Source organism: Strix uralensis, chromosome 3 (assembly GCF_047716275.1).
Source record: "Strix uralensis isolate ZFMK-TIS-50842 chromosome 3, bStrUra1, whole genome shotgun sequence".
Lineage (NCBI taxonomy): Eukaryota > Metazoa > Chordata > Aves > Strigiformes > Strigidae > Strix > Strix uralensis.
The window spans coordinates 56065286-56572354 of record NC_133974.1 but is presented as its reverse complement, the minus strand read 5'-3'; the positions used below and the strand labels follow the sequence as shown (position 1 = coordinate 56572354).

General features: G+C 41.2%; 5 protein-coding genes across 7 annotated transcripts; 1 reads left to right on the top strand and 4 right to left on the bottom strand.

The window, feature by feature from the left end:
* Positions 1-47824: 47824 nt before the first annotated feature.
* SLC35F1 (solute carrier family 35 member F1) lies at positions 47825-304502 on the bottom strand. Its single transcript, XM_074862361.1, has 8 exons — positions 304070-304502; positions 165324-165499; positions 101864-101991; positions 88389-88548; positions 82910-83066; positions 78357-78409; positions 72948-73102; positions 47825-51978 (listed from the first exon to the last, which is right to left on the bottom strand). The coding sequence occupies exons 1-8, from the start codon at positions 304270-304272 to the stop codon at positions 51754-51756; spliced, it is 1257 nt and encodes a 418-aa protein (XP_074718462.1). The 5' UTR covers positions 304273-304502; the 3' UTR covers positions 47825-51753.
* A 58854-nt stretch (positions 304503-363356) lies between these two features.
* Positions 363357-383561, bottom strand: NUS1 (NUS1 dehydrodolichyl diphosphate synthase subunit). The gene is made up of 5 exons (XM_074862358.1): positions 382932-383561; positions 372048-372170; positions 369513-369665; positions 364315-364414; positions 363357-363589 (listed from the first exon to the last, which is right to left on the bottom strand). The coding sequence occupies exons 1-5, from the start codon at positions 383332-383334 to the stop codon at positions 363499-363501; spliced, it is 870 nt and encodes a 289-aa protein (XP_074718459.1). The 5' UTR covers positions 383335-383561; the 3' UTR covers positions 363357-363498.
* A 2432-nt stretch (positions 383562-385993) lies between these two features.
* Positions 385994-396608, bottom strand: LOC141941619 (nephrocan-like). Its single transcript, XM_074864589.1, has 4 exons — positions 396595-396608; positions 395412-395556; positions 389688-390589; positions 385994-386441 (listed from the first exon to the last, which is right to left on the bottom strand). The coding sequence occupies exons 1-4, from the start codon at positions 396606-396608 to the stop codon at positions 385994-385996; spliced, it is 1509 nt and encodes a 502-aa protein (XP_074720690.1).
* Positions 396609-404886: 8278 nt separating this feature from the next.
* GOPC (golgi associated PDZ and coiled-coil motif containing) lies at positions 404887-434858 on the top strand. 2 transcript variants are annotated; one of them, XM_074862356.1, is made up of 9 exons: positions 404887-405278; positions 420412-420576; positions 423117-423140; positions 426773-426948; positions 427197-427362; positions 428593-428688; positions 429463-429627; positions 430982-431162; positions 431699-434858. In XM_074862356.1, exons 1-9 carry the CDS (start codon positions 404985-404987, stop codon positions 431815-431817), a joined length of 1386 nt encoding a protein of 461 aa, XP_074718457.1. In that variant the 5' UTR covers positions 404887-404984; the 3' UTR covers positions 431818-434858. The 2 variants fall into 2 exon arrangements, with proteins under 2 accessions (XP_074718457.1, XP_074718458.1); XM_074862357.1 differs by lacking the exon at positions 423117-423140 and having other exon boundaries at positions 404894-405278.
* A 10975-nt stretch (positions 434859-445833) lies between these two features.
* DCBLD1 (discoidin, CUB and LCCL domain containing 1) lies at positions 445834-494564 on the bottom strand. Of its 2 annotated transcripts, none has more exons than XM_074862359.1 (15): positions 494262-494564; positions 478280-478492; positions 467913-468050; positions 467308-467359; positions 466485-466557; positions 464606-464739; positions 459907-459947; positions 458412-458627; positions 457572-457702; positions 455228-455375; positions 455022-455138; positions 453436-453526; positions 452358-452407; positions 450686-450805; positions 445834-448217 (listed from the first exon to the last, which is right to left on the bottom strand). In XM_074862359.1, exons 1-15 carry the CDS (start codon positions 494521-494523, stop codon positions 447700-447702), a joined length of 2304 nt encoding a protein of 767 aa, XP_074718460.1. In that variant the 5' UTR covers positions 494524-494564; the 3' UTR covers positions 445834-447699. The 2 variants fall into 2 exon arrangements, with proteins under 2 accessions (XP_074718460.1, XP_074718461.1); XM_074862360.1 differs by having other exon boundaries at positions 466485-466554.
* Positions 494565-507069: the final 12505 nt, after the last annotated feature.

The window sequence follows — 507069 nt, the reverse complement described above, 5'->3', positions numbered from 1 at the left end:
CACCTCAGATGCTGATTGGAGAGATCACAGGTCAGACTCAACAAGACTAAGTTGGCACAAAATAGTAGGCAAAGTTGTTATAACTAGTTTTGAAGTTGCTTGATAACTAGTTTCAAAGATTGATCAGCTTTGGAACATGTGGTTGCCCCAAAGCTGGTCACACAGGGCCAAAAAGAAAATTGGATGGTGAAACAAAAGCAGCAAGTGGGTCTGGTATCACAGAGAAAACTGATGATCAGAAAGGACATCTGTTTTTAATTATTATTTTCCAGTTAGAAAGCACAAATGGATGGCTGGTCAGACTGAGCAGTAGTTAAGGCAGCTGGAAATCCCTGCTGCATGAAACACTGCAGGTCAGTATTGTCCAACACAACCAAGCAGCATTGACTTCCCATCCATGTCAAGTTTGTGCAGTCTGAGGAAAACTGAAAGGTTAAGGATTTCAACCAATGTATTGGGAGTCTTCACAAGTGCTGAGGGAAGTGGGGTCACCCAAAAAGGTTTCTTTTCTGACAGCTCCCTGTGAGAAATCTTAGAGACCTTTCGGAGCATCGAGTGCTGAATGAGCTTTGCATGTAGAGTGGTGTTCCTCTCTTCCCCAGTATATACTGCGTTGTGCAGGCCACAAAAGTTGACACTACCTGTTCTCAAAGACACTGGGACATTCACTTTAAGTAGCTAATGCATTCTGTAAGGTAGAGATCACTTGCTTTTCTCCAGCCTTGTGACTGAACATTGAATGGTGTGCTAACTCGATTAAAAACATCTGTGCCCTGTATAAATGTATGTAAAGGGCTGCACAGGTGCCAACTTTCCGTAAGATTTCTGAGGGTGACCTTTTGTGAACTACTCGAAGTCAGGTTTAGGTTTCAAAGTATCATGATTAAAGCACTGCTAACAATAGTAGTGGTAGAAAATGTTCTGTTGCCTTTATGCCACAAACAAAATACGACTCCAAATGTGGATAAAAACGAAACTTTAAACAATAACATTGCACATAACACTGCAGCATCTTGAATGAGGACAACTTGCAACAGCTAAATCTGCAGTAGATCGCCTACATTATGTAAATTAAGCAATTCTGCAGGATGTGCTAACTGACGCTGGGTCATTTGTTTTGTAAATGAATGGGTTCGATATGCTTGGAGGATTTCCAAGTGGCAAGGGAAAGCTATACTATGAACGACAATATTTAATTACGTTTTAGTACGTGCATATTTCTCTTCCTCCTTTGTGTGAGTTACTCCCCTTTGGGGGTGGTTGCTGCTTTTCTCCTTTTCTTGTCGCAGGTCTGAATTTCATAGAGGTAAAGGCATGCTTCAAGTCATGGAGTTGGAGCCTGCTCGGTTTGTGGGGAACCTGATAGGTTCAGCTAATGCTTTGGAGCTCTTTCATGAGTGGTTTGGCAGCTCCCCCAAGGAATGCAACCCATGGGTATTAATAGACCAGAAAACTGATTTACTGGTCTGTGTGCCTGTGAAAGCATTTGCCTGGAGGAAGGCAAAAGGAAACCGTTGTCAAGTGCTGTTTGAGAAAAATGGTATCTGTTGCTGAGAGAGTGAATTGTAATACTGAAGGTTGTGGTAAGAGGTTTCTGACTGAAAACTTCTCCTCAAAGGGGAACCAAATAGAATTTAGTATCAAAAAAGCTCATCTTCCCTGCATGAAAAAATAAGAATACAGGTAGTCCCTGACTGCCAGGGAGATGCCAAACACCCCTACCCGAGCAGACATGTTGTATTGAGCTTTGGGGTGGCCCAGGTGCCGAACCGGAGGGCATTTCGAAGGCCCACTGCTGTCAGCCTGCGCCAGGGCGAGGGCCCAGCCATACCCTGGCCCAGTGCAGGGCTGGTTCCCCACTGCCCCGGCTCCCAGGGCTGAGCTCTGCTTAGCAGGGGTCAGGAGCTGGCTGTTGGCCTCATGGCCACAGAACTGGTCACAGTGCTCCAGCGTGGGCTGGACCAGAAGCCAGATTTTCCTGGTTTCTCAAGAAGCTGACGTGCCCTTTCCAGCACCAGGAAAATCCAGCTCATTAAGGATCTCAGCTAGCTGTGGCACAGGCACTGCAGCCTGTTGCTTCAGTCACAGAAAACATAAACCTTATCCCTCCTACGTTAGCACACAGAGCAAGAGTCAGAGTGTGAAGCCAAATTAGTCTTTTACCTCTTCCCAGGACTGTCGTACTGAGGTAACAGAGAAAAGTAGTTCAAAATATCTGCATCTGCAACTGACTGCTTTCTCTAAGACAGTTCCTTATACTTATTGTGTAATGATTTGCTATTAGGGAAAAAGACCCTCTAATCACTATATTTGAATGGGTTAAACCTTTTTTTTTTTTTGCTATTGATTCTCTGATGACAAATTGATTGCCATTCTTTTTTTCATGGCTGGTATTTATGACACCTGTGTTGTGGAGCAGGCGTATTACAGAAACCAATTTGGCTGAGATCTTGAAGTTAATGCAGTAATTGGAGCAAGGACTCATTACACTCTCTATAATCATATCCACTTTCATTAAGTTACCAAATCATTTTGCAGGACTCTGCAATCATTTTCAGACTTTTTTCCAAGTTTTGTTTTGTATTTCTAACCGTAGGAAGCAGATGCGTTGCATCTGGGCTTGGGGCTGGGGGAGGATGGGTAGGAAACACCTAGCTGTCTGTGTAGATGTGGCTGTTCACAGGAGCAAGATGGCGTGCCTTTCTAAAGGCAGTTTGGATGACAGGACTTAATGGACTGATACATTTTATAACCTTCTGCTATTTTTGATCTCATAATAGTTAAATCAGATGACGTCAGATTGATTTATTGTCAGTTAACTCTGGGGGGAATCCAACAACAGGTATGGAGGAAGCTCTGATCAGAGTGACGACACAAACTTTCAGATGGTCCATCTTCCCTCAGTGCACAGATGCTTGAACTGTTTGAGCAGCTGCTCTTGTGTTGGTGCATTTGAGCCCGGTTGTTTTAAGGTGGCACAAAAGCAAGTCTGGAGCTGTGGGGTGGCCATGCAGTGGGGCACGATGGGCTGGTGAAGCTCCTCCGTCCCACTGCAAACAAATCCTGGCTGTGAAACAAGCTCTTCAGTCTGACACTTGCACCCCACTCCAGTCCTTGAAAGCCCCACTCAGGAACCCGGTGGCCCTCGTGCCTTGAGCACAACCACCCAAGTCTTCATTCAGTGCAGCCACCCGAAAGCTCCCATGGGATTTTCAAACTGAGCTTTCTCCTCTGCATGCTCAGCTACATCATGGCATATTGATGGCCCTCACCCTCCTGTACAACACCTTGTTGTCCTCTTTATGTCAGAGCTGGGGTGGCAGGACCCAGTTTCTAGACCTTTCTTTGGTCAGTAACACTCACAATAAATATGATTTACTAGCAGGTTAAAGCCACGGAACAGCCGCCTCTCAGAAAAGTCATCCCTGAAGTATTATAACAATAGCCAGAGGATCATCAAGCTCCAGCCCTTCGCAGCCTAACTTCTGCCCCCCTCATGGGAGCTCATCGTTCTGGGGAGAGGAAATCAAGGTTCCAGCTGGGAGGGAGCTGGTGCAGGCATACACCACCCTGCAGGCAGCTCTGCTGAAGGAAGGAGCACTGCAAAAGGGTTTGATTGATGGCATAATCTCATCAGCCCCCAGACATGCTTCATTATACAAGCTGGTGACAATCGGATCATTAGTTACGTTATCGCCTGCTGCCTTAGTGCCCATGAAATAGTGAAGATAAGTAATAGGATATTTTTAGTTTAAATTATGGTTCAAACATTTTAATTAAAAGCCGATTATAAACAATCTGTTTCTAACACCCTTTCCCTCACCCTCATTCATAAAAATTACCACCATGAAGAGACAGTGAGTGAGTATACCCTGCTCCTGGCCGGTATCAGCTTCAAGAAAGGCCTGGGGTTGTTGCTGCCTGGGTGCCTACGCGTAAGGAGACAGCCCAAATCGTGTGCACAGGCGAAACTAGTCATGCAGGGCAGGTTAACAACTTTCCTGGTCCTGGGTATGGCCCCGCATGGGGTGTGCTGCGAGGCATTTAAGCAAAAGCGTTGGTTTGCTTAGGCCCTGGTATCTCAGACATCCATTTGTGTCTTGGAGGTCAGAGGAGCTGAAAACACCTAGATTTTTCACCAATTTAAAAGGAAAATTGTTTCCTCAAAGTGCTGGCATTTTCAAAAAGTCCCAAATGCTCCACACAGTGCGGCTGCAGTGGTTGTGAAGGTCAGCACACAAACTACCCCGAATGACTGAGAGAGGAGCCAACAGCGTGGGGATCCCAGGCAGCTTAAAACTAAGTATGTGCAGCCTGACTCAAAAATATATTGAGAATGTAAGAATAAATATAAAACTGATCCTTTTTTAAAAAAAATTAACCCCAAGTCATTGGCTAAACTTTGCCTTGACCTTCTCAAGGCTCATCACTGATCCCAGCCTGCATAAACAAAAGGAGACTTTGGCCTTAAAATACCTCATTTGGGATTTAAACTCTTCCCAGCAGCTCTGGAGTCCAAAGCAGAAATGCTTCCTCTGCCAAAGAGAAATCAGCAATTTTGACTGAGGGCTTTTCTTAATTGTCAAAAAAAAAAAAAGGGATGCTACTGTTACTTTCCCCTGGGAAGTGCACACAGCATAGTGCGTCCATCAGCAGGGCTGGAAAGCAGCTCCTGGTACGGGTTCAAAGGAAGGAAACAATTGCTGTCCTGCTGAAAGCTGCCTTGTGCCCTTGCTGCCATTTACAGACCCACAGGCTGGCATTTGGGCTACAGCACAAGGGCATTTGAGATTATCTACCCCATCAGATTTAATTTTCTGCTTCAGGATGTTTGAAGCTGGTAGGGACCCTCATCTTAAGCAGCTCTGATGCTGAGGGGTAAATATTCAATGGTAAGGTGGTTCCATCTCTACCTTTCAGGCTGCAAGAGGAAAGCACTAAACCCCCTGCTCATCCCACGACTGTGCTGCTCCTGGTCCCTGCTACATGGGGGTCACTGTGTTGTGCTGGTTTGAGGCGAGTGAGGGGCAGTCTGGGGGAGCATTGTGAACCTCCTGCCTGGGAAATAAGCCCTGCCCTTACAACTGGGGGACCTGGGTTCAGTTCTCCTGGGGCTGAGTGAGTACAGATCCATAGCAGCTACTTCCCAGGAGAGCACACAGCTTCTTCCCAGGAGAGCACCTTAATGATGAGATTATAGACCATGGTAAAATGGGGGAAAGTATCTTGCTGAAAGTCAGAGGCCACCATGCAGCTACCGAAGAAGAATGAATTTCAGAGGAGGCATCCCGCCTAGGACCTTCAGAAATTTTGGAGGAATTTGAGCAAGAAAGCTGGCTGTGTCTAAAGGGATGTTTGTGGGAGTGCAGGATGATACTTCTGCTGCAAATCCTCCTGTGACCCAAGAGGCTCTCCAGGAGCAGGTTGGTGTGGAACAGAGGCAGGAGGCACCCAGCCGTCTCAGCGTTTCCTGTGGTTCAGCTTTGGCATCTTTTTGCTCCATACAGCAGGAGGCACAAACCCTTCTGGTGGGCATCCAGAAGGGGTTTGCAAATTCCCATGCCCAAAGCAAGGCACTTAGGCATTGCTACACTCAGTGTGGACATACCTTTGTGACTGAGACCACTTGCTGGGTAATGGAAGCGTCAAAACTGTCTGGGATTGAGAATTAACGGCTTGATTGAGTGTTGCATTTTATGTACAGTTTTCTAAAGCCCCAGTACATTTGTTTGTACAACATAGAATTGGTAACAAAACCCTCTACTATTTCCACAAACCAAACAATCTGAGATCGTAACATAGATTGCAAGTGGTGGCTTTACAAAGCAAAATCATGTAAAGTAAGAACACCTAGTTCAGGAAAGAAATTCGGGTCTTTTTTCTGAATAAGCAGAGAACTACACTATTACAGGCTTACAGACAAATTAACTGACAGCTGCAATAGGACCCATAATTCATCAGTTTGTTCATGAAGATGTTGTAGGACACAGTGCTGAAAGTCTTCCTAAAGTCAAGGTGATATCACCCATTGCTCTCCCCTTGTCCATTAAGCAAATCATTTTGTTGTAGAAGTCTCTCAGGTTGGTCATGCAAGATCTCCCCTTCATAAATCCACACTGACAACTCCCAGTCACTTTCTTGTCTTTAATGTGCTCAGAAACAGTTTCCAGCATAACTTGCTCCATCACTTTCCCAGGGATCAAGGTGAGACTGAAACTGCCTGTAGTTCCCTCCATTCCTTCTTCTTGAAGATGCCAGTGACATTTGCTTTTTTCCAGTCCTCAGGACCCTCTGCCACGACTGCTGAAAGATTATCGAAAGTGGCCTCGCAATGACATCAGGCAGCTCCCTCAACACTCATGGGTACATCCCATAGGGCCCAAGGATTTGTGCATGCCTGGATTGTTTAATTGCCGAACCTGAGCCTCCTCCATGGTGGGAAAATCTTCATTGCTCCATATTACGTTGCTCCATATTCCAAAACCTGGAAGATGATCTAATCTCTGCCAGCTACAACTGCATTTAGTGCTGCTGCTCACATGTTTGTGTACACATTCCATTCACTCACAAGTAAGTCTTTCCCCAAGCTCTGAGGGTAGCAGACATTGATTCAATAATTTAGCTCACTCATTTAAGTAAGTTAAAACTTCTATGTATTTTCCAGGTGATAATGCTAACATGATTTTTTTCATCTTTCAAACAATTGTACCCCAAAAAGTGAAGTAAAACACTCTGAAAGTTCACTGTTATTCAGAACTTAAGCATGTGTCAAATAAAAAATCCACTGAATTCAAAGAGCTGTGGAGGCTGGATGTGTCAGCTCTGCACTTATAGGGCTTTCCCTCCTCATTTTGCCAGCTGTCTGTTAGCTCTTCTGTGAGCTGCTCGATGCCAGAACAAAGCCTTTCTGTACCTTTGCAGGAGATACACCATGTTGTGGAGCCTGATTTGCAGCAATTACATTTCTCCAAAGAACATTTTTTCCTTCTTTTAAGCGACAGGAGTTGTGCTTAGCATATATGAGGCAACTTAACGAGAAAAACAAACCCTAGCGTCATCTTCCATTGGTAAGCACCAATTCAACCTCGTTCACACTGTGAGCTGGCACTGCGGGATGCTCACAGCACACAGCCCAGCCTGCTAGGCTGAATGTACGGGAAAAAGGTGAATTGTTGTTTCTCTCCCCCAGCCTGGGGTGGAGTGATTAAGGAAGCAGTAAATCAGTGTTCACTGCCACACCATCTGACCACTAAGCGCTTGTGGGCTCTTGATAAAGAGCTGCATTACAGAAGTCATCATCAGGGTTTTCTTCCACTCATAGAGGAAGTCCTTTACATCTGTAATTCTCACCGTTATGACTCAACTGCGGTTTATTAACATGTAAGCAAGCAGGCCAAATTTACAATGGACCAGATGAAGTAGCTAACAAAGCCTGTGTTTTCTTGAAATTTACCCTCCCAGATTTCAGACACATTTGACTGCTTGTCATGACCTTGTTGCATAGGTCCTTTTGAAACATCACATGATGGTTAAAAATCACACACACACACTCCACCTACTTCACAGCTTGGTTCTCTACAGGTGTTGCATTGTTTGCATTTTGTTAGTGCTTTGCCTAACATTTCTCCATGGTCATCTATGGTAGTCTGAGTCCCTCACACTGTGTGGCAAGAACAGGAAGTCTGGATGGACACTGAAACACAGAGACAGGGGAGCACAGAGGAGCTGGCGAGGTCCATGGTGGGAGAAAAGGACTGAGGAGAGGCTTTCAACCAGTGATAGATGGGTTGCACCAGAGGAGCATGGCAAGGGGTCAAAGTTTAGCTCTGCCTTGGACAGCTGGAGACAAACCGTTTGTGGAGCAAAGTCTGAAGCAGCAGTAGTGACGTTTTCTGTGTCTTAGGTTTAGAGCTTCACACAGATGTCCAGAAAGTATTTCTAAAAATACCACAGCACCATGGTCCTGTATAATACAGAACACAACATGGTTCCTCTTTAATTAAAGGAAAAAAAAATATTACATAAACTGAGCATCTAATAAAAAGAAATTAATTAGCCCTGCACTTACACATACTAAATCTGACTTTTGGATGCTTAGAATTGTTTCAGTGTACAGAGTGAAGAATTTGTTTCTTCTTGATACAACTAACCAAGAAGAAATCAATCTTGCATCTGTGGCTGCCTGAAACTTGTTTCAGAAGCACCATGTCCTGGAAAATAGGCACAAAATGCCCAAATGTGGTGCTGCCTGTTCTGTTTGGGGTGTGCTGGAGAGCTCTGGGAAGTCCCTTTGTCTCAGTGCCTCGGCATATGTGTATATCAAGTGGAGATTGCACAGGCTCCTTTGGAAAACATCTTGACACGTCTGGATAAAAATTTGCACAAGAACCGAACAACATCCCCACTAATCAGTATTTGCACATAAGACTATCTGAAATTAAATGCTAAAAAAATTAGTGGTTTTCAATCTACCCACAAAAACTGGGATACTACATCTCCTGTCTTGAATCCCCAACACCCCATGGCAATCAGTAAACCAGGAAAACTGTCCTACTCCCAGAATTGAGATTAGTTGAGCTATACAAAACTAAACCTATTCCTCACACAATGGGCGACAAAAAAACCAACCTTTAACGCATTTCCTAACTGGTGCCCAAAGGGCCAAATTCAGCCAAAAAGTTATAATTTCATTTATATACAGCACAATTTCCCTGGATTCACAGGTTCTACTGCAGGAAGACCTGAACTATTTTTCTCTCCTTCTGTAGACCTAGCACAGAACATAAATTTTCTTTCATCAAGTACCAGACCAACCTGTTAGTCACTGAATTCCCTGGGTTGGCTGGATTCCCTGTGTTGGGGTCCTCTCAGCCATGGTTTGGAGATTGTCACCCTGTGCTTATGCATTGTGGCGGAGTGTTGCTGCCTCATGTGCTTGCAGAGGAATGACCAAGAGAGCGGAAAAAGCTAGCGCACTGCTCAGGCATCTGGCTTTTTTGGGAAGCAGTCCTTCGGGAAGCAAGTGCCATGGGAGAGCACAATTCAACATCGTGGGGCTGCATGGAGAAGAGGTTTGCCTCCCGCCCACCGCAGGCAGCTGATGCTGCCTTCGCTGCTCTTCCTTTCCGTCCATCTGTCCCTAAATTTACAGGGCAGCAGCTCCAGTGCCCCTTCCCAGCTGGACCCCAGTGCTTTTCCTCTCCATCGTGCAGCGCTGGTAGCTCCCCCAACACCACCTGGTGCCACTTGCTGCTAAGGCATGGACACAGGCGGTGAGCACCACTGTGGCAGTGGCTGCTGTTGCATGCTGGTGTTACTGTGTGATTTAATTTTCCTAACTGAAAGGCCCCTGCTCACATGTTCACTGCTCTGTCAGTGCTTCAGGCTGTGTATGTGCAATATTAAATGGAAAATGAACTAGAAAATATAATGAAAAACTTTAAATGCTCAGGCACAGCTGTTTGATCCTTTGACAAATAGTGGACAGATTACACTCTCTTGTTTCCAGCCAGGAGAAGGAACATCAGGATTACAGAAATAAAAGGAAAAATCCCAGCCAAGCAAACAGAGATTTGCATCACTGATGAGGACAAAAAATACAGAACAAAATGTACAGGATTAGTTTAAGTGGATAGATCTCAGAATCGTGACAATCACAACTGGTGTATTTACAGTGCTCTTAGTTTCTGTCACAGTTAAAAAAAGAAAAAAAGCAGTTGACTTTGTTCCCTTGCTTCACATATGAGCACCAGCAGTGTGGAATCTTAGTCCCGCTCTGTGGGATCTTAGCCCCACTCCCCCGGGAGCAGAAGACCTATCAGGAGGTCCTTCTACCTGCATATCTTATTCTGTCTTAGGCTGTGACAGATGAAGAATTCTCTCCCTGCTATAAGCTACATTTCCTACACTCCCCATGGAAATGGCTGCTGATGCACCTGAAGCAGCAAATGGTCCCACGTGCCGGCAAGCAGTCGCTGGGCAGAAGCAGCATGCTGTGCTGGGCTTTGTCCCCAGGTACGGGCAGATGGCACTGTTTATCTCAGTCCAACAGCCGCAGTAAAAATATTCTTCAGTCACGACTCAAAGATTTTCATTACCACTTAGTAATGCTTTTCCTAACTGTTAACAACCCTCTCATTCATCACCGTTGCAATACAAGGGAGCACAGCAAAGCCTGAGTGTACACGCAGTGTCTCACCTCCGGTGGATCCTCCTTGGTTACACATCGTGCCTGCACACCAGGCACTCGGTGTGCATGTCAGCATATTCATTGCCTCTCCTGTGCAGCAGGAGCTAAGGCGGGAGGTGAAGGGATACTTGACTCTATTTGGCTTGAGCCAAAGAGTGGAAGGGAGATGGGCGAGCTCTGGTTGTCCCTACCTGGCACAGACAAATTTAAAGCAAGGGTTGAAGCCAATCCTGACTTAAATCCCTGTACATCCTGCTCTCACTTACCTTCTTCTTGTCCCATCAATCTCTCTTCCACCCACTTGACATTTTGCTAGCTAATGAACAATGTGTCTGGCCTTCTCCTAAGGCAGATTCAACAGCACACCCCTTTCCAACTACAGTATGCAGAGGCGAAAGATGACACTGTCACAGTCCATTTTAGAAACATCCAAGTGCTTCTGGCTGAGGGCGTCATAGGCTCCATTCAGGTAATGGGTTATCATTTACAGAGGGGCAGCCTTGAGGAGCACAACTACAGAAAGGCTTATTGGCTAATCTAGTGATGGACTGCATCTTCAGAATGGAGATTTTTATTTTTGAACACTTTTGGTTCAGCATTCAGTGATGACATTCATCACTGGGCTGCCCAGCGAGGAATCTGTCCTCACCGCAGACTACTTTTGCATCATTGCTTGTTAAAATAGTAGAGCATGTGAATACTGACCAGAAAGAAGAAAACTTACTCTGCAAGTGAAATAGCAACTTATTGCAAAAGATAAACTGGTGAAAGGACTATAAAGTCTTTAAGACTTTTGGTAATTTGTTAGTACGTAGGCATCTGTACCTACCAAAGATCATTATGAAGGGGAGAATGAAATGGGAAACTGTTGGTACCTCCCTTTGGATCAGTATGGCAAACAGTTTCTTTAAAGCAAAACAAAAAAAAAATTAGATTGGAGAAGACAGTCCAACAGCACACTAATGAAATACTGTATTGAATTCATGTGGAAATAAAGTGAATTCACCTAAGGAATAAAGACTATCCATTTTTGCCAAGAAAATCCTGTGTAATACAGCTCCCTCATTCAAACTGCAGGCAGTATATGCCATCAAAGTCTTTCTAACAAGCAGATCCTCTTCCTTCTCCAAATTGAGAAAGGGAAAAAGCTAGAGAGATTTCATCAAAAGCATCACTAACACAGAGATAACCTATTCAGTACATGTCAGGATTGCTCATGCCTGGGCGCCTCACTATGGCTCAGAGAGAGCTTCAAAGCATAAGGGACCTTCCTGAGATGCCACCTGTCATTCAGGAAGTCATCACCTGTAAATGAGCACGTTGTGGGAGAGGAAGGGAGATAAAGCAAAGGAAAAAAAAACCCAAAACCACGAAACACCCAACTCCAAGAAAAACCTTGAAATCAAAAAAGCTGGATCATGGACGTTATGAGTCTGGTGTTTTGAAAACCCCAGACAAAGGCTGGATGTGTGAATTCAGGGATTCCCACAACCAGTGTCTTCTTGAACACAGAGCCCTCCTCTCACTAGGCAGAAAAAAAAATCTTTGAATATTGGGCTGGCTGGAGGCAGCCACAAGTCTTTGGAGTAGGACCCTATTCCATTGCTCAGTGAAGTGTAATGAAAGATGAACTTCAGAGCAGGAGCACAGTGAACCTGGGGCACCATCACCCAGGGAGAGACCACAGCTCTCATAGATGGGATGTGGTAACTCTCACTGTGACCATCAGCCATCATGCTGGCTCTTTCAAACTTGCCCAAATGTGAAAGTCCCTTTCTAAGACGACCTTTCTCTGCTTCTTGTGGTGCCTCCTATAGACGATAGCTACAGGAAGCACCAAAGTGAATGGCAAGAAGTCTTCTTAAAAGGGGCTTTCACACTGGGACATGTTTGAAAGAAGCAGTGATGCAACAAAGAGCTGCCTTGGCCTGCAGTTTTCCATCTCTCTCTTGCTCTTGGTGTGGATCTCTGTTGTCTGTCCGAGCTCTCGCCCTCTCACGTGTTTCCCATCCTCATCAGGGCAAGGCCCCATGCAGGAAAATGGAAATGCTCAGGATGGTTGCCAAACTAGTCCATATACAACATGAGAAACCTAGACCAGTGCATTCCCCACCGCACTATTTCCTGTGGTAGAAAGCTGTTTGGGAGGCCTGGGGGGCTATGAGGAGCCCTCAGCCCCTCTTTGCTGGCTCCAAGTCAGTTGCAGGCAAGGGCTGCTCTCCTTAACCCACAGAGAGGGTCTTCAGGTGCTTTTGCTTTCCTTAAAGAAAATTCTCTATTTCTGTGCTCTGTTCCCTGTCTCCAATTACCCGCTGTGGCTCTCAGCAATTAGTCTAATGGCTGGTAGCAGTAAGTGTACTGCTATGTAAAAGAGGGACAAGACTCAGCCTTTTGGCTCAGCTGCCGGCTTTACTCCCAAGTTCTACTTCATACCAGCAGCAGGCATGCTCACAACACAGCCCTTGGGAGCAGAGATGGATTTCTGGTCTCCTTCTAGTCGGCAGCACAAATACGGCTGTAGACACATCTTTGGGAATAGTAATAAAAAAGATTCTTTTTGCAGCCTTCAAGATTCATTTCTGTCTGCAATTTTCCCTGACTACTCAGCAAAACTGTTTGGATGCCTGGATTCTACAGTAAGAAAATGAGGGCTTGGATCACCATTTGTCTTGATGAACATTTATCTTTATTAGTGATTTATCACCAGTCACTATTTAATCAAGAACAACATTTACCCTAGCAATGAGCACACCAGCTACATTATTAATGTGGTAAGGAATTCAGTTCCTCCATTAGCTGTTCTGTTTCTCTTGCAAAGACAAGAAAAAAAGCATTTAAACCAGGCTTTGGTCCTAATTTATCTCCATAACAACAGTTGCAAACTTGTTTATCCTGACAGCAAACACGGGTGCAGCTGGCCAGGATGATCTGCCCTGTGCTGCTCCCAGACTCCTGCTGGTGTCTGGCACCGGCCGGCAGAGCGGGGAAACACACAAATAAAGCTTCTTCATGATGACACCAAATCAGTGCTTAAGGAAAACTGCCCTGTTCTTGCTGGGAATTTCTCTTGGCTGGAGACAGGAGACATGAGATGTTTACACATTTTACCAAAACTTAGGTTGTCCTATAAAGGAGAATGGTCACATTTCAGTTCTCCATAAGAAAGTGCAGTAGCTTCTAGAGGTGTTTGGCACCAACCACCATCCATCCCACCCCCTGGTCCACAACCCTTTTTGCAGGGATGTTCAGTGATCCCTATTATTTAACAGTACTGAAAAAAATCCACATTTAATTGCAGTAGCCTATTTATAAACCCACTCTTCCAAAGCCAGATGTGCAGGGAAGCAAATGAAAGGGGTCACTGCTTGTGCCTGGGAGGTTTTGATCTCTCTTTCATTAAACTTCTGAAGACAAAGATTTGGAAAGAAAGCCACACAGGCCTGGGGGGCCTTGGGAAGGGCAGGAGCTGGGCACCCCACCTAGGGTTTGTACAGCTTCTTTTCATGCTGCCCTGTTCCCCACTGCCCTGTTCTGGCCGTCCTGCCCATCCCTGGGCTGAAGGGCAGAGCCCACGTCCCCATCACTCCTGACCACACCACCACTGCTCTGCGGGAGACACCATACCTGGCTCTGGGAACACACCATTTTTTTTTTTTTTCTCTCAAGAGGGAGTGGGGAGAAGGGAACAGAAGCAGCTTGTCAGGGAACAGAAGCAGCTTGTCAGGAGTATGCATAGCACATATACGTTTGTAGCAAACACTGCTTCTCCCTTGCTGAATTTTTGAGCCCTCTGATGAGGTGGGAGATAAAGAAGGATGGTGAAGGGCAGAAAGGTGTTCCTCCCATGGGGGTGAGAACAGTGTTCTGCTCTCTCAGAAAAAAAAAAAAATCAATGTCTGTGCAGGATGACCCAAATTTCTCTTTTAAAATATACAATCTTTTTCTTTTCCCTGACATATCATTTAAATTCAGAGCAATGGAGGTGTCTATATCCTGACAGACACTCAGCCCATTTCATTCAAGGTATTCATAAAATATTTCACATACTAATGATGGCTGTCACTACAAAGAGCAATTCCTACATAACTGCAGAAGTTATTATGATAGCATTGACATTTATATATTATTTCATGATAGTTTTTTTTCTTGCCAGGGCAGAAGATGCTAAAACTGAAAAAAAAAAAAGTATTATCAAGTGAGTACAAATGACTTCACCTTAAGTACCTAAGCCTTCACCCTGTACATTACTGACAAAACATGATCTATTAATTCTTCACATCCATGATGGACATTTCTGTTTTCAGCTACCTCTTGAATAGTCCTGGAGGTGGGGATGGGGTTTGTGGTTGCCCAGCTGCAGCAGCTGAGTGCAGAGAGGCAGCCACCCTGATGGTGGCTCCCCTTCAAGACCTGGCAATCTAGTCAGGGATTTAGATTCACAAACTCACCCGAGGAACCAGCATCAAACCCACTTTGGCTCCAGAGAAGCCAGAACCCAAGTTTTCTGAGTCCCAGGCAAGTGCTCTGGCACATCCTTGTAGGTTGTTACACGGGAGGAGGAAACAGAGAAAATGCATAAAGCCAAGCCCTTGCCTCCTTGCTATGAAGTTACTTTGAAGACAGTTTGAGATTCATAGAGGTGCCCATTGTGAGGCCTTCAATCAGGCAACTGGTTGGATCTATTTCCATGTCTAGGACAAAGTTAGCAGACGGCATCTGAGAAATCACAACTTCAGATTAAGTCAGTTCATGGCATTCACTCCATCTATGGCCACTGGAGAGAATTATGCCCCTACCGAGAGGCTCTCCATCACTCCTCATAGCTTCCAGGAACTCTTAAATTTCTCCATAGTTTACACACATTACCTGGACAGCATCCACATTTGTAAATCAGTGGAGAGAGGAGCTTTGAACTGGTAAGTGTATCTTGACAGATCTAAATCCAATCCCCCTGGGCACCACACCCGTCATCAAAAAAGCCATCTAAAACCCATTAATTTTAAATCTGGTTGCTCAGTGTAATTGAAATGCAAATTTCAGCAAAACATTTTGGCTAAACTAATGAGTTTCTCTTTCAATCATGCAACAAAGTCATTCTTACAGAACAATTTGACACAAAGCACATGGGCTCTGGAGACCTCAAAATCTACCATCACTTAAGCTTATGAATGATAAAATTGCCACATCAAAACATGAGAAATTAATTGATACTAACAGCAAGACTTGTCTGATGAACTCAAATTGTACATCTTTCAGAATAACATGAATTCCTCATTTAATAGACTTTTACATGGGGTGCAATTGTAGCAACACCTTTAAGACCTTAAACATTTGCAAGAGCCTCAGAAAAACACATCAGAACTGAAACAATGTTTGGGACACCAATGACTTGGTGAGATGGAGCAATTTTAAACAAACTTTCCAGTTGAAACCGAAACAGCAAATTATTTTGTTTTTTAACTCATGACACCAAAAAATTGAAGCATCTGAATCCCTCAGAATTTCAAAGGGTTCGCTGCAAATAATAAAAAATTTTTGCATATGTAATACATTTACAAGTGTAATATATTATGTATAAATATGTAATGTAAATACATGCATATGTAGACATATATAGTGGTAATTATGCATGCACAATAAAGTTTAATTAAAAAAAACCCAACAAACCAACAACCTGTGACAAGATTCAGAGTTTCTTGGTAAAAAACATAAGGATGCTTGAGTGTCTGTATGAAAGCCATAGACCATTTGGATGTTGGATCATTCTATTATATCTGTATGGCTAAATCTAATCACCTTTTTCTTGTTTTAAGGCCAGCACCTAAAATGCTCTCAAGTTGCTTCAATGCAGGGTCTTTGCACCTTATCTTATATAGGACTGAACCACACTGATAGAAAAACTGACAACAAAGTCTCTAACCCAGTATGGTTTATATCACTGTAGGCCTTGGAGGCCCCAGATAAGACTGCAGTTTCCCTTGGAAGTTACTGTACAAACCTAGCCAAGGCAGCCCCCAAGGTGAAGAGCTACTAAACCAGAGACAAGATAGTAAACAAACAGGATGATGATACGAGTATTCACCATATACAGGAAAGACAGAGGCGGAATTCCTGAGCTGTGCTTAGTGCACACCTACTGTGTTAACTACAGTGAAACCATCTCCCCTGCCTGGCTGAAAAGAGTACTTGCACTGACCATCATTCAGGGCATTTTGTGAAGAGTACTGCCAAATGTGAATTAACTTGCTGTCATGTAGTGTTAGAGATGTAGGTGAAAAGGCACGACCCATGCTGAGATTTAGAATGTTGCCTGGTGCCCATGAAAAGGACTTTGACACTGAGGATGGAATCAGAAGAAGAAAAACCAACTGTTAAGTTAGGCAGAATGCCTCAACTGAAAATTGCTAGGAACTACCTTGTTCAATAATAGGCTATCAATTTTCAATAAGCTGTTAAAGTGTTAGAAAACACTGCAAATGTATCCTACAAGTGGGTTGTCGACTTGACCTAATGCTCCACAGTCACATTTTGTGAAGACAGGGATGGAGCAAACAGGTAAAAGCAATCCTGACCTCCAGGAAACAACCTGCCACAGCCACAGAGATCTTGTGGGTATAACTGTTACAGTGCTAAAGAAATACTGAACATGACCAACGGAAATGTTGCCGTAGACTTCCCAGCTAACACCACATATGTTTGAAGAGAAACAGGACAGCTGTCAATCTCTCACTAATGAGAGGTTCACATCTCACAGCAGAAGTATGGTGTATTCTTCAAGTTCCACTTCAAAACTTCTGAGACTTTTTTTGATGTTTGAAAGGCAGGAAATAGATGAGGGCAAATTCACCTGTGGTGTAAGGCTATTTATTTTTCTCGATTTAGATTAGATATGGAATTGGTTCCTACTGGGATTTTAAATGATGATTAAACTTAAAATGTCACTATCAGGCTTCAGAAAAGTGAGAGCTCTGCCAGGCGCATACGGCCTGTGGAAGGAAGTGGTGCTGAGCCACCTCAAGAGCAGCCATCCATCTTCCTGAAAGAAAATCATTAAATTCTTCAACCAGAAGCTTATCAAGTTACAGGATTTTTAACAGAGCAACCTTCTAGGTCTTGTACTTTTTCTCCCTGAGAGTGGCAAAAGTTGACAAATTTCATTACTGCAGGGATAAGATGGTTGAAGCTTGTGTCCGACGAACTGTAGCATCTGTACAATAACTGTAACAACTGCTGCTCGAAGGAGTGCCATAGTGTTTCTCTTCAGTGGTGCAGCTGGCTGACAAATTTGTCACACGGCTCCAGATATTGGCAGACAGCTGTTCAGCAACACTCCAGATGGCATAAAATGTGCAGAGGTTCTTATGGCTTGAAGATCTTCTGCCCTCATGTCAACCTTTGTCCAGTCTCAGCCAGGTGGCTCTCACAACTTCAGTGGTGTTCATCAGTGGCACAGGTGGGAAGGAAATACAGTTTTGACTTTATTTAGACACTTATTCAGCATGATCTGAACCAGAACAATCTTCTCGTCATTGTAAATGAGTCATTATTGGGGTGAGGAAAATACTAAGACCTAATGGCTGTCTCTCTGTACCCCCAACCTTGCTGCAAACATGTTCTACTTTAACAGCAAATGAAACCAATGATAAATCTTTTAAAATTTGATAAAACTCCTACCTTTACAGCCCTATTAAACCACTGCCCACCCTAAGCTTTTCTGACAGGCAGCATTGGAAACTTGGATTCAGCAACTCCTTTCCCAAAATCAAAATTAATTGCCTTACTTGTGTCAGCTGACAGTTATGTTTTCCTCTCACTGAAGATTAGAGGCGCTTTGGGGTGAACACATTTCTCCCAGGTGATGGCATTGTGGATTTGTACTATGCTCCATATTTCATTACAAGTGCCTGGTCTCACTTGTAGTGCAAAATAGGCAAGTGATCCACCTTGCCTTTTCCATGAAGCTGAAGCACGTATTGCAGAGCAGCTTAATGTACTGTGGATTCAGATCTAAGCTTATTCACAACTTGCTTGTGAGCAAAAAAAGATGTTTTTCTTTCCTGAATGCTATTTTAACCTTGCTGAATGCTGATCATCAGCAGCTTGGGTGCTTCCCCTCCAACTGCTGGGTTGCCGGTAATGAAATGTTTTGGAGGCACAACTGCCCCAGAAGGCTCCCATTGCAAAATGGGTCATCTGGGAAAGAGTACGCAAGTGGCAGATGGGAATGCTGGGGGGAGGGCAGTAGAAGAGGAGACACTGCTCCAACAAAGTTTGGGCAAATAAGTTTTCAAAACATATTTAGGGACTGACAAGTGAAAGGATCAATATTTGGATTAGAGGTTTTCAAAAAGTGCTTCAAAGTTGGTCCAGTGTTGGCCCTCATAAAAATGAGAGCTTTCCCATGAACCATGATAGGAGAGAAGTTTGAGGTCAGTGTTTAGTTCCTCTTGAAACAGCCCAGCACTGATGGCTGACACACTGAAGTAGTATTACCGCACTCTCTCAAAGAGAGTTGCAAAAGGACTTAAAAGCAGGGATGAATTTATATCTGGAGAAATACGCAACTTTCCAAGGCGGCAAGGAGATCAGTGGAAGAGTTAAAATCAAAACCACAGAAAAAGGCAATACAATTCTATCTATCTTATTTTGCTTAATTTAAAGGGTTAGAATACAGACACTCACCCAAAGAGGAAATCTTGGTAAAAAAACAAGGTAGAAGGGGTAACTGCAAGAGTTAAATCTTTAGAGGCACATTAAGGCAATTTAATTTGCCTCTTTGGGAGCACAGAGCAAACAAAAAAATCACAAAATAATACTAGTAAATCAGGAACATCAAAAGGAAATCAGCATGGCTATGTGCCGAGGTAAAAGATATTACTAAAAGCAAGAAAATATCCTTACAAATAAACAAAAGAAGCATGGTGTCATTCTAACGAGGACTGCAAACTCTGGCAGTACACAGGCCATAAATGTGCAAGGAGCAACTTGTAAAGTGTACTAAAAAATAACCCAAACCTTTTCTGAAGTTATTAAGGTTAGTATCTAAAGAACATACAGATGATCTACATGATAGAATTTTCTAGAGAAAAAAAACCATGGTCAAACACCTCAGTGAATCTCTTCATGTCTGCAATTACCATTAAGTAGCTTGAGGAAGTTCCAGTGCTAGACCTGCTTCCTCTTGTTCACCTCTGCTTTTTTTAGTAGAAGACACAGAGGATCTCTCTCCAGATGCAAAACTGGCAGAAGGGCTATAGACTAATGGACAAAGTGAAGGAGAGGTGAACAAGTGGCAAATGGACAGAACAAGTGGTAGTCAACGGCCAGGATCTAATTACATTCACTCTCGAGTTCTCAAGAAACTCTGAGATAAAATAGCTGAACTGCTGCCTGTGGTGTGCAACCCTCTCACCTGGTGTCACATGGAAGGGGAAGGTGGAAAAGTGATGACAATATTCCTAAGAGGTGCCAGGGAAGTCAGGCCATGGCAGACCAGGGATTCCCAACTGACAGGAAAAACATTCAGTGCTGTAAAGAAGGGCACCACTGAGCGCGTGGGTCACTGCAGCAGCTTGGAGAAGACTTGGCCTGGATTTTGTAAAGGGAAGCTATGCTCATCTATTGGCACTCTTTCAAGAGAGTAATGGCCCAGACCTCCTTGTCCATGTTCTGTGCCAGCTCCCTGGTTTTCAAAGAGTCTCCAGAGCTTCTTAAGAGACTCTGGTGCCTCAGTGGTGAATGGAAATTGCTTAACACGGATTGGATAGATAGCTTGTTAGAGTATTGGAAACAGAGGGCAGAACCAAACAGATCATTTACAGAGTAGAGTGAGATCTCATATGAGTCTGTCTGTGCTCAAGTGATGCTATGCAACATATCCACACATGACCTGGGGAAAAAAAGTTTAAAAGGTTTTGTTCCAGTACTAATTAATCAAGATATTAAAGGGGGTCAGACAAGAGAAGAACTATAGAGGACTTCGTGATACTGAACAACTGTATTATGAAATAGAAGATAAAGTGCAACTTCCCACTAAAATGTCAGCTCAATAGTCATGACAAAAAAAAAAATAAAAGAAAGAAGAAGAAAGAAGAAAGAAGAAAGAAGAAAGAAGAAAGAAGAAAGAAGAAAGAAGAAAGAAGAAAGAAGAAAGAAGAAAGAAGAAAGAAGAAAGAAGAAAGAAGAAAGAAGAAAGAAGAAAGAAGAAAGAAGAAAGAAGAAGGAGAAGGAGAAGGAGAAGGAGAAGGAGAAGGAGAAGGAGAAGGAGAAGGAGAAGGAGAAGGAGAAGGAGAAGGAGAAGGAGAAGGAGAAGGAGAAGGAGAAGGAGGAAGAGTCATTTGGAACAAGATACAAAGCTAGCTGGGACCCTGGGTACCTCTGTACCCTGAGTGCTGTAGGAAGTTCCCCTATCTCAAAGATGGTAAAGGAAAAATGGATAAGTTTCTTAGAAGGACAGTCAGATGTATGGAGCATCTTTCAGGTGAGAAATAACTAAAGTCACTAAGCTTCTTCAGTTAACAAAAAAAAATACCCCCAAACCCTACAAAACTGCATTGTCTATAAAACTGCAAGTGTTGTAGAAGAAACAAGCAGGGATATTTCCCATCCTTTCCAATACAAGTAAATGGAACATCAAGTGACTCTAGCAAGTGTCAAGTTCAAAACCAGAACAAAGTGAATAGGTTGATCACCACACAGCATGGAGAGAAGACGATAAACTCCTTGTTGAATGACATTATGGACACTAAAAGCTTCTTTGGGCTCAAAAGAGCACCTGGAAAATTTGATTGAAGAAAAATCCATCACAACCTATTACATACAAGTCACAACCTCTGGCTCAAAGTTCCCCCATGACATTTCTGCTTGTGGCTAAAAATGTGTTCTGGTAATTATTGCTCCTGGGTTATCTTGTCCTTATCATCTCCTCTAGGCATCTGTTGCTGAAGGCAGAAAACTTGGCTATGGGTGTCTTTGCTCTGGCCAAGAGTAGTCTTTCTTTTTCTCTGATTACTCTAGCCAACAGGAAACACAGTACAGCCCTATCCTAAGAAGAAAAATAGAGAAATACGTAAGTGCAATTAAAGAAATATTTTATCCAACTGCAAAACAAAAGATCTCATTGCATCCATGTATGAAACACATTACTAAATTTCAGATAGGATGCTAATCACTGGAACCAGATACATGTGCACTTTTTTTTCCAAAATGGATCAGAAACAAGCACAAAGAAGGCTAGAAGATGAGGTGTATTAATTACTCCTTCCAAATGCAACCATATCCAGAAGATGTCACCAAAACACAAGTAGTGCTCAGAGTTCCTAGAAAAAGGAACACAAATGGAAGGACTTCAGACTTGTATAAGAACCACTGAAAAATCAAGAAGGATGGACTTGTATAAGAACCACTGAAAAATCAAGAAGGATGTTGAAAGAACAGCTCAAAATAAAAATTACTTTTTTTCAGGGAGAAGATTAAACCCTCATATTATCACAACAAGGTCAGTATATAGATGAAATTATGTACAAACAGCAAGCCAAAATATCATTACATGGTTTTGAGCAGAGACTGAATTCTTGTCAAAATTCTGTCCTTAAATTAACAAAGCACAGGCATAGCAACCAGAAACCTGATTGCTCTGTTTTTCCACCCTCACTGAATCCCTTTGCTATTTGTCTTCTCTGCTTCCCCCTTATCAATACCTTCCACCGGGGACTTGCATGTTAACAACCTGCTCTTATCTCAGCTTGTGTCTCTCTATTGCTAGGGAGTATATCCACACGCATATTGAATCAATACCTAACTGCTGCATTATAGAGATCAGCTTCATGCTTCAGAAGATCATGTTCACCAAGTCTTTTCCTTTTGCACTTGCACTGTGAGTTTTAAAGCACTGAAGATCATCTTTGACTGCAAATAAAAATTGAGCAAATAAAGAACAAAGGGATTCATAACTTGAAGGAAAACAAAATGCATCAAGTGCAGCAGCTAAAAACATTAGTGCACACAAACTCAGAGCTACTCTAGTGGTAGCTGTTGTGTGATAGCTGAACACAAGTCACAACAAAAACCAAGTGTTTAGTTAAGGTCAAATCAGTGCCTGGAGTAAAGTCTCGCAGTGTTTCTGAGAGTTTGGTCCAGCATGGCAGAAATGCTGTTGCTGCTGCAACCTCAAGCAGATCAGCAATCAGCAGCCAATATCTGACAGGTAATATAATTTCACTTCTTTATGACAGCTGAGCACAGGTATAAACCAGCATGGCTTATGTTGACTAACACACTGTGTCTCAGAAGAGATGCTATTGCAGGAACAAGTTCAACATAAAGCACACAGGACACCAGCCAGCAGGAATTGTTGTGAGTCTCGACCTTTGGGTTTAAGGGTTCTCTTGACGCTCTCTGGCACTGGGAGATAAGTCCCATGCAATCAGGTTTATCTACCTGGTAGTCGTAAAATCCACAGATGTTTTAGGACCTATTAGGGTGTATCACCATCTGAATTTTACTTTCCACAGACCTCGCTGATGAAGGTGTTGTAGGAGCAATAACCATCACAGAGCTTTTAAATTCAGTAGCCCTTTATTCAGATCTTGTTTGTACATGTGACTGCCCAAACAACTTATACCATGTCAAGCATGAAGTTAAAAAAAAATTTTCTCCAGTGGTATTTGTACTGTTATGGGAAAAGTTTTTGTAAGATGTGCTCTTAAGAGATTGCACATAATAGTTGCATAATACGTTCTTATGTCAATTAACAGGTTTAGCCTAATCTCTAGGAACCTTAGGCTGATGGAAAGTGTGTCCTTTCTGACTGTGTATTAATAAAAACAATGGAATGAGGCCAGGTTTACACTAAAAAGAAAAAAAGTTTCTATTACCTTGAAATCTGAAAGTATTTCAGCATGAAGTTCCAGTGTCCTGAAGTCTAGACTAGATTTTATTATATACTTCCATATTTTTAAAAATATATTTATATATATATATACACAAACACTATTAGGAGCAGTCCATTTCCATAACTAGATTTTCAATCTATCCAATGCAATAAGCAAGCCTTCCGTAAAAATTATTATTACTTCAAAGTCTGGACATCTAACACCTACTAAACAAAAAAGCTTTTCCATTTCTAAAAACTCATAAAAAACAATTTAGCCAGTAATGAGGTGAAATGAGAACTCCTTTAAAAGCAGTATTTATTTGGGTTTCAAAAAATGAATAACATGCTTCTTGGCTGAAGAAATTCAAATTGCAGACAGAGTCCTTAAAAAAATCAATGCATGGAATCTAGTCTCGTTGCTTGTGTCTAAACAATCAAAGCACTGTTTTGTTTCAGATAAAGAGAAGCAGTCTCCTTAGCAATTTCTGAAAGTTAAAAAACACAGCAACAGAAAAAAAGGTTCAGCTGCACACACATGCTTAAAGTAGTGATAAAAATGCTATTCTACTTTACTAGCATGTTGGATCCCAAGTCATGACTAACAGATGAAATCAGTATCTTAGATACCACATAGTCCCAAGCTCCTCCACAGGGAAGAAACTCAACAAGGAGAGAGGGTCAGAAAGTTAAAAGCAATCCCTGCAGAAGTCATCTGTGCTATAAACGTAATTCTCCCGTGCTTGTGGCAAGGACCTGCCTGGTTCAGCGAGTCCTTTTCAGAAAGTTGTTCTGATTTGCCTCTCTCCATAATAGGGGTTTACTTTCTATTTTTATGAGTGGGGAAGGAGTGGGGCAGGTTGTTGTTTTAGTGTAATCTACAACTGGACATCAGGTCGAGTTACTGCAAAGATTCTTCTCTTTGTCACACGTTAAAAAGACCATATAGCTTTGTATAAGTGTAGGTGTACATCAAAATCTAATGCCTGATTAGACATAATTTGGGAGACCAGGCAATGTAAACAGGCATCCGGCCTTACTGGGTAGAAAAAAATCAGAATTTCAGGCTCTGGCAAGCTCTGTTTGCAGATCTACCAGGCAATAAATAATTGGAAATGCACAGTCTTTTTTTTTTTTTTTTTTTGGTGACAGAAATCCTCCTCCATTCCATAAAACCATTTCTTGCTCTCTTTGTCATAGTCTAAAAGAGGGCGCTTGATAATAAACACTCACAATTCTCATTAATTTGCTGCTGTTCGTGCAAAACCTTCCTGGTTTCACACAGACCTGGACAACCAGTATGGTTGGGAAGTAATATATTGGGACTAACCAGAACCAGCATAGTTATCAACTGGGTAACCGATGAGATCTTTGCAATTTTCAAATTCAGTAAGGTTTCTGTGTATACTTCTATGAGCAAAGATACTTACAGAGAAATGAAAACAAGTCAGGAGATACTGAAATCCGCTTTTCCCTCTTTTGTTATTCTGCAAGTAGATCCAGATCTTACTTTGTGTAGACATCACAGTTGGGCTTGCTGGTAGATCCCAAGAAGAACATTTACCATCCTAACGCACATTTTTTGGGGAAAAAATGTTTCCAAATGCAACAGTAACCTGAGCTACTGTCAACTACGTGCAATTGAAAAGTCACATTTTACTTCACATGCTGATCATTTAGTCTTCTATATTTTCAACCCATGCTTAGCAATATTCACAGGTTGTCGTATACATTGCAATTAAAAAGAAGGCATAGTTATGAGGAAATTACTAGTTCTTTAAATCTACTTTTATCTTTTATTCTGTGCTGTTGTCTATAGTGGTAGAGAATATGACATTATATAATGCTCTTTTATCACATTCAGTCATACAGTACTTGCTCATTCAGATTTCTTATATTCTCAGGAGCTACAGTCATGGTGTTTCTGTAGCTGGTGTACCCAACAGTACTGATTACCTAAAAATGGGATGGAAAATGTAATAAAATAAGTGCGTTTTCAATTTAATTCAGAGCCCTCCTTCTTGAGGAGGTTACATTAAAGTTGACCTCTCGGTTTTTTGTCTGAATGTTTCACTGCAGGCAGCAAAACAGAAGTTTTAGTTCAGAAGCTACACTATCTTGGTAATGGTGATTCACTGCCAAATTCGGCACTGGTGCCAAGGACAGAGATTTGAGCTGACACTAAGTCGCAAAGTCTTCTAAATTAATTTGGCATCAAACATCAGAAAGGTTTGTCATCACTTTTCTGTAACACTTTTCAATCTGGCAGACACAGTAAAGGCTGTGGTCTTTTTCTCTGTCTGCCTGGTTTCTCAATGTTCATTTTTCAAACACATGTCCTTTATCTGTATTGCTCTGTTGGAGGTTTTGGAGGATGCAGAGAGGGTTCCTACCCAAAATACAGTGAGAACAAGGCTGGGTGAGTTTCCCCTCCTGCTCCTGGCTGTGCAATTTGCTCCCTTAGCTGAGACTCTATATTAGTGATTAGAAATAGTAGACTTAAGGGTAATATGAGAAGAATCAGTATTTGCCGGTGAAGAACATTGACCACATCTGTGATGAGATGTTGCTCTGGCAGTCGCCACCTCAAGAGCAGTACTACTAGCTCCACCTTTTTGTCCTTAAATCTGGAGTTCCTCAGGGGCAGGTAGGTATCTTCTCTCCAAGTTAAGAGAGGGAAAAGAATTCTGAAGAGCACCGGAACTAATTAGAGGTTGCTATTAGGGAAAATGGAAAAGAAGGTTAACTGAGTTTCTGTGACCATTCAGATACTTAAGGACTTGCTAATTAAGAGGCTGGATAACTCACAGGATTAACCTGAAGTATATAGTTAAGTACATGACTGCATGAAAACCTGTATCATCAGCCACTGAGATACTTGGAGCATCCTTGTATTTACAATCTTTTGTGGTACAGAATCCTGTCTACTAAAAAGTAGTCTGAGCCTTTAGTTTATTTTATGAGCAAGTCAATGAAGAAACTTAGATTTTAATAATTTTCTATTAGCAGAAATGTAGGATGGCTTTAAATAAATCACAGTAAATAGGAATGTACTAGACAACCTGTATGCCTGGCCATCTCAACTTACATGTCTGTCTTTTTTTGAAAAAAACAATGAAGTAGAAATATGCAGGATCATTCCTTTTTATTTGGTGAACGATAGCATCATTTCATATAAAACAAAAAAAAAATCATGCTGATCAGCCACCCACACACTTTCTTTAAAGCTCCAATAAATTGGATCAACATTTAGAAAGCACAGCAAGTACTGGCATTTAAGTAATATTTTAAAAACAATCAAGCTGCGATACTGAATACATGTCCTTCCTTTGTACGTTAGCTTCCCTGTGCACACATGATGTTATGAGACACTGCTCAGCAATACAGGAACATGATTTTCATGGGAATTTCACAATTAGAAATCACCTCTTCCTTTACCTACGTGAGCAACGCAGTTAAGCTCCCCCTCTCCCCAGCACCAACTATTCACAGAGCTGCTCCCTCATCCTGCCTCTGATGACGTAGTTATGCTCTGAGCCTGGCATCCGCATCTCCCAGTGCAAGAGGTTAGCCACAGGTGCCTGTGCACAGCCCACTCCTTGGTCCTCTCATGCCTCAATTTAAACTGAATTGGATCCTGCCATGCCTTGGGAACAGCTACAGCTATTGCTGTGCCATATTCCCACCTCACCCAAAGTTCATTGCTTTATCAGTGGTATGTATCCTCTGCTTCCCAGGAAAGACAAATTAAATAAGAAAAAACTATTGTAGACTTGCTCAACACCAAAACACATGGTTGCCATTTTATTCTTTTTCATATACAATGCAGCTGCATGAAAACAAGCTTGGGTTGTTTTTTTTGACTCGGTATTTCAGGGAAGAGTCACTGTCAATAGGTAGTGGTGGTGTCTCATTCTACTACTCTGGTTCTGGCTCTTATTTAGAGTTTGTGTAGTATTTACACTCTTCTACATTTATTTTTAATGTAGCTGTATTTTGAAACACATACACATATACAAACTCAAATTTTAGGACAATCAATTATAAAAAGGCTGGTCAGATGCGTTATTATCCTTTAAAAGAACACCAAGTCTTTAATGGTTACCCTCTTTATTGCCAGTCCCTCCTTAGCACTAGTCTGATCTCCACTTGTTGGGATGTTTGGCGGGAGGTGGGGGTTGACTTGAACTTTGAATAGAGCTGAAAGTTAGCAAGTTACTGTGATCTTGTTCCAGCTGAACCTCTCTGAACTGGAAAGGGAGATGCATCACTCAGGAATGTGAGCTGGCTACCTGCTTCTGAAGCATTCCAGGGTGAGTGCAGTCTTCCCAGGAGGCTGGCCCAAAAACTGAGCATTTTTGCAAATGGAAAACCTAACACATAAACCAGCATTAGCATATGCACGAAATATGTCAATCAACTCGAGTCTTCAGCTATCTCACATTTGAAAGCCATTTGAAATACACACACTAAAAACAATGGACCTACTGCAATTATTTAGGCTGTTGGCTTTCCACTAACATCCTTGCAGTCCTCTCTGGAGCACATTGGCCCCTAAAGAAGTGCAATCAACATGCATTTGAGCATAGTGAACATTACTTTCTAGGGAGGCAGAAGCTGAAAAGGTTTATAGTGTTCTCTTTCAGCTTGCATACTGCTGCCATTGGTGTCAGAGTTGTTGGTGAGTGATCATCACAAGCTGTAATTCTGATTTCTTTGATCTGTATTGTCTGCCTGTGTAATCTTCACAGACTATGAGAGACAGGCAAACATGTGCTCTGCGAATGAGCAACTGTGGCATGCAACTTTTTTTTTTTATTCCTGAAGGGAATGCTGGGGCAAAGAGACCACCATGGGGCAAGGTCTTTGTAGCCCCTCACGCCACCGGGATGGGGGCGAGAGCAAACCCTTGGCCGGCTGAGGAAGGTAGAAGGCAAACCTGCCCAGCCTGAGGCTGGGAGGAGAGTGCCTGGGGCTGCAAGGCTTCCCGGGGTCCCCTTGCTCTGCACTCCTCTAAGGGTGGCTGGCAGCTCTGGGCAAGGCTGTTCTTCCTCCCCACCACCCAAAAAGACGCACAAAGAATTACATGTCCTATAAACCACATCTTGTGAAAGTTAAGGAATGGCGGTGGCCACAGCACATTCTCTCTTTAAATAGAAGTGATGATGCCTGCAGTGGGATGCTGGATCCTATCATCTGCACTCAGGGCAACATCTACCCACTCATTAAGTGGCCCAAAAAGTTTGGTCTGTTTGGGCTAAGCAGGGACCATGCAATTCTTTTCACTCAGAAGTGGAATTTAAAGCAGAGTTTAAAACTGCAGACCCATAAAATTGATCTTAAAAAACCGCTCAACTCTGTGAAGAGATCATAAACCTAAAATTAAAGCTTTAAAATAAATGCAAAAGCCATCATCTACTGCATTATGTTTCTCAGTTATACCAATTTAAAATTTTCACACTGAGATAATCTGAGTAGCCCAGCTCTGTGTCAGTAATATTACCTACACTAATGCCCTGCAAGCACAGCAACAAACCCTCTCAGGCAGGAGGCCAGGTGCCAGCACCAGCTACTGAACTTGAAATCAATTTTTTCTCTCAAGTGTAACTTTATTCTTGTACTCTATGAATATATCACTGTGTACAGGGACAGCTGTACACACATTTTACAGAGATAAGTAAGATGAAACCACTGACTTAATAAATTCATTTTTTATAGATGATCAGTACTTCTGTGCAGCTGTGTAACACAGAGCAGGACTGAAGCAAAGTAATGCAAAGCAGGAAGAAAGTAAAGACATGGAGATCTTTAAGATCTGTTACAGATTCTTGCTCTGGAAAGGGAGTCCCATTTCTTTCCTGCGAGGTTTATTGTCTCAGTGAGGGATTGCTTCGAGGGTTTTCACCATTGTTGTCTCAAAGGGGTTGACTACAGGCTTTATTTCTCATTCTCCTGTCACCCATGCAAGCAAGCTGGTATTTGCATCCCCAATTCTCCTTCTCCCCTGTCACAAAAGTTTAGGTTTACCTGGCCTTTAAAATGCCCCAAAACAAGCTGGACTTGGAATACCCTTTGCAGATTCCAAAACCGGGAAAAAATACAGATGAACTATATTATCCTCTGAGTTAATAGATGTAATTGATTATTTCCAGTAGTAAATTATGGCATATAAATTCACTCACCAAATATTTACTTGGAATTGGAGGGGAAGAGAATAAAGAAAAGAACACCATTTTCAGAATAAAGAGAGCTGACTGCAGAAGCCAGCAGTTAATGCTCTGCTGGCAGCAGGCTGAGGTATCTGCATTTATTCTAAAAGCTAGCAAAATGTGAATAAGCAAGTTCTAACATACCACTGAAGTAGTAGAAAATACCCTCTTATATCCTTCTGCTTGTATTCATATAATTAAAAATACGAATGCCTATTTTTTCACCCATATTAGACCACTTGAGCCTGACCTGAAATTCTTTAATGTCCTTCTTTCACCACAAGAGCTAGTTAATGGCTCCCTCTAACTCCAGGCTCACACATATCAGCATAGTTCAAGATCATGCTTTCGCCAGAGGTATCCCTCAGAGGAGGCAAATCTGCTCACCACTGTGACCATTTGATGATTTTGGAACAAGCAGAGGTGTTTAGGCAGAAATGCTGTGGTAGTCTTGCTCTAATGGCTCCGTTATCTGGCATGATGCCTGGCATCTTTTGATGCCTTGTTATCTTATAAAAGCAGAACAGCTGCACACGTGGTACAGTTTTTCCAATGAACAAGTCACAAGACTCTCAGAGATATAACTGGCGAAAGGCTGTTGAAATGCTCTTAGAATTATAATGACAACTTATCAATGCTTGGAACAAAATCATCTTTTTACTGATTAATTCACAGGCTTTGGGAAGAGTGTTTGCTTGTCTCTTCTGTCTTTTTTTTTTTTTTCCTTCCTTATTTTCTGTTGGTGATCTGTGAAAAGGGAATGTTAAGAACAGCACAGCCGTGGACTCTTCTGAATTTAGCTCTGTTATCAGATAGCTTTCTTGAGAGACTAATAGATAAAAGCAAAACATGACTTTTCTCACCAAATAACAACTGCTTTGACATGCACAGTTTGAGAGATAAGCTGCCTATGGATGTCACCATCTACAGACTGTGATCTTTATACTACAGCTCTGTTGCTCATGGGGTAGTCAACTCTAAAATGTAGGCATCAGCCCACCTGTGACCATGCAGAAAAGGAAGCTCTTTAGGACTCTTCAGCTGAGTAGAGATTCCCTCACATGAGAGCTGGTAATATAGAAGAGCTCCAGATGAATCTGCATCTGGCTTTTATCAGCAAGCAACAGTGAGAGACTGTATTTGAACCAGCAGTCAGTAATTAAAGATCCCTTATTCAACTTACTCAACCTCAGGCAAAAATAAAGATCTGACCCCACGCTGCTTGTTAGCAGATATTCAGCTGCTGGACTACAGCCTTTAGAAATTATGCTCTAAGAAAATAGAGGTGATAAGCAGAGGAGACTCAATATTAGATAAATTTACACATGGAGAACTTTTCTATCTGACAGGCCTGAATCACACTCTCTGAGGACAAACAACTCCACATCTTCCCAAAATAAGCCGCAACACTGCTTCTTTCAAATAGAGGAATGACTCAGAGGGTGCCACTGTCACCACGTCTGGCTGTGAGTCCTTCAAAAGTCGCAGTGACACCCTCTCTCACTTTGAACACTGGATGACAGAAGCCAGAGCGATCTTCACACTTCAGGCTGCAGAACAGCAGGTGGTTTGCATTTGTTTTTAATCCAAGTGGTTTATATAAGCTCACACGGCTGATAATTACAAAGTCCTCTATGGTAAACCAAAAAGGCCCCAGAAGCCACCTGTCCCTGGCAAAACCCCATGATAGGCACTCTGTGCAGAATAGCTCCTGTGCTAGAAAAGTCCTGAGACCTGGACAGTGCCAAGGCTTGTTCTGTTTGCAGGCAAATCACTGAGAGAAGAAAAGGACACAATGACATGTTTCTGAGAGGGCAGATTAGAGACTAAAACCTCTAAACCAACATTTGCCTTGGCTGAAAGAGGAAGTGTGCCATAAAGACAAGTCTCCGAGTCTTGTCTGTGGCACTCCTACTTGTGTCCTGCAAGGGGAAGTCTCTCAGGCCAATACTATATGACAACACTATGGTTACCATTAGGTTATCAGAAGTTTCTTGTTTTCAGTAGTGCTTTTCTCTTCAGGTCCAGCTACAAGGCAGGGTGAGTGCTGGCAAGAGATTGCAGCATCTAGAGGGACTCTTACCTCCTTGTTTGTCAGCCTTTTGAAGTTATATTTCTAAATGGAGACAGTTTGCACTGACTCCCCAGGACAGGGGTGAACATTTCTCAGTGTTGAAACATCTGCTTTACTTGCTGCTCTGGTTTCAGCTTTTCATCTTTTACTCTATCTGAACCTGAAATCATCTACTGTTCCCACTCACAGCAGGCAGTCTATGCAACATCTTTCACAGTCTAGGCACTTGTTCCACAGAAGAAAAAAACAGAGATGCCAGCATCCAGAGACAGCATACACAGGTCATAAAACACAAAGCCCTCTGCTCTGTAACTGGCCACAAACTGGCCATCATGTCCCACATGTAATCTCTCTTGATAAGCTCCCAATCCTTTTTGTTTTGGTCTCTTTTAGCAATTGACTTCACTTGTTATTTCAGTTACAAATATCGAACATTACATTTTAGTTTCTTTGCAGAAAACCCTCTGCTTGCTGATTATTATTTATCAAGGGTAAATTGTCTGCAGATCCCAGTATGTGATTATGAAAGATTAAAGAAACAGTATGGGAACAGCTTTAGGAATCCCAAATGCCAGTGCTGATGACGCATACAATCACAGCTTTATTATTGAAGAGAGCACAACACCAGTTTGAATTTTGAATGCTGCACAGCCTCAATAGATTTTACACATTACAGTAGCTTTCTGCTGATGCCTCACAGTGGTTCAGGAAATAAGGGGGATACTTTTTTCCCCTGCAATATTTGCAAAAAATAATGTACTTGGCACTACTTCTCTTCCCTACTTAAAAATTCTCCAGCAATTACGAAATACTAAAATACTAAATATATTAGAAGTTTTTGAAAATAGCGACACCCCACTAAAAATTATCGCTTGATGATACCATTCCCTAAATTTAAAGGGATTCTTTGATTTCTAAATTTCTAGTAATCTTAAGTAAAGCCAACACCTTTCTCACATCCTGGCCTGGTCCCTAAAAGGTGAATAGCATTGTCTCAAACAAAAAAAATCTATCCATTCATAGATCAAAAAGCAAAAAAGCAAACAACTCTGCCATCTCTAGGATGAGCGACAGTAATTTCTCCCTGACTGGTTTGCTCATTAACTTTTTTGACATCCACACAACATGGGAAGCTGAATGCAATCAGTGCTGCTTTTTGCTGAGTTATGCAGCAGGTGAGTCACTTGAGACGTGTTTTCTCACTGGTCACCTTTCATCGTTTCGACATTTTGTCAAGGTAGATTTTATGGAAATCTTCCAAAATAATACATATCAGGTGAAAGACTAAGTCTACAACTGTTGAAAGGGAGGTAGAGAAGTTGCACTTTCTCAACAGTGATAGAGGTCATAGCTCATAAGCTATGCTGATTCATATAGGGTTATCTACAGTGTTTTGTTTCGTTTACTTTTGGTTTTTTAGCCTTCCTTCTCCCAAATCTTCCTTATGCAGCCTTTGAAAGACTACGATAGAACAATACCACACTGGTAACAATTACCAACTGTAAACAGACATAGTGAGCTCTTCCATCTCAAAGCTGTTTCCAAGAAACTGAGGTACATATTGGTTAAGATTGTAAATTGCACACTCTCATTTGAACATTGACTGTACAGTTGAGAAAGCAAAGGAAGTACTTTATCTTTATGTACTAATGATCAATTTGGTTTGCTTGTACTGAAAAATACTTTACCCCAAAAGACGTCTTGGCAGTATGAGTAGAATATTTAGGTTTTTAGTCCCATTAGATGAGCCATTGTCTTTTTTCTAAAGAGAGATGGCCCAAAGAGTCCAGAATGAAGGGACTCAGGTGTACAGCTCCAAAAGCAGCTCTACACATTGAAAAGATGCCCTCTAAGGTCTAAGTCTTTTTTCATTTTGGCAATAATTAACCTCAATCAACTGCATGAGTTTTCCAACTTGGTAAAACCCAGACAAGAGTAATTACTAATATAGGAAGGCAAATATTGTATTAGGATATAAAATATGGTGAACATCATGCACATAATCTGAAAATCACAGCTCGGAGCTGACTTCTAATGAGGTTTTGCAACTGTGCCAGAAGAGGCTTCCCCAACAAGGGAATTAAGATCTGAACTGTTTATCATTTACTAATACATATCACAACTGTTAGAGACAGCTTCTTCAAAATCTAATATTGTAATATATATTTCAACAGCTGTAATCTTGGGATAAACAACACTGAACATAATGTGATTAGCAGCTATAATTTTCATTTGATGTGGATTCAATAACCCTAACTCAAATCTAAACCAGAAAATGAGTAACTATGAAATTTTCAGCCAGTCAGCCCTGGAGATAAAGTTGAACAGAGAGTACCCATCTCCACTGTGGAAACCATCCGAGGCTCTTGAGACTGGCTCAGCTGAGCTCTAAGAAATGCCACTTGCAATAAAGCAAATATAAACACCTCATATCAATTTAACTGTAAATTATAAAGGGTTAGCAGAATAGCAAAGAATTTTCCAAAGCCTCTGATTTTTTTATACTGCATTAGTTAGCATAGGAAGAACTGATTCCTGAGTAACAAATATGTTATTATTGCCAAACACCACACTTGGAAATCAGAGACAACAAGCACTTGGTAAGTTATTGACAGTGTGGTCTAAATAAAGAGATTTTTCTTGTCCTTTCTTTTCCTTCAATTATTATTTTTGATGTTTTTTCTTATGTGGTTTTAAACACCCTAGGTAATGTGGCTTCTTCATCATGTTTTAGGAAACCATTCTAATTTGATAGGTAATAACTACAAATTTACCTGCAGGCTAAATTTTTTTTTTAATTAGTCTATTGTCATTGATTTCAGAATATCTCCCCCTTTGAGAGTCAAGCCTTTCAGACACTCAGGAAAACTCATAACGATGGACAGATAGTGTTATTTTACCTACCTGTATAAAGCCTTTTTTCTTTTTCCCCAAACCAACCTTTCTACATTTCAGACATTTCTGGCAGTCCCTCAGGACTTCCTACACCTCCTGCAATTACTCAAATTTGCCAGAGCCAATTCTTTGGAAGTCAGAGATCAGAGCCTAGTCCTGGTGCAGCTGTGCATAAACTAGCCCTGGCTGAGCTCTGCTTAATCACACAAAGCAGCACACATCTGAGGAAGCTAAAAATCTTTCAGAGATTTTTTTTTTTATCAAGGTGAATTCTCACAGAGAAAAACTTTTTTTTCCCCTCTCTAGTTTTTCTTCCAACCTGAAAATGAACAGCAAATTTTTACTCTCTGAAGGATGTAGTTGCTACTGTGGAGTGAAATTAAATAAACTTCAGAACTGAAGGGTGTGTATTGGTAAAGAAGCTAAAAGAAACATGAGGAATGTACAAAAGGTTTCCAATGGTTCATTTTGCTTCATTATACATGTAATATAAGATTGCAGGTAGCAGTTCAACCCTCAATTTAAGAGGTCCTGTGAGAGCATCAGCAAAAGACTGTTGATCAATTGTCCTGAATATGCACTGTAGAAAAGTGATGCTAAGGGCTATGACAAATTGTGATCTAAGGAGACTGTCAAAAACTCTAACTCAGGACCTGAGCCTTACATAACCCTGCAATGTACTCTATACACATAGGAGAAATCAGTCTTTATTTAATAAAGTCAACAGACATCTCCAGTAACACCTTGTTCCTATGCATCAGTCATTGAGCTTTTTAGCAAGTCACAAGCATCATTAATTAAAATAAAAAGTACACCTCCATTTAGCAAGAATTACTTTGAACAGTTCAGGTAATGTGATGTCCTAGCTATTTCCACATTTCTCAGTGCACACATCAGAGCCCTCTTGTCAACAGTGGTACGCATGTAGCTACAACTACCGCCTTGTATGATATGTTCAGCTCGCTCTCTTGCTTGCAAGGGCTCATTGTGCTGTGTCTTGGGGACCCTGTTCCTCCTGACTGGGGATCTGTTGGAATACAGTACGTGGAAACCACAGCCAGAGATGACTGGTGCATCCCAGACTTACATCAGTGTGGAGCTGGTGTAGGGGTAAGGCATCTCTGCAACCAAAGCAGTTCTGACTCCCAGGTCAGATGTAGCCCCCCTTCCACTTTCCACATCTTCTTCCCTTCCATCTCTTTTTTATAGCATGCATTTTTATTCTCGCTTCTCTCCTCCTGTTGTTGTCTCTGCCCCTGCATATACAGTTATGTGGTGTTTAAAGTGTACGTGTTGAGCATGTGTCCATGTGGTGGGCTACTGCACATCCTTGCATGACTGAAGAGAAAGAGAGGAGATATATATACACACACCCTCTTGTGTAAAGAATATAGTCTTTGCCTTATCCCATGAAAACCAAGATAAAAGTCAGATGCTAGGTGTTGCATTGCATATAAATGCAAGACATCATATTTTCAAGAGCTGCTGTGTATGTCTGAGGTTTTCTTACATATTTAACATTTAAAATCAGTTAGAAAAAACATTTTTGTTGGCTCAGTTATATCTAAATATCAATTGTCAGAAAGGCTCTAGCTGCTTATTTCACTAAGAAAAGATTCTGCACCTAAGTATTTCAGTTTTCTACTGCATTTATATTAAAATCAGTCATATCTGTAGGGCACTAAGGCACTCATTCATGACCTTCTTAAGGAATAAATCCTCTGTTTGAATAACTGTAAATGTGAAGTTAAATCCCGAAATTCAATTGCAGTCTGAGTTTTCACTGCAGGCCACAATGTTCTAATAACCTAAACATTAGAAAAACTGAAAATCTACATAGCAATGTAATCTCCATGGAGAAAGGAAACTTCAGATTCAGCACAAGTTACAATTAAGCACATCTTGTTGGAATTTGTAATCCCCCATTGTAACTGTATGTTAACTATTTTGACAGAATGAATAGTGTTTTCAAGACATATAATTTTGACATCAAAACAAAAATATCCAACAACAACAAAAACAAACCAGATGAATAGCCACCATTTGATCCCATAGTGAAGAATGGTCCCATCACAGCTGTTGTGTGGTAGTCAATCAGAAGTAAACACAGACAAACTCAGATTTAACCCTCACTTGCCTGCTTTTAATCCACAGGTAATTTGAAAATGTCTCAGGCTGAACATCTGATGGACAGAAGTTTACATAATGCTTTCATTAACCCACAACAGTGTCCTCAGACTACATGTTTTCCCAGTGTGAGGTAAGAAGATGAATAGATATTAAAGTAAGGGAACTGAAAGCTGTTGCCAATTCCTTTTTCTAGCAGGAGCAGGAAAAGTGTTTTGGATGGAGTAACTGCAAGAAATTTATAATTGCAAATGCTGTTGTAGAAAATAGACAAACAATAACTGAACATATCATGGCAATATCTCTCCTTTTTTTTTCCCCCAAGCAGATAGACCACGCAGAAATAGTGAGTTCTGGGGAGAGAGGTAAACATGGAGAGGTTACCTGGATTAATGACTTTTGGTTTAAAGTACTGGAGTCTAAAATAAAGATGTTTTATTGTTGTTGGGATCAGAGTCCAATTCTTACATACAAGGGCTCCAAAAATGGTGAAGATAATTGTAAGATTTTTTTTCATTTGTAAGGCAAAAAGACAGTCTAGTAGATATAGGAACAGAGAAGGGGGTGAAGCAAAGGTGGAAAGGATTTGTGATGAGAGACATTAACTGCTTATGCCTTTAATGTTTCACTGAATTTTTGGGCTTGTGTTAATAGCTGGAACTTCAGGTTTGCATTTTAGTACAAGATAAAGAGAAAGAAATCAGGCCTTAAAACTCACATAAACAAAATTCCTACAGATCTTGGAAGGTTTAGAACTAAAACACACAGGAATGAGGGCTTTAAATGGTCTTTTAATCACTGCTCTTCGTATCTGCAGAACAATAAAAAAAGTATTGGGGTTGGGGGAAAGACTGTCACCTTGCAAAGGGACAGCTTAAGAAGGTTGGTTTGGTTTGGAGAGAGACCCAGTATACATCTTTTTCTACCAAAAGCAGTGTTCAAATTATTTGATTATTTTGGAAAATAAGGACAGAAACAGACCTATTTCATTGGAGGGAAAGGGGGAGTAATGCTACACAGGACAGGACACTGGATAATGAACATCTTCCCTCTTCCCTCACACATGAATGTCTATGGTATACGTATCTCTCTTTGATGGCAGTTACTTCAGCTATTTGAAACAGTATCAGCTTTGAAAGAGCCAGAAAGGCTGCTCCCAGGGAATCCACTCTCTGCTCAGCACTGACTGTGGTCATCTTGCCCAGGCAGACTCCTGGGAACTTGATCAGTCTTGAGCAACTGCTTCCTACACACAACCGTGGCTGTCCTGCTGCCAAGGGATACTAATCACTTCATTTTCCAAATTAGCTATCTGCATAAAAACACAAGTGTCTCTCTGTTAAGTAAGTAGTTACATTGGAAAACTATAAAACAGAAGCTAGAATTATTTATGCTCAAGAAACAACTTCCAGCATTTTAAGTTTCTTGGCCACGGTGATTTGTTTCATGTTCATGCTGCCATCTTTAAATTTTTTTACAGGCCCTTGCAACAGGGGAAGTTTAAGCCAGTCAGGTAAAAAATCAAAACAGAACTGAAAGCCTGTACATCTGGTTTATGTCCTGTGATATTAAATATTCATATACCAGCAAAAGGCCAAATGGCCAAAATAAACCATCATAATTGCAAAATTTGGCTCTACTTCGTCATTCAGACTGTAGGTACAGAAATATTTGAGGCAGAAATACCAAGATGAATGTGTCTGCCTGTGTGTGAGGGCACCAGAGGAAAATAAAGTGTTAAAACAATAGCATATATAGCAGTAGATAACTGAGTATATGGGGGGAGAGCAATCAGACTTGTAAACACAGAGGAATGTGTTGCCATCAAGATGCAGGTCTTCTCATCTAGGTGTAAACAAGATGATAGCAACAAGGCTACATCACATGTGCCATTCCCATTTCTGTCACCTAGCCAGAAGTCAAATTACAGCCAGAAAGACAACCAAAACAAGGAAATAAAGGCAACGGACAGCAATGATGCCTAACATTAACAGAAGACAAGATAAGCAAGGTTCAGAGGCAAAAGCTCATTGCAAGGTAACTGCTGAGTCTTCAGAGGCACATTAAGTCTGTACAGAAATTAGTTTTCTCTCCTGAGACATGTGTTGAGGACTTGGCAGTCGAAATTCTAGATCTTGGTGCTGTTCACTACTGATATTGGATGGCTTGTGAGTACCTGGGTGTGAATGAGTGTAATTCATGAGACAGTGAGCATGACTGGTGGCAGTTGTTGTTTAAGGTATCTCCTTTCCTTTCTGTAAGGTCTTACACAGACTTCTCTTACATTAATTTACTGCAAGATTTCAGGTACTAGAGGATTGTTCTATTTAAAATGAAAGAAGTGACTAGCTCCCTTATACTAAGAAAATCTTTTAAAAGAACCCCAAAACAACATCCACTTGCCTGATGCCAGCTGAATACATGCCATTTCAGTAACAAACAGTGAGGAGCCTCTGCTGCTGGAGACGCTTGTGCTAATTACTTCTCCCCCTCTTTATCTGCGAAAAAGAAGTGGAATTGATCTTTTAAGTGCTGTGCCCAAAGAACAACCTTTAAGGAGAAACTACTTTAATTAAACCAAGATGAGCAGCAGCATTTCTTCAGGACAAAACTGCACACCCATCAAAAGGAGCAGTGGCTTTGGGACTGCAGAGTTCCCAGTGATTAAGCACAGACATGAGCAGCTACGTGGGAAGAGACTGAGCAAGGCTTGAGCCACTCTGTCACCTACAAAATGATGTCAGAGACACCAGCGGACAGTTTAGTCTGGACAAAGAAGGCTGATCTGAACTTCAGAGGAAGATTTGGGAGTCATTAGCATTCACCTGGCAGATGGTATATGAAAAAGTTTACCCATGGATAAGATGCAGAAGAAAGAGAGAAAGCATCAAGGAATTAAATTGTCCAAGACTTAGAGGAGAGCTGAAGGGGGCACAGTTAAGAGCATTCACATGATACATTGTAAAGCTGAGACAAACCAGAAGAATGACCATTTTCTAGATCTCAGGGGAGCATGCAACTGCCAGCGACTTGCTGGATGATGTTAAGGTGATTGCCCGTTAAATGGGGGGGCAGAGAAAGTGCAGGATCAGCGATGTGTTCAGAAAGATCTTCCCAAGGGCTGGACAGGAACAATCCTTAAGCTTCAGCAACATTTGGAAGCTGGGCAGAAGGCAAGGGGATTAGCTACTGCCCAGCCAGCATTTGCACAATGCACCTCCAGAAAAGGTCAAAATTTGCAGCTGTCTGTTATCAAACGGTTTTCTGTAGAAGTTGTTCCATGTGTACGGATGCCTGAAAGCATTGTCAGGGGATGGAGGTGGGAGGGTGGCATCCAAAACAAGAAAGCCCATTTAAAGAGAACTATCAGTTGACAGCTCAAGGAATACATTTCAAGAATAATCTGTCTGTGCATATTTGCAGCAGTGCTTTTTTCTGCTTAAATGCAAAATCTATTATGTTGCTCCTGTTTTTAAATACAATACATAAACACCACACATTCCTTGGAGAATCAAGTATAAATGTGGAAACCTCAGTAAGACGAATTCAGCACTTAGGGCATTAGTTTTAAATACAACAGCAAGTTTAAATTTTAAGAGCTATGCCATATATAATTGGGAAAAGGACAACTGTATTTCAAACACTCCCTTTATTATTTTCAGTTGTGTCCTTTAAGTGCTTTCAAAAGAGTAGGACTTTTATATACTGAGTATATTCCAGAGATGTAAATATACAGAAAAAAATGGATATTAAATCATGGCAGGTTAAATTATTAAATCATCACAGTGGCAAGACCCAAAGCCAAGACTTGGCTCTGGCATCACTCAGAATTAGCACTGATCACTTGCCTCAGTAAGAAAAAAGTATGAAGGCCAATTAGACATGGTACTGATGTCACTCACAAGATACATGGAGCAACACTGTATATACAGCTCTTCTGTATACAAGCTCTTATATATAACTCTGAAGCATAATAGAAACATTCAGATTTAGTTATAAGTACCATGTTTCTCCATGTGACAAGTCAAAGTCCTACCCTTTATGAGAAACAAAGACGACAGTCTTTCTTTTGAAGCGCTACTGGATAGCACAGATATCTACAGTATGCAAATAAGCATCACCTGCTACATCCTCAGTAGGCTGAAAAATATTTTTACTTGTATCTAGGTAATATAAATACAAAAAGTTGTATGTTAAGTTGCTAAAGTGAAAATCACCTTTGCATATACAAAGACCAGGTAACCAATTGTGTTCAGGACACCAGTAAGTGAAAGGCCCCTGCAGAAAGGTTTGTTCTGTGGGGCTGTGGATCAATACCATTGCCTCTGAAGTATAGCAGCTCCCATGGAAGATGTGCTTTCATCCCCAGCAGGTGCTATTGCAGTCTGGTGAAAGTTCTGTGTAGACATTGTCCATTTGAGGATTACTCCTGCACTCTTCAATGGATGGTGTGACCATCTCGTTCATTTTCTGCGCACCACACCTTTCACTTCATGGAAATCAGAATGACCAAGCATTTTAGCTGTGTTATTTTTTCAAAATGCATTAGTGACAATTACAAATTGAAACATTTCTTGGTTAGTGGTTACAAGCTTCTGTTCAGTGTGTTCTCATATGTGTCGCTTCACTCTTTTTATTCTCTTTATCAAATCTGTGTATCAAAATGGACCCCTTAGGCTCTGCTATTAAAGACTCCAGCACATCACTAGGCCTAGGGAGAGGAAGAGCCCAGAACAGTTGTGGCTTTACTGCTTTATGAATCCACATATACAGAAGCAAAACTGTCACATGAGAGGCCCACAGAGCCCCAACAGTTTTTCTCCCTTTATTTCTCTCCTCTAATCTTCTCTACTTCTTGCAGAAAGAGCAGTGAAAGAAGTGATGCCCTTATTTCTTAGCTCTGTTGCAAGCCAAGTATGAGGCAAGCAGGAAAGGAAACACTGAACATAAGATCTGAGAGTTGCTTTTGTCCAGAAATGTTGATATAACAAGATTGACTTATTTTATAAATCTTAAAATTCTCCCAAACAAAATATTTTGAAAAAAGCAACAGAAAGTGCCTCGCACTTCTCATTAGATTAAAGTGTCAGTGGCAAACTCCAGGTGCTCCTCTTACAGTGCCTCAAATACACTTAACAATTGCTATTCAGCTTGTGCAAAGAACAGTCAGAAGACAGCCAGTATCAACACTGTGAAATAAAGAAAAACAAACTAGGGTGGGTTATTTTCCCTCTTCTCAAACATACTGACCATTTCTCATGTTCACAGAGATGACATCTCCCCAGAATACAAACATCCAACACAGCAGCAATGTTCCCTCGTACATTGATATATGTTTTTAAAAGTCAGTTTGGGGTGGAGTCCATTGGTAGGGAAAAAAAACAAAATGCAAGGCAACAAGAATACCTTGTCCAACAACAAAAATAAAGTTTCTTTCCACACTTATCGTTCTTGTTTGAGGAATTTTTCTTCTATCTTGAATATCTGGGAAGGGTTGTTCGTCAGCTTTGGCAGTGTTTTGTTTTAGATACACACACATTCAACACAAGCACCGCAAGCTACAGCTTCTAAGGAGGAGCCACCTACAAAAGCAGCTCCTTTCTATTTTCACCATGATTTCAGAGGGAGGTATGGAAATGGGAGCCCCCAGACAAAGCGCTGCCGCATGGGAAGGCAGACAACACCAGAGTGCCATTAAAAGTCAGTGGGAAAAGCTAAGAGTAGAAGTCCCTACTTTCTAGTACTAGTAGCAGTCAATAGATACAACCCTGCAGTGTGGAAGAGACCTGTCGCTTTATAAATCAAGAGAAGCCACAGATGGCTGCCTGCAGAAAGGGCAGATGCTCTTCTGGCAGGGGTGAGGGCAGAGCACATCTGCCTCACACCCACTGCTGATCGAGGGGAGAGCTAGAGCCTTGGATTTGTGTTTGAGGGACAAAACTGATGAACTGATGAACCCCTCTCCTACCCCTCTCCAACCTCCTAAATATCCCCAGAGGCCATGGCCCCTTTGCCTCCAGCCTTTCTTTCCGTCACAATTCATGTTCCTTCTCCAAACATTTTTCATCCCAAGAGACACCCCCCCCCCCGCCTCTGCCCATAACAACCACTTTCCTCTCTTCCCCACTGCCATGTCTTTACCTTTACTGTGAGCCTTCTCCCTTGCCATCACAGGGGGCTGCAGACATGTTCTTGCCTGGAATGCTTCTGGAATGCTTACTGTGTGAGCGAGGTGCAGGACTGAATTTCATCTGACTCAAAGTGTCTTGGGCTGCCAAAGCCTTTTTTCTGGCCTTTTTGCATCTGCATTTTGCTCTAAGTCTCAAACAGTCATGTGGAAAAGGTCTCTTGGTGCCACGTGTGGGCAAAAACCATGTCAAGCTCATGAGGAAAATGCACAAGTTAAAATGGGAGTGCTATGGTATTTTTTTAATGGACATGAAACCTCTCCCTGATATTTCATGATGCACATTCAGAGCAAAGTCCATCAGTATTCCCTTGTCATAATAAAATACCTGTGCTGTAGCTGGCAGTGATGTTTCCCCTTCCACAGTAGTGGAGACAAGACATTGCTAGTGTAGCTGCTACAATCACTTTCTTTAGCTCAGTAGCTTACAACAATTCCAGTTAAAGCAAATCCGTGGAAGGTGCCAGACTGCTGACTCTGCTGACAACGGCCCTATATCTAGCCACAAAATTTGACCTCAAGTAACTGTAGCAGCACAAGCTTTCTCATGCTGTCTTGAGCATACATCCTTCCCTCCCACACCCAGAGGAAATAAAAGGAGCTCAGCTAGGTCTCTCTCTCCATCCTCTCTCATGAATTGAGGTCTGTGATAGAAGTGAAGATTTAGGTTTGGGGACTGAGTATTCACAGTCCTGCTCCCAGCCTGTGATGACAAATGCCAGCTCAGCCACAGTTCATGTTTGACCCAAACGTAGCTCAAAGGAATCATTTGTACAAGGATAAAGAGAAGCTGTGAGCTGTCACAGTTACACCTTCGATAAAACCTGCCCTTTTTCCTTTGTTTTTCTCTCTTTTCTTATTTTTTTAAATGGAATTAAGCCCTTCCTTGGTGTGACCAGCTGCAGAGGAAAACACGAGCTGCAGGAGAGAAGACTTGAGAAGGCAAAGTCAGTCTCTATGTATGTGAATGGATTGTTAATGCCATCTCTGTAAATAATTTAAGTAATTACAATTTTTATGTTTGTCTTTTCCATCAGGAAGGGATGATGTGGGTTACTGTCACTCTCAGTCCAATGTCACTTCACAGCCTGAAATAATATGACTTCTTTTGTTACTCACTTGTTAGAACCAATGACTTCAAGGATAGCTGTAGCTCATTCTCCACCAGTCCCCCCTCTTAATTTCAAAGTCAGAGACAGTTTTAGCAAGCAAGTTTTCACCTTCACTGTAAGTCAAATGGCAGGCAAAGGCACATTATTTTTTTGGATCTCTTATGACTGGTTGCATACTGTATTGTATACCATTGGCTGAATATCTTATAGTAGGACGGGGGGGTGGTGGGGTGGGGGCAGTATTTTAAATTTTCTTAAATTTAAAAAAAATAATTTTTAATATCACCAGTTGCAATGGAGCAGGGCTGGAATCTGACATGCATGCAGATACTGAAAGAAGCTCTTGTTCAAATATTCTGTGATCAGTTGCTCCCATGTTGAGGCCAGAAGCCCACTTGGCTGGACTACGCAAGCAACAAAGCAGCAAGTTGTCTGAGAGGTGAGTGGGCAGGCAGAGGACCCACACTATGGGGGCAGACTGGGAAGGAAAGGCAGGACAGCTAAGAGTCTTGAAGGTGTGAATGAATTCATTTAGGTCAGGGATCCAGAAGGTAGTGTGACTCACTTAGAGCAAAAGGGCGGAGAAGATGAGCTTAGCAGTTGTCTTGGCCACATGGACACTGGTGGATGGTGACTCGAGAAAAAAGACTGTCAGACAAACTGGGTAACAGAGCACAGGTACCAGGGTGCTATCTTCTTCTTCTCTCTCAATACATACCTGTTTCACTTTAAAACCCTGTTTCCTTTTGTTGTATGTTGTATTAAAGCTCAAGACTAAAATAAAGTCTAGAATTTTGAGATTTTCCAACACTTTGCTGGCCAGTGTGGCCCACTTGCACTGTAGCAGTACACCCTGCCACAGAAGGTGGTGGGCTCTGAGGATGCAAAGTCAAAATAGGTCCTGGCAGCACGAACGTTCCTTGTCTACTTGGTTATTAAATGAATTGTACTGAATGAAGGCTGAAGCGTGGAAGATCTGAACTGGAAATTTTAAATGAATAAAGTTGTCATCCTGTTTTCTTGATACTCTCTTTTCTCTTTAATTAAAGTGTAGGCTCACAGACGAAGTATGGGAACATAAAGACATAGGAAATCCACTCCCATGGTTGCATACATGTGTGACCTATTTAGCATCTGCAAATCTGTTTAAGGCCAAGAACTACATTAGATAATTCAAGTCAAAGCTCACAGGGAATCACATAATGACACTGTTCAGATTATTGCCATGATTAATCCATTCCCATCCCCCTTCTCACTTAAGAAGTTAATTTAGGCAAGTAGTCATTTTAAGAATATGCAAATGCTGATTGCTTGTTTTCTATGGATCTGGCAAAATGCCAGGCTTCTGTAATGCTGGCTACTCTAAGCAGTGTGAAATTAAAGATGCATGACCTCACATAATGTTGATCCATGGTCTTGCAGGCATTCTGCACCTGTAAAAATTCAAGCCTACCAACTATCAGTCACTATTCTGTATGCAAAGTGTCTCTAGTGTTGGTAGTCTAATCACTTAGCGATGCTCAATGATCATGTAAACTCAGCACATGTTCATTATCTATCTCTGCTTTGATAAGGTCTCAAATAAAAAAAGGTCCTTTATTTATCCATGGTAAATCCAGTATTTTGCTCCTGACAAGCATGTAGATGTTTCACATGGGAAGGATGGGAAGATTTCCTACTGACAATTTTGCTGTTATGTTAAAATTGGATGAGTCCACTGCTATCAAGATGTGCAAAATAAAATAAAATGCAATAGTAGAATATTATAGTTAATACAATAATATTAGTTATAATAGTATACTGTATTTGGCAGTAAGGAATTAATAATGCACTAGTAAGATCAGGGTAGCACTCGGCAATTGCCTGAGGGCATTGAACATAACAAGGAGTCACAAAAAAGTCAACTATAGCTCAAGGTTATAAATCAAAATCTAAGTAGAATAAAATTTGTAAATCTGATAAAATCAGCTCCACTGTTTCAGTTTACAAATATTTGTATAGTATATAGTACTGACAATATCTGTATTCCTAAAGAGATTCTGCAACATCAGACTATCCATGAAGGGGTAAATTCTGACCTCATGGAACTCTGTGCATTGTTTTCAATTAAAAAATGGAACTTCTAGGATAAGGAAAAAAATGCCCCCAAATGATAGCAAATGTATGCTTTTACAACAGAAAGGACTGCAGAGAGTGCTGACTTTTCATTTTGAGCCTCAAGATTTACTTTGAGCCAAGTTTTTTCCTCTTCCTGGTTGCTGTACAGTAGCAGTGGTAGCAAGGGGCTCCTTCTTGCCAAGGGAAATGCCGGTAAGAGGCACAGCAATTCCTCCCTGCACCCCATGGAGTGACCTCATGGGACCACAGGGCACCTGTGGTGTTTTCCAAGGCTGTGGAGGCTGCTCCACGCCAGCCAGTCAGCAATGTGGCCTGAAGAAACACTGTGGGCCTTTTACTGAAACTGCAATGCAAGTTACAACATCTGAGGGTTACCAGTTACAATGTCTGAGGGTTACAACCGGCTTTTTGTGGTCAATTTGTGGGTTTTTTTCTCCTGTTGGTAGCTCACAGCCAGTCTGTGACTAATCACTGATGAGTGATCCCAGCCCTATGGAATTAATATCCTCCATATAGCAGGAATTTTCATTAGTAAGTACCACAGTGCATGACCCTGCACTTCAAATTGGAGGAGGATGACATAGCCAATGCTCATACTCTGATGTCATCATCACTGTGGTGGTATTGGCATTTGGTACCCGCTTCGCAATTGCTATGGGAACCGGTCTATGGCTGCACAAGCAGAGGTGTTCTTTTTCACAAAGGTTTTTGTCTTAAACTGTGGAGCGGACTTAACAAAACAACTTTTAGAACTGTAAAAAGCATTGCTTCCTTATTTTGATGACAGCATATTGCTGTTAATCGTTCAGCTTTGGATTTGTAATATTTTTGAGAACTAGTTCTAAATAAACAAAAACAAAGGGAGACTGGTAGATTTAAGCTGACTGAGTGTCCTTCAGTGTTGAAACATGTCTGATTTAGGCACAGAAAGATCCATTAATGCCTATTTATGATCTATTTTTAGTGTAATTCCAAGCAATTACCATTCATATGACTCAAGCACCCAGGCTGAATTCTAGCCAGGCAACAAAAGGAGATTTTTGCAATGCTAGAGAGACTCTTGAGCAGATTTGGAGGAAAGTACAAATCAACTGTTAGCATGATAAAGCCATGCACACTCAGTTTCTGAAGCTCTTGATAACTTAGGAAACATTCACACTGGAAAATCAGACATAAACCAGCACATTGGTGCAGCACTGCTGGCTTTGTCATGTCTGGGGCTCCATGCAGTTACGGTGCTGGGAAGAGGCTGGAAATGAGATCACCAGTCTCCATTCCCTTTTCTACTCTCATCAGTGAAGTATGTGAGAAATACTTAAGTGGTTTCCTGCGGAAACATCAGGCAAAGAGAGATGGACAAATGCATATACGGGCACTCTTAGAGGTGAATACATGTTCACAAAATCCCTTGCTCTCACCCACTCAGAATCTTCCTTGCCTTTCTCTCTATGCGGACTTGAAACGATCCAAAGTCTCACTTCTTTCTTTCCCCAATTCTGCTCCTCCTGAAACTCCTTTCCCCCCTGATGTCTAATTTTTGTCTCCATCCTTTCTTTTCCTGTTTCAGGACTCTGGCAATGCAGGGCAGAGCAGCCGGGAGGGAGGGCTGGGCAAGGCAGCTGCAGACACTCAGTAACCTCTGCCAGATAAGCCCTTCAACATCATACAAGTGCGTTGCCCCAGATTAATTCTAGACTGATTAATCATTTCTGGAAGGCGTGGGGGAGTGCTCTTGTGCCCAAATGAGGGCAACGAATATCAGGAGCTAGCCGTAGGGGAATGGCAGATTAACACAGAGGGTGCACAAGGAGACCCTTTAGCCTTCTGGAGTTGCACCTGGGGGCCAGGCAAGATACCTGAGGGTGCCTATGGCACCTATGCTTATACACCTTGGAAGAAGTTGTAGGTTAACCACCTCACAAGGGAAAGAAGTCCTTAGCTCAGCAAAAAATTATGTCCTGAAGTCAAGATTTATAACTCAGAAAAATCATTTTAGGCTAAGAAAGCAGAAAGGAAAGAGGCAAGGAAACTAATAACCCTGCTTTCATAAAGCATTTAATTTTTTTATTTGAAAACATTGTACAGGCATTACATTGCCACAGCCAGTCCATATAGGTGCATGCAAATATCAAAATGGAGAAAGGTTTGTTCAGCTTTTCGATGCAGGATTTGGGGTTGGGATTTTGCTTGCTTGATTTTGGTTTTGGTTCATATTTCCATCTGCGGTGTCAAGATTAGTGTGCTTTATTATGGCATTTAACAATAAAATCCTACCCATGGGGTAAAATTTATATTTGTAGCTAGCTCAGGAATACTAAATGGTTTAAAAAAAAAAAACAAAGGAAAGGAAACGATACTACACGCTTGTCAAAATGTTAATAGCACAAGTTAGCAATCTCTACACTATACATTGAAACTTCTTCTTATGACACAGTGGTGCAAAATTTTCAATTGCTTGGTCTATCGTTGTGTGTTTTGAAACTTTATAGCTGGAACGAAGACAAAGTCTGTCTCCCAGTGAAGGTTTTAATCCAGTAGCAGAAAATTATATCAGTCTTGCTAAGGGCTGCTCAGGGCCAGCAGTATAACAGAGTTTCAGTTTGTTCAGGCAAGGAGCTATACAGAGCTAGAGACGTCCTACGCAACACAGAGAGTAGCTGCCGGTTAGATAGCTGAACCTTTGCTGGTGCATACTGAGGTCTCAAACTGCAGAAAACAAGCAGGTAGTAGTAATGTTTTCCTTTACTAGAACTCAGTTTTTCAGTCAAGACAGTTACTTGTAAAGCTATACTACTGTTTTTCTTTGAGGTCCATCCAGCACTAGCACTGGTGCTAGTCCAAGTATTCACCCTGTTTAACGGGAGACACAGATAGTGAAGCAGTCCCGCGTTGCACATCAATCTCCTCCTGTGCAAGTAACACAGGGGATGGTGGCTGGCTGCAGGGTGCACACCAAAACATTCATAACTTATTTCCGCACAACAGAGCCTTTTAAAATAGCCTATAAAAACTGCTTCAGATGGCACCTCTCAGCCACCTGTGGATTGCAAAACCCTTATACACGGAAACTCCCAGACCAGTGACTTGGCCGGGAGATGCCTCCTGCCCAGCTGTTTCTGAGAAGACTCTTAACAAACATCTACAAGTTAGTGTCAGAAAAATGAGGAGGGGGAGGCAGAACGACTACAAACATTTGGCTTAAAAATAAATACTAATAATGAAATCAATCAAAACAATTATGCAAAAGGAAGGAATTGTAAACATGAAACAAACACACACGCACGCAATCCTCAAGGTTCTCAGACCAACACGGGAACTAACGTTCAGAGAAAGGTATTTAATTGGTATAAAAGGTAGCAAAAAAGACTGAGATGACATATGCCTGCCAGTGTGTCTCTGGGTACCTGAGGGAGCCGTGGTGGTTGTAACCAGAGCCCCTGCTCCTGGGGAATGTATGAAACCCACCTCAAGTCGAAGCTCTCCCAGGGCTTGACCCAAGGATGCTTGCTGGCCCCTGTGCATGAGGACTTCACCCAACCATGCATTTCCTATCTGGACTTCCACCCCACAAACCTTACCCTGAAGTATTAGGTAATCCTTCTTGTGTGTTTTTAAAATTTTTTCTTTGAATCCTGTAGGATTTAGACTTTCCTTAATATCCTCAGAATACAGCCTCTGTTTCTCTGTGGGATTTTTTTTTTTTTTTTTTAATTCTCAACAGTTAAGAGAAAAAGCTTGGAAATATGAGTGATAAAAAGATTAAATAAACAGAAGGCAGGGAAAAAAAAAATCACACATTTGTTATGAGTTTAAAAGCAAGTCATATTAACCAAAGCTTTTGGGCTGGTTTTGGGCATGGCTTAGCAATACTGCAGACCCTTCCCTCAGCTGCAGCAGGTTCATGGCAGACAGCCTAAACACAGTGGGACAGAAATCACCTCTTCTCCTCCTCCACAGCAAGAATAAGATACAACATACTTCTCCTGTTCAATATCATTTTGGCATTTGCCACTTAATGTGTATTATGCATACATACCTCTCCCAGTCTGCTTCAGGGAAGTCCCTTCTATATTAAAGCAGAACAGGACTATAAAAGATGAATGTTACCTCAGCAGAAATCCATCCTGCTTGGTTGAACTGTGTGGCCCTTCTAATCTCCAGAGTACAGATTGATTTTTTTTTCCTTTTTTAAATAGAAATAGGTAAGTCGTATTTTTCAAATATGAAGCCCTACATTTTCACTTGAGACAGACTTCTTCAGCAGAATAACATTCAAATCAAATTCACCTTCTGTGCCCACAAGCAAATCAACCCTGCATAAACTCCATTTTCAAATACAATGAATGTATACACACTTTTACAGCACTGTTGTGTACTTCTTAAACTCCTTCCTTCTGCAGATCCTGAAGCATTTTAAAGTAACTTGGTCCCATAGCACCCCTGTGAGGGTGTAGGTAAAATATCATTATTCCCATATATGCATATTGGGAAATTTCAGCCACACAGAAGGTAAGTCATGCCCAAGGATCATGTAGATATGTGGCAGATCTGTGAATAAAATGAAGCTCTCCTGGATCCCTCTCCTATCTGTTAGATGTAAGATCAAGTCTCCTTCCTTAATTTTAAATTAAAAATAAATGATGGATGTTGAAATAACTATATCCTTTTATTGGGCTCTCAGAAGAGCAAACATACAAGCAGAGATGGATTTTTCATGGTGGTGACTAAGATTTCCCCCATTCTGATAAGGCTTCTGGAGCAGAAGTTCAGTTGTGGAGTGCACCCTTACTATTTTCACATGTCCCCAGGAAAGTAAGAAAACTGCTGAATTCTTCTGCTAGTTTTGTAGATAATGAAAAATAATTGGCTGCACCCTGCCGGTATGAACAACTTTGCGCTACACAGCAACACCAGCAGATGGTCCAGTCTTTCTGCTCATGAATTTCTCACTTAATCTTCCTGATTTTTAAAATTTGTGGGTTTTGGTGAAAAACTGACACATTTCTAAATAGCTATTGTTAGATTAATGAACCACAGGAGACTAAGCAAACTGGAACAGCAGAAGGCGCCCTCGATGCACTGAGTATCCAAAGTAAGTGCCCTGATCCACACGATATGTCATCTTACCATGGAGAGGTACAATACATAGGAAACTAGAAAATGCTTTTTTCTTTTTACAGATTAAAATTTAAAAAGTAAGAAATCTGTGTTAAATCACGACTACAGAGAAACAAACTCCCTGTCACCTGATGCAGAACCTCAGCCACTAGGAAATCTGCCATGGATCATAGAGAGGTCAATGCTTGAGTACTTCACTTCTGCAAATATAGAAAGGCTAAAATGCTCGCCTTATACCTATTCCTAGAATAGAGATGGATATTGTAAGTTGTCCCTTCTCTAGATTCATGGAACAGATTACCTAGAAAGGGCAACTAGACAGCACAGATGAATTCATTGTCTTTCCCTCACCAAATCCAAGGTGCTAGCAAAAATGTGTCAGGCTGTTGCTACCATGAGTAACCCATCTATTTTGTGCAAACAAACAAATCTTAGAGAGAAATTAACAGTGACTGCACAAGTGTATTTGCTGTAAAAAGGCGGCTTTTCCACAACTGGTGTGGTTTAGGCATAATATCGCTCAGTGGGTGCAAAAACACCCTTCTGTGAATCTCTTTTTGTCATTTCAGCTTATATATTGAGTATCTTTCATGGGCAGTTTGACATTAACTGATTCATATCCAGCAGTTTGTATTGCAAACATGCTGCTCATATCGTAAACGAGGGACTGTCATCTCCTTGCAATGAACACCCCGGAACAATTAATTTGTATTTTTATAAGCTTTCCTTATTTGCTACCTTGCAGCTCACCGGTGTAACTGCACCTGGTAAATACCTTTCTCTATGCACAATACAGAGATAATGGATATACGAGCTCCACTGAATCATCAGTAGGTGATCAACAGCCCTGGGTTTAAGCAACTCTAACATGAGGCTCCTCTTCTGTCTCCTGCCCCAGGCTGGTGTATGTTACCGAAGGCTCCAGCTGGCCGGTGGCTGGCAGGTCGACAACAGGTCCTGAAGGGTTTCGAAACTGCTTGTACACCCGAGGATCCTGGGCTACGTAGGTGGACGTGGAGGAGTAGAGCACCAGCCCAACAAGGATAGTGAAGAATGATAACAAGTAAAGTCCTGAAAACTAAGCAGAAATAAGAGTCATTAGATACAGCACCAGTTACCCTGAGCTCATGAAGACCCACATACATGGGTGGGCACAGATCCTTGTTTTGGCATGCTCTGCATAGAACAAACCCCTCTATCACTGGATGTCTATTTTTGATGGAAATGTCTCTTTGAAAGTGGATTTGCTCCCATCAACTCCCCTGTCTTCCATAACCAACAGCTAACCAGTGCCTTCCCATGGCCCAGGCATAGTAAGTATTGATCAGGTGGGACTTGGGAAGGCTGGGTTCTGGTCACAGATCCAAAGATGATTTTGTCATGCTTTTAGACAAACCAACTACTTCTCTGAGTCCAAGTTTCTCTAGCTCCAGTGTGGGGTAATATCATCTACAGTTGTCTGACAGGTAGAGGACAAATCTGAAGTTAATTACTACTAAATCATACATCTGTGAAGTATAAAGTGTTGTTGGTAATATAAAAATATCATTAAATAAACATTCAAATGAGCATTTAAAACATATATATGTTTAAAAAATATATTTCAATAAAGACATTTAAAAAGCCACCTCTTGCTTGTAAACAGAAAGCAGATGCTAGAAGATTTCATGTGAATCTGAACAGGATGAACTTCAGCTGTGAAACATGTTCTGGGTTGACCTCGAGAGGTTTGAAAGTACGTATGGAGGGTAGTTAACTGAAAGCTCAAGTATATATATTTTGGCACACAGCTCCACTAGGTCAGAAGTCAGCCTGAATTTTCTGACATATCCAGACTCAGTGTTCCTGGACTAAAAATACAACACAAATAACCTTTTTGGCAATATGTTAGTCCTTGCAAATAAAGGTAAAGGCAAAGGCAGGGTTTCAAAAGCACAGATCATTGGATATTAGCTTTAGATACTGGGTTCCTGCTATAGGGGACACAAAAATGGCTTTAAGCCCATATGACCTGTCTCCTAATCCTAGACTGCAAGTTATTTCTTCTGGCATGCTGTGTGTGAGAAGCCATGAAGGACAAATTGCATAGCCAGCTTGTTAGTGAGGATATAGAACTGATTTGTATTCAGCGGGACTTTAAAAAGTGCCTGTATTCTGCAACTGTCAGGGATCTGTATTTGAACATCAACAACTAGCTGCAACCTGTTATTAGCTACTTCATGAGCTACTTTACTATTTTACACAAAGCTGTCTGTAAGTCTGGTTTTTAATCCTAACTTACTATGCTTTGATGGATGCCCAGTTTGTTTCCTCTGGATCACTTTAGCACAACACAAAATGGATAGACTGGACTACATTATCTTGGAAGCTTTTTAGCAATTTTGTCTTTTATATTTAAAGAAATAATCATTGTGGAGAAAGCAAATTTTATTTAAGCTAACTTTGTGGTGATGTTAATTAGTTGCCATTTAATAAACCTATAAAACCTGCATCCAACTTTCTGCCTGAGCAATCATTTGGCTTTTTTACAAAATCCACAGTATCTTTGAAAGCTTTGGACATATAACCCATGGTGATATATCTGTATGTGTTTTTGTTTCCCACAGCTAGTATGCACATTTCAGAAGGAAAGGACCACAAAAGGGAAAGTTTAAAGTGTGCTAGAAGGATTACAGGGTAGGAAGAGTTCTACTTTTCATCAAGTGTTAAATGCTTTTTTCCAGGAATGTCACCGGGTCTTCAAGTGTCATCTGGCAGTATGATTTGACCTAATCATCCAGCTGTCCCACCAGCCACAAAGTTAGTGTCGAGCCTCAACCTGCTTCTGCTGAAGGATTCCTCCCATGTGACACAGCTCTGAAAGGACTGTTTAGGCTTAGATCTCCCCCATGTGGCAATCAAACCCAAGTCAATTATTTCAAAGCATTTTCCCATTGATTTTTTTCCCCATTTTCAGTTCAATTTTTCTCTCAGCACTTTCCCCATCATTTCCTCTTTGCATGTGAACTTGGAGTCCCACTTGGCAGCAGTAGGCTCAACTAAGCTAAAGCAAAACTCAGGACCCAAATGCATCTAGTTTCCCAAACTGGGAACTGGTTCCCTAGTTTCCCACTGTCCCTTCCTTCCCACCTTATGCCTGAATTTCTTACCCCAGACAGCAACCTGGCTTGCTCCACTGTATAACCAAAGCACCAGCCAGATTTGTAATTGCCTTGTGTCCTGCTGTGAGGAATCTGTGGGGCTTCCAGCAGCTAAATGTGCCCTTTTTCTTGCTCTAGGAGCTGCCCAGCCAAAACCAATTCACTTTCGGATTAGTTCATGGCTCCAGCTCTACCACATCCCCTTCCTCCTGGCCATACCTCTTATTCCTCTCTCTGGGGTTTCCTGCCAGTGGGCTTTTTCACTCAATAATATTCCCTCCATAGCAGTGTCCCCCATCGTGGCAGCTCTCCAGCCTGGGAGAAGGGGTTTGGACGAAGCTGGGAGAAATCTAAACAAAGGCCTGTGAATCATTTGTCTTTGGTATCTATGCACAGCTACTGTACAGAGACCTGGATCCTGACAGTCCTATAACAATTGCATCTTTACCTTCCTCAGAAACAAGTTAAGGTTCAGGCTGAATTGTTTTCTGCAGCAGCTCTCTGCAGCACTGAAGTAGAAGGGTTGTTAATAAGGTTAATATAAGAATATATACTGTAGGTGTATGAAAAATCTCTGGTTTTTGTCAATACTCTGTCAGATTGTCCTAAAGCCCCTTGAAATCAATGTGTATTTTCCTCCTATTAAAACGGCAGTGAATCCAGCAGTGTGATGGGAGGATGCAGACTTAGTTCATCAAATACAAAATTTGTTGCTCACTGTACTGTGTTCCTCCGACTGTAGCTGAAATCTTTGTATTTTATTGAAGATAGGATTTCCAGGCACACTCTACTGCTATGTCTACATGTAGGTTTTAAGAGGTTTTTTTATCTTGACCTGCAAACCTCATCTGCTGAGATTCACTATTAATAGACAGCAAAAGAGACACATCCAAAACCAGCAGAAAGAGCTACTCCTAAGAAATGAAGTGAGGGAAGATTATTTTTCATTGCTACCCTTTACACAACCGCAGTACCAAACTGCAGGCTCTCAGGAAGTGTGTAATTCCTCTCTTTGACTAAAAAGCTACTTGAGAATGATACTGTGCTTAGTTTTTCTGACTTACCTCTCACTTTCTACAGAAACATATTTCCTCTAAGAAAAAAGTATTTTTAAAATATCCAGATCTCCAAATCCCACTTCCCTCCATGCTAAACAGGGTTACCGTAACATGCTCAAAGAGTAACACGGTCAGAAATTGTTTAGCTCAGATTAGCTAATGGGTGTCACACACCCTAGAGTAAGCAACCCCCAAAATAACTCATGTTTCTATATAATTAAAAAATTCTAGATTTTGTATCTACACATATAGGTACATATGTATATAAGCTTGCTCATCATGTAGTTTATTGAGAGACCAGATGACTTTGCGATTAAATCCATGACCTAATACTCTCAATTCCTGGGATTGATTTTCAGCCTATGAATTTCTTTTGTGAATCAAAATAATTTTAGATGACCCTCAGTTTCTGACCCTTTTAAAGAGATAGTACACTTCATTACTGAATAAAGATGGGTTTATACAATAAAAATGGGAAATAGGGATATCATCCTCTGAGGAGAAGGCAGAGACCTCCTTTGTAGAGAAAAACTAAATGTCTTAGTTACAGTAACATTTCATCACTGACATGAAAGGCACCCTCCAAAACTTACTGAGTAGTCAAACCAAATAGTTAAATCAGATCTCACCATGGTTGCTCCTCTCAGACATCTGGGTGTCTATAAATGCTCTCACAATCAAAAGTATTCAACAGGGAACACACAATGATATTTACAAACATGAAAAAATTAGGAAAATGTAAAAAACATGTCTTCTCTAGACATTATTTAGTACCTGTGGTGAAAATAGCTTACCCTAAACTACCATTAATTTTCAATGTATAAAAAACCACATTTTAGGTGACTGTCAATTTGAAGATAAACACACAAAGCAAAACCCAGACAAATGTAACAAGATAACATGTATAACAAGATTTGCTCAGTCTATCAAAACCCGCACTGATTCTGGGTGAGTGGAAGTTTCTGGTATTTATCTAAGAGATGTTCCTTGGGGACCCAGTACTTAAATGCATTCTGCCAGCCAGGCTTAGCAGAAGAGCTAACGGCATCTGATGGCTTCGCTGCAGGAGCAGGGGTCTTGCTCCTTGCTCTGGCATGTGCTACTGCAGAACCCTGCCAGAAAACACTGCAGCAGTAAGGTCTAGCTGACCACAGAAAATATATAGTAAATCAGTCTGACTTTCTGTTATCCACGCACAAAGTCTTTTACATTAAAAAAGAACAGAACCCAAACATATCTTCAGTGTTTGGGGTTTTTATAAAATAAAATACTTTACAACAGTGCTGCATACAAATGTGGATGAAGTTTACAAAACACACTTGAAATTTAGTTTATATACATTATTTTTGTTCCAAGTGAATCAAAATTATGCATTTTGGGAGTAAGTCAAGCATCACAAGATTTCTAAGGTAAAGAAAATGAACATAAAGGCATCTGAAAACTTAAGGTTTTAAAAAACCCAGAAAGAACTACTAAACCTTTCAAAATTTATTCTCCACTAGTTCTTATCCTCTACTTATTATTACTACTACTCTGTGCAAAACTTGTCTTTCATATATCCTTAAACCATTACGGCTAAAACATTTCTACTATTTCCACTTGAGATTCTTACGCTTTAAAGTAATTCACTTGAAAAGGTAGGTGCAAAAGAAACTTCTTGATAGGGAGCAAACACTGCATTTAATTTCATCGTCTTGAATAGTGATAAGACAGTAACAGCAGAAGAATAAATAAAGAAAAGCTGTTCAGAAGGCAATAAATTCATGTCTGGGTCCGGAGAGAGGAGTCGTTCTTCAGTACACAGATCATGACTTTAAAAAGGAAAGCAGGAAGAAAGGGCATAGAAGAATCGCTGTATCACAACTCGGAAACGCTGCACTGACTGGCTGACTGCTGCAGAGGGAATTTGCAGACAAGTAGTTCTGACTGTCACAGATGTCCACATCCACGTTACCACTGACACTAGGGCAAAGCAATATCCAGAGTGACAAAAACGAGACAGATGTGAGTCTGCAGAAAAGCCCCCCCACACAAAGAAACTCAATGACTTGCTAATTTTGGTTTTTCACCCAGCTATCATGATAATGATCACAACCATTATTACAATGGTTATGAAAATGCAAATTCTCTTTTATTCAGTCCATTGAACTGGAAATAGTCTGCAGGAACAGACTACTGGAGTTGTGGTGCTCCAGTTCCATTTGTATTTCACAACAGCAGCTGTAGACTGAATCTCTTGGTAGGTAATATGAAGCCCAGCTCCTAGCCTATGGCAACCCAACTGTGTTTTTTAAGTCTTTAAAAGGAATTTTTTGTTATAGGACTAACTGAAAATTTAGACTTGTCATGTTTCACATATTCAGTGATAAAGTATGAAATGGAAATTCTCCACATTTTGACAAAAATGAATAAAGAAATCAGGTCTATTAATTCAAATTTTAAACCTTAGAGAGAAGTGATCTCCTCAGAATCGCACTGATGAAGAGAGACAAAAAATGTACGTATCAGGTGGAATTCATTTAGTGCCACATTTCTGTTGACACCCTCCATGCTCTCCAGACAGGCAGTTCCCACCATCATCTTACTCCAATCAGTGGGTCTGTGCAGTCTGAGGAACTTCTCTGTTTTCCGAACTAATTGTGTTTGTAGCATATGCTGCACAGCCCATCACAGCTAAGGCCAAGAGGGGTTCCTGCACCAACTTATGGCTTTTCTCCCTGGGTAATTTCACACATGAGTACCTGAGCAGGTTGAGCGAAGGGAGTTAAAACCAAATTTCTCTCATAATCTATTATATAGCAAACAGACACTTCCACTCGGTTTGATGAATTGATTGAGAGACTGAGCTTCTCTTCACACTTTTCTATTTTGGCCTTCAATATAGCAAATGAAGTTCACCGTGACCAAGCGCAGAAGTTGCGCTGTGGGATGCACATGCTCTTCAGCCAGCAGCAGCACCAGGAAGGGTGAAGGCTCTGAGAGCTATGAATTCACACAGTGCTTTCACCTGTGTAGCTGGGTATTACAGACATATTACTTTATTAATTGGAACGGGAGCCAGCATCCTAGTCATAGCCCACAGCGCTCTTTGGTGACTCCCTCAGTTCAGACCCACAAGGACCTGGCCAAATTCGTCTTGGGTCAGGGCTGTGACTTACTCAAACTAGTGCTGACTATTTTTATGCCAGCCTATGAGGAAGATGTCCCTTTGGGATTCAGGGTCTGCTCTGCTCTTTATCAGGAGAATGATCTGCTGGTTCAGCCTTCATTACTGCAGTCTACCTTCAGGGGTGAGAGATAAAGACCCGACCCTTGACTGATCACTGATCCCAGGTGGGAGTTAGGGGCAGAATATTTCCTAGGAATACACAGACATCTTTCCAAATGGACTGCAGAACTAAGCTCTAGGCAGGTGATGATACATCTTTGTCATCAACAGAAATTGGGGCGGCTACCAACAGTGAAACACAGTATTTTGCAAAACCCTAATGTCACCAAACACCAGAAGGGATGCTCTGACTTTTCCAGACTGCATTTGAACAGATAAAACTCATTCATCTGAATCTTTATATGTCCTGCCAGATCTCTCAGATCTTTAATCTAGAGACCCCTAAAGCATCCCAAACCACTGAGGTACGGTTTAGCATGCCTTCTCAGCTCTCTAACTGCAGAAGCTTGAATGGTTGAGGAGAAGTGTTGGCTCTCTTGCTGAGAAGAGGACCAAGGGGTGCTGGACAGCTTCAGTAATGACGACAACTTCTGGGCAGCGAGTCTGTCCGCTACCAGCAGGATTGCATGATCTTCACACTTTAATGACCTCCAGCTATTTCCAAGGCAAACTGAGGTTATAGTCTTAGGTGATGACTTAAGCTCCTATCTTGTCCTCTGAACTTAGCTGGGATGCAAAGTGAAATTTGCAGCTAGTTCTTCTACAACTTTTTTCTTTTCTTTCCTGTCCATTGGCATAAAAAGTTTTTCACTGGATGAAGGAGGCTTGAGTTGCAGAGCATGTCTCAACACATCATTGTTGCTCATGTCAGCCAGAACCCAAAGCAAAGAACATCTGGCTTGCTTCAATGACAGTGAAAATTTGACATCAGCCTCATTGCCGTTTGGTGAAAACAAAGAAGCCAAAGGAAGTTTTGCCTCTGCAATTTCACACATGAGAGAAAGGCCATACTCCTCAGCTCCTGCTGCCTGTTTGCATCCTCAATGTGCTCTAACTCAGATGAAATGCTGCCTGCTACCGTGGCTTATACTGAATCGCAAATGTGGCACCACAATTGTGACGTGAAGTAATCATATGACACATTTTCTGTATTTTCCAGTTAATTCTCAAAGATCCTGTTCCAGTGCTTGCATGTTTTGCTGTAGGTAAAACATAGTGGTCCATGCCTTCTATCATATAGCAATGCCCTCTTTTTCAGTCCTTGCATGGTATTTGCTGGTGAGCATTGTTTAACTGGTAAGACAGTGGTGAGCGGGAAAGTCCTAAGCTCTTAAATGCTGAGGTTTTATATACAGGAGGAAAATGAGGAGGGGGATACTGAAAAACTGTCACCACAAATTCTGTTAAAATTTGGGAAACTTCATAGTTTTCCTGGAGTTCATTGGTGGAATAAAACAAATTTAAGAATATCAGAAAACTGATAGCATTTGGAGAAAAATCTCCAAGGTTGATGTAGGCAGCTGTAAGGCAAATACTGGTTTTGTACAAATCTGCATGATTTCATGCTTCTCAAATGGCATCATTAGAAATTTCATAATAGGCTATCCTTTCTAAATATGTGCCTGTTAGGGCAAGATGTTTGTGTGAAATGGCTTATCTTCCTTTCCTGGGTGCCGGGAGAGATGGGAACGCTGCTTTCTCTTCTGTTTCTCTTTGCTGCTTCTGCCATCAGATGTGGAGAAAAAATGAGCCTGTGTTCAGTACCCCTGCGGTACCCAGTCTGTCTAATTAAAAAGTGCAAGGTAGAATGAGTTCTGCAATCTGTTTTAATCTCATCTACATAGGAAAGAGATTTTTATGTGAAGTTAAAACACTTACACTGCTCTAATTTTCTGTGAGCATCCTTACTGTGGGATAAGGGGGCTTCATTTCTGGGTATTTTATATCAATCACTTGGCAAGACAGTGGTAAAGCAGTTATCCTTCTAAATGTTTTAATACAAAAAGGAGGAACACAACAGAAATGCTTATAAAAATAAAACCGATTTCCCCTCCCTACTTCTACCTTTCAATATTCTTTGCTGGTTTGCTCTCTCAGCTGTCAGCTGCCATGTGTCCTTCTGGTTTTGTGTGTAAGTATTTAATATAGTAGCAGCTGTCTGTTGTACTTGATTCTCTATTACTGTATATGAGGCTGATTGTGTTCAGTGTGTTCAAAACCAAGGTTACAATAATTGATTCATCTTGGATCCTTTGTTTATAATTTTCTGCCGAATCGAACAATGTATTCCTGCAGCAATGCTCTCCCAGAATGGCATTTTTTTCTCTCAGCCATACAAACAAGGAGCACTCCTACCCTGAGAAACAAGGAATATGCACAGCTGTAGTTACCCTTACCATGAGTGACTATGTAAGCTGTCTGGGGGGAGTGTGATACAGTTGTTTTGCATCGGGGCTCTCTGTGGTCTGGCACATTTGGTGCAGGCAATGTGAGGCCAAACTTCAGGAGCTCCAAGAGCTCTCAGCTGAGTCAACTCACAAGACAGGTGCACGAGGGAATCAGAATGGTGAGCACATCCTAAGCCGTCGAATCCAACCCCCCATTACTGCATACAGTCAGATCACATATTCCGTCTGGCAAATACGCCCTGTCCTCCTGCAAGCATTATTAGGGTTTTTGTCCACTCCCCACTAATGTATTTGAAATCTGTTCTGGAAACTCCCTGCTACAATAGTCAAAAAATCCCCCTGATTTCTATTCCAAGTTTATGCATTCTCAGTTTCCACCCATATGTTCTTATGTGTTTACCTCAAATAATTCTCCTTTCCTCTCTGTGAATTTATAGATTAATTTATATATGTTGAGGTACCATAGTCCCTCCCAGTCCATCAGAAATCAAAGCTGTGCTGCATATGACAAACATTTTTTAGGATTTGCACATTCAGTACCTTGTTAGCAGACACATGCTTACTCTGTCAAGGCTTTGGAGCAGATAAGACAAAAAGCTCTGTTTGGCCATCTTGAACTGACCAAAAAACTCTGTAGCTACAGCTAGCAAAGTGCTGTCCTGAGATGGTAAATTGTCCTGTCCTATGGCATTAACACTTCTCCATCAATATTAGGAATACCTAGACTGACCCATTTGGAAACAGCTTTGCCACAACTGTGCTCAAATTCCTCCCATCTGTCACCACAGACATTACCTCACACTTTGTGCTTCACAGCATTTCTCAATGTCATCCAGTTCTTGTTGCCTGATTATTTTAATCCTTCTTCCTACTGAGGGTGCCAAAGCTATTACTACAGTCACTATGCAAGACTGGTCTTCAGACCAACTCTTTGGGACCTCCATCAATAAGCTCCTTCTAGCAAGCTGTTTCTCTCTCAGCACATTGCCTTGTCCTTTATCCTCATTAGCCAGTTTCTTACTTAGCTTCCAATCCTTACAGTGCTAATCCTGTTCCTCAGCTTAATTGATAATTTTCTACACTGCACCGTATCAAAGCCTTACAGATTAGATCTAACATTTGACTTTTGTCTATGAAAATCTGTTAAATTATCAGACAGATTTAGATTGGATGATATACCTTCTGTGAAAGTTGCATTTTATCCAATTTTCCATTTATCTCCGAATTGTCCCGAATTACTCCTCCCTGGTGGCTACTTCTGATTTTAGTTTATTGCCTGCTTCATATACAATTCTTCCAACTGTCTATATTCCCAAGCTTGAAAGTATTCGGACTATTGTGTTCTGTTTCTCACATAGTTATTTCCATTTCTATTAATATTGTGCATTGTCTTCATATTTAACTCTCATCCTTACTGAATGTGACAGAAGGTCCCAATTTCGTTTTGGTGCCAAACTAAAGGTTGTTTAATTTTGGCTTCTGCTGTCTTTGCATAGCAAAACTGTTTATTCTCTTCATATACAAGAAGACCTTTTTGCTGTTCATTTCACTTTCTTCTTCATTGCCAAGCTTGGTTTATCTTTTACAGCAATTAGACTTTATTCCTTTTCTTTTTGACCTGCACAGTATCAGTTTTTTTTTGTGATTATTCTATATTCCTTGTTTTCTCTCTATTTATTTCTAACAATTTTTTTAAAAGGATGGTTTGTCCAGTTGCATCTGGAGCTCTCCCCTACAAGTTCTCCTTTTGTACTTAAGATACAAAATCCAGATTACTTTAAGTCAAAGCTATTTCAAATCTCCTTCAGACCAGTTATGAGCCTTTTAAACACCTGAAAGAGCAGATACTTTTGCTTGCTGAACTTAACATATGCAGGTGGCAGGAATAACTCCAGAAGTTTACTCCAGTTAATTAATATAAGTTGCGTACCAGCAGTGCTGATGACAAGCATCTATCCCATATCATGGGTTTGAAAGCTTCCAGTTTAGTGAGAAGGGGGAGTTTAGACAAAAAGAAGATGCATTTTGAAGATTTTCTAGCAGTTAATAAACTACCCTACAGCTTACATTAAAAGCATGTAGAAGACATGTCTTCTGACTGATGTCATGTCTGCCTGTTCACCCATTCCTTCATTTTGGTAGGAATTAGAAGGTAATTTGGATGTTATAATCCTGTATATCTGTAGCAGTCATTGATTTGGCTGGTAGGAGGCACAACTGTTGTAGGCACTTCAATCCAGTTAGTTAATCAAAACAGATAAATTAATTAATTTCCAATGTTACATATGTGGATGGCCAGGTATAATTCTTAACACACTTCCTAAATATTCCACCTTCTTTTCTGGTCACTTCTGGAAACAAGGACTTACTCAATTCTGTAAGAAATCTCCAAATTTATAACACAGCTATTGCATTTAACCCTTACTATTTGCTTTCAAAGATGATTCTGTCTATATCTCTGGGGAACTTCTAGCCTTTGTTTCTATATGCTAAGGTGGAAATAGCACTCAAGTTGAAGAATCATAATTTGAAAACCTTTGTAGATTTTCAGTAACTGAACCTTATCTAAGGTTTTGAATGTAGCTGCTGCTTTGTTAATTCATGACCTTTTTTTTTTGGCTGTTTCCTCTGGGTTGCAAATTATTGCTGAGGTACGTATCTCAACACATTCATTGTACTCCGTTGTCTTCAAAAGTATGCTTGACTTGGGAAATGTTGAGATTCTATTTTTTTTTCCCCACAAGTAATTATGAAACTAAGCTTCTTGCTGTTTGTTTTCATATTCATTGAGTATCATTTAGAAAAAGTATGTTGTCAGTAAGATCCAGCTCTTTTAATAGGATGTCTTCGTTATGCTTTTCTGTCTGTGCTTTTTCTTGTAATAAAGAAAAAGGCAGTATTTGTAACAATATTACTTGCTTTCTGCGGTTTATTCAAACTAATTTTTTGTTCTCTGTTGTTATGCATTTGTATTGCTCCATTGCCCCAAATTTCCTTTTCCAATCCATGCCTAACAGCACCTTTAAAACCCACATGGTTTTGTTGAAGATTTATCATTCAAGAGTTAATTACTTCTAATAGCAGGAAGATTTCCGCTTCTATGTCTGCACTTTCATATTGGGTAGGAATTATAAGCACTTCACCTTTACCTTCCACATGACACCACTACTTCTTCCAAAACACTATTTATTTCCTTCAGAGTGTAAGAATTAAACTTCATAATGTACTCCGTGGTATATTTAAGAGATGTCTGAACAACTTTTTCCTTACATTGAAACACAAAATTAATTCAAACAAGGTAATGTGAGATGACTGTTATTTGTTTCCAAGTGCTCAAAGCCCACTGTTATGATATTTGGCTTTTTTCATTTCTTTAGGTTAATAATATCCAATTATTAACTCCATATGAAAATGATTGATGGATGGATGCCTTATGCTAAATGTAAGGATACCGTTCCACGTTCTGCCAGTACAATGCTGTTGCCTCCCTTTGGCTGCTATAGTGCTCATGTATTTGGAGCGTTGTTGAGCCTGCGGCAGAGGTGGGGACAGAAGAGACTAGTGGGATCGTCTCTTCTGAATGCAGATAGCAGTGACTTCAAATTATAAATAAAATGAAACAGCATTCTGAATTACACATTGTAATGGTTTAGCCCCTGTCGGGGTCTGAGACCACGTGGCTGCTGCCCCTCCCCCACAAAGGGAGTGAAATACAAAGCCCCGAGACTGAGATAAGGACAGGTTTAATACAGCAGTGCAATAGCAACACAACAAACAACAACAACAACAATAAGAATAATAGTAATAACAATGAACAGGGCAAAATATCTACCCATATAGCAGTGAGAGAAAACCCGGCGGCGCGAACCCCAAGCAATCACCGATTCTTCCCGCGCTCTGGCCCTGGACGTGATGTCAGCATGGCATATGAATAACCCGGCTAGAGCTTCCTCCCCCACTGCTGGGGAAACTTAACCCTATCCTGGTTAAACCAGGACACACATGCCCCCAGTTCCCTAACCATTTCTCACTAGTTCCCTAACCATTTCTCACTAGTTCCCTAAGTATGGCTCCCCCTCACCTACCCCTGCTAAGAAAGAAGTGAAGACTTGGGGATGACGGATGCAGCATTCTGCAAGGTCCCATGACAGTGAGGTGAATTACCTTCTTCAAGTAGTCAAAGTATATTCCCGATTATTTATCCATGTTCAACTCATTCTCCAAAGCTAAGTCTTTGTTCAAGACACTTAAGAAAGAGCATTTTATAATAACTGAAAGCCGTACCAACCCTCAGCGTAAGAGAAATATCAATTCTGGAAATTTACAGTCCCGTGGTTCCTCTTAATTTTGAATAAAAAATTAGAGGAAACGAATAGGTTCTATGCTAGGATTTAAAACCTTTGTTCATGATTTTGTTTGAAAAATAACAACTTCTCACTATAAGGTAAGTAAACCACTTTCCCAGTGTCTTGTAGGTCAGAGCACTTAAGTGGTTCATTGCAAACAAGTCTGACCATCAATTTAAGTAGGTTACACAGGCAGATATACTGTCTCTTTCCTTTCTCTAGGGACTGTCTGTGAATGGGCTGATTTTACACATTTGTTTACTACAGTTAACGTTTACATTCTTTTTTCATTTCATGTATTCTTTTGAGTAGTCAATACCCATTAGGCAATTTGCTATCCAATATGACCAAAGGCAGAACTCAGTCACATAGTGGTGGGTTTTTTCCCCCTGACTGGTTGGATTGTCAGTATAAACTACTTCTTACTTCAGTCTGAAGCTGGTTCTACTTAGTGATTACTTGAGTTTCAAGTGGCCTCAAACACCTTTTATACAAATGAAAATTTACTTGCACACCTACCTCATGCATATATTTAAAAAGAGTATAAACGTGTAAAATTGAAAAGCTCGTTTGAAATTGCAAGCAAATCTTTTAACATCTTAACACTTAAGCTATGCAGAAAGATGTGATGCTGAGACATAAAAAGATTTGATTCAGAAGTTACACACAATAAAAAGGGGGAAGAAATTGAGAAAGAAAAGAAATATTATGACCATATTGATACAAAAGCCCAAAAACCTTACTATGAGTTCACAACCAGGTGTGGAGTAGCAAGGCACAGAATAGTGCTGTTGTCAGTAAACCCTGTTAACCAGGCATTCTCTAAGAATATCAAGAAATCTGAATTACATAAGTAAGCGAATATAAACCCATGCATAGGTAGGTAGATCAACTCTTTGCTGTTCTCTTGCTGTAATTACGAACTAGTTCCTGGCTAGGAAATGAAACCGTTGTTCTGTAATTAAAGAAAAAAATTCCTAAACTGACATGTAAAATAGAAACTGAAGCTCTTTCAAGAACAGAAATCCTGCATTTGCTTCCCTCATGAAAGACCTAAAGCTGTCGTTACTAAAACAAACTATGCTTGCTGGAAACTCTGACAACTGCTGACTGGAGCTGCCAAGATTATCACCATTGCAGATGCCTGGAAGCCTGAAAAGCTCCTTCTTGGGGTTCTGGGCTGCCTAATGCAGAACTGAGATTTGTCATCTGGCTTCCAGAATCCATGAGCTGCATAACTCGTGTTTTCTCATGCCCGAGATCTTTGAGTCCTAGAATATTTGGCTGAAAATGTTGGAAAATGTGCGCCACTGCAACCTCTTAGGTGAGTGGGCAAAACAACAGTCAGGGTCTGAGAAATACTAGCCTGTGTTTCCTTGAGAGCATACTGAAAACAGGATGTTTTCACCTAGCATTTGTTTTGATAATTAGGCATTTCCAACAAAAATGTATTTTTCTAGAAAACTCCTAACCAGTTCTGTTGTCAGCAGTCTTTTAACATGAGATCAAAAGAAAAAAAATAAAATCCCAAAATAAAAGCCCTGAGAACAACCTATAAAACTTGACATTTATGATGAGCTAGTGTCTGAAAAAATATAATTGAAGTTGAAGCTTTCATCGTAACTTCTGTAATACGAATGCCACATCCTTTACACTCTTTTTGACGGCTCCAAAACAGTGAGTATCTATCTATGTTTCACTATTCATGCTTTGCAACTAATGAATCTGTTGCAAGATAACACTGTGAAAGAAAGAGATATCCTTTTAACAACGCAGTATTTTCAGAAAGCTGCCACATCTGTGCTGTGGTGTTAAAAATCTATTGTCAGACTGTGGAACATCTTGGTGGGAGTCATTTCATTTTCCATCTTCTACTCTTTCTTGTCATTTTACTTCATAGCTTTTTTATTGTATGGCATTCTGCACCCTCAGACAAAAGGTGAGTGGATGTGGCCCTTTCTGTCAAGGAATATACATTCAAGTGTGACCAAAGACACACGTAACTCCTTTCCACCTCAAGGTAGCTCTTCAAACATAGATGCCTAACTATTTTCTAATTGATTATAATTTGGAGGAGAAAATTCAAACAAACAAACAAACAAACAAACAAATTTAAAGAAATGTGAAAAAGATGCTTTTAAAATGCCACTTAGATGAAAGGCATGCAGACAGTACAGCTTCATGGGAACAGAGTCGTCAAGAGGGAGTCTCACTGTAAGAAATTTAGTATTCTGGAAAAGAAAGGTAAACATGCACGTAGGTTTCTGCACATTTCCAGTGGCATAAAGAATTAACTAGTAATATGACTTATCCTCATTATTATCAAAGACTTAGAAGCCTTCACCAGGATAAAGGCCCTGTGAGATTAAATTCCATTCAAACATAGTTTATGCACCAAGCAGCTTGCATATCCAATTTCATCAGGAAAATATCCTAAAGTATATGACTGAGGAAGCAATAATGTAAAAAATAGTTGTTTAGCCTGCACTGCCTGCTCTACTAGAAATAATGATGCACCACTGACAACACCACTGTCAAAGTTTAGAATATGTAGCTGTCAGTCCCTTAGCAAGTGCAAGCAAAGAAAAGGATCTTACTGACTTCAGCTTATACTTGCAGATAAGTTTAAAAAAAAAAAAAAAAGTGTGAACATAATTTGAAGTATTTTCTCAGCTTGGTTTGATGATTGGGAAAAGTCTCTCAGGTGTTTATGGATAGCTGCCAAGCAAAAATCAAACTAATAAACAAACAAACCTCCCCCTAACCAAACCAATTCTACTTCCTACTCCAAAACCCCAGACATCATATCTATCCTTCATTAACAAAAAACAGGACTGTCTGAAGCATATAGATTCACCATAAGGCATGGTTTTTATCTCCACAGTCATGAAACTGTGAATTTTTTTAAAGATTATTCCTTGAGTGGCAGACTTTCCTAATTTAGGAAAATGAACTGAAGCCCACTGAAGCCAGCAGAAAAGCTCATACTGGCTTCAGTAATTTGGATCAGGAAGGTAAACTACATGCTTTTAATGGAGGTTCCTAATTATTTACCTTTGTTTCCACTAAGGGCCAAAGTTTCAGCTCAGTGAAGCCTAGGTAAATCCCCAAGTCATGTGTATTGCTTAGGATCTGTGCTGGCAAAAATGAAATTGGAACCTATTGCCTCCAACTTATACCCTCTCTCCTCCATTGGGTTAAAACCCAGTCTCCATCACAGCTTGTTTCTTGGTGTAATGGGAAGGCTGTCATCTTCTCCCTGCCATTGGATGGACTCTGCTGTTAGAATTAGCATTGAAAAGTTATTTTTAGAAGCATCAGTAAGGATCAGCAAGTGAGGTTTCAGCTAGCATAATTTCAGATTTCTGGTGCTGAAAGGTTTTGAGTATCATGTTTATCTGTGTAACCAAGCCCTTTGTCACAGATACTCTCCACGATTCTAAATCAAGATATATGACATCCTTGATTTATTATGAAATATATGCATTTTCTTCATTTGGAAATTGCTAGTATATCCAGAAATTCTAAATTTTTACAGCTGCATCTTCAATAAAATAATGAATGAATTTGCCAAGGGAGAATATAATTGATTGTGCTTGGCTTGCTAGGTAATGATATAATATAGTGTGACTCGACCTGCTGGTGCAGAACACAATCAGCATGCATGGTCTAGCTGGTGGAAAACATAAAATAAACTGCTTAGATTATTTAGTGAGAACCCAATTTGCTTAGAATGACTAAAGCACAACATACAGCTTGCAAATGAAAAGTATGAACTTTAAAAATTCACATAAAAATAAAGCTAAGGCTGAGACTAAAATGTAAAAAAGAACACCTCCTAAACAAAAAACAACGTAAGTTACACAAAAGTTCCAACCCTGTACACATGGAGAACTGGCCCTGAATTTCCCAGAACCACTGGTGTCAGTGTACCCATGACAAAGAACGACTATCAGTCTCTGACAGGGCAAGGACAGTCCTGTTACTCAGAATACTAAATTTCCTCCACGCTATACCTAGACATCCCTCTACACAGCATATCTCACATTTGTGTTGCATCCTTCTGTCTGTTTCCAAAGCTGTTTACCATCAGGTCTATATACAGAAAGCATGGGTGAAACCCAACCAGTAAAGCACTCTCTTGGCTCGTTCCCCACACTGCGGAGGGGGGGCACTGTGGATGCCTCCTGCCTGTGTGGGTGGGAAAGAGCCTTATGCAGACTGGCTTCAGTACTCTTGGGAACACTGATGTTCATAGAAACCAGAAATCAAGGCAAAGCTCAAACCAAAAGATAAGTTTGAAAGACAAGAGATGAAGATGAATGTGATAGTGCAGGATGTAATAACAATAATAATCATCATCATCTTCATTATCATCATGATCATCATCTGTTAAGTTTTAGGACTCTGAGCCTTTGTTTTTCAAAGCAGGAGATAATTTGTGCTTAAGAAGAAGATGAAATGAGAACAGATAACTAGGAAAGTTTTGAATAGCAAAATTGTATAGAATACATCAATATGGTGAAAATTTAAAAAAAGGATTGAAGATATGGAGTTGTACACTGAAATGCTACGGCAGTGGCCAATATTCAGCCACCAAAGAGGCCAGATGCGTTTCCCCATCCACTGGAATATTTGGAATCAATTATTGATTACAGAAGAACTAAAAAGAGAGCTTTTATTTGGGGGATGCAGATAATTTTAAGAATGATGCACTACAATCTAGTCATCTATCTTAAATTGAAAGTCATAAATCATTACATTTTAATACCATAACACCTTGAGCAATTAACATCTTGAATTACAAGTATATCACCAGAGTTGTGTCAAGTCAACATGCTGTATTTCTAGCTTCCACGGGCCTGGGAACTGTTCAGTGTGCTACAGAGATATCTGCATATGGGGTAAGATTACAAATGCAGCTGTTTATAAACTCATTGTCCTGCATGTCATGATGCTGCAAGTCTGTTTTATAAAAACATTAAATGCTAACGAATCAAAACACTTCAAACGTAATCTTCTCAGTTTCGTTTCAGAGGCTCTAAAGTCCAGTTAAACTAATTTCCTGCATTTTCCATGGATTTTCATAGATTTACTGCTATAGGTGCAATAAACCTGTCTGATGATAAAAGTAGCAGCACAGGGAAAAAATCATAACTGTTTCTTGAAAGCCTCATAAAATTATATTCTGCAAGGGGCACTAAACCACTCAGTTGATCCTAATTCAGCATAAAACCATTTGCTTCCCAGTGAAGTGGGCTGTGCCCATTGGCCAGTACCGCAATAAGCAGAAGGAGCTGCATATCTGAGGGAGATGTACAGCTGGGCTGGGAACAAAACAGCTTTTTAGAAGCTAGAAAACAAGCAAGTGTACACAGTCTTAGGAGGGGAATTAATTTAGATCATTTAATGTTAACATATTAGACTTCACTGTTGAGTGGAAGTCACACATTTCACAGTTCTACTTCCTCATATAAAATGATACCTGATAGTAAACCAGAAAGAAAAGAAGGAGGTGATCTGGCTAAGAAGAAAAACATAGTAGCTAAAGAAGTAACCAGATAACATTAAAAGTGGGCTTTTAAATCTAGATGATCTCTGAATATAGCCTCTCTTTTCAAATTTCTTCTGCAGCGTAAGTTTGAAGGGTATGAAAGGAGACACTGACAGCTTGGGAAGTTGATACTACATTTCAGGTACAGGCCTTTCCACAAGATCCTGACAAAGGTTTTCTCCTTATCAGCACTTCAGCTAGGCAGAACAAAGGAGAGACACAGATGTGTTATATGGATTGTAGGATGAGTACAAACCACAAAGGAAAAGCAGTGATGAAGAAATGTAAATACAGTCTTACTATCTATGGGGTAACAGGCTTCCTGGAGAAATGGAGAGACAAGAGCACTGCACCAGGTGCTGGAGAGACCCTTCCTGCTTCTCAGGTTGAAGGGACTATCTAAGGAAGGATGAGATCCAACCAGATGAGGTGCAGAGAAGAGCTTTCTCTGATTAGTGAACTAGGGGCTGAGAGAGGATATGACCTCTCTATTGATGTACCAATGGACTAAATGCTAAGGAGACAGAGGTATTCCTCATGCTATGGGATACTCTTGGCAGAAAGACAAGTGGACCAAAAGCAGCCACAAGCAAATTTATGCTGGAAATAAGAAGGTTTGTAACTGTTGGAGTAGTGATATTCTGAAACAGTCTCTCAAGGAGAGCAGTGGAGGTAAAAACCTAAACGGGGTGAATTAAGAGAGTGATAAGAGTTTATGAAGAAGATTGCATGATACAGTTAACTGTAGGAGAATGACATTTTCAGTTTTCTAATCAGATGAGTAAGGGGCAGAGGGGACCACCAGCTACTTCAGAAGTGAAACTCAACCAGTTTATCAGGACAGATGATGAGACCTTGCTTTCAACCAGAAGACCTTCCAGTTCTGAGCCTTCTCTTCCTGAGCACCTTTTCAGAACAGGTCTTAAAGGGAGGCCAAGGTGCCACTGTGGTTGACAGCTGACATGCACTTACTGTAAAAAGACGGGCGTCAATGAGAGCCCTCCTGGCTCTACTAATGTACCCAACAATTAGACACAGGGAAGAACTGAAACCTTTTATGCACCTTCTGCCTTTCAAGTGCCTGAAGTTTAAGGTTTGTGTTTGCAAAATTGCCTTTTTTGTTAGGTTTGAGCAATGCTGAGCACAAAACTGTCCAACCCCTGCTGTCTTTTGAGTCTCTCCCTCTAACAGAGTTTGATTTTGCTAGAACACCACCACTGTTTTCAGAATTAAATTTGCATTAATTTTTAGTTTTCTTAGAAACAGTGGCCTAACATCACTAAATATATTTTGCTATGGGTATCAAATATCATTGTTAACAATTTTCACCTAATACCTAATGTCAAACACTTTGGATTTAAAGTGTGGGGCAGAAAGAACAAGGAATCAAATCACCATGAGACAGACCTGTGAAGCAGCAGACAATCTCTACATTGTGTTCTCAGTCCAATTTTTGTTTCTATACTTGCTTTTCTTCTGTCTGCAAAATTCTAAAGCCATAAAACCAAATAAAAGGCAATAATTATAATAATTTTGTGTTAGACTCTGAAGTTCTGAACTTTCACTGTCTCATTCAGATTCATTCAGATACCATTAGTATCACAAAATCTGATTTGAGTTGGTTAGCTACTCAGAATTTTAAGGCTTTCATTTACCTAACACTTCTCTGGACCACCATTTTAGCTATCAAGTAACCTCCCTCTTACGAATAAATGATGGTACAAAGCAATTGCTTCCAGCACCCTGATGCTACTTTCATATGATGGACACTGGGGGGGATACCTGTCAATAATGAATTGCCATTCCTTGTAATTGGAGACCAAATGTGTGTCTGTACAACACAATGTTTAAAGTATTAGAGGACCTGAGAGGTAAAAGTTTAACTTCAACACAAATCTGATGCACATTTTGGCATTTACACTAACAGGCAAGCCATTGGTTTGGCTGATAAGAAAGGTGCAATTCATGGACAATTACGAGTTATAAATTCAGAATCAGCACGAATGAAACATTCATTCAAAAAAATCTATGTGATTTTTGGCAGAGTCCTTCACTTCATGCTGCCACCCTGGGTCTGGTCACAGCAGTTGAAAGTTACCTCTGATAAGTAAAATTAAATTAGTGGTACAGTTGCTGAAGAACAAGTACTTAAATCTTAAAACTTTTAACAACAAGACCAAATGAACTCTCTTTAAAAACTGGAAATCATAAAATAAAACTGGTTTTGGGAAGCCTGAAGTATAAAAAAAAAATCTGCACTTTTACTGTGTAGATCTAACAAAGCTTGGAGGATTCTTTTGTTTCATTGTTCTGCATTGATGTTTCTTCAGGCATACTGCTATTACCCAAATACATCTCTCATTTCCACATACCTTATAGTGGAAGAGGAATAATCCACAGAAGAGGCTGTACAGGTCAGCTGTGAGTAGGGAGAGGTTGACGGCCGTAGCACTGGTTTTCTTTATGACCACTGGCATAAAGCTGTAGAGGCCAAACATACAGGCGCTAAAGCCAACATACAACAAGCCTGCAGAAGAGAAACACGAAACAAAGTGATCTTTCATAGCCTGCAGAAATGACTCATGTTGTTGAGGAAGAAGGCTGTGTTTTTAGAAAAGAATAAAAAATGCTTTTTTAAAGATACATGGATTCAAGTTATTAAGATAGACATATATAGAGAGAGACTAAGAACATAATTCTAAACATATAAGAAAATGAGTGAAAACCAGATCAGTAGTGGACATGATGTCCTTTCTCTGTGGTCTCCATAATAGCACTGCTGTTTTAAATTGGTGTATACTACTAGTGAATACCTCATGTTCAGCATAAATCTGGATGAAATGATGCATTTGGACACATCAAATCTAGTCTCTTAAGGAGTTGAATGTCCCCAACACCAACTGAGTTCAGCTGAGTTGGATGGAGCATACAATATTTTATGGGAATTCACGCAAAAATGAATGCAAAAGTATTTGCAGAGATGAATGCATGAAGACAGCACTCAAGTGACGGAGGTCCTAGTCCTATTTTGCCAGCAAATCTGACAAATCACTTCACAGTTTTGTGTCTCTGTTCCTCTACCCATTTTTGTCTGCCTTCCTTAATAAAGTTTTCCAAGCTGAGACTCTTTCTTGCTATGTGTTTACAGAGTGCCTCACACAAATTAGATTGTTAGATACTAATATAATAAAAAGACATTACAGTAAAAGCCTAATTTCATTTAAAAACCTAAATAACTTACTGGGAAAGAATTCATTGCTTCAGTTATTACTTGATAAATCCCAAGGCAAATTAATCAATATGAAGTTAAAAAAACAGCAAACACTTCACTCATCTGCTCTCATGCAAATGCTATTTCTTAGGCTGCCGTATGCTGCAGAATTCCCAGCTGATATGTGCAAAAGCCTAAATTTAGACTCACGCCAGCTCTTCAGAGCATGTTGTTATTGACTAAAAGCTGCAGATAATCTGATTGCCAAAGTCCTGAAAGGGATTAGAAGGGGAAAAAAAAGCCCATATGATTTGTATCTGCTTGTGGATCCACTTAGTTAAAAACACTTTAGAAAATCTATCTAAAGGACAAAATCAGTCGTGATAGTTTGAGTCCCTTAGAAGCTTCTGAACTGAAGCGCACATTCATCTGAAAAAAATACAGCAGTCATAAAATGTCAGTGTCCATGTATCAATTGTTATGGCATGATAATGAATTTGAATTTATATTCAGAATATGAATAATCATGGTAAGAACTGCTTTTACTAACAGGTAACAAATATTTAAGGTGTGCATTGTATATGTGTAACAACAGAATCAGTCTTAAGCAGTGCTTAAAAGAGTTGTTTTATGCAACCTCTGCAACTCTTCTGTAGAACGCAAATGATTACATCAAATGGAGCATAGTTTTGATCAATAAGAAATTGTTCGCATACATGAGCATTATGTCAGCTTTTCTTTCAGACTTACATCAAGAACAGGTCATGTGCAAATGCCATTCTGGACCCGAAGTCAGCATTCTCAAAGTACAGTCTGCAAATCACCAGTTGGTCCACCAAGCCCCTGCTAGTCAGTCTGGATTTAACACACATATTCAGGTGCTTTGCTGGGTTATGCTCTCAACTAGCAGTGTAATTTTATGGTACTGCCTTGGTGTTCATATTCTTTAGCAGTAACTACATGCACTTCAAAGGTTGCTTTTCCAAAGGGCACTTCAGTTGCAGTGGAAAATTGCTTAAACTGTAGCTGTCCTATCAGAGGTGAATATAAAGTGGCATTTCATTTACATCTTAAAAAGCCAGGTAATACCCACCAGCTGGACGGCATTTAGTGGTGACCATAAGCAAACTGGAAATAACATACAATTTTCAGATATTGCTTCTTAGAGGGCCAGTTTTCAGACTAAAAAATGTGTTTTAAGTCAAAGGTTGGGAGCCTCAGCTTCCTTGGGCAGCCCTGCAGTGCAAATGGCAGCCTTGGGAATCGCCACAAGTGCAGCAGTCCTAGATGCTGGGACCTGTGTCCAACCAGGCACTGAGTCACCAGCACTAACTGCCTGTTGCAGGCACTAAAAGGAAGCAACCTGGTATGTTAGAAGGTGCTTTTGTAATGATCTGCTGATCAGCTGGTCTGTGTTAAACCCTGAGAAGCTCACCATTTGTAACTGTCTGCTTTCAGATGTGCTGGCATTGGCCTGAACTGAAGGCTTAATGTGCATGAAGGCAGCTGTGGGTGGGATTCATTACACCTAACTGGACACAAACTGAGGGTTGGTGGTCAATGCAGAGATTAGAAATTCTAGGGTGCAGATTGTCCGACCTCTTTTAGACACCAGCTTTAGCACAGTATGATGTGTATGATAGTATGATTTGTGGGAATCGGTTTATCTAAATCAGATGTCCACATCCCAGGTATCTAAAGATGGTGGAAAGCATCCCACCTTGTCCATCAGTGTTTACCCTGATGGGTAAGGTCACCAGTTCTGCCCAGTGGGGTGTGAATTCCTCATAAGTGTCTGAATGGGGCACTTGGGATCAGAAGATCATGGGGTGATTCAGGCTGGATGGGAGCTCAGAGGTCTCTAGTTCAAACCCCACTCAAACAAGGCTCAGCTGTGAGATCAAAGCAAGTTGCTCAGGACTTTGCCCAGCCTGGTCTTGAAACCTCTGAGGATGAAGACTACACAACTTCTTTGGGCAACCTGCTCCACTGCCTGCCTGTCCTCAGTGTGAAGAAGATTCTCCTTTTATCCAGTCTGATTCTCTCATTTCAGCTTCTGCCTGTTGTCTCTCATCCTCCTGCCATGCACTGCTGTGAAGACCTTGGCTCTGTCCTTTTGATAACCTCCTTGTAGGTAACTCCTCAAAGCCTTCTCTTCTGCAGGCTGAAGAAGCCCCAATCCCTCAGTATTTCTGACTTCTCTTAAGACTAGGCATCTTCACACAGATGGGGAGGATCTGCCCCCAGGGACTGCTCTGAAGTAGCCAAGGTACCACCAAGACTAACAATGCCTCGGGAACTTCTGTTTTAGTTCCTGAGCAGGCTGGCTGGATGTTACATGCTTTAGCATTTTTACTCCAAAAGCTACTGTTTCATTGGGATGAAATGGAGTCAGTTATGATTTTTCATACTGTATTCTTGGAATAAAGACCATTCAGAAATATCCAAACCCCTTAACAAAGGACACTTCCTTGGAGATTCAAACTGGCTTTTCTCTTAAAGAAAACTGATGTTAGTTTATTTGTTATTATTTCATCTATCACTCCACAAATGTGTCATGGTCTCATATTAAACCACTCAGTCAGAACAGTTTAATCATTCTCCTTTTACTCAGGTTGTCAGCAAGTATTAATACTTAAACCTTCAAGGATTCAAACAGAGCTACACTGATTTATACTAGGTGTGAAGATGATGCTATGTATCAGGGGAATTTCCAAAATTAAAACCAGGAGGTCCACAGCCTGTTTTAAACATGATAGACATAACAGATTGGCTTTATATCTTTATATTCAAAAATCATTTGCATTTTACATCAGTTGAAAGGTAGCTCATCCATTCTTAATAGCACAATTATGGTAGACAGCAACAGGCCACCTTGAGTTACTTATTAGGTTGCCTGCTGCGACTTTATCACTACCATTCAGAAGGCTGATGGACTGCAGGTTTGAGTCTGTCTCAGTGGATAACTATTCAGGACAAGGCTGTGACCACCCTGACATAGATTTGTCAATCACTACTTGACAACTTTGTATTGCTGCCAATGCAATGGAAAGCACACCGAGTGCAGTGGAAGGCAGAAAAGAACACAGAACTACACATAACTGTCACCATTTAAACCGTGTTCAACTACAGCACATTTCCAATTACTGCTCTAACAAAATGAGTACATATCTATGATGCTCTTGCTAAGATGATCTCCTTATGAAGCGTAGGGACTCTTCAGAATTAGCGACTAACTCTAAATGACATTTTAGTGGCATCACAGACCAAGTAAGACTGTATTTTAATAGCGCATTTCATTGATATTGAGTTATAACAGAAATCCCATGGAAGTATATATGACATTTACAAGGATAGAAGAGTAATTCGCTATGACCATTGCTAGTTCCATCAGTACCAGATTAATTATGTCCCTGAGCTCCTTATCATGAAATATAAACAAACACTGATGCAATTATGCTAATTGTCTCGGATTGAGGAAGGCCAATACACTTGTAGCATGCAGTTGAGTGTGTTTCTCCATGGATACTTTAAATTGATTTGTCATTTAGTTTTATAGCTCAGCCATCAAATCTCCAAGACTTCTAGGTGCAGTGTTTTGTGAAAGATGCACTGTTTTTATTAAGGTTTACGATGATAAGAAATTGTGAACTAAGTTTAAAGCGAACAGCAGTGTATTCCATAACTTGTATCCCCTGTCCTCAGGGATTCCTCACATAATCAGCTGCCTTTGCACACTTCTGAGCTGTCATTTTGATGTTCATTCTGAAACTAGGTAACAATCTAATGTCAAAGGACTGCCAAAGCTTGAATCCCCTGCTAAGTGTATCGGCTCTATACTATTAGTAGTCTTTTATTTCTTCTATTGTCATAAATAGTAAAAAAGTGATTATAAGGACTCTCCTAAATGTTGATTTGCTTTTAAAGCAAATAATTTGTTGGACTAATGAGAAAGCAGTCTTAGATAATAAACCCAGCTTCCGAACTGAAATGGGAAAATGTTATCCACTGCATAGCAGAACACCATTAAGAGCTTCATTGTGCACAATGCTACCTAAACTTGTCTAAAAGACACATCTGCTATATTCCGCCAAGACTACTTGAAAAGCAATTAACCATTTACATACAGAAATGCTCCCCTTGGAAATGAGTTTATGAGGCTATAATATGCACTGCAAGTACTTCTTTAGTTTTTTGTTAGGTTCCATTTTCTCTCTTTGACATTCATTGAAAAGGTTTGGCTCTTAATGACTACCTCATTTATTTGTCCCAGTGTTGCACTGAATCTTAGAACTGGATCCCCATTATTGTTTTACTTCATGGCTGTCTGAATAATTATCTTATGGTATTCATATGCTTAACCTAATGGTGCAAGGAAGGTATAATATGGCAATGGGAGGACAGATCATTTAAGAAAGGTTATGAGGCATTTAGTGCAACCTTTGGCAGTAACTGGCGGAAAAGTCACAAACGTTGGCTCCTGTGAAACTTTGTGCCTGTCTCCCCAAACATGGGTTGTCTCCACGCCTCCTTCAGCAACTATCTTCAATGAGGTAAAGTGTTTTCTTACCTATTTGCCAATCCCAGGGAACTTTCAACAGCTCTTTGTGTTCCATGATTGCACTATAAGAGAAGAGAGGCAAAATTTGATGGAAGAGAACAGAAGTTAAATTACTTCCACTCATTCAATTCAAATGCTGGACAAAACAACATAAATAACCTTATAACAAAAGAGCTCTCTAGGAACCATATGCAATCAGACTTTGCTAATCCACTCTGGCATTATCCCTGTGCCTGTGTATCTGAACGACCTTCGGGGCAGTAATCAGATGTGATAGCATACAATTTCTACTTGTTTATTTCCAGCTTTCTATATACCTGCCCAAAGTGACCATCCCCCTATTTGTTCAATCCTCTTGTACTCTTCTGACTTAATATTCTGAAAGCTTTTGAACTTTAATGATTAGTAATGCGTCTGTCTGAGTTATTCACCCTTCAGAGCAGCTCTGCAGTGTCAAATAAATAGGTATCACAGGCTAGCTTTGGAGAGAATACTGTGATTTGTTACACACTGAGAGAGATCAAATAGTCACAGAAATGAAAGTCAGGAAACAAAGCAAAAGATGGGTCAAGCCACAAAAGTCCACTTTCAACATCTTGTAAGTCTTGCATTGCACACTAACATCAAAATCCCAGATCCAGAAAATTCTAAGGTGTCAACAAGTCAGATCTTCCCAATCCAGGCAAATAGACCCTTGGACATTAGGTATAAAGAAATATACCTAGACACAAGGTAGGTCTTCACTCAGCTAACCACTTTCTCTGATCAGTGATTTCCAGATAACTCCTGCTGTGCAGAACTCTGCATGCTAGTCTGGACACTACTGTAAACAAGTATAAAACATGGAATTACACAGATGGAAAAAACAAAGTACCTAGTACAAAAGGTGGCACGTGGAAGATGAAATCTAATAGTAAAACTGCAGGAACTCAGTGCCTTCCAGATTAATCTGGTCTAGAGAGTTGCATCCTGGAAATTCTAATTTGCTTGCTGCTGATGTGTGGCAAATCTAATACTGTGTACAGAATAATAAGATTATTTTGTCTGCAAAATAACTAAATTATAAGTGTCTTTGCATGCATAAGGCATATGTCCCTCTTATCAGCAGTTCCTGAAGAATATAATGAAAAACACCTGCAATGTCTCTTGTTCTGGCAAACAAATTTTGATATAACTTAAATGTAGGAACATTACTTTCATACTATTGCTTATCTGATACAAAAGAAGTATAAAACAACATGCTATGGCCTGTGATCCATTATGATCTGTGAAACAAAGAGGGATAAGAGCAACTTTGCCAGAAGTTGCCATTTAGTGATGCCAGATTCACTGACGAATTGGAACCACAATGATCTTTCGAAAGGTTGTGGTGATTGGAGGAGGTCCCTGATGACTGAAAAGAGACAAGTGCAACATCCAGTTTCAAAAAGAGCAAAACTATAGCCTGGCCAACCTCACACTAACCTTTGGGAAGATTATGGAGCAAATCTTCCCAGGAGCCATTTGCAGGAAATGAAGAATGCATGACTGGAAACAGCCAGCACAGGCTTCTCAATAGCAAACCATACCTCACCAAACTGACTGCCTTCTATGATGAGTTGACTGACTCAGTAAATAAAGGAAAGGGAATGGATGAGAGGATGAGGTATAACCTACCTTGACTTTAGCAAAGCTTCCAACATGATTTCCTGAAAGACCCTTAGAGACTGAAGAGTTATGGACTGGATGGATGGACTACCCACAAGGTAGTCTGAAGAAAAAGGCCAAGAGAAACCTCGTGGATTTCAAGAAAAGCAAATATGAACTCATGCACCTGGGGTGGAATAGTCCTACACAACAGTACAGGCTGGGAACTGACTGGATAGAAAGCTGCTTTTTAGAAAGAAACCCTGGAGTACTGATGGACATCAACCTGAACATGAGTCAGCATGTCCTTAGAGCAGAGAAGGCCAACAGCATCCTGCGCTGTATTAGTAAGAGTCTGACCAGCAAGTTGAAGGACATGATTTATGAGACAGCGGCTGGAGTACTGTATCCAATTTTGGCCTGCCTAGAATAAGACGGACATTGACAAATTGGAGGGAGTACAGTGCAGCTCCATCACAATGGTCAGGCAACTGGAGCACATGATGTAAGAGGAGATGCTGAAACAGCAGGGTTTGTTCAGTGTGAAGAAGAGAAGGCTAAGCTGAAGGGAAGGAGGACGGGACAATAAATTTGCTGCCTTAACTACCTAATGGGTAGTTACAAAAAAGATAAGAGTCAGACTTTTCTTGGAGGTGGACAACAAAAGGATGAATGACAATGGACACAAGTTGCAATGTGGGAAACTCTAATTAGATATAAGAAAAAAAAAATATTGGTCAAACACTGGAACAGCTTGCTCAGCAGGACTGGTCTTTCAATTCTTGAAGATATTAAGAAGTCAGCTGAACAAGTTCCTGAGCAACCTGATGTACCTTTGAAGTTAGCTTTGAGTTGGTTTGAGTAGGAGCTTGAACCGGGTGACCTTCAGAGATCCATTACAAAGTAGGTTATTCTGTGATTACGTGATTCCATCAGACAGCATTATCTCCATTTACTGGGTAGTTGCTATATCCCCAATTCTTGTTAACTAATCTTGTTTTGATATACAGTTCTTCCCTGCTTTAATCACATTTGTGAAGGTTTAGCCCCTGCCGGGGTCTGAGACCACGCGGCCGCTACCCCTCCCCCACAAAGGGAGTGAAATACAAAGCCCCGAGACTGAGATAAGAAAAGGTTTAATACAACAGAGCAACAGCAACACAACAAACAATAACAATAACAGTGATAACAATGAACAGAGCAAAGTATATACCGATACAGCAAAGAGAGAACCGGCTGCGCCAACCCACACGATCACCGATTCTTCCCGCGATTGTGCCAGGATGTGACGTCAGCATGATATATGAATAACCCGGCTAGAGCTTCCCTCCCACTGCTGGGGAAACTTAACCCTATCCTGGCTAAACCAGGACAACATTCAACCCACTAAACTTCTCTTTCTACCATGTCCAAGTAGTTAGCCAACTCTTTCCTTTACTTCACTGTTTTCCTGACACCTTAGCTCTTCATTTGCTGTCCAAAAGGCATTATCTGGGTTTATTTTACATTACAGTCTAATATTAAGCACTTTTGCTAAACTGTTCTAGAAAACTACAGCCTACTTCTTGAAAGTCCTCTGGGAGACACAGCCCTGTACTAGAGCTGAAGCATGAACTGTCATGAGTCACCCACGCTTAAGGTGATATTTGTAAATACACATGGAATAAAAGACAAACACTACAGCTTTTTATTTTGAGATCAGTGCATGTCAATAAAGGGGACATTCACTTGTGGGTACTGTTTTGTCTTTCCTACATTCAGCATAGTCCTACACACTTTTCAGTATTTTCCCTTCTTCAGAATTGTACTGCTCCCTGTCAATCCTATGAACGTGAGATTTACACATCCAGTGGTATTGGCGCACATGTTCCCCATCCTCAATCGCTTTGTGGATGACAACCAAACCTTGACCAGTGCTGTGTCTAGCATGCTGGGAAATGGCCCTATTTTTGAGATATTCTTTCCTCAGACTGCTTCAGTTTATAGGACCTAAAGGTCCTATATTGCACCAAATTGGCCAGTAGTGTTTCAAAGAAAGAGTAACGTGGGGATCTGGCTTCTCTTTGAAACACTTGGTATACTTAGTTAGATTAAACCTCTGGGAACACATAACTATGTGATGTCTGCTCTTCATTACAGGTAAAGGTAAGAAAATGCTGAATGGCTTCACGGAACCAAGTAGCAGGAACATTATTGGCCTCTCACGATATGCAAGCTTTTGCCACCTTGTTAAAAGAGTACATATATGAGCTAAGTGTGGTCAGGGCTCCACAAAGGGCCACAAAAGCATCAGCAGCAAAAAGTTGTGGTGGCCAGTGGAGAAAAACCTGCTGGCGAGAACTTTTGGGCCAAAGGTTGGCTAGAAAAACCTTAGGGCTTTCAGCAAAGAAATGGTTTCTTAGTGGTTTCCTTCCAGTTGTGTCCTGTGTATACAAAGAAGCCCTGTTCCAGTACCAGCTTCTCCTCCTCAGCAAAACAACCCACAGACCCTGAATTGTGACTAACTGCTTGGGTCAAGAGGGGGTAATGGCACTATAATTAAATTCAGGAATATGAGACATATACATGTCAGTTTACACACACAGAGTAAGATAAGGGCATCAGAGGTTGTAGATTTTGTTATTCATAGATCAGAACAACATGTGAAGCATCCACTTGTCTTCAAGCAACAAGATGGTAGGATGTGACTTCTACTCCTGCCCCCGCCCATGACTACTCAGGGACACCAGTCCTTGAATTAGAGTACTTAGGTACAAATTTGTGTTATTATTCAACCCCACCGATCTAAAATACGAAAACCAATGCAAATTCCAGAATTAGAGGACACCGACTCTCCATAGGAAATGGCTACCTTCAAAGAGAGGGCTAGAGTACCTCAAAGGAGGCCACAGCTGATCTTATTTGAATGACCTTGGGGTTCAAACATGATCACTTACAGCTGAATTCCACTGAAGAAGGAGCCAAAGAGTCCGATCATGCCCAGGAATTCCACTCGACTCAGATTTCGGACAATATACTCCTCACAAACGTTCGATATGCCGTATAGCGTTGCTCCGCCCAGTACTAAGAGATCCCCTATCAGTTTATTTTCACCTAGGAATAAATGGGAAAAATCAGAATGTCTCAAAACAACCATATTTTGTCTAGAACCATTGCAAGTTCTTCCCTACAGATTTCAATCCTCAGTTACTAAACAGCCCGTATCTGGGTTAATAAGCTGAACACAAATGTTCTGTGATTTTAACAGTTTTCATTCAATAATCCAGCAAAATCCAGCAGAGGCAAAGGGAAAGCATTATTCTTGCTGTGGATAAGAGAATCTGAATGAATCTCAAAAATCTAAAAAACCAGAGAAACCAAGTAGCACTCTTCAGTGACTAATCCTTTAAATTTTATTATTACTACTTTTTTTGCAGATAGAACATGACTCAGATATATAGAGCGGTTTGCATATCATCTTGAAATCTAACAAGTCTAAAACATGTCCAGTATTTAGATGTGAAACCAACTGAAAAATTCCATGTACCTGTGAAAAGAGTGAAGAAATCATTACAACCCCAATATTGACCTCATTCTCACATGAAGCTGTCTGACAAGAAAGAGAGGAGAAAGGATGGGGTGTAGACAGGGTGATAATAATGACAGATTTTTAAAAGAGGTTCAATTAACACAGCATCACCTAATGCATGCAATGAACACCAAGATATATTTTTAGTACCTCCAGGTATATATAATTGCTAAAGCATTGTATTATCAAAGACTGTTTGAAATCTTTTTAAGTCTTGGAGGCTTTTATTACTGGGGGGATGGGGAGGCCTGAAGGGAGATTTGATCAAGATCAGGTTCCAGCTTGAAAACTGAAGCTCTGGCTTTGCAAACTGATGCATGTGATTCCCTCTGCACATATGGCTTGTTAAATGATTTCTACAAGAACTGCAGCTTCACAAAGCTGTCAGACATTGCTGCAGAACCATATTCTGAAAGTCTGGACAGAACGGAATTTCCTTTGAAAAGGTTCAGTAGAAATGCTTAAGTACTAGACTGTTTTGGGCTTTTTTGGAAGAAACATAGTTTTCTTTTAAAATATCTCTTGATTTATTTTTTGAGTTCCTGCCTTTTTAAGTTTTATTGTTATTGATTTGTAAAATACACACTGCCATAAATAAAAATGGAAGCCAAGCATTCTGATTGGTTCAAAATGATCTTTTCAACATTTTTCTTTATGGAGTTCTTTTAAGCCTGGAGTTTTCATTCCAAACTACAGCGCTGAAATTTCCAAATGAGATTAAATCTATGAAAATAAAAACTGTCATAAGAGGACAGACCAAAGGTTCATTTATCCAGTGTCCTGTCTCCAATGCTGGCTATAAGCACCAGAAAAGTATAAGTTGTTTAGGGACAAACAGGAATGAGGTAAATGTTTAAAATACTCCCAGTAATACTCCCTTAGTCTGCAACATTTTTCAGCTCACAGGAGATGTGGCTTCTGTGTATTTAGAAAACATTACTAGATTTCTCTTTCACATACTCATCCAGTCTCTCACTGAATTTCTGTTTTGCATGTGCCTTGACTGACAGCATGTTTATATTTGACCATTTATCTTTTTAAGATTTGGTAGTTATTTTCCTTTTAGCCTTCTTTTGCAATCAGCCACAGAAGATGCCCTTAATTTAAAATAAGCATCAGCACTTTACAAAACCTCTTCATACCCTTGATGCATTTGATGTTCTACAGTGGCTCCAATCATCCCTCACTGAGCTCACTCATTTGGTATTTATTACAGCTACTCACTGACACTTCGGAGAAGTACTGCTGAAAAAACTTTTGACCTTAGAGCTCGGCTGTGCTTAACTGCTGAGACAAAAATATCATCCTTTTGCATCTGTGAGACAAAGACAGCTCAGAAGCTGAGTGTTTTCATAAAGATGGGATGGCCCCAAGCACCACACCACAATGGTTGTCCCCGAAGTGTGCTCATGTTCAGAGAGGGTGAGCCTCACCCTTCGGGGCTTTCCCAGAAGAGGAAGCCAAAATCTGGTCAGAGCATGGGTCTGCCCAATCCAGGACCCTCCTCTGGCATTGGGCAGCACAGGCTGGCTGAGGAAAGCATGAAGAAATAGCGAAGCACAGAGGTTTTTTATCAGCCAGTTCTCAGTAGATTAGGGATTTTCTGAGATGGAAGTTGCATTAGACCATCAAACTTAATAGATCTTGAGGGATTTGTCATTAATTTGTGTAAAGTTTGTGTATTTTCAGGCTACTATTAAAAAGTACTTCATGCTTTTAGCTTTTAAGCCTGATACCTCAAAATTATATTGGGCATCCCATAATTTTCTGATTATAAGAAATATTTAAGAGTCACTCTATATTGACCCTCTCCATACCACTGAAGACTTCATGTACCTTTATCATATTCTGTCTCTTTCTTGCATTTTCTGAGAGATGAAAAATCCCAGTCTCCCTACAGTCTCTTCATCCTGAAGCCATTTTATGCCCTTGAACACGTTCTCACTTTTCTCCATTGCTTCTATAGGCTTATTTTCTGGTCATTTCTTTTTGAGATGCAGTGACTACAGTACTACATGATACTCAAGAAGTTAGTGCATCAAAACTTTATATACTGGCATAAAAATGTTTAATACTATATTTTTAATTTCTTTCCTAAAAATTCCTAGCATCCTGGTTGTCAAATACCTTTTCTTTGCTTCCTCAAGAGGCTGACTTTGGAACTTTCCCCCAAGACTGACATATCTTTATGGATATATTTTCATGGATGTAAAATTCACATGCATCTACCGGTTTAATTACTGAGGAAATATGTATCAACTGACTAGAGGCATTCTAAAGACTTCCAGGTTAATACAGTTGTACTTGACCAGTTTAATGGCGTGGGTCATTCTTCTGAAGAAACACAAGGCATAGCTTGGCAAAACATGCTTTACATTAATCATAGTTAGCACATTTAATGTTCTCTGGAAGCAGAAGTCATACAGTCCAGAGAAGAGCTAATGTTTTGGGGACTGGTTATAACACTATAGGGTAACAGAAATCATTTAAATATGAACTATGTTCTGACATGATTGCTTTTCACACTCTCACTAGGCCACTTTGCTGCTTTTTTACCTTAAGTCCCAGCATTAAGAGGTGTTTCTCTTCGCTTTTGGTTGTAATTACCGATGATCATAGTATCTAAAAATCAGTCTCAATGTGTGCCATCTTAGACTAAACATACTCTCATACACTTATTACCAGGACTGAAGTGACCGATTTTTAGAGACTGTGGTAAGCTAAAGCTGTGAAGTGCTTTGGAAAATCCAGATGAAACACTTAGACCTCTGCGTCTTGGACCCCTGTGTATTACAGGAGCATGAGTACCAAGGTACCTCAGGGGTGTTAGTTCAGGGAAGTGTTATTTTAAGGTACAGTTGGCATGTAAGGTGATAGAGCACAAAGTACTTGATAGTAATTGCTTTTCCCATTGAGTAATGTGCAAAACATGAGTCAGAATACAACAACGAGAGGTAACTACCATATATTTATTGAAAGTTGAGTGCTTGCCTGCACATTATACCTAATTCCTGCAGATTGAAAAATGCCTGTTAATCTCTCAGTGATGCATTTTAAATTCATGTTCCCTTACTGTAAGAGTTGGCAGGCTAGATTGCTACATGCAGTAGGTGCCTAGCAGAGCCTTATGGCACTTCTAATACAGTGAATAATACAGTCAAGAGGTGTCAACAGATCTTGTTCCCTAAAATATAGGATAAACAGAGTTTACTGAGGAATCAAACAAAGTTTACTGAATCACTGCTTTTGGTGTATTCCTTTTTGTTCAACCAGTCCTAGGAAATATCCTATAAATGGTGTAGAACCCCTTAATGAAGAGTTTCAAGATTTTTTTCCTTTTGCTGACAATACTTCTTTTTATTTGTAGATTTTTAATGTATAGTTTTACCCCTTCAGATAAATTAAACCAGCTTACCTATTTTACTCTGTTAAAGATAACATCATTAATAACATCATTTTGTCACTTAAAAAAAAAAAAAAAGCTGCAGTCTCTCTGCATAGCAACAAGCATGGACACAGTTTTTCATGTGTAGTCTGAGTTAAGAGGCAATAACACACGTTAACAGATTTTTCTGGACAAATTTACCTAACAGCTATACCCGTGCTTTAGTAACGAATATGACAAATAATACTTATTGCAGTTGGATGGCAAAGTGTCAGCATTCTTCAATCTGTTCCTTGTCCACTAAGGTTCATTGCCCCACATGCTACTGCTGATATCCACAACTCACGTGCCCTAGCATGTTATTCTTCAGATTACTGGGACACAGGATATTTCCTCTGGAACGCAGGGTTGAAATCCCAATCCCTCTGAAATCAGTCATTCCCAATGTAGCTTTGGCTGGCTACAAGAGTAATTCTTTCCTTTTTAGCTGGGGCAGGGCTATTTCTGGAGGAGACCAATGAACTAAAAGTCTCCTGTTAGGATAAAGGACAGGGATAAAAGGGGGCAGGGAGATATGGTTAGTACTGTCACAAACTCCCTTGTTTTATTTAGTAGCATCCTAGCAAATGAAGTTCTTACAGCACTTGCATTTGTATTCAGAAAGCTGAGTCAAGAATTTTAAATCCCAGTGTATTATGCTCAGCTCACAATTCAGTGCTTTTAATTAAGAATGAAAACTGTGCCTAATTGACAATCTTTGAAAAGAATTTCCAGCCTTCCCACATCATTTGGGATGGCACTGGAGAAATCAATGTGACAGAGGAAGTTGATCGATTAAATCTAACTCTGACTAATCTGCATTAATAGCTACACACACATTATTCATATGATGCCACACATAAAAAAGAACATTTTACACACAAGAAGGTTCTTTTCAACAGTGACGCAGGCAAATCCGAAACCCCTAAGACTGTGTGTAAAACCCAATTGGTACAGTTAGTATGTAGGTTCAATGCTTTTTAGCATCTACCCAGCAATGCCACCTCTGTACCAAAAAGGAGCAAAGTCAAGGAGAAGTAAGAGTACACAGTGGACACGAGAGGTGCTTATGACTCAAAGATGTAGCCAGTTTGGAAAGGAAGCAATTGACGTTTGCAGTGAAACAGCTAAGCCAAGACAGAATGAAACTACAAGTATTTAGCTTGTCCCCCCAGCTTGCAGAGAGGGTGACCTGCGTTGCAGACCCAGGGCCCATGAAGTCTGTAGCAGTACTGACTTCTAAGCGTCGGCCCGATTTACTCTCTGTCCCTTCTGACAAAGAAGCAACTTTGAATGGTGCAGTGCTTTGGATCCATGAAGGCACAGGGTTTCTTGCCAATTTTTTTTGTTCCAACCTAACATGTTCTGGTCAATGGTTTCTCTGAACAGAACTTGGTCATACAACCCACCCATTCTTACTCACCCGCTCCTTGCTGTCTCCCAACGAGGACATCTGCTCCTGCCATGCAGCCCATGCCCAGAATGCAGACCACGATCCCAATGAAGTGTACTGCCTTGTATCGTACCAGTAAGAAGAACCAGGAGAGCAGTATCACCACCGGGATGACAAAACAGTCTAGGAGCTGTCAAGAAAAAGAGGAAAAATCAACAAATCAACCAGTTAACATTTTGCCCTAAAATGTTAAGGATAGATTCCAGCAGAGGGGAGCAGTGTTATTTAGTCAGTAATAGCACTTTCTACCAGACAGAAAGTCTATTCGAGTGGTTATGTCATCCATCAGACAGAGGATAAGACTATTCTGTTCATGATTATTCCATGAATTCAGGAGAGCTGTTGCTCTATGGTAACACCCAAAAGCACTGTCTTGCTCTTGGATTCAGATGCATTTTTCAAATCCATGGGAAGAAAACCTAGGCCAGAAGAGAGCCACACCACTCCATCTGGTCCTCACCTCTGATGATTAACGAACAAAGACTGAAAGCAGTTTTCCTGCAGTCTAGACATATGCTTTAATTCAGTCATTTCAGATCCAATTAGCAGGAATGTTCATAATGCACAAGTTGACCAGATTTATTAAAGCTGGCCATATAAATTAAGGGGTTTCTGCATGCAGAATACTTATGAAAAATCTGCCCCCTGCGGGGACTGTTAACTCCTTGAAAATACAATCCCATATGCCTCTGAAGGAAAAAAAAAAAACCACAAAACAAAACTACCTTGCCTGCAGTGCAAGAAACTCAATCTTCTTGCCAATAGACCCTGGGTAAGAGCTTTCTCAAAGAAGTGTTATGAAACACAATCTTTAATTTTTATTTTCAGAGACCCTCAGCAATAAACCCAGAGAACCCATGATAAAAAAAGAAACGCACCAAATATTTGAGAGGAGCTTGAGATTTTCAAATTAAAATACATTTTAGAAACTACCACCAAGAAACAAAAATCCTGGGTAAGAAACACCCAAAGAAACTTGACTTTAATCCCACTTCCTAGAAAGATACAGATAATTTAGAGTTGTGATTCTGTGGACTAACAATGGGATTTAACAAACTGTGCAGGGTATGCTACTGTTCAATGCCAACTGATATAGCAGGAACCAGAGCTATACGACTGCATCTTCTTCCTAATGAAAATGTCTGGAACAACCAAAGGAGGAGACTGTGTCCATAGTTCTGGAAAACTACTCCAGATGTTGTTACGTTGATTTTAGATGATGCAGTTTGGTTTTTCTTCCTTTTAGGCCTATTACCTGCTACTTGCTCTCTCAGTGTGACTTACCATTAAGCACACTAAGTATTATCAAATAGTGGTCACATCCCTTTTAACTTTTTTGTCTGTCCATGTGTTAGCTGAAGAGAAAAAGTCTTTTGGATGATTTCAAGAATTTCAGTGCTTAGAAAATTATTCTTTACACATAAGATACCGATGTAATAAATATTGAATTTGGGGGATCAGCAAACATATAAAAGCCAATTTTTGGACTAAGGATAATTTCCCTGAAACTTTGTTTGAAAAACAAGAGTGTGCAGTGGAAACACATCCATTTCAAAGATTCTCCAGGCAGTGAGTGGCAAAAGCCTTCAGAAGAGAACCAGTTCAGCAGCAGGATGACACCGCTCTTGGGAGGCTTAAGCAGTTCAAAGAACTGCAGAACAGATGAGGGAAATTACAAATGGGAAAGGTCCGTGCTAAAAGCAGGTTCTGCATTTAAAATGAGAGCTAATCATCTAAAAGGCATAGTCAGGCCTCTTTACAGTGAAAACTTCCTCCAGCAGTCGTCAAAACACCGTCCTTCACAGACCGAACACAAAAAGGGACAAGGTGTGAAAGAACTGCAACAAGCTCCTTTGTCTGCACAGGGCATATGCTCTGCCTCTGAAAAGCCTGTAAGGTGTACAGCGTATAACACAGCTAAGTCTCAGAAACTAGTCTTTGCAAAAACATGCATATACAAGACACCACATACAAAAGAACAACTTCAGAAGTTGCACTGCTGGGAGCAGTCAGCTCCTGGGGCAGGGAGGGGTGGTGGCAGGACTACCAGGCGTACGCATTAAATCCTGGCACGTGGTGTGGGTGAGGCAGCACATGGCCTTCTTCTGTCACTGGAAGGAGGGACAGGGCCCACCTAGACAGCACAGATGGTCACTGCTGCATGGATAACATCCACTGTGCACTCCTCATATCCTGTGGATCTCTGCACCTCACTAACACAGCCCTAGCATATACCAGCAATAGGTGGCATATCCGAGGGAAGCTTAGTCTTCAGCGTAACCTATGGGATGTGGACATAGCTCAACACCTCCCCTCTCAATCCACAGCTCATATCATCATGCCTCTACATGCTGGACGTGTGTTCTTCATTAGCTGCGCTGGCACACAGTGCACACATCATCTCTGCTGAAGATGGAAGGAAGGTGGTACCAAACAGCAGGGAGACAGTTACTCCTTACACTGCTCACAGCTACCCCTGAAGGTGTGAATGACTCTATCCCATTCTCTCCCAGTGCAGCATTGAACAGGTGAGCTTAACGCACAGTTTTCTGACCTCATCACAATTTTCCACTACTTAAAAAGTGTGGCTACAAAGAAGATGGAGGCTCTCTCTTCATCAGGAGCCACATGGAGAAGACAAGGGCCAATGGATACAAGTTGCACTGGGAGAGGTTTCATCTCAATATAAGAAAGAAATTTTTTACGCTGGGAACAATCAATCACTAGAACAACCTCCCCAGGGATGTTGTAAAGTCCTCATCACTGGAGGTTTTCAAGATGCAATTGGACAGCATGCTAAATAATCTCATCTAGGCTCCCTTTCCCACAAAAGGTTGGACCAGATGCTCTTTGGAGGTCCCTTCCAAGCTGGGCTGTTCTATGAGTCTAACTTAACTGGTTGCTGGCATCAAAACAAGATGGAGGAGAAGTTCACATGGGCAGGCACCTGTATCACCTTGGAGAAAGCAACCAAAATCTGTCACCAGTAAGAGGCACCTTTACCTGACTCAGTGCACATGGTTTCCTTCCACACTGTCCTGAAGTCACCAGTAACCAGTAGGTTATACCAACTCAATAAACTTTGCACTGGAGAAGAGAAGAGGCATCCTTACATGTAACTTAGAGCTGGACATGAGTAAAATAGGACCAGCCAGAGATACTGCACAGTCTGCCATCACCTTCCTCAGATGAACACCTAGGATTTGAGCACTCTCTTCCCCATACATACACATACCACCTCAGAGATGACTGCTGAAGCCAGAGCTAAAAGCCTGATGCAACAGTTAGGCACAGAGGTGTTTTAAGAAACCACTTATTAAGTAAGACAGTAAGTGTCTGCAAGCATCTTTCCAATTTTCTGTGCAAAGGTGAGTAAGTGAACCTCAACCATCATTGGATCAACTATTTGATTTTGCAAAATCAGGAGCTCCAGTCACTCATGCAAACAGCATTTAAGAATAGATTTAAGAATATAATTTTTACTTTTAAATTATTTATTTATTTAAGAATATTTAAGATGTCACCTTTCAGCCACTAACTATTGTCTCTCAAGAGACACAGAATGACTCAGTGGATATTTTTAATCCGTAACATCTGGAATGCCTTGCCGACCTTTACACACAGGACATGACACTGCATGTTCATTGTGGGACAGAAGCTCTGATGAGGGTTGCTTTACCTACTCCAGGCTAAGTGCACAAAAAGAACATTTTCTTGTGAATATGAGATATATTAGGGTGTTAGTGTGATTTCAATAGTCTGTTTAAAAAATCGTTTGTACCTGCAGCATGTAAATTCCCACTAACAGTCTTTTAGAGGAAGATTTTAAAAATTCCTCTCATTCCATAAATATTTAAACATACCTATGCTTTCAAGTATGTGAAGATGTGTCTTTTAAGCACTAACATGAAGGGATGCATGAACAGAATCTGTCACAAACAAACAATGCTGACAGCAGCTGGAAAACACCTTGTTGGGGTTGGTAGTCCAAGGTCTAATCCACAAATAGCAATTTGGAATACTGCAGCATCAACAGATATAAACATAAAATGTAGGTAATGTTTATTGGCATTATACAGTTCTTGAATTGTGCTTAGCTTATACATATAATTAAACAATGGGATAGACAGAAATAAATTAGGTTACTACAATATAAGCAATAAGACAAACCTGGTGTATATTGCTTAACTATTTTTCAGGTATTGCGTTACATTTCATTTCTACAGGACTAAATTCATTCTGCCTTTCTTTTTTCCTCAGATAAACCTGTCTAGTAGAAGAAAAAATGCACATATATTCTACAAACAAGAGATGTGAGACTGTGGATTACCTGATCTGCAATAGGGCTTTTTTGTTTATTTTTTTCCCTTTTTTCTTTCTTTTGTTTGTTATTAGTTATTTCAGCTATTAAAAAAAATTATACCTAATTGTCATTTTTCTGACTATAAAGTTTTTACAGTAAAGAAGATAAATTACGCTTAGCTTGAATTTCATTTATAGTACATAAAGGTCAGTTGTTTACCAGTATTTCCCTAAGAATCATCTCTGATATTTTCCTTCTTTTTAGTTGCTTATTCAAAAGGTACTGCCCATACCCTGTCATTATGTTAAATTAATGAGTGACCCGATTTTAATCAATGTTCCTGTTAATCACAGAAGTTATCAGACCTCACTAAACTAAAAGAAAACATATTTCCTATTTTGCCATGGGAAGATAATAAAACTGATAGGAGTATGTGGTGCAGACCACGTTCTTTGAAGTTGCCATGTTTGTCTGTGGTTTTCATCAGTGACAGCTCTGAATTGGGCTGCTTTAGAAGGCAGGATACAAAAATATATAATCTATTGATATACTGTCCTACAGAAACTCCTTTCTATTATAAAAATGTTGTGTTGTAGAGATTGAAGATTATTATTTGACTCTAAAAGATACCACACTGCATCTAAATCTATTGATAATACACAATGTTGAAATGTATTTCCTCTGATTACTTGTTTGTTAAATTACATTTACTTTACTATACTTGTGAATCATAGACAAATATTCTCTTGCTAACAGTAAATATCTGGTCTCTGGTCTCACAAATTCAGCATGAGTTTGCACACCTATAGAAAGAATGTACTGTTAGTCACTGGAAAGAAGAGCTGGCAAGCTTTAGAAGAAAGGTCTGTAACACAGAGGGTGAACTGCTAATCTGCAGCGATATCAAAAAGAAAAAGGATGGTCAGCAAACTCCCTATGGAAACAGCTGGGCTGAATCTCCCTTTTTAAACATTCATTGGATTTTTTCGCCCCCAGTTATAAGCCCTTTTTTTCATGTTAGGGGTTTCTCATTAGCGCTGCCCTCCGGCAAATCATGCGGAGAATCAGCTGCACCCTATACTCTGTCTGCTCTCCAGAGCAGAGGGATCAGTAAAATCAGTGTCATATCCATCCAACGTTGTATGGTCAAGTACATGTGATGGCTACTGAATTTCAGCATGCGACCTGGTAACCTTAATACATCAGCAAGTGCTATATCCAGTACGAGACACACCTTCTGACATTTGATTTGTTTTTTCAAAGGAAGAAAGGGTTTGGTGCCCATTTGAGGGCTCTTTCTATGCCTGTTTTCACACTACTTTCACAGTACCACACACACTTGATTCATCTGTACAAAAGCAGCCCAGATGTGAACCTTCACAGAGCTGGCTGCTGGCTGCCAGGGGAACGGCATGGCAATTACGCTACCCTGCGACTGAAACTTTCTGCAGGGAAGGTGTGGTGGATGCTGGCAGTATTTCTGACAGGGTTATTTCAAGCAATTCAAATAAAAAAGGAGCATTGTTTTTACCTTTCTTGTTTCTATTTGCTATCTCACCACAACTTAATCACTTTCTTGCCTGGTTTTTATACAATCATGAAATTAATTTAAAAACTATTAATTTTTTCATTCAGCCAAAATGTGGAGTACTCCAAGCAGGGAGATTGGTGAAAGAATCAGTCAGTGATGTCATTTGTTCAAAAAAAATGTAAAAATGTTTAATTTCTGTGACATGGAAGAAACAAAAGTCAGAAGACTGCTCCCAGTCTGAAGCCTCTTTAAATCAGTATTTTGTCCACAAGATCTCTAATTTTTTTCTTGGGGCCACATGACTGACACTTCTATAACTGTTCCCATCAGTTCCCTTAATCTGTTCTCAGGATTTTCTCTTTTTCCCTGTGGACACACAAACTCCCTCAAAACTTTCACTAGTGAAAGACCTTCATCTATATCTGACTTGCATGCACCAACACCCAAGATGAGGATTACCACAGCTCCAGCTTTCTGTGTATATGGAAGGAATTCAGCGACATCTTGAAGTTATGTTAAATGAAAGGTGGTGGTCACATCCAACCCACAGTTCCTCTGATCTCAACTCTCTACACATGGACCTGCTTTACTACCAACACCAATAATCACATCTCAACTTTTTTAAAAAAAAAACACCCTTGGGACACACCTCTTCATCCTCTCCTCTCATTACATACATGCACTCCAGCTCTGCTCATACAAGATCTGCTCACAATATCAGGAAGAGTTACCAACAAACTGATCATTGAAATGTCCTTTCCTTTAATTGCCTTCCTCCTCTGATTTTATATACCACTGTCAGAAAAAGATCATTTTAAGACAGCAGACAGCTCTGCCAGCAGTCACGTGTTTCTGCAGAAAAGAACTATTTTCTGTTTTGCTTCTCTCTAAGATAACTGAACATTGGCTTTGAAGACCATTTTCTCAAGGTTACTTACTAGAAACTTCATGTCACCAGCTGCTGTAAACTATGCAGGGAATTAGACCCTGGACTAGGAAAAATCACAGATGTCTCCTGCAGAAAAATCTCTGCTTTTGCATTTCACCTGCAAGAATATAGAAAATGGGCACAGAATGCCAAAATCTCTACTGTTGTAATGGGCACAGTTTCACTGACTTTAATGAAATTTTGCTTATTTATGCTAGTAAAAACTTTGGCTCAGGATTAGAGGCAGGAGCTCTGAATACTGAGAGCTCAGTTGACTCCAAAACCATGTACAGAGACTGAGGATGCTGTAGGGGATGGTTTGCGAACCACAGGTATGTAACACAGTTAAAAGACAGAACAGTGACTTGAAGTGCGATAATAAATCAGATGCAAGATACACCCTACAGTAGAAATGTATGGTATGCAACACTTCTGCACAATGCTGATTTGCAAACCTTATTAACATTGCAGTATTCCCTTACTGCCCTGAAGCAAAACAGGAAAGTATGGTCAATCTTACATGCATAGGATGGGGGGAGGAAGGGAAGGAGTGGAATTTATCTCTGTTTTTGAGATATTTCACGTTAGTGGGCACTGGACAAGGTGCATCAACAACTTCAATATTGCACATCCCCTGCTCCTCACTTCCCAGATTATCTCAAACCTTCTGCCTCAACGTACGTTGAGTCCACAGGGACCAAGAACAAAGTAAAGCCTATTGCCATCCAGCACTCCTGCTGACTCCTTCCCTTTTCTGGTGGCAGTTGTTGAGGTATGAAAACTGCCAGAGGTAATTGGAAGTATGATGTACTGCTGAGCCTCACAGTGATCTAAGAGTAGCTGAGAACATCAGCATTGTAGTTTTATTGTCTGTCTCATGGTGTCTATAAATCCCAGCATTTACTACCTTTGTTTTCATCATGCCAATCAAAGGCTTGATTGCCCAAGGAATAAATTACCAGATAAATCACTATTTGGAAACATAGCTCTCTCTTTGACAGTGCCTTATTTCTTGTGACATCGTATGCATATTCTACAGTACCACTATGCAAGGTCTTGCAGAAATAGTCCAGATTTCTATGTGATGTCATAACACAGAAAAAGGATAACATTACCTCTAGAGAGTGCAACACAACAGTGTAATGTGCAGGTGGATAGAACAGTGTATTACTGAAAGGAGAGCTAATTAATGGGGGGACTATGGGGGAGAAGGGAGAGGACAGTCTGCCTCACAATGCAGTCTGGTATGATGAGAAAGCACTTACTTGGCAGCAAAGGTTACAAATGTTAGTATAATAACAGGCTTAGTGGAAGACCTTATGGACTTGTTAGGATATATGTGTGTGTGTAAATGCAGTACAGGGAAGTTGAAGTCAAAATGTAGTTCCAAATAAATTAAATATCTAGATCTAAATAACTGCAAGAACTTCAGAATCTTTTAATTCCCTCTGGGGGGAACTAATTTTTGCTGTATAAAAGGTGTCTCTAACAGTAGTTAAAACAACCTTCTTGAACAGTTATTAAACCTTCCACAGGCCTACACCAGGGTTGTTTTAAAAACCATTAGGATAAACATGGAAAGCACTACCACAGGCAGTCCTGAAAGTTAAGTGTACAGTTTTTTAAAAAAGTCCATGGGATCAGGTGCTAGTGTACACAGGAGTATTTAATGCACTTTCTGCACCTGCTACAGCTGACATGCAAAAAGGCTGCAAAATCTAGTGCAAGTTAGATTAATGTACCAAAGAGAAACTAAAGATCATTTTGCAAGTTTTTGGCCATCTGGGAATCAGGACACATGCATCTGAGAGCATTAAGTGTGACTGGTCTTTGGCACTTCTGGCACTTCTTGAAATACGTGTTTTTGGATATCAGATGGATTCATCAACAAACTACTGTGCCTTTTACCTGGTGTATACTCAATTTTTAAATGTACCCTCAAGAGAACAGTCTTCACTTGAAAGCCTGAGCATTTTCATGGCTGTGGGAAGCTTGAGTTTGAATGTCCCCAGCTAAGATGGAGGTAATTTAAGCCCCTTCTGTGGGCCACTGTTTTAACAGCTATGCCTTTATGTAAAAGGTGGCTCTACTCTTGCAAATTGGAAAGCACTCCAGGCTTTCTGTAAGCACTTGAGGCATGCTAAGATCATATCAAACAAATTGAGTTCCTCAGGGTACTCTGATGTAGGAATACTTAGCTTTTGAATTTTAAAATGGAGGCAGGTATTTAGGCATCTGTCTCCATCAATACAGAAGGACTCTGGGCATGCAAAGAACCAGAACTTAAAGCTACCAAAGAAGGAGCAACCTGAGATATTCAAACACACATTTTCGTGTCCCAAGTCTGCGCTCTGAGCAGCAGGTTAGTACACATAGACCAGGGGATGTTAGTTGTCTATGACATTTTAGATATGTAGACAATGAGGTGTGGGTTTCTTGGATTGTTCTATTAAATCTAGTTGCCCCTGGATTGCACTGCAGGTACCTAAAGAGTACCCTGGATTTTGTGCATTGGTTTTCAATGTAATTTTTTAATGTCACCTAGTTTATAAGTGAGATCTTTTAGTTCGTTGTGTTCTTTTTTTTTTTTTTTTTTAAAAAAGGGAAAATTATGTGTTTCTAGTCTTCACAAGACTTTGTTTTCATCTTATGATGGAGCTGAGTGCACATTCTCAGACAGTAATTACAGAGTATATGAGGATTTTAGATAATCAGAAGCACATCCAAAAATAAAGGTTAGGTACCATATTCATCTCTAATTTATGCCTGTGTGTCCCCATTCACTGTGGTTCTGAAGACATCTGATGAAAGACATATAGGAAGGTTTATTAGCAAATTCTGTTTCCCCAGACCAAAACTAAAAGAGAATTTTAAAGGAAAGTATAGGAAAGACTTGGGTGTGAAAAAGTGGGGAAAAGTAGGGCACCATTTTCAGTTTTTTCCTGGAACCATGAGGAGATAATATCAATTACAAATCAAAGATGGAGATTAAACTAGAAACTTTGACAGTCCTAAGCTACTTGGCAAACAAAGCTGTTGATGCTTGGAGTTTTTTTGTGAAAGCAGAACTGCAAGTCAATTGCAATAAAGGTATGTTTTTACAGTTAAACTTTGGCTTTTTGCTGGGATCAACTTTTTTTGCCTAAAGGCACCACAAGCTTAGTACACTCACATGTTAAATTTGCATGATGGAACAGAGATATCATGTGGACAAAAAGTATATGCTGTAAAACTGATTTCCTACTGAAATGGTCCATGTACCACCACTATAAAAATACTGTAAGATTTCTCATTGATTGAAGTGACAATTTCAAAACTCTTATATTCTCCCCATCAAAAAAGCCTTGGTGTAAAGTCTGTTGAGAATAAAATCCCCCTGAATTGACATGAGGGGCTTAATTCTCAGTCAATGTATACATCAGCACAGCTCCCACAGCCTTCAGTCAAAGATGTACTGAATTGTGGTAGTAGCAATGGTTTCTCAGGTCTCAGTTCTGAAAGGATTTAAACACTTCTTGCTACATGCCAGAGAGCATTTATGGCCTCACAGGTAGTGTTCTTGCATGATCAGACCTTTTGGAAGATGCTCTTGAGAGAGTGGTCCTGTCTGCTTCTTCAGAAACCAGACTCTAGGAAAAACTTGCTTTTTAAAATCTTTTAATTTCCACTTCTTCAGTCTTCATTTCATACCATTATGCACTTCGACCAATGCTGTTTCAGGCTGAATAATCCTCTGAGTTTCTTCTGTTTCATCTTTAAATGAAATAGGGTGTTGTTTGGCTACATTTCACAAAATGTGTCATTTGATTCAACATCTTGATGCATTATCTCATACTTGTCCCATTCTCACCTTATCTTTGGGCTTGTCTAAACCTAGAAGCTCATTCAAATTAAGGAATGAAGTGAATTTAAAATGCAACAGGTACTCACCATCACTCCATGTGTATCTGAGCAGTCTAGAACAACTATGGGAGAAAGAGACACTGCATTCATTCCACTCCTGGAAAAAAGCTCAACAGAATTTGAGCTTCTACCTCTTCCTTCTTTCAAGCTACATGGGAAAGAGACCTGAACTCTATTGTAATCTTTATGTGGAAGAGGTCTAAAATGGACATGATGCTGTCTGTGCCAATGACAGTTCTCCTGTTACACCTTTCCTTTCTCTCTCAGTCTAAAAAGAGACCACAGCTCATTTCAGCTAACAAATTCCCTGCTGAGGCACAGGCAGTGCCCACGAACTCTTGTGCCTGCTTCCTCCTCACACTATAGTTTTTGATCTCTTACACTAAAGACCATGTTCATTGCAGAAAAGCAGGATGGTTTGCATCTTCTGGAATTGGTGTTTCATGGGTCTGGTCAGACGAACCTCTGATATGTGCTTATTGGTGGCTGTGGAAGATGGGATTTAATGACCTGGATCATGTTGCTCAGTCTGCTATTCCTACTTGCTATGAATGAACACACCAAACAAGCAATTCAGCTTTTGCTTTTCTCTTTGAGGTGGTTTAAGCCCAGAGGGCAACTGAGCACCACAAAGTAGCTTGCTCACTCCTTCCCCCTCAGGGATGGGTAGGAGAAAAAATAAAAGGCTTGGGAATCAAGAAGAGGACAGGGAGGGATGACTCACCAATTATGGTCACAGGTAAAAGACAGACTCAATTGAGGAAGAAAAAGAACATCAATTTAATTTGAACACCACCACCACCACTTAATTTACCAATCAAACAGAGTAGGACAGTGAGAAATACAACTATATCTTAAAAACAATTTCCCCCTTCCCCTCCCTTCTTCCTGGGCTGAGCTTTGCTCCTGATTTCTCTACCTCCTCTCACCAAGCAGTGCAGGGGATGGGGGCTGCTGTCAGTTCATCACCCGTTGCTTCTGCCACTCCTTCCTCCTCAGGGAGAGGAGTCTTCACACTCCTCCCCTGCTCCAGCATGGGGTCCCTCTCACAAGAGACAGTCCTCCACAACCTTCAAACGTGGGTCCTTCCCATAGGCTGCAGCTCTTCCCGAACTGCTCCAATGCAGGCTTCCCTCAGAGTCCCAGCCTTCTTTGGCTGCAGCCACCTGCGCCGGTGTGGGATCCTCCATGGGCTGCAGGTGGGCATCTGCTCCACCAGTGACGTCCATGGGCTGCAGGGGCACAGCCTGCCCTCTCACCATGGGCTGCAGGGGGATCTCTGCTCTGGCACACCTCCCTGCCTCCTCCTCCTCCTCCTCTCTTCAACTGACCTCATGTTAGCATAGGTATTTCCTTCACAGCGACTCCTCCTCTCAGGTTCCCCTTCTTAAATATGTTATCACAGAGGCACAGCCACCATCACTAATTGGCTTGACCTTGACACACAGGTGGATTTGACCTGGAGCCGGGGGAGCTTTGAGAAGCTTCTCACAGGAGCCACCTCTGTAGTCCCCTTCCCTGCTCCCAAAAAAACCCACCACACACAAACCCAACACACTCTTGTGTGGGAATTAAGAACTCTTGGACCAACACTCTTGAACATGCAAAATAAGCAATTCAGCTTCTGTTTTTCTCTTTGAGTCTTTTAGTAGCTATAAAATCAGACAGTATGAGGTTTACATGGATTTATGCTTTATGCAGAGTAATGTGATTTCAAAAAGTGTTAAAAGCAATATCACATCGTCTGGGCATGTTTCAAAGAATTGTCAAACCCAGATTCTGGCGGCAGAGGCATTTGTGAATATTTAGTATAAACCGCACATTCAGATTCCTTGAATTCATACTTCTAGTTTTGCTTCTTATTCAGCTAAACAAGCTCAGTATTTTCCAATATCACTTTTCAACTATGGAAGAGATATATTCCTAATTCGCTTTGGTTCTGAAGAACATTAACTGGTGCTCCTCCATTTTACTGGCTCTAATGCAAACTTCAGGCAAATAAGGTGTAAAATACACTGAACACTATCTAGTGTTGCCCAGTTATTTAGAGATAACATAAAAAGGGAGTAGGTTTGTTTTAGAACAAGTAGCAATGAAGTATGCAATGATTTCCCAAGACAGACTATTTCCAATCTCTTAAAAAAGTTTCTGTTATTCACTTCTCCACTGAAATGGGAAGGAGCCTGATTCCTTTGTGTTTTTATTTAAAATATACAGGTTAGATCTTTGGAAAAATTGCTACCCTAGCTTTTGTTCAATGCACGTATAATTTTTTAAGGGAGAGCACACTTTTTGATAGTTGCAGTTAAGCTGTTATATAACATAAGGCATCTAACTGTTTGCATTAGAGTATGACTTCATCATAACTACATTCATCTTACTTAATGACAACTTTTGCACTCAGATCTAATTACAGAATTCTAAAAGAAGTGCTCATATTTTTTCCAAGTACAATATCAAGTGAGAAAAAACATTTCAGCCCATTTGAAAATATTTCCTTAAAGGACCAAATTAAATAATTATGTAAAAAACGTGATTGTGAATGGTTTAGCACAGGAAAATAAACAGAAAGCCAGTATATTTTTGTACAGTTTGGAAAATACTGAGTAATAAAAATAGTCCAATATGAAAAAATGTGTCTTACAAGATGGCATTAGAAAGTACACAGAAGACACAGGCAGGAAATAGCCATCAGTGCATTGAAGCCAATGGAGGCTGCACCACGGACCACATCGAGCCTAGTACCTTACCTCAAAAGGGACAATGCTTTGAGTTCTTACCTGTACACTAGTAAGAGTGGTGTATTGATAAGCTTTGACTACCAGGTAATTGGCTTCTATATCTATTATCCCCAGGATCATATACTTCCACCATCTCCTCTTCAAAATTGCCAGCAAATTTTCTTCTCCTGTGGTAACAAACAACAAGAAGAATTATGTCAAACAGTTAGGTTTACATGCACAAAATACATGACTGTCAAGAGAAATTATCTAGAAGATCTCTTGCATTTATAATATGCAGTTGAAAAGCACCATATATAATAGGTACTGCAAAGAGGTAAAAACTAATACACCTTATTTGTCTTGCAGATATTAGGACAGCCAGCTTGGCGAAGTAATATGTGAGGGTCAGGTTGTCACTTCACTTAAGATGTAAACAATGCCGGGAAAAACAAGTGAAGTTTGGGCAGACTCTAAATGTGTTCTTAGTTTCACTTTTATATATACACATAAAATGCTAAAGAAAAGAGCAGTTTATTACATACATTATACTTTCCCTAAATACTGATAAATGTTGTACCACACATGATGCAAGAGGGTTTTGCCAGAGTGGGAGATTACCAATATTTGCAAATATGATGGAATATTAGAGCAGAAGAGTAACAGCATCACCTTTGGGCAGATTACAGATCCTGTTCCAAGGATGGTTATTATGATCCTAGAGGTTCAAAATATCATGCTTGTTTAGAGAAAGACTGCACAGATTTTGTGTGACAGGTTGCTCTGCTCCCAGGATCGATTTCTGAAGTAGGTAGGTTTGCTGCCTTCTACGGGAGCCCTGTCAATCACCCAGTACTTAATTTCCACCACGTGAAGACTGAGTACAATAGGGCCTGCAGATCAAACCCACAACTTTCAAAAGGTCAAAGCATTCCTCATGCTAGGCTAGGGATTATTATTGTTTTCTGTTCAAAAGAAAATAACTCATTAGTGAGGGTAGGCAAACCTGTTACTTATTTGCACTACAGTAAACTCCAGAGATGATGGGACCCCACTGTGAAAGAGGCTGGACATACTGACTGTGACTGAACACAGTACGACTGGAGGTCTTCAAGAGTCTGTAGCCTAAACAAGGATCTAAGTAGGGTTGACCTGTACTGCCAAAGCACCATAAACGGAATTTGAACTGTCTTGAAAGTTTCACACACACAACCCCCCCCATTATTCTCAGATTAATTCCTGTTGCTGCAGACTTTCTAAGTGCCTGGGATCATCAAAATGAGTGGTGGAAACTACAGAAGAGAAGAGGCATTATTGTCAATTGCCACCAAAACTTGCTCAGGCTTCCCAATTCTTCCTTGTAATTTTCATTCACCACAAGCGTGTTTGCTCTCTGGTTCAAACAGACTCAGCGATTTATGGGCTGCCATACCATCAGAAATGGCAGGCTCTCTACAGCACAGGAGTATCTCAAATCTTATAAGATGCAATCACAGATAAATGGATAATTACTTCAGAAGTTGATTCAGACATCTTAGATGTTAAATCTTGGCCCCACTGAGTGACTCAAATGGGTATTTACCTGAACAAAGCATCTGAATCATTTGACGATTGTTCGTTAACAGATGCTCACACATACACACTTCCAATGGGATATTATTATACAACAACCTAATTATTTGTTACAGTGGTAATGACACTGAGTGCAAAACTGTAAATGCTAAAAAGCTTTCCTTCCTTTCCTCCTCTCCTCCCCTCCCCTCCCCTCCCCTCCCCTCCCCTCCCCTCCCCTCCCCTCCCCTCCCCTCCCCTCCCCTCCCCTCTCCTCTCCTCTCCTCTCCTCTCCTCTCCTCTCCTCTCCTCTCCTCTCCTCTCCTCTCCTCTCCTCTCCTCTCCTCTCCTCTCCTCTCCTCTCCTCTCCTCTCCTCTCCTCTCCTCTCCTCTCCTCTCCTCTCCTCTCCTCTCCTCTCCTCTCCTCTCCTCTCCTCTCCTCTCTCCTCTCTCCTCTCTCCTCTCTCCTTTCTCCTCTCTCCTCTCCTTTCTCTCAGTAAGCCACAGAGAAGTAGCAGAAACAAGGTGGTGAGTAGGCTAATTATTTAAGACCCTAAATAAGGAGTCGGTACATTCAACCATACCACACTTTCCTGGTACCAACAACTTACAGCAGAACTCATGAAAAAGAAAATCCCACCCTTCAGACATTTGTTATGAAGATTTGAGCATGCAGAAAGAGGAATATTTTAGATCTTATCTTTTAATATATTTAGGGAGGTATTTTCAAAAAAGCATTTGAGATTAGACATCCTAAATCCTACTAGAATCAGTGTAAAACACACAGATAGATCCTTGCCAAGTACTGAAACTGTATCTCTAATTTTTATGCAGCCCAGATATACCTTTAAAACACCAGCTGGAAATCATAAATGCAATGGAATGGCATAGTTAACATTTCAGAGTGATTCTTTGTTTTAATTGTAAAGAGAAAGTTTCAAAATCAAAGACACCAAACTACAGTCTCTATTCCAACAGTGAAAATCCCACCTGAATCTGGTTTTGCTACAGTAGGAACTTGGTGGTACTTACAAAGCAGAAGGAAGCAGCAGGCTCAAGAACTGCACTGGCATTAGGTTGCCTGAGCAAGGACTATGGACACACCTCAAGGACTCTTTTGGTGTCTTTGGTTTGCCAGTGCTTGCTTTCTCCAGCTTCCATTTCCAGCCACAGATCACTGTACTGCTTACATGTGGCCAAATAAGGTAGCTTTAAAAACGAATGCGCATCCATGGCTTCTCGATAATGGGTAAAATCAGAGTTTTCACAAGTGGAAATTCAATCTTCTACAATTTTAACTGACATACATGGTTCTCTCTTTTGCTTTCTCAATCCTTTCTTTGTTAATGACAGAAGTAAGAAAAATAATCGGCAAGTGGTATTTTATCTTTGATATACAGCTCTGAGATATTCCAAACTGCAAAAGATCAGTTTCAGCTGACAAGGCTGGGCAGAGCAAAAAGAAATGCTGAAATGAATTTATGCATGCACTGCACAGCTCTGATGAACACTGGTTTAGCTTCACAGCATGTGTCTTTGTCTTGCCCAGTGGAAAGCTTAGAGATGTATGGCATTCAGTGTGACAGATAAAATCAAGAATTTGTTTCTGCAAAAAAAATCTTGTGCAGGAGCTGCATCTTTCTCTATGGAACATATTTAGTCTTTGCTTTCACTCACTTGCTGCATCTCCTGTTACTTAGTGTGCAAGAAAGTCTGGCTTCTGACCGGGGTCCCTCTGTTCATGTTATTATTATCATTTATCATTAACATATCAGTTAAGCATGAACATGAGCAAAACTGACAGATCCCATTTGAGGGTATATCTGAGCAAAAAGCAATGCATGTTTAACATCGTTAATCTGGGGACTGTTATTTGTTTACTGCTCTCTATTTCTTTGGCATTGTCATCACAATTCATAGAAGGGAATGAATAGCTCCTAAAAGTGGAAGACTTTCTGAGGACAAGGGCAGGAGAAAGAAGATGATCATCTGCGCTGAATGTCAGTCCAATGCTGTGGACAAATCAAGGAAGAGGCAGGTGGAGTCCCAGTTTTGACATGGGGCTGACATAAAGCCACCATATTCAAATGTCACGCTTTTGCAAGAGGGACCCGGTAGAAGGCAACAGGGGAAGACAGCATGGAGAAGGCGTGGGCTGCCAGCAGGACAGGACCTCTGGACAGCAGTCACAGATAGCATTCTCAGTGAATTCAGACGACAAGGAGAAGGGAAAGGGTAGTTAGGGAGATAAGTGGGAAAACTTGACTTAACTCTAAAATAAGAAGCAGAGGGACTCAAGAGTTTCATTCAAAAGTCTACATCCTGAGTAGAAATAAACACCACCTTTGCATAAAAACAAAGTGGGGGAAAAAATAACATGCTTAATTAAAAACAAAACAAAAAGAGACAATCTGGGTTTTTTTATTTCCCTTGATGACAACTCAAAGGAAACTAATTATTCAGGTCTTATGAGTTGTACGCATTGTAGGCCAGAAAGACTGAATGTAGATGCCTACACCTGAACTAATATTTTTAAACCTTTTTTCACCTAACATATTCCAGACTAATTGTTTATGATGAGATAACCAGTGTTCTGAAAACAAACGACTCTCCCACTGAATGTAAAGGGAAGAGAGATTATGTCAGACAGTGTATTTTTGTTATTATCTCAATAGGACTGTGACTAAGGCTTCCAGCCAGTCATATAAACAAATATTAAACCATAAAGTGTGCAGGTTAGCTTAAAGGCAGCATTTCCAGCAAGCCAAAGCACATATTGATGTCAGTGAACATAAATTCATGTGAGTGCACAGAGTAATGCCATCTTCAGACACTGCCATCTTTTGATGGAGATCCCCTTTCAAAAAACAAACCCTTAACTTCTGTCAGCGCTAGAAAATGTAAGCCTTCATGCTCAGGTTAATCCAAATGTAATGTAGATTTAAAAGCAAATCACATATTAAGAATGTTTTAAGATTCAGAAGTCTAACATACTGTTAACACGGAGAAATACAAACCCCCTCTCTTTGTCCTTTCTAGGAGGATAGATTTAGGTTTTATATTTTTTACTAATTTTGCAGTGAGACACACATTTGACAGTTATATATACAGAGGAGCTCTCAGTGTTTGGAAAAAAGCTACAGCTTTGCCTCTGCTAGCTCAAATTAAAAATCAACAAATAAGCTGCTTTGTAGAAGAGATGATTTTACATCATATAATAAGGATTTACCCCTGGGGGGTACAAAATTAAAAATAAATTAGAGAGAAAATTAAAAGAGGCTTTAGCTGTGCAGTGTCTACCAAAAATACATACATACATGTGCAAAACCCTTTTCACATTCACCCACGCAGCCACAGAGGTACAATAAAGAAACCCAACAGCCATTAAGACAGCAAATTCCCAATTATTTGTGTATGGGCTTGGGACACGGGTAGAATAACAGCACTGCTAGACCAGAAAAAAAGCATATTGCTTCTCTTTCATCCGCTGCAGCCTCTCTCTTTTAATTCAGATGACAACTTGCTATTTAGATCAAGATCATCAAAGGAGCTGTGCTCTCCTTCTGCTTTACAGAGCTCAGAAGAGATCTAAATGTGTGCAGGAGGCCTGCAAGATGGAAGGCAGCGTGGAGTGGGAGGGCTGCCGGGCACACTGGTCGTCCCCTGCCTCTAACAGGAGTGTGAGTCAAGTGCTACAGGGTAAAGAAGCAAAAGTCTCACAGAAGATGAAGGTTATACTAGAATTTACTCACTATCACTTTCTTTGAAAAAGAATCTGTTACAAAGCACTATTACAGGGTAATTGTTTCTTTTCCATTTTCACCCATTATAGCAAATCTTGCAGAAACAGAACTTCACCAGTACCAATGTTGCTTTTCTACAGACTTTGTAGTCACCCAGTCCTGCTGCAGGACCAGGGGAAGGAGGCAGTCAAATGGAGTTACTAATTCTGGGTAGGGGTAACACAGATCTTGTCAGTATTACTATGCAAAGAGGCTCCGATGCCTGAACAATAAAACTTTGCTTGTCTCCTGCTCAGCCAAGTTGCTGGTTCAGGGGACTTAAAGCCTGTTGTAGAAAGCTTTCAGCTCTCCACAAATCTCAAAAGAACTGTCCCTCTTCTGTGTGACTTTAAATCCTCTGGCCCAAATTGGTTTCTTATTTCCTCTTATCTGTTTGTATTACTGATGACTACTTCATAGCAATACTGTTGCCTAAATGCAAAACACCACCACTGCTAATTATTTATGCAATAGAGAAAATGTTCTCTTGCAGGAATGCTCCTCCAGCCTGGCTTCACAAAACACCTGAATATACTCTGTTCACCTTATGGATGACTGCTTATAGGCTGCACTGCTTTTATCCTATACCGTGTTTTCAGTAATCCTTTTGGGAGACTAGATAAGCTCAGTTCCTTTTGCCTCCTCAGAACATCTGATCTTTTCCAACCTGATCTTATCCAGAGCTCCCTTCTGCCTCCTCTCCCGCAGTGGGAAAACTGTGTAACCCACAGACATGCTGCTGGTGTAACAGTCCCAAGTCGCTGCTGCAAGTGGTTCCCATGCTCTCCAGCTGCTGGCCACATGTTCCTGCTGCCTGCCCTGTGCCAGCACTGGTGCTTGGGGTGCTGCACGGTGAGCCAGGGCAAAGAACTGCCTGGAAACAAAGATTCTGGGGTTTCAGATCAATTTTCAGTTTGTCCCCTGAGCAGTCTGTGACCAAATTAATGTTAGTCCTGTGAGAGGTGACAAACAATCTCTGTAAGAACATCAGCAATAACTCCAAATGAATAGGAAATTCTTGTCTCAATAGAGCAAATGAATGCTGCTTGGGTTAAATATTATTTTAAAATCAATAGAAGTACTGTAAAATAGAAACCAATCATCTGATACTAAATTCTAGACTTACTGAGATGCTTCAGAGTCTAAATTTCACTTGAGTAGAATTTCTGCTCAACTAAAATTTAAATATGTATCTGTAACAAAGTGATTTCTAAAAATCCTCCTTCGAGTTGCATAACTACGTATGCTTACCTATTTTCTGTAAGGCTGGTGTTTTCCCCAAGAGGAAAAAATGTAATGTGTTCTAAAAGCATTAACTGTCTTCTAAAAGCCTGTAATTGTCTCCATTTAATGTTCAGAACACTTAGGCATCTACCTGATGATCCCTGGACCAGGTGTCCAAGTTCAAGCCACTTCTGTGTTCAAAGGCTTAACACATAACTTGCAAGTAGCAGCGGACCCAGACAAGGAACAACTATCCCCTTCTCTGACACATGCTGAATCATGCCTGCGTACTGTTCCTCACAGGGCGACAGCAGTCACTGAAGAAACGCAGCAGCCATCACCACCACCCTTGCTGCAGATACACCCCATACGAGGCTGCAGGTCTTCCTGCCGTGTGTGTTGGTATGGGTGGTGCTGCTGAGGTGGAATGCACTCACGGGACACAAGCTGGTCTATGTGCCTCACCAGGGGTGAGCAGCATCATGACGATGTGTTTTCACCTTCTTAGGAAGTCAATCTTATTTGTCAGTCACAAGCAACAGGATTTTTGAGTTTTGAAGCAGTTCTATTTATTTTCGTTGTATATTTCAAGTCCATAGTGTTTGAATGTCTACCTATCATGCTAACATTTATGTGGTTGGCACTTTGGAAAAAGGTACTTTATATAACCTTTGACCTCCAGATCATTATAGGAGTAACACAAACTGAAGGTAAGGTTTGTACCCCTTCTGTCTACTACTTTTGTAATTTTGAGCCTCCTCTTTACTGTAATATGCTTAGCCTATTAACATGACATAACACAGCTTTCCAGTTACTAAATTACAAGCTCATCTGAAGTATTTAGACTTGTTATTTCCTTTTAGAGATTTTGCAGATCATTCTGGTTCAACACTGGATGTAAACCATAATACCTGAAGTCAGATCTAAGAATCTGACCATGCATTTTCATAAAACATGAAAGGATTAATTTCTGGTGCCTTGATTTTTATCCAGCCCAAGCTCTGTGGTTAGATCTGATCATCTTCAGATGTCTTCTTATTTCATGAGATTACTGGTCATACAATTTACTTGTAAGAGTAAATTACAACTAAAACTGCAACAATAAAGTAGTTGGTGTTTTTGCTGATGCCCCGGTTTCTCTCCACCTGCCCGCCCACTAGATTACATACAGTTTTTCCCTTGGTGGCAGACACAATGCTGTATGTTACTGCCATGGGTTACTGCAAGAAAGACCACATCAAGAACCATGTAAGACCTGAATAAAGCTCTGAACAGTGAACTGTTTCAAAAAACAGTTCTCTGAACTCCCAGCCCTTTAAAATCTCAAGATAAAAATCACTGTGATGCTTCTAGCACACAAATTTTTCATTTAGGTTGTTTTATCTTTCAGCCTAAACTTAGGTAAGCACCTTTCCTGAAATGGTAGACTGTGTCTTGGGAGAAGCACTCGCACCTCTGTAATGCAGAAGGACGTGAACACACCAAGAAGCTGGAGTCTTCCCTCAAACCTGAGATTTGATTATGTCCTTATGTCTTCATGCATGAAATTTTCAAAATTCATTTCTGATCTACAGTACTCTTAGATTTAAGTTACATCTGAGCTAACACTGTATCCTGCCAGCTTTTGGGGTTAAATGTGGCTCACTCTCACACAGAACTACTTCAAAACCAGCAGTTGGACTAGTCGATCATTGTAGGTCCCTTCCAACTGAAATACTCCTATTCTATTCTATTCTATTCTATTCTATTCTATTCTATTCTATTCTATTCTATTCTATTCTATTCTATTCTATTCTATTCTATTCTATTCTATTCTATTCTATTCTATTCTATTCTATTCTATTCTATTCTATTCTATTCTATTCCATTCCATTCCATTCCATTCCATTCTATCCGATTCCTTCACTCTGTAAGCTCTGCAGTCAGGCCCTTTTTTCATTGTTTATCCTTTTTTATCTAGTATGAAGCTACTTAACAGCACTGCAAAGAAAGGTTTTCAGAAGAAAAAAAAAATCTCATTTTCAAATTTACCAGAGTGTTAGAGAAATTAAAGAAATCTGTATATATCTCTGTATATCATTTATAAACGTGTAATTTGCATGAATAATTTATCCTCCGGGATAATCTTGGCATGTTAATCATATTCACAAGACTTATTTAAAGACAAATAATCTTAAAGGAAATAAATGTTCATTGTTTAAGGCAGAGGAATCAGCATGTGTGAGCTTTTCTTTTTTGTCCCTTTCATCAACTCATTACAAAAAGTTGGTCCAGTCACCTATCCACTCTGTGACATTTTTTCCCCCAGCAGACAGATATGAATAATGAATTATCTACTTATTATCTGTGATTCCTATAAAGTTTATTCCCCAAAGCATGAGATTTGCCTGAGACAGTAAAAAAAAAAAAAAGACACAATGCAAATTTTCATTACTATTTCATTACTATTAACTGCCCATAGATCAAGCAGATCCACCTGAAGTTGAATTTCTAGCCTTGTCTTTAGAAGACAGTAAGAGAATAAGGAAGTCAAGGAGTATGTATCTTTGTCTGTTCCCCATCAGTCATGTTTGAACACACTGATCCAATTTAAATCTATTCTGACAGAGATAGAGTGCAAAGGTATTAGTTCCTACAAGTTTACTGTGAACAGGTAACTGAGCAGAAGAGAGAAAACCTAACATCGCTGCCACTAAGTATAGGCTTGGAGGTAAACTCAATATTTATTAGACACCAGAATCTGGACGCTGCATCTTCTTAGGCACCAGTTCATTCAACATGAGACATAAACCCCTAAGAGATCAGGTGATGCCAGTTCTGGGGCTCACTGAACTAGTAGCACCAGTAGCAGGTGCTGGCATGAAATATGAGCAAGGACTGTATACAACATGTGGTAAGCGTGAAGAAGAACCTGCTTTTTATAGGCTATGAAACCTAAAGATACCTATTTAAGAAAGAAATTGTCTGCTGAAGACTACTAAGAGTACATAGTACTATTAAGAGGAGAAAGGCTATTGGTGAGTAACCAAAGTATTGCTGAGTAATGGGAGCGTGGTATGTGGTATGAACACTAAGGGCACATACGCACTCCAATACTATGACAATTCTTGTTAGTTTATCAACAACTAAACTAACATTTAAAAGGACATTTTGAAGTAGAATAAGATGGGGAGCTGATGCTAAAGAAGCACTGCTGGCAGAATTAAAACTTCATCTGGAGTCAATAGCATTAACCAAAAATATATAAAATGCTAATACCCAGAACTATTTCAGGTCATTGCCCAGGGCCAAGGGGAGAGCTGAAGAACGCGGAATACATTAGGGCTGGCTGGCGCAAGATAAATATGGTTTTACAGATGCTCCATGATCTCTAGAGGTATTTCAGTATTCTTTTGTGTTAAAACGCTGTAAACATGCACTCAGTCCTCTTGGAGTATCTATTTGTGGTATCAGCTGTAGGAAAAGGTAGCAGAGTTATTCCCCTTCTGGGACTTTCCTCACACCACTGTTGATGAACTGGAATAAGGTTTGCTAAACTTCCAAATTAAAGAGTAAATATTATCCCTGGAGGAATACAGAAGCTTTGGGAATGTGTCACCATCATGGGTTATAGTAAAAGCCTCACATCAGAACAGCCACAGATTATTCAAGAAATGCCAGTAATTACACATGAATCAGAAAATGTAGGAGCTGCCACTTGGTTAAAGCAATTGTGGGGACAGTCCAGGACACTTCTTGTCTCCAAGGTGACCAGCAGCAGAGGCTCAAGAGAAGCATGCAAGACACACCAAACCACTGTGGCTCCTTCATTATTGGCCACAGCATGAGCACCTTGTTTTATGCATGGCAGTAATTCCAAAAGGCATGAGTAAACCCGGTTAAGAATAGAGAAAATGCAGGCATGAGCACACAGAAATATGTGAAACACAATGGCTTCGAATAACACCCAGAGCTGGCGCATTCAATAATTTGCCTATTTCATGATACTTTCAGGAGTCATACACACCAGAAATCTCAATGTTGCATCTTTAATGATCAAAAGTACTTAAAAACCCCCCTGTTTATATCCTTTGCAGCACGACTACTGATGTATGTTACTAAAAGCATAAAACATCACTGAACCATGCTAATTAATTAGGATATGCATCACATAGCTACTGTGTCAACTAGACATTTATAGGCAATTCTGCTCAAGAAACTGGCTGTTTATTATCATATAATCCTGAATGAGTTACCCAGAATGACCATTAAGATTAGAAATTGGGCCAGATTTTTTTTTTTTGATGATGAGTTGTTTGGAGCAGGTGATATTTTGTTGCATACCTGTTGTGTACCCAAAACTATGGGGTCTCAATGTGACCTTTAGAAATTTAGTAATATTAGTATCAGATAAACAAATCAGCATTATACCCATATATCTACATAGAGGAGCAAGCAATCTGGGAGACAAACAGGAGTGATGGAGAGCAGCCCTCCATCCTGGGCAGTCACTGGGCATGCACTTCTTTCCTCCTGAGCTGGCAGAACTGGGCTAGAAAAACTCTGCAATGGAGTCAGGTCTGTAGCATTTCTGACAAGAAAAATACAAATTTTCCGTGATTCAAACTCTGTAACAAGACAACTTCATAAAGCACCTCTAGCACGTGTATAGTCAGAGCAGTACATTTTCATGTATTTTTTGCCAGCCTTCACAAGCACAATTGTCAGGACTAGCACATCAGTGCAGTCATACCCAGAAAGGTGGAGACCTGTGCAAGCTGATGCAATACAATTCAGACATTGTTTTGCTAGATTGAACATTTTTCTAGATAGAACATTAAATGTTAATTAAATGCTCAGTGTGTACCAGCTTAGCTTCAGTAAATTGGTCAAAGCAGGTTTGTAGCAGGGACCGAACCTCACCTGGTCTTGGTTTTGAGCAAAATAATGACTGGCATACAAAGTGGTAACAAAGATCTACAAAGGAATTTTTGTGTCCCTGCCTAGTCTATGAAGTTTGAAAAATATAGAATCTAATTATTATATCTGTGCAACTGAAATAATGAGGAGATTGAGAGTGGGACTGGTAAACTGGAGGTCTGCAGTCCTCCAAAAGTCTGGCAAAAATTATCTGCAGTGGGATGTACAAACAGAGATATTCAGCCAGTGCTACTATAACCCAAATTATGCATCTCATGCTACTGATGACTGGAGATTGTGCACATGCTTAAGGTATTGAAAAAGTAATTAACTGAAGATAACATGAATTATCTTTCCATGATAGAAGGTGATAATCAATAAAAGTATGATAGAAAAATCCAAGAAATTCAAGTGCTGTGGCTTAGATCCTCAGATACCATGTAGCAGGAGAGCTAATGCCACTGTGCTGCTGCTTAATCAATGAATACTAGTATTACACTTGCTACTTGCTATACTACAACAGTAAGAGAAACTCCAGTAATTCATCCAGTATAAAACTGAACTGTGCATCTTGGATAAGCCAAGTGTGGTTTTAGGAAGAGTTGGTGCTAGGGGCAGAATCTGGAGCCAGCACATAAGCAGGTGTTTCCCAGAATTTGGTGTTCACTGGGGATCCAGTCCCAGGAGAGATGGAGTCCTGGGAGGGCAAGAAGAGATCAGCTGGGGAGGCAGTTGCTGAAAGCAGCCAATGCTCCCATTTTGCCTTCAGGATTAATGCAAGAGGATCAATCACAGAATCATAGAATGATTTGGGTTGGACAAGACCTTAAAGATCATCTAGTTCCAACCTCCTGCCATGACCAGGTTGCTCAAAGCCCCGTCCAACCTGGCCTTGAACGCTTCCAGGGAGGGGGCATCCACAACCTCTCTGGACAACCTGCTCCAGTGTCTCACCACCCTCACAGGAAAGAATTTCTTCCTTATATCTAATGTAAATCTATGTTCCGTCAGTTTAAAACCGTTACCCCTCGTCCTCTCCCTACGCTCCCTGATCAAGAGTCCCTCCCCATCTTTCCTGTGGGCCCCCTTTAATTACTGGAAGGCCGCTATAAGGTCTCCCTGGAGCCTTCTCTTCTCCAGGCTGAACAACCCCAACTCTCTCAGCCTGTCCTCATAAAGGAGGTGCTCCAGCCCCCTGATCATCTTTGTGGCTTCCTCTGGACCCGCTTGAGCAGGTCTATGTCCTTCTTATTCAATGATGATTGCAATGATGTATTAAGATTCCTCCTGAAATAATCAGCACTCAGTGCTTGTCATCTCTGAAACTCAGTCACTTTCTGTAAACTCTCTTGTAACATGTGGTACTGCATCATATGATGCTCAGCAGGGCACACTAAAGTTAAACATCTTCCCCACCAAGAATTCATGAGAACGTGTATCTGAAAACACTGCTGAGAGGTACGCAAACTTGACACAGCAGCTGTGAGGAGTGACTGCTCCTCTCTTGATCCCAGCTGATTGCCACAACGCTCAAAAAATCTCCAGCGATACAAAAGCAGTGATACTTGCAATGAGTAACATTATTATAGAAAAGCGTTTCCTTTACATGAATCCTGATTTATAAGCAAATTGCTGAATACCTCACTGGCATTTATCTTACCATGTTGCCCGTAAGCACAGTCATTGACACAGTAGCCTTTCTGCAACATTGAGAAATAACATCTAATTAGAAATATGCTCGAGTTCCTTTTTAGTCGAGGAAATACTAATGTGTTAGGAAGTAATTCTGGCTGATAACTGCAACATGAAGCTCTATAATGTGAAACTGCAGGGTTAGAGTAAGAGGAACTTGCGTCCTGTGCAATTAACATCCAAGCAGAAATTCCATCAACTGATGAGGTATCCAACCATTAATGCATGAATTACAGCCACGTAACACAACTACAGGATCTCCCCTTACACATCCAGTTGTTTAGTTACACCAACAAAACCTTTACCATCTTGCCATCTGTCATTTTGTTCAGGAACACATCTTCCTATGCTTACAAGCATGCATATCTGACTCAGACACTACTGATATTCTTTGACAATTTCATCAATCCAGTTGTGAAAGAGACCTTTTCCTCCCTTCCGCATTTGACAGTTGAAGCCCAAGGGCAGTTCAGTCATGCAACAACTGTTCAGCACATGAAAGAAAGGAGTCAATGTACCTTCCTAACACAAGCAGCTTATACAAGCGACAGAGCACTGAGGGCTGCAAAGCACAGAGAGAGAGCATTTTTGGTATTTTATATGCAAGAGTGTTGTACTGATGCATCCAATGCTGAGCAATGCATCAGCACAATGCTTCAAGCAGGGGAAACCATCCCAAAAGTAGGGGTCACCTTATCAATTCCATCTCTCAGAAAACCCATCAGCACAGGCAGAATGAAGGTATATCACACAATATCAGGCAGTCAGAAAGCCTGAGCAGGCTGTCTGACCCTCTCAGAGAAGAGATGTTACCTCAGTTTCAGTGTGGAAGACTCAAACTTCATCATAAAGGCCATGATGGATAAATATGAAATCTTGTTTGCCAGCAACAGTAAAACAGCCCCAGACTGTGAGAGAAGTAGAATAATAAGCTTTCAGGAAATGCAGTTAATATAATTCCCATAAAACACAGGGTGCCATCTAGCATCAAGAAAACCTTCTTGTTGTAAAGAATAACTGGATGGAACGTTTTTATGGAAGACAATTCACTGGTGATGAACCTGCACGTGAACTTGATGGGAAAAGGATGTAGTAGCTGCTGCTTATCCCTGAACTATAGAAAGAAAAGCCAAGCGTCCTGTAAGCCCGTCAAACAAGAATGAAGGCACCACTGAACATCCCATAACTGTTCCCATTCTTTGACACTTAAATACACATTCATAATTTTTTAAAATTATGACCTTGATTTTCTGCAGCCTTGTGCCAAATGACTGCAACCTGGGTGAGGGTGAGTTACACCTGCTTTGTCCAGTGTAGTAATGGCTCCACAAAGTGCAAGCAGCATAGAGCCAGAGCGCTCTCTGATGTTGAAACAGCACTAGGTGTCTCCAGCTTACATCCTCTAGAGCAGATCTATAAACTGTGAAACATATGCCTGCTGCTAAGGCTCAGCCCTTTCAGCCAACTTTACTGACAGTAAAGCAGTAAGACAAGCTATGTAATGTGAGCACCGGTTTCAGGCAAAATTTATACAGGGCAGCCCAGGTGAATTAGATCCTCTGGGATGTTCACACAGTTGTGGGTTTCTAGTTGCAAGCACCAGGCTGAGATCTTCTAGTGAGAAACTCCCAAGAAGCAATTAATACTTGATGACATAAAATTCAGCACATATGGCAAAGGAAGAGGAAGAGAATGAAGGTAGCACTTGGACATAACTATGCTGCTTGGACGTATGCATTCACCTGTTAAAACCATACATACATTACTCACATAGGAAGGGGTGCTTGTCTACTTTGCTAGTAGTGACATTAGGCTTCTGCAAGAAGTAGAAACACCCTATGAAGATCTGTGAGCCACTGTGATTTATAGGCTGATCATGAGATCTCTCTTAATCCCCAGGAAAGTATTGTAGGTGACTATAGCTACAAATGCACTAGCAGGAGTTCAAAAAGCCCTTCTTTTTATTTTTTCCTGCTTTCCATTTCTCTCTTTAACTCCCAAGATTTTCATGGAAAACCAGAGACAGACTTCCCATGGTCTTATGGAATGGATCACTTTATCATTATGCTCCTTACCATCTTCTATGCATATGCAATTATACACACATATCTTCAGTAATTTCAGCCTGGTAATATTCAGTATTTGCATAAAAGATCTTTGCTACTTCTAAGTGAGCTACAAGACAACTCCAATGGGATGATTTAGGCCTGTCTATGGGGTTAAGAACAATTTCGTTTGGTTTTAGGCATATAGATTTAGCTTTGTTTTCTAGATAGGAATAAGTAACAAGCCATTTTTAGTTCAAAAAATGGAAACCTCAGTGCTGTCTTGTGTTGTGACAGCAGACTACAGAGCTCTTCTGACAACCACTCTATTTTTCAGTCTCTCCTTACGCCTTGCTCTATTTAATGTTGCTGAAGAGGCATGATAACATTTGGGCATAAAAATACAAAAATCCTCCTTTAGGACATGATGTTACTTTGGCTAGAATGGGTCAGTATAGTTCATCTACATTAGGGCCATGGTATTATATGATTACATATCTCATCTTTACATTTGTATCCATTACAGATATAGTCCTGCAAAAATAGCTTTAAACAAACAAACACAAACAAAATCTTCCAATATTTTGGTCCAGGAAAGTAAACCCTAACAGGTGAGCAAGCTGTACATAAACATGTTTATCACAACCATACCCACTTGGATTTATGCCCTGTAACTTACATGCCACACAAATGATACCATATGCAGATTTTCTTGTACACTAGTTTAGTCAAGATATTGAACTACGTAGGCTCATCTACTGCCAAATTCTGAGTTTCCTATATGTGTAAGATCCATAATGACTGTTCAAGTCTGCTGTGATCTGTCTTACACATCACCTCTAAAAAATTCCTTCTTCAAAATAAATGATTGCATTTATAATTGTTTACCAGTTTACATAATTTGCAAATAGGGAAGGCTGAAAAAATGTTCCTGGGATTCAGATTCTGCATCAATTTCACCAGTCAAAAAGCATTAAAATTTGCTTAGACAAAATGGAACAGTTTTTATGAAAACTGAATAGTATCTCCAGTGAGGAGAAAATGTAAAAATGTTTGCATTAGAATTCTCATATATTTGTTTTACAAGTTTAAGATTTCATTTTGATTTTTAGTTAATTAATTTTTCATGGTTTTATTATTTACATACTTTTTAATCATTTCATAGATGGTCAAGAGAAGCAACTGATGGATTCATAGTCTGATACTTGTGATATATAACCTAGCAATACAATAGTTGAAATACGTAGTATTTTTATCACATGATCTTTTTTTTAAATAAATCCTAGAATAAATAGAGACACTTTGATATCAAAAAGAAGATAAGCTTCCCTTAAGAGGTATCAAAATAAACTAAAATGAAATAAAATAATATTGCAACTAATCATTAGTCATGATGTACGGAGTATATTCTGAGATGTGGTATTATGTTCTCAGCTCTTGCTTCAAACTTTCTGCTTTACAGCATGCAGTCCTGTCTCAGTGGAAAGGGCTAAGGCAGATGGCTTAATGCAGGCAGGATGAATATCATCCACAACATTATTTTTTATCATCTTAGTCTGTGATATCATACATATCTTTATCTATTGCAGTATAATGTTAGGTAAAGAATTAAGACTATATATTGGAAAGGACCATCTTTTGAAAGAGTGTTTGATACCAACAGGCCTCTTGTAATCAGAGTATTTTGTGAGCTGGAAACACACATGCAGATGTTTCCAAGTGTCAGTTTGATTTGCATTCTGGAAAATTCCAGCATTCAGATGCAAAATATTCCCCAAAATAATTATGCTCTCTCCCTCTTTTTCCTGTTCACCTCACATACTACTCTCCCCTTTGTACTTTTTTTCCCTACATGCCCATTGCAGCTTTACCTTTGCTTTTCCAACCTATTTTGCTAGATTCAAATACAAATGTATCCTATATTCACACACCTGCCCTTGTGGTCAGCCTGAAGCAATTCAGGCTAGAACCTTCCACCATGCTGCCATTTCGGCAAGTGGCACCAGCCTCAATAACCTTCTGTGTCAGGAGCTGGCACATGGCTTTATGGCCACACTCACAAAACCAGCAGATTTACCTGACTTCAACAGAAAAGAGCAGGGTCAGCTGCGTCCAGCTTCTACAAGAAAAGCAGAATCTCCCCTCGCTTTTGAAAGGGGAAGGCAGCCACTGAGCTTCTAATTCAAGGGACTAAATGCAATGAATACCTCCTGGCCTGGTGACCACTGCATATGCACCCCTTTTCATGCAAGTATTTCTTTTCTTCCTAGTCCCCTCTAAAATAATTTCAGATCAGATTGCTTTGTCCTCCAACAGAATACAGCAGGAGTTATGACGAGCCTTAGTTGGTATTATCAGGAACTACGGATTATGCCCCACACGACGTGATTACTCATTTAATCCTCTACACGCTATGCATGTACACACACAAACAAGAGCAATATGGGCACAGTTAACTCACCCAAAGAAAACAAGCACAACCTCCTTCAATTTCAGTATTTCTGCAATTCTAACTCTCAGCTATTAGATTTGGATCATTCAGTTTATGCTTTTGTCTCTTCCTCTCAAGACTAGCTATAACAGAGTTGTCTCTTCCCTTGGCTGGTGCTTGTCTGAGTTGTTGCAGTTGGGAGACAGGGAGAAGCAAGTGTGTAGGTACCTCTGTGTGCATGCATGTATGGATTAGCACAAGCATACTTCTGGTGAAGGAGCTCTTCACACACATAATGCTGAGGGTGTCTTCACATTTGGTCCTTTTCTGTCCTCCTGCAACAACACTCATTCCTATAACATGTGTCAGTACAGCCCAGAAGAAGCAGAGGAGTGCAGTGACAGACCATACTCCATACTCTTTACCAGGGCTCTTCCAGCTGCCACTCCCTCCTATATCCCTCTTTCCTCCCCTCACTGCCATACACTTGACAACAATCCAGGGCCCTTTCAAAAAATCAGTTAAAAAAATAAAGTTTTCCAGCCAGCAGGGGTGAAATGACTCACAATATCCTTATTCTGGAGCACCACAATGCTCTGGCTAACTCTGTTGCCCCTATCTTCCTCACCAAAGCTGCTGCTCTTGAAAGCCAGAGAAAGATACTCTCAGCCCAAGCAATAAACTCAACATAAAAATTAGGATTTTAGTATGTCATTTTAAGAGCTGCTTTACAGATACATGTGTTTACACTGACCCCACTGCAAAATACCAGTAGGTGCTTAAAGAGCAAGATACAGGACTGAACAATATCTGTTCCATCGTAAGTCTGCCTCTCCCTTGTCTGTAGAAGAGAATATCTAAGCTGAAAAAGAAACTGCAAGACTAAGGAATTGCAGCTAGGACTGGAGCCATGAGCATCAAGGTGGGAGAAAGCTCCTGCAATAACCACGGGAATACCCAAATGCTAACCCAGCATGCCTTCAGTATTTTTTTTTATTTACATTTCTACTTCAGTACAAGATAGCGGGTTTTCCTTTTTCCTTAATTGCTGTTTCATGTTGTAGCATGAAAACCTGTAAACCTGGGGTTTCTCACACAAACTTTATTTAGATGGGCATGAAAGGAGGCAAAGGATAGTGCCTGTGATCTGAAAGGTGATTGGAGTGGTAATTACAGAGAGAGAACAAACGAACTACATTTTAAACACTGCACCATGTTAATACCACTACCTTCAGCTGAACCACGCTACAACTTCATCAGATTAGGTAAATGCAAGCTATTGTATCTATTACTGTTTTGCAATCATGCTTTTCTCGAGGCCAATCTGGACATGAGGAAAACAAGCAGTGGGAAGCCCACATTCCCAGGCGTACAGTCTAGAAAGTAAAAATTGCTTGTTATATAGGTCTGAGAAATCCTGACTGGGAAAACAAATGTAATGAACCCTCCTGCCAGGTAAATTTCTTAAGTCATCTGTTTTATAAATATTTGAAAAAACATATTCCAATTTTCCCTTTGCCATGGATTGCTGTCTCCTCATGCAACAGCTGCCCCTGTGGAAATCTGTCCTTCCTGGCTTTCCAGTGGCTGCCTGAAAAGGTCACCAACCGGAAGCCTTTCACTCACTCAGGGCTTGAAAAGCTTTTCTGCTAATTCCTGGAATAGGTGGAGCTTCTGATACCAGGTTGTCAGTCTAGTGAGTACTGTGACAAGGGTTTGCTGGGCAAGTCTCCTGCTCTTCCTCCCCACAGGTCTCACTGCTGCCCATCTGCTGGAGCTGCCTGGCTCCCTGCCCTGTGAGACACCTCTCCTGTTGACTCCCCCATCCACCCTTTCCCTGATTTTATTAATGAAACCTCAAAAAATGTCCTTTTCTCATATGCATGTTTAATTCCTCCTCCTCAGATAAGTGAGGCAGTTCACAAGCGCTCATGCTGGCATTCCCAAGCTCTTGTTTCTTGTCCACCTCCATGCCTAGCACTGCAACTTCAGGCAGAGATTGAGAAAGGGAACAAGTGCCTTCCCAAATACTGCTATGCCTGCTTTATAGTTTTACCTTTAATGTACTTCCTTGACCATCAGCCTGAGCATCAACGTGCAATTTAAATCAACTGTTGTCATTTATATACAAACTGCCCCTATAGCTTAGCTGCTCTTTAGAGGGACACAGTCAGCTCTAACCACAAGAGTCATATTTAAGGAAGGAAAAGATTGTGATGAGTGTTTTAGCTTCCCTTAATAACATCTTTCAAAAACCACAGTGATATTACTCTAAAAAACCTTTTGTACTTCAAATTCTCATCAACTCTATCACTCCTATGAACATTAGCCAAAGTCTGAGCAGTTCATCATCTCTGTTACATTCATTTACATGCTACTGAGCTTGACACTGGGTAATAAGGGCTTATCCAGCAATACTTCACTTTTTGATCTGATAAATTTACTATAGGACTTATTCTTTAAAGATTAGGACTTATTCTTTAAAGATATTATCTTTTTTTTCTTTTTTTTTTTTTTTTTTTTTTTGCCACTAAGTGCCTTTTTTCTTGTAGCTTGCAGCAGCACTGATTTTTGAATGTAAAACAGTTATGGAAACATTGATCTTTAAGTTATTAGATTTCCTGCTCCGGTTGCCTTGACCAAAAACTCCCTCTTCAATAATGAAAGGACCTTCTGTTTCCTTCAGAGGTGGTGTGAAAGCTATTGTACATAGGCATCGTTTACTGGATCACAGACATCAATCATATTTCTAATGTTCAGTTTGTTATCACCTAACAAAGACAGACAACTGGCAGTTGGACTGGAAAAGATACCAGGTCATGTTTTCCCACTGGATTTCATACCCATGTATGGTCCACTGTAGCAGCATGAACTCACCATGACACATGGGTCCCTTCTGAAAAATGTTCATCTGAACCCTTAGAAACATTTGTGATCTGTTTGTTGTTTACCAGCTGCCTGCATTAGGCAGGTGGGCTCATGCTGCAGGCATCACCAGTGTTCATGGGTACTAAAGGCTTCGTAACTAATTTAGTAGAAAAGGACAACATTGTTTTAGGCATATGGCTGACATTCACTTCTCCTCTCAAGATAAATAACCTCTGTTAACAGATCTCTCTCTGTAGAGCCTCCCTACCCTTGAGCCAATCAACACTCCCACCCAACTTGGTGTCATCTGCAAACTTACTGAGGGTGCACTCGATCCCCTCGTCTAGATCATCAATAAAGATGTTAAACAGGAGTGGCCCCAAAACCGAGCCCTGGGGGACACCACTCGTGACCAGCCACCAACCGGATTTAACTCCGTTCACCACAACTCTTGGGGCCCGGCCATCCAGCCAGTTTTTTACCCAGCAAAGCGTGCGATCATCCAAGCCACAAGCAGCCAGTTTCGCCAGGAGAATGCTGCGGGAAATGGTGTCAAAGGCCTTATTAAAGTCAAGGTAGACAACATCCACAGCCTTTCCCTCATCCAATAAGCAGGTCGCCCTGTCGTAGAAGGAGATCAGGTTTGTCAAGCAGGACCTGCCTTTCATAAACCCATGCTGACTGGGCCCGATCATCTGGTTATCCCACATGTGCTGTATGATGGCACTCAGGATGAGCTGCTCCATCAGCTTCCCGAGCACCGAAGTCAAGCTGACAGGCCTGTAATTTCCTGGATCATCCTTCTGACCCTTCTTATATATGGGCATCACATTGGCCAATTTCCAATCTGTCGGGACCTCCCCGGTCAGCCAGGACTGCTGGTAAATGATGGAAAGCGGCTTGGCGAGCACCCCAGCCAGCTCCTTCAGCACCCTCGGGTGTATCCCATCTGGTCCCATAGACTTGTGTGTTTTATGTGATGCAGTAGGTCACTGACTATCTCCTCCTGGATTGTGTGGGGGTCGTTCTCCCAGTCTCTGTCTTCTGGCTGAGGAGGCTGGATTCCCTCAATACAACTAGTCTTGTTATTAAAGACTGAGGCAAAGAAGGCATTAAGCACCTCAGCCTTTTCCTCATCACTTGTTACCATGTTTCCTCCTGCATCTCACAGGGGATGGAGGCTCTCCCTGGTCTTTCTTTTGCTGTTGACATACTTATAGAAACTTTTCTTGTTGTCCTTGATTGCTGTAGCCAGAATAATTTCCAGCTGGGCTTTAGACCTTCTGATTTCCACCCCGCATAGCCTCACAGCATCTTTGTAACCATTGTGAGTGGCTAGTCCCTTCTTCCAAAGGCTGTAAACTCTCCTTTTCTCCCTGAGTTCCAGCCAAAGCTCCCTGTTTAGCCAGGGTGATCTTCTCTGCTGCCCGCTTCTCTTACAGCACCTGGGGACTGCCTGCTCCTGAGCCATTAACACTTCCTTCTTAAAGAGTGCCCAGCATTCCCGGACCCCTATACCCTTCAGGATCATCTCCCAAGGGATTCTGTCAAGCAGGTGCCTAAACAAGACAAAGTCAGCCCTTTGGAAGTCCAGGATGTCAGTTTTGCTATCCCCTCTCCTGGCCTCTCTAAGAATAGAGAACTCTATTATTTCATGACAGTTATTATCTCTGCACTACAACTTTTTCCACTTAAAGCACATTTTGTAATGCAACTAAGGATTTCTTAACTGAGTAACTTCGCAATGCCCTTAACATCATTAAGAGGAATACCAAGATTAATGGCAGCTAAAAACACACACTTAAAACTCATCCAGGCAGAAGTGGACCTTTCTTCAGAGGCTTCCATATACTGAAGCATTCAACATGGAGGATGTTGCCTGTGACAGTAAAGGTGCACGCTCTTTTTCAGTAAGCTATGTGCAGGACTGTGTGAATATGGATTAACAGCAAGTTGTGATAATTTACCATTTATTTATTACTGCATTCACAAAAACCTTGCTCCCCTTTCCCCGAGATGCTCTGATGTATGCTGTGCTGCAACTGGGTAGTAGCTTACAAAGTAATTTTACTGGTGCCTGGCAGACTAACTCAGGGCAAAGGCAGAAATCAAGAGATTACCTTTTTCTGTTGCTCTAATATGGCTGTATATCTGTGCTGGATTGAAATGCATAGCACATCTATGTTGTGGTACATGGATAAATATGGAGGGAGCCATCATATCCCTAACATAGGATTGAGGGTCCTTCACCTTAGTGTTCTTAACCTGACACTTGTATCACAGAGATGGGGGAGGGGAAAGTAGGCTTTCGAGGCACCTTTATCCTCTTTCTCTGCAGGTATGTTGGAAGGAAATGGGAAAGTGATCCCACATTGGTTACATGCTAGAATACAGAACTGAATGGAGGAGAAAACTATTTAGTCTGTATGATTGCCTTTTCTTTTACAACCAAGAATTAAAAATACATTTAGATTATTTCACATTTGGAACTGTCATGCTAAAAAAAAAAAAGACAAGTGAATGGCATCTGCTAGGTCAAGCTTCCCACCCCCCATCCCAGAAAATCCCCAACCCAAATGTCACTTGTCTGTGTTGGTTCTCACAGAAGGCAAACCGTATGCTACATTCCCAGTGTCCATGCATTTCTGCAGCTTCTAAATAGCTGGCTCCCTCAAACTGCTGTTGGCCAGATTTTGGTTCTCTTCCAGCGTTGAAAGGCAGACGGTAGAAGATGTCCTGCTGCTACTCTCCTTTCATTTAGAAAATGGAGAGGTTGTCTGGCTGCCAACATGTCAGTGCAAATAAGTCCCCTCTGCAGACCTTACCAGATGAATCCCAATGTGAAAACTTTTTACATATGAATTGCTTTGCAAGGAATGCTTGAGTCTTTTCAGAACAAATAAGGAAAAGAACAAAATAAAGGAAATGAAAAAGTAAAGAACCTGCACTGAAAGGTCACTTCAAAGGAACAAAAGTCCACACAGCTTCTTTCTCCTGTTCTCTTTCTTTCTTCACAGTTGGCTCCCCAGCATCTACATGCTACTCCCCTAACTGCAGTAGGCTTAGTCACCACAAGCCTCATCAGTGTACGATTAATTACTCCTGTTAATCAAAGTTGAAAGGCTGAAGGAACTAGAGTGCCCAACTCTAGTAATTCGGTAATTGACTATCACACTCTCATCAGTGACAAGAGTCCACCAACAGCCTAGGTGAGCAAAGACAAGAACAGCTCATAGCCACCTCATTTGCAGCAGCCAAGGCAGAATGACTAGCTGAAGGGAGTATCAGTCTGTAGGAGAAGTAATGCTTATCCTGGAAAATCACCAGCACTGCAAATGGTAGCCAGGACTGTTAGTTATATTAAATCAATATTGTTAGTTACATTATTAAATATTAAACTAAGATATAAAAACCAGAGGGTTCTTCTGGGTCTGCCAGAGACAGCCGGTGTAATCATATGCAAATCACTCCATTTCAGTTCCTCTCAAATTCCCGTCTGTAAAACAGATAATAGTATTTTCAAGTGTCCACCTTTTGCAAGCTTGTCTCTCTAGGCAGGCTCCCTGGCCGCCTCTCACGTTACATAAGTATAACCTCCCGGAGGCTGGCACCTCTAGAGGCTACTGTAAAATTAGAGATGAAGAGACATATCATGGAAAGGTCACACAGCTTGCACTGAAGCCCTAGCATCTCACCAGCTCTTGCTGGTTGCAAAGCGGGAACAGCTTGGGCTAGAAGAGTGAAAGGATAGATTGGAGTGCTTTAGATAAATTTTTTGTCTTAAAATTATCTGACCCTGAAAAGCATTGTCCTCGGTTGCTGAAACGAGCTGTTGAGACAGCCACCAGATTATTACCAGTTCTCTTTGAGGATTCATGGAGCTGAGGGAATGCAATTTAAAGATGCGTGACAGTGACAGTTTTGTCAAAAACAGTGTAGGACCAAGCTTATTTCTATTGCAGGGAAAGAAGTGTTACGGGCAAGGGAGAGGCACCAGGTGTCACAAGATCTCAGCAATGCTCCTAGCAGTGTCACTGTCCCACCTCGGGCCTCTTCGAGCACCTGCTTTTGGCACTGCTGCAGGAACGGGGCCAGAGAAGCAAGGGGGGAAGGTGCTACAGCCTGCACTACACTCTCACCCAGTGCAGTCTACTCAGCTTCGCTCACTTTGTGTTTCCTGGCTTCTTGTATATTTGAAGAATGCAGGCCTACTCTAGGTGCACAATCCAGTAAAACTACTCGCAGTAGTTGAATCAGAGCACCTTGAAGCAATATCAGGCCATTAGATAATGAAACTCAACAGACACAAGTATAGACCCTATAATTATAATTCTGACTGCATTACCCAGCCTTTGTCAGAATACAGTCATTCTGATTAAGAGTTAAATGAACCAAATGGTTGAGAACTGACAGGTAATTCAAGACATCAAAAGGGACTTGCACATCTACCCTGAACACCTGCATGAAGAACAGTTAATGCTGCTGAGCTCCATCAGACAGTCTGACTTGTTAGAGAAGTCAAACTGAAATAATAGTGCGTCAAAATTAGCGAAAGCACATGGAAAAATTTCCTCCACGTGAACATAAGGGGGCTTGAAAAGGCCTAAGAAAGGAAAAAAAAGAGGTAACTATTTCTTGTTAAAAACAAGCATAAGAAAAAAATGAGGACAGGAGAAACCTCAGGAATAATTAACAGGAAAGAGCGCAGGCCTCAACTGAGGTTGCAGCTCAACTTGTGCTTGAGTGATATTCTGACCTGGGGACAGGTATGTATGAAAGAACACAGATGACAAGTGGGATTAAAGCATATGCACCCTATTTCTGCCAACTGTACTTTAAGCACTCCAGAATACTACTGAAGCCTGAACTCCTGACTGAAGTTAAGCACATACTTAAATGGCTTGCTGAATTGAGGTGAGCTGATGAAATGCTATCCCAGAATCTAATAACTGAAGGACAGGGAAACTTTAAGTCTAGGCAGTCATACAGAAATCATGTTCTTTATGCTCTTGACAGATTCCTATACCAAGTCTTCCTAAGTACAATTCTGTGTTAATAGAAAAATAAAAAGCAGGACCACACTCAGTCTCCAAGACCACTCCCTTTCACTCAGTGAAAAGCCCCTGTATATCAGTCTTTCAGGTGCCAGTAATTCAAATCACTCTTCCCGGATGGATAGTAAGCCAGGTGAAGTGACACTGGCTCAGCAGAAGGCCACCAGATGAGGTAGTGCTCAGCAGTGATGGCAACATGGTGTCCTGTCCTGAGCTGTTTGACAGCTCAGCAGTACCACAGTATTGGTGCTCAGTCCAGTTTGCTTGGAGGGCAGACGTGGATTTTCTTGTGCGTCTCTAAAGGGCTTACCGTGTAGCAAGTAAATAGTAACAGATCTAAGTAATAAGAGGAGATTGCTAATACTGAATGAGGCTGTTGAGTTTCACAACTGATTGAAGTCTCTCACATATACTGAAGTCAAACATTAAGCCTGATTTTAGCATTATTACAACTTCCAAACGCAAAATAGAAGGTACTGTGTATGGGGCAATCAGGCTGACAAGTTACTGGGTGGGGAGCAAAGTCTCTTATTGCTACATAAAAAATCAACTTCCCTTTAAACTCAACATCAGATAAAAGTGATTTGTCTTCCATCTAATTTGTTTTGTTTCTCTGGACATACTGCCATTTTGCATTTTTCTATGTGATCTTCATTTCCCTTTTAAGGCTAGCTTCTTGGTGGTTTATGCGCTTTGTTACACTGTATTTTACTTGAGTAATAGTTTAATAAATTTTTTTAAGAGGCTAGTGATTGACACAGATCATGACACAGTAGGGAGATTAGCTTTCTGCAGAAGTTGTACGCTTACACCAACTTACCCCATGGTGGGGAAACTCCCCAAGCAGAGTCAGGCTTGGATAGTGATTGTCCTGGTTTAGCCAGGATAGGGTTAAGTTTCCCCAGCAGTGGGGGGGAAGCTCTAGCCGGGTTATTCATATATCATGCTGAGGTCACATCCTGGCGCGAGCGCGGGAAGAATCGGTGATCGCGTGGGTTGGCGCAGCCGGTTCTCTCACTGCTGTATCGGTATATACTTTGCTCTGTTCATTGTTATCACTGTTATTCTTGTTGTTATTGTTTGTTGTGTTGCTGTTGCACTGTTGTATTAAACCTCTCCTTATCTCAGTCTCGGGGCTTTGTATTTCACTCCCTTTGTGGGGGAGGGGCAGCGGCCGCATGGTCTCAGACCCCGGCAGGGGCTAAACCATCACAACTTTGGCGCTCCAACGTGGGGCTGGAGAAGACTGAGATAAGGACAAAAGGAGAAGGTGTGTTAGAGCCATCTGTTAGGTGTAATTTTTCTGTTTTTATTTGCATTTGTTTGATAAGAAACGTTTGCAATGCTGGCCAATTTGCTTGCGTGGTGGAGCTGGATTAATCCTTATATCCCCTGTGTGTTCCCAGTGCTGGTGTTTGTTCTCAGTGAAAAATGTGCCAAGGGTCTTGTTTTGCTGTACTGGTTACTGTCTGCTTATAATGGGCTCGTATCGCTGCTTGTGGAGGTGAACCGCTACCTGTTTGCTACGTGGTCTTTTGTTTGGGGTCTCACCCCCTCTATGGGTGAGCCAGGGGAAGAGATTCTCTTGGTTTTTGAGAGTTTCAGCTATCCCTGGAGCATCCAGGCCACTGTGTTCGCGGCACAATGCTTTCTAAATGTCTGCCAGATCTTGTTTTGAGCCATGCGGTACTTCTCCAACAACAGCACCACCCGGAAACCTGCCCTGAGGGCAGATAGTTATAAATGGCTAGGTATGTGGGAAAAGATGGGCAAGTACCTGAGTCAGTGGTCACCCCCAACGTTCTGGGATTTCACTCCCGAACAAGTGCAGAGTCCTGATAAACTGGTGGAGTGTTTGGAAAAGGTGTGCTGCCAATCTGACAAACCCCGGGAGATGCAACTCGCTGCGATGTGCTGGGGGCTTGCCCATGCTTACCGCATCGCCCTTAACACTGATCACTGCCCTCAAGGGGGAGAAAGGGCTGCAGGGTCTGAAAGTGAACTTACTGGTGCAGCAGCTGGGCCAGGGGGACAGGCAGTGCCAGTACCAATCGCCTCCACCAGCACAGCAACTGGGCCAGAGGGACAGGCAGTGCCAGTACCAGTCGCCTCCACCAGCACAGCAGCAGAGCCAGAGGGACAAGCAGTACCAATATCAGTCGCCCCGATACGGAAAACCAAATATACCAAAAAATCCCCTCGCAATGTACAGGGTGACAATGAACCAGGCCCATCACGAGAGCAGGAGGAAGAGCCGGAGGTAATCATCCGATCTCTATCCCTCCGTGAGTTGCGAGATATGTGGAAGGATTTTAGCCACAGTCCAGGCGAGCAAATTTGCACCTGGCTGCTCCGATGCTGGGATAGTGGAGCTGTTGGTTTGGAATTGGAGGGGAGAGAGGCCAAGCAGCTGGGACCTTTAGCCAAGCAGGCTGGTATTGACAAGGCAATAGGGAAACAGGCTCAAACCCTCAGCCTTTGGAGGCGACTCCTGCTCGGTGTAAGGGAGAGGTACCCCTACAAGGATGATGCTCTATGTCGGTTAGGCAAGTAGACCGACATGGAGAAAGGCATTCAAAACCTCAGGGAAATGGCTGTGTTTGACATGATCTATGGTGATCTGAATGATGAGCAGTCACCAATGGATCCAGATCAGGCCCCTTGCACACAGCTGATGTGGTGGAAGTTCCTGCAAAGTGGACCAGAGGGACATTCCAAAGCATTAGCAGTAGCATCCTGGTGGCGAGACACCCAGACTCAGACAGTGGATGAAGTGATTATCCAGCTCCGGCAATATGAGGGAAGTCTCCCTCCCTCCCAACATGCTTTGGTTTCAGCTGTAGAGGAACTGTCTCAGAGGCTCCAGAAAGTGGAACAGGACATGTCCTATGTTCCACCTGCACGGGCCAACGTCTCAGCTATTAGAAGCAGGCGCTTCCCCACCCAAGAGAAGGGCAGTGGAAGACACACACCACGGGGCACCCTGTGGTTCTTCCTCCGCGACCATGGGGAAAACATGAGAAGGTGACATGGACAGCCCACTTCCACCCTAGCTGCATGAGTACAGCAACTGAAAGGGAAGACCACCATGAAAGGGGAGTCTTCCAAGAGAGATGCAGCTCCAGTGTCTAGTCGGAAATCCCCCAGACAGAATAGAATGGCCAACAGTATGCTTGACACTCTTGAGGGGACCAGGAAGTCATTCTTGCAGGAGTCACTCTTAGATCAATTGAGTGATGGTGAGCAGGATTAGAGAGGCCCTGCCTTCAGCTAGGTGGAGGAAAGGGATAATCGGATTTACTGGAAGGTGTGGATCCGATGGCCTGGCACATCAGAACCACAAGAATATAAGGCCTTGGTAGACACTGGCGCACAGTGCACCTTGATGCCATCAAGCCACAGTGGGGTCGAATCCATCTGCATCTCTGGAGTGACAGGGGGGTCCCAACAGCTGACCCTATTAGAAGCTGAAGTAAGCTTAACTGGGAAGGACTGGCATAAGCACCCCATTGTGACTGGCCCAGATGCCCTGTGCATCCTAGATATAGACTACCTCAGGAGAGGGTACTTTAAAGACCCAAAAGGGTACCGGTGGGCCTTTGGTATAGCTGCCTTGGAGGAGGTTGAGCAATTGTCCACCTTACCCGGCCTCTCAGAGGACCCCTTGGTGGTGGGGTTGCTTAAGGTTGATGAGCAGCAAGTGCCAACTGCCACCAAGACAGTGCACCGGCAGCAGTACCGCACCAACCGAGATTCCCTGGTCCCCATCCATCAGCTGATCCGTCGACTAGAAAGCCAGAAAGTGATCAGCAAGACTCACTCACCTTTCAACAGCCCTATATGGCCAGTGAGAAAACCTAATGGTGAATGGAGACTGACCGTGGACTACCGTGGCCTGAATGAAGTTACGCCAGCGATGAGTGCTGCAGTGCCGGACATGCTAGAGCTCCAGTATGAGCTGGAGTCAAAGGCAGCCAAGTGGTACGCCATGACTGACATCACTAACGCGTTTTTCTCCATTCCAATATCACCTGAGTGCAGGCCACAGTTTGCGTTCACTTGGAGGGGTATCCAGTACACCTGGAATCGATTGCCTCAGGGGTGGAAACACAGCTCCACCATTTGCCATAGACTGGTCCATACTGCACTGGAGAAAGGTGGGGCTCCAGAACACCTGCAGTTCATTGATGATATCATTGTATGGGGGGACACAGCTGAGGAAGTCTTTGAGAAAGGAAAGAAGATAATTGAAATCCTCCTGAAGGCTGGTTTTGCCATCAAGCGACAGAAAGTTAAGGGGCCTGGAAGGGAGATTCAGTTCCTAGGAATAAAATGGCAAGATGGGCGTCGCCACATCCCAATGGAGGTGATAAACAAGATAACAGCCATGGCCCCACCAACCACCAAAAAAGAGACTCAATCTTTCCTGGGTGCTGTGGGGTTCTGGAGGATGCACATCCCAAACTACAGCCTGATTGTGAGCCCTCTCTACCACGTAACCCGCAAGAAGAATGATTTTAAATGGGGCCCAGAGCAACAACAAGCCTTTGAACAAATTAAGCAGGAGATTACCCAGGCAGTGGCTCTCGGGCCAGTCCGGACAGGGCAGGAGATTAAGAACGTGCTCTACACCGCAGCCGGGGAGAATGGCCCTTCCTGGAGCCTTTGACAGAGAGCAGATGGGGAATCCTGAGGCTGACCTCTAGGCTTTTGGAGCCGGGGATACAAAGGCTCTGAAGCTAACTATACCCTGACTGAGAAGGAGATACTGGCAGCGTACGAAGGAATTCGAGCTGCCTCAGAAGTGGTTGGCACTGAGACACAGCTCCTCCTGGCACCCCGACTGCCGGTGCTGGGATGGATGTTCAAAGGAAAGGCTCCCTCCACACATCATGCAACAGATGCCACGCGGAGTAAATGGGTTGCGTTGATAACACAATGGGCTCGAATAGGGAATCTCGACCCCCCAGGATTAGTGGAAATGATCATGAACTGGCCAGAGAGCAAAGATGCTGGGATGTCACCAGAACAAGAGGTGAAACGTGCTGAGGAGGCCCCACCATATAACGAGCTGCCAGAGGAGGAGAAACGATATGCCCTGTTCACTGATGGGTCTTGCCGCATTGTGGGAAAACATCGACGATGGAAGGCTGCAGTGTGGCATCCCACACGAGAAACCACTGAAGCTGTTGAGGGACAAGGTGAATCGAGCCAGTTTGCAGAGGTGAAAGCCATCCAATTGGCTTTGGAGATTGCTGAGCGAGAGAAGTGGCGGAGGCTCTATCTCTACACTGACTCATGGGTGATGGCAAGTGCCCTGTGGATGTGGTTGCAGCAATGGAAACAGAACAACTGGCAACGCAAGGGCAGACCCATCTGGGCCGCTGAAGTATGGCAGGACATTGCAGCCCGGGTGGAGAACCTCGTTGTGAAGGTACGCCATGTGGACGCCCATATACCCAAGAGTTGGGCCACTGATGAACATCAACATAACCAGCAGGCGGAGCCAGCTGCTAAGATCGAAGTGGCTCAGGTGGACTTGGACTGGCAGCGTAAAGGTGAACTGTTCATAGCCCGGTGGGCCCATGAGACCTCGGGCCACCAAGGCAGAGATACAGGTGGGCTCGAGATCGAGGGGTGGACCTCACCATTGACACCATCGCAGAGATCATCCATGGATGTGAGACGTGTGCTGCAATCAAACAAGCCAAACGGGTGAAGCCCCAGGGGAATGAAGATCGATGGATGAAATATAAATATGGAGAGGCCTGGCAGATTGACTACATCACACTGCCACAGACCCGCTGAGGCAAGCGCCACGTGCTCACAATGGTGGAAGCAACCACTCGGTGGCTCAAAACTTATCCAGTGCCCCACGCCACCGCCCGAAATACCATCCTGGGCCTTGAAGAGCGAGTCCTGTGGCGACACGGCACCCCAGAGAGGATTGAGTCAGACAATGGGACTCACTTCCGAAATAACCTCATAAATGCCTGGGCAGAAGAACACGGCATCGAGTGGGTCTACCACATCCCCTACCACGCACCAGCCTCTGGGAAGATCGAGTGCTGCAATGGGGGGTGGAACCTTCAAACACTGGGACACACATCTGACAACGGCCACTTGGTTAGTGAACACAAGAGGATCTGCCAATCGAGCTGGCCCGGCTCAGTCAAAACTTCCACGTGTTGTAGACGGGGATAAAGTCCCTGTGGTGCGCATGAGGGACGTGCTGGGAAAAATGGTCTGGGTTAGTCCTGCGCCAGGCAAAGGCAAACCCATCCATGGGATTGTTTTTGCTTAAGGACCTGGGTGCACCTGCTGGGTGATGCAGAAGGATGGAGAGGTCCGACGCGTACCACAAGGGGACTTGATTGTGGGTGAAAACACACCGTGAGTTATACTGTGCTTTTGTTAATTTTTCTTTGTCAATGCTAATTGCTAAATGGCAGCTGGATGTGATGCACATGGTATAGAATAAAGGGGTGGATTATGTCCTGGTTTAGCCAGGATAGGGTTAAGTTTCCCCAGCAGTGGGGGGGGAGCTCTAGCCGGTTTATTCATATATCATGCTGAGGTCACATCCTGGCGCGAGCGCGGGAAGAATCGGTGATCGCGTGGGTTGGCGCAGCCGGTTCTCTCACTGCTGTATCAGTATATACTTTGCTCTGTTCATTGTTATCACTGTTATTCTTGTTGTTATTGTTTGTTGTGTTGCTGTTGCACTGTTGTATTAAACCTTTCCTTATCTCAGTCTCGGGGCTTTGTATTTCACTCCCTTTGTGGGGGAGGGGCAGCGGCCGCGTGGTCTCAGACCCCCGGCAGGGGCTAAACCATCACAGTGATGGATAGCAGTAACACCACAATAATGCCTGTTGATAGTGATAATTATGGTTCTCTGGGAAAGGAGCCTATCCTTTCCAGGATTTTGTGATTTTACAGTGCATTCTTAGACAAAAATTATTAAGAATTGTAGAGAAAGAAAACATGAGAAAAGGGACACTGTTGATGGGTTACTGTTACTTTGCTATGGGCAGCCCTGTGCATTAAAATAGACTTGATGCTGAACAGAAACAAGCAAGCTGATGTCTGTAATACAATTAATTGCCAGCATGGCATCCACTGGGACTTCATAAATCCATATGCAAGAGATCTAAATCATAAAAAAAAGATTAGTTTTCACTATGTCTCTCCTAACATGATCATTTCAGTGGCTAATTATTTTCTAACATGTTTGCCATAGGCATCACACAGAATTTATATTATTTCTTTCAGCCAACACTCTCACAAACACATATGGCAGGCTTTGCACATGTTACTACATCTCATCTGCAGGCCAGGATGGGTAAGAACAAAGCTCTCAGGAAGAGCTATTGATGTGGGGTGCTAAAGCACTCAAAAATCAGAGCATAAATACTTGCAGGTCAATGAAAGAAATTTTTGGCCACCAATGCAAGTAGTTGAAATAAAAGGCCCAAGTGCAGGATCTGAACTTCAGCTTCAACTGGAAAGTCTCAGTGATTAAATGATTCCACAGAAGACAGGGTCAGACTGTTCCTAGTCCCCCTCTGAGGGAGAATGAACTTCCCTTCTTTGGGGGGCCTCTATAAAGGACACATGGGAGATGCAGGACTGATCCCTCACCTCAGGGAAAGATAGCAGGAATGAGAAGGGCTGTGGTATGCCTACACTGATGTGAAGCTATAGGTCTGGTATTCCAACACATGGTGGGGACCACTAACCAGGAAAACACTTGTGACACTGTGTTTGTAAGAGGATGACCCCCAGTGCAAAGGCTGTGCCATAAGAATACATCGCCCTTCAGCAAATAGCACCTTAACCTGCTGCTGCCCAAACCAGGCCACTTGCAATGCTCTCTAGCCCTGCTGTCACTCAGGGGCTGAGGCAAGACTTTCACCACTTCTGGTACGCGACAGCAGCAAAGCAAAGAAGACACACATCTGTTTTCTTTTGAGAGGTATTGGCTAGAGAGCTAGGAAGAGAGCAGCGAGCACCAGCTGAAACACCTTCACATCAGGACATCAGCTAGCAGCCAGCCTGCTTCAGCTCTGGTTTTGTGACTGGACCTCCCAGCAGTTGCTCCATCTGTACTTGTTCGACTGCCAGTTTGGCTAATCCCAGAGTTGCTGCCTGGATTTGCTGCCTGTTGGTGAGGCCCTGGAGCACTGTGCTGGGAAAGCACCATCTTAAAGGGATTTTATTGAAGTCAATGGGATTACAGTGGAGGTATCAGTGAAGATGAATTCAGCACCAGTCTTACTTCCACCATTTACTGTATTTATGTTTTTCAGTTTGTCTTGGTCCTACCTGTAGCTGTAACTAATTAGATGAATTTACAAATGCTGGTCCAGTCTTTCAGCCAACCCTTTAAGACCTAAAGGGTTATTCCAACCTAATAAAATCCTCCTTTCTCTATAGAAAATGACAACTTTCTATCTGCTCACCTGAGAACAGTGACACCATGAGCCACTGTATTTGAAGTCCAGGAGCAAGCCTGACTCAGAGATTTGCTGCTCTCTATCAAGACAAACCACAGAACCAGAGACTGGCTTTGCAGCTAAGGACTAATGTCATTTATCCACAGGTTCTGTTGTTATGTTCAGTGTGATGATTCCTTAACCTGTATTAAATTGTTCAACAGACTGACTTCTCTTAATGGTGTCTGCCAGCTCAGTGCTACCCAGATCAAACTTTCCCTAGGAGAGCATCGCTATACTCTGTGAGAGCATTTAGTCAGTTCTCCAGCCAATAATGTCAGCATATCATCAGTCCTGTTACCCAAAGTCTGCTAAATTTCTGAAATTAGAGAAACATTATAAATACCCTGCCTTAAACATTAGTGGTGAGATCCAGAAAATATTGTGCACTTTTTCCCTCCACCATCTCTTTGTTATTCCCAACCTGGAATGGCTATGAAAAGCCAAGACAGTCTTCTGTGGGACTGAAGTCTTTAATTGGGAATGGGACTGATTTCCTTCATAGCTGTTCTTGTAGAAGAAAAAGCCCCAATTCAACTCTTGTTTTTCCCCGAGTGAGCCACAAAGAGGAAGGAGCCAGGCTAAACAACAATAGCTTCAATCATCCACACACGCATGAAACAAAGGGAATTTTTTTGCTGCACAGCCAGAAAAGGAGGGGTCTGATTGGCATTCAGACTTTGCAGCATCTCACTGTGGGAGAGAGGTCTTCTGCAGTCATTACTCTCCTATGGTGCTTGTTATTGACAGCACTTTCGACTGACTCTGGCAGAGAATAAAAGTATCCCTCTCAGTAATATCATCCACTTCCCCCGTTCCCCCTCTCTGTGCCTCATCCAGAGCACATGTGCAGCTGACACGCAGTGAACACGATGACCTCCTCTGAATATGCATAAATGCTAAGGATCGTCGTTTTTTTGCTCTGCTGCCATGGCTGACGGAAGCAATAGGTTGGCCAGCATTTTGCTTATGAAAGAATACACTAGTTTGCAACTGTTAGTCCACAGATGGTCAACTTCTGAGTCTGGCATCCAGACCTCATATTTAGTCTCACAAGTAATTTAGAAAGCATATAGTTAAAACTGATGAGACATTGATGTTCAAATAACGTGCACCTGCTTTTATTTTCTTACAACAGTTGGGAGATACGTCAATGTGCTGAGCATGGAGTAGAGGCAATTTAAGGGAAGAGAAGATTAATGTTACCAAATGATTTTTTAGAATTTAACTCTCTAGCACTTGGTAGAGTTTGCATGACTGAAGTACACTAGATGTAAACACAGATTAAAGAACAGGCTTTATTCCCACTGGAGCTATGTACATACAACACTGCTGAGCTTCTCTAGGTTATATACATGAAAAAGGGGGATTCACCATCTCCATTCCTTTAAAATCACAATGGGAGCTCCTTGCAATGATAAACGTAAACATAATTAACTTTTGCTCATAATTATTGAGCACAATGCTCTTTAGTTTTTTTCTGCTTTTTAGCACTTATAATCTTATCTTAAAGCATTTTCTTTACCCATGAACAGTTAACCATGAAAAGTTAACCATTAAAAGTTAAACTTTTTAGTTTAACAGAAATTGACTGGCATATTATTTAGACTTTATGACCAGAGTTTTCAAAATAAACATGAAAGTGAATAAGATACCAGTACTGCGGAATATGGAGTTAAGTCTGCTGAGGCTTGTTTGCTCTTCTGCTAGAGATTGCTGGGAGGAAAACAAAGAAAATGGACAGTGCCAATGTCTGATGAGTGCATTTACATGGGATTTGCTTCAAGGACCTTATAACACAGAAATAAGATTTCAGTTGACCACAGACAAAATTTTAAGAAATCAGTAAGTCAGTGAAGTATTTGGGAATGTCTGTACATTCATGATTCATGTTCTGCGTTCCTTATAGAGTTAAAATCATTCTTAATTAATCCTTATATTGCCCTCCTTTCCCTTTTATCGGATAAATTCCTACATTTCTTATATTCATTTTGTTTGTCCTTGTATTGCTACTACTAAGCTCACACTGTCTGTTGGCCACTGACTCACCCCTTGACTGTTCTAGCTGAAATAATGCTTCCAGATGACTGTAATCACCAGTGTCACCAACAAACAGAGCTGCAACAACTTCACTCTTCTTGGGCCTGTGACGCTGACTGCTTGCAACAGGTCTCCTGTAAACATCACCAAACACCCAATTCTCAGCTGATACAAACCACTGTAGCTGAATTAGGGTGTTGATTTATACTAGTTAATTCATACCTGTCCTAAAGTCCTAATTCATACCTGTCCTGAAGTTCTAAACACAAATCCTCCTCTAATAATAACAGTAACAAATAACAACAAAATTTTCCTCTGCAGAAGCTTAAAAAAAATCTAAGTTTCCATTATAGCTTGTTTGTCATTACTGTTGAATCAAAACCTTGGAGCTTTTGTAATAAGACGGTACTTTAACAGAATCAAACACAAGAATATCACATCCCACAGCAGGGATGAAGGATCAGAAATCATCTCTGCCCAGTATTACTGCTAGTAACAGACCCATGTCCTAAAGAAATGAAAATAGCTGGCTGCCCCGTAAGAGAAAGCGAATGAAGCAGGCAGATGGAGAGAGGGAGGAAAAGAGGGGGAAAAAAGAAAAAAGAATATTTGTAAGGGCTTGTGTCAGGAAACAGATATAATGAAATGTTGAGCACTGAGATTTTTCATGAGCTTTTAGCAAACCTGCCACTATCCCACAATTAGTTAGATAAGGGAAAAAACCCAAGCAAAAAACCCCCAACTTTCTTGTTCTATTAACAGTTCAGTAAAAGAAGAGTTGCTGGCACAGCTTTGTTCTCCATAAAGAAGCAAGGATCTGGTTCTGCAACTGTGACCCCAAGAGACACTCGTCCTCTCAGAGTCAGCATTGCCAGGTCCAGATTAGATGCCTGAAGTGTTAACCAACACTTCTGAGAGACTTGGGAGTTTGGAAAAAAGAAAAAAGCAAACCTGTAATAAAACCAAATTAAAAGTAACAGACAAAATCTTCACAGATTGGAGTGTTCCTTACCAATGTTAAAAGTAATTTAAAACTTTAATAGAGAATTCAGTATGTATTCTACTGTAACTGTTACACTGCCTTAGAAATGTGTGGCACGGCAGTCGAAGCACTTCCTCTGTTTTGTGGCAAACAAAGAAAAAAAGTGTATGAGTGCTGAGTTCTGTAAATAATCCTTGAGAAGTGATAAGAAATTAAATAATTCATGCTTTAGTCCACTGTTAAGTATGTAACCCAAGGGTATGCAATGTCATATCATTCAGGGCTGCACAGCATGTGACTTGAAAGAACTTGCTTGCAATTTATATTTATGTGAAACTTACAACACAAAAAGTTTAGAAAAAAATTATTTTGCTTTGACACTGCACTCTAAAGTATGTCTAATTTTTACTATTTCGATGTATCTCATGATTTAAATAAGATAATGAACAGATTTTTTTTTTAAAAAATGTGCAACCTTAGACAAGAGCAAAAAAAGATTTTGCATTGAAGACAAAATTTCAAATTTCAGGAAAAATTTTTAGGGGTATTTGGGACTGAAGAAATGTTATTTAAAGTGTTTTGATTGTTAATTTGATCAAGCATTTTAAAATACAATTAAACTATTTTGAAAAATTAAAGTCTTTCACATTTAAGAAAGAAGAGTTTCATTTTGAAAAATGTTGAAAGGGTATTCTCAGACTTCTAAAGAATTACAGTATGAAACATTTGAGAAAAATGACAAGCTCCTAAAACATTTCACTGCTGCTGACCAGTATTTTCTTTGTAAAGCACTGCATGCACAAAGCCAACCCTTCGTTCTACTTACAGTATTTGATAATTCCCTCAACATACAGTTTCTGGCATCAATTCATTTTGCTTCTTTTGGAACCTCCATTAAAACCCGAACTCAACCACTCACTTCATACAGCAAAACTTGAAAATATGGCTTACACATATTCTAAAAGTTAAAACCTACATCAGCCAAAGGGCATCCAAAATGTATTATTATTAGAATTCACAGTTTTCCTGCTTGTTTGTCTCATTTTTTTTTAAGGTCAGTTGCATGGTATTTGAGAAGTTAAGGCTGACAAATCTGTTACCATCAACACAACAGAAATATAAATCCTGTTTCCCCAGGCTATAAATAAGAGTTACTGCATAAACGAATTATACCCTGAAGTTTGTAAGAGAAACAGAAATAAGCACTGCCTTCCTAGAAATCATAACCTTTGGGAGTACTAGGAATTATCACTATTGTATCAATAATCTTTCTGTATAGTAAGAAATTTTTCAGGGGAAATAAATTCTATTCAAACCCAAATTGCTTTGAACTGAGACAAAGTCCAGAGTTTGTTCTTCAATTCATATTTTGATTAAAGAACTCAGTGAAATATAGAAATGAAAAACAAATTGTATGTATATAAATAAAATTTGAAATGTAATCTAACAAACAATACAAATCAACCAGATCTATAAAACATTTCTCCTATACAGCTGCAAAAGCAATTTTGGTTTTCACCAGAAGGAGATGAAGGAGCTGTTATTTAAGGCAACACCTGCTTATATCTTCAAGTGCAATTTTTCATTTGAATTGTTTCTAGTCACAGGTGATTGTATTCATGCACACAGAAGTAAATTAAACAGGTGAACAGAAGTAACTCAGCCTCCAAAAATCAGATGTGCAAACTGTTCTCGTAATTAGTGTTAACTGCAAAAAAAAGGGTTGGCTGAAGGTGATTTTTAAATCAAGAGTCAAGCCTATTTGTTGCCCAATCTAAAAAGAATCCTTACAGGATAACTGTGATCACTTCTACAATGACTAAGCCAAAACTCTGAGTAATCTATGTGGACAGAGCAGCTAAAGAAAACTAGTATCAGTAAATGATCAACATAGCTTTTAGTAAGAATGCTAAAACCCAAACAAATTTAAGGCCTTTTTTTTCTTACCTAAAAGGGACAGTTTTTCTCTGCTGAGCAGGTGATTAATGGACTAGAAGATGAAGGCTGCATTTTGGTAAAGGATATGCGAAACCAGGCCTCGTCACAGCCTTGGGACTCCCTTTCCTGCTTCTACACTGCAGGATCCCACTCACACGTGTATCAAATAGAAGATGAAGCTTTCTCCTGATAAGAATAACCTTAGCTGATCCCAGACTTAATGTGGGAAGAAAAGTGCAAGCAACAGGAAAGATAGAGCAATAATGAATTTGACATGGGACAGCTTATCCTGCAAGGAAGGCATCTTCCTGTCCTCCTATGCAGGGAAGCAGCAGATGTAGCTACAAAGTTCTGGGAAACTCTTTAATGTGAAAGCTTCTGGATTCAAACCTGTACTCCTTAAAGCCCCCTTACTGGACACTATTTTGCTGTGTAGTGTTGCGCGCTTTATAACTCAGGATGTGAAGAACTATATTGTACATGATTTCCTTATTATATAATTACATTATATAAATTTGCACTGCAGTAACACAGAAGTCAAAATGTTTCACACCATTATTTGAATAGGCTGCTTCTTTGTATTTCAGACATACTTGCATTCCCTGTCTGTTAGATTATGACATGTTAATCTATTTTTGAATAGGGTATTTCCAGTTGCTTGGTCAAATAAGCATTTTTGACATTGTAAAACCAAATGCACTTTTTAGAATTTTAATATTTATCTGTTAGATAAGCAACATTTCTTAGATGCCTATGATCTAAATTTTAAATGGGGATAGCAAATTTTATTGCTTTACTCTCACAGAGCTTTAACTGATGGGACAGCTGTAAATAGAAACCCATCCACAGAACCTTACGCCTAGTTGAGCTAAGGATGTCCAACAACCCACTACACAGACGAACAAAAAATGCTTTTTTCTCTGTGTTCATAAAAATTCATAGTATATTAAGCAGCTATTCTACAACTGAACTCCAAAAAGAACCTGCCAAACTGCAAAGCATTAATAATCCTAAAGGAAAGTTTCAGAATATTCTTTGCAATGCAAATAAGCATGAACAATAAGTCAATAGTGACTGTCCTTTGGAGTCTGCCCCTTCCTGTTTGTAACTATATCGCATCTGGTTCAATTGCAGCAATTGCTTTCATAGAACACCTGTCTGAGAAACAGAGCTGGTTTTATCAAGTGCTTTGTCTTGGAAAACTGAAATGGGGTGCTCAATTTTGCTCTTCATTTCATCTCCTCTCCTCCACTACTTTTTATCTCTCAGCTTAGAGTAATTGACACAACAAGCTCATGCAGAGAGCTCACTGTCTCTCTCTCAACCACAATTTGTTGACTTTTGTATTGGAGCACACATGGAAACTCCTCCAGAAGTGCCTAAAAACAATTAGGGTATTGGCTATATCGGGAGGCTCTGAGGAGTCACAAGATATCTTAGCATGAGATCAATTTATGGATGCTTAAGTTGTAATGAACCAGAATGGCAGAGAAAAATAAACAATTTAAAAATATTTAAGCTTTTGGTGGATGCTTCAAAATGAGAAAATTTCTATCATATCTTCCAAGCAGCAGAGTACTGTATGACTTAAGAATAGGCTTGTTTCTCGAGAAACATTAAAATTTGCTTTAAAATTAAACAATCCCATGTAAAAGCCAAAAAGCAGGACTATATTAAGCTTGAAAACAGCGGGGGACTTAACCCTTCATTCAGCACAGAACCAATACTCCATGAAAGCTAGGAAACTCTAGGTAATAGAGATGAAGGCCAAAACTTGATCTTTAGACAGGCTGTCAAACAAAATCTCATTAAATCCACAAGCACTGAAAGCACTTGAACAGTAGACGACATGGCAGAGGAAGAAATGGTACTAACTGTAAGCATCCAGCAAATGCATTGAAGTCAAAAGTTCAACCTTCCCTTACAAATTCAGCTGTGATAATACTGATCATGATGTGTTCAGAAGATGAGTAGCATCATGGACAAATATATTTATGTTTTGAATTTGGCTTTCTACTTTTTTTGATGCAAGTAGCAAATCATAACTGAAGAGATGATGTTTTTAAGAAACATGTATCAGTAGTTTCAAATACCCAATCAAAATTAAACAAGATTGGGAAGTGCTGAAAGGCCCTCAAGAATAGAAGATATCAGGCAGAAGGTTATGAAAGCATTTACACAACTAAGTAATAACTTTGAAAGTCAGAAAACTAAAAGATAGTAACCATGTTCTTTGATATTAATATTTATCAAAGAACCTTGTGCAAAATACTGTAAGGATGGTGCTATTAAATATAACAGAAATTGAATTCTCACACAGATCTCTGTTTTTTCTGGGAGATTTAGAAGCAGTCCTAAGGGGGCTATGTTGGAAACTGCTAAATAAATAGCCAAAGATGAAAGTCAACTGCTTGTTTCTTCAGGTAGTCCCTGCTTCCTCACTTTCCTTGAATAAAAGTTTTAAGGAAGTTCTCATTGTTGAAATTTCCAGTGAACTAGTTAGAAGAATTGGGGTCTTAGTAGCAAATATGGCTTTAGCTCAAAAGATTAAACAAAGAAAAATATTAGAAATTGCCCTGATTTTGAGATGGTGTCCTCAGTGTGGGTAAATTAAATTTACTGCCTAAACATGCTTAAAGCCATCCTACCCTGAGCTGTGGAGAAGAGCAGAAAAGACCCTAGCTGCTTTGGGATGCTCCATGGGACCTTACTTTGGCTGTTTTATTTCCACCCCTCAGCTAAAAGCAACCTCAGGGTGGACCAGCCTGTAGACAGAGCAAGCAGCCAGGGAGTAGGGGAGCCTCCTTCCCCTGGCCCCTCCTGGGGCAAGGCAGCTCTTGTCCCTGAGGTAGGGATGCAGAGAGCAGCCTCTGAAACTGCGGCTCGGTCCTGACCTTGTGGGGCTCGTACAAAAAGGGGGGGCAGCTATCATATGAACTGCAGCTGGGGATGCTATCAGGGTTGGTGTAACAGATTGGGTCATTTTCCATCTCACCTTTTGCTTTAAAACATGCCTTTAATTTCCTTTCAAATTAAGTCATCAGTAGTGACTTCTTTTTCCTCCCTAAAGTATTTAGATTATTAATGTGGGAAGAATGCCCAAGACTGATACACAGTCATTCCAGGCTGCTTAATTAAATTTCATTTTATTCTGGTTGGATGATGAGTATTGACTAATTTGCTTGCAGTTAGCTCCTGGCCTATTTCACTCCTTTCAAATGCCTGCTCACTAGCAGAGTGAATCTTCTTTTGACTATTAACACTACAAGGAAATACCCCATTTTCTTTTTGTGAACACCCTATTCTCACCGGACTTAAACAACAGAATTGATGTTGGACCAGCTGACTTGCACTAGAGGTTCAGAAACAGAAGGAAACATCAGGAGATGCTGGTGCAGGCCAACTGGGCAGGATGCTAGATGTGGAGTGATGCACAACGGGAGCAGCCATCCATGCTCCTCTCCACAGGGCACAGAAGCAACCTAGTAACTGTGGGACACTTCTCCTTTCTACTCACCAAAGTACTGTAAATGACAAACAAGTTGCATCTTCCCTGAAATACTGTCTTGATCATAGACTAGTATCTATAAAACAGCATGAAACACAAGGCAATAAGGAGCCTGGTTTGAATAATCCATAACACTGTTAAGAAGCAGCACACCTTTGATTTGCAGAAATAGTCCCCAAACTCTTTGAATTCAGTTTTTTCTTGCTGTTTATTGCCTAATTTACACCTGTATTAGCACACAAGTCAGCAGAGTCAGATTAGAGAAAGTGAGAGAAGAACAGGAGTTTTATGACCTTGTTTTCCATTAGAGAACCCTCTAAGGAGAGCATGGAAGTAAGTACCCACAGGAGAGGAAAGCTATAGGATCCCCTACTTTTGTTCACAAAGAGCACTCACTAGAGAGACTAAAATGCTTGGGTTTATGCAGTGCCCTTAAGCATTATTACTTATTATCATTTATGTGATTACAAGCTGTGATCACAGCAATAAAATAAGGCTAAGCTTGGGTAGTATTAATAGCCCAACTAATTACACTGCTATAAAAGGTTTATGGGTGGTATAAATTTCAATATTATTACTACCATGCCATGACACTGGCTTTGTCTAAAGGAAAGTGTTACAAAGCCATTCTCCATGTGCTCTATTTCCGCTCTAATTCATAAACAATTAGTCAAGACAATAGGATATAGGAGCATTCCCACCTGGCTGTAGGGCCAACTTAAGTCATGTCTAATCCTGCAGCTACAGTAGGAAAACATTATCAGTCCGGATTCCTGTTCGAAGATGGAAAAGACCAAAAGGGTTTTTTTCTCATTTCTACAGTAATTTAAAATTCCAGCAATGTTCCTTCAGCTGTGCCCAACCTTGTCAGACATCAAGAGCAATCTGAGATATTCAACTAGAAAATTAAAAACTCTCTAATCTTCTACTTTGCAAATTTGTTCTTATTAATAAAGAGACATGACCCTACTATTATCTAGACTCGGAAATGGCAGAAGATCCATTTAGGCAGGATACACACCAGCTTAATGATATTGCTTTGCAGAACACTTCACAGGTTCTAGGTCATATTACAGATAAAGTCAGAAATGACAGAATGATGCTATTTGGTTTTAGCAAATCAAGATTCTTTTAGCTCTTTGCAAAGAAGGCAGGAGAAGGCAAAATATTATGGAAGTGAACCTCAAAATTTATATATGGTGTAAGAAAGAAGATCTAAATTTGTTCAACATTGTTCTACCACTTACCATATCAGAATAGAGCTGTAAAAAATGGATAGTTGATCTTTCATTCAGTAGGGGAAGCAATCGTCCAACAAGCTAGCTATGGTTGCCAGTGGGGCATTTGAACCAAGCAGAAAGGGTAAAGTGGAAACACAGGAGTGCCTCTTGATCAGGTGGCTTTTCTTCCATGTTACGGCGATCACTGAGTTTTCTAATATGATGGATTTAACAAGGCAACTGGGAACAGCAGGGAAGGAGGGGCTGCTCACTTACTGGAGCCAGAAGACAAAAGGCAGTCTGCCAAGGCCAGACAGAAAAATATTGATGGTGATCATCCAGAATCAGGAAATGAGGATTCATCTGTTACTGGAAGGAACACATCACCACATACTGTTGCTGAGTGGGAGGGTGAGATAGTAAAGTCAGTACAGCTGGTTTTAGAAATGAACAACTGGGGCCATTGCTGAGGTGTCGGGCCACTGAAGACTGAAAGGGATCTTTTAAACTGGACTGGAAGTGCATGGCATCCAGTGCATAGCTGCATCCACATTACCCTGTGCAAGGCTAAGGCTGCAAGACCTGTAGGGACTTCTGATACTGGATTCCAGCTGGAGTGCTGAAAACATGACTACTATAGTATGTTCCTAAGAGTTTGTTCTACAAGATACCCATCAAAAGCAGCAAATAGCATCCTTTTCTCTTTCATATTCTGTATTTAAGGCCAGTAGGCTTTCTTCCTTTAACAAGTGGAGGGAGTGGATAGCCACCATAACAGTATAAAAGGAGGCTGTGTGCTTTTGGTGGCATAGGACTCTGCACTCGGTGAAGGCTGTGCAGTCGGTTATACTTTTAAAAGCCGGGATCAGTGGGCAAACCGCTATGCATTGGGCATAATACTAGCAGCACTGTTCATTATAATCTTTTCTCTATTTGTCACTACTTTTTCTTGCTCTGGCCAAGAAAAGCACAGGCAAACACAGCCTCTTCTTAAGAGCAGCAAACTTCTGAACCTATCGATCAGGCATGTACTGTTCTCAGTACAGCCAACCACAAACATTCAAAAGTTTCTCTGAATGAGAGATCTCATTCAAAATTTGAGAGAGAGCTTTGCGAACCACGTTATGCCAAACATACTAAACTTGAGATTAAAAATAAAAATCTGAGATTCCATGTTTGAACACTTCTTTGCAACCATCTAAGAAACATGCTTCTTATAAAACTCAGAGATATTCTCAGTTGACAAAACTAAATGAGGGTTTTAAAGAAAAAAACAGACATATATTAACATGAATCTCTTTAAATGACAAGTGTTCTATAAAAGTTGGCAGCACTATTCTGTACAAAGTACAATCTCCAGCAGTTTGCTTCACTGCCTCTGCTGATTTTCTTTCCTGTCCGCAGCAGAGAAACAAAAATAAGATTATACTTTAAACACTGAATCAAAGCTAGAAATAGAATTTTGACACTTTAAATGTGTTGTGTAATATATTTGAACATATGGGGTCTAAAATAAAATAGCTTTTAAAGGCACTCAGCTACCACAGTAATGGATGGATGGACAGATAGATAATCTGTGTGCTTTTGATGTGATTTACTGCCTTCCTGAAACCTGTGCTCTACAGTACTGAAACTACAAATTCCCTAAGACTTCGTGCTTGACTGAACTCTAACCACAAGGGGCATACCTTTCAAACCTAACTTCATTGGTTTTATTTCCATGGCAGCAGCTACGAAAAGGTTATCCTGCTCAGACTAACTGCACCACTTTAATTTGTGATGAAATGTTTAATCATCAAATCTCTATAAGCTACTATTTATATTTACTAAAATTCAAAAAGATAGAGATGCAGATTTGTCTGTTACTAGAGCACATAGCTCAAAAGCTGATCAGAATCTTCTGCATTAATAAAATGCATGACTTAAAATAGCCTGTGTTTTCTCAAAATTCATCTATATGAAAAACTCTCATTACAGCTTAAACATAAATCAAATCCTTGTGAAATTTCATTCAACTTCTGTCTGTATCTTAGATTATGGATGTAATCCATTACTGATATGGTGAAAATGCAGCTCTAACACAGAAAACATCTCGTTCTAAAATGCAGGTTCTTTTCCTTTTGCTCTATAGTGCATACCTCTCTTCTATACTATGGTTCTTTCAGACAAAGGCTCTGAGAAATGACCTCAGAATTTGGTCTTACTGTATCATTTATTTTGATAACAGTGTGCCTTGTACAACCTGCTGTTGCTGCTCCGATGTTCATTTAATTTCTCCTCCTAAAAACACTAAACAAGTTGCATCCATATGAAACTGTATTAGAATAAAAATTGTTCCCGACATGTTAACATGGAGTAGGTGGAACAGAAGCTAACGCCTGACTCAGAATCAAATGCATCATTTGAGGATAGCTTCAAAGATGTGATCATTTGAGAAGTATTTTCCATCTATAGGCAATATTTAGAATAAATTACAAAAATGCTTAAAGGATAAGGCAGGGAAGCAGGGATTGGAGCCTAACACTACCAAAAGGACTCAGTAAAAAAGGAAATCAGAACATCAGAAACAAGAAGTGAAACAAAGCTTTGAATGGCACTGATAGTAGGGACAAGCAGCATAAAAATAATTTTTGTATGATGGGGAAAAATGGAATCAGCAGGGAATTCCTCTGATCACAGATGCAACACAAGGCTCTCAAATTAAGCAGAGGATGAGAACTGCTGTTCTCCAGGCATGCTGACTCACTCAGCTTTCTTCAAGCCTACATCAGTGTTTGGTTTCAGCTCCCACTTCTCATTACAGCTGTGTGGTGCAGTCAACATGCTGGAGAGAAGGGAGATGCCATCTAGAGGGACCTGGACAGGCTGGAGAGGTGGGCCTGTGCAAACCTCATGAAGTTCAATAAGACCAAGTAAAAGGTCCTGCACATGGGTCAAGACAATTGCAAGCACAAATACAGGCTGGGTGATGAGTGGATTGAGAGCGGCGGACTTGGGGGTATTAGTGAATGAGAAACTGACTATGAGCCAGCAATGTGCGCTCGCAGTCCAGAAAGCCAACTGTATCCTGGGCTGCATCAAGAGAAGTGTGGCCGGCAGGTCCAGTGATTCTCCCCCTCTACTCTGCTCTCATGGGACCCCACCTGGAGTCCTGTGTCTAGCTTTTGGAGCCCCCAACATAAGAAGGACATGGACCTGCTCGAATGGGTCCAGAGGAGGACTGGGGGGCTGGAGCACCTCCCCTATGAGGACATACGGGATTGTTCAGCCTAGAGAAGAAAAGGCTCCAGAAAGACCTTGTAGCAGCCTTCCAGTACTTAAAGGGGGCCTACGGAAAAGATGGGGAGGGACTCTTGATCAGGAAGTTCAGTGATAGGATGAGGGGTAACAGTTTTGAACTGACAGAGGGTAGATTTAGTTTAGATACAAGGAAGACATTCTTTACTGTGAGGGTGGTGAGGCGCTGGAACAGGTTGCCCAGAGAAGTTGGGGATGTCTCCTGCCTGTAAGTGTTCAAGGCCAGGTTGAATGGGGCTTTGAGCAGCCTGGTCTAGTGGAAAGTGTCCCTGCCCATGGCAGGGGGATGGGAACTACATGATCTTTCTGTTTCCTTCCAACCCAAACTATTCTATGATTCTATGATTTACATGTCTGTCTGTCTGTTCAGGCAAACCCTTCACAGATTTCTTTGTATGCAATCTCCTAAATTGCCCAGAAGGCTACAGGAAGATCATATTGTATTTATGTTCTGAACTTAAAATAATAAATCACTTTCTGCTGCACTTTGCTTTTTGCCCAGTCCATCCAAATCCTAAACCTAAATTCCATGTTCAAACTCATGGCCATCTCTATTTCAGTCTTAATTTCATTTTGCCTTTTCAGCTGGAACTGCACAAGGTCAAAAGACAATTTTTCTCTGCACAATTGTTTCCTGAGGGAGTCAAGGAGTTAGAAAGGGGTGCCATCAACTCTTGTCCTTAAACTGAGCAACTCCCAAAAACCCCCCACAAATTTACAATTTGAATAGGAGTGGTCTGCTTTGTAATGGTATGAAAATCAAACCTGACTGTCCAAACAGCCAGCCACCATGTAACCTTCTGGAGACTGTGCCATCAGTAAATTCAGACATCCAGAGCATAAGGTATCGCTGCCTGTGCCTGGTTGTTGAGTCTGACAGAGGTAAATCACAGACACATCATGGAATCAGATTTCTACTTCCACAAACTGGAACCAAAATCCTTTCTGTTCCTTTTGGCCATTTCAACACTGGAAACATTGGCAGTTCTCAGCATTTACAAGAGATGATCACTGAGCAATGTCACTTCATGACTCTGGTGCCATTCTGAGTCGGGAAAACTGAGATCAGTTCTTCAGGGAATGTCCTTGAAGAACTATTCCACTTAAATGCTCCTGTGTGCAATCCCCTTCCGCAGAAGTTCCCTCACAGAGTCCTTTTGTCAACCAAACCAGCAAAACCAGAGTTCCAGCAGTGATATTTCACATCCTTTTCGCAGTGACTTATAGCTAACTGTGTATCACTTTCCCATGCTGGGAACACTTGACCTCTAGAGGGGAAGAATGACCTAAGCAGCTCTCAGGCACAGATTTGGGCAATACTGGTGGAAACACTCCTGTGTTTTCTTTACTCAGAAGAAAATGCTGACCACAGTCTCTGGGATGCCTGTTTTGCGACTGTACAACTCAGACACAGATGCCTGCCACACACCTATCAGCCTGGTGCTTACGGCATAGCGAATGGCCCAAACAACAAAAATAATCCTCTTGTTAAGGACACTTCTGTGGTACAAGAGCAGTTTCCAGAGCAAATATTTGCATTTCTTGCATTTTCCCATGTTGCTGATGTTTGACAAATTTTCTAAGAACTCCTTCTGTGATCATGTCTCCCTGAAGCCTCACCAAACTCTGTTTCTTATGTTCATATTTTCCTTATGTACTAGATGGTACCCTCCTTTGAGATGAAGCACTGTTTGTGCCTGGCCAAAGATTTACAGAAATATAAATAATGTAATTGAACCCCTTGCAAGATGATTTCTTGTATCTATATATTATCTCTAGAAGATATTTTTCTAATACTAATTCTTAAAACTAGTTGGTGATTGTTGATGCAGTGGTTCAACTGGGTCACACAATGTTCTCTGCAAGTTTAATTTAGGAGGTCTTTTTACTTTTTAAGATTATATAATTATCACTAGACGATATAATTTTGGAAGAAAGTGAAAAAAAAACCTTTCTCACAATCATTTAAAGCTCAGAAATACTTATTGGTGTATCTATTAAAACACTTATTGTCCTTGCTTTGAAGTTAGCAACGTTAATAGGTAATGAAAATCATTTGTAATGGAGAAACTGGTTTACTAAATTCCTTGAAGGGGAACGGTTTATTCCTGAATGTCACTTTGCAGCTAAACTGTTGATATGGGATATGATTTTCAGTTGAAAATCACTATCAATAATTTGCTCAAAACTCTTCACTAAAGGTAAATTTTGGCTTCTACTACTAATTAGTTCCAACCTAACAAATATGAAGTTTTGTCTGTGAGACTGCAAAAGGCAATGACAAACATCAGTGCAAGTGATCTTGTCACCTGCTACTTATTAATTCTATAGCTTTTTTGATCTGCCAATAATCTCTCTTTCCATACCCAGGTTTTCATTAAAAATTCTGCTTCTTTTCAGTGTTGCTTACATCTATAACCAATAATCTGGTAAATCTATTAAATACTGTTCAGTACACAACAGAATAAATCCATAACACATTAAACAGAGCTCAAGAAAGTATAAAATAAAAGCAACAGTGGGAAATGTTAATACTATGATAAATTTATTTTGAAGAAATATACTCAAGCAGATTATCTCTCAATATTGTCATTAACAGAAGATAGACTGTTCCCTCACCAATGTAGGATTAGTGGAAATTATGGAAATAAACACAAGCCTCATCAAACGCATGAGAAGAAATGCCTCTGTAATGAATATGACAGAGACAGCTCACAATGAATTTCCATTTTTATTCCACTGTTCAAAAGATTAAGAAATAAGGAGATGACATTTCGTCACATTACTGACAAAGTATGAAATATATTAACAAGGACTAAAAAACTGAGTCTTTTGTGAAAATTGAGAAGGGAAGTTGATAGAACCTGTCAATTTGCACTAAGCAGTTTCCAATTAGGAATGAGTTGCTGCTGTACTATCAGGTGGGGTATGTAACAGAAATTGAAGGCAATTATGAAACTTTTAGGAAGAAACATCCTGTTTAAATTTGAAAGATGTCATTTTCTTTCTTGTGTCAGTTGGCTTAACTTGGAATTTCAGGTGCACATATGTATAAATGTCTATTTAAAAGCTAGTTATGTACATTTGCTTAGAAATAACTATTGATACAAAGCTGTCTGTGCTTTCTATACAAGTTTGATGACACAGCACCTCTACACTTTAGATCTCCCCTCCCCTTTCCATGGAGAGGGCTATCACTGTCTTTACTGCTTGACAAATGAAACAAGCACCTTGCTTTTAGATCAAGATTGGTTTTACATCTAGATGGTTTTAAAGAAAAAATAATCAGCTGTAAAGATGACACGTCTTTACACAGCTTTAGGCATGGATACAATCCTTATAGACAGAGACACTGAAATACAACCTATGTATGAAATGAGTCAGCCCTGCTAGAAATGTTTCTATCGTCAAGGTATAGTGATGGTGCCATTCTGTCACAGACTCTGGGAGCTCTTTCTTGTAATCATGCATTTCTGTTAATGGAAATGCAAACATATAGAGCAAGAAGTAGTTGTATATAACTGTCCAAACTTCCTGTGTTGCTTTGTATCTTACGTTTATCTCAGTGGGCTGCATTATGAAAAGCTTTTGGTGAGTGTCATCTCTATTTGAAAAAGAATCCTATTCAGCAATCATTATATTATTAGAAAAAATACTATCATAAATACCACAGTCACAGAATCACAGAATCATCAAGGTTGGAAAAGACCTTGAAGATCACCTAGTCCAACCAGTAACCCAACACTGACTGTTCTCAACTACACCATATCCCTCAGCGCTATGTCAGCCCAACTCTTAAACACCTCCAGGGATGGGGACTCCACCACCTCCCTGGGCAGCCCATTCCAACGCCTAACAACCCGTTCTGTAAAGAAATACTTCCTAATATCCAGTCTAAACCTTCCCTGGTGCAACTTGAGGCCATTCCCTCTCGTCACACAGAATCACACAGAATCATCTAGGTTGGAAAAGACCTTGAAGATCATCTAGTCCAACCATTAACCTAACACTGACAGTTCCCAACTACACCGTATCCCTCAGTGCTCTGTCAACCCGACTCTTAAACACCTCCAGGGATGGGGACTCCACCCCTCCCTGGGCAGCCCATTCCAATGCCTAACAACCCGTTCTGTAAAGAAATACTTCCTAATATCCAGTCTAAACCTTCCCTGGTGCAACTTGAGGCCATTCCCTCTCGTCACACAGAATCACACAGAATCATCTAGGTTGGAAAAGACCCTGAAGATCATCTAGTCCAACCATTAACCTAACACTGACAGTTCCCAACTACACCGTATCCCTCAGCGCTATGTTGACTCTACTCTTAAACACCTCCAGGGATGGGGACACCACCACTGCCCTGGGCAGCCCATTCCAACGCCTAACAACCCGTTCTGTAAAGAAATGCTGCCTAATATCCAGTCATTTGACTTCTTAAAGGCAGGTTGTTCTGAGATGACTCGAATTCCCTCACCTTGGAACAACACATTTCTATTCTGCAGTGTGCCATATCCTTTAAAGAAAAAAGAACCCTACTTTCTTTTTTATCAGTTTTATTTTGCTCTGTACTTCAGAGAAATATTCTTCTGATAAAGACAGACTATTTTATATTTTCCAAGCAAGTAACAATAGAAGAAACAAACACATTCAAAATCCTCACTGAATTAAAGGTGACTGGATTCCCACGTTTCTAATACCCCATTCACCAGAGAAAAAGCAGGTGGTTTTGAGTATGCACATCTCAGACTATCACACACTGTAGATCCACAAGCATTCTCAAGTAGTGTTATTCATGCAATTGCAGTGTTTAGTCTCCCCACTGCAGTATGGGGAGAAAAGTTGAGAAAAGTTTTAGAGTCTTTCTTCTGCTCAATAACTTCCAGTGACTATTACATTCCCTATACATCCTCAATAGGGCACTTTTCCCACAGAGAGAGGTATTCTGCCATAGGAAGGGGAAAACACCAGTTGAAAGAGGAACATGTCACTTGGGACGTGACAGTGATATATACTAACCACATTATCATCTAAACAGGAACTAAAATACATGGAATACACTTGCTGGTACAATGAGCTTGTCCCTTGACATGATTTCTCCACCTTACCCACCTGACATGCTGTGGTTCCTCACGTACCAGTGTTTGGATGTGCACTGGAGCAGGACTGTTTCCAGCCTCTGCTAAAAAGCTGTTTCTCACTCAGACTTCAGACTGTGAAACTGCCTCTGTAACTTCAACTCCTGCCAGGCTCCCACCCCCTCAGCTAGCTGGTTTTCTTAGAAAGCACTCAACCTAGCCAGCTGCCTCACTCAATGGCCAAGTCCATTCAGACCTCTTATCTCCAGCTTTAGCAGGGACCAGTTCCCAACAACCATATCTACAACATCAGGTTTGGCTCAGTGATGAGGGCATGAGAAATTCATGGAGTTTTTCAAATATTTTTGCAGCTCTCTTCAGCTACAGAATACAGTCTTAACACAAGTCTTAACACAAAACATCTTTTGTCTTAACACAAAATTTAACCCATGGTTTAAGCATGCTGTTGCAAAAGACTCCATAGGATCCTTCATCAGTGCCCATGCATTCAGGAATTCACCTTGGAGCATGCTGGGGAAGAGCTCACTGGCAACTTGGTTCACATGCAAAGCATGGTTATTGGCGAGCTTCTGGCTTCATGGCATTTCATCTCTTTGAAATGTTGTAAAAGCTGTGAGTGGACACCAGATGTTCCTAGTTACACCATGGCCTGTTTCTTAATCATATGCCTGTCCGAATAAGCATGAAGCCTAGGATCAGGAACACTTGAATTCCACTGCGATCTTGAGATGATAAACAGTATAAAATAATACTAAAAATAAATTCTACTGATAATACATAGGGTTTTTTGGATATGTGTATATATATGTGTGCATGGAAACTCTTAGGATCACTCCATGAGGGCAACCACTACAGGTCCTTTAAAATGGAGCCAAACCTCTTACATGCCAAACACAGGAAATAAGGGCACTAACTAGTTGTTCCTCTTGTATACCAGGTGGCTGAAATCTTAATAGGACACTCAAGAACACGTTCAAACAGAAGATTTCAAATAGCAATGAAAACAAACAACATATATCATAATTTGTGGTCACTTATATCATCAATGGTGCAAATCAGTGCAGATCCATTTTATTAAAGTAGTGACAGCCCACCTCTACCCTGGGGTATTAAAATCTCCTTTAGAATTAAACAAAACAAAACCAAGTATCAGATTTCAGACAGATAATCAGAGAAGCATGGACAAATGATATTGTGTAAATATTCTAGTAGATGCACAGAAGCAAGTTCATGAATATTTAACTCAGAAAAGGTAGAGATGCATAATTTTCCTTTGAAACCTCATTTACTATATTTCTGTAACAGTTACAAAAATATCCCTGTGAATTGACTGTCGCTGTCATATAACTGAAAACTAAAGGATAACTGTTCCTCTGAGACACGCACATGGTCTCTCCCTCCCCTGTGTATTCAGAGCGCTCACTACTTCTGTCAGCAAAGCTCCCACCTTCCCTCAAAGATTCCTCCTCCCATCAGGGAAATGTGTGCAAGAAATGGAGAAGGCCACTAGACAGCATATATTATTCTTCTCTTTTTCTCTTTAATGCTAAATCAGGAAAGATAATGTAGGGAGAGGTTTTAACAGAGCCAGTTGCTAATGACCCTGAGCTGCTCTATTCAGTGGTGACCTGGGTCTAAAGCATTCTCAGGGTTTGTGAAGCGATGCTGCAGCCAAAGGGAGACCTAAGCCAGCAGGTGAGTCTCCAGGTCTGTGGGTTCTGAGCATCTTCCAGAAGTGACTCAGTGCTCCCACCTGTGCTCTGCTCTGCAGCTTATGAGCAGAAGGGAGAGCAGCACAACTGAAGCTTTTATATTGAATGCTGAATTTGTAAACAATTTTTCAGATGAAGCTGCAAATATTATTATAGCACTATCATCCAGAAATGCAACAGGAGTTCAAAGTAACCATATGCCAGTGGCTAACAGCTTAGCCAAATATAAAGGAAAAAACATGCTTACAAAATGGTGGGAAAACCTATAGGGTATTTCCATATTTTTGCCTGAAAGATGTATTTAGTTGTAACAATAATTATATGGATCACCCTGGTAATAATGGAGATAAGGGCAGAGGAAATTACTGCTTGTGAAGAGTAAGATAAAAATAGAGCTTTTTCCCACTAGCATAACTTTTCATTCCCTTGATTCATGTTGTCTCATCGTCCTTATTTTAGAACAGACATTTTACTTAGATTAAGTTTTATAGTTGCGGCTGTGAGTTACCTGAAGCATCACATACGCTCTTTGCTCTTTCCTGTGTCCCAGTACCATCTTGTTAACTGAAGCTAATGAAATCAGAGAAAGAAAATGGAGAGGTGGGCTGTTTCCAATGTAAGAGAAACATACTGCACTTCCAAACCTTCAGAAGGGATGCGATCTTCATAGGGACTTTGCTGCAAGTCTTGTGTACAGTTTACAACTGGTCTCTGCAAAATGGGATGCTGCTGAGTCTTTGATTTAATGAAAACTTAGGAAGGCAATCCAATTCACTGCAGGGACCGCTTTGTTCTTTCATTATGATTCTTTTTTAATGAGAAAGACGATCGCAAGGATAAACTCTATTCCTCTGAATTTTTACACTAATTACATACAAAGCACCATTCTGGCAGAGCGGGACTTATCTCCTTCAGGCAATACAGTTATCATCTTGTAACCACACTTCAAATCTCCCGTATGAACGCTGGAGCTACGTGTGCTGAATGTGGATCCTGCTACCCTGGCTAGCTGCTTGAATTGATGAATGTTTAAATATTCAATAAATCACAGGCAAATACTGATACCGCATAAAGTGGCAGAGACAACCCTTGCATTCTGCTTACAGCTGTAGGATCAAGGGTACACTATTTTATCAGAACCATTAACTTTCCTCATTGTGGTGGGAAGGGATGGTTGGTTTTGTAAACAGCACTTGAGATGTTTAGGTATTAAAAAGAAGAGTCAGACCCATATACTAACACTACAAAGGACAGTTATCCCTTAATTCGACAGAAAATCAACTGTTTGTGATTCAGCTCACACCCTTAAGAGACAATTTATTATTTGACATAATGTAAGGCAATCTGGGCTAGATAGGGAGCTGCTTTACCCTCAAATAAAATTACCAAGAACCACATTCACCCCTGCACAATACTCTGATACTGTGAACCAAATTTCAAAGCTCGGTTTGTGCTCATTGCCATGGTATCCCAGCACTTCCAGGACTGTACCATGCAATGGCTGGCCTTCCACGTGCTCAAAAGCCTCGATTCTTTTACCTACAACATCTGTGCCCCTATCTGAATCTGTGGTACAAATACATGTAACCGCAGCTGCAGAGATGGGGATGCAAATCAAGCAGCAAGATGCACGAGTGTTCAGACTGCACTTCCTCAGAGCTTCCTTGAGCCTGCCCACTTATCCTTCTAGTGACAAGGTTTATCTTCTCAAACAAGTACTCACAGACTTGTGCTCAGACTAGCACCGTGTTTGAAAAGCTGGCATGGCTCCTGGAAAAATGTGCAAGGAGGGAGATTCACAGACTCAGCAACAAAATCCAAATCCCGATCCAAACATAAATGCAAATATGTTGCAGATTTGCCTCAAGTCTCAGATTTAGGTGCTGGAATCACCAACAAAAGCATCACAGTATAAAACTGTGATCGTTTTTTGTTTCTGCTAAATTCCAAGAGCTACCTGCGATGCTGCAGCTGTGAGCTGAGTAACTGCATCACCTCCCATTTCATTGCATCTGTGGCTTCTATTTATGGACTTACTGGCATGGAATGGCCACACCTGGCTGTTCCTAACCTGTACGTACATTTACCTGCAGGGTAAAACTGCCTTATTGTCAAGTAGTATATTCAGTATAGACACTGCCTCACAGCGATGCTGCAGCGTCTTGATGCAAACATGGTCCATCACCCAGGACGTGAGCCAGCCTAAAGCGTGGCATTCCTTTTATGCTCACTGCACTTACTGCCTGTAAGGTTTGCTCTCATAAAATATGCACCAGTCTTTGAACCATGGTGCAAATCCGAATGATGTTTCTAGAAGAAAGTGGTTGAGGGCATAAACCTGGAAGCCAGAAACATGACCAGGCCTGAACTTCCTCAAGTGAGAGACCTGAGCATGTGTGCATTGAACTGCCCGATTTGAATACTCCACGGATTTTGTTGCAAGAAGAGGTACCCTTAGCTCACATGCAACCTTAATACAAATTCACTTCTCTGTGTGGACAAGACCTCCGATTTCCTCATTTAAGTCAAGAGGATGGTAGGAGATCCCCCTCTTTTTTTTGTCCTCTAGTCTGCACCAGCAGGCACAGGAAAAATGACGTGCTCTTGCCCTTTCACTCAATGCCCTCTTGCAGCTTCTTTTGTCTTTGATGGCACAAAGGATACTTCATTGAGCAGCAAAGCTAGTTTGAAAGCGACCTAATAAAATCAGAGGTATCTCTGGACTAAATAAGCTGCATCAGGGGTTATGAGATACTACTACAGAGAATTCTACAGCACGGATGCTTGATTAGGCCTGGCCTTTACTGCTTTGGGGTCATCATGAGTGTATTAATGTTTGCATCACTAAACTATGACACACAGTGTTCATGCTTAACTGCTACCACCTGCACCCTAAAGGAACAGTACGTTCCGATTTTCAATTTGTATGTGCTGTGGGGTGTACAGGATTTATTCCAATGATATGAGGCAAGAGGATAGACTGTGCTGCTTTGGCCAGGATTAGCAGAAGGACACACATTTTGTAACAGGGGACATGTGCTGTGGGTTCAGACAGCAGGTGCCTAACCTAACAATCAGGAGCACAGAACTGAGAATAAAAACACCAGAAAGAAAGGGTTGAGGTTTCTTTTGCACCTTTTCCTGCCAACACAATTTCACTATGTTTGGGGCCAGGATTCCTCTCTGTAAGTGTTTATTTGTACCTTGCTAAACAGCTGGCAAAGCAAAATGCATCTGATGAAAATGAAAATTGACTAAGCCCTGAGATGCCCTGAGATGCCTGGTCCCTTGTGTGGGTGGAAAGGAGCAGCAGGGCCAAAGCAAAAGCATCTGTCTGCTGGCTAGTGTAACAAGGACAGCTGAAAATGAAAAACCCCAAGGACTGAAAAAAACCACCCAACCTCTCCACTAGGAATAGCAAAACAAAACAAAACAAAAGACAGAAATGTCAAGTCTACTGGTTTTAACCCTGCCTTCTCACCAGCTATATGGAATAAATCATACTGTTGAAATTGCATCTGTTTCTGTATTATGGCTAAGAATGAGAGAAGACTTCATTGGACTGGGAAGTGAAATGCTGTGGTTTTGGGAAACTATCATAAAGAAGAGGATCCCAGGGTCCTGTATGGAAACTATGAGGAAAAGTTTAACACTTCACTGAACTGTAACCACCTACGGAGTAAAGTAGTAGAGGTTCATGCAGTAGAGACAAGCAGCAGCATTCAGCATTTTACAGCAGGAAATTTTTAAAACTCAGTTGAAAGTAGAGGGAAAATTCAAACACAAGCACAATTAGTATGTAAATGGAACTGAACAGGAATCTGGCTCTAGTCCTACTGTTTTTTTCTAGCTAGCTTGCTGTGGTGTCCATGATGTGACAGGCAAATCCCAAACATGTAACACGTCATAATTCTTGCTCTTGTGAGCATGTCATCCAAACCAGAAAATTGCACATTACAAAAAAGATCCCTGCAATCTGAAGTGCCTGTAAATCCAGCATTCTAGTTTCATTTCTCCTAAAGTACAGAATTCCCTCTGAATATGAAAAGGGCTCTTCAAAGCCCAGACAAAAGGACTGTTTCGCTGACCATTTTCATAATAAACATATCCCACACAGTTTGGCATCCCTAATTAGAAGCCCAGAGTAATTAGGAGAAAGTGCACTGCAGACTGCAAAGCGCAGCACAGCAGGGAGACTCTGCAGTGCTGCTATGAGAAGACCAAAGACTTGAAGGTCATTATTTTTCACTGGTCCCAAGCCATGCTCGCTGCCGTGTTTCATTTTTACAACCCAGGGTTAGTCTGGCCCCTTGCACTGGGAGGGCCAGGAGTTGCTGGGCCAGCTTGACGTGCCTTCCCCCGTGCTTCAAGGGGAATGCTGCTGCTCTTTGCGAGGCCTGCCGTGCATTTGCAGGCCAGTGTGTGGGCTGGGGCGTTGCCATGAGGGACCAAGGACCACTTCTGTCACAGGCAGAGAGGACCATAAAGCTGCTTTCCTGCAGCTTGTGCAGGTTTTGTTCAACACTGGAAGGATAACTGAGCTCTTTGTTTGACAGCAGAGGCATGAGCATACTTAGGAAACCAAACGATGATGAAATGCATCTTTTCTAATCAAAATCACTCCCTGTCATCCTCAGGGAACAGAAAGTCCCATATTTTTGATGGCTTCTCGTTGAAAATGCTGATGGGATCGATGCCGTTCCAGAAGACATTTTTTGTATATTATATCTAATATGGTTTGATCAGCTTAAATCATGTACTCTCTTTGTATCCCAGGCATGTTCTTATGGCAGTTGACAAAAAAAGGTGTTAATATTGAAGAAATTCTGCTATGTCTACTAAGTTAAGTGCATAATACTAGCTTTGTGTTAATATAACCTTGCTAGTGGAATGAAATTGAGTTAAAAAAGATACATTTACCCTTTCTATCATTCAATAAATAGCTGACAAGCACTGCAGTAAAACAGAGCAACTCCTATACAGTGCTCTGCTTTCCTTCAAGCAGCCTGTTTCAGTCAATTTTGGGGAAGTAGGAAGGATATTGGGGGTGTGTGTTCATGTATCTGAATGGAGATACATATTTGAATAGTAGATAAATCAGGACTTTACATATGACTGAGATACTAATATCATAAACCAATCCTAGATAGAAATGCATAAAAAATTATATTCCAGTAACAGGACTGTGATCCTTAATAGTCTCACAGACTCTCTAGCTGACTCAGGGGCACAGATCACATCTGATTATATGTCAAATCTAAGACATTACAGTTACTCCAGGGAAAATCATATTGACATTGACATATGCTATAACCTCATCACTTAGCCTAGAAGCAGAATTTATCCAGACATACACAGATTCATAAAACCTTTTCTGAGCTAGAAAAGTGCCAGCTCTCAGTAATGGTGGGCTGAAAATACTGGGTAACTTGTTGCACTAAAATTAAAGGAACAGCTTGCGATGTGGAGCCATACTCGTCCAGAATCTGGCCCTTAAGGCTTTATGGTTCCCTTCTGTTCAAAAGACATCTCTACTGCTCCCTCATTTCTTGTCTTCCAGAATAACAAAAAATATAGCAGTTTCATATTTTTTCTTTTTTTTAATGATGTCTAGTAGATGTGTTGTTTTCATTTGTAGCATATGTGAGATGGCTTTTAGAAGTAATTTATTTTTGGTGGCAAGCTGCTGATGCTTGCACCCATGTTGACTGTTAGTAATTAACACCTTCTGGTCCACTATGGACAATTTCCCACTTACTGCTTTTTGAGGTGTTAAAACTAATCTCCACCAGCTCTATGTCCTATAGCTCCATTTCACTGATAGGAGGCTTTTCTTCCTGATAGCCAAGGCTTTTCATTTCCTCAATTAAACCCAAAGGAGTATCTGGAAGTGTCCTGACAAGATTTTGTTAAGCAGAATCTTCTGCTGATGAGGGGACTGAGCTGAGACAATATGTGTTAAAAACCTTCTTCTCAACTCAGAGGTGTTACCATAGAGGAATATAGGTTCTGGCTGTGAAAACAACAGGCATGAGAAGAAGTTACCTCGAGAGAAAGAACTGAGGAGGTCCTTACTACCTATTAAAACTTTCGGCATATCAGCCAGATAAAACAATGACATTCATTTCCTTATAATGCTATATTAGTGACATTTATTTTATAGCACTGTTCTCATACAAAGAAAGAAGAATTATATTTCAGATCTCAGCAGTGGTGCATTAATAAGCATTGGACTGGACGCTCTAGTGGATATGGATTTGTGGGTAAGTGGTTTCTGGCATCTATGCATGCCTGAATGTGTGCATTCCTAAACTGTGGAGAACCTCTGCACTCACCTCTTCAGGGAAATAATAGATTTAACTTAAATTTACACATAACAAAATTTTTTTTTTAAGTTGGCATTAAAATATCCAAAATAAAAGAGTTTTCTAGATACCAGATTCATCATTTAACAGAAACTTTAGAGTTCAACTGATAGAAAAGATGGTTGGCCAAACTCCTTCCCTTTTCATGACCTGAGTAGTATCCACGTTTTAAGGCTCATATGAAAATCTCACAAGAACAGATCTCCTTTAACACTTCCATCACTGCTTATTTCTGGTCATGAGAACAAAATTGTAGTAATGATGAAAAGGCTTACTCATATGGACCTAACTGCTTAAAACTTTTTTTTTTTTTAAAACATGGGAACGAAGCTTAAAAACACTCAGAGATTCTGGCACCTGTAGGACTTGTGTATCTCCTACACTGTCTGATCACATGTGGATTCATAGTAAGGTGGCAGCCCTAATTTTTGCACTCACTAAAGGGCTGTAATAAAATTATTTTGGAAAAAAAATCTTCATCCACAATATAAAAATGTAGTGGAAGCTGCTGATGCCCATGGACTAACCTCTAGCTGCTGGAAGCTGGGCATTCACTGCAGAAGGCTTTAGGCAGAAGATCTCAGGAATCAGGAGCTTTAATCATGCTAATGATGATTTTCAGAGACCAGTACAAATTCAACCTTTTCAGTATCACTCAGGGAGTTTATATGGGGTGAGAGGATGAACAGTGAGGGAAAGCTAAATCAAGGGGGATCCACAGTAAATCAAAATTTGGAAGAAGCCTCTAAAGAAAGAGGAGTTCCTTATGTCTCAGGAAATTATAGTTTTCAGTCCTACAGTGAATTAAGGGGTATTTTGGCCACCTCAAGTGACACCTCCTTAGCCAGTACATTTCTGCAAAACCCCCAGAGAAAGCAAGCAAAGACAAAAGGATGCAGTTCTTTTTGACTATCAGTCAACTTGTGATGGTTTGATTTCTGAAGGAGAAAGAGGATAATTTAAAGAATCTTAAATCTTGCATACAGAGTAGGAGAAGCACACTTGAAAAAAAAGCCTTCTGATGTTTCCAGCACTCAGAACAGAATCATCCCATATAAAATTAATATCATTATTATGTGATTTCCATCCGTTAATGAAGCCAAACGATTAGAGCTGCTAGAAAAACAGCCTTAGTGGAACAAACAAAGATAATAAATTTGAATAAATACACAAGCAAAAAGCCAATGTCAGGCTCAATCACTTGGCAAAATTAAATGCCGAATAAATGAGTTGGCTGCATAGTGCTATACTGTCCAGCAGGAATATTATGCTGAGTGCCTGGACAACTGCTTTCATTGCTTCTGTAGCCAATTTTGTTCTGGATTTTTTTGGACCAAACCATCTTTCTTTTTTTGACAGCTCCTTTTCCAGACTAGTCCACTGGTTCCTTTACATTGTGCTTTGGTTGTTCCTATGGTCCATATTCAACTGCAGGCCTGTTCAAACAGCTTCCTCAATCCTCCTCACTTGTCCAGAAAATATTTTCCACGTATCCCTAGCACTTTCCCTATTCACTTCCCAAATCTATCTTACTGGCACAACAGATAGGTCTGACAAACTCTCTTTAGTCCACCATTACATTTTTAAACAGAGTCAGAAAATTATTTATAAAGTACAGTTTTAATACATATTTTTATATGTGTGAAACAGAGCGCTTGATAGCATTTTTGAAATGTCTATATATACCAGGTGTCAAACATTATTTAAAAAAAAAAACCCGTAATGCAGAGCAGCATGCTGGCCCATATATCCTCTCACAAGCTAGCATTTTCAAAAAAGTAAAATCTGTTCAAAAGTTATAGGGACTTGGCTTCCACAGTATCTAAATCAGTCCTGAGAAGGACATTTCTGGGACAGAACTTGTGAACATCTAGTCAATCCTACACTCAGAAGAATTATTTTTAAACACAGTTCTCCAGCAAGATTCTACTAATACATGTTTTAAACTTTTTGCAGAGCAAAGCATGTGGTGATGTTTCCCCCTATACAAACTGAAATACCAAGACAGAGAATCACTGCCTGAGCAATCTCTCCTTATATAAGAGCTGACATTTCCTCCACAGATTGGCCTTCATTGCTTCTGAAAAATGTCAGTGGAGACCAAGGTTTATAAAACTTACATTGTAATACATTTAAGTGCTTTGTGCTGGAGCACAGCGGTATATTTTTGACTGTTCAATTCTGCATGGAAATTAAGTCCTTGCTGTTTTGGAACACTTTATAGTATTGTATCACAAGACTGTACTATGAAGAACTTAAGCTTCAGGGTTGTTCCCAAATCATTAAAAGATGTAACATCAAAGAATGATCCAAAAATATTTGTTCCTGTAAGCAAACGTGATCCTCTCGGTATGTTGATAAATGTACCACAGCCTAATAAAATTTGTAGTTCTTTTCCTCCATAAAACCCTTCCCTCCTTATGTCAGGAGAGCCGAGTCAGGAAAGCACATATTTTTGCTCTTTTATTTTGCTTCTAACCCACGTTTTCTGTGAAGGTGAATAAATAAAAAGATTACAAAAAAAGAGTGGGTGAGAAATGTACTTAAACGCATTCACCTCCCACACCTCATCTAGACATGGAATCTCAGAGAAGGGAAGGATGGGCAGAAAAAGCAAAAATCTCCCTATATCATATATAGACTGTCAAACAGAGGATCATTTGATACACAGTACCAAAGCATACATAATGTATTTCTCACTTGGGAGGTCAGTTGGTTACATAGGCCCTATCTCAAAGCAGTGGCAGGGCTGTAGAGCTGCTCTGCCCACACAGCACACCAGAAAGACAACATCCTGAATTCCTTCCCTTCATCTCCTACTTCCCAATGGCTAAAAATTGGCTGCTATTTTTTTCCAATAATAGGTGAACTATTGAATTATCGTGATCAGCAAGTAGAACTAGCAAGCTCTTCTTTGCTTCCATCTGAGCTCTCCTTAGCCTACGTAAGATGTAAAGCACATTAATATTTCCCAGCAAGGCATGCAGTCAAATCCAAAACGAACCCTGAGCGCGTGGTTGTGGTGCCAGAGAAGCAGGTGTAAGAGAAGCATTCCCATAAGAACAGTTAGGAAGTCAAAAGTACTGATGTTTCTTTTCGCTTTTAGGTAGCACTGCTATCCTCGACATCAACTGATTCATTCTTTGCTAATGAAGATTTGTTGGGTTTTTTCCAGTTCATCCAGTATGTATTACTAGGTAATGTAAATATGTAACAAATGTTAATTGGATATGTGTCTAAATCACATTGCTTCTTATTGTTCTGCAAAAGCCTTTATCCTCGCTGTTTTCTACAAAACACTTTCAGAGAGGCACTTACCTTGTCTGACAGCTAGTGTTGTTGTGTAGACCAAGAATAGAAGGATATAATTGAGGAAGCTCTGAAAAACAGGTGTGTTGGCATGGAAATCTTCTGACAAATACTTGCTCGTGAGACCAATGCCACAGATAAGGAGGGAGAGTACCTGGCCAAGTGCCACAGACAGCAAGAGATCCCTGAAAGGAATGAGAAAAACACAGACATAAAACACTCAGCCTCCTTGCCAAGGAGGAAATGCTTATCCTCCTCCAGGAATCACGTTCAACAGTGCTAAGACATGGGAAGAAACATGATGCTTCAGTCAATGAGGGGTCTGCTGCGTGTAGCCGATATAACATTCCCATTATTTCTGTTCTTACCACTGGCTTAAACATTGCCCAAACACACTAGCTTTTAGTCACATATTAAACAACAGCAGATGGTACATCTCTACCATTTAATTTTGCATTTCACATTTCACAAAGGATAAATGATAGTTTAAATCAACCAAAATACAGCACTGCTTCCTTTGAGCACCTCTCTAACAGAAAGACCCAGGAGTATCATTCAGACAGAGCGGGAAACACAGCTCTTTCAGGACTTAGTAGCCACAGAGAAAAAGCAGAGAAAGGATTTTATTGTGTTTCACCATCAACGTGAATTTACTGTATAACTTCCTTCCCCTCATTTCATTTCCATTTCATCATATAAACTATTCTTTCCATCTACCATGCAAATATATGTATCTTTTTTTTCATCTTTGTCACTGCTTACTTCCTCTTCTGTTTGGCAGAAGCAAGAGGTTCCACTTTTTCTCTTCCTGTCTCTTTCTGGTTCTTAAAGATGTAATTTCTGGTTTGGCTTCTTGCTTTAATCTGTTTTTCTTGACTTCAGTCTCCAGTCTCCTCTGCATTCCCCTTTTGTGCATGTTCTCTATCTTCCTATAGTTTTTTCCTCTTTACTCAAGAATCTGCTGTATCTGAAAGCCCTTTTCCCTTCCAACTATCTTCATCTCTTTCACTCTTCTTGCAGAATTTATTATCTAACCGCACCGCCCAATTCAGTCCACACAATCCTCCTTTTCCAATTTGTGTCACAGGATCTCCTATACCCACAGCACAGGAATATGTGTATTTTTAAACGACTGTAAAGAGGTTTCCCAGGTCCCCCATGTGTCAGTACTTTCATGCTGACTAGGCCTGCTCCACAGCTACACCTTCTCATGCAGAAGTATGAAATGGAAAAGTGTTTGCTTGGAAGAGAAGCAAGCACAACGACTGTAAGGGAAAGTGAAAGGACATCCAAAGGGGACATCTAGTCCAAGCCCTGCCGGCTGCTGCTGTTACTGTCACCAGCCCCCAGAAAAGTGGGACTCTAGGTCTCTGGGGGAACCCACAAAGGAGAGGGGAAGGCTGAAGACGAGCATGCTCTGCAGTGTCTCATTAGAGCCTGGTACAAGGAAAGGGGATTAGGCAATCCTAAGGGAGTAGAAGAAGGAGGGCAGCACTCTGCTCAGCTGTAACAATATTTCATGTGTGTTCTCCTCTGCCAGACTGTTAAAAAATAATTGCTTCAAGGTTGCTTTGCTTTCCCTGACAGATTTCCCTGACCTCAGCTGTGTGTATTCGGCAGCAATGAGCATCTGTGCTCCTGCAACAACTTTCCTGGTACATTCAAGTGTCAAATTTGTTTCCCTTCTTCTCATAAACAATCCTCCTACTAATGTGTCTCTGTGTCAGTCATGGCATGATTCAACCAAACAGACACTGGAAAGCACAGGAGGCTGGGTAGTTACATTCAGCTAACATACCTTGCTGACAAACAGCCTGAGACAGATAGTAAGAGAACAAACTTTATTGTGCTAAATCCCGTGTTTTGATGGGAGACTACTGGGTAAGTAGCAAGTAAGACTCCACAACTGCTGTCTCCACTTTCACATTACTCACTCTATTGTGAAACATAACCATGGGAAACATACTCCACAGAGATGACATGTGAGACTACAATGTGAACACTGCCAAAACTATGGGTACTCAGTTCCTGACATTACCTGCTATGCTGTTGATGTGGAATAAGAAATTTGAATAGTGACTGCAATTGAAATCCACATATTAATCTTGTAAACTTGTTTACAGTTCTTCATTTAGTTGGGCAGTGTTTCCTACGTCCTTCTCTGGCAATGAAGTTTCACACAGGGCTGTCCTCTTGCCTACTGCAGTTTTTGTAGGTTTATTTCATTAGTAAATTAGATGTTTGAAAATCTGTATCTCTAAATGTGTTGCCTGCTTTACATGGGATGCAGGTGGTTATTAGCTGTTCTCTGTATCTCAGCTATGCCCATGAGCGAATGTTGTATTACATCCATTGTGCGACTGCATCTGTTCTGGAAAGAAGCATCTTGGATCCTTCTTAGATTTACAGAAAGCTAAATATATCCTCACTCATGAAAGGATTTTCCCAGTAATATATTCCTTGCTCTATATGGCAGTTAGCTGTTGGACATCACTAATCATTACATTTTCTCAGACTGGTGGGAGGTTTTATGAGGTCTTATCAAAGGCATAACTTTTTTATCTCAGCTCTCTATATTTCAGTGTGTCACCAGGCCTAATCAGGCAGTACTGACCTTTGCATTAAAAATCCAACCAACAACAAATGAAAAACACCAGGTAAATTTTCAAGGCTGTATATGGTAACTATAGCCCTCTCCAGAGTACATTTTGCAATTTATAAAACAGACTTTTTTTTTCATAGCTGATTCTTTGGCAAGTCATTCAACCATGTCTGCAAGTGCCAGTTTTCCTAAAGAGTTCAAGCAGCTCTCTACAGCCTTATATATGTGTATATATATATATAGCTTGTCCTCAGCTTCTATATTTTACATTTCATAAACATACAAACAAGAAGGTAATTCAAATTTCATGGTCTTCTTCCTAAGTAATTTAGAATACCTTTCTATGCATTCTGTCAATTACAAATATGTCAAAAATTAAATTCACTATTGTATTACTGAAGTCATCAATGAAGACAAAGGGTAATTAGGAGTTCAGTAAAAACAGACATGGGACAAGAACCAAGGTTATGAACCTGAACACCTCCAAGCTGGTAGATAACGGCTGGATGTGGATCAGAGTATAATCTCTGTAGCTTGAAATAGCCTTTAAGTAAAAATTGTCTTTGGATAACAGAATGTAAAAAATGCAGAAAACTACTTTATGGAAGACCAGTGCAAGTAGCACTGTCAATGCCACCAGCTTTCAAAATACTGACTGCATAAATGATATTGAATACATACTTCTTATCACTGATTTTTGCACATATTTGGTATTTTTAATTATGTAAGAAAACTCATTCTGAAATCAAGCTCTTGTGCTCCTCCTCCAGTCAGAACTTAAACATTTCACAGATGATATATGACAGAAAAATACATGTCTTATTTTATTCTTATCTTGTCAGGGCAAAGAGTAGCGTAACTTGGATGTTTAAGCAGAGCTAATTCAAACGTCCATAAAGTGCTCAGACTTCAAGCAAAGACGATCCATTTTATACAGTATAGTTATTCCTAAGACTGTTCATGCCCACATTAACTCTCCTGCTATACCTAAAGATATGTCCGCTACAGACAGGAATAATACGTAGCAGCATAGAAGATTTGGTATGTTCCCCTTCTCATCAGTGTAGGCTGCAACTGACAGTAACCACTACCATGGAAAACAAGTGGAATGAATAAATAAGGGAAATGAAAGCACAAGATCAATAAAATGCTGATTTTTGCCTTGTAGAATGGAAGAGAACAACTCATCTCTCTTCAAGCAGAAAAGTAGAAACAAATCTTAAATTATTTGTTTTAATTAGTGACAGTCGGCAGCAACAAAGAACAATACAATGTTTGGATAACCCTAATAACCAGTGTAAGATGCCTGAATGATACAGAAAATACTTGATTGCATTATCTATATTTCATTTTTCTTGCCAACAATGATCTAATAATACAAGAGTCTTAGCTCCTGAGCCTTTAATACCTGGATAAGAATAATAACATACCCATCCTTTTTTTAAGAAAAAGAAGCAAGCAAACATTGAAAAGAAGCTTTCAATAGCTGTGGAAAACCTACTACTTTCTTTAGACAGAGCAAAAAGCAACTAACTGCTGTTATCTCCAGCACTCATTAGTATCTTTCCTAAATATCATAATACTGTTGAAATATGCAACATGGCTCCTATCTGCAACACTTTCCCTTTTGGTTTTCATATGCTCCACCACTCAAAGACTGGCACAAAGGATGATTTTGTCCCTAAGCCTTTGTCTATCATGCTGGCTTCAGTAGCACATTCATTCACATCTTGAAGAAAAGCTCTATGGTTTGAGGGCCTTCAAACAGAACACCAAAAAGAGTCTCACTACAAAAAGCTTTATAAAAGTGAGGTTTTCTGCCTTTCAGGGTCCAATTTCTCTTTAGTTGAGTGTTATTCTATATCTCTACTTGTACTCTATTTAAATCAAAGTAAAGCAATTCTTCAAAAATCCCATTTTCCCTCACTAAGATCAACAGCATCTTCTCAAGCCAAGTTAAACCACGGGAACCTTCAGCCTGTCTCTAAACTTTCATATCCTGAATGCATAGAATCAGAATCATTTAGGCTGGAAAAGACCTTTAAGATTGAGTCCAACCATAAACCTAACACTGCCAAGTTCACCACCAAACCATGTCTGCAAACACCACATCTACACATCTTTTAAATACCTCCAGGGATGGTAACTCCACCACTTCCCTGCGCAGCCTGTTCCAATGCTTGACAACCCTTTGGGTGAAGAAATTTTTCCTAATATCCAACCTAAACCTCCCCTGGCACGATACCAGGCTATTTCCTCTTGTCCTATTGATAGTCATTCACTAATACAGAGAAAATAGAAGGCATTTTTCTCCTGTAAACCACCAATTTAAGGTCTGTTCTTCCAATATTTTTGCTTGAATTAAAATCCTGCATTGGAACCAATCAAATTAATTTCACTGTAGCCATGCCTGCTAGTTAATCTGTCCGACACTTCCTACTAAGTCAGATGGGTATTTTGGAGTAAGAAGTAAATCAGAATTACTCCTGAACCTCCAGGTCACACTGCTAGGCATCTATGATGGGTTTTTCATGATATCCTAATAGAAATTAAACAATATTTCTTTATCATCTCTAGAAGTGGAGCCAGAAGACAAAGCCTCATCTTTGCATTGGGAGCCATTTAGTTATGTTCAAATGTCTGGGCTGGTAGCTGCTGTGCATCATTTTTACTTGCTCCTCCAGGCATGTGGAAATGTCTGTCACTTGACTTCTGCAGGCAGACATTCTCACATCAAAAAACTTTGAAGCTAGTGCTTGGTTCCTTGCACATACACACTGGCATGATATAAAGTACTAAACAACCATCCTCAGGTTCTTCTGTAATTGTTTTTCATAAAGTTAAAACATTTAGCTTTGACTGTTAGTTCATTTCCACGTCCTCCCCAGAACATTAAAACACCATTCACAGCACAAAATCAATGCAGTGCAACATTCAGAAGGGGCCACACAATCACAGCTGTTGTATGCTGGAGAATCAGTGACATGCAAAGGGTGGCCACGTGATTTAAACATTTGGGCCTGTTTTATTCTGACACTAAATCCTGTTTTAAAGCACTCTCCATGACAGTTTTCTTTTAACTTAATTGCTTTTCCTACTCTCTTTTGTACTTTATTTGGTCTCTTTCCACTGATAGGTCCCCACTGCATCAGTTAAAGAGTACTTCAGAGGGTGAAGAACAGAGGCTACCGCTACTTTTAATCTCTAGTATGAGGTGTGTTAATCCTTCAGCATGCCACAGGCTCCAGCAGATGAGAAATTAGCAGTCTGTTTCCTGAGCTGAGATTTCACTAGAGGAACACATCTGTAAAGGCTGCTCCATAGCACTGTTAGAGTGGGCCTGCAGGCAGGACCACGCTTTCTCTGTGATGGTAATGACTGCTATACAGAGTTATTGCTCCAAATGTTCTAAGCGTGTATTTAAAAAAAGAAAAAGCAGATACACTTAATTTAGAGACTGATTACTGCTATGCCATAGCAAAGTCGATGATGTCTGTCACAGTGCTGTGATTTTGCCAAGCTTCTTCACTTGAGTGCATTTTAGTGTGTTTCTACAAAAGCTCAAGGAAAAATAAAATAAGGTCTTAAAAATTTTACTTTGATTCAAAGTGAGCTGAAGTTATGTCCCTATAAGAAACCAGTCAAATTTACTTAAATGTTTAAAGCTGGATGTGGAATCTATCTTAAACACCTATCAATAGAAATGTTGACACATATTACCATAGAAAAAACAGGAAGGGCACACATGTCAAACCCTCAAATACTAAACCCCCATGTGTGGCTGCTTCCACTGTGGCCAAGTTCCTAAGTTCCCATACCACCCAGCATTTGAATAGCTGCTTAATGAGGACATGGACATTATTTCCATATTTTGCCGTTCGCACTTAACGCACACATAGGCAGCTTGTGAAAGAATAAATTAACAAGATTTGGTAAAACTTTCAGGACAATCAACTGAGCTCTCATTGAAAGCTAAAGCTGCAGATTTTCTGTCAGGTTTTAAGCATATGAAGCCTCCTATTAGTCCTGCATTGCTCTGAAATCGATTGTATATAGAGAACAAGATTCTACACTCACAGAAACTTATCTTTTCTTATTTTCCCATTATTCCAACATATCTGTTACACAGGGGAGAAATTCTACAAGTTGGCACATGCAACCCTTCCCTCCCTCTGCCTCTCTCAATAAGGTAAGGATTGCACCAAGTATCTTCAATTAATTCATCAAAGCTGCTGCACCGCTTTAGAGCCATTTACAGAAGTAGTCACAATATTCTATAATAAAATGTTCATAGCACTAAAGAACAACCAAGTTCCCCCACATATATACTAACACCATTGGCACATGTACCACATTTATTCTATTAGTCAACTATTCCAACAGCGTCCATTCTCCACAATCATTCTAAAAGATGTCTCAAGAAAACAGAATGGTATTGAAGGGCTAAACAAAAGATTTTTTTACTATTTCTGGCAAGGAAGAACAAAACAACCTAAAATATCTTCAGAATATAGGCATCAAGCCATTGCTGAACAGTGAAATACCAAAGCCTGAATCCCAGCTAAACCCATATACTCCATTAAAATATGAGTAACTCTAATATTAACCTACAAATCAGAGAGTGAAACCTGTGCAACACCAAGCCACCATCACTTAACCATCACTTAATTCCTACTGAACCATTATTCTGAAATCTTCAGTTACATATAAATGATGTATAGACTTTGTGCTGGATCTCAGCACAAAGGGTGAATTTTCTACACAGTGAGTTGCAAAGTACCTCAAGTTCCCACTGACATGCAAAAGAAATGCAGATTCTCTGCAGTATCTTGAGAAGATTAGCTCTTTATTTTCCAAATGTGAACACTTTAATCTCTTTATGAGAGGACAGCACTGTGGACTGCATGCATCTCAAATCGTCAGGCTGGTCTGAAAAGCTCCAGGCCTTGAAACCCTAGGCCTAATTTTTGAAGGAAAGCCAGTAGATAAGTAAAATGCTACCCATGAGTTCCTCATCTGTTTTCTGCTCTGTATCCCAAGCTAAAAAAGACTTTTTTCTTTTTTTAACCCAAAGCTTTGAGCCCTTCCAGGTGGGATACATGTACAAAATTAATTCCTTCTCACTGCAGTTAGAAATCTTTATGCCTTAAGCTGGGAAGAGGAGGGGAGCTGTGTGCCTTGTGGCTCTCATCACCCTCTCTTGCCACCTCGCCAGCTCCTCACTGCCTCCTTACTCACTCAGCAAAGCTCCGTATTGCATGGTATTGTCTGTATCTGCATGTTCCCAGTTACCCACGATGTTTCTGTAACAAGTCTCTAACTTGGATGGGCCCCAAAGGAGGGAAGTGGGGCTGTTTTTTCTGTTGGTGACCCCAGGGAGAAGGCTGTGGGGACAGCAAGGCCCAGGCAGGCAGAGGAAAGTCACTGCACGAAGCCGAGGGTTGCAGCTCACACAGCATCCCAGGGATGGCCATGAGGAGCAGGGAAGGGACAGCCAGACCTGACCACGCAGCTGGTGCTTCCCAAGGGCTGGAGAAGCCCCAGCAGTGACCACCTCGACTGGTAGGACACACTGGGGACACAAGTGGAGAGCTGCCCACGTTTCTTATCCTTCAACTTTTGAATTGCCTAGGTGCTTTGAGGTTTTTCTATTTAAAGTGTAAAGGTTCTAATTTCTATTTAAATACAACTGGGCTTGAATTTAAGAGCCTTCTGGGGAGCTCACTAAAATTCAAGGTCTAGGTACATCTGCCTCAAAGCTGTGGCTGACTCAGGCTCTGCTGCTTTTAAGTGACAGCTTGAGGGACCAGCACAGATTGCTGGCTTTGGATGAAACCAAAGCAGAATCATACTAAGCAAGTCTTGGGAGTCTCTGGAGCAGTTTCTTAAGATGAGATCTTACCTAATAAATTTCCCAACTCTTGTATATTACCAATTACAGCAGTTCTTGAAAATGGGCTTCATTTATGGTAATCTTTTACCCCAACTTCACACACACACTCATTAATACATGTGTTCTACAGTTCTTTAATAACAAGGGAACTGGAATTTTTTTAAGACTATTCTTACACAGATAAAACTTACCCCAGAACTTAATCACAGAATCACAGAATCATCTAGGTTGGAAAAGACCTTGAAGATCAACTGGTCCAACCTTTAACCTAGCATTGGCAGTTTCCAACTACACCATATCCCTCAGCGCCATGTCGACCCGACTCTTAAACACCTCCAGGGATGTGGACCCCACCACTGCCCTGGGCAGCCCATTCCAACGCCTAACAACCCATTCTGTAAAGAAATACTTTCTAATATCCAGTCTAAACCTTCCCTGGCGCAATTTGAGGCCATTCCCTCTTGTCTTATCACTCATTACTTGGTTAAAGAGACTCATCCCCAGCTCTCTGCAACTTCCTTTCAGGTAGTTGTAGAGGGCAATGAGTTCTCCCCTCAGCCTCCTCTTCTCCAAACTAAACAACCCCAGTTCCCTCAGCTGCTCCTCATACGACATGTGCTAATATTTAGCAATATACTGATGAGACAATCTGCTGCACAGACTATAAGTGCAAAGGCGACACTTACTTTTTAATTATTTTTTAATAAGAAATACATTAACAAATAGCAAATAAAAGTGTTGTGACAAAATTTCCATGCTATTATCTTGATGGAGTCCAGTGATGAATCATTACAGGCAAATTAGAGGTATGGGGGGCGGTGCTGGTGCAACTTGTTAATAGTCAGCTTCATCCTATCAGTAAGCCAACAAAGAAAAAAAAGCAAGTTTATCCTAAAAACATGCCTAAGTTTTGAAACAGCGAGCTGCCTTCCAATCAGCAATTTCCTAGTGCTTTTTCAGCTACAAATCACAGGACTTGGAGCACCACAGGCTTTTTCTCTTTAAGAATGAAGGTCTCTCCATATACAAATCTTGTCAACTTCCCAGTCTAGGGAGCACTGGATAGACTGAAAATATTCCAATCTTTCTGATGGAATCAAAAATATAATTATAGATCACCATGCGATAAAAAAATTGTATTTGAGGTTATTTTGGCCAAATAAACTGACTGAAGCTAGCTGCAGCCTGTACATTTTTATAAATTGTCATTGTCTAGCCAGGTGTGACTAGAGAAATTAAGACTCCTAGATCTAAAGATTTGATCTAGATTGGAATAATAAATGACACAACTCTCCAGGGAAGAGCTTACAAAACTAGTTACAAACGCTAATTGAGGAATATGGTACTTTTAAACAAGTAACTCTTCTTCCATAACTTTCCAGAAATTAATTCAAAAAGTGAGATTTCCAGTCTTAGAAATAAAATAAGGGACTCAAGTATGGATTAAGAGTGAGCTGTAATTTCTCAGGCTAGAAGTCCATATGAAATATGACAACTACTGAAAATGTTACATTTTAGCCTATGAAAGCTAGGCAGTCACTGGGCTGCTGATCATCATTATTTTTATAATTCAAGAATAAAGCACACAAATAGATGTCTTTTTATGAGATAGATATTTGTTCTTACTCTGTTCCAAATGCACCAGTCTGAGCTTTCAGCTGTTGGCAGAAACTGGGATGTGGAAAGACTGAAGGCTGTCTGTCTCTTGGAGAAAACTAAGTTCTCTGTCAAATTTCATTAGTTCATCTCACTTGCAGTGGTTTTATGCCTGAGGCTCAGGACGTTATAAATACAACGACGAATATCTTTAGATAATATGAGAAGTGGTTTTAAAAGTTTCAGTTCAGTTAAGATCATGATTAGCTCCCAATTTTCTCAGAGGAGCTGAGAGACTACAGTAATAGACCTGAATGATTCCCAGCATCAAGAAAAATAGCTCACTAGTGCCCTAAGAAGTACAACATCGCTTCTTATTGCTCTCTTGCCATTACTGTACAGTGCTAATACAGTTTAAACTGATGGGGGTTTATGGACTAAGTCTTACAGCTATTGAGGGAAAGTTGATAAAGGAGGAGGTGAAAAGCATTACAGCTCCTGCTATGCCTCTGCCACTGATAAGCCCATCTTGATTGAATGCTCTGATGGAAAACAAGTTTAAATTACTCAAGATTCCTCAACTGATAGATGCTACTGTAACTTAATTCAGTGTTGCCAGAAACAAGAAGTATGGGCTTGGAAAATTTTGTAGAGTTCCTAGAAAACAGTATGTATGTGAGTGAGTATGACTGTATGATGGATGATTTCAGATTTTTCCCGATGCTCCTGAAAATTGCAAAAGTTGTTCCTGAATTTCTGTCCCTGTAAAATGCATATGTACTTCTAAGTACTGGCTCTGCACCTACAATTAGGCACCTAAAACAATCATAGTTTCTTTGTTCCTCCAATAAAATTAGAGGTTAAAAGTATGACAGGTATGAATATTGAAAATGCAAAGATGCATCTATGAAGATCATGGCTGGCTTTTGGAGAACTAAAACTGCTAGTTCAATTATTACAAGATGTAGAATTTTTTTCTTTTTTTTATATCAGCACATCTGTAAAATGCAGATACTAAATAACAATGGCTGCTCATTCTAGAGAGCATTTAATATCTAATGCAAAAGTTTAATTTAAAAATCAAATTGATCTGCCTGGATTTTGCAAAATCTTTTGCTTGGCTAAAACAAACTATAAATAATGCTTCAGAACACAACTATTACTTTTTTTCTTGCAACTATTCTGGAAATTATCAATGATGGTTTCAATAACATTGAAATACAGAAGAACTGAAAAATCCCTGCTTCAGTGGGCTGTTTTCTTCCCAAATAGGCATGTGCAATTCCCAGAAATTTGAATCTTCTTTACAGTAAGTTCCAACTATCATCTACATAGTTAAAACAGGTAAAAGAAACCCTAAGAAAAATGTCCTTAAATTGTCCCCAGTGTATTGGCCCGTTAATTGCACCCCTGGTACAGAAAGACAAAGGATACCCATATTAGCATTTCACTGAGTATGGCACTAAGCCGGCTGCACACTTTCCCAAATCTCCAGCTACTTCAAAGAAGAGATTCTCTGTGCCTGTGGCTCATTCTGACTTCAACTCTTTAAGGCCCTGACCTTCTTTCACTGTTTCCCACGTGTGGGTTAGTATTGCTGCTGCCTCCTTCTGCAGCCCCTCAGGCAGGAGTAATGCTCAAAGTTGCTTGCTCATGGACAAATGCAAGGACATCAAAATTTTATGCATTTTTTTTCCCAACAGTTCTTTAATGCATGAAGGCTGGGATCTTCCCCTTTTGGGTGAGTGACTTTCTCTACCCTCTTCTTGCCTGTGAAGCCTGCATACTTAGTTTCATGGTGGCACAACTTCACTAAAGAGGAACAGAAAACAGCCCCATCAGATCTACCACTAATCTGGTGATTAATACAGCACTGGAGGTAGAATATGTGAGTTCGAGTCCTCAGAATGAGACCACTGAAGCCACTTAGGCAAACAATTTAAGGGTTTGGCTGTTTCACAGAGCTGGGTACCATGTTCTGGAAGAGAAGTTTGTGCTCCAGCTCCACAGGAACTCAAGAGGTACAGCTGGAGAGTGAATTCCTGGTTTAGCTAGGTAACTACCCCAGGGCTACAAAAATGAGGGATTTCAGTAGGCTACACCTTTCCTGGTCCAGCTGGACCAATTCTGAGTGCCCTGCTTACAGGACTGGAAAAGTGTTGAGTTTTCTTCTATGTCTGCTACTAGTCCTTTCTAAAAACAAGGTCCCTCTGAGGCATTTCAAGTTGGGTGCCCAGAACTGACACAGTGATAACCCATAGTTGCTTTCACAGGTCCTCTCTGCCCTTCTACTTTAGCAACACCACAAGTCTGCAAGAAAGGGGCCACTGCAAAGCCAGCCTCCTCAAAGGGACGTGGAATGCAGGTACTTCTCCCTCTCCCTCCTTTTGCTTTTGCTATTTGTTCATTACACAGCAGCAATGGCCGTTATCTAGCTAAAACTACAAGGGAGGTCCAAACTTTTGCATCTGCATTTAAATTTCTATTCCATGTAATTCAAAAAGAAAAAAACATATTTTGAGTGGAAATTACAACTGGCAAGAATTCACCTCCTGCTACATGAGAAGTCCAGCTATCTGCAACACAACGTTCTTCATTTTTAGGTATGAATGCAATGGTTCTGGCTTACTGCCCTACCCTTAGGCTCCAAGATAAATCTCTCCCTTCCTCTCTTCCTTTCAATTTGGTGAAACAGCATGACTGCCTCTGTCAACACTGTAAATTTACTACAGACCTGACACACAATGATGAAACAGGCTCAGTTGAAAAAACATAAGGGCACTGATCTCTTTTTTGCTGGTTTTAGTAGAGTTTAAAATTGCAAGGTGTTTGAAATAAAAGCTAATGTGAATGATCTGGAAAGGTGTCAGCTGCAGATTTTTAGAGGGTCGGGACTAAGAAATTCCTAGCCTATAGGATCCTGCTGTGGTGCCAAATGTACGACCAAAACCACTGATGAGAATGATAACTCACTTAAAGTAAAATGAAACCTGTGAAGGAAGGGGAGCTGTAAGGTTCTCTTGCAGGAGATAAACCGGGTCTGGCATTTTGACAGAGCATTGATCTGCCTATGCTCCCTGCCTTCCAGGTTGCTTTACTGCAATTTCTTCACAATATTAGCATCTATATTTCAGATATGCAAGAAAAGAAAAGACAACTCAATCATGTACAATAGATATTCTTCGTGGGATTTGGGTATATTTTGGCTTCCCATTACTGAATCAGCAACAAGCGGGGTTGTAACCAGGCCACCGAGGGTCTCCCCAGTATGCGTGGCTGATATGCCATCTGCTGCCCATACACAGGGCAATGGCAGGCCAAAATGCACTCCTGAACCAGGAGAACATGGATCAGAATTGGCATCCAGCTGCACTAAATGAGATCGGCCTCATGAGGCTTTCCCAGTTTATGTTGGGAAGTTAATCAGCACCACACTACTCTCCTGATGGTGGTGGGTACAGAGGAGGCATAGCTGTGTTCTTCCCCTTATTCTTCCGGTGTGCCAACCTCCCCACCGCCAGCACTGGAAAATGGCACTCCTGTATTATCCCCTGGGTTGCTCTGCACATAGTGCTTCGCCGTCAGCACTCATACTGGTTCACCCTCATGCGCATGGAGCAAAGAGCAGCCTGCACAACCTGAAATTGCCCTCTGAGAGAGCCCGCCATCTGTGAAGACAGACACTGAGGATGACATTCCAGCTGAGACATCTCTCCAAAATGATGGCTTCTCAAAAATGGAATAAAAAGTCGACTGGTGCACAGGGAATTTTCCCCACAAGACCAAACTGCTTTTCTTCAGCAGAGGATCTTTTGCCTCCCAGCCATATACAAGTGTGGTCACAACCTTCAGCTGGCAAGTTTATTTCCCCTCCCAGCACAGTTTAGATCTGTGCTTAAGAGTGAAGAGAGCAGGGGGTCAGTCTGACAGTTGAAATAAAAAGTGTTAAGAAAAATCAGGGATTAAATCATTTTCTGTGCATGCATGATATTTGAGACACCCTGTTCTAAAGCTTTACACAGCTACAAAAACACATGCATAAACCCACCATTAGCATTAAAAAGAAGAGGAAGAATTTCTGTATTATTCAATAGCATTTGCTCTCCAGAAATCATCCTTATGAAAGGTATCTTAGGCTGTAGTTATAACCGAAGGATGAAATCCCAGCCTTAACTCTGTTTCCTTGCCTTTCGGAATTAAAGATAGCCATTAAATAGGATTTTGCTGTAACAATATGCATTTCATTTTCCATTGATGGTTTTTTTTTTCTAGTAAGAAATCAAGAGAAACGGAGAAAAGGCAAAAATTCTCTCGTAAGCCACATGAGTGAACTAAATGACATACCCATCATATACAGAACACCCTGGGTTAAGGGATTATATTCATGCAGGCCATACTGCAACATGATTGTAGGTACCTTACACGTTGCTGCTGAGCAGCATGCACTGGTTAATTTATGTGTGGAAGGGATTACCTGATAAGGTCCATATGGGGCTGTAAAGCACTTAAATATGTTGCAGATGTAAAAAAAAAAAATTAGCTTTTAATTTCCTTCCTTAGTTTACCTATGGATTAAACTAAAATTTAACTCAATTGTAATTAAACTACTCTGTATAAATTGAATCCTTCTGTTTATAAAGCCCAGTTTGAACACACAGATCCATGTTTACATCTGAGTTAAGCAGGTGCAGCTGATCTGAAAGCTCCTACCACCGGCGACCCAAGGCCAAAACAGGGCTCATCGTGACTTGGGAGCACACTTTCCTAAGGCCACTGCACTCACCCCTCAGTTCCTCACACAGAAATTTGGCTGTGGGTCAAAACATCCCAGTGGCCTGCCCAAGCAGGAGCAGGGACTGAGCTGTTGTTGAGACTTGTGAAATATAACAAGTATGATTTACCCAACAGGATGTCATTCTGCTTTTTCAGATTCTGTTCTTCATAAAGAAGATTTATTTTCTTGGGAAGACAGATGGAAAGAACATCATAGAAGACTGTTTGCAGCTGCAAAAACATCTTTATCCACAAAACCCAAATTTGGCATGACAATGGCCTTTCAAATGTTCAGCTTTACACGAAATTAATAAGGAGGATTTTTTTTTTCATTGTGACTATTTTCCTACGGCTCCCTAAATCTGATGAGAAAGTTTTTGTAGCAATGGCCATCAAATCAGGTCACATTGCCGTTACAGCTTCGTTACTGCATGCACCTCACTATGTGAAGGTAGGTGGTATATGGCCCTTCAAACATCAATCTGAGAACCAGATTCTATTTTTTGCTAGTTTTCAGTTTATGCTGTTGGGAAGTATCACACTTCACCTGTGTGTACTGTACAATTATGTGAGGTACAGAATATCATCAGTATCATATTAAGATGTACATACAATATTTTCATGCTCAACTAATACGATTATGTATATGCAGGCATACTTGAGAGATATCATGGGACAAGATAAGAGAGATTAATCTTGTAATTAATTGTGTGCTTGAATTTAATTTATATGCTTTTATTATTTAGTACCTGTGTCAACCACTTAATTTGCCTGCAAATTATTTTCTTATATAATATTAATGAAACATGCTATACTGAAATTCATCAAACTATGGAAATTAGAGATTAGGAAGACTCATTATATTATCAATTTATACTCTTCCAGTCCAAGAGCTGTGGCTTCAGAAACTCCTTCAAGAAGAGTATTTCAGTTCAAGAAAGAGCATTTGTGGCAGAATGGACAATATTTTCTCATAGCCAGAGATCAGAATTAAAAATCTGATTTACACTGTGGAACAAACTACTTATGGGAGTCAAAACTTCATTTCTTTCCTCATACAAGACGTTGAGAAGGAAGAAATAATAACAACAGTAATATTCTTTTCAACAAAAACCTTACCTAAAGGTCAATGTTTTTACAGCTCTGTACATATGATATTCTGAACAAATGAAGATCATGAGATTTACATAATAATAAACCCACAAATTTGTCTGCACAACCTGCTCAAAGCAATTCATGCCCAAACATGGAGATGGGACTGCTTGGGGTGCTATGGGGCTGCTGACTGAGCACAGGGAGAGATCAAATCAATGAGAAACACCAAAACAATTGCTTGTTTAATCTTCGCTAAATTGCTTGCTTAATCTTTGGGTTAGTCTAATGAATGTTTAGGGCACTCCTGCACTACTCAGTTGGGAGGGTGCACTGCTGTATTTCAGGAGTGTCTGGAAGTGAGAATGGCTGGGAACTGGCACTGTTGTGAGAAGGGGAAGAAATTGCTAAAATGAGAACAACCTATCTACAAGGTCCTTGGGCGTCATACTGGGTCTGGCTAGGGTAAACTACCTTTATCTTGACCCACGAATGCTTTTTCCCCCTGTCCTGCTGAAGAGGGGGAGTGAGAGAGCATCTTGGTGGGCACCTGGCAGCCATCCAAGGTCAACCCACCACAGTGGTGGAGGAGATCTTGTTGCAGATGGATGTGGGGGAACACTAGCAAGCACACTGTGTTGTGTGAACAACAGAGTAGCAAAAAAGTCTCACTTTGATACACTTCTGCCCTCCCTCTGCCTGTGCCCACCACCAGGAACTTGGAAGGTGTAGCAGCCACCAGGCTGAGGCCATGTTGCCTGCTGAGCTTGTGTCAAGGCAGTGTCAAACAGTTAAAAAAAGAAGTAACCCTGCATCTTCTGACCCTCTAGCAAGCATCTGTTAGGCTTTCTATTGTGTCTGATTATTTTTGCAAGGCCAGACAGAAGCACTCCAGTAGTCCAGCCTAGCTTGTAGGATGGAAATTATGGTTCTTGGTCCAAAGGTCTTATCTCTGCAGTGGGGATCAGGAAAAGCAGGCAGAGATCATTAACTGTGGGATTTTTTTACCAAGTTCTCTTCCCAGTTCTACCACAGACCTACCATGGATATCTTCAGCTCTTCCTACTTCAATTTACTCTCCAGTAATGACTGTTGTGTCTGTTCAGGTCATAAAATCTCAGAGAAAGGATTATCTCATACAGTAAACCAGCACCTACCAGAAAATCTTCCTTTATCTAGGAAGCAGAACAGGAACTGAGAGGCAACACAAAAATAGTTTCCACAGGAAAACTCAGTGGAAGGTGCCCACCAGTGTTTGTGGTTCCACCTCTCCTAACTCCCCTTGTGGGCAAGACCTTCTCATCCCTCAAAGAAAAGCATATTATATTGTCTCTTTGTAACTGTGGTTTATTTTCCACAATTTTCTTGGAAAACCTAAAGCCTTAAACTTTCCTTGTTTCCATTTTCAGTGAACCTTTTGTTGTATGACAGCTTTTGGTTCTTTGTAATAAAAATGCTTTCATTGCCCGGTTATATTGATTTTCAGTTTCCTGAAGCTTTGTGCTTTCCTTCTTCTAAGGTTTCGCTGACACAGCTTAGGCTGAGTCTCACAATCCCACTTGCCTCTGCTCCTGACTGAAGAAACAGTTCTGAAGAAACCGGATGAAACTCATCAGGCATTTAAAAATGATGCCCATTCAGCTCAAGTCTCCTATTTTGTCCATTCTTTTAATCTCTTCCATTTTCCTCCTGGTGTTTCAGGACAGGAATTAAATGCAATTCAGAATGTGTGTTTTAAAAGCAAACCTCTACATTGGTGAACTTGTTCTGCAAACAATCGGCTTGTTGCGATAGGACAAGGGGTAATGGTTTTAAACTAAAACTAGAATTTTTTATGATGAGGGTGGTGAAACACTAGAACAGGTTGCCCAGAGAGGTTGTAGATGCCCCATCCCTGGAAAAATTCAAGGTCAGGTTGAACAGGACTCTGAGCACCTGTGATCTATTTGAAGATGTCCCTGTTCACTGAACTAGATGACCTTTAAAGGTCCCTTCCTACCCAAACTATTCTATGATTCTATTCTACAGTTACAATTGTGATCTATACACATGGGGTTTGATAGGTAATTTTTTTTCTTACAAATATACAGATACTGAGGTCAGAATGTAACTTGCAGGATAAATTTACACTGACAAAATTCAATGATGGCATGTCCAGTCTCAATAGAGGTGAACCTGGTTCTATGTCTCTATTTCTTACTTCAATCAATTGAAAAAGGACACAGAGAAAAACAGATTCTTCAAAGTGAAATCTGAGTCAGGCTTGAAACCCTCAGCAGTCAAACATTTTTCTTGTCATTGAGAATTCCCTGGAGAAAATGGCAATGCGGATTGCCAGGGTAAGTGCTTTTTTGTTTCATTATCAAGCAAACAAATATCAGGTGTAATTTCGCACCCAAAGTACACAAGGCTCACCATTTGAGAGGAAACTCTCAGAGAAGAAACTTCTTCATACATCAGCTAACTCCATATCTAGTACCAAGAAGTAACATTTCCGTACTTTTGTATCTCAGTAGGTTTTCACTGACTACCTGCTAGTGAGTCCTCTCAAATTCTCCTCCTGCACTTACTATCTCAGAACTTTCAACGTTCAGTGTAATATTTAATTCTAATATCACTTTTGAGAAGAGTAAACCATCACAGAAGAGATGTAGACAAGACAGAATGCAACCTCCAAATTATTCCTGAATTATTTTTTCTTAATACCTATCTGTCATTTCCTTAAGAAGTCTAGTATTTGCCTGTTTGAATTCCTTAATTTTTTCCAACAAAATTATTTTGATCCCAATTCTAGCATTCAGGCAGCTTCACATCAAACAGCTAACCCGAGCAGTGCAGGATATTTAGAAAACCACACAGCTTGATAATTTTTATGGCATGATATTGAAATTAAAATGGAAACAATCCATTCATGCAATCTAACCCTGGGTATAACACACACCAAAACACTCTACAGAGCAACTTCAGGATCAAAATCAGCACTTCTTGCGCAAAAGCCTCTTTCTGAATGACATCCAGTTTTGTTTGACTTCAGGGCATGGGAACCCATCAAATTCCTTCTTAACTTGTTTGAAGAAATGCTTATTTGAAACTTATTTCTAGTGTGAATTTTTGTAGTTTCAACTTTTTACCACCAGGTCATATTATGGTTTTTGTCAGCCAAATGGTCAGCCATATGAAAAGAAGTTAAAACAGTAAAAAGAAAAAATCTAGCTATAAACTTCAAGTTTAGCTGAAAAATCAGAACTATAGCTCAAAATATGTTGAAGGAAAATCAGTTCTCAGAAGACCATTATGAGGGACCAGCGGCTGGCTGACCATGTAACCAATTGTGCTCGGTACAACCTGGCATCCTGGCTAAACTGGCTTTGGTCAGGAAGCTATTGCAGAACGCTTTTTTGCAAAGGTTTTTCCTGTGAAGCTGTCTGTTACAGTTGCAGCTAACATGTATGAAACAAAACCCAGAATGAATACAATTACTGCAGGTACTTGTTCTAACTTTTTCTTTTTTTTTTTTTTTTTTTGCATTCGACTAGTTTGAGCTGTCTGTTAAGTTCCAACAAAAGCAGATAGATATAACAAGCTAAAAAGTCAGCAGGGATCCACATGCCTATTTAGTTTGACCTTCAGCATAACACAGGTCATGAAAACTCTCTGAATTAATTCCTGTTTGAATCAAAGGACATATTTTATAAAGGCATCCAATATTGTCCTAAAAATGTCCAGAAATGGAGAGACTTGACAAGTTGCTCCAGAGATTAATTACCTAACTATTAAAAATCTGTGTCTATTATTTCTAGGAGGAATTTGTCTAGCATCAACTTTCACTCTACCACGGCTTCCTAATGCTCTATTACCAATTTTTGATTAACAAATAAAAAACTCTACCAAGTCACCTTCTAGTCTTATTTTTGTTTAAATAAACAGGGCAAGTTTCTTCAGCCTTTCACTATAAAGCGTTCTTCCTTTTAGCACTCTCATGGCTCTTCTCTTAAACTTCTCTACTTTATCACTATTCTTCAATCTCAAACAATAAAATGGGACACAGTGTCCCAAAACCAGTCACACCATAATGTAGTCTCCCTCCTCAGTATTCCCTTGTTCACATATGAAAAAATCTCTTGTCCCTTTTGCACTACACACTCATAGTAGGAGGTCATACCCTGCTAATTCCACACACAATGTCTCAACTCTTTCTGGTACTGCTTCCTAGGATACAGTCAATGATCCCATCAGCATGGCCTGAGTATTTATTCCTATATATAGTCCTTTTACTTGGCCTCATACAAACTCCTACTGCTTTCTTGCTTTTTGTCCACAGCAATCAGGGTAGACCACTCTGTACAGCAACTTGTTCTGTTAACTATTATCACCCCCTTTAATTTTGTGTCAACTGCAAATTGTATGTGAAATGATTTTCTCATTTCTTCCACATCCATTGATAATAATGTAAAATACCACGCAATTCATGATCCTGTTTATTCAAGAAATATATCTAGGTTTAGAAACTTCCACTAAGCCAGTTTTAAAAACATTTAATGTGTGTATGATGTCCATGTTGAATCCTACTTTCTTAATCAAAAAGTAATACCAAGTTGAAAAGACTGAGAAGAGCTGAAATACATAACTTCAAGACTGTCCCTAAACTAGCAACTGCCTCAAAAAAGGCACTATTTTGTCAAAAGGTATTCACCACAAACCCACATTGATTAGAACTAATTATTTTAACCTTCCCTTAATATTTGATTAATCAGATCCCAGATCTGCTGTAATTTTAGATCAATGGCAAGGTGACAGGACAATGAAAACTTGGATCACCTGTTTGGCCTTTAATAAACCAGTACAACAACAGCTTATTTGCTCTTCTCTGGAACCTCCTCACAGCAAACCAGCATTAGCAGCACAGAGCGCTCCTCTGGATACAGATTGCATTAGCTTGTTCATTTACAAGTACCCAGCTTCGGTTTCATATTGTCCTTAATTACTGCTGGAACAGAAAGTATTTCATTGTTGCCATACAATACACCACCTGGATTTTTCTCAGAATCCTTCTACTTTGCTGATTTCTCTCTTGAAACAAAATGAACAAACAACTCCCCCCTTCCCTGCAGGACACCACCACCACCAACAACCCCCAAGCAAAACAAAATCACTTCTCCTCCTGCTTTCTGCCTCTCCTCCCCTCACATGCTTTCTACAGTCCTCAGCTTTTGCTGCACATAAATTCCCATCTGCTTTCCTTTTCTTTCATTGGTTATGCATTTTAAGTCTTTTTGTTGATTTTTTAATGTAGTCATGAAAGCACAACTGACTGGAAGGTAGAATATTTTGGGTGCTCTTTTAAGATATGCTATGAAACACTTTTCAGAAAAACTAAAAAGAGGTACCCAAAGAAGATCAGAGAAATGCGAGAATGTTTGCACTCAATCAGAGAAATCCATTCAAACGCAAGTAATGCTGAGACTGATGGCACTTCTCAGCTCCATTAGGTATCAGGAAACTTTCAACCCCTAGAAAACTTCACTGGAGTTCAAATCAAATTTAGTTTCACTGTTATCCATCTGTCCAATCTTTCACTATGTGGACTGAATTTTGCTTTCCAAAACACAATTAGCATAGGGATGAATACTTTGCTATGCTAATCAGTGGGGACTGTGCTTCTATAGCTCAGACTTACAAGTTTTTCAAGATAGGGAAGAATAACAATTTTTAATAATTCCCCACAGCAGGTAAAGTATGTTACAACTGTGAGAAAGCTTATTAGAGTTACATAAGTCTAACTGATCTGTCCCAGCAATAAAAGACTCATTTTATATTTTGGCAAACCAGAGGTTTTGCACCTGAACGTACAAAAAGTCTATATTTCTTTAAATCTATTACAAATGAAAAAAATAATCTTTGCACAAAGAACCAACATAATTAATTTTAAAATATTGTTTCAGCCATCAGAGGAAGACTTAAAAGGAAATTAATTGCTCTTAAGTCCTTGTGAGGCTCTTCATGCCATAGAATGAAATCTTGGTTTCCCTGAAATCGATGAGAGAAATCAATACTTACTATTGAACCACAGGTTTTTAGCTCCTTATTATAGCTCACACTGCCTTTTGAATTTCATTGTAACAACAGTTGGATTCAAATTAAAATCATTCTCCCTATTGCTTCACTGAAATAACAGTTGTATTGTTCTTTAGTGGTCCAAAGGAATACACCTTAACTTCACTGTTAAAAAGACTGGCACTTTATCAAATAAAAATGTGTGTTAATTCTAGTTTACTCTTCCTGTAAAAATAATGGCTTATACTTTGATCTTTGACAAAGAGTGTGTAGTGAAAATGAGAGCATAGTTACATAACTTTACTGGGAAAGCCACAGCATCATAGAAATGTTGATTCAAAGGGATCTCCGAAGGTCATCTAGCCCAACCTCCTGCTCACAAGATGTCTATCACCCCCAGCAGATCAGATCAGCCTCGGCTTTGCTTATCTTAAACTTAAAAACCTCCATGGATGGAGATCCCAATAACTTCTCCGGATAACCTGCTCCTGTACTACCGCACCCTCCTGGCAAAGAAGTGTTCCCTAACATCCAGTCCAAACCTGTCAAAGCCACAACTTGTCCTGCTGCTGTTTTTCATGTTGAAGCCTGAGTGATTCAATGTACTAGAACCAAATACAGTGCCTGATGTCACGGGACGCTGCTTGCCATACACTCCTCTGTAAGTCAACAGAAATGAAGAAACACTTATGTTAGCAGAAAGTGCTTGAGTTCTCAGTGTCTTTTTCCATAAAAGCCTTTCATGATTCAGTAGTATGTATTTAGCATGAAAAATGCAAAGGCCTATCAGTCCATATTTCCAGAACAGCTAGATCTAAGCACTATATTCCCCAGTCAATGCAAGCCAAGGCTGCACTATGGGTAACATGCAGGGCTGGGCTCCATGTTTGTTTTAAAATGGCTCAAAAGACTGACAGCTGTTTTCTTTCATTCAGATTTCCACGAATAATATAAATTTCTTCAAGTGCAAGGCAGAATGTTACAGATGTGCCATCTTTTGAAACACAGGTATGCATTCATAGTTCAAAATGCAACTTATATCCCACTTGTCTTACTCATGCAAATAAATGCTCTTGATGTATGTGACTAAGTATGGCCCTATACATGCTTTATTCTCTACTTTCATCGTTCTTAGTTCAGCTTGCTGGCATGCACTAAAGGAAAGAAATAGTATGCCAAGATGGGGAAACCCATAATCTTGATAAAGAGGATGTTGTTCAGCTTCTATGGGAAGTTTAGCTGATGGAACGAGAAAAGAAAAAAAGCTCCTTTATTCCCACTTTTTTTTTTTTTTTTTTAAGAACTGTGCCTGCTACAAGTATATACAAGGCTAGCAGTAAATGCTGAAAAAAAATAGCAAGGAAATGAACCAAAGGGCATCCATGCAAGTCTCATAATGCTATCATTTAGATTGTAATTGGAATTACTTCTATTCCCAATTTCAGCAGTCCCAGGAAGCAAATTTCCGGTCTTAATACTCTCCACTTTTTGAAAGGCTACATATACATACAAAGAATTTATCACTGCAGCCTGGGTTGATAGGCCTTCCTCAGCCATTACTTCCTGCTGTATTTTGTCCTCCATTTGTAATAAGAATGCTTCTTCAGTTGGCCCTGAGCTGAACAAAGATAACAAAAAGAGATACACTTGCAGGGCAACTTTAACAAACATTAAATCTTTATTTATCTCAGGAAAGGGTGTTGAAAATGAAGGCAACAAACATTATAAAAGGGTATTAAAATGGAGGTGATGAAATGGGGACTCAACTCAGTTATCCGTGTCTCATCACTTTCAGTAAAAATCTCCAGCAGTAGGGGAGGATGAAGCCCGAGTGAGCATACACCTGTCCTGTTGGGTTATCGGTTCCAACCCCTTTTTCAATTCAGGAACTTTATCCTTCACTTCATGAGCATCATTGTGAAAGGGGCCATGACCCACATTTTCTAAAGACAAGCAACGCATTCCTGCCTTTCTTTATCCTCGACATTGGCTCTATCTCTAAAAGAAAACATGAAGTGACTTACCAGACATAGTGGAAAAGACAATTGATTAACCATGTCCTGGATGAATTATCAGCAGTAGTGACTGAAACCCACCTGCATGTACAAAGTCTATAACCCAGTTGGACTTTTTAAGTGTGATTTGAATGGTGCCTAGTCTTTCTCACTTTATTTACATTTTCAAATTGTTGCTCTAGTCTACCTTAGAAAAAGTGAGCAGACTTTTGAGGAAATTGACAGTTGGCAACTTGCAAGAATTAACAAATGAAAACAAAATGCTCCCTGCACAGTGTAAATCCTATGCAGCCATAAAGCCCTCTCCTTTTGGGGAGCAACAATAGCTCTTTGTGTGGAATGCAGCAATAGTTCAGTGAGCAAAACTATGAATTTTTCTTTTGCTCTTGGTGAAAGGTAATGATTTTACTGGATGAATAAGCCTTTGACATTTTAATGTTTAAGAGAAAGAAGTATTTGCATAAAGTGTTCTCCCCCATTTTCTCTCTGGCTGATGCTAAGCTCTGGCATCCCCCTCCTCAGGCAATTCTCAGCATCCTTCTCTTGCCTCACCAAAGTCAGTTTTCCCATGTTGTGATCTGCTCATCAAAGCACGGCTTTCTGGTCTGAAAAGGGAATCTTTCCACTTAGAAAAAAGGATGGTAATTACGTTAAATGAATGTTAACTTCCTGCTAATGAATGCATTACATGTCTCCTAAACATTTCTGGAAAAAGAAGCAAGCAAAGAAACAAAAAATAATCAGACATGCCATTCATTTACCAAAAGTATTAATTACAAGTAATTAGAAAAAGTGACTCATTTTTGAAGTATACAAGATTCCTAAAAAGAAATACAAAGGTTTCAGCAAGAGCTAAATAGATGTATCTGTACCAAGCAAATAATACTGTGTAAAAATAAAATATTACATACATAAAGGTTTCCATTTTGAAGGGAAAAAATCCAATCTTGACTTCTAAATTTCCAGTGATCTACAACCACCATAAACTGTATCAGTATCTGATTGTTTTCACTGTTCAAAAGATGTGTCCAAAATCTAGTTTGCATTTGCCTTGATTCATCTGCTCTTGGATCTTGTCCACCCTTGCTAGACCAAAGATTTCCCCACCATTTATTTCCTGCTGTCTAGGTCTCTACTTACAGATAGCCCCTGTGTCGGTTATCATCTTTTCCTCTCTATGGCTTCCCCCTTCCAGCATATATCTGGTACAACAGTGAATTAAGAAAAAAATCTTCTTCCTTTTTTTCCCCTTTGAATGCTATTGCAAGCTTCCACAGAATTTTAGTAACATCTCCTACATTTAGACTATGAATTTCTGCAGTTATTGAGTCTAGGCAAAAATTAAACTGAATGTACTGAACTCATCAAATCTTTCCCTTTAATATTTTCCAGTCTTTCTTTTGGATCTTTTCTGCATCACCTTCACCATAACTAAAGCCTGGCTGTGCTGTGGCCCAGCTTCCAGCAGGTGGATGTGGCTCTGGCACCCACAGCTTGGCCGGCCGTTCTGGCTTTTCTGAAATCCCTGTTTCACTGATATCCCCACATGCCCTGGAAAGCTCCAGGTCTCCCCATCCCCTATGGCATTTAACCTGCATGCACACCTCTTCTCCCTTTTTTACTGCCACATCACCCTATTACTAAGGCCCACCTAACTTCCCAGTTTGCAAGTATAACATTTGTTAATCCACTGGAACACAAAATACTTTCAGCAACAGCAGACAGAAACATACACAGGTAATAATCACTTCACCGTATTAAAATTCATCCACATTAACCATCTCTAATGTGAAACCTCACACCTATTGAACAGCACTGGGGAGCACTACAAAACTGGATAGGAGATAAAATGTCCAGCTACTGACAACAGGAACTGTAGGGGAATTCAGCTAGCGAAGCTGCAACACGGGACAGGGCGTTCCTGCCTGCCTCAGCCCCCATCTCTTCTTCACTGACAGAGGAGCAGTTGGTGTAACTCCCCAAAAGGTGGCTCCAGGGCACCCCTACTTATGTGTACCAATGAATCTTTAATGGCTGTTCTCCCTTTATTGAATCTTTAATACCAGTATGTATAGCGTAACCAGAAAGCAGGAGCAAAGCTGTCAGGCTACTTTAATCTTTGCTGCATGTGAGTTTTCTTGATACCCACCAAACAATAACAGTTCATGTTCTAATATTGTCGTACTTCCATTTCTATGTACAGGAGAGAAAAACAAATGAGGAGACCCAGGGAAAACTGCACTTACAAAACAAATTTGACAAACCCAATTATTTTATTATAATACACTGTTGCAGCATAATTTTGCCTTGGATGAGACACCAAATAAAATATCACTGCCTGGCATTGCAAAGGGGAAGCAGGAGATCCTTTTATTGGCTCTGCAATTCCTTGGGGCTTTATTCACTGTGGGATCGCTCTTTTCCTCAGAGGTCCTGGTGGGAACAGTAAATCTCTTTTACAGAAGTGCAAGATGAATTCCCAGAAGTGTTAGAGGCAGCTCAGAAAATGCAGCAGGGCACAGTAGCATATCTATATTTTAAGTTCTTAAAATACACATACAGCAAAACAATACACAGCAATTCATTGTACATTTGTATGCACACACTTGAAAAAGAAATTTGGAAAACAGTGAATAATGTGAAATGCAAAAAGGAGGGAAATGCAAAAATCTGTGGAATCTTTTCTATCATTGATGGTTAGTTTAACCTCACCATTTATCTCAATCGAAATTTTTGTATTTTAAATCAAGTATGTGCTTCCAAAACCATGTTATATTTAAATGTATAAGAGCCAGATTCCATCAGGTTACTGACAGTGTGGCCATGCTTGGCACGGTGACTTCCATTTGGAAACATTTATTCTATCATGACTGCTCAGAGAGAATGGGAAGGCATTATCTGACATAAAGAAAGATATCTACATTTGATCTTCAATAAATTTGAAGGAATAGGGTTTCTCTTCATGGTTCATTGCCTTTATCTAGGAGGTTGGTTTTCCTACACGCAGTTTCATTTGTTCAGCGGTTTAGGATGAAAGAAACATGTTAAACCATCCCTAGAGACAGATTCACACAGTCCCTAAAAGGCTTCTCCTGTTGTATGCTCTGCCCCAGAGGATGAATGAAGTCTGCAGGACGAAGATTTGCTTTTGAGTCTTACTGCATACAGCGAGTCTCCTTTGATAATTTACTAGTATCAGACTGCACACTTTGAAATAGTTTCCAAAACCCACACATACTTGATGAGAGATCACAAAAGAATTTATTCGTAAAGTTGGCTGTCAATGTTCCCATCTTCCTACAACCATCCCCTATGTGTTGCACAAAGACACTGTTTTGAGAAGATCACATAAACATCCCTGGGTTTCCACCTTTTTACCCCTCAGCTTACCTGCCTTCTCCACTATTACTGTCAGCTTGACTGCTTTGAACTTCTGTACTCAAAGCCCTGGAGACATGAACAAATATTTGTATGTGCTATCAATAAAATTCCATTCTGCTTTTTTTGACTATTATTTATCAAGTTCTCTCCCTTATGCTAATGTAAGCTCTCTGCTAATGTTGTTGTGGGGGGTTTTCCCAATCTTTTACAATCTCCAAATTTGTTCGGTCATGTCTCTCTGCTTGATATCAAATACAATATAATGTATAAATCCAATTTATTTTCCCATGTTTTGCAGTTCAAATCTTATTATTAAAAAGACCAACATAAATCTCTATTCACAATGAGACAAGAAAAGAAAATAAACTAACAACTAAATATAGAAGAAAAAATAACTCTTAGCTGAAATACTCCAATAGACCAAACTATAGTTTGAAAATCTCAGTTTAAAAATTAGAACTATTTGTAGAAAAAAAATGCTATTTCATACTCTGGGGAAAATGATTCCGATATGTGTTATGTGCAGTTCACACAGTGAAGAAATGTTGCTCTTCTCTAGGGCACCCTTAGGGCAGTTCAGGGATAGATTTCAATGGACAGCAAGGGTGCACTCATGTTGGCAGCTAGCACTGCTCCTAAAGAGCTGGGGTTTTTTTTCACAATTTACGAACCATAACACTGTAGGCCAGGTTGTTAGGCTTCATGTGTAAGTGATCCACTCCATCAGGTACATTATCTCAACTTCAACCAACTTGAAAATTACACTTTTTTAATTTGTTGACGTAGTAATTGGCCTTGAGAGGCATCATTTACACCCTGAGCACAGAAAAGATGAATGTAATGATACTTCTTTCACACACTGCAAATGTGTGTGTGGTCTGAAGGACTCACAGGTGGCTCTGGACCTCAACAAGTACACATTTCCTGCAGTAGCCATTTTATTTGAAAGAAATAAAAGTCCATGTCAAATTCTCTATTTGTTAAAAAGGACAATCTTTGGGTCTCTGGTGTCATCTACTCCTGTTTAAAATGGAAAAGCTTGAACAAAATTAGAGATTTTTTTCTTCTGTAAGAAGGGAACACAACTTCCCTGGTGACCTGTCCTATTAGCAAGAGTTGAAACTCTGCATTAATCTGCGGAGGCTCTGCTGTCTCAGTGTGGCAGATGTTGCTCATTAGCTCTGTTCTGGGCACTTACAAAGCAGGAGTATTCCCTTAGCAGGGCAATCAGGGCAGCTGAGGGTCTTGGGAGAAATCCTTTGGGTCAGAAAGTTTAAGGTGATAGTGTATGAAGTAAGGACACTGTAGGGCCTCCAGATCAGGTCTAAGGAATGATATTTGCATGTCAAATAAGCAAGATGAGTCAAAACTGAATGTTCTTATTCAAATCACTCAGGTCCTAGCCCACTTCCCACTCAGCTCACGTGAAGTTGGCCACTCACCTCCTTGTTTGTCTTCAAAGCACTTTTGGCAACCTGAGTTCTGCATTTAGGTAATCCCTAATTTACTAGTTGCCCACCTGCAATTTGAAAAGTTAAAGGTTAGAGCATCCATCTATGATATGACAGACTGGAATATGATCCCTCATCAGCTTTGCTGCACCTTCTTTCCTGCACATGGGCTTCTACTATGCCATGTTGAGACTGTGGCATGATGCAGCAATTAAAGGCACACATAGGGAAAGCTACAAGAAAGAGAGTTTACAGAGTGATAGGAGGTCAGGGTATTCCTTTGGGTACATTAAAATTTCAGTCATATGTGGGGTTGTGGGATTCTAAGCCATATTTGAGATTCCTTTCAATGTGATCATTATAACCCTTCCTCTCTGCAGGTGGCATTGGATGTATTGCACTGTTCTTAGCAAAAATAATTTTTTTTTTCTCCTTCTTTTTAAATACATATCTCAACCTGACACACATTCCAGGAAATGGAACTGCCTTTTTATTATCCAGCCTCCAAAACAATGTGTTTTCTCCTTTCTCCTGTTAATGAACTTGGAAATGAAGACTTGAGCGATGATATGGAAGAATAACATACCAAAAGAATTGAGTAGCAAGAGATCTTAAATTTCATCTTGTACAGTTGGTATATTACATGATAAATCCTATTTGTACATCCTGACCACTACACTTAGCTATGCAAAAAAATCTGCAGTTTGAAATATACTTGACAGGCAAGAAGTAAGATTTAACTTTCGAAATCCAGTATTCTGACAGCTGTGCATAGTAGCCTCATTTAACTCACTTTTTAATTGTCATTTTGAAGTCTCTGCCCTTTATTTTGTCTGTGAGCGGCCAGCTTGCTTTAGAAGCTGAGCACCAACCTTACTCTTTTCTCTAGCCCTTTATCTATCTAAATCAAGAATTAATTCTTTGTCCATTCTGCTGCTGCTTTTGGCTGATTCATAACTGATATAATTAAGCAATAAGACATGGCAGAAGTATACCCATGGGTATCAGTATAATACCACAAATGGCAGAATAAGATATTAAATTTTAACCATCCAAGAAATGCTGCAGTTGTCCAGAGATATTGTTTGAATTTCCTGTGCTATTATTAAGAAGAGGAATCTACCAGCCATTGAAAAGATTAGGAAGACTGGAAGGTTTGCATCGTATACCTTCGCAATGGATAGAGGGTCAACACTTTCAGAAGAGGTGATGGGCAGCCTGCTTTTCAGTTGTGCCCAGCTTAGCCTTTCTGAAACTGCTGCAGAAATCCTCTGCTTGGACCTTCTGTGAGAAGCCTACCGTCTGAAATTGGGCAAATGAGACTGGAGGCATCCACAACTGTCAGTAATCAAGTTTTAAACCCTGACCAAATATTTCCGCTAAAGCATTATGATGGGAAGCAAACAGCTCACAGGACACAGTGCTTTGGTTAATCTTTCCCTAGAGTTTCACCCATCTTCCCACGCTGCCCGTAGCAGTGGTGTTGCAGTTTCAGCACTAAGCAAGGCTATGGATGCTATGGGCACAGCATCCCAGCTCGCAGCCAACAGACCAGTTTATTCATCCCTGAATGATTTTCAACTGTGTAAAGAAGGGTAGCTGGGCTGAATCCACTTTGGGCAAAGGCAAACTAAAGATGGTGGGAGGCATGTCGGTGCCAAACAGGAGCTCCACATGCAGCTGTGTACTGCCAGGTATGCATTTCTGTGGGTTATTGCTATGTGGCAGTGCTGCCCTGGGAGAGAGGGGGTCTGGCTGCAGCCCTGGGGCACCGGGAGTCTCTGCAGGTAGGCAGGCAGAGGGCAGGCAGGCTTGTGTGAGGAGGAACAGGAGCATTCCTGCCTGTGGTGGGTCTCTGGGCAATAACACAACTTTAGGAAAAGGGAATTGGGTGAGAAAACTTCATTTTGGGCAACTCACAGTGACAGCGAGCCTTGAGTGGTTTTGCTTAAGCCCTGGGGTGCATGTCCTGACCTCTGTTAATTGCGAGAGAGCAGATACCAGTCTCAAGTCCATAAGCTGCTCTCATTTTCAGAGCACAACCATTGAGCAACCCTAAAACATGCCACTGCACTAGTAACCACAGAGAGCAGGCACTTTATTTTCTGACTAACTGAAAAACCAGCAACAACAGGAAAGCACAGTCACTAAGTCTTCTCAGACCAAAATTTTATCACGTTTGTTCTCATACAAAACCTTGGCTACTCTCCACTGCTTCGGTTTCTCATGAAAGAGCTATTTTTCAGAAATCCCTCCCTACTTCCAGTTTAGCATTACATCGGGGTTTATAGCCTTTTAAACACACCTATTGTTAAATTTCTAAAGCTCAGATTCTCTGAGGTCCTGAGATTCATGGCCAATACACATTGCCACTATTCAGAAAGAGCTTTTAAAAAAAGCCCGCTGTATTTATTTCCGTGGTTGTGTTATACAGGTGTGCAATGAAAAGGGACCCACTTTCTTCCCCCACCTGGCGGTCTCCTACCGCATCTACAGCAGCTTTGGCACTTGCAACTTGACTGCCTCATCTACTCACTGAGATGGCTGGATTTTCTCACTGCATTCCCCCAAAGAAAAATCTTGCAATAGAACAGAAGATGGCACTTGTCAACACCAAGATAAAATATCCTGATGATGAGCCAGATTGTACTCAGACATTCAGGCTAGCCAGAAGAAAAGAAAACGAAAAAACCAAATACCCAAGAGACATATCTTTTCAGGATCTCACAGCCAAAGCAAGCTACAGCAGGTCAACATTGCAGAAATGCCTGCTTTGGTGAGTTGGCAGGTAGGCAGGCATGGGGGAGGGCCCTGACTTCTAATGAAATGAAGTAAATAAATAACAAATACCACTTAACATTATTAGTAGCATAATTTTCATAGTATGGGAAAAACATTATATGTACATTAGAACATAGAAAGCAAAACTCATTTTTTCAAACACAATAGGAGTTGGACAAATATACTTCAATACGGACCACCAAACTGGTCATCTGCAGCTCACAGACTAAAATCAGTCTAATCAAATAGCTACACACTGGAGGAAACCCTGAGCAGCAGTAGGCAAACTAACGTTTGTTTCAGCTGAATCCCAAAAAAACAATTCCCATCCTTCCATATTACATATGACATGCCAAAATACATTCAATGCATGATATTTTTTATTTGGTAATTTGGGCTTCTCACAGCACATAAAGAGCTGAAAAAGTAAAAGAAAGAAGAAAGAAGAAGAAAAAAAGGCATCCCTGATTATTTCTAATCATCCAACATCCTCAATAGGGTTACCAGGAGAGGAAAAAAAAGGGAAAATTGGGGGAAAGTAACAATAGGAAAAAGCCTTACAAAGGTGTGGTGCCCTCCCACTATTTTAACAAGGATGCAAACAGTTCTGCTTGCAGCAGTAGCACAGCCTCACTGATGGACAACAGACCTACCCTATGAGCTACTGAGCTACTGACCCTAATTTAATTGATTACACTATACTAGTACTCAACAGTAGAGAGGATATCATTAACAGTGTAGAAAATCCAGTAGTCACTGACTGACAGAAAACAGGAGGGATACAATGTCTAGCAAGAGGACAAAGAAGTAAAGATGAACTAGGAAGGTAACACCCTGGACTTTTGAAAGAGTATGAGTCCGACTGGACACATTGGTCCTGAGAATCACAGCAGACTGTCAAAGGACACACTAAAAGCCATGATATTTGTAGATGTATTGCCCTTGGCAGATGTCATCAGTCAAGTAAACAACAACAAAGACAAAGATACCACAGACAATAGCACAGCTCTCGGGGGGTTACGATGGGCACTGGCACATCCCTAGCAGAACTCTTCTTATGCCACTGCATGTTAGGACTATGTGGTTTCCTCACTGTGATACACCAGCTGAACCTTGCTTTTGAGACCATACAGAGAACAATACGCATTGCTGGCATAATGAACAGGAGAACAGCATGAACCATGCTTCCACCTTGCCCTATCATCCTACCCAAACAATGGCAAGTCAAACTGCTGTGCTGTTTGCTCTCACAGCAATGTTTCATGGGTCAGCTAAGTTCATGCTGGTGATACCTCTTGTTCTTAATTCAATCCAATCCACACAACACCTGCAGCAAATTTGTGACTAGACTCTTTACTTCATTTCTGGTGCCTTTGTGTTGCTCTGATGGCAACCAGGAACCACCTCAGCTGCACATCCCAGTTGGAGCACTCCTTAGGGACAGATGAGCTCTCCGCCCAGTGCTACTCTGCCAGCTCTTGGCCTCTGCCCCCACCAATGTCAACACAGTCTGTTCAAAACCACTGGCCCTCCACTCCTTTATATTGTTTTCACATGGGTGTAACTTCATTGATGCTGAAATTTCCTCCAAGTTTTCACAAACAAAAGTCAGGGGACAATCATATCAGTTATGGACAAAATTATGCGAAGTATAAATGGCATTACTCATCCAACAACAGTGGAGAAGCATCAGATTATGCAAACAGAGAATTTGGTTCTCCATATGAAGTCATCTCATAACTGTAATCAAGCATCTGTCCAGATTTCAGTAGGCTTTGAGTTGGACTCTCTTTGCATTGTATAAATGGACAGCACTGTAATCTGCAATCTCCTTACAGTTCAAATCCTAATTTTCCAGACACAGAAGGTTAATTTCACAGGAGTCAGAGAAACTTTCCAAGAACTTCTGTCTCACACTTTCTCTTTTTTCAGGAGCTATTCAAACAGCTATTTCATCTACCCTAATATCCACAATGCCTTTACAAAAGGAAGAGGACGACTAGGAAAAGAGATTAAAATAGCCAAGTAAGAAGACATTACAAAGCAAACCTAGAAGTCATTAGGCAATGCACATTTGGGAAGACAGTGTAAGATATTTACATTTTTACTGCCCAAGGTGGGGGGGTCTCAGACTTCCCTGCCACATGGCCTCTCCTGTTAGGGACCATTTCCACAGCTTGGCAAGCACCTCCCACTTGTGCTCTGCCTGGGCCGTGCACCCTGCTGGTGCCGTGCACTCTGTAGCCATATCTTACATCTATCCTTCTCAGATTTGCTAACCACTGAGATGGACAGAATAAAAAATGACCACAATTGGACCACTTCCTTGTTGAAATGATGAATGGGTTATTATTTAAGAACAGCGCATTACATTTTTAATGACGAAAACTTACTTAATTTTACTTTGTAATAGAGGACATGCCTGTGGTGGACGCAAGAACTGGAAAGGAGGTGCTGAATGTGTGAAGTAATCAGTGCTTACATCCAGAGGCAGGAGGAAGAGTCTTGCACATAATGAATTTAGCATTCAGCACCACTTAATTTTTCTCATCCTAGCTAACTGCAGTCAAAACTAATGCATGGGCAGCTGCAGATGCTCCAAGTGCAGGCTCCAAATGATAGCGGTATCTATGAAGTGGAGTTGTGCAGCTCTGAAAACAATGTGTCCAAAAGCTAACTGATAACTGTGAGTTCTTGCAGAGCTGTGGCTATTTTTCTGCCTGAGAAATTAAAGGATTTTACTTGTGATCTCAAGCAGAGCTTTAAAAAAAACCCCAAGCTTTAACTCACAAACATAGTGTCTTATAATTTGTTTCTACCAGATACTCATTTTAACCATGCAGCTAGTATCATCAACTAACTTTCCATTTTATAAATACTTACAACGTTGCTATTGTAAAACCCAACCTGATGATAGCCAAAGGGATTATAAAGACCTCAAAAGAAATCCATTGTTTAACATAAAGTCTTTTTTTCTAATAACCATTTAATACAAAGACAAAGAAACAGAATAAACTGAGTCTGATCTTTCCCCTCTGCTTCCAGAAGCAAAGCATGCCTTCGAGCACATCTTACCCAGCTTCTATGAAGAGACACTTCCCCAAAGCACCACGTCCCCTTTTCATCTAGAAGAAACTCTCCTATGGATCATCCAGATCAGACAAATAAGAAGTGTACAGAGAGGAGAAACAGATGTGGGTAATCTTCTTTAGAGTATTCTCTGTCTTCAGACAATAGATTCTTAACTAGATATTGCAGTCCAAGGAAATAACTGTTTTAAAGCAATATTCAGTTTAGGCTCCATTCTTTAACTCCTGTCAGAAAGGAAGGCAGGCCATGTACATCAGGGTGGTCAGAAAATGGGTTTGTAGGAACAGTGTGAAAGGGCCAGAGATGTTTAGCAGCTTGGTAGATAAAGTGGTATTTTGAAAGCTAAGAGACATTTGGTCAAGTCTCATCACGGACAGTAAAGACTGAAGTCTGAATAGTTCACCAGCCATTTCCTGCCCACCAAAAAAGGACAGAAGGGAGATACCATCTCTGGCATTTTACTCAACCTAAACTTCAGTGAATTTAATTTCTAAAATAAAACTATCTAGCAGATTATTCCAACAGAATTAATGAACCATTTTGTGACAACTGAAACTGAATTTTTGACAAACTTATTATTCCCTTCCTCTTCAGTGTCAGGCAGCTCTGATTTGCATGCTTAAGGATCTCAGGTCTCCAGAGCCAGAATCAATGGGATTTGAAGGCTTCATCCAATACCTACAAGCTGTGCATGTGTGCTAATACACAGGAAATGAAAAGGAGTAAGGATGTGGTTGATTATCCATGCTGCTAGGAGGGAACTTTTGACTCCTACTTCTTTAGAGCAAAATCCAAGAGTTTCCAGTATTTCCATAAGAGGATTTGCTTGACCCATTGTTATTAATGAGAGATCGTTTGGAAACTGAAGCTTTCTAGGGTCAATGCTGCTCAGACCACTACAACGGAAGGATTATCATCAACTTCAGTAAGCGTAGAATTAAGTCTTCTGTTGATATAAATATATTTATTCTATGGTAAACTTTTCCAAATTTCTATGTTTATCTAGAACATAAATATTTTTATATATGAAAAATCTTCCAACAAAAAAAATCCCCATAAGTTCTTGATATCAATAAGATATAGCCTGTACTTGGTTTGCTATGAAAATACCGCAACATAGCATACACACCTGTGTATACATATATGTGTGTGGGCATGTATGCATGTATATTTCACATTTTTTTGCTGCTGAAAATGAGCATAAAAGGTCCCTCCCTACACAAATAAGCACACCATGATACCCATCAGGATTACTTCATCATGCAAGAACCAAAACATCAAATGGAAACAGACTTTCATTTGTACCTAATAGCGATTCCTCAAATTTCTTATTTGCATCACCATCCTTTTTGGTCATCCCTAGGTCAGAAATGCTGATCCAGGATTGCTCAACTTCCTCTCCTTTGCCATTTTACATGCTGATTTTGTTCCTCATATGTGAGAAAAAGAGCAGAGTGTGGCACTGTGCTGGACTTTGAGTCCAGAGACAGGCCAGACACCATGACGTGTCTGTTTGGCACCCAGTGCATTTCAGTTCAAGAAGGGACAGAGATAAGAATATGTTGCTGCTGTGACTGAGATTCTGGGTGCCTGGACACTTACCCCCTGTCAGTCAAAACATCTACAACTTCTCTGGCCCATCAGCAGCTTCTGCCACCAGGAACACTAACAATATCCCTGCTCTTCTATAAATGCGTGAAATAGATTATCTTTTTTTAATGCCAGAACCCTGCATTTGGATGACTGAGTGCTCACAAACAAAAGCACAGCAGCAGCTTGTGGTGCTCTGAGCTGCCCTAAAACCTGTGGTCCCCTGCTCCACTCTGGAGAGCAGTGAAGGACAGGAAGGAACAGGCTTCTAGCCCCAGAGCTTACCCAAAAGGCTGCTTGCAATCCTTCCTCGGTGACACCCAGCTCAGCTAGAGGGTCGCTGGACATCTGTAATTCTTCCCACCGTGCACTAGATGCCACTGCACAGACTGTTTTTAGCAGCCAAAGAGCCACTGCCTTTTCTCAGGCAGCCCGCTCTACCTATTAGAGGTCCCTCGTTACCACTGGCTTGGAAGTTCAACACACTTAGCCTAGCAAAGCTCCCATCAGTTAGGACAGGACTATCATGGTTTTACAGATGGGAAACTGCGCTATAGAGACGACGACATGATTTTGCCATGGGTTGAGCATGGCAAGTCTGACAGAGCATGGACTTCAACAGTGATCACCTGCATTCACCACCAGACTAAAATCCCAATAAGCAGACTTACTGGCTTTCTCCTCCTACCACTGTTGAAGCCAAAAAGGGATAGGAGATCAACCTGGTGGCAGAGCGGAGAGGACAGGGAATAGTGGCAGTAGTGGCAACAAGAGCAATGTGACCAGCTAATCACAAATAAATTCAATATTGCCCTGAGATTCCCATAGCCAACCTCAGTTTCTCAACCTCCTATTGCCAGGCTCAGGCTCCTGAGCATCTTCTCATCAGGAACCACCTCTGTGGGTCTCACAGCCAGGCACCATCTTCCCTCTGGGCGCATCTCCACATTCCTTCAACAGCAAAACTTTCTGATGAAGAAAAGGCTGCAGGAGGTATTTCCTAGGGAAGCCGGAGAATCTTCCTTACTCAAGTTTTTTAAGAGTAGGTTAAAAGCAGCAGCAGCAGATTGCGACACTCCCCCCCTTTCAAAGCAGCTGTATGGCCTGGGATAAGGAGGAGCTACTACTGCCGCTAGTGACTCCACAAGGCAGATGAGGCATTGGGAACCTCTGCAGTACATGACCTCTTCCAGCCTTCCTTTCCTTTGATTCTAGTAATGGATATACAAATCGTGGAGGAACGTCAGTTCCTCCTCCTCAACGCAGATCTCTTGACTGGACACGGCAACTTCTCACAGCTGAATCCAGCAATCCCAGGCACTTTCCAGCACCCCCTCCCCTCTGGTTCTGCCCCTGTTGGACTCTTTCGCATGAACCTACTCCTCAAAGACCTGCTAAGCCTTGTGCATCTCCTTGTCCTATGCTTGACACAGTCAGTGGTGGAGCATGTTCACCACTAGCTGAAGGTTATGTGACATCTGATTTATAATCTGCGGTATAGCTCACTGGAAACAGCTGTTTACAGCTGTGAGTGACACAGTGCCACTAGTGCTCTGAGGGCCAGTACCATTCCTTCTATCTGCTGCAGCAAGAGTGCATGAGCCCTGGCTGAACGGGGCAGCTTTAAAAATGATAAGCCCTGCCCTTTACTTTCCACCTCCCAGCACAATTTAAGCTTTTGGCTTGGGGACAGGCCAGAAAACACAGCTATGCGTTAGCTCAGTGCCAAGAAATACAGTAGCATCCCAATATTAACTGCAAGCATCTGCACACCTGAGCGGGTTTTTTATGCTCACTCTGCCAAGTGAGCTCATTCGCGAATTCTGTTTCTACAGCAGATTTTACCGGCTTTCAGGAGCTAGGCAAATAAAATTAAGGACTCTCTGACAGAAGCAGGTTTCATCCCTAGGCTAAGCTGTATGAAATAGGAAACAACCACAGAGTCTAAATTGAGGTCTTCCTTGAGGTCTAAATCAATTAACCACAAGCTATGTTACAAGAGATTCAGCTACGATAAATACTTGTGTCAGCCCTTTCTTTCCCAAACAGTGAGTTTTTAAAAGGTACTTTTGTGGCCATGGTAATTTTCAGTTCTGTTTTTTTGATTTCTTCTTGCCAGCTGAAAAGTCTTGATTTTTTTTGTTGCATGAACTTTAAAGTTTACCCTCGCTTGGGCAGCCACTGGGTAGGTCTCCATAGTGGAAAGAAGGCTGGTCCCAGAGGTTGCCAAGGCTGATGGCACAGCATCACACAGCTGTCCATGTTAGTGTGGACCCAGGCAGCCACAGGACTCAGGGCTGTGCAGCAGCGAGGAGAGACGGGGCCAGCACAGCCGTAGGCAGCACCGGATCATCACCTCCAGCCCACGCTGGACTGGGGCTGGTGTGAGGAACTGAAGGAGTTAACACCTCAAACATTCATCGACAGGGAAAGTCTCAGGACAAATTGTGGACTTGGTGGTTAGTCTAAGAAATGAATTATCTGCCTAGGGAAGCACAGAGTGTATCAAAGGGTGCAGGGCTCTGCTCCCTTGCAGTTGTATAGCCAAATTCCCTAGATAAACCTTGAAGCAGAGAGACGTAGACTGACTAAAACCATATGTTCCAGTTAATGCCTACACTTTAATTTACAACTAAAACCTTGAAGAAGAGCTAAAAGATGGATAAGAGAGAAAACACCTGACACCAGATGAAGCTAATGGCTGGATAATTGCCCAAGAAACAAAAACTGAGGAAAAGGTAAAGGTGGTAGGTGGAGATGATGACCACTGACTCAATTGGACAAAAGGGTTAATGCACCCTATACCCTCTCAATGCATGAGCAGAGCCCATGCTCCACCATTCCTTGTCTCTCATGCTAATGAGTTCATGGAAAACCTGACTCTCCTCATCTAGTATGCAAATCAGCCAATAAGACAAACTTAAAAAGGCAACAGGAAACTTTGCTAGGTGGGCACCCACCACCCAAGATTACTGGACCTGAGATAATGCTGGAACCTGGGGTGGTGATCCAGATTCTTTAACTCTCTTTCTCTCCCTTCCTTTTCTTTTCTTTCCTTTCTTTTCTTTCTTATAGATTTACCAGTAAGAGACCACATTGCTTATGATCCCTTTCCAAGTTTAAGTTGTTTCTACCACAAGTGAAATATTTTAACTAGTTGTTTGGTGTCGTTTCACCTTAATTTAACCTGAGGGGATCACGAAACCTTTACGACTCCCTGGGCTCCCAGTCCGGGTCGAAACAGCTGGGCAACAACTTCCATTAGTGGTACATACCCAAAGCCTCCACATGGTTACCACAGGGTTTGCACTCTGGACTAACTACCATGTAATTGGGAATGTTTTTTCTGGATGATTATTAAAGCTTTTACCTGAGTGTTATTTGTTCATTCTATGGATTAGCATACTTTGTGTAGCTGGTGTCAAGTATTTCTGTTGCAGGTTTATCAGCTATCACTTGCTGCCAGCTGAATAAATCTGTAAATGGGATTTGTATAAACTCTCCCATATAAGTAAATCTACAAGTGTCACTCCATGAAAGCTATCTCTTGCTCAGTAGGTAAACCGTGTGTGCACACCCATCTGCCATTCAGGCCATAAACAGCCCTTGCTGCTGAACAGGGATTGTGGAAAAAGACACAGCAGCCTTTGAAGAAAGAAGGCAAAGGCAACTGGGAATGCCTGTAGGCAAATATTCTTAAATAAAACAGAGTGTGAGAGAGGGAGTAGCTACTAGAACAATACAGCTTTTCTTATTTACAGTTCTAACACCAAGAGTCCAAATTATGACTTATAACACCCAAAACCAGGGTAACGAGTCTAGTGGGTCATTGCTTTGAGCCCTCCTGAAAAATCTTTAACTCCAACCACACAAAAAAGGATGAGTCCAGACCCCAGAATATTATATATAATTTTTAAAAATAAAAACAAAAAACTCTCATGTTCATAGTCAGTTTTCCAAGCTTTTTTTGAAAATATGGATGGAGACATCTTCATTTTTTAAAATGAAAGCTAAGATCTCCTTCAAATCCTAGTATTCCAGGAGCTAAGGCTTAAAAAACCCCCAAACAACCTACCCAATAAACATTAACAAACCTAGAAATAAAATAAGAAGCATTAGCAGACCATGGACCTACAAGGTTTTTCCCTTTTTCTTTTTTCCAGCAGAGCCGGCTGTTCATTATCATCAGGCCTCAGGTTCTTCACAGTAAGGCCATACAAAGCTTAAGTGACCTTCATTGCCATTTGCTAGGCAGTTGCTTGAAAAGAAAAAAGGAGGGTGGAGGGCAGACAGAAATGTAATCATGATGGTGCTTATCTGGATGAACTTCCAGGAGCTGCAGGCAGTGAATGAATTTACCTGCCAGCTCTGGAGCACGCTACTCAACGCTGCTGGGTCTAAACAGAACATCAACTAAGCCTGTCTGAGTTTGTAAGTCTGCAGACTAACCCAAAAAAGAGGGACTAAAATCTTAAGGATTCACAGCTAGGAGGATTTTCTTCCATAAGACAGTCTTAGGGTGTTTGTTAAAAAAAAGAAGAATGTATGTATTCCACTGGTAGTTTCAAAAAAGGCATCAGTTTGACAATATAATGGTATTTTCTCTCTTACTTTACTCTGTGAGAGCTCAGCAATTACCTTTGTTTCCTTGACACACCAAATTAAAGGGCATGATCAATTAGAGACTGACTCGATTACAAAGAATGAGTGAAATGTGATTTCAGATACTACATTGGTTTTTTTGTCCTCTGCTCATTTGGGGGGGGGGGGGGGGGGGGGGGGGTGTTACAATTTCTTCAACCTTGTAAAAAAAAGCTACACGAAGGAAGAAATGGCTGACTATACCAAGGAAAAAATGAAAGTAATAATATGTAGGGAGCATAACTCACCTCCCTACAAAAAGATTACCATAAATACCTCTCTCAAAATATGGAGAATTATAAACTGCAGAACATGTTCTACTTACATGTACGGGTATGGAGTGATTGCTTTCCTGTCTGGTATTAAACTTTCTATTTTCATGCTGTTGGACAAATTGAAAAGCTATCTGTTACAGCAAGTCTCTAAAATAAGTAAATTTATTACATTGACTCAGGACACGAGGCAAGCAGTAGCATACTAACTCATCTGATTTAGGATGCTCCAAAAATATGTAACTAACATCTGCCAATAATTCAGACAAATCCTGGTGGAGGTTGGAGAGATGCAAAAGACTTGGTACTGTCTGTCACAGCAGATGTCCCACTAATACATGCTGTTCACTTTTCTCTGTCTCTATCCTCTTTTTTTTAAAAAGAAAGTAAGTTTTCTTTACAAAATCTGAACTAAACCAGAATTTACTTTTTATTCTACACCAAATGTTCAGGTATTCATACCATGTGTGGGCAAAATTACTACTCCTTTAAATAACTGAGAGACTATTATTACAAATTATCAAGAAAAAGAAAACATTCTTTAGTTGATAATAGAACAAGAACTGTTGTCTATCAAGTCACCAATCCATGCTGGGTCTATGGTATAATCACAGATTCTCAAGAACGTTTTCTTTAATATCAGTCAGTATTTACTGTTATTAAGTTCAAGTGAATGACTAAGGTTAAGTCCGTATTTAAGTGTTCTGCTGAGCAGGAAAGAGCTACCAACTGAGGATCCTTCAGAACAACCAATTAGCACAAAAGTTGTTGCTAAATTATAAAATTTTTGCTAATTAGATGAACAGCTTACAGATGTAGCAGAGGTATGTGTAATAGTTTACTCATGTATAATGAGTGTGCTAATGCTCAGCACACTTTAAGAGAGTAGTCCATGCATACCCAATATAGCTGTTAAATCATTAAAGTATGTATATATCATAGAAAAAATATTGAAGGTGGAGATGGGATGCTCTTTATGATCATGAAAGTCCAGCTTCTCTACTGCCTCTCCTGTTTCAAGGCTTCACTAACATAGTGAGAAACTGCAGTTGGTCAACATGAAGCATACTTATTCTCCAGAAAATGGCAAGATTTAGAAATTTTGGAAGAAATGTTGAAATCTGAGAATTTTCATACAGCAAATAATTGCTAAATATTCAGTTCTGAACCCACAGAAGTGTTTCATATGGATGTGTTTCAGTATTTATTTTATTAAAAAACCCTGTAATAAAATTTATCTTAACATTACAGCTTACATGTGCTGACTGGATCTCAAGGAATGATTCAAGTAATTTATATCCACAAACCTAAATACTATTGACATATTTCTACAAAACATGTATGCTTGAATAAGGATTTTCTGCTGGTAAATCCCTCTGTGAGCTGCTTTGCAGGCAGTTGCAGATACAGGCTGGCTCACACGGCCCAGGAGCATCACAATGCCAGCAAATACAAACCCGAAGTTTCCTGACCATAATAGAGTGTCCCCAGACAAATGTACACGAGCCAAGGTTTTAAGAAATTCTGTAACAGCCTGCTTGAAAACAAGCACTACCAAACAAAAAAACCCTTTAATTTTTTATTCCCACAGCTCGAAATTGATTTAATCCAAAATATCCAGTAGCGTAGCAGCATATCAGTGCTGCTCTGAATATTCCAGACATGATTCAGAGTGCCTTTTGTAATGTAACAAGCTCTTACAAAAGTTTTACTGTTTTACTGCATGGCAATGCTTTTAGTCAATGTATCTTAACCGCAAGTGCTTGCAACAGCAGATCAACCCCATTTGAAAAAAATGCTGGAAAGACCGAGAGGTAGACTTTGTATAAACCTTTGGTTACAGGCTGTAATGCACTTTAAGCATGGAAATTATTAGGAGCCCAGGCAAAACTGAAGAGCCACCCACCTTCTTCTCAATCACCATTTCAACCACAGAGCAAGCACTTTCGTGGTATTTCAAACCTGGCTCAGCTTCTAACAGCTCAATCAGGACCAGAAAAGCCATTATCAGTCAATCAGAATAAATAGCAGCATGGACTTTGATAGCTCCCTCCAGTGGGTATCTGGTTTCTTGTACTTTGGCTTCCTTACGTTTTGTAGTCCAGCAGGAGCATGGAGATTACTGTGCATGATGCATAGGGATATGCAGGTTTGGAATCACCTTCTAATATTTGCATTTAGATTCTACAATGTAAATACCACCCCAGCATGAGCGAGACTCAGAAGCAAAGCATGGTTCTCTCAGGTAAGACATCTATGGTAGCCAGGTAATAGGGCAACGTATTTCTTCTTTGCAAAAACATTTCTGAGACCAATTTTCCAAGCTACAACCTTCAATGCCTGAAGTTTCAACAAGACTTCCAAGCTACTGCAACAACAGCCTTGACAATTCTAGCAGTTGCTGTAATTTTATTCACTCATCGATCCATTTAGAGCTGACTTACTTCTCTAAGGACTGGCTGTACTATGGTCTTCTTTTTTTGTATCCTTAGAGATGTCTCTTGGTTTTTTTCTGTCGCTGTTTAAGTGAACATACCTGAAGGACAAGCCTTCTAGGCTGCTGACCTTGAAGAGGGTTTTTGCATAACCATTTCAGTTAAAAGAAGGGAAAGAGAAAGACTGACAACCTAAAAAACAACCCTACCAAATAAAAAACCTGACACCTGATGACATCAGTGAAATCCAATTGAGTGCTTTGAAATTCCCAGATGTCATCTGTCAGTGCTTCTCTGAACTCAGGTCAACGCAAACATATATCTCTGCCTGTTTTACTTGCATGGGTCAAAAACTGAACTAGAAGCCACCTTTTTTAATGATCTATCAAGACTCATATAGGAGTACATACAATCAGACAAAAATAAATTAATTAAATTCCATCAAAAACCATATAGATTGTAGAACAAAGTTATTTTCACATCTGCCGTGTGAAATGCAATGCAGCTATTCTATTTTCTTCTGGCTAAGTATGCTGTTCTGTAAAGAGATGTCTGTCTGTATATGGGCCCCAGTTCACCAACATTCAAGTATATACCTAGATTATAATATTACATTAGAAAATCTCCTAATTAGACTTCAGAGGCTTCATGCAACCAACCAAATATACAAATTAATATATATTATAAATGTACATACATACACACACAAACATACATACTCTATTAGTTGGTATTTTCCAGTTGGTGCTATTTGCACACTTGATTATGGCATTAGTCATCTTAACATTTTCACTACTCTTTCTAATGCATACTGGACTCCAGTCATCTAAGTCATACAGCTCCTACAGGAAAAATGTTGTTTATGGGACCACTGTCTCCAGTGTACAGTTTAATAATGTTAAAAAGATACCAACATAAAATTAATGACTAAATTTTTCATGAAGGGAGCATTGCATTTCCACTTAATGGGGGTTTAAGCAGTTATTTCTCTAGTATTATTATATTGCTAAACTAATGTTCAGTGGCCCATTGTATGATCCGACAGAGAATCCAAATTACTATTGGCGCTAATGATAAATATTCTTAGAGAGTAAATATCTTCTGAATGCTGTGCCAGTCCTAATCTGACTGATTGTATTTCAGCCAGTGAAAGGAAATCTCTTCTGGTGGTGTTTGAAAGAAAAGAAATAAGACTTCAGTTACTTTTCTGTGTTAAAGGGAGTATTTTCAGGCTCTGTAATTTCAACTCACTACAAAGTGGAAGCTTTCTAACTGGCACTGGGCTTTGCTGACATACCTGGTGTCAAAAACCCAGCGCATTTACCCTGGTGCAACTGCACAAGCAGTCAGGGGCAGTGTGCTGTGGTGAACCACGGCCAGCTTTGCTGCAGTACTCCTTCCTACTAAAGGGCAGAGCAATCTGTTCCCAGCACAGTACAGAAAAGCCAGAAGGATCCAAGCAAGAAAACAATGTTTTCACTTCTTCTGAAATGCACGTGACAAATGTTTTACATTTCTCCTGTGTTTAACCTGATGAATATGAAGGTATTTCAGATATCCACACTGCCTGTGTTCTATCATGCATAATCCAACAGTGAGTATTTGCCATGTAAAGGGAGGACTTTTTTTCTTCTTTTCTTTCTCCTCCCTCCCGTTCCCTTCCATACAGTATAAGAAGAGCTGGCTCAACAGCCTGAAGGAAACAAGTCTTGCATCTCCCAAGAGGAGGCATAGCTTGGAAAGCATGTGCACGAGCTTCCCCACACAGTCACACCAGGGTGCTTCTGCTCTGGACGGATGCACAGACCTCGTTTTTACCTCCTCATCCTTTATTATGAAAGCAGGTTCCAGCCTCCTTACCCACTTCAGTTCCAGTTACTCCACACATCCCTGCCTATGTCTTATTTTTACTGCTCATTCCTATAATGTATAAAATCTACCCTTTTTTCCCCCCACTGCTCACATAACATCTGTTCCTATTTAGCCCTTTTTCTTTCCAAATGTGATTTCTATGACCTTATGGCCTTTCTAATTCCCACATTTTGCCTATGTTATTCATAAAAATAGATTTTCTCCATAGACATTTTACTTGCTTTTTGCTTTGCTCACATTACCTCTTCTTTCTTCACCACTCACATTCCTTATCTTAAAACACTCTCCCTAAAATATTAAATATATCTTCTGAACGCTCTTTTTTCCACCAAGGTTTTTTTTGCTTCCTGCCAGACGGAGAGGGATGCTGTCTTATACCTCTGTTCTGCACATTTCCCCCGCTGCAGTGTTTCTGGTGCTGCACAAGTTGATTTAAGCCACTATCTGTTTTCTCCTAGAATTGCTCAACCTCCACCCCCCCTAATGACTGCAAAGCCTAGATGACCAGGAGATCAATCATCCTGCTCTAGCTTCTCACTTACACACAGACCCCCTTCAGAAAGAAAAAGTTTCCTTTCAGTAACTAGGGTAATAGTTTCTAGCACAAACACTTCACTATCCGTATCTCTTCCTCCACTGCCTTACCTCCTTGGTTGATCCACAGTGCACATCAAACAGGGTTTGGGTTTGGTTTAGTGTTCTGGTTGAGGACCCGGGTAAGAAATGATGCAACCACCATACCTAAGGGGCAGACACCTGCAGCCAGGGTTGCAGAGGAGCAGGCACTCCTCCTCAGGGAAAAGGGAAAGCCAGGCAATGGGAGTTTCTCAAACTGGCTGGATCCCAAACAAAAATCAGAACAGGGAACTGCCACCTAACCCATTAGCTTAGTTTTCCATGTAATTTCTGATATTGTATAATACTGGTGTTTGCCCACAAGGCTAGTGTTGTAAAGCAGAACTAGTGGAACCAGCTGGTTTCAAATAACTATAGGTGCTGAAGCTCACCAAAATTCTAAGGCTGAACTAATTTTGATTTGATGCCTTCTTCTTCTAAACTGAATGCAGCAATCCAACCCAGCAGGCCACGACCACAGCACAGCACAAATCTAAGCTGGGATATCACTTCTTTACTGACAATATTTCAGTTAATGTCATTTAAACCTAAATTTATACTTGTTAAAATATAATTAGTCACAAATTAAACTTAGAAGGCTGTGGAAAACTAACCTGATACTGCTTCTGATAAGCTAAAATATTGGCTCAGGGCAGTAAATGGATGACAATCCATCAGCCACAACATAAAGGCAAAAAAACTGGATAGAGAGACTATGGGAAATGGTATCTTGGCTTGTACACACATTTACAAAGGCCTAGTAGAAGGAAAAAATGCAGGAAAAAGCTATTCCTACACATGAATTTGCAAAGATTTACCACCTAGTATACCACACACAAAGCCTGTGATTCCCCACTTTTATTTGTAAACAGCCCAAATGTTTTTCATGACAACATGACAAATTTGCATTCTGTGTTTGATGACTTAAAGATGCTTCTGAACAGTGACACCTCCCACTCTTTTTGTTAAATATTTGCTTTTATATGACTCGTTTTAATGCATCCCATCTTCCCACATTGATATTTACAATTTTCCCATTACTGACTTAATCACAATAATTTATTTTAACAGTTTGGCCCAACCTAACATTGTCTGGGATCCAGACTTGCAAGAACACAGAAAGCCTTTACCCATATTGCTCATTCTTTTTCAAATGGGCAGAGCTTTACCCATTAATATTTCACAGAATCATCTAGGTTGGAAAGGACCTTGAATATCATCTAGTCCAACTGTTAACCTAACACTGACAGTTCCCAACTACACCATATCCCTCAGCGCTATGTCAACGCGACTCTTAAACACCTCCAGGGATAGGGACTCCACCACCTCCCTGGGCAGCTCATTCCAATGCCTAACTACCTGTTCTGTAAAGAAATACTTCCTGACATCTAGTCTAAACCTTCCTTGGCGCAACTTGAGGCCATTACCTATTGTCCTATCGCTTATTACTTGGTTAAAGAGACTCATCCCCATCTCTCTGCAACCTCCTTTCAGGTAGCTGTAGAGGGCAATGAGGTCTCCCCTCAGCCTCCTCTTCTCCAGATTAAACAACCCCAGTTCCCTCAGATGCTCCGTACGACATGTGTTCCAGACCCTTCACCAGCTTCGTTGCCCTTCTTTGGACACGCTCGAGTAATTCAATGTCCTTTTTGTAGTGAGGGGCCCAAAACTGAACACAGTCATCGAGGTGCGGCCTCACCAGTGCTGAGTACAGGGGTAAGATCGCTTCCCTGTCCCTGCTGGCCACGCTATTTCTGATACAAGCCAGGATGCCATTGGCCTGCTTGGCCACCTGGGCACACTGCTGGCTCATGTTCAGCCGGCTGTCAATCAACACCCCCAGGTCCCTCTCTGACTGGCAGCTCTCCAGCCACTCCTCCCCAAGCCTGTAGCGCTGCTGGGGGTTGTTGTGGCCCAAGTGCAGCACCCGGCATTTGGCCTTATTGAAGCTCATCCAGTTGGCCTTAGCTCATCACTCCAGCCTGTCCAGCTCTCTCTGTAGAGCCTCCCTACCCTTGAGCAGATCAACACTCCCACCCAACTTGGTGTCGTCTGTGAACTTACTGAGGGTGCACTCGATCCCCTCGTCTAGATCATCAATAAAGATGTTAAACAGGAGTGGCCCCAAAACCGAGCCCTGGGGGACACCACTCGTGACCGGCCTCCAACTGGATTTAACTCCATTCACCACAACTCTTTGGGCCCGGCCATCCAGCCAGTTTTTTACCCAGCAAAGCGTGCGATCATCCAAGCCTCGAGCAGCCAGTTTTGCCAGGAGAATGCTGTGGGAAACGGTGTCAAAGGCCGTTACACATTCATGGAAGAGTTTATATACTTGTGTCATTAACAACAAAATAGAAAGTTTTTATCGAATAAAATGTGCTGATTTTTGATCAAAGTGCCAGAGTTAATGCCAGTGCCCTTAAACTGGCACAAGAGACAAACACCATCACCATGTTCTGGGTATGCTGGCTTAAGAAGCAAAAAAGTCTTTTCCCTCCAATTTAAATTGGACTCTTTCCACTGACTTGACTGTACTGGGCTGGACAGTACATCTACCCAGAGGTTGGCGAAAAGTGGAAAAAGTAAGGTGTCTATCATGCCTGACATGCACAGTTAGAAACCTGAGGAGGAAAACAGGCAGTGACGTTTTACTGAGTGTACAGCCCCATTCAACAGATGGGTTTGTAGTCTTGCTGCATATTTTTCACTTTTAACAATTAGTATTTTTACATCAGAATTTAAGTGAATCCTCAAGGCACTGAAAAAATTAGCCATTGTTCATTTTTTTAATTAAGTTATACAAAGAAAAAGATCCTTGTGACCAATTCAGGATGCTTCAGTCAGGCTGTAAAAGGTCCCCTGAGCTACTCTCCTTTGTCTACTCGATCATTTGCTTTGTGTAGGATTCTTCTTCACAGCATGGAGCATGAAGCCCAGACCCCCTTTAATTCTTCTTGACTAAACCCTAAGTCAGCCCTTGCTCTGTGACAGAGCCATAGGAAATACAAATCATTGCAGAAAACAAGTGATAATTGTCTGGCAGCTTAGTTACTGGTGTAGATATCGTTGTAATTCACTCCCCAAATGTCCCTCAGCCACTCACCATAAGCACACATTCCTACAATAAAATCAAAGGCTTTTATGTCCCATCAGAGTACTTGGAAACCTGGCAAGCCATGCAAGACTGCCTGCAAACTTTACAGGGTCCATGGGACAAACAGCAACTGTAAGATGACAGTTACAATATCTATAAGGAATAAGGATGAGAATTTCCTCTGTAAACCAGATATACACACCACCAGCCTGGTCTGAGCTCTGACCTAAGGGTCAGGCTTTTGGGAATGGTTTAGGACCACAATGCAGTTCTCCCACTGAGAGAGAGGATGAGAGAAAGAACAAACTCTACACTGACTGATGCTCCCACGCTACCTACCATAATGCTACTTTGTTACCGAGGGAGTAAGGACTTAGGTAAAGCAGAATAAAAAAGTCCCTGGATTTCTGACCGATTTGTGCACATGCATGCTGGAAACAGCCTAGCTATGGACCTTAAATCAAACAAAATGAGAAAGCCAAAACCAAATGGAAAACAAAGATGACACCTCTTCTTTCGTGTTAAAGCAAAGCAAGCCCCCAGTCATGTCACTCTGTCCATGGCAAGACTGTCTTCAGTGGGAAGTAACCAGAAGATCCTAAAGGAAGTCTCCACTAGACAGTATGAAAAAGATTGGAACAACTCTGAGTTTAAAAAAAAAATAATCCTCCCCAAAACCCCAACTTTCAGTCAAGAGTTCCACATATGTTCAGGATATTGGAGACAATTCAAAACATCTCCTACATTTCACATCACTACATGTAGACATTTCCCATCCAGTCCTCAGAGCAGTGCAATAGGAAGCCAGCACAAACATGTCACCTGACAGACTAAGAAATACTTTCTGCCAAATCAGTCATCAGCAGCCCTGGTGAGATGACTTTTTCTCCATCTTATACCACACAATCTCTGCTCCTAAAAGTTCAGACAGCAACTGCAAATTTTCTTTGCCATGCATCCTAGCAAGCCTCCACCAGCAACAACTGTCTGATCAGAGAAGGTACCACTATTAATCAGAACAAAAGTATATCAGGCCAGCTGACAGCAAGGCAGGAAGAAAGAGCAATGTCCCAACCACGAAATAACACAGCAACAAATTTTATGTATGGTTTCATTTGTTAAAGTCCTTTTGCCCGCTGACATTTAGACTTTTTTCTCTAGCTTAATGTCTTATAACATGAGAATATGTCTTCAAATTTCAAGGTCAAGTGGAATGTGGTCTATATATATTCCTTGTGCTGGGTTCAATTTGTAAAATTTCTCTACTGTGGATACAATTACACCAATACAGGTTATCCCCTTTTTTGTATGCTAAAGTATATAAAACACTTTTGTAGTGGTATAGATGAATCACATAAGGCAACCAAAAAATCTAATCATATCCATACTATATATAACTGTCATTAACTTAATTTTGTAATCACAATGCAAAGGAATAAATTGCAACCTTTTTTTTAAACCAGAACCACTTATGTGGTTAGACAAAACCTCTCAATGCAATTAACTATATGGAAAAGAACTGGATTATTAGCTTGAAAAAAATACCTCCAAACAAAATTATTGTCTACAGTAACTTCGCTCCCCTAGTTATTAGAAAGATGGGAAAGGGAAGACCTGGGTGAGCACTGTTTCTGGATGTGGCTAATCCCCTACACCTCAAAGCCGAGGAAAAAATGAGCTGCAGAGGAGCGTCCCAGAAGAAAATTAATCCTTAGGCTTCCTGTTTCTAACGGCCAAATAAAGCCAGGGTAAAGTCTGCTGCACTCTGACTTATTTCCACTCAAGGCCAGTTGGCTAACTCCTCAGGAACGGCCACCTCCTGCTCTGCACTGCATCCCCCCACATGCAGGGGGCCAGCACAGGCCATTGCTCCCAGCACCTCTCCTCTGCAGCTCCAGTCAGACCACGCTGGTTGCACAGCTACAGCCTGTGGGAACACAGGCTTTGACCTTCCATTTGTAAAGCATATGAAAAGCTTGACGGAAGAGGAAGCAAGAGGAAAACCTTTAAACTCTGTCACACTCTGGGAGAGGTGCTTTAAGAGCACCTGGCGTACCTCTAAATAGATTCACCGCTACCTGAGTGGCTCCTGCCTAGAGAGAAGTTATCATGAGATGACATTTAAGACAGAGCATCCCAAATGTAGCTGAATAACAGCTTAGGTATTTGCTACAAAATGGGGAACAGCTGCAAAAAAGGAAAACCAGCAAAAGTCATAATGGAGATCAACCTGAAACTCAGATGCAACGTGGTGGTTGTGCAGATTTCCTTCTTGGGGCTTGCCTCTCTAGGGAACTAATCTCAGCACACACTCCATCTTTCCAAACATAAACTTGGGACTCCTTTCCGTGACCTCCATTTATCAGTTACATCCTACTTTCTGGAGTGAGTGCTCAGTCCGAAGAACCTTCCAAGCATATCTGGGTCTCTGACTTTTCTCTTGCTCCTATTCAACTCATCAATATAAGTGTATACTGTCATCCTCTGCTAGAAAAAATTCCAGGGAAACATGTCTGACTTGACCAAAAAAACCCACTTGGAAACGCTTTTGGATGCAAATGATTCCTTTTCAACTTGCTTTCCTGCCTGTAAGCCTTGGTTTCACCCAACATCTGTCTTTCCCATGCAATGTAAATATGTCACTTGAGGCTCCTCTGGAAGCTGTAATCAGCTCCACTCAAAGCCATTCTTGCACAAATGAGTTATAGTTAATCCCATCACCGTACAAAACGTATGTCTTAGTAACCATTTATGCACATCTTATACACATACACACTTCTTAGTGACTGTACTGTTTCCAGTTTGTCCCTAGCATCACAGAAATTCAAAATGTGACACAAACATGAATCTGAGACTGGGGATACAGGGACTGAGCAAGTCCCTCCCTTCCTCCATGCACAGACAGGGTTAGGGGATTCAGCACTAGTTTGAACGCTCCTCCCAAAACACCAAAAAGAGAAATATTCCAAGACAGTTTTCTTCTTTCTCTCTAAAGGTCCCTTTCTTACGTCTTTTCATAAAACCAAAGGAAATCCTGATGCAATACTAGAGCACCTACTGGGTACCAAATATGAGTTAACAATCCTGGGGAAGTTTCTCAGAAGTTCTCCTTTTCTGCAAATAGTATCTTTTGGGGATTTCATTTGTGCATGTCCTCATACTGAAGTCTTTTTTCTGTAGAGATACTCCTGTTCACTCTTTGGGGATTTTTTTTTTAAATCTCAAGTTAATTGACTGCCAATTAACTGAAGCTATTTAGTGTCTTTGAAAAAGCAAGTCAGAACCCTCCCCAAACATTTGTAATGGGCTACAAATATTTGTAGTCTGGCTTAATCGGATCCCTAAAGTAAACTAGAAATGTTTGTAGTATGCATTTTAACACTGCACTAATACATGGTTGACAAAGGGGTTTCCTCTTTCTGGAGAAGCTCAGCATCAAGTTGGGTTCCCCTTTGGCTTTTTATACTGTGTTTTTTTGTAAAAACACCAGTAACAACTTCCAGAGTTCTAGCTCTTGGGCCTATGCCTATACAGATTTCTCTAAATAACTTTTCCATTTAAAGAGTGATGGAATTTAATGATAATAAATCGCATACCTACCCAAAGATAATTCTGAGGATCTTACATTACTACAATAAAAAAATAATATCGGGCACCTGAATAGTGCAAGATAAAGGGATTATTTTTAGGTGTATCAATAAAAGAGAATATATCATGTATATAAACAACCACAGAAGTATTTTGTAATTTGTATTATTTGATTACATGCAATTTGTAGGAACTGATTTTGAACCCCTATACCAATACTCTCTACAATTTAATAATGTCAAAGCAGGAACATATGCAATCTCCTCTTTCACTAGAATTTCATTAGCATTTATACTCATTCAGACTGCACATATGTTTATTTACTTGATAGGAGAGAGGCATCATGTACATTACAGCAATTATCTTTTATCATGTCACGGACTCGAACTGCAAGAAACTCTCTATCCTGACATGAACAGACACTTTTGTCAAGAAAGTAATTTAAAAGGGTTCATACCATTTTTTTTGTTTTCTTTTTTAATCAATCAAAAGTCTACCTCTTCAACTATAGCTAATGTATAAAGTATCTTTTTCAAGTTGAGAAGCATAATCACTTTCTTGAACACAGTAACTGGACAGAAAAATGGCTAGTTAACTTTGATTTCTTTAAGTGAGTGGGATCCATCTTATCCTTATATCATCTAAATGTAGTAATTTAAAACTTCAGTAACTAGTTTAACATTGCCATTTAAGTGCTTTCTCTCTCTATAGATACGTATCACAAACCAAGCAGAAAAGGATTTTCAGAGAAGAGGTATTTACTCAGCTTTGCATATAATGATTTCCCTGAATCGCAAGACTCTGATGTCTGATTTTATTAAATGAGGGTTACTTGCAATGATGGCAAAGTAGAAATAAACAAATTTCAAGCTTTACACTAAAGCTTGCCAAATTATAGCTATATTTAATTCAGTGTTTGGGTTGATCTACTGGTGCTTTGAGCTGGTGGAGTGATAGAAACACATAATACTTGAAATGATTAGACCAACCTGCTTAGTGGGTACAATCTAAGCATCTACATTCCCAGATGGTTGAGGTTTTTTAAAATTTCCTATGAATTCTAGCTTTATGCTATTACTGATATGCTTTTATCTGGAATGATCACCGGATATGTTTGAAACATACAAACTATTGGTAAAACATCCATTTTAAGCCCAATAACTCTTCCCAACAAGAGATTGTACTTCCTCTGCTCCATATTTCATTTACTGTAGTCATCTGACAATCAAATCATGTAGCTCTTCAGGGCTGTTCAAGATTTACATTTGTATGTAGCTTAAATGCGTTGCCCATTTTAGCCAATAATGTCTTAAGACTTTTCAGAGACTGGAATATTTTCCTGCAAGCCCATCAGATTGACATAACTCATACCCAAATTTCTCACTTTCTGACAAACCAGGCTTTCTTTAGATACAAATGTTAGCAAAGTCTTGGAGTTCCATAAAAAAGAATAGACACATGAAACTGTTTTCTCATGTGTTCCTGCAAATCTCTTCTTTTGCCTAAAGCTTTCTTTGCTTCAGACAGTAGCAAAGCCCTGTAAGGGAATCTAGGTGTATCTCAGTGTATAAGGTGAGAGCAGAGTCTGCAATCATCTCACTAATTGCTTACAAAAAGCTTTATATCACAATTCTGCCATAATATGGGCAAAGGTAAAGCTGTTTCCAACCGCAAGGAAAACATTACTGGTAGCTTCTGCTACAGCCCATGGAAGTTCCCGCTGTAACTAAACAACATCAACATTCCTTCCAAGGAACCTACTAATACCTCCCTTAAACAGGTAGCAAAATTCAGATGAAAAATTTTCTAGTCCTGGAGTTTTATCATTGTTCACATTTAGCATAGCTTTGAGAAGTATGCCTTCCATAATTTATCATAAAGATTTTGTCAATATTGGCAAATCTCCCACCTTGAGATATGTTTGAATAACATCTGGTGGGATATCTGAAATACATGTTTTCATCGTGACCAGGGAAACCTAGCGAAAGTGTCTGTTTGACAGACATAACTGCATTGATAAATACATACCATCACATTCAATTTAACAGAATCTCCAAATAAAACTGATGTATAGGTAAAAAAAAAGACATGCCTGTAACATGCTATTATACTGCTAATTTCAGGGACTTAGATAAAAATAGTCCATTCATACAATAAAAAACAAAGCCAAGCTTCTGTTTGTAATGGTTAGTTTGTTTCTAATAATTACAAGCAACTGCCATGTCAGTATTTTAAATTTCCTAAATAAATATTTCTTGAAAAGATAATACAGGAACACAAACAAGGAGGAGAACCCTATGGTCTATTTGCTTTTGTAAAAACCATCTGTTTGCAGATGTTTAGGATTATTGGTATAACTTCTGTTACGATCAGGAATTAAATAAATCAGCAGTTAAAAATTATTTCTTTATTTACTGAGCCAGTAAACAAATACAAGGGAACACCTATAGCTGAAACATGTTGTAGATCTGCTCCACAATAAGTGATTTACGGCAAAATCTGTGTGACCAGTGTGTCAGCCCATCATCAGTTCTGTGATACTGCTCCTCTTGACTTCCACCTATCCAACCCCACAGCATTGTAACCTTTGGAAATAAGCACTAAGCACCTGGACAGACATCCTCTGGTGCAGAATTCAACAGCCACGCTGTAGGGTTTCTGGTGCACAGACTGTGCATCACTATCCCATAGTGGCTGTCCTTTTATATCAGAAAGCAGAGGACAGAGAGAGGGTCTAGACAAGTAGACCCATGTACCTGCTCTTCATTCCTCATCCACACACACACATATCCTGGAGTTCAGCACAGAAAGTGTTATTTTGACAAACTGCAAGGCTCTGGTGATCAGTGTGGAAGGTTCACTAATATTAGTGTGGTATAGTCTGAAAACAACCGTAAAGCCAAATTTTTTATAATGGCTGGACTATTTTTTTCCATGGAAAATTTCCATTGTGGTATTGACAGTTGCGTTTTCTTGCCTCTGCTTGCTTCTTATTTCTTAGACAAGAAGATGGTGAGTTACAGCCCCAGCAGCTGAAGAATGCTGGTGGAATGTGCTTTTAAACACACTGAAAGATAGATGGAGAAATAGGATGCCAAGGCTGATGATAAATATCCACCTCTTATGACAAAATAACTGCTTGCTGTATTGCATATGACCTTTATGAGACCCACAGAGAGAACCTCAGAGATGGATGGTAGGAAGAAACAGGCAGACTAAGGTGTTTAACACCTGCTGCACAGGGTTTTTTTAATCCTACAATACATACCGAAAGATTTAGGCTATGCAATTTGGGGCTGTGGCTTTTATGAAGACTATGCTGTGACAGTCTCTGGTGTTCTCAGGGTAACACCCTCACGTTCTTTGACAGGTTGACAAGATCCAGGAATTCATAATTAAGTTCTTCCCTGTTGGCACCATAGATGATAATGACAGCAGTGGCAGGACCTTCTACCAACACATAGTCACACCTACTGTAGGAGCTGTGGAGCCTGAAAGTACACATGGGGGTCCTGTGACCACTCCTTGCACTGTTAACATGAACAAAGCTTTTTGGCTCTGCAGAAAGGAAAGTCAGCAGAACGTATGGCAGAGAAGTTTGCTTCAAGCTACTCCAGTGTCTGGAAAGGCCACAGCAGTCTCAGTCACAAGTTGTTAAGAAAATATAGACGTGTCATTTTTTTTAAGTGAGAACATCTGGAGATGTCCGATATAATTATCTTTTTCTTGGTGATGAAGCACAAGGTTAACTGGCACAGCTTAACACTGATGTGAGCAATTTGTGCAGCCTATCAGAACTGAGCATCCAAATGCAATAAACAATAGGATGGGGAAAGGCTTCTTAAATGCCTCCATGAAACAAATGAGATATAAAAGGCACATTTAAGAAGCGGTTCTTTCTAACTATACCAAGTTAAGCAATGACAGGAACCAGGTTGAAGAAAAAACAGAGAAGTACTAACTTGTTTCTGTAACTGAAAAACATTAATTGCCTCTGACCCCTGTACAAGTAAAGCCTGATGTTCTCCCTGAAGCAGAGGGAACCTCTGCAAGGCAGAAATGCACAAATCCTAGGTTGGCCCCATGTGATCTTGGTGTAACTAGACAGCCATGAACACTGCTCCCATAACCCAGCCCCAACTCCTAGCCTCTCCAAGGTGTTAATGCTTGCCGAATCTGGAGCCTGATAGAGGGGAGGCTGCTGAAGATCCCCGTCCCAACATCCAGGCAGAAGCCTGGCTGAGCACGCATTCCCAGTAGGGCACAGGTGCACAAATCCACTCATCATATAGACATACATGTGTCCAGTCACAGACATCAACTCAGATCACAAATACAGTACTGACGCAAAGATAAACAGCTTTACAGCCTGATCAGACACAAGCACTAACCAGTCACTTGTTTACATGTGATCAGCCCCTTTTATATCCTTTTCCTCTAGTTTTCCACGCCAGTTCTTCCCTTAGCCTCTCCCCTTCCTCACCTTTGGCACTTTTCCCAAACATCCCACAGTAAGTTTTGTGCAACCCCCAAGTGCTCTTCCCCCAGAACGAGCCCATACCCGCTGGCAGGACCCCCAGCCCATAGGTCATCTCAGGATAGGCTCTCCCACTGACTCCCGGTGGTGGGTGTCAGCCCAGCAGTCAGCACACAAGCAAGGATGTGACATGCAACCAGAATAAGTCACCAAAGCGGAGGACAAATAGCAAGTGGGAAGGATGGATGAGCCACGCAGCTGGGAAGGCATGGAGGAGCCAGCAGATACACAACAGCTTTGTCAGGAATGGGATGCATGAAGAGTTGCTGTGGATGAGCAACTCCTGCTTCCCAAAAGAGGCCCCATGTTTGTGGACACAGAAAGAGGAAACTCAACACAAAATAACTTGAGCAAACCAGTAACAAATTTTGAGTGCACATGAGCTCTTGGTTCAAAAGAACTAAACCCATCTTAAAAAAGCAGTTCGTGAAAACAAAAACAGAGATTTAACCAAAATGTACCAACAGGCTGCACAATCCATTCCCCTAAAAAAAATAAACAGAAGGGCTGTCAGCATGTCTAAGCTATCAGCAGCTTCCCTTCATTAAATCTAATTGCTACGCATTAGCAATTCCAGTTGACGCATAGATGATGGAGCCTCCAGCCAGTCTGGAGCAGAGGCCGATTTCAGGCACCTACTTACACTTGATAACATCAGCCTTCTCCCCCCACTCCCCCTCTTTCCCCTGTACAAGCTAGGCCAACTCCATACTGGTGGCAAATAAATATAAATTGTATGTGTTCTTTGAATTTTAAGAGGCCAGTGGAGCAACTGGAGATGTTTTAATAGCTGCTGGTTGACAGTTCACAAATTGATTGGGTAAGTAGATGAGAGAGCAATTCTCTCTGATTTTGTAAGTATGGGGCAGGTTTGTAGAATACACACACTGCATGTAGAGACAATAAATTTACCTTTGAAATAGTATTAATGATCTTATGTTAAAAATATTTATCAAGAATCAACTAGCACTAGTGAAGAACTGCTTGTCTTAAAATTTTGATTCTGCTCCTTTGTGCATCTGGAGAGTATTAGTTCAGGAAATTATTTCAGCATGTGCTTAAATCCCTCTGAAGTGAAAAGAATATAAGTGCAAGCTTAAAGTTAAGTGAATACTTATGCAGCCTTACTAGACAAGGGAGTGCAATTGGGGCCATAATCTTTAACTGTATGATCCTATACTCCTCCAGCATTATGACATTTCCCACAGGCTGATAAGCGTCCTTTTGTCATGTGTACTCTTTGGCAGGAGTCAAGCATAACTCATGGAAGTAATCTCATCCCACAGTAAATTTTACTTCCAGGTTCTTCTATAAATTAATGAAAATTACAGTGTTACTGCAGTTTGGTTGCACACGTAGCCCACTTTGACTTGCACTCCCTGAATTATCACAGTTTTACAGATGGGGCTCTAAGACCCATCTATCAGCCCCTCTGAACTGGGAACTTCTGCTGTCAAAATATCTGTGGGTGCCCCACTCCCGAGAGAAATGTCGACTGAATCCATACACTGCAACAGCTTGTGTGGTACCAGCCCTCCTTCCAGGCAATCATGAACACCTGTGATCATTTTTTCTGCAATCTACCTTTTTCCACACTAGTTTTTGATCACTGCTATGTCACCAACAGCATGTCTCACTTCTGGCCTGTGTTTTAGAAAGCTGATTTCCATTCTCTCTCACTCCAACCTCTTAACATCTCAGAAACAATGATGTTGCTCAGAAGAACAGTATCCTGCAAGACCTACATATGTGTATGTATGTGTATACATATATACACACACATATATGTAACCCAAAAGAAAATCATATGAGAACTGAAAGATACCACTCAAATGGATCAACGCTATTCTTGTATCTGCCTTTTGCACAGAGAGCTGATTAATTTCTATTTGTGGAATCAAGACAACTGGCTGCTTAACAAAGAAACTCAGTATGTTAAGAAGCAAGGAAACAGCACAAGCAGTCCTTGAACCTGGCCTGCTGCTGTGGCCAGCTGAAAAAGACGGAGGGGTGTTTCTAGGTCTACCCGGTGACAGCCAAGATACGTCCTGCTGTTATGCTGATCGGAGTCAGCAGAAACGACTCCAGAGTTTCCAAGTGTGGTAGGGTTTTCAGGTCAGCGGGAACAGTGGTGCTTTCCCAGGCTGGCATTCTGACCACTGGTGGGTTCACAAGAACAAATAGTTTTCTTGAGCATCTGACCTAATCTCTGCTTCTCTCGCTGAAGCTATACAAAAAACGAACAAAGAAAACAAAGAAAGATGGAAATAGCATGTGCCCTGCCACCATTCATCTTAGTCAGGGACCAGTATCAGGCTTAACTAATAAGCATCATCAGCTCCAAACATTAACCTCTGCATCTTTTGAAAAAAGCTTTTAACTGCTTGTAAAATGGGGGCAGAGTACATGTTACTGGTGAAGAACCCTTCCCCCTGGGCACCCCCCTCTCACCTCCAGGCAGGTCTTTGAACAGTCCCAAAAGCAGGACTAGTTTGGGGCTGCTGCTCTTTTCTTATGCCGCAGTCATGCATGAATAGGGGCCAGATACAAAGGCGGCATTGTATCAGCTTTGTTGGGGAGGTTGTAGCCTCTCTTTCCTCCTCCAAGTCATCCTCCCGATGCAGGCAGCTCGCTGCAGCTGCACAGGAACACCACGTTATGGATGGAGTATTTTAAAAGTTCCAAAAATAATTCCTGTGAGGAGTGAGAAATTGTGTTTGAATCCCGACAGAGTAACAGACAGGCTGGAGCTGGATGGAGGACAAGTGGATCAGAGACAGAGCAGTCACGACAATGCTATGCTATTGAAAATCGGAGGACCTAGACAAAGTAGAATATCTGCAGTCTGGGGGAGATTGAGGTTTGTTTTTTTTTCTCTCCTACGCAGAGCTAAAAAAGAGAAGAAAGCAAAGGAATCTTGATAATCAGAGATCTCTGAGTTATACCTGCACCCAAAGCACCCCAGACAAGTGCTAACTTTTTGATGAAGTCCTCAAAGCCTGCTGATAAACAGACTTGAGGATAAAGAGCGCTGCTGTTAAATGAAAATGAAAGGCAATCAGCCCATCAGAGAGGCAGACCCAAGGCATTTCATATAAGCATCCCAAAAGGCATCTAACTCAAAATTCAGAGATTACTTTTGAAAATTATACCTCACTCTTAAGCAGGTAACTGTAGAGCTGTGGACCACACTGTAAAGAGCTGCTGGGCTCAGACCCCCATTGCTATTTTGGTAATGTTGACAGTGACTTTCCTTGAATTGCACTTTCTGGAGTTCAGCCTCCCATTATATTTTCATAGCAGTGAAATTAAATTAAAACTGATCAAACGATAGCTGAGGATTACAGTCTATTTTAAGAGGCTGTTCTTTCACTTTGAGCTAAAATGAAACATTGCCAAGGGCTGGCAGAAAAATAGCAAAGAAGGAACATGATTAAAAAGGAAAGCATTATTACAAAGACAAATGGCACATTTTGCACATCAGATACTTACAGATGTCATAAAAATAATGCACCAAGCTTCCAAAAAGGTGTTTTGGGGCAGGTGTATGGGATTACAAAAAGGCACTGGGGCTGTTAAAGGGAGAAAACCCTTCTCCTCTAGGCAAGGGAAATTAGAGAAAGGCTTTGTACCGTGCACTGGTGCCAATCCATCAGGGCAGAGAGAGAAACAGCCCCAACAGCAGCTCTCACCAAGGTGTCAGGGGCATCATGTCTTCACGCTTCACTCCCCCTCTTAATTCTCACTGGCATGACCCATAGGCTGAGCCTCTATCTGTGCTACACGCGCACCATCCCCAGTCCCCCCATACTGGGTGGGAGGTGAATGAAAGCCAGAGCTGGTCCAGAGAGCTGGAAACTTCTCTCGGGGCAAAAAGTAAGAAGCAGAAGCAGCTCGGTTTATTTCCCTGCTTTCTGAAGGGCTGCAAGAGTTAAAAAATGTGTTAAAAAGAGTACAGGATTTTCCACTAATGCTTTAAGAAAGTTCATTAACACCCTGAATGGCAACTCCGCTCATGGTATTTTCTTTGGGTGACAAAGTATGGTTTGACCTTGTTTTTTTCTGGTTGCTGGTGCACTTAAACCCAAAAAATCAAGGTGCCATTTAGGTCAGGTAATAGGCCTGGTTGAAAATTGTGAAAACAGGCTTTCAGGAAGCAATTTTGCTGAGTGTTTCTGACAGGGTGTGCAGTTGGCACCACTGATCTGCCCCTGGGGAAAGGGGGACACCCAGGCAGGCACCCAGGCAGCAATGCTCGGCACCCGGTGGAGATGTATGGGCAGAGAGCGGAGCTGGAAACCACTGCACCACAATCCAGCACAGTTGTACTGTAGCCAACATTGCATCACTTATTAAGATAAAGAAAACCTATTTAGCTGACATTTGCTTTGTGTGCCATTAAGCTAGACTCTGCCTTTGCCCACACTCACCCAGTTGGCACGTATGTTAATGCACAAAAGGGTACAGACAGGCACCCACGCTGCAGCAGCCTTTCCCGGGGTTTCAAAAGGAGCTGGGCCTGGCACTGCCAACCCAGGTCCTGCTTTATTTCAACTGTAAATGGCTTTTGCTGCGTGCCCAACTGGCACATCCTTTAAAGTTGCGACAGGGGGTGGGATGGGGGTGTTTGCTTTCCTAAGTGAATTAAGCAGTTCTGAAGAAGCCAAATTTGCAATTCTGAGAACCAGACTTGTGTTTAACCGCAGACCAGACAAGGGGAGCTGGAGGAAAACAGCCTTTCCCACACCTTCTCCCGGCACCATTCGATGCCAGCTAGAGACACTGTGCTGGCCAGGGCGAACACTGCTCCTGCCAACCCAGGTGGCAGCTCAGTGCCAGCCGTGACAACACTTTTTGTCATTTATACAGCTGTCCCAGAACAGCTGGGCTGCTGTCACCTACTCAGTTGTCACCAAACGTTTAACAGCTGCCTAATAACAACCACCTTTGCTCATTACTAGTTTAAACCAAGAATTCAGAGGAGAAGGACAGATTGAATTACTACTTCCCTGAACTAGACTGCGTTCACCTAATATTGTTAAAGCCTTATGTGAAATAATACAGGATGAATTGTGAACCTCTTTATTGGTTTCTGGGTAGACAGCTTTAAATGCTAATCGTAGCTAATTAAATTACTTAACTTCATTTGCCTCTGCCAATGGGCCATGTGATAGGATGACTTTGGAAGACAGTGCTCTTGGAGGCTGTGGCTCTTGTATTTTACACCAGGGCAATGTTAATCACCAGAAAATGCAATTACCACATTATTGCTAAATCCATATGTATGAAATAAAATGAACTCCAGCAAGAGGAAGACATGAAACATCCAACTTCTTGAATAATGTCAAGAACTGCTATTTAATCTCCTCTGAACACCCTCAACTCTTGCTTGGTAAGGCTCACAGCACAAAAGGAGCGTGTTTATGACCAAACTAATATTTATAATACTTATTAAAAGTCTACCACTTATCTTCACATCCCAGAGAAGTATCCAGTCAAACATTTGCTGTCGCCATCTCGAAATTTCAAAAGGTCCATGCCAAGAACAAACACTGGCACAGAAACTCCTCTCAGCAAGAAGACTTCTCACACTCTGCCTCATCACACAAAATATTTTTCACATCTCCACTCTATGTCTGGAGAAACTGAGGCAGAGACATGAAATTTTTTCTTCCTAGCTATTGACAGAAAGGCTATCAGGCTCTAGACTGCAACTCATGAGATCTTGGGCCCTCTTCTTCTTTCACCCTTCTCCCACATAACACTGCTATCTTTCTGCTGATCATCAGTATGTTCAAGGCATGAAGGCCAACCTCTGTATCACTGGCCAGCTGCACCCATCGGTTGCTTTCATCTCTTCTATACTAGCAGACTTGTTATCTGAACTACAACAGTGCAGTTGAAGCACTACTATCACTCTGTATTTATATTGGTATGAAAATGCTTCTGCATGATGACTCTGTTGAAGTCAGGAGTAGGAGTCCTGCACAGATCATCGGCCAAAAAGCATAACTTGAAAACATTAGGTAACTGGCCACTGAGATTTGTCACTCAATTTCCATCCCTGGCAACAGCCTGCTAAAGAAAACTCCTTCCCACTGCAGCCTGGCACATTGGCTGCACCAGTTACAACAGCACAACGTAGTATTCACATGGGGCAGGTTCAGTCCCACTGACTTTGCTGGGGTCATCAGTGTCCCCCTGAGACTGCATGCTCTAATCATTTATTTTTAACATCAGCATTTGTTCACACCTCTCCTTTTTCCTGAATGGACCATTTTTCACATTATGGTTGTTCATTCAGTTCTCCTCTCAGCTTCTCCTACCCACTGCTGAGCCTGGCTTCAGCTGGTCTCACAGTTCCTTTTTCATTCAGTTTGTCTGCAATAACTCTCACCTGCCCTATAATCTCATATACTCACTATATCTGCACATCTGTTAAACAACTGCCCACAATGTGAAACACCGAGGCCTCATGATCTGCAAACGACAAGATTAGCACTCAGGCCTTCCCGTGCTAACAGCAGGATTTGTGATGCTCTGACTCCATCAGTTTAAGAAAGCAACTTAGAAACCTCCCACTCCTTTCTCCTAATGACACAACTTCCCCAGCCAAAGCCAGCATCTAATTACAATCATACGTTACACAGCAGCCAGGAAAGAGAGTGCACGCACCTAGATTAACTCAAGAGAGAAAAGGACAATTAATTGCTTCAAGAAGGGGAGAACTTGTGCTGAAAGCAAGACTCAGTGAATTTGGCGGTAACAACACCCTCCATCGGCACAGCCTGGGACTCTCACCAGTCACTGTGTGGCAGCGGGGCTGTGCTGTAGCCTGCAAGTGATGGGCTGGCAGGGATGTTTCTATTCAAAGTATATGCAAACATACTCCTCCTAAAAGGAACATATATATACACATCTCTAGCTTTCCCTTTGGGCCATTTTAGGAGTGCATGCAATTTTCACGATACATTTCCCCTGGAGAGAAGCAGACAAAACATTGGAGTGTTATTACTTTGTGATATCTTACTAGCCAAGAAGATTGTGAAAAAAACTCTTTCTGACAATATGTCACGACCAGGCACTTTTAATCAAGAGCAAACTGACTAAAACATTCAGCCTGGATTAAAAACTGCTCTTTTGCCTTAAAAATGCAATCAATCAAAGTGACACAATTACCTGGCCTGAATTAAAACACTCGGTGATTTGTAGCTCAAATGCAGATAACTCTGGAAATACAATTATCCCTTTAATATTCAGAACCAAAGCAAAATGCTTCTGAACGCTTAATAAATCTTCAGACAGAAAATTTAACATTCAGTAACATGTTATATTGGTTTTGCTCCCAGTTTTATAAGTACCAATTTGTCTCTTCAAAAAGAAAGGCAAGACTGACAGCATTTCTTAATTGAGTCAGCAGTTTTGCCAAAATGCTCCACACCACTTCTTAACACGGGGGAAAGACCTGCTTCAAACAGAAACAGTCATGCCAGGCAGACTTTGAACGCACAGTCTGCACTGAAAAGGCCAAGGAGAAATCCCAAGGTCCTCACGATTGGTTGAGGACTCAGTAAAGACTTGAAGATCTGGTGCTATTTCATTCTCATGCAGAGATATTGGCCAGAACAGAGTAAGGTCCCTTGGCTTCTTTCTCAGTGATATTATTCCATGAAGCTGCAGAAGAGTTTCATGCATTAAGGTAATGTTGAGATATATGCTAATTGTTTAAAATGCTGTATATAGCTTTTTTCTTCCATCATTTCTTGTTGTTATGAACTATAAAAAACAATAGTCATTGTTGCAAATAGTTGTAATTAGGGTAAAAAGACGCATTCTTGCTTTCACCGCATAATTAACCAGATGTTCCTTCTCTGTCAACTAGCAATGAAAACATGACTACTAAGCATTAATAAAGAGATTAACTTTATTAAAATCACTAAGCTTAATATAAATGTTAACTACGGCTACATGCCATGGACCGTACATCACTGTCATTGGAAGACAAACAGTTTACAAACTGCAGATTAGAGAATAATGAACCAAATATTATTGTGATCAGATACAGTCCTCAAACAGAACACTAGCTTTATATCAGAAATGGGGTTTTAACTGAGAGCATCTGAGTAAGTTCACTTTCAAATTTGTAACATTAAAATTGTAAAACTTGACTGTAGCAGGAATAGAAATATGTCTATGCTTGTACAGCAAGATCATGCTTCTGAAAGAATAACAATCCCAGATGCCGAGACATCAAAGTGAATTTGTCACATTTTAAGATCTTCTTTAGAGAGAAATCTTACCAGAGGGGCTTTGTTCACCAGGGAGTACTCTTCCATCATCATGTTATGCCTGTAAGGAGCGCACACAAATTCTCAAGTGGTGGCAGTCAGGCAAACCAAAAGGGAAAACAGAGCATAACACACCTGTATCTCACATTTGTACAACACCATTTCTGAGTAAAAGCCAAAACTTCATTTCCACAGCTGCCAGTTGTAGCAAGTGAGAAAGGGGGGAAAGAGTCTTGGCTTCAGATGAAAAGTGAATCAACTCCACTCATCAGTCCCAGGGAGCTGGGGGTATCTGCTTCATCCTGAAGGGATCAAACAGCACACTAGGCTGCCTTTGCACAGCAGCAACCCTGCAACATTATTTGCACCACAGTGCTGCAGCTGAAGTTACTTGGGGGAAACATTGGCTCAGTACTAGGATTTAACTCAAATCAGTAAGATGTAAGGAGATTTACCAAATGCAAAACATTTGACAATAACGCAAGTTAGCAGCAAGGATGAGGGGAAGGGGAACCCCAGAATATTCAGAGATCTTTCTCTGTAGGTGTACAAAACCTTCAAATTTCCAACAATAACAGTTAGATGGATAACACGTCATTTAGTACACACCGCATAGAGGCAAAGTTGCACTGGACAATATTCCCTTCCCTTCTGCAAACCAAAATATGACTTTGGATTTCAGTTTAGCTTTGTAATTCATAATTTAGTTGAGCTGCAGAAAGGATATGATATATCTATCAAACCTTAAATTCCTTCAAGCAGAGGACCTGCGTAAGACCTCACAGCATATACAAAATCTCACAGTATTTAAAGGCCCGCGTTAGAACTGTTGGCAAAGCCTTATTGGCCTAAGTATTTTTGCTATATTGCAATAATATTCAGCATGTAAAAAGCTGAATTAATAACCTTTATAAAAGGTATATTCTAAGTATCTTATTAAAGATACTTTGTAACCGAGTGCTCTTCCACGTATCCTTTCCCTTCCAAATCTAATCCAGAATTACAACCATGCAATCGTAATCTTTTAATTAATGGATTCTCTGGGATTAAAAAAAAATTGGGTAGCAGGTATAAATGCAGAGACAGTAGGTACCCAAGTTGCTCAAGTGCTAAACAAAAATCTAAATGGGAGACAAGAAGAGAGAAACCAGTGTTAAGCACAGTAGGGGAAAGGTAATTTCTTTCTGTGAGAGGCGCTACCGTGACCAGTGCTGGAAGGCTGAGCGTCCTTCCACTACATGCTTTCTCCAAAGACACAGAAAACATGGAAAAGGCAGTATAAAAAAAAAGCCAGTAGAAAGGCTGCAGATCTTGGAAAGTGCCTCATTGTGAAAGTGTAAATTGGTTTAGTTTAAGAAATCTGATCACAGTCTATAAATACCTTTATAAAGAGAGACTATTGCCTGGCAAAAATATTCTTTAATTAAGTTAAGAAAGGACAGAGAAAGCTAGACTGGAAAGAAGGTGCAAAACCTAGCTGCTGGGACAAACAGCTGAGAAAAGCAGTACATTTTCCGTCTGTGCTGTCTTCAAGCCAAAGCTCGGCATCTTTCTGGAAGGTACGCCTGACTCCAAATCAAATTTGGGTTATCACAAAGAGAAAACCCAGCAAAGTCTAATAGTTTGTTATTGGATGAGTTTACATGCTAGAGCCCTTCTGGGCTGAGCACCTCTTTATCTGAGAAGCAGACACCACAGGAGCGCATCCCTGCATACCACCAGCGCTGACACTGGCAGCAGAGTGCCCTCCTTCAGCCTCACATTTCCCATCAGCAAAAGCCTAAAGCAGCTGAGATCCAGTTAAATTAATTCATCAGGCGATGAGAAACCCAACAGCAGCTCTGTAACTTTTCAAAGGCTTTTCAAATGAAAACACCACTTTTCAGTGGCTGTGGTAAGTCTTTGCTACATCGTCTTTTAGGGTCAAAATAGAAAGGACAACACTTAACGACACAAAATCCTTATAACAACCAGACCAAGAGTATCTAAATCCCACTCTTGGATAAAGTCACAGATTCAAAATTTATCTAAAATACAGGCATATGTGTTCTGTATCTTTTTATTTTCATGTGTATATATTATCAGAGCTAGTCATAATATGGAAAACATTCCCTTGCAACTTTTTAAAAATACTAAAGCAAATTTCACTCAACATCTGTATACTTTTATTCAAAATTGTTCTGAGTCTTTCTTTAAATAGCCTTCCTCTTCTGGTTTTCAGAGTGGTTTTTTATACTACAACCACTATGAATAATTGTAATAATTTCTAAGGAAGAAACTGAAAGTCTTAAACAGATTTTGGGCGAGGCAGTTGCTGTTCTGCATCAAAGACATTACAGTCTTATCACTGCTGGTATAATTGCCTTCACTCCTTTTTGTTCTGCTCTCCACTATAATAGCTCTATGCTTCATTGACCTTCCCTTATTTTCATAAACTGTACCAACCATTTCCCTTTATTTGCTCCTCTATTGCTACATTAAAACAATTCAAGAAGATTAACTAGTGAAGCACAGGCTGCCTTTGAAGAAGTCATGCTATTTTGACCTCATCTTATCATGATTTTCCAGCTGCTTGATAGCACTATTTTATTTTTTTCTTTTTCAGTGTAATCAGTTTGCCAGATACTGAGATAGGGCATACTGGCTTGCAATTCCCTGGGATAACCTTCAAAGCCTATAAAGAATACAAACACCGGTGTGCTCTTTGCCAGTGCTCCAACATGTTGTTTTAATCAGAAATGACACAATTTTACTAGTCAGCAGGAATACTCCCAAGCTGTATTTGACAAATCTGGTGCAGAGGAGAGGCTGCCGCTGTTCCATGTGTCCACAGCAAAAGGTAAATCAACAGCTATTGCTACAGTGCAGAAACACAGCACAGAGAAACCGAGGCTGGACCCGACACAGCACCCAAAAGAGAGGCAGGAGCCTTGGCAGCAGAGCACAATTCTGTCTTGAGTGGGCAGCACTGCCAATGCTCCTGAGCTGCCCATCACCTGCCTGCAGCTGCCTGCACTGTGCTGTACACAAGCCTGCGGGCATTAACCAGGGTACCACTTTGTGATGCTGCTCTGCGTGGTCTGGAGTGTTAAAGAAGTTGTTGCTATCGTGTTTCATAGTGCACTTTCCTTTAAAACTGAGCCAGGAATACAAGCCACACATAATGATGCAGGAGTCTTTGGACAGTGGTGCTGCCACCTGGACCATGGAAACATTAGCATCTCATAAAAACATAGGAAGAAAAGTCCTATACTGCTTGTCATTTTTAGAAGCTTCTAAAAATAAGCCATGTGTGCTGCTGAGTTGGAGATGTACAGAAAGAAGAGCCTGCCTGTTACTCACAAGTGAGCCCGCCAGATACCACACCATGGTGTCTGCTCAGCACTACCTGCAAAAGGCAACACGGTGAACGTGTCTGAGCAATGAATACTTGCTAAGTTTGTAAGGGCTTGTCAAGAAAGCTAAAGGCATCTGTAAAAAAAAATCTTACTATTATTTTCAACATTAAAAAAAATTACAGTAAAGAATGGCAGGTTAAACTAAACATTTATCCAATGCCATTTTCTCTTTCAGTTTGGTGAGAAAATAAAATATTATTCTGTAGCTGACTTGAATTTTTTTTTTCCCAGTTGGGTAAGCTAACTCACAAAAAAATAAACTATTCATAGAGTATTACTTAAAAAAAATTTGTGTAATATCCTTGCCAAGTTTCAAGTCTCTAGTCCAGATCCTAGAATTACAAGAATTTTTAATAACTGTAATTTTTTTTTTCTAAATCCAAGTAAAGCAAGCAGGTATTCCTCTCCCAAGAACTCCCTCTTACCCCCAAAATTAGGTCCCAGGTGGTCAGATGGGAACACTTCAGCCCACCTGGTCAAAAGCTACAGCCTAGTAGTTAAAACCAGCTTAGAATAAGATCTTAAAATTAAAACCATTAGGTAATATCAATTACAATTGTCGTGAACCATGGTATGTGGAAAAAAACCCCAAAATCTCGTATGATAGCAATGGTTTCAGTGGAGCGGTACTGAATTACATAAGCCCGCAATCTGCCCCAACGCACAGAGCAACTGAAAGATTTCTATCAGCTGACAAACTGTCACACAGTATTTCTGCAGCCATCAGAGACTGGCATACTAGACAATCATCCATAAATTATTAGAAGGGCATGACAAAAATATTTCTGAAGGTGATAACAGCACATACTGAGCAGCTGTTCTTAAAGTTATCAGGTTAATTATTCTTTTATTCCAAAAATCCCAAATAATCTAAACCAACAGACAGACATTATTCTCTCAGGGCACATTCATAGATGGAAGCTATACAGGCTACGCAAAGAAGAATGAACAAATTCTATGGTTAACTTCTCATTTGTTTTCTATTCATAACTTTTAAAGATGGTCAAATTTATCCTTCCTTCGCTTGTTCTTTTATAAGACTCCAGAGGATGATGCTGACCTTCCGAGAGATCTGTCACAGCAGGGTTGTTAACACTCTTCTTCATTAAATGCATGTAATGCCTGACTGATTTTAGCCATGTGATGTGTACATCTAGATACGCAACAGCTCAATAAAATCAAATGATGAAAAAAAGCAAATTTACGTGGTCAGGTGTCTAATACGTAAATGGATTTGTTAACTGGGTGGACTCCATAATTTGCTAATAGTATGCAGTCATTAATGACACAATCACAGGAAAAATTAGGCATGCTAATTCATTAGGTAACAGTCTGTAAAATAATTAGCTGCTTCATAGCATTTTCAGTGAATGCATTCAAACTCCTTTAACACCTATCAAACCAAAAACCCCAAACCTGAATCTTTGTATGCCTAAGAGTATGTATTTGGCTACAACTTTATTTAATTCAAGCAATGAAGTGATATTTATACCATTTGAAAAATGTACCAAATATCTTCCTCACCAACCTGTTAAGACAATTGAGAAGTCTCATTTTGAAATCTCTCTTGTAGACACCTTTTTCTCCCACCACTTGGGCCCACTAGTAAGATGCAAGTATAAACTGGTACAACAGCAGCTATACATACCTGAAAAGAACCTGGTGGCAAAATGCTCAGCTGCACTGATTTGAGTCTACAATTTACACATCAAGTGTCTGTATCAGTAACAAGGTTACAGGTTATGGCTATAAGCCTGTTTATGTGCCTACCTGCCTTGGAAAACCATCCTTCCTCTATTGTCCATCTGTAAGAGACCCAAAATCTCACCATTCATCCACAACAAAGTAAGGCACAGAGCGATGCAAGATCAGTCACTGATACCAATTCTCCAAAAGAGGTGCTAGTGAGAAGAGTGAAAAGGTCACTGGGGCATTATACACTCTCCCTGTGGCTCTTCTAACCAATCTAATAGAAATACAGTACAAACAAGTTCGGGATGCACATTTTTTCCAAGGCGGCGCTTGGAAAACTCATGTAATTTTATGTCTTTGCAATTACAGTATCTGCACTGCAGACTGACAAAAGTTTACAACATCAAGCATGAAACTAAAGTGAACCTTGTGATTTATGTTCTCATCTCAGTACTAGAAATTATACAAGCACATCGTTACTCTTCTACATTGGAGAAATACATGTCAGAGGGCAGAAGGGGCTAAAGCAAGGGATCTTTGGGGTGGGAGTGCACACTAACCATCAGAGCCCTTCTCCTACCGGAAGGGGAGAAAGAAATTTCCTGATGGATCCACTTTATTTGAGTAGTAGTATCTGGAACATCTTTTTTTAAAAAGAGAGAGAGAGAGAGAGAAAAAAAAAAGGGGGGGGGGGGGGCGCAGAGTGGAGAGAAAGAGAGAGGGGAAGAAAAAGAATCAAAATCTCAATCCTACACCTTGGATTTGTCCTCTATGGTTTACGCTCACATCCCAGAAGACTGCACTTTGAAAACTTTCCTTGCTACTGCTCATATGAAAATTACTACAACATCATTGTGTTGAAGAGACAGGTGAAGCTGTTTATTCTCATAACTTGTTTTTACTGCAAATGTCCTTGTTCTGTGCAGAGAACACATGGCTCATTTTTTTAGAGCTCCAGCTAATTTCTCACATATGTTAAGAATCGGCTCTAAGGCAGGAATGCTTTCAGGTGAGGTGGGCTATATGGAAAAGATGACAAAAGTCTCATGATACTGCAGGCTGTTTCAAGTATTGGTTTTTAAAGCACTGGTGTACTCCAGGCACTCTTTTATTGTATGCTGGGAAAGTACAAGTATTCATCACAACACAGCAGGAGTCAGCTCTAAAGCCGGGTACCTGACATTTAATCCCACCAATAAAATGCTGCTGGTGCACAGTTTTTAGGGCAGCCAGGTTATCCAATAAAGAGCCCTTTTCATCCTCTGCTGTCTGTAATTACTGCATCCCTGTCAGGAACAAGCAGCGCAGACCCTGTCCTGCCCATGCTGCGAATAGTAAAGGGTAAATTTAGTAAAGAATATCCAGTTTAAAAGCAATTACCTACATCAGAGAAGCTATGGGGAAAACATTTTATTGCTACAGATCAACAAACATTATCACACCTACTTAAGTGCAACTCTTCATCACCAGTAATTCAAATCTTTAGCAAAGCAGTTGCTTAATAGTACCTTCTAGTAGGAATAGAAAAGGGAAAGAGAAGGCAGAAAACAACACACAAACGAGAGTCTGGCTCTTCTGCAGATGCAGTGCATGAGGAGGCTCTGCTTCCACAGACCTCCACCACACAGCTTCTCCCACATTTCTTCAGTGTAGAAGGCTGGCTTCAGAACTGAGCTTCACAGAGCTAAGACAGAGGGCAACAGCCTCCAGAGACTTTAAAATGAAAGCACTAAATACAAAAAAAGTAAGAAAGAAAAATAAATCATTCAAGAACTTAGGTAATCTTTTACAGTCCCACCCTCTAAACACAAGATAGACAGAATTAGTCTACTACAGCCTAGAGAAACCAAGTGCAGCATAAACACCTCCAAAACTGCAATTTTGGTATTTCTGCGCCACTGAATACAGAAGCTTTCAAGGACATAATGAAGTGAAAGTGCTCAACTTATTCAGTACAATTGCTCTTCCAAGGGCGACCCAGAAATCTGCTTTTGACCTGAACATGAGCCACTGCTGTAGCTCAATAAAGGCACACAAAGTCTGGGTCAACAGGGTGACACTGTGGTGAATTTGTTAATGTCAGACAGGACACTAACTCGGATACAAATCAACACTCTTGAGAATGTTCTGAATATTTAGAAATTTTAGAAGCATTTGAAAGCTTTTTATTTATATCTTCAAAAATATCAGAATTGTCAGGCTTTCAGTTAGGCTACCTGGTCACTTGCTAATGAGTCACCTTGAGATTTTAACATGAGAGCTTCAGGAACTCAGGAAAAAGTAGTCTAAAGTATCATAAAGCAGTAGAAGGCATTGTCTTGCATAGCGGACAGAAATTTATGGCACAGAAGAATGGGAAACATATGCCAGTAGTGAAAATTTGGTAGGCAAAAATATCTAGTTTATCAGCAAACTAACCAGCATCTGTTGACTCTCTTGTGCATCCTTTTAATAGAATATAATGAAAACCCATCATCCTATGTCCAGGGAAGTACCTCCACCCATGAGACTCTCTAATGCCATTTTCCATCTTCTTTCCTATCACCCCAAGCAAGTTTGAAGTCTTAGGTCAGTAAGGTGTCGTTGGTTTGAGTCTTGCAAGATGTGAACAACCAGCTGGGGTAGAAGAGCTGTGCAGACAAGTCCATATTTTTCCCACTCCCGAGAAAATTAGTTTACTAATAAACTTTGCCTATGGTCTCTGAAATTTAATTTGAAAAGCACCTGAATTTTCATTTAGTCACAAGAGTCAGCTACATTGAGATCTTGGGATCTAATACAGTTCTGCAGTCTGCAGACAACTGAAGAGTCTGCTGGCAGACTCCAGTGGAGACATGAATCCACAATTTTCACAGAAACATAAAACACAGCTTCACCAATTTCAAATTCAAGGAAGACTGGCAGAAAGTGACCCAAGAAGGAAGGCAGGCAAAAAACAAATTAATATTTTAAACCTTATAGAGAACATGTCTTCAAGTATCCCCACATCACGTGAAAATTCTTGCTTCAATGCCCATGTATTACTTCCATGAAGATTTGTCCTGACTTTTAACTACCTTGCTAAGTAGCAATCTGAACAGTGATCCCTGTGTAGGTTTTCCATCAAAGCACTACAATGAAATTTTTTTTCCTCCAGTTGACAACATGGGTGGTGAGAACAGTAGCAAGGCTCTGTATGTATCAGTAATTTGATTCCTGAGGAGCCATCCATCCATCACACACCTGTTTGGCTTGACCCCCCCCAACAAACGAGCTGCATTAATCCATTGGCGTGACACCTCACACTGAACAGCTCAGCACGGGCTCCAACACAGCACCAGTTGTCTTTGCCAACTTCCATCACACTTGGCTTTTATGGATGCTTCTGTGAAAATAATCAGTCCAAAAAAATTGATAAATAGGTAAGGAGTCTCAATACAGTAATCAGGAAAAAAAAAAATTCAGGTAAGTTGTACTTGTGGCCTTCAAAAAACTTATTTTAAGTGCCTTACCAGTGGGAGTCAGGAGTTAATAAGGCCATGCAGTATCTGCCACCAGCAGAGTATATGCTTTTAAGCAAAGAAAAATTGGTACTGCCTTAGAATGAAATATATGAAAAAATGACTTGGTAATGTATGGGCCCCGAGAATGAGAAGGCAGAGGGAGAAATTTGTTGCCTGGAGGAGGCCAAAACTGGAACTGTTTTGCTGCTTAGAGTGAGAATGACAAATCTCACGACAAGGATGAGCGGCATCATTTGCTTTAGCACTGTAGTGTTCTTAACCTGAAAAATAATTCTGCATCAGGTTCACTAATAGAAAGAATACTTTGCAAATACATTATTCAAGTCTTTTCCATGCCTATCTATTTCTAGCTCAGTCTACAGGAAACCCTGTTATGAAGATGATAAAAAAACCTCAAAACTTAGGAAGGAGCAACACTGAGTTGGATACCAACCCTATGCAACCTTAACAGTGGATGCTGATGGATCCAGAGTGCTTCACCATGGAAACTTGACATTTTTTTGATATAGGAAAGATCTTCATTGGGCTTTTTTAAATTCCTTTAAGATAGTAACAGAAATATACACACTACATAAAAATAGGTGTTTCAGAAAGTCTTAGCAGAATCAGAACCTTGATTTCTACTCTTATTTTCTTTAAATCACTATACCACTTTCCCTATTTTATAGACAAAAAGAATAATTTATATGCAAATAGTCAGAAGCACACTTTCAAGTTGTCATTGGAGTCCATCCATCACTTTTAGCAGATAATCTCTATTTCCATCATGGCTTTCCTTGCACATTCCAGCAGTTTGGCTGATTTTGTCAGGCATGTGACAGAAACTGCATTTATACACATTTCTATGTAAAGCAATTTCTGAATGTTTACCAATTTAAAGTTTGAGGGATTCAAGTGTCCTATAACTTAACAGATAACAGTCCCACCACCTCTGTCCACCCAGACAAAAGTGTGAATTCAAAATTATCACTTCTGATGTACCCTGAGAATAGAAGTTTTCTGTTCCAGTGGGTTTATTGCTAATCTTTGTCTCTTTCAATTTCACGAGAACAACTGGAATAAAATGCAAGTCGGACTTTCTCTATTACTTTCAGTAGACATGACATTTACAAAGCAATTTCCATTAGGTGCTCCTACTCATGTATTGGTAATTTCAAAGAGAAATCTGTTTCAGATTTAAAATTTCCATGGTTGGTTTCTGCTCAGACTTGTATTCTTTATTTGCAAATTTTGAGAGAAACTGTACAGTTAGGAGGTGGGAGTTTTTTCTAAACAAACTAGAACTGTATTTTCAAGCTGTAAATCTTCTGACTTCTGAAGCTTGGCATACTGAGGCTTTCTCCTCAAAGCCAAACCTGTTAATCTTGCCACAGGCTTGTGTGACTGAATGAGACATAGGAAGTGTCCAGACATATTCCCCGTCACTGCACCCTGAGTCTTGCATGGCCTCTAAACACTGCTGCCAGCACCGCTCTACAACATAGTGTCATGGATCCATCCTCTGGACCCACCGTGGAAAAAGAGAAATGACTGCAAGATCAGCAACTCCACATATCAGTTCAAACAGTCAAACCCTCTGAAATTATCTAATTACTGTCCTAACTATTCAGGATGATGTAAAGAGCTAAATCACAGTAAGCACATCCTTCAAATGTTTGGATCATTCAGTGGTAGTTTTAGAAGTTATATCAGGCATAAACATGTAAGTTCGTTCAAAAGGAGTGAGGTGTATGTTATTTCTTTTTCCGATATTCTACTCATCAAATACAGTATTAACAACACTTGAGGTTTTTTTACTAATTAGGAGTTAAATAGAAAAAGAAGTGCTAACATACTCATTAAGAGTCAGAGGTGTCAATAAACTTCTAAATAACAGCTCTACCAGCAATATTAATTCAGCCTTATGTATATTTAATGTTTTTCATCTTGCTTTTCTCAATTATACAGCTTAATATTGTACTACTTTTTACAACATTTAACAAATACTGTAAAATATACAGTACATACACTGAGACAATGTTAATACTTTTGCCGGAACTTTTACTTTCTGATGTTTGGTGATCTGCCTTTTTCCCGCAGTGTTACATTAACTGATTAATATCACTACTGCTTTGAGGCTGAGCAGGTTCAGCTTCAGTAGCTGTTTCTTGTAGAAACAGCCCCATGTGTGACCATTGACCAATGCTGGGCATTCCTGTGTCTTTAGAGTGAATGCTCAGCCACCAGCAGAATAGGGCTTTGGCCTGGATCACAAGATTTACACACCTAAATTTAACTGTATGTCTTCTTGCACTGGCACTATTCTCATATAGGCAAGCATATATGAGATCAAGACCAAGGGAAGGTAACCTCAGTTTTCAGGAAAATCAAGAGATGACACCAGCATTAATCATTTTTAAGATTTTTTTCCAGTGAACAACAAAGTAAGCAATGTTTTCATCAAAATCTTTAAACAAAGTCATGTGGGAAGCAATTTATCTATGAACTATGATTTGGTTTTTATTTCCAGTATACTTATGAAATTGATTTAAGAATCCAGTTAAAAACTAATCCTTCGCAAACATGCCACAGCAATAGCTTGCAATCAAAGAGTATGTCAGGCATTAAATGAAGGCTACATGAAGCAGATGCATCAATTTTAAAAGAACAATAAGAATGAAGTAAAGGAGAATACAGTAGTGTTAGGACAGCATGATATGCAAATGATTTTTATTGAAAATTATTTTTCTGGGATCGCATAAGAAAAAGAGAAAGCAAATCTATTTACTGCATGTAAGCGGATAACGAAAAAACAAAATCAAGCATATTTCAGATAGTGGATTCAATTTTTATTGTCATCTAGTGCCCAGCCTACTAGAGATGTGTCAATTTATTTCAAAGCCTGAGCTATTGCAGAAGCACATGGAACAGGCACAAAACATTCCCAGCCTGTTAAAACTACGGCAGGTAGGCTGCACTGGTTCATGGACAGCTGCGCTTGGTTTCACAAGTTCTACGGATGCCATGTTACTACTTTTTGCAAAATACTGATCTGCTAACAGCAGCGACTGTGCCTGATCCAAAGTTGACTGCAGATGATGTCAGCCTTTACAGATTTTGATTCAAGATCCCTGAAACACCAGATGCTAAATGTAAAGGTAGGAAAGGTTTGTTACGTAGCTTGGTTTGGCATTCTCTCTAGTACAGTTATACACCCAAATATATAGTTATAAGCTTTATAATGAGATGTTTGATTTTCTGATACCTGAAAGCAATTTTGGAAGTAGCATGGCTCGCATTTTGGAGGGGGGATAAGAAGGAACAGCCACCAAAATGTAAAGAACAAGAGAAACATCATAGAAGTTGAAGAGTCTGCAAAAAACCTTACAATTGGCAATGCTGCCCATTAGAGAGTGTAAAAAGTCCTCCTCAGTATCTATTAGATCCTGTCCATAGAGATCCTGTCCAATAATTAGATCCTAGAAGAGCAGTCCATATCCTGAGAATGAAATGAGGAGAGTGATAGTAAGACCAAAAAGATGTAGAAGTTCATGAAAAGTGCTCAGTCTTTGACATGGGCTGTCTGGCAGGAAGGAGCCTCGCCACTGTCACAAGGGCAGCAAACTCTTCATGGAAAAAAGCCCTGTATAAAGGAGTCACTCCTGGGAAAGCCATTGCTGCTAGCAGAAGAATAAAACCAAAATCCCTCTTGTCATTCCTCGAGGGTTTACAACAAGCATATGGACTTGCATTTGCTCACTTGTACTGTGAATTTTAGTTGAATTTGCAGATTGAGCGTCCACAGATTTTTATGAAAGGTCATCATTTTGAGCCTAAGAATAAACAATCTGGGCTATCTTCCAGTAGATTTGAATTGCTTATTTTTTGCAAGAAGGAGATCCTCCTTCAGGGGAAACCAGTCTTGGCCATAATACCCACCAGCAAAACTTCTTAGAGAATTTTGTGCCAAGCCAATCAACTTTACGTACAGCAGCTCCAGGTAATTTACTAGAGAAAATTAGATTTTTCTGGAACTGTATTTAATATTTTCACTGGCTAGAAACGATCCACCACTGAGTAGAGGTTAATGAAAACCAACTCTAAACTTCAATACAACTTGTGGATAGCTATAAAAAGTGCAACTACTCTCACTTGTGACTGAATCTTTTCTCTTTTAACATGGAAAGTTTCCTATGGCCCCAAGCAGATAACCCATCCCCATGAATGGGGGATAGACTCAAGTCACTGTGTTTAAAACAGGGACTTTTTTTTTCATTTCACATGAAGTGGTTCAGATTGACAGGCTTGCCACCAGCCACACCACAACACTCCCTAACAAGTGGCCAGCCCCACAAAGTGCTGCTTTCATCAGTGTTCAGGGCTATCAGCAGGGGCAGTGGCTGGAATCAAACTACTGTGATTTAAATTGGTATCTGCTTCTAAATTACAATTCGCAGAGCCATATGTTGTAAATCATTGAAAGCTTGCTAAGATATTATCAACGTCAATGAAACTCGAAGAGATACACAGTAACAGATCTAAGCGTTGTGAGAGACTCAATTATCCTCCTCACATAAGGGCAGGTAACTACTTGTAAGATTACTCTTCACCTATGCATCCTTCTTCACTATGCCAATAAAAGTACTCGGTAATAAAGCTTCTGGAAATCTGCATGTTGCTTTAAGTCCCATTACTGGAAACAAATTTATTTTATTTTCAAAATCTTCATAATCTTGTGTTCTCTTTTCATTCTTTCTAGTATTTGAAAAGTACTTGACACTATAAGCTCTTAGTAATTTTGAAAGACTGCTCAGAAATGGTATTGTACCATACATTTCAATGGCATTAATTGGAACGATTTTACCAGTAGCACAGTAAAATGCTTGAAAGCAAAGTGGAAGATTTTTGTGGGGGTTTTTTTGGTTTGGGTTGTTTGGGTTTTTTTAGTTTAGTAGACTTGTCCTCTTTTTTTGGTTCTGACAAAACCACAATACGATCAACTGTTGCTTTAATTCTTTCAACTTTGGTGTCCATCCCCTGTACCTTCCCGCTCCCCATAATTGTCGATGCAATGTTGTTTGCCTTCTGTACTGGGAATAGTTGGAAGAAGAACACCTTTATTAAAAAGACGATTTGTTCCTTCAGTGAAAGTAGAACTCAAACAACCTTCCATAAAAACTAATAAAGAACAGCATTAACGTTACCGATACTTTGAGAAAACTTGAGGAATGGTAGAAAAAAATGTCTAAAGGCCTAAACTTTAGAACAAAACAAAGAAAAAAGTTATTTTCTTTTTCCTTTGCCCACCACTTTACAGTATCTGTATGAATAAGAGTATTGAGGGCCTTCTGATGGATTCTAGGAATCTTGCATGTGAGATACCCCAATATACAGAAAATAGAGAAACCATTTAATGTATCCTTATTGAAGTGTGGATAGTGATGGTGAGCCAAGGGATTTTAGGGGGAGAAAGATGCTATCCCCTTTTTGCCAACATAGTAACCGTATGAAAACATCTCCATAAACTGTGATCATCTTTCCAATAAATGGACAGAAGACAGACATCACTAGGTCGAAGAGTATAAATTAGCTTTAAACAGTCTAGGTTGTAAAACTGAAAAGCCAAATCCTTAACATCACGCCTCCCCAAAGCAGCATTTAGTTCACCTTCACTTGCTAGCTCTGTATGCTGGCGGTCACTTCCCAGTTTTCTCATTTTCACCACTTCATGAGCAATGTTTATAAATGCATACCAAAATCAATCTGAAGAAAAACCTTGAGTAGCTGTGTTTACTGAACTCCTTCAGCCCAAGTGAGAGACCAAATGATAGCTTTGAAACTCAGGGCTGCAACGGGAAAGGAAGGATGGCTGAGCTAGGTGGCACTGCATTCAGGGAGCATGAGTGAGTCTAGCCAGTCTTCTGTGTGAGTCTAGCCAGTCTTCTGTGTGAGTCTAACACATCGACTTCTTGCAAGGTATGGGGTCACCTTCCCACCCTTATGCATTATGCGGTGTGTGGGAGAAACCTGGCTGTGTGAACTGCAAAGCTCACATGTGGCAAAAATACTTCCAAAACTGACAGAAAGGAGAAAAAAGATTTTACATTTTCTTACATCAATTTCCAGAACTAAACAATGAAAACTAAATAGAAAGAGGATATCTTAAAAGATTGATTTGCCACCAATGTCTATATTTTGTTTTGGAAGCAAAAAGACACAAGGGTCTCCACAAAATTTTTGAGTTCAGCTATGAAGTGACCTTCCAAATTTCATTGATGTTCAGTTTTATTCAGGTTCCTGCATTACCTCCAAAACTTTAGAGTTATACTCAGAAGGCAGAAGAGATAGTATCCGTTTCAATAATTCCCCTTTTCTTCAATTTCATCATAAATAAACAGGACACTTCAGTCTTTATGTGGAATGGGAAGATTCTAATAAAAATATTTAATTTTCATTGCATCCTAGTAGACACAACTATTTAGAGAATCAAGTTTAACTCGTAGTTTATAAAGTACTAACTTTATATAAAGTATTTTAGGATCAGCATGCGTAGCATGATCATGTAATAGGTGTAAGTTAAAGCAGGAAACATTTGCTAAATGATAGAACCAAGAACAGAAGATGGATCTTGGCTTCTTCATCCCATCAAACATCCCTAACCATTAAGTTACAGAAGCAGCCTCTTCTACAGGCTGCTGGGTGGCCCTGCTCTAGTAAGGGGCTATGGGCTACACTCCAGTAGAATAGATCCAGGTTCTCTCAGGCTGAAAAATCACACAGGAGTTTCTCCCTCTGAGGCTTCTGGACCTTCATCTTATTACCTTAACACCTGAATCCATGGCAGTCAAGTCTGAATTGCCTCAGCTGCAATTCCACATCGCATCCAACCTGGCTGAAGGAAGCCAACAAGCCTTTCTAATAGCTGCAGGAAAATAAGGCTGTATCCTGGATAGTTGGTTTTGCCTAACGTAGGATTGCTGCCTAGTGAGGGACTGTTAGGAGCAGAGTGACACTGCTATGTGACACAATACCTACCCATCACTTTTCATTTAAAGAAAGCGATTAGGCATAAATTTCATACACCCACAAGCTGCTTCAAAATTCATTAAAATTCTACAAATTCTTCTTCTGCCTAATTCTAACATGTTTTACTCTATTATTCATGAGCATCAGTGCTCGTTTTAAATGGTCTATTAATTGGAAGTCCAAGCGATCATCAAGGAAACTGTAATTTTGATTTATGCGTTGTGGAAGTCACCAGTGTTCATTTTTATTTCAGCCCTTGATTAGTGACAAAATAGGCATTTTTCTGCAGGAAATGGAATAAAACAAAATAAATCTTTGTTAACAATGACAAAACTGCAAATCCCGTTGCTTAGTATACTGCAATAAAATTAGGTGATTTTAATGGCAGAAAAATTACAAACAAAAAAGCAAACTCCATATGAGAAAAGTAAAATTTGAGAAAAATGTTTTAGATCTGCATCATAAGATCAAAAATCTGCAGTGAACCAAACTGCCACAGCAATCATAGGCACTAGACTGACATATCACTACAGGCAAAGGAGGACAAGTACTGCTATTTAAGCATGCACAGCTGAATGCCAAAGGCCTAGTGAGCTTCCTTCTTCCTCCGGGGTATTTATCAGGGGTGCTTCAGCATATTATGAAGTGTCCCTTTCCACTACGTAACCCTGTTGGAAAAGGGGGAATGACAACCAGTGCTGCTTGCACATTCAAAGGAGCACAATCGTGAACCACCACGCTCCAGATCAGCATTGTTGCTTGCGTGAAAGCCTACCAAATCTGACTCAGTCTTAAGGGCAGCCTTAGACATCGGGTAAGTACAAAACTGCCTTTATTAACTACATCCCCAGAATAGTGCCTTGCCCATCTCTGCCTTCTTATTAGTTGCCTTTCTGCAAACTTCTCTTTTCAAGCTACAGTTCCTGCTGCGAGTGCAAATATATCCAATGTACATTTGGATGAGGGATGCTATAGAGTCCTAGGTGCCCTTTGCTACAGCATCATGCTCGCAGTACTGCTGTAGACAACCCTAAAGATTCAGAGACTTGGTTAAACTAGTCCCAATTGCATGAAGTAACATTATGGCTCATGTAAGGATTAAACAGAACAGAATTCAGTTCAGCAGGGATCTAAAAGGCTCACAGTTTTGGAGCCTTCCATGCAAACACAAGTGTAACAAGGCACTGAACACACACTGGGGAGGAGGAAAGGACCCCCTTGGATGGCAAGGGCAGGATTCGCACAGCTGCAAACCTGACAGTTACACTAGTATGAAGCCCAAGTAACTGCACACAGAGCAATACCAATCTGGTGTTGAGCCAGCAAAGCACACTAAACCTTTCTGCCCCCTGAAACTTCAAGGGATTTGGGGAGCAGCACTGCGACCTTGGCTGGCTCTCCTAAAAACATAAGCAGCAGCCTCCAGGCATCCAGCAACGTGCAGGCAGCAGCGTGGGCACCAGCCAAACCAGCCCAAGAGCGAGAAGCCCCTGCCTGGGCAGAGGGTGAGGGACCACTCCCAGTTCTCCCCTCCACCACTAACCCATCTTAGAAGTGAGAGCGAAGGGCATGCAGAATATAGATAGCACAACTGGAAAGGTTCATCTAAAAGGTTTTGAAGATTTCCATTTCGGTGAACATCTCCAGCCTTTTTTTTCTTTTTTTTTTTTTTAAATCTGTCATGACAACACTAAATCATCCTTGAGAATCTTTTGCTTTATGATCTCCACAAATTATTTTTAACACTTATTATCTACAAAAGTAGAATGATTCCTTCATCTCTATTTGCATAGCCTTTTAAAATGATAAATCTCTTCTTGACAGGCCTTCAACACACAATAAATGGAAGAGACAGAGTCAGTAGTAGCTATTACTCTTTCCTAAAGCATCTGGTCTTGTTTCTTAAGAAAAAACCCACACCAAGAAAGGGATCTGAAAGGGAACAACAGGGAATCCCAAAACATACAAAACCACTCCTGATTATTTTCTTCAGTTGTTGGAAAACCACAGGGATAGCACAAGATCCAATTAGCCACTCTAAGATCCCAGCTTTATTTCCCTAAGTTCTGAGAACATTTGGTTAAGTTTTTATAGATTCTCCTGCAGGAGGCAAATCTTTCATATGAATATTGGACCGCTTATATCCCCACTGAGCTTGCCAAACTAATACAGCAAAGCATTGCAAGGTTAAATATGCCCTGCTTGGCTGAGCTGCATTCCTATTAGACAGGTATTAAAAAGAGAAAAACTAAATGGAATAAATTGAGGACATATACCAACACGCTAACAGGAGTCAGCAGATGGATTAGCTTCACAAGCCAAGAGTAGTGTACAACAGTGACAAAGATGAAACGAGTTGTTCTCTAGCCTTGAAAATACAGGATGACATGACAGGAACTGTAATGGTAACTTTTCTTTTATATAGCTGTATATATACACACACAGGAAATGCCAAAGGAATAGGGCTCTATAGATGACCTGAAAACATTTTCAAACACTCTGCAGGAAAGCAGCCTAAAAACAAAACAAAAAAATTGGGAAACTAAGGAATAACTAAATGCGGCAGCAATATGGGGAAAGGAAAAATAGAAAACAAAGTAGAAGAAAGAGTACCTCATTCTCTCAGCCTTAAAAAAATGTGTCTTTTCTCCAGACTTTTAACACATTTGTATTTACTTCAACATTATATGTTTTGTACCAAAAACTAGCAGTCTGAATGAGCTCCACATAGATATACATTAAGTCAAACAAACAGGGCTTAGTTCATTACAACTCCCTTAAAATCCACAGACTGATCATTCACAGTAATTGCTTCACAGTGACTACAATCTTTGTAACAAATGTGGAAGGATATTCAGAAATTTTGACTTTAGCCTCCTAAACCTGATTTTCCAAGGTTCCTTTTAATAAATAGAGAGAGGGAGAAGGTCTTCCAGAGGTGATTCAGAGCAAAACCTTAACTCAAGGTGTGATTTCACCTTCTACTCCATCCAGCCCAAGCGGAGGCTGCAGCCAAAATGGGCGACTCCACTCCTTCCTCTCATCCTCCTCCATCACCCTGGACCTGGCACTCACACAGCCATGAAACAACACAGACCCACCGGCTCATCTGTCTGAGCCCTACACACCAAGAAAGAAAGTAGGGGTTTTCTCTCAGGCAGTTGCTTGCTCCAAAACACTCCGTAATACACAATTGCTAGATTTACAGTCTTTTACTTAATAAAAGATTTTTCTGTTAAGCATTTAATTTTTTTAAAGAAAATGTCAATTACTTGTTTTGTTTTGAAATGGGAATTTCAGAACAAGTCTTCTCCCACAGTTTCAGTTTCTGTGAATCAGCATTTTCTGCTGGGAGAAATTCTTGCTGGAAAATTCCCGACCAAATTTATTTCAATTGTGCAGCCACACAGTTAATTGGTGCATAAATACTTTATCTGAACTGCAGCACCCTATTTGTTTCATAGTTTCTTCACTCACATGCTGAGAGGTTTGATAATTCATTACTTAGGCAAAACCCTATTGACTTATGAGTACAGATTAAGTGGTATTTCAGCATCCTTAGTTGCCAAGGTTATTGTTGTCTTTGCTGTCAGAACTGAAGAGCAGCTGAAGCACTCTCTCCATCCCCCAAACCCACCCAAAACAAATCCTGCCAAATGAATGAAATGCATCAGTGATCCATGGATAAGCATGTGTTTCTCTGGGACAGAATCACCTCTTCAGTGCTCCTTGCCCCTGTATGAACAAATCTAATTTTAATCAAGTGCTGGTGTCATGAGGCAGCAGAACTTAGTCAAGCAATGAAGTGGAGAAAATTAGTTGTATTAACAACTAATGTACACATGAGTTTCAAGTAGCCCTGCACAAACTAGAACCGAAAGGGCACTGGGGCAGAAACAACAATGTTGATGTCTGACCTGGCATATTTAAACAAAGAAGAGAACTACTTTACTGATCCACATATGCTATTATTATTGCATTACAAAAGTAGAGAAAAGCAATCAAAAAATCATGTGAGGCAGAAAACCAGCGCCTCAAAAGGCCTTTGTGTGTACAAAGCCTTGAAAACTTCTATTAAGGTCACACGATCAATACAAAAGTATTGACAGCATAGTCTTGGCAGTTTTATGCTCTTTGGGCTCTTATTGAGTGATGCCACAGTCTAAGTTAACTTTTCCATCACTAGGTCTTTCATACTTAAGATTATGTATGCAAAAATACTTTGCTGCATTTAAAAAAATCCTAGTCTACTATCTTACTCATTGCCTTGTTTTTTATCATAAAGTACAGAACACGCTGAGATGTTCTGCAACATTAGTGCACAACACAGAAATGCAAGGCTCAGCAGGCCAAGTTGAGAGCTAACCAGATACTAGCAACTCACATACCTCATACGTCGCCCATTTCACATGGGTGGAACTTCCTGGAATTCAGCATTTTACAAAAGTGCCTAGAAACTCCGCTGTTGGAATAATCTCTCACCATAAAATACATGGTATGCATAATCACTTTTTTTCATATCTAATGCAGTATTTTTGCTGCTCTGCTCTACCATGCCTAACTCTGTTGCTTTCACCAAAGGAAAATGCATGAGAGAAGTGACACATCGTGTTCTTCTTCTGCCCAGAGAACGCCTGAAAGCAGAGCAGCAGTCCTCCTCGTTCATTAAGCACATCCTGCATGCGTGGAGAGGAAAGTTAGCCATCAGACAAGGTTGATGAACCACAGAGAATGCGCAGAACTTGGCATCTTCTATACACCACATATGCAGCATTAGACCAAGGATGCAGCACTCCAAAGAAAAACAGGTGGGAAGGTTTCAGCAATAAAAGCAACTAAGATAACTGTGTCCATTAAGTAGCTCTCTCCCAGCAACTCTATGTAACTTCTACATATTGTTGTCCAAGCTAATCTTCTCTCTGATTGGTGCTTAAAACTGTCCTAGCATCACTTACACTACCGTAATTAGGACCTCTTTTTCAGGATATCATTTCTGCTCCTTCAGATTCAGTCAGATCCACTTACATCCACTTAGTTACATGTAACATGCCACTTCATCCATCAGCTCCAAATGTAGCACAGTAACTTACCTACTTCTGCATTTAAATTGTGATTGGCCTTCAATTTCGCAGTGCAAGTAGCCACTTGTTCCTTGCTCACATGTGTCTCATTTCTTCTTAGACTACAACAGCTTCAGCAAAACAACATAAAAAGAGTTGATTTCAAGCACTTCAGTCAATGAGTACCTTTTACAGAAGAGCACTAAAATAACACCACTGGGCTAAAATAACACCACTTTCACATTAGGACTAACACAAAAGCCTACTGTTGATGAATGATAGAAATGTAATTAGTATGAGTTCACAGCATTGCTTAAATCGCTATTATTTAAAAGAGCCCTCTATACTTGCAGTTAGGCTTTTGACATGCTCTGAATCTGAGAACTGGTAGTAACCAAAGAAGGAGTGCCCCAGAAGACTTCACAGGCATCATATGAAATCATGGGGATTTCATTAGTTGATAACACACCAGGTCCTACTGCTGCCCAGCAGAGATCTGTCAGCCAGCAAGCTATGGTTCACGACTTGAAGCTTTGTAGCGTGCTGGGAAGCAGGGGGGGCTCTAAAAGAGGAGTGTTGCAATTTTTGCTCATATTTTACATGGCTGTTGAATAGGTATTGCTACATTGCCAGGCATCACAAGTATGGGCAGATACCGCAGCAGGTGTCAAATTCCTTCCATGTCACCTGAGAACAGGAGTGCATCTCTGGAAGAGCGATGAAGACCAACAATACCACATAAGTTCATGGTTTCCTTGTTATGATGCTGATAGTCAGCATTGTTGACAATCTTTCCAACAGTAGTAATTAAAGGTAATAAATACAAAATCTTCAGAAAAGTTCCTAAGATAAAGCCTGATGATAACCCACAAAGATTCTGCATCCAGAGGTAATAAAGGGTAGAAAAAAAAAGAATAGTCTCCGGGGTAAGTAAAAGCATACTCCAGAATTAGTGATGTAGCCAGACTCATGATACCATTTCATTAACCATGCACCTTTGCTAACGCAAACACAAATCGTAAGACAAAGTTGCCATTAAAATTGAAGAAAGTACTAGGTTTCTTTTATGTCTTTGCTGTGATTTCTCTGCTTCTGAATCTATGTTGTCGTATTCAAAAGGTGCCCCATCTTTCCAACACAGTGCTTCTGAACCTCCAGTGACTCTGCTTTGATTTTTTTCAAATCTAGACTAGAATTTTACAGGCCTCTCTTTGCTATAAGGAATGTTACTTTGGTTTTTATCTTAATGGTTACATTTTTCTAGCACGTCAGCCTAGTTCTCTTACTTTACTAATTGATCTGCTTCTAATTTACATCATAGCATACATACACTAAAATAAACTCATGACTGAAATCAGAAATTTTGGAGGTTTTAGTCCTTACAAAGCTGCATACAGAATAAAAACCTCTATTCCCTGAAGAATATGAGTCTGACAATTCCAGCACTATTTTGAATATTTTATTTCTTTTTTCTTCAGGGAGTTCATTTTCTGTTCTCTTGAGACCTTACACAACCCCCAGAAAAAAAATCTTCCCAATACCCTTCTAATTTTATGCTATTTCTTTTAGGTTTTTAACAACCTTTGATCCTATTACTCATGCAATGTTCACATTTTCTTCTGGTGGGATACACAGCATAAGAAATGTTTCTGCACTCCCTCTGCTTTCCCCAAAGAAAGGATTCTACATGGTAAAAAGAGAGGACAATCTTGTGCAAGACACTAGGGGTAGCACCCGTCAGACCTTCCTCTGTTTGCTATCTACCATCAGATCATGGGGAAAAAGGTTTGGGGTGATAGGTTGTTACAGCAATGAGCAGTATATGTCTTTTTTTACTAGACTTTGCTGCCTGACTTTCCAAATGCCTTCTTAAGGATCTTGGACAAAAGGCAGTTATGTGCCAAAGAGATAATGGACCAAGAGAATGGGCATCTTAATAGCCTAGGGAAGGCAACATGAGATACTACAGAACCAGAGGAGAAGAGTATGTGTACCAGATTACTGGGTTTCGAAATCCTACCAGATATCTCACTATTTCTAAATCTCCAGGCTACAGTGATCGTGGTTTGGGTTTTGTTTGGAATTTTTAAAAATAAATTAAACTGTAAATTAACCAAATAAATGATCCAAAATCTCCAGTCATCACAGCATTCATAATAGCTCATCAAATAGAGTAGCCATCATGTTCTGGTCCTTCCCATTCTAATCGATGAGTGGGCACTGCAAACAGAGGAACAATGGGGATCAGGAAGGCAAGTGAGTTCTCCCAGGATTTCACTGACCTCACACCAAAATCCCAGGACGGGGGTGTAAAGTTCTGAAGTGCAGAAAACCTGGAGGCAATGCTACTTTGAATTAAACGGACATATTTTAGACATTTATGCAAGCATAAACTGAAACAGCTTGGGGATTTCAAAAACAGGTCTGCACTTCTTTACTTGAGATGGTAAATTTAATATGAATTATTTTCTTTGCACCCCGAAAGCTCAAACTATTGATAGGGGAGGTGGTTCCCTGGGAAATAGCACACAAAAGGGTAATTATATGACACCTTACCCAATATGACCTTGAGATTCAGAAGCTATGAATCAGTTTAACACTGCCCTGTTCAACATTTTTTAAAAGTTTTTTCTGGTATGGCATATATTGAAAAACTGGCACCTGGACAAGCATCAAAGTCGCCCAAATTGGGGATTAGAGTGAGCTCATCCCATCATGGTAAGAACTAGCCTTTGTTCTCAGTGTGACATCTTGCATTAATAGGAGATCATTTTCTCACAATCACCACCATTCATCTGGAGTGCAATGGGGTCTGCATCGAACAACTCCTCATTGAATTGCAGAAAACAGGGAAATAACTGCCGAGTTTTCCCGGTTACGCTATTGATATTTAAGTGCCGTTCTCTGTGGGGACGTAAGAGCTTAACTCCAAAGAGGCTGTGACCTATTTCCATGATTACTGCTGCACTAATGAACAAATGGTTTCTAAAAGGACATAATCACACTGCAAAAGTTTGGAAAAAGATGGACGCTCCCAAGAGAACAGGCTGGGTTAGATAAAGAAAATGTAACTCCAGGAATTAGTTGCTCTTATTCTGTATTGAACAACAAAATAAATGTTTGTGTACACATCCACAAATACTTTCATATTGATTCTGTGTTTTAGCTCTGAATCCTCTTGACTTTGAAGCTATTCTCACAGCATGTTAGATTTGGAGAAAATGGAAGGGCAAATATCTGAAAACACATGTTGTCCACATGCCCAGCTCTACGAAGGCTGTAGAGAGTGATAAAAGAAGTCCATACTAATGTAAAACATTTCCTTTTCATGAGACAGTGTCTTCAGTGCTGTGTCTGTTTCACTAAGGAAGGCTTAAATCAGACAAAAATCTCATTTTTATTGAGAATCTACCTTTTCACACTATTTGGTATCAGGGGTGGCAGGACTAAAAGGTCAGGAAGATCATGGAAGCCCATGAATGAATTTAAAATCTCACTTGAACTCATTCAGGCTCCGAGACCTTTGTTTTACATGAAACAACTATCCAAGTTGCCTTCTTCATGACAGCACAGTTATGTGATACAATCCCTAAGAAATCATATTCAATCTCTCATCGCTGTAGATTGCATTTAAACAGTACTAGGTGGGAATCCAGCTGAGTCATCTATATGAAAAGCCACTGTCTCTTCTGAGAACATACATATGTAAAAACTCAGAGATTACTAGAAAGTTTGCAAGTTTAACTTGAGGGAAAAGAGGCCTCTGTGCTTCTAGCCACTGACTGGGCTAAACGTAACACAGAAGCACAACAGACAAGACTCTCTGCTACATGACAGATGTGCTCAAACAAGAGAAGTGATTCTACAGGTTGTCCAAAGAGGCTGTGGATTTTTCACTCTTGCAGATTTTTTGATCTGAACTCCCTAAGGCCATAAGCCACCTGCCACAGCTTTAAAGTTAGTCTGACTTTGAGCAGGAGATTTGGAATAGAGGCTGTCAGAGATTCCTTTCAACACAATATTGCAATGATCCTATAAGGTCTTTCAAAATCAAGTTGTATTTTTTGATACATTCTCCAATTTGAGCTTGTCACTGTGGATGAAGCAGCCAATGTTAAAACAGTTAACTAATCAAGTACTTATTTATTTGCCGACACCTTCATTTACATTTAAAATCTTCTTTCATTGCAGCAGGGGGTGGTATAAAAACGACCTTATAACATATGAGAATCAGAAGCATTAAATTTTGGTTTTAACCCACAGAACTTCATGAATATGCAACAGGATTTCTTTCTTTGAGCTTTACTGTTTGAGAAGAGTATAGCATATTTAACTCAAAGATAGCAAGATAACATAAGTAAATATACATCTCTATCAATATTGAATTACATATAATTTGTCACAAAAGAGACTCTGTATGTGTGGATTTACTGATAACTGCCTTGAGCAATTATACCAAGCACAGGGACGTTCAACACTATCATCACTATATACTGCCTAGTCTCCTGAAAATAATTCCCAAGTTACATGTGACTTCTGACATACTTTTCCCTAGCTTCGACCCTTAAATAACACAGAAATTGCACAAAGATTGTAAGTGCCCTTAAATCCATTATACATGAGTAATTACTTCAACTGAGTATGATTACTCTTGTGTTGTTCTCAAATTGTATTTTATGAAATACTTGAAACACAACAAACTGAAACAACAAAAAGTCGTTCTCTAAAGCTAGATCCAAAACCAGGGTTTATAAATGTGAGTCATGGCTCATCAGTGATGTTAGATAAATTACACCAGTGTTTTTAAAGATACTGAGAAATCTCTCAATTGTTAGTGTTGTATCTTATCTGTGACCACTCAAACTTGGTGACACAAAGCATCCTCCAGGATAGGCTGAGTAGGACCCTTTATTTTGTTTTCTTTTTGTCTGTCTTTATAATAAAAGGAGTAATCCATTCTTAAAAATGAGACTTTTAATCCAATTACTTTTTATTGCAGTGCTCTAGTTAACTGGTAATATCCCTAATCTCTCCTGCAGTTTTCTGTGGCACACTATTATCTAAAGCCTATATTAATTCTGAGAAATGTACGTATACTGTAAATACTTTGAGATAGGTCTGTTTTGTCTGTGTTTGTGCTATGAAGCCCTGATTTTTCTGGACCCTCTAGGTGCTACTGTAACACAGAAGTTCAATAACATTCCAAATGTCCCACCCTGGTCACACTGAAGCCAAGAGTTTCCAGCAACGATTCTGGAAGTCTTCAAGATTTCCAATTTGTACTAAGTCTGTTCAGAGTTGTAAATGATCTCACCTTTTTGTGCTCTTTTCCTGCAATCAAGATACAGAACTTGTATGTGCATATGCTTTTTAACATAGAATAGGTCAATGGAGCTGAGCAGTTCAAGCTTCACCCCTTGTTTTTTAAGTAGCCAAAAATCAACAGCCAGACACTGTATTTGGCTGCTCTTTTGGGCTCCCAAGTCCTGGGATGTTTTCTTGTTAAATGTCAGACAAGGAACAGACAACTACACATGAGCTATTTCAAGACACCTTTTAAATTCAGTGGCAATAGAGAAGTACTTTTAAGTAACAATTCATTAAATCCTTTTTTTTTCTTCCACATTTTTGCATGAAACACATCAATCCCACAGGTGTCTTCTCTGCACCATATGGAATAGTCCAGACAAGAGCTCAGATGTAGGTGTCTACCTCCATGCTCACGAGTCCCCAACACTTCTGCTAGTCTTAAACCATGTGTTACTTCTCCCAGATTTTTCTAATATAAATGCTTCTCAGCTCACAAAGGTGATGAAACAAAATCTTCCAAGGATGGCTGGAACACAGAAAAATTTTGGCTGATTTCACAGTATGCTGGCGTAGAAGACTACAGTTTTCCATATTTATTGATACTTATTCCCATGCTGTCTGAACTTGCAATTGATTGCTCTTTCTAGAGATCATCTGCCACACAGAAGGAAAACAAAGAAAAGCTTCAAATCATAAATCATTTGACCACACCAATGCCTCAGTCTCAAAACAGTAATCCCTTAAGCATTTTTTTGACCCAGTTTTCCTATTTCTGTTGTGAATTACCAGACTGCAGACAACCTTTGTGACCCTGGACTCAGAATAAAGGGATAGTGCCTAAATGTGACTGTGCCAAGTGACTGGTGGCTCTGGGTGCCTGTCTTGAGATAACGAGAAAAGAGACAGACTTTAATGAATCATAAAAACTGATGCATCTGAAATCACTGCTCTTTTCTGAAATCCTAGGCCATAGCCAGCTTAGCTTCTTGGCACACTTGCATGCCAAATGCTCCTCAGCGTACCAAACTGAAACTTATCTTGATTTCATTCCTGTCTCATTGCACTCCATTTTACATTTGTGCACTGTACTACAGCAGTGCAGCGCAGCTAATGGGACCACTATGGCCAAAAAGTGACTCGCACTGCTTCCTTTGACCGAAACCTTGCTCTCGTAATACCACCACTCGTTGCTGGTTTGCTCAAAATCTATCCATGGAGTTTGAAAAAGGTTACAGCCACTTGCAGTACAGCATACAAACATAAATTAAACAAATGTGTTCAAAATCCTACAATAACAAAACCCTTTATGATAAAGAAATGACCCCCTTCCATACCAGATTTAACAGCCTAGTGCAATTAAGGATAAAACAAACAACATAGCAAGAAGAAAATAATTTCCACCTTCTTTAGCTCTTATCACAGCGCAGAGGGTTGTACTATTCATCCCTGCCTCGAGGGCAGCTCTGTCAGAGCAGAAATATGCCTTTCCCTTGTCCTTTCTGAGCCTAGTCCCCTGAGACACTGGCTTCAATAAGAGCTATTGGTACTCGGCAGGAATGGGCTTTTGTTAATAAGTGGTAGAGAAATACAATCCTAAATCTAGTAACTTTGCTGCCAACTAAGTGAAGGCATTAGCACACTGATTCAATATAGCCAGGAGCTACATTTAAAGTAACAGTCTGCTGGGACCTCCTACCTTCTCCAAAACCCCACCTTTGATCCTAATCTACCTCCTTCACTGCTTCTCATATTCCTTCTTCCCATAATTTGTAAGGTAAATTCAACAGTGAAAAGCTACATTTCACTCCTCCCATTTCATCCGCTGTTCCCAGCAATTTCACGGCTGTCCCTTTTACTGGTTTTGCTCTCATTGAAGTCTCCAGCAATTCCTTCAAATTCAAGGCTTTGACTTAAATCTCCATCCCCCTTGGCCCATTTATGACTTTCAACAGTTCACATTCAACAGAGCATCCTGATTCACACCATCTACTCTCCTCCTGCTACTTCAGTGCCAGGGTCTTGTCTAATGATTCTTGCTACACTTCTATATAAAGCACCATGACTTCTCCGTTGCTTCCTCCGTTTCCTTCTTTACCCCCATTAAGTCTGGGATGAATGGTATCTGTTTTATTTATTTCGTTTCCTGCGGGAGTACATTATAAGGCCGTTCTGTTCTGTGCGAGTGGGATGCAGAAAGGGAGGGTCTCTGCCTGCCCGCTCCCAGCTGCGGCATGCTGCAGGGTGGTGGAAATCACTGCTCCTTCCCCAAAAGCAACAGGCCCTGCTAACATGGGGGAAACTTTCCAGACCACAGGACAGGCAGAAGTAAGACACACAGGAAGGAAGGAGGAAGCCAGGTGAGCATCAGAGGTCACGTCAAGACAGAGGTTTTCGCTAGAAGAACTCTGTGGGAGCTATTCAAACCAGGAAGTCACCAAAATGAAAAAGACTGACCCTGCAAGGACAGAGTGAGCAGGATTTTTTTCTTGTCCTTCTATTTTAATCTGTTCCTATCCAGAAGTCACTGTGTCAACTGCACCCTGATCATTTAACATCCTTCAGTCAGTATGCAGAAAACCTTCTCCATGTTCTCACTCTCTTGGGTCCACCACATTGAGGCTGTATCCAAACACTGCCTTATTTCTCTCTGGAAGGTTGATTTCTATCCATCAAGTCCCTCTTTCACTAATTTCAATGAGGACTACTCTCTCTTCTCAACTTCAAATCCATTATTAAGACCCTCTTCTACCATGTATAAATTAGAATATTACACACAATGTAGATGCACCCATCTTCACCCTTCCCACTCTGTACATTGCACTGTAGAACAGAAATCACACAGGGAGTAAGACTCTTTCATTTTAGGTGTCTACTCACAGGTGTCCAGAGAGGTACTAGCTGTCTACACTACTATTATAATCAATGCAGATCTAGCCAAGACAATTAGTGGAGCCTAGAGAGTGATTCAACTCATGTTTAATTAAGTCAACATCTAGGGTATCATAAACACGGGACAGAGACAAGTCACTAGACATAGCTGTCTAGTGTCATATTCACTAGAACACCCACCCTAGCTCCCAGCTGCCTGTCCAAAAGGGCATGGAGAAGGTCTCCTGCAAGTCTGTATGGCACCTACCTCCCATGAGGATGGCACAGATTCTCCAGCCTGTCTCAAATACCAATATACATCCCATACCGGTAAGCAGCTGAACCACTGCTCTCTAGGCTTTATTGGCCATACTGACTGGAAGCTCAGGCACCCAGTACACACTGTAACACTCAATGCAGGTGTCTTCACCTCAACCTGAGTCATACCTGATGTGTCCTCCAGGATGCACTGGTGGGGCTTAGTGCTTTGTGGCTGTCACAGGAATTCAGCAAGTAATAATAGCAAAGAACATTTGCCCTTCTTTCTTTTCACTTTGCAAACATCTACCTGTGAATCTAAAAATCAGGATGGATATTTTCTATCTATCCTGTACCTTGCTCATTAGAAACACAGGATGTGGGGTTTTGCCCTCAGTGGCAGCAAACTTCTGAAGCTGCCTGTAGAAAAGAAGAAATTCTTGCAAATCCACTGTGATAAATAAGTCACTTAGCTTTCTTTGCATGAATGGATTCATTATGTGCAGATGTTCAGTGCACTTCTACAAGTTTTTACAGAAGAACAAATCACATCATTATTGTGTTATTTGACCAGAAATGAAGCATGGACTAATGCCATCTGAAAAAAATAAAAATACAATTCCTGTGTTTTTGAGTTAGAACCTTAGGTGAATCTAAAACAATACATGCAAAATGAGCAAGAATATTCCTGGAGATGCTAGATGACTCCTGTGATGAATAACAATTCATCAGAAAATAAGAAACTGAATTTTTCATTACACTGCTGTCTCTATAATATCCTTTAATCTGCTTCAGCAATTTTACTACAACATCCATAAAATCATTTTAAACTCTACTCTGATAGATCCTCTCCAAGACGAAGAAAAAAAAATGAGCACAAACCATTTCATTATAGCAAGCAAGGAAGCTGAGCATCCGTGGCAATTTTCTGATTCCATTTATGCTTTGGATTAAAAAAGTGACTCATGTGAGTACTTACACTGGCAACTACAGAAAAAAAAAAAAAAGATAATTTTCAATTGTATCTCAATACTTTTGTCAAGTTGTACGACAAAGAGTTCCTTATTCTCAAATCTTATGGCAACAGAGTACAAAAATCCTCTTTCAAATACTACTGATATCCATATAAGTCAGAAAAAACAGTAACTCAGAAGCATCCCCATGTACTAGCAAGGAATCAGACACAACTGTAAGTTTTCCAGTTTCTTCGACCACAACTGTAAGTTTTCCAGTTTCTTCGACCACAACTGTAAGTTTTCCAGTTTCTTCGACCACAGACATGGTCTAAATAGAAAATCATTATTTGGGGCCAAAAATACCTCAAACACTGCAAAATGGGTGCTAGGGCAAGGTAGCTGATGAAGAAAATTATTTACTCCCTAGAAGGCTGGTTAATCAGTAAGCTTTTTGTTAGGAAGGACATACATCACGGACAGCAGCAGCACTTTCTCCCTACTTTCAGGGCACAGTGGCAGCCTGGGAAAGTGGGGACCCACTCCAAGGCAAGGCTACTACTCTAAACTTTCCTTGATTAGTCTATGATACTAAACCTGATGAAATAAACCATTTCTAAGTAAGAGTGGGTAAGAAATGCTTTTTCTGCTAACAGACTGAACCTGGCAAAACTGAGAACTCCAGTCAAAAGCATATACAAAGTAAAAATGATTTTACTTTTTTAACATTAGTAAGAGTATAATGCAATGTTATCACAACCGGTACAGGGTTAACATGTTGCATACATCCTCCATCTGATGCTTAGGTTCCTCAGAAAAAGACAAAGAACATAAATAGAAAAATACCCCATTATAGATGTTCAAACCTGAAACTCTCCGGATTTGAAGTAGGGTGGTTTAGTTTGCAATTCTATCTGCTTATTTTGGCATGGGATTCCCTGTAGGACTCTCTAGAGTACCAAAAAGCAGGTGATAGTGCAGAATGGGATAAGGACAGCTGTTAAGTGGATATCCTTCAACTACAGCACAGGGCAAAGAACCAGCAAATTTATCACCAAATCTATGAAGATGGCAAGTTAGCCCTACCTACTTTCTGGTCACCCTGGCATTGTAAAAGATCTGCAGTAGATGTTCACTCTAGTGATTACCTCCCAATTGCATGCAACAGGTACACTGCCTATCTACCCAAATACTCCAGATAACCTGTGCTCAACCTAGGAAAGCACCAAAATAGTGGTTCTGTTGAAGGCAATAGATCCGGTAACACTGTTTAAAATTAAGAAGGTGCTTAAAGGTCTTTTGGATTCCTTCCTATTACAGCTTCCTATTATCAGCTAAAAAAAAACCCCTCAAACAATGCTAAATCAAAGCATCTAACGTAAACAAAATTCTACTACACAGTATTTTGTTACCATAGCACAAGTCATAGCTGAAAAAGATACCAATTACAGCACTAGTGCAGCTGTATTAATTACAGCTGCATTAATTAGAGCAAATTTCTGTAATTTAACTAGGTTGGCACTTAAAACTGCTTGTTCAATTACAATAGGTTTCAGACCTTTGTTCATCTCTTCTCAACAAGTCGGTGAACTTTAAAGTTAGTGCTGTGGGGATTAAACAGGTATCGGTTCAAAGGAGGTGATGTTTCATAAAGTCTTCAGCTGCCCTTGTGTTATCAAGAGAGCTAGTAAAACTGGCTAGCGGGCAGAGCTCAGCTTGTTAGAGCTACTGCCTGCTACAGCCCTCAGATCCTAGGATTTTGTCTCTTGTTTTGGGCCTGCCCTGACAAGTGTCAGTCTACAACATTCTGCTTTGCTAAAAAACCCTTTAAATTCAAAGTGATAATTTCAACAACCGGAAAAACCACAGTTTGCCTTTACAGGCTACGTAAAACAATGTAGGAGAAAGAGAAAACTTCCAGGTCAAGATTTCTCAAATCCTGAGGACACTGCTGAGTTTTCAATCATCCTGTTTCTTTAACATTGGTGTTTTACATAGGTGTATATTCTCAAGTGAATTTCTAACTAAACTACAATGACCCAAAAGACAGAAAATTGTGAAGACACACTCATTTTTAAATGGCACATAGCCATAACATAATCTAACCAGATTTTCGTAGGTTGTGACGACTAATTAAATAAATGTCACTGTCTACAGGAACATATGTTAACAAAAACTCTGTGCATGAGTGTATATGCGTGCAAGTGCTAGTGTGATACCCAAATTCAATTAGCAGGTCTCTACTAAAAATACATCTATACAACAAGAGAAAGTTAAGTAAAAATACAATCTTAGGCTTGACTGAAGAGGCAGTGAAGAGGTTGAAGCTGGGGAAATGAAATGAAAACACAGAATATTATTTTAACGCCAAGTAAATAAATCCTCAGACCAGGAAAAACTCACCAATAAATATTGTTACTAATATCACTAGAGACAAACTTTGCTCAACAAAATGACAACATGAGAAAACTATGCTGTGCTCAACATACATACTGGCCTGAGAGGAAATGTTGGTTGTAGTGAAGTTGGAGACATAAACTGCCTGCACGTGACACACCGCCTATATATGCACATTGATTACCCTCCTATACAAAATCAAAAAATGCATTCCCTGCATGTCAGCCAAAATGAACATCACAGGACATTCAAAACAGCATAAGGGATTCAGGGAATCATTTACATACATCTCAATAGGAATTAGGTACCCTACTCCCTTACATTAATGTATATTGTTATAAGTGGTTTTAATCAGTGGACAACTTAATAACATAGACATCTGTCTACTGTAGCCCTGACTGTCAGCATTAACTACAACACTTAATATTCTACAGATGACATGCTGTCTGAGCCACCAAGAGCAGCTGTTAACCGCTGACATGGCAATGAAGCAGCAGATATGGATATACCACCTGCTGATGTGCTCCATCTTAAATATAGGTAAAACTGTCATTATCTCCTGAACAGTGACCCAGAGATAATATTCATCTATGCTGTCTGATCGCTTAACATTCCTTTAGAGTGGAGTTGCATTATACTTAAGGGAAGATAAGAATAAAAACTCCCTATACCAATATATATAAAGTTAATCATGAGTTTATACTACTATTACCCACATAAATTACATGAAAACACAGTATCAGGCTCCTGCTACCAAAACCTACTTGTAGCACCTTCTGAATTGGCAGCACAAGCCACTTGCTCTTTCTGTGTTGTAAATCACAGTCAACTAACTACTCAAGAAGCCTTCAGGTCACTCCATCTTGTCCAAAACCACAGAAGATTTCAGCTATAATAACACTCTCCCCCTAATGGGACCTAAATGTAGCACTCTCACTCCTTAAAGCAGCAACTGGGGCAAAATTTTGTTGGCAGGAATCAGTTCAGGGATACAAAGCCTGTGCAAAATACTGTAAATATTAATGCTTGTCAATCATTATAAATTGGAGACCCACAGCTCCAGGAGTAAAAATGGCCCACATTACCTGTTTACGATACACAGCTGACTAGGTGATTTATCTTCTAAGATCAAAACAATACACTGACTTCTGGGTTTGTTATAATGATTAAGTTCTCATTATTCAACATTCTGAACTAGTTCCTGCCTAGCGCTAATCCTGCCCTTTACCATGCATCTTACTTTAGTGGCCACCTTTTTTTCTTCCTCTTACCTTCTGTTGCTATTTTTCCTGGATTTTATGAAGGTCTTGACACTGAAGGCTGTGACATCAAGAGTTGACATCAAACCTTCAGCTCTGTAACATTTGGTTTGTCTCCAGACATCTCTTTCCCAGATGGTTAGCAACCTCCACTGGTAACTCAAACTGAAACTTCTGCCCAGAAGAGATGAAAAGAACGAAGGGGACTTCAAAATCCCTAGCTGGGAAGTGGGAACAACCTTAGTGTTAAACTTCACCTCAATTAAAAAACACTCAAATGACATTATGGTGGAGATGGCTTTTCTGAATCATAAAGGAACAAATCTTTGCAAAACAAACATTGTGAACTCAAAACAAGGTAAAAATTAATCTGTTAAAATTTTAGACTCTCCATTTTAAAGTTGTTCAACTGATTCTGTTTGTTGTCAGGACAAATCAGGGGCTGAATCCAAGCCTATTATGCTAAATGATGCCCAACACCACAGAGATTCAAATACAGCATTACACAGCACAAGCAAAAGAGGTAGCTTCATGTAGTGGCACCATCAATGCATGCTGTATTGCCAAAATACACCTAAGTTACATCACAGGCCTAAAGAAATTAAACCCCAAAGCAGAGACGGAGAACTGCTGCTCATGAGCAGTCTCCCAAAGCAGAAGGTGATTTCAACAAACTCTTTCTGCAAGTAGCTGATGAAAAACTGCCCCTAGTAAAACAAGAGCAAAAGCAGGGAACAGATCCAGCTGACTCCAGTCAGGAAAGTGGCGAGGTCACGTTGCTGCAGGTAAGAACAGACTGCTTATAGAGATTTGAAGAAGTCGAAAAGAGGCATCTCAGATAACTGGGTGACCTGCAGAATGTTCACAGCACTTAGATTCTTGTTGCAAAAAGTTATTTCTCACCAACTGGAATTCACTCACAACACAAAACCAGTCAAGATTTCCATCTCACATCCCTATCTCATGGACTAGCTACGGACAGATTTTAATTTTTTTATTTGAGTATGTGTGTCACTGATAGTTGTTTATTGATACAGAAAAAAAGGTACTGAATATTAGCACATGCTCTCCCTTCCCTACAGAAATGAGAAGAATCCTACACTCAGTGCTGCCCGCGCCCGCTCCCTCAGACACCCAGCAGCCACGGCACGCAATTATCAGTCAGTACAATGGAGTGTGCAAAAACTCTTTATGTTGCTGTCACCAGTGAGACTCCACAGAAATTTAATGTCGGGCAATTTAAAGAACAGAGAACCAGAGACAGTCAACTAACAAACAATTTCCTATCAGCATCAGTATGGTTAGTGCCTTGCATCCCAGACATTTATTACAAGGCAGGAAAGGAAAAACTAACAGATTTGGATTTTTACTTCTGTAAATAGCACTGGTTAAATGAAAACAGAAGAAAAGTTTTAAAGGGTAGTGTTCTCCTTTTTTGTTTTCAATATAAATGCCAGCAATTCATTAAAGAGTACGTGCAGAGAACCAGAGACGAAGCATTCCTACAATGGGAGTAAGTGAACAGGAGCTAAGGTCTAGTAATTATATAGGACAAGGAACCCCTTCACCTTTCCATTTTATGGCCCATTTTATGGCTTTGGCATTACATGGGATACTGCTAAAAGGAAAAGACAAGTGGTTATGACTACTGCTTACTTCAACAACCCAAGTTACATACATAATATTGAAGCCCTTATTTCCTCGCTGCTTATTATCCTGTTGTGACCAAAACTCTCCTATTCTGAATTGACACCAGGGTGTTTGCACGGAGCTTTACGCAGAAGAATCAAGCCACTACATGTTGCACAGACTTTCAAGAAATACTAAGGGATTGCTTTATTTGTAACAGCAGTAGAAAGCTTTAGTACTTGACAATTTAGTAGAATATCTGATCTGCAATAATTATTTTGGAATACTGTCATTTTTCTGAAATCAATCCCCTTGTTATTAATTAATATCCAAAACTCTTAACTGTGCTTTCATTACAGAGTAAAGACTCTAAGAATGGGGGTTTTTTTCCTGGAATAATTATATCAGAGTATTTACCCTGGAATAACTATTTCATTAAACATCTGATTGAAGACAAACCCCTTTGCTACAACAATGACTGGAGCTCCCCAGGAAAGATTTTTTTTTTTTTTTTGCACTCAACATTTAGTTTTTCAGCAATTCAAGTTTTTAAGTGAACTATAGCTTCAGCTTAAATAACAGCTAGAACAAACTGGGTACTGAAACTTTCTAGCCACAGAAGTGCTGCCCTGCTGCACAAGCGGCACCAAAACCTTCTTCCCCAGTGACTGGCCAAAACTTTTCTAAAAATGAGCACGGAGGGCCACTTCTGTTGGGTGAAGGTATTTTAGACTTTATAACCTTTTCATTCATGCCTCAAAGTCTCAACATCAGATTCTACACTACATCAGGCAAGACAAGCCAGCTCGCATTGCCTCAGTAGCAGCTAGCCAAAACAATTCACTGCACATGAGGTACTGTTAATTTGGTTTGGGTTTTTTTTTTGTTGGGTTTTTCTGGGTTTTGGGGGGTGGTGGTTTTGTTTTGTTTTTGTTTTTTACACTTTACTATTTAATTTACCTATACCATAGTAAATAGTAAACTTTGAAACACCTCCTCCGTATTTAAAGACCTCAGTGCCATGCAGGAAGGCAAGAAGGATACTGAACACAGGACTCTTCTCTGAAAGCACCAAAGCAAGGAACTCCTCAGAGAGGTCAGAGGTGAATTATATGGCACTATCCTGGTGCAAGTCTTACCGGGAGGCTCCTCTTTGTCATCAGTGTTCCAGAGACTCCCCTCAACTGTCACAACAAGAGCATCACCACAAAACATACTGATTACACTTCATTTTATACTGCTACACACTTAAATAAGACCCCAAAAAATTAGTCCTCAACAGTGTAACAACATAACTGATGAGATCAAATAAACCATATATAGCCAGAGATGCATCACTGAAAAACCATAAACACTGAAGTAATAGATATCATCAGAGGAGACAAACCTTCCTTTGGTGGTTCAGACATAGCTTTCAACCTCATTTCAGTAGACAAAAATCAACTATTGTCCAAGCTGCTGTTCCACACTACACTTCATGTCTGACAATTTCATTGTTGAAAATTATACACATGAAAATTACAGAAATGTAAAACTACTGTTATTAAAAGTTATTATTACTGAAGGCATGATGCCACAATATGTTGATTTTCATGTACGAAAATTTTCTTTTGCATGTCCCACATTTTTGAGTTTTGTTAGATGCAGCCAAGCCCAAATCAGGGTCTGAGAGCCACATCTATAGAGAGAGAAAGAAAGATGAATCCAAGGATCCATGCTCTGTGATGCAAAGTAAAAGCAGCTCAGCATAAAGTGATCTAGTTGAAGATGCCCCTGCTCATTGCAGGGGGCTTGGACTAGATGACCTTTAAAGGTCCATTCCAACACAAACCATGCTATGAAAATGCAAACTTACATACAGTTAGTTTTGCTATTTAGATAGGGATTAAATACAGTAATTTACAACCTTCCAAAATTTTATGACCCACACAAATGAACATATTCTGACTTAAGATGTCAAAACTCAGCTGAGAAATCTCTGAGACCTGAGAAAGCTACAAACTTTGGGAGGTTATCTTTACTTCTTTTCCCTTGCAGGTACTAATATTTTTAGTAAAGGAGAAATACATGCCAAAAGATTGTTTCTCTGCAACATGACCTTTGAATACAGAGTGAAATTTCCATAAGCAGAAGAGGCATCAAGGTGCCTACTGTCAGTGAAAGTCAACATGAACTGAGTGCCAGACTGTCATTTATGTTTTATTCTAATGAAAAGGAAGAGCTTAATTATGGGTCATTCATGGAGCACCCTCAACCTTCAAATTGACTTCAATGAGTGCAGAAGGAAAACGGCCTGATCAGTTATAACTGCCATCCCCAAAATAAGAAGTAAATAGAGGAAGTGTTGTGTACAATGCAAACTAATTACTTTCATGGGAAAATTAATTATTGTGACCCCAATCAGTAACAATGGTCACCTGATCAGAGGAACTCTGTCCTCCCCAAACCAATTGAGCGCATGAACAGTAAATTAAATTCTATCTGCTGCACTGTGCAAGCAACCTCACACTCGCTAGAAACCACGCTACACCCAAGTGTCTGCAGTAAGCACCACTGTGAGAGTACCAAAGCCCTATATTCACAGGAAAAAACATATTACTGAACTGAAAATCAAATACTCACTGTCTCTCCCTGAAAGCAAGCAAGCAAAAGTGGTCAACATCAGACCTTTGTCACTCGCTTTTCTTTCTTCTGACATGCTATGAGCAAACCACAATGCCCAAGTTCTTGCACTAACACAGAGCCAGCAGCGCCAGCTCTCAACTCCAGTCAATAGGCAGGCAGGATACTCTAAAGTCCCTGCACCAACCAATTTGAGATGCATGAGCTCCTGGCAGCAAAATAATTATTTCCTCAGAGGTTCTTATTGTCTCCAGCACGCCGTGAATTCTGTTCAAGTTCAATGTCAATTTATCACTCTACATTACTGGCGGCAGCTGACATCATGGGTGCAATTGTTAAAGAAAAGGGAAATTATTTCTGCCCTCATACATTTAGATTCCCCCCCCCCCTCCCCCCAAGAAGCACTGCAAAGGGAAAAAGCTTTGAGCAATCTGAAATCACAGAATGCCTCTTTCTATAAAAGCACTGCACTTGTCCAGCAAACCTCTCTACTACTGCTGAATAATATCAGGTACTAGAGAGACCTGAAAGAATAGAGGGAAGAAGTATGACCTGCAAAAAGGTAGTATTTTTAGAGTACAATATAGTTTTTTTTCCCCTCTACACTTTCTTTGGGCTTGATACAGCAGGGTGCTGAGCACACCAGCCCCTCTCTAGCAAAGCATGGCAGTATGTGCTACTTACTAAGCACAGCCAGACTGGCACAAAATAAAGCACTCTGCTGAGGGGAGACCAAAATGCCAGCACTTCACAGGCCAGAGCCCACCAACCTCCGTGTCATGATCCTGATACACTGCATGATACATCATTTTGCTTGCAAATTTTTATTTTTTTAAGTGGGGTAGTAAGTTGGCTTAAAACTAAGGAGATTCCCCCACAAAACAAGGGACTGTTTACACAGGGTGTTGTGTTACTCTGTGTCAGTACAAAAGTATTTTACCTTCATCTACCATCAATCTTCAGTTCCGAGTTAAAAAGCAACTCAGAAAGACACCATTTCAACAGAAAAATACAATGCTGTGAGACAGGACTTGTTTCAAATAACCATTCTGAAAGTTAGCATTACTATACTTTTTTCCAAAGGAATTAAGCAACTTTTAAGTAAAAAAGATTAAATTAGTATCAGACAGGTGCTTCTTCACAGAGTCCAAAAATTCCATACCTGCCCATGAAATCTTCCAACACATTTGACGATATGGAAATCTTCCAAAATTGTGTGAGCAATGCACAAGATGGAGGGGGGTTAAAAATGACAAGACTGAATTTTAATCACCACTAAAAGAGAAAACAACATTATTTAATTCAGCATGCTGAAACCTACAGTGTGGGTAGCACAACCCCACCAGAAAGTAGCTACAGTCCAACTGGTGGTACCAACTCTTCTCACCGGTGCCCAGTGGCAGGATAAGAGGCAGTGGGCACCTACTGAAACACATGAAACAACATGAAACAACTTTTTTTACTGCAAGAGTGATCAAACACTGGAATAGGTTGCCCAGAGAGTTTTTGGACCTGACAGTATAGCAGGCCTACATGCCTACTCACAGTATTATTAAAATTTGATCAAAGGATAAAAAGTTTTGTCGCTCTCTTTCAATACCAGATAATGTCACGAACAGCACAGAAATTCCCTTCTGTTTGGAAATTAACCTCCGTGGTTTTAGAAACTTCAAAGATGCTTCATTATTGATTGTCTAAGCTAACTTTCCATCGCTTGAAGGCATTTTTTCCTTTTTTTTTTTTTTAACGTTTGCTCCAGTCAGATTTTTAAGCAGCAGCTTAGCCTGTAAGCAGCAAGTTTTAATACCCTAACAGATGTCCACCCCGACTCTGTATTTAGCATTACTAGCTAAAACACTAAATCCATAAGCACTTGAATGCTTGTCCCTGAATGCTGTACAACTCATCCTTCAAGGCAGTCTCTGACACCCCAAACTGCAGAAACACTCTTCTGCCATCCTGCATCTCCCTCATTCGCTGCACATTTTCCACCTTCTGATACTGGGCCCAGGTCAGAGAGGCAGGAGCAAAGCTGTAGTACAGTACCGTGATACAGTCCTGAGCAAGTCCTTCTGCTTACTGATGGGGCAGGGAATTTGCAGCACATGATTGTATGATCAGAAGCTTTACTGTAGTAAAATGGGGAAGCAAACAATGTTTACAGGTCACTCATTCTGGCAACCAAGATAAGCTTCACACGCAACCTTAACAGTGCTCTCCCTACATGAATGTTCGTATTTAATCATTTAGATTTGCAGTAACAAATTGCAAACCTAGAAATGTCCTCATTGGGCATCCTGCTATGCTGCTAAGGTTCACTGGCACAGTGGGAACTTACTGATCTGCCATTTGGGCTAATGAAGTAACTGAAATTAGTCATCCATTGTCATTCTCATGGTGGACCAGCCCTGCAAGAAAAAAAGCCCTCTCTGCCATGAGATTTCAAGTTACTTGGAAGCTCAGCAACGGTGAGACCCTGGAAAACCATGTCCTCTTCCAGAACTGGATGGCAGTACTGCCATGGCAATGTATCCTTCTGTACACACCCAGCAAGCATAACTCCACCTATACTCTTAGTTTTGCCCTGTGACCTGTCCCTATCTCCTCCTACCCGCTGTTGGATCTCTACTCTTTCCCACTTCCCCCCATATCTCATTTTCATACAATCTCCCCAACAAATTATCACCCCTGAGCAGCATAGTCTGTTTCAGTCTTGCCCTCATCCCCCCAAAAAAACAGTTTCTTCTGGTCTTCTAGATCACATCCTCTCTACATCTGAATTGGGAAACCTCTCTCTCTACACAGCATAAGCCCACAGTGAGTCCTAATGGAGACTGCAGAAGGAAGACTGGTCCTTTGTCCTCCATTCAGCTGCATAAATCTAGCCCTAAGACAGCCCACGTAAGCCAGGGCTGTAACCACTGGGTTACTCCTGGTCAGCCCACAACCGGAGCACATCCAGTATAAACATAACCCAAAAGGACTCTGATGAGAATATGTTAACTGCAATTTCTCAACACCACATAATTACACCAAATTCCTAGGTGTGAGAGATTGACAGACTGCACACGCTGCACCTTTTCCCTTGCTGTTCAGTTTTGTATTCAAACTCTGAAGGTAAAACTGGTTTTAAACAAAACAAAAAAAAAAAAAAAAAGGGGGGGGGCAGCCTCTTCCCATCACACAGCCCCAGCTTGGTGGAAGCTCTGCCTGCCAAAAATAGCCTTTATCTTCCCATTTTTAACTCTCCATACTCTGCACTAGCTACAGCTAACGCAGCTTGAGGTGAAGGAGTTCAGAGTATGGGCATTCACTGGAAGAGCTGGTGGGGAGCTGAAGGACAGCCTTAAGGCCTGGGATTCTTATGCAAATGTGGTGACAACATTAAAGATTTATCTGCATTTCTAGAAGTAAATGGATAGTCCCTTATTATGACGGGGTTGCTACATACTCCTGAAACCCAGAGGTGTAGGATTTTGCTTTCCTATAGAATAGCAAATTCACCCCTTCGTTGTTTTTCTTTTCAGTAGTTATAGAATTAGCCATTGGTATTACAGCATATTAAAAACAAGCAATAAAATGAAATATAGGCAAAACCAAAATACATATATGCTGTTGTAGTACTTACTCTTGAAATAGTTAATAATGTCATTTCTCAGGTTACATGAAGAAGCTGGGAAGCATCCCATTCCCCACCAAATCAAGGCTTTTGCTGTATCAATTTAGTTCAGTCATAGCCAGGCCTAAAATTTGCAAAGAGATAACCACATAACAAGGCAAATTTATGTCACAGAGAAGTTAATTTGCAGTTACATGTTATGTTATGGAAAAATTTTACCTTGCAGATGAAAATAAAATTACAAATACATCAGCACTCTGCAACTGCAAGTCTGCTTTTCTTTCATAAGGTATTGCTGCTAAGACAAGTGTTTGAGAACTAGCTGCTTTCTGAAGAGTAAACTTTGCCTTCTTAATACAAAGAGGAAAAAAAGACAGAAAGATATTGATGACTTGAAAAAGTTTATTTGAAAACTTGAGGCTTGATCTAATGTTCTTAATGTTTTTAAAGCCAAGGCAATGCAAAGATTGGTCTGTAAAAAGATGACTCCACTACAGAGAAAGGAGCTAAAATCAGATCTCAATTGAATACTTTTATATATATATATATATAGAGAGAGAGAGAGAGAGACACATGAACTGCATTTTTCTAGCTTTTTTCATCCAAATAAGACTATAAAATACAAGAAGTAAAATATAGGATATACAATAAATTCCTATAACTGCAAGATGTAAAATGTATAAATCTATACTCCTGCAAAATCTACTGCTTTTCCTCCTCACCACAGCCTTTGACAGGAAGTTGACATGCATTTTGACTATGCATCAATGAAACATTTTAGTAGTAAAAGAAAAGGTCAAACCAAAGGATACACTGTGGGAACACATACTTAATACACCGTTTTCACCTCTGGGTTAAAATAATGTGAGAGGTTCACACAAACTTGTATCAATGTAAATCAGCTTTGCACTGTGGTTTGTGCAACCCTTTAGTGTTTATTTAGGGGGAAAAAACACAACTATTTTTACCAGATATTCCCTAAAGCACAGTTCTAAGATTAAAGACATGGAAGTCTTTTCATATGCTATTGACAGGTGTTGGGTTTTTGGGGGTTTTTTTGTGGGTTTGTCTTAAATGTACAGGAAAAACCTCTAGGTGTAAGGATGCCTTGCTGGCTGGAAATGCAAGCATTCTTCTAAGCTGGATTGTGCGACAGCTGGCTACACCTATTTCTAACACTTGCCTCTAAGATAAAACGCAAGTACAAAATCTCCTGATTACATATGACCAATAAAGAAACCATATCATTTTGGGCTTCAGTAGTGTATTGGCTTGGAGTCCTGGCCAAAATCCAGCTTCCGTAATTACTCTGAGATGCATCCTGTTGCCCTTAAGCTGCATTCAGCAATATTAACTTCTTTTCATTTTCCTCCCTACGGCTACAGAGAAAATGGTGTAAATTTTGCGTGTGTGAGCACTCTCAAAAAAGAACTTCGCTGAAGCTCTACATGTATATGGAGAGACCCTCCTCCAGAAACCTTTCCATCAAATCCATAAATTACAAACAATAAAATCTTGAGTAACCCCACTTCATATCAATGACTAAAAGTACAATCAGTCTTCCTTAATATGACAGAGGAGCATAGGCTGGGTGACAGCGCTAGCTGCTGCTGGTGGCCTCTGAATGCTCCCAGATGGACAGGGATTATATTCATCATCCCAATAAGTGAAAAAATAAATAATTTTTCTCACCTGCAGTGATATAAGATACATGCTTCAAACACAGAACATGTAGTTTAGAATACCTCTGTGTGCATTTTAAACCCACTGCAGTTAAGGGAAATTTGCATCATGGAAGATGCAAAAGAAAGACTTAACTGTTCATTGTTTTTTGTTCACAAATTGTTATTCTTCTTAAAACAGCTTGGTTTTGGTAAAGCAAAGATAAACGCGTAGGAGTATGAGAGTAACAAGATTATGAGAAATCCATTAATCGAAAGGAGAGAAGTGTGAAAGCAAGCATGAAGATGCAAGGTAGTCAAGAAGCATGCTAGAAAGGACCAGAGAACTGAGGGAGAGGTAGAAAGCCAGGCACAAAGGTAGGAAAAAAGCACATGGAAAGCAGATCAAGACTGGGAGTTCACAAGGCAGCCAAAAGGTACAACATCTGAAAGAAAATCAGAGACTGAACACGATGCCCCACATTGCCTCCATGCTACTGCTGCCTCCCAGGGAAGGTCCTCCTCACTGTCCGCTAGACAAGCTTCTCTGTCAGCAAGTGGGTTTCTCTCTGACAAATTAAGAACCTAAGTAACTGATCCAGCCTTATTTATTAGCACCCTGACAAAAGAGCATCCAACAGTTGCAACTTGTCCCGGTTGGACCCTGGGTGCAGTCACTTCTTCCTACACTGAAGTCACTGCTGGAAGAGCAGATTACACTGCGCCTGATCCAAACCCCACTGAAGCCAAGGAAAAGACTGCTGCTGACCCCTGTGGTGCTATGATCATGATAAACAAAATCTGAAAAGCACCAGAAAAACAAGATACTAATTTGTAAGGGCTCCTATGCAGGCAATGGGACCTGCTCCCCTTCCTGGTTGCCTGCCCCACAGCACTGGCTGTGTTGCCTCTGCGAGTCTCTTCAGGTACTCCTGAAGAGAGAGCTTTAATGTCTTAACTTGCACAAAAAAAAGACATATAAAAGCCCTTTTAAATCCATCTTGCTTTGAAAGAGAACTGCAGGGACTTTTATAATTAGCTACTAACCCAGGGAGTCAATGTTGCTGTATATCTAGGCAAACAGATCTTTTATGAAAAGGCCAACTATTCAGAAAAGGTATTAACTAGAATAAATCACCATTCCCCATTTGTGTAGGCTGATTATCCTGATGCCCCAAGATTTGTAGCAGCTTGAAGACCTGCATTAGCTATAGACCAAGCCACCTCAGTGCCCAGTAACAGCACTCAGCTTTATTTCGGCCACAGCAAAGCACAGCTTTGGAGAACTCACAGGACAAAGGAATAATGGGAGGATACCAGATAGGCAAAGAAACATTCAGTTCATAAGGGTTTCTAGCAATACTGTATTTATTACTGAGAGCTACTGCAATATGGCAAATGCTTCCTTCACACACGGTCCTTGCTTAAAAAGCTCGAAGTCCATCTTCTCTGGTACAAAACACAAAATTAAACATAGGAGGAAACAACAAGGGGAAGACACAATTGTCCTTTCAAATTACAACTGGTTTTGACATGGTCTTCCATTACATTTCAATAGCATCGAAAACATAGCAAATCACTTCTACCACTAAAAATTCCAGAGATATACTTTTGGGTGTATAAAATTTCTTAGAAGTATTATTTGCTTTTTATTCCTCTGTCAGCACGCATATCACTTCATCAGCTTCCCTGTGATTTCCTTTCCTTCTGAAAGAGAACACTTCCTGCCTTGCCCTAGAAAATATGAAACCTTTAGAACAGAAAAGCTCATTTTTCCACTTCATCAGACGCTGCTGCTGTTCAAACTCATCTCAAGAAATACTGCCTGTGTTCATGGTCTGCACGGTCTCTCATTTTCCCATGCCAAAAAATCAGCTATAAATGCCAGAGACAGAATTTCTTCCTGCTTCTGTCCAGTTCACGTGAAAGTCAGCTGGAAACTACCACTATGGTTGTTGTGGAAAATCACGTAATAAGCAGTAAAAAAGGGGTGATGCCAACTTCAGTAAAAAGAATCTCTGTTCTCCTATGTAGCCCTTCAAGATAAAAAAAAAAAAAAAAAAAAAAAAGCAGCTGTAGCCAAGTTATTTTAAATTGCAAGTATAAATCAGATTCAGAATCCAACATAACCCATAGCCCATCTGTGTCTAACATCAGAGGCTCTGGGCACTCAGTTATTTTACTGCTTTTCACTAGGGATGCTGCCCACAACAGTTTTGCAGGTGCTCACCCACTGGTTTGCTCTATCTGTACCAGTGCACGCCTGCTCACATCCCAGCATCAAACTCCAGTTCCCACTATAGGTACCAGGCACCGACAACCCTCCTAAATAGCACTGAAGATGGTATTTTGTTTGCAGGAATTGGACCTCATACACCAGCACTGAAGCCTGGCAGCACATGACTCCCTAACTTTGACCCACCTGTTTATTCATAAGCTCCAAAAATAGAAGACATGAAGAGCAGGGGTGGGGGGAAGCTCAAAGCTGCACCTGGTTGCCACTTGGACAGATGAGCCTTGACAAGGCACTTCAGAACACATGCACATGGAGCGCAGATGGAAGCAACAGCCAGTTTAATCTTGTAAAACCTCCTTGAGGGAATGCTGATACCCAGAATGATACACTGGATTATTTAGGCTTGCTTTGTGATCTTTATAGTACCCAAAACTTGTATGCAGGCACACAGAGATATGTTTTAGTCATTTACTAAGTATATCCAGGTATCTATAGTTCACTAGTTACTCTCTTCAGAGAAAAGTCTAATATAAAACTTTCTTTTCAGTAAACTTCATATCGTATGATCTGTATTCAGTGGACAAAAGGCAACAAGTGGCCCGTGTTACAGTCCTCCTTGAAAAATCACAACCTTCTACTTAGGATACTTAAGACATGGTAGAAATGGTCTGATCTGTTATGTTGCTTTCCTCAAAACATGCAGCAAGGATCCCACATAAAAGGAGCAGCCAAACCAAGGGAATGTTCCAAAGCTGTTGGTATCAGCAAGCCTCTTTGGAGGCTAAATAGTATTCAATATTGAAGAAGATAGAAGCTGCTGCTTTAAATACTGTGGTGGTTATGATAACAACTGTATTTTACAGGACCACTGTGCAGAATTTTCAATGAGACTTTAAACTTGTTCATTAAATGTAATGTTTGCATTTTTTAGCAGTTGTTGGTTTTGTGGGGTTTTTTTTTTGGGGGGGGGGGTGTGCACCTGTAAGTGAAGGATTAAAGGAAATCCCATTTGTAAAACTGGAAAACTTGTATTGGGACGTAAAGAGAGTCCTCAAAACTCAAGATTTCTCTAGATCTAAAGAGAGGATTATTCCCAGACCTGAAACACATCTCAGGTTTTGCACAGTCAGTCTCAGTGTTTCTTCTTTAGCTATCAACATTTGCAGCCACTACAGTGTCACAGAGCAGAAGACTCCACCTCCCCTCTATTGACCAACAAATAATTTCATCAACTTCCCTTATTGATTGCATGTTTTATATTCTTCAGAGATTGTGCATGTTCTTTTTTCTTGTAGGGATATCAAACTATTAGAAAGTCTTTTGCTAAATGTATTTAGTGAGATAAAAAACTCTGATTAGAATTAGGTATGTTATTACAGCTAAAGACAAGGCAGGTTCTTCCTTTTCCAAATTTATAGTTTTATAATTGAGTATGTCACTTCAGATTAAACCAAGATTTAGCAGGCAGTAGCTGAGGGTAATTACTGCAACATCACTGAGGTAAAGATCTGTGCCTTTATTTTTACAGAAGCTGAATTAATTTTATCTAGTCATTTTGTACTGCAACCACCTTCTTTATGCAACTTTGCTGCTTATTTGCAAGACACTAGACTACATCAGCAGGCTAGAGGATGATACCGTCAGACTATGGAAAATTTTATCTTCTTTGCTGTTAAAAAGCCCCACCTTTTACTTGTCCATGGGAAATCAGAATGTATTTTCCTTTTATAACTGATGCTGACATTTACGGTACCACAATTCCAGGTTAGATCTCCCAAACTCAGGTCTTATTCCTGAAGACAGGAGCATATTTACAGAACTCTGAAACTCTTTGTAGAAGACAGATTTCTGAGAGTTCTAGATGATGCTCACAAAACACGTTATTTTAAAGGCTTGATTCTTAACCGTGCCTCAACTAAATGGGATTTGAGAATGTGAAACATTTCCTAGAAGAAGACTGCATCTCAATGGTTATATGCCAGGAACCTATCAAACAACATATTAATATCAAGATGATGGTATCAAATGGTGATGATACATTAATATCATATTGACGATGAAGACAACTTGAGGTATGGTATCTACAGATTACAAAAAGCTATCCATGCTCAGTACTGCTTCTTCCTAATGTCAACAATTAACAGTAGAAAGCAAAAGCAGGAGGAAAACAACACTTTCCTTGTACTCTGTCGGGTGGCTCCATGGCAGAGTGACATTATTGAAGTAAGAGATATATCTGTGTCTTATTAGAGGAACACCTGAAGTCTGGCACCTTGCCAAACACAAGCTGTATTATAGGACATCTGTATGTGATTTGTGCTTTTTTTAGAAGTCTTAACACTCTGCGAAATTAGAGCAAGTTTTTATACACTGAAAACTCTAAAGGGATCTGATGATACGAAACCTTCATTAAAGTTACAAGAACTATTAAATGACGTAAGTCTAGTACTCACTGCTGCTTCTCCATAACACAGACACTCACGTAAAATTACCTCAAACTGATAAAAATTAAAGCTGAAAGAACACATTATGCATTAACAACAAGGATTAGGTTTAACAGCTTCCCACAACTATTCACTCCTCAGTGTGAACACTGCAGAACTGCCCTGGTGTTATCTAGCTGAGAATCTTTCCAATGTTGTCTCCCAAAGCGAGGCAAAATATGGGATTATTTTTGCACCTATTTGGAGTGGTAATATTAGCTGTACAACAGCCCAGTATTATCACACAGCATGGCAGCATGAAATATAGCAGAAGTACAGGGGCTGGGAGAAGGAAATCAATGGGTATTTAAAACACCATTTACTTGATTTACCTATAGCACAAAGCACTGTCATCTGTCATTTAAAAAAATCTCTCATGGAGATGTTTCTTCTCCAAATAAATGTCTGTACTGAGGAGATTATTTACTAAAAGGCTTTTAAATGCTGCCATTAAAAGCAACACATTAAAATCAATTAAAAGGTTTTCTAAAAACACCCATCTTCTCTCTCGTTTCTGATGCTCTCGCCAGCATCATTCCACCCTTTCATACTCCTACTAAAGCGAATAAGGTGTTTTTCCCCCAATTCAAATAGCACAGAAGAGACCATATTCTAGCCATTACAACATGACATGAGAAACTTTGTTCTTAGCACCACCCAAATGTTCCTGGATAGGCGTATGTGCTTTCATTTAACTTCAGTGTTCTCTTGCATAACATCAGTTTACCTTGTTATGTATGTGTTGGAGAGGAGGTAGACTCAGTCTCGATCAGGTAGTGTTTGTCACAGACTTTTTGATTCCCTCAAAAAGACAAAGAGAGCAATCAATATTCATTTAGGAGTGGAATCTCTCTCCTGTAATTTAAGCCATCAGAAACTACCTGCCAGGTCACTTCTTCTCACTCTTCCATGAAGAAGAGAGACAGGCACAATCAGAGAACAAGGACCCATTTTAAGACAGGACAAGATATAATCTGGAAGGTCCCTTCTTACTCCACTGAGCACAGAGGGAACGTGTATTACCAAAGGCCCAGTCTAGAGATGGCCAACATCAGGGAAAACAAACCTCAATCTACATTAGTATTAATCAACTATTCTTTATACATGGGTTCACTATCAAATTTAACCCTATGTCCATGAAACTTGGAAACACTTGATGATCATTGAAGTCTAGGAGCCAAAATTGCAGAAGTAGCATAAATCATTTAGAAGTCTAAACCCCATTTTGCAAAAGGTGTAGCATTGCTTAAACTCTCATACAGATAATACAGAAGGGTGCAAAAGTAGGATCTGTGACTTCCCTACAGGCGAGATTTAGTTTCCTAAATTTAAACACACATATATTTATTAAACATGTAACAAAACTCAGAGCTTAAAAGACTAAATTAAAAAAAAAAAAAAAAAAATCACACTGGAAAGTTATCGGTGAAAATTGTTCACTTTTTAGCACTTTCCAGCTTGCAGAAATAACTCAGGCTCCTGGTTGTGACAAGCCTGCTTCAGGTAGCAGAGCCTGCTTAGGTGAAAAACACAACATTTGCACCAAGAAGAAAAGGCGGCTAGCTGATGGCTGCATCATGGCTGGCATTTTGACATAACCAAAAAGTGAGCTTAAGTTTCCTCTCCTCTTTTTCCTTCTCCACCTTTTTTCAGTTTAGTTAACCTTTGAGGAACCATAGTTTTCCTCCTCTCTTCCAGCATGAAGATGTCTACTCTAAGCAGCAGCTCTGTATCTACAACGATTAAAAAATGGCTACAAGGAAAACTTCTTAAGCCTCTTCCATCAGCATCAGGAGACTGAAGGTCAAACAAAGCATCATGCTTTCAGGCACTACAGCACAGAAAAAAAAAAAAAAAAGAAAAAAAAAAACAACAAAAGGGAAGAAAAAAAGAAGGTGCAAGCTCTGCATTATTTTTCTGCTTAGCCCATGAAAAAGAAGCAGCCAGAGAATTCTCAAAGGAGCAAACTTTAAAATTCATTTTAAATCACAAACTAATTTAACAGTTCCACTTGTAAATCTCAGAAAATCATTATGTGCTCAGAGTTTGTGTGGTAATTTGAAAGACATGCCATCCCCCATTCATAGCCAAGCAGCTGGATTATCTGCTTTAGAAGAAAAATTCCACCCATTCACAGCCTCGGAGCGCGACTGGGGCTTCCATAAGAAATAATAATTAGAGCGAGGAGATCACTACCTCAAGTCAGTGCAACTCCAGTAGCTTCATGGAATTTCACCCATTTATTCTAGATGTGATATTTGCTCTCAGGCCAGTAGGCAGAGAAATATGTACCTCACACTCAGCTTATTTATTATTTGGCTACCAGGAGATAGCCATTGTTTCACATCTGTGGTTGGGGGGGGGGGGTGGGGGGGGTGGGGGGAAATCACCACCCACCACTATTTTTGTTTGGTTGTTTTTTTTATTTCAAAGCAGCCTACAAAGTGCTGTTTCATCTCATCATTCAGCAGATCTCAGCTACATTTCTGCTTCCAACTGCTCACAGTTCTATGGAAAAGCTGCCTGGGCCCCCGAGTTCATGCAACATTTTGGGGCGATGCGTTATTTTAACACAAGAGATTTAAAACCTCAGAGTGGGTCTCGAGGCAACTTCCCAGCGGCTCAGATTAAGCGATAGCAGGCTCAGGCAGCAGCATTTGGTGGCAGCCAGCCTGTTGCAGAGGCCTGGATGCACTCGCACAAAGGCATCATCATTCTTTCAGTCTTGGGTTTTATCAATGAACTAAGCAGATTCCAGTCGCTGTTTCCCCGTTGCCTAGCGGAGGGACACTCATTGAGGCTTTAATCACAGTTTAGGTGCCACAAAGGAGGGGACCAGAAGACTGCATCACACAAAGCAGCCCAGCAGCACATCAAAGAAGTGGGGCTACAGTCATGCCTGCTCTCATGTACACTCTCCCACGCGGCAGCAGCCGCCAAGAAGGATGATGCTGCTCTCCTCCCTGTCATGGGAAACCCCTGTAGGGGGAGACCAGCCACAGTCTGGGATGCCACTCTGATCCCCATCACTGCTCGGAGGGGAAGGGCATGGGGGGCTCTGCGGTGGGACAACCAGAGACCACTGCTCAGGGTCTCATACCTGCCCGTGCACAGGAAGGATGCCCATGACAAACTAACCCTGCACTGAGGGAAACAATTAGAAAACAGCACACCATAGTGATATAACAATCCTCAGGTCTTAATGTAAATCCTTTCTTTAATAACTCTGAAACTGCAGCTTTGTCAGAGAGCTCAAGAAAAAAAATAATCCAGAAATCAAAGATACAAAGGATGGTTTAGATTATCTGTGCCTCCCTCTTCCTCCCATCAGCAGAGAACAATTTCCTCCATGTGGGTTTGGAGGGGCTTCCTGTGATTTAGTTTGGATGATCTCTCTTTTTCTGTGAAAGATTAGTCCAATTCAAATAGCTTTCTCTATCGAGTCCTGTTTTCTATTATCCAACTTGTGTATCTATCCCATTAGTCCTAATTATGTCTTTTCTGAGATGTCCCAAATACCTTCTGCTACAGCACAAAAAATACATAAGAATTTCAGATTTTGCCCCCTAAAATGAGTAGCACATACAGGTTAGCTAGCACATGTTCTTTCACATCATTCAGCCTTCCTACCCCAAAATGAATATAACATCTTTTCTAAGAGCACATTGCAAGACAACACAGAGCTAGGACTTAACAGAAAAAGACGGTATCACAAAAACTTCTAGCAAAGACAGCAAGGAGAAAATTTGATGAAAATTCAATGAAAAACTAGGGAGCTAGTATTTTTTTAAGCTACTATCTGAATCTCAATCTTTTTTGCTTGTCTGTGCTTATGAAGGTTATCATATCACGGCCAGACCACTGCATTTGTAGATGGCTATTCTGCCTCTGACAGTAGAGAAATCTGTGTTCCATCGCTTAAGCAGTAAAGATACCGCTGCATCGGAAACACAGAACTGAGACATGGAACAGAAGTTTCCACAAGTTAAGGAGGATGTGGACGTGCTGCAAAGGATGCAAGCTGCAAAGCAGGCAAAGAGGTGTACTTGCAGACACGTTTGGATCTGAGGCTGGACAAAACCTTCTGCCCAGGTTTGTTACTACTATTTTCAGGTCAACTTTAAGACATAAGAGCTCTAGAATGTACTTTACTAACTCTCAGTTTTACCTCTGTTAAGAAGGTACCATCTATTTAAAATGATGTTGGAGACCATTCTTATTGTGACAAGCGATTCCAATGGTAAGAAAGCTGAAGAAACGCAATGAAGCTGTCAGAATGTTTTTTTCCCATTTTGGGGGTTGAAGCATGTGCATTTATGTGGTCAGTTAAAGCAGTGAAGTATTTCAGATGCAATCATAGAATGACTACCTGGATGAGCTCAATATTAATTTTAGAAGTCATAATAGTCAAGGGATAATTGTATATAATCAGGCCATGCAAGTAAATGAGGAGGCAGCTTACTTACAGAGACTATTCTGTTGGCAAGAAAGAAAGTGTTACCAAAATGAAACTAATAGAGAACTCAGTGCCAATATAATATATAATTCAACAGCATCCTAATTACATTGCCCTTTTATGTTTTCTTGAGCTAGAGTGAAAGATCAAAGAGACTCCTCCATACCTGTTCCATGGCCTTTATAGCCTCTTACTCTCCTTCACCATGGCTGCTCCTCTCCCTTGCCAGCCTGTATTTACAATACAAACTAGTAACATTTATATTTCCTGTTTTTTCATTAAACAGTCCAAGTCTCCAGATGTAGGGCTGGTGCTTGCATCCAAGGGGGAAAACCAGAAGCAAACCAGGGAAATGCCTTGCTCGAGAGGCAGGGACTGCATGTCAGAACATTGGTTAAAAATAAAGAGGCTTTGTTCTATGTTCATACCACTACATTGTAATTATCCCACTACAGCATTAATCTTGGCAGCTAAAAATAACATAACAAGGATATATATTAAATCAGTTAAAACTGCTCTTCCACTAGAGGGGATGCTGTGCCTCACATGATTTTCTCTGTGGATGGAAGATTCATAGCCCCAAGAGCATGACACCAGAACAGCAACTCAAAACCCAGCATGTGGTGACAGTGAATCTGATGCCACGAAGACATAATTTCCAATGGTTATTGTCACACTCAACAATCTCAACCACAGATATCAAATCTTAATGAAAGTTTGTATTTATTTCTAAATCAGAGATGTTGCTTTAGTGAGACATGCTAAACAGATTAAAGCCATGGGAAAAGAGACCCAGCTCACTTCTCCTCAAAGTCCCTTCAAGCCTGCACATGTTTAAGTTGAGACAAATACCTCCACAAGAGCCCAGAGAAGTGGGGGTAGAGGATACAGCCTAGCGACTCCCATCAGGCACCAAAAAGCTGCTGTGCTATTTCAGTCTCAAAACCCTGAACTACTTCCCCCACGAGACCTGAGCATCTGACCCTTGCCCAAGAATATCTTCTTCTGTGGGAAGGGCAATAAGAAGAGGCAGACAAGCTGGGGAGAAGAAAGAAGGGGAAGCTGCAGGTGAGGGGGTGAAGGGAACAGCAGCCACACAGGGAACAGAGGAAAAGGGGCAACCAACTACTGCTTCACAAAAACAAAGCACTAGAAGACAAAAATAAAATAAAATTGTTTCTCAGCACTGGCTCCAGGGCAGGCAGAGCAGGCACAACGCTGCAGGGCTTAGTGCAAAAGCCATCTCATGTGAGCAGTGCAGGGCTGTGGCCAGCAGCAGTGACACAGGCAGCAGGGGCAGCAGCTCCTGCCACACACCACAGTGGCTCCCGCCAGCCATCTGGTGGTCCAGAGGTGGTGAGGACCCAGGGCTTTTAGCAAGGAAACCTCAGGTATGGACCACTCAACTTGAGGCTGAGGTCTCTCTTCCCACCCGCTCTGCACTGTTCTCCGTCATCCCTGGCACAGCTCAGCTTCGGCAGCTGGGAGACTGCGGGTGCAAGCGGATGACAGCTCAGTGACACCATACCGGAGTATTGCTTTATCTTACAATACCAGTTGATTTTCCCCTCTCTAGCACACATCTTTCTAAAAATAGGACAGGGATCTCTCAGTTCTACCACATCAAACAAGCAAGCCCCTCACAAAGCGGCTGGGACAAGAGATGTGACAGAGGTCTTCCTCCCCAGATGTATTGGTTTGGAGGAGCCCATGCACTAACACAAGCTGCTGGGAGTTACCAGGCTGGAGAGGACAGGATGGTATCCGCTGCTCTCAAACAACAGCAAGTTTCTTCTATGCCTCTGCTGGCAGTGCAAGAAGCTGTTATACGTCATTCTGCTGGGCTTCAAGATATTGAAACTGAAGACAGCAGTCTCAGCTTCCTACTATCACGTTAGGATACCTCCTCCTGGCGTCCACCAGCCCCTCTGTACAGTCCCACTGGGACCTGGGGGAGTTTCACCCAAGAAGAGCCCCAAGAACCTGGTCCGCCATTTTCAGAGAGGGGAGTCCTGGCACCGCAACAGATGGAGAAGGATGAAAGGAAGTTTTCAGGACTTCTGCAAGAATACAGGATGACTGCTGAATACAATGCACCGCACAACACCAGAACCTGCATAATCACACTGACATATTCAAGATAAGCACTGCTCAGGTACACAGGGCTGCCTGGAATATTTCCAGTGAAGCAAAAATACCATCATAGTATTATACTGCATCAAAGAAGAAAAAAAAAAAAATAAAGAAAACCTTGTATTGGAAAAAAAAATACTGGCTTCAACAAAGTTTCTTGGCAAGAACAGGGCAAGAGGCTACAGTCTGGTATTTCTGGCAGCAGCATGGATATGGGCATACAAAGTTCAAATCCTTGTTCTGCTTGATCATTAGAATCATCCTGGATGAAAAGCTGCTACAAGTGTGTCAGGAACTGAAATCCACACTATCTCCCATCCCCTGCAAGCCCTCTCGATCCGGATGCTGAGAGGGGGCTCTGACTGTCAAAGACAAGGCCAGAGGATGTTACCTCCTCTGACTACCACCTCCAGGACTATATAACAAGGAGAAAAAGTACTACCCTGAAAACACCATCTGCCTCAGGGCCTTTCATGAGTCTCTGCTGACTAGGAACAATGCAAACCTGGGAAAGGGATTTCCATAGGCTCCATGAACAGGAAGGAAGGAAGAGAGGAGAATGCTCTTTAACTGGTTCTTCCACACAGGAAAGCTGATCCGGGGGGATACAAACGGAATAAACAAGACCATAGCCTACAGTCCTCGAACAGCAATCTTGCACACTTTCAGTTTAAAACTGTTTGATAAGGGGAAGAGATGATGGCTGCAAAGCCATACACTGTGGGTTGGGTCCATTTTGATTGATTCTCCTTTAGCTGCTCCAGCCTCACCAAGCCCGAAAGATTGTATTTGCCATATGTAAGATGAAACAGGACTTCAAACACAGTTTAATTATCAACAGTAGTACCTGATGCTCCTCAAGTACTGAAATATCAAAAAATAGAACAAGCCAATATTATGTTCCTACAGTCCTGTAAATTGTATATTCCTGTGTCTCTGTCTAGTGGGACTAAACTAATCACCCAGATCAGGCTATATAGCACGAACTGAGCATGCACAGCTATTAATCTTACTGATAATCCAAGTTACCTAGTCTATTTTATCACAACGTTTGACTCTGATCTGGCATACCAAAGAATGCCAACATCTTACTCACTATCTCCAGTAAAAGTAATTGCAAGTTTTCACACACTTATGTTGTGTATACAAATGTGTATGTATCAAGGAGACATTCATTAAAAAAAAAAAAAAAAAAAAAGAGACCTTGCTGAATCGTACCTATCCCTTTGTTTAAGGCTAAGAGAGAATATTGTGCATTTGATAACTTACCCTTTAAACTTGTTTCCCTTCATGGGGTTTGTTTTTGGTGTGGGTTTGTTGGGGTTTTTTTTCCCCCCCAAGAAGCAACATTAAAGGTAACAGCGACTTTCATGCCTCCAAGGAAGAAAAAACTTCTCAAATTTCTAGACAGATTTTCCAACCATTCTAATAATGTACTGAGGAAATTAAGACTGCCTTTCAAATGAATGGGGCTTTAACCTAGAGGAAGATTTTCAAGAACTGTGTTCACCACTGTTCAGGTTTCTGGAATAATGACATAGTAAACATCTCTTTCTCTCCTGTTACCTATGCAAACAGACAAATATAGAGTACAGTCTTGCTGTAGCTGGTTTTCATTTCCATCATGGTTACATAAATTGATACCAACAGCACAGTAATTCCCAGTTGTTCTTTTTAAGGCACAAAGAAAAGCCAACGACATACACATTAATTGGTACCTTACAAGAATTAAAAAAAAAAACAAAAAAAAAAAACACGAAAAACATGCGCACCTCTCAAAGATTGTGCTTGTTACATTTCCCAGGCATGCATGATCTGCTGGTCACATGAAGACTACATGCACAGAGCTGGAAGCCACCGTATCCCCGTCTATTTTACAGTTGTTCTTCACAGAAGTTCCCTGTGTCTCCGCAAGCTCAGGAAGGTGAAAGCCAGTCCAACAGCATATACAAAGTTATTCTTGCTTTTTTCACCAAGAGGAAAAAAACCTCTCCATTCCATCTTCTGGGGTAAAATCGAACAGAAAGGTGCCTAAGGAGCAGCTTTAACTAGTGTTCTGGGCAATTTACAGGGATTTGTAGTCAACACCAGCCCTTAAAAGCGGCGATTAATTGCTATGGCAACCAGGGCATCACACCACACGCACTTGGACTGGGATACAGGGACTGCAGTATGCCCTCTTACCCACACACGCATCTCAAAAGGGTAACGGGCTCCTCGAGGGGCTGCATTGTTTGGGCGCAATTAATCCTTTATAATAGACCCTCTTCACTGAGGATGGGGGTCTCTGCCCATACCCCTCCTTCCTTTACAGGAAATCTTGCAACTATGGTGTTGCTGTGGCTTTGGAGGGAGGCTGCACGTAGGGGGAGAAGGATGAAAGGGGAAATGTCAGACATGCAAAGAAAACATAACTGAGGGTACCATGTATTTTGGGATCCAGGTAGGTTCATCTTAAGAATTGATACATCACTTTTTCCTCCACTGCTATCATGTTTTCTTCACTCATACCATTGGTCTTTCATACAAAAGAGATGTCCCACTTTCAGTACATCACTACCACTGCATTTATAAAAACAGCCAGTGTGTTTATACTGTATCCACACATGCAAGCTAGTTCATTGCAAGCCACAGGACAATCTCTGCCTACCTGAAATCTGAGCAGAGCCATAATCATTAGGAACACCCAAAAGGCAAAGAAACAGGTCTGTCCTCCCTCCATGACAATTTATTTCTACGCCACAGAAGCATAGTTGGACACAGAGAGACAGAATGAGATGGAGATTATTGTTGCATTGCATCTCTCCAGTCCCAACAACTGGGATTCAATCACTGGCATAATTTACCCAGAAGCTTCTTCCCTGGCTTCCTACTCACTCCTTTTGATATCAAACCATGAACTGCTATACATTGCCCTGTAGCACTGTTTGGGGTTTTGTTGGGTTTTGGTTTTTTCTTTAAAAATCAACAGAGTCTGTACTGCCTACTAATAGAGGCCTTCCCAGTCCAAACATGATCACTCGCCCAGCCCATGGGCTTTGTGAGATTATTGGTGGGTTTTTTTCCCATCCCATCAATTAGATACCAGCCAGTATTGTATTTATTTACAAACTGTTCAAGCATTAACTGAGAGCAGGAATGTGGCAATACTAATGGTTTAGGCTTCCCCAAAACAAGACCAGCCCCAGCAAACAATCTGAGTCGGTGTTGGACAAGAATTCAGGGAATAAAGGGGAACCAAGAATCAGAGAAATTCCTGCAAAAGAGCATAACCCGAAAGGAAAATATCACAGCTATCCCATGGCTAAACCTGTTTTCAGTACTGTCACAAAAAAATGCTGATGTTAACACCCAGACCTGTAAACAATGACACATTCGGTTCCTCATATGGACAGAGACACAACCCTCTCACCTGAGTCACAAAAGTGAAACCCTCTAAAATTCCACTTCAGGGATCAGAAAGCGGTCATCTACCACCACTCATAGAAATAACTTGCCAGGAAACTCAAGCACAACCTCATACTTGCTAAAAGCTAAATAAACTGCAATGCCCCCATTTTTTTTTTTTTTTTTTTTTTTTTAAGAGAAAGTCACAACCTAAGGAAGCTTTAGGTCCTGATCTGAAATTTCTCTTATCACTTCTGTTTTTTTTCAATAGGATCATGATGAAGAACTGAAAGCGGGAGGTGTTCTGTGTCTGGATTTGTTAATCCCTTATTTCTCTCCAAGCACGGTATACAGCCATACTATTTTATGCTTATTGTCATCTACAATACCCATTTTCCTCTTTACCTCTGTGTACCTGTGCTTTTGGCACTCTAAATACAACAGCTTTACCTGCTGTAGGAGAGAGGGTGTTATGAAGTGATACATCAGAACTGTGCATCACCTCTCCACAACAGTACTGGCAAGAGAGAATGTAACATCACGCCAGGAAGATACAGGATTGATTTGGAAAGCAGGACTAACAAAGAAATGATCCCAGAAAGCTGTCTTTTGATGTCAGTATAATCTGTCTACCCAGGAGCCCTGGTATGACCACGCCCGAGGTGATCAAATTGGTGGATATTGGGCTCTTAAAAAATTATTTCAGTAACTGAAGCCATGATCAGAGCTCTCCCTCAAAGACACGACTTTTGGGAAAGCAAGCGCATGGCTGCTGACTCTACGGAGAAAAAGAGAGGCCAGAGAGTGGCAACAGGCCTCCAAGGTCACATCAGCAAAATAAAAACAGCTATTCACAGTGCACCATATAGGAGAAGGCTATAATACAATGCATGGCATCACAGAAAATGGGATGAACCAGTTCAGTAGCCACTGATCAATTGCTATTTTTCTAACCATCAGCAGCAGAGAAGTTACTGCACACCTGGCCAGAGAGGCAGAAGTGAATCATAAAGCCTGCAGGGGCACTACCACACACTAGATATAATGATTTTAGACCTGCTGAACATGCATCTCTTTTAGTTACTGTGAAAAAACAGTATCAGGGGTAAGGCTCCCATTTCATCTTCTAGCAACAGGGAAACCCATAACATGCTTATATTAAGGTTTTGCACAAATGCCAATCCTCACTGAACTCAGCCCTGTCTAAGAAAAAATAAATAGAAGGTGTAACAAAGGGGACTGTTGTCTATATAGGGCTGCATCACACCTCCACCATCACCTCCAACAGCACAACACACACTGCAAGTACTTACAGGCCTAACAGCGCATATTTTTCCACCAGCTCCACCCCAACTCACGCTACCAGATGTTAGGCTGCCTTCTTTCTCCCCTCCAGGTACAATCACATCATTTCCCCCTATTTGAGTGAGGAATTGGCTACAGCTGACTGTTTACCAGCTGTCCCACCAGGTCCCACCTGGGGTCATCATTACTCTTTTCAGGAAAATCAGCACTAGGGTTTGTAACAAGGGCAAAGGTAGGACAGCACGTGTGGCAGGAAGCTAAGGATCTTGGAAACAAGCAGTAAGCTTAGGCACGGTATTACAATACAGATGAGCCAAATAAAAAGCTTGCAACCATAGAAAGAGATACTTTCCCTCCCTCCTTTCCAGTTTCTTTTACCTCCAATCCCTGTTTTTTCGATCTCTACCCCTGCTACTCCCTGTTCCCTGCTCACAGACTCATCAGTCCAGGGACTAGTCTAATCAAAAGTCAGCTAAAGACCCAGCAACAACACAACCTTTTTCAGCCAGGTTAATTCTCTGCTACTTTAGTCAGCTGACAGGATGTGACAGGAACCAGATCTGACTTAGCAAAAGCAGAAGGAGCAATTTGGCCAGGGGCAGGGAGTCACAGAAGTGAGACCTCCTTTTGGCAGTTCATGAAACTGTGACTTAAGAACAAATTCATTCCTCAGCCTTAGCTCACGTTTATCTTACCCAGTTCTGTGAAATGGCCAAGAGGGTGAATCTTTGCATCTGGTAATCACTACCCTCTTCTAACAACTTCTAGGTGTTAATTCAAGAGTAGTTGATTAGGAAATGGTTTCCTCCCACCATCACCACGTTTTTTTTTTTAGTCTCCTCTTAAGCCAAATCAATACATGTGTGTGCATGTGCATTGTTTACATAGTGACATATATTCATGTCATAAGTATCCAAAATAAAAGTGTCAAGACACAAATGTCAGAAATTATCTAGCTCATCTTTAACTCCTTCCCCCTTGTTAGCAGTTTCACACACAGCATGGTGAGCTTCACCCAGAATCAGCTCTTCACCAAACGATCTCTCTTACACTGCCATTCACCCGTCTCTAATTAACTCAGCCTAATGCATCTGAGGAAGCAGGAAGAAGGTTAGCTCACTAACACACCTTCAAACCCCTGTGATGGCAACATCTTCTGTGGTTGAGTAACATGGTTTGTGGCATCATCTCCAGCTTCAGGAGAGCCTCAGCAGCCCCAGCCCCGCTTTCTCTCCAGATGCTTGTTCTCACCCCTGTACCAGCCTCTTCACCAGGCTAGTCCATATGTTTGTAGCCACATGATAAACTACACTGAAGAGAAGATCCATCTGAAAATACAAACCAACAATAACAGAAACTTTTTTTCGGTTTTTTTCCCACCTGGATCAAGCCACCAACCTGGTCCTCCATGCCACCAGCACAACAAAAGGGGGAAGAGGCTGGGGACAGGGACAAGAATAAGAATGAGCAGCTGGGATTGGAGCAAGGAGCAATTCTGCCACCTGCCAGAGCCCCCCTCTGCAGTGCCAGCCTCATCTGACATCAGTTTCAGTGCCAGACCACTGCAGGTGCTCTCAGGAAACCTCCCCTTGTATTCTGACAGTAAAGTTAGATGCCTTTGAAAAGATGCCACCCCCTTGTCTCCCAAAGCCTACATGTACTGCGCACATTAGTCATTTTGTTTCTTGGCAAATGTTTGCCCATAAAGTTTCAGAGAAGCACTACAGTAACTGCAGACCAGATGCTTCTGAGTACTACGCTGAATTTTATAGCACTGTATAGCATTTTACAAGCATTAACTAATCAACAACTCTTCCAGGTAGTTAAGTTTAATTATCCCCATTTTACAGGTGCTGAACCAGACCCAGGGAGGTTGAGAGATTTGCCCAAGGCCAAAAAAACAACTGCTGTCCTGTAAATCAGGAGCTACTGTATGTAGCTTCTTCCCAAGTCCTTCAAAACACAGTACTTCCCCTCATCTGCTGCTGCAACACAAGCTTCTCCTGAAAACAAAACAGGCAAAAGCCCACCCCTCCCTCTCCTTCACTGAAACGGGTTGGTTGAGCTGCTCTTTGTCCACCAGTTCTCCTGTAACATTTAGTCAAGCACAGTCAAGATGACACAAATCATCACACTCTGGCTTTGGCCTCGAACCCCACAACTGAATCAGGCAGGCAGCATTCACAGGGCATCTCCCCATCTTTCTAACTCTGATGCCTACTTCTGCATCATACTTATATATGATGGTTTTGGGGGTGTTTTTTTTCCCCTCAGTTTCCCTTTTTCACCTGACTGGTCTTTCTGTGTATGCTGGGTTTTTTAATCAGGCTTGAGCTTTTAATACCCAGCAACTGCAGAGGTGCACAAGTGGCAGCTACAGTAGGAACAGCTGAGTACGGACCAAAAAGGAGTGAGAAGAGCAGTATATGGAGTGGATTCAGCAACTTTTACTGGAAAACAACAAAGAAAGGCTGGCTGGAGAAGAGTTAGTTTTAAGGAGTTTCACCTGACAGACCACTGGGTGAAATATTATCTTTGTATGCTTGCAGCTGCTGGAGATTTCTCCACAGAAGCATTTGGTGAGCTGCTCTGGATTGGATTTAAAGGCCGGGCTGAGGTCAACTGGTCCCCACAATTCTCTTCCCAAGAGTTACAGAACACTTCTGGTCCATCCAAAGGAAGGAAGGAAGGTATCTCCAAGCACCACTGGTGCTGTGATGGGAACAGAAATGCTGGTGTTAGGACTGCCTGAAGACTATCTCTCCCTACCATCAGTGCTGTCTACCAGTCTTGAACTGGCAGCGTGGGCAGAGGCAACCACCTCTTTCTTCCTCCATATTTGCTCTGGCCCCCGCCTCCCTCACTTCCCACTGTGAGGCTTCAGCAGGTCCTGTCTGATGCTCATGTCCTGGAAGCAAGCAAAGAAGCCCCACATCAGCATCAGTTACTCATTTCAGTTGGTCTTTGCTACTGCTCCTCAGTCAAACACCACCGCTTCTGAAAGATAAACGCACGCATGGCCGCTGCTTAAAGAAAAACATGCAAATATACTACATTTGGCAGGCAACTTAGTTGTAAGTTACATTTGTACCTTTGTTCCCCCTCCTGCTTTGGGGCTGCCGCGCAGAACGGCAGCCAAAACGTGTCTCAAAGATTAGGTCTGGTCTCAGAGCCCTAATCTTGCAAACACTCAAGTTGCCGACTAGTCCCAGTGACTAGAGTATGGTCATGACTCGTTTGATGCTTGGAATTTTCCACATACATGGAAAAAAATAATCATTAAAGGACAAAGAAGAAAGACAAATTTAAAATTGTTGGAGCGTATGCTTCAAAATAAATTGCAGCTAAATACTCTCAAGTGTAACAGCATTTTGGATGTTAGTAAGACCATTCATAAATAAGAAATTGATATTGATTCTGTGGGCTCATGTCTCAATACATGTATAGGTTGTAAAATTATAGGAATAAATCTAATAAATTAATCTAGCTGAGTAATAATAGGTTCCATTAACACAGTAATACCTACCAAATCGATAAGTATGAGCAATTTCAGACATCAACTTTAACAGAAATTCTTCTACAAGTTAGAATGTGCTATAATTTATTTATTTATAATGGGATGTTAAACTCGGGTAACTTGTAGTTCATCCTAAAAGATCTCACACGCTTACACACATAGAGTCCTTTCTTCAACTGAATTATTAGGGAATTATTTGGTGTCTTAAACTCAAGTAACCTCTTTAGAGCAGCAGAAACTCTGAATTCCAGAGATTTCCCTTGGTTAGTATAGATGCAACATTACTCTTGCGCTTCTGGCAATCCTCCAAACATCACATGGCACTCCATCTCACCCTGACCACTCTACCTGACTCCTTGAGATGTTCTGGTAAGATGTCACCTATTTGTTTAAATGAGAGAAAACCTGGAATATTCCTTTTCAATGCCAGTAAATGGTGCCTTCATACATGTATGACATCCGTCACATCACCTTGCACCTGTGCTTCTACATTAAGTCCTCCAAATGTCCTGGACTCTGCTGACTCTCTCTTCAAAGACATGATTTCCCCCACCCCCACTACAAACTGGACCTGAAAAAACACTGAAGTACACTGTCCAAAAAATGCTGGTGAGCACTAAATCAAAGCAAAGCAGCTTTGGTAGAAGAACTTGAAGAGGAAGCAACAGAGCAAGGTCTCCAAGGCTACACACAGGTTTTGTCTTCTCTGGGATGAGTCGGACCGCACTTGTGCAAACAGTGATCTCTAAATTCCAGAAAAACAGTCATTCTTCTACAAAGCATCCCCTCAGCACACCAGGCACCCAACAGCGGGGTTCAGATATCCAAAATCTGACTGAAAGTTACTTCTGCATATCAGGTAGGTCACACAGGAAAATGAGTCACTTTAGTCTGATCATTACATATATTTGGGTGCTGGCTTTTTCCCCACCACGTTTGATGAAACTTGGAAACTTCTGCCTGACGGTACTTAATCCTCATACCCAGCCTGATGAAAATTATATCTACAATATTAAAGTTTTATTTCCTTCAAGTATCAAATCCCATACCCATTAAAATATTTTCCAGCTGCCTGCTCAACTCTTCCCAACCTACTTGCTACTTGCTGTCCTTCCTTACTTTCAGTCTACCCAGGACAGTCCCTACAGACCTCAAAATACTGGCAGCAGGGAGTTAAAAAGCCACAATCAAAAGCATTTCCTGTCTGTATCAGCAGCAGAGAGAGAAAAGGAAAGGAGCAACACGAAAGAAACACTTGCTCAGTTTCATTATGGTGCTCAGCTTCTAGCAAGAAGAGAGTTCAGAAGGTAAATGGCCCAAATCAGGCTGCAGAAGCCACTGAAAACACATAAACTCCATAAAATATCTGGGCTTAGAATAATCACAAGGTAATTAATTTAATTTTATTAAGTATTTTCCAGCATTTGTCTCATCATCATGGGGGAAAAAAAAGCAAAGATCCATGCAGAAGAATATTGCACCCTGGGATAGCCACAGAGGCACCTGGATACACAAAGATCCAAATCTTGGTAAAAACCAGAAAGCATAGGATAGGGTACAGCTTATGCCTTACTCCCCTTGGAGCATTAGGCCCCTACCTGTCAGTGACTCGCCTCAGGCCTCCTCTTGAAGAGTTAGACAATCTACCTCCTCTCTTCAAAAAAAGGCAGAGAGAAGTCCCCCTGATTCTACCCTGTAGCCACAACTTCTCACACAGCCCGTCGCCCTCAAACTCTCCCTTTTGCTGAAAGGGTCTGAGCTAACAGCCCCAAGGCTACATGAAGGATCGGGATTTTAGTTATTAGTCTGGAGAGATCCAGGAGTGGAGCTGTGGAGCTCTCTTCCACGTCAATGAGCACAGACTCTGGTGTCTCTTTCCCACCAAATGGGGGGGAAACATTTCGTCCCCTCTTAACTCATTTTCCATTTCTACCAAATGGAAACCCGAAAAAGTCAGGTGACATCAAAACACTTGCCAGATGAGAAAAGTAATGAGAATGAATGTCATACAAGAGACAGCACCATTTTAAAATCAATGCAGCCCAACAAAAGACAGTGAAGCAGGCTTCTGGACATGCACGCAACAGTGTCTTTGACAAATGAACACCAGAGAGGGCTAAGTAAACTAATGGCCATCACTATAAATGTTTCAAATTTTGTTTCCATTCCGTCATCAGCTAATACTGGCTTACAGGTTGCAATTAACACTAGGGCTTGGGAGGTAATAATTATGGTCTTGCTACCGGACATAAATTACCTCATTTATCTGTATTAGAGATGCAGCAATCTGTTTCAAGCATAGTGTGCTTTCGTAAATTAACACCTTGAAGCCTGAAATGCCTTGGGAGATGAGCTGGGCAAAAAAGCACCTTCTAGTTCCAAACTTTTAATTTTCAAAACTTCTCCCATTCTGCATTAGGACAAAACCATGACCTTTTGAGGTTCTCCATCCCAAGAGAACCTCACAGTCCATGTGTTCACAACAGCCCTCAGGGATGCATCAAAGAAGAATTAAATCAGGTCTCCTATAACATTACTCCCATCACCAGATTACCATGATGTCTTACTCACTCTCCATCCACAAAAAATCTAGTCTGGACATAAGAAACCCTGCTGAACATGCAGTCCGGAGAAAATCCAACCCTTCTTGCCAAGGTTTTGACTCCTACATTTTCTGACAGGAAAAAAGTTACAGCAAAGAGAAAATTCGCTATCCGGCTCCTAAATTCCTACATGCCACCACAGGTCAGACCTATCCAAAGGTAGAGCATGACCTCCCGCATCGTTATGGAAAAAGGCAGCCTAAGGAAGCAACTGACCACCACACCAAGGGGAAACTGAAATTAAGAGCTGAAATGAGTGCATCGGCTACAAACAGAAGGCTGGCTTAAGAAGTGTCACTATATTTTGCAGTGGTACCTACATGGCGTCATTTCTGGGCAGACCCTTCTGGTCAGATCAAGGGTCATCCACTCCATCTAGGAAATTATTTGGCTAGCACCACGTACTGTGGCACATGCCAAAAAGCAGGTGCGCTCCCTGCAGAAGCACAGCACAGTACTGCCACACAGGTGCTCTCACCAAGCACAGCTAGGCTGTGGGGACACTCCCTCCTCTGACACTTGCTCTTCAGTTCCAGCTGTACTGAGAAGAATCTGATGCATGGGAGTCAAACCCGCTACCTCAATCATTTGGTGTTTCTGAGAAAAATGACGGAGAGTGAATATGCATCGAAGAAATGCTTTCTTAAATCACGAGAGAAACCAAGTCAGAGAAAGCTGAAAGACAGGCTTCAAGACTGGCGTGTTTTCAGTAAAAGTCCCAGAGAGACAGATGACAGACATAAATAAGCAGAGACAGGTAGATTACGTGGTTCACAACATGAATTTCACAACCACCAATACTTACACACTTTACAGTCATAGCAATTTATGAGTCCCCATACAGCTGTTCTTGCAACAGGTGATTTCAGCTGAGTTTGAGCTCAGCTCACAAGCCTTTGAGTCTTCTGTTGTTGGGGAGTTTGGGGGGGCGATTTTTGCAGCTTTTTAAAGTCAAGCTTCTTCAGCAAGTTCTTTTTCCTAAGCTTGCCTGGTAATTAGCCCTAATCAGTATTCAAGTGCTGATCTGTAAACTATCTGCTGACTTAAAGGAAGGGAACACCTCACTAATAGCCCCAGTGTTTCCCTCTGCCTGCAGAAACAACCCCGATAAGGACAGAGACTCCAGCCATCTCCAAAGAGACAGAGCCACAAAGAGCCCTTCTGATCGCTGCTGGCATCTGGCCTTCCCCTCATTAGCACATTAAAGCTGCTCTGTCCATCCCATAAGAGCCACTCTGTCCATTCCTCCAGCTTTCTCTATGGAGCCATTTATAGTGCTGCTCCTTTGAAACCCCCCTAGTTCAAGAGGCAGTAACCCCTTCCCAAAGCCCACGGCACAGCCAGTGTCAAAAATTCCCACTTACAGACAGGCACCCAGTAAGTACCGACCTTCTGAATGTCATAGGTAGACAGAAGACACCCACATATTTTGCCTTGCCAAAGTGCCCCTCCTAGGAAAAGCCTTTTCCCAATCAGTATGTGGGCTGTCGGGTTTAGTTTACAGTGCACTCAACTGTATCAAATCACTCCAAACAATTCCTATTCCAGAATAGGACTGGCAAGGCTTGTATCTCCTAAGGTGCAAATTCTCAGGAGCAAAAGCGAGGCAAAGGGGACAAAGCTTTCTGACACTGACTCTAAAACCTGTTAAGGAAATCATGCTCAGACACTTTTAAACCATACTTAAACTTCTAGAACCTGCTATAGCAGCAACATGGAAGCTTTATGTACTTTAGCTCATCTTTACCCCAAATTCAAAGCATTTTAAGTGTACTATGGCATGCCAGTAAGTGTGCACTCACTGAAATAAGCTGTCTGGAGGGGAAAAGGAAGAGCATGTTTTCCTCCCATTTTACAGGTATTTCCCTTATGCACCCAAATCATTGGGAGCGTAGCTAATTCGCAGAGGTCACTTGCTTTCAAAATGGTGATTACAAGGAAATAATGAGAAAAGGAAACAGTGGACAATTTTTCATCAGCTGATTTCTATGTCCTCTGCCAGGATGTTTTCCTACAGGCAGATACGACCTTCCCACTTCCCCAACCAAAAAGAATAATACCAACAGTAAAGCAACCTAGTTGCTTTATCTACACTCTGAACTAATTTTCTTTGACTTACTTCTGAATGGTATCAATATTTTTACCTAAAAGGAGAGCTACAGCTATCTGAACTGCGCTCAGGCTCATTCTTTTACAGTCACTGTTATTCTGAGTGGACTTTGAGAAGCTATTTGTGCTTTTTAAGAATAAAAATTCCAAAGGAGGCCAATCCTTTTGTTTTGAAGAAAAATAAAAGCAACTGGAGGTTATGAATACCCACACTTTTTTTGGATTCCAAAAATTATATGTTTGATCCTTGACTTGTTTTTCATTAAGGAAAAATGCCATAAATTGTTTGGTTTGGACCAGTCAACTGGAAGATGTTATTGCTTTGGGGCAATGAAATACATTGCCTCAATCTCATTATTATTCAGTTTCAGGTTCTTTTTAGTACATAAACTCCCTCTGTCTGATTTACTATGTGGATATGCATTATTAGAAAAAAAAAATCATTGGGTTATAGCTTTTGATACTTGCAGTGTCATTTAAACAGCTCTCATCTCTAAAGAGTGAGTAGCCTTGACACATGACTGCAAGTTCAAAGTTAGCCAGCTAGTAGGCCAGATTCTTCCTCAACTCCATTACAAGGGATGAATGGGCCCTGTAACATACTAAAAAGGCAACAGTTCTACTCAGACCACCCAAACAGCCAGGTCTTCTGACAAGACAAATCAAAATTGCTTTTCTTCATATAATTTTTTCAATAAATCACTGCCTAGCTTAATGAATTATACTTATTAGCAACAATATTTTTTCTTCCTTTTCCTAAGAAAGGTAGTGATAATTAAGACCATACACTGGCTATATGCACAAGGTTAAAATTTATCTGATAAAGTAAGTGAGCAAAGAAGTGGAGAGAGACTCACACTGCTCCAGAGAAAGCTTTCACAACTTGCTAGTGCAGAGAACATAACTACAAAGCTATTTAAAAGATGGCATGAGACTGAGTGCCTCAATTACTCTTATTCCATTTTCTGATATCAAGTTGAATATGTCTCTAATAGTCTGATATGATTTTTAGGAAATTTCTGAAAAATACGAAATGCCATTTAACAACAGAGAGCAAGAAAAGGCACATGAAGACGTCCTTGAAACAGCAAGATAAGGCACAGCTAGATTTTATAGCAGGTATTCCCTAAGAAAGTACTAAAAGATAGAAGTCGATAAACTCAGAACAATATGTGTGCCATCCAGCTTTCTAAAAAGTCCTCATCAAGGAAGGCAATACAACAGCAGGGCCTTAGATGTTCCTTTGGAGACCTGAGTTTACCGATGCAGCTAGTGTGGTTTTTGTTTCCTGGAATAATCTCATTTACTCAGGTAAAATAACTTTGCCACAGTATCTAAAGATATTAACTCATTTTCCTTGCAGAAACTTCATTTTCCCTCCTTGTCCTGGTGCCTAGGACTACAGAGATAATGTCCATGTATAAGCCCGTACCTCATTTGTTGGCTCTCATTTAGATAATTTGCAAGAATCCCCCAAAGAGATTGTTTGGCAACCTCCTACCCCTGTGCTTAGGCAGTGTTCCTCTAAAGAGGTGATAAACAGCCTTCCCAAGAGGAGATCGACTGTAAATTAGTTCAAAAGGCTTCAGGGGCCACAGGCCATGTTCTGCTCTTGACCCTTCAGGTCACCCAGGGAGTGCAAGGAAGGGAGACAAGCCACCCGTCTGTGCTGGAGTACAGCCAGACAGAGCGAGTTCAGACCCACCAACAGGTATCTCTGAAGTACACAGGTGTCGGGTGGAGGCATGGAGAACCGCAGAACTCCAAACCGCATGATTTTCTCCTTTTTTTCTTGCTTCCCACTACAGGTGGGAGGTAATGCGGAGCAGGTGAGTCACTGCTTATTAAGTGGTCCTCTACAAGCAGACAGAGTTGGTGGAGTCCAATTTTGGCTTCACAGAGGCTGTAGGGAAGCAAGCAAGCAATCAAGCAGCCAACATTACTCTTTCTCTCCCCTGCAATATAGCAGGGCAGGGTCAGCCAGGGACACCTGCTCAGCAAATGTTACAAGGAAGGTACCAGGCAGGGCCCTGCAGCTGGGATTCATGGACCACGAGTGTGAGTCACAGGTCCAGGAACGTATTTGCAGCATGTAATCACCACGACATTTCTCCTTAATGCCATGGCAATTCAAAGTCATCCTTTCCAGACTTCAAAAGGATAACAGGAAGCTTGTTCCTGTTGCAGCAGGTCCCGTTCACCATCACTGGCAGCTCAGAATTTATATCCAAACTATTCCAGTAAATCCCACAATTTCATTAAGCACCTCCAGTCCTCCATGATTCTGACCCTTCAGTTTTGTGTTTTACTTTGTGAAAAAGTTGGCCATAACAGAAAACCAGAGTGCAGTGTTTGCTGTGATCACTGAAATAGATTTTTACAGTCAACCAGCTCTGCTTTCAGTACGTTCTCTCTCAAACACCCTGGGGAGGTTGTTCCAGTGTTTCACTATTATCTTGGGATCTATTGAGTGAACAAGGAGGAGAAGTTGGAAGGTGAAGTTAAAATAAGTTTCCATAGCTTGTAAAGAAATTTTAAGAGGAGCCTTCGAAGGCACTTCAGGAATCACCAAGTGCCTGGGTGACCAAACTACTACATATAAATTGAGAGAGAAATAATGCTCAGTTTCTGCCAGTGTCTAGCCCCACTCTCCTGCTGTCTTGTTTCCTCCCTGACCATACCAGTCTGTCCCCTCCCTGGGGACAGACTTTTTAGTAGGGCCTGTTGCGATAGGACAAGGAGTAATGGTTTTAAGCTAGAAAAGGGTAGATCCAGACTAGATATAAGGCAGAAATTTTTTACAATGAGGGTGGTGAAACATCAGAACAGGTTGCCCAGAGAGGTTGTAGATGCCCCATCCCTAGAAGCATTCAAGGTCAGGTTGGATGGGGCTCTGAGCAACCCGATCTAGTTGAAGATGTCCCTGTTCATTGCGCGGTGGTGGACTAGATGACCTTTAAAGGTCCCTTGTGACCCAAATCATTCTCTGATTCTGTGATTCTACCAGCTACAAGCAAATTTCTGGCAATCCCAGCTTTTGTCAACCTTTTTATTTTGTTTGTCTGCCTGAGGAGCCCTCACTTTGTCTAGCAGAAAACAGAAGCACACATGAGCTCAACTCAGTGACTCGATGGGGAACCTTTCACAAATGGGTCTCAAGCAAATGGTCCACACAAAGCATAGACAGCACAGGGAAACTGTTACCCTTCTCCAGTAGAAAAACATTAATTGAAGAAGCCAATGCTTGGTTTGTTCTGGACTCCTTCTTCAGTGATATGGCATACATATTTCTTCCTTTCCCTTACACATTTGCATGCTAATGTTTCCATAGAAGATGAAAACATAAACATTGTGTCAGGATTCACTTCACTGTATCAACAGAAATACTGCATGAAAGCCATGACGATACATGCGCTGAGTCATAAGTTCCCAAGTAAAGTTGAAGGAAACCTAACTCCAGCAAAATTTCCTTTGATACAGGCTGTGGGATGGGCTAAGGATTCTCTTACACAAAGAAAAGGCTGCCTTAAAACACCACAGTAACAAGCCTCCTCCCTCTCCATAAATCACATAAATTTGCAAAAATTTGACTCTCATTTCATGTTTGAGGAGGAGAAAAGAACATGTTCACGTGAAAGTGACTGGGCTCCTATTTGTTAGGGTGCTTCTCTGGGCAATGGGAGATCTCATTCCTAGATTCAAGTCTGTGAATAAGAAGAGAGATTTGAACTTTGGTCACCACAGCCAGTTTCTACCCTTTCCCCCCTTCAAAAAAATATCTAGATAGTCTTATTTCAATCATGTGTATATATAACTGTAAATATTGATTTGACTCTTTATCTGTGGCTGAGTCATCTATATGCATAAGCATGGTAACTGCTTGAACTATATGAATTAATCCAAAACTTCCCACCCATGAAGACTGTGGTAAATTTGATGGCTTCCCAGATGTTGCTATTACCACCCTTGAGTATCTCTTGCTTCTGTATCTGATCCCCTCACCACATCTTCATACATCTCTCGCTGCCCCAGAGAAAATTTCTTTTCTCTAGTGTCTTATTTCAGGACAGACACATACCTCAGGTTGACCAAGCTGCAGGAGAGCAGGATTTTACAAGCACAGGACACCTAAGATGACACAGACCATTGGCTTGAGGAACTGAGTGAATTTTACTATACTGAGAGTTGCAAATGCAAATGTGCAAGAAAACGTGTAATTGAGTTTGAGCTGAAGCAGCTCTTACTTGTTTCAACTTCTTTTCAATCCTTCTCATGCTCAAATAACGAACGATAAATATTTCCTCCCTTACTGATGCTTTTCAAGCTCCTCCTTGAATGGAAACAGCTAATTAATTGCATGTAACAGCAATGATCTGTGAGCAGTCAAATACCTTCAGGTATTTGTAAGAAAGATAGTAACGATGATAATTTCCTAATGTTTAAAAGCTTGAAAGAGTCAACACCTTCATCTTCAGAACTAGTATATCCAGACAGAAGTGCTGTTTTTCTTAGTAACTCATCCATATTACACGTATCCAAAACTAAAGCGGGGACAATGGGGCTGACACTGGTACGCACCATTCCATTGCTGCTCATAACGGCGCAACTACTCTATTTAGCACGTAAACTCATTAGACAGAAGTGATGGCTTCAGCTGGCTTTTCAGCCAGGAGCTCAGAGACTCTTTCTGGAGAAGTGCAACCAGTTTGGCTCCGGATAGGCTCTGGTTTGTAGTAAAAACCTCAGCCCTTATCAAATGCAGCGCAGAAGAAACAAGTGGCAAAGAGGCGAGCATGAAGGATTTAAGTAGGATGGTTCCAGTGTTTCCTTGTGCGTTCGGGGAAATAATTTACCCCGACTACCCTGCAGTTTTCCTCTGTTGCACTGTTGCACTGACAATTCCGAGCCACACGCACAGCCGACCCGGCCAGCCGGCGCCCCGGCAGCACCCGCTCGGGGAGCCGGAGGATGCTTCGCCCCGACCACGCCAGCTGGGCGGACATCGGGCAAAAATCCCACCCGGGGCCCCCCGGCACCCTGGAGCATTGGGCCCCGCCGGGCTGCTGCTGGCGGGCCCCCGCCGGGACGGGGAGGGCCGCCCCTTCCCCGCCGCCCCCCTCGCCCGGGGCCCGCGCTCCAACTTCCCCGGTGGCGCCTCCGCCACCGGCCGGGCTGCGGCTGCGGGGACGCCGGCTCCCTCCTCCCCGCCGCCCCCCGCGTGTCCGCGACGGGCCAGGGAAGCCGCAGCAGGCGGGAGGCGCGGGGGCCCGGCTGTGGGGGTGTGCCCGCGGGCAGGGCAGGTGCGACCGGCGCCGGTCGCGGTCCCAGCCCCCGGCGGGGAGGGTGCGGGCCGGGGCCGCGCCGCACGCCGCCACCTCGGAGGCGACAACGGGCCGGGGGAGGCTCCGCGACACCGCGCCCTGACCGCGGCTTCCACGGGGAAAGGCGCTGCCAGGAGCCAGCCGCCCCGCCGGAACCTTCGCTGCCCCACCGCTCCACCCCGCCGAGGGGGGCCGGCCCGGGGCTCCCCCGACGGCCGCCCCCGGGACCTGCGCGCCCCAGGGCGGGCGGCGGCGAGGCGGGGAGCCGCGCCGCGCCGCCGGAGCCCTGGTCCATCCCTCGGCCTCACCTGTTCAGCACTTTCCTGATCCTCTGGCGCACGCTGGAGGAGGGCGCGGAGATGCCGCTCCTGCCGCCGCCGCTGCCGCCCTCCGCCGGCAGGTTCTCGATGGTGGCCACGACATGGCTGGGCTGCGGCGGGTGGTGCGGCGGCGGCGGCGGCTGCGGCGGCGGGGGGTGGCGGTGGTGGCGGTGGCGCTCGGGGGAGAGCATCGCGGCGGGGCTGCGCCTCAGCGGAGAGCGGGGCGGAGAGCGGGGCGCATCCCGGCGGGAGGGCGGCGGGCGCTGCTGCCGCCGCCGGCGCTGGCTCCCTCGGCTTCCGGGCAGCACCAGACCCTCGCCCGCTCCTCCCTCACTGGGCTGCCATGCAGCGAGGGGCGGGCTGCCGCCGCCGCCGCCAGCGAGTGCCGCTCACGGTCGACGAAGTGGCAGCAGTTGGGCGACCCTCCTCCTCCTCCTCCTGCCTCCTCCTCCCTCCTCCTCCTCCTCCTCCTCCTCCCCGCGCCCAGCCGGTGCCTCCCCCCGGCGGAGCCGCCGCCGCTGCGCCGCCTCGATCCCCTTTGTTCCCCGCTCGCCACAGCCCCAGCGCACGGCTGCCGCCGCGGGCCGGCCCGGCCCGGCCCGTCACGGCCCGTCACGGCGGCGGCGGCGGCGGAGCCCCCTCGGAGCCGTGTGTGGAGGCGACCGCCCCTGTGCGCCGCGGGGTCGCCGGCCGCGCCCGCCGGAGGCCGCCAGGGGGCGCCAGCGCCGGCGGCAGCGCCCCCGCTCCCCCCTCCCCGCTGCGGGGGTCGGGCGGGGGCCGGGGGGGGGCGTGGGTCCCCTCCCCGGGGGGTGTCCCCTCCCCAGGGTGAGTGTTCCCCCGGGGTGGGGGTCCGTCCCTGCAGGCTGGTGCCACCGTCCCGCCCGCTGAGCTCCACGCTGGGGAGGGGCGAGGGGGGAGCCGGGCCAGCGGGCTGCCCGGCTGAGCGCCTCCTTAGCGCCAAACTTCCCCCCATTAAATACCGGTTTTCTTTTGTGGTGTTTAGTTGTCTTTTTGGGGCGGTGTATTTGCTAGTCAGTTGACTCTTGCCTACAGCCAAGCAACGCGACACCTCCTCCACCGGCCGGTGCGGCGTGAACACCGCGGAACTGCCGTACGTCTGTCCCCTGAACCGTGGCGTGGCCCGTCTCCTCCTCAGTCACTCGGAAAATGTGTAAATAAAAAATGCCTCTAAACAACACCCTTGCTCTTACGCTGCCAGAGAGGCACGTAAGGGTCTGCGGGAGGGATGGCAGTTGCTGTAAAGTTCAGAGCTCCGTACATTTTTCATCGGCGCGGTGCACTTCGAGTTCATGCCTGGGCGAGGCTTGTTACAAACCATAGTGTTAAGTCTCTCTCAAGTATGGGGAATATCTCTGTAAAGAAATGGAATGAACGTGGGTTTAATATTTCTTTATTCTAAAGAGTAATTTCTCTTTAAAAATTTAATTAGGCTCAGAGGACGTAAAACCTATACATACATATAAAGGTGTATATATATATCTTTTAAATCGATCATGTCTCTCTGAAACATATTACATGATAATTTTGCAAAGTTCTGGAAGTGAAATAAATTTCAAATTTCACCTTTTCCATTCTATCGTTCCCCCTACTTATTCTGGCAAAGATTCTTTCCCTATATTCCTGTTTGTGTGAACCTTACCCAAAGCTGTGAAGGTGAGAGGAACATTCATAAAAAGCAGGGAAATGTGGTTATAAAGCTGGAGAGTGTCCCCCAGGGAAATCAGATAGATGTAATACTCGAAATTACTTTTGCTTTTTTTGTTTTTAATGACTAGATTTCAGGTCGGTAATGTCTGTTTATAGGAACTATTCCTTTTGCCAATATTAATTTTTAATATGTCGGTTTACTCCGAGTACCTCAGCAGTCTCAGCCTAACAGGTCTTCAGACAAGATCCAGCAGAGCGTGTTGCTCTACCAGAGGAATGCTTTTGAAGATGAGGCTCGCTCACTCAAAATCCTCTAAAGTTCATTCTCCATTCTGGGCAAAAAGCCAGCTGTTTTCAGCACGAGCTGAACCTCACTTGAGTCGGATTATGCTACTAAGAGATTCTCCTCTCTCCTATTCCCCCCATGGCAACCACATGTTTCCATAAGTGGAAAGGAGATGAGGTTCATTCTCCCTGGCAGCTCTTGGAAGTGGAAGGCACAGAGCCTCCAAAGCCTCCGTGTCTGCAGCCAGGGCGGTACAAGGTTGGCTGCAGGGCTGGCCGCCCGGTGCAACCGTCGCCACCACGTGCCGTCACCGTGTGGGTCCAGCCGTAGCACCCCCAACTCACACGCTCACCTCTGTCCCGTGTACCCCTAGCACCTGTTTGGTAACACCCTTCGTTAAACGCACTGTTTCTCCAAACTGTGGCTGGATGGCAACTGCCAACATTCTGGAAATACTCCCTGTGCTGGTACGATAGCGTTTAGATGTGTTTGCTACTGGGTGCTCAGTGGCCATTTCAGACTAATCCAACAGCTGAGTGGATCAGAACAAGAGTGTTTGTGTAACGTTATTCCTACTGATTAAACCAAATGAATGCATACCTCAAGTCCAGTTTGGGATCTGCCCACAAACAGGGGGGCTGTCGGAAGCTCCTGTCCTCAGGACAGCCCCTTTATTTGGCAGCCCCCTTTTGACCAGTGCAGAGGGAAACTGTAGGTCCATGCAGACAGCCCTGCTGCCATCATGATGAACGGATTTCTTGCACACAGGGGTCTATCATAAATATGATGCCAAACTTTTGCTGTGTCCAATAAAATTGTTTCCAATTACTTTCACTTTGTCTCACTATCATACTGCACATGCAGCGTTATGCCATCTCATGGCTTTGTGCATTTAATGTTGCAGCGTAGCCATGCTGGGTTTTTTTCCATGATTAGACAAAATTACTGGGAGGAACAATATTAGATATATTCTGTTTAGTAATATCAGCAGCTGACTGCATCATACAGTCAGTAGTGACTGATTGAGAACAGTGTTTTTTAATGTTTTAATAATTACTCAAGATGCCGTTCATGTGGCTCAGTATCCCTCGCAGTCTGAGCACTCTTGGCCTGATTTCAAACACAGTGCTAAGCATGTTCAGCTCCCATTGTAGCCGTTTCCCTGCATGCTGACATTCAGCTATGGCACATCTGGCATCTTCATTAATGTAACACTCAACTGGATTAATTTTACCAAAAGATAAGAATAGAATTTGTATAATTGTGAAAATGTATTTTTTGTTAAGCATTTCATCCCCCTGATTAACAGCTGAAGATGCTAGAGGTTAGTCCGATGACACCTTTTTGTGGTTTATGCTGAAGAAGTGTTTTGCCTTCTAGCACTAAGTCTGGTTCTAAGTCTAGTTTTCCAAAATTGTCACATGAATTTAAACACAGGTTCTCAAAGGTGCTGAACTGAGTCAGTCTTTTTGATCACCAACATCCTCCATAAATAAAATCAAAACACCTCTCCATGGCCACCTGATTTCACAGGGGACCAAGTCCTTTTTTACTTCTGAGTTTCTGTCGATAAACAAAGCTGTTGCAACAACAGCCACACCAACTGGCTAACGCACTGCCCAGGGGCCTAGCCTCAACCTAAATCCTAGTGCCTGAAGCACAACCCTTAAGCTAAGTGGGGAAGTCATCTCCTGGGGGTCTGACCTTGTAGCTGTGCTCCAACCCCACTCGAGACCTGACAGGACTTGCAGCAGGACCAGAGGCTAACCAGTGGCTAGAGGGACAACATGGCACCAGTAAAACTTATAAGCAGGGTAGTAGTGTCAACAAATGAGAAATTTTTATAAAGATGGGCACATCCATCTCCAAGTAGGTTGAACACTCTCCCTGGATGTGGGGACTTGGACTCTCACTCCAGTTTAGCCAAATTTTAGAGAGTTAAAACTTAGTCTTTCCTGTTCCAGCTGAGCCTCTTGGAATTGCTGAAACTGCTCTTCTGCAGTACTGCAGTACTTCGGCATCCCTTGGTTCCCAGCTCCAATAAAAGAAACCCAAATTCCAGTGGTTGCAGCTCTGGCCTAATATCTAACGTAACTTGTACTCCCAAGGCTGTTTGACTTTTCCTGGGGATTCAGGCAGGCAGTCAGCCTCTTCCACCACATTTCTTCAGGGGTGAGAAAACTGAGGTACTGAAGCAACTCTGGCCAAGACTGGACACAGCCCGTCATTTCTCAAGCAAGCACCAGAGCTACCAAGAGGAAGAGTCATGATCTCTTTTTCATTTGTCTGATTGACTATACTTGCTGTTTGATTTATACCAAAATTATACTTTAATTTATTAATGTTTAAATTTTAATATTTGATATAACAATTTGTTTATATTAAACCTTTTTCATTTTATATAAACATTGCTTGATTATTACTAATAAATCAAATATTACATTTGTATTTGGTTTTATACCCAGAATGAAATAGTTGCAGCTGGAGGAAATGAGAAGACCTTTTGTTAGCACACTCTGCTGCAACACCACATGGGTCAACATTAGCTTAGAGCTGAGATTCATCCCACTTGTTCCTGCATGGCATTCTGGAGAGGAGGTATTCATACATCTGGTGAGTTTGGGTTGAGTGCCATCCTGAAACTGTAGTGCTTCTGTCTAGCTTATGTAAAACTAGCCCAGGTATCTTCAGACATGATGCTGCATAGGGCAGTGGTGACAGCCTTTGTTACGGTGCTTTTGGGGGACAAGGAGCAGCCACAGAGGCAAGGCATTGGTTTGCACAAAAGCCCTTTACTCAAAATCCTTCCGAGCATCTTCTCAGGAAAGTTTTTATTATGAGAGCCCAACTACTCCACCCACCTCCCAACACCTGAGAAAGACTCAGAGAAGGGACAGGTTTCCAACACGTGAGACTGACTATGAGAAAAAGAAGCAAGGGTAGAGCACAGTGGCACAACCTTCATGTTATTCCTCAGCCTCCTTGCACAGTGTCCCATTTGAGCACCATGGTTGCCATCCACCAGGTTGTTACAAATAATGACAAGTCAACTTCTTAGGAGATGAGAAGCCAGCAGTTCTGAATCTGAGCGTAGCATGTTTATTCATACACACTAGTGGATGAACAGTTATGGAAAGGCAGCATAGCTGTGGGGAATCTCACCACAAAGCCCACATACAGTTAGTTCCTAGACAGCAACTCTATCTAACAAAGCAAGAGGAGGAGAGCATGGAAGCACACAGACAGAGCTGCTTCTCCTGCTGGCACCTCACTCCTTTGTGGCATAAGCAAGGCGAGACACCCCACCTGTGTCACACACAGGGTGAGGAAGGTTGTGGGTAACAATGCCTATTTTTCACATCCACCATAACAATATTTTCTATTTCTCATTAGTTGCGGGAGGGAATATACCAACTGGCTGTAATAATTTTCGCTCTTGTAGGGGAATATTTACACACACACACAGAGACAGGGAGAATTACATTGCAATACCATTGGAGCCTGAGACCAAGCAGCTGAGTCCATATAAAAAAGATAGATTATACAATACAGAAAAGGTAAAATTAAATAGAATTTATTTGTTTCCATCACCTTGGGTAAGCAACAAAGGCACAATAAAAAGTACAATAAATAATCAGTGAATGCCTTAGCTTATGATAGTACAAGGTTCACAAGCAGTTCAGAAATGGAACATCTGGGATAGCTCCGTATCTCTGGAGGAGGATGGGGAGAGCTCCGGTCTCACATATGATTGCCTCTTCTTCAAGATTTCACTTGCTTCACTGCTGCAGCTATCATTTCAGCAGAGTTTATAGTAGCCATTCAGTCACTGGTAGCTTTTAGACAGTTGCAGACATTTGCCTATGTGGCCTTTTCCTGATTTGCATAAAAATAAGTGAATCCAGCAGAAGTTAATTAAGAAGTGTATTAACTTTCCTGCTTTGCTTGTAGCATAGGTCACTCACAGACTCAAAACCTCAGAAAGCTGAATCTCAAAAGAAAGCAACAACAGCTCATCAGCTCAGAAAGCTTCAGGGAGGCAGACTGTTATTTCCCTCGTTGATACTCAGTACTGAAAAAGCAAGCGGGAAGAAGTCCCTAATCTGCTAGCAAAAGAGAAATGAACTTATAATAGTCGCGTGATGCTATTTTTGCTCAGCCCAATAGCATTTTCAATCTACTTGATCTTTTCAATAAACCACATTACAATTACTTTTATTTGTTTTATTGCATGCTTCCTCTCCTTCCTCATTACTTAATTGAATGTCAGTCTACAGTGCACCCTGATTTTAGTGTCTCTACTTGTCCAGAAATAACAAGTTTTTTAATCTTGTTCTTCTATGAAACAACAATAACCCTTTTCAACCTGTTACTGTTCAGCAATCAGAAAACATGATACACAGGTGTGAAAAGTCAAACCAATTCCTTTTGAGATTGAAGAAACAAGTCCTTTTCAGGAGGAATATGACAATCTAATATTGCTTTATTTCTTTACATACCTATACTTCTTACAAAAAACCTCAGTCTTGCAGCCTTTGTTCACTCATGCATCATCCCTAGCTCTCATGCCTGCACTTGGGAAACACTTTGCCTGCCGTGTGAAAGGGGCACTCCTCCTCTGGCTGGCACCTTGGAAAGGCCAGGCTGCAAAGAAGGGCACTTCTCTGCCTGGGGGTCTCAGGGAACAGGTCGGAGGCACGCTTTAACCCACGACTTGGGAAACATTTTTGGAACACAGCAGATGTAGCCATTCTATTTGTCTAGGAGCATCTGTTTCCTTGCCTTAGGAATGAACCTTGCCCATGTCACTCCTGCATGCAGAGCTATCCACATGTCTAGGCCCCTTATTGTGAATTAGGAGTGCTAGTCCAAGGATAACGAGAGACTGACTCTGTAAAATAGGAAGGGAGACACACTTCACAGCAGAGGTTGTTTATTAGTCTATTTGCAAGCCAGGTAATCAACAGTCTGACAAGGAGAGGACTGGGTTTACAAGAGTGAAGTTACCCTTGGACTAAGAGCCATTTCACTGCTCCAGTTTCATCACACAATTTCCATATGGAGATAACTCAGTGAAATGTAGAGGCCTGTGATGTATAAGAGGTCATATAAGGTGATCTTGAGGTCCTGCTGGTCATGCACTCTCTGAGTAAGTGGTGTCCAAGGAAACACTAGAGGTGATAGGACAGAGACATACTGCCAGACTCCAGGGCAAAGTGACACAGCAGTTTTGCAGGACAAGAATTACATTTGGAAAAAGGATTTCAACATCTGAAGAAATTCACCTCAGGAGAAGAATGAGAGTGCATTCTGTCAGGGAGGAAAGCCATTACACAGACTGTGGAGGAATTAAAGGGACTTCCCAAACAGCAACTGTGCTAACCTCTAGAAAAACAACCATACACATTGTACATCTTAGTGTTATTATATACATTTCATTGACAGACTTTTGTCCTAGTTAATAACACTTTGCTTTCAGAGGCCTCTGGGTTTCTAATTACTTCTGTCATAGTTCCCAGAGGAAACAGAATGGCAGGGCTGAAACCTAAATCAAACCTGCTGGAGATGTGAGCAAGACCCCAGGGACTGCAACCTCAGCCTCACCAAGAGCAAGAGCAGCATGGTCCTCCCCCCTGCCCAGGGCCATGGGTGTCCAGCTGTGGACAGGCTGCAGGAGGCATGAGCAGAAAGGTCATGCTTTCAGGCAGTATTCATGATGGTGCTGGCAGGTTTAGCTTTTCCGTCTTCATTTCATCTGCACGGTCCGGCAATCTGAAACAGTACTGCTGTGACCACATCTGTGTCTTCACTGGCACGGCCTGCCCTTCATGCTCAATGCAAACTTCTCATGTCTGCACTCTGGCCTTGTGTACATCTAGCCCCACCTGCCTTAGCTCCTTCTGCACAAAGCTGCCTTCTCAGAGCTGATCCATACATCTGTGACAGCACAGCAACATTTTAATTAATTCTGTAGGGAGAGGAAGATGACTGACCTTTGTACTGCCTTTCCTTCTACCTTTTTTGGCGCAGCATTTGGATCCCCTATATTGAAGGCAGAATAGGCTGTGGGAAGCAGAAATGGCTTTCTACCATTTCTGACTTCCTGAGGCTGCTTGGGACTGTCAGGATCTTGGTTACACCTTGAGGCTGCCCCGGAGTCTGGGATATACAGGAACAAAACCGCTCTTTTTCTAGTATGATGATGCTCTAAAGACACCAAATCACAGAATCTCTAGGGTACAGGCTACAACAAGAACTGCCAGGTGCTTTATTGATTCCGTCAAGCAGTGGCATAGACTGCTCAGGATGGAAAGTCTCCATCCTTGGAGGTTTTCAAGACCCAAGAAAAAGCCCTGAGGGACCTGGTCTCACCTCACGGCTCACCCTCCCATGAGTAGGAGGTTGGACCAGAGACTTCCTGAACTCCCTTCTGGGGAGAGTTATCCTACAGTCCTACAAATTATGATTTTAGTTGTGCTGAGTTATGTTCCTACAGTATGTGCATGTGTAACTGTGGGGTCAGAAAACTACAGAAGTAGAAATAGCTGGGAAGAGTAAGTTTTTCACTATTTTTTGCCTTTGGACAAAGTTACAGAAAAACACAAAAGGACAAGGATCTATAAAGTGACTTATTCCCACATGGCATTATAGAAGAGTGAAAATTAGATGAATCTAAATAAAGCAACAACAAAGTGCTTGGCCAACACAAGTTCTTAATTACTCAAATTTGTTGATAGAAATAGTAGAGATTCAGCTTACTTGCCATATTCCCTGCTGGACTGGAGAGACAAGCACCTCTTGGGATTATTGCCTCTGTCAAGAATCAAAATGTATATGACCAACTGGCCATTTAGGGTATCTATCAATAGAGGTAACAGCTAAAAAAAATAGAGAAAAATCAGAATAGTTCCTTCAGAAGTAACACTATTTGGGGATATTTATTATTGTTTTCTGGGGATTCTTTATGTCTGATACATTTTTTGCAAGAATCTTTTTAAAATAAAGACTGATCTCCAGATACTGACAAGTTCTCCTTGTCAAAGTGTAAAGTGCCTTTCTATGTTATCTTTTTTCACGTGTCACTCTGTTTTGCAGGCATCGTTGGCAAGACATAACTGTAATTTTGCAAGTGAGTGAGAGGAGGGATTGTTGTTGAGCCAAATCCAAAGGCTAGTGTTCTGAAGAAATTAAAGACAAAATACATAGTTTTGGGGGGCAAGAAGATGACACCTGCTAGTCACACTTTGCAAATAGGTCAGCTTTTTTGGTGATTAATGGAAGTTATCACCATGTTCAAGGCTTTATTCAAATGCTATTTATTATTTTAGTTCTGAATTACTGAAATAGCAGCAGCAGACATGATTAACAGGACGAACTCATGCTTAGGAACCTAATCACCTAATGAGGTCATTATGTCAGCATCATTAGTGGTGTTCGAGATAAAGATGGATACATTGAAAGTGAAATTATTTCAGTGGTTAATCCTGCTTGATTCCAGAGATTAGATTTGATGATCAGAGACGTCATGTCCCACAGTACCCTCTACAGTAAGTTTTACAGTCTAAATATGCTAATGGTTAATAAAGAATTCTCTGAGTGAACACTGAATTTTGAAAAGAGATAATGGAAACCAGAGTCTGTAGGCAAAAGCACTGGACCAAATTCAGCTGACTGGGATGCTAGCTCCTTTTGACTTGTTGCTTTTAACTTGTTCTCAGAGAATGTTCAACTAGTTCCCAGGCTAAACAGCAGATGGAGGACTTAGGCAGAATTTTTACCTGGTTCCAGAGTTTTGCTTCAGGTGCATAAACTGCTATGGCCAACACAGATTTTCTTCTTATTTCTATACACATTTGTGCCTAACTGCACAGCTGGAGCCCTGCCCTGCTCTGCTCTTAGGACGAAGAGCAGAGGAACAGGATGAAGAATGTGCTTGTCCTGATGTACAGGCAACCAGGATTTGCTCCTTACTACACTGGGCTTAATGAACATGCCTGTCATATTCTGGAGATTATCTAACTGCCATGCCAACTGAAGCAAGGGCTATCCTCAGTGGTAAGAACTACTTTGCAGACAGATATAATGCCTGTGTTGAAGTCAAAGCAAGTAAATCCCACCATAATGTGCTCTTGTACATATTATGAAATCCTTCTCAAGGCAACAGGGCCTGGGTAACACTTTAAATCCAGCTGAGATGACTGGGACTGCTTTTCACCTTTCACTGACTCAGTAACCCAGCAGAGGAGTACTGGAGACAAAGTACCAGAAGGGCCCCTGACTTGCAAAACATTTCACAGCTGTGCTTGAAGGCTGACTCGTACTATTAAGATGTATTGCCTGACAGCTAATCCTGTAAACTACTGCCTACTGTCATATGAAAAGCCTGACAGATACTGCCCGTACTTCTGCTTGCTGAGTTTTCCCTTTCCTTGGACAAGCACTGACTGCATTTGCAGACTCAGATTCAACTCTCTCCACCTCAACCTATCCAAAGAATTTATCAGAAAGTAAAATGGGCAGCAAAGCTAATGTTACTGCAGGGCAATTGTCCTTTCAAAGTCTATGAAAAGCGCAAAGACGTTTCAAATTTTACATCAAAGACTCTTAGTAAAGACTGAAGATCTGTGATACAAAAACAGGGCCCACCCTGTGCTTGAGACCATTGTTTGTAAGCTTTTGTAATTATGAGGAAGAGTAGAGCGGTTGATGCAAGAAGCAGCCTCAGTACTGTGGTCTAGGAGCAAAGAAACCACGAGTCCCCTGCAGTATGGCATCTGTCAGTCAGTGAGTGTCAGCTGTATAGTGCTATGCAGGCAAAAAGAGAGCTGATTCTTCTGTTCTCCAAAATACTGTAAACGGTCAATGCAATAGCTGAGCATGGAATACTCCGGATGAGAATCTTCTGGGTCTCAGAAAGCTGAATATCCAGGCCATGCCTCATGATGAGACAGCAACTTGTGCATTCACATTGAGTTCATGTCAAACAATGTACAAAAGCTGTACTGAAAGCAATTCGAGGAATACTATCATAATTGATTATGGTATTTCCACCTGCTGGACCAACTGCTGGACTAGGAGTCCCCATGTGTGACATTCATCCCTGTATAAGGGGATGAGCACAAGAGATTATATACTCCAGTCATTTTACTGAAACTAAAAATATTATGCAAGTAACATAAAAGCTATGTGCCACTCCTTCCCAAGGGCCTGGATTTCAGACAGGGCAAGACACTGTCTTTTGCTTTGTAGACTACTTTGAGGCTGCAGTACTCAGAGGAAATGTTTACACCAAGTAGCTGGGCATGAGCTCTGGAGCTGTGTTCGATGGTAATGCAGCAATAGTCTGGGCACAGAACAAGGTAGAAATCTTGGCAGGCCCCTTACCAGCTGTAAGGTTATGTCACACTTCAGTGTAAGCAGCTGCAGCAGCTTTCTGAAAGGTCTGGAGGGTTTAAGAGCTACATTACAGCAACAAAACATACCCAGAAAATGTCAGTGTGACAATTTCGTAGGCTTTCAGCATGAAACCCGGAGACCCCCTGAGCTTACTCTGGAAGCCCAGCCATATTTTTTTTACAAGCCCTACCATGTGCCTGAAGGTCATCACCACAGACATTTCTGACAGAGGGAGCTCTTCAGGAGTCTCTTGTGGTGTTTTCGGATCCTTCTGCAGCAGATGAAAAGGTTTCTCCAGCACAGGGAATTGTCTGTGTACAGTAAAAATTAATGATGAGAAATAACAGCTAAATGGGCAGTGCTTATGAGATGGAAAATACAGGATTACGACTATCATCGCTGCTCTCAAATTTTCCTACTCCCCAAACCCTGCCTGACTGTGCGTTTTGCCTGTTTCTACTACCTCTGTGCCACCTTCTTCCCCTTGTTCCACCATTTCATGTGCTCTTTGCAGCACATAACATGGTATCAACAAGCTCCATTTTGCTCCAGTAAAGGAAGAAAACCTAAGCTTTGACATTCTTCCCTTGCCTTGTGACTTTGCCAGTATTAGATGAGTCCTCTGGTTGAAAAATAATCATGACTGGCATTCATGGCAGGAGAAGAACTGATGCAAGATAAATCGATACAAACATGGGTTAAACCAGCTTCAGTACATCTATCATAGTAATTTACGTAAGTTTAAATCAATTTAATTAAACTGACTCACTTTTCTGGTAGAGACAAGGCTTTACAGTGTGCCAAATTTAATCCATTGACTGGATTAAAATAGAAAAAAAGGGTGGCTGGTGACTTTCAAGTTCAAGATGATGAGTGTCTGATAGCATCATGGAGAAGGAGCCATATGAAGATAGCTGGATGTGCTCTTAAAAGAAAAAATTAATCAGAATGAAAAAATCTCACTTACGGTGCAGCGGTGCATAGTAAGCATGACTACTCTGAATTGTAAACCCTGTGCATTGCTGATACCTCTCATAACACTTGCCTCTCGCGGACAGTCACCTCTGAGGAAAGCAAAAAAGCCTTGCCTGACATCAGAGACAACATAAGTGATCATTGCATACTTTTAGCTGGCTACTTTTACAAAGTAAAACTTGTTGTTTTAAATCCCTTTGCCCTTTAAACCACTCGTTTTTTAGGATAAGTCTTGCCTCTGGGAAAGGTGGACTAATACAGCGCATGAGTTTTACTTAAAAAGTTGTATCAGTTTGGGTACCTGGACAGTTAGCTCAGCTCAGATGATTAGTGGGAATTTCCTAAGTTGTAGTTAGAGTCTTCTAAACTCTCCAGACCAGCCTAGACTTCACTGCCTATCTGCAATACTTCCAAGTAGACTGTCATTTACAAATTTCTGTGTCGTGGGATATTTTGGGACACTCCAAAATGTCCACCAGAGATCTCTGGATGAAATGCTCATAGAAGAAACTGGTAGGCTCTGAAACCCTTCCCAAGGAGAACATTTTGCTTATGGCTGGGACCAATGTAATTTTTACCAAAACTCAGTTTTGTAGAGATCATCGGTTACAATAAATCAAAGAGCAAATTTACATTAGAACTCTTCATCATCCTCTCTTTCCATTCCACAGATGACCTCCCAGGAAACATAATTTTCAAGCCCCTCCATTACAGTGAGGGTAACATATTGTCATGTCATTATTGCTGGCAGTCCATATGCCTGCACTGTGACCACATCAGACACTGAGGTGATGTTACTAACTTAGAATTTTCCCCTGTAGAAAGGTCAGGGATTTTATGTACAGACCACATAATGATGCAAACATATTTCCTCTATTATTCCCCAACTCCCAAAAGAACATCTCATTCTTCTCTAGTGCAGAGTCCACTTTCAGAGCACAGATAATCTGTATGACCAGGATGGAATATGTTACATAGATGTGGCTTTCTGTTGCTTGTCTTCCCTTCCTTCCCTGCCCCAAAACCATGTGGGGATTTTAAGTGCTGATGTTTCTTTTTAAAAAAGCTGTTGAAGATGATGTACACGCAGTTTCTTATTCTGGGTGAGACTTAATTAGCTTTCACCAGGCTCTGATTCCCAGAAAAACAAAATATTCTAAACTCAATAATAATAAGCCCTAAAAAAAAATATCAGTTTTTTCTGTCTGAGATCATGTAAGATTTCACTTCAGCACACAAATGTTCTCCTACAACTACTTCTGTTTTTCTGATCTCTGAAACTCAGGTGGGGCTGATTTTATTTGATGCACTTATTCCTGTCTGGTTTCTGACTCTGATTTTTTCTCCAAAGTCTGCCTGATGTCTAAGGAGCAAATCATGGCAAATAGCTCCTGCCTTGTCTAGCTAGTTGCTACACTGATGCTATGAGAAACAGCAAAAAAACCAAGATGGAGTTTGAGCAACAGTAATGTGAAATGTTTGGTAAAACAGTCATAAAAGGAAAAAGACAGGACAAGGAAATCATCAGTGTTGCACCTGTATCACATCCCTCCTACCATGTTTAGTAATTCTTTCTCCTAATTGCAGAACTGATCATCACAGGGCTTCCTCAAGATTGCCCACTATCTTGTACCCCACAAATAAGTACATTTTGTTAGTGTTAGACTCCTGAATTGCTGGCCACTACTATTACAACAGTAGTGTGATATTTTTCTTCATTCTCTTCTAGCAAGCTTTTTTGTTGTGTCCTATTTGCTTCTCTTATCCTTCTTGACAATGTGCAGTTTAGGATAAAATGGTTTTGTCTATCACAGCAAAGTCACACATAACTGCTGCCAGCTTGAGTTTTATGTGGTATGCATTTAAAGTTTTACCAAGTTTTTGCCTTGACTGGTACAAACGAAAAGGTTCCCACTGAGTGTTTTCCATTACCAAGAAATAATCTTCAAACTTATTTAGAGCTCTCTTATAGTAATTTGTTGCCCAGATGCAGCAGTCCATCAAAAAGTTAGGGTTTTTGAGCTGACAGAAGACTAACAGCAAGCTACACTGGTGGGCATCACCCCTTATAACAAGGAGGTTACTGAGTCTTGAATCTGTTCCTTCACACCCGCAGGACATAAGAAATAATGAGTTTGAATTTAGAGAGCACCATCCTTTGCACCACTCTGGATAGCTATGGCACAGGCTTAAATATTAGGGCTTTTGACAATGGCTAAGAAAATACAGCTGGAGCGCGGATCAGTCCAGCTTGGATCTAAAAGTTTGGACTAGTAAATTCAACCCCAAATCTGAGTATCCTGCACTGGTAAGCTCTATTTCATTGAAAATTTTGTTTTCAAGAGAGGAATGTTAAAAGTTGGACCCTGATACTGATGCTTTATGAGACAAGGTCTTTGGTGGAAGTACCAGCCTAAGGTGTTGATGGCCTCCCCTCCTTTTCCCCACCGCCCTGTCTCTTCCTACTGCTCCACTCAAACAAATTGCCACCTGAGGTGTACAGGCACAGTTGTTCCCACAACACTGTGAATCTTATGAAGGAATCAACAGAGCTTCTCTAGGGGTGTTTTTAGTAGGTCATTTTTAAGCTGGCCAGTTCCACACTGGGTTTGCATGAAGGTCTAGTGCACGAGGGGAGCTGGACAAGCAGCAGTGAGTGAGGAAGCGTCCCCTTAGCACAGCTGATAGTGCTGCTGTTGGAGACTTCATGTCATGAAACCATGGCTGAGGAAAGGACTGCCAAAGGGCTGGGTGCCATCAGACTCCAAAGGCACAGGGAGAGCTGTGATCCCCCGTCACTTGTAGTTTTCAGTTTCTACTCATTCGGTTAATACAGAGCAGCACTAAATTAAATACTTGACTATTAAGGTCAATTAAGTGACCTCATCTGCAGAAGTGTAGCTCCTACTGGTGTCACATTCAGGGTTAGAAGCCAAATTTCTGGAGTTACTTTCCTAACACACAGGTCCAGATTTGCCTTCTTGTACAATGACACCCAGCAGAAAGAGGCTTTGTGCCTGCTTCAGGAAAACACTGCCTGCTGCCTGACGTTCGAGTACGGAGATTATCGCTGCTTCCTCACCTGTAAAAAGATAATTACACTGCCCAACTTTCTAAAGAGCCTTGGTGTCTCCAGATAAAATATACTACACAGAGGCACTGCATGAATTATTCAGGCTAAATTAAATTAATGAAGACTGTGGAAATTCAGTTGCTTTTGTTTCTTTTTTTCTGCGCTAGGTTCAGATTCTGCAGTGGCCTTTTGTGGTCTCAAAATATGCTGAAAGCAGAGCACTGCTAGCTCACAGCTCTGCTGAAAATATTTTCTTCATTGTCTGGAAATATATTAATTTAATTATTGACAAGCCCATTTGTGAGAGAGCTATTGAAGCATGACCAGCACACCACAGTGTTTTCTTTGACCATAGGCTGCCACAGGGAGTGAAGAATGAAAACTCAATGCAATCTCTGTGACACAGCAAGATGGATTTATGAGGAATTACAGGCTGGTTTATAAGGAAAAAAGGATCACTTGGTGTAGGATTATAAGGACAGTGCTTGCACTGACCAGGAAGGACCTAGACAATGTCAGTCCAGTATGCCTGAAATCCTTTGCAACAGTGCTTTTGGGTTATCTGTGCTACTTACTGTCCCTGCTCTGTGCCTCTCTAAGCAGCCCCTCTCCCTTCTTTTGTCCCCAAGATGCCAGGAGATGCCTCCTGGATGAAATTCTGCAATTCTCACCCCAGAATTTGGGATGTGAGGCTACCAGCACTGGAACACATAACGGTCTCATTCTGGCAGCCTGCAACAGCAGCTTAACTGAAATAAAAATACGATTTATTTTGCCAAAAAGCTGCACGACTCTTAGTAGAATGGATTTAAGAGAGGTGCCTTACACATTATTCTTGTACTCAGACTTACCTTTCCTTGCTGAAGCTTAATCAGACCTGGCATTTTTCCTCAATATGGAGAACTGGAAGCTATCTATCATGCTTGCAGCCTGGTTCCCCTGATTAATTTATAGTTTTTTTAACATATCTTTAGCTTGTCAGCTTTTCCTGAATCACATAATCCCCTGTCCTCTCCTGGAATCTCGGAGGTGTTCAGGGTTCCTTTGAAAGCAGGCTCAGCTACTGGAGGAGTCTCCCAGCCTGGCTGGGTAGAGCCAGACATTGTTATCCTCACTCCTTTGAAGCTGCGTACCTGAGCCAGGCTTAACCGGGTCATTATTTTACTTTTCCTTGCTCAGATCTGTAACAAGTCCTTTATTGCTTACTTTCAATTAACTCTACAAATTCAGGTGAGCAGCAATAGGAAAAATGGGGAGGGGGCAGGAGAAGCTATATGTCATTAATCAAGGGTCAGGCAGGCATTTTCCCGGTTTGCCCCACTTTGTTATCATAGGCTACCACATGATCCTGAAAACAGAGATTCTTGCCTAGAGCCTATAACAAGCAACCTGTCACTGCTGGATTTCTGTTTATTTTAATTAACAAAGGGCTAATTTCTGGCTGGCACACAGTGAAGCAGAAAGGCGGGAGGAGACCAGGCTTGGCCACACCACCCCCTTCCTGCTGATTCAGCAAGGCTGGGCTGAGCCCTGGTGCCAGGCAGCCCCCACCGGCCCCCAAACTGTGCCCAGGGCTGTGGACACAGTTGGGACATGGCTCCTGTCCCAGGGAAGGGCAGGGGATTCATAATTCATTGGGCAGTACCTACTTACCTACTGGCCAAGCCAGCAGGTTTATTTTTCCAGAGGCAGATCTCACAACCAGACACACTACGCTGCTGGAAGGGGCCAAGCAAGGGAGGGAAGAGAGGGAAGAGAGGGCAGCAGCTTCTCGAGGTGAGGTTTTGGCAGCTGTGAAGAACATCCACTGCTTCTGTTCATCCACCGACACAAAGACGGTGCTGAGTGCAGCCTAACTAAAATCTGAAGGGGAAGGATGAGGTTCAGGGAGACCCAACTATACATTTTTAGTGCCTTCTCACCTTCCTTTTCTGTGTGCAAGAGTGCTTCAGGTTAAAAGCAACCATGGTTTGGAGTAACTTTATTGAACCACTGGAAACAGGCACACTGTCCAGGGAAGACTGTCTTGTAGAGCCCAGCTCAGGTAGGACTGCTGCCTTTCCATGGCAGAGTAATACGGGGCTGTGACCCAGGGGTGATGGGAGCACAGGCTGTGCCATGAAGCGGAGTCATGCCTTGCCCTGGAAAGGGCTTCATGTGTCACCCCACAGGAGACAACTTCTGCGTCCGAGGCCAGACTGTGGCCTGACTCACAGTGTTTGATGTCAGCTGCTAGCTACGAGTGTGCACAGGCTGTGGTGTGGCTCTCTAGGTGCTGAACAGCCACAGGGGACTTTTGTAGTAGGGTGCAATTAGAGGGTGTGTGTTTTCCTTTGCTCTGGTCTGTGGTGGGCGTCTCTGAACCCGCCCAGCACCTCAGCCACATGTAGCAAACCAGAACATAAGGGCGTGAACTTTTTTTTAATTTCACAAAAAAAAATCCCAGCCATTAGGAGTGCGTCTGTAAAACACATTTGATACTCCAGTATTTTGAGGCGAAATATGAACAAAATGATGAGCACATATGGATGTCCTTGGTTAGCTATCTATCTGGTGAGCTGAGGGTGTTTTTTACTCTTCTAGTTCCCCATGCAGTGAGCACAACAGACTACGTGAGTTCCCCACTCTCATTATCTGATCGCCTCCAAAAATAGGTTCCTGCATATTTCATCCACCAGAAAACTTTGCAAGAGAGAAAAGACCTACTTTTCTTTTTTTTTCTGCCGGTTGTGCCTGAAGCCATGCAGCACTCTGAGCAACTACTGAGCAGCTTTCATACTTTCTCCTGCTTCGCAAGGAGTCAGCTACATAGATGTCAGGGCCCTGAGGGCAGCCACAGGCCTCACTGCTCCTGCCCAGCCTCTGCTGGGGCCAGGAGCCCTATTTCAGCCCAGCCTGGGGCCGTCAGTCCCTGAACCAGTGATGCCACAGCAGTGCTGTCTGTATGTCGGGACTCCTCAGTTGTATGTGTTTCTGGTCCTGCCTTCAGCTCCCTCTCCTTTAGCTCCTGACAAGAGCCCCTGGATGGTCCCTGGCCCTGGTTCATCGCTTTTCATCTCAGGGGCTGTTGATACACCTTGTTATAGCCATTGTCTCTGCCCACTATGGTTAGATCCTGTGGGACGGCACCCACCTGGGAGGGCATGGCCTGTGCTGGGGTCACCCGCATGTCCCAGCTCAACCTCCTTTGGGAACAGCTGTCCCTCACCGAGAAGCAGTGGGAACCCACTCTGACAATACAAGTGTGGAAAAATAATGGCAACGAACCATCTTCAGCTTGTAGCATTTCTGTGTGCAGGCAGTAAGCACCATTACTGGCTCTGTGCTAAATGATCAGAAAACATCTCCGACAGCCTGAGTCATGTACTTTGGTAGTGGTTTTGCACAAGAGCAAGAGGGATGGGATGGAACTCAAACTCCAAGGTCTTCCTGTTATAGAGCGATCTAAAAGTCTTTAAAACACTCATTTCACTCTCTGTAATTTTAGTTATATAGCTTACTAATTATCTGTCTTGTGATAATGCCTGGGTCTTACAGCAAATAAAAGGCTAACAAATCCAGTTTTCTCAAGCATTTCTTCATTTGGCAAGTGCTCCATCCCCCTGACCACCCCAGGAGATCCTCCCCAGTTTGCCAATCTCTCTCTTGTACTGGGGGACAAAGTTAGTGCTCCAGCTGTGCAAGTGCCCAGCCATGGGGAGAAACTGCTCCCCTTGGCCTGTGGTTGTCCTCTGGCTAGAGCAGCCCAGCTGCCAAACAAGCCCAGGTCAGCCAGGCTCACTGAGATGTTCATGTTTTCTCTGCACATTCACCCCCTCTCCTCTTAACTCTCTCCAGCTGATCCCATCTTTCCTGAGGATGCTTAAAAATAATAGCAAAGCCCACCTGTGGATCAGGTATGTCATGAGACATGATGTAGCTCCCGCACAAGGCATCATTTGGTGGATCCTGGGGGGACGGGGACAGGGACAAGCCTGTGAAGGTTGGCATTACCTGCAAATGAAGTAAATTGTTTGTATCTATCTCTGTGTGAGCTGATCACAAAATGGACACAAAGCTCAGAAACAGCTTGCAGAATACAAACAAGATGTTCATCATGATGACTGATCTCGTGACAAGTCACCTTGTTAATTCTTGTTTTTCTCAGGTATAGAAATGCTGACATGTCTATCTTTTCTTTAAAAAATAGCTGCATACCTTATGAACAGGAGAGCTGAAGCCAGACCTCCATACCCTTCTTACATTTTATTGTTTGTCAGGATAACATTTGGTAGAAGCAAGACTGTGACAGAACACAGATTTTTACAAATATTGCCTAAACTGCACCCCTAATTTTCTCTCCTTTCCTTCATCCTCCTTTCTATTTCTTACTTACTCACTTCCTTTCATCATTGTCATTTCCTTCTGCCTCTTTCTTTTATTTCTCAAAATCATGGGTCCTTCTCCTGGTTAATTTAAGCTTCTGAAACAGCTATGAAAAAGCTTCCCCCCCCCCCCCCCCCCCCCCAAAAAAAAAAGTTAACTTCTAAAAAGTTATTAATAGAAGTATGGTTTAAAAAAAACTTAGTGAAAAAATATATATAAGCATATATATATATAAGAACAGGTAACTGCAAAATATCTACTAACTCTAACTGGGAAACACATCTGGAGCATCAGATTCTCAGTCTATTTCTTCCTTCTCCTTATCTGAATTAATTTTTTTCTTCAAAAAGAATTTAACAAGCACAAAGCAGATATTCAATTTGTCTTTGATTACTCACAGTTTTCCCCACTGATACTGAGTCAGGGAATACCTATAGGAACAAATTCAAATTATGAGGTAAAATGTGGAAAAACATATGGAGAGCACAACTATGAGTGAATTATTAGATTTTCAGTTTTCTCTTTGCAAAATCTTGTCTTTTCCAAGTTCTGCTCCAAGGGTGTGATTCACGTGACTTAACCATAGCCATGTAGGGCTGGCCGAGGTGCTGTAGAATGTCACACCAGCCTCCAGCTGCTGGTCCAAGCTGTGCAGCACGTTTTGTGCCATGGCTTTCAGCCTTGTGCTGATGTTTTATGTACCTGAAACAACACGAGTTCCTTCTGTTCGGGCACTTGAATTGCTCCCTTAGTCTTGATATTGCAAAAATGTCAGCGGCAGTCACCACAGAACTCCCCATGTCAAAGGACTAATAAAGACCAAGAAGCTTGCAGGCTTGTGTCTTTCAGCTTACTTTCCACATCAGCAAATTATTTCAATAGTGCCATGAAGTGCAAAAGGAGATGGATGCATTATGGATTAGATAAGCGTAGTGAAAGGTAGTCCCAGAGACTGCATACAGCCAAGAACATATCGCAGCTTCAGCCCAGTGCCCCTGTGAAGAAGAGGAAGGTCACACGTTCCTGTGGTAGTGTGAGCCATGCCAGCTTGTTAAGCACTACACAAAATCCCAGAGAAGCAGGTCAACGTGACAAGGAAATGCAACCCTGATGTCTTGTTTATCTGCTAAGGGGTGAGAAAAGATGCTGCTTCTGGTTGCAAATGGAAATGTGTTTTAGTACAACAGTACTCTCTGGAGGGTTTATTGTATTCACCCATCATTATTGGTTAGATACGTGTCCTGGCATATGTCATGTGTTCTTCAGAAAGCTCAGATTCTAGACATTTCCTGCATTCTTAACAGTTAAAACTGTCTGATACCCCATGGGACAGCTGGATTTGCGGTACTATTCAGCAGTCACAAGTATTCCTCCTTTGCATTTCATGGAATACAGAGGGGATGAGCTACCACAACCAAATGAAAGAATATGTTAGCACTTATTAAGAAACCAAGGGAAGGTGGGTCTTTCTTGCAGGATGCTCATCTGCTTCATTTTGAAACGCCACAACTTCAAAGAAACTGAATAGGAACGACGAACTGGAAATATCCTTTCCTACAAAAGGAAAGGCCATACCTATATTTCATAAGCCATTAGAGTCCAAATTATGAATGCTATCAGAAGCAAAGGATGTGCAGTCTGTTAATTACAGATTAAGTTTACTGACACAGCACTCTTACCCAGGAATACTTATGTCACCAACAGAGATTAATGCCATCTTTAACAACCTAACTTACTGGATGCTGTTTTTTGCTTTAATCCGCCCAGCAGTTGTGTGTCCAAAGATGTGCCCACCTCATGTGGCTGCTTGCTGGATGAGTAACTCAGGAGTGGAAAGAAAAAAAGAGGAGAAAGTGAATTTTCAAGGGATCTGTTCAAGAATTAATTTATCCATGATGCTAAACCTCACAGTAATCTGTCCTGTCCCCAGTGTGTCTTTACTCAGTTGAAGTCCAGGTGGTGTGTGGAGCCTAGTTAAGCCAGCAGATGACTCTTCCCCTACCAAGTTCACCACCCTCGGTTTTGGTTGTTGTTTTCTCAAGCTGGCTTTTTCCATAGAGAGGACTAGAGCATCCACTATCAGAGAAACAACACGACCCACTCCCTCTGCAAGTACCACAGAAAGGAATAACAAACATAATCCAGAGGCTTCATTTGTCCCTATACCAGGATCCACTTTTTAATCCCCATTAAAAGAAATAAATCTCTGCCCGGAAGCAGCTCCAGCCCCCATCCTGCTGCTGACCCACCTGCAAGGGCTGAGCTGGGGCAGGGCAAGGGACAGGGAGGGAGTCTTGGGAAGGGACATGAGATGCTTTAAGGGGCACTGCCACTGCAAAAAGGACATACATAGAAGCAGGTGTCTGCGAGGACAAGACCTGTGAGCAGCAATGCACCTCGCTCCTCACCCACCTCAGTGAAGCCTAATGGAGCATGGTCAAAGGTGAAACGATGTTACGGAAACTGCTTTTGCCCTGTTTTGCCCTGTTTACACTCCAGCAAACTTCCTTTTCCTTCCTTCTATCTCACTTGGCTTGCAAGTCATTAAAGTTTGCTTGGCAGCTGTTTGCAAGGGAGACTGGTACTTGAAGTGTGACTGTTCATCCTGCATAGGGGAGGGCTCGACAGTGAAGGCAGCACACCCTTCATATTAGCACAGAAACAGAGACAGCAGAAATTCATTTTACACTGAAGAAGAAATTCTGGGTACCAGGAACTTCAGCTTTACTTTGGCCGAAGTTGTTTCTGTAGTTTTGTCTACTCACTTACACACCATAGGATTCATAGTAATAGTAGTGCCTGGGGCTGCCAGCGATGCAAATCTTCCAGTGTCAGAAGTTGCGTCCCAAAATAGAAAACTAGTATTTCTTCTGCTCAAAACACTATGTGACCTCTTTTAATAGTTTTGTTTCCATTGTCTTTGCCTTCTCTGAGTGCCTACAACACATGATGGTAAACAAAGGCACCAGTTTTCTTATAACAGAGCATTGTGCTGACAATACATTGCATTTATCTTCAGGCTTCACTGGGGTGCTTCAGGGGATGTCCAGCCTCCTCCTACATACTGTGCTTTTTTTCTTTTCTTTTAACGTGGTTTTGGAATGATCAGTGTCCCTGGAGTGTCTGTTACTCCTCTTTCACTCTTTTTTCTTCACTTCAGAATGTGCAACCCTCTTTCTTCTTTTTTTTTTTTTTTTTTTTTTTTTTCACATTTTCCCCTTGAGAAGTTAGAAAAATCAATGAATTTGTGAAGCATGAGGTCCTTTTTTGAACAGTGTTGAGAGGTGAATATGACATAAGCAAAGTAATTACTTTCTCAAGTCGAATTGGCTCAATTCTGGCTGACTACTTTTTTGAAGCTACATTTCAATACATCTCTGATCAGATCAGCCATTTTCCATAGCTAGTATTTTTGGCCTGTGTGTTATTTTAAGCTTATCATTACCATGGGACTTGAATTCATTTGGAACTCATTAATAATCAGTATAATTCCTTTTCATTAGAAATTTCTTATTGGAGTAACCACTTGTGATGTAAAATGCAATTCCTATGAAGTGACCATCTCTGTAGATATACAGCTGGTGACAATGAATTAATACGTAACTTTATATTAAACTAATATTCCCCAAAATAATAAAAGCCTTAATATATTCCATGCATAGTTAATAGAAGATCAGAAGGATGAAAGGCACAAAGGGAAACAGGAACGTTTTCTTGGTTATCAGAATTCCTGTTTTTTGGTGTGGTACACTAGAGGGATTTTATGTTGCACAAATATGCATCTTCCCTGCACAATGTGTTCTTCTGCCATGTCTAATGGAACTCACAATGAGAAACACTGACATAGCCGATGAAGACAGAGTCCTTCCCAACATTAACACAATGGCTGGCAGTTCATCATGTCTGAAGTGAAGATTTTCGAAATCAAAGACATTTGAAAGCCCGTGAAAGAGAAGGTTAAGAAAAAAAGAGCACTTTCTTCTTGGAACATGAACTGTAATCTTCTCTGTTTTTCTCTAATCTTCCACTGAGCAAATGTATCTACATCTTGACCCTCTTCACAAGTTACAGTTTTTGTAGAAATACTTGTACGCAGGCTAACAAAGCCGAGCATAAGTATTCATGCTGCTCTCAGGGGGTGTCAGTTTGTCACATTTCCCTGAACAATGATGGGCTGTAGAGGGGGAAGAGATTTTAAGTAGCTTTAAAGAACGTGGAACAATTCTCTTGTTTTGTATCTCTTCCATGTGTGTAACTACTCCATCGCGTGATGGCAGGAAACAAACACAGCAGTTCTGGCTAATTTTGGTGAGACTGAGGTTTAAGAAAGAGACTTTTCTATAGCCGCTCTTTTGCTAACTTTTTAATTTTTTTTCTGGAAGACGAGAAGGAAAAGAGTAGTCAGCCAAAGCTGGGTCTGGAAGCAGAGCCCCATATTGGAAGGAGGGGGAGGACAGGAATAAGGCCATGTCCCATGAGCAATTAATTGCCTGTTTTGCTGTCCAGCTTGATCTTACTTCAAAGGTGGCAAACATCTCTGGGAAAAAGTTTCTTTCAAATGTGTGCAATCACCGGTAGCATTTCTGTTGCAACAGATCAGGCCATTTTCTCAAGAAACTCATGACTGCCTCTAATAACGTTTGATGACTCTGCTTTCAGATTACTTTTATCATTCCTTCTACCTCTGTGGCTGGATGGAGTAGGAGGTTGCCATTAAGCCATTCATATTGGCTTTAAATGTCAGCATGATCCATGGGAAAATAATTCCCGCTGCACCAATGGCCATACTAAAGTGGCAATGGCTCTGTGCCAGGCAAAGGACTGCATCTCATCTGGCTGAATGTAATGTGGACAATTCTCTGCAAACTGGTCATCTAAACCCCTCTTTGGCCCATGGCAACAAATCTTCTCTTTCTAAAGCGCACATTTCTACAGAGTTTGCCACTAAAAACTCCCACCCTGGAAGTGCCAGTTTCCTTCTATGCACCACCGTGGAAACCTGGTTGGCACCTTAGGTGGGGGCACCTGCCCTGTGGGAAATACTGCCAGAAGTCAGTTCCACACCCGGTGACAGTGCCCTGAAACCTCCCTTCAGTTTTCAACATGAGGAGATGAAGCTCCTGATAAAGCAAAGAGTTTCCTTAGACTCTCAGAGCTTAGATGCACTGTGAGGAAAGAGACCTTCATCCTCCTAATGAGCAAATGTGTTCAGAGTAAATGCTTTCCTTGAAGTGTGTTAATGCTTTCGTCACCACTGGCTAATGAGCCCGAACTTGCACCTTGTACTAGATACTAATCAGATTCCTCTTTTTGTACTCTCTAAAGCACTGCAATTCGGTCTGCCAGCTGGCAGTGATGCTATTTAAAAATAACCGCACATGGGTGTTCTTATTCAATATTTCTGTCACAGGAGTTGGTAAATGTCTGGTCCCAGGCAAGTCTGGGGCCTGTTTTAATATGCAATGCATTCCTAATTTCTTTTAAGCTTTTTATTAACTTATTCCATTTTCAAAATCAAATAATAAGTCTTTTAATTAAAGAGTAACTATTTCTTGTATAATGTAATTTGATTTTTTTCCCTCAAAATTACAAATTACTTTGGTCTTAGTTTTTTTCACAATCATTTGCATAATCTACAACACTTTCAGGACTTTCTTACTTTGCATAAATCAATTTTGCTTCTTGTTCACCTCATCACTTTCAAGGGAATTCTTTTCTGCTTTACTGGACTTAAATTAATCTTCTGGAGGAAGCAGTGTCATGACACGGCCAGCATCAAAATCTGCATAATGAAAGCAATCTTTTCCATTTAAATTGGCACTCAAGAACATCACTGCTCATCAGCAGACTTTAGATCTTTTATTTCATTTTAAGTGAGAAAGACAATCATTCTTTCTCTCATATGAGTTTCTTGCATAAGAATTTATTCAGAGACCTTTAAATTTATTGCAGTGCAAGTTAGGTGCCTAAATACCTTAAAAAAAAAAAAGTATATGTGATTTGTAGAGTATTAACATCGCTAGGAAGACCGTCAAAATTGCCATGCTTGATCAGAGTGGTGATCTGTTTCGTTTGGTTCCTCTCTGGGGTCAAAACTTATCGGAGAAATAGTTGAATAATGGATGTATGTGGAATCAGTTATGATGAAAGGGAAATTTCTCCCTCATTCCAGGCACTCAGCAGATGCTTTTGCTGGTGATGATCTTAGATGAAGCTTAATACAAAATCTGTACTGAAACTTATAACTGAGGAGAGTGCTCAATATAACAGAAGGAGAGCTTCAGGAAAAAAGCTCTTAGGCTGGAAGGGGGTGATATGCAAAACCTGTGTTGCTTGTCTCTTGGGTACTAGTACACAGCTGCAAAGCAGCCACATCTGTTTCACTAGAAGTCTCCAGGGCTATTTAGCCTTCCAGGGTATATGCCCTTGCACTTTCCTGCAGTCTGAAGGCTTTATCATTAATAATTCTGTATTTATGTTTCACAGTTTCAAAAAAAAAAGTCCATTTGTGGGGAGGAAAAGGACTTCTTGCCCTTTTTCCTGTAACACAGCTGAAGGACAGTGCAGCTTGAACTCCTCATGTGCCTGTAAGCCTTGGTCAGGCTCGAGAGCCAGAGGCTGCCCACTCTTGGCTTGTCTCTATGGCTTTGCTTCAGGCTTCGATATACCTGTCATGCATCACTCAACAAAGGCTTCCTCGGCCAATGCTACTGATTTAATGATCCCAGGCAATCTGTGGCCCACACCGACCTCTTCCATTCTGTCCTGTCACATTTCCTCTCAAAACACATGGTTTACTGGTTTTGGTCCAGTTGTCAAAAATAACATTCTCTTTCTTTGTAAGATGAAGATTATTTTCTTGATTTTGTTTGCAACTCACTGTTTCCATGTGAATATTTTACGGGATCAAACAGCAATGATATCTGCTTGCCTTTTGTTAAGTTTCCTGAGATGAATGAGAAGTTGCTTTTGTCTGCTAAATACAATGATAAAGAACATTTAAACACTAGGAAGAAAGTGACGATGCACCTACTTCTCCTGCATAAATGTGTGTTTTCCAGTCATTGACTATTTCTTTGTCATTGCTATGATGTAGAAGGAACACAACAGAATAAATTGAACACAAGGAGCCTCTGATAAGAAAATATACATTTCAGAAACAACATTGAAGGTTATATTTAATTTGGTTGCATTTGTGAAAGTCTTTTTTTAAATTGCTTTCCTAGTTAGTATGTATTATTCCAAAATACATGCCTTTGATTTTAGAAATTGTCAGAGGAAATGAATAATTTTACCACAATTGTTAAATGTCTTGTTTGTCTTACATATTCAGTGCCAAATAAAAAAATCTGTTTATGCAAAATTTATTTATGCTAAGTCTTGAAAAAGATTTACATGCTGGAAAAGTGGAAGACATGGTGATCTTTTTTATTGCAAGACATGTTAAAAACAAAGCTTCTGTCTGACATATTTCAAGGTATGTATTTTTATTTCATCAGTCTTCCCCTATTTCCCTGATGTGCTGTGAAATAAACATAGGAGCAAAGTGCTTTTGACCTTAGATCAGCATTATTTTCTAGTTTATTTATCAAATGTTTTTCAAATGAGATACCTTGGCTGGTATAATTGAATAGAATGAATCCTTTTTGGAAAATGTATTCTATTTATTCCAATATGTTCTGAGAGCTGTATTGTGAAGGCACTCACATTTTCTGCACTTGGGGACAAGACACCTGGAGCTGGAGTGAGAGAAGAGCAGGGATAGTGACAGTCCCTCATTTGGACTGTGGCAGGGTGGAGAGGGGGAAGCTGAATTTGGTTCCTTCACCCTGTGTTGTTTCAGAGCTTATGTTGTAGTTACTGGATAAAATGGTTAGTGCATGTAAAGGCATGGTACAACTTGGACCTAAATCTTCCATTTCCTTGGTGACTATTGCCAAACCCTTGGCAAGAGGGGAGTAGCCATGCTATTGAAAGACATGGACCTTGCTCAGCCCTTTGGATTATGTCAGTAAAGCGTCTATACGCTACACAGCGCTGACCTGTGGATAGAGGCACATGTAAGAAAGATGTAGGATTTTGGATACAGCCTTGTGGTCAGCATTTTCTCTCTGTCAGCCTTGAGCATCCTCCTGCTGACAGTATTATCACTAGGTGTTCCCTGTTCAGGCTGCTGTTTCCTTAGTCCCTAACCCTCTTCAACCCCTGCACAACAGGGAGCACAGGGCTTGCCCTTCCCCTTCATGTCTGTGCTTGAAAACATTGAATTTCACAGGCTGAGAGTAAAGAATTTGCCTTCTACCATCTCTTAGGTTTTCAGCCAGAAGAAAATAATTTGACCATTTTATGCCAATGTGAAGAGCAGATCCTGGGACCAGGGGGGTGCAAGAAGGACATTATACTGCAAAACAGTAGAAAAGCCTACTGCAAAAAAATGATGGGCCTAGTAGAGCTGGAGCTCCTATGATCGGGATGGAAACTCCTCTATCTCCCTGAGGGCAGCTGATCATAGTAGTTGGAAGCTGGAAAAAGATCCTGCTACAGAGCAGTCAACTATGGCAGATTCTAGTATTGGGGGGTTTTCCTCTATTTGTTTGGGGTTTTCAAATAAAAACAGAGAGCATGCTCTTCATCCCAGGAGCTTTCACTCTAATGGGCTGTTAATGAGCTATCAATTACTAATGCAAAAGGAAATACACACATATGCACACAGTACTATTCCTTAGCTGAAGGTTTGCTGTGTTTAAATGTTGGGGGCTATACCCTCCTCACCTGGGTCACTGGCCCTACACACATCTTTGTCTGCATTCACTCTGATACAAGGTCTAGCATGTTACACTTCAAGCAAGATTGTATATCTGAGGTTCATGGACTCATGCTCTAATCTCATGCAACATTGGCGATTCCCTGGGTAAGTTGATATGTAGCACTTCTCTGCTACTGAGCAGTCGCAGTGTATTAATCAATCCTCAAGCCCTCTTGTGAAGCACACTAGCTGTTAATCTTATTTCCAGAGGCACCGTCTCCTTCTTGACTGTGGATTCTTGAATTACAATGGCTAAAAAGCATTTCTGTCCATTCACAAGCAGACCAGAAGCTAAACTTTCTTCCACCCAGCCTTTGTCATCCACACAGTGGGGACTTATCATTGTCATGAGCTTGACCTTGTAATGAAATCAGTGACCTTGAAGGTGGCACAGGCAATTCAAATCCTCCCGTTCACCCCAAGTTTAGAAGGCGTTTGCCTGACTCCTTTGATCAGCTTCTTCATGAATGAGGAGCCCTCAGCAAGACCTGCCTGAACCACTTAAGTCTCTCCCTCCCATATGGCACAGAGGAAGCATTTGTGTGGCCCAGGAGTATCAGGGCACAGATTGCTAAGCTCAGTGCTCAGGCTGCTATGGATCCTTTTCTTTCCTCAGGGTCCTCTCCTACATTTCCCTGCATATTCCACTCCCTATTAAGCACATAGTTGTCCCCGGGATAGCCTCCAGCCTCCGACCAAGAGCATCGTACCACCCATTACCTTCTCTGCCCCATCTCCTTTACTGCCAACTGCCAGAGGTCCCCATGATCAGGCTGCCTGAGCAGAGCAGCTCACAGAGGTGCTGGTAGTGGGAGTAAAAAACAAACAGAAAGTGTTAAACAGTACAGAAAGGAAATTTTTATTTTAAAAAAAATGCACACGTGTGTGTGTGTGATCAGACCATGTCAAATAAGCTCAACATCCTGGAATTAGCCAGACTGCTAAGAGTTAAGGTATTTATGAACTTGTTAAGAGATGAAAACATTATGCACTGTTCACAATGTTTAATTTTAACTGCCACGCTAGAGAGAATCTTTGATTACATTATCAGTTTATTCTCATTGAATATTAGTTGTTGTATCTTTTTTTTTTACAGTGCTATTTCTGTGTTAGAAAAGGTATTTCTCCTAATTGATTGGAAATGGAGGATTTTAATTAGCTAACCTTTTCATGCAGAGGATTCCAGCTGCTGAAATCCTGGGCCAGTATAGGGTTAAATGTCAGTCTAAAAGATTAATGACTTAACTGAAAACATTTTATCACAGATAAAGAAAATAAATCCCATTCCCCAAGAGCCACAAACTACGTGTGCTACTGAGGAAGGGAACTGCACGAACCAATAACAACTGATTGCTCCTGTACCAGCAAACGACAACGATAAGACAAAAGTCATTATAAGGATCAAAGCTGCTGAGCTCCTTGGCCAGCACTGATGCTGCAGGGCTGAAATATGAGGTGTGCTGCCTACCTGGGGGTGACTTTCTCCAGAGATGTTCAGACCCTGTACCTTCAGCTGACTTTCTCAGCACAGGAAAGCAGGGATATGTGATTTCATGCTAGTTTTCTGTGAGTGAGAATAGCCCGTGCTGCTGCATCAAGAAAACAGGCACTGGTTTTTACCCAGAGTTTAAAGATCTGGTTTGGATTCTCAGAGGCTGCTGCCAGGATGGACATGATGTGGACTTTGTGCTTCAGAGTCCCAGACAGACACATGCTGAGGGACCAAATGTATCAGATTCACAACAGCTCAGAATGAAGCATTTTATTTTTTTAATTTCCAATTTCTCCTCCTTCCTCAAAAGTAAAAAAGCACCCACCACCCCACCTTTCCCCACATGCTTTCCCTTTCCTTGTATCATTCAACACATAGCTGGCTGTGAGTATAACAAGATGCAACACATGATGCATCTACTGACTGACAGCAGTGTCTGGAGAACATGCAGCAGCAAAATGGACAGAAATCTCTCCTGGAACACAAACACTTAGCACTTAGGAGAACAGTGCACTGTGAATATTACATAAACGTTTGGCTACATGTGTTTTAAGGCTTGCTTGCCCACAGAGAAGGAAATTAATCTGATGTTTAGATTAGGTTCGTGTCTACACACTATAAGTACAGATTTAGTGGCTTTTGGGCCAGAAATGAAATCAAAGATGCTCAAAACCACAACCTTTAAAATCTTTTCTCTTTTCCAGGACTAAATCCTTAAGTTGTTAACTGTTAAACAGGCAAAGCTTTGTCTCAATGAGGACAGAAAAATATTGCTCCTTCACCCACAGAAAAATGTATTTTAGCTGGGTGGGTGACTCCTCTGAAACTGCTGTCTCACTGTGAACATTGACCTGCTCAGGAAAAAAAGTATATAAAAATAAGTCCTTCAGGGCACGAACTGCATCATCTTACATTACACTTTCATTTCTCAATGCAAGACTGCTCTGTAATTTTGTAAAAGCAGCTCTCCAAAGTAGGAGCCATCTTTATTCTATCAGGCTGTGGGGCATAAAAAGTCCTGATCCTCAAGGAAGGCCCTGTACACCAATACCACGGACATACACAAACCCCCCACCTACTTCAGAAATATTAGGCTGCAAAAAACAGGCAGACAAGAGACAACATGGCAGTCGTTTGGACAACTTTAATTCAGTCCACTCGCATAACTGTGTTACGGCCAGTCTTACACAACCTTTTTCCCTTGCTCCCCTGCACTATGAAGTGCATGAGAGAAGGTAAGGCACTTGTTGAGCAGATGGTCAATATTTTATTTTATTTCCTTTATTCTCCAGTTTGTAGCCCTAGGCCTTGTCTATTGTAGACTTTTCAAACCAGCTCCGAATAAAGATGTGTCTATTTTCCCCTGGCCTTTTCTTCATCCTCCATCATTATTACTTCTGACTGCTCAAGACACTGGTTTATTTCCACTGCCTTGTAGATACTGCCTCCTTTGGTGAGTGAGGTATTGAGAGATCAAGGTCAGGGTGATGTGTGCCTGACTGAGGCAGCTGGACCTACTTTCCCTTGAACAGCACACACAAGAGTAGGTTAGCTGTTCAGGACCTTGCTCCCATCTACTTCAGCTATGGGTATGATCATATCTACAGTGGCAGGGAAAAGAAAAAAAAAGAGCTCCAGGATGATCCCACAGAAAAAGGGGAACATCAAATTCCTGACAGTAGGCTTAAGTGACTAGACTTTGCAGTGACAAACTACTCAAAAGATGATTCAAGAATAGCCAGACTGCAGCTGGTACTGCTGCACTATGGTGAGCCTGCAACAAAAGCTCTGCCGGGTGTCAGCTGACGTTATGCACTGGGGAGCACCAGGCTGGGGCACATCAGAGGAATTTAACCTGTCCCAGTGCGGTGCATGGTTTTTGCTTCCCAAGAACAAAGCCTATGTGAGAATACTTGCCCCACCACAATCTAGCACAGCTGCCTGTTCCTGTCACAGCTGGAGGGTCTCCTCGGTCAGGTCCAACCAACAGGAGATCCGCACTGCAAGGGGTGAAGGGGCAGCACTGCTTTGTGTGGGGAGAGGTCCTGCTGGGACATCCTCAGATCCCAGTTCTCCTGTACTCCTTCCTGAGCTATAAGAAGGAATATTCTTTTTATAGAAAGTTACACAAAGAAGCTACACAAGTTCTTTGGTTCTGCCTTTACATCCCAAAATACACAACTTTCTTCCTGATACTGTATGATCTTCAGTTACTATACAAAAATAAATTATCTGCAGGAGAATGAGGGCAAGCTGAAAACTTATTTATCACCCAACCATTATAATGTGGTTGATGATCAAACAACCTGTGAAGCTGAGATAATTTTCTTCATCTTCAAGTAGCCACTGGAAAGCCTCATTACATGCCTGAAGTTGCATTGCTTAGCAACAACATTTCAGAAATTCAAGTTATCAGCATGATCACTAATAAGACAGTAAGCTGCAAAAGAATCCTGAATAAACTAGACACATTTGCATTTCAAAATAAATGAGAGTAAATGTCAGATTGTGTTTTGGAGTATATGAGCTCTTCTTAGCATCGCCACATTGCATATACTCAAGCATTTGTACAATGGAGGCAAATGTGAAATGTTTCTAAAATTATACAAATACAGCATGTCTGTGAGCTCCAGATATTTTACTACTCTTCGACTGTTAACTTTAGCTAAAGAAGTCTGCTATCAGAAAAACATGCTGTCAAAGTATGGCACACACAAGAACAATTAGAAGTGGTATTTTCCACAGCAAGACATGACTATGAACAGGAGTTTCTGAACAATGGAGATACAATTATCACACTGCAATGCACAGGATTCATTTGAAGGACTGTTTGGTTTATTCAACCATATTTGGGAACACCTTTTTAAACTTTACAAATACTCAGAGAAGAAATTTGTTAAATGTCATATGAAAAACCTTTGTGGCCTCTGTGTAAATATGTAGCCAGTTAAGAGTGACGTGGTTCACAAAACCACAGTAAGTCTGGGACTTTTCCAGATTTCTGGTGAAACATACAGAAAAGAGAGCCATGGGAATGCTCAGTGAAAGCAAAGTGAACGATAGCCCAAGCCTACTGGTGACATGTTACCTTTCTCATCTGGTCATAATATTGAGCTGATCAGCTACCAAGAACAAAAGTACCTGTCAGAGACCATGAAGCAGATGGTTTGAACTTGTCCCCATTTTGCCTCCAGGGAATTAACTTGAAATGTTTCTGTCACTCATTCACTCACAGGCATAGCATTTAGAGGGAAAAAACACTTATTCCTCATCCCTCTGCAGGCAAGCCTCACTTACCTACCAGAAAGACAGCACAGAAGTGACCTTAGAAGAGCACTAAGGGTGCGAGGGGAAGCATGCAGAAAGGAAAAGTGGCTGGGGTAAAAGAAGAGTGGCTGGGGTGAAGGAAGAGTGGCTGGGGTGAAGGCTACACATGAACCTCACCCGGCCCACCACAGCAGCCTCTGAGGTGACCTTTCAGGGCACCCTCTTTTCCATAGATCCCCTTGCTTTATGTAGGACCCAGGACACAGGATGGGTAGTATTCACATGAACAACAGTTGAAACTCTCAGCTTTATTTAGTAAACACAAATCTTTATTCATATGAGGCCTGAATTACTAGTTTATTCACTGTAGTTAATCTCAATGATTTTGCAAGTTATCTTTCCAGAGCACTTTTGAAGTTCAAGGAAAAAGAGCTGGATAGTCAGATTTTACTATTGGGAGACTGATGCACAGAGACATTAATTGGGGTGCTCAGTCTGAGAGGTCTAAAAGGTGACTTCTCAGAGCTTTTGGTGATAAGTACCACTTTCCTGTGTTTCCAGAGCACAGTTCATCTCTGTTATGTTGGCAGTCATGAATTCTCAGCAGTTCTCCAGTCAAGCGCCAGGGTCTCAAGTTAACAGTTAGAGATTGTCTGTGAGAAGTTTGTCTTCAGAGTTTTACCTTTACTTAACTGGATATGTCAGATAAGCTTAGCAAAAGATAAGGCTACTGACCCTACCTAGACCACAATTCCCCTTTTGCACCCCTGATGGAGAGATCTTATTCCTTTAGCAGTGTTAAGATCTGTACTTGTACAGTCTGTATTTTTACAGTTCTACCCAGGATAAGTTAAATATTTCCTTCTCAACTTCCTCCCAAGAAAAGAATAAGACTTATCCTTCAGGTTTTCTTTTAGTATTAGTTGTCAGCAAATAAAGACAAATTCCGAGCCAAGTTTTCGCTAGTCTAGAGGTCATTCAGTGGGAGAGCTCTTTTCCCTTCAAGGGAAGAACATGAATCCAAATGACAGGCAAACATATCTGAAGGAGAGAAAAAAGAGCTTGGCCTTGCAAAAGAGACAGAGGTAAGGTTGTTTGGATACTTCAAGAATATGAAGATGCATAGTTTAAATGCCATGCTTCTTTCAAAGAGTGTTTTCAAAACACTTTTTATGAAGTACAGAATAACTGTTTTGCTGTAGTATTCAGGTCTTTTCCAACCTACAGACCTAGCCTGAAGTTATTTCATCCTGCAAGCAGATATTATTTTAATTTTATATTTTTTAAGGAAAAAAGTAAATAAGTGTGAAGTGGTATTTCCCCTTATTCCAAAGCTTAATGTTGGAAATAGTTTGGGAAATGTTATAATTTTGAATACTGTGAATCCTCTTGTATTTTGACACCCACACACATCTCTTCTAGCCTACAAAATAAGGTAAGAATGGAAAACAGCTCATTCTAAACTTCAGTCATGTTTAATGCTGAAAATAAAACATGTAGACAACCTTATAATTCTTATAAATAATGATTCCACAGTCCAGAGCAATAAATGTGAAAACTATGGTTTATGATAATGTATTCTGCAGTGACAGTAGAAAAATAGGTCATCATTTTGAGAAGGAGAGAAACTATCTATCATGTTGAACACACTAACAGAAAATTTGAAGTAGTTTCAGAGGCAGTTAGTCCAAGATATTGTTCTTCTGACCCCTGTGTCCCCAAGCACAGTATGTGAATGAACAGCTTGTCATGTCCACTGTGCAGGGAGGGTTACTATGTGTCCATCCCAAGGCTTGTCATGTTTTGTGTTAGGAATCTATCTATCTATCTGTCTGTATCACAGAACATTGATCTGGATGCCATTAACCCAACCACATGAGTTTTACTGAAAAAAAAGATGGGGGGCAGGGAAGAAATGAAAGAAAGGTGTTTAAAGAACAGAAGTTACTATCATTAGCTATGTGAAAGGCATGGCTAACTGTAAGCTCCTGCAGGTACAAGCTACTACAGAGCAATGAATCATGTTTTATCTTTACCTAGTTAAACACCGTTGCCCCAATAGGTCCAATTAGCCAGTTTTTCAGACAGACAACACTTCAGTGGCTGGACTACAACCAAAACCTGTGGATTACAGGGAAAAGTATGTTCAACATGTACATTTCCATTACCACTAGGTGAAGATGGCCAAGTCACTGGCAGAATTTGGTTTTACCTTTCTCTACAAGTCTCCTCAGCGATATATTTGTCTCTGCAGGTGTAGGGTGTGGGGGGAGGCTCAGTTCCACACAACTAGGGCAGGATGCTGAGCCTGTGCTTTAATAAGTATTTGACACAAATCCTTTTCCAGACAGACAAAGGCAAAGGTTCCTTCATTTAACTGGTTTTCCAAATTGTCAGTGTCTGATTCATTTTAGTCTGATGTTTTATTTTTTCCGTGATAATTGATTTATATGTCTTATCCACTTTATCATTAAATTACAAAAGAGGAATTCACAAAATCCCATTTTACTATGCTTTTGTTCTGCTTTTTTTCCCTTCCAGACTCTCTAAAGCAGTTGCTTTTCATCAGGGAAAAACCTACTCAGACTTTTCCTTGCTCTCAGCCTTGTTTATCTTTACCCAGTGTTCCTGAAAGTGCACTGCTTATTCAGTATCTCAGGAATAGTCTGCTTCTGCAGACTGATCTCTGCATAAACTCACAGTAATTAGCCTCCAACAGCCAATTTAACAAGTTGGGTGAAAGTCTTGCATCTGAACACTAGTTTTGGAATAAAAAGGTCATGGCAAAGTCAACTAAGAGCCATTTGTTACAAAAGTAAGTAAACTGATTTATTTTTAGTTGACTTTGCATCAAATGGATGTCTATAAAATGTCCAATAATAAATGTGCACCATAAAAATATTCTAGAAACATTGAAAAGAAGGGCTACTGCTCACCAGCAGCGGATATCGAAAGGCTGGTTGTCTCAGTCAATAGTTTGGGCTTTCTTTGTATGCAGCCTCGAGCAAGGAGTGCTTCCAGAGGGCTATTCACTGTCCTAGTCTCAGACTTCTTTTTGTTCTGTAGCAGCAGTGTCTGCACACCTCTTTGCAATGAAATAACTGACATTTGTTTCATTCACCCCATTAGCTACTTCTGTGTAAAGATATATATTAAGAGCCCAAAGGTATTCTTGCAAAGCTGACCTGGCAGGAATTTCCAGTAAAAAATTTTATAGAGGTAATATTACTGAAAAGAGAGGCCTGTCACACAGTGAGAGCGTGGCATGCCTGAGTCATGGTCTTTGTTATCCCTTCATACTTGCAGACAGCCACTTCGTTTGATACAGAAAAATTAATTGCTGGATTTTTTTTTTTAATTATTTTGTTTGACAGTGGGTGGATAAAAAGCTAAATTCAATCTAACTAAGGTCTCTTGAGGTGGCATGTTCCAAACAAATAAAACATACCTAGTTTTTTGTGCATTTTGGGGTTTTTCCTTCACAGCAAGATTTGGACTTGACTTAGTGTAATGCATGCAGCACTTCTTTGCAAAAAAGGGCCTTCAAGAGAAGGGCTTCAGGTTTCAGTTGTCAAAATTATTATGAGGCCTGCTTTCATTTAATTAAGCTTCTGAATGGAGGAGATGGTGAGTCCTCAAAATACGGGCATATATACATAAATGTTTAGATTTTGTATATATTCAAATGTATTTAACAGTTATGTACATGCCTACAGTAAGAGAGGGAAGGAGGAATTAAAAAGGTCTTCAGCATAAAGTGAAATTTTGAGTGTTTTCTACACAAACAGTGCTAAATGATCAGAATCATCTCTCTTGCTCCATTCATTAAAGCAGCCTCTTCTTCATCTAATTCCTTAAATATATGCATGGCTTGGCTCACCTTGGACTTCAGTTCTAGGCATCTAACTTTGAAGTGTCCTAGTAAAAGTGAGAAAGAAGCCCTCTACTGTCATGAACCCAGACCACCACCCAGAGGTTCTCTAGCAAGAGGTGGTAAGCAGACGCTCCCCACCATGCCCATTCACAGCGGTAGACCTTTCTGATGTCCTCGTCATTAGCCTGTCTCCTTATGTACACCAAAGTATTGTCTGAGAAAGCTCCGAAGAGGAAAACAGGCAGGTGCACAGCTCTTTTATAATAGGAAAGCCTAAAGGAGGAAGGAGTTGGAGGAAAGAAATCCTTGAGGGCAGACTTGTCAGAGATTTCTGTGTTCTCACAGTCTGGCAGTGGGAAGGAAACAGGAATGAAGTAAGTCTGGGAATTTCCTAACACCAGGCATTAGCAGCCAATTCAACATTATGGTTTAGATAGATAGATAGATAGATAGATAGATGGATAGATAGATAGTATTTTGCACAGCTGCAAAATGAACACTGGGGGATTTCAAATGTCTTAGTGTCTGGCCTTCAGATATTCTCTAGCAGCGGAATTCACTCCAACTTTTATTAGCTCATCTTTACTCTGATCTATTTAAAAGTTAAACTAAGGAAATTTCTCTTTAATAATATACATAATATATGGATGCCATAACAGTACCTCAGAAATAAATATTTACTGCTTTACATCAGCATCGTCTCAATTAGGTTGGGATGTATATGTTTAAGTACGGAACTGGGCAGCTGAGATGTGATATAAAAATCTGACTGGGTTCAGAGGAAGTTACTATCAGTGCCAAAAGAGCTTAACAGAGAATTACCTCATATTTTTCTTTCAAAAACTATCCTAAAGGACTCTGTGGTGGACCTGAACATGACTCCTATTGAGATCAAGCTGCTAATAATTTTTGTTTCAAGTGTTTTCTCATGGCTATCTTGTGGTCTGACTAATAGGACCCCCAGGGATTTTGGTGTTACTGCATGGATTTCCCACACAATATATGGTATGGGTTTGATTTTTTTCAGAGTGCAGATGGCTTTAGTTGTTAATCTCTGCAAATTCCCACTGACCTCTTGTACATGCATGGTTCTTTCCTTGAGAGTTGGTTCAATCTGACTCCTCTGTCATTTCTCTTGCAGCAATTGGAAGATGTTTTAAGCCTTCTGGAAATAGACTTTCGGTGGTGGGCTCAGTCCTAAGAAAATAAGGATCTCTTCCTTGTTTCCCTGTGTTTTTCCCAGGGAAGACAGTTTTCTGGACAGTGAGAAAAATGGGGGGGGGGGGGGATGGCGACACCAAAATACTTCAGGAAATGTTATAGTTCCTACTTCAGCAGTTGTTATCTTCTTGTTTTGCACCTTATTCTGTTTCTCTCTCAAACTCTACTCTTTTTCATTTATATTTGAGTCATCTCTCCATATTACTGAAGAGTAAAATTCACTGTTTCTGCATCATTCCTAGACATATTTTGGGGGGGAAGTGCTTCCTTTTCTCCCTATAAGATATTTTAAGCCTTTTGCTACAAAATTATGATTGGGGTATCTCCCCAGGAGGAATGCAGATTCTCCCGTAGGCATAATCTTTTACTCTTTCACGTGGGAGACTCTTGAGCTCCATCTTCTGGAAAAACTGGGACAAACTCACTTTTCTGAGCTGGTGCCCGGGGAAGCTCGGCAGGTTTGGGGCAGAGGCCAGCATAACCTGGCAGAGCACCGCAGGGCAGATGTGCCCGGTCTGCCACCCAAGGCAATCCCCCCACCGCCCCTTGTACCCCCTTTTCTCACGTTGTCGAAGTAGAACCAAAGCTTCTGCAAGACATTTGGACAATACAGGTACAGCTCCAAGGCAGGTACCACCCAACAGACCGCTTGGGTGAAAAGCCCTTGTGATTGTTTTGATACCGACAGTGGCGTCACGGGTGGGTGGAAATGGCCTTGCAGACCCATCACTCTGAGTTTGTACATAGGCAGGAGCAGGTTTCGCCAAGCCAGATGTGAGCACAGATAAATATCTTTAATTCTGGTTTTCAGCCTGTTGGTTGTTTTCTGTGCTTTGGCTTCATTGAGGAGTAGGTGATTTAAGTATGTCTGGCCAGCGCTGACAGGCTGTTTCTCTTTGTTACAGGAGAGGCTGAAACAACACTTCAGGTTATACTCTTACCTTGATCTCCCTTACTCAGCAATCCGACTTTCTGTGCTGCTTTCAAAACCGCACCATAAATTTTTAGAGCTTCCCTTTGTCTCTTCTGTACCACTTCACCCAGGCCAGAGCAAATGAAGTCTCCCTCCACCCCAGCAGAGCAATGCAGGCTGAAATGCTGGTTTTGCCAGGCTCCACCACCAGAAGTCCTGGTTGCCACAGCCTGCTCCCTCAGGGACCACAGTGCTAGCAACCCTGAGCCAGAGGGCAGGAGGGGGAAGATGGTCTCCAGGGAATCCTGAAGGTGCTTTGATGTCAGCTCGATCCTAAAAATGGCTTTGCTGATTGTATCCCAGAGAAGGACATTGAAGCATGTCTTTCCTCCTCATGTACGCAAGGGCCAGAGGTAGAGTCAGCCCCCAGGGATTCTCAGGCATTTGAGCATTTTGGGTCCACGGCACCGTGTATTTAGGGGTCCCTTGCCCATGTGCACTCCATGGGGCCACAGCTGAAGTACTGCATGGGAGCCCACTGCAGTGCGGGCAGTGCTGGGCCTGACAGGGAGTGAGAAGAAGCAGGTTTGTCAAAAACTTCTTGTGGTGCAGGCAGCAATACACTCAGTCCTCCCTTTGGGACATGCTTGGAGAAATGCATTTTCATGACCATAGTAGCGCCCAGAAGCACCAAAACCTGAAACAGGCACATCAGAAAGAGATAGTTACTGCCAGAAAAGTTTAATATCTTAGTATAGGGGGAACGCTGGATATAATATGGGCATCCATAAGTGAAGAGATGTTACATCCTTACTAGGCTAAGCAGTGTTGCTTGAGGCCATTTAAGAAAAGACAAATTCTTATTTTAAATATTTGACCTTCACAGGGGCTGGGTGAGAGCAGGAGGAGAACTAAATGCCATTAAAAGAAATATGGATCCAAAATTCTACTGAATCCAAGAAAAATTTAGGTTATTCTGGAGGTCATGTAATCCAATCTCCTGTTCAAATCAGAGCCAACTTCAAAGCTATATAGGGGTCCCAAGATTGCCTGGGACCTTGTCCAGTGAAGTGTTGCAAATCTCCAGTGTTGCAGAGGCTGCATCCTGCCTGGGCCCCAGTTCCAGCATGTGACCCTCTCACTGAAACATCTGTTTTCCCATTTTTTTCCATCTGTAGGTGGAAAGTCTCTTGCTGTAGCTTGTGACTGTTATCTCTGGTCCTGTCACTGTACATCTCTGAGAAGTCTGTCTCTGTCTTCTCCATGGCCTGCTATTAATTTGTTATTTAATTTCAAAAAACACTCTTCATTCAGAGGAAAGGAGTGGAGAAGTTGTAGTAGCTCGGATAACTGCACCGTCAACTTGAAATGTTTTGTTTTCTTTGTCTAATTCTGAAAAAAAAAAAAAAGGAGAAAAAAAATAAGAAACAAAGCCATGCTTTCATTGCCTGAATATCAACAACAAAATTTAAGCTTACCATCAGCCTCAGATTAATTCAGTGCTTTCACTCTCAACAACGCCACTACAATATTGTTTTGAAAATATCTCCACTTTCACTCACACACCTGGGGGACTAAAACTCTTCTGATACAGAGTGCTGACACTTGATCTGGGACTAGAAAAGACTCTTGCATTATGATGACTTGGACCCTTCATGAACACACATGATTTGCAGGAGAAATCAGGGTGCCAGTGGGACCCCCTGGTTAGAATGCATTTAATTTAGAATAGGTGCCCACTGTATTTATATTGGGGATGTTACTCTGATTTAATGTGATCATGTTGTCTTATGGCAAATAGTTGCAGAGATAGAAGTTAAATATCTGGAGTTATGTCTGAAGGCTAAAATGAAGGGATGCTATTTTGGAAAGACTTCATTGATTGCATGCATGCAAAAATCCTGTACTGAAGAAGTGCTAGGTGCCTGCAAAAGATTTAAGCCATTTGGACAAATAATATCTGCATTGCAAGCATCACAAGATTTTCCTCTCAAAGAAAGGAAGGAAAAGAAAAAAGGGAAGCAGGTCTTTACAAATAACGTCATACTGTGAGGTTATTGCCAGGAAGCTACTGAAAGCTTTTGGCCCTAACAAGACAGGAAAAATCAAGTTCACACAACTGAGACACAAACATATTCTCTCTTTTTCATTAACAAAATACAAGGAGTAGATTTTCCTTCCTCCCAATTTTTGACAACTTTCCCACAAATTAGGAGCAGCTAAGCTGATCAAGATTCACACAAACTCCTCTTGGTCTCCCAAGGTATTCCTCTAATGCTCTGCTTCCCACAGGACAAACTGCAAGCGCAACACGCGCAGGCAGGGGAGCGTGTCCTGGCGCTGGACAAGAAACACTATGCTTTCTAGACCTGCTAGAACGATGGGTCTCGTGTCCTGGTTTTCTCTGTTTCATCTTTTGGACTCTCAGTGTTGGCTAAGTATACGTGTGTAGCCCCAGTATAGGGTATGACCTGTAAGCACAGCCGTGCCATAGATGTTATTAATAAAATGTTCTTATTTTCCCAGAACCCTCAGGACTACAGGATAAGCGAAGGCCTGGAGAAAACATTGCTTAAAGGAAGGGATGTGAGTGCTCTTCCTCTTTCTGTACACTACCCACCAGAGGGTGCAGTCCTCAGCCCTACATGCAACTGTACAGGAAGATTAGACTCCTTTATTAAAATAACAGCAATCTCCCAAACAAAATAGTTTTCTTTTTCCTTCTCAAGGGCACACTGTTGCTCGAGAGCTTGGGGAATGCTGATGGGTTAGAGGTGTCTGGGAGTAGCGCTGAGGAGGGCAGCTGGTGGTGGGTGAAAGGGAGGCAAAGAGAAGCACTGCTGCCCAGGGTGAGGCAGGATGGTCCCAGAAGCCTACGAGCCCTGGTCAGAGCCATGGGGGAAGGAGCTTGCAAACCTGGGAAGAGGGACATTGTCTTGTGCGGCCTGCCCTGAGGGAACCATGGCTTCCGGTGTTCCCCACCTGCAGCAGGACATCCTCAGATGGAGGGAGGGCTGGAGAGGGCCTGCTCACACCTCCTCAAGGCATCACCTTTCTCTTACAGTAACTCTAGGATCCTGTAATGAAAACTGGAGGAGCTCTCACCGCTCCTTGTTGTATCTCCCCTGCCATCCATAGTCTGCAAAGTCATTCGGGCCCTGACTGCTCTCCCTGCACAGAAGCCAAGATGAAAGCCAAAGACAAGAATGCTGCTGGCATCATCCTTCCCATGGCAGTTTCCTCTCTCCTGCTAAAAACATGGTGCCTGCTGAGGGTTCAGGCATTGTCACCCAGTGCTTCTCTCCTCACCACACTTCGTGAGGCGTTTCAGTTATGTCGGGCAGGAAATGTGCTGTTTGCTGCAGTAAAGCAGCCAGTAATGCAGATTTTTCTATAGCTTTGAGGTGGTTTTAATTAATTTTCATTACCTGGGAAGCCTTCCCACAGCAGAGGCAGGATTGCTTCCCTTGTGGACATGGAGGTTTTCTGCCTGTGTGGCCTTGCACACTTCTAAATGCAAGCGCTTTGGCAAGGAAAAGGTGAAGAACACATTTTCTTCTCCCACAGCATGAACCCACCAGTGATTGCTTTTCCAGAAGCAAATAGACCCAAAGGAAGAGAGATTTTTAAAACTTAAGTTGGAAAGGAAAACTCCTTGCCTTTTCAGTTCCAGTGCACAGAAATATTCCCCATTGGTGATGAGTAAGGTCCACAGGAGGTTTCAGCTGGTGGCTTAGGTAACATTTCTTCACCCAGTTCTTAGCTGCTGTAAACCACTCCTGATTAATCTAGAGCCAGAAGTCTGAAGGGTCAGGAACAACACAAATAAAACATCTAGGCAGGGATTAATTATTTCTTACAGGAAGACCAGAAACATGTTCTTGTGAGACCCCGCCCGGAGTCCTGTGTCCAGTTTTTGGGGCCCCCAACATAAGATGGACATAGATCTGCTCAAGTGGATTTCAACCCAAACTGTTCTATGATTCTATGATTCCATATATTGCTCTCTCTCCCCACACCTCATTTTTCTGAGAATAAATTTAAGAAAAAAGTGAAAAAATTGCAGTGTAAAAAGCAACCTCCTTTTTGCATCATTTGCAGCTTGGCCAGCCTGGAAGTGCCCTGGGAAGTGCACCGCAGCTGTGATCCCATCCCCTAATACATGTGTGTGTTTCCTTCATTGTGCAAGTTGTTAAGTCTTCCTGGTTTTAGAGCTTTCAACATCTGTCTTTGTTTGCTTTAGCTACAGAAGAGAATTATTCTCCTTTCTGCTTTGCTAGTTTTTGCTGTAAACTGAAGTAGCATGCATGCTTTCCATTAAATACATCATTTCAAACACAGAAATTTTCAATCAATTTTGCATATCCTAAGTACATCTGAAAAGCAGCATCCCTTGCTTGAAATCCCATTTTTGTGACATTCAGAAGCAGCCCCAGCCGTTTCAGCTACAGTCCTTTTAATTACTTTTTCTTTGATTAAGACAAATTTACTTCCCAGAGTTACAGGCTTGCACAAAAATACAAAATACAGAAAGATCCTATATCAACAAAATGACACTGATTTTACAAGTCACGCTGACTGCAAATATTTATCACTTGAACATCTGTCAGAGCTGTACTTCCTAGAAACATTTATGTTAAGTCTTTGCTTAATGCAGATGGAAGGAAAGGTGAGGAAGGGAGCTTAGAGGCAAAATTATACAGTATAAGAAATACAATCTAATGACGTGTCTAAGGTACATGGATATTAATTTTGTCTCATGCTCTTTCCTGAATAATGCTCAAGGTTTCCTGTGTTTTTTTAAGTTTCCTTCCTCTGTTGCCTCAATTCAAGAGGTCCAAGTGGAAAGAGACACTGATAATTTCAAACAGAGATAAAATACTTTTTTTGGTCCAGTGGAGCCCAGAAAACAGCCAAACCCAATATTACCTTTTATATGAAAAATTTCACATCTTACCAAAATTTGAGAAGGCGTGTGTGCACCTGGGAAGCAGTTGTTGAAGGAACCAGTCTGTATTCACTCCATCCCACATGATCCAGCTGTTACCCAGTTGACATCCCTCTCTTGCGCAAACTTTAACTTCAGTCCCTATGGTCAAAATAACAAATGGTTAACGAGCTTTCATCCCATGTTGGAAATGCAATGTGCTCTGAACAAACATCTTGGAAAAGAAGGCATTAACCAAATGTTTAGTCACTGAGGATAGGATTGCCCTAATTGAATAAAATACTCAAAAAGTCTTCAGGATATCACCAACTCTGCAAGCTACAGCTTGAGATGCTTTTCTGGCCCTTGAGGGGCAGAGTACGTCAGCACCATATGCCAGGTCTTTCAAGGCAAATGTTTAATAGGCTTAAGGAGATTTCTAGGTTTTCTATAATAAGAACCTGACAATGGCCCTACTGGATCAGACCCAAGATCATCCACCTGGATCTCTGGCAGTGGCCTGCAGCTGGTGACTAGGGAAGAGTGTAAGACCTGGGTGACAGTATATGGTACTCTCCCAGCCTCCGTTTGTGTTCAGCCCCTAAGTTAGAGATGTTTTCTTTGCATTTAACAGATCTCAATGGATTTTTCTTCTGTAATTTTCCTTCTTCGAACTCCTACAGACATTTGGCATTGTCGGTTCTCTCTCTGCCATACCCACTTGTTAAGAAACAGATGAAACTCTCTCCATTTTAATGATTACTTATAAATAAATGAGATCATAGAAATAAGAAATCAATGGTCATTGTGATTCTGAACATGAGGCTAGAAATTAGTAAACTATTGTAAGGATGTAGGTGTTCAAATAGTCTGAAGTCATGAAACCACGCTGTACTGCTCATTCGTCCCATGTATTGGACCACCATGGTTGGCCAAAAACCCAACCTAGTTAATCAGTGGATAAAGACAGATGAATTGAAACCTTTAGTTTAGACATTTTTAAGATGATTATAGTATTTTAACTGACATAGACATGAGATAAGAAATGGGTGATAATCAAAGCGTTTAGTTTTAACGTTCTTAAAGGTTATAAGATTAACTTCTCAGAAATTAGAAATGTTAAATGGAACATTGAGAAAAGGTTGTGGAAGACAGATGAAAAAAGAGGGCTCTTTGAAGATGGATGATTTGATGACCCTGAAACGGACCAATAGACAATGTGATCAGGAGCAGAACCAAAGACAAGAGCGGAAAGGACTTGCTGACTGATGGAAATTTATGGACATTTTTGATCACTGAAAGAATAGAGAATTGAAATATCAAGGGAAACTGAGGTGGACTTTGTATGATGTAATGGTTTAGAATATCTATATAAGAAGGAGCAGGGACTGATGTAAGTTGCCATTCACTGAGGTGGTGGCCCAACTCCAAGTTGTGTATGTGATAATAAAGGCAAACCTAGAGTGAAGCCCGTTCTGTTACAAGTATATTTTATTTGTCTTTATCACCGCTCTGGTGACAGGTTTGTAAGGCACAGCCTGTGCCACCTGGGCCAGTATGGGTATTTCTGAGAGGGTACAGAGACAAAACAGCCTATTCCTGTGGGACCAGCTTCCAAAGTCACTTGCAGGACAATTCTGAGAATTGATACGGCAGATTGGTGTTGCAAAATTACCACCAACCAGATGCACTAGAAAAGGCATTGTAGGAATAACTTGTATTTTTGTTCAGAAGCTGAAGGCATGTTTTAAATTTCACAGTGACCTTAGGCTGGGTTAGGAAGACCAAGTCCATGAACGGCCAAGCTGAGGCACAGCAAGGTCAACACAATTGCCTCTCTCTATGATTCAGAGGCAAAACTGGAGTAGGAAATTGTTGTACTCTAACGACAGTACACATGCCCAGCTAGGGGACAAGGCATGGCTGTAAAAGCAAAGGGTATCTTCTATTGGCATCTGAGTGCCAATAGGTTTTTTCCCCAACAGCAAACTTTTGAAAGCCAAAAGCCACTTTGGGATAGGAGGAGTTTTTCCAACATGGAGTGGGAGCACATGGCCAGTTTCTGCAGCTTCCTTTTTCTGTAGGAAGAGTAGCCCAGAATTTCTGACTCTGCATTTACATTAAGGATACACCAAAGTAACAGTCTTCATCTTCCTTTATACCCACAGCAGCCCTCAGCTTTTATCATAGTGTTGATTTATAATGTTAGAAATTCTAGTGTTAAAACCAGGAATATCATATATTTCCCAAGATTCCTTGTAGACCCAGCGTATTCTCCATAGCTTTGAAATCTGCTACACTTTTGGAATCTTTCATTTTTCCCCTATATTTTACTACAGTGAACCTTCGTTGACTGAAAGAGAGAATCTGCGGATTCCCTGCTCAGGTGCACTTGGCTGAGTACTAAACTGTAGGAGCTGTAGTGGCAGTATCCAAAGCTGGCAGCTTCTTGGAGAAGCAAAGTTGCCCAAAGCACCCTGATGTTTGTGGTTTCAGGTTTGCTGTCAGTCTGAGCAGTGTAAAGGTACCAAGCTAAGGACAGCCAAGGCTCTACACAAAATTTTGAAAAGTGATCAGTAATGTTGTCTGTCTCAAAAGGCCTGAGTTTCTGGAAGAAGATGCTTGGCGCTTTTTAAAAAAAATGTGTTTATGTCAGGCTAGGTCTGGGGGAGCATGAGTAGGTCTTGGCAGTTCATTTTTGCAAGTGAGGGGTTTTTGGATGCCAGCTCAGCATTGTGATGAATGTAAAAAAATAGTATTATGCACTGGTCATGGAAAAAATGGCCTTTTAGGGTTTTTTTTCCCCCTTTACTTATTTATGGAGGGTGGAATGGGTGGGGGTGTACTAGACCTGCAGCTTCTGTGTAGCCAGAACATTTTCATTCTTTTGTTATTTAAATTCCTGACTTATCTCCAAATTAGCACCTTGCTATACCCATCCCCACTCACAACTGTTTGTTGATAAAAAAAATGTTACTGAGCAATTTGCTTTGAACCTGCTCCCTTTTTTTTCTCTTTTTAATATCACTAACTTTTATTTTTTGCATGCTTGCAGATTCTGCAGAATAGGATGTCCTCCTGTTGTCCTTGTTTCTGATGTTAAAAAACCTGTTCCATCTCTTTGCAAGCGACTTTCTTCTATCAGCCTGCAAACAACAGAAGAGGCTTTAAAGATAAAAGGAAGAGGAAGCCAGATTCACTTTTTAATAGTCTGGGGACTGGACACTATCCCCTAGAACAGTGGAGTTTGACTGCAAAAGCCTAGAGATGACTGAATTAAGCTCACACGTGTAATGTCTTGTTCCCACAGGACAGCCCCGGGTGGACTTTCAGCACCGATCTGTTACTAAAAAGATATATAAAAAAAACCCCAAACATGATCTGGAATCAATATGATATTATTTCCTTTTCTTGCTTTCCACTTTGCCGCTTGCAGCCTGACAATACTGTAACCTTCGGAGTCACCTCTGCAGAGATCCTGCTCTCTCTGGAGCAGCAGTGGATGCTCTGCAGCGTTTGCATCTTCCCTAAGGTCAGATAACAAAAGTCTCAATCTAAACATTTGTATCTTCTGGTTTATGCTTTTTCTGGCTGAACGTGGAATCTGCAGAATCTTGTGCATTAAAAAAATTGTACAGATTTATACAGGAGATTTTAATTTTGAATGTTCCTTTTTCCTCAGCATACTATGGCTAAATTTGTTTGAAACAGCCTTCCTAGAATTTCCTCTTTTTAGAGGGGTGCTGGTGCTCTCTGTGTTCACATTAACTCCTTCAACATTAGCACTTCTTCTTTCACAAATGTGCTTTCTTAGAAAGCTGGGGTTTAGCTTAGCACGTGATCTACTCTAACATACCAAAGCAACTTTCAAAAAAAAAAAAAAGAATCCAAAACCTCTTACACAACAATTTACTCCTTAGACATAATCATTTTAGACCGATAATCTAACTTATTAATGAAGAAAATGTTACTACACTCTTCAGAAAGATTGTAATTCTGCACCAATAAAGCTTCAGCCTTTTCTTCATCTGAAGAACTAGGCTAGGCCACTGAAAATAAACATATTTTTTGAAAGTATTGTTCTAAACATGTCAAAGCAGCAGTATTTATTCAGTGTTTGTATACAGCAGAAATTGAAGGTGCAGGACGATACAATCATGCTGCAGTTTTCATTTCCTGCATAAAAATAAACTCTGTACTACAGATTAGAGAGATCAAACAACATTTAACAGATTCACAATTCAAGAGGTGTAATGATCAAGATAAGATGACAGGATGCCCTGAGTAATAAGATTGTGAATGATTTAAGGTCAGAATAATGTTATGATAGGTGGCTTGGGGGCCTCTTGTCAGATGGTATGTTCTGGCCATGGAGATTTGAGTTACCCAAGCCATCTTTGTTTCTACCGTAATAAAAATGAGTAAGAGTAGGTTATGTCTCCCATTCACTGACTAAATGTCAAAGCTGATGTTATCTGGTGGTGGATGTCTTACTGTAAAAGACCTGGTGACCTATATTTTCTAGTTGCTTGTTGTTTGCAAAACAGTAATCGAAGGTGAAATTGATTCTTCCACACTAGTCAGCAAAATGCTAAAGACTTGAAGAGGAGACGTTCTTCTCAGGTCAAAGCAAGAGCTGATCTTTCATGACAGGGTAACCATGAGGCTACCCATGCAAGTTTTCCAAATAGGTCCTCTTTTTTCTTCTGGATATTTTGCCCAAGCAGAAATTGGGCACCTCCACCATCTGTCTGATTTTTCTGGACCAGTGACCTCCTCCCTAGAGCTACTGCACAGTAGTTCAAACCAGGTGCTGTCCCTAGGCAATAGAAATGGGTGTGATGCTTCCATGAAACATCACAAAAGATTTACTGTGCCTGTGTCTACAGGTTGCATTAAGCCTTGGGCTTGCAGCCAGGGTTGCAGTTCTGGTCCCTGCAGAAACCATGCTCATGGAGCACAGGCAGTAGTTCCAGTACTTTCTGGGAACACGGGTCTGGTTTCTCCCCCATGCAGATGGTGTGCTCTGAGAGATGCCAGGTAGGAAGATGGCAGTTCGAGGCCATCAAACAGTTTATGCTGCTCTGTTAGTACTGTGGATGCAGTGTGAGGAAATGGGACTCCAGCTGTAAATGCATGACAACTTTTTTATATTTCTCCTACAAAGATATCTAGTACGCTTATGGGTATTGATACCAGAGGAGACTGTTCTTAAGATGGTGAAAAATGCAAACAAACTAACGTGACAAGTTTTGTTACAAGCAGACTCATTTCTATTATTGTACCAAGGTTTGGGATCAGATGTGCACAGCTTTAGGTGCCTAAAGATGCAAGAGGCTGTTGTTGAAAGCAATAGGAACCAACACCAAGGTGATCCAAAATTGTGACTAGAATGGGCACAGCTACATTGGCAAGTTCCTAAAAACTGGAGAAGACGGATAAACCTGGCCCTCCCACCAGAAACAACACAGTGAGCAGTAGGGGTTGTGATGGCTCAGACAGATTTTGGCAGTGTTTGAAGTGGGTGAGCTTTGCCTAAATAGCATTTAACGCCTTCCTATGAACTGTTCTAGCTGCATAATGCAGGGAAAAAAAAAAGATCTGGCATAGCTAAAACATGAAGTTGTACTACATTTCCAGGGCTTTTTAAGATGCTATACAAAATCAACTCATGACATCATGTAAAGAAAGGCCTGTAATAAATCCATCTAGAAAAACAGCCTGTCTGGTTTTGGGGAGCTCTGTACATTTTGAAGCATGGCACACCCTCAGAACTGGCTGTTGGCCTCGTGTGTTTGGGGAGGATCTGTGCTCAGCCTGCTTCATGCCCTCTGTTAGCAGAGGCTTGGCTTTTTGAGCTGGGGGTCCAAAACCGGACCTGCCACACATTTCCAGAGGGCAGCCAGAGAGCACAGCTCCACGGATGTGCTCTGGTGATGCTGCAGATGAGCCGCAGCAAGGAGCTGGCGAGGAGGGGTCACAGGTGCAGGGCTGGGTGCTCCCATTGCTGCTGCCGGGCCTGGGCTGCCAAGAGGGCTGAGGAAGGCAGCCGGGTGATGAGTGCAGTGGGGCTGAGCTCTGCTCTGCCCTCAGCTACAGCGTCGTGTCCTTCCATGCTGTGCTGTCCATCACCTCTCACTGCTGGCATCTGAGACACAGTGTACAACTCTGTCCTGAAGCTCTCCCATGGGCCCCCCGTTTCTCTTTTGCCTCCTTCATACACTATGAGAAAGGATTAACATTATGAATAAAATGTAAGTGATCCTCAGACTCGGATGCTCTCTTTTTCCTGATCTGTTAACTTTCAGTAGTTTAACACAGCTGTTACTGCAATGCATTGGTGGCTTGCAGGGGGCTGCAAAAGTCACATACAAGGAGCTTTCTAAAAGCTTGTATTTATTTTTCAGAGCTAATTAATAGTCCCTTTCTTGAGAAGATATCCTCATATATATCTCTCCATCCTCATAGGTTACCCCTGCCCTCCCGGTTTACAGCACAGCAAGGCAAACAGCAAGTACTGGGAAGTGGGATAGAGCCCCTTAAGAGCTGAAAGCAGTGCTTTTGGATTATAACTGGGATTGCAATTTTGCTGTCCACTGCCTCAGATACTTACAATTACTTTTAGCAAGACTTTTCACTGATTATCTAGACAATTTACTTCTAAGGCCATACATGGGACAATCTTTCAACTGTGATGAGCTTGGTGTGCAAAGTGATGTCCACCTCCCTGGTCTCTTTAGAAAACCAGCTCTTTCACAGACACTAAAAAGAGCAGAAACTAAGAGCAACCTTGTTTCAGGTTTGCGGTTGCTAGAACAATGTCGGCATAAGTGTGGTTAGGATCTCAGAATGTACATGCCAAACGTGTCCAGAAAGCTGCTGTCTCTTGTATCTGCAGGTCTCCACAGCCTTTTCCAAAAGCTGTGCAGGCTTGTACACGATGCAAACAGTTGCAACAGTTCTTCCCATCTCTCTGTTGGTGAAGGCAAAAGACCCTGTAACACAGTCTCACCTGCAGCAACAATCACAGGTCTTGCTTCTGCTGTAAGAAAGATTGATTAATTTGACCTGGTCACAATAAAAACATAGGATAAACTGTGTAAACACAATCGCAGTGTATTAGGATTAAAATGCCACCTCCAGTAAAATGTGGGAGAGCAGGACGCAGTAAATCTCAGCACTACTAAACTGATTATATTGCACAACCATTGTGGTATTAATCAGATCACTGCATATATACAGTGTGTGCAATGCAGCTGAGCTGGTGTCAGTATAAGAAGTTTTATCCTTTTACTCCCATTCCTATGCACTTTTAAATTCATCCCAGAGATGATGCATAAATAGAAATTTAATTTGCTTTCCTCTTTCCATTGACAAGACCCCGCCACCAAATCTCATCTTCCAGCATTGCTGTCACCTCCCACGCATTCCACATATTTTAAAGATTCACTATGAATAAAACCACACACTTGCTTTCAAAGTAAGCCAACCCCTTAATTTATTTCTGAGATAAAAAAAAAAAAAAAAAAAAAAAAAAAGATCTTTAATGAGAATAGACTTCTTGATTTGGAGATCCAGAACTTGAAAGCCTTGCCAGCAAGGCTACCACAGACAGACAGCTGCTGGAGCATGCTGCATGAGATGAGCACCGCACTGTGTCTGTGCCTGCACAGGGACACCCTGCAGGATGAGGGGGCCCCGGAAGAAAGAAGCTGGTCCTTAGCATGTGCTCCTGGCAAGTGGATTTGGTCATGCAGGAGCAGAAGGGACGTGCAGGGCTGGGTAGAGGCTTCCTGCCCACACAGAAGTGGGGTTTTGCAGAGGTGCGGACAAGGCCATGGGTGGTGCTGGGGACAGGGGTAGGAAATGGTCTTGGCATTGCTAGGCAGTGTGGGGGAAAGTCCTGCCAGCCCTGCGCCACCCTCCCTGATGCTGAAGCAATGGGCTGGGCAATGAGCTGAGCCTACCCCGCAGCTGATGCGCAGCACACACCTCATTCATCAGCAAGCTCCTGAGACGAGCTGCATGGGTTGTCGGTTGATACACGAGGGAAATTACAGATGTTTTCACCAGTTAAAACTACTTTAAAATATGTAAGCTACTCATGAAATTTGCAAGTTGAGTCTGTGAAAATCCAAGCTTCTGCTCTAAAAGATACTGGGAGCCAGCAGCTGCTTCTGTCCAAATGGGAAGCATTTCTGCCAGGGCCTTCTCCAGGGCAGCTCCCCAGACCTCAATGCTTCCTCTCCAAGCCCAGAAGTGTGTGACAGTCTTGATCTGACAGCGTCCATGGCAAAACACTCAGCCCTGTCTCTGAAACCTTCCTGAATTTTCTTTCACACCTGAAAGCTGCGGGTTGAAGGTGCTGAATTACAGCAGCGCAGCTCTGCAAGTGAGACTTTGCAGGGACAGAGCTCTGGAAAAGGATGAACAAAACCTGAACCCTAGGTTGGACTAGGTGATCTCCAGCCAGCCTCCTCTTCCTGAGCAACAGTTGCCTGCAATTCTGTAATTCTTATCACCGTCTCACTCTGTTTTCTTTCAACGCCACCACACTACCAAGAATCAGAGCCAGCACAGTACTTAATTGTGTGTAAGATATTGTTATTTCCATAATGCCAATATGTCCTCCTAGGATCCTGATTCCAACAGTGTGACTGCTCCATCATGATAGAAAGAGGAAATTTTATTTGGATTTCAAATTTAAATATTGTAAATTGTAGAACGAGTCATGACATCAGTTTAACAAAAATATCCTTGCACTGCCAGATTTAAAGAGGACTCCTTTGAAATGACATTTTCAGACACCTTTGTGCTCATAAAAAAATAGGAGGCACCCTGCCAACAAAATGGCAAATTGTGCACAATTATATAAAACTAAGTCTAATGGGAAGCTTTTGATAGCTGATTTGGAGAGAAATTTTCCATTAAAATTACAACCACCTTCAGCCAAGGAGCAAGACAAATGTTTTGTTTCAGTTTATCAGCTACTGGGCTCCTAATGTTTATGATGTGAACTATATTACAGAACTGTTGTACTAGTCATGTTTAGTTCAATTAAACATTCCCCTAAAAATATGTTTTCTATCTGATCAATCCATTAGGGTCTTTCTGCTGCTGGGGTTTTTCTGGGGGGGAGGCAGTGTTTTTGAGGGCCAGGGAGGTATGTGTAGAAAACAACAGTACTGAAAATTGACTGGCTGCACATGGTCAGAGAAAATATGCTGTATTAAAGCAGCAAGGCTTGTCAGGGAGATGAAAGAGCCCTGGCTTGTGTTCATATTCAGCCAGTTAGATAGTACAGCAAAAACCTCAAGGCAAATGGTTTCATTAAATATTAATTTGTGAAGCGCTTCAAAGTTAAGGTTGAGGCATGCTTCTGTATAATACATAATATTATTCATCATCTAAAAAAGTTGCTTTGGATGCAATTAAGGAATAATCCTATGGCTCTCAGCAGTGATTCAATGGAATTCAGGGAGGTCTTGCATCATTTAACACAGGCAAACATAAGCAGAGGAAGGGCTTGCGAGTCCCCCTCTCCCTTTTAATCTGGCAGATCTGAGGAAAAAAAGGTGTGTAGGGGTTTAAAGCATAGCCTTCAATTAATTTGCTTTAGCATTTCAAGCTTATCAAAGTAACTTAGTTCCTAGAAGACAGCTAAAAGTAGTTTACAGTCATTCATGGTATGGTGAAAATTAGACAAATGGTAACCTTCACAGCAAGACTAGTTGAAAAGTTTTGCATAGGATGGGCTACAATTCAGCCTTACTCTCCAGTTCCTTCCTCGCTCCTGAGCCGAAGCTGCTGCTGTGGCAGTAAGTGCTCAGGAGCAGCAATGAGAACCTCTTTCCAAGCAAGTGCCCAGTGAGCAGAGGTCCAGTGGGGCTGCAGCCCCGGAGAGGAGGGCAGTGTGGAAGCCCACATGCCGAAGCAGAGCGCCTGTGCCCATGTCCCCAGCGCTCCTCCTGACAAAGGTGCTGGCTGGGCAGCACAGCCCCGGCTGGCAGCGTGGGGCAAAGCCTACCTGGTACAGAGGGATCAGCAGACAGGTGCTAAAACTAGCTGCAGGTACCCTTCGGTTTTTATTGGTATACCTACCTTCAGTGCCAATGAATAAACACAGTTAATAGCGCAACTTTAAAATTCAACTGTAATGTTTAATCTATGCTTTAAAATGTCCTTAATTTTTTTTAAGCACTTGAGACTATTCAGGGCAGTTATGATTGCACATACAAGCTGAATTCATGAAATATAGAGGAAATCCAACAAGATTATTTTTTCTTCTTGTTTTTGTAAAGTACTTTAGAAAGCATGTACAGATCTAAGTGTGTAAGAATATACTTTCTTCTAAAAAGAATGGTCTTTACTTTATATTCTACTTGCTTACCAGTCTTCTCTTAATGCAGCATGCTATTGCTGTAGTTGCTCAATGCATGCTCATAACAAGAAGTCCTGAAAATCACTGTAATTTCAAGAAATGCTTTGTAGGCCTATCTCCTGTAACAGCTGTATTATTGACCATGTCCCCAAATTTCTTACTGTAAACTAACTATTTCAGAATCTCATCTAGCTCCTTTAGACATAAACTACTGTGCATCACTGGAAAGGAAAAAAGAAGAGGAAAGATGTAGAAACTTGAATCATTTGTTAAGAGAGTAGTAGCTACCATGAATGGGGTCTCTCACGTTGGGGCAAGTGAAGATTAATTTTCTACCATACATACAGCTCTAATATTCTTTGGTATTAAAGTTACAAATTACTGTCACTGACCCTATTAAAAACCATCTGAGGTAGGAGAGCTCAGCAGCACCGTACCTAACACTACTCTAGAGCCAGCTCCAGTTTGGAAACTACTATTAATCTTTATAGGAAGGTTGTATCTCTGCAAGCAGTAACTCAAAATGCACCAGAGGCACCCAAACAGCTTTGCGAGAGCCAGCTTAATGCTGGCAAGCATGAAGCTAGGTGTAAGCCAATTTGGTGAAAAGCTATATAAGTTACTCTGCATTCACTGTCCACTGAGTTGCATGGTAACACATTTTTGGTATCATTTAGGGTATACCAAAGAGATACCTTTGATAACATGACCATTTTCTTACCAGGACCTTGCCTATCTAAGGAAACAGAGTGCCAGCAGTATGGGGGGGGGGGGGGGGGGGGAGGGAAGAGGGGGGAGAGAAGGAAGGGAAGGAGGGAGAGAAAGAAGGGAAGGGAGAAGGAAGGGAAGGAAGGAGAGAAGGAGGGAAGGAGAAAAACCTGAAGGATGGGATAACAGACAATACAGAAGGATTTCTATCACAAAATAACTGAGCAAAGAATACAGTTTTTCTGTCAACAGTTGGGATTTTGAGACCCGTATTAATTTGCAAGCTTACTGAAAACTCACCACTGTCTGTGCCCAGCAGGCTCTTTCACTGTTGTGAGTGGAGCATGCCAAGCAGTGGGAATAGTGCTCCACCACGTTTCGCTTTCCTCTAGATTAAAGTGTATGCGGTTGAAGTGAGCATGGAAGTGCCATATGCTGAACTCTGGCCACAGCAGACTATTTGACGTAAATCTCCTTCTCTGTAAAATAACTTGTCTGCCTCTCAAGTTTTCCATCTCACAGCACAGCTGAGGTTGGAAGGCACCTCTGGAGATGATCTAGTCCAACACCCATCCTACACACCCCCATGCACCTGTTCAGGTTTTGAAGGAGACTCCACAACCTCTCTGGACAACCTGCTCCACTCTCTGACCACCCTCACAGGAGAAGTTTTTTCTGATGTTTAAATGGATTCTTCTGTATTTCAATTTGTGGCCATTGCCTCTCAGCCTGCCACTAAGTACCACCGAGAAGTCTGGCTGTTTTTACTCCCCCTCCACCATGTACTTAAAAACATTGGTAAGATCCCTCCTGAGCCTTCTGCAGGCTGAGCAGTCCCAGCTCTCTCAGACTCTTCTTGTACAACAGATGCTTCACTCCTTAAGCATCATCATCATGGCCTTTTCCAGTAAGTCTGTGTCTCTCCTGTACCAGGGAAGCTCAGAACTGGACCCAGCACTTGAGATATCTCACCAGATGTGAGCAGAAGGGATCACCTCCCTTGAACTGCTAGTGACACTCCCTAACACAACCTGGGAGATGCTGGCCTTCAACTGTAGGCTGGCTCATGGTCAGCTTGGTACCCACCATCACCCACCAATGCTTCTTCAAAACTTGACTGAACTCTATCTTCCCCTTTCAAAAGAGGTCATGCTCCACACCCAGGCATCACTCAGACTGGAGGTTTCTTCCATGCCACACCCTCACTTGACCCAGTGCCAAACCGGAGCACTGGCAGAAGGCCCAGCCCAGCTCATGGTTCAGGACTGACTCAGCAGCAGCCAGAGGAAGACAGCTTTTTAGTAGCCAGGAACAAGTTTAACAAGTTCCCAGGACTATCAAAGAGGTATTTTTACAGTAAATACTTTACTATGAAAGCTTTCATAAGAGCTTCTAAGAAGTTGGAAGTGGTAGATAAAAAAAATTTGTCCAGTTCTTACAATACAGAAAGCAATTTAATAAAAGTTCAAAAGAGCATGCCATTTGAAGTTCTCTACTTTCCCAGAGCAATGCAGCAAAACAAATAAGGCTGCATCTCCTCAGTCAAACCTGCAAAAGCATTCATGTATCACCATAGCCTGTAGAAAGATTATAATCTTTTATTGATTTCTTGTTTTACAGATTCAGATTTAACTTTCAATAATAAAGTTCAATAAATTGATTCCCTAATCATAAAAACTTGTTTTACACATTATGTACAGGTACCCAGAGACTACAGCCATACAGCATGTCACAGCTATACCACAGACCTTCACAGAGAACAAGCCGGGGAGAGGCGCTAACTGCGATGACATACATTCAGAGATCAAGTTGTGGATACGCACAGTGCATTTGGCACAGCTCACTGAAGACTGCCCACACAGGGACAGTAAAATAATCCCAACTAAGTGATAATGTGGATTAATTCAACTACATTAATTCCAGGAGGAACACTTAATTCACAATTAAAGTAGCCATCAGAAGAGATTTGATTAAGTTGAATCAAATGCAGCTGAACTAATCATTTTAGTTTCATTAAGCATCCCTCTATAGACAAATCCTAGACCTTGAGATCTGTTTCCAGTATAAAACAAGTCTTTTTAGTTGAGATATGCAAAAGTCTGAGGACTGAGGGGAGCTCAGGTATTAGAAGTATTCTTTGGCAGTTTGGTACAAATATAAAAAATAGATTACTTTTGAGGACTAAGCTAAGCTTTTCCCATTTTATATTTTTACTGCCAGCACCAGAACTGCTTCAGTGACACAGTAACACTTATATATGGTAACTTAAATACAGCCTTACATTTTAATGAAACAAAATTCATATTACAGATAAACTTCAAAAGATACCTTCCAACAGGCTATCCGCTCCCCACAAAGAAGTTACATTCTTAAGATTCAGTGCGAAAACTTTCCTACGGCAATGACAGAACTCAGGAAACACTGCACAACTGTTCATCTTCTCTGTAATACGGTAACTGGCAAACATCAGAGACCAGTCTGCAAAAGGCAGCCAACTATACTGAGCATTCCAGCTCATATGGAATGTTATTTGATGTCAAAACCATTGGTTAATTCATTAAACATCCCTTTCTCTTTCATGAAATAAAGTACACCACAGTTCTCTCCCGTAACTGCAATCCAATCTTGGTACCATGAAAAACTGCCGCTCAGAGTTTATGCAATCTGCTTTATAACATTGCATCAAGCTACAACAGTTAAAATACACTGTTTTACAAAGCAGCAGACATTCATTTAAAATCTGGCAATTCCCTTTTAAAAGCAGTAATTTTTCCTTCTAGTGTCATGCCTGTCCTGAAGGAGATAAAGCCAGACTCATTCTGAAGGGGGTCAGGGAGGAAGGAAACACTTCCAGAATGAAGTGTCCAACAGTTCTACAGCCTGCGGGGCAGAAGGCTGCAACATTATGTCTGTCTCCAGTAATACAGCTCTAAAGATATTGCTTTGTCCAAATGCTGCTATAAAGACTTTCAATTTCACATTGCTTCCAACAATAGGAGTTTAACTTGAATAGGGCATTCCATGATGAAGGCCATTTAAATAACATATCTAGTTATCTCAGTTTTGAGATACTGTAGCACAGCTTCACTTCATTTTTCCTTGTCTGCTGCAGACTCCCAATTCAAACTTCTAAACACACAGTTCAGAGCAAACCTAACAAAAGGTTTAAGGAGACTCCCCTGCTGGGTACACAAGCACAACAAGCCAGTCACAGTAGGTGTGGAAGTGGACCTAGTTCATTTTCAGATTTTTCAGCAAATGGTGCCAGAGCCTTAGCCAGTTTGTCAGCTTAAGTGAGAATTTTATGGGGAAAACAGGTATACAAACAATACATAGTACTGTTTATGGTTTTTTTCCCCCCTATGGAAAACTGACCTGATGCTAGGAGAAGTTTCACTCAGGGCTGTAGGAATGCTTTCATTTTACCTCTTAAAAAAAGGATAGATAGTGCTACACAGACTGCCTAATCCACTTACCACAGAAGATTCCATTCCTTTTTATGGAATCTTCTCAGTATTTCTAGAACTCAATACTTACTGCTGGCTCAGTCATCACAGCCAAGTAGCAATCTCTATTCTCAGTTAACAGAAGTGACCCCTCTGGAATTCACATATTATATAGTAAATATATCTGAAGATAAACCTGGTGATTAGCTCCAAATGCCTGACCATGAAGAATTAAAAAAGAAACAAGCTGACATGGGAGTCCTTCCTTGGATTTAAGGACCTTGTGGGTACGGAACTCCGATTTATGTTGTCCTGGAGATTTCACAAGATTTAATTCTTGCATGTTCTTTTGGTCACTTCGACATGAAAATCCAGGTAATTCAGCTTTGAACAGCTTTGCTTGCAATACATGTCTTTTTCATAAAGGAAATCTGTGAATTTCCCCCTCCCCATAGATTCTCACACATTCACACAGACTCTCTAGAAAGGTAAGACACTTTATTGAATTTGTTGATAAATTAAGAAAGGACTATGAACCAGACTTATGGGTCACAGGTGCTTGTAAACAGACATAAATTCCTTCCCACAGAAAGCCCGACTCCATGTGCTCAGCCAGAAGTCACTTTCCCCAGCGTTGCTCACAGGCTGCATAGTGATGGAGGGCAGAGAAAAAGTCTTCATAGCTGATGTTCAGGTGGGAAGGCAAAGAACTGAGAAAGCAAGTTAGAAAAGTTAAGCTTTTATAAACACCGCACCATTCATGTGGTCAGTCAGGAATATCACTACTTAAAGCAAGGTACTGTCTGAGTAACCTTGTGAAGCTGTTCTCAACACTGTTATTGTCACTCACCTCTAGTAACTTAACTAGCTGTTAGTATCCTGTCAGCCCCTAAATCAAAGCCTAACAATCATTAGAGCACATAGGGCACTTCAAACTAGTGAAAAAGTTGGAGAAGCACAGGTCTGCCCAGACATTTCAGTGCCCTATAAATGCTCTCAGATTTAAGAAATACAGCAAGTCTAGTAAGCTCAGTTATTGCCAACACTGGAAAGTAATCCGGAGGAATGATCATCCTACATCATCCTTTTTCCCTTATATCCTTAGTTTCCCTGTTAGAAACCTGTAAGCCACTCAAAATCCACGTAAGGAACACCGACAGGACTGGGACCGGACCCCTGAGACTAGATGGCAACCAAAGTTTTTCCTTAAACCTGAAGAGTAAAGCTTGCTGTTGCCTAATTGTGGCTGAAGGAACAACAATGAATGTTTGACAGGTTTCATTTAACATTTTTTAAATATCCTCAAATCAATCTCCAGACACCTCTGTTTAGACAGATCTCCTCTTACGGCTATTTCCATAAGGCAAGTCACATAAAGACTTGCTTAGTTAAGACATTATTCCAACCTGTTTCACAGTATTCATAGGTAACTCACATGATCTCTGTCAGTCTGATGTGCCACGGAAGGAATCCTAATGTGCTGTCCACAGGACCAAACTTCAAGACTAAATCAGGATCAGGAAATCCATTTGTACCTGTAAGAACAAGTTAAATTCAGCTGTATTAAATTCACCAGAAGATTGGTTTTAAATCTAAATCCTAAGGCATCTGCTTTTGCATTAAATAAATTTTTTTTTAACATGAAGTGAAGCTCCTGAGGACAAGTTAACAATTAAAAGCCCAAGAGGACAGACTGGTCTTGCACCACCTGAACAGGACCAGCTGAGCAAAAGCTTAGGCAGCCACTGCAGGCCCAGCTAGACTGTTATTTTTATATCACATAGTTTTCAAAGACTTGGTAAGGAAGTGATACGAACAGTTACATTGTTTTGAATAAGAACAAACCTTAACACTGCTGTTTAAACTGACTCGTTCTAGTTTTGTCTTGGCAAACTTGATTTTAGTAGCATAGAACATGCTGTACCCTCACCCATACCTACTCCCATACTTAAGTCCTAACTCAACTATGTGGAGTTGCAGTCGAGTAAAAGGACTATTAACACAAAAAACCTTAAGGGTGTTCCACTGAAGAAGAAAAATTTGATATCACAGACCATCAAGAAAAGTTGTAAAAAAATACCCTGTCAGATTAAATGTCTCTTTCTCAGCATGGAGCTTAGACAATTTTAAAAACGACTTTTACTATGACATTTCAGACAAACTGTTGCAGGTGACATCCTTCTGCTTACAAGAGTGAAGAAAAACAGGGCAGTATTTTTTTTTTTTTTCCTGTTACTAAGTGGACAGCATGACCCATCACAGGGCAGGGCTAGATAACACTTCACTAGTTGGCCACACTCTTACTACCCATACCTTGAAATCCCAGTCACTAGTGAGAACATCCTACTCATCTTCTGAGGTTGAAGACAATCAGTGGCCAAATGACACTGTCTCCCTTTCATACACTTCTGCCATGCCTGAGCTACTCCAGGCTAAAACTGCTAGTCGATAAGCTTAGAAGTCCATCTTTCCCTGCTAATTCTACCAAGTTGATTAGGGCAACATGTGAAAACCAGGATAGTACCCTCAAGTAACCCAAGAAGGTAAGCTGTTCTTCATGCGCCTGCCTAGCTCATCTGAAAAGCATTCCAGCAGTCATAACCCTACTTTGCTATAATGCTGCAAATAGTCATGATTATTGAATGCTATTTCTTGTCACCCATTCCATAGAATCACAGAATCAACTAGGTTGGAAAGGACCTTGAAGATCATCTAGTCCAACCATTAACCTAGCACTGACAGTTCCCATCTACACCATATCTCTCAGCGTTATATCGACCCTACTCTTAAACACCTCCAGGGATGGGGACTCCACCACCTCCCTGGGCAATCCATTCCACTGCCTAATAACCCGTTCTGTAAAGAAATACTTCCTGATATCTAGCCTAAACCTTCCCTGGTGCAACTTGAGGCCATTCCATCTTGTCCTATCACTTGTTACTTGGTTAAAGAGACTCATCCCCAGCTCTCTGCAACCTCCTTTCAGGTAGTTGTAGAGGGCGATGAGGTCTCCCCTCAGCCTCCTCTTCTCCAGACTAAACAACCCCAGTTCCCTCAGACGCTCCTCGTACGACATGTGCTCCAGACCCTTCACCAGCTTCGTTGCCCTTCTCTGGACACACTCGAGTAATTCAATGTCCTTTTTGTAGTGAGGGGCCCAAAACTCAACACAGTCATCGAGGTGCGACCTCGCCAGTGCTGAGTACAGGGGTAAGATCACTTCCCTGTCCCTGCTGGCCACGCTATTTCTGATACAGGCCAGGATGCCGTTGGCCTGCTTGGCCACCTGGGCACACTGCTGGCTCATGTTCAGCCGGCTGTCAATCAACACCCCCAGGTCCCTCTCTGACTGGCAGCTCTCCAGCCACTCCTCCCCAAGCCTGTAGCGCTGCTGGGGGTTGTTGTGACCCAAGTGCAGCACCTGGCATTTGGCCTTATTGAACTTCATACAGTTGGCCTTGGCCTATCACTCCAGCCTGTCCAGATCTCTCTGCAGAGCCTCCCTACCCTCGAGCAGATCAACACTCCCACCCAGCTTGGTGTCGTCTGCAAACTTACTGAGGGTGCATTCAATCCCCTCGTCTAGGTCATCAATAAAGATGTTGAACAGGAGTGGCCCCAAAACCGAGTCCTGGGGGACACCACTCGTGACCAGAAATTACCCACTAATTCTACAAGTTAACTGCAAGAGAGCTTACATTGCATAATGGCTACCTTTAGCAGACAGAGTTTAATACTGCCTATTTGCTCTGAAGTTCAGATGGTATTTCTCAACTATTTTCTCACTTGTTTGAAAAAACCCAACAAAACCCTAACCAGGTAAGAGCCTTTTACAAGTTTAATTTAGTTATAGAGGAATTTAACTTTGGGAATAACAGAACAGCAAACTAAGGTCCTGTCAGATTTCGCTCTCCCCAGGTTTTTAAAATCTCCAGCTTCAATTTCAAGAGTTCACATTTTCCCTCCCCACTGAATCATCACAATACTAATTCTCTTACCAGAGGTAAAGAAGCTATTTTCCCAAGCATGTGCATTTCTAAGGGAGGATTAAGTATTTAGACAGAAGTGCCTTGTGCCACAGTCCAGATCTTTAAGAGAAATTATAAAGCAAAAGCCACTTATATGTTCAGAAGCTAGCATGTTAGTATGAAAGAGCTTTGCAGGGAAGCAGTGAATACTTAGAAGTGGGGCCTCTGGAGGAAGTGGACAGCTTTACTCATCAGCTGATTCAGTAGCTGAGTACTCCTCAGCTGGCCAGTTCAGCAGCAGGATCTTCAACACTACAATGGCTTTTCAAACAGGAAAAGACCTTCAGAGAGCCCAGTTAATGCTAACATTTCCTTTTGGTTCCTATCTGAAGGAAAATGAAAATGTACACTGTAGAATTACTGTCAGAACAGCCTATTCAAAACACAGTACTGTGCTTTCCACTCTGCATCCATTTCTCTGCTTAAACATTATCAACAGTACAGATACTTTACACGTGGAAGCTCCCTCAGAGCTGCTAGAGTTACAGCACTCAAGTTTAGCACACACAGGATAGAAGGATTTGTGAACAGACTCTAAAAAGCAAGAGGCCAAAAGACTTGGACACTCAAGGGACAGGACTCTGGCAACATCCCTCCTAGGTCAGGAGTTCTGAGGGGAACATGAAGGAATTTGTAGAACTGACAGCACTACTCTTCTCCACATAGATTTTTATAGGGCAACTTGAACACCCTTAATTAATAGTCATGTTCTTCTTTACTGGGAAGGCAGATGGCAAGTAGAGACAATATTATAATGCAGCTGGTAGCTACTTTTCTGAAAACAAGCAGGTTAGCTGAGGCATTGCTCAGAAGAAAGTACTCAGACTGAAGAAAACTCAAGCTGTATTAGAGCATGACTGGATTAAGAACTAGAAAAGACAGATGACAAGCCAGAACCATACCATTTTAGGACTAGACTTCAATAACTGCATCCTAAATATGAACAGAAAGTTAAAAAATTACATTACCATGTACTTAAAATCAAAATGTGAGAAAACAGAAACTTATAGAAGTCACCATGAACACAAACCCTAAAAATAGAGCTACTCAAGTACTGCTTTTCAGAACTCACTCTCAACTTAGATCAGTAACTCACAGATGTTTACATTCAACATCTTTCCATTAACGATGCACAGAAACTAAATTTGCCTACAACTAAAATGAGTAGTTCCATAAATTGCTGCTAAGTAAGTCATGAAAGAACAGTTCTTTACCTCCAACTGCCCTAAACATTTAAACCAAGCAAATTAACAAGCAGGACTAGTTATAAATACTATCCTTAGTTATTAGCCACATAGATTAAGTAGTCCATTTTCAAAGTCTGTAGTTTTGAAAGATTAAAAGTCTAGGAGATTTCTCTTTCTGTGCTCAGCTACCACACATTACTTGGACAATAAATCTGATCAATTTAAGACTAGACCTAATACTTTTAACATATCCAGACACTTAAAAGCACAGACAGAAGAGCAAGGGTTTGAGAAACTCCAGTTAAACATCACTGGACAAAATACATACATTGGCATCAACTGTCACCAATTCCTCACAAAATGAATGACTGTTTTAAAGAAGCAATTACTCATTTCATTGAATTGCCTTTGGGGTATAACAAGATAGATGTCTAAGTTACTTCTTCAGGTGCCTTAAATACATTTATTAATTCCATTACAGTAAGAAGCTATCATGCAGCATGCTGACAACAGGGATTGAATTCAGTTTGAAATTAAGATTAAAGTGTCCAAACTGCCATGGTAGTCAGTCTGGAGAGCAATTCAGCTGACCACCCATTTAGGAAAAAAAAAAAAAAAAAAAAAATCACTCTCTAAAGTCCAATTAATGGGAGCCACAATAACATGCCTGCAGACATCCAAGCTGAAGTGTGCAATCTGAAACCTGAACTCTGCCAAGCTAATTACAGCTGCAATTAACATGCATGGATCACCTAGGAAAGCTGAGCAACTATTACAGCTCCATAGCACCACTGGGGAAGTGGAGGCCTGTTCTAAGCAAGGTCTCCCAGATGGAAGATTAGGGCAGCCCTGCCCTTCCAATAGCTATTGCATGTAGTCATGCACCTCACTGCAGAGTCAGTAATCTGCATGAATTAGTAATGAAGGTAACTAAGCTAGTGTGGGTTATACAGCAGCAAAAGATCAGCAAGTGTTCTATCATTTGCACTCAGGGTGGTAGTTAGGCAGCAGTAACAGCTTTAATTGCTGTAACTAGATCTGGAAGATTCACTCTGCCCATACCCAGGTTTGCAGCATGCCAACTTGCAAGAAGTTAACCTAATTTATAATAGCCTAGTTTCAGGTGACCCCAGCACTAGTTTTTCATCTCAGAACATCCCACAGAGGTTATAAACTCTGAAAAGCTGACACTCTCCAATTTAGCTTAAGGTTTCCTTTTTCTGCTCTAAAGAAAAAGCTCAAAAGGGAATAAACTAGTAAGAAATTTTTAGCAGAAGCCTGAAAGCAATAATCATAACTTATTCTGATAGACTAAGCATCAAGATGCACACGTTCTGAGCAATAAATATACTAGAAACCAAATCTGTTATGAAATGAGTACTCTTTCCCCTCCTCCCCACAGACCATGTCATACTTACTACTTAATAAGTTGTCTAACACATTCACATCCAGGTCTGTGTATGTTCTTTGCTGCTGTGCTACCAACTGACAAAAGTTCTGAGCAGCTTTTACTATGTCTGCTTTTCCATCTTCTGGAGACAGCACCTTCAATGTAGATTGGCAATTTAAAACTGAAAGTACAAAACACAGTTTAAAAGCAACAGAAATATAGTTGTTTTGAATGTGCTTTAGATATTCAGAGGATAAGATTGAAAGTAACTTATAGTTTACTTCATATATTATACAACTAGTCATAGATATACCTCATCCAACTCTTACAGAAGTGGGTAAGATTCTTCTGGATTTGCTGTATTACTAAAATGCAAGTTGAAGGCAACTACTTTGAGGAGTCTTGTGAATAGTAGTTTAATTAACATCAGTCTTGAAGTGTAGAGTATTCCAGTGAATTTACACTGGTTCTTACACTGTCAGGCAAAGCAGTGAGAGGAAGGTAAACAATGTAGAAAGACTTGCAGTTCAGGGAAAGAAAAAAGAATCTAATTACTAGCTTAGAAGAAAAAGGTGTTTTAACAGCTCTTGTGGACATTCATGTGACACAATGATTAGGCTGGGGCCCTCCCTGAATATGATCACAGGATCTTTCAGCAGCACTTCAAAATTGATGCAAGAGTTATAATATTGCTGCAGAGATTCTAGGAACCAGATAGTAGTACCAGAATTCACCCACTAATCTGTAATTATGTCTGTGACTTAAGAGGATATTTCACAAGAATCTCATTGTCTACACTACTGTGAGATAAGAGTCTTCTTTCACTACGTGACTTGCATCATTGTCAGTCCTGATAAGGTACCTCAGAGGTAAACTTACAAGGAAGCTGAAGGCTACAGATAGTTACTTCAAGCTAGGTTTTGTACACTGGGTTAAATAGTGTGTGGACACATTAGACTTATACAGAACTTATGATAGTTATAACCAGATACTTAAAAATAACATTTCTTGAAACTGCAGAACCCGACTGCAAAGGACCAGAGAACAGAGTCAGAAGATTCATAAGAACTCCTAAAAAAACCCCCTCAGTCTATCCAAAGCCACCACAATGAAAACAATTGTTCAATTTGTCATATGTCCTATGTTAGAGAAGAATTCTCCAACAGTATTCATAAGTGTAAGATGTCATTTTGCTTCTCAGAAGTGAGAAATTGCAGTTTAATATTATGAACTGGACAGATGTCAGCTTGTTCAGTTCAAAGTATGAAGGCATCTGATCTGACTATGGAGCCTTCTAAGTAAGAATGAAAATTCTGAAGAGAACAGAAAGCACCTCTGCTTTTCATAGTTTCCAGCACAAAAGGTTCCTGAGACTTAAATATATCCTTTCAGTCAGCAAGTCTAAGCAGTCTTTCAGTAGTTCATTTGATCTGGATGTAAATATCTTGATTTAGGGAAGGGCAGCTAAGTAGTATGCTGGAGTTTGAGACATTAACAGCCTGTCTACCCCATTTTTTGATGGTTATTTCAACATCCACAGGAATAAAGAGAAATAACATGAAACTTGGATGTTCCCATGTAAATGCTAGCACCTTAGCCTAAGTTACTTGTAAGGCAAGTTTATGCTACAACATTGGACTTTATATGGGAAAACTGACACAAAGGATCTCACCATCCTATCAGCTCTTGTAGGGGAAGCAAAACTCAGCCAGCAGCTAAATGTTCCAAACCAAACCATTCTATGATAGGTATAGTCTTTTCTTAAGTCTTGAACTATGTGATATTGTCTTAGAACATAAGGGTTGGGGTTTATTATGAGACCTATTTAAGTGTTATGTGTTGCAGCTAGGAAAGCTGTAAGTATCAGCCTACACCTCTAAGGCAAAGGACTGCTTGTGATTTACTACATTTTGAACAGACTTCTAGCGTTTATGTTTGCACGCCTAAACAAATACTTACAGCAGATAATACTGATAAGGAACATTAACCTTGAAACATATTCCTGTTTTTCACTTCCACTACATGCAAAAGCTGCTATCAGAGAATTTTTTTTTACCTTATGCTCTTTATTTTCCTGGTGTCATTATACACTGCCATGACAACTAGCAGTTTTGCTCTTTCTCTTCTTTCTCCTGACTCAGAGTTATAAGTTTGGAAAGATGGAAGTGCACGCATTGTTAACTTGACATCAGTTCCCTCACACTTATCCCAGTGCTTTTTCAACTCACTCAGCAAAAGAATTAATCTCACTGAAACCGTGGGGAGTTGAGCTACACTGATGCATTAAAGGGGTCATGGCACAACAGCTGGGCTAAAGGGATGATAAGACTACCCAATAATGACCACTATGGGAAAGGGAGAGCCATACTGTCACTATTAGTTAAGAACAAATAAGCACAATGAAAGTTTAATACTAGCTCAGGAAGGTTGCATGTGTTCTGATAATCAGTGCTTACTGAAGGAAAAGGTCACTGTACACAGGAATGTGTTTAAGTAAAAGCAGAGTTAGGATTTATATATAGCTATTTAGAGTCATACCAATCCCCCTTGCAATTCATCTTACCTTGATCAGCTTTGTCTTGATTTGCAAATTCCACGGTGTACTTGGAGCAATCTAGTCCTAAGAGTTCTTGCTGCTGTTTTAAAATTTCATCCATCAATCTTGAATTATTCCTCTTGAAAATACCTTTAAAAAAAGGTTGCATGTCAGCCAACTCCTATAAAGACTGCTACATAATAAACCTGACACTAAGCAGGAAGAAAAAAGAATCAGGTGGTCAGTACTGGTTTCAAACTGGAGTTCACAAGTACGATAAGAATCCAAAGCAAATGCTACTGCAAATGACTAATTTCAGTGACCTTGGAAAGACAACTCACATGCTTTTGTTCCTCTTTCACTCAGCCTGGTTTAAGTAGCAAGCTGCAATTGCGTAAGAGAAAGTTTAAGACTTACTCCATTGTCCTTACTATGCTAGCAATAGTTTGAGATAGCAATACCCTACCAGCACAGGACTACCAAATCAGATTAACACAGAGTTCCTTTAATGCCCATACTGCTGTAGATTTGCAGCTTAAGTCTGCTACCACTTAACTGCCACACCACTAAGGCTGCAGGCTAACAAAGCAAGTCACCACAAAGCAAGAGCCAGAGAAATAAATCAGCGCATCAGGCCACAGTAACTGTCCACTGCTACGCCATGGCCAACGCCACAGATTTCCTAACAAGAAGATTTCACAAGCTGTATATTTCAAGGAGTTAATGCAGTCCCCAAGGCCTTTTTATACTTATATGTTTATGGCAAACACATTTTGAGTGCAGGAGATTACAATAACTTGCTTAATCAAACACACTTGGGTTCCTGTTCTAAAATAAATTCTAGCTCTTGAGACACACAACTATTTCTAATTAAAAACCACAGTAAAAATTAAGTGTTACAACTTAAATATTTACAATGCAGAAGTGTGGCTAGGCATATTTACTTAGGAACTGATAGCACTTTTATCACATTCTATCCAGGCTGTTACTAAGAGCTTAAGTTTCATTCAGAAATCTTGTATTTCAAGCACTTCTGTTGACCAGTCTAAAAAATGCCCACACAATAATCTTACAAGAAACACTGAACTTGTACACAATTTTATGATCAGGCTTATGATTCAACACCTCAACCTGATTCTGGAATTAAACTGCTACAAACAGCAGTCTCCACATCAGTAGTAGTCAAACAGTGTATATAAGTATTAGGTTAAGACCATAATACATTAGGAGTTAGTTTGCAACATGAAGAAATACAACACATTTATTTAATATGCTAGCCTTGAGGGCTAGTGCATTAGTATTTTTACACAGGCTTCATTAGAGGTTTCAATTGGTGGTAAATTATCTGGTTTTCCTCTCATCCAGGATCCTTCCCGCAAAAAAATAATTTACTTTATTACACAAGTGTTAGTGATGCTTATAACTGATTTCACATGTTGAAAGACAAGCAAATCTCAGTAAGGCAGCAACCTTGACAGAACAAAAGTGTTAGAATATTTCCACTAAATCTAAATTGTTACACTTTGTGCTCCTGCTTCCTAGTGTATATTTACACGTATTAGAAGTTGAGAATGCTGCTTTGAATAATAGCATTTGATACAACTCTGCTTGGGTAAGTGTTTTGTGCTAGAGCTAGCACTGATTGTCTTCCTTACACTTAAGGTCAACAGCAATGCAGCTACTGCAATTGCTAATCCCACAACATCTTCAAGTAAGAACTGCACAAGGTTGCATGTGCCTCACCTCTAAGAGTCACTTGACTTTCATCCACTTTTCAAGATGGGAAAAAAAAACCCCTATGTTCAATATTCAGAAGAGTTGGCATAACTAGGAAAGGCTCCCAATCTGGGAAATAGCTGCTCTCTTCTTCCCCTGCACCACCCAACACTAAGATCAATTCTTCTCTCATGTGAAGTTGTTGCCTATTCCTGTCAAAGACTAGAAGAACAGATTTCAGAACCCACACTCCAGCTCTAAAGTAAATGAAGGCACTGACAATAACAGGGTAAGAGAACAGACTAAGGTGCTTACTGCTCAGTAAAAAGGAACATCAGATGAAGGACTCGGTTCAGCGCTGAGGTGAAGGTCCTTAACACACACATTGGATACTGAAGACATGAAATTTATCTGAATACCACCAGCATTTCCCTTCCACTCTCCTCATTTACCTCACCCACCTCCTTAGTTTTTCAAACCTGGGTTCTGTGTTGCTCTTGGAATAGCAGATTAACACAAACTAGAAGCTGCCGTAGTTATAGTATGTCCTTCTTGGAAAGACCTCCACACCTAAATTCCAACTGATCTACCAACCTTGACACACCTGCAGTCTTCCTGAAGAGAAGATCCTGAAGCACATCAAGAAGGTAGTAAAACTAACCACAATCTTCATTTAAAACCAGTAGTATTTGGGAACTTCACCCCTTCAGTGTTTTGTCTCTCAGTGCACAAGACGTTTTCACTTGCAAATGCATATGATGGCAAACACAGTCCTGCCAGAGGCAATGTACATGGGCCAAATTCACTTTAAAAGTTTTACATGGTTGTGACTCAGACATAAACTCCCTTCTCTTACAGTATCTCAAAAATCCATTTGTCTACAAGTTTCGTTTTTTAAAACTTTGAAAATCCATCCAAGTTAGTTCTAGAAGATGCTGTTGCTAATTTATACATGATAAATATAGTAAACAAGAGTGCATGAGTACACCAACTCACTAACAGAATTCAAGTGTTCCTAGGCAGCAAGACTTAAATCCTGGTTTAATGCTACCTTCCAATTTTGTTCAGTCTTCCACATAAGTTGAAAGCATGTCCATAATACAGTTTTAACATTATAGAGAGTTAATGTTTGACAAGAGGTCCACTAAATTTTAGCAATACAAGAGCTGTTGGATGTTAAGTGGGGAAAATTTCAGCCCTACTACTGTTTCTAATATGGAACACAAACATGAAATTGTCACTATTATTTCTCATTAGAAACAATTTTTGTTTCTGAAAAGCAGAAACAGTTTTGTTCAGTCAGAACTCTGTAGTCTCTGCAAATGTGTATATTCCAGCAAATGAAGTGTGAAGAATTATGCATATTTAAGCACTATAATTCCCAAAGCAAAATAAAACATCAGGTGGGCTTTTGGTTTGGTTCTTTTCCATGTTTTGGTGTGGGGTTTTTTGTTGTTGTTGTTGTTTGTATTTTTGGGGTTGTTTGTTTGTGGGGTTTTTTTGTTTTGTTTTTTTTTTTTTTTTAAACTACTGAGAACTTGTGAGCTGTTTTCAGGGATAATTCTTGTTTTTACAACACAAGCTGCAAAGCCGCTGTTGATCATTAGTTCCCATTAGAGTTGAGGGAAAGAACTGTTTTAGCTTCCTGCAGTAGTGCTCCATGACAGAGGTCTTTTTTAGGGCACGTGCCTTTTGCTCAGTTTTACAATAGTTACAAGCCACGCCCCTTCGCAGTCAACTGTGGTGGTGCAGCATTTTAGGGTTAGAGACTGACAAATGCAGTTTGTAATTAAGAGGCTGCAAGTTCAGCAGAAGCAAGGCTCAAGCATGACAGGAACTGTGAGCTGGAAGGGAACAACTGGGAACAGAGAAACACCAGGTGGTGTCAACCATTTGGTTGTCCAGCTAGACTATCACAGCCACCACCTGTTAATGCCTTGGTAGCATCTCAAAGTTCAACATTCCTGCTTGCCCTGCTTTTTAAAGCAGCAGAATCTGGTAAAACACAGAACAAGAATCAGCTCTTCCTTACAAGGGAAGACCTTAACCAAAGTTAAGCCTAGGAAAGAATACATTTTCACAGCATTTCAGTTATTTGCTTTTTCTCAACTCCTTTCCAGTGTCAACAAGGGAAGAGTTGTAAGGTAACAAGTCTGTTTAAAGCATCAAAGTATTAACAGTTTGAGAAATGTCAAATGTGGTGGTTTAATCCCTGCCGGGGTCTGAGATCACATGGCCGCTGCCCCTCCCCCACAAAGGGAGTGAAATACAAAGCCCCGGGGCTGAGATAAGGAAAGGTTTAATACAACAGTGCAACAGCAACACAACAAACAATAACAACAAGAATAACAGTGATAACAATGAACAGAGCAAAGTATATACCGATACAGCAGTGAGAGAACCGGCTGCGCCAACCCACGTGATCACGGATTCTTCCCGCGCTCGCACCAGGATGTGACCTCAGCATGATATATGAATAACCCGGCTAGAGCTCCCCCCCCACTGCTGGGGAAACTTAACCCTATCCTGGTTAAACTAGGACATCAAATCATAACCCAAGTCAAATAATGTACATGCAATAAACTGCTTTAATACGTGAACAACTTCTGTGTACATCCTTGTTGGATCATGCTGGTTGATAACAGAGGAAAGCAGGGTTTGGGTTATTACACTGGACCTCACAGGATACAGAGAGCTAGAAAAATGTTTTAAGCTTGTCTACTCCAAGAGCCTAGAAAAAAAATAATCCAGGTTTGAAAGTGGCTGAAGTCACTTAAGTTTCACCCACATTAAAGACACTTAAGTTAGTGCTAACCAAATAGGAAAAACTCAAGTTAGAACTTATAACCTTGTGACTGTTTGTCCCACATTTCTTCTTGGAGGGACATTCTGTACCAGAACAAGAGCTCATCAGCAATCGAGAGAAGAGAACCTACTTTCATATTATCCATGCTGATAAGGAGATTACCTTCTACAGATTAGCGCTAGCCCTTTTAATAAGTGTGGTCCGAGGACTCCTCCCAACTCAACACCGAAACGCAATTGTTGAATGCGAAGTTTCACATGGGTGAAGACCCAGAGCAGATGTCACGTGATACTGGTATATCACAAGTGTTCCAGTGACACAAAACCACAACATATTTATCTCCCCCAGTGAAGTGAAGTGAACACACTGAATATCTAGAAAGTTTGATGGATTGATCAGATCAGCTAAACAACCAAATAATTTGGGAGTGACTACAAGTCTACGTTTGAGGCTAATGAAATAATTTCTTTTGCTTACTGCAGTACTCTATCCTTTCAAAGAATTTCTAAGAGAAAATTGGTCAGAAGTAAAGCAGTTCAGTGGAAAGCTAAATGCAGGATGAAGAAGCCCAAGTTCTCAATACGGTTGTACTATGGGCTTTAAGAAACCTTCAACTTGAAGCATCTGTTCAGGAGCCCAAAGTATTCAAATGCCAAGACTCAGCAAGCTCCCAAAAAGCACTCTAGACTTGTCCCAAACTAATTCAGGAAAGCTTCACTGATGGACAGAAGTTAACACTCAAGTACTTTGACACATTCAAGTGGCAAAGTAACAGAAGTTCAAGTATATAACTGGTCAAAGGCTTCTGTTCCCCAGATGATATTTTAACTATGTCTACAGAATTGCATAATCACTGCCTTCTGACTGTGAGAAGCCTGCATTATTTCCTCAGAGATAAAGTCTTGACCAACATGGCTGGAATTGTACCAACAATAGGATTGGCAACACAGAAGCCCACAGAAATAAATCCTTGATCAAAAAAATAAAGACTTAGTCAATCTGGATTTAATAACTGAGGTGCGCCCAGTAGCATTAAGTTTATTATGGTTTTATTCTACTGCATATCAATGAAAATGTCCTCAAAACACCAGAGGCAGTAAAAGCATGTAAAAGCATGCCACCTTAGGCCTCCAAGCCTGCTGGGGCAGGGGGGGCAAACCTCAACTTTGAGCACTGCCACTCATAGCATCATATATTTATTACAGTACATGACAGTTACTTATGTTATGGTCCTCTTGCATTCTGCAAAGACCTTTTCACCCCAGTCTTCCAGCATACTGATCTTTATGGATTCAGAGAAGACAGCCAAGTACCTGATCACATTGCACAAGTATTATCCAATATATTTGTAACATTCTGGGTTCTGTAATTGCCCAGGAGAATCAGCACAACTCCGGCCAAGTTGCCCTTACAGTTGCTGGTGCAGCTGCTGTAACATACTAGTGTCAGCTGGGATGCAGCTACTTATTCTGACACCAAAGAATACAGACATAACCTTCTATTTAGTAATTTTGTTAAAAGTACAGAAATTTACAACTATAAACAAATGAATAGCTTATCCGGCACTTCTTTAAAGAACTTCATGCTTCCCTCTCTTCCTATAGAAGGGGCAATTAAGGACACGTTGTTAATTTAAGCCTTGTACAGGAAACTGACACAGTATTTCTTCCAGAAAATGCAACCATGGAAGACCACTCATAATCAAAGTTTCCTGTTGCAATGAGAAGAATCTTAGTACTACAAATATGCAATGATGGAAAAGGAAACAAACTTAAGTATAACCCACTACGTCTAACACAGATTCAGAGCACTTGTCATTGTGTTTCCTTCTTCACCACAGCCAGCATCAGTGGGGACAATGTATCTTTGATAAGGCAATAGTTGGTACAATTGTATGCACACAGAACCTCACTGAAGCAGCTGAGCAGACCAAAAGTAAATCTCACCACCTGAGAAGACGAAAACAAGTGCACAACATAATTAAGGTTCACCCTCTGCTACTGATAAGAGCAAGCTGTACCTAACTTTACCCACCTTCACTATATACTAGTGTTACTGCTGAGGGCTCAGACACCGGATTTAGCAACAACTGCAGCACCCTACTTAATGACTACCTGGAAATGCTGCATGCTCAATCCAGGCACCATAAGGAGCTTAGCACCAAAAGAAAGTCAACATAACTGCTGTCACCAGAAGTAAATATATACTCAATCCACATGAATGACTACTTGCTGACTCTCTGAAACCAGTTTAAAAGGCTCAGCTGACAAGACACTGTGCAAAAAGCAGTTGTGGCTGCTATCCCAGAAAACCTATTGAACACCCGTGAAGAACATACATGTGTAATAGCAGGCTATTCTCATTGACTCTAAAAATTTGGCAAAAGCCACTGATTTAAAATGTTTTAGCTGCTCTGCATTGCCTTGCCTTCTTCAGCTACGTTCCAACAACCTGTAATTTAAGATGGCAATTAAACCAGCATATCCTGGTATCAAAGGGCCAACAGAAGAATGAACTACTGAAAAGCATTATGTCTTGATACTAAAGTCATGAGATCATAGCAATATTTTCAGATTTGAAAGCTGTTAACAAAATCTCTTAACATGCAACTTCAGCGTGAATGTAACAACACACGGAAACAGCAGCAAATAATCTTTTTTTCTGAACTGCTAACAAAGACAATTGTTTTGCAAAGTTACTTCAGCTACGCTGCCCTTCAGAGGACATAACCTTGTCATCTCTGGTCATCATATTTACAGTCTTGTAATAAGTTAGTCTTAGATCTGACTCAATCTCGACACATGTGCTGGAGAAGCAGAAATATCTTCTCCACAACGAAGGCATCAGACACTACAACAGCACTAGTTCTTCCCTGTCAGAGAGGCCCTCTGTGACAGCAGCTACCTAAGCACTGGCTGGTACCTTCTCCCTCCTCAGTGTTGAATGGTTTCACAGAGAGCAAGCTGAAAACCAAGACCACCGAGACACATAACTCTCAGCTGGATCTGTTCCTCAATTCAGTCCTCATACATATAATTTGTGCAGTACAATGTAGGGATCTAAAAAGGAACTAAGCATACACATATATTAGGCAACACTGCAGATAGCTTATTTGAGGTTTGACAGAAATTAGATACAATACAATAAAATGTTTCTCTTCAGGCTATGAGGGAAACTCACCCTTGTTTGGTATTAACATTTGCTCTGTAGCATTTAACCTGACTGAATGATTTCCAAGTTGAGAGCAAAAAACATCAACACATAAATGGCTTTTCAGAAGGTGCTGACTTTTCTGTGTCCTTGAGGTGTTACGCAAATATTTTATACCATTCTTTGATTTCCAAATGAGGAAGTATTCTCCCACTGAAACACAACATAACCAAGTTCCACAAGAGCCCTGCACAGATTGCCAATTTAAACTGCCAAGTGACTGGTATTAAGCCCAGTTTCTTAAAAAGATCTTAGAGAACTTAGTGAAAGTCAAGTCATTCAAGTCTTGTATCACATACGAAGGACAAGACATGAAGCAGAACTTTTAATGGCAGGTTTTTTTTTAAAAAAAAATAATCACAAATGCCTATGCTCAGGGAAAGGCCTGCATACCTCAGATGCTTTTGCGCACTTGACAATAGATTCCACCTACTTACATGGGACACACTGTTGAGTTTTTCCTGAGAGCACACTGGAAGACAACTATTACAGACTGTATCTCTAACCTGGCATAAATCTACAGAGTTAATCTAATTTGGGTGACATCTCCAGACAGCCAATCAGAAGTATCACAGAATGGTTTGTGTTGGAAGGGTCCTTAAAAGCTCATCTAGTTCCAACCCCCCTGACAGGGGCTCAAAGCCCCGTCCAACCTGGCCTTGAACACTTCCAGGGAGGGGGCAGCCACAACCTCTCTGGGCAACCTGTTCCAGTGCCTCACCACCCTTACAGTAAAGAATGTCTTCCTCATATATAATCTAAATCTACCCTCTGTCAGTTTAAAACCATTAATCTTTGTCCTATCCCTACACTCCCAATCACGAGTCCCTCCCCATCTGTAGGTCCCCTTTAGCTACTAGAAAGCCACTCTAAGGTCTCCCCGGATCCTTCTCTTCTCCAGGCTGAACAACCCCAACTCTCTCAGCCTGTCCTCATAAGGGACGTGCTCCAGGCCCTGATCATCTTCGTGGCCTCCTCTGGACCCACTCGAGCAGGTCCATGTCCTTCTTATGTTGGGGGCCCTAGAGCTGAACACAGCACTGCAGGTGGGGTCTCACAAGAGCAGAGTAGAGGGGGAGAATCCCCTCCCTCATCCTGCTGGCCACACTTCTCTTGATGCAGCCCAGGATACAGTTGGCTTTCTGGGCTGTGAGCGCACATTGCTGGCTCATAGTCAGTTTTCCATCCGCTAATACCCCCAAGTCCTTCTCCCCAGGGCTGCTCTCAGTTCACTCATTGCCCAGCCTGTATTTGTGCTTGGGATTGCCCTGACCCATGTGCAGGACCCTGCACTTGGCCTTGTAGAATCTCATGAGGTTAGCACGGGCCCACCTCTCCAGCCTGTCCAGGTCCCTCTGGATGGCATCTCCCCTCCCTCCAGCATGTCAACCACACCACACAGCTTGGTGTCATCGGGAAACTTGCTGAGGGTGCACTCAATCCCACTGTCTGTGTCGCCAACAAAGATGTTAAACAGCATTGGTCCCAACACTGACTCCTGAGGAACACCACTCGTCACCGCTCTCCACTTGGACATTGAGCCGTTGACCACAACTCTTGGAGTGCGACCATCCAGCCCATTCCTTACCCACCGAGGGGCCCATCCAGCAAATCCATCTCTCCAATTTAGAGACAAGGATGTCATGTGGGGCAGTGTCAAATGCTTTGCACAAGTCCAGGTAAATGACATCAGTTGCTCTTCCCTCACCCACCAACGCTGTAACTCTGTCATAGAAAGCCACCAAATTTCTCAGGCACAATTTGCCCTTCGTGAAGCCCTGCTGGCTGTCACCAATCACCTCCTTATTTTCCATGTGCCTTAGCATAGTTTCCAGGAAGATCCACTCCGTGATCTTTCTGGGCACAGAGGTGAGACTGACTGTCATGTAGTTCCCTGGGTCTTCCTTTTTTCCCTTTTTAAAAGAGGGGGCTATGTTTCCCCTTTTCCAGTCAGCAGGAACTTCACCGGACCACCAGGACTTCTCAAATATGATGGATAGTGGCTGAGCCACTTCATCCACCACTTCCCTCAGAACCCATCGATGCATCTCATCAGGTCCCAAGTAGCTCACACAACAGTTAAACACTGATCTTCCTACAGTCTCACCATTGACAGCAAGAACACAGGGACCTTTAGCATAAAGCTTTTTCCTCTGGAGAGGACAGAAACAGGACACAGTCCATCTCATGTATTATTAGCCCTTCTGAGTTGATTAACTGCAACTAGACAAACTGAGATCATCTCTCAACAGCCGGATAGAAAGCTTCATCTAATAATATCTTGATATGGCTGGTTTCATCTCTTCAGTAGGAAAGCATAGGTATGAGGAAGACAGATTTGTTCCACGATTACTCCACAGAATGCTAAATCTGAACTCTGAGCTTATCTTCAAGATACTCAGTGACGTGGAATCAATGTATCTGCAAAAGCAAGAGTTCAACTGTCTTACAACTGAGACACAATAATGAATAAAATCACATAGCAGATACGAAAAACCACCAGTTTTCACAAGCACTGGCTCAGAGTTAACTCAAGTGTCAAATAGCACCAGTCCTTATACCAAATGTAGTTTTGTTTTACAATACAGGCAGCACACAGGACATGTTTATGTTTAACTACCCTTTCATCTCTCTTCACCTATGAAAATAGATGGCTACTCTCATTCATCCACTTCTGGAAGCTCAGACACAGCTCATAAACAGAGCTCGGAAGAGCAGGTAGCTTAAAGCTCTTCTCTACTAACAGCCCGTACCCTACATGGTCATGGCTCTAGGATGCCCGTCGTTCTTGTCAGCCCAGGGCTGGGGACAAGGCTCAAGGCACCACCACCTGCCCCCTCCAGGGAGCTGGCAGGCCCGGGCCGCCCCGACACAGGAGCTGGGGCAGGAGGGCACTGGGGGCACTGCCCAGGCTCACCGGGGCCAGGAGCTCTACAGAAGCCAAACAACTCCAGGGGATGGGAAAGGAGCTGCCCACAGCGAGGCTGGCACCCGGCTCGGGAAGACCCCGGGACAGGGAGGGCCCTGGCTCGACGCCGGGGGCACAGAGGGCCCGGGCGGCGCCGGCCCGCCCGGAAGCGCTCCCCAGGGCTGCCACCGCCCGGGCCGGGACTCGGGGCACCGCCGCGGCACCACCTCCCCCCTCCCCTGCCGTCCCCGGCCCCGCTGGCGCCGCTCACCATTATGGTCGTAGACGCTGACATAAGAGATGCCCACCGCCATGCACCACACCACCAGGCTGGCCATGTCCGCGTAGCTCGGCTCCTCCTCGGTCACCACCAGCCCCATGTGCACCGGCAGCTTCTGCAGGGCCCGCCCGTCCGCGCGCCACCGCTGCCGGCCCTGCGCCGCGCCCCCGGGCCGCCGCCGCGCCGCGCCCGCCTTGCGGAAGGCGAAAGCCCCGGCGGCGGGCGCCAGGAGGGCGCAGGAGGCGGCGGCGGAGGCGGCGCGGCGCCAGAGCCAGGCGCGGGGCCCGGCGGCGGCGCGGCCGCGGAAGCAAGCGAGCAGCGCGCGCTGCAGGCAGAGCAGGGCGCGCAGCAGGGCGTGCAGCGCGCGCCACGCCAGCCCGCCCGCCCCGCTCATGGGGGGCGCGCGGCGCGGGGCGGCGGCACCGCCGCCAACCGACAGGAGGGCGCGAGGCAGCGGCGCGAGACCCGCGGGGCGGGGGGACGAGGCGGGGGGTGCCTCAGCCGCAGCGCGCCGCCCGCCGCGCCGCCGCCATCCCCTCACTGAGTCCGCGTCTGCCGCCCGGCAACCGCCGCCAGCGCGGCCATCTTCTTACCGCCCCGCCTGATCTTTCACCTCTCACCCCGCCACATGCAAGGCGCCCGTTGGCCGCCAGGAAGGTAGCGTCACTTCCGGCCGCGGGGAGCGAATGACGTGGCCCTGAGGGAGGGGACGGGGCGGGGCGAGGGGAGGTTGGAACGGCCCGGGGCGGGGGGGGGCGGGACAGAGCCCCGCCCCTCGGGGGTGGGCGAGATCTCGGGGCGGGGCCGCGCCCCCTGGCGGCCGCTGCTGGCGGCGACCTGCATCTGCGGCTGGGGGAGGGAAGCGGGGGGTGGCGGCGGGCGCGGGATCGGGGCGTTTGGGAAGAGCCTCGGTAGTCTCAGTTTAGCTTCGAGCCTCCTGGCTCTTCCTCGGCTGTTTCAGGAGCTAATCTGAACCCCTTCCCCGTGTCCAGCCCCGCGACGTGGCCTTCTTGGCGCCCGTAGCGCCTCGTTCACGATGGCGTTCAAAACAGGGGGAAATCTGAGCACCTCAGAGGCAGCCGAGCCTCGCAGGTGTCTTTATGAAACAACACGTTTCACCCGCAAAGCACACTGCAAATACTCGCTAGGCGATTCTGCGGAGTGGGCGTGGGAAATGGGAGTAGCGCAGCCCCTGGAAACCCGTTGAGCGTGCCCCTGTGGTGGCCCAGAGTGCGAGGCCTCAGGAGTGCACACCCCTTTTCTCAGTCTCCCACAAAACCTGCAGTTCCCAGGTTTTTGCAGCCTTGGCTTGTAACATCCCACAGATCCGAAGATGCAAATCCCACCGCAGGCAAAAGATAGAGCAAGAGCTGACAAGCTAGCCCTGTGCCGTCAAGACAGATGGGTGGGCTGAAGTGACACAGGGAGATATTTAAAGTGCTCTATTAAAAGAATCCGCCAATATAAAATTGAATGAAAAATTCTGTATCATGAAAATATTTTTCTTGCTCAGAAAATAACTACTTCCCAGACTTCTAATACAGACCAACATTAGCCAGCAAAAATAACACAGTCAAACCACAAGGAAGACTTGTGCTGTTCCATAAATATCTAAATCCTTAGCTACGAAAACTTTGGATGGCTGATGATACGTTAAAAGGTTAAAATGTAAAGAAAAATGAACTTCAGTCCTTTCAATTGTATAGCTTAATGTGTTGGGTGCCTAAGAACCCCAAGTGTCGATTGCTTTTGCATAGGCAACAAAACCAAATAGCTGCACTCTGGCACCTGACAAAACAGCCTCTGTGAATGTGAGTGATTACTCAGTTACTGAATGCCAACAGAAGATAAAGAACAATAGAAGCTGTTTGCTTGGAAAAGTAATTTGCTGGTGTTATTACTCCTCAGTTATCAGCTGAGATTTATGAACTGTCAGGAAACCCCTTAGATTACTGTTTGTAAGTCACTGGTTTTAGTGGTCTCAGCAATCCAATTTTGTTTAGTTTTCAAGCACTTCGCGAACTGCTTGATAAAATTTGTACATACATCAGAACTGATGCATATACCGTTAAGTCCTTTTCTTGGTGTGCAAAAATCTGGAAGGTTCCTGCCAGTGAAGGGGGCCACTTGCAGTGTATACTCCCACGTGAAGTACACCTAACTCAAAAGTATACACACAGCATCTTGAGCTATATTGTAGTCCATTAGCTATTCAGCTACCAAAATAAACTCTTCCAAAAACTTTGTCTCACTTGATCTTATCCTAATATTTGGCAGAGGTAGAGATCTATTTCCTAAGAATCTCCCTTCTTCTGCTTACAACAGAATCGGGTCAAGTTGACCTCAGTGTTTTCATTCCTTACTATTAATTAACTTTGGAACTACTATTAAATCTCATTAACCAGGACACCGATTCTTCTGTTTGTTGCATTTGCTGTGATGAAGATGAACCTTCTGCTGTGATGAAGATGAACCTTCTGTGTTTCTCCTGGAGCTCAGCTAATTTAGTTTAATGTAATTTAAAACAGTCTAAAATAAATAAAAGAGGCAAATATTTCAGGAAAACTGAAATTCATTTCTCAAAACCAAGAATCTTGAACAATCCTGAGAAATTGCCCACTTCAGTGTAACTCTCCATCTCGAACTGCAGACCTGCAAGTTTAAATATGTTAAATGCCAGACTCATAGTAATAGTATCTTGCGGTATTGCAGGATTTTATTTATGTTTTTTTTTATGCAACTATAAGAATGTTCTACTATAAAAAGGTCCATACAGAGTTACAGTCTGTTCTTCTAAGAGATAGTAATTGTATTCTTACTTCCCTCAAACTACATAGTACTAATGGCATAGAAAAACAATTTATTTTTTTTACGATTTCCAGTTTACAATGGCATCCTTACTACAGCCCTTCTGTCACCAGCTATTGCCTCTTACAGTACAAATTAAAGAGGAAAAGTTAATGGCAGACCAGGAGGCTGATTGTCAGTAGAGACACTGGTGGTAGTGGGCAGCTCTAGACAACTTTAAGGTTCACCATAGATTAACCATGGGGTTAATCTAACTCATAATCATAGTAATCATCATCTGTGTTTACTCCAATGCTGGAGGCCTCACTGGGTTTCATTTTCTTTCTGTCCTCTTTGCCTCTTTCCATGGAAGACAGATTATCTTCACACTGCTGAAGAATCTTTTTGGAAGACATCCAACTTTCTCCTCGGCTTTCTGCTGGCGCCGCACACTGCCCTCCCCTGACATCCGTTCCTTTGGCCACCAGCGCTCTTCTGGTTCTGAGAAGGTCACAGGTGCAGTTCCAAGGGTTTCCATCTAAATACAGATGACGAAGACGAGGTAAATACTCTAAGACTTTGCGATCCAAGGCAGATATCTTGTTATTCCGTAAATTTAAAACCTGAAGCTGTTTCAAGTCCTTCAGCTCTTGTTCTCCAACATCCTCTATGTCATTTCCCTTTAGATCCAATCTAGCAAGGGTGTCTGGAAGTCTGGATAAAAATAAAACAACACAAAGGTGTTATGTTCATCATCATATTGATTCTGTTTGTGTAAAAGGTATTTGGTGGTGGGTATTTGCCCAGGCACATCAGACGTATTAAAATAAAACTATCACTAACAAAAAATGCAGTCTTCTGAAAAAAAAAGATGTGGTCCTGAAGTGTTCATGTCTTTTTTTTTTTAAGTTATTGGAATACTGTCTATGCACACATGAACTGTTTTCCCAAATTATTGCAGTTCTGACCTGTACTGACTGTGTTTGTGCAACTGAACTAAACAGCAGTCCTTCTATACTGTACTATGAAGAAAGTTATATGTTCAATTAAGTGTCAAGCTAAAAAATGCATTTTGTACTCTTCAGTGCCATAAATATGCCAATGACCAAATTATAGCACCATGAAAGATCAAAAGTTTAGGGAAGCATGGCAACACTGCTCCTTCAAGTACTTCTGTACATGATTTGTTTAAAAAGTTTTTTTAGCTGATAAAGAACTGGATTTTTCTTCCATTTTGCCCTGCTCCCATCAGATTCAAACATTAATCATCACAGAAGTAGTCCATCTGATGATATCCTGTTTAAGAAATCAGCAACAGGGAAAACAGAAGTGCTTTTAGATGGTCTTTTTAAATAGCACTTCAGAGAATTAGATTTAAATTTAAAAAAAACCCAAACAAACCTGATAGTCTCTGGATATGATACTAGACTGGTCAGTATCATTCTTATTTTCATACATCTTACATATCTGTATAAGACTGTTTTATTTCAAAAGTCTTGCTCATTTATGATCCTCTAATTTCCTCCTGCTGTAGTTAGTGACAAGTCCTTAACAGAAAAGCCAGGTGATTGGCATGGAATATTTTTAATAAAGGTAATTTGAAAGTACCTTAAAAATAACTTTACTATGGTAGTATGTGAGGTGATGAAATTAAGAGTCATGGTTAGAGATTTTAAGGAAACTTATTCACTGAAACTCTCAGGGAAATTACAAAAAATACTACTAAGAGCTATTTAGAATAGAACAGCAGTATACCACAACTGGTAAAGGTTAATGTCATCATTTATGTCGATGTAATGATATGAGATACCTTTGAAAATTACAAAGAAGGTACATTGTGACCCCCACCAGCTGTTTTTTGTGAAGCTCAGTTTGACCTCTTAGGCTGAAAGGTGGTTGCCATATTTGTCTAAATCTTACAAATTCAGTGTGACTATTTCAAAAGTAGGGCAGTTCTGTATTGTGCTGTATTTCCTGGGGGAGATGAGGATTTCATATGTCAATATGGTGAGCCACTCCACAAAATTTGATCTTACCAAATGCTTGTGAGTGCAATAAATCTGTTTTGAAAATCTAACCACAGGCGATGATGGCCCAATATGACACTGTAATGTCAGAAGGGCACTCTAGGGTAAAACCCTAGTGCCACTGATGTCAAAGGCAGTAGGTATCACCAGAGATGTTTATCCAGACTGATTACAGTCCAAAGCCTGACCTGCAAGCCCTTAAACCTGTGAAGAGTCTTACTGTACTAATGTTAGACTTAGGCTTTATGGCTGTATTGTTTGACTTCAGGCTGTGTTGATCTTGAGAAAATAATGGCACTGGGCTACATGATGAGTGATCCTGGTGCTGGCAGAGAAGCCGTGCACACTCGGGAGCTGACCATGACAGCTATACTGTGGTGCTGCCACTCCAGGGAGTGTCATCAGACTCTTCCCTGCATTCTCTCCACTCCCTGCAAGATTTTAAGGAGTATAGGTTCTTCTCCACAAGTTCTGAAAATGCTTGGACTTGTGGATGACTTTCTTCTCAGAAAAAAAGAAGCTTTCTTTCTCCTTATTCCTGCTGAATAACTGCTAAGACCCATAAACTGTGGCACATAAACTATATTTTTTAACCTTTGACACTAGTGACTGAGTTCTCAGATGTCAGAAGTAATACTTTTATTTCTGTATATCCATGCGTACCTGCTGATCATCAGACAATTAAGTACATACATTTTACATCTTGTCAGTTTTTCCCTTTTCTATGTTTACAGCCTCCCCTTGAAATCTGTATTCGTTACTGAGTTGAAAATAAAAGTCCTCAATATCTCCTTAAAAGCTGTGCTGTTTAAAGGCTAATAGAGAGCTTCTTCCTGTTAATTTTCTTGACTACGAAGGTTGTAAAATAAGATGGATTAGACAATACTAAAGTAACTAGATAGCATTAAACATTGCTGTCAAGCTAGACTGAAATCAAATATTTATACACCACTAAATCACTTTCTGATTATAAAGCTGCTGCCAAATAGATTCAAATGCTAAAGGACCTGATGCTAAATGAATTGAAATTTTACTGCATTATTTATTTGGGCTAGTTAAACCTGTCCACAAGCCATAAAAATAAAATTTAATAGTGCAGTTGTGTTAAAGAAGTGATGTTAATGGAATTACTTCGCTATTTTTATGCCATCTTATTGCACAGCTTTTTGAAATAATAAAATTACCACTTTATATCAGACTAGCCTCCATTTGGCTTAATATGCCATCTCTGATAATGGCCAGGACCAACACTCAGATGAATGTGAGAGAAGCTGTAAGCAGGGCATTAACGAACACAGCATGCCCAAGGGATGTTTCTTCTGTGCTCCTTTGGAATTTTGCTTATAGCCTGAAGCCAGAGAGCTTATACACATTCCAAATACTTTGTAATGTGTGAATCTAATGAAGTCAAGAATGCTAATATCCTCTGAAAAAGCACATTCTTTTTGACCAGACTCAGCTCCTGAAATCTTAATATCTTAACAATAATAAACTCAGTGTGGGTTGGTAGAAACATCAGCTTTAAAATTGCTGTCTTTCCTTTTTATTGAATGCTCTATTAATTTTGTGTTATGGGGGAAGATAAATCTAAGCGGCAGTACAACTTCTCTGTAATAATTCTGTTATATTCTCCTAGCACTTTCCTCTTATTTGTGTGCTAATTAAACAAAGTAGTCTCACTGGCAGGGAAGAGATGTGAAATGAGTAGATTCACTGTGGGGCCACAGATGTAATGAAAACAGCTCTACTCCTATGCTGAGACTGCTAACAAGAGTGCTAATTAGTGCCCGTTACGGCAATGGGTTTATGGTACAGATAGACTTCTACCATGACTGAGTCTGCATAAAAATTTTTTTCCAGTTTGGCCCTCATTCTCACAATGTAAGGAAGGAGAGATGACACCTGGGAACCAGCTGTCCTCAGATTCACTTGCCTCAGCGGAATAGAAATGAGGAGATTCTGTTCCAGCGCCAGATTGGAAAGCTGCGCACACTGCTGAAGAGCTCCTGCCTCAAACATGCTAACAGCATTGTTGTCAAGAAACAAGTGCTTGAGGTCTTGTAGTCCTTGGAAGTCCTGCGCTGTCACCCTTTGAATCAGGTTATTGCTGCAGTCAAGTTTCTGCAGTCTGCCGGGGAGCCTGAGTGGCATAGTGTGGAGCTGGTTCTTAGAGAGCTCCAGTGTTGTTAAGTTTGGAAGAAGCTGGGCACCATCTACTGATGTTAGCTGATTTTCTGACAGGAAGAACTCAGACAGGTTTTCTAGGTGTTTCATGTCTCGAAGTCTTACTGTTTTAAGTTGGTTTTTCTCTAATTTTAGTGACAGCAGGGATTTAGGTAGGTCAAGAGGCACTTTTGTCAGAAAGTTGCCACTTAAACTAAGAAACTGTAGATTTTGGAAAGATGCAAAGAAGTTGGTTGGGAATGAGTTCAGTTTATTATCAGCCATGCTCAGATACTTCAGCCTAGGAAGCTTAGGTGGTGCAGACACAGATTCCATGTTGTTGCCATCCAGAATCAGACTTTGTAAATTGCAAAGGGAAGAAAATGCACTCGGAGGCAGACTCGCAATCATGTTGTTCCGAATATCGAGCACCCTTAGTTTCATCAAACCTTCAAAATCAGACACATGCAGGGTGTTGATGGAGTTATCAGCAAGTTTTAAAATTTCAAGGCCAGATGGGAGGAGGGTGGGTATTTGCTTTAGCTGATTTTTGTAGAGTTCCAGGGACTTCAAGGTGCTCAGAGCTTTGAAAGTGTTGTTTTCTATTGATTCTGTGCCACTGCATGACAAGACCAGCTCTTCAAGGGCTGACATTCTCCTGAAGTCAGTAATCTTAAAAAGAAAAAAATAATTCATATGATAGTATACCATCTATTTATGGATCTCCTCACTGGTTACTTCTTCTGGATGCTTTGACAATTGCTAGTATATATTGAGAAACTGTATATTTAGAATGAGAAACTAAGGGAAATGGTAACGATAGAAGTGTTACTATGGGTACCTGCGGTTTGCCAGTATTTACTTACATTTCTAGAATTAAGTCCATATTGTGTCTGGTTTTGAGCCAACATACATGTTTGAAGAAGGAATATTCCTTTTATTTCTGCCTAGTGCATAGCCTATATAAAATGGAGAGCTAATATCACCAGTGACAGAAATCTTTGCAGAGAGTAGATGGTTGTTAATGTTCACTGCACTCAATGGAGCTTGCTGAAGCAGTTTTGAGTTCATCATACATCCATTTCCATATATCAGCAGTATTGTCACTGCAGTGTGTATTCCCCACAGGAAATACACATGGATATCATCACCTCTCCCTACTATAAAGTTTTGGCAGGAAATTAAAATCCGACGCGCGCATTTCTTCTGTTCCCCCACTATCTCTCCTTTTCTTTCAAGTAAAAACCTCACATATTAAGACAACCAAACCAAAAGTGTCAGATCATCTTGGTCTGAAAGTCCCCTCTGTGGAACAGATTGCTTTTACAGGAACTTAGTTTTCGTTAGTTGGTAATAAAGAGATGCTTTGCAGTGGTAAATGGAACTTAGATGTTGACTGTGACTATAATACACAGAGGCATACTAATTGTTTCATTATTTTTCTGCTCTGTTGCAACCTGCTTGTTTACAAAGCTTGCCATTTCATGTCTCAAGTTAAGAAGCAAACTTAAGTGAATCTGGCAGTTTCCTCCAAGCCAAAATGTGAGGAAACATGCAATGAAGCTGAACCTGGGAGTTCTCCAAGCACAGCAGTTGCTTAAACAGTAGTTTTCTGAAATTATCAGAGATGCTGCCCATTGACCTAGGTGCATGATTTTTAGAAACTCATTTATATAGGAATCATAGAAAGCTCAGAGAAAGATGAGCAGGTGTTCTGCATGGGAGAGGTGGGAAGGAGTGTCCTTACCCATTTTCCCTTCCCATGTCCAGTAAACATTTCACTGCAGGTCTCAGGAGTACCACATCAGTGAGAGATGTTAAACTAACACTGTAGTCTTCATGCTATTTCCCCCAGGGCTTAGTAGCTACCACCACATTTTACTGTAATTGAGAGAAGCTATAAAGTGTGTTCTACAGCATAATCCCTCATCCCAGTCAGGAATCTACATGGAAGGCAGTAAAAGTCCTTTGCAGTGCAGGTACTGGGTAGTAATTTTACTCTATGGTCCTGATTGAATACAATTAGCAATCATATTTGTGTATGTGAAATCAGTTTATGAAGGTGGCTGTTAAAAGATTCCTTCCAGCTTCATTTATACAACTCTTGCATGTTTTTGGGTTGTAACTCTTCACCCTGGCTACAGACTCTGCATTTTAACTTCTGTTAAAATTAGAGACCACACAGGACAGGAGTCAGATATCATTTTGCTTTGGTATCCTTAGCTGTCACTACCTTCTGATTACATCTATTCTGCCTTGTAAAGTCTTTTCCGAGCAGTGCAAGATTTGATGCAGTTAGTGAGAAAGTATAGATATGGAACCTCTATTGATGCAGGTTTCTCCATCAATTACATTTAAGTTCAATGTGGGAATGTACCTCCATAAAAAAACTTATATTATCAACAGTAAATAACAAAGTTGTCCATTTTCTATTTTTTCTGTAAGTGCAGTTTTGTTATATATATACATTGCTATATAGCAATTACTGAATTGCATGTCCAGTTTTGGTCATGATTAGGAGGCTAATCTTGCAAAGCTTTATCATGAGAAGCCCCATAGGAATGGACTGCATTACTCAAGAGCAGAAAAGCATAGTCATCTGTAAGTGATAAAACAGTCTTAAGGAAGTTTAAGCAATTGTGAAATGAAATGAACTTCGCAAGTTCAACACGTTTTCTCCTATAAGTTCAAAAGCAGTATTTCCTGCTTTCCCTCAGTTGATTGCTGTATGTCTCTAAGAGGCTTAATTTTCATCTTATTAAGTGACAGAGAGCTACGTGAAGGTCAATGTACAGACATTCATTCTCTGATGATGTTAGGCTTCTTAATGTGGATTATTATAATTTCTATTTTCCACCTATTTGATATGCTTTGCTAAGCTCTGTGACCATGCTGTTTTGAGACTTAAACATTTATCCATGCTGTTACAAACCTCCCAGTCTTTCAAATATGAATCAAGACATATTTGAAAGCCTATCAACTCTCTTTTTGCTACAAAGTGATGTTTTATTCTCTAACTGGACTGTCTGTAAAGTGGTACTAATATAGTTTTACATTTTAAAAAGTAAATCTCCTGAAGATGGATCTAAGACATTGTTATTTTAATTAAAACATTTAAATAATTTTGTCTTTTTTTTAGTGACCTTTTTTTTCCTTTAGAATTTTTGTGAACTGGGATTTGTTATAAGCAGTTTCTTAAACCAGTCTGCTATTGTGGGAGCCAGACAAACAATTTCCTTTTAACAGCTAAACCCCCATATATTAATATAGTTAGAAATAAACTAAATCTTAAAGTGAGAATAAACAGGTTATAGTTGGTCTTCAAATCAAGGGGAAGGCAGAAATTATTGAAAAAAGATGCTAAAATTAATCTAGTTTTGTTATTATGAAGTCTTTTTATACAAATGCCAGTTTGTAAAAATACCAAAAGCAAAATCCCAGCCAGAGTTTTCAATGATGATTGACCCTGTCAGAACAAACAGAAAGTTGATCTGGGCAAAAAAAAATCTACTTTTTTTTCTTGTTTTTCTTCAAAACATACTGTATTTAGCATACAAACATATCTTCTTTTTCATTTCTGTACAATTTTAATGATAGCCAATGCAAAGTAATGTCCAAAAGTAATTGGTGCTCAGTTTGAAACAATATTTGTTTATTCTTCTGAGGTGGTTAATTGCCAAAACATAGTATATGTGAATGCTTACATTCACATGTAAGCTGTGGAGGTCAGCTGTGGGAAGGTTAGGCTTCCATTCAACTTCTTTTTGAAAATATGTTATTTTCTCTAAGATTAGGAAAATGAAGGAATTAAAAAAAACAAAAAAACAAACCCAAAATAACCCCTATAGAGTTGTTTTAGTGCTTCCAGACATGTACTTTACAAGCAGAAATCAAACCCTGTTTCTATGAGCACCATGATATATGCCAGTGGAATTGCTCAGCTGTGTAAAATTAAGCATATGTATTTATGATGTCAAGACCTCAGAACCATAATTTGTTGCATGGAAAGAAAAGTGAAAAAATATATTCACAGACCCAGTCTAATCTTAAGGAAAGAATCTACATAATTACAGGCAGATAGCGTGAAAGGACTTATTTCCTTTCAGTTCAGAGTCAGTGTGTATAAAGTGAAAAACTCTCTCCTTAGATGGTTTCACGCACCATTTGTTCTGAACAGTCATAAAACATTTATTCCACTACTCACATCCAACATTTAAATGCTTTATAACACCTATCTTTTGCTCTAGTTAGAACCTAAGGCCACTTTACTAGTAACTGAGGAGTAGCTGACAGGTATGGGCAGCTAGCCTAAGAAAGGAAAAATGGCTCATCTTCCTTATCTTGGAAATAAAATAATCAGGGTTTTTTTTGCAAAGAAAATGTATTTTCTAATAAAGAGTTCATTTGACAGATCTTCTGTTTAACTAGAGCACATCAACGTAGGTAAATCCCACCAATGAACTTTGACTCTTGTAGGTATGGGAGCTAAAACAAGAAAACCAGAGGTATTAGTAGCAGCTAAAAAAGAAGTAAATTCTTTCTCAGAGTTAAATTGTAAAATTACTGACTATTTCTCAGTGGGCAACAGGTATCCCAGATACTGCTCTAAGCTGCCTTCTAACCTATTTCATTCAATTCTGAGAGCAAAATCAAAGATGCATTTCAGAGCAGTTAGTTATATTCTTTGTAACAGGACAAGCATACTTAAGAGAAAATACATCTCTTTTGAATCAAACATTTCATATTATTTGTAGTATTGATACACGGCAGGCATGTATAATACAGGCAGTTGTACTTCCCTTGTGTCTATCTATAGAAGTTGAATTTATTAAATAAATATATTTCAGAGAACAGTTCCAGAGTGCAGTGCAAAATGAGCATGAACTTATCATGCCTTTAATAATGTGACCCAGTGATGCCTCAAGAAACCCAGAATAAACTCTTTCAATAACACAAACTGCTGGCATCTTCAGTTAGAAGCTGCTCTTGTTTATATGAATTATTAGATAAGCCTAGCATTGCTTTTAGAAACAGCTCACACTCTGCCTTAGACTCTAACTTACTTACTCCCTCTCCCATTTCTAATAGCAGTTGTATTTGAGACTTGCAACTCCAGAGAGAGAAAAGAACTTCAGTTTCATTCATTAGGGAAATGATTCCTGCTACATAAAACTTTTCTATTTACTGTGAAAAAATATTATATTGTATCAAAAGTAGCAAAAGCTTTTAACAAGTTAAAAAATTACTCTGGAATTCAACGGTTATTTGACCATACAAAAAACCAAGTCAACATTTGGTTCCTGGTTGTAAATTACTATTTTTTGAGTTGCACACAAAATATCATTGTGGCAGCATGAACTGGTGCTCAGAGACTGCAGGATAATGAAACACTATAAGAATATATTTACATATCCTTAAAAAGTAGTAAAAATAAAACCAGATCTGGCAGCATTTCATCCATTTTTAGAACATGGAATAAGATTCTTCCTCCTACCTGGAGTTGTTTAATTTTGCTGTGACTGATGTAGAGTCTCCTGGTGGTAAAAGGAATCTCTCTGGGGATCTCTGTAGTTCGATAGCATTGCACTGACTGGGCAGGGTCACAGCTGCATCTTCTTGGGCAAGTGGTACTTAGACCACTGTGAAAAGAAAAGAAGACGACTAAAAGGTAAGATAAATACATCTTCCAAAACAGGAGCTCTGAAATTGTCTTGGCAACATACAGTGTGAATTAAGCACCAAAGTCCTTTTATACCATGAAATCTGATAAAAGGATATTATGACTGTGTATTTTATCCCAGTGAAAAAACAGCAAAAACAATACCTTAATTTGCCTGGGTTAAAATGTTGGCAGGCATTACAAAGAGTGAGAAACTTAAACAGTGATAAGGTGCCTTTACATTTGTAGGTATGTGAAATTAGTGTTATTTATTACCTGACATCTAATCTGCAAACATCCATATTATCTCCAGTTTCCTAGTTTTGTTAAATGTGCCACCACAGAATTAGTGGAGAAAAGATAAAGAGCTGTTTTATAGTGGGGCTGTAAAACCTCTGTATCTTCTGTGACCCAGTATTAGAAACAGTAAAAACACAACTACAGCCAACACCGAAGCTTTTTCACTCTTCCTCTTGCATTATTCAGACTCAAGCACCACCACCACCACCCCCTCCTCACAAACTCAGGCAGCTATTATTTTAAAGCCAAAACATTCTATTCACTTTCTCAATATTTGTGATACAGCTGAGTGCCGGTGGTTGGTACACATTTTTTAAAGATGAGACAAAAATGTAAGTTACCTGTGTTTGTGTAATTCCCATAAATCAAAGTTTAATTATTCTCATATTTGAAAATTAGAAATGTAAAATGCTTGAAAGCATTTAGTATAAATCAAGTGGTAGATGATCAATAAGACCTATTTACCCCATGACAGATGGCAAACATTAAGGTTCCCCTCAGAGTTTTCTCTCTACTTATTAGTGCTTCTCTCACATATCTACTAGCTGTGCCAGCTAGAGATGTACAGTTGTGAAAGGCTTACAGGTTGGCTTCTGATTATTTTAGGAACTTTCTGTGCATTGTTTTTTCCTTTGTACTCAGTAATTTACAACATACAAAGGAGTCTACTCCGGGAAACTTTGTATCTCATCATACATGATCTGCTTTGCACTGTTACCTGCTTTGTTCCATCGTCTCCATCATATCTTCAGTAGTAGCTAATCCTATTCCTTGAATGAAGAACTAGGCCAGTTATTTCTCCAAGCAGAAGATGATGTCAAGTTGATTTGACAAATGGGTAACTGAAGTGGGGACAGTCCTCGATGGGAATGCTTATTGGATGCAGCTGGGTTTATACTGGACAATTGCCATATTCCCTCCTGGAGATCCTTCTGTGTCCTTAGTCCCTTCCACTGCGAGCACAGAACTGCAACCCAGCATCTGCTAAACCAAACAGCAAGAGCAGAAACCTTTTCCTAAAGCAGCCTGTCAAATTGGCGTGTTTAACAAACTATGCAGAAAAAATCCTGCCTGACTTTGCCATAGTAATCAACTGAGCAAAAATGAGTGGGTGAGAAGGATTAGCAATGGTGCTTTAAAACAAATATTTTAATATCTTGATCTAGGGTTTGGTACCTGGTTTGTAGTTTTGCCTTTTTTTTTTTTTTTTTTTCTAAAAGAGTCAAAGTACCCAGACAAAAGTGTAAAACCTTTCTGCATACTGACAGCTACTCGTGGTATATTTCAGCATGCCCTGGAACAGTCTTTGATCTCATCTTTCCACTGACTTGCGTTTAAATGCTGAGGTCACCAAGACAATAATGCCCAGGATCTTATGTAGGAATTTGAGTTCCTCAAAAATGTCATCAAAAAGCAACTGCTTTTTGCTCAAGGAGAGTCAAAAGAAATGCAGATCAAACCCTACAGTTTGCAGTTTAGAGCTCTAGAGTATTACAGAGTCAGTCTGAGAATCCCTTTAAGTAAGAACCATACATTGCATTCTTCCCTGTTTTGTAAATTGTAAGTCGCTCAGCCTATGCTAGAATTCACAGCTGTAGTTACAAGGTAACACCACAGTAAGGTGTAATATTCTTGGCTCTTTGCATTTTTAGTATCTGTATCCTTGGTCTTTTCAAACTAATGAAAGAAACTTTATTGGTTTAATAGTTCATTCACATGATATTAACACAATGGTTTAATCAAGAATGATATTATGTATCCATCAGTTCCTGATATATGTCTGCTTTCAGCAGCTAGGTATTTTAAAGTGATAGCTATGAAAGATGATCCTATTAAATCTGTTCTGTACAAATTCTGACACGTGTCCACCAGAGCTGATGCCTTTGCTTTTGCACAAAACTATGACCTGTGCGTTTTTTATTGATTCTAGGAGACCTGATGGCAACAAAACTGATGAAGAGTCACGGGACTGTATGCGCATAAGCCTAGTGGGAAGATGTGAGCTATGCAAAAAAAAGGTGAATAAACATTCCAGGATCTGTGTTGCGGAAGCAGCACTGCTGGCCCATGAGTTGCAGGGGGATGTTAAGAGAGTCAATCACTGGTGGCCATTTCCTGCCAGCAGTTTTTATGCAAGCTCTCCACACCTTTCAATGGGGATTCCTGTGCAGGACTAATGGCATGATATTCCCCTCTGTCATTTCTCTGTCAGAAAAAATCAACGATAGCACCTGTAACCTGTCCACATGAGAAGTCCCAGGGACACTCTACATGGTGTGTGCTTTAACCAAAGCTAAACACTTCAGATAAAAACCTGCTAAACCCAAAATCCGTGTCAGAATCTTTTGTGGTGTTGGCATTTAATATGGACATGGCAAAGTAGTAAAATATATTGGACAAATTTGGATAAAACATAAGCTTGAGTTGATGTAAGTTAGAAGATCTTTCAGGATTGCTGCTTTTATTTCAGAAGGGCTCATAAAGGACTGCAAAGTTTGAGGGTTTTTTTTCCAAATTTATCAGTTAGTCTAATAGTAATACTCTTTTTCTACAAGCCTTGCCTCATGCAAGATTTCAGCATCTACAATACTGGTGTTTGGGCCTTTTCTTTCTTCACCAAAGTCAGAGGCTTGACAAAAGCACACATGTATGTCCAAACATAATTTTTTAATGGAAGATTACATTTAGAAAATCACATAGAAATAAGATAACATTAAAATTAGAAGAATGAATCTGCAAAACTCTAGTTACGGAGTGTTTAGAAATGCCTGAGTTAAGACAGCCCATAAAACCTGAAGGTGGATCCCTTGTAATGTATATGATGGCACAGACCACACGAGGGAAGATGCGGTCTTATCACAAAAGACATGGAGAAGAAGAGCTCTTACAGTCGGGGTGTCCCTTGTCTATATGGAAGGGAGAAATTGAAGGAAAAGACCGGCCTGGGGCCTGCAGAGGGCATGGGTAGGAGTTTGGTCCCTGAGGGATGTCACAAGTATAAGCAGTTTGGCAACTAGGAGCTGCTAAGTGATGGCGTATGCTCCAAAGAATCCTTGGCATATTTAGCTGCCATATGCTATCAAGTGCCTGCCACTGCGTACGTGTGAATTTATAATTATGCTTTTTCTGGAGGTTTTTAACTTGGATTTGGACCAGTTTTTCACAGGGACAACAAATGGCATTTGTCTGCTGCAAAGATTACCTCCAATCAAGCACTTCTCTCCAGAGCGGATTGGGCTGCTAAGGGAAACAATTATAACATTGTTTTTAAAAACTTTATGCTTCCCTTAATCATCTGTTGAAATAATCTGAACTGCTTTACAGAAATGTTTCTTAAACAAAGAGCCTCAGAAGGTTATACTGAATCAAGAATGTCAACATAGATGCATTCATGGCAAATTAATGATACCTAATTAATATAAAGATCATAAATTTATCAAAAGTGATTTTGTGTTTTATTCCTACAAAATAAAACTGCAAGTACAGTTTCACAAAAACAATCAGAGGTGGGTCTGAAAATGATGTCTCAATCTTCTTCGTAAGCCAAGAATTTTGTGGAAATATTTTTTTATCCACTTTCATTGTATGTGGAGAATGCACCTTCTAACTCCAGGCAAGGTCATCTTCATACACTGGATGACTCAAAGCAGATTTTTCCTCCACACAGTAAGGTAGGTTTCCTTTGCTTCCTCCATGCTGGCTACATAGAGGAGATGAAAGTGATAATCCTTTAGGAATGTCTCAAGTTTCACCTGTCTGTGGCATGTTTGCATTCCAGAGGAACTAGTGCAGTGAAACCTGTTGAAAGGAATGACACTTTGTTTAACAAAAATTCACATATTGAGGAGTTTTAGTCATTGCCAATTTTATGATAGTGCTGAGGGATGCTAGCCAAGATCAGATGCCTCTGGGGTAGGCACCCCACAAACAACAAATAAGGAGCACCCATGTGGAGGAGGTCAGTTTAAATAATTTCATACACATATGCCACTAGTGGTGCTGTAATTGTCCTTCAAAGTATTATTGCTAATGGCAGCCACTTGATGGAGAACTGTTATTCATTAATAACTGTACTACAGAGACGAGTGCCCATGAAACCACCGATGATGGTATGGTATAGTAACAGTTTTCTAGTAATGATATTCCAAGTTAGCCCCAAAAGGAATGAAGAAGGGGAAATAAAGAGGGCAGATATGATGGCTGAATCCATTCTTAACCTAGAATTTAAACACACAGGTCTTTTGTATATGAGCGTTTATGTGAGGTTTGTAATTAACCTATGTGAGACTGTGCCTCGTTCACTACCACCTAAAAATGTGGCAGAGATGGATCATTCAATCGATACTGGAACCATGACAATTCTGTTTCTAGGGTTTTGCACACACAGAAGTGGCTCAAGTCAGTAGTTAACAATCGTGACCTGCAGGGGCTTTTCAGAGTCCTGTATGAAGCAAGGCCCTTCCATTTCCTGTGGGACTCTTTAGCCTTTAAGAGCAGCCTGTTAGTGACTGAACATCCAGCAGAACCAGAATGGAGCTTAAACTGTAAAAATTGTCTACCGTTCAAACTGCAAGGCACAGTTTCAACAAGGTGAGAACTCTGAAACAGTAGTTTTCTGAATTATACCCACTGTGTGCACAAAAAGGGGGTTCATTCTTGTTCATGTTCCCTCAAAAGAGTAGTGAGTGAATTATTGCACGCATGGACTCACTGCATGGACTGTAAAATGCAGCCAACTGTGACCTCTCTAGGTCTCCAAAGCAGGAATCACCTAAAATGTAAAAAACTAAAATGTCTAGGTTTTGTTAGAAATTTTCTGTAATGACAACAGAAAATGTATGTCCCTTTAAGTATCAGTGCGGATGGATAACTTCCTCTTCTCTAACCTGCTTCAGAAAGGCACATTCTAATTATCTAGTCTAACTCCTTTTCTAGAGGATGAAAGTCTTGCTTTATCGTCTCAATTTTCTCCCATACCTTGATACTGCGAGATAGTCTTTGTTTTCTCTCTGTTCCCCTTTGGTGTCCCAGCTTGTGACTGTACAACCACCCTTGCAATAAAACCACTCAAGATGCTTCAGCGCTAACCACACAGACGATGGCCTTGACACGTGTACGCACTGCAGCCTGGCATGCACAGCTGGGCAGCTGCAATTACAGAAGTTTCCGGGTGAACCGACCCTCATGTGCAAACACATGTGTTTATATTGGAAATTCTTTGTGCAGAGGCTAGGTCTAACCAAAGGTTTGTAGAATATCTTACACAACACTTTCCCAGTCTTGGCATGGACACTAGATACCAAATACACAGCAGTGGAGATGTCGATCAAAGTATTATTTTTTTCTTTTGATTTGAGTATTACTTTGCTTTGTTTTGTATGAAAATGTGTCCTCCTCAGGTTTAAGGTCATTTACTCTTTAAGAGCAAACTAAGTTTTCAGATAATTTATCAGGTACTCTAGTAATCAGAGTTTGTAGGTTTAAATTTATGTTTGCACTCAAATGTACTTAATAGCGGTGTAACACAGACACCTCACATTTTCTATACCTTGTCTAAAATAATTGAAATTATGTGCATAAATTCTGTGGAGAAATTAGCTGGTGATTAACTTCACTAGCTCTACCACGTAATAAATTTAAGTTCAGATGAGGAAACTTTCAGTGAAGTCCTTTTGACATCAAAGGTATTCAGAGAATTTAAATTCTTCTTGATGTACAACTTGCTGAAACTATTTGACTGTTAGAAATGTCACTTGGGTATAGAAAGGATTCTTACTGCTAGATCAGTTGATTCAAACTACCGCTGTTCTTTAAATGTTCTTTAATTATTTTGTTGATGTTATCAAAGTAGAGTATACTACAGTTTACTTTAAATCAATTTAATCGAACTGAAGGCCAGAACTACCTTTCTTAGGCTCAATTCCATAATTACTGCACAGCTTGCTTACAGAACAGAGTTATGATTGTCTGAGGGCTTTTGGCAGGGATTTCAAGGGTAACTGGAACTGATCAGAATTTTCTAGGGGACCTACAAGTACAGTTTTGAGATAATAAATTATTCATGTGTGTCATCAGTGATATCTGCTTTTAATTTCAACCCCCTTTTTACCCAGTATTTCTGGTGAGGAATATACTTAGTACCTAATGATAACTACATTTACTAAGATTTAGAGTCACAATCAAAGATTTTCTTGATAATATATAGCATTCCTTCTCATTTATCCATAGTCCAGTGAGTATTAGACAGATTTTACGCTGCAGGTAGGCTTCTAAAAGAATTGTATTTGAGAAACTAATCTTTGAGTGGAATAAGCAGAGACAAAACCTTGTTTGACTTGTGAAATGTAAGGACATGCAAAACAAAGGTAGCACTGATAAGGGATGAAAGAATTAAAATTAATGACCACAAAACTCTGATACCACTGTAGATAAAGAAAATATAAGATAGAGCTGGACCAACCGCTAAGCTAAAGGAAAAGGACACTAAAAACCTGAGAATATGTGATTCTTTAAAAAGCAGCAGTCATACATAAATTACATTAAGTATAAGTTTTTAAAGGCAGTATTTGCTGTAGATACGTTATGTAGTAACTATGGGAAACTTCCGTCTCAAGATAAGCAGATACTGTTCAAATGCATGATAGAGATATATTAGCAGAAAATTCTGTTTGGCCAAGTGATAGATTACTGTTCCATTTTAAAAAAAGGCAAAGAATGTAATGTAGTTCTATAGGTACTTCTCCAGTGTGATATCTACCAGAATCAAAGCCAAAGCTAACATAAAAACTGATAGTCCTGAAGCAATTAATTTTATTGTGTGGCTGAACTAATTTAAACAATAATAACAATTTAGCTTTTGATATGGCAAATACTTTGATTTTCTGTCAGACCCTGTTGTGTAAAAAATACAGCTGATATGGCTATGGAGAATGAATGTTAGAACGAAGGTCAAGCAAATGTTCCCTTAGACTGGGCTCACTAAGAAGCACTTGGGGGACTTCAGACACTCAAACCCTTTGCTCAGCTATTATTCTGAATACACCAATTTACTGCATCAGATTTTTTTCTGTGGATATATATAAAGGTTTTTGTTTCCATCATGGATGGACTTAACAGTAAGAGAACCCCTGTTAGGTGCCCGGTTTGTTACTACCTACCTTCAGTTACAGTGCAGACAATTTGAATGGTAAAGGGTAAATGAGGAGGTTTGTAATAACAATCTGTAGGCTTCTTGTCAAGACTAGGTCAGCAGATCCCAGAGGAAATGTGATATCTACTGTTAGTGGTGAAGTTTGCTTTTATACAGCTCTTCTGAAAGCACAGATTGATGAAAGTACAGGATCTTCCCTGCTTTGACTTACCGTTTCACATTCCAGGTGAGCGGTCTAACCATTGAGCTGTAAAGCGGTATCTGTCTGTCTCTTTGTGTCCCAATCAATTATTTATGCAAAGTGTAGGAAGGAAAGACACTCACCCCAGGATGCCCTATGGCCCAAGGGCAGGGCATGCTGGGGTCCTGGCACCCTTACAATTTCTTGGTATGGGCTCTGCTTCTGCTGACTGGAGAGCCTCTGTGCTTCCCCTCTGTTGTACTGGCAGGGTAGTCTGGGGGGCCAACGTTGTAGGCGGGACTGGGATCCTGATCTGGGTTAGAATGATCCTTTTTCTCTTTTGAGGTGGAATTACATCTTTGATGCAATGAAGTCAAGCTGCATGAGATCTCTACGAGACCTGCTAATAAAGCTCCCACTGAAATCAATATCAGGCTCCATCACAGTATTTCAAAGGAGACGAGCTGTAACCAAGGTGAGGGCCTTGGATAAAAGCACCCATGTGGAGATAGCTTATTCCCTGAAATGTGTTTAATTTTCAGAACCAGGATGAGCTAAAAAACCGCAAGTATCTTTCATATGGGTATAACTGCAGTCAGTGCTTCTGGAGAGGCAAAGGGCCTTTTTATACACTACCTGCAAGTTTGCATCTTTGCTGAGCACGAGCAACGAATGTGGAAGTGCAAATGCAGCTGTGTGGTTTGCACCTGCTCATCGCATTTGTGAATACAGGAGCAAAGGCTTCCCTCTCCCACTCCCACATGAAAGGGGAACTGTGTACATTTTAGTAACTTCGTTGGTATTCCAGCTGTTGACACTACAGTCTCCTCCACCCGAAAAAAAAGAACTTTCTGGAAGATACCAACGACCCCGGGGAAGGGCCTGTGAGGGTTCTGCTGCGGGGTGAATGCCCAAGCCCCAGGGACCCCCCGGGGCCCGCGGCCCCCACCGCCTCAGGCATGTTCCCAGGTGGGGACCCCCCCGGAGCGAGAAGCCAGCTTCCCAGCGGCAGGCCACGCGCCCCAACACGGCGATTAAATTTGAGAAATGCTAAATGCAACGTAAAAATAACATTTCCCGTAGTGAAAATCTTTGTTTGGGTCGCGCCAGACGCCAGGGGCATTTCTGACCGGCTTGAAAAGGGCGGGGCGGCAGGAGACGTTGCTCGCAGCCGGGACGGGGGGGGGGAGACGCGGGTGGAAGGCCTCGTGCCTGCCCGCGGGGGCCGAGCGGTGGCCCACCGGCGGGTGAGGGCGCTCCCGGGAAACGGGGCGACTGGCACGGGGACGAAGAACAGGGACGGGGAGGAGCCCCCCCGCGGGGCGGCCTCTCCACCCCCCTCACGGCCCGAGCCGGGCTACAGCGCCCCCTGGCGGCGCAGACTGGGGAGCGCGGCGGCCGCCATCGGGGGTTCGGGGCTCGGCCGTTGCTGCCTGGCGGCGCCTGGAGTTGTGGCAGGCAGCACGAGCCGCGCGCTGCTGGCCGCCGGGCGACGGTGCGCCGCCTCCGAGGCCGCCTGTCAGCGCCGCCGCGCATGCGCGCCGGGCACATTCCTCTCGCGTCTCTGCGTGGCTGCCCCGGTGGAGCCGGGCCGGGCCCGCTGCTGCTGCTGCCGCCGCTGCCTTGTCCCGCGGGGTGGGAGCGGGCCGCGGGGGGCGGCTGAGGCGGGGCGGAGGCTGAGGCGGGGGGCGCGGGCCCTGCCCTGCCCAGGGGGCCGGGGCGTTCGAGGGGAGGGGGCGGCGGCGGCGGCAGCAGCAGCAGCAGCAGCAGCAGCAGCATGTCGGTGGCGGGCGGCGGTTCCTGCGGGCCGGGCGCCGCGGCCTGCGGCGGGGGCGCGGCCGGCTCGGCCTCGGCGGCGGGCGGCGGGGTGTCCATGTTCCGCTGGCTGGAGGTGCTGGAGAAAGAGTTTGATAAGGCCTTCGTGGACGTGGACCTGCTACTGGGAGAGATCGACCCCGACCAGGCCGACATCACCTACGAGGGGCGGCAGAAGATGACCAGCCTCAGCTCCTGCTTCGCCCAGCTCTGCCACAAGGCGCAGACCGTGTCCCAGATCAACCACAAGCTGGAGGTGAGGGCACGGGGGCGCTGAGAAGGCCCCCGGGGGCCGCTGCTCCGAGGTGGGGGGCGGTGGGCTTCTGCCGCCGGGGTCGTGCTGGGCTGGTGGCGCCGCGCCCCGCGGGGAGGTGGCGGGCGGGGACCGTGCCCGGCCCGTGGCGGCGGCAGCGAGAGCCCCTCCTGCGCCCCGCGGCTGCTGGGCGCCGTGCTGGACGCGGCTGGGGAGGGTTAACCCGGCCCCGCGTTTTGGGGGGCGGTGTGCAGCCCCGCGGGATTCGGGCCTGGCCGTGCCGGTCCTCTGGTTTTGGTTATTACAGCGTGGGCATGAAGCGGTGCCTGCCAAAAAAGGTCCTCTTTGATGTTGAAAGCAGCAGTCTTGAGCAACGGATGCCGCTGACTGGTCTTCTGTTTGCGTTAAGTCCCTAGTGAATTCAGAAGCCTTCTGAAAACCGGGCAAAGACGTATGATCGAGATGCTTAAAGCTTATAGTCAGTAGTCAAAATGAGGGCGTTACTCCTGCTTATAAGTAAATGAAAAAGAAAAATGGATTGGGGGAGGGCTTTGACAGGTCTTCTTGTCCCGTCATACTCCAAGGCAGATCAAATGCCAAGCTTAGTGTCAGAAAATTAATGTCAGAGATTGCACATTCTATGAGGAGAATAATAACTGTCCTTACTGTTGGAAAGTTTTCTTCATGCCTAATCCAGAATTTTAGTCAGGGTGGGAGGAAAGAAGCATCAGCTGGAGCCAGGCTGGCTGGTGCTGATGTTGCTTGAGAGGCAGGGCTGCAGGTCCTGTGATTTGTGCAAGAACTAAAGTCCTCTGGCAGGAGATTCTGGGGAATGTTACAGTCATGATGTGTCTTCCTTCAGTTAGCTTTTCCTTGGGCTAAACCCCTCCAATTTCTTCAGTACCTCTTGTAGGCCATGCTTTTTAGGGTTGTATTACTTGTTTTACTAACTTTTAAATCTATGGGAGTAAGGGGAAAAACTTCTTCAAAACCATGAAGGTACATGCTTTGTAAGAGCTTCAGTAGACAAACCGCAGAATTCAGTTCTTTCAGTCCTTTGTGTTATACTTAGTATAATAAAGGAATTTAAGAGCCTTCAAACAGTAACCTGCTCTTCTGAAGGTCTGCCTTGTAGTAAGAAGCAAAGTAAATTGGCTTTGGTTTTAATCAGGCTTCTTCCTGGTATGAAGACATTGTTATGCAAAATAATCCATAAAGTTTAGCAGAGGAACAGGATATTTCAGAGTAGAACAAAGACCTCATTAAACAAGGAGCTTTTTTCGTTGCAGTCTTTATTGCACCAGAATACTTACTGTAGCGATGCTTATGGTATTCTTTGTGTTTATATTGCTATGCTGTTATATACATTTTAGTATTGGATATGTATCTATACTAATTGTATAGGTGTAGTAAAGTAAGATTTATGAGTTTATAGTAGACAATCAGTATTTATTGCATATTACACAGGGGTGGTGGGTGTTGTGTACAGACTTGTAAAACAGATGAGTTTTCAGGTTATTTTAAGAGAATGAGTTGATGCTTGGTAAATATTTCTTTGAAAAGTTGTTTCAAGCTTAAATATTTTGAAAGGAAGTGATAAAACTCAGATCCTGAAAGGTATTTTGGTATCTAATTAAAGTCATTGGGGGCACTTGATTAACTGAAGATCTGTGCCTCAGTCTCGAATGAGTTGAAGAGCAAAGGAGCACAGCTAGTAGTTGTAATGGCATAATTATTGTATATGTCTAAGAGCATGAAGTAATTGTTTGATAAAATGATACTGAGAATCCAGAGTGCTTGCTTTAGAAGTGAATAAAAAGTCTTTTATTTTGTGAAATATTTTTATTACTGATACTAGTGTTAGACCTCATACCTATAAAGGAGTTTTTATCTTTCAAACAGACCGTTAGAAGGTTATAGTATTGTCTTGAAGGTTGTTAATTATAGGGCCTCATGATTATCAGAGTCATAAACTTGAAATGAAAACTGCCATTTAAAGTCTCCAAAAGATGGAGCTGCTCTGTTGAGAACGAGTGTTTTGTCTTTTTATGTGCACAAATGTCTAATCAAAAGCCTCTTTCCAAAATGTAGAATACAGTTACATATTTTGAAAGAAGTCACTGACATTAATACTGGAGTTTAGGATGTGATCAGTGGATTTACTCTTTTTTTATAATGCAAGTTACTGTATTTCATATAATTTTTAAAATTGCAGTCATTTCTTAATAGCTTACAGTTGTAACTTTATAGTGTTTGTAGATTTTAATACAAAGCTTTCATCACACTCATAAAAGTCATTAGTCATAGTTTACTTAGGTACAAACACTTATTCAAGCTGGTAAGTTAAATCCATCTTCAGAAATATGCCTTTATTTGGCTTAAAATAATACTTTGACTGAATGTGTCAGTGACTGTTAAAAGACTTTACTTCTGCAGCTGCATTTGCCTGCTGTTGCCTTACTGAATGAGGGATATTATTTCCTAAAGGAAAATCAAATTAATAATAAAAAAATTATGAATATCATTCTGTTGTTTGTGGGTTCCATTTTCTTGACCAGAATTGTCGGGTCTTATTATAATATTACAGACAAGAATAAAGAAATGTGGGTCAGACTTTGTTTCATCAACTTTATCAGCATTCTCTGATTGATACAATTGCTTTTAAGAGACACAGCGTAGCTGGTTTGGTGGATGGAAGCACCTACTATAGGAGGCAAAAAATGTTTTGGCATTTTTGGTGTATACCTACTGTTAGAGAGATGAGTCTAGGTAAAATATTGTATGAGGGATGTTTCTGAACAGTGAAAGAAGTATTCCAGGAAGATGGTAGCTTCCAAAGAGGGAGTTATATGTTGGCAGTTCAGGAGTAAGTTATTTTTAGAAGGAACCTGAAGGTATGCAGATGCACAGTGGATGTATGCAGGTAAATTTACTTGTGCTTTAAGGGTAGTGAAAGGTTATGAATATACTGCTGTGCTAATAACATTTGCAGTCCTAAATTAAACTAATTAAACAAAAGGGGGGGAGGAATTGTTTTCACATTTTTCCTGCTGGTCACAGTAGGACAGAGTTGAATTAAGTAGCTTGTCAAAGAGTAAAAAGTGTTTGGTGATAGAAGCCACCATCTTCTCTGAGATCAGCTTCACTTCAGTATGAACAAATGAAGAAGTATATCTTGATGGAGACAGTAAGGGCCTAAGGCTGTTAGAACAAAAGAGACGACAGACATTTTAAAGGAGATTTTTTTGTGATGCTCTGTCTCTCAGAAAACATTATAAATCATCAGATGTGGGCTGGCAGTCAGTGTGTAAGATTTCAGTAGGTTTTTAATTGAGAGGAAGTTCATAGGACTTGTTTTTCCTGTTTGACTGTCACTTGAGGTGAAAAAAATTACATGATGCCGATGTCTAAATGTCTGTTTCAAAAAATAAAAGTTCTGTATAGTGCAATTTTGTAGAAGTAAAAGAAGTAGGTCAATGTGCCAGTGAAGACTTCAACTCTTGGCACTTTGACTGCCAATCTGATTCTGTAATTTTAAATGAACAAGCTAGAAAGGAATGTCGGGTAGAGCACACACCCTGTATCTTGGCGGTTGTGTTAAGCCAATGTACATGCTAAAGTTAAGTGAAACGTTTAAGTATATGTCTAAGAAGTTAATCGCCTATGTAGTTTTATGTCTTCATGAACTTGGAATCAGTCAGCAGGTTTAGAAGAACACGTTCCTATAGGCTGAATTCTTCTGTAAGTAACTTGTTAGTGCATCAGCTAAAGCATATGTAGTATTATGTAGGTAATCTGAAGATCCCTATAAAAGAACCCCAGCAAACTGAAAGCCAGAAAACCTAAATGTAGGTGGCTTTCTGTGCATGGTGACTTCTCATACAGCATGCAAGTCCGTCTTAGGGAGCACACTGTAGAATTGGAGTCCTGCTTTGTTTGGCAGTACTTTTTAAACAAGTGTAGGACCATACACCTTCCTATGAGAGTCTGTTTGGATTTTTTTCCCCTCTCTCCTTTGTCTTGTAGTGAGAAATGCACCTGTTGAAGACCAAGATATTTTTTTGCCCTGTGACAGATGTGTCTATAAAACTGGGAGCATAGTTGCAATAACTTCATAAGAAAAGTAAATTGTTTAATTTTTTCAAATGTCGTAAAATTTTCCAGTATTTACTGAGATACTATTTTATTAATTGCACTTTTAACTGAATACTTTTTCTCTTTTGGAATAGAAATCTATTGGTAATAGATAGAACGTGGCCTTTTGGAAAATCAATTGAATAAGATTTGATGCAGCTAATTTTATATCCTAAAATGTGAGCAGTTTTCAGATATTTGGGGAGTAGAAGTACAAGTTTGCATAAATTTTCCAGTTGGCTTATACACTAAATTGTCATTAGCTTGATACATATGGCTTCTCTCAAAGTAATTACACCCTTTTTAAAGGGGTCACCTATACTTATTTCATATTTTCCTGTATCAGAAGTTCTGAAATTCTATACGAGTTCAACTAGCTTACTTTAGTTTCAGTCAGTATGTAGTACAGTGTTTTCCTTTTCTCTGCCTCATTTGTTGGGAGTTGCCAAAGAGTAAGTGATAGGGAACCAGTATTTCAGTTTATATTTCTTAGTTTTATTTACTGAATTATTTAGCAGCTAATATGACTTTCAAAATAATGGCAATAATAAAACTACCGTTATGACTTCTAAAAATGGATTTGTGTCATCTTAATAAACAACTAAAAGCATGGGCAACCTGAAAAAAAAAGTCTTTGTGACGCAGACAGAAATTTGGCACTGGCAGAAAAGTGTATAAGCAGTGATTTTAAAAAAAATACATAGTTTGTGCTTCTGTACGTCCAAACAGAACTGTACAGTCAAATACAAAATAAAACAGTGGCAAGAAACAGTATGTAAAGCAAAGTGGAAACAATAATAGGTTGCTGCAGTAACAGGTATTTCGATGATAGAGTTGAAAAAGATCCGTGACTGGCATATAAATGTTGATTGATGTATATACATTTATGTGAATGAAAACAAAATTTTTAAGATGCTTTACATATATTATTATTATGCTATCTTTTAATTGTTGGGAGGAAAAGTGTGCAAATAATTACATATCCAGAATGGTCTTCAGCAGAGAAGATATAAAAGTATGAATGTTTTGCATCTTTTTAATTTGCTGACCAGTCTCCTGAATGGTTTGTCAGGACTAGAATGGAATCTGAGAAATGGAGCAATTCATTTGTAGATGTCTCATGTACTTTGTATTCTGTATGGAACATATTAAAGGTGGACTACATTAGTTTGAGTCATTTGTGTGTTCAGTTTCATACACTGCATTTTTACTAAGACCACCTACATAGCTACACTATTGTAGGGTTTATTTAGGGAGTCAGTAGTCATAAATTTTGTCATTCATCTTATTAGCCACATGATAAAGACCATTTTGCTAAATTTAAAGCTTCAACTAAAAACTGACATCACATAGGTCCTTTTTGAGGTCACAATAATAATGAAATAAAGGGTTTTAATTTCATTTAAAAATTTGTAAGTACAGTCCTCTAAAATAGTTTCTTGAAACAGGCTAGTCATTTTCTTCATTGACAAGTGGTAAGCATTCTTCAGTTGTGTTGAAATCCAGGTTTTTTTATCAACAAAAATTATGGTTCCCAAGTATATCGTTTATTCAGAAACTCACATTTTGTACAGTGCTGTCACATTGTTTAGTTTTGCAAGGAGCGCAGTGAGATTAATAGGGCTCTGATCTGTTTCATGGTTTCTCATTCAAACCAGTCCATTAAACTTAATAGGGTTGTCTGCAAAATTGCAGCAGATGCTGCTTAATGGGCAGGAAGAATCAAATAGTCAAGACTGAGGAAAGTTAGAGTGTTCTTGTCTTTTGGAGAGCTGTAGTCCAAGCAGTGAAGTGACACTGGTGAGATAATGGAGACGATCCTTGCTTCCAGCAATTAGAGAAACATATACTTAAGAGTTTTGCATACTTCACATCTAGGGGCTGATGCCAAAGGTAGGGGTCCCCGTGAAAACTTAGTAGTATGTGGACTGCCCAGTTCATAACTGTGCACCACAGGCTGCTTTGTTGTTGAAGCAACACCACTCTTGTATCTGGTGTCTGTGAGTATGTTTAGGCCTCAGGCTGTAGGAGCCACAGCTGTCACATCCTGAAGAATTGTTTTCTATCCTGTAGTTGTGTAATGTTATGGGAACGCTTAGGAATAATGATTTCATTGTTTGTAAAGCATAATTAGGTTTTTTTTTAACCTACTTTTGCCTTTAAGTGATATTTCTGGCTTTAAAAAAATGCCCCCAAAATGTAATGTTAAACAAATATGCTAGTGTTGTATCTTAATATTTATGTTGCTTTTTTTGCATATACTGGGGCAGAAGCCACAGAGTAATTGCACCATTGTAGTATGCTCTGGTGTGTTTCATGATCCTAGATCCTTCAGCCTTTAAATCAGAATGTTAATAGTCCCTATCAGGAGTGAATGTTAAGTACCTAAACACATATGTTGGTAAAATTTCTGGAATCTAGCATGAATTACACAAGGACATACTGCTGAAGAAGTAAAAACACCTCATATACTTCATTTGTATATGAATTTTGGCTTGATGCTATGGCAAGATTCATAGGGACCTCTCTTGTAAAATTTAAAAAATATTTATTTTTTTAATATATATGTATATTATATATAAAATATATATATAAATATATACATACCGTAGGTGTGTTATTTGGAACAGAAGCAATGGAGCTTGTGAAATCTCACTTCCTACTGATTTGCGGGGAATGATTTGTCCTAATGCAAATGTCAAGCACTTTCTCAAGTCACTAAGACCTTCCAGTTCAGGAACCCACAGTTCTCTCCCATGATCAGTGAGTTTCCACGCCACAGTGGCCTTGGCTTTTTCACTTACCTATGGTTTTGGTTGGTTGGCTGGACAAGAGGCAGCAGCCCAGTCCCTAGCTCCACGCTGCGCGTGTGGTGTCTAGCCGTGTCTCTGGGTGGATTAAACAAACTAGCTAAAGTCTCACTCTTCCCACTTTTCCCTCCGTGAGGGCACTAATCCATCACTCTCTCCTACTGAGCAGCTGTTTTGCACAAAACTTTTCTGTTGTAGGAACTTTAATCCTACACACCTTTACCCCTCTAATGGATTTGTTTGAATCTCAAAAATGGATTCAATTCAAATCATCAGGGAGGGAAGGTGAAATAGGGAGAAATGTACACATACAGATAAAATAGTACTAGACTGCCTTGTTTATGAAACTAAGATAGAAGTAATGAAATGGTACCAGTTTTTGTGGGTTTTTGTTATTGCTAGTCTCTTTGTGTTGGATGTTTCCTGAAGTCCTAGCTGCTGGCATCTAGAGATAATATGGTGGAAAAAAATCATGTTTCATTTAAAAAAGACAGTTTTCAGACCTTTATAAGTTTAGAAGTCTCAACGTGAGAATGAATTAGGTGTACCCTAAAGGCCTGAAATGAAAGGAAAATGAAAAAAGTCTTTAAGGAAGGCATTTGATGAGTGCTTGGCTTATGACTTCTAGTCACTGGAGGCTGGTAAGATGATGGATATTTTTGTATGTATTTAGCTTTCATTTGCTGAAAAATCTGTGTGTTTTCTAATATGTCCATTATGCTTAGTCTTTTTTTGAGCTAGAAATTGATACACTGAAAAGTGCCTCATTACAAGCCTTGAAAAGCATTCATTACACTTTGACATTGAGGGAATTCAGGTCGTCTTCTCATTTTTATTTGGTGTGGTGAATAATGGCACTGCCTTGTCCAAGGATTACTCAGACTTATGACCTAGCTTTCCAATTCAGTTTGACTCCATCTTGAGTCCTCATGTCTGGGCAATGGATAAGTATTAAATATATTTTCATAGCTGTTAGCTCAAATAAAAATCTTGTCTGTACTGCAGAAATTATTGGAATGATGGCTCAGAAAACGAAAAAGCTTTTCCCAAAGCTAAAAGCATTGTCATTATTTTATCTGACAATGCCATCTCTCTGCCCCCCACCCCCCTGCAACTGGTTTCTCTTTCAGTAGTGAGAGGTAGATTGTTTCCTGTTAACATGGTATGTTACTCACCATGGTCCCACTTACTGAAGTTTTCTTAGTCTCTGTGTGCTCCCTCTGATGCTTTGAAACTTGGAGGTCGTGATACTGCCATCTTCTAATGCCTCATTCAAGCAGTGATGGTTATGAGAAATGGTAACTTGTGGTTTTAGCATGCCATCTGTCTACTTCCTGTTGTGCGGTTCTATACACAAATATGTCTGTATTTGTACTTCTTTGTCATGTTACATTTATACATCGTTTCGTTCACATATTTACATTGTAAGTTGTTCAGGGCAAAGTCCACATTTTTATTCTTTTACTATGTACAAACTTAGCATAGGATCTTTGAGTATGGCTCTGAGATCTTATAAATTATTTTTGGTTAGTTAGTCTATTGATCACTTCTGTATGAAAAATGTATAGGTCGATGAATGAATTTTTTTTTTTTCTGAGAGTTCAGATCATCGTATGAAAAAAATTATATGATAGGATATAAAATAATTGGAGGAGACCCCTGATATTTTGTTCTAAGGCTCCTAATGAAAAACACTAGTTAAGACTTTAAGAACTCCATGACTGTAAATGCAGTCAATCCCAGCATTTAAGCTGACATTTATTATATTGCCATCTTAAAATACATATTTAGCATAAGATTGTTTATAACAAACAGAGCTTTTTGGTAACTCATAACTACTTGAACAGGAAATAAGAACTGTTGATTAAAAATAGAAGGACATTATGTCTGGACTGTTTTGCCTAGAGATTTTTTTTTTTTTTTAAATTTTTGCAATAATTTTGAATGGTCTGTGGAATAAGTATTTGTCTGTTGCTTAATGCCATGATTTATTTACTTTTATCTCCCATGGGGAAAAAAAAAAGTAATTTGTAAATTCTTGGGTTATTTCAGTTGAATTTTGGTTTTAATTTTCATAGGTGTAATCTCTGAAATACAAAATACCTGGTAAATGGCAAAATCGGACCAAAAATTGAGTAAATATTTAGTTCTTCAAAACTATTCTTCAGGTATCATCTGTGTGTTAGACTGTTTGGCAGATAAATACTGAGTTTTACTATTTGATTAATTGGACTAAGCTCTGTAATATACTTGAATTGTAGACTTTTATTTAGAGTTCAGAGAGCTTGATTACAGACCAGTGTCATGATAATATGAAGCAGTAGCTCTTTCTGAAATAGCATGTGTTTACTGGTACTCTGTGGAAGAAAAGAAAAAACAGACTTACAGAATTACTTTTTCTCCCCCCAGCCCAGGCAGATTAGATCAGTCTTAAAGATTGGTTTAGTTTTTTATTCAGAACCATGAAGAGAAAAAAGGTAAGAAACCAAGGAGTCTGTCTTCTATAGTTGACAGTGTATGGGTTCTAATGGGGACAGTAAATGCAAAGAAATTAACAGTAATGTGTCTAGTAATTACTGATAAATTGGGGAACAAGCTTGAATGAGGTATTTAGAAAAATAAGTGATTCTGTCAGTAATGCTGTTCTTTTTTTCTTAGTCTTCTCCATGCTGACTCCTTTACGAAACCTCTCTTGAGTTCTCAGTCAGCAGCCAATGTTGAGCTGAAGCATTTCTCAGAACACTTCAGGAAAAGTTAGTAATTGTGGTCCATGTTGGGAAAAGTGGATCATTGAAACAAGAGGCCTGACTTCCTTTAATAAAGAAGAAACTTGGTTATTTTCTGGTTGTTTTCAGTAAGCTTTGGCTTCCGTTGTAAGGCCCATACCAGGCACTTCCCATTGCCATGGGCACTGAATTCCAGTTACAGATCTTGGTCAGAGAAAAGTATCCAAGACTTCAGTGAGTCAGAGACAAATGAGCATATCTCAAAAGGCATTGACCTTGCCAACATGTGTCAGAGTAAAAGGAAAGAAGAGCTGTGCAAATTCCGTCTTTCTTGTGTCCTGCTTGATTCAAGTAGGACTAGATGTATGTTTTCATGATTAAATTGTACTTCCAGGAGCCATAGTTCAGTCCTGATACTCTGTGTTGCCTGGGGCATAGACTCACAAATGAGTTGGAGAGAAACTAAGGTGTTACCTTGCAGTATGATACTTGCTAATGTGTGATAATTTCTGATCTGCACAGTGGTATACTGCCCTAAATACAGAAGAGTTCCTCTTTTGACTGAATCAGCAAGTTATTGTTAAAGATGTTATGAAAGTAAACCTACTACCTTCTCTTCAACCTCTGCCCCTATTGTTCCCCAGTTAAAGTTTCTGTTCTGTATTTGTTGTTTGGTAGCTCTCTCTCCTAACTATCACAGAATCATCTAGGTTGGAAAGGACCTTGAAGATCATCTAGTCCAACCATTAACCTAACACTGACAGTTCCCAACTACACCATATCCCTCAGCGCTATGTCGACCCGACTCTTAAACACCTCCAGGGATGGGGACTCCACCACCTCTCTGGGCAGCCCATTCCAATGCCTAAATTTCTTTCTGTAAAGAAATGGTTCCTAATATCCAGTCTAAACCTTCCCTGGTGCAACTTGAGGCCATTCCATCTTGTCTTATCGCTTGTTACTTGGTTAAAGAGGCTCATCCCCAGCTCTCTGCAACCTCCTTTCAGGTAGTTGTAGAGGGCGATGAGGTCTCCCCTCAGCCTCCTCTTCTCCAGACTAAACAACCCCAGTTCCCTCAGCCGCTCCTCGTACGACATGTGCTCCAGACCCTTCACCAGCTTCGTTGCCCTTCTTTGGACACGCTCGAGTAATTCAATGTCCTTTTTGTAGTGAGGGGCCCAAAACTGAACACAGTCATCGAGGTGCGGCCTCACCAGTGCTGAGTACAGGGGTAAGATCACTTCCCTGTCCCTGCTGGCCATGCTATTTCTGATACAAGCCAGGATACCACTGGCCTTCTTGGCCACCTGGGCACACTGCTGGCTCATGTTCAGCTGGCTGTCAATAACACCCCCAGGTGTTGCCATTCCTTCCAAAAGCACCATTCACTGTATGAGGCAGGGGTTCTACAGAAGAAGATAATGCCAGATATTTTAATTATAATGTTTCAATTTGCATACGCACAACAAGGTTAAATTAATGTTGCACAAGCAACTGTACCAATCCTTTAACTGGTAGCTTTTTGGATGTACTTTCCAACAAGACTGTCGAACGACAGAGGGCACGTATTTTGAAGGTCACCTGCGACTGTTCTACAATTTGTGGAGAAGCCAGTTGGGGCAGAAGTAACGAACACTCAAACATGGGAGACCACTGAGCTTCATAGTTTGGCTGGATGTCTGGGCCCAAAGAGTGGTGGTGAACGGAGTTAAATCCAGTTGGAGGCCAGTCACGAGTGGTGTCCCCCAGGGCTCAGTTTTGGGGCCACTCCTGTTTAACATCTTTATTGATGATCTAGACGAGGGGATCGAGTGCACCCTCAGTAAGTTTGCAGATGACACCAAGTTGGGTGGGAGTGTTGATCTGCTCGAGGGTAGGGAGGCTCTGCAGAGAGATCTGGACAGGCTGGAGCGATGGGCTAAGGCCAACTGGATGAGCTTCAATAAGGCCAAATGCCGGGTGCTGCACTTGGGCCACAACAACCCCCAGCAGCGCTACAGGCTTGGGGAGGAGTGGCTGGAGAGCTGCCAGTCAGAGAGGGACCTGGGGGTGTTGATTGACAGCCGGCTGAACATGAGCCAGCAGTGTGCCCAGGTGGCCAAGCAGGCCAATGGCATCCTGGCTTGTATCAGAAATAGCGTGGCCAGCAGGGACAGGGAAGTGATCTTGCCCCTGTACTTGGCACTGGTGAGGCCGCACCTCGATGACTGTGTTCAGTTTTGGGCCCCTCACTACAAAAAGGACATTGAATTACTCGAGCGTGTCCAGAGAAGGGCAACGAAGCCGGTGAAGGGTCTGGAGCACAAGACGTACGAGGAGCGTCTGAGGGAACTGGGGTTGTTTAGTCTGGAGAAGAGGAGGCTGAGGGGAGACCTCATCGCCCTCTACAACTACCTGAAAGGAGGTTGCAGAGAGCTGGGGATGAGTCTCTTTAACCAAGTAACAAGCGGTAAGACAAGATGGAATGGCCTCAAGTTGCACCAGGGAAGGTTTAGACTGGATATTAGGAAGCATTTCTCTACAGAACGGGTTGTTAGGTGTTGGAATGGGTTGCCCAGGGAGGTGGTGGAGTCCCCATCCCTGGAGGTGTTTAAGAGTGGGATTGATATAGCGCTGAGGGATATGGTGTAGTTGGGAACTGTCAGTGTTAGGTTAATGGCTGGACTAGATGATCTTCAAGGTCTTTTCCAACCTTGGTGATTCTGTGATTCTGTGACCTGCTCAAGTGCATCCAGAGGAGGCCGCGAAGATGGGGGCTGGAGCATCTCCACTGTGAGGACAGGCTGAGAGAGTTGGGGTGGTTCAGCCTGGAGAAGAGAAGCCTCCGTGGAGACCTTATAGCAGCCTTCCAGTACATAAAGTGGGCCCACAGGAAAGCGGGGAGGACACTCTTGATCAGGGACTGTAGTGACAGGACGAGGTTTTTAACTGAAAGAGGGTATGTTTAGATTATATATAAGGAAGACATTCTTTATTATGAGGGTGGTGAGACACTGGAACAGGTTGCCCAGAGAGGTTGTGGCTGCCCCCTTCCTGGAAGTGTTCCAAGACCAGGTTGGACAGAGCTTTGAGAAACCTGGTCTAGTGGAATGTGTCCCTGCTCATGGGGTTGGATCTAGATGATCTTTAAGGTCCGTTTCAACCCAAACCATTCTATGATTCTATGAAATAATATAAAGATTTGTCAGCCTTCATAGAATTAGATCACAAGATTTGAAACCAGCTTACTGTGTTTGCTTTTTGGTGTGACTGATCTATCTGCATCTGTTCCTTGGGATAGATATATGACTTCTCCTAATGTGTAAAGAGATTACTTCCAGTATGTGTGTTCATACCGTTTCTGGTTTTGCGCTTTTTATTAAAACAGCAGGATATGAATTTAAATCCTAGGTCATATGCAGAGTGCTATTTTTTTATTATGAGTTTAACAGTCTCTTTGTGATCCCTTTGGAGTATCGTTCATGTCACAAAACTGGTAGCCATCATTCTCGCTGCTTTGTAATTTGCACAGGGAAATAACTTCTTCTTTTTCCCCCCAGAACTCTGTTCTGTCCCTTATATGCCATTCTCTACTAGGTGAGGCTGGACAATATTAAACCAGTGTAATTTATCTGTTCTGCCACTTTCTGCTTCTCCAGGCATTTTTTGAATTAGAATGGATGAATGTTTGCGTGTGTGTATAAAAAAAGCAATAAAAGTCAGCATGTCAGCTGTTAGTACCTGTTTAAAAGAGGAAGGTATTAGTGGTCTTTTTTTAAAGTGGAAGTAATGTAGTTATACATTATGTAATAATAATAACAACAAATAATAATAAAGTAGAAGTAATATTTTACATTATGTGAAATTGTGACTGGGTCAAACTGTGCCTTCATTGTTAAGGTCTTAGTTATCTGCTCTATACTATATCATCACCTCTTACGCTGGTGATATTTTCTTTTGCTACTTTAATTCAGGTGTGTGTCTTGCTTTTGTTTGAGGGTAGGTCATCCATAGCAGAGACTTTAGCAGTGACTGGTCATTGGGGAGAACAGTGGAGTTTTGTATCTCATTTAGCTAAAGTTATATGGGTTTGTAGTATTTTAAATGTCATCTTACTGTAGAAGGCAGTTTCTTCTTTAGAGTTCTGCAAGGGTTTACAAATTATTCAAGTTTTTTGTCATTCTGGCAGGTGGCGGGTGGAAATGCATGCAGCCCCACTCCTTGCCAAAAAGTAGATGTTAACCTGATCTGTTGAGGCTCCATCTAAGTGGACGGGGAGAGGTGATTCTGCGCAATTCTGGGGAGTCCAGTCTGAAAGTAGCAGAGCTCATGGGCAGGGCATCTCCCACCTCCAGTCCTGGAGATGTGGGGCGAGAGGGCAGAACCAGAGCAAGCTGGTGATTGGCTTGACCCATCTCATCAAATTGCGCTCTAATTTAGGAGCTCTGATTCACTTCTGGAAGAGCCTACTTATGTCTGAATTATGCTGGAAGTTTAAGGAGGCTGTCCATCTAAATTATGTACCTAAAGTTAGACCCAGTAAGTACTCCCCACTGATAGTGAAATCCTTCCTCCTTTTTCTTTGTTTTTTTTGAAACTAATACAGACATTCTAAAGCAGTGGTTTACGTAGTTGAATGGGGTGAGTGTTGGCTTGCAACTTGATATTCATTGTGAATTTGAACTTTGGTATAATGTTGTTAAAATATCTAAAATACCCTGCTGTAATGTGAGAGGTTTTTTTTAACAATTAGTGGATTTTCCATTTTGCTCTTTAGTTCCAAATTTTGGAAGAAAAATATACTCTGGGAATTCACCTGGAAATCCCCGGAGATCATAATCTGTGGGGTTTTTGGCAAATAGTAGCTTTAAAGCTTATGTAAATGTAGTTTATTTTATAAAATGCTACTTGAACTTAAGGTTAACAAGTAACTTGTTAATCATGTTAGAACTTGTTCTTTTATTCCAGATATAAACATGTAAACTGTATTTAAAATGTTTCAAAATCACTTTTTAAGGAGTTAGTAACTCTTCATGGTTTTCTAAAATTCATTTTAGGGGCATGTTAATTCACAGCTTCTGGTTTGCCTACCTCATTTACTATTTCAGTTAAGCTGTTGATAATAGACCAATTGTAAATTGGGTTATTTGATTTTAGCATTGCATTAATAATTGTCATTTTAGTTTGATTAGTATTTTTTCAGTAAGATTTAGCATCACATGCCATTGTTTGCATGAGGAGAAACTCAGCTATTAATTAGTTTTGGCAGTATGGTTGTTTGATGCTGGGTCTATGGGTGAATGAATTTTGTGGCATTTTGCGGATAAAAGCCTGCAAATGATCCAGTGCTTAAGTTAGGCTACAGAGGAATATGTGACAGCGTGTACTCATCTGGATTACACCATGTACAGCAGATACGTAGTAACAAGTTCTGATGACCCTATTTAATCATTGCTCTAATTGCTGTGATGGTTTATATCTACACAGGCACAGTTAGTTGATCTGAAGTCTGAACTGACAGAAACGCAGGCAGAGAAAGCGGTATTGGAAAAGGAAGTGCATGATCAGCTTTTACAACTCCATGCTGTTCAACTTCAGCTACATGCCAAAACTGGTCAGAGTGTTGATTCTGGGGCTATTAAGGCAAAACTGGTAAGTATGGTAGTTTGAATGAAGGATTATATTATACTTTTTCATCTCCTGGGTGAAGTTCTTCCTTGGAAGGTACAAATAAGATCATTACAAATTTTCACATAAAAAAATGTTAGAGAGGGTTAACTTTTTAAATAGCATTTATGGTTGGTTGTTAGCAACCATTAAAAATATCATAAATAACATCAGAATAATGAATAAGAATTTAAGAAGTTGTTCTTACATAAAGTGTTTTTTAGTGGTTTCTGAAAGTAAAATAAAATATTTTGGTGTTTTTTAAAGTTTTTCTGGAGACAGAAGTTGAAAAGATAATAGTTTCCAATATATAAATGCAATCAAATCTTTATGTATCTTAAATAAGCCTAAAGTGAGGTAAGTATTGGTTTTATTGTAGTTACATTCTGATAAAAGTAAGAATGGGATTGTTTTGCCAGAGAGAGGGTAGATGGCATCACAGTCCTCTCTCAATTGTCATTCTTTCTCTTTAAGAATGCTGCAGATGCGTCTATTGTGCTAGCCATTGCTACATGCAGCAGACTGTCATAAAAGAACTCAATAAACCACTGATAATTTTGTATGATATGTTTTTTAGAAGCTTAGACCTTTACAAAGCCCACCAAATAACTGATCTGTGCAATTAGTTGGCATTAACTGATAACCAGATTGTAGTCTGCCTTGTTAATAGCCACAACACAGATTCAGGTTCTAATACTAAAACTTTGTAAATTGCAAAATAAAGTAATCTTGTATAGACTGTGGTTTCTAACTGTTGGCATAAATCAAAGTCTATCTCTCTGGCTGTTTTTATAATTGCTTCACAGGTTGGTTACAAATACCTAGTCCCAACATACGTGGGACATGAGGTTAGTCTTCTCTATTTTGTCCTGTTAATCAATGTGTAATAAAGCACAGTAATAGATTGTAAGGCTTAAAGGCTATCTAAGCGAATCACTGAGTAACAGGAGTAACCCAAATTCTTCCTGTTTCCAATCCAAAAGCTGTAACTGAATTAGAGATATTTTCCTAGGTCTAAATACTTGCATATTCAGTATAAGGGTAACATTTTCTGGATTGGGTGCACATAATTTGTTCTGTATTGAATTATAGCTTAAGCATGATGAAATTTATTTAGAGCTGTTAATAATTTTTATGGCTCTGTAAATAATCATTAGTTAAATATCACCAGCGTTTTGTAAGTGTTAGGCTGCAGGTTTACATGTAGCAAATCTTTTAAGCCAACACATACATCACTGTGAGTGATTTTGATCCCTAAATTTTATTTGTGAGGCGTAACTTCTGAGTGACAGAGAGTAATACTTTTAACCATTTTGTTTCTCCTTACCTTGTTATAAACAATTTCTAAAGATATATTAAATCTCCATGCTATTGACAGCAGTCTTTTTCCCACAGGTGACAAGAAATACTTTTTATTTGCATTGTTTTAGATTTTATCTGTGTTGAAATTGAATTATATTGACATCCTAGACTGATATTCTCTCCTTAATTCCATTTAGTTCCTCTTTTTTTATAAACATCAGGGCTAATCTTTTGAGTTTGCTTTACTTTGCCTTTAGGGATTTCATAGTTTTAATGGAGAGAAGCTGAGCTTTAAACTGTTTTAGATACAGAAAGCGATAAAGGTCTGGGAAGCTTAAACAAGCAAAACTGAGGCTGCTTAAATGACAGTAAAATGGGAAGTCTGAGTTTTAGGTAAATAAAAACTGTCATGCTGACCTGGAAGTCAGAAAGCCTCTGAGGGCAAAGAAGGACTGTGTCAACAGAATATGGGATGGGGAAATAAAGTTCTGTACTAGTTAACTTCCTGCTTTCTTTGTTAACGACAACTGCTGCTCTTTTGTATGTAGACACTTAGCATAAATGTATACCCACAAACTGTAAAATTGTACATAGTGGTGAACTAAGAGATTTTTAAATGTTTGAGATTACTAAGCAGTTGATAACATCATGTAGTTCAGGCCAAATCCCTTTTTAGGAGTGGTATATCTGCTTAGTCCATGCACAATAACTCTTTCTTTGTGAGAGTATGAAGTTGCCTAGTTGAATTTTTTTTTTTTTTGAGTTAGGTAGTTGATTTATCTTTTTTGCCACTTCTTTTGTGATATCCCCTTTGTTGATACATATTTTGTTATTCTTTCTGAAAGGGAAAAATGTATTACTTGTATAACAGATGTTATATTACAGAGTGTATTTTCTATGATACTTTCAAAACTACTTTCATGCATTTCACATTATCTTGCTGTTCTCCATAAAGATTCTTGGTATTTTAGGAGAAAGTATTGTTTTCAATACTACAATAAGGTTAAATTTTTTAATAAGATTTGTAATTAAACTTTCATTGCAAAATACAAAAATTGCTGCTAAGTGCAATTATAGCAATGTGCTTGTTCTTTATGCCTTCTAATAAAATAAACAATCTGCTGGTAAATTTCTTTTGGACTAAGTAATTTATGTTGTTGCATTTTCTTGAAGTTCCTATTGCTTGTTTCTCTAATTATGGAACTCTTTTCTTCTGCCTTAAGTCTGTCCTTTCTGTGGATGAAATGGTAAGTATGCTGATTGCCTTTTTTTTATGTTTAAGCAGTGCTTTTGTTTTGTGCAACAACTTATATATATGTTGACCTCAGAAACTGGCAAAACAGATCTGACTTGTTCCTTCTTCCTGTCAGTTGTCAAGATGCTGTGTAAAAGATTTTCTTTGCATTTTAGTTTTTCTTTTCTAGTTTAGGTGCCCTCTTTCCTAAGTCTGTATGTGTTTTTATTTATTACTGTTACAGCTAATTTGGGATGATACCTGGCAACTTGACATTCTGAAAGATTGTTCTGGCAATATCTCAAAAAATGCTAAGGTGTTACACAATTTCTAAAGCATAAACACTGTACACATCTATCAATGTAATATAAAGTATTCTGTGTGCTGTATTTAAAAAAAATCCTGTCAACTTTTCTTTGTTTTCCCTTTTCTCAGTTCTTTTTATGAGCATGATTTAATATGATTTACTGGCTTATGTAACAGCCTGAAGCATTATAAAAACAATAATACATAGATAAGAAGAAAAAGTAAAGCAAAGTTAACTTTCATCTTTCGGTCTTTCACAGTGATAAACTTGAAAGGTTTTTAAACAGCTTTTCCATTATTATTCTGTTATATACCTCATTAGCATTACTCGGTGTTTGCTCTTTGAAAAGCCACGGGATAGCTGGTAACTGTAAGCTTTGATCTTCAACATTGCAGTTGCATTTTTGGTTCTTTTTTTTTTTTTTATATTACCAACAGAAAATATATATTTTTTTCTGTTTTGCAGAACCTATGCAATGTGAACACTAGAAAGCATGAAACTATTCTGTAACTTCCTCAATTTTTTAAACATTTTTGAGACTTTTGTCACATCTCTCAACAGTGGTTCAAAACAAGACATGTTCTTTCAGGACATCTTCAGAGATTCTGTATCGCAGACCTTTTAATTTTTTTTAATTCATGTGGTGATCAGTTGGAGACAGTCCAGAGAAGAATAGCTTCTGGGTGTAATGTTCCACCTCAGTCACAGAACAATAGTCATAGTAATGGAGAAAATGGGAAGAAAACAATTCTATGGAATTACATTGTTCCTTGTATTTTAGGCATAACATTTAAAATGCATGACTATAAGAGATTCCACTTAGAAATGTAACATTTGAGTTTCTGTTTAAATAAATGACAAACCAAATTCAGAGAAAATTAATGGAAAATTTCGGTCTTGATGAGAGTTTTTCAGCTGGGTACTTCGTATAAATACATTAAAGTGTGCTATATGAAGTTTGCTAGTGTAATCAAATATCTTGGATCACTTCAGTAATTCACTTTTCTGGGGGAGGTTGGAATTCTCCTCCAAGTTATATTTCAGATACATCAAGGAACTCGTGCATCTCTAAAGCTTTTTTCTGAACAGAAAACAGGACTGGTGCATTCTAACAAATTATTGGCAGAGATATTATGAACTTTTAGTTTATGACCTTTTATTCAGTAAATAAAGCATAAAAATATCCAGTGAGGAAGAAAATGGAGGTTTGGGTGTGAATAATGTACCTTCATATGTCTGTTGTAAATTCTAGTCTTTGTCTTTTTATATTTATCAAATAAAAGATGTTCTAAAAGTGAGTATGTTCACAAATGAGGGGCTTGTACTACATTGAGCACCTTGATGCAATATTAGCAATATGTACATAGCTAACATAAGTGTTACAGGAACACTGTACCTGAATATGGACTCTCCAGCTACTGTAAAATGTGTGTTTTGTCTGAACTGTGACCCTTCTTACAGCTAAAGTTTGTGGCAGATGCAATGCTGCATGTTGGCACTCCTGAATTCTTGTAATTGCCCTTTGGCTACTGGCAGTAGATGTGAATTATAATAGCCCAAGGCCATCATCATAATAGAGAGAATTGGTATAGTTTTAGAAACTCCTATTCTTGACATGTAGATTAGTCAAAATTCTTGATTTAGGAGTGATCCTGCAGTTCAAAAAGAGATTTGTTGAAGAGTCATCTCACAGGATAACCCCTAACCCAAAGGCCAGAGACCAGAAGTGGCTTTGTGTGATGTGTTTTCTAACGTGTATGGAGTCAAACCTAATATGAAACTGGGTCAGTATAGGAATTACAGGAAGCGAAATGCCAGCGCTTTTCAAGCAATCTTTGTGCTGCTACTCCTGAGCAGTATGCTGGACAGCTCGTGGCCAACATGTGCATGTGTGTGATGTACTCTATTCATCTAACCTGATAGAAGTATTTAATAGATGAGGGGGATAGTGGAGTCCATCAAATTCAAAGTTGACTTTCTGGCAAATAAGCTATAAATGCTTATATACGCTTATTGTGACAATACTTCTCTTTGGAGAGAATTTCTCAAATGTGTTAATATTGACCATATTCCTGGTTTTATATCCAGGCTTGGAATAGTCAAAAGCATATTCACAATTTGATAACGGATTTGTCTTGCCAGTTCTGTAAAATTTTGTTTCTGTCCTATTGCTTCTTTAGTAACACTTCCTGGTTTTATCTGTTTTAACGATGTAATTGGTACAAGTACAGAGAACAGGGTTTTCTAAGTACTCTAAGTGTCTTCCAAAATGCATTATGGTGAACTTAGTTTTTATTGCTATTTCAGTTGACAGATATTTTTGAAAGGAAACAGTAATAGATCTTGTGTCTCTTTCCTGGTTTGCAGTGGGGTTTTTCCCCCATTTTGCAGAAAGGATATAAAACGTAGTCAAACATGCTGCTCTTTAAGTAGATTTTGTAGAATAGTAATCTGAGCATACTGAAGTTCTTGTCACTTCAGTGCTCTGCGTATTAGAAAAGGTAGACTATGCATTTTCTGTACATTTGAGATGGAGCACTGTGGGAGTAATTTATATTTCCATAATTCCTTTTTCATTGAGGGGGAGTGGGGAAAGAGGGAAGATGGCTTGCTTTAAGTGTGGTTTTAGTGTGTGTTTTTTGTTTTAACAAAGCTATTTTGTACTAATTTATCTTTCAAGTTTCTCAGGGTGGGCATCTTCATGTGTAGAATCTCTGGCTTTATTTTTGTGGTCTTCAGTCTCTAATTTGGAAATGTCCCTGGCTGGACATTCTTGGTTGTTTGCATGAAAATAATTGTCATTTTAAGGACATACGAACTTACAGAACATTTCCTTGACATCATATTAAAAATCATATTAAAATAGTTAAGGAATATTGTCAATTTGAAATATTTAGTGGTTTTATAGATACCTTTTTATTTTAAAGGTAATCTTTTCTTTCTTTGTATGACTCTCCTGTTTGAACACAGGAAAAAGTAAAGATGATACTCAGGCTACTTAGATTTTGCCACCCTTATGTCACAGGGAGAAGCACTGTTGCTAATTTTCTTCCATGGACTTTGAACCAGTATATGCATTTTGTGCTAAGGAGTTGTAAGCTGGATAAAAATCATGTCAGGAGCACAAAGTTGAATACAAGGCTTCCTCTCCCTAGAGGGGAGTATGCAAACCACTAGCTGCAGTGACAGTCCCTGCTTTCATTTTTTTTCCCTGCATGCGTGTCATACGCAGGAGAGTAATTTCAGATTGTGTATGCAGAAACAGTTAAGTGCTCTTTCATTATTAACTTTGATAAAAGCTTTTCAATTATTTTTTTCTTTTTTTTTTTTTTGTAAAGGAGAGAGAACTTGAAGCTAACAAGAAGGAAAAAGTGAAAGAAGCTCAGCTGGAAGCTGAGGTGAAGTTGCTGAGGAAGGAAAATGAAGCACTTCGTAGACACATAGCTGTGCTTCAGGCTGAGGTTTATGGAGCAAGATTGGCAGCCAAGTATTTAGATAAGGAACTAGCTGGAAGGTATGTGAAGTTAATCCGTGTCCCTTAGCATGAGATGGTTTTTGTTGTTGTTTTCTTCCTTTACATCCCCAGAGTCCAAAGTTAAGACTAAGTAGGAAGAGTCTCACATTTGGAGTTAACTGAACAAAAGGAAGAAACAAAAATCCCCACAGTTCTTGCACTAGTTACTGCGTGACTGCGTGCTGTAGCCAGGTGAAGGGTATGAGTTATATATAGTGTGTTGTTTTACTGTCTTTGTCATTATGTAGAGTCCAGCAGATTCAGTTACTGGGCCGAGATATGAAAGGACCTGCTCATGACAAGCTCTGGAATCAGCTTGAAGCAGAAATACACCTTCACCGTCACAAAACTGTTATTAGAGCTTGTCGAGGTCGGAATGATCTAAAACGGCCAATGCAAGCACCACCAGGACATGTAAGTTGAAAAGATGAGCCATTCCTCCATAATTTCCAGCATTTGTGGAAAACAGATATGAGTTATTTCTTCATTTTTTGTGATTGTTTTCACTTCAATATTGTGTTCTTTCAAATGTCACTTCTAAATGTATAATTCTTTTGTATGCTGAAGGACAGTTCCATGCTGAATAGCCTGTCCCCATAAATGACCATGAAAGATGATACAATTTCTTTGACTTACCTAGGAACACTCAGTCCTTTTGAAAACTGACCCACTGCTCTGTCTGTGTATAAATATGAATTTAACAGCATAATTTTGTTACCTAGGTTTCCAAATGTGAAACTAACTTATTTACAAAACCGAAGAAGAATAACATTTTTAGGATTAGATTGAACTGAAGTTAATTTTTTAAAAAATTTTTAAAGGCCAGATAAATTGACAGTCTGTAAAATAATTTTTTTTCTTCCCCTCCAAAAGGTATGTTTTAAAATAAAACCTTTAAAAGGCATTTCACTGTGGGCAACCTTGGTAGAACTCACCCAACTTGGCACATGACCTGTTAATCACCCCAGTGTTCAGTGCATAAAACCGAACATTTTCAGGAAAGTACTTTACTTTGATCTAAATACCTTAGTTGGTTAGATGGATTCTACTGCTTATGTTGCTAATTGCATATAAAATATTGGTGGACAAATATGTGTATGTGTGATTTTAAGGGTATGCATAATGGAAACAGCAGCTTAACAAAAGCAAAATAAATACCTTGATTTATTTAGTCTCTCTTAGTTTTGAGTTGAGTGGCTTTTGGTATGGTTTGGTTTTATTATAATAAAAATAAACTTGAGCAAGGAACCTCTTCCTTGGGACTGTATTACATCAACTTGTATCATTTGATTGGTTTTAAATTGCAGTTTACATCATGTAACTTTTCAGCAGTGATCAGCATTCATGTTGTCCCTTTGTATTTTTAATATGTGGCTGATTTCCTTCTACTGAAGTTAAGTTCTGTGTTGTGCACTGAAATAATTGAAATAATTATTCTCATCAGGAATGCATAGTGAGGAATCTTTTTTGGTTTCATACCCTGTGTGTAAATGGGCACTGTAAGTTTGTCCTGCCTGGAGCTAGTCTAAAACTGTTGCTGATATACTGCCTGTATTTAATTAAAAAAAACTCAAAATGCAGAAATGCATCACTTTTTGGCTCACACATCTACATTTATGTTATGTTTGTTTTTTATCAAACTAGGATCCTGATGCCTTAAAGAAGAGTCAAGGTGTTGGTCCAATCAGAAAAGTTCTGCTAGTTAAAGAAGACCATGAAGGACTAGGAATTTCAATCACAGTAAATACTTGCATTTATTTTCCATGACACAGAAGAAGCAATTTAAATATGTATTTTTACGTCTGTAAAATATGTGGGTCACTGAATGTATTGTTAGAAGATACAAAAAAAAGCACACGCAAGTCCATAGCTATGGTCATAGAACTTGAAGACTCATTTTGATAGATTAGGAAATAGATAACTGCTACTTTACGTAAAACTTATGATCTCAACTTAGGTTTAGGGTATAGACACTTTAGCAGGTTCACCAGTGGTGAATTTCAGGTGTGGTAAGTCTGCAGAAGAGCAGAAACAATCTGAGACCTAACTTCCAAAGTTTAGCAGTTGTGCTTGTAACTTTTTTTTTAAAGTATCGGTATTGGCATCTCACACCTAACAAAAGCTGTATTAACTTTTTACAATAAATTTTGAAAATTCTGACTATTATACTTTTATTCTAAATATGAATATTGTTTCTTGCAAGTCAATATGGTGTCTGATGGGCTTTTTTAATGAGGTTTCATCAGCTTGTATATGAGTTTATATTTCTATTATTATTCAGAATTATCTCCTTTGACTCTATGAGTATGTATTTGAAATTTGTCCATTCTTTTGTGGGGAGAAGAATTAAGGGAAAGCATCTCATGAGTTCTTCTTAAGCGTTCTTTTTGTGTGAAGCATGCTTTCTAGTTTTCTGTAATAAAAGTTGAAATAAGCACTTTAAGAGCAACAACCAGAATGTGGATATTATGCTAATGGACATCTTAGTTAATTAAAATTCCTTTTTTCTAATAGGGTGGGAAGGAGCATGGTGTTCCAATACTGATCTCTGAAATCCATCCTGGACAACCTGCTGATCGATGTGGAGGGCTGCATGTTGGTGATGCTATTCTGGCAGTAAATGGAGTTAATCTAAGAGATGCCAAGCATAAAGAAGCTGTAACTATTCTTTCCCAACAGGTCAGTTGGGACCTGTTATCCATAGGCACATTTAGGTGCTTTCTGTGTTCTGCCTGTTGAATTACCTTGAATTTTAATGTTTTCTGTTAAGCATAGTGTTATGCTAAGCTACAGTGATCCCTGAGGCTGTATCACCTTACACTTACGTCTTGTAATTTAAGGAGAAAAATGCTGGGTCAGTACTGGTTCAATTAAACGCATGTATTGTATAATGATTCTTCAGTGTGGCTCATGGAAATCAGCTTCTTATGTTGCCCCACAGAAATAATTCTTTAGTGACATATATTTTATTCTTTTATGGTTGAACAGCTCCAACCAAACAGTGTTTCTTATATGCTTTGTGGTAGAATCTCCTCCTGCTTTGCTTCCCATCTTCAGACAGTTAACAGGTGGACTTAATTTATCAGAAAACTTACTTATCAGAAGTCACTGAAATGTGTTGGTACATGTTGATTGACAGCCGGCTGAACATGAGCCAGCAGTGTGCCCAGGTGGCCAAGAAGGCCAATGGCATCCTGGCTTGCATCAGAAATAGCGTGGCCAGCAGAGACAGGGAAGTGATCTTACCCCTGTACTCGGCACTGGTGAGGCCGCACCTCGATGACTGTGTTCAGTTTTGGGCCCCTCACTACAAAAAGGACATTGAATTACTCGAGCGTGTCCAGAGAAGGGCAACGAAGCTGGTGAAGGGTCTGGAGCACAGGTCATACGAGGAGCGTCTGAGGGAACTGGGGTTGTTTAGTCTGGAGAAGAGGAGGCTGAGGGGAGACCTCATCGCCCTCTACAACTACCTGAAAGGAGGTTGCAGAGAGCTGGGGATGAGTCTCTTTAACCAAGTAACAAGTGATAAGACAAGAGGGCATGGCCTCAAATTGCACCAGGGAAGGTTTAGACTAGATGTCAGGAAGTATTTCTTTACAGAACGGGTTATTAGGCAGTGGAATGGATTGCCCAGGCAGGTGGTGGAATCCCCATCCCTGGAGGTGTTTAAGAGTAGGGTCGATATAGCGCTGGGTGATATGGTGTAGATGGGAACTGGCAGTGCTAGGTTAATGGTTGGACTAGATGATCTTCAAGGTCCTTTCCAACCTAGTTGATTCTGTGATTCTGTGATTCTGTGATAACTAGGTACATAACTAGGTAATTCAGGTAACTTTGGTAAATCTTAGTTGTAGAGCTGTACTTCTTGAGTCAGTAAAAACTTAATTCAGATACGTATCCAAAATGTTCAACACAACTGTAGATGTGTTTACAACAGTAAAATGTATTTGTTATAGTAACCTAGCTCATCTCGGTCATCATGTTATGAGGCTGTGTAGTAATAAGTAAATCTATAACTTTTGTTGCATTTTAGAGAGGTGAGATTGAATTTGAAGTAGTGTATGTTGCTCCAGAAGTTGATTCGGATGACGAAAATGTAGAATATGAGGATGAGAGTGGACACCGTTACCGTTTATATCTTGATGAACTGGAAGAAGGTGCAAATTCAAGTTCTAATAGGAAAGATGCAAATGTGAATGTTAAAGCCTCACAAGGTAAACCTTCTAAAATGTGTTAAATGCAGTTTAATCCTGAAGTCTCAATATGCAAACCAGTTTCTAGAAAACATTGGTTTTATATTAATTGTAAAATTAATCTACTGTTAATTCAATTAACCTACTAGTAGGCTGTCAGCTCTTTTGGTTGGTCCCACACTCATTGGCCTGGTTTACTTAAATACAATCGAATTAACTGAATTAATCGGGCGGGGGGGGGTGGGGGGTGTGTGTGATTGCCTTTTCCCAAAGGTTGAAATCAAAATTTATTCTTATCTTTTCCTGACTCTGGTCTAAGAGTAGTTAATTCCCCTTAATGCTTTGTGTTGCTGGCTTTTTCAAATACATTTTTTAGATCAGAGAGGTATAGAAATAGTTCCTTCTTCTCCTGTCATACAATGTTCTGCTAAAAACCTATTAGGTCTTATTCTAGTAGTCATTTCAGCACACTTTCCAGTTTCTGAAATAAGTCTCACTGATCTGTCCTTCCCAAGATTGCTTCTCTTCCTTAAATAAAATTTCTTTTTAAATTACAGTGTTTGATAAGAAGCCAAGTATTGATGGACATGAAAACGGAGACCTGGGGAATTCAGTTGAAGCTCCATTAGAAGACACTGCACCCAAATTAGCTCATTCTGCTGAGTCTTTATCCTAAAAACAAACAAAAACATCAACTGGACAGATCCTATCTTTGGGAACAATTGATAATCAATATTGACTGCTACAAATTGCATATACTAGTGTAGGTTGTAAAAGGATGATTAAACGTCAAAGGGAACTGTATTACTGTTGCCTGGAAAAAAGGCGGTTACCTCAGGGCTTCATTGTGAGCAATTCTAAATGTGGAAAACTGTCTTTTGCGTGACACACAGTAGTTATCTAACACATGGCATGTGAAATGAATTTTCTTTTAATAATAAGCACCAAAGCATGGGATTTCTAAAAAGGATAACCTCAGTACATTCAACTTTTAATCTCATTGATGTGCCCAGGGAAGTAAAATAAGATGTGGCCACCTTACTTTTGATCCTTTGATATTTTAAAGGGACAACTGGTGTTCAGTTTGGTGTAAAATAAGCTTTAACTCTAGAACGATGAGGGGGGGTAACTGTACCATTGCATCCATGAGTTTTGGTACTTAGGATTTTTGAACTGTAACTTTTAAAAGAAAGCGTGTTGTTTTTTTTTTTTTTTTATTCTCAGAATAGTAAAAAACAGAGCTTTTGTTTGAGCAAAGACTATCAAAATCCACATGGGACAGTGGAGTACTTGCTAATCATGATCCTTCAGCCAAAGGTCATTTTATGAGTGAGATTTTTGGCATTGTTTTTTTAGTGCATTCACTGCCAATTGTTCCATTTGAAACTTGCTCCAAAAGTATTTAAACAAAGTATTACGGGGTTTTAAAAGCAAAATTAGTTTTAAAAATACTCACAATTATGTGGGCCCTTTGGTATTTTTTTTTCTGAGCATCATCAATTTATTGTTCATTCTTGAATGAATATGGTTACCGCTAATGCGGAGTGGTTTGAGTTGGTCATCATTAGCTTGACCTTATGAAATGCTGAGTGCTTTTGATGAGCACGGAACGTTTTCATTTCACATTAAAATAATCTTTAAAGAAGTGAAAGTTGAGTGCACAGTACTTTACAGGAGGTGCTCAGAATCATACAGTGTCTGGCCCTGTCTGTGTTATGTTATGGCAGTCGTATTAACCTATAATTGTCTTACTGTTGAAACAAAATGTTACTCCTTTTGTAAGAGCGGTGTATCTTAAAATAGCTTTTAATTGGTGTACATCTAAAGGCCCATGGCATGGCTGCAAATGGAAATGTTGAGGATGGTTTCTTGGCCAGTTTCTCATAGTCCATTTGTAGATCTTTTGGTGAAGTGCAGCACTCTCCACATGCAAGCTCTACATTGTAATCACATTTATTATTTCAGCATGCAATGCCAGCTTTCCTGTTCACTGCTCTGCAGGCTGGTGAACTATAATGTGAAAAGATAAGATTTTGTACATTGAGAGAGGAACTAATGTGAAAAGACATCTTTGCAAGTTTTACTGTGTAGGATGTACATACGTAAGAAAAAACCTCAAAGGCCTTTAGAGTAACATCAACTAATCTTATGTTCTAAATTGTGATGTAGAACACAGTTACTTGTCTCTCCTAGGAGCACTATATATATTTGTTTATAGAAAAAGCCTAAAAATGTATATACTTTATTCAAAGATTTTGCTATTTATAAATCCCTTAACTTCGCTATTTACATGATCGTTTTGTGTGTGTGTGCGTGCGCGCATGAGTTCCACTTACTCAGTGGAATAACGTTATCTGGTTCATTTTTTATAATAGTCTTTGTCATACAGCATACTGTTGAAGGTTTTTTAAAAATAGTCAAAGCTATACAGTTTTCGCCAAACAGAATCTAGTATTTAAAAATAAAGCTGTGTGAAGAAGAAACAAGTCCCCAGGCATGTTTCTTTTTCTGAAGCTTCAGAAACTTGAGGACCCATCAGCTGCATGTTAGCAGATGAATCCACTGCCATAACTTTGCATCCAGATTTGTGTTTTTCCCGCAGTTTCTCAAGCAGAGTGCACTCTGAAACTGTCTGTGGCCTGGAACACTCAGTGTCCTCTCTGTCAGAAAGGATAGTTCAAAGCCAAGCAGTGATCTTCTTGTCTTTTGAAAAATCACCGCTGTATGAAATCTTGCTGCAGTTGTAAGAAATAAGACTTGTCCAACTAGTCTAGTAACTTTTAAAAAAGACATTAAATTTGCCTGTACAGTTTTCCTTTATTTGAGGGAAACGTGAATTTTTTAATTTATTCATTCTTCCTTACTTCTTGGCACACCTTATTTTATGCTTAATGCTTTTGATCAGTTTTAGCCTGAAGCAGGAGAATGTTTCTGGAGTTATTTTCCTAACATTCCTTGTCCACCAGTTTCTTATGATGCTGTGCTCTTTTCTTCATGTTCTGGAAGTTGCTGGACCTTTTCTCAGCTCTTACCTTGTCTATTTTTAACCTATATATGAGATCAACAGAAGGAACAATTGCTGAGGAAAATGACTAGGAGTAGACAAATCAGGTAGCAGTAAATTATCACCGGATTTCCTTCCCTGCAGTTTTTATAATCTTTGTTTAGAAAGCCCTGAATGGGAGGATTTTGCTCAGACACTACAGTCTGTCTCCATGTACTCCATACTTCCTACCAGCTGATTTAACATACTGGTTTATTGTAGTCATACTGAGATGCTTAGAGATTAATACTTAAACTGAGAAAAGTTTTGCAAGTTGGGATTTCCAGATTCAGTAGACAAATGCGTGTTCCCCTTTGTCAGTAACTGGAAGACTCAGTCCTGCTGATTCCCAGAGATTGAATGAATTAGACTTGGAAGAATTTCTGAGGAAAGTCAGTATTCAGACTTCATTTTTATTTTTTAAAGTGTAAAACGGTTTACTTGTGTGTGTATATATATTTTTACTTAAAAAAATAAAATAATATTCTAAAGAGAATTTTGCAATTTTTTTTTGAGTAGATGATTCCTTGCCTATTAAAAAAAATCTTCAGTGAGACAATTGTATTTTAAGCTAAAGGTGGACAGTGTGTGTTGGCATCTGGGACCAATGTTAATTAAAAGCATGTAAGTTAAGGAAAGTGCTTTATGGCAATAAATTTAACTCTGATCAAAGACTATATGTAGTATTTCCTTTGTAGAAGTGTATGCTTGGCAGTGAAGAGGGTTTGTATCCATCTCAATATATGTTAATCCACAGTTTTATCAAACAAAATTCAGGTATTTATTATATCTGTCCAAACACTATTGTGTCATGGATTACTCTCATTTCTGTAGCAGAACATTTTGCAATGAATATATACATCTAGTTAAGCTGAATATAATATATTTTTATTAGCCTGTAAATAGTCTTCTGCACTGCAGAGATTTCTGCACCTAATTAAGATGGTATATAATTTTCATCTGTTTTTATATATAACATACAGACACCTAGCCCTACATGTGATCTTTTTCTGTTAAATATGTAGTCCATACCTGGCCAAAAAGCTAATATGAGGAAAACCAAAACTACATAACATGAAGTTAGATACTAATCCTGTCTTGGCCAGCAATGGTTAATAGCAAATTACATTTTTAAAAAGATAGGGACTTGTCTCAAATTTCATTGAGATGCATTTTCTGCTGAATGTTTTTCAGTAAAAGAAAAAAGGAAATATTTGCAGTGTCTGGCTGTATAATGCCATAAATATTCTGAAGCCTTTGGCTAAGAAAAGCTATAAAGACCCAGACCTATCAAAGGATTAAGTCATTTGGGTAAAATTGTCGAAACTGCCTTTCTGTCTTTTTTCTGTCTGTCTTTGTTTTCCATGCATTGGGAATAATAAGTATATTCTGAGTTTTCCACTGAAGTTACAAACCACTTATCTTTAAGTTATAATTTTTAGTTCTGATATTAAAGTCTTTTTGTTCAGATTAAGTGTCTGTTTTGTGTTTTAAATTACAGTTTTAAAAAAATAATCTCTCGCCTATACTTGAGTGTTCATCTTACCCTAAAGCATCAAGATCATCTGGATGAGCAGAGAGTTCAAATGAAGGGTAATGGTATGGTAACTGTAGTAGTAGTGTAGTTATGGTAATACTTAAGGATTTATTGAGTATGTGTAAGTAGAGAGTAGAAGACACTGATGGTAGGAACTGTCTATAGACAAGGCTGAGTCATGTTGGATGAAAAGATATAGAATACACAATTTGTGAGGGCTAGAACTGCAAGTACTTATTTTTTAGCTCTATAAAATATTTAGAAGGGTTTAGATATGGGTGACTTCAGCAGATGGAAGAGGAGAGAAAACTTACACTTATTTGAGCTGTCATAAGACAAGCAGAAGATTAGAGGCAGCTGTGAATGAAGATGAAAATGAATGGGAAGAGGAGGAAAAAAATAGCTGGGGTCAAGGAAGATCATTCAAAATTTCTTTGTGTCCCAGCGCCCAACTGAAGGACTGCTGGGGCTGCTCCCAATGGCTGTGGTTACTCAATAGTCCTCTGCATTTTTTTTCCAGATATCTACACAAGACAGAAGAGAAACTTCTTGTGACTCAGGGTATGTGTAAGGAGTCTCTTTTTCCTCAGCTCAATGACCTGAAAATTCCCTGAAATATTTCAAGATTGCCTTTTGTCCAGAGTGTATATTTTTCAATACAGCGTGATTTCCAATTCTTTAGAAACTAGAAGTTTCACAGCTGGAAGGGAACCCAGGAGTTGAGAAGTGGCAAAAATGCTGACTTTGAAAGAAAAATACTCAACTTCGTTTTTTCTTTTCTCAACAAGGCAGTTAGTTGTTGCCACTTATGCTTCAGCATAGCCTTGCCTTATCTGTTGTTTGCCTGGTGTACTCCTGCCACAGACCTACTTTGGTATCTGCTCCTGATGCCCACACGCATACTGCCAGGACACAAACAGGGCTTCTAAGCCAAATGGCTGTATAAGGCCAAGCGATATCTTTCAAGGGTTTTCCCTTTTTAGGAGAAAATAGAAGTCACTTGGGTAAATTTTCCACACACTTTACAAGTGTTTAATTCAATCAGCTGTCAAAATTATTTGTTGTCTCTTTGTCAGCTTTCTGCTTAGCGTATCGAGACTTGTTTCTCCCTGCTGTACCAAGGAGAAGCATCGGAGCTACCAGTGTTTTGAAGCCTCTGCAGGAGGTTGCTCTTCCAGTCCCCTGTGAGAGGTATGTTAGAAGTGCATTGATCCCTAAAAAAGAATCCAGGAAAATTGGTTAAAATTGTGCTGTTTTTTCTTTGTAACTTTCTACTGGAGATAACAATCACATTTCCCTCGTTAAGTTTTTGGCACTCTGTATTTCTTCAGATTTCAAAATGCAAAAGCACTACTCCTCTGAACTGCAGCCTCAGTTGTCTCCCCAGCTTCCCCTCCATCAGCGGTAGGGCTGTTGGCTCTCTGCTGCCTGGTTTTCAATGGCTGGGTCTCAAGCAGGAGGTTAAGAAAGTGTGAAAACAAGCGAAGTGAAAGTACAGGCGTTCACAGACATGTTTTAATTGCCCGTAGTGCTAGAGGTCAGGGGTGCTTTGGAGACATCTGTTAACTTTTCTGTTAAATTGTTCAAATTGTTAACAAATACATGAGTAAATCTCTTTAAGTCCTGTTTATTAAATCTTAATTTTCCTATTAACTGTCTAAATATTTGCACAAATATTACTTCTGTAAAATGGAATAAACCAGATTGGCATGAAAAATGTTGTTTTTTCTAATATTTTATTTGCTGTTGTCTAAGTGTTTATGTTTGTTATCAATTTCTTTAGGGGAATGGAAGCATTAACAGTCATGCTGCTGAACTGGAATAGCTATGTATTCCATCCACTGGGCTTACACTGCTGGAAACATCCTTGCCCTGAACACTTTTCATTCTGACAAGGAATTGGGTGTCCCTGTTCACTCCCTGTTGGAACAACCCGTAGTGAGTTTGCCACTGTTGACCCTTCCTCAGTTAAAGGTAGGAGAAGGCTGCTGTGGGTTGCCCATGCTGTTTCTCTTGGATCAGAACCTTTGGTTTATGTCCACAAAGGCACCCATTCCTCTTGGTTTAATTTATATTTTACATGGTTATTTATGGTTCTGTGGGAAGGGATTCCCAATGGATGCTATGACTTAAACCCTGCAATGGGTACACACCTCAGCTGCTGAGCATTGGCAGCTTTGGGCTTGGAACTGAGCAATGGACTTTTTGTATGATAAATGGGGATTTTTGTATAGCTGTCAAGTGAGTGTTACTGCAGTTTCCTATTTATTTGATTTTCCTTTTTGTCCAGTGTGACAGTTCAGGTGTTCTGCTAATTTACAACAGACATGGGGTGTCATAAGCCAATTCAGGGAGCTAGGAGAAATTTTTCAGATCTGTTGTGCTCCTAAAGTGGTTATTTTAAACCCAGGTCTGATTTTATTTTAAAATTAAAGACACGGCCTTCCATGTATTAAGACCGCTCCGTCTTAGCAAGTTAATGTGTTTGTCTTGAGTAATCTGGTTCAATAGGCAAGTGTACTTCGACTATCTCAGTTTTACGCTGTTTTCAACACCAAAACTTATCTATTATTTATTTGCAATTTGTGATCAGAATCCTAAAGTTTTTAGTGCTAAGTATTTGCATTTGTATTTAGTGCCAAAAGGGGGCAGCAGCTTCCTTCAAATCTTCAGCATTAATGAGACTTTGAGAAACAGAACCTATTGTTTTGTGGATGGGTTGTTGGGGTTTTTTCTATTTTAAAAAAATAGAAAAAAATTTATTCGTGAGAACTATTTCTAGTAACATGTACTCTTAACATAACTAACATCAATCTGGTTGGCGGCTGGTCACGAGTGGTGTCCCCCAGGGCTCGGTTTTGGGGCCACTCCTGTTTAACATCTCTATTGATGCTCTAGACGAGGGGATCGAGTGCACCCTCAGTAAGTTTGCAGATGACACCAAGTTGGGTGGGAGTGTTGATCTGCTCGAGGGTAGGGAGGCTCTGCAGAGAGATCTGGACAGGCTGGAGCGATGGGCTAAGGCCAACTGGATGAGCTTCAATAAGGCCAAATGCCGGGTGCTGCACTTGGGCCACAACAACCCCCAGCAGCGCTACAGGCTTGGGGAGGAGTGGCTGGAGAGCTGCCAGTCAGAGAGGGACCTGGGGGTGTTGATTGACAGCCGGCTGAACATGAGCCAGCAGTGTGCCCAGGTGGCCAAGAAGGCCAATGGTATCCTGGCTTGTATCAGAAATAGCGTGGCCAGCACGGACAGGGGAGTGATCTTGCCCCTGTACTTGGCACTGGCGAGGTCGCACCTCGATGACTGTGTTGAGTTTTGGGCCCCTCACTACAAAAAGGACATTGAATTACTCGAGCGTGTCCAGAGAAGGGCAACGAAGCTGGTGAAGGGTCTGGAGCACATGTCGTACGAGGAGCGTCTGAGGGAACTGGAGTTGTTTAGTCTGGAGAAGAGGAGGCTGAGGCGAGACCTCATCGCGCTCTACAACTACCTGAAAGGAGGTTGCAGAGAGCTGGGGATGAGTCTCTTTAACCAAGTAACAAGCGATAAGACAAGAGGGAATGGCCTCAAGTTGCACCAGGGAAGGTTTAGACTAGATATTAGGAAGCTTTACTTTACAGAACGGGTTGTTGGCCATCGGGATGGGCTGCCCAGGGAGGTGGTGGAGTCCCCATCCCTGGAGGTGTTTAAGAGTCGCGTCGACATTGCGCTGAGGGATATGGTGTAGTTGGGAACTGTCAATGTTAGGTTAATGGTTGGACTAGATGATCTTCAAGGTCTTTTCCAACCTTGATGATTCTGTGATCTAGTCTAGTTCACATCCTGTAGCAAGTACTTTGCAGGTGACACCTCTTGTGCTAAAAATTGTCCTCTATATCAGTGTAGCATATCTATAAGCACACGTAAACATGCACACACACACTTATAATTTCATATAGCTCTGGATTCATGACTTGTTAAAAAATACTTAAATATCCCCATCAATTAGTTTAAAAATGAGTGCTCTTCTCTCTTACAAGCTCACACCCAAGCAGTGAAATTTTTTATCTTTGTGGGTAGGTTAAGTCTTTCCAAAAGAAGGGACCAAAAGCACCTGTAAAACATGAAATGAGATATCAGGTACATTTGTAAATGCTACGGCCTGCACTTTGCCAGTGCTCTTCAATCATGATATACAACCAGCCTTGTCACATTTCTGGGATCTTTGCTGGAACAGAGGCTGCCCGTGATGATGTCAAACTGTGGCGAGGAGAAATGAAAAAAAAAGGAGATGATGATTACGTTTTGCTCTAGTTTAGTTTCAAACAGAAGCCTTTTGGTTGGCGGAAAGAGGAAGGTCAGTTTGCACTGACCCACCATTTCACTACTGTTGTTGATTTCCAGTGACCACCAAATGATAGTGCAGTCCCCAGACCTTGTTTGTTGTCATTAACCAGGTGATCGGTTAATTTGTTAGCAAAATGTTCTGTGGCATAAAATATTTATGTCCTTGATCCTGGTCCTTGTACAGTGCCACAATTGTACTATAAATGGGGGGGATGGAGTGTGACTTCATCTGTCAAAAAGTTACCTATATAAATGAAATACTTACCCTAAAGAGGTATCTTTTATGAATGCCATCTGCCAGGCATTTGTAAGATAGTAGAAAAGTTATTGCAGCATTGTTACCAAAAGCGTGGCTTACTTTGTGTTGTGGCGTGTCAAAAAAAACTTGTGCTGCCTTTTATGATGAGATGCTGAAAGCACTTGGATATCTGTGGAAGAGAAGTTGCATGAGCTGTCCACAACCTTCCATGTCCATGTATGACTCTGACATTTCCATATAACAGGCATGCTTTATCCAGGTCACCTTACTCAAATTTTATAAAACTGTCTGTCAGAACAGATGGTGTCACTTAAGGATAAAAAGCTTAGCCATAGATGTCAAGAGAAGCTGCCTCTTCAAGTGAGGTCTGCTAGCTCATCTTAGTCTTTATCACCTCTGTCTTCTCTCCCTGCACACAGAGGACTTTTCACAAGTTTGCAATTGGTGTTTTCAGAGGCCTTTACATTGATTTTTTTTGCTCCAGCTCTGGACAAGGGGCAGCATATCTGTCTGTCTCAGTTTGCCCATCTGTGAAATGGTTGCCTGGGCCATAGAAATTAAGACGTGTAAAATACATTTGTAAAGGCTGAAGTTTCTAGTACATGCTCAAGGCATTAAATCGTTCAGAGCAGAGTCTGGGTGATGGCTAATGTAACTTACTGTCTTTCTACGTCTTTTCTCCCCTTCTTTTATGGCAGGCATCACCATATTCTCTGCTATCTGCCTCTTCTTGTGGAGGAGGACTTCTGATAAGCTCCCTGTCATAGGTCAGGCTTCAGCCATTGCTGTATGTTCCTGTATTATTTGTATTAAATTGTTCTTGGTGTTTCTTTTAAGCCTAGAATTTTGGCATTACTTCTTTGCCTACCTTCTGGTAGGCAACATACATATGTTTTTAAAGTCTATTATTGTCTGTTGTGATGTGATCTGGCTGAAAGAATGTTTTGAATAATTTGTTATGTTGTAAGTTTTCTCACTCTTTTAGTAGCTCAGGCTCATAGGAGGAAATGCTGGGTATAAAGGGATACTGTTCGTCTTCAGGTCAGCAGATAATGCAGATCATTAAGGGAGCTTTTCCAGTAAGGTCTGTTAAAAATTTTGTGTCTAGTCAAAATTACAGATTCCTGAGGTCAGTTCAGGGTGGTTAATCAGGACACAAAAGCCTTAGTAACGGTACTATGTCATATATGTTGGCTTATAGTTTTTGCTATGGTGAAAAATGATGTTGTGCTTTAACTTAATCAAGTTGTCCCCTTCCTGGATTTCTCTTTTTAATACCTGTGACTGTATAAAAATAAACGGGCTGATAATCTCTTGGATGTCACATGGCAGCTCAGTATCTGTGTTGCAAGTGTGTGAATACATAATGAATTAACTCAGCCCAGGACAAGAGGTTACTGAATAACCTCTGCATACTGTAGATGGCAAATGTTTTTCAGGATTTACAGACGCATTATGTGAGGCCAAGCCTAAACAAATACAGTGAAGTTTGGATGAAAAAGTCTCTAAATTCTTATGTCCAGACTATACAATGAGATAGCACAGAAAGTAAGATGCTAGGCGTCCTCCTTATCGTGGATAACATGAGTTTTCCCCAACTAAGGATATCTTCCCTCTTGTCTTTATCTGGTTTAGAAATACTTTATCTGACCCATTCTCGTGTGTCCTTTATGGATGGCAGAACTGTACTGGGGGACTTCGAAAAAAGAAGCCCTCGGGAGAGGTTTCTATTTTAAGTTTGAAAGTGATTGTGCAGAAATGGCACCTTCTCTTTAAGCATGTTCCTTGAAACTTATTCTGTCTTCAATAATTCATAGGCATTGCTGTTGTTTCTTCATAACGTTGTTAGTCTTGTTAACCCCACACAGCTGTGGCAGGGTAATTTTCAATATAGGTATCAACAACACTGATGAGTTTCAAATGCAACGATAAATTCTGCTTTCATTTACCCCATGCTGTACTATCACAGCTGAGGTTGGAGGTCAGTACAAGCTTGCATCATAGCTGACACTGGAAAGAAAAGGGCAGTATAGACTTTTTAATATGGAAAATAATTAAAGGAAAAAAGGAATGCAACAACATAACCTTGTCATTTCTTGGATCTGAACTGATTACAGGCTAGGGGAGCCTGTAAGACACCCGCTCGCTGAACAAACCAAACCTGGTTTTGAAGAGAGGGTGAACAAAAGAACACTGATGGGTTTCTACAAGGTTACTTTTCAGTGGGTGCTTGATCCCACAGGACTGCTGTGACACCACTGACTCCTTTCTTAGATGTGACAAAACTGTTCATTTTTCTGCTTTTTGTTACTTGCCCTACTGAACTGAATTAGAACACCCTGGAGAAAGTTACCGGCTTGACTTCCCTTTGGCAAGAGCCAGGACACAGACAAATAATTGCACTTCATTTAGTTTTTATTAACTACCTCAGTGGTGAATTTATATGCACATTTTTGAAGGTGTTGCTGAAATGCAACACTACTGTTTTAAGGTCAGAGGTTGTTAGTGTAACTTAGTGTAAACAGTGTAATTTGTTATGGCAATAGTGCTTCCTTGCTGTGGTTTTTAGATCCCTCAGAAACAGCAAGTGAGTCCTCATGTCAGATGATTGCCACCTGTATTATATGGATACAAAACTGGGGCTAACTGGGGATGTTGCAATGGAGCTGACTTAACACTTCTCCCGTTCAACAGTGGATGTAGGTCAGAGGCACGGGCTCTACCAGTTACTGATACTGGTCACCTGGTTTGCTCTGTGTTGCGGATGCAGGTTAGATTACCTGAGCCCTGAAAGGTCTCTGTTGCCTTCTGCAATTTTCTGCATGGCCACAAGACCATTTTCCTTCAGTGCAATGGAGACAGGTCCTGGAGCAGCTCAGCTTCTGGTAATGTGTCCAGGGAGTTTGGCAGTGATGGACCAGTGCTGGGGAGGCTGCAGCAATCCTTGCCATGAGTCTGCCATGGGTTAGCAGTCTCCAGCACCATGGAAAAACAAATCGTGTGTGTTTCAGTGATAGTGATCCATCAAACAGTTAATCACCGTTAGGTGTCTGCTCCTGTAACGGGGCCTACAGCCTGACATTCCCATCCTGTGCAGGAAATATCTTGTGCCTCCACTAAAATCTGCCCATGGAGTGGAGAACTGCCAAATGACAGTCGGTGGGAAAAATCTGAAGAAAGTCTGCAGTAAAAACTCAGCCTTCCTGGGGTTTAGCCACGCCAGTAATGCAGACAACCCACGGGATCCACAACCTGCTTCTAATGGCTGGAATCCAACTTTATGGGGTTTTTTGTTATTAAAGAATGAAACATGGATTCCTCATTTTAAAACATACAGGTGCTAGAGGCACTGCTGTGACCGCTGCCATGTTAGTTCAGTGCTTACAATACTTATCAGACGCAGGGGATGCAGTTTGGCCTCGGTGCTTTTCCTGCCTTCCCCTACTTATGAAGGGACTGCTGTAGCCAGTGGCTACTGAGTCGGTTGAACTCATCCTGTGGATGGTGTCTGGAGAGTGAGGTGAGGTCAACTGCTTGATCCAAAGACGAGAGCAGGTGATGCTATAAGTGAGTAGGATATCCACTGAGCTGGGGAAATCCTAGTTCCAGTCTGCAAGGACCAATTTTAATCTATTGCCTGTTGGATGTAAAGATTCTGGTAGGTGTTAAGGGAGGGTTTAATATCTGTTGTTAAAACTCTAGAAACTGAAAGAAATAGGGAAATACTATATAGAATTACACTTGATAGGGGAAAAAAAAAGCTTTGTATTGAGTGTTGGAAAGGTACCTGACAGAAGAAATAAGAATTTGCAGTCTATTTCCTAGTCTAGGGAGGTGAGAGCAAAGAATGTTTGTATTTTTACTGTGGTGTTTTGGGAACTTCTGTTCTAGTTGGTTTTTGAGGGGGGGGGCGGTGTGTGTCTGTTTTTTAAATATGAGGCACCAGCTGGGAACGCATGCTAAGCTGTCATTTTTGGTTTTCAGTTGTAGGTAGCTTACATCATGTTTTACACTTTCTTACCTCAAGAGCCATCTCTTCAATTCCCTTGGTCAGAGACATAGCACATAACCCTGCTCCTGGCAAAGTCAGAAGCTTGCTGCCAGCTGCAGCTGGGACAGGCAGGCCCTTAGTGCTATGATCAGTTAATATTTAACCTTCTTGTGAACTCTGGCTTGGTTTTATCATTCCAGCCTACTGGGAGTGACGTCTCAGGAAAGACGTTTGGTACGGAAACACTACTGAAAGTCTCCCATTGACCACAGGGTCAGACTCTGCTCTCACACAATCTCTAGAGACACTGGAGAGACCCAGAGCTAATGCGGCCCTTCCAAGTGTGTAGATGTCTCAAAATGGTGCATACTCAAACATTCTCTGTGGAAGGAAGATTTTTAAATGTGTGATGTTTGGTAAGGCTGCCTGAGTTATACCTGCAACTGGTTTTGATGGTGAGAACAGGCTGATGTAGACAAATGGAGTCTGACATACGAGTATGTGAGAAGCCGTTCAGGGGAGAAGCATGAGGATGAGCCACTACCAGTGGGAAGACTCAGGCAGTTGTCTTTCCTTCCTACACCAGGATTTAGTATCTCCACCACCATCAGGATAGACTACACAGGTAGGAAGTTCCCTTGCGTATCTGCTGATAGGGTCACTAAAAACTTTCTATTTCCTGGGCTGAGATGGAGAAGGCCAAGACTTTTTATGTTAACTGTCCTCAGCAGTCCCTCAGATGTGTACCATGAAACACCACGGCAGCAACCAGGAGCTGTGAGTGACTACAGAGCTGCTGCACTGCCTCCATCCCCATCAGCACCAAGCCACTGTGACACAGGGAGGATGAAGATGTTTGGGGATTTATTTTAAGCTGTCTTTTTGCAGTTTTGCAGGGGGATTTTTTGAGGAGGGTGGGGATGAAGGCAAGGTGCAAATTGAGACCCAACTTTTCGTTAGGCCAAACCAGCTGTGTTAAGACAGGTTTGAGCAGCAGCAGAAATAGGCACATGCTACCAAGAACCCTTTGACACTTGTAGTATGCTTGCAGATGTGCAAAGCGTGTGGCGGAGGCATGCCAAAAGTTTATTATGAAGCAGTGCTGCCCCGTCCCGTTGCAGTGCTGCATTATCTAAGTGCCTCGTTAGGTGGGGAGTAGCCCTGATTACTGAACCCTGCTTATTCGTAAAGTGACAAGTCAGGCTAATTAGCTGTGTGGGTGGAGTGTTGGTTTCAGGCTCCTGGGGGGGCGGGGCATCCTCATCCTTTCCTCAATTACATGCATCCAGCAGCAGGGTTGGGTGCAGACGTTGTTCGTGGGTGCTTCTTCTCTAGAGCTTATGGACAGAAAAGCTGAGCTAAATGGGGCACCGAGAGACTTTTTTTAGCCTGTCACTGGGACTGTGAATTGCAGCAGCGCAACTGGCACTTTTGCAGGGCGTAAGGAACACTTCCTTCTCACCCTGTGGGATATGTGGTGAGAGTGGGCGTGCAGTGATGATCAAGTCACCGAGTTAAGTAGCAGGCCTGTGTGACTGATTTACAAATACCAGTGTTCTTTATTTACACAGACATGTAAACAACAGAAGGTAAACAACACCGCCCAGCTCGGTCTAACAAACAGGCTGCTGCTGTTTCACTTCAGGACCTGAGGTGTTTTAGACATTTCACAGAAACAGTATTGACAGCAAACACAGGAAGGCTATGAGGTTACCTTGACTCTTGCTTCTTTGCACAGGAATCGCATGCACGGTGCGGCAGCGTGAGGAAATGGCACCACTTGAGGCCACAAAACAAGTGTATGCAAAGAACCCATTATGAGCTTGCCTTAAGGTTGGACGTGGCTGGAGTTAGCAATATTTGTGAGTAGTATCACTGCAACTAGTCTGTACTCTGACAGCACTTTCTACCCAAGGATCTGAAAGCACTTTACGAACAGACCACAAATCTTTGTTGCATCCTTTGCAAATTATCCCCAGTTTACACACAGGGAAACGGAGGACCTTCAGACAGCGACTTTCCCAGAGCTCAGGTTTTACTGGTCTTGTTTCCCAACCTTGTGCTTTAAATATAGCACCATTCTTCCTTCCCAGAAGTATATTGCTTCTTGACGTTTTAGGACAAGCTTTCAGATTCAAAATGACACTCCAAGCACTGCAGGTAGAAGGGCAGTGGACGGTCCCAGTTGCTACCAGAAGCTGTTTTGCTTCAACAACGCCTCTGCTGGAAGAGGAGCCAGCTACTGCGCGATACATTGCACCCATCCCCACGCTTTTTCAAGTTTGTCCAAAAACAGAATTAAGGGTAACGTTAGTTGCAAAAGAAAAACTATTTGAAAACAACTGTGCTGATCTACTGTCTTGCAAATTTAACTGCAACAGTATGCCATACACACACACTGTGTTTTACTTAGTCAAAATATTTCAAATAGAAATGCTACCCTAAATCTGTAAGACAGAAAAATACCTAGTGGAGCAATGAAGAGTTCAGGAAGGTTGCTGCTTTGTGTCAAGGAACAAATTTCCTTATAGTTTAGCAGGAAAAGCATCAGTTAGGGCCTGAATGGGATTTAATTCTCAGCTAATTCTCACATTTTGGTTCTACACACACTTCCTGAAAAAAAAACCAAACCAAAACAAAACCAAAAAACCAGATTGACAGATGTTGGGTATGTTGTTTTTTTTTTTTTTTCTATTGCAGAGTGATCACCGTGGCTTGAACCCAAAATGTTTCAGCCTTTCTACCTGTTTCTAACGTGAATAGCAAGTTAGACAGGCTCAGCTCATACGCTAGATCAAATTCAAGCATATAAGAATTGCTGCTAAAAAAGCAGCCAGGAAAGTGGGTTTGAGCACAGTATTTAAATGCTCAGCTGCCTTCTCTTGTGCACATTATGCTTCAAGTAGTTTTACTTCTTCTATCATCTACAGTGATGCCCTATCTTCAGTTATCACAGGAAAGGAGATGAACCACCACAACCGTAAGATACACCATTTACAGCTGCCAGTACAACAGCAGGTAAAATAAAGACGGAGGAGGCCTGTTTTTCTTAAATAGTCTTTTCTGCAATCCTTTCAATCCCCCAGGTGAAAAGGAAACTTAAGAAATTCTCCTTAAATAAAAGCTATGTACAAATTGCACACATTGCAAATGGAGCACTGAGATCAGTTACAGAAAATAAGATGTACAGTCTTCACTGATAACATCTCTCTTGCTATAAACAGTGATAAACAGCATATGCTTTCTTCAGATGTCAGAACCCAGCAAGACTGCAATATTATGTACACAGGGCTTGTTTGCCTTCTGCCTCCCGCAGCAGAGTCCCTCCAAACTCTGTTTTCGCTTCAGAAAGCTGTGCAGCAACGTTCCTGCACACCGTGTCTCTCCTGCTCGGCAGATCACAAGAGAGCTGTCATTGCTGTCTGGCTTATTGGTTTTAGGCAGTCTCTGGGCGTTGAGTAACCCTCGCTCCCAAGGGCATTGGGCTGAGGTTTCTGGTAGTCCGTGCTGTAGCTCACAGAGGTCAGAACACCGTTAACTTTGGGTTTGTCGTAGTTTATGACACTCTGGGGTGTCTGATAGTCTCCATTCCTGGTATCGGTCTTGCATGAACTGGAGAAGCTGCCAGCAGAAAGGGAGTGTTTCTGAGATGAGACGACAGGTACGTTGTAGCCGTTTTCAGAGGGGAAATTATTTTCTCTTGTTGTGTGCCGCTCTATTATGGGGGTGGCGTATTCGGGCTCTTGGCTGGTCAGCGGCAGAGCATATTCATGCCGGTTAGCTCTGTGTGGACAGTGATAGTGATTTTCAAACTCTGAACTCCCCCTTCTTCCCTCGTCTTTGGTGTCCATGGGTCGAAAAGTAGATCCCTTCCGTGTTACTGTCCCAGTCCCGATCATGAGAGGCTGCTGATAATCTAAAAGGAAGCATGAACTGCTCAATAAGGCATAGATTGGTTATTTTATGTATATAATACTTATGTATACGTAGGTATTTTATGTTGAAAAATTACTCAGTTATTGTATCAAACACGTAGTTATCAGGGATACAAAGAAACCTTTCCCCAGCACTGGTCCTGTAACCTTCAGTGAGCAAGTGTTGCAGAACATGGCAGAAGCTCTTCCATGGAGGAACTCCAATCTGCCACCCCTTTTGCTACTCCCTCCCTCCCTTTCCCCACCTACCTACCCAAATAAACTAACATAATTTCTGGAGTATGCTCAAAACCCTAAAAAAAAGAGAGAAGTCAACAAAATATTAGCAACAAACTGGACAAAAGACATTGCATGAAGATCCACAAGCAAGAAGTTCTCCAGAACAAGTGTTCCACTTTTGGAATAATTAAAATGCCCAGAGGATTCTTAACAAGCCTGACCAAGTGCTGCCTTTATTTAAAAGGCATCTTGCAGTAGCTTACTGACAAGAAGGATGAAGTTAGGCGGAACGGCAGCCAAGAGAGTCAAGGGAAGTGTGAAACGCGCTAAGCCAGCTCAGCACTGCTGCGGGCGCATGAGGGGGGACGAGTCGGGGGAGGAGAAGCGGGACCAGCGCTGCTGGAGGAACTGAGCGGTCACCCTGGTCAAGGGGAACGGCAGGGCTAGAGCTGGGGATGGGCAAACAGCCCAAGCAGGAGCAAGAAGCAAGATGGAGGAAATGCGGCCTTAAGAAGCGTGTGTTTGCACCTCTAGTTGAGGCAGATGCCAGGCTGCCGTCTAAGAAGGAGATCTGGACTAAAAGGGTTTTCAAGAAATCCAGTAAAACTATTATGAGAAAATTCAACGTTCTAACTTTCTCGCTTTGGTGCTAGTGACAATCTCTTACAGATACATACGGTGGCCTGAACAGCTCTAGTAAATGACACTGCTAAAGTATCATGTTTTGACGCAGGCGTGAAGAAGTTAGCTCAGTTTCTGTTCTGGCATCGTGGTTCATCTGACATGAGCGTCGAATTCGATCCCATATGTCCTGTGAATCTTTTTGGCAGTTCCTGGCTATGTCCCAAACTTCAGCATGTAGGGTGAAGGTGTTATGATATTTCACTAAGTAAGCGGTGCAGCTCTCCCCAGCATTGCTGCTGCCATCCTCAGCAATCTCCCTTGCTCAGGACGAAGCATCTCGACTTACTCCCAGCTGCCTTTGGGAACCAACAGGCAGCCGGCGATTCAAAGGGAGGGAATTCCATGTAGCATGTTAACCTATATGCAAGTTGCATGCTCTCTGCGATTAAATTACTAAATGGCACATTTCTGGGCTGTGTTCACATTTTTATGTCATGGTTCTTATTTTTAAGGAGACTGTAGGTGAAATGCTGCGGCTGGGGAGCTGCCTGGCCAGGCTGAGAGTTAAGACTTCCCACAAACATGGCAGGAGGGGAGGATGGAGAGAGCAGAGGCTCCCCAGCCATGGCCAGGGGAGCCAGATAACCATGATTTATGACCAACCTTTATTCACTCCCTTTCCTTCATGAAATAAAACTGCTTTATCGGTCTCTGCATATGTATATTGAAAGTTTCTGTAAAGGATTTAAACCACCTTTGAAAGATATCCAGGGTAGCACCATATGGAATTACAGTAACCATCCATTTGTTTTTTAAATGCATTTCTCTGCCAAATGCATTGGAGAAATTCTAAGGAATTTCTAAGGTCTGGAGGCTGGAAACAGCAAATTAATCTTTCTGGAAGATTGCTGATCACCGATCCCATGAAATGGCTGGTCTTACTAGTCTTTCCAGAGAGACTAAACTAGGCAGGGAGAATGAATTAAAAAGTCATCCCTTTGGGATGTAAATAGTACTGATGCAGAGATTTGCTCTATCCAAACAGTGACCTGTAAGGTAGCAGTTGATTTTTATCTTCTCTCTCCCCTACCTGCTCTGACTTCAGCGGGCCTTGTCTTCAAAATAGTTCAGGCACCAGGAAAGCTGCACAGGGATCTCAGCACAACTTCCAGCTGGGCATGAAATCGCAACATGAACCAGCTAAGTAATTACTCTATTTGCTCAGCAGCAAAGGGCATTATATTTTGTTCCATTTCCAGAGACATTTGTGTTTAAATCAAAACACAAAAATTAGACAGCAAAGGCAAACTATCCTATCCTAGGCACATTCTTGCACTGTATCCATGCCTGAGTGCCTTCCACGGTTATCTTAAGCTGTAACTATTTCAGAATCAAGAAATCTTTCCCAACAACTGCAAGAAAAAATTTCCAAAATAGTGATCTTTTTCCTCCTAACATATTTAGCTGCTTCACTATACATCTGGGATGAACATAGATAAATCTGTTCCTGGGCCTCCACTTGCATGAGAGCTGGCCTGTCCCTCTCCCTGTTACCTGCTCTGCGGGCAGAGCAAAATGAATGCATCGCAGGGGGAGCAATTGTTACCTGCCATGTCACTGGTGACCAGATCTAGTTTTTGTGGTGTCTCCTTCTCATTATTATAGCTGATGGTAAATTCAGTTGACTGATGTCTGGTGAAGGGCTGCTTGATTTGCTTCCAACAACCTATGATAAAGAAATAAAAATAGAAGGCTTATCAGCAAGTTAAATGCTTACAATCAGGAGACTTGTCAGAAAGTTTAATTTTTGGTGTACTCATTGCTGTAAATATATTAAAGTAGTTAAAGAGCAAGACTAAAATGGGCTGTTTGTAAAAAAAAGTCCCCTAAATTTGGAGGGTGAAAGGGAAAAAGTGAATCATCAACCGGGATTTCCAAGTGAAAACAAAACTTTATAGAGGATTTTCTTGGCAAGAAGGACTCAAACTCTGTAGGTGCCTGCACTGATGCCTTAACAGAGTACATCAGTAAAATACCAGCTTTAAATCAGCTACATGTTTTGCCATTGCTTATGTGGCAAAAAGTATGCTTGAAATTTCTTTTTTCAGTAGACTAGCATGGCTTCTTTGATATCTGAGCACCTGCACTCATCAGTTAATTTGTTCTCACAACATCCTTGGGAGACAGAAAAGAAAAAATCCACAGTGTCAGGCACTTCCCTGGAGCCTGCAACAGGAGGTCTGTGGAGGGTTGCGTTCAGCTCCCAGCTTTCTAAGTCCCAAGCCTGGTTCACAAGGGCTTAGGAGCTTGATTTGTGAAGCATACGCACAACAAATGAACTGACTGGATAAGACGCTATCTCCAGTTTCTTGGGATTTGTCCTCATTACCAAGTGAGAAAGGATTATGATGTGACCTCGAAAAATCATATTAGCAAATATGATGTTAAGTACAAATTAATTTTCTAATGAGGGCGAGCTGCAGTGGGTAACAACATTCCTTTCACTGACGTCAGCAACTGCTGAGGGATGAAATTCTGGAGCTGAGCTATTGCAAGGCACTTGTCAAGACAAATGTGAATTGCTTAGTGGTTTCTTTTTTTATGGAACGCTGAGATTCAGAAGGATATTCTTCTATAGAGTTGGCTGGCCAGGAACGACAGCTAAACCCTAACTTCCAAGCTGACGGGAGAGCCCACTCTAGAAGGCATTACTGAGCAAGACAAAGAATATACTTTGAGGTTTTGCAGGCATCTCCTAAAGCAGAGTCCTCAAGCCAGTCCCCTATTCAGGTTTTACACATGAAGTGCAATTCAGTATTGTTAGGCTTTATAAATACAGTTCCAACCAGGGAGGGCAGTGAGATGGAAATATTAAACCCATAAAAAATTATTAGCCCTTGCTCTCTTAGAGAAAGGCAATCCCCTCTGCTAGGGAAAAGAAAAGGAAAGCAGCAATTTTCTGCAAAATAGGTATTTTGGAGGAGGGAGGAAAGGGAGGGCTCCTGGGAACAGTCTTACATGCTAATTTATGCACTCTGTATAATAGATCTTTTGCTAATTGCCTTTCTGTCATAGAAACTAAATTATATTGTTTCTTGGGGCACTGTGCTAGGATGACACAAGTGGGACTATAGTTTGCCATTTCCCTTGTATGGAGATGTGAATTTGAACGAGGAAACACGGATGCTATTTCATAAACATTTCATACTTAGTTGCATAAACCCCTTCCCGCTGGCCCAATGGCCAGGACAGGACAAAGTACACGATTCTCCACTAACCTGATTTCTGCGCACTGGATAATCCATAAGAAAGTCCTTTGGCTTCTCGCCTGCGAGGAGAGGAAAGTATTTATAAACATCTGCATTCACAGCATTTTAACTTTATGCCTTAGCTCCAGCAGAGAGAGCCTTTGTGTTTAGCAGCTGAGGACGATGCTTCACTTTGAGTTCTTGGAAGCTGGTCTTTACTAGAATGCAAGGCATGCAAACCAGTGTTTTGATATCCCATTGCAAGTTTTGAGTGCCAGTGTTCAAATTTCTTGTGTCTGGCACTCGTCGATTTGATGTGTCCATGTCTGTATGTGTCACTCCAGGTTATGTTTTCGATCTGTTCTTCTGAATTCTTTGGCTAGTTTATAGGTTTACTGGGGATCCAGGGCAGAGCTGGGTACCGCTAGTGATGAAGCAACATCACCAGAGCATTGCTTATACTTCCAAATCCCTATCTGCTGACAGAAGCATTTTCCAGCTCTACATGCAAGTGCAGGTTCATGTGAATGAACATCTAGCAGGAATCACAGTTAGCAGTGCTTCTTCCAGTCCTCTGACTTGTGAAATGAAGTGGCTTAGTTTTAGCTGCTTACCAGTGTATGTGTGCAACTCCTTACAGGTGGGCTCTGCTTTCAGCCCACTACGTTAAATGCTCTGACTTAAGGGATTCAGAAGCAGAAACACAACAGGAGGGAAATAACAAAAAATGATCCAGATAGATAGCTCAAATCCTCCCTTCACTGAATTTTTACTTGGCTTTCATGTGGAAACTACTCTGTCTTCGATTGCTTTATGCCTTAGTATTTGTGGGTATATGTAAGCTGAAGAGAACAGCCAATTACATTGGACTGTAAATCAGGGTGTGCAGTTCTGACCTGCTTTATCTTTGTTTTTGTCTGACTAGGGAAGATGTGTAATAAGAAATACAATTTAGAGAGACACGACATGAGTTCTGCTTAAAAGGAAGACTTCCAAACAGGATCAATTTCCAACTCCCTGGTAAAGAGGCTCTGGAAAGAGGACATGTAGTTGGACGTGATAGCTAGGTAGCCACACATGCCTCCTATAACAAAAGCCAGTATCTTACTTGCGTAGGGCTGCACAGATACAAATTCCAGAGAACAGGAACAGACACAGCACGATGAGGACAGGGACAATTATAGCTGTAAGCTTTAAGCCTGCATGACAAAAAAAAAGAAAAAGGATAAAAGTTTAAAAGGGAAATTACTCTGAAGCTGGTAATTTTTACTACACAGAATACAGCAAAAGGCAGATAATCTTGCAGGAACGCTTCATGCAAGAGAGCATGAAAATGTAAAACTATAAAACTGCAAGACCATTCCTCAGCCATACTTGGTTGCCATGTACCTATGTGGAACAGCATTGAGACAAAAGAGTTAAATATACTTTCTCAAGGCTGACACTCGACTTAACATCTATATGCATCCTTACAAAGAGCAGTTCTTTCTTATTACACACTAGGTAACTTTTAAAAAGCCACTTACACTCTGTTTTCAGTTGCTTATAAAAGTGCCAAATGAGGCTGTAATTTTACATGCTGAGTAGCTGGCTCATGCTGAACTGGCTGAAACATTTCAGTCAAAATAGTTCAAAGATTTCCAGGAGTGGAGCTAGGGAAAAACCTGTTTAGCCCCTGTTAAAAATCTAACACAACATGCTTTAGAGCAGGGATTTGAAAATTAGCAGTGGGGTGGGTCTTGTGTCAGGAGTCTGCCATTTGCTATTCCTACAGACTCTTACCAGGTGTGAGAGTGAGGTAGTACAAGTATCCACAGGGTATTTACAATTTAGCAGATGAAATCTCAGTAGATTTCATTTTCAGTGAGCATGGATACAATTTACCCATACTGCTGCACAGATGAACTGAGCTTGCTCTTGGCAAGAGCAATGCAGTTTCAGAAGAGCTTTTTTTTCTTACAGTGATTACTTCTAACAACCAGGTCTTTTACAGAGACATTCCTACAACTATCAGCTATCTAATGGGTAGCAGTGTTTGGTGTAGTGGGTCCGGTAATTCCTGCCTGGCTATGGGTCCACCAAACAATCAGTATAAGCAACAAATTTTGTTTGTTTGCTTTTTAAGATCTAAGATACAACATTAAAAGATGAAGACTGCAAATTCAGGGAGAAGTATGTGAATTAAGGTTCTCTGAACCCCCATGAACACAGGCATTATGGAAGAGTGTTTAATTATGCAGTTGTGCACTACTGTATGCTGCTTAGAGCTGGGGACCTGCTCTGGGAGGAGTCATGGTTACAGAGAGAGAAGGTAACATTTTTGTGAGACCACTGCCTCACATATTACAAAAATTATAAAATATAGGAAGAGGGTGAGGAAGAGCTCATCCAAAAAATGCTGATGAGTGCTCAGTATAGTCCTTGAACCAGCTACCAAGCATGGCAAATAAACCAATATAACAGGGAAACCAAAGTCTGATGTTTCACACATCAAGGAAGATTAAGGCTTTCAATCTCTTTCTGTGCCTTAAGACAAAAAGAACGTAGGGTCCTCTCTCTTCTATCTGTCCTTAACCTTCAATAAGGTCTGAAGGGAAAATAAAAGTTTTGATTTGTGAGAAAGTTTAAAGTTCACTCAGGCTGGGCTGAAGAAATGATGCACCCTAGAGAAAATGCAGTGCTAGGTAGTGTTACCCAGGTTAGTTTCTTCTGACGGGATGGGCTCGGTAACAGTCCTGTCTTCTTTTCCAAGGGAGGTTTCTGTGCTCTGACTTGGTTTCTGCCACATTGAATGCGTAAATGAACTATTAGCTGCAAAAGAGAAGGGGGCATCAGTGACACTGTGGTGGCACAGGGGGCTTTGGAGGCACTGTGCCTGGGGAGCACTGCTTACCCCATACCTTGCATTATTCGACAACCCATCAGCTCAAGCTTCAATGCTATTCTTTGGTTCCAAGTTTGAGGGATAATTCGCACATAACGGGCCACTATCGGAGGGATGAAGTTATTGCGCACTATGTCACCAGAGTTGGAGTTGCCTTGGAATACCTGCAATAAAATGTAAGCACGTTGTTTGCTCTGTTTTAAAAGACTCTTTCTTCAAAGTGCTCCTGACGTGCAACTTCAAAGATTTTCATTATCCTAAAACTAATATAATGATAATCTGGAATGCAGCCACAAGATTTTTGGAATTGAGAGTTCTGGAAAGAAATAATCTTTACTTCTGACAGATGATCACATTTTTCTGTTAGCTCAGAGAAAAAAGATTATCACTCTCTTTCAATTCTGTGTAATTTCTAGTTAATGTATGCTAGTATAATGCTATCATTTTTGATTTAATAGCGCTGCAGCACCCTTACTTGGGCAACAGGGTATAAAAATGTAAAAAGAAAAAACTGAAGTGAAATATTTCTAGACATTTTAGTAAAATGGTCAGTTTTCTGTATAAGGCTTGAAGAGTGACTATTAACTATGCAGTTGTGTCTTCTTTTCCCTGCACTTATACAGCATTTCCCAGAATCAGCTCAGCCCATGTGCAGAACAGTAGTCCTTGCAAAAATTGGTTCTTGGAGATGCTTCAGCATGCTCTAGGAAAACTTAAAAGCCTGATGAGATAGGGAAGTGAGCTCAACATATCTTTGATAAAATGCCAGGCCACATGGGGTTCTGATGGGATGGGTTTTGTCATGCACCTTAGCTGAAATTAAGATCATATATAACAATTTCGTAAGATAATTTGTGTATAACAAGTCATTTTGAAAAACTGAAACCTGCAGATTTTAAACAGCTAGCCTTCACAGCCACTACTAGGTTGATTTGTCACTTTCTGGGCCGACACCCCCTCAGTTTAACATTTAAAAAATATTAAACCAGTTAATGTTGTGCAGTGAAACTCCTTGCCATACAAGCTAAGAAAATCAGAGCTAGTAGGAAAACTCTCTACACCTTTACCAAGCTTTTAAAAACTGGAATCAGGACTGACTACCAGGTAGACCCGAGGACCTGAGTCAAGCTGAGTTCCCTCTGAAATGATGAGTGAAAGTCTGACTTTGAACGCTGTGGGGGCAGGGAGTGGGGCTTTTGGTTTGGGGTTTTTTTTTTGAAAGAAAACATGCGGTTTTCAGAGGGAAATGTTATCAGACAAACCTGTGCAGCACATCCTTTATCTGCAGGAACCAGTTGCAGTGCTTTCATCTGTTCATTGTTAAAGTCACCCAGAGTCTGTGAAAGCTGTTGTGTGGACAGGTATTTTGGTGTAAGAGCATTTATTTTACGTTCAGTTATATCAACTCCTAATAGACGTAGGTTGTGCCCAGAGACTTGTGTCAGAAGAGTCCCACCAGCGAGGGGCGGGAAGCAGGGCAGTCTCTGGTGACCTGAACACAGCCCGAGCAGAAGCTTGGTCGGCAGGGGCAGCTCCATCAGCAACACTGTACTTTTACCCGAGTTGGTTGTTTTGCTTGTTGGAGGGGTGGGTTGACCATCCCAGTTCATCTGAAGCTGACCTTCAGCTTTGCTGGTGCTGTACCAACCAATGCTTCTGCGCTGGTACAGCATTCCTAGCTGTCCTGGTTTAACCAGGATAGGGTTAAGTTTCCCCAGCAGTGGGGGAGGAAGCTCTAGCCGGGTTATTCATATGCCATGCTGACGTCAAGTCCAGGCGCCAGAGCCCGGGAAGAATCGGTGATCGCGTGGGGTTCGCGCTGCCGGGTTTTCTCTCACTGCTGTATTGGTAGATATTTTGCCCTGTTCATTGTTATTACTATTATTCTTATTGTTATTGTTGTTGTTTGTTGTGTTGCTATTGCACTGCCGTATTAAACCTTTCCTTATCTCAGATCGGGGCTTTGTATTTCACTCCCTTTGTGGGGGAGGGGCAGCGGCCTCGTGGTCTCAGACCCCGGCAGGGGCTAAACCATTACACTAGCAAGGACAAGTGCTGAGCTGAGCTGAAGACTTTCCCAATGAGTCTGTGGCACAGCTTTATTTTTTTAAAAGAAGGATACACACATACACATGCCTTCCTGTGTGTGTCTCACAACTTCAGCAAGCCTTAGATAACTTCCTTGTTTCAACAAGCTCGCTCTCTACTCTATGGCCATAAATTACACTGGTGAAGACAACCCAAGTCTATACAAGTCTGAAGCTCCTAATCTTTCTTGACAGTGAAAACCTGCCCTTCAGTGTCAAGGCAGCGTACACATTATTGCTCTGTGCTTTCCTACCCCTCCCACTTTCCCTTACCTTTTCTTCATTGCTCAGTATCCCTTTGTAAGTTCTCCATTTTGAGTTGTTATTTTTGTAGTTCATTGTAAATGTCTTTACGTAAAAGTTGAAATTCAGCATAGTAGATCCAGAACCAGTGGTCTTAATCCCTTTTAAAAAAATGAAAAATACATTTTCATTTGTTAGGTGTCTTTTTTAAAGGAATATTTTTAAATGCAAACACAGAAGTCAAAATGATTCATAGAACTTTGCCTTCAAACTCTTTGGAATTCAGGGGTGGTTACTGACTTTAAAAGTTGAGTGAAGAACAGAAATCAGTTCTAAATTGTGAATTTAGAGCGGTGAAATTTTTAACAGAGCTCAAATTAATGATTCCAAAAATGGTAATTGCTTTTTGATGTTACGTTCCGTATCAGCAGTCTTTATATGTTTAGCAGCAACTGTAATTTACATTTCTACAAGTGAACCAGGAGTTGGAAAAGGGAATCTCTTTCATCTGGGCCATTATTTCAAAGGCTATGACTTTAATGTTTCTTACTGATTCCAGAACTGCATCATTAATAGGTCCTAAGCAATCATTTATCATTCATCCAGACTCTACTGGTCCTTGTGTAAGTATTTTGTTCTGAGCCTACAGCATGTTTACAGATCAGGCATGCATGACAGTTGAGTCCAATCCTATATCCCTATAGGAAGACCAATCTTACAAATAGCCATGATTTCTTAAATATGAAAATAATATTCCTCAATGCAGACCATTTCATTACATTTAATGAAAAAAACACTGCATTAGTGCATTATTAGCTCTACAGCTGCATTCAGTTGCTTCTCCATATGAAACCCCAGACAGTGACATACCTGTTATTCTCTTCTTCTCTCCCAGGTCTATTTCCAGCCATTCACGATTGCTGCTGTGGTTAGAGGCCCAAGACAATCCTGGGACTTGAAGCCAAGCCTTGTCAGGAGACCACTGGAATAGTTGCCCAAATTCGTTGGTCTCCTCCCAGTAAGAAGATGCAGTAACCTGGCTCTTGGAGAGGAATCCCTCTTCCAGACTGAGAGATTTATTGCAGCCTAGGAGTCCCCACACAGACAGGCAGAAGGAGTTATTTTGTGTTTTCACAGTATATTTTTACATTAGGCTAGCAACATATGAAGACCACCCACAACAGCAAAGTCAGATGTTGCCTAATCTAGTGCTAGGCTGATGCTATCCATTAGCTGTAGTGTTTGCCAGTCAATTTGTAGTGGATGATCCAGTATCAGACTGCTGCGGTCCCTCTCCTTTACCAATTTAACTCCTACATACATGACACCTTCTGACTACATCTGCTATTTTTGCCATTTTGTTTTTTAATCTCTGCAGTTTTGTCTCATTCCTGTGAAGACTTCATATATTTTTAAATTTTCCTTCTGAAACATAATATTTATGTTTCAAGATTGGCATTAACTAATTTTGCTGTACAAAACATTTCTCAGATGAAGGCACTGTACTGAAAGGAACACTCTACTGTAAATATTTCATGATTCTCACCTGCAATTAAGGCTAGGAAAGTTACTCATTAGAGAAGCTCCTTGATACTGCTGCCAGGAGCTGCTATCATGAAGATAATAGCTGCAGGTAAGTATTACAAACTCCACCAAAGAACCCGCAAAATTTTTGCACATCAAGGTTCTTCAGAGAAAACGGGCCAGTGGAATAAGGTTTCAATGAAGTTAAAAATAATTCCCTGGCAGTTTCAAAGGCCTATACATGCTCTACAGTTTTCAGTGGAATAGTAAATGATTTTATCTCAGATGACTGAAATATAATTCAAATGAACGAGTGTGAACTTTTCCCCCATCTTTGCTATGTTTTATGCAAATGAACAGTTTGACAGATTAAAGACGCTTTTGCATCTTGGAAAGTCATAAACAAAAACTTGTTCTCTATCAGTGCAATGTAAATATATTTTCATTCCTCCTATGTTTTTGTTCTCTTCTTGTATAATGAAGATGGAATTTATAAATGTCTGTAGAAAAACTGCTTTCATTTTCTGCCTCCTAAAGTACATAAAAATGGGATTATCTGATGGCCATTTTTCATATGCTGGCACCAGAAATGTAACAGCAGAATACTATTTCTTTTTCTTGTCTATGTGAGTATGACCTATTCCTATTGTGGTTTTTTCTAGCTCAATTCACATCCTTTCAATTTTTTTATTCACTTGCCAATTTAAAAAAATTGCTGTCCTAAAACATCCTTCCTAGACACAGCCTGACATTCTCCTGATTACTTTTCAAAACTTTTACAGAAAATGCTTAAATAAAAAGGTAAAAATTGAATAGCTAAAAATAAAGCCATTATTCTTACCATTTGAAGTAAATATAAACCGCTTATCTGACAGCGAACCACTGTAAGAAAAGAAAAAGGTAATTCAGCCTTTCAAGATGTGGTCACAGGAATGCCAAGGTACAGTTTCAGAATCATGGTTTATCTAGCAAAATATCTCTGACCAGATAGCTGCTTACTTTGCTGGCTGGTTACTAACCCCAGTAAGAGCACTCTTGTGCCATCTCTCCCTGTGGCTGAATTCACATCAGTTTTTTAATGGTTCTGAGCATTTGTTATGCTTTAAAGGGACTCTCCATCCCATCAGCCTGTTACTCTTGCTGCACACTTCTGCTTTTCTCATCTGCACAGCCCCTGTACCACTGTGGGAAAGCTTTTCCCTTCTGCTCCTCAAACCAGCAACAAAAGAGCATTCAAAAGAGCCAGGATTGAGAAAGCTAACAGGGCCCGGAGCTACCAGTGGTACACAGCTCCAGCACAGGGCCCAGGTGTCTTCTCACCTACTGTAGCTTAAATTAGAGCAACTTAACTGAAACCAATGACTTCCTAGTAGTCTAAGTCCGCATCTAGTTTGAAGAAAATCCATTTTTAAGCATCATGAAAGAGGTACGCTTGATGGTGACTAAATCATCCCAGGTCTGGCCGTTCCTACTTGGGCTACAGGTGTATCATAGCCAGACTGAATGAAAACTACTCCTTGTTTTAATCTGCGTGGGAACCAGTTCTGTTATAATCATGACCAACAGCTCCCATCAGGAATGGCTCTTTTTGTTCCATTAACAGGACCACATCTACAGCTCCTTTTTTCTTCCTCCTTCTGATACGGACTGCTTTGCTTCAGGAGAAAAGCTATTTCTTGGGCCACTCCATACAACCCTGCACGATGCAAGACAAGATAAAATCACCAGTACAAGGGAAAGCTGAGCTTTCCTTGGCCGCCCATGGAGCCACTTTGATTCCCAGTGAAATGCCCCCAAGGTTTCATTCCAGAAGTGATGACTCTGACTGGCTGCCTAATAAAAAGAAAAGTCCCAGTTTTAATGTGAAATTAGTTTAGATTTCTTGAAAATCTGACCCCTTCAATGTCACTTCGATTAGCTGCACGCATCACTTGCCCCTTTTAGAAAGCCTTGGCCAGCATGACTGAGCAGTAAAACATCTTCTGCACTTAAGCATCGAGACAGCTCCCTTTCAGGCTGCTCTTTGTTGTTGGCCAGGAAAATTTCCCCCGAGGTACTGTTTGTGGGCTAACAGCGGTGTGCAAGGCTGTATGTTTTGAGAGCACTGCAAATGGGGGATAGGAAAGTGGTCCCATGTCAAGGTCAATAAAAACACTGCTTCTTTTTGCCACTGAGGGAAAACTAATGACTACAGGCAAATGAAGCCCTTCAGAGATGACGGAGAGCACTGGGAGGGAGCTGATTTATTTGGGCATGTAGGCGGTAGAGTAGTCAGGAGAAACTCAAGCCCGCCCTCCCTCCCACATCTTCCCCCCAGGCAATCCTCAAGGGCGATCAGATGTGCTCTGCTCACTTCAAACCAGTTCAACATTACCACCAAAACAATTTTTGCTTTCTTAGTGAACACAAAGCAACCCATTTCAAGAGAAAAGAAGAAAATAATACCCCATGGTGATCAGTAAAACCTACCCAAACCAGAAATCAGAGCACTCCTCGAATACTTATTTATGAGATAACACTTTGTAATGAATAAGTCACCCAGATCCCTTTCAAATAGAGGGCTACAATTTTAGCACAGAAAGGGAGTAGGTTAGCATTTCTAAGGTCTGTAAAGCTAGGAAATCAAGCTGAAACATTTCTGCAAGTCACTGAAGAGGACAAACTCATTCAGTAAGTGGTAATTCATCAGTTTCCTAATGTGACAGGTGGCATTTGTCACACACATTTCACTTTGTCCTTTAAGGGATGGTATCGCCCCATGCTCCTCATTTTCCTGACAACCTTCAGGATCCTGCCTAGCCAACAGTACTAGTGGCAGGACTGTACAGGAGACCTGTGCTGGTAGCTCTGCAAAAAAAGGATGCTGCTTCCCCTAGTAAATTTCTGTTAGCATCAAATACTTTTTTTTTTCTTCCCAGAGTCCGTCTCAAGCAAGCTTTTTATAAGCAGTGCAGGTTGACCCTGAATCTCATCTTTCACAATTCACGAGCATGCGGTCTCTTGCATTTTCAAAGACAAATTTCACATGCGCAGATGTACAGTCATAGGCCAGGTCACATTACAAAGTTAAACCCCCATATATTTGTACTGGGATATCAGAACTGCCCAATAAATCCAGCCACTTGATCTTCATTATAGCATTTGCGGGTGCAGGTCCATGCATGGTTCTTGAGAACTGAAAACCTCACAGATGCTGGAGCATAACAAATGCACTGAAAAATGGAGTCAGGGAGGCCAAGGTCAGCTCTTGCGGGCTGGTGAGCGAGTGAGCCGTAATTCCACCATCACATTAAAACACAGATATTTAACAGCTCGATGCACTCCAGCAGCAGCTTTTGATGAGGTCAATTTCGGCTCAAGTCACTAAATAATTTAAATCTTTACTACTGAAATCCACTATAAATGAGATTTTAAAAACTTGAGTATGCTTTTACTTAAGGGTGTCTAAAAAGCTCTTAAAGCGCTGCTGTCCAAGCACCAATTTTTTCTCGCCAGCACTGGCTGCTCCGCAGGAATTTCTTGCAGCGTGTAGGTACCCTGAGGACAGGGAAACCATGCAGCTTTGGAAATACCTCTTATAAAAGCCTTTTTAAAGCATGAAATGCATTGGTTTATTTTCTTAGTAAACAGGCCCACTGTTTCTAGGAATGCTTTTTCATGTTTTGAAATAAAAGGATTTCCCTGCATCCTCCAATTTCCCTCTCCTGGGATAATGGGCTCACATCAGCAGTTCATCGGCTTCCAGGACTGTCCGAGCTGCCCGAAGCAGCAGAAGCAGCCTGGGAAGCGCTGTGCTAACACTCCCATTTTTCTCAAAATCTGTGCCATCTAGTTTGCAGGCATCCAACCCAGTATGAGCCCATTTACCTATGGCTTCCTGTTTAATCTGTAGAAAGTGATGGTTGTCTCCTCAGGGAAATTCAGTCCCTTCCAGATGTGTGTCATGCTTGAGTGCCTCTGTCTGCCCTGGTACACAGGGGAGCTAAGGGGGCTGCACTCTTGTTTAGGTGCTCTCCCAGGGGCCTCACATTAAAGGAGCTAAACCCAAGCTCTGGAGGCTGGCTTCAGCCTGGAAGCGCACGGTTCAGCTCTCCTTCAAGTAAATGGTAGTTTTCCCACTTGATGTAGTAGAGACAAGTTTTGCATCTCTGTGGGTACTTCTATTACTCATGTGAAATGTATAGGGTATTTTGTGAAAAGCAACATTAAAAGGATGCTTGGCAGTTAAGGTGATGGGTTAATTATGCAAACATGTTCTCCCCCAGCACGTGTACATTTACTGTCTTATTTGCTGCTTCATTCATTGCTCACTAGCTCTTGTACTGTGAGAAAAATACAAATGGGAATCCCAGCTGCCTTTCATTAGACCATTTTATGCGCTACTGTCTGAGTTACTCTTTCTGGAATTCTCAAGGATCATGAACATATGAATGTATGAAAACGGTTCTGTAACATCTTTAGATAAGGTACAAAATATTTAATTTAGGGTTTCACTAAGCTGGCATGTGCGATGGAAAGAATTTGTATTATTTGTTTTATGGAGGGACTTGGTGCCTCAGCCGAGCTCACCGTCCTGCTTTGCTTGAGACAAGTTTATATTAATTTTCTTTGGCAATTAACTTTCAAGAAAAATAGAAAATACTTAGGCTTTACAGGCTTTTGGCTAGTGGTCTACATGCTACCCAGCTTTGTATACTCCAGTGCAACTATATATAAAGCATTTCAATCTGTGCTGCAGTTTAAGCACAGCAACAGACCAAATGAATGCTTTTTTTTTTTTTTTAATGACTGAAACCATGATTGTAAAATTGTCAGGAGGGTGTGGAGGAATCATGAGGAAAACAGGAAAAAAGTATAAAAAGGACATATTCCCTTAGCTCTCATAGGCTATGGGACTGAGATTTCCCTTCCTACAAAAAAAAAGGCTTCATGTAAAATCCAGGTAACATTTAAAAATTAAAAAATATAAACCAACAGGAATGACAGAGGCAGTTGCTGGAAGGGCTTACTGTGCTGGATAGAGATTAGAGGATTTATTTCTACTTCAACAACAGTACAATTAAAAGTCAGAAGATAAGTGGTAAATATAACACCCTTGCTATAAATAGTCTAAAAGGGAAAAACTCTGAACATGTCAAAAGCACAATGTTTAAGAAGTTGTTCATTAAATCCCCTATGGCTCAATGCCACTTTTTATTTATTCATTCTTCCTAGCTTTTTTTAAACTTTAACATGAATTTATCATGATTTATTAGCACATCGATTAAAGGTGTGTGTTGCAGAACATTGTACTTTCATTTATCTGCTCACAAAGTAATTTGCAAATATGTTTCAGAAGGAACAGGAAAAAAAAAATACCACCCTATACGGTATAGAGCCACTAAAAACTTGGAACATTTTCGTATTTCCAATGCCAACACCATTTTAATAAAGCCATTGAAATAAAGCCCAAAAGCCCCTAGACCCACACCTAACATCTTTTCCTCCCCAGAAAATCTTCTGCTGACCTGAGCCAGCCCGGCCAGGCCAGCGGTACTCACTCGTGTGAGGGGACCCCGTTGGCGACGACGCCTTCATAGCGGCTGATGCCCTTCTGTTGGGTGACGCTGATCTGACCGCCCAGCTCGTCTGCGATGATGCCTGCATGTATCGCGGACTTGCACAGCAGTGAGGTCTGAAAGGCAGAAGCCGGCAGAAGCCAAAGCTCAGAGGATCAATCTGACAAACTGCTAATGCTTTCACTTCCAAGTCACTAGTGTACAGGTGTTACAGCTCATAAAATCCAGCAAAGGCTCAAGAGGAATAAGAGGCAGGGAAGGAGAAAGAACAGTAATCTTTGAAAAAAGATTCCAAAAGTCACCTTTTTTTTTTTTTTTTCAATTGAAGAAGCAAATAATCTGCTTCTGAGAAGGTGCTGTAAGACTTTAACCTAATAAGTATTGTGTCACTCCTGGGGAAAACAAAGTCAAAGGCAAGGCAACTCTTCTTTGCAAAAAGAAAAGGATAATTACTTGATGGACTTGCCTGAAGGCAGACCTATCTATTATGGCACTGTAGGATTTGAGTCATGGCATGCATGAGGAGATTGGGCTATGTGTTGACTAGTTGCTGCTGGGTTTTAAGCATAGCCCATTTGCCAGTATCTCAGGTGGATAACGCTGAAAAATACAGGCAGGACAACTTGTGTGCCAACTAGGTGGTAACAACGTACCACTGGGCTAGGGCAGAGCAGAGAAGGGCCACTGGAAATGTGCAAAGGAGACAATCCCAGGGGCTGCTGGCAGAGACTGGTCTCATTCACACAGGTCCAGCTTGGGCTACACTACTTGATAAACTGGGGTGCCTGGCTGTCCCCTCCAGGGAGGGCTGGGAGGGGTGGGGACACAAAGGCAGCAGGTCTCCAGGGGAGCCCTGCAGGTTCTTCCCATCAGAAAAGCTGAATCCCCCTTAACGGTGGAGGAAAATTTCTTTCAAAAATTCCTCAGCACAGATAAGATCTGCATGAGGTCATGCCATGTGCAGCTTTTCTTCCCTAATCACCCGAACGAAGGGCAGGAATAACTCCAGCTAATGAGAATGTAATGTGGCATTTCTTTGTTTCTTCAGCTCTGCCACTTTCCAGGCTGGAGTAGCATGCTCGAATAACTGGATGAACAGGTTAAACATGAACACTGACTTTTTGGAAACGCAGCAGCTGCTGATAGGGTGGGATTTTACTTCAGTGGTATGATTAAACTTACTCCACCGTGAAAGGTGTAAAGATTTCACAGGCATGACGGGAGGAGAGTCCTGGGTGAGGGGCACAGAGAGAGCAGTGCACTGTGCAATATGAACTGTGGATAAATGCAACCACTCAGGCAGCTTCTTCACTTTAAAGAACAAGCTGTTACACCAACCTAAGAGGTTCATAGTTATTGGTAGGATGTGATTAGGCAGTGTATAATGTTTATCTCATCTCAGAGCAGATTGCTGGGATACTGCAGGCGTAATATTAAACAAAACCTGTACGTTAACAAAATGTATTTTTTTCCTACAAGAGATAACTTTAGAAAAGAAACGCCCATGGACTCCAAACAAGTAAAAGCTGAAGTCACAGGAATATTTAGTACATCAATGAGCACTGCCTCAAGAGGGACAAACCCTATGCAGGGTTTTTCTAAGAAAGCCAGAAGTTACAAGTCAGTAAGTGTATTTGACAATCAGTGGAATTTATTCTCACACAATTGATTGATCTGTTTGAAAAGTGTCTCTGTGTGCTTATACACTGATAACATACTCATATACTGATAATAAAAGGTATATTTAACACAGCTGGAAAGAATTACTGACAAAAGTCAAATAGCAAAAGTTGAAACCAAGTTGCGCTATGCTTCTCTCTTCTGTCTTTATAAATTTCCCCTCATTGTCCTGTGTACTTACATCTCTGTATCCTTCTCCAATATTCCCAGAAATGTCACCTGCTATGTCTCTGCAGCCAGCAGGACAGTATCTGCTGTAGTGAGAAGAGAGACTTGTTTAAAATATGAACTGTAGTGACAATACACAGAAACAAACTCATACAAAAGAAATGCTCTCAAACCAATAAATATTTTAGAAGTAAGTTCTGGCTGACGGTCTGTTAGTGAGTCTAGGAGGTAAATAAATGGGCCCTTGAGTTCCTGAGTGGACTGTACACAGCAGCACACAAAGAACCAGAAAAGCAGTTTTGCAAGGGCATGTCTGTTTAATTCTCTTGTTCTAGAAATGCTACCACACGAGTTTTCAGCACAGCTCAGATAAGAAGCCTATAGGCACATCCAGACAGCAGCCAGAAGAGCACAGTTTATTACCATTTCAAATCCTATCACAAAGTTCAAGGAACCAAGATATTATAGCTTGTCCTTAGATAATCCTGTATCAGCTAGGACGTGATCTGCTCTCAGAAGCACTGGAATTTGAGGCTACTTGAATTTCAAAGTGGAAACTCTTTTTACAAATGCTATGTATATGTATGACCTAATGAGAACTGCTGAGAGCTCTGTAACTCCATTCCCTCATTTTTCTGCGTCCCAGGCTTCCATTCTGCACTGCTGCTCCTCACAACCAGGCCTTGGACTATTACAGCATCAGAGCTCAAAAAAACCCCATCAATTCTCCAGAAAACCAAGACTGTACCTGCTTATATGACATTTTCTAACAATTGGACCAGATGACAGATACAGCAAAGCAAGCCAGAGCGTAGAGAGCTGCAAACCCTCTTTACCTGTATTCAGCCTTTGTGTAGTGGTTTGCTCGTTCCAAACATGTGATTAGATCTGTGAAAAGTTCACAAATGTCAATCCCCATTGCAGGATGTAGAAATACAGACAGATATTTGGCTAAACATGAATTACACTTAAACACCTGACTGTATAAATACTTAAACAATTTTATTAGCTAGAAAGCAACAGCTATGGTTTTCTCTCATTCTTTTAATCCCCTTCTTTTACTCTTCTTGTTTTACACCTTCAACGATGGTGCACACACCACCAGAATATTGAATGCAGGAATCAAATCTTAATCTCCCCTATCCCTTCACGCTATCACTGTGTAGAAGAATATAGTGGAGCTTCTATACAGGAGAAGGTACTAATTTTCTCTTTCACTGAGCCTGGATTGCAAATTGTCTAGGTAAGATTTCAGCAGCTATTATATCTGGTTAAGGTTACAACTGCTTCTTGCACACATGCTATTAAAAATACCATGGTTCATGCTAATCTGGAAATATCTGGGACCAAACATTTGGGCTAAAGTCTATGTGTATAGAGAAGATAATGAAATAGGGGCGACTATGCCACTAATCCTTTAGTACTTTTGATTTCACTTTACCTGGATGATCACTACTGGCATAGGACAACAGAAAGCCTCGTCCTGACACGTGGGATCCACTCTCAAAGTGAATAGTCGCTTCATTGCTATCCAGAATGATTTCTCTGGGGACGGGCATCACATTACCACAGTATGGCCCTACAGACAGAACAAAGAAGATTTCAAAAGTTTAGATGACATAATTAGGCTGGAATATTGTCATGATTAGCAAAGAGTTTCATAACATGCTCATTCTCCTTCAGTACCAATCCAAATGTTGACAAAAGGGTTTTGGCTTCAGTCCTTTATGGTTATGAGCTCCAAAGTTACCGTGACAAGGAGCAGCCAGGATCCAATTGTTTCTCCATGGTAGCAATTCCAGCATCCACTTCTCTCATCACATAAGCCTTAAGAGAATGATTAATGCCCTTTGGCCTTTGAAGTACAGCATACTTACAACATCAGTAACTCATTAAAGAACCTAACATTCAAAGGCAATCCAAGGGATCTTACACAGGGTCCCCCAGATAAAACTCCCCAGGCCTATACAGCTCATGCTGCTGTAGCACAGCAGCCATTCAGGAAAGATTAAGATCACAAACAGGGTACCTGGTTTTCAAGGACCTGTGTGCCATGAGCCAAATTGTACTACAAGGCAGAACCACTTTACTCAGAAAATTTCTCAATTTATTTTCCTTTTAAAAACATCATCAGACCATTGAAGCATACAGTTCTCTAGAGTTTTAAATGAAAAAGAGAGAAAGGGGAAGATGAAAGGTGTGGAACAGGGAGACAAGAGCCTTTGTGCTTACATTGAATTAGATAAGGGTTTTATAGCTACCAACTGCGGTATCTTGGAACAGTCTTTGGGACACTCCTTTCCTGTGACAGCAGGCATGCCCAAGATTCTTAATAATTACATTTGCTTCTTCAGAAGTCAGTTCCTGAGGGAAGCTTTCTTTTGAGATTGCCACAGTCTTTGCCCTTGCCTTCTGTCACCACACCTGGGTGCAAATACTTGTCCCTGGCTGCCCTCAGGCACAGATGACACAAAAAATCCAAAGCAGTTTGGGTACACTTTTTTGAATTCATGAGGATGCTTACAATATAAACTGCTAAGAAGAGGTTTTTGTAAAATGGCAAACAGGTTTTCTTCCCAACAGAAAAACCAAACAAGACCCTTTACAAGCCCTCAACCCATCTGTTCTGTTGAGGTGAATGACAGCTTTTGTGTCCTAAAGCGAGTCCTTTGGGATGAAAAATGATCACTTTGATTTTTCCTAGACAACCTCATTTTATTGGTGTTATATACTTCAGGGCAACTTGGAACTGACTTCAGAGATGGATACCAGAAATTACAGTCACAGCACGACACAAATTTGATGAGTGGTACCCTTCCTAACGGTCTTCTAAAAGCATCTTCATTTTGCTTGATACTTTTTGGGGGGGGCTTTCCCAAATACTTCATTGGCCTTGTAACAACTATAAGATCAGCCTATAGAGTAGCCAGATCAGAGCCAATGACATCCAATTCTTAGCAGAATGGGACAAACCAAAGGAGGAATTCTGTCTTTTTGCTTACAAAAATCATACGGCAAAGCCAGGCAGACAGAGAAATGAGAGTTGAATGTGACATTTCCCTGGAGTACTCGTGTGTTGAAAATGACTCACAACTTAGAGAAAACAATGTCTATAAAAAGGGTTAAACAACTTGCTTAGGAAATGAACTTATCAAAAAGACAGCATCTGACACTGTGTCATACCAGACAACTGCACGAGTGATTTATTTGAGAAGGTCTTTTGTGTCAGATTGCAGTGGGAGAAGTAAAGTGCTAACTTTTAGATATTTTTTTTTTCAAGAGAGAGAAAGGGGAAGAAGACAGGGAGGCATTGCATTTCTTCAAAATAAAATGCCTGAGAAAGATTTAGTCCTTTTCTTCTCTCAAGGACTGTCTCTACATATTTTCTCACAAGTGCTCTTTGGCTTTCTCCCTCGCAGCAATTGGCAGTGACCTATCTACTCTGTAGGTATAATTTAGATGGCTGATTCACTCAACCACACACTGGCTGGATCAGGACTATGTGTCTCCTCCAGTAGCAAGTCTACATACGTTCCAGATAATTATACAAACAAATCACACATGTCATAAGCTGAAACAATAAAATAAAATAAAAAAGTCTAGACACATAGAGTTGTATAATCCAAATGAAAGCCAAAAATTCAGAAACAATCAGCTTAAGAAATCAGCATACAATGCCTAAAGACAAGTTTCTACTGTTAAGTAATAAATCCAAGAAGGGTTACCAGGCTATGGTTGTCTTCTGCCAAGAGCAGTTCTGGTGTACTGAAAGAGTCCCATGGGTAGCTCAAAACTAGGGAAATTAATTCCTTAAAGGATATAGAAGCAAGAAAAAGTATACAATGAAAGAAGGAATGTTTTCCAAAAGTTTATTAGTTTTCTGCATAGATTTGGAAAAAAAAAAAAAGGAGGCATTTATTAATACTACAAAACATTCATTTGTTCTTTTGTTGCAAACTGAGGAAGCCTTGCAAAATATTTCAACGCTTTTCCTCTCAATAATTCAGGTGATGCCATACCAGCACTACACTGCCGGACTTCTGACTTCTTTCAGACTTGCAGATCTAGCAGAGTTTATTTCCATGCTATCATATACAGAAATGAGCGCTAAGAGGTAGAGTTTAGAAAAAAATGTTAAGTATTATCTCACCTCTCTATTGCTGTTCTTAGAGGAACTGTTCAGATACCGGTTTGGCTTAGAGGTTCTTTACTCCCTGAAAGAACTAGAAACATGCACTCTTCTCGGTGCTTTTTTGTTTAAAATGACCAGTGTAAGCACCTTTCCAATTTGATTTATCCAATAATACTGGTTTAGGTTTAGCAGAACCTCTCTCCATTTTACAGAGTGGCCTTTTTAACCTCGAATTCTCATTTTCCTCCCAATTTATTTTACATTGACTGTCTTCCAAGAAATTCCCCAGGGGGACAACTAGTAATGCTTAGAAAATAGAACTGATTCAGGGTCAAGACAATTCTTTGGGTTCAGTTTTGACTGATGAGAGAATTTTATGCTTTCTTCTGTTTTCTAATTTTCTTTAGAAAAATAGTGTTTTTCCTGTGCACTTCCATACATTTCCTTTAATGTTGTAAACCCAGAGAAAGGATAGTCTTCCAGCCTCCCTGATTTCAGCTTATGGTGTGCCTGAATTAGATGCACTTTCTATATACACAGTAACATCTATTAGATTTACCTTCCATTGACACACTTATTACCTTGAATACCTAGATTGTGAGATTTTATAGACATGAGAAGATTAAAACCAATCAGCATCTGTAGACTAATCTGAAAACTGTATTTATTAGTCAGTATTTTCCACTTGCAATTCAGGTGACAAAAACACAACTTTAACATTTACTTTTAAAACTCGTATGTGCTCCCCATCTTCTCTGTCCATTCCACCTAGGATTTATTGATTTCTCCAGGCTGTCTATATGAATATTGTACAACTATAGTGGAAAGGAGGGATGATGGAGAAAGCTTTGGTTTGTAACTAGTATGAAAACGAGAACTGTGTTTATAGGGCCCTCTTAACTTTTACTGCAGCATTTGGACTTGACTCTGGATAAATTTTTAATTCCTAAACCTGGGACTAAGCCAAAAGTTTTTTAAGATCCCTTTTGAGAACTGCCAGATCACGTTATCAGTTTTTCATCTTCTAATGTTAGTTGTGAGGTGGGTTGTTTTGCATATTCGGCTTGAAAAACGAGTCATGAATGCTGATCTCTCCATCTCTCTCCATTTCCTGTTAAAGTGATTTGGCTAGAGCTCTGCTGGGGTAAGTAGGCAGGATTATTTTGTTTGTTTACTAAGAACAAAGAGTTTGATTTAATAAACAGATGTGTTACATGTCATGAAACTGAGTAGGTGTTCTCCATATTTCAGTATTACTACATCTAGATGCCAGGGCCTTTTCTTTTTTCTGTGTCTCATTAACAAGTTGACCCAACTGTGGTTCCGTCTGTTCGCTCCAGATTCTTTAATATATATATATTTTTAAAATTTTGCAGGAGAGCTATTAGGGGCCTAGGGATTTCAGATGTACCTAATTTAATATTCTCTATAATTGAACTAACATTTAATGCCTTTCATCCAGAACTTCTGATCTGTCGGTATGGTTTAGGTGGCTTAAATGAAATAATACTTTTATTTTAGAATCACTGTTTCAAAGCAGTATTAACATCCTGCAAGATACACAGTAAATTGTCTCATGGATATCCTTTGGCTAGCTCCTCTGGAGACTGAAAAGACTATTTTACGTGTTGTTTATTTTTTAAATGTTAGCAATAGTCTACTGCTTTTGTCTTTTTCATAATAGTGTTGTCTTGCAAGTCAGATGATCTTTACAGCATTGTCTGGTTTTATGAGGTCTAGTTTACTTCTACTGTCAACCAGGCTCTGGCATATTTCCTGAGATTGCTTTGTTGAATTATGTTCCTTTATTTGTTCTACTTCCCTTAAGAAGTGCTGTGCCTAGAGGACTCTCTTCTCTCACACCAGCTGGCAATGCCTACATGCCGTTTGTTTCTGTAGTTCTTAACACTTTCTGTCTCTTCTGTAAGGATTTTGCTTCCTTTCAAAAGTAATTATTTCCCTCTTTAGCTGTGGCATGTCCGGTTCACTACGCTCATTCTGCTTTCAAATTCCTCAATGGCATTTGAAATCTGCAGTTTGACATTTGCAGAGGTCTTTAAGAAACCCGGTTTAGATATCAACTCATGCCATCCTCTGTTCAACAGGGAATCTTCTCCCTTTTTTCTCTTTACTTGCAGAGTAAGCCATGTCTGGCGAGCAATGCGTAGCAAAAATCCCATGGTTCTGCCTCTCCAGGATTATAATTTCCTAATGCATTTGTTTGGGGAAAACAATGTTTTAAATTGTGATCCTTATATTTAGTAGCCTTTTCTCAAAATTTGCAAGTAACTCAGTAGCTGGGGAAAGACAGGGCATGTGATGAACATGGATCATGCTTGCTTCATTTCAGAGCTAAAAACTCAGCCAGAGTGCAAGTCACTCACAAACAGTTCAGAAAAACAGCAAGGATTTGTTGTATGAAAACATGTGCATTCTTGAAATTCATCTCCATTCCACATTCACACAAATGCTTCACTTTCATAAGCAGTAACTCTTCCTCTCTGAGGAGAGAGGAGAGACAGAGAAGAGAGGAGAGAGAGGTCATCTTCGCTCCAACCTTGCCATGAACATGCACAGGCATAACCAGTGTCACCCTGCAAGGATGTGCCAGGAAACGAAAAGTTCTGCTCTATGTCCTTCTTTGCAGGATATGGGGCAGGTGGTGCTTAATACTCAGTACATGTGAGTTGACAGAGTAGTCAGGATGAGACAGCCCGGTTATTCAACATTTAACTCTGTGTAACACAGTCTGACCTCAGGCTGAGTGGTAAGAATTTCTCATTTTAGGAAAACCAAATGTAACTTTCAGTTAGCATTTCCAAAGGGTTGCCAAAGTCTGTGATAAAGGAAAAAAAAAGGCATCCAAGTAGAGTCAGGCTGGAGAAGTAATTACAGTTTAAAAAGGGAGGGTCTGGGCCACCTGCACAGGCTGTAGGTCTGCCTGCTTGACCTCAGGTGAGATCCCCCACTTCTAATATGGCTGTGGTTTTAGCCAAACCCAAAGACAGAAGCACAGCAACAGTCAGGAATTGTTAGTAAGAACTGTAGCTGTTTAACAAAAACCACAGAAAAATACACAATACACTTTATGCAGCTAAAAGGAAAAAAAGAGTTCATTTGATGAAACAAACGCAAACATTCTTTGTTGCATAAATCTTTCCAAAGCTGAAACCTCAGGATACTGCAACCACTCAGGTGAAACCCAACTGTTAGAAGAGGTTTGACTGTTAAGAAACTGCTTGACTTGATCTTCAGCAAGAACTTGTCTGGGCATTCCCCTGGATTTCCTGAAATACCAGAAACAATACTGTAATAACAAGTTTCCTTTGAGGGGCAAAAAAGAAACCTGGACACACCCTTTATTCAACCAAGACATTTATTACACTACATAACAAGGAAAGACTGGTTCGATGAATCCCCTCAAGTCATGATGACAGGTAGGAGGGATCCGAAGTCCCTCAGTTCTCCTGCACCCCCTGCCCCCACCACACACACATGTGCATACACACACGTGCACACACTCTCTCAGCAGCCATCAGACACTCATACATCAGTAAATGCTCAATTTGTCTAACAACCGTTACTGACTGGGTACGGGGAGGAGAAAGCATTTTCAGTAATTTCTCTATTTCACACTAGTTACTGGCTGTAAATTATGCAAGAACAAGTTAACTGCACTAACTCTCCAAATTATTACTAGTCACTCAGCAGATCTGACATCCACCCCAGAGGAACACATCAACCTCCTACTGACTGCAAGTGAATGAAGAAGTAAGTAGGCACTTATCTCTTCTTTAATCTATCTCTCCAGTCAAGACTGATGATCATCTCACAAAATTAAGGGAAAAAATACTAAGCCATTAGTTGGGGAAAGAGAGGGAGAAAAGCAAGAAAAAAAAGGGTCAAAAGAGGTACAGAAATCTGATTAAGACATGAAAAGAAGCTGACTGAAAGCAGTTCCTGTCAAACTTTTAAAACATTTATGTTACACCTTCACAAGTAGTGCAAGTTTTGTTCCTGAGAACTAGAGGACCCACATGGTTAATCTTGCTTCCCCATATCCCTTTAACTAATTAAAAAATCAGAAGCTCTTATCAGAGCTCAGTATTTTTAATATGCTCAGATAATGCAATTAACTCAAGAAGAAAAGCATTTCAGTAAAGGTTGCACCTTGTCTACACCATGAGATCATGCTTCATATTAATTTTTATTCTAGATTCCTTTTGTGGGACAAACCCCCCCCCCATATTTTCATGCAGTGCAAACCTAATAGAACATGATAATCTATTTCTCCTAGAAGCAACATGTGCAAAGCTGTGCTAATATTTAAAGGTTTGTCAGACAAAGGTGACTCAGTTTCACCAAAACTGGTGTTAGACTACCTTTGCTGACTGACGATTAATATTTTCACATCTAAATCTGGATACAAATCTAACAGTTTGAAAGAAAAGGCTTGCTACAGGTTTTTTCCTCCAGTGAACACTGAAAAAAATAGTCTACAGAATAATAAGCCAGAGATAGCGTTCAGCCACTCTGTGACTCCAGTTTTAGAGCTTCATTAAGATTATTTAAAGACCATCTTTTGATTGCAATATTGGAGAAATCTAAATGGAATGGCTGCCTTCACAGGTCCATCAAAGCTGAGAAATGTCAAAGGTGAGAAGAACCATAGTGTCACGTTTGTGTCTCAAGTTGAGCAGGGAGGCTTCAGTAGATCGGCGTACACAACAACGTTACATGCTTTTCTAGGAAGGAATCAGATTCTATCAGTCTACAAAATTTGAGGAATGCCCCGAACTTAAATAAAACTTGCATGTAAGTGGTCTAACCTGTAGTCTCCAACTCACAAAAGTGAAGAAATCAATGTTATGGCTAACATAAATCAATTAATCCATTCATTTGTATATAACAGCCTCCCCTTACTGCATGGCTCAGAAATATCCCAAAAATGAATTGAGTTACTCCCTGCTGTATTGCATGAATCCCAGCAGGTTATAACGATGAATGAATTACAGTTAAATGTAAAGACAGCAGGTAGGACAAATCTGAAAGGAAAACAATACTTTGTCATTTGAAGACTTGTTTACACTAAGCTTATATTTACACACATAACCTAGTGTTTTGTCTCTGACCAATTTTCTAAGCTTCAGATACACTCCTCAATAGACATTTGTATACATACCAACATTCACTCTGTTGTTTTCTGTAGAGTTGAAGAGATCAGCATGGTATTTAAAACGTATTTCTCTTTGGACCTTATTGTCTTATAATTGCAAACCTCTTAAATAAAGTGTAAAGGCTGCTCAGCTAATTTGAAACATCAGAAATATTCACACTGCCAGCTTTCATACTTAGCTTTTTAGGTTTTCCTTTTTAAACTCAGGTCAAATACAGAAAACATGCAAAGATTAGTTTGTAATTGCTCAGACGTTTTCAATGCCTGCAAAATCTTTTCAACTCTCCATCATCCTATGAAAGAATTTCAGTGGCAAAGGTCGGTATCTTATTGGCTAAAGGGAAGATGTTGACCTGCCTGCAGACGTTCATGAAGAGGGGAGGGTTGCGAAGAGCAGATCTGGGCTCAGAAACAGCTACCTGAAAGGACACTTTACAGACTGAATGGATTTAGCAGTGCTTACTCTCAGAGCTTCTTTTGCTTACATAAATGCATATTAAAACCCAGAGCTATAGCAAAACTATTGAGACGACTGACTTAGAGAAGCTCTATCTCATCTATGATTTTCCTGTGTCTTTTAGAACACAAGTGATATTATGAATTTATGAATATAGCAACTATTTCCACACTGTTATTCTGCACAGATTTACCTGAATGCAGAGCAGAAACTCTGTAGGTATGCTAGTGGGAAAGTCTACAGCGAGCTGCAGACCACAAAAACCATTACAGATGGTATGTCTGCCTAAGCTATAAAACTTGTTTAATCAGATATGAGCAAAATCTGCTAATTGTGCAGTTCGTTACCGAGAATGCAAATTATAGTCCACATGCATCAGACATTACCAATCAGTTCTGAAAATGGGTGTGGGAATACTTTAAAGGAATTCATTATATGGATTTGATTGCATAATACACAGGTATTCTGTGTTTAGAGGCTGAATAACTGCAGGACTGAACTATGTGAAGATGTCTTCAGGCTGATGTGTAAGGATCCAGAATTTCAATCAATATTCAAGCTTAATTTTTCACTTCAGAAAACAATATATTGATTTACCCTTGCTTCCTAGAAAAGCCTTTGATTAGAAATGTCAGGATAGCATTGATAAAAATTATTCAAAGATATGATAATGCAATACTAAACACCTATCTCTTACTGCCAAGTACAGACAGACTGCTTCAGGTGAACACAACTCATTACTTACAGTTCTGAAATGAAGTAAACAACATAAAAAAATCCCAGCACACACAAACAGAGATGTTCCTTATGCCTCAAATCAAGCTCTATGCAATGCTTAGATATCAACATGTCACTGCCCATGCTTAGTGAAGGCTGTTTCAAATGTAATACCTCCCCCACGAGAACAATAATTACCTTTACCTTCGTATGCAAGCAAGGATTTAATACCTCACTTGATCTTATCTTACTAGATGAGTGATAGGCCTATCATGGCTTATGAATGAAAGGCAATCATCCCTCTGTACTACTAAGATATCTTATAAGTCCTCATCTTAGGAGAACCACATACTTTACTAAGCCAAGCAATGAGCTGGGTCATCTGGAAACCTGCAGAGGCTCTGCATAGCTCATCTCTTCATCGCCTTTTCCCATTGAATCCATTCTGCTTGTTAAGTCCAGTACAGCATATTCAGCCTCAGCTGACTGAAGGGCTACAGCCCACTCCCAGCAGGCAAAATTTTATGAATTGTCAATTCATGAGCTTATTCCTGCACTGTGGAACTCCTTGAAGCCCTGAATTTAAGTTCTGAAATTTAAGACTTTTAAGACTTCTGAAAAAGGGTGCACTGACTTGAAAATCAGTTTGACTCTTCTAGAAAGAGCAGATCAAATGTTTCAGTGACAATGGGTTGGGAAAACGAATTTGAGGAAGGCCTCTGGTTCTCCCTGGGGAGGATCCTGTTGTCGTTATGATTGTTTTAAGTGCACAGCTATAGCAGATAACACACTTATCTTCCTGTGTGTATCTCTTACAGACTGGCTGCATGCATTCAATATCTGCAAGTATTAAAGTCTGTACATTAGCAAAGGTTATCAGTGACTAATAGCTAGCAATAATAAAGGTTACCTCCTCTCTGAGCCCTGAACTGCCTAGGAAATAGAGACACGCAGGATCACTGACTCCAATTCTCATCTTGTCTCTGTCTAGTTCATGAGCTAGCTCTTCCCCTACCCAAGAAGGGGACAGGGCTGATACAGACCCACGTCCTTGCTGTATCAAAGCTGCGACAGTACAGCAGTGGGTGTGCCAGAGACGGGCACAAGACCCTGTGGCCCCAGCGGCCCCTCTGTGGCACAGCACGGCAACACCCCCAGCCTTGGCAGGAGGTTGTGAGGAGCAATGGCCTCAGGTGCTCACCACGACACACTTGAATATAAAAAGGAAGAGGAAAGGACAAAGGCTGACACTTCATGCATTTTGTTGAGCTTTTACTTACGCTTTTACCAGTTCATGCGTTGACCACTGCCTTATCTTTTACATACCATGCAGTGTTGAAGAGCTTTGGATGGTAAGGTAGCTGGATTCGCATTTCTGTGATTCAATATCCAGGTCTCCAATTTTTAAGATCAGGCGTTTTCCCGGAGGCACTTGGATTTTCTTTTCGCAAAGGGTGTAGTTTGGGTATGTCCCAGGATAGTTCTTGGATGCCAGGGTCCCACTGTCTTGATACATCACCATGTGCCCACATCCATCCCCTGCAGTAGGAGAAAAAAACAAGGAAGAGAAACAGAACATACTCCTCAATAAAAACTGTGTAAGAAAATACTGGCCGCATAACCATGTCTCACGTGCGCTTCTACCTTTTAAAAAAGTATTTTATAATACTCCACCTCAGTTACGCTGTTGTTGGAACATAGGTAACTAAAATAAATACAGTCATATTTCTCTTCTAAAGAAGTAGAAAGGAGGGTTGGAAACACTTATAAACTGAGATGTGCTTGTCAGTCCTGTACAAACGGAGTCTCTCTGACTTTCTGTTTTACAGCCAAACCCTGCTGAAACCCTGAAGATGCAATTCCACATGTAATAGGTAGGATCCTTCCTAAATAGTTTTCTCCCAATTATCATTCCACATTTTATTTCCATAGAGAGAGCCATCGGAGGGTAACTGAATCATACATGAAAGCACAGACATCATTTAACTACGTACTATCATGGACCTGACTCATCTTACTTTCCTGTTGGTTTTCTTACACAATACAGAAAGCACAGGGGACAAGGCAAAGACACAAGAGGCACTTCAAAAGTGGGATGTGCATCGTTGATGGTACACAGGCTACTTCATGGTAGCATGCCCGCAGATGTAAGCGCTGCTGCCTCCTTGCTCAAGAGGTGAGGGTAGGCACCTGCAAAGTGTGTTTCTGTGGCACTGTGTAGCAGCCAGCTTGGCTTTGGAGCCTTTCCTTGGTGGAGAGGCATCTGAGGAGCAGCTGCAGCAGAACGTATGACAACAGGAAAAGGCGCATGGAAATACACGGGGGGATGTGGGGACTGACATAGAAAACAGGAAGCATCCACAAAGGGGAAGGAAGCAGGTATCAGATAAGAGACCTTGACTACTAAAGGAAGCAATTTTTACTGAACTATTTAAAAGTGTACTAGTAATTTAAAATTTATATGTTAAAGCTTAAGCTATGACATTCTGCTGAATCTTCAAAATAATGCAACAGTGGAACTACTGCCATACGTACATGCATACAACAGGCAGTCCTCAGTTTTAGGTCAGTTAGGGCATAGGCACTCTTCACATAGGAGTCTTGTATACTGTTACCCTTTATCACTGCAAAACTGAAGCTAGTCCTAGAAGTGTTAATAAAACAAAGAATTCTGCAAAGCTGGGAATTCACAACGTTCACTTTAACTACCCAAAATTTTACTTTTGGGGATATTTTGGTTTAACTGTTTTGGTCTGTGCGTTTTAATTACTATCTGAATTTCCTTCCACAATCACTAGGAGAAACAAACTTAAGGTTTGATAAGATTATTTAAAAATGAACTAGAAATGAAGTGTTGATAAAGAAACGTGCCATACCGGGGGTTGGGGGGAAGGTGGCACACTGTGCAAAGATAAGGTCCAAGCTATCAAACTTTAACTTCCTACTATATAATTACACTGCCATTTCATCAAACTCAACTGCTTTTTCACAAGCAACAGCATTTACTTTGAAGCCTTATTATTATTACTAGCTTTGTTGCCTGCTATTTAATTTTGTTGCAGGTTCATGCTTGGAATAGAGGTGAATAGTAGACAAAAATCCAAAATCATATCACCATAAAACATATTAAATATGTTTTTTCAGATCTGCTTGTTCACATGCTTTAAAAAACATCAGTTTTTCCAGTTTTTTATCCAAACGCTATTGATTTCAGAATGCATAATACCCAAGATGAAAGGCAAACTGGCCTCTTGAGCAAATCATCTTTTAATGGAAATTTTCTGCAGCAGGAATAAAAATATAAGGAGCAATACAGTACATGAGCTATCAATTTCTGAACCCAGAGAGGGGTCCACATAGGTCCAGGCAGTGTAAAACCAGATCACTTCCAGCAGGACACGGGACAACCTTGCTGCCTGTGTAGCCAACTGCTGTGCAGTTAAAAAAGAACTGCCTGTGGCCTTTAATTTAAACTGCATATTTCTAACTGTAAGCATTTACTTTAGCTAGGCTGATGAAAATAAAGTAACTACAATCTGGAGGTTGGTTTGCAACTTATCCTTATTGGGAAAGAAATGGGAAAACAAAGGGAAAAGTTATACAACCACAACAAAATGTCACAGGGATGAACTCCTTAAAATGAAAAGTCTAGTGTGCACACAGTCTTTATCTCGTTGGGCTATGTTCTGGCTTGTGTCACCTCGGTACAATCCCAAGTATCCTCTGTGGTACAAAACTCTCCTCAAAAAGCTGAAAAGACATCGCTATCATAGTAAGACCCTGACAACTGTTCAGGTCACATTTTTGCAGAAAGCGTACAGGCAAAACTGTGCACCAGAGACCTCAGCCTGCCATCCTTCTCTGTTGAGGTTATACGAGGTCTTGTTCCCAGGGAAACTCCTTTTTTTAAAATCTGCCTTTGAGTCAGTGTTGAAACATATTAGCACCAGAACATCTTTTGTGCTAAGAAAGCATAAATGCTATTTTCCAACTTTTCACTGGTGGAGCATAAGCATTCAAACACTCCAACTGATTGAGAGGCAAGCGTGGCATTGTCCTGCACCTGTAACGTCCCTTGCCTGCCTCAAAGGAAAAGATCACAACAAAAGCTTGTTTGCCACAAGAACTGAAGCAATGTCCAAAAAGTCAAACCAAGTCTTAGTAACTATTGCTTCTTACAGAGAAGTCTGACTGCAGCTCTAAATTTTGACTTTCTCAGCAAGATTACCAGAGCAAAGAAAAATCTTACACTGAAATTTGCTGCAAAATGCACCCTAGGGAAGGAGTCTGAAGGTATAGAGGGAAGGTAGAATAAAACTCAGCATCTGATAATTCATTCAAAGAGAGATTTAATGACTGAATGTAGTAAAAAACTTATAACCCCACTAATATACCAAGGGCTCAGAAAAGGAGGCAAATTGTAAGGAGTTCAAAACATATATATTCACTTGAAAATGTGAACAATACTACCATTAGGGTCGTTTGGATGAGATGTTGGGGGATACGGTGTAGGGGAGAACCTTGTAGAGTAGGGCTGATGGTTGGACTCGATGATCCCAAGGGTCTTTTCCAACCTGAATGATTCTGTGATTCTGTGATTATTTTCCACATGAAATTTTGATTTTCAGTAGAAACTTACTGGCCAAACCTCAAATAGATTTAGTTTAAAACACAACTGTTTGTCCGTATGAAAACTATGGTTTAAATACCTGATGTTGCACTCTTTTCTATAGGCACAGCTCTTCTGGATGGAAATACGTGTATTCAATCGGTCAGTTCAACTCAGTATTTCTTGCTAACACTAAATTTTCACTTAGCGTTACTTCTGAGAACTGCTTTCTATCACCCCATTTGGCAAGAAGCTGGCAGCCTTGTCTCAGACATCCAGGTTTCATCACTTCTCGCTGGACGGGAACAAAGCAAACTCTTTGAGCACATGGTACTCAGCAGCCAGAAAGTCTAAACACGCTTAGTTTTAATAAAATCTCCCCTCAGCACCAGGACTTACTAAAAGCACATCAAACACGCTTTGTAAACTGAGTTCCCACAGGCATTTGAATCAAGATCAAGATCGTGGTCTCTGGATTGCGGGCGCCTGCCTGTTGGCCTATGCACAGGTTGTACCAAAGATCACAGAGTGCTGGAATTAAGGCTGTTTACCACAGATAAAAATAGTCTCCTATGGCAGACGATGGAAATAACTCCCCAAGAAGCGAGAACCATGACTGGCACCTTCTGCCACAGCAGCGGGCACACCACTTGCACCTTGCCCTCTCTCACACAGTGCTCACTGAGAGCAGTGCATGCATGTAAAACCAAACCTGAGACCTCACCAGAAGACACCAGTGCATGTCCCTGCAGAGAGGGTGAGAGGAGGTACCAGGTGGCTGGCAGGTAGTACCATTTCCCATCCTCAGACATGTACATGATGGATGTGTGTGGGACGAGGTGAAGGAGTATCTCCAAGCAGCTGTGTCTGGGGTGGGTCTGACCACAGCTGCTGGACCCCTCCAGGATCTAACCTGCCCAGAAAGGACATAGGTGATGAAATCCATGCCCATGAACAAGCTCCAGCCTCACGCTGTGAGCTGCCCTGGACACAGCCCCTGACAGATAACTGTGGCTTTAGCAAAATGGTGATGGTTCCAGAATCAGAAATCTCTGAAAATGATGCTAGTTCCTTCAGGTACCCTACTGTCACCCAAAACCACCTGGCTAGGCTCACTCCCTCCTCCCATCTGTTCCCAAGCCCAGTACACAAGCTGAGCCCTGGCCTCTCGCTCCTCTGCTCCCCAGGCTTTTCCACCTCTTGCTCACACGCACAATGTGCGCACAGCACCTTCATCCAAGCAGTCAGCACATCGCCCTCTGAGTTAGGGAAGAGGCTACAGTTTTTCAAATAACTGCTATAAAAAGTTTCCATGTGCTGCACCTTCCACCAAACATGTTTATACCGCCAACTACAAAATGGGTACATAGCAGGGTATCAAAGTGCGTTTTCAAAAGCATTGCTACAATATCCTGGCAGCAAACAGCTGCCTTTTTCATCCTTCTGATTCATCCTCACTAAGCAATTAATAATGGACTTGGACTCACTCCAGTGCTAAATACATGTTATACCTCATGCACACAGCCAGCGGCTACCTGCCCTCTTTCACCCTGCCGTGTGAGCCCCAACCGGCACCAGCATTTCTCTCTCGGCCTCTCTGGCTACAGACTGCCACTACCTGCTGCCCCTTGGCTGCCAATCTCTTCCCACTGGGACAAAGACCCCTGAAGCAACCTTAGTTCCCTCTGCCTCATCTCTCCCAGTTTGACATCCTTTTGCACCCCCACCTTCATGATGGTGCCTGGGACAAGGTGTGCTCCCCTGACCCTGTGTGGAGGCCAGGACGCAGAGCTGGTGGGGAGCTGCCAGCCTGTCCTTCCTTCCCACTCCTCCTTCCCTTGAGAGGAGAGAGCAGAAAACTGAGTTTGTATACCTGTATTTTGGATTCAGCCAAAAATCAGCATTTTTTGAAGAGCCACAGCTGCAAATGGACACAGCCGAAGCGAACAAAATGCCACTGAGTTGAGGCTGTGGCTTTGCGAGCTCTGACAAGAAGCCTCATGAGGAGAAATGAGATTGGTCTCGTCTTCCACATTGCTTTCCCTGAAGTAATAGCTACAGCTTACTAAAAGATACAATAATAACTCAGTCAAGAAGGAGTTCTGTGCCTGTGTTTGAAAGATTTGAGTAATGCATAAGAACAGGTAAGTACCTAAAAAAGAAATCAACTCTTTCCAGTCAAACCTGGGCCCTCCCTGGTCACGTGGGATAAGAGAAATGATCAGGGAAAATACAAGGTTTTTGCCAGATGCCATCCAAATCCACTGGTGTGGTCTATCAACATTTTAGGTTTTCATACAGCTACTCTGACCTCCATCACTAACAGAATTGTGCGCCCTACAAACAAACACGTTTGTACCTTCACTGCATTTTGAGATGATGGAGCAAAATCCAGAGTTAAGTGCTTCATCTCTAACCTCTCCGCTGCAAACCTGGGTCAAGAGCATCAGCTCTTTACTGCGTCATTGTAACAAAAGAGAGACCACCACGCAACCAGTTCCTAAACCCATCACTTCTCCAGAGAATGATGAAAGATATCAGACCCCTGTGCTTTTCCTGGCAGTGGGTGCAAGCAGGTAACAAAAACAAAGGGCAACATCATGGGCCTGAGGCATTGCTGGGCAGGCGAGTACCTCCAGTCTTCCTTCCTGCTGGCACTGGGACCCCAGAGCATTATGGGGGGCGGGTGGTGGGGTGACCACACATTTGGGGATTTCACAAACCACCAATTTCAGGGCAGATGCCATTTACACCAGTTGAGCAGCTGGCTGAGCCCTGTGTCTAAAGAGGTATATAAATCCACAGCAGTTTTTTCAGAAGTCCAGCTTTACATTCTCCACAATATTTTGTGGATACAGCAAAAACTATTTTCAAATAATGAAAGAAACTACTGAAAATTAAGACAAGTCTATAATCATCTGAAAAAACAGTGACTGCAATCTTCCATAGCCTTTAAATTAGTATTAATATCTTTTCGAGGGAGGAAGTCTTCCACTTTGCAGTATGCCCTACTGAGAAATGACAAATAAATAGTGTGTAAACTTTTTCTTTGCATTTCATTTTAATTTGTTTGATTCCATTAGGTTCCCAGGAAACATTTTAAGCCCTGTGCTGCAGCAGTTCCTCAGGACACCCGTTTTGCTGCCCAGGCTAACCAAGCAGTGGCTGGGAGGAGGGCCAAGAGCAGGAAGGGAAGGTAGAGCAGCAGAAGAAACAAAGGAACATTGTGGAGCGCTGATTTCGTTGCCCAAATTATTTACTTACCAACTTCAAAGGGATACAAAAGGAGAAGCAGGTCAAACAAACCACAGTGTGTTTTTCCCTCTTCTTCACAGACATTATTTACTGTAATGTCCCTCTTAAAGTAGGAATGAGAAAGCAGCAAATGACCTCCAATTGGTTCCACACTGGCTCCATAAACCACAAATTCCCACCACGCGTCCAGCAGTGACCTCCCCCAAGATGTCCAGCCTGTGGCTGGGGGCTGGCCTTCCTCAGGGTGTTCCCGGCAGCCAGCCTCAGGAGATGCTCTGCCTCAAATGCATAAGAAGTTATTTTAGTAACCAGTTGGATCACCATCATCAAGTATAGAAAAAAATCCCTGACAACCATTCTAAGTGCCTTATCTAGCGAAGTAGCTTACGACCATACTGCCATTTTTCAAAGTTTTTTAGCAATTGCAGGCACAGACATATGCCAGTAGCTGGGGAGATCTTTCCAGCTGTGCTAACCTACATGGCAATGACTTTGCTGGATTGCCACAAACAGCCTGGGCAGCCTTTACTACCCGAAAACATCTCATCTTTGAAGAAGCTCGCAAAGACCTGGCGAGACCTGAGATTTTATTTATTTAGCTGCTAAAATGTCAAACAAAAGCAGAAATTTCCTCACGAGCAATTTCTTCAATCACCAGGAAGCCATACTCCCCCAAAGAGGGACCTTGACACTCAGCATACAGGTTTGCAACCTTAACAAATAGTAGAGTAAGTCTTACTTAAACTAACACAGATGTGAACCAGAACCTCACATAATTAAACTCTTTCCGTTTCACTGTATCCATAAAGGCTTGATTAATTTTGCTGCTTAATCAAATAACTTTCTGGAGAGCAACCATCTCATCTGCATATACATCTTAGAGACTTGTGTTAGGATGAAACCTAACACTACTTGACTACATTTACACATTAGACCTCCGTGACAAGATGATTCGGATTAATGTAGAAATCACAGTGCCCAAAGGAGAGAATGGCAGTTACAGCCTGGTAGTCCCTTTCTACGAATTATTTATGAGGACACAGGATTAAGAAATTGCTGCATTCTGTAAAGAACAAGATCCTGCAACACGTAAAGGACAAGGTTTACTCAAAAATGTAAAAAGCATCATAGAGTTTTCTTGCTTTGCTTCTATTAAATACCCAGAAGTAGTAGAAAACTAGGTTTGCCTTTGCTTTTCAGGATCACTATCTGGTTCCATCACAATCTGTGAAAGACAGACAGTACCAGAGTACATGTCAAAAATAAGTATGTTTTAGTCACTGCTTCCAGGACTTAGGCAGTATACCCAAATGTAGCCCTCCAGAGAAGCGAGTTTCAGCACTGGAATTTGCTTTTCAGCACTCTAAATACAGCACTCTCAAGCCTGTGGGTGTGAGAAAACTTCTGTGCCTTTTTAACTGCTGCAACAAAAGAGATTTGTAGTGTCTAATTTATTTATTTATTCCCTGCATAGCTGCATTTAATATTTGTGAATGCTTTTCTTTTATGGTTGTGGCGTATTGCTGCAATTGACCGCTTCAACATTTTATTAGCCTGTGTGTTTTTGGAAACAGAAAAGAGAATGGAGCTACATGTTTATGGAAATTTCAGAGCAATCTTAAGCACAGGGTCTCCTTTTTGCAAATGGAAAGTTGATTTTTTGTTTTCTAACAAACACCTGCGTACTTTAAGATACACATCCACATGACGCCCCTCAAGTGCAGAGATGCTGAGAAGGCACTGAGTTCATTGCCCAAGCACTTGTTGTAACTGCATGCTCAGAAGGAACCTTGAAGGACTAAATAAATGGGAAGACAGTCGTGCTCCTCCACCAGCCACCCATGAAGAGTCATACCACTCAGGACCCCGGTGAAGCTCCAGTGCTATAAAGGCTATGGGGAACAAATATCCCACGGAGAGGGGCTTCTTCCCTGTCCTTCTGCCCACAGCATCCCAGCAATGTGGCAGGGACATGGGGCCACAGCAGGAGATGGAGCCCACCCCCCACCCCATGCTGAAGTCCCTCTGGGTTGGGGGGACATTGTGCTATTAGGGCATCTCCTCTTGATTCTGCTGATCTGGGCAAACATGCAGTTGGATTTCAATTAAGGGCTTTTCAGGCAAAGTAGGAAATGCTAATCTTAACTGAGAGACATATCATATATATGCAAATTGTTTGCTCTACTTTCTCCATCTGTTTTTTTCCCAGGTTTTTATCTTTGCTATGCTATACTGGAGATTAACTTACAGTATATAGCACCAAATTTGGACTGTGTGGGAAACATATGTTGCAAACTCAGGGCCAGACTCGAATATTGGGTTGCACAGGAATAAGAATATTCACAGCAGTGCTAAGGACTGACAAACCCACAGGGACAGGGAATGCAGAGACACCAGGGTAAGGAGAGGCTGAAGCGGAGCTGTTCCAGTTACAGTAGCAGGTGGGAAGGCAAGATTTCAAAACAGCTTTAATATGGGTAAGAGGAAGTGGCTGAACATGATAGAATTAAACCACTACCATCCTTTTTTTAATATGTAATTCCCTTGTTAGTGTGATACAAGTCAGGCAAGATTGACAGTTATCAGTGATTAAGGGTAGTCTTTTTTTTCTTGAAATCAAACCTGTCCCGGCTTACTTGAAAAATCACACATTCACCTTTTTTGTCTGTATGCCTAGGTGAAATATGTGATTTGTTAATAGAAGAGGACGACAGAAAGCACACCACTTTTCTCAGAGCAAATTATGCAAACCCCCCATTATCCAGAAAGTATAAATTAACAAATATCTCAAGAGAAAATTAATTGGTTTGTGATGGAAACAATAATTGCAAGATGCAATTTTCTGGTTTGCCTTTTGACTCAGTCAACCCAACTTCTAGGAAACTAGCTATGTCCTCCATGGTTACTGCAATCTAACACAAGTGGTTCCTTACGACTCCAGTAGAAATGGAAGCAAAAATTAACTGAACTAAGATGAAGATACAGCCAAAGAGCTACAATAAGTTTCTGACCCAGAGCATTCAAAGCAAAAAATGCCTTTTTTCAGTATTTTCATGCAACCAGCCTGCCTGATACTTGTCATCAAGGTATTAACCAGAACGGTTTGCTCAGAGACTCTGTAAACCAGGAAATGTTGTGATCTCTGTTTCATTGTGGTTATATATATAGTTGCTGTGAAATATATCAGAAATTAAAAAAATAGAAAGGAAAGCAGCCATACCATTACTTAAGTACTATAGTGTTGGTTGTGGTGCTGTATGATCCACAGTGTCATTTCTGTCTCTTCTGTGACAATATGAGACTGTATAAAAGGTATTTGCAAATGGGTGTGAAAAATAGCACAGAACAGAATGTTTTATGCCACCCTATGTACACCACATACTGAAACTCCATAATTTCATTTTATTTGACTGCATTTTTTGATTAGCAGTTTTATCAAACAATCATGTTCTCAAGTTTTGAAACAGGGTACAGCAGAAAGGTCTGAACAGTCTTTCACTCATCTCAAGAGTGAATACCTCAGTGTAACTGCTCAATTTATTTTGATACAGTATTATTCTGCTTTCCACACAGAGATCACAGGGACTGAATTTCATCTAAAAAAAATAGCAGATTCATTTTCAAAACACAAGCACTAGCACTTGTTGAAAATCAGTATATTCTCAGATACCTGTTTAAGGGCCACGAGTTTAACTATGCCTCTTCTGTCTGTGACAAAATACTAATAGATCAGCAAGTGCTAACTCTTTCTTGGGTTTGAAAATGTTAACACTTACAACCACCCAAGTACTCCTCACATGTGGCATGATACTTCATATTACAGCTTATCTATTGAAATTCTGTTTTAAAGCCTTCAGCTCTGTGGCTCCCAGTCATCTCAACATCAATTCCCCTGTACCATGCTGACACAAGAAACATGGGATAATAGAAACCCCTGGCTTTGGGAGCAAGCTGAGGCAACAGGGAGGGCAACAGCTCCAGTGTCAGCCACGGACCTTGCTGCCAAAGCCTCCCAGAGGAGGAGGACCCACAGGATGCTTGAATTTAGTTTACAGGTAAAAAATTTTTTTTTCCACACCTTCAGACAAAATGAACTTTTTTTGTTACGAGCTTGTGTTACAAATGAAGCACAGCTGACTTAAGTCAAAGCAACCCACCAACACAGAACTGGTGTGGCACCAGAGCAAAATACAAGTAGTTTCGGGCAGAAGCTGCATGTCTCCCGTCTGCGCAGTTACCGCAGCTGCAACAACAAGGCTCAGGCATGTAACAAAGCCATTTTGTTCGGATGGGTGAAGAAATCCACCTATGTTCCCAGTGTTTTGAAGTCTCTCCTACTACACCATGAAGAAAAGTTTTGTTTGATTTCTGACAGGACACACAGGCCTTTGTATAGCATGAGGGATCACATCCAGAATTCCCCATGTGTTTTTGTAATTTGAAATAAAACAAATAAACACAATTTTTATTCCGTAGACATGAACATCTGGAAGATGACATCAACATGACTTCAACTATAATGTCAAAGCGTTAGACTGAAATCCAATATTGTTGAACAATTTGTGGTGGAGGTGCCAGAAAGTTGAACATCACAGATTAAAACCGTGATAGAAACAAGGTTTCTGCAGCAGCTGTGGGAAGAAACAACGTTTTAAAGCTTTACTAAATGACTGATGAACATTACTGTAATTACAGTAACAGCTTGAGCCTAAACGTGTCATTAAATATCAAAATGAAGAACCCAGTTTTGTAGGAGGCCTTGGGTCTGGGTTTCTAGCCTTGCCCTGATCTGCTGTCCCCATTTGTTCTCCTTGTCCCTCTTCATGGTGCATGAAAACACCTTTACTGAAGCCTTCTGGAGATGGGCAAAGACAGCATGGCCTGGGCACGCTCATCCTTCCCTCTGCCTACGTGGAGGAGCAGCACGGAGCTGCTGCACAGGCAGCTGCCGCCACCAGACAGCAGCCCCGTCCCATCAGGGAAATGGAAATAACGAGTAGGATTGCACTGGGACTGGAAATCCTGCTCAGGGAGGATGAGAAAGTCCCACCACCACCAAACTAAGCCTTCACATCTTAGAAGGAAACTCCTCAGAGGCAAGTGCTGGCTCTGTCAAAAGAAGAGACAGGGAGGGAGGGAATTGAAAGACCAAAATGTTTCCTCCTCATAACACTCTCAGCTCCCAGGCTTAATTATACAGGATCAACAATTCTAACCATAACTACTGGCAGCCTCTCTATGTGCAAGCATCCAGCCAACCTCAAAAATGTGGCTTTAGCACTCACACAATTTTCACAGACAAAAATCAGTTTAATTAGTTCATCATTTATTCTGAAAGCAAAAATGAAGATATCTATATACTCTTAAAACTGCCCAAACCACTATGCTTTTTTATTTAAATATCACTATTAGATTGTCCCACTTTGAGTTTCCTACTCCCAGCTGTAATGCTAATTAAACCTTTCGGGGAAGTTGTGTGCTCATTCTTATGCATTGCTATTAACATTTTTTTATTGCAGATAGTTAGGATCCAACACCATTCCACTGAATCCAGTCAGAAGGATTTTATTTTGATTTTGTCTGGCTTGTTTTATTCTTAGCAGATGGCACAAACTCATGTGTTGATAAGTACATGCCACAGGAGAGCATCAGATATGATACAGCTGGCCCCAAACTACAGTGGTATGTCTGCTGAGGACTTCAGTGACCACCACTACTCAGGACCACACTGCTGGGCATGGTATGTTAGCTCAGATGGGCTTTCAAAACTACACTACTTCTGCTATCTGAAATGGCTTTGAGGCATCTCTATACAGTAGCGTAAGCAACCTCAAAGTTGGTGTTTTTCAAACTAGTTTTACTGTGCTACTCATGTAGCTCCAGTGGACTAAAGGTAGCACAGTTTCAATAAATATAAATGAATGTAGTTTTGCATATGCAAATCAACAATTTGCATGAAATATGATTCAAGAACCATGCCTGTTACGTGCGCATGCAGGTAATAACTTTCCCAAGGTATCTTTTTCTCCCTCCTTTGTCAGTGAGACTCCCAGTGGCCTCCCTGTCTCTGATTTTGTTTGAAACATGTCCCCTGATAACCTAAAGAGAAGTACATATAAAGGGCTTAGAGCTATTTATAGCAAAGTCTGTGCGACTGAAAACATTGCAGTTTTCATGTGGTGGGTACACGCACTGCTTATGAACTGCAACCGGAAAACTGTTGCCTCCCTCTTTAGCGATTCCAGTCAGCATTCACGAGGCAAGATAGAGGGAGCCAAGGAAGGAAGCAGACATAAGGACAAAACACAAACAAACTGAAAATTTACCAATCACTTATATGCAGAAACCGGAGGGGGGGTGGGGTTAGGTACAAGAAAGATTCATCTCTATCTGCATTTCAAACTGCTGGAAATGGGCATTCAAATTGGATTAGCATGCTCACACCAATATTCTTCAGTACGGGTTTTGTACAAGCCCCTGAGAACAGGCATAATCTCTCATAATTACTGCATATGCTGTTGTCACATTAAATAACAGCCTTGCCTCCAAATGTCTAAAAGTCTACTGGCCATCAGTTCTTCCCACTGGGCATTGGGCTCAACTGTCAACAGACCCAGGAATACCGCAAGCGAAGTTCACGTTCAGATGCTGATCTGCAAATCCCACATGGAACTAGGTTCATTGCTGTGCTTTATTTGAAGTGAAACTAAGTGAGTTACAGCAAGAGCAGTGGCTTAAATCTTGTTCTTAATAGAGTAAAATCCCCCTTTCTCTTACACCTTCCTACAACCAACCAACCATTGGGCCAGTTTTAAGACCTACTGGCCAAGAAATGTAACAGAAGACAGGCTCAGATTCAACTCCAATTTAGATATCTGCTGCCCACAATTACATGGTTCAAGGTCCTGCTCAATGAGACCAGAAGACAAACCAGAAAACAGTGAAAGGCAAAGATACTGTGTTCAGGTTTGCCTCCCTTCTGCATTGGGTTCAAACCACTGGAAGGAGATTTTGAAAAGAGATACCAGGTCAGGCACAGCTGTGTGAGGTTGGCAGGCAGGGAACAAGGTATATTTTGTAGCTGTCAGCAAAGAACTGGCAACAGAAACCACAAGAGAAGTTAAGATTAGCGTACAGCAGAATAAAAAGGGAAAAAGAACCACCTTTTATTATAAATCCCAAAGCTATTTATTACTCATGCACAGTCATAGATGTGATATTTGTCCCCAGGTGAGACCTACTAAGCTTATAAATATGTTTTAATTAAAATCAGTTCCCTAAACACTCAGCCTTTCCCATCATCATTCTATGAACAACAAAATTCCACATTTCATAGATGTTCTTGGACAACACACACATTTAACATATTTTCAAGAGCAGAAAAAGAGCTGACACCTGGGCTCTGCACAGTCACACTCCGATACGAGCCATGATATAAAGTAACCAAGCCACAGTGAAAAAAGGGGCCTTTCCTTTATTTAAAACTTAAGAGAACAGAAGCTGTAACAGCAGCTTTATCCTTGTTCTGTAGCAACCCTCAGGAAAAACTGAAGAGGAAGGCGAGATGGTCATGAAAAAAGCAGGTTATGCAGCCAGCTCATGAGAAGCCAGAAAAATGTACTACTTTATTTTTAAAAATGAGTATTTTTAAATCAATATATTTAAACAAGCGCATCTTTCTTTGAACCAGCTGGTGGGAGACACCAGTGGTGACAAGATACAGAATTAGCTGAAACTCAAGCCTGATTCACTCTGGCAATTCTCTTGCTCCACTGCAACTTTTAAATCAAGTCATGAAGCTTGTGTAACAGGAAGTTTGTATCCACTTACCTCCTTTCTCCACTGGTGTCTTTAGAACACTTAGCCCCTAATTTATAGGGCAATATCAATAAACAAACAAATAGAATAGCTGCCCCCTGAGGAGAAAGGAAAGATGCATCAAAATCTTTTCTGCTTTCTAGACACTGGACTATTATATTGTAAGTTTGAGTTCGGTCCAAAGAGAAACAGGCAAAATATTACTTGTGTTTCCATGCTGTTGGTTTGATAGTAGAAACATTTTTAACATGAATACAACATAATTGATTTGGGAATACAGACAAGGAGTAGGATTCATACTTACTACTTAGTGCCACTGTATGCACTAAAACCCCCTGAAATTCCAGTGAACTTACTACTTCTGATTCTTCAAATTACTTTCTCTTTGATGTCATCACGTGCGAAATAAACATTGGTGAAGAAGGAAACAAACAAAAAACCACACGAGAATACTGATGAAAAGAGGGATTGAGGGAATATTTTTTCTTTGCTACATATGTGTTTCCTGGAACATATCAAGTTGGAGTTTCAAGATGGGGAAACATATTGAGGACAGAATAGCAAAGCTGGCATGAAGCTGGCAAGTGGAAAGGTGACACAACCCATACCAAATTCTCCCTTCTGTGAAGATCTGGATCAGAAATCTCCATTAATAGCAAGTTATAGGAAAAACTGGTATAAATCAGCCAAATAAAGAACTTTGTACCACTGCCTGGATGAAATGCTAATGCACAGCACTGGGTTCTGGAATTTGCAGCCAAATCGGAACATTAATACGGCGACTATTAATTCATCTGAATGCGCTGTCAAGCTCATCATGATGCTTAATTTCCAGTGCTAACTATTTTACCGGTTGCTGTCAGCAAACTCTTCTAAGATGGATGCATCAGCCCATGCAATGCCACAGCCAAAAGGTTGCAACTCGTCGGTAGAAGTCAGCTGTACTAGTAGTTTACACAGGAAGCTTAACGTGAGCCGCATAAAAACACAGAGTAAAGGGAATAGTACCTGGACCCTAATTTTAGCAAACAGCACTACCACAAAGGGCTCGCAAGGTCCCCTTCAGATTGCTACAGAACCGTGTCCCAGCAGGAGTAAGGGCATTTCTCCTTCTCAGCGAGGCAGCAGGCGAGCAGAGCTGCCTGCACCCAGCTGTGGGGCAGGGGCTGCCGGCCCCGCGCCGGGGCTCCCGCCGGGGCTGGCGAGGGGCGGCCGGAGCCGGGCGCCCAGCTGGCAGCGGGAACCGCCGGAGCCGCTCCCGGCCTCCTGCCAACTTGAAGGAGACTGTTTTTCTTTTTTTGTTTTTCTTTTTTTTTTTTTTGTAAGGCAAATAAGTGGAGAAAAAGTCCTAATTACCGAAAGATCAAGAAAGCCGTAGTATACATTTACCGTAAGGCCGGTTACCACTTTAATCTCGCAGCTACTCAGACACGGGGATAAACCCGGCGAGGATTAACCAGGTCAACTATATACAGCCCTGAGAGCAGCTCAGGCTACGCTCCCGCGGAGCAACAAGGCGAGGACGGCGGGCACCCTCCCCGCCCCCCCCCCCCCCCCCCAGCGCCCCACCGCTGCCCCTAGCGCAGGCTGGACGCCCCGGGGGGCCGAGCATTCCCCCCCACTCACCCAGCGTCTCCGCCCGCAGCCAGAGCGGGGCCGAGGCTCCGAGCAGCAGCGAGAGCAGCAGCGAGGGGGCGGCCCGCGCCCCCCCGGCGGGGCCCATGGCTCCGGCGCTCGGCGGGGCGGGCGAGGCACAACTTCCCCACTTCCCTCCTGCTCCTTTCTCTTCCTCTCCTCTTCCTCCTCCTCCTCCTCCTCCTCCTTCTCGCCGGGGCGGCTCCGGGGCCAGCCCGCTCTCCCGCGGCGGGGGGCGGCCGCCCCCCGGCATCCCTCCCCCCCGCAGGTGTTTGGGCGGAGAAGGGGCCGTGCGGGGCTGCCTCCGGCCCCGCGCCCCGCCGGTGGCCGGGCTGCAGCGCTGCCGCCTCCCGCCTCCCCAGCCCGGGGCTGGGGGTGGAGAAAGGAAGCGGGAGAAAGGGAAGCGCCACTATTCCCATTGGGCTGCAGCGCGGGGTACCTCCTCCTCCTGCCGTGGACCGAGGGGCCGGCTCGGCCCCGCCGCCGCCCCCTCCCTCCTCCCCTCCCCTCCCCTCCCCTCCCCTCCCCGGTGCTGCCTCTCCCATCCACAGCTGCTCCGGGGCGGCTGCATCGGGGCGACGGGGTCGGGGGGAGAGGTTCCCGCGGTTGGGGGGCTCCCCCCAAACCCGCGTAGCCCCCAGCATCGCCTGCATACCCCCCAAGTTGGCAGGCCGTATATATATATATGGCACGTATATCTTTCTCTATATAGATGCATATATATTTTTAAGCGAACAGGGCTATTTTGCCGTTTGCAGGCTAATTACCAGGCGGCTGCCCCGGCGAGGAGGGGCGCGGTGGGGGTCGCGGGGTGCCCGCGGGGGGGGCGGACACGAGTGGGGCCGGCGGGCACGCAGCGGGACGGGACAAACGGGAGCGTTGGGCCCCTGCAGCGAGGCTGGGGTCGTGCTGGGGCTTCCCGCTCCCGTAACCTGCCCCCGGGGCGGCATCGCCACGCAGGGGTGCAAAATGCGCCTTTCAAGTGTGCGAGCTTTTGTGCGTTAAGACTCTGGGCTGAATTAACGACGGATTTGTTTTTAAAGGATGCTGTGGGCAGCTCTCTGTGCGGGTGGGACTGGCTCAGCAGCCGGGCTCTGGAGAAGACCTGTGGCACAGGGGGGCTGCAGGTCCGGGGTGAGGAAGGGGCTGCAGAGCGCAGCTCGCACATCCAACAGGCCCCGGCCGTTGGCCTTTTAAAAGTATGCCGGAGAATTCCGAGTAGGCTGGCTGACTCTCTACAAGCCTTTTCAGGGATGGGCTGCGCTGAGGCGGGTAGATTCACACTGCTGGCAGGTCAGAAATACTGCGCTGCTATGCTAAAGTACGTAACCAACTTGCATGTCCTAGAGACAACTGATAATTGTTAGATTTTATAGTATTTTAGAACAAGTCAAGTTTAGTAAACCTTTATTCTAATCGAGCTCTTGTTTTGTAAGTGTTAATGTCTGTTTTTTTAACTTTTCAGACACCATATGTGATCAGGCGTATTTTTTACCATGTACCGGGTACATTGCATTCTTGGTATATGTCTTTAACACAGGTTTTTAGTATTTGAGACTTGCCCCTTCTTTGCAAAGGAGAGTTTGAAATCTAGACTAAAACGTTAGACATGGTGTAAGGCAAAGCATTCATTACTGCAGCAGTTTAGCAGTCAGACTAATCCTCGCTGGACCTTGTCAGCAAATGCCAGTGTCCTTCTGGCTGAAGGAGGTTGTGGTGGGTCTCTCACTTCAAGACCCTGAAGGCTGAGAGACTTTTAAAGAGAAGTATATCCATGTGAATAAAAGTGGCCTGTTCCAGTCTTTGTCTTGCAGTTTGTCAGAAACAAATGCATACAAATGAGGGTGACTATGGAGGGGAAGGGCCAAGAAAGTCAAACTCTGAGACAGCCTCAAGACTAGATTTAAAAAGAACACAGAATTGGTGAAAATACTGTGCTCGTAGAAAATAGCTTCTTCAATGCCAAATACTGGTTCAAAACCTACAAATGAGACCCAGCATAAATGAAAACTTGAGGGGGAGGAATAAATAGGACAATATAGATTTTTGCAAAACGTATGTCATCTTTGAAAGAACTGCAGTTATTGAAAAACAATATAACAACATGAGAGCATGCATTTTTTTGTATCAGTCTCAGTGGGCGATCAAAACCAGTCAGTCATACATGGGTTGGTACTGGGAATTGTACTGCTTTGCATTCCATCAATTGAGATTTAGAATATATTCTTTAATAATAGTGCCAGGTTTTAGTTCTATTTGTTAAGGGTCATCATAAATATTGGCCAAAAAGGCCTGCAAGGCAATCCCAAATAACCTTACAGAGGCAGTGCTGCAATAAACTGGGTCTGGTGATCCTGGGCAATTTAATATGCAAAAACCTCTGCCATGGTGCTTGTGCTGAGCACAATAATGTTGTGAGTGCTGAGCAGCCCTCAGCAGAACCTGGGTAGTTGGCTGGCAATTGGTACAGGCAAGTGAGCAGCCTTGGAAGGCCAAAACAGCTTTTGCCTGTCATAAACCTTTAGGAGGCTCATAAGGAGGAGGAAGTGGCTTGGCAGACACCGGGGAAGGAAGCTTTCTCCTTCTCCTGGGCGCTGAAGGCTTGGCCCTGCCCTCTGGGACAGGTAGCTAGAGAATAATTCCCTTCACAGTTATTTTTAACCCAACGATTTGTAGTAAACTGATAAGTCATGCCCTTGAGGCTGGGGCTGTAAAAAATATGGGAGTGGTATTTGTATTCCTTTCATGATTGTTGAAGGAGTTTACTGTACAGGAGAGCACTGGTGGAAGGAAGGGCAGGCAAGCTGCCTTTTCAATCTTCTCACCACCCTGGGCTCAGCAGGAGTTGGTTGCTTGTCCAAGGCCATGTGTTTCCCACTGCAAACATGTATAATGCTCAGGTGGAAACTGCACTTCTTCCAGAAGGTGTTGGAAACACGGCTTTCCTATTGACTTCAGTAGGATAATGAACAATGCAATCAGTGCAGTAGCTTCTGTATTATTTATTTTGCTATTAAATTCACATTACTTTATCATGCCCTCTCTCTGTCAGTTTTCAATATGCTGTAGGCAAGGAACTTACTGTCAGCTTCCAAGATTAAATAATCATTAAGATGAATGAAGTAGTCTATAGCTCTCAAAGCTGTTATTCAAGGACTTGTGTAACCCCTGTCACATTGCTACATTGGTTTGTGTGTACTTTTCCAAATTTCCCTTTGTAAGGAGGAGAATTAAAACTAGCTTTTAAATAAATACAGTTTTAAAGGCAAGGGCTTTGAGTCAAGGCAAAAGATTAGTTCAGAAAGAAGGCATACATTGAGCTTGACTAATAACTTGTGGGGATGTCATACTTGTGGGGATGTCACACAATGGGATACGAGACACAGCATGAAAACGCCCTGGCAGACCACTTCTGACAGCTGAATGCAGCTGATTTTGGTCACTGACTTAGTTTGGAAGAGACAGGATTCACCCAGTGATGTAGACAAGCTACTTTTTAGCATGAACATGTGCCCTTCCTTTACAGTTAGTTTTCCAAGCGTAAGTGTTAGGAGTATTTTGTGTGTTTAGTGCAAATGGTATTAACTGAGTCATCTACTACTGGATAATGTATCATCTCATCTAGTATTCATTATATGGATACCTTTACTGTGTAGCCACCTGCAAATGAGAAATTATGGTTTTGCTTCAAGGATGTCTGGCCTCAGGATGAACAGCAAGACAGGACTTCAGAACAAAATCAGCTCAAAACACTTTAGAAGGAGGTTGGTCAGTATGGTGGGGACAAACCCAGGTTTCTCATATAGACTTGAACCTACTGTTACACTTGTTTAACAGTTATACTGTTACAAGTAATACTGCTATACTTGTATATAACACACACTGAAGGAGCTTCTCCTAAGCAGACCTAAAGCATCTAATGAGTCCTTGCGTGCCTTGTGTGATGTTAAGCTGGTAGTTTGTCAGGGGCAAGGGTCAGAGAAGTAAGGAAAAACACATTGAAGAGTTTACCTAAGCTTATCTTTCAAGCTTGACACTGTATACATACTTTCTTTCAAAAGCATCTTGTTTCATACATGTTCTAGGAAAAAAAAAAAAAAGCAGCCAAAAACCTATTTTATACAAAGAGGTTTAAGTTTCATTTTATTGGAGCAGCCTTGTTTTCTGTGGCTAACAGGAAAGTTCCTGTTCTTCAGAAGTTGTAAGCATGTTCTTTGCTAACTCTGTGGAAGAAGAGGGAGGAATTGAGATGGATGAGGCATGATGAGGTGGAGAGCATTCAAGGTCACAAATTATGAAGCGTAAGAACAATTCTAGACATTGAGAGGCATGTTAATCTCATCCTTTAGCAGAGGGATAGCTTGCAGATTGAGAGGCCTTTTAACGGTCTTTATACATGGGCCAGTTTTTGCATTTTCATCAAATAATGTAATGCATTTACAGGATAAAACTGAGAACAAAATGATGCTCTGGTTGCTGATCTCTGTGTATTTAGGTACTGTGTTCTGCCAGAAGTGTATGTGGTGGTTGTATAGAAAAACAGAAAACAAAACACATAAAGTAGAAGCCTGAGATGTGTCTAGATTCAATACTTTTATATGATACATGAGGAACTCTCCTTGTTAAAAATGTTTAGGCTACTGCAAAGTCAGTGCTGCAAGGCTGTGACATGGCTTAGAATGTTTAGCAAGTTCCTTGAGACACACCTGAATTATTGTGTATATGTAGAGTATTTAATGGACACAGTATACTGTGCTGTGTTTGTATTGTTGGAAGGCTAAAGCCATGCCCATGGACCAGCAAAGACATTTCAGCCTGTATAACACCACCCTCTATTAGGGTCTGCATACCATTAAACCAGCTGGAGATGGACTGACCTCCAGGACTCCTCTGGGCATTCACCTAACTACTGCTGCAAAAAGGTCTTCTCTGTTTGTAGCAGACTGCGGGACTGGGCTCTCCTTGTCAGAGACAGCCTTGGTTCTGGTGACGCTCACATTAGCAATCTCCATCCTTGCTTACTGTAAGCATCCCTCTCCAGGTGTGAACATGCACGGGAGTGAAGGAGTTAGTAAAATAACGTTTCCACTTTTCAAGTAGTTCTTGACGAGTACCTAAGAGGATATCATGACTGAGTGCTTCATTACTTCAAGGGAAACATGAGGCAAAAATCAGACAGAATAAAACTTCAGGTAGAAGAAACCCGCAGTTTAACCTGCACTGGCACAGGTTGCTGCCCACACGCATACGGATGAGCTGGAACCATAATACTGGCATTAAGCAATTACATTGGTAGCAAAAGTCCCCAGCGGGGAGAGACCATAAATATTCTTAGACCTTAAGAACATGGAAGAAGAAATTGTGGGCAATAAATTCAGGTAATAATCTCTGGGAGAGAAAACCGAACTTCAGCAGGCTTCAAGACTTTTGTCTTTTTTTTTTTTCAGCAGCAGAGAAGGATAGGTCTTGCCTGGGTGGGAGTGGTAACAGGGCCCTTACCAGCACTGGCAGGGGATGCCTAGGGGATAATTGGATGCTAAGAGGATAGGCAGCCTCATTCACTACAACAGCAGCAGTTGGGTGTAACTCTAATGAGAGCCGTATAGGGGATGAATGTGCACTTTTCATCACTTTAATTACTGTAACCTATCCAATCATGTCACCTATTATGATGTAATTATGAGATCAAGCTGAAGACTAATCATTTGTCCCACTGCCACATATTTTGCAGCTTCTCGAAGCTGCTTGGTAGTCTTAGGTCATAATTTTTCTTACTTTCAAGTGAAATGAAATAAAGTTGCTAATCATCCGGATTTTGAAGACAATCAACCAGACGTGCCATGCTGCCGTCTTAAATTCTGTTAAGAAATATGGGGCAGAATGTTCCTTTTCATTTAAACATATTGTTTTAGGGTTGCCTTGAAAAATATTGTGATCTAGAGATTCATGACACTCTTTGTCAAAACAGAGCCTACGATTTTTAAACTTACTAGTTGGCAGCATCCTTGATCAATTTGTCAGTGACAAAACTCTCATTGTTTTTTATAGGTGTTTTAAAGAGTTTTTCTGTTTCTGTAAGGTGTCAGCCCTCATACATTTAAAAAATAATAACCTTTTCCCCATAATACATAGGTAGTATGTAATCTTTAACTCTAGCATGGTTGGGGTTTTTTTGAGGGGGAGTTCACAGCTGAATATGCATAGTCCACATTTTTTTCCATGAGAAACAAGTAGTCTTAATCATTTACTCATGTTTATGAGGCTGCATCCAAGTAGGAGCTAAGAAATTACTTGTGCAAAATATGAAGCAATCCCGCGGTCACTTCCAGGAACAACAAATTATGTTTGAATCACATGCCTTTTTAATAAAGACAGCAGTCGGTCTAGTTATGTTCTTCCAAAAAAATGTGGAGTAATGGAAGGTGAATGCAAGTAAGCAGAGTTTACCCATTTCTAAAATCGTGAGTGTGGCACTTACTCTCATGTATATGAGGAAGGGCAGTTTACGTACTGTTTTATTGATCACTATACCCCTGGCTATATGAGTAAGCTTAGAGAGCTGAAAGCAAATGCAGGTGTGAGCTGAGTGACTGCCTGATTTAACAGAAATCATCCAGTTTACACCAGATCTAGCTCTTCTTCCTAATTTCATGTGTTCATGCCATGTTGCAGTTTTCTTGCAGGGTGCGATATGAACTCAGGCAGGAAGCCTCAGGGGTTGAAAAGTAAGTCCAGAGATGACCTTCTTTCTCTTCAGTTGATTTCTTTGAAGAGAGAGGAACGGGAATCATGCTTATTAATTTAGTTACTAGTGATGTGTGGGACTGTGCTCCCTCCTCCCGCCCCATGCTCACTTCAGGCCCTATGGAAATCTGCACTCCTCAGGAGCTTCACAGAAGTAAACCAGTTATGCATAGTGGAATCATGGCTCATAAATCTGCAATAATCATTATGTACAGAGAAAAAGCTTCTTGTGCAACTTTTCCACATAGCATTGGGACACTACACCAATGAATTACAAGGTCAAATTCCTGTAATTCATAACTGTCACAGCTGTGGATTACAACTGTATATATATAGGTTAAAGGTTCTCTGTCAATTGCTTTTAAGGCCAGGCTATTTATTAAATGTAAAAAACTGATCCAATGTAATCTGTCTTTCTAAAGACCTTTGCACCTTTTTAAAAATAATTTTTTAAAAATATGGGTTTGAGTTTGAATATTTTTCATATTTTAATTACAATATTCATGCATTACTGTGCCTGTTTATGAAATTAAAAAATTTAGTTTCTATCTTAGGTTCCTTGTCAAAAATAACTGGATAGCAGAAAGTAAATGTAGCAGGTTAGTGAATACTCAAATCAGTTTTAAACATTCATTCCTCATAACATAATAAATGATCAATAATTGAGAATTTTTATCACTTAAAGTTAGGTTTATGTGTACAATGTAATTTCTCAAATATTCCTTCCCAAAGTAAGAACTTTTGGCATCCTTCTGTCTATTTCTCTTCATTAAATATACTGTATCTTAGTTATGCTAGCCTGGTGGTTGTTCTTGGCCTCAGAATTCACAAGTGGTCCTAAAGGCCTTTTTTGAAATGTGATACAGGTAGCTGAGACCTGGTTAAGTCTGCCTCCTAGACTTAAATTTAGCCAGTATTTTAATTGTTTGCTCTATATCCAGTATGGCATTTGTCCACCAAAATCGGGTGTGATTTGCCCTCCTTCCTTTGAGCTTGATTGTGGTTTTGGTGCAGGGTGGTGGGGTTGGGCTCACTGCCTGTGTGGATTCAGCCCAGGAATTCACCTCCTGCGGGCTGCTCTCCTGTGCCGATGGCAGACGTTAGGGCCAGGGCCAGGTTTTCACCGGGTGAGCAGTTCTGCTGCCTAATCTTCATTTCTAGCTCTTCTTGCTGCCTGGGCATGCTGAGTTCCCACTCTAAAGGCTCTGCAGTAGATGTGTTTTCTTACCTATTTTGTACATGTTTGTCCACAGCAGCTTAAAAGTTTTGAGTGAACCCTTCATGGCTTTATCTGAAGACATTCCTCCAGTGGATAAACAACGCCGAGCATCTAGGAACAAGAAAACCTTCTGCTGCCGTGACCAACCGTGGCAGAGAATACCTGTGTGTGGCCAAAGTCCCTGCAACAGTCCCCACTATCCAGCCACAGTTCCTCATGTGCCCAGAGAAACAGGCAACTTCACAGAGGAGACGCTGTGGGGCAGCTCAGCTTAGTGCGGCACAGGAGGATGCAGGATGCACACCCAGAATCCCAAATGGCGAGCATGGCGCTGGTGCAGTCAGCCACAGCTAAGGCTGTGCTGGTGGCTGCTCAAACCAGGGCAAAACTAACTCTGCTAATAATTACCTGGCATAGTCCTGCGGTGGAAACATATGCCTCTTTTCTCTAGAGAGGACCTGAGTCAGTGCAGCTTCTGTCTTTCTCACACAGCACCCGGCTCATTTGGGCATTATGAGGACTCGTCACCTTTTCAGGGATTACCACAGAGAGGTAAAACCTATCCTCTAAACAAGCAGGAGTAGGAAACCCAGCTGCTCTTCAGCCTTCTCTCAGTTACAAACCACTGCTGGAGCACATGTACGTCATCCCACATTGGTTTCCGCTGGTTGCAGAGACTACTGGCTTTGGTGGACCATGAACCTTCACTTACTTCCTCACATCTTAAACCCAGTATTTTTTCTTGGTGTTCCTTGTTCTGAGTTAGTGTCCTGGGGAATTTTTATTGTTGTTTTGATCTGTGGAATTGCATTAATGCAAAAAAATAGCAAAAGAAACAAAACCAGCATGACAGAGATACCGCAATCAAAAAATAGTGATAACATTTGCAGACAGCTGTTCTACGAAGTGAAGGCTAACTTTTTACTACACTAAAGAAATAGTTACAACTATTTTGTTTTACTGGTCTTATAGAAATACACATATAGACAATTTCTCATATGCATTATCTTTATCTGAAAAATGTGTGAAAAAGCAGTAAACTGTTTTGATTGACATGCAGACATTGAAGTGTATGTGCCTGGGCACTCTTTCGGACCTGGAGACACTACCAAAGGAAGTCCTGCTTGGGCAGAGTCTCTGCCTTCAGCTTAGTTCTTGGCCTAATCTAAAGCACCTTGAAGTTACTGGGGCAGCCTGTGTTGACAGCAGCACCAAGTGCTCCCTTTGGGCCGGTACCTTCCAGATTCTGATGCTGTAATGTTTCAAGATATTGCTGTACCCACAGCTCTCCACTCTGTTCAACTTCTTCAGCTTGTGGAGCAATGGAAGAAAGTGTGTGCCTGCACCTCAGCTGTTCAACCGTCACTTAAATTGCTGTTAGGATGGGTATCCGCCAGTACACTGGGCTGTGAACACGAATGCCTGGAGAGGTTGAAGGATATGGTCTCTTTTACTGTCTCTGCTGTGGATTAGGGCAAAAGGGCACGTTAGCCTTTTTCACAGATAGTCTTTCTCTGGTTTGTAATTTAGTCCATATCCCGAACGTTGCTGGAAAAGACAAAAAAATACAGAAGGACCTTTTCTGAAATGGTTATTGCAGTTATTGTTTTAAAATAAGTAATTCTGTTATATGTTCTGATCTAGAGATTTTCTCTTTCTAGTGCATTCTTTTCTACTTTCAGCTCCACTGAGCCCTTTCAGCATTAGAAGAGGCATGCGTGTGCTTGTGTCTGTGCATATAAGTAATACTGGAGAAATAATATACTTTTCATAAGCCAATTTATACGTTTAATCTTGGGAGCATAAACATATGAACCAGTATGACATCCCTTGTTTAACATTTCTCCTTAGCAGTCTTAGCCTGCTTTACCTTGAGGTAGTGTGTGTCATTACAGTTTAAGCATGTCATTGTTTTGCAAATCTTCTGGGAGTCCAGATGTGCTCACAATTAAAGGCCAACTCCTATTATTTGTATTATCATAATGCAGAGAGAGAGGTCACTGCTCTGTTGTGCAACATCACATTCAAACACATCATGAGCAGCAGACCCTACTCCCCAGGCTTCGCTCTATTAAGGGACAATGATGTATCCTCAGACCTAAATTTAGTTAACAATAGCAGCTGTTAGAGTGAAGGTTCAAACCAGCTGGGTCAAAGGGTCTCTTTCTAGGCCTTACTTCCCCTCTTCCTGCTGCTCACCTGATGTGTTGAGCCAATTCAACTTGCTGAGCTAGCAGAATATTTTCTTGACAACAAGGTGAACGGCTTTCTGCTGTGTCAGTGACCTGAATTAGCTCAGTAAAGAATCAAAAAAACACCAGAGCTGGTGCAAGGGGGAATGACTACACTGCTAGGGCAGAGCAGGGGAAACTCAGGTCTCAAAACATGGAGAGTGTAGAAAGTGGGGGAGAACGTCAGAGCTGCTGAATCACAGAATGATAAATTCTCTCAGACTTGATGTGTACGTTCACTGTTAGTGTTCAGGTGTATGTTAGAGTTCTGTGTGCCACCCCCTCCTTGCTCAGGCATCTGCCTGACTTCTCAGTGAAGGAAACTTCTTCAGGAAGGAAATTTCCTCAGCAAAAGACAAGAAAAAGCTTGTTCAGCACCCAAACAAATGCTTTTCTGTGGGTCTGACAGCATGTCAGTGCCAGCATGAGGGGCAGCGCACATGGCTGGGGGCAAATAATACTCAGACTGTTTTAAAGCATTATAATTAATTTAAAATCAATACATCTACATTCAAGTGACTGCTATTGCAGTTAATGGAGATGTCAGGCTCAGTTCAATGGCCTAAACAGAGGTACCTCCTGCCTTTTGAGATGCTTGGATGATCCCTCTGGCTCTCAGCTGCTGGTTCAGAAGGGCAGAGGTCTCATTGCTCTGGGGTGACACCTGCCGGGCTGGGCCCTGAGGGCACCCTTGGCCTGGCTGTCCCTGCCTGGCCCCCCAGGGCTCCCCCACCTGCCCATGGTCCAGGACCCCATGTCAGTCCCCTGGGACCATCAGCCTCTGCCCCAGCAATGCTACAGCAGGGCTGGTCTCCAGCTCCCTCATCCCAGCCTGGCCTCAGCCTATCCCTGTCCCCAGGGAGGTGCCTGATGGTGCCCCTGGCTGCCCTGCTCCTGTCTGGGGGTGGGACAGGCCCTGCCTGCCGGGCCCTGCCCGGGGAGACCCCGGCCATGGTGCCCAGACACTGCCAGCCCTGGGTGAAGCTCTGGGATACCCTAAAACAGCGCAGGTGTCACCAGTGACCTGTGTTAAGGCAACAGGACCAAGCCCCATGTTCCCCAGAGCTGGGGAGCAGGTGTATGGTTGCGGGGCTCAGCACTGGTCACCTCTCATCAGGGTTGATCCAAATTTGGGGACAGTGGAGGCATGCTCAGTCCTTCCCCTCTGCCCAGCTGGGTGAGGAAAGGCCACATGTTAAATCATGCCAGCTGTTGGTATTCTAGGGGGGTTTGAAATCCTTAGAGGATAAAATCTGGAGAGTCGACTGGGCTGCTTGTGGCACACATTAGTGAGTTGAGATGAAATGTTGTCATTCCCACAGCATTTATCTTTTCACCTGTTAACACAGGTGGAAATGATGTGGTGGGTTACCATCCCTAGGATTTCTCATGTCGGTACTCCCAGCTAACCATGGTCTTCCCAAGGGATGTTTCCCTGTCCCTCAAACAAGAAGGGATCAGATGTATCTCCAGCTGTTTGCAACAAGCCCGTGTTTGTCTGTTGGAGGCTCAAAAACGTTTTAGACAACTTGTTTAAATTTTTTTTTTTTCTACTATGAGCAGCTTTGCTCTTGCTTGTGTGGAGAAAGGGAACTACTTGTTCCTGTGGACCAGTGACAGTGCCTGTACCCAGGGGCCCTGCTCAGTCAAGTAGAGGAGGATGGGAACTTTTGGGGATAGGGGCTGAAACTAGATATTTACCAAAAGGTTAGTGAGCTGTGCATCCAAACAGCACTCCAGCAACACACTTTCACAGTGGTTGAAATGGTCAAATCCAGCCCCTGCTATTTCCTGTCTGCATAGTGGGCACTATTCTCTGACTGTCAGAAACTCCATGCAGATGGGCTCTCTTCTGGATTTCTGGATGAGCAATTTATTTTTATGAAACTACTGGGACATGAAATGTTCGGGTATTTTGGAGTACCATGGAAACCAGGAGGTGTTAGAGGTAAAGCCTTTTATGGGAGATGTTTATGCAGGCTGAGCATCTGACTGTTCTGAAGATCTCTACAAAGATCATGTAATCTACAATACTGCTTCTGCTCCTTTTGTCTTTTTCTCCTAAGCTTGGCTTTATATCTTCTTATACACTGATGTACATGCTCAGAGCAACAAGTCACTCCCTCTGCAGTATGCAATCTTCTTTCCTTCTGTTCCTCTCTAAAAACCTTTGCACATCTTTTCCATGCAGTCCTCTTCAGATATGCTGCATCAGGCCATTTTACACCTACACTGTTGCCCTGTCTGCTACTTTTGTATTCAAAATCTAGTTTTCTTCAAATTTCAGACTGCACATTTTGTTAGTAACAATCAGAAGACACCTAATAGATAATACAGTTGAACAGATCACTAAAGAACTTTGCAAATACCTTGCCAACATATCCTCTTTAATCATAGAATCATAGAACGGTTTGGGTTGAAAGGGACCTTAAAGATCACCTAGTTCCAAACCCCCTGCCATGGGCAGGGACACCTTCCACTAGACCAGGCTGCTCAAAGCCCCGTCCAACCTGGCCTTGAACACTTTCAGGGAGGGGACAGCCACAACTTCTATGAGCAATCTGTTCCAGTGTCTCACCACGCTCACAGTAAAGAATTTCCTCCT

Bases quoted from the DNA above. Each gene is read 5' to 3' on its own strand.
- SLC35F1 (XM_074862361.1), bottom strand. From the start codon at position 304,272: ATGCTCTCCCCCGAGCGCCACCGCCACCACCGCCACCCCCCGCCGCCG. The intron at 101,992-165,323 runs GTAAGTGCCTCT...TTGTTACCACAG, and splicing joins AACACTAGCTGTCAGACAAG to GAGAAGAAAATTTGCTGGCA. The intron at 51,979-72,947 runs GTATGTGGAAAT...ATTTCTGCTTAG, and splicing joins TATTCCTCTTCCACTATAAG to TTTTCAGGACTTTACTTGTT.
- NUS1 (XM_074862358.1), bottom strand. From the start codon at position 383,334: ATGAGCGGGGCGGGCGGGCTGGCGTGGCGCGCGCTGCACGCCCTGCTG. The intron at 372,171-382,931 runs GTGAGCGGCGCC...CTTTTTTTAAAG, and splicing joins CAGCGTCTACGACCATAATG to GTATTTTCAAGAGGAATAAT. The intron at 369,666-372,047 runs GTAAGATGAATT...TTGTACTTTCAG, and splicing joins TCAAGACAAAGCTGATCAAG to TTTTAAATTGCCAATCTACA.
- DCBLD1 (XM_074862359.1), bottom strand. From the start codon at position 494,523: ATGCCGGGGGGCGGCCGCCCCCCGCCGCGGGAGAGCGGGCTGGCCCCG. The intron at 464,740-466,484 runs GTAAGTACACAG...TCTGCCTTTCAG, and splicing joins TTGGAGAAGGATACAGAGAT to ACCTCACTGCTGTGCAAGTC. The intron at 457,703-458,411 runs GTATGTCACTGT...TTTTTTTAAAAG, and splicing joins AGAGAAGAAGAGAATAACAG to GGATTAAGACCACTGGTTCT.
- GOPC (XM_074862356.1), top strand. From the start codon at position 404,985: ATGTCGGTGGCGGGCGGCGGTTCCTGCGGGCCGGGCGCCGCGGCCTGC. The intron at 420,577-423,116 runs GTAAGTATGGTA...TTCTGCCTTAAG, and splicing joins GGGCTATTAAGGCAAAACTG to TCTGTCCTTTCTGTGGATGA. The intron at 427,363-428,592 runs GTAAGTTGAAAA...TTATCAAACTAG, and splicing joins TGCAAGCACCACCAGGACAT to GATCCTGATGCCTTAAAGAA.
- LOC141941619 (XM_074864589.1), bottom strand. The intron at 390,590-395,411 runs GTAGGAGGAAGA...TTTCTTTTTAAG, and splicing joins GCAAAATTAAACAACTCCAG to ATTACTGACTTCAGGAGAAT. The intron at 386,442-389,687 runs GCAAGTGAATCT...ATTTTTATCCAG, and splicing joins CTCATTTCTATTCCGCTGAG to ACTTCCAGACACCCTTGCTA.